The sequence below is a fragment of the Prionailurus viverrinus genome, chromosome C1 (genome assembly GCF_022837055.1).
Source record: "Prionailurus viverrinus isolate Anna chromosome C1, UM_Priviv_1.0, whole genome shotgun sequence".
In the NCBI taxonomy this organism is placed as follows: Eukaryota; Metazoa; Chordata; class Mammalia; order Carnivora; family Felidae; genus Prionailurus; species Prionailurus viverrinus.
The window spans coordinates 27,591,689-28,168,404 of record NC_062568.1 but is presented as its reverse complement, the minus strand read 5'-3'; the positions used below and the strand labels follow the sequence as shown (position 1 = coordinate 28,168,404).

The 576,716-nt window shown below is 36.3% G+C and overlaps 6 protein-coding genes, 1 non-coding gene and 3 pseudogenes across 36 annotated transcripts in view; 4 read left to right on the top strand and 6 right to left on the bottom strand.

The window, feature by feature from the left end:
- BMPR2 (bone morphogenetic protein receptor type 2) overlaps positions 1–14,658 on the top strand; it is a 202,050-nt gene extending 187,392 nt beyond the window's left edge. Inside the window, exons 11-13 of the mRNA XM_047870766.1 lie at positions 1,223–1,395; positions 3,602–4,881; positions 7,225–14,658. Of these exons, the coding sequence (XP_047726722.1) occupies positions 1,223–1,395; positions 3,602–4,881; positions 7,225–7,475 (1,704 nt within the window). The 3' untranslated portion in view covers positions 7,476–14,658. The remainder of the gene's footprint in view (positions 1–1,222; positions 1,396–3,601; positions 4,882–7,224) is intronic.
- A 55,846-nt stretch (positions 14,659–70,504) lies between these two features.
- Positions 70,505–163,314, top strand: FAM117B (family with sequence similarity 117 member B). The gene is made up of 8 exons (XM_047873571.1): positions 70,505–71,297; positions 125,617–125,768; positions 139,635–139,727; positions 140,954–141,067; positions 152,453–152,596; positions 153,896–154,121; positions 156,174–156,294; positions 162,748–163,314. The coding sequence occupies exons 1-8, from the start codon at positions 70,706–70,708 to the stop codon at positions 163,064–163,066; spliced, it is 1,761 nt and encodes a 586-aa protein (XP_047729527.1). The 5' UTR covers positions 70,505–70,705; the 3' UTR covers positions 163,067–163,314.
- Positions 163,315–178,034: 14,720 nt separating this feature from the next.
- ICA1L (islet cell autoantigen 1 like) lies at positions 178,035–269,178 on the bottom strand. Of its 6 annotated transcripts, none has more exons than XM_047873616.1 (14): positions 268,379–268,394; positions 268,075–268,205; positions 256,547–256,714; positions 241,103–241,271; positions 238,092–238,164; positions 236,695–236,818; positions 235,945–236,143; positions 233,417–233,542; positions 231,924–232,022; positions 230,571–230,656; positions 228,320–228,363; positions 209,123–209,377; positions 199,331–199,420; positions 178,035–181,193 (listed from the first exon to the last, which is right to left on the bottom strand). In XM_047873616.1, the coding sequence occupies exons 3-14, from the start codon at positions 256,570–256,572 to the stop codon at positions 181,078–181,080; spliced, it is 1,407 nt and encodes a 468-aa protein (XP_047729572.1). In that variant the 5' UTR covers positions 256,573–256,714; positions 268,075–268,205; positions 268,379–268,394; the 3' UTR covers positions 178,035–181,077. The 6 variants fall into 6 exon arrangements, with proteins under 6 accessions (XP_047729572.1, XP_047729577.1, XP_047729574.1 ...); XM_047873621.1 differs by lacking the exon at positions 268,379–268,394 and adding an exon at positions 218,015–218,089 and having other exon boundaries at positions 268,075–268,361; XM_047873618.1 differs by lacking the exons at positions 268,075–268,205; positions 268,379–268,394 and adding an exon at positions 269,100–269,178.
- On the bottom strand, positions 205,850–205,954 carry LOC125174329 (uncharacterized; annotated as a pseudogene).
- Positions 269,179–279,311: 10,133 nt separating the features above from the next.
- Positions 279,312–304,890, bottom strand: WDR12 (WD repeat domain 12). 4 transcript variants are annotated; one of them, XM_047869205.1, is made up of 14 exons: positions 304,631–304,890; positions 304,027–304,140; positions 300,319–300,413; positions 296,916–297,010; positions 295,733–295,839; positions 294,530–294,645; positions 293,937–294,091; positions 292,179–292,224; positions 289,908–289,993; positions 283,546–283,686; positions 283,339–283,444; positions 283,042–283,174; positions 280,896–280,968; positions 279,312–279,917 (listed from the first exon to the last, which is right to left on the bottom strand). In XM_047869205.1, the coding sequence occupies exons 2-14, from the start codon at positions 304,065–304,067 to the stop codon at positions 279,840–279,842; spliced, it is 1,272 nt and encodes a 423-aa protein (XP_047725161.1). In that variant the 5' UTR covers positions 304,068–304,140; positions 304,631–304,890; the 3' UTR covers positions 279,312–279,839. The 4 variants fall into 4 exon arrangements, with proteins under 4 accessions (XP_047725161.1, XP_047725162.1, XP_047725160.1 ...); XM_047869206.1 differs by having other exon boundaries at positions 304,682–304,890; XM_047869204.1 differs by having other exon boundaries at positions 304,697–304,890.
- Positions 304,891–305,216: 326 nt separating this feature from the next.
- On the top strand, positions 305,217–404,687 carry CARF (calcium responsive transcription factor). 19 transcript variants are annotated; one of them, XM_047869191.1, is made up of 21 exons: positions 305,217–305,739; positions 308,999–309,159; positions 315,353–315,471; positions 322,467–322,584; positions 323,826–324,053; positions 327,860–327,980; positions 328,978–329,107; positions 330,448–330,532; positions 334,720–334,909; positions 339,500–339,620; positions 344,066–344,209; positions 347,200–347,433; positions 349,850–350,012; positions 350,992–351,055; positions 355,643–355,773; positions 356,150–356,522; positions 359,477–359,572; positions 372,344–372,483; positions 377,704–377,778; positions 387,323–387,376; positions 387,584–387,810. In XM_047869191.1, the coding sequence occupies exons 4-20, from the start codon at positions 322,507–322,509 to the stop codon at positions 387,371–387,373; spliced, it is 2,424 nt and encodes an 807-aa protein (XP_047725147.1). In that variant the 5' UTR covers positions 305,217–305,739; positions 308,999–309,159; positions 315,353–315,471; positions 322,467–322,506; the 3' UTR covers positions 387,374–387,376; positions 387,584–387,810. The 19 variants fall into 19 exon arrangements, 7 of the variants coding, with proteins under 7 accessions (XP_047725147.1, XP_047725150.1, XP_047725148.1 ...); XR_007154504.1 differs by lacking the exons at positions 315,353–315,471; positions 387,584–387,810 and adding an exon at positions 378,186–378,270 and having other exon boundaries at positions 305,218–305,739; positions 387,323–387,374; XR_007154505.1 differs by lacking the exons at positions 315,353–315,471; positions 387,323–387,376; positions 387,584–387,810 and adding exons at positions 378,186–378,270; positions 380,096–380,608 and having other exon boundaries at positions 305,218–305,739.
- LOC125174142 (U6 spliceosomal RNA) lies at positions 318,808–318,913 on the bottom strand. Its single transcript, XR_007155273.1, has one exon. It is a non-coding gene; the product is annotated as a U6 spliceosomal RNA (small nuclear RNA).
- LOC125171934 (cell division cycle protein 123 homolog) lies at positions 342,698–343,874 on the bottom strand (annotated as a pseudogene).
- A 1,406-nt stretch (positions 404,688–406,093) lies between the features above and the next one.
- On the top strand, positions 406,094–573,729 carry NBEAL1 (neurobeachin like 1). 4 transcript variants are annotated; one of them, XM_047869186.1, is made up of 55 exons: positions 406,094–406,226; positions 430,328–430,419; positions 434,776–434,937; positions 436,388–436,469; positions 437,029–437,156; positions 443,991–444,073; positions 449,262–449,347; positions 452,680–452,986; positions 454,688–454,794; positions 461,194–461,280; positions 463,321–463,404; positions 466,273–466,371; positions 466,459–467,039; positions 467,769–467,901; positions 468,527–468,646; positions 470,016–470,319; positions 475,375–475,460; positions 480,799–480,888; positions 483,393–483,561; positions 484,020–484,153; positions 484,619–484,778; positions 484,888–484,990; positions 485,744–485,900; positions 487,844–488,002; positions 489,481–489,640; positions 492,481–492,569; positions 495,288–495,863; positions 496,211–496,386; positions 497,122–497,275; positions 497,568–497,696; positions 502,110–502,415; positions 502,507–502,656; positions 506,133–506,290; positions 508,821–508,945; positions 514,282–514,408; positions 519,668–519,816; positions 520,415–520,548; positions 522,826–522,927; positions 524,959–525,054; positions 525,452–525,576; positions 528,467–528,607; positions 531,653–531,783; positions 534,267–534,376; positions 538,353–538,470; positions 543,459–543,556; positions 547,878–547,994; positions 552,210–552,299; positions 558,110–558,219; positions 559,294–559,466; positions 560,462–560,556; positions 563,471–563,587; positions 564,269–564,430; positions 565,577–565,725; positions 567,361–567,496; positions 569,941–573,729. In XM_047869186.1, exons 1-55 carry the CDS (start codon positions 406,176–406,178, stop codon positions 570,040–570,042), a joined length of 8,169 nt encoding a protein of 2,722 aa, XP_047725142.1. In that variant the 5' UTR covers positions 406,094–406,175; the 3' UTR covers positions 570,043–573,729. The 4 variants fall into 4 exon arrangements, with proteins under 4 accessions (XP_047725142.1, XP_047725143.1, XP_047725141.1 ...); XM_047869187.1 differs by lacking the exon at positions 461,194–461,280; XM_047869185.1 differs by lacking the exon at positions 569,941–573,729 and having other exon boundaries at positions 567,361–569,918.
- Positions 421,579–424,587, bottom strand: LOC125172708 (60S ribosomal protein L17-like; annotated as a pseudogene).
- Positions 573,730–576,716: the final 2,987 nt, after the last annotated feature.

Genomic DNA, 576,716 nt, shown 5'->3' with positions numbered 1-576,716 from the left:
GCAGGTATTCATTTAGCCTATGCCCAGAATAAACATTATCAAATTTCTTACATGTTTGGATCTGTTTGTCAAGAACAGAGATTATTAGGAAAACACAAAAAATGTTGCCAAGATTGCTAACAAGGATTTTAGCTTAAAATAGGCTTATGAGATAAAATGCTCAGATTAAGCATTGCATGGAATATATACTAAAAAATATTTGTCAGTTATCTGAAATTAAAATTAAGTAGTATATTTTTATTTGTTAAATCTGACAACCATTACCTTAATTTTTTTGAATGTGTTTTAAAGGCACAAGAACTATGAATATCAGCAGGTGAAAAACTTTCAAGCTTAATAACAACAAATCCAAAAACAAGTCTGAAAGGATTCTGGATGAACAGTTTGTCAAATACACAAAATCTGTTTTTTACTTAAAAAAAAATTATTTTAATGTTTATTTTTGAGAGAGAGAGAGAGAGAGAGAGACAGCATGGACAGAGAGAGAGAGAGAGAGAGGGAGACACAGAATCTGAAGCAGGCTCCAGTCTCTGAGCTGTCAGCATAGAGCCCGACATGGGGCCTGAACTCACGGACCACGAGGTCATGACCTGAGTCAAAGTCGAGCCCTTAATTAACCAACTGAGCCACCCAGGCATCCCAAAATCTGTTTTTTAAAAGGAAGTTCAAACCAACTTTCCCCAAAAGGGAGACTATTGTTCACTACTGATTTGGGTGAATACTACAGAATAAGACTGCTTTAGATACTACTATTGAAACTAGTTTAAAGAATAAGAAAATGCCAACCCTTTAAATTTCATAGTTAGAATGTAGTACTCTTTACTAATAGTAAAAAAGCTCACCTAGAGATTGAAGATAGCCTCGTGCCAAAATTCCATCAAATTCAAAGCTCATTTTTGAAGTGAGATTAATGGTTATTGATCGAAATAACAGTCCTGTGAATGAATAATGACATAAACCTGTGACCTTGGCGAACCATGTAACTTTTTACAACTGCTTACATTTATGGGTAATTCTTTAGGAGTTTAAGTTAAACCCTGCTTGCTTAGCTGTTCCTCATCTTTTGAGAAATGTGACCCTTTACAAATCTCTGAAGTCTAAAATATTTTATGATAGCTGTGTAAAATATTGGTTAAAGAACATTCTTTTATCTCATGTCACTCAAAATCTCAATACTTAATTTTCTTTAAAGATATACTATTTGACATATACTTTATTACAGGCAGTGAGGTCACTCAAGGAGACAATCGAAGACTGTTGGGACCAGGATGCAGAAGCTAGGCTTACTGCACAGTGTGCTGAGGAGAGGATGGCTGAACTTATGATGATTTGGGAAAGAAACAAATCTGTGAGCCCAACAGTCAATCCCATGTCTACTGCTATGCAAAATGAACGGTAAGACTTAGAGGGCTTTGGCATTCATCAGTCAATATTGAAAATTGAGACTAAACAGAGAATAGGAAAAAAATTGCTATTAAACCAGTCTAATAAGGCAATGATTAACTCATATACTTTAACATTGTAATTTTTCTTTCAATATGCCTGTTTTTTCACAGAGATTTTTGCTTGGTAGAAGTACAAGATGGAATCTATGTTTTTCTGTATCTCAAAATATAATAAAAGAGACTAGTCTTTACTAATGCTCCTACTTCCCTAAAATATAAAGGCAAAACACTTTCATAGTTCCAAAAGTTTATAAGCACTTCTACATAAATTGTCTAATTTATCGTTGGTTGTTATTATCCGTCTCTCTCTTGCTTTTTAAAATTTTTTTAATTTTTAATTTTTTTTTTTAAGAGAGAATAAAACTATGAACTCGCCTGTGTATCTAACCACTGTTTCACTGGAGACTAAGGTTTCCAGCCTTCCTATCCAATGCTCTTTTGTATAGAATATACTTCTATTACTTTTACATAAAAGCAATTCATAAGGTCTTTCTATCCCATCATGAATATTACTTTATGAGACATTTCTCTGTTAGAACTATGATTTTTGGTTCTAAATAAATGGGCTTTTAAAAAAATTTCTTTAAAAAATTGGAACTTTTTTTGTTCCATGTTTGGCGGGGGGGGATTTTCCCACAAAGTTATCATTTTATTTAATACATGTTAAAAATTTTTCAGAAAAGCACCCAGGAAAGTGTTACCAGAGAAAACTGGGATAAAAATATACTTGATTATTGAATAATTTTTTTTTGCTATTTTCTATTGTTCTAATTTCTAAGAGCAATTTGTATTATGAATTGTAGACCCAAAATTGGGTTTATACTGCTTATGTTTAGATTGAATTAGCTTCAGCATGTGAACCCTTATTCCTTATGTATCAGCAAGCCAAGGAAGGTAAAAACTAGCAATTCTAAATATAAATTTTCTCACTCTATGCATACCTGGGGATAGTCTTCTACTTCTGTCTTCCCTGATCTCTGTATTTTCTTTATACTCTAGCATGTTACTTGTACCTCTCTCAAGAGTCAGTTGCTTTTATTTTTAAGTGCTTTTGAACTTTTCCTGAATGGTAAGAAGAAATCCTTGATGCTACTCCCCCCTCCTTGTATTGCCCATTTTTTGCCCCCCACAGTCCTTTGGTTCTATGCTTTACATGCTGTTTCTCATGTCCAGTCACTTCTAAATAGTTTCCCCTAAATCATGGTTCATCCCATAGTCATTCTACTCTAGGTTTCATTATTTTGAACCTTACCCAGACGTCCTTTCCTTGTGCAGTACAGCTGCTTTTTTGTTCTTCACCTTCCTGTCATTCCCCTCATAACTTTATTAGTCTTTCTTTATAGCACCTCTTTTCCTTTAGCTGCTGCTTTTCTCCTATAACATTTTGTATCTATTAATGTTGCCATTGTTTAATTAAAGCTAGTCCTGGCTTTTATTTTAAATAACCTAAATAAGTTACAGTGTAATGCTCAAAAACCATCCCTCTCAGCGGGTGTTGATGGCTGTGAAGAACTGGAGAGCAGTTCTGAATTGTTGTTCCTTTATCTGTCTCACTTTGCATTATACTCTTAGGCTGTAGGACTTTCATTGATATGGCTCAGTTTACCCCCAGGAAGATACATTCTATTGCTAGACTGCCTCTTAATGGAAGCACTTTAGAACAACCTAAACGCTTATATTCTTTATACCATTTGGCCATTGGAACTTAACTGGTAATGTATTTGTTGAGTAGCCACAATGATGTATCTAGGATTGTAGGAGTACAAAAGAAATATACACCATGGCTCCTCCTCTCATGAAACTTTGTCCGGTTGTGCAAGAATACAATTCATAAAAATATATTTGGTAGTGTTACAAAACTATAGGGGACATTTTTAAATTAAGTCCTATAAATCAAAGTAATGAACATCTATGAAAATCATATCTAGATCGACATAAGTTTTTCAGTAGTCTTAAATAATATAAAACTATCATTTAGCAAGTTATTAATTGATACTTGATTATGCGATCAGAATTTTAAAATAACTTCTAGAATAATATGGGTTAGGAATAAAATGAAGAGCATTTTATACTTTAAAATCAGAGGTCTTAAACTTGGAGGGTCAGTTTGTCATAAATTTACATTCTCAATGTGGCACTTTTTTTCTTTCTTTAAGCAACCTGTCACACAATAGGCGCGTGCCAAAGATTGGCCCTTATCCTGATTATTCTTCTTCCTCATACATTGAAGACTCTATCCATCATACTGACAGCATTGTGAAGAATATTTCCTCTGAGCATTCAATGTCTAGCACACCTTTGACTATAGGGGAAAAGAACCGAAATTCAATTAACTATGAACGACAGCAAGCACAAGCTCGAATCCCCAGCCCTGAAACAAGCGTCACCAGCCTGTCCACCAATACAACAACCACAAACACCACTGGCCTCACTCCAAGCACTGGCATGACCACTATATCTGAGATGCCATACTCAGATGAAACAAATCTGCATGCCACAAATGTTTCACAACCAATTGGGCCAACCCCTGTCTGCTTACAACTGACAGAAGAAGACTTGGAGACCAACAAGCTGGACCCAAAAGAAGTTGATAAGAACCTCAAGGAAAGTTCTGATGAGAATCTCATGGAGCATTCTCTTAAACAGTTCAGTGGACCAGACCCACTGAGCAGTACCAGTTCTAGCTTGCTTTACCCACTCATAAAACTTGCAGTAGAAGTGACTGGACAGCAGGACTTCACTCAAGCTGCAAATGGCCAAGCATGTTTAATTCCTGATGTTCCACCCACTCAGATCTATCCTCTGCCCAAGCAACAGAATCTTCCTAAGAGACCTACTAGTTTGCCTTTAAACACCAAAAATTCAACCAAGGAGCCCCGGCTGAAATTTGGCAGCAAGCACAAATCAAACTTGAAACAAGTAGAAACTGGAGTTGCCAAGATGAATACAATCAACGCTGCAGAACCTCATGTGGTGACGGTCACAATGAATGGTGTGGCAGGTCGAAACCACAGTGTTAACTCCCACACTGCCGCTACCCAGTATGTTAATGGGACAGTACCAAATGGCCAGACAACCAACACAGTGGCACATAGGGGCCAAGAAATGCTGCAGAATCAATTCATTGGTGAGGATACCCGGCTGAATATTAATTCCAGTCCTGATGAGCATGAACCTTTACTGAGACGAGAGCAACAGGCTGGCCATGATGAAGGTGTTCTGGATCGTCTTGTGGACAGGAGGGAACGGCCACTGGAAGGTGGCCGAACTAATTCCAATAACAACAACAGTAATCCATGTTCAGAGCAAGATGATCTTACGCAGGGTGTTTCAAGCACAGTAGCAGATCCTGGACCATCAAAGCCCAGAAAAGCACAGAGGCCTAATTCTCTGGATCTTTCAGCCACAAACGTTCTTGATGGCAGCAGTTTGCAGTGTAAGTGCAGGGATCATTTAATCTCTCCTGCTTGTCTTTTGGGACCATTTAAATAATTAATTAGATAAAATTAAAATGTGTTTCAACTAGCAATTACTTATTTTTACCACTTTTGGAAATAAAATAAACTACTTGGTTGAACCTCAAAAGTGATCAGACTATTGTAAAGAAAAAAAGTAGTTTTTTGTTGCTGATAATGAAATAGTCAATGTCACAATAGTCAAAATAATTAATTACCAACTTAATACATACCTTATATAGCTCCTGGTTTATAACGCAGTTTACATACTTGTTGTGAATGGTTGAGATTAAGTAAATACAAGTTTAGAAGCTTCAGGTAACAGGCACCTGGGTGGCTCAGTCAGTTAAATGTCTGACTTCGGCTCAGGTCATAATCTCACAGTTTGTGAGTTTGAGCCCTGCATCAGGCTGTCTGCTGTCAGCACAGAGCCCGCTTCAGATCCTTTGTCTCCCTCTCTCTCTTCCCCTCCCCTGCTTATGCTCTGTTTCTCTCTCTCTCTCTCTCTCTCTCAAAAATAAATAAACATTAAAAAAAAAAAGCTCCAGGTAGAATGATGCCAGTAGAACTTTTGAAACAGTTTGTTGAGTATACTAACATCTGTTTTAGACACACGTAGATGTTATCAGACTAAACTTAATAAATCTGAGAAGTCCAGAGAAAATTCAGAAAAAGTCACTATAAAAAAAAACAAACTTGTGCTTGTTTTTTGTTTTTTTGTGGTTTTTTAGTGTCATCTTTTTCAAGAGTTACATGTTGAGCCTCCTACATGCCTACAGCATTGTGTCGTTGGGTCCCCTAGAAATCTAAACAAATAACTTGATACTTGGTTTCTGGCTATAAAGAGGTTACAACAAGACAGGAGAGCACACCAAAATCTTTAATAGTCATCATTATACAAAACAATTTATGTTTTAGACTGACAGCACTTTATGAAAAAACTCAAAGTCATATTATATGGTTGTTGCCAAGGACTACCAAATGGGCTGAAGGGATTTAGGTCTCAAAAATTAATCAGTAGTGGGGCGCCTGGGTGGCTCCGTCGGTTAAGCGTCCGACTTCGGCTCAGGTCATGATTTCACGGTTCGGGAGTTCGAGCCCTGCATCGGGCTCTGTGCTGATAGCTTGGAGCCTGGAGCCAGCTTCACATTCTGTGACTGCCTCTCTCTCTGCCCCTCCCCCACTCACACTCTGTCTCTGTCTCTCTCAAAAATAAATAAAACGTTAAAAAAGTTAAAAAAAAATTAATCAATAGAGGGGCACCTGGCTGACTCAGTCAGTGGAACATGCAACTTGATTTTAGGGTCATGAGTTCAAGCCTCATGCTGGGCATAGAGCTTACTTAAAAAATTAATCAGTAAAGGGGTGCCTGGGTAGCTCAGTCGGTTGAGCATCCCACTTCAGCTAAGGTCATGTCTCGTGGTTCACGAGTTCAAGCCCTGCATTGGGCTCTGTGCTGACAGCTCAGAGCCTGGAGCCTGCTTCAGATTCTGTGTCTCCCTCTGTCTCTGCCCCTCTCCCACTCGTGCTCTCCCTTTCTCAAGAATAAATAATAAACATTAAAACAAAATTTTAAAAAAATCAGAATCTAGCCCTTTGCTTGAGTGGCTTGTATCATAGATCATTTGACACACCCTGTGGCAGGGCTTCATATCAATAAAATGTCTTGTCAGTGTGGGAAGGGGGAATTACTAGAAAATTTGTATTATAGTATTTGTGTCATTCTTCTGAAAATATTATATGCCAGGTGCCTTTAAAATTTGATCTTTTTTGGGGTGGCTCAGTCTGTTAAGTGTTTGACTCTTGATTTTGGCTCAGGTCATGATCTCACAGTTCGTGGGTTGGAGCCCCATGTGGGGCTCTGCCCTTAGAACCTCCTTAGGATTCTGTCTCTTTCTCTCTCTGCCCATCCCCCGCTCACTCACACATATTCTCTCTCTCTCTCAAAAAATTAAAAATTAAAAATAAAGTTTGATCTGCTTTGAACATTAAGTAGAGTGATTAAATGCATTTGCCAAGTTAGGATCACTACCAATAACCAAAGGATTTGAGAATACAGCTGAGAAGTTTTCATTTTCTCCTCTGTTTTTCCTTGTCCTTATATAATAATTCAACCAGTTATAAAAACTTTGGACTTGAAGAGTCTCAAAATAAGTTGGTTAAGTTTTGCCTAGAGAATAATTACCTGGCATCATGAATTTCAAGTAATATCTATTAAAATCTCCTGTAGATAATTAGTCTATTCTGTTCTTAAGTTACAACCCTAAGTTTTTATTATTTGTTTCTTTATATATAGTTTATTTTTTCTGTACCTTTATTTCCAGTAGGTGAATCAACACAAGATGGCAAATCAGGATCTGGTGAAAAGATCAAGAAACGTGTGAAAACTCCCTATTCTCTTAAGCGGTGGCGCCCCTCCACCTGGGTCATCTCCACTGAACCTCTGGACTGTGAGGTCAACAACAATGGCAGTGACAGGGCAGTTCATTCCAAATCCAGCACCGCAGTTTACCTTGCAGAAGGAGGCACTGCTACTACCATGGTGTCTAAAGATATAGGAATGAACTGTCTGTGAAATATTTTCAAGCCTATGGAGTGAAATTATTTTTTGCATCATTTAAATGTGCAGAAGACATTAAAACTGCTTTATCTTCCTGTCAGTATCCCCTCTCACCCCTGCAACAGGACTTGCTTTAAATAGATTTCAGCTATGCAGAAAAATTTAGCTTATGCTTCCATATTTTTTAATTTTGTTTTTTTTTAAGTTTTGCACTTTTGTGTAGTCTCCTTAAAGTTATATTTGTCTGTTATGACCACAGAATTATATGTGTGTGTATCAAAAGTGGTCTCAAAATATTTTTTTAAGAAAAAAAGCAAAAACAATGTATTGCTGATAATCAGTTTGGACCAGTTTCTAAAGGTCATTAAAACAGAAGCAAATTAAGACAGGTTTGACTGCAGTGGTGTCTGGTATCCATGTTTTATTTCTGGGCCCAAGCTAGTTTATATGTTGAACTGTTGTGAACATATTATCTGTTGGACATTCTTTTCTCTTGTGTTTTGTTTGAACGTGCAATAGTCTATAGTCCACAAATAAGCTTTCTTATAAGTTCTCTTCCTAACAGAGCACACATTCTTCCATGAGTACATTTTTCTGCCCCACCCCCCATACTTTTGGCAGGTCAGTTCTATGACAGTGAATTTTGCACAAGAGAAAGCAGCTACCTGATTTCTTGCTTTCTCTCTCCTAATGGAGAATGCAGAAACATTGTCTCAAAGGGCTCTAGAGAAGGAACTACCAAAACCTAATTTGAAATGCCATTTATTTTAACCTTCCAAGTCCTAAATGTTTCTTTCCAGGCATTTTAACAAACATATTTGGTTCTGGTTTTTGGAAGTTCATAAGAGAGCATAGAACAAAGTAGACAAAGTCAAATATTAGCCTTTTTTCATTTTATTTTATTTTTTGTATGTATGTTCATGTTCCATATTCATTTATTTAAGAAGCACATTTTTATCAGAAAACTTATAGAGCTATACTTATATGGAATTTTTTTAAGTAGGTAGATGGTTAAGACTACATAATGCTATAGCCTTCATTCTCTGAATAGGCCATCTTTCACTCAAATAAAATTACATTTCCCATTTAAAATAACTTCAAAAATAATTTGTAGTTTTGAACTGGTAATATCTTTTTATTCCCTTCCTAAGCAAAGCCTGGTGACTTTATCTGAAAATGAGTCCTCTTCCCATGACCTAAAACACTGTGTGGAAAAATCATTCATCTGGCATGCCACATCCCTGTGGAAGGAAGGATTGCTGCCAAACCTATCATTTTTGAGCAGACTGAGGCTTACCTCTTTTTTCATAACTGTTTCTTCACTAATCCTATTTTCATAATTTCTCTTTTTGCCAGTTTTTCATATGATCTTTGATATGTGAGAAGCATTTATTATTTACATTATAATAGAATATACCTTTTAGTGATAACATGTTATATATCCTTCAAATCATATTGTCTTTTTAAAAGCTTCCTTTGCTTCTTTCATTACTGATAACTATCTCTAAACAACACCTCAGCATGTTTTTTTTTTTTAAATAAAGCACTTTATGTCAAATAAGGGACTTTTTTTTTTATAAGCACAGATTATTTTCTATCAATTTGCAAACAGTGATGATCTCACTTAATTTTTCCAAATTCTCTATATAGACATTATTTAAGATCTAAGATTTCTATGGGAGGTTAAAAAGCTAAGAGGAAAACACAAATCCCCATATTCTTGCTTTTAGGTTTTTATCTCTTGAACAATATTTTCTCACTCATATTCTTCTATCTTCATTTAGCTAAAGACAACCTAAATTTCCCAATTTTCTGTCCAAAATATTTATGACTTACTATATAAGCCACCTTTTTTTTTTTTTTTTTTGCCATCTGCTATGATCCTTTGAGTTAGATGTTACATCACTTAACATTTATTCTATTTTTCTAGTGCCCAGGACTTCCACCTTTTATGTTTTATTGGCCCTTCTGTTGATTCAGATCTTTAACATATTTTTCAGTCTTCTGATACAGTTATTCTTCTGTCTGTGAAACAAATTATATCTTTCCCACCAAATTTTCACTTAGTTCTCTTGCCTTTAAATGTCTTTGAACTGCATTTCAGAATATTATTTTCAAACATTTGTAGGATATCTTTGAGTCAAAGTAAATTATATTCCTTCTCCAATTGAAAGCATTGAGGATAAATAACCATTGGAGGTCTAACATCAGTTAGACCTGATCATCTTTTCCTGACAGAAGAAGAGTTATCTTACATTCTGCTTTGTGTTTAGGCTAGTTGGTTTTAATTTTTCTAGCATTTTTTTTTTGATGTTGACTAATAAAATGCTTTCAAAAATTTATATACCAAATTAGAAGAATCCTTATAAGTTTCCCATTTCATGCAAGCATATTTAAAACAAATAATTTTCTTTCCCTAGTTTTTTTAGTAGACTCTGAAAAAAATAGAAGTAGAAAGTAGATCATTTTAATAAATTTTAAATTAAATCATATATCAGACTGATTCAGAATCTGTAATCTACAAGCAGGCAAAATTACTTAAAATACTTGGTAACTTTATTCATCTAATAATAAATGTTTCTTGAAGCTAATATTTAACTGCTATCACAAAATTTTGCCTGTAGAAAAGCATTTGGGTGCTTTTGAATAAAATACTGAATGAAATAATGAAATAAAATATTTAATGAATAAATATTAAAATTCATTTTGCTGGTTTTACAACCTCAAAAGCATTGTAATTGATAACCAAAGTCTAATATTAATCCCTTAACTATCCTAATTGTGTATCAGAACCAAGTCATTGAAAGAACTTGATTTGAATTGTGTTTAAACAAAAATGATTTAATTATGAATCCTAACATTGTTCCCCCTTTTTAAATCCATAATTTGGTTGGGAAAACATTATCAGTGCAAAATGTTATGTGAAGGCACAGGAATTAAATAATACAATTTATTATATACTGAATGCTGGGGTATATATACACAATCTCTTGTAATCTTCATAGCAACAATTTTAGGATTATAGTTAATATTCCCACTTTACAGATTGAGAAAACTGAAACTAAGAGAAGCTAAGTAATTTGCCCAAGTTCCACATCCTAGTAATAGAGAAAGCTGGATTTTAACCTGGGGTTTACCTCTCCACATCTCTTTCATCCACACCACACTGCCTACACACTGTATGGAAGGATGTGTAATATACTGACATTTTGTAAGAAATTCAGTTACAACACTCCAATACAGTTGTGGCTTGTATATAAGCCAAACCAGATACCTTAATGCCTTTAGAAGTTAGGCAAACATAAAACATGTAGACATGTCTATACTGACTATTGCTTGAATAATTATTAATTCAAGATAAAATTCAATCCCACATCTGCCATCATGATTCTTAAAATTGTTTCACTTTTCTTCACTCCTAATATTCTTACATTGCAGAAATAAAGGTAAAGCAAATTTTAAGGGAAAAGTGAAGGTGGCTTGTAGGAACAGAGACTTTCCCCTAAATTGATTCCATACTTGATTTGAAGGAATTAATTTAACGTGGACTTTAAGTGTTATCAATCATTTGACTTCATCTTGAAAATTTCTGCTTATAGTGAAAATTTTATTAATCCAGAAAACTAATTGAGGAGGATGTAGGAAGGATACAAGGACAATATCTTTCTTATGAAGGAGTTTCAATAACTTCCTTATATGTACACACTTATTCCAGAAAATATACATTGGTTCTGAATGTGAAAATAACTAAAGAAAGGTAAGAATACACAAGCAGTTACGTGTTTCAGTGGGAATTGTCACAAAATTTGACAAGTATTTTTATTTAAAATATTTTCAAGTTTGGTATCTAAAGCCAAATGGAATACCTGGTAGACTGCAGTTATTTACTGAATTTTACATTCTCTATAAACCTCTCTTCATACTCATTTGCTATGGAAAAATACGTCAATACAGTTTTTGTTTCTTTTTTTATATTTATGGAAATGAATATTTTATTGGAGTTAGCTCCTAGAACTTGAGATTACATTGTATTTCTATACAACCTTTTATAAATTTATGTTGAACTTAACGACCAGTTATGTGCAGGTGATTGTGTAACTATTCACGGATTGCTTTCTCTGTTACTTTAACTTCCAAGCTAACTTGTTAGAATCTGTACACATGTAAGTTGATTATCTAGACCTGTTATTCCAGAAATTGTGTCACACTCCCACATACACCCCAGGAGTTTTTTTTTTCAGACCGAGATGTTTCTAAATATACCTTTTGCTGTCAGTTTGCTCTTCAGCAGATAAAATTGCATTTTAATTTGTAGATTCTGAACGATGCAAACTTTAGCCAAAACTACCTGATCTACTCTTAAATATATTCTTTGATTTAGTAAGTCTGGCAAATCACTGTTTGAGCTAGTTACACAAATGTTATCAAAATAAGGCTTTTCTATAGCTTCTCAGATTAAACTAACATAGAAGAAAAGAGGAAATCTCAGGGTGCTCTGGTGCACCTACCCATTACTTTCGTTCAATCACCTCTTTCTGACTTACTCTGTCTCTTGGTTATCTGATTTGCAATCTTCTGTATCAGGAAAATTTTCTTCATGTCTATTCTGCTTCCCTCCTGTTTTGTTTTAAAAGCATTTCTCTTCTCCAGCAGTAAAAAAAAAGAGTGAGTTGTTATCTTCTCCACTATTGTTATTCTTCAGTATGCTTCAGGCTTCTCAACATCTAAGCCAGTTCTTCAGACAAAATTACTTTGGCTCCCTTAGTATTTTCTTCTCAGCCCTATTTTTAGAACTATTTATGCTTAAGAACACCTAAAATTATATTTTATGTTCTATTCAAATTCATTACTTCAGTTAAGTAATAGTTCAGTAGAATAGAATTAAGAATTAGGATGTACCGTTTGACAATGGATCCAACCATCAGATTGTCAGAAAATCAGTACTTAAGTTTATATTATCTAACATTTTCTATCGCGGAGTTTTACAGTTTTATATTCTCATTAGTTACAACTAAAAAGCCATGCATACAGAATTGTATGTAATTTTGCCATTAAGAATTTTAACCTATATTGCAGCAAGCTTAGCATTATGATTGAGCCACAACATTTTACATATTTCTTTGTATCAAATATTAAACACAAAATGCAAGATTAACTTTCAAAAACAAACCTTATAATAATTAGGTATTATCCATGAACATTTCTGCAGACCACTTTTGAAATACTTATTATTTTGCAACATAAACTGGACTATAACAATTTTCATTTAACTTTTAAGTGGCTGGCTAAAATTGAGTGTGCATATAAAGCAAAATTTAGGATTTTATCTCATGACTGATACATTTGAAAATAATTCAGATTTTATGCTGTATATTAAAATTGTGCCCCAAATCTTATCAGATCTTAAAAATTTCAATTCTGTTATTATTAGTATGATGTTCATAATGCTACTACTGATTGTAGTGACATTCATTTTTAAACTTAATTTGCAACCCAGATTCTAACATTTGGGTAAGAGAGAAGGAATCTTTAGACATAAATCATATCACTAGGGCGTCCAGTTCATCATTGAATTTTTAAGCAAATTACTGGATTTTAAACAACTTCTTAAAAATGTTTCAAAAGGCAACATATATATTTTTTTTCATTTTATTTGTACTTTTAGATTTCAGAAACATCTTCATGTTTTAGACGCACACTGTAGACCTAACATTACTTAAAAACTCAGGGCCCTTTTCATCCCTTTGCACATGAGAAACTTTAATTGGTAGCAAACAAGCAATTAGTCCAGTTGAATATTTAAAGTGTTTGTTGCACACACAGTTCCTTTAATGTTTCATCTTATGATTTGACTTAATTTTAATAGACATAACATCAGATTTCATTAATCATAAAAACTTGCCCCGTTCTATAATTACTGAATAGAGGGAAATGACTCAACTAATTGGCTACATGTTGCAGCATATTTAGGCCTTAGAGCTGAAACACCATCTTAAGACCATTTCTCTTCTTTGGGCAAATGGTTATACATGATGGGACAAATCATTTAATTTTGCTTTGTTTTTTAATGGGAGAACTTAGTAAAATAGTTCCTCTGAGATAAAATTTTCTTGAGGTAATTTAACATTATAAAACTGTCTTCTAAAAGTGAAATAATGAGTTTATAGTTTTAGTAATAGTTTGGATGGTTTTAAGAAGGTAACCTATGGTAAGCTATTTATCACTTTGTCAGAAACAAATGTTCAAGCTCCAAATTGATACGCTGTATACTTAAAATCCTAGCAGTGAAGTTATTTGTAACCAGTCTCTTGTCTCAGGCTCTCCACCTTATTACCAATTCTCTTGTGTATGATAGGGAAACATATTTTTAAAGAAGCTTAATAATAAAACTAAGTTACTAAAAGATGCAATTCAAAGATAGGTTCCAGTTAAAATTGAATTGCTTGGCTTCTGTGGCTTTTCTTTTTCTCATCACATTTATTTATTTAAAGTTTTTGTATGCCTTGTTGTCATGTTTCCATGGAAATTATATTGTATAAGTGTTTGTATAAGCTGGAATCATCCTTAATTTTCTGTTGATAATTTTTCAAATAAAGATAAGTGGATAATTGTAAAGTACACTAACTCTTAGGGTGTTGTAGTAGCTGAAACATGGAGATGTGTAGCTGCCATGCTTTTTCTGAATGGACAGGAGAAACATAAGCTACAGAGTATTCATTTCTGAGGATGCTTTTCTGGAATAAGAAAGGCTAAAAAATATTGGCAATTCCTCAGAACCCTCTTTCTTGTTAACGGGTATCTTTTGTTGGTGTGTTTTGCTCTTACATTACAGATAGAATATCATATGAATTTATGAAAAATTACTTTCAGTTATTTTGCTTTTGTAAAAGCCGTCTGAGACCTTGCTATGCTGTATAAGTTGTGTTTGATGGATCAGTGTGAGTATGAAATAAAGCAAATCACTTTTCTTTTGTATTATCTATGGATGCCACTATGAAAGCTGACATTAAGCCACTAAAGAGTTTTTTATGAATAATTGTATGTAAATGCTTTGATATATATAAACCTAAATAAAAAGATTGTATTGCTACAGAGACATTGGAGAAGGAGATTTTAAGACAGTTCTTTAGGTTTAAAAAAGGCTTGCTGTAAAATGGTGCATTATTCCATTTATTAAAGATCATATTAATGACAACAATAATTGTATCTTTTGATTTTTATGAGGTCACCAGAAATTATGACTATTAGTGTGATATTTTAGGTGTTTTGTACCAGAGTAGTAAATGTCCTAATATGACTGTCATTACTCAGCATGATAACATAAACAATTATCTAACGTTAGAATAATAGTTGCATACTTTCTCTTTGCCAGGCACAGTGGTAGTTTTTCTACATAGGTTGACAATTCTCATAGTAATCCTACAAAATACATATTGTCTCCATTTTTAAAAAGTTGTTGCTAAAGAAGTTAAATATATTGTCCAAAGCCACAGAACTGGTTTGAGATTCTAATGTATTTTGCATTTTGCTTTGAAACACAGTTTTCAACCTCTGATTATGCCAAGAGAATTCAAAAATAGAAGTGAAAATGGCCCAGTGGTTAAATAGAATAGCCTGGGACATACATGAAGCAATTTGCAGTTACTGAAAACCTAGCAGGTACCAAAACATCTCTTGGCCTAACATTGTGTTTGTGCTAAACATCATCAAGTAATCTTCTCAGATCCTTGAATTTTTATAAGTCCTTGTTAAAATGCAATATGAGTTTTTGAAGGCAACACATTGTTTTTGATTCTAGGTGAATCCAGTGTATTAGCTAAGTGTCCGGAACAGGGACAAGCATGTTTTAAAAGAGTGCTAGATTTGGGCGTGTGGTTGGCTCAGTAGAGCCATGTGAGCCTTGGTCTTGGGAGGTGAGTACAAGCCCCAAATAGAGATTACTTTAAAAAAATTAAAAAATTGGGACACCTGGGTGGCACAGTCAGTTAAGTGGCTGACTCTTGATTTCAGCTCAGGTCATGATCTCATGGTTTATGGGATTGAGCCCTGTGTCGGGCTCTGTGCTGACAGCATGGAGCCTACTTGGGATTCTCTCTCTCCCTCTCTCTGACTCTCCCATGTTCATGCTCTCTGTTTCTCAAAATAAATAAATAAATAAATAAATAAATAAATAAATAAATAAATAATAGAATTAATTAATTAATTAATTAAAATATTACCAAAAAAATAGAACAAAAGAGTGTTGGCCCTGTCTTATGTAGATGCCAAGGGAGTTTTTGCTTCAGGAGAAGCATAGCCTACTCTAGGAGGTTCTGTTGTCACCATAAATAATATCTTAAGGATAATAGATTTGCATGCACAACCTTACAATATAATGTTGCAGGCACTGCTGCAATTCTCTGCAGAACATTCAGGATGATAACTAAATGTCCTTAGAGAACATATGAATACGTTGGCTTGAGAAAAATGTGTAATAATGGCCTACTGAAACTTTTAATAAGGACTTATCACAAGTAAAATTATTTTCATTTACACCTACACCTATCTGATCCATCTTCCTAGTTTACATCCTCTGCGAGTGACTAACTTAAGCTAGTGATTAATCTTTCTTTTTAATCCTAATGATGAGTCTTCCTCTTTATTCTCTAGGGTTTTTCAAATTCAATTCTACATTTGGACAGCTTTCATTTTATTGTTATAATATTCACTTTTTTTAAATTGAATCACCGTTACTAGATACAAAAAAGTATGATCTTATTCCTTCCCCCCAGGAACTTAAACCATCTTGTGGTGGAGGGAAGGCCTACACAAGAAATAGTTACATCCAAAGAAGATGACATGTAAGTCACCAAATTAGTGGTAAACTGTATGCTCAATACGTGTTTGAAGAGCAAAAGAAGACTTTTGTGAGGAAATGATTGCTAAGCAAGGTCTTAAAAGGATGGGTGGGATTTCAATAGGAAAAATAAAGGCAGAGTATTTGAAGTGACCAGAGATAAGGGAGAATAGGGACTGGAAATTAGGCAGAAGTAGTTCCAAACATCTTTTAAAAGCCAGACCCAGATGTCTAGACTTGCTGTCATAGACAATAAGGAGATCAAATTTTCTTAGTAAGGAAGGACCTTGACAGTAATTTGAAGAAGTTTGGACTGACAGGTATGCAGGATAGATTGGAAAGGAAAGTGATTGGACTGAAGGCATGAGAGAAACTGCAAAAAAATGCAGTTTCCATTGTGACCAGAAAATTCCTTTTTCAGAAGGGCATCAAAATATATTTTGTTTTTTGTTTTTTATTTTTTTATGTTTATTTATTTTTGAGAGAGACAGCATGAGTGGGGGAGGGGCAGAGAGAAAGGAAGACACAGGCTCCAGTCTCTGAGCTGTCATCACAGAGCCCCATGCAGGGCTCGAACTCACAAACCGTGAGATCATGACCTGAGCGGAAGTGAGACGCTTAACTGACCGAGCCACCCAGTTGCCCCAAAATACGTTTTGAACACCTAATATGTAATTGTAACAAGTACCATAGTAGAAAATAAAAAACACAGCCCCACCTTCAAGTTGCTCATAGATGATTTGGAGAAAATTATAGTACAGTTTATAAGTGTTATGGCAGCGTGAAAGTCCAGTGTATTACAGAAGTACATGGCAAAGATACCTAATCCACTTTAATTGAGTCAGAGATCATTTCTCCTTTTGAGAGAACTTTCTTCATTGTCTTAAAATATGAGTAGGTATTAGGCCCTGTAGAGGCCTGAGAGGATGCTTTTCCAAGGGGATGGGAGGATATCAGATTGGAGTAGAGTTTGGGATACTACGGGAAAGTATGAAGAGAAATGGCCCAGAAGAACCCAGATGATCCAGATGGGATTACATCACAGACAGGTTAGCATGCTATGCTAAGAGTCTGGACCTATCCTAGAAATCATTGGAAGAGTTTAAGCATAGGAGGTTCAAATTAGGTAACTCAGCTGATACTATAAAGAATGAATTGAAAGGAAGGGAATTAATAAACATGGAAACCAGTGTGGCACTGGCAAGAGATCATGAGAGCCTAATCCAAAATTGAGCGATGAAGGGGAAAAGGAAGCAGATTCAGTCAGGATTAAAGATAGGCAGTGGGACCTAGTGAACCATTAGGATGATCACTGTAGAGATGAAGATTGTAACTTCAAGGTTCTAATATGGCAAAGACTGAGAGAAATTAAAAATCTCAGAGAATGTGCAACTGTCTTTATACGTTTTCTAAACAGAACAGCTTTGACACCGTATATTCAAATTTTTGGTTCCAAAAATATATGCAGACACCTTTCACCTATTACCTGTAGAAATGCTTCAAGAGCAGAGCCTTCCCTAGGTAAGTCACACGGAAGTTCAATTTTATCTTTTTGAGTGAGTGCCTTGTTGGACCAACTTGTTGCACATAGTATTGTACTAGGGCATTGGGGGTAGCCCTCCTGATAAAAATGAGTATCAAAAGCAGCTGTAAAAGGAACAACAGCAGGAGTGCCTGGGTGGTTCAGTTGGTTAAGTGTCCAACTCTTGATTTTCGCTCAGGTCATGAGCTCAAGGTTTGTGGGATCGAGCCCCACATCAGGCTCTGTTGTCTCCCTCTCTCTCTGTCCCTTTCCTGCTCTCACTCATACTCTCTCTCTCTTAAAATAAGTAAATAAATTTAAAATAAATGAATAAATTAAAAAATTTTTAAAGGAGAAACAGCAACTGAAAGATATCCTAAGATGGTAGATGGTGGAAAGATAACATAGAAGTTGTATTGATGGTAGATGTGTGTCCTTCTCTTGCCCAGTGTTTCCTTCTCCCATCAAGTCCTCAACCTACTTAACTTCTCAACCCTAGAGCCATGTTTCCCTCTCTATATAGTTAAAAAGGAAGATGGAAAAACACAGGAACTATTTCCTATTCAAGGAAGTAAGTATCCCAAACGTGTGGTTTGTTTTTAATTGGATAAATGGAACAGATAAAAGGGGAGGTTTTCTTTTGCTTAACAACCTTTCCATAGATTGAACCAATCCATAATTTATGTAAGACATCATGGAAAATATACCTCAATTCCTAAGAAAAATATATTCAAGAAAACAAATTATTTTCTTTAAACTTAAAAAAATGTTTTTAATGTTTATTTTTGAGGGAGAGTGACAGAGCATGAGCAGAGGAGGGACAGAGAGAGAGGGAGACACAGAATCTGAAGCAGGTTCCAGGCTTTAAACTATCAGCACATAGCCTAGTGTGGGGCTTGAACTCATGAACTGTGAGGTCGTGACCTGAGCCAGTTGGACACTCAACCAACTAAGCCACCCAGGTGCCCCAACAAATTATTCTCTTTAGATGTCATGTAGAACTTCAGAACTACTTGGGTTGTTTGTTTGGTTTTTTTTTAATGTTTATTTAGTTTTGAGATAGAGACAGAGAGACAGAGAGACAGAGCACGTGCAGGGGAGGGGTAGAGAGAGACGGAGACACAGAATCCAAAGCAGGCTCCAGGCTCTGAGCTGTCAGCACAGAGCCCGATGCAGGGCTTGAACCCACAAACCGCAAGATCATGATCTGAGGTGAAGTTGGACACTTAACCAACTGAGCTACCCAGGTGCCCCTTGGGTTTTTTAAAATAAAAATTTAGTTTTTAAAGTACAAGAAAATAAGTTTGTTAAACTTGTTTATCCATGACACTAGTGATGCCCTTTAGGAGTCATATATTCTCACATATATAAAAGTAAACATTTTCAGTAAAATTTTAAAGTAAAAACTCTTATATGTATCTCCTTAACTCCCACTGCCCTTTTTTAAATGACATTTGGAACCCCACTGTGAGCTGTTGCAATAGACATTCAGTCTTTGTTTTTTTGTTTCTCCCTACTATAAAGCAATTTTATACTCTTTTGCCAGTCATCTTGTCAATATTCTTACCAAATTACCAATAAACTTGAAATTCCAAGTTGCAGCAATTTACTTTTTTTATCTTCCACCACTCTACTAAATAGTTTCTAGTTACTTCTTTACTTTATCTCCTCACTAGATTGTCAGCTTTTGCATCATGAAGGAAGTCTTAATTTTTTTCTGTCCCTCAAGTACTGATTTTAATTGACTAATATGCTGATACCAAAATAGCTTTGTTTTGTAATTTTTAAGAAGAATTTCATTTAACTTCTGCTAATCAGGTTTCTTTTTCTTTCTCTTTTTAAATTTATTTTCAAGTTAGTTAAGAAACAATGTAGCCCTGGTTTCAAAAGTAGAACCCAGTGATTTGATGGGCATTGAGGAGGGCACTTGTTGGGATGAGTACTGGGTATTGTATGTAAGCAATGAATCATGGGAATCTACCCCGAAACCAAGAGCACACTGTATACACTGTATGTTAGCTAACTTGACAATAAATTATATTTAGAAAACAACAACAACAACAACCAGTGATTCATCTCTTACATATGACACCCAGTGCTCATCCTGAAAAGTGCTCTCCTTAATGCCTGTCACCCACTTAACTTCCCACCCACCACCCGCCTCCATCAACCCTCAGTTTGTTCTCTGTATTTAAGAGTCTCTTACGGTTTGCCTCCCTCTGTGTTTTTATCTTATTCTTCCTTCCCTTCCCCCACCTTCATCTGTTGAGTTTCTCAAATTCCACATTTGAGTGAAATCATATGATACCTGTCTTTCTTTGACTGACCTATTTCACTTAGCATAATAAATACCCTCCAATTCCATCCACATTGTTGAGAGTAGCAAGATTTCATTTTTCATCACTTAGTAGTATTCCATTGCATATATAAACCACATCTTCTTAATCCATTCATCTGTTGATGGACATTTGGGGTCTTTCCATAATTTGGCTACTGTCAATAGCGCTGCTGTAAACATTGGGGTGTATGTGCCCCTTCAAATGAGCATTTTTGTATTCTTTGGATAAATTACTAGTAGTGCAATTGCAGGGTCATAGGGTAGTTCTATTTTTAATTTTTTCAGGAACTTCCATACTGTTTCCCAGAGTGGCTGTACCAGTTTGCATTCCCACCAACAGTGCAAATGTGTTCCCCTTTCTCTGCATCCTCACTGATTTGTTGTTTCTTGAGTTGTTAATTTTAGCCATTCTGACTGGTGTGAAGTGGTATTTCATTGTGGTTTTGATTTGTATTTCCCTGATGATGAATGGTTAATCGGACTTCTTAATCTGAGCTCTCTATGTGCTTGAAAGTTACTTAACTGCAAGTCATTCAGTGAAGTTATTCTGTCAGATTTGTGGCATATCTTTAGGGTTAAAACTGAACAAAATGATAAGCACTCATAGAATGTGTAGATGTGATATATATCTGGAGAGAGAGAGGATTTTAAAATTTAAATTTTAAATAAACAAGTTCCAATATTTTCCATAAACCACTTTCAGTAAGTATGGTTTTAGAAAAAGTGAGTTAGAGTAAGTGGGTTTGGAAAACAGGCCCTTTGGTTAAATGCTTTTATCTTTTTTTTTTTTTTTTACTACAGTGTTTTGTTTGTTTGTTTTTTTTTACTCCTTACTTTTTCAGTTATGTTAATAAAACAGTAAAATCACTATTCCTCAGGTACCAAAGCAACAAGACCATGTACCACTTTGACCACCAGGCGGCTCCCTTATTTCATGTTCTAAGAACTGGAGCTCTCCATTCTTTTCAATGTCTAGTTGTGTTTTGTTAAATTTGGTAACAATGTTTTCTTACTGAGTTTGAATAATGAACGAACAGGCCCCATAAACACTATTTAAATTAGAAGAGTCCAATGCTTTGCATTGGCAGAGAAGGTTGGGGCTACGAGGCAAAAGTCTGCAGGTTACCCCTTCTCTCAAGAACAACACAAATACCAAAACCAGAACTTAACAAACAAGACCTTGTTACGACTTCACTTTAGTACTGCAATGAAACATAATTTACAATTCCTGCGACACTGGCAGAGGTGTCTAATCCAGAGTTGTTCGAACATTTTCATGGAATACTAGCATTTGCCAGGATTCTATCAAAGTTTAGCAGAGTTCTATGAAGGAAGGCATTTTGTAAGCAAAGTTAGGTTTTAGATTTTTTTTTTTAATTTAACATTTATTTATTTTTGAGAGACAGAGCATGAGTAGGGGAGGGGCAGAGAGAGAGAGAGAAACAGAATCTAAAGCGGGCTCCAGGCTCTGAGCTGTCAGCACAGAATCCGACATGGGCCTCGAACTGTGAGATCATGACCTGAGCCGAGGTCAGGCACATAACCGACTGAGCCAACCAGGCACCCCTAGGTTCTAGATTTTTTAAAAACCATTATTGACTTTGGCTTTCTTGATAATTCATTTTTTGAGAAAACAATTTCTGATTATTTTCTCCCATTATTTTTCTCTTTGCTGATTATTTTCTACCTTAAAATTGCATTTAAATAATATTCAGAATTGTTGAACAGCCTTCAGAATTACTCTGTGTAAACTCAGGCAACAACAGATGTTGGTGAGGATGTGGGGAAAGAGGATCTCTATTGCACTGTTGGTGGGAATGCAAACTGGTGCACCCACTCTGGAAAACAGTATGGAGGTTCCTCAAAAAATTAAAAATAGAACTACCCTATGACCCAGCAATTGCACTACTAGGTATTTATCCAAGGGATACAGGTGTGCTGTTTCAAAGGGGCACATGCACCTCAATGTTTATAGCAGCGCTATTGACAATAGCCAAAGTATGGAAAGAGCCCAAATGTCTATTGATAAATGAAAGGATAAAGATGTGGTATATACATACAATGGACTATTACCTGGCAATAAAAAAGAATGAAATTTTGCCATTTGCAACTACGTGGATAGAACTGGAGGGTATTGTGCTAAGCTAAATTAGTCAGAAAAAGATTAATTTCATATGACTTTACTCATATGAGGACTTTAAGATACAAAACAGATGAACATAGGGAAGGGAAGCAAAGATAATATAAAAACAGGGACCAGAAGAAAATATTAGAGACTCTCGAATATAGAGAACAAACAGAGGGTTGCTGGAGGGGTTGTGGGAGGGGGATGGGCTAAATGGGTAAGGGGCATTAAGGAATCTACTCCTGAAATCATTGTTGTACTATATGCTAACTTGGATGTAAATTTAAAAATTAATTAACTAATAAAAGAATTACTGTATATTATCATAAAAAGGAAAAAAGTATCAGTTTTTTTCTATTGTTACAAAATTTTTGTGTCTTTACGTTTCCATCAAGAAGCCTTCAGATGTATAAGGGTGCCTAGCCAGAAGAGCATGTGATTATTTTTAAGTTTGTTGTGTTCTTTTTTTTTTTTTTATTTTTTTTTAAAAATTTTTTTTCAACGTTTATTTAATTTTGGGACAGAGAGAGACAGAGCATGAACAGGGGAGGGGCAGAGAGAGAGAGGGAGACACAGAATCGGAAACAGGCTCCAGGCTCTGAGCCATCAGCCCAGAGCCCGACGCGGGGCTCGAACTCACGGACCACGAGATCGTGACCTGGCTGAAGCCGGACGCTTAACCGACTGCGCCACCCAGGCGCCCCTAAATATTTATTTATTTTAGAGAGCTCACAAGTGAGGGAGGGTCAGAGAGAGGGGGATAGAGGATCCGAAGCTGGCTCTGTGCTGACAGGCTGACAGCAGCAAGCCCAGTGTGGAGCTTGAACTCACAAACCGCAAGATCATGACCTGAGAGGAAGTCAGACACTCAACCAGCTGAGCCACCCAGGTGCCTAGGAGCATGTGACTCTTGATCTAGGGATCGAGAGTTCAAGCCCCATGTTGGGTGTAGAGGTTACATTACCAAAAAAATAAAGAAAAGAGAAGAAAAATAGAAAACTTCTGATTTATAAACTGACAGGAAGTTCCCCAATTATAATGTGTATTTATTTTTCAGAGAAAGAGACAGAGCACCGAGTGGGGGAGGGGCAAAGAGAGAGGGAGACACAGAATCCGAAGCAGGCTCCAGGCTCTGAGCTGTCAGCACAGAGCCTGAGATGGGGCCTGAACCCATAATCCATGAGATCATAACCTGAGCTGAAGTTGGACGCCCAACCGACTGAGCCACCCAGGCACCCTGGAAGTTCCCCAATTATAAGAACTTATTTGGAGGAGGGTCTGGGTGGCTCAGTTGGTTGAGCTTCGAACACTTGATCTCAGCTCAGATCTTCATCTCAGGGTCATGAGTTCAGTCCTCACACTGGGCCCCTCATTGGGCATGAAGCCTACTTAAAAACAAAAAAAGAACTTATTTGGAATTTTAGGTGGTAAATTCAGCTACTGATAGCTCCTTTACTAAAGATGAAAAAATAATAGTGAGGGATGAATGAGACATTGCTACATCTAGCCTAATAAACCAAAATATCCCAAATGATGAGGGGAATGTTGAGCAATCATAGATCATAATGTGACTTGAATATGATTTCAGATTACCTATTTCGGGAATGCTAGATAATTTTCAATATTATTTTATTACCTAAATCAGAGCTATTATTTTCTCATGTTCTCAAGAGAGAAATAATTTCCCTCCATCTTCCAAACATCTGTCCTTTTAAATTTGAAGGCCGTTTCTACTATATCACATATATCAAGTCTTCCATGTGTTTCAAACAGGACCTCTTTCAACCTGAAAATTCTTAGCAACACAAAGCTGATTTGAAGAATTAAAAAATCAGAAGTACAATTCCTTTAAATCATAGATTTACTAAAATTCTAGAAATAACCTGTCCTAAAGTAGATAGACTCTCAGCAAATTATGTTCTATCTAGATATTACTCTTAACTAGTTTAGATTCTCTGTATTATTTACATATTTAACATGTAAGAGGAGAATACTTTAATACCTATTCTCCAGGAAAGGAGTAAAATCATAATGAGCCTGGAGCTGAACTCAGCCTGTCAGCTGTGTTTTGTTCAGCCTGTATAATATAGTTTTTTAAAATATTTATTTATTTTTTTGAGACAGAGAGAGTGTGTGGGGGGAAGGGCAGAGAGAGAGGGAGACTGAGGATTCAAAGCAGGATCTGTGCTAACAGCAGCAAGTCCAACGTGGGGCTCAAACTCACAAACCGTGAGATAGTGACCTGAGCCGAAGTCAAGAGTCAGATGCTTAACAGACTGAGCCACCCAGGTGCCCCTGGCCTGTATAATATTTAACATTTGATTTTATTTGGATGCCTTTGAGGTGGGACCTGGACTCTTCCAAAACCCAGCAATTCCTAATCTTTGTAAACTTTTGGTTTGTGCCCCCTGTTCCAGGAATTTCCATCTCAGGCATTACATAGATATAAGAGCCTAGAGGAAATGCTTGCCATATGGGAATAAACTCAGGAGGAGAGGCAGCCCTGGCTAAAACTGAAGGAAGGCTGCTCGTTTGCTCTCTCCACTGGTGAGCACTTTGCTTCTTCCATAAGAAGTCAACACTTACATCTTCATCCTTTCTCCATCTCCCTTTGAAACCTGCATATAAATATTCATGGGATAAATGACTAAATTTTTTTTAAGTTTATTTATTTATTTTGAAGGGAGAGAAGGTTTAAGAGAGGGAGAGAGAGACTCCCAAGGAGGCACTGCAGAGCCCAACATGGGGCTAGATCCCACAACCATGAGATGGTGACCTGAGCCGAAATCAAGAGTGAGACACTCAACCAAATGAGCCACCCAGGCGCCCCACGACATAATTTTTTTTAGGCTGTGTTATTATGTCCCAATATGGCTTTCTTTAAACCAAAACCAAACTTTTACTATATAAGCATCACCATGCCAAATGGAGTAATCAGCAATCACCCCAGACTTGAACACTACTTGGTTAGTTTTACAGAGGCTTCTCTTTCTTAATGCTTTCTTTTTTAACTTGGTGGGAGAGATGATCAGCAAAAGTAGAAAAGGAAGGCTACTTTTGAGAAAGGAAAAGGAGACAGAAAGAGTTTCAATTCCTCCTTTTAGAATGGTAAAACCAGAGAGAAGAGGCATCCAGATATCATTTGTTGGCCAAGCCTCTTGCTTCGTGGCAAATGGAACCAATGATGTATGGAACTGTGTGCTTCAAGCCTTCTCAGAAACTCACCTCAGTGTCCTTTACCGTCTCACCTAAAATCTTTTTGGTGGTAATTCTGGGTTATTTATTTTTTTAGTCGCTCATGTCAAAAGAAGCACTTGGTGATATGCTTTCAAATAGATAAATCTCGGGGCGCCTGGGTGGCGCAGTCGGTTAAGCGTCCGACTTCAGCCAGGTCACGATCTCGCGGTCCGTGAGTTTGAGCCCCGCGTCAGGCTCTGGGCTGATGGCTCGGAGTCTGGAGCCTGCTTCCGATTCTGTGTCTCCCTCTCTCTCTGCCCCTCCCCCGTTCATGCTCTGTCTCTCTCTGTCCCAAAAATAAATAAAAAACGTTGAAAAAAAATTTTTTTTTAAATAAAAATAGCTAAATCTCAAAGTTAATGTAAAATCTCCCCTATAACTTTTCTTCTCTAAACTATAAAATCTCCTTCACCTTCCTGTTAGCCTTTTTCTCAAATGTCTTATTTTGAAATGCTCTCCTCATTTATTGCTAATCTTTTTCTGTTTTGTTTCCATCTAAATTGTGGGGGCCCAAATCAGACCTTTAGTACTTTCAACTTTAGTGTACAATGAATAACTTACAATTTCATTTTGGGGAAGATTAGTAATGCTACTAACCCTGCAAAACTGGCCTTTCTAGAACAAAACAAGCCAGATTCAAAAGGTGTATGTTTTAATATACAGCATACAGATGTACCTCTCTTTAACCAAATCTGCTACCTGAAAACCTGGTTTTAGAGATTATAAAGTGATTCTTTAATTAAAAGGATTTACCATCAAAACCATAATGAGATACCACCTTACACCTGTCATAATGGCTAACATTAACAACTCAGGCAACAATAGATGTTGGCGAGGATGCAGAGAAAGAGGATCTCTTTTGCATTGTTGGTGGGAATGCAAGCTGGTGCAGCTACTCTGGAAAACAGTATGGAGGTTCCTTAAAAAACTAAAAATAGAACTACCCTACCACCCAGCAATTACACTACTAGAGATTTGTCCACGGGATACAGGTGTGCTGTTTTGAAGGGACACATGCACCCCCATGTTTACAGCAGCACTATCAACAATAGCCAAAGTATGGAAAGAGCCCAAATGTCCATCGATGGATGAATGGATAAAGAAGATGTGGTGTATATATATACAATGGGGTATTACTTGGCAATCAAAAAGAATGAAATCTTGCCATTTGCAACTATGTGGATGGAACTTGAGGGTATTATGCTAAGTGAAATTAGTCAGAGAAAGACAAAAATCATATGACTTCACTCAAATGAGGACTTTGAGAGACAAAACAAATGAACATAAGGGAAGGGAAACAAAAATAATATAAAAACAGGGAGGGGGCAAAACAGAAGAGACTCATAAATATGGAGAACAAACTGAGGTTACTGGAGGGATTGTGGGAGGGGAGATGGGCTAAATGGGTAAGGGGCACTAAGGAATCTACTCCTGAAATCATTGTTGCACTATATGCTAACTAATTTGGATGTAAATTTTAAAAAATAAAAAATAAAATTAAAAAAAAACCCAGTCATTTCCCCTTTCACCATACTGACTCAATGATATTCTTGAGTTCACTTCTCTCCAACAATACTTGAGTACATTCTCATTAACACAAGCCAGTGTTTTTTGAAGTGCAGGTAGCAGTCAGTCTATTAGCTGCAAAATCAATTTAGTGTTTTTTTTTTTGATTAAAGGAGTAGAGTACTATAGAGAATAAAATAAAATAGAAAATATCTGAATGCATCACATAGTAAGGATGTATTTTAATTTGTAAAACTTTCATTTGCATTTTATATATGAATTATGAAATGTGTTTATGCATGTAGTGAGTTGGGATGTACAATGTAATTTTCACTGTGGACATATCTCAAAAATGTTGAAAGCGTCTAAATGTATCTAGCTTCGTGGTGGTTTGTTTACAAATTATTCAGTGATGGTGATAAAGCTCTGGCCAATGAAATGTCAAGGGAAGTCTGGTGGGAAAGGCTGGGGTACAGGTGTGGGGTATGGGAAAAGATTCTTCACTCAAATCATGGTGCATGGTATAGCTACTGTCTTTTCTTTTATTGGATATGGTTGTATCTGTACATGCTTTCTAGAACTGAGGTACCATCTTGGAACCACAAAGAGAGTTCATAAGAGATCATGTTGAATAGAGCAAAGTGGAGGGAAGATGGAGGAAATCTAGGTCTTAGGATTATTGTTAAAATGTGATATTAAATACTTCTGGAACTATTCCAGCTCTGGACCTGTTACATGAGATAATAAATCCCCTACTGTTTAAAAAAAAATAAAAAAATAAAAGGATTTACCAATACTTTTCTTTAAAATAAGCTGTCCTCTGGTACAAATAGTCATTTTATTCTTTTTTCTTTTTTAAAGTTTTTATTTTTATTTATTTTTGAGACAGAGAGAGACAGAGCGTGAACAGGGGAGGGGCAGAGAGAGAGGGAGACACAGAATCTGACACAGGCTCCAGCCTCTAAGCAGTCAGCACAGAGCCCGACGCGGGGCTCAAACTCAGGACCGTGGGACCGTGAGATCATGACCTGAGCCAAAGTCGGACACTTAACCAACCGAGCTACCCAGGCGCCCCACAAATAGTCATTTTACAAACACATTTATTATGCAGATTGACATATGCTTGTATAATTTGAGAGAGTAAGAAGAAAACTGTAAATTGAAACAATATAAAAGCTGCCAACTTTATAGAAAGCAATAGTGTGTCTTTATGTCATGTTATTCTACACTGCTCTTTTTCACACCTTTCTTAGAAAGTCTCTGAGCAAAAGCAAAATTTAAAGGGCTTCATTTCTATAATCCTCCAGCTTAAGTAATTGAACTCTTCAATACAGATAGTAGGTAAACAAATGAAATTAACTCTTCAATTAAAAAAGGAGAAAGCAAACCTATATAATGATCATCTCTCTTCCTTTTTCAACTTCAAAATAATTAGATTGATTTGGACTCTGACTCTTTATTTTGTAAGATTACATTTTAACTAAAATAGACAAAGCAAGAACTTCCCTTATAATTCAAACAGTTCCTTGAATTTTTCAGATAAGCTCCACCCTTGGCAGCACTGACATCTGAAAGGTATGAGCCAACACCCAAATCCCTTTTGTACTTGGGATTAGGGAACAATATTTCCGTGTATGTGTGCACGCGCGTGCACGCGCGTGCACGGTGGGGGGAGAGAGAGGAACAAGAGTCAGAGACAGGCAACAAATTAAAACTGAGAAAACAGAACCAGTTACTAGAATTCATAAAGCTCAAAGCCCAGAAAACTTTTGATCCTTAGAGCAGTGGAAAATCCATTTCTCTTACCTTATTACCCAGAAGTTAGATGTGGCAAAACATGGGGGACTTACAGTCCTCGAAACATAGCAGGCCACCAGGGTAAAGGAAATAAGTGGTTTGAGAGGGCTGCCCATTCTTTTCTGCTGAAAAACACCCTCTTTCCACTTTTTCCCATGGAGGTAACTATAGGAAATTCAGTGCTTCTCTCTGTACTCACCAATTCTACACCTTTGGTAAACTCAGGAGTCTGTGTTTTCCAAAGTGGGTCATTTACTGCACAGAATTTATGGATTATTTTTAAATTGTTGCTTTATGACTATGGTCTAAGTCAACCCTTGACTTCCTTGTCATATTTTATCCCAATATGGCTTTCTTTAAACCAAAACCAAACTTTTACTCTATAAGCATCACCATGCAAAATGGAGTAATCAACAATCACCCCAGACTTGAACACTGTTTAATTGTTTTTGAAATTTGAAATAAATGCATTTGTCTAGTCTTTCATCTTCTGTAAGGAGATACCAGCTAGAAATAAAATCATGTCTTTAGTTAGTAAGTAGGCAAGTTATTTGGGAAAGAGATTAAATCCTTACATATTAGTTACTTTTAAAATTGACTAATTCAGGGGCGCCTGGGTGGTTCAGTTGTTTAAGTGTCAACTTTGGCTCAGGTCATGATCTCACGGTTCATGGGTTCAAGCCCCATGTGGGGCCCGGTGCTGACAGCTCAGAGCCTGGAGTCTGTTAAGATTCTGTGTCTCCCTCTCCCTCTACTCTTCCTCCACTCGTGCTCTGTCTCTGTCTCTCAAAAATAAATACACATTAAAAAAATAAATAAAAATAAAATAGACTATTTCATACATTCAGCAAACAGTTTTTGATCACCTACCATTATTGTCATTTCTCTTTTTTTAAAGTTTATTTATTTATTTTGAGAGAGCATGAGCAGGATAGGGGCAGAGAGAGATGGAGAGAGAGAGAGAATCCCAAGCAGGCCCCACACTGTCAGCACAGAGCTGGACGTAGGGCTCAAATCCACAAACTGTGAGATCATGGCCTGAGCCTAAATCAAGAGTCAGATGCTTAGCCGACTGAGCCACTTAGGTTCCCCCCATTATTGTCATTTCTAACATATTTTAAACCTGGATCAGATCGGTTTTTAGCACCACTCTTCTATATAACTATTTATTATTAATAAGAATCATAAAATGAAATGAATGATAAAAATGACCAGAAAAGGAACACGAGAACATCAGGGTGAAAATTTTGTTTTATTAAACACCATATGTATGTAATCATGACATTAATAAATAAATAATAAAATGAATATTACAGGACAAAAAAGGAAAGAAATAATTGATAGTTTTTATTTACATTAATGTAGTTTTTGAAAAATATTAAAAAACTTATGCCTATATATTGATTTGTTCATGAATAATTATGTTTTAGCTTATTAAATAATAACAATAATTTTAGAAGAATAAATTAAACATTTAAAGATATTATTCAAATTCAGTAAAATAGTCCAGGTATGAACTGAAATATGAACTAACTGGATAAAAAGGTTACATCCTGTAGTGTGCATTCTATTTAACTATTTTTAATTGTGACCACAAATGAAACTTGAAATGATTACATAGAATGGAGAGAATAGAAATCATCATGTATCTTAATCTCTACAATCACATACTATCATTTCTTTTGAATCTACCATTTAAATTCAAGAATATGTTGTACTACAGGAGTCTGAGATACAAACTATCCCCAAATAAGGTACAATTCTAAATTGTTGTGAATGTACTCTTAAAATGCCTCTGTAGAGATTAATCTGCATGTCTTGAGAGCCTGCTGCATAACTGGGAATTCTCTGAATTAACTTTTATATAAAAATAAAATGTTTATTGAAGCATACATAACACAGATGTGCTAATTCGAAGCTTTCATTAGTGAATCTCAGTAATAGCAACAATCAGTATAGAATTTCTATCAACAAAAGAATTTGGGAGAGAGTATTCGATCACTGGCATTATTAGAATTAAATACTAATCATTATAATAAAAAGTAAACCAACTCCTAGTTTGTTTTTGTTGTTGTTTTAAAATGCATCCCCTTATTGACTGAACCAGGAAAGCACTACCGCTACTGCTCTTCCCTTGTTACAAAGCTGCCTACCATGAGCCAGGCATGGTGTCAAGTGTTGGCATGCCATGATGGGCATAACAAATGAACTCCTGTTCTTATGACACTTCCAAGTTAGTGGGAGATCAACAGAGAATAAGTAAACAAATAAGAATTTACAAAATTCAAAGAGCTATGAAGGAATTAATCAGATCCAGAGACAGAATTATAAGAAGTCTATTAGGCAAAGTGGTGAAAGAGGGCTCATGTTCTCCGTACTTGATGAGCAAGGGGGAGAGGAGTGCAAATTGAAACTGGCAGATAGGCAGACACCTGACCAACTTTGAAAAATTAGGCTTTTCTTCAAAGTGCAGAAAAAAATCCAAGGTTCAAGCAATGGAATCACATAAACTTATGTTTCCAAAAGATTACTCTGGCTACTGTGTGGAGAACAGATTGAAATCTGGCAAGAATAGATGCTAGAAGACCTGTTAGACTATTTCTAGTCCTTGAGAAAGATAATCGTGGCTTGACCTCAAAAGATGGCAACAGAGATGGAAAGAATATCAAGTTATGTCTTTGATAAGAATGAATGATAGTGGAGAATGAAGTAAGGGACGTTGTCAAGAATGATGCCCAGGTTTTTGGCTTGTATAACTAGGAAAATGCTCATGATTTTGACTTAATGGGAAGTTTGGTAGGGGGCAGGTTTCCTAACAATGACTTGATCTAACATGCATCTTTCTGTGAGTTTTTAGTTATTTTGTTTTTAAAAGACTTTATTTTTACAGCAGTTTTAGGTTACACTAAAATTGAGTAGAAAATACAAAGAATTCCCATAGACCTCCTGTCTCTCTTCCCCCACTGCCCACCTCAACCCCAGCCTCTCCCACTGTCAACATCTCACATTGGACTGGTACATTTGTTAAAATCAATTCATCTACATTCACACATCATTATCACCCCATATTAATACTTTGCATTAGGGTTCACTCTTCTTGTATGTTCTCTGAGTTTTGACTAATGTGTGATGAAATGTATCCTCCATTATAGTATCAAACAGAATAATTTCACTGCCCTAAAAATCCTCTAGGTTCTGCCTATTTATCTCTCCTTCTTGCTAACCCTTGGTAACCACCGAGTTTTTGCTGTTTCTATTGTTTTACTTCCAGAATGTCATATCATGAGAATTATACAATATATAGCCTTTTCAGATTGGTTTGTTTCACTTAGAAATATGCATTTAAGTTTTCTCTGTCTTTTCATGGTTTGATAGCTCATTTCCTTTTAACATGGAATAATATTCCATTGTCTGGAAGTATCACAGTTTATTTATCCTTGGTTGACTTCTTGGTTGCTTCCAAGCCCTGGCAATTACGAACAAAGCTGCTATAAACATCAAGGTGCACGTTTTTGGGTAGACATAAGTTTTCAATTCATTTGGGTAAATATCAAGGATCACAACTGCTGAGTCATATAGTAAGAGTATATTTAGTTTGTAAGAAACTGCCAAACAGCCTTCCAAAGCAGCTGTAACATTTTGCATTCCCATCAACAATGAATGTTGCTCCACTTCCTTGCTAGCATTTCGTGTTGTCAGTGTTTTGGATTTTCACCATTCTACTAGGTGTCTAGTGGTATCTTGTTGTTTTAATTCAGAATTACCTAATGACATGTTGAGCATCTTTTCATATGCTTATTTGCCATCTGTATATCTTCTCTGGTGGGATATCTGTTAAGGCCTTTTGCCCATTTTTTTTTTTAAATCAAGTTGTTCATTTTTTCTTTTTTTTTTTTCCTTTTTTTTTAAAGTAGGCTGCACACACAGTGTGGAGCCCAACGTGGGCTTGAATTGACAACCCTGAGATCAAGACCTGAGCTGAAATCAAGAGTTGGACACTTAACCAACTGAGCCACCCAGACACCCCATGTTGTTCATTTTCTTATTGGTGAGTTTTAAGTGGTTTTTTTTTTTGGTATATTTATTTTTTAAAGCATTTTAAACAGTTCCTTGTATATATTTTTTTCATTTTTAAAAAATTTAATTTCACTCTAGTCAACAAAGAGTGTTATATTAGTTTCAGGTATATGATATAGTGACTCAGCAATTCTATACATTAATCAATGCTCATCATGATAAGTATATTCTTTAATCCCCTTCACCTGTTTCACCCCCATCCCCCGCCTCCCCTCTGTAACCATCAGTATAGTTAAGAGTCCATTTCTTGGTTTGTCTCCCTCTCTCTTTTTTTTCCCCCTTTGTTCATTTGCTATGTTTCTTAAATTCCACATATGAGTGAAATCATATGTATTTGTCTTTCTTTCTCTGATTTATTTTGCTTAGCATTATATTCTCTAGCTCCATCCATTTTTAGTTTATTTTTGTTTATGGTATAAGAAAGTGGTCCACTTTCATTCTTTTGTATGTAGCTGTCCAGTTTTCCCAACACCATTTGTTGAAGAGACTATCTTTTTCCCATTGGATATTCTTGCCTCCTTTGACAAAGATTAATAGACCATATAATTGTGGGTTTATTTCCAAGTGTTTTATTCTGTTGCATTGATCTATGCATCTATTTTTGTGACTCTACTATACTGCTTTGATTACTACAGCTTTGTAATACAACTTTAAGTCTGGAATTCTGATACCTCCAGTTCTGTTTTTCTTTTCCAAGACTGATTTGGCTTTTCAAGGTCTTTGGGGGTTCCATATAAATTTTAGGATTATTGGTTCTATTTCTGTGAAAAATTCTGTTGGTACTTTGATAAGGATTCCATTAAATGTAAAAGTTGCTTTGGGTAGTATGGACATTTAACAGTATTTGATCTCCCAATCCACGAACATGGATTTATTTACTTAATTTTTAAAATTAAAGATGACACATTTGTTTGTGTCATCTTTTATTTCTCTCATCAATGTTTTATAGTTTTCAAAGTATAGGTCTTTAACTTTTTTGGTTAAGTTTATTCCTGGGTATTTTATTATTTTTGATGCAATTGTAAATGGGATTATTTTCTTAATTTCTCTTTCTGCTACTTCATTATTAGTGTGTAGATATGCAACAGATTTCTGTATATTGATTTTGTATCCTGCAACTTTACTGAATTCATTGATCAGTTCTAGTAGTTTTTTGGTGGAGTCTTTAAGGCTTTCTATATATAGTATCATATATAGTATCATGTCATCTGCAAATAGTGAAAGTTTGACCTTCCTTACTAATTACGATGCTTTTTAATTCTTTTTGTTGTCTGATTGCTGTGGCTAGAACTTCCACTACTATGTTGAATAAAAGTGGTGAGAGTGGATATCCTTGTCTTGTTGCTGACCTTAGAGAAAAAGCTGTCAGTTTTTCACTATTGAGTATGATGTTAGCTGTAACATTTTCATTTGTGGACTTTATCATATTGAGATATGTTCCCTCTAGACCTACTTTGTTGAGGGTTTTTATCATGAATGGATGTTGTACTTTGTCAAATGCTTTTTCTGCATCTATTGAAATGATCATATGGTTATCTTTTCTCTTGTTTATGTGATGTATTTCATTGATTGATTTGCAAATATTGAACTACCTTTGCATCCCAGAAATAAATCCCACTTGATTGAGATTAATGATTTTTTAAATATATTGTTGGATTTGGTTTGCTAATATTTTGTTGAGAATTTTTGCATCTATGTTCATCATAGATATCGGCCTGTAGTTCTCTTTTTTGTGGTGTCTTTATCTGGTTTTGGTATCAGGGTAATGCTAGCCTCATAGAATTAATTTGGAAGATTTCTTTCCTCTTCTATTGTTTGGAATAGTTTGAGAAGAATAGGAATTAACTCTTCTTTAAATGTTTGGTAGAATTCACCTGTGAAGTCATCTGGTCCTGGACTTTTGTTTGTTGGGAGTTTTTATTTTTTTTTTAATTTTTTTTAAATGCTTATTTATTTTTGAGACAGAGAGAGACAGAGCATGAACGGGGGAAGGTCAGAGAGAGAGGGAGACACTGAATGTGAAGCAGGCTCCAGGCTCCGAGCTGTCAGCACAGAGCCCGATGCGGGGCTCGAACTCACGGACCGTGAGATCCGAAGTCGGACGCCCAACCAACTGAGCCACCCAGGCGCCCCTGTTGGGAGTTTTTAAACTACTGATTCAATTTTGTTGCTGGCAATTAGTCTGTTCAAATTTTCTATTTCCTCCTGATTCAGTTTGGGAGATTATATGTTACTAGGAATTTATCCATTTCTTCTAGGTTGTTCAATTTGTTGGCATATAATTTTTTATAATATTCTCTTATCTCTTATAATCCTTTGTATTTCTATGGTATTAGTTGTTATTTTTCCTCTTTCATTTCTGATTTTGTTATTTGACTCTCTCTCTCTCCTCTCTCTTGAGTCTGGCTAAAGATTTATTAATTTTATGTTTTCATCTATTAATTTGATTTTTTTGATCTTTTCAAAGAAACTGCTCCTGGGTTGACTGATCTGTTCTATTAGTTTTGTGGTTTTTGTTTGTTTGTTTTAGTTTCTATGTCATTTATATTTGCTCTAATATTTATTATTTCCTGCCTTCTACTTGGTTTTGGTTCTATTTGTTCTTTCTCCAGATCCTTTAGGTGTAAAGTTAGATTATTTATTTGAGATTTTTTCTTGCTTTTGAGGTAGGCCTAAATTGCTATAAACTTCCCTCTTAGAACAACTTTTGCTGCATCCCAAAGATTTTGGACAATTGGTCTTCATTTTCATTTGTCTCCATGTATTTTTTGCTTTCCTCTTTGATTTCTAGGTTGAGCCATTCATGGTTTTGTAGCAGGTTATTTAACCTCCATGTTACTTGTGTTCTTTCCAGATCTTTTCTTGTGGTTGTTTTTTCATTTCATAGTGCTGTGATCAGGAAAGATGCATGGTATGACCTCAATCTTTTTGAATTTGTTGAGGCTTGTTTTGTGTCCTAACATGTGATCTATTATGGAGAATGTTTCATATACACTTGAAAAGGATGTGTATTCTGCTATTTTAGGATGGAATGTTCTGAATAGGGAATTTGTTAGATCCATCTGGTCCAGTGTATTATTCAAAGCCACTATTTCCTTGTTGATTTTCTGTTTGGATGATCAATCCATTGATGTAAGTGGAAAGTTAACATCCTCTACTATTATTGTATTAGTATTGATTACTTCCTTTTATGTTTGTTGTTAGCTGCTTTATTTGGGTCCTTTCATGTTGGGTGCATGGATATTTACAATGTTCATATCTTCTTGTTAGATTTTTTTTTTTTAACGTTTATTTATTTTTGAGACAGAGAGAGAGCATGAACAGGGGAGGGTCAGAGAGAGGGAGACACAGAATCTGAAACAGGCTCCAGGCACTGAGCTGTCAGCCCAGAGCCCGACGCGGGGCTCGAACTCATGGACCGCGAGATCATGACCTGAGCCGAAGTCGGCCGCTTAACCGACTGAGCCACCCAGGCGCCCTCTTCTTGTTAAAATTTTCCCTTTATGATTATATAGTGTCCTTCTTTGCCTCATGTTACAGTTTTTTTTAAGTCTATCTTAGTCCGTAAAAGTATTGCTATCCCAACTTTCTTTTGACATCCATTAGTATGATAAATATTCCTTGATTCCCTCACTTTCAATCTGTATATGTGTCTTTAGGTCTGAAATGAGTCTCTCATAGGCAGCATATAGATGGGTCTTGCTTTTTTATTCATTCAGTTACCATATGTCTTTTGACTGGAGGGTTTAGTCCATTTACTTTCAAAGTAATTATTGATAAATATGTACTTATTGCTATTTCATTACTTGTTGTCATAGTTTTGTAGTTTTTCTGTTTTTTTCTTCACTCGCTCTGTCACGGTTTGCTAACTCTCTTTACTGATATACTTGGATTTCTTTCTTTTTATTTTTTGCATATCTATTACTGGTTTTTGATTTCTGGTTACCATTAGGTTTATATATAACATCTTATGCATTTGTAGTCTATATTAAGCTAATGGTCATTTTAGTTTGAACCCATTCTTTGTTTGATCCCCTCTTTCCCATGATTTAGGTATATGGTATCATACTCTATATCCTTTTATTTTGTGAATCCTTTAACTGATTTTTATAGATATTCTTAATTTTACTGCTTTTGTCTTCCTACTTTTCTTGCCCCTACTTATGGTCTTTCCTTTCTACTCAAAGTGTCCTTGTAAATATTTCTGGTGAGCTGGCTTAGTGGTGATGAATTCCCTTAACTTTTTTTGCCTGGGAAACTTTTATCTATCCTTCTATTCTGAATGATAGCCTTGCTGGATAGAGTATTCTTTGTTTCAGGTTTTTTTTTTCTTTCAGCACTTTGAATATATCATGCCACTCATAGCCTGTGAAGTTTCTGCTGAAAAATCAGCTGAAAGCCTTTTGGGGTTTCCCTTGCATGTAACTTTTCTCTTGTTGGTTTTGAAATTCTCTCTTTATTGCTACTATTTGCATTTTAAATACTATATGTCTTGGTGCAGACCTCCTTGGGTTGATTTTATTGGGGGCTCTCTGTGACTCCTAGATCTAGATTTCTGTTTCCTTCCACAGATTCAGGAAGTTTTCAGCTATTATTTCTTTAAATAAATTTTCTGCCCCCTGTTCTCTTTCTTCTCCTTCTGGGATCCCTGTAGTGTGAATGTTATTACACTTCATGGTGTTGCTGAGTTCCCTTAGTCTATTTTCATTATTTATTATTTTTTTCTCCCTCCTGTTCAGCTCTATTGCTTTCTATTACTTTGTCTTCCAGATCACTGATCCCTTCTTCTGCTTCCTCTAGTCCACTATTTATTCCATGTAGTGTGTATTTAATTTCAGTTATTGAGTTCTTCATCTCCGATTGGTCCCTGTTTATGTCGTCTATCTCTTTGTTGAAGATCTCACTGAGATCTTCCACTCTGTCCCCAAGTCCAGTGAGTATCTTTATGACCATTACTTTCAATTCTCTATCAGACATATTACTTATCTCTGTTTTGTTTAGCTCTCTTGCTGTGATTTTGCCCTGTTCTTTCATTTGGAACATATTCCTCTGTCTTCTCATTTTGCCTAACTCTCTGTGTCTGTTTCTTTGTGTTAGGAAAGTCAGCTGTGTCTCCTGCTCTTAAAAGTAGTGGCCTTCTGAATAAGAGGTTCTATAGTGCACTGCAGTACAATGTATCATGTTCACCAGAACCCTGGGCTTTAGGGGTATCTGCTATATGTGTTGCATATGCCGTACTGTTATGGCTGAGCTGCGTTTGCTTTCAGTCCTATCATCTCCAATGGCTCTCTTTGCCTCTTGTGGGTAGGGCTTAGTCCCTGTGTTGTTAGTGAGCCAGTTTGGGGCCACCTTTGGCTTGAGTTGAGTCAGACCAGGTATTTTCCAAAGATGAGTAGCACTGAACTACATGGTGATTTCCTTGTGTCTTCCCCTGAGAAGTTTTCATTGGTGGGTGGTGCCTGCAGTCAGACCCAATGTCTGCTCCCAGTCCACTGCTGGGGCCAGAGCTGGACTGGTATATGTGACTATCTTCCCCTCTCCCCAGGACAGGAGTCACTTTGGAGTAGTTCTACCCTCTGTTGGAGCTGTTTGCATACTGCCAGGCTTGTGGCACTTCCCTGGATCAGCTCTGGCCAAGGGATTATTGGAGGGGAGGTCTACAAAAGAATGTGGGGATGGGGAGTGGTGTGCCCATCCATGCTGATCCGCTGCAGGAGGGGTCTACAGCCACTTGGGAAAATTCCTGCCAAGGCCAGCCAGGTTGGAGGGGAAAGATCCATTAAAGGGCAGGCAGGTGAGTGCTGCTAGCAAGCTATGTGGAGAATGTACTGCTGTACTGGTTCCAGCAGGTATCTGTGTATCTAGGCTGGGTGGGGGCAGGGCAGGGAAATGGCACTTGCCAGCTCTTTTATTCTTAGAGAAGCCTCCCAATTATCCCTGTCCCTCATGCTTGAAGATTAGTAAATAAATATTCTTCTCATATACCCAAGACATTTTTCAAACTGCTGCATCTATGCTGTATCTCAGTGGGGCTGTTTGTTGTGCAGTTTCTTTAAGGGCAGAGACTCAGTTTCTTATTGCCCTTTGGCTCTCTCAGGTGTTAAGCCCCACTGATTGTAAGAACTCACAAGGTTAGGCCCCTCTCATTTTCAAAGCCAAATGTTATGGAGATTCACCTTCCCAGTGCAGGTCCCCCATGCCTGGGGTACCTGTTGTGGGGTTTTGCTCCTCTCCTCTCTCCACACCGACCATGTCCCTCCCTCCTGTGGACAGTCCTGTGGGTCATTTTTATTACTGACTGGGTCTCTACCCTTACGATGTGGCCTCTTTTCTACATTTAGCTCTGGAGAGAATCTGTTCTGTCAGTCATCAGGTCATTTTCTGGATTATTTATACTGATGTGGTTGTTCTCTAGTTGTATCTATGAAATGAGATAAGCTTAGTGTCTTCCTACTTAACTATCTTCCCTGGAAGTCCCTTAGGTAACAGTTCTTTATCAGATATGTCTTTGCAAATATTTCTTCCCAGTCTGTGGCTTGTCTTCTCATGTTCTTGATTAGCTTTCAGTTTTATCTCTTCAAACCACTGTTTCATGTTTCATTTTAATTCAGTCAAATATGGAAATCTTTTGTATTGTAATAGGCTTTCTTTTCCTTTTAAAAAATTAGTGTATTTTGGAGTGCCTAAGTGGCTCAGTCGGTTAAGCGTGATTAAGTGGTTCAGGCCATGATCTTATAGGTTGGGAGTTCGAGCCCTTCATTGAGCTCTGTGCTGACAGCTCAGAGCCTGGAGCCTGCTTCAGATTCTGTGTCTCTCTCTCTCTATCTGCCCCTCCCCCACTCATGTTCTGTCTCTGTCTGTCTCTCTCTCTCTCTCTCAAAAATAAACAAAAAAATTTTTTAATGAATATATTTTATTATTATAAAAGCAGTATGTATTCCTAATGGAAAATTTGAAAAACACGTAATTAGGAAATAGAGGAAAAACCTGTGAAAAACTCTGGCACCTGGAAGACTAGTGGCCTTGGGAGTATCTGGAAACCACACCCTTGTCCTGGGCAATTTGACAATACATGTCAGAAGCCTAAAAAAGATACCCACCCTTTGACCCAACAGTCCTTGCTTAGACTTGTATTCCAAGAAAATAATTGGACATGTGCCCAGAGAGTTAAATACAAGGATGTTCTTAATTGGAAAAAATTAGAAACAACCTATATCAGTTTGCTAGGGTTGCCATAACAAAGCACCACAGACTGAGTGGCTTAAACAACATAAATTTATTTCTCACAATTCTGGAGATTAGATTCTGAGATCAACGTAACAGCAAGTGAGTCTTCTCTGTTTGGCTTCTAGATGGCCATTTTCTCCCTGTGTCTTCATATGGTCTTCATTTTACATATATGTGTGTCCAAATGTCCTCTTCTTATAAGGGGATGAGTCCTACTGGGTTAGGACCCAACCTAATGACCTCATTTTAACTTAATTACCCCTTTAAAATCTAAATTCTAAATAAAATCGCATTCTGAGAAAGTGGGTGTTAGGACTTCAACATATAAAGTTTAGGGGGATGTGATTCAGTCCATCACACAACCTAATCCAAGAATTTGGAATTAGTTAAATAAAGCATGATGCATTCACATAATGGTATATCCATACATTTTAGTTCATGTATGAATTTTTAACTGCCATTAAAAATAGCCCTAGAGGGGTGCCTGGGTGGCGCAGTCGGTTAAGTGTCCTACTTCAGCCAGGTCACAATCTCGCAGTCCATGAGTTCGAGCCCCGCGTCGGGCTCTGGGCTGATGGCTCAGAGCCTGGAGCCTGTTTCTGATTCTGTGTCTCCCTCTCTCTCTGCCCCTCCCTGTTCATGCTCTGTCTCTCTCTGTCCGAAAAATAAATAAACATTGAAAAAAAAAATTAAAAAAAAAAATAGCCCTAGAAATTTATATGGCATAGAAAGAATTTCATGATATATGTTGGTCAGTGAAGATAACTGGCTACAAAATAATATAGGTAATATGATCCATATTCTTTCTATGTGAAATAAACATACAAATGCACAGAAAAATAGCTGAAAAAGTTTAATATTAATTACATTTGGGGGATAATATGGATGGTTTTCTTTGTTTTATTTCTGTTTACTTATTTGTTGCTTAACTGTGCATTTATTTTATTTTATTTTTTATTATATTTTTTAAAGTTTGTTTTTATTTTTGTTTTTTTGTTTTACAGAGAGAGACAGTGTGTGAGCAGGGGGAAGGGCAGAGAGAAAGGGAGAGAGAATCCCAGTAGGCTCTGTGCTGTCAGTGCAAGCCCAACATGGGGATTGATCTCACAAACTATGAGATCATGATCTGAGCTTACATAAAGACTCAGATATTCAGTCAACTAAGCCACCCAGGGGCCCCACTTAACTGTGCATTAAGGTTTTTTTCCACAATAAGTTTGTGCAATATTTTAAAAGAACCCCCCCCCCCCCCCCCATGACACAAACACCTACCGGGCCCCACCAAAAAATAGAAGGGGAAAACATACCCTATGCCTAAGCATTTTTTTAGATAATAATTCACTGCCATGGAGTTGTTCTGCAGCCATTTCTGTTTTCCCGTTCCTAAGCTGAGCTTTAGTGGGATAGGAAAGCTTGCTGTTTCTATTTGCCCCTATATAGTAATGGTTTGCTCATTTAATGTGCAGTGAAGTGCTCAGTGTACTTTATTCTTTTTTGGAGGTTATTTGGAAAGGTTTTTGCCTAATCATAAGGCATCACTGAAGCCAGTGATATTATGAGTAGATGATTCATCTTGGTTTAGGGCTTATGATCAGATGGCTCTGGACTCTATTTTCAAATTTATGGAGAAGATTTTAAAAAACGAAGTGGGTTCCCAAAAAGAGAGGAGGGTGAATATGTTCAGAGTCCTGAGCTCTGTGATTTTTAGCTTAGGAGGCAGAAGATACCGATTCACCTCATTCATGGGAGAATAAACTATAGTCATTTTCTTCTAAAATCTGTTATTTTTTTCAGAGGCTGAGCGTACTACTCCAATTATTTTTTTCTAGGCCTGCTCCTCATCCCCACCCCCCTGCCCATCCCACTTCTGTAGCTTGGGTAATTTACGCACAAAATAGGTAATGTTTTAATAAAAAGACAACACCTAAGTTAAGACATCAAGTAATTTGAGACTACCTGTATACATGATTCCACATGTTAAGCTTTCACTCTGCATAATATACCTATATGGCCATGAAAATTTTTGGTGAACTGAAATGTAGTTACTCCCCTGGTTATTACATGGAGTAGTGATGGATTTAGCATCACGAAACTTGTACAAGCATGTGGTATACAATAAGAGCAGAACTCAAAAATTAAGTCTTATAATAAAGAAGGTATCTTATATTGAGCACCTTGTTTATACCTCTGACAAGTATTTAAAAAAAATTTTTTTATGTTTATTTTTGAAGGAGAGAGAGACAGAGTGTGAGTGGGAGAGGGGCAGAGAGAGAGGGAGACACAGAATCTGAAGCAGGCTCCAGGCTCCGAGCTGCCAGCACAGAGCCCGGCTCAGGGCTTGAATCCACAAACTGCGAGATCATGACCTGAACCGAAGTCAGACACCCAACCGACTGAGCCACCCAGGCGCCCCAATACCTCTGACAAGTCTTAACAATACCTCTAGAATTAAGAATCCTCTCCCAAGGCACATATTTTATAGATCACTTCTTGCCCTCACCTTATCATACAAACAGAAATGCTTTTGTTGATTTGTCCATTTTTAGAGCAGAGTAATGAGCATGTACTTCAGATTCCTAGCATTTTGCTTTGATCCAGAATAAAATTTGATTAAATGACTGTTTACATCTATTATTTACACCACTGTCAGTGAGTAGCTTGGATTACAGTGTCTGACCTCCATGCTTCTAGCCAGTAAGTATGAATTAGGAATACTCTTCAGGTGGGTTCTTGCGAGGACCCGTTAGCCCTTACTACCTTGTAATGCCTGGGAGTTGAACATGTAAGAAGGGAAAGAAACCAGGAAGTTGCCTACCAACGTGTTACTGTCAAAACCCTCCTGATTTTGTTTGATCTTTGGTCAGACCCAGATAATACTTAGATAAGAGATTATCTGTGAATACAGGGTCTTATAGGTCTTTTCCCTAGACTGTCAGCTCCTCAAGAGTATGGGCCATGTCTTCTTTGTCTTGGGAGTTCTAGGCCTGGCATAGAACAAGCACGTAATAAATATCTGTTTGACTTAATTAAAAATCAACCACCTACTTACTCATCACCTTCATATTATATATATTGTTCTGTTACTAACCTGGGATATGATAAAATCCTATTAGTTTCATGAAACTTTGAATACTGTCCTAATATTATGTTAAATTTTGGAGATGAATGACACATCTGAAGCTAATGTAACATTGTGTGTCAACTGTACTCCAAATTAAAAAAATAAACAAAAATTTTTTAAGTAGACTCCATGCCCAACGTGGGGCTTGAACTCGACAACTCCAAGAATACAAGTCTCATGTTCTATCGATTGAGCCAGCGAGGTGCCCCAAATACATATTTTTTACAAACATTAAAGATGAGGGGCACCTGGGTGGCTCAGTCTGTTAAACATTTGACTTCGATTCAGGTTGTGATCTCACGGTTCATGAATTTGACCCCCTGTCGGGCTCTGTGCTAACAGCTCAGAGCCTGGAGCCTGCTTCAGATTCTGTCTCCCTCTTTCTCTGCCCTTCTCTGGTTCACCCTCTGTCTCTCTCTCAAAAATAAATAAATATTTAAAAAAAAAAGTTAGAGATGAAAGAGGTCTTATAGATAATTTACTGTAGAATGCCTTTATTTTATAAATGGGAAACTGAAGTCTAAAGAGGTTAAATGACTTTCCAAGCTGGTTAGTGGCAGAGATAAAGCCAGGAAAATCCAGGTCCTCCTGGCTCCCAGTTTGCTACTAAATACCCCTTACCCACTAAGGAGACTGGTTATACACTTTTGTTTTGGTTTTTCTTTTTTTTTTTTTCTGTCTCTCATCACATTTTTTTCCCCCTCCCACTTAGACATGAGATCAACATGCAAATCATAGAACTTGGAAGTTTTTAGAAAAACTGGAAGTTTTAGAAATACTGCGTTGTGGCCCAGTAACAACACAAACTTCATCTTTCCGGAAAGATATGTTTACTCATGTTCTCTGGGCAGCAGCTGACTATGAGAGCTTTCCCCAAGCGCAGATATCTTTACTGTTCAGTGGATGTACTTTGCACTGGAATGTAAGGAGACTTGATCTTTCATCTTGGCTCTATCACCACTCCTGTGGCCTTGGAAGGTTAATTTTCCTCAGTTCCTCATTTTATAAAACATAGAACCTGAACCATATGAACTCTAAAATCCTATGATTCTACCTGTTTCCACTTCTGATTTATAAACAATTAAAAATTTTTTCCACATTTAAAGTAAAAGCCATACCTAAGCCCCATGGAATTTGATCATGCTTACATTTTTATGTGAATGTTGACAGACCTTCTCTGATCTGTTTGGTGTAACTGAGTGATTTAATTTTCATTTCAATGGCTTCAATTATTATCTTCCATTTGTCATTCTACCAAAGGAGTAATTGACACAATGGTTAAAGTTGTTCTATGACTCAGTTCCTTTGAGTTCTATTTCAAGCATTACTTTGAAATCTCTAAACCTCCTCTTCTAGCTATCCCTTATCTGGAGTTACATGGTATCCATGGATCCTGTCTTTTTTGCTTCTAGTAGAGTTGGGAGAAAGGGCATAGTGTCTCCTCAGGATTAGAGATCCAGGGAGGGGCCTGGAAGAGGGAACATTAAGAATAAGGGGGAAAGCTGCCGGGAAAGCTGCCACGTTGCTGACTCTACTACAGTGGGTGACAAAGAGTTAGTTGCAACCTGACTCCTCTTCCCACTGTGGGGTTACTGGCTTTGTGTTGTCTTGGTAAAGTCCCCTAGACATATCATCCCAGCCTATCCCTTGCCTTCTTCTACTTACATGTCTACATGCCCAGGAATGGAGAATCAAGAGATCAGTTTTCTGGCTGCCGTTGAAAGGATGCCCTGTTTGTCAGAGGCAAGTGGCCTGACTTATCCTGAAAATTACCCTGATGTGCAAAGCTGCAGAATGCATAGCTATTTGTTACCTGCACTTAAAGGAACATAAGGCCCAGTGTCGCATTACTTTGTTTGCCCTAACAGACCTTTCTCTTTTTCCATCAACTCTTTCACACCATCAATCACTCAATAGCATTTATGAAACCCTTCCCTTAAGAATGAAGCAAAGTTAGGAAGGAAGAGAAACCATGATCTCTGGCCTTGAGAACTAAAACAATACCGAGAGGTCTGAGAATGCATGAAAACACTAAGTACTATAGAAACAAGTACAAATGAATGTAATGGAGAGTATTTCCAGATATGTTTAGGAGTTAACTGGCATGATCAAGCCTGGGTGAAGTTAATCAGAGAAGGCCTCTAGCTTCTTAGAAGAATAATCACTGCAAATTTAATTGAATATATTAATATACTCACCTAGAAAACCCAGGGACAATTTTACAAAGGATTTAAATAATTAAAGGGGCACCTGGGTGGCTCAGTCAGTTAAGCCTCCCACTTCGGCTCAGGTCATGATCTCACAGTTCATGAGTTCAAGCCCTACATCGGGCTCTGTGCTGACAGCTCAGAGCCTGAAGCCTGTTTTGGATTCTGCGTCTCCCTCTCTCTCTGCCCCTCCCCCACACTTGCTCTCTCTCTCTCTCTCTCTCTCTTTCTCTCTCTCTCTCAAAAATAAACATTCAAAAAATTTTAAATAAATAATTAAAGAAAGGCCCACCAAGTCATATTCCAGAGAATACAAAAGACACAAATGAAAAAAAATCACATAGCAAGCTATGTGAGAAGGGCTTGAATAGAGAGTGAATGGAGAAGCTAAATAGGCAATTTGTAGAAATATAGTTGAATGCCAAGCTGAGTAATGGGATCTGATAAAGTTTGGAATGGGGAGTCAATGAAGTTTCTTGAGAATGGAAATGGCATGTGAAATGATCTAAGGAAGATGAATCTTCCTGCTGTATATAAACTAACTAGAAAAGTTAGTGGCAAGACCCAGGTTAGGGCTGCAGCTGTAGGTTTGGACAATAATAGCCAACACTCACTGATTGCTTTCTTTTTTTTAATTTTTTAAAAATTTTATTTATTTATTTTGAGAGAGAGAGCACAAGCTGGTGAGGGGCAAAGAGAAGGAGAGACAGTATCTCAAGCAGGCTCTGTATCACCACCATAGAGCCTGACACGGGGCTCAAACTCAAAAACCATGAGATCATGACCAGACCTGAGATCAGAAGTCGGATGCCTAACTGCACCACCCAGGTGCTGTCACTGATGGCTTTCTATGTGCTGGTCACCGGGCTGAGGGCTGGTCACACAAATTAATGAGTTCTAACCTCAACAGAACTATATGAGAATAAATTAAATAACTTGCTCCAGGTAATACAAGTATAAGTGAGGAACTGGAATTTGAACTCAGGTACTCTTGTTCTAAAGCAACTTAACTATTATGCTAGACTGCATCTCTGAAGTCAAAAAGTACAGGAGAAAATTACCTTAGTGCAAGGGTTGACAGTTTGACCTTTAGATTCAGACTCTTTGGGATTTTATCCTGCTGTAGCCCTTATTATACACTCCCAGATAGTCCACTTAAAATTCTACCCTTCCTTTTCTTGTCTATAAAAATGGGGATAAATAGCACCTATGTATAGGACTACTGTAAAGTATAAATGTGTTGTAGTGTGTTACTACTCATCACAGTGCCTGACACACAGTGAGTGTTAAATAAAAGTTAACTACTGCAATCCTTATCAAAATAATACCAGCATTCTTCACAGAGCTAGAACAAACAATCCTAAAATTTGTATGGAACCAGAAAAGACCCCGAATAGCCAAAGCAATCTTGAAAAAGTAAACCAAAGCAGGAGACATCACAATCCCAGACTTCAAGCTATATTACAAAGCTGTAATCATCAAGACAGTATGGTACTGGCACCAGAACAGACACTCAGATCAATGGAACAGAATAGAGAACCCAGAAATGGACCCACAAACATATGGGCAACTAATCTTTGACAAAGCAGGAAACAATATCCAATGGAATAAAGACAGTCTATTCAGCAAGTGGTGCTGGGAAAACTGGACAGCGACATGCAGAAGAATGAACCTGGACCACTTTCTTAAACCATACACAAAAATAAACTCAAAATGGATGAAAGACCTAAATGTAATACAGGAAGCCATCAAAATCCTTGAGGATAAACCAGGCAAAAACCTCTTTGACCCTGGCCTCAGCAACTTTTTACTTAACATGTCTCCAGAGGCAAGGGAAATGAAAGCAAAAATGAACTAGGGGACCTCATCAAAATAAAAAAACTTCTGCACAACGAAGGAAACAATCAGCAAAACTAAAAGGCAACTGACGGGATAGGAGAAGATATTTGCAAATGACATATCAGATAAAAGGTTAGTATCCAAAATGTATAAAGAACTTAGGAAACTCAACATCCAAAGAACAAATAATCCAGTGAAGAAATGGGCAAAAGACATGAATAGCCACTTCTCCAAAGAAAACATCCAGATGGCCAACTGACATATGAAAACATGGTCAACATCACCATCATCAGGGAAACACAAATTAAAACCTCAATAAGATACCACCTCACACCTGTCAGAATGGCTAACATTAACAACTCAGGCAACAACAGATGTTGGTGAGGATGCGGAGAAAGAGGATCTCTTTGGCACTGCTGGTGGCAATGCAAACTGGTGCAGCCACTCTGGAAAACAGTATGGAGGTTCCTTAAAAAATTAAACTCAACACTCAAAAAACAAATAATCCAGTGAAGAAATGGGCAAAAGACATGAATAGACACTTCTCCAAAGAAGACATCCAGATGGCCAACTGACACATGAAAAAATGCTCAACATCACTCCTCATCAGGGAAATACAAATCAAAACCACAATGAGATACCACCTCACACCTGTCAGAATGGCTAACATTTACAACTCAGGCAAAAACAGATGTTGGTGAGGATGTGGAGAAAGGGGAACCCTCCTGCACTGCTAGTGGGAATGCAAGCTGGTGCAGTCACTCTGGAAAACAGTATGGAGGTTCCTCAAAAAATTAAAAATAGAAGTACCCTACGACCCAGCAATGTCACCAGTAGGTATCTATCCAAGGGATACAGGAGTGCTGTTTCGAAGGGACACACGCACCCCAATGTTTATAGCAGCACTATCAACAATAGCCAAAGTATGGAAAGAGCCCAAATGTCCATCGATGGATGAATGGATAAAGAAGATATGGTATAGATATGCAATGGGGTATTACTCAGCAATCAAAAAGAATGAAATCTTGCCATTTGCAACTATGTGGATAGAACTGGAGGGTATTATGCTAAGCAAAATTAGAGAAAGACAAATATCATATGACTTCACTCATATGAGGACTCTAAGATACAAAACAGATGAACATAAGAGAAGGGAAGCAAAAGTAATATAAAAGCAGGGAGGGGGACAAAACATAAGAGACACTTAAAAACAGAGAACAAACAGAGGGCTGCTGGAGGGGCTGGTGGGGGGGGGAATGGGCTAAATGGATAAGGGGCATTAAGGAATCTACTCCTGAAATCATTGTTGCACTATATGCTAATTAACTTGGATGTAAATTTTAAAAAAAAGTACAAATAAAATTGTTATCATCCTATGTCTTGGATTCTGGCAAAATAGTGCAATTATTGCCAGAATAAGAAAAAGGGGAAATTTGGTTTAAGGTTATTTTCCTCTCACAAGTCCTTTGCTCTTAAGTTACAGTTTTAGGGATCAGTAGAATCACACTGAGGGAAGTAATGAGAAATGTAGTGATGTTCCTAAGAGAATAAATTAAAAAAATGCCAGTCTTACTTGAAGAAGAATCACGCTAGAAGTTAGGGAAAGGAAGGAAGCCTGAGACTTTGGTTAGTGTAGAGCCTCTTGGGTTGTACACAGGGAGGAATGGGATTGCCATTTTATTTTTTTTTAATATATATATTTTTAATGTTTATTTGTTTTTGAGACAATGTGAGAGACAGAGTGCAAGCAGCGGAGAGACAGAGGGAGACACAGAATCTGAAGCCGGCTTCAGGCTCTGAGCTGTCAGCACAGAGCCCAACGCGGGGCTCGAACTCACGAACTGTGAGATCATGACCTGAGCCCAAGTCAGATGCTTAACCGACTGAGCCACTCCCCAGGGATTGCCATTTTATTAACTTACAGATTGAACATGAATTTAACTTCCCTTTTGGTTTCCTCTTTTTCATCCTTACTATTAATAGACTATAGATATATTGAGAAGTAATCTACGCTCCAACTCCTCCTCAGAACTGCATGCACTTAAAATGCAGTTAGTAGGTGAGATTTTAAAAGGACATTTCTTAAAAATACAAAAAGCAATAATATGATAGGTGACTGCCATTGTTCATAGGTTGGTCAGAGTGTTGCTGGCCCTCTGAAATCCTTTTTCTTTCTAGAGAGATCTCCAAGAAGAGGTCTTTTGCCCCATGTGTAATGACTTCTTAGGAGCTGAGTCAAACAAGGAGTCTTATTTTAGTTTTCTAAATACCAAGTCTGGGCAGGCCTGTGTTTTCACTACATGGGTGGAGTACAGAGTTAAGCTTATTTACATGTTAGCTGCCTAAGTCATCTCACAAAGTACCATGACCAGAGATAGCATAAATGGGGGGCTAAGCTACTTCCCATGGAGTATAACAGGAAGTAGTTATTTGACACCCTCCCCTTTGAATTCATTCTGTATTCTGACATGGCTAAGTGATATTGAGAAAAGATAGAGTAATCTTTGGTGGTATTAGTACTCTTAAAATCATTCATTTGCAAATATTTATTGACAATGGTGAGTATCTGTATAGAATACAGTATCTGGAACATAGTAGAAGTTTATATTTTGTTGACTATGAGCTAGTTCTTGGACTGCACATTTGCCAATATAAAGCATTTAATTGCATTTCTTTTTTTTATGATTTTATTTTTAAATAATCTTTACATCCAATGTGGGGCTCAAACAACCCCAAGATCAAGAGTTGCATGCTCTTCCAAATGAGCCAGTCAGATGCTCCTTAACTGCATTTCTTTAAGCAAAATTCAGTGATAGCTACAGGTAAGAAAGATTAGGTACAATGTAGATTGGATATATTTTCTCACTTTTGTTTCTTTGCTAAGAAATCCCAGTTCTGGGGGCACATGGGTGGCCCAGTTGGTTAAGCATCCGACTCTTGATGTCAGCTCAGGTCATGATCTCACAGTTTGTGGGATGAAGCCTTGTGTTGGGCTCTGCACCGATGGCATGGAGCTTACCTAGGATTTTCTCTCTCCCTGTCTCTCTGCCCCTCCCCCTCTCACTTTCTCTCTCTTATTAAATAAGCATTAAAAAAGAAAAGAAAAGAAAGAAATCCCAGCTCCAGTTTAGCAATGGTAAAGTGATTGCTATTACACAGCAGTGATTGGTGTCTATGAGCTTATGTTGTTACAGAATTTGAAAAGGCAAGGCATATTTCATGTGTTAGTCCTCAACTGTCTGCATCAAGTTGTCACCATAGAGACAGAAAACTTGAAGACTTCGTTACAATCATTTTGGAAGGGAAATGTCTATTTGTGGCTGAGACTTGGCCTCTCAGAAGTAGAGTTTATGAAGAGTTTCTTATTGTCTACTATGTAGCGAGGAATTTAGCACAAAATATGGAGTACCCTTATTGGGTAAGATGATTAGCAATTATAAAAAAGCAAAAACCTCCTTTGATTAGCATACAGCTAGGTCATACAGGTCAGTTATGACCTGAATATAATTTAGGTACTCTAGCAATAACTATCTTCATGTTCTGTGGCCTGCCTTTCTCTGGTGTGTTATTGAATAGTTTCTTGCCCTAATTATTCTCATAACCTACAGAGAAAACACTGCTTTGAGATTAAATCTCCCATAAACACTGAAGTCATAAACTCAAAATCAGTGACTAAAGATCGTGTGGTTTAAGCAGTTTTTTTTAATCTGCTATTTCCCTAGGTCCTTATAGATAAATAAGACCAAGCACTTCTTTATAGATTTCCATTTTTGTTTCTACTGCTATACCAACTAAATGTTTTTTTTTTTTATTTTTTGGAGAATATAATTTTGTTTTCTAGAAAGATGAAGAATTTACTCTTTCAAACAACCTATGTTAGCACTAATTCTGAAGCAAAGTAGAAAAGAAGAATTTATTTCAGTCTATTTTACCACTTGGAAGATTAATTCCATAAGGAAAACACTTTATTAAATTCTTCTGACATTTAAAGCTTATAAAATGCATTTTCTTGGTTCTTTTAAGCCATATTGAACTTCTTTCTTTGGATGTTTCCAAAATCACATTGGAATCTATCAAATTTTAAAATGCATATCCTTGGATACCACAATTTCACTTCAAGGAATTTCTTCCAGAAAAAATATTCCCATTAAATGAAAGTCCATTTTGAACTTGACGCTGCTCAGCCTAATTTCTGCCCTTGGCTCCAAGAATGCCAGACAAGAGGTTGGCAGATTCTCTTCTGAAAAAATTTAACAGCACAAGGGAAAAGATTTTTGGAGGCCCTACAATAAAGCAGGTGGATTCCTTTTTCATGACCCCAAAGAAAAGCTCACCAAGGTCAAGCCCCATTTGAGTACACAAAACCAACAACCACCTATTATGTGAAAGTCACTTGACATTTGAGGAATGTCTCTATCATGAAAGGCAGACACCAAAACAAAGGAATTTTTGGAAAGCATAGACAACGCAGGAAGATAAATTATATCTGTGAAACATGAATAAACAACAATGGAATGCTATATTAAAAAGGAAGATCAGAGAATAAAGGGAGCTCTTAGAAATGAAAAATATGATTGAAAAATATGAAATAAGAAATTCATACAAGAGTTGGAAGATGAAGACAAGGAAATTTCCCAGAAGGAAGATCCAAGAGATGACATAGAAATGGAAAATAGATGAGAAAGTTAGAGGGTTAGTCCAGGAAGCTCAATATTTCTTAGAAAAGGGAGAGACACAGAGAAAGAGAACAGGCTATAAAAGAGTCCCAATAGCAAACCCAATTCACCCTCTATGGTGCAGATAAAGAGATTTTTAGCAAGTGACTACTTAAAGAAGTATGAGCAAGAAAAATTAGGGAACATACAGGGTGCTATCGTGTCCAGAGACTAGCCACAATGGGAAACTTATATTCCCAGGGCAGAAGTGGCTAGGTCAGAGGGGGAGGTAGTATAAATGAAGCCCAGTGACAACTTGAGCCCAGGAGCAAGGGCCTCCCAGTGGGAGATATAGCTACTGTGTGAGAGATATGGTTCTACATAAGGGATACAGCAGAGAAGAAATATTTTGACTTCTCTCTCTTCCTGTGATCCCCTGTGATCTCACATCAGCCAAACCTAACCAGAAACCAGCCATTATAATTATAGTCCACAGGAATTGTTCTCTCAGGGCAGGGCAGGGTTAGTATGTGAAGAGAAATAAATTATTAAAGAATAATACAACAACACTTTCCCATCTGAAAAACATCTGGTGTCCATCCCAGGGAACTTAAAAAAACAAAACAAAACGTTCTACATAAGGCTCAACACAATGAAATTTCAATACGCTATTAACAAAGAGAATATCCTAAAATCTTCCAGAGAGGAAAAAATAGATCATATATAAAGGATCAGAAATCATAATGGCATTGGATATATCAACAGCAACATTAAATGCTATATGACAATGGAAGCAATGTCTTCAAATTTCTGAGGAAATATTCTTTCCAAGCCAAATCATCAATCAAGTGTAAGGATGAAATAAAGACATTTGCAAATATGTATTGAATGTAAAAAAAATTACCTTCTATACACCATTTCTCAGGAAGCTATTACAAAACAGAGGAGTAAACAAACAGTTAAATAAAAATGGAACACCCTGGGTTGAGGGAACATTATATATGCACAACCAAGAAGTGAATGTAAAGCCTAGGGAGTCAGCTGTGCAGACATCCTAGAACATATTTAGTTTAAACAGAGCAGGAGAAAATAAACCTCCATAATATGACTTTAAGGGAAAAAGGAACCATTATTCATTTTGGGAGAGTTTTAACCATTCTTTGGAGGGTTTGGGAAGGGCAACAGAAATGAAGCAAATGACTACTTAGGAAAATCAGTCTTCTACTTCACTCATATGAGGACTTTAAGAGACAAAACAGATGAACATAAGGGAAGGGAAGCAAAATTAATATAAAAACAGGGAGGGGGACAAAACATAAGAGACTCTTAAATATGGAGAACAAACAGAGGGTTACTGGAGGGGTTGTGGGAGGGGGGATGGGCTAAATGGGAAAGGGGCATTAAGGAATCTACTCCTGAAATAATTGTTGCACTTTATGCTAACTAACTTGGATGTAAATTAAAAAATAAGTAAATTATTTAAAAAAGAAAGAAAGAACAAAAGAATGAAAGAACGAAAGAAAGAAAGAAAGAAAGAAAGAAAGAAAAAATCAGTCTTTCAGGGGCATGTGGGTGGCTCAGTCGGTTAAGTGTTCAACGTCAGCTCAGGTCATGATCTCATGGTTTATGAGCTTGAGCCTCTGCATTGGGCTCCACACTGACAGTGAGGAGCCTCCTTGGGATTCTCTCTCTTCCCCTCTCTCTCTGCCCCTCCCCAGCTCGTGCTCTCTCTCTCAAACATAAATAAACATTTAAAAAAAAGGGGGGGGGAGCCTGGGTAGCTCAGTAGGTTGAGTATCAGACTCCTGATTTCAGCTCAGGTCATGATCTCATGGTTTATGAGATCAAGCCTGGCAACGGGCTCTGTGTTGACAGTGTGGAGCCTGCTTGGGATTCTGTCTCTCTCCCTCTCCCCCTCTCTCTGCCTCTCCCCCACACACTCTCTCTCTCTCTTTCTCAAAATACATAAATAAACATTAAAGAAAAGAATTGATTAAAAAAAGAATTGCTAAAAAAAAGAAAATCAGTGTTTCAAAGCTATTTAATTTCTTAATTTGTGTATATATATTGCTTTCATACAATATTAACTTTAAAATAATCTCACATGGGGGCGCCTGGGTGGCGCAGTCGGTTAAGCGTCCGACTTCAGCCAGGTCACGATCTTGCGGTCCGTGAGTTCGAGCCCCGCGTCAGGCTCTGGGCTGATGGCTCAGAGCCTGGAGCCTGTTTCCGAATCTGTGTCTCCCTCTCTCTCTGCCCCTCGCCCGTTCATGCTCTGTATCTCTCTGTCCCAAAAATGAATAAACTTTGTAAAAAAAAATTTAAAAAAAAATAAATAAATAAAATAATCTCACATGAATGCAAAGTATACATGCAAAGATACCATTATATCACTGTATATTGTATCACAAAATTGAAAATACTCTAAATGTCCATCAGTAGGAGAATGATTGAATTATGGTACTGCCAAATAAAAGAACATTATGCATCCTTTAGAAAGAAGGAGAGAGAATCTAGATGTGTAGTTAGTGAGACCTAGATATATGTTTAAGGAAAAAAAAAACAGGTTTCAAAACTTCTCTATAATGTGATCCTTTTTTTTAAAGTAAAAAAATTCTCATATATATTACCTTATAGGTAGAAAAACTGAAGATTGAGCAACTGTGAAGTTTTACTTTCTCATTAAAATTTTTTGTATTGAACTGTTTATAATGAGGATGGACTTTGTGTACTCAGAAAAATCAACACAGATGAATTTTTAATCAGATTACTTTAGGTCTTAGAAATCAATTTTCCCATACCTTCAGTTAACAATATTCATTCATCAAACTATTGTGTTTGGTATTGGAGAGACAGAGATGAATAAAATGTATTTTCTACCTTAAATTTTATGAGAGTCTGGTGGAATGATTTTAAAACTGCCCTGTGTTTCAGGGGTGGAATAAATGTTTGATCTGAATTTCATTTTCAAAATATATTTTAACTATTAAAACATCTGTAACAAAATCAATTAATTTAATATAATAAATTTTAATATATTGAGACCACCACTTGCTAATGTCTACTGTCAGGTAAACTATTCTTTTGTCAGACATAAATTTTTCCTGTAATTTTAAAGTATATATTTGAATTTATTGTAAACATGACATTATGTAGGAAGGTTGTCTTTACATTGGTCTTTTTAAAATCCAGTCCGTGTATGTCTGCTTATATAAAAATCTACAGGTGACTGGGGGCACCTGGGTAGCTTAGTCAGTTAAGTGTCCGACTTCAGCTCAGATCTTGATTTCACAGTTCGTGAGTTCGAGCCCCACATTGAGCTCTGTGCTGACAGCTCAGTCCCTTGAGCCTGCTTTGGATTGTGTGTCTCCCTCTCTTAGTCCCTCCCCTGCTCATGCTCTGTTTCTCTCTCTCTCTCTCTCAAAAATAAATAAACATTAAGAAAAAAATCTACAGATGACTGTGACCATAGCATAAGTGCTGAGCACAATTAAATACATAGCAAAGTTCATCTGGCTGATGTACATTCTTTTCTTTTTTCTTATTAATTAATTAATTTATAAGGTTTATTTATTTATTTTGAGAGAGAGAGCACGTATGCACACCAGCAGGGGAGGGGCAGGGAGAGACCCCAAGCAGGCTTTGCACTGACAGCACAGAGCCCAATGTAGGGCTTGAACTCAACGGAGCCTGAGATCATGACCTGAGCCAAAGTTGACTCAGATGCTTAACCGACTGAGCCACCCAGGATCTCCTCTTTTGTTTTTTTAAAGTAAATTCTTATGTCCAATGTGGGGTTCGAAGTCATGGCCCCCAAGATTAAGAGTCACATGTTCTACTGACTGAGACAGCCACATGCCCCTTCATGTACATTTTTACATGCAAGAACAAATAAATGGATAACGTGTCAGGTAGCATGGGTAGAGTTTTGCAGATTCTTAAATTTAGAGCTTTATAAGTTTCCAGTGTTTGTCTGACTTTTATAACTTTTATAATAAAAGATATGAACAGTTGTCTATTTTTGTGAACCAATTTTAAAAAATATTTTATTATGGACACTTTGAAACAGATACAAAGTAAACAGTAGAATAATGAACAGCTCTATACTTATCACCCAGCTTCAAAAATTATGAATATTCTGCCATTCTCATGTCATTCTGTTTCCCTACTTGGTTATTTTTTCCCAATAAACATTTCCTATTACTCCCATTTCAGGTTTCTGAATCTGCCTAGTTGAAGACCAATTAAAAGAACTGTTACCATTTGCAATCACTTAGCTTTATTGATCAGGATTTTCTCAATATAATCCAATATAAACAAAATACAGAAATATTTTGGATACTGAAGCTTATATAAGAGTGCAATTATCATTTACAAGTCCTAATTTCAAACTTTAGTGTTCACCAAAATAACCTGAGGTTTTATGAGATTAATTTTTTTACATTACATTTTTTTTTTGAGCTAAAACTAATACATAAGCATGCTTTAAAAACTTCAAAAATTGGGGCCCCTGGGTGGCTGAGTCGGTTGAGTGTCTGACTTCAGCTTGGGTCATGATCTCGCGGTTCGTGGGTTTGGGCCATGCATTGGGCTCTGTGCCCACGGTTCAGAGCCTGGAGACTGCTTTGGATTCTGTGTCTCCCTCTTTCTCTGCGCCTCCCTGTCCCGCACTCTGTCTCTCTCCCTCTCTCTCAAAAATAAACATTGAAAAAAATTATAAAAAAATAAAAAATAAAAACTTCAAAAGTTGTACAAAGAGTACGCATAAAAGAAAGAACATCTTCCTTCCCCTCCCCACCCAGTTCCTATTTTCAGAGACCAATTTCCAGAAATACTCTGTGCATACACATACAAGCATGCATACAACTATAATCCCTAAAAGAAAAGCCCTGCTGGTAGTGTGCATTGTTTTATACCATGCCTTTGTTGATTAATGTATCTTTTAATACACAGATTAGATCGAAGAGTTCCTGAAAAGGTACAAAAACTGCTGGTATAGGGAACAGCATGTAATCAACAAACGGAGGAGGGAGCCAATACCTTGCTTTCGGGGAATAGAAAAAGCCATATGATATTTGAATGGAATCTTTATGGAAAAGCCTACATGGCTGAAAAGTAGAAGATTGTTATAAGTGGTAATACTTATCAGTTCCAAACCTAATATATTTGGATTTTCTTTCTTTCTTCGCATGTATGTTAATTGATAGGTACAAAATATCTAGAGCAAATGCTAGCTTGTTGAAGGTCATCCCTACTATGGTGAAAGAATATTAGAATATAAGTCAAAAGACTTGGGTTCTAGTTTTAGGCAATCCATGTAACCTCTTTAGTTTCCTCATTTATGTAATGGGATACCATGTACTTGTCTGTCTCATTTAGCTTTTGAGACTATCTGCTGAAGTAGAGTACCATCCTATGGTGAAAGCAAATTGTCTTTGGAGTCTAAGAGACATAGTTTTAAAATCATTGTTCTGCTGCTGTGAATGGTAAAATTGCCAAATCATTCATTCCATTCACAGGAAGTTATTGAGTATCTGCCATATTGCAGAAACTGTCCCAGGCATGAGGATAAAAGGGTGAACAGGATAGATAGGAACTCAGTGTGTGCCAGCACTGTGGTAAAACCAAGAAGTAGTGGTAAATCCTTAGGCTGTCTCATTTACTCACACAACTGCAAATAACATCTATATGCTGAAAATTCCCAAATTTATACCTCCTGGCCTGACCTCTCTGAAATTGAGTCTTACATATACAACTGCCTTTTTGATGACTCCTTTTAAATAATTCATAAGAAACTCAAACATAATACTTCCAAATCTACACTGATTTTGATCCCAAGGCCAGCCCTCCCTCCTCTCTTTCCTATCTTTATAAACAGACCACCATCCACCAAGGTGTTCAAGCCAGAGATCTGGGGGATATCCATGACAGCTCTTCTCCCTTACATCCCACCACCTGCGAAACAAATTAGTTCTACCTAGAAGGTAGATCTTGAAATCCATCCACTGTTTCTCTCTCTGCAATCCCCCTTGCTCAGTCTTCTTTGCAATAGGCTCCTCATTATTTTCCTTGCTACTTCTTGCTCCCCGACAAGCCATTGGCTACAGTGGCCAGAGTAGATTTCCAGCATGAAAGGAGCAGCAACAGTAATGATAACAAACACAAACAAAACAAATTAAACAAAACTGAAAATATAAGAATTCTTTTATTTCCATATCTTTCTGGGAAGAATCCCACCCCCATCCCACCCCACCCCCACCACCTACCCCAAATCTGGGGCTTCCCTTGTGCTTATGAGGATAAATTGGTTGAGATGTAGATTTAGGTCAAAATGGATAGATTGACTTACGTTAACAAGGGCAGGGAGGGAGTTATTCAAGAGTGGAATCTTGAAGATGAGAGAATTAAGCCAAATAAAGAAGAGCCAAAACCAGGTCTGGCCTACTTTTGGGGGGTAATATTTAGAAAGAAGAGAGATGGGAGAGTGTTGTTGTGCAGTGCTGAGTAGAACTTAGGAGATAGATGAAAACAATTTTAAGTCATGTTTACTGAGACTCATACACAGAAATTTTCCTTTCATGCTTATTTCATAGACTTCAGTAAATATTAGACTGCTTTTCACTTTTATGTTCAGTATCTGTTGTTTCTTTTGAATGAGATGTTATGCCAAAACAGGCAATGAGCGGGCTCAGCTTTATTCAAAATATACCACTGCACTTAGAATAAAATCTAAATCCTTTACCAGGGCCTAAAAAACTCTAAATCATCTAGCCTCTATTTACCTCCCCAATCTTATATCTGAACTACTTTCCCCTTTTCTGACACTGGTCTTCCTTTGGTTCCTTAAGCACACAAAGCCTTTTACTTTCTTAGTCTCTACACAGCTATTCCCTGTTTAAAATATTCTTTCCATGCGTAGACTATTCTTATCTTTTAGGTCTTGTCTAAAATGTCACCTTTTCAAACATGCTTTCTACCTAACAAATTTGGGTCTCGATTGTTGTTGTTGTTCACGGCACACTATGGTTTCCTTTATAGAACTGTGCAGGTGGTAATTTTTTCACATGTGTGGTTATGTGTGTGTGCACACATAACTGTTTTGCTCACTATCTGTCTCCCACAGATATAAGTCCAAGAGAACAAGGAGCTTATGGGTTTGTTCATTGCTGTAGATCCCATGCCTCACAGTGCTCTGCACAGAGAAGGCTGCCAATGAATATTTGTTGAGTGAAAAAATAAGCTCTTATAGAGCTTAACATCAAGAATACAGACACGGAATAGATAACTGTATTATGATGACTACAACAGTGCTACTGTAAACCTGAGGAAGCTAATTTAAGTGGGGAGCAAGACAATCCAGGCCTCCCTGATCTGAGAACTGATCCAGAATAGGCCTAGTGAGGATAGTGAAGAGTGTTCCAGGCAGAGGAAATAACAAGTGTGAAGGCCTCAGGAGGAGAGTAGGAAGTATTTGGGGGAAACCAATGAAGACCAGTATGGCTGGAGCCTAGAGAGGAAGAAGTGGGCCCAGGGAATGTGTGGTAAACCTTAGGATTGGGAGATTATTCCTAAGAGAAATGGAAAGCTTCAGGCAATAGAGTAAGGCAGTTAAGTTTGTGGTTTCAAAAGATCACTGTAGATGTATGGGGAATGGGTTAAGGTGAGGAATAGGGAGCTTGGAGAAGTAGGCTGGGGTAGAGACAATCAAGGGTGACTGATCAGGTAAGTGTAAGAGCATAAGCCAGAGATGATAGAGACCTGGCTGGAGCAAGTGATGAGTTTGGAGAATAGTAGTATATTTGCAAAATATTTAGAAGCTAGAATAGTTAAGATATGGTGAGTCTTTGGTCTTGCCATAATGGAGCATGAGAGCCACGATGACTTCCAGGGTTCCAATTTAGACCATTGAGTAGATAGTGGCACCATTTATTGAGATAAGAAAAAACTATGGGGTGCCTGGGTGACTCAGCCAGTTAAGATCTGACTTCGGCTCAGGTCATGATCTCACAGTTTAGTTTTGTGAGTTCAAGCCCCTCATTGGGCTCTCTGCTGTTAGTGCAGAGCTTGCTTCATATCCTCTGTTCCTCTCTCTTTCTGCCCCTCCCTCTCTTTACTTTTTCTCTCTCTCAAAAAAAAAAGCATTAAAAATTTTTAAAAAAGAGAAAACTGAAAGAGGAGCCAGTCGTATGTGGGTGAATGGAGGGAAGATGACAAATTCAGCTGTGGACAAAGTTTGAGGCAGCTGTGAGGTATACAAGGAGGAATGTCAAGCAGGCAGTGAAATAGATGGCACTGTGATGCTCAGTGGAACTCTTCATACAAATGAAGCCATCTGCCTAAGGAGTGAGTCAAGTGAAAGACTTGGAATAGAGTCCCAAGGTACTCTTACCATTTAAGTGCCAGATTGAGAAGAAGCCAGGAAAAGTGACCAAGGATTAGAGAGGTAAGAGCAACATCAGAATGTGTGATGCTATGGAAGGCCTTGATGAAATGGTCTTAAACAAAACTATCCATGAAGTAGTAGTCATATTTTAAGTAGAGAACATCACTCAGCAATTAAAGTTCTGATATTTCCCCTCCTTCATTAGGAAATTGTATACAGTAGGCCCTTCTTACCAAAGTGGATACATTCCAAGACACCCAGTGGATATCTAAAACTGTGAATGGTAGCAAACTCTATGTATACTATGTTTTTCCTATGATAAAACTTAATTTAGAAATTAGGCAAAGTAAGATATTAACAATAAGAACTATTAATAAAATAAAGCAATATACTGCAATGAAAGTTCTGTGAATGTGATCTTTCTCTCAAAATATATTGTACTCACACTTCTTGTGATGATGTGAAATGATAAAATGTCTATAAGATGAGATAAGGTGACATTAATGTCATAGGAATTATAGGCTATTATTGATCTGACCATTTGTCAGCAGTGGGATCATGTGCTTTCAGACTGAGGTTGACTATAGGTAACTGAAACCATGGAAAACAAAACCATGGGTAAGAGGGGCTTATTGTATCAACATTTCTTGGGGAAAAAACACCTCCTCAAATCCCAACCTTAAAAATGACTATTTTTTTTTCATATTAGTATTTTAAACTTCAATATTTGTTTGTTTGTTTGTCTATTAGGTAGGGTTCACACCCAGCATGGAGCCCGGCGAGGGGTTTGAACTCACAATCCTGAGATCAAGACCCAAGCTGAGATCAAGAGTCAGATGTTTAACTGACTGAGCCACTCAGAACCCCCTTCAATATTTGTTTATAATGCATAACCATTATTGTACTGTTGGAGTTATAATAGATGTATTTTACTTTTCCCTTTTAAAGTGAAAGGAATTTATGACTTCATAATTATCATTTTAGTGGCTATATAATGTTCCATTTTATAGCATCTTAGAGATTTATAAAAGGATATGGCTGACTCCACTAAAACTATAGGAAGAAAAAAACTACAGGAAGATAAAGTTTTTCTCATAACCCACTCTCCTTTACCGTAAAGATCATTTTTTTTTTTCAACGTTTATTTATTTTTGGGACAGAGAGAGACAGAGCATGAATGGGGGAGGGGCAGAGAGAGAGGGAGACACAGAATCGGAAACAGGCTCCAGGCTCTGAGCCATCAGCCCAGAGCCTGACGCGCGGCTCGAACTCCTGGACCGCGAGATCGTGACCTGGCTGAAGTCGGACGCTTAACCGACTGCGCCACCCAGGCGCCCCATACCGTAAAGATCATTTTAAAGAGTTAAAAAAACACAGAAGCAAATGAGCCTATCAGTAATGTCTTCTGGAGTTTAAATACAGATAAACAAATTCCAATATGTTGCATTTTCAACTTCATACATAATTTGAATGACATCCTAAGAAGAACAGGGTTAAACCAGAGGGAGACATGTTTATTCTGTTGATCCTTGAAATACAAAGACTCGGTTCATAGCTAAACTAGGGAACTGAAGACCAATATATCACCTTGATGCACATTGTTCTGAATCTTCAACAACTGATAATGAAGTCAAGGGCAAGAGTAAATGATGCTTTTATGTAATGCCATTAAATCTTAAAAACTATTAAAAATATTTTTCTTTAATTATTTTCTACTATATTCTTTTCTTTATGTAAAATTTTCAAATTCTATTTTACTTCCATCATTTCATTTTAGTCTACTTCAGTGTATTCATTTTTTCCAAATCCTCAAATGATATCCTTCCCCCCCTTTTTTCTCTAATCTATCAAACCACTATCAACACTCAGACCAAAACACACCTAGGATCTAGCATCATTTATTTGATATTTTCTGTGTGTGTGTTTTTAATTTTTTAATTTTAATATTTTTAAAATTTTTAAAAAAATTTTTTTTTTCAACGTTTATTTATTTGTGGGACAGAGAGAGACAGAGCATGAACGGGGGAGGGGCAGAGAGAGAGGGAGACACAGAATCGGAAACAGGCTCCAGGCTCTGATCCATCAGCCCAGAGCCTGACGCAGGGCTCGAACCCACGGACCGCGAGATTGTGACCTGGCTGAAGTCGGACGCTTAACCGACTGCGCCACCCAGGCGCCCCTATATTTTTTTAATTTTAATTTTTCTACCTCATTGATTTCTTTTCTCCCTCCAAAATGATGAAACAAAGAAATTCACCCCAAAAGAAAGAGCACAAAGAAACGACAGCCAGGGATTTAACCAACACAGATACAAACAAGATATCTGAACCAGAATTTAGAATCACAAAAATAAGAATACTAGCTGGAGTCTAAAATAGATTAGAATCCCTTTCTACAGAGATAAAAAAAGTAAAAAATAGCCAGAATGAAATTAAAAATGCTATGACTAAGCTGCAATCACGGATGGATGCAGCGGCGGCAAGGAGGGATGAGGCAGAACAGAGAATCAGCGACATAGAGGACAAACTTATCGAGAATAATGAAGCAGAAAAAAAAAAAGAGAGATTAAGGCAAAAGAGCACGATATAAGAACTAGAGAAATCAGTGACTCATTAAAAAGGAACAATATCAGAATCATAGTGGTCTCACAAGAGGAAGAGAGAGAAATAGGGGTAGAAGGGTTATGTGAGGAAATCATAGCGGAAAACTTCCCTAACCTGGGGAAAGACACAGCCATCAAAATCCGGGAAACACAGAGGACTCCCATGGATTCAACAAAAACCGACCATCAACAAGGCACATCATAGTCAAAATCACAAAACTCAGGCAAGGAGAGAATCATGAAAGCAGCAAGGGAAAAAAGTCCCTAACCTACAAGGGAAGACAGATTAGGTTTGCAGCAGACCTATCCACAGTAACTTGGCAGGCCAGAAAGGATTGGCAAGATATATTAATGTGCTGAATCAGAAAATATGCAGCCAAGAATTCTTTATCCAGCAAGGCTGTCATTCAAAATAGAGGGATAAAAAGTTTCCTAGACAAACAAAAATTAAAGGAGTTTATGACCACTAAACCAGCCCTGCAAGAAATTTTAAGGGGGACTCTCTGAGGGGAGAAAAGATGAAAAGATAAATAAATAAATAAACACATTCATACATACATACCAAAGGCAACAAAGATTAGAAAGGACCAAAGAACACCACCAGAAACTCCAACTCTACAAGCATCGTAATGGCAATAAATTCCTATCTTTCATTACTCACTTTAAACATCAATGGACTAAATGCTCCAATCAAAAGACACAGGGCAACATAATGGATAAGAAAACAAGATCCATCTATATGCTGTTTACAAGAGACCCACTTTAGATCTAAAGACGCCTCCAGTTTGAAAGTAAGGGGACAGAGAACCATCTATCATGCTAATGGTTGACAAAAGAAAGCTGGAGTAGTCATACTTATATCAGACAATCTAGACTTTAAAGACTGTATCAAGAGATACAGAAGGGCATTATATCATTATCAAGGGGTTTATCCACCAAGAAGACCTAACAATTATAAACATTGATGAGCCAAATGTGGAGCACCCAAATATATAAATTAATTAATCACAAACATAAAGAAACTCATTGATAGTAATACCATAATAGTAGCAGACTTCAACACCCCACTCACAGCAATAGACACATCATCTGATCATCTAATCAAAAAATCAACAAGGAAAATGGCTTTGAATGAGACACTGGACCAGATGGACTTAACAGGTATGTTCAGAACATTTCATCCTAAAGCAGCAGAATATACATTTTTCTCCAGTGCACATGGAATATTCTCCAGAATAGACCATATACTGGGACACAAATCAGCCCTCCCTCAGCAAGTACAAAAAGATCAAGATCATACCCTGCATATTTTCAGATCACAACGCTATGAAACTCGAAATCAACCACAAGAAAAAATTTGGAAAGATAACAAATACTTGGAGACTGAAGAAATGCTACTAAAGAATGAATGGGGGGCGCCTGGGTGGCGCAGTCGGTTAAGCGTCCGACTTCAGCCAGGTCACGATCTCGCGGTCCGTGAGTTCAAGCCCCGCGTCAGGCTCTGGGCTGACCGCCCGGAACCTGGAGCCTGTTTCGGATTCTGTGTCTCCCTCTCTCTCTGCCCCTCCCCCGTTCATGCTCTGTGTCTCCCTCTCTCTCTGCCCCTCCCCCGTTCATGCTCTGTGTCTCCCTCTCTCTCTGCCCCTCCCCTGTTCATGCTCTGTGTCTCCCTCTCTCTCTGCCCCTCCCCCGTTCATGCTCTGTCTCTCTCTGTCCCAAAAATAAATAAACGTTGAAAAAAAAAAAAAGAATTAATGGGCTAACCAAGAAGCTAAAGAGGAAATTAAAAAGTACATGGAATCAATTAAAATGATAACACTACAACCCAAAACCTCTGGGATGCAGCAAAGGCAGTCATAAGAGTAAAGTATATAGCAATCCAGGCCTTCCTAAAGAAGGAAGAAAGATCTCAGATACACAACCTAACCTTAAACCTTAAGGAGCTAGAAAAAGAACAGCAAATAAAACCCAAAACCAGCAGAAGACAGGAAATAATAAAGATTAGAGCAGAAATTAATGCTATCGAAACCAAAAAACAAAACAAAACAACAACAAAAAAAACAGTAGAACAGATCAATGAAACCAGAAGCTGGTTCTTTGAAAGAATCAACAAAATTGATAAACGACTAGCCAGTTTGATCAAAAAGAAAAATGAAAGGACCCAAGTAAATAAACTGAAGAATGAAAGAGGAGAGATGACAACCAACACAGCAGAAATAAAAACAATAATAAGACAATATTATGAGCAATTATATGCCAATAAAATGGGCAATCTGGAAGAAATGGACAAATTTCTACAAACATATACCCTACTAAAACTGAAACAGGAAGAAATCGTAAATTTGAACAGACCCATAACCAGTAAGGAAATTGAATTAGTAATCAAAAATCTGCCAAAACACAAGAGTCCAGGGCCAGATGGATTTCCAGGGGAATTCTACCAACCATTTAAGGAAGAGTTAACACCTATTCTCTTGAAGGTGTTCCAAAAACAGAAATGGAAGGAAAACTTCCAAACTCTTTCTATGAAGCCAGCATTACCTTGATTCCAAAACCGACAGAGACCCCACTAAAAAGGAGAACTACAGACCAATTTTCCTAATGAACATGGAAGTAAAAATCCTCAAGAAGATATTAGCCAACAGGATCCAACAATACATTAAAAAAATATTCACCGTGACCAAGTGGGATTTATACCTGGGATGCAGGGCTGCTTCAATATCTGCCAAACAATCAATGTGATTCATCACATCAATAAAAAAAAGGACAAGAACCATATGATCCTCCCAATAGATGCAAAGAAAGCATTTGACAAAGTACAGCATTCTTTCTTGATAAAAACCCTCAATAAAGGAGGGATAGAAGGAGCATACCTCGAGATCATAAAAGCCATATATGAAAGACCCAACACTAATATCATCCTCAGTGGGGAAAAACTGAGAGCTTTCCCCCCAAGGTGAGGAACAAGACAGGGATGTCCACTCTCACCACTGTTATTCAACATACTATTGGAAGTCTTAGCCTCTGCAGTCACACAACACAAAGAAATAAAAGGCATCCACATCGGCCAGGAGGAGGTTCAAACTTTCACTCTTCACAGATAACATGACACTCTATATGGAAAACCCAAAATATTCCACCAAAAAACTGCGAAACTGATCCATGAATTCAGCAAAGTGGCAGGATATAAAATCAATGCACCAAAATCAGTTGCATTCCTATACACCAACAATGAAGCAACAGAAAGAGAAATCAAGGAATCGATCCCATTTACAATTGCACCAAAAGCCATAAAATACCTAGGAATAAATCTAACCAAAGAGGTGAAAACTCTATACACTGAAAAGTATAGAAAGCTTATGAAAGAAATTGAAGAAGACACAAAAAAAATGGAAAAAGATTCCATGCTCCTGGATAGGAAGAACAAATATTGTTAAAATGTTGATACTACCCAAAGCAATCTACATATTCAAGGCAATCCCTATCAAAATAACACCAGCATTCTTCACAGAGCTAGAACAAACAATCCTAAAATTTGTATGGAACCAGAAAAGACCCCGAATAGCCAAAGCAATCTTGAAAAAGTAAACCAAAGCAGGAGGCATCACAATCCCACACTTCAAGCTATACTACAAAGCTGTAATCATCAAGACAGTATGGTACTGGCACCAGAATAGACACTCAGATCAATGGAACAGAATAGAGAACCCAGAAATGGACCCACAAACATATGGGCAACTAATCTTTGACAAAACAGGAAAGAATATCCAGTGGAATAAAGACAGTCTCTTCAGCAAGTGGTGCTGGGAAAACTGGACAGCGACATGCAGAAGAATGAACCTGGACCACTTTCTTACACCATACACAAAAATAAACTCAAAATGGATGAAAGACCTAAATGTAATACAGGAAGCCATCAAAATCCTTGAGGAGAAAGCAGGCAAAAACCTCTTTGATCTTGCCCGCAGCAACTTCTTACTCAACACGTCTCCGGAAGCAAGGGAAACCAAAGCAAAAATGAACTACTGGGATCTCATCAAAATAAAAAGCTTCTTTCTGCACAGCAAAGGAAACAATCAGCAAAACGAAAAGGCAACTGACAGAATGGGAGAAAATATTTGCAAATGACCTGTCAGATAAAGGGTTAGTATCCAAAATCTACAAAGAACTTATCAAACTCAAGACCCAAAAAACAAATAATCCAGTGAAGAAATGGGCAAAGGACCTGAATAGACACTTCTCCAAAGAAGACATCCAGATGGCCAACTGACACATGAAAAAATGCTCAACATCACTCCTTATCAGGGAAATACAAATCAAAACCACAATGAGATACCACCTTACCCCTGTCAGAATGGCTAACATTAACAACTCAGGCAACAACAGACATTGGCAAGGATGCGGAGAAAGAGGATCTCTTCGCATTGTTGGTGGGAATGCAAGCTGGTGCAGTCACTCTGGAAAACAGTATGGAAGTTCCTCAAAAAACTAAAAATAGAACTACCCTATGTCCCAGCAATTGCACTACTAGGTATTTATCCAAGGGATACAGGTATGCTGTTTCGAAGGGACACACGCACCCCAATGTTTACAGCAGCACTATCAACAACAACCAAAGTATGGAAAGAGCCCAAATGTCCATCAATGGATGTATGGATAAAGATGTGATATATATATATATATACACATACATACAATGGAGTATTACTCAGCAATCAAAAAGAATGAAACCTTGCCATTTGCAACTACGTGGATGGAATTGGAGGGTATTATGCTAAGCAAAATTAGTCAGAGAATGACAAATATCATATGACTTCACTCATATGAGGACTTTGAGATACAAAACAGATGAACATAAGGGAAGGGAAACAAAAATAATACAAAAACAGGGAGGGGGACAAAACAGAAGAGACCCATAAATATGGAGAACAAACTGAGGGTGGGAGGCGTTGTGGGGGGGGGTGGGCTAAATGGGTAAGGGGCACTAAGGAATCTACTCCTGAAATCATTGTTGCACTATATGCTAACTAATTTGGATGTAAATTAAAAAAAAAAAAACTTAAAAACTAACTGGAGAGCTCTAAGGTATCCAAGAACCTTACACACATATGTATATATGTATAACATATATGTATATGCATATGTATGTATATAGCATTCTGTTGATTTCATACCTTCAAAGTTTTATTTACAAGCCATCACAAATACCCTTTCGTACAAAGGGGCTGAAATGGTTAATACCTGCTTCAGTTAAAGTGCTTTCATTTGTTTAAAGTTAAGCTCTAAACTGATGAGTGAGATAAGCTGAAAAATAGGCATTTTATGGAACTGTGGAGTTTTTCCTATGGGAAGCATGACTAGAAGCAAAAGGTAAACTCATAATTGAGCCAAGGACTTGTAACTCTTTGATCTAATGAAATTATGTTCTGAAATCAGTACTTTAGCTCAGAAAAGCTGAAAGTGTCTTGTCACTGACAAATAACTCTCTAGTTTGGTGACATCAAAAGTAATTTATCAGGTACACATGAAAATAATATAACATTGTGTATCAACTAAGTCAAATAAAATTTTTTTATTTAAAAAAAGGAAAATAAATAAAAGCACTGAGGATGGAGGGATGCATTAAAAGGGTAGGCAAAAATATAATAATCTTCAACTCATAAGGAAAAGTAACTGATCAGGAAGTTCAAAACAAGAGGGCTGTTGAACTCAGTTTAATTCAGTAAGTATGTATTGAGCTCCTACTTTGTGCAGTACAAAGTGTCTAATACAGCATCCATGACATCTTTTTTTTTAATGTTTATTTTATTTTTGATAGAGCAGGGGAGGGGCAGAGAGAGAGAGGAACAGAGAGAGGATCCCTAGCAGGCCCCATGCCAATAGCAGAGAGCCCAATGCGGGGCTTGAGCACACAAACGGAGAGATCATGACCTGAGCCAAAGTGGGATGCTTAACCAACTGAGACACCCAAGCGCCCCAACATCTTTATGTAAAGGTTTGTTCTCTCTTATGCATTAAGATGGGACTTCACTCTGCACGGATCGTGTTGGCAGTTTCCTGTGTCCTGTCTCATGAGAAGGTATTTTTGTCTTACCACAGGTTGTAGGGTTGGGTAGTAATGCCAGATATATCCAGAGCACTAGTCAACTTAAGGCAGTTCATTAGCTAAGGACTTGGGTGCTTTTTGTGGTAGGGGAGAGAGGAGGAATGGGTGATAAGGAGAGATGTGGGCCTCTGAATCACATGGAGACTCTGGAATTATTGAGGATCTTACACACCATATTTTCATTTTAACCCTTGATTAAAAATCACAATTGTATGAAGGGGATGGTTCTGTATTTTTCAGATAAGGAAACTGGGTAGTGATCTATCTAAGGTCACAGAGTAAGTGGTGGGTCAGGGATCTGAATCTCGTCTCCAGGTCTTCAAAGCTTTCCTCCAAGTGCACAGGGTCCCAGTAGAATTTCAGGTCCAGAGTGAATCATATTGTGCCCTCCACTCTCACATTTTTACAAGACGAAGTCTGTCTAGAATGTACATCTAATAAAGTAGTAGAAAGTGATCACGTACCGGCAGTTTATAGCCTGAGAAGTGAGTATGTGGTGTAATAAGTCTTTTTTTTTTTTTTTGTCTTGATGAGGCTCTCCCAACGTTATTTCAGGCCAGTGTTACTGCCTGTCTTCCTAAATGCTTGCCCATACTACAAAGACGTGTTTCCCCCGTTAGACAAAAATACTAATGTCTGGTCCAGTTCTGTCTCAAATAACGATGTGAGGATCAAATAAAGCCCTTTGTAAACTATGGCACTTTACAAACTTGTAAGGTAGCACACATTTTTCCAAGGTATCAAGAAACTGAAGTAGCTGATTAAAGTAAATTCTTTATTACTTGAGATACAGGAGGGTAGCAATAGCATTTGGTTACTGGACTTCATAGAGACAATCTAAAACCACATTCTAACTAGCAATTTTAATCTGAGATTTGGCTTTTTGTAGAGGTTTTTAAAAAAGGAGACGAGATGTAAAATGCCAATACACTAAATTTCTCCTTTGAGCTCTGTCCAAACATTGACTTTGGACAGAACAAAAAGACGCACTTACACATCCTCTGCACGTTAAGACTGAGGTAAGGAAATGAGCTATGGGGGAAAAGACTTCAGACCTCCTTGGTGACCGTTCTCGTTCGGGACGTTCCCTTCGGCAATACTCCAGAGTATGAGTCCCTAGGGCTCCCCCCAGTGGGAAGGGAAAGACGCGCGTGGCCAGGCTCGCGTACGCGTACACTCACGTGTACACACACACACACACGCACATAGACACACGCTCGCGCGCGCGCGTACACTACACATACACACCGACTGTTTCCTCCGCTCCCCCTCCCCCCGGGGGGCGGGGTCTCTTTCTCTTTAAAGAGCAGACGGTCTTATTGCAAACCCTGGCTCTCTAAGGCCCTGGGGGCCCGGGACCCGAGCTGCTCGCAGCCAATGGACGCGGTGGAGCGGCTCGAGCGCGGCTGACGCTACACCAATGGGCGTTAGCGGGGGGCGGGGGCAGCGGAGGAGACACTATTGTTGATGAGGAGGAGCGGCGGCGGCGGTGGCTGCTGCACCACCTCGTTGCTGCCGGCCGCGGCCCGGGCGCCCCCTGCTCCACGGATTCCGGCCTCGCCACCCGTCGCGGGGACCTTCCCTCCGGCCTCGAGAATCCAACCCCTGCATCCCAACAACAACAAACCTCCCCCCGTCTCGCCCAGTCACCGGGGAGGGGGGGGACCATGTCCCAGCGGGTGAGGCGCAATGGGTCCCCCACGCCGGCCGGCTCCCTCGGGGGCGGTGCGGTCGCCACGGCTGGGGGAGCCGGGAGCCGCCTGCAACCCATGAGGGCGACGGTTCCGTTCCAGCTGAAGCAGCAGCAGCAACATGGCAGCCCCACGCGGAGCAACGGCGGCGGCGGCGGCAACAACGGCGGCTGCTGTGGTGGCGCCTCAGGCCCCTCAGGCGGCGTCGGCGGCGGGGGCCCGCGCACCGCCTCGCGCAGCACTAGCCCCACGCGCGGCGGCGGGAGTGCGGCCGCGCGCACCAGCCCCACAGTAGCTACGCAGACGGGCGCGTCCGCGACGTCCACGCGAGGAACCAGCCCCACGCGCGGCGCCGCGCCCGGGGCTCGCGGGAGCCCCCCACGGCCGCAGCCCCCGCCGCCGCTGCTGGGCACTGTTTCGTCTCCTAGCTCCTCGCCCACCCACCTGTGGACTGGCGAGGTGAGCACGGCCCCACCCCCAGCCCGCGTCCGGCACCGGAGAAGGTCCCCGGAGCAAAGCCGTAGCTCCCCAGAGAGGAGGAGCCCAAGCGCCCCGGTTTGCAAAGCAGGTACGTGCTGGGAGCCGAGCGGCTACGGGAAGGGAGTAGGAAGGGGTCCTGGGCGCGCGCCGCTTTCGTGCGGGGATTGCGGCGCTACAGCGTAGCCCGGGCGGGCGGGGGGCGGGGCGGGGGGCGGGGCGGGGGTGGTGCGGTGCCGCCTTCCCCGGGCAAGCCCCGCGCCCTCTCCACCGCTCCCTGTTTGTCTCATTCATTGCTCTGCCGACCTTGCGCGGGTCTCTGATAGTGCAGGTGCAGCTGCTAACCTTCTGCTTGGGCTGATATGTGTTAATGATAAACCTGGGATTCTGGCCGCCCGTTGGTTACTGCTAACCCTTTCTTAGGGGTGAGGCTAGGAGTGGTTTGTCGCTTTGTTTTAGTGACCTGGTTAATGTTACTATAGCACATGTCTGCTGCTAAGTATTTCTTTTGTAAAACAGTTTCAGATTGTAAAGACTGAATTCATTAGCATAGCAAATTTGGATCCTTGAAGAGACGTGAGACTGGCAACGTGTTAGTATTTCCTTAGACCTGATACGTGGGTAGCAAGAAAACTCTATAAGCTTTGTCTTAGAGTCCGGGTGTATTTCTGATATACTGATTTTATTTAGATGTAAAGCCATTTATTTAAAAAAAAAAAAGATCAACGTTTTTCTCTTATTATTTTAGGGACAACTCCCCCCCCCCCCCAAAAAAAACAAAAAAAACCCTGTTGTTTTTCTGTGTACTTGGAAGCTTTTTTGGAAAAGGTCCTGAATGGGACTGTTGGGTTTCACTGGAGTCATTCATAAAGAGTAACTTAAAAGATTCAAATTATGAAAGTGGAAAGAAAATTTGTCATTCAGTTGTCTTTCTGTTAGAATCTAGTGTAAAAAACAAATGGATGGTTTTTGGCTTATGCAGTTATACTGATGATATATACCTTTGTTTTTCCCTTGTCTGGGGGAATTTCTTTAGAATCTTTCGTGCAGAATTGCTGTGAATTTCAGGAAATTTAGTACAGAAGTACTTCTCAACCAAATGAAACAGATTAAGTGGCTTCAAGGGTTCATTCAGAAATGCAGGGAGTAGGATGACTCTTACTGTTTATTTTATCAAAGATTTTAGATAGTGGATACATTTTTGGGAGAGATTGGCCTAAAAAATGATCAGTAGTGTTTTCTAATTAGAATGAGAATATGGTTTTAAACCCGTTTGAAAATGCATTGTTGTGTTTTCTTTAAACTTCGATTGTTAAAGGTACTAGAATCCTCCTTCCCCTCAAAATATAGTTATCACTTTACTGAGCTCCTACTGTATGGTTGGTAATTTACCTACAAGATCTCATTTTAACTTTCACAGTAGGTTTTAGAGAGATTAAGTAGCAAGTAACAAGATACTTGAATTTTGCTGGATGGTACTCCAAAACCGTGTCTTTCACATTATATCAAGGAGGTAGGTTCATGATGTATAAGACAGGATCTGGGATATATATAACATACTAAAATCACATGTGCTTTTGAAGCAACTCTTAGAGGTATCTGGTGAACGTAATTACTTCAATTTACCTTCAACCTTCTGGAGCTGGTATAGTGTGGCAAGTGGAAGGGAAGAAGGGGGTGGTGACTGCAATCTCATAACAGAATCTGGCTGCCCTCTCAACTATGTGACCCTTAAAGCAGAGCAGAAACCTGAGGAGAGCCCAGTTAAGTATTGGCAAAGAGTGGAAGAAGGTGGTCTTTTCTTTTTTGTTTAGGATTTATTTTCTCGGATCTTGGTCTTATGTGCCCACTCTTCATGTTTCCCAAAGCTCCCTTGTCTTAGGCTGTCATTCCAGTCATGCTATAAAAGTAACCTTTCTCAAAAGCTTCCCGTCCCCCCACCAAAAAACTTCCCAGAAAATAAAAAAAAAAACATTTTCTTCTAGTATGGTATGCTCAACTATGTGTGAAAGGAATAGTGTGGGTCATTAAGTTTTACTGAAGTGAATGTCTGATAGCTTCTTTCCTTGAAATGTCTCATTTCACTCTAGTGAACTTTCATGCAGATAGGACTTCCGGATTTTATATTTCAAGTCTTAATAGCACAAACTAGATAATTTGCTATTTTTCTCAGACTAAATCTGGAAAGAGAGAAGAGGGGGAAAAAGAATCTTTTTGATCCCTGGGACTCTCTGATTAAAGGGAAATTGTCACCAGTTTGCAGCCTTAGTGAAATGTAGAAGTCCTTACTGGTAGAAGGGAATGGTCTGTAGTTCTGTAAACCTCATATGACTCAAAATTCCAAGGATCATCTAGATACGGCCGCCAACTTCAAGGTGTCTGTCAGATGAACTGGATGCTTTAATCTTTGTTTAGGGATCCAATGTCTGAAAGCCTCTGAGTTGAAGGTCTTAGAATCTTTGGAGGGGAGTCTCTACTTTGCCAGGGTTAGATGTAATAACTGGCTAACCCAGAATTTTTTCTCGTGACTACTATTAAGGTAAACCAAGCACCTATCCCTGACATATTTTAAACTTCTCACCTTCAGGGCCTGCCATCTCCATGGCAAAGTGGCTTGCCATTAGGAACTGATCTCAGTTAGAGAAGGTAACCAGGCAACAGTGTTAACTGTAGACAAAATGAGGAAGGAGGTGAGGTTTGTTTTTGTGCTTTCTCTCCTTTTGTCTTTTTTAAAAAATTTTTTTAATGTTTATTTATCTTTGAGAGAGAGTGTGCAAGGCAGGCTGCAGGCTCTGAGTTGTCAGCACAGAGCCCAGTGTGTGGCTCAGACCCATGAACTGTGAGATCATGACCTGAGCCGAAGTTGGATGCTTAACCAACTGAGCCACCCAGGCGCCCCCTACTCCTTTTGTCTTGATAAAATGACAAGTGTATTACGAATGGAGAGGTGGCATATTTGGAGCATAGGCTTTGAATAGACAGTCTAGGTTAAATATTTGTATTCCACCACTTAGAAGGCATGTGATATGGGGAAGTGAATAACTTTGTAACATTTAACGTACTTTTTAAAAAAATATTTTTTTATTGTTATTTTTAACATTTATTTATTTTTGAGAGACAGCATGAGCAGGGGGAGGGGCAGAGAGCATGGGAGACACAGAATCCGAAGCAGGCTCCAGGCTCTGAGCTGTCAGCACAGAGCCCGATGTGGGGCTCGAACCTTACGAACTGTGAGATCGTGACCTGAGCCAAAGTTGGATGCTTAACTGACTGAGCCACCCAGGCGCCCCAGATTTTGTAATTTTTTTAAAGTGACCTCTATACCCAATGCTCAGACTCAAAACCCTGAGATCAAGAGTCATATGCTCCACCAACTGAGCCAGCCAGGTGCCCCTAATCCTTAACTTTCTTATCTGTAAAATAGGTGATGATCATTATATCTGCTTCATATGGTGGTAAAGATTAAATGAAAGAAAATTGAAAAATCCTCAGCATAGTACCTCAGTATGAAAGTTAGCTATTGTATATCATATTAGTTTTGCTTCTAGTTTTAGTGGATTTAACATAAATTGCCAGTGTAGGCTTAGTTTTCATGGTTGTATGAAATTTCAAATTGGAGAGAACATTGCCTTTGAACATCCAGAACTGTAGCTCAAGTATGGTCTGTGGTTTGTCTGTATCAGAATTACTTGGGGTCCTTGATAATGCAGACTTTGAAAGCCCCCATCCTCTGATTTTGATTTTACTCTGTATTTGAAAAGCAGTCACTAGAAGCACCAAAGAAAAATAGTTTGAAAACTCATTACAGAAAAGAGTGTTACTGCAGTATGTATTTTTGCAGTATGTACTTTTGCAGTGTGGCTGGTATGTAGATAGCAAGTTGTGTTTTTGCTAATTTTTCCCTTACTTGATATGTATTATGTATGAATTTGGTTGTTTATTAGGGTAGGAGACTGGCAAGAGCAGAAACAAGAAGTGGGCTTCTCTGGACTAATAATCTGGAGGTAGGTTACCAGGACTTCATATTTGTGGCATCTTAGACTTCTGCTTTCTAGTACTTTGTGAAGTACACAGCTTTAAGAACTCAGTGTTTCTCTAACATTTGGGAGATTGATGCTAGCTTCATCAGGGGAATCCTTTTGGTTTTTATGTCTATATTTTACAGTTGGAGATGAGGCAAAGTGGAGTCTTACTATTAGTTCAGTATCTTGGTTAGCAGAATTTATATTTAATTCAGTTCTGTAAGCTGTGATTGAACTACTCTTAGTAACTGCAGTACAAAGATGTAGAAGACACAGGGAACTCCAGAGACTCACAAACCAGCTCTGTAAGACATGTACAAAAGCATATAATACGATGAGTGCTCTGGGCTCATAGAGAAGTGAGTAGTTCTGTAGGGAATGGGTATAGAAGTTCAGCCAGAGGAGATGGCTTTTGATTTGGCTTGGAAGGGGAAAAACAGAACTTTATATTTGGATCATAAAGGTGTGAAAATATATATAGGATATTCAGACTTATATGTCTTAAAGTGTAGAGTATTGGATGTAGGAGAAAAGAGGGAACAGTAGAAAAGAAAGTAGAAAGGTAAGTTTTCAGAAAAGCCTTGAAGAGAATATATGAATTAGAATGTATTCCATGGTTAAAAGCTCTGGAGGCAGATTTCCAGGGTTCAAATGTTGGCATTACAACTTGTTTAATTTTAAGTAAATTCACTTCACCTTTAAAAAGGGTATACTAGATAATAGTGTTTACAGTAGAGGATTATTAGAAGGATAAAATGCTTATAATCTCTGCATGGGTATAGAAATCTCTCAGTATTAGCTGTTTTCATATCATCTTTGCATTCCTCATCATCCAAGGGTTTAGACATTCAAGGTTAATTTGTTAGTAGTGGTAGTATTTACCTTCTTAGAATGTGTAGAGTCTATAATTACTTATAATTTATTTTTATTTTTTTAGAGTGTGAGCAAGGGAGAGGGGTAGAGTGGGAGAGAAGGAATCTTAAAAAAAATTTTTTTTTAATGTTTTCTTATTTTTGAGAGAGAGAGAGAGACAGAGAGACAGAGAGACAGAGCATGAACTGGGAAGGGGCAGAGAGAGAAGGAGACACAGAATCCGAAGCAGGCTCCAGGCCCTCAGCTGTCAACACAGAGCCCAACGCAGGGCTCAAACTTACGAACTGCGAGGTTGTGACCTGAGCCAAAGTCAGGTGCTTAACCAACTGAGCCACCCAGGCGCCCCAAGAGAGGGAGAATCTTAAGCAGGCTCCATGCTCAGTGTGGAGCCCCCTGTGGGGCTTGATCCCACAACCCTGAGATCATGACCTGAACCGATATCAAAAGTCAGATGCTCAACCAACTGAGCCACACAGGCAACCCAGAGTTTATAATTACTTACGATGAGTAGAGCACAAATTTGAGATGAGAGAAACTGTAGGATAATAACTCACTAAGGCATAGAACACGTGAATTTAGGTGCAGTGGCAGTGGGAATGGCAAGGAAAAGAGAGAGTGAAGAGACTTTGATTTGGTAACCTGTTGGACATAGAGATTGAGAAAGGGTCAGTTGAGGGTAATAGGTTTGGTTGATGATACTAATTGTGATGAGCAACACAGTAGGGAATGCAAATATGGGAAAAGAAAATGAACAGTGTTTTAGACCTGTTTAGTTTGTACTCTCAGGAAATCCAGGTAATTCCCTAGACTGGAAAATACAGTTTTAGAACTCAGGGGTCCAGTTTGAATTGGGGGCAAGAAATTGGGACTCATTGATTTCAGTAAACATTCATTTAACATGTACTTCAGGCTAGGCATTTACATGTGGGCAATATGTGAAATGATTAGAAGGGATAAGATGATGGGGAGAATGCTGAGGATAGAACTCTGGGAGAAAACAAGCATTTTAAGGGTAGAAAGAAAAGCCAGTGAAGAAGCCTGATCGTGTGGAAGGAGGAGAAATGGTGGAATAGTGTTGAGAAAGCCAAAAGAAAGATTGGATTTCAAGGAGGGGATGATAAAGATTTTCAGATTCTGCCAAGAGAGCAAGTAGGCTGACCTTGGAGAATAGGCTTTTGAATTTGGTATTTCCATCAGTTGATGATCTCTGAGAGAGAGTAGTTTCCGGGGTACACAAGTTGGATTAAAGTGGTGGGTGAGAAAGTAGAGGTAAGGATTATAAATTACTCCTAAGAAGTGCAGGTTACTCTTATATCACTGAAAGGAAGGAAAGAGACAAAACAGGATGCAAAGTTGAGCTAAGGTTCATTTATTTATAGGATAGGAAAAACTTAAGCATGTTTCATAGGTGTGGGGAGGGGATTTATTAGAATGAGACTGCAAGTGTAAGAGAAAATGGAAGTCGTAGATGGAGCAAGGTCATGGAAAATGTGAGAGGCAGTGGGATCCAGCACATGGTAGAGTCTGGAAATCTCAGAAACAACTAAGGACACTTCTTTCTCTGAGGATGGGAAGGTGGTAAGGGTGGGTTAAAATGATAGATAACTTAGCAATAGAAGGGAAGGAAGCAGAAGGGAAGGAAGTTGAGAAAGACAGCTACTTCCATTTCCAAACTACTTGAAGAAAAAAATAGCATGTTTGTCTTAATACTATATTTTTAAATTTAAATTTTGTTTTTATTAAAGTACATGTATGTAATTAAAAATATCAAAGAGCACTGGGGGCCCCTGGCTAGTTCAGCTGGTAGAGGGTGCGACTCTTGATTTCAGGGTTGTGAGTTCAAGCCCCGTGTTGGGTGTAGAGATTACTTAACAGATCTTTAAAAAGAAAAATAACACTGAACTTACAATGAAATAAAATGTTTTCCTGACACATCTCTCTCCACTCCTACTTCCTGCCTCCTAGAGACAGTCACTTTCAACTCTTGGTAGTCTTTGTTTCTGGGAAATTTTTTCTATCATTTCTCCTTTCTGTTATCTTTTTTTTAAATCTTTTTGGAACCCCTGCTATATGGGACCTCTTGAATTGAGCTAGTACTTTTTAAATTTCTGCTAGTTTCCATCTCTGTACCTTTTTGTTCTTCTTTCGAGCAGATTTGTTTTATCTTCTGTCTTTTCAATTGATTTTTAAATCCTGGTCATTATAGTTTCATTTTTCAAGAGAACTTACCTTGCTGTCTTATTAGTCCTTGTCTTGTCAGGATTTTCTAAAAACGTTTATAAAAGGTATAAATACCATTAAAGTTATTATTTTTTTTGTCCTCTGCATTATCTTCAGAGCTCCTTTTGTCTTGAGCTTTGTCATGTTGAAACTGTCATTCGTTTTCTATTAATATTTAAATAAGAGACAAAAATGCTGATCAGGTGTTCTTTCTGACTAGGTTAGGCTGGTAGACTGGAGGATCTTAAAGGAGAATGATGATGCAAGGACTCTCTAATGTAGGGTTTTTCTGCCAGCTTTCCCAGGGGAGAGTCCTACAGTATCATGCCTGAGGATATGTCTGGTGTCTTCAAGTCCAGAGCCTGCCTAGTTAATCTCTCTAGAGCAGTTTTTCCCATCTTTTCGCTCTGGAGAAACCCTTGGAATAATTTTCCTTTCTCAAGAAACCTCTGCTTTTCATGATCAGTAAGTTGAGATATAGTGGTGTGGTGGTAATCAGTGATCTTCTGAGTACAGATTGATTTCTCTGTGGATCTACTTGGCCAGCGTATTATAAGCTTATTCATTTTGTGTAATTTTCCCCTCTACCTCTTCTTGGGAAAAAACATAGTTAAGCTTAGCCTCTTTTTTCTTCTCTTCTCTTCCTTTCCTTTCCTTTCCTTTCCTTTCCTTTCCTTTCCTCTCCTCTCCTCTCCTCTCCTCTCCTCTCCTTTCCTTTCCTTTCCTTTCCCTCCTGTTCCTTATGCTCTATACCTAATGTGGGGCTTGAACTCATGACCTAGAGATCAAGAGTAGCATACTCCACTGACTAAGCCAGCTGGATGCCCCAATCTCTTTCCTATGCATAGATTTTCAAAACTCATAAGGCAACCGCAACACATTTTGATTAAATACTTGGGTTAAACCAATGAGATTAATTTTTCTAAAGGTAGACTTAGTAGATTTATTTTTTTGATAAATGTTTATTTTGATAGGGAGAGAGAGAGGGAGAGAATCTCAAGTGGGCTCTGCGCTGGCAGCACAGAGCCCAGTGTGGGGCTTGATCCTACAGTGAACTGCGAGACCATTACCTGAGCTGAAATCAAGAGTCAGACGCTTAACTGACTGAGCCACTCAGGCACCCCTCAGTAGATTTAATTTAAATAAAGTTAGTAAAGTTAGTTTTTTACAATATGGAAATTTATTGACAAAGTTGTATAATAAAGCTATGGAAACCATAAGCCAAGATAATATGAAAAAAATTTAGTCTGAGACAATTTGCATAATAGTTTGAAAAAATTCTGAGTAACATGATCTGTCTCAAATATAAGTTATGCAGAATTATATATGTTTGTTTCTTGGTATCTTTTATGTAGACTTATACTTAAAAAAGTGATGTTTCAAAAATAAAAACAAAATTTATCTCTTTAAGGCAAAACATTTACTTGAGTGTTTTTATTTTGCTGTACAAATAAAACTCAATTTGGAGTTGAACTTGAAATGAGCACACTCACATTTCATTTTCAGATGAAATGAAACACTTCTTTCCTTGCTTTTGATGCTTGTTAAACAAGAAAAAGTTTGTTTATTCATATAAGAAGTTGAAAATGCAGCAAATTATTCATTGCTTTCCTTTGAATGGCAAGGCACTTTTTTTTTGCACAGACATTTAGAACTTCTACCAGCCAGATCAAGAAACCTGGGGTTGAGCTTATAATTAGACTGCAGCTAATTTACCACAAACATTTGCTTTTAAAACTTTGTTGAAACATCTTTCCTACTGTTGTCTCTTTTCCTGTCTGTTGTCCTTCATGGGTTATACCTTTTTACTTCTTCAGTATTCTAGGAAGTCTTTGATACTCTTTATGTTAAAGGTTTGCATGCAGTGGAGGTGAAATAACCTGTGGTTTATTCCCCACAATTTCTACATGACATTTTAAATTGACCATTCTTCTTTATTAACTAGTTAATTTTTAATATTTTTTTGGAGTTCTTGCTCTCAAAGAGCTGATTTTGTAGTTGTATGCTATAGTCTACCTACCAGCATGTATTCCTTCCCTCCTTCCATCCTTTCTTTCTCTGCAGATAATATATACACATGATAAAAATTATAAATGATAAAAGAAAATACAATAAAAAGTCTTCCCCCTACTTTAAGTTCATTATTCTCAGAGAAATCCAGGTAGCTGTTTCTTTTATATTATTCCAGAATTATTCTGTGCATATACAAATATGTAGATATGTTACTGTGCATATAGGTTCATTATGTACCAGACATTATTTTATCAGGCTTTTGTTTGAACAGTTAGATCATTTCCAATATTTTGCTGTTAAATGGTTTACTATGTTGAATATTCTTGTTTATACTTCGTGTACTTATATATATGAGTTTATCTGTAGGATGAATTCTTAGAAATGAAATTTCTTTTTTTTTTTATTTTTAAAAAAAATTTTTTTTTTTTAACGTTTATTTATTTTTGGGACAGAGAGAGACGACAGAGCATGAATGGGGGAGGGGCAGAGAGAGAGGGAGACACAGAATTGGAAACAGGCTCCAGGCTCTGAGCCATCAGCCCAGAGCCTGACACGGGGCTCGAACTCACGGACCGCAAGATCGTGACCTGGCTGAAGCCGGACGCTTAACCGACTGCGCCACCCAGGCGCCCCAGAAATGAAATTTCTTGACCAGAGGTACACATTTTTCTTTCAGTTGTCAGATATATTTCAGGACTTGACATCAGCTCATAGTTGACTTCCAGCCTATGTTTTTCTCTTCTATCTTTTGAGGGTTTTTTTTTTTTTTTTTATGATTCTGTTTTATCTCCACTATTAGTTTTTAGTTATCTCTCTTTTTACTGTGCTGTTAGTGGTTGCACTCAAGCAGTGCTGTCCCAGAGAACTCCCTGCAGTGATGGATATGTTCTGTCTGTGTTGTCTAATATTTCATTTTAGAATCTTCCGTTCCCTGCCTTTCATCCTTTGTGCTATCATTGTCAAATATTTTGCTTCTCCATTAGAAGTCCTACAATACATTATTACTGTTTTTACTTTAAATGATTAATTATCTTTTATTAAGCAATTAAAAGTAAGAAAATTTTATATTTACTCATTTTTATCATCTTGAGCACTCTGTGTGAAATAGAGTGGTTGTAGTGTGAATGAAAAAGGGCTTATTTGAGAAGCAAAGAGTTGATAGGATTTGTTAACTCATTACATTTGAAGGATGAAGGAGATGAGAGAGCATAATGATGGCTGAGGTTTTGAACCTACTTGGGTGATAAAGTTAATAATGTTGTCATTAACTGGTTTCATAACTGCTTTTATATTCTGTATGCATACAGAGTAGATCATAAACTTTTGGAGCATAGTGCACTTACTTTTTTTTTTTTTTTTTAATTTTTAGAGACAGTGAGAGCAAAAGCGTGTGAAGGAGAGGGGCAGAGAGAGAGAATCTTAAGCAGGCTCTGTGCTCATCATCAAGCCTGATGCAGGGCTTGAATCCCACGACCTCGGGATCATGACCTGAGCCAAAATCAAGAGTCAGACGTTCAGCTGAGCCTGAATATATTCGAAAGTAATATAATAATACAGACATTTTGAAAGATAAAGAACAACTTTTTTTTTACACATACTCTTCTAATTTACTATTCTTTTCTCTCTCTCTCTCTCTCTTTTTTTTTTTTTTAAGTTTATTTATTTATTTTGAGATAGAGCAAACAGGAGAGGGGCAGAGAGATTGGGAGAGAGAGAGAATCCCAAGCAGGCTCCATACAAAGCCTGATGTGGGGCCCAGCTCATGAACCATGAGATCATGAACTAAGCCAAAATCAAGAATCAGATGCTTTAAGTGACTGAGCCACTCAGGCGCCCCTCTAATTTACCATTTCTTAAAAATTATTTTACTTGGTGTTATACTAAGATTTACTGAGCTCTAGTTAGTAGTTTCTGGGAAACCATTTCACATTAATCATGTTTTCCCATTGTGCATGTACTGATATTTCTAAAGATAAGGATGAATGATGTCTGTTTATATTATTTTAGAACTCAAGCTCACTCTGTGTAGAGCAGCTTATAAGGTATTAAGAAGACATCCCTGACCTTACAGACTTTAGAATTAAAGAGAGAGGCAATGTAGAATTTTGCACACTTCAGGGGTTAGCAGTAAAGACAAGAAAATACATAAGATTAGTAAGGAGTAGTATTTAATGGTAAAAGCCTGATAATGGCCATATGGGACTCAGTTGTGAGTCAGAGTGCTTTATGTGCAGTCAGGGATTGCTAGGTGATTTGTAGGTAGACATTTTTCACTTCTCTAGAAAACAGTTGCCATTATTGATATCCCTAAGAATTCTTGGAACATCTGCTCCTGGAAATCGATTCATGTCATAGCAACACGTACCTGATCTACTTCAGAAATGTTATGTTTCAATTGTATAAGAAAAGCTTAGGACCCACACCTTTGGACGGTCTTTCTACCAATTAAATTTTTTTTAATACAGTATGACTCACCCAGTACCTCTATTGTAATGAATCTGTTCCTTTCTCTCTTCCATTGAGGTAGGGAGAACTTGCAAGATTTAAATGAGACCCAGTAAAAATTTTGTTCGAATGAATGGATGGATTCCTGTCTTTAAAAATATTTGTGACAACCCATGCCCCTTCCTCTATTTGTCTTTTGTCTGTTTTTTCCCTTTTGGTTTGGAAGTATTGGGTATCGGTGGATTTTACTTGACTTGAGTACTGTTGTTGTTGTTGTTGTTGTTGTTGTTGTTGTTTTTTGTCTAATAAATGAACTTTTTGTGTGAAGATTATACTGCTAGCTCACTGTTGAGTATAGTATCTTCTAAAATCCTTGGAGTCCCCCTGTTGGAAATCCCTTTAATACTGGAAAGTTGGCATGTTTCTAGCAACAGTTGATTAGATGATTCTGGTCCATCTACGCACTCTTGCCTGATCCTTTTTTGATTAATAGTATATTTTTAATTGCTAGCTGGGTTCAAGGCTAAGTATGTATAGTAAGAGATTATGGAACAGTTTAGCCCATTGTAAAGCTTTTAAATGTAAGTCTTAATAAAACTCTATAGAATTAGAGTCAGATTTGCATCATATTCTAACTATTTAAAAAATATTTGTAAAGTGACACAAATTTCTTGAGTCTGAACCTTCAAATAAGAGGTAAGAAAGTATAATATGTATGCTATTATATGTAAGGTTGAAATCTCTACCAAGTTTATACATTTTGGCTTAGTCATTCTCCTTTTAAGTGGACATTTGTTTCTATTTTCCTCCTTGTAAATTACTTTAGTAAAAATCTTTGTAAATGTATGTGTTTGGGTGTGGTATGAGTGCACATTTATATGTATCCTCTTTAGGAAAAAAAGTCCCAGGATTGAGGTTATTTTGTGAAGTTTTAAATGATGTGATGCTTTGTAGTATTGCTTTCCAAAAAAAGGATTGAATCACTTTACCCTGTCAAACAGAAATGAGCTTGTCTTGTCTGCCTGTTGCTGTGAAGCCTTGTCAGAATTAGAGTTCATACCTTTTCTTTAGTTTTACCACTTCAGTGTGTACAACAGAGTACATCGTAGTTTTCATTTGTATTTCCTTAGGTCATAGTATTTGAGATGATATACTTAGTCATCCTAGTATAGTAGCTAATTAATACCATTTAATAAGGAAATAATGTTACTAATAACAGGATCTATATTCTGGTTTCTCTTCAGATCGAATAAATCTTTTCGCCTTTTACTAATAACAGGACTGAATATTCTTTTAAAATGCTTATTTACTGTTTATGTGGAGTCTATTAACTCTGTGTCTGTTGACTGACGCTTTATTTTTATTTTATTTTATTTGTTTTGTTTTGTTTTGTTTTTTTAAAAGGTCTTATTTTGGGAGCACCTGGGTGGCTCAGTCTGTTGGGCGTCCGACTTCAGCTCAGGTCATGATCTCTCAGTTCATGAGTTGGAGCCCCGTGTCAGGTTCTGTGCTGACAGCTCAGAACCTGGAGCCTCCTTCAGATTCTGTCTCTATCTCTCTGCACCTCCTCTGCTCACTCTCTGTTTCTGTCTCTCTGTCTCTCAAATATAAGATAAAGCATTAAAAAAAATTGAAAATCTTAAAAAATCTTATTTTTAAGTAATCTCTACACCCTGTGTGGGGCTTGAACTCACAACCCGAGATTAAGAGTTGCATGCTCTACCGACTGAGCCATCCAGACACCCCTGACCCTTTTATTCATTGAGGATGTAACTAACATTTTTAACTGTTCCTGTTTTTAAAAGGCTTGCCTCATTGGTAGGTGTGTGGAGTATTAGGTTTATTGAGGTATAATTTACATACACTAAAATTCATCCTTTTTGATACATAGCTGTATGAATTTTGATAAATAACACAGTTGCATGACCACAACCATGATAAAGGTATAGAATATTTCTGTTACCCATAAATGTTTCTCATGCCTTTTTAAGCCATTTCTCTCCTTTTACCTTTAGGCTATAGCAACCACTGATTTGTTTTGGTTTTTGTAGTTTTAATTTTTTCAGAACATAATGTAAATGAGTTACACAGTAACTTGTCTCTTGGGTCTGGCTTCATTGACTTAGTATAATGCATTTGATATTCATTAATGTTATTGCATGTATCAGTAGTTTATTCCTTTTTATATCTGAGTAATATTCCTTTATATAGATGTGCCCCATTTTGTTTATTCATCCACCAGTTGAAGGATGTTTTAGGGGTTTTCATTCCTGAGACTGGAAATCTGTCTTCTCTCTCTCTCTCTCTCTCTCTCTCTCTCTTTTTTTTTTTTTTTTGTAGTCAGTCTGAAGTTTATCATTTTTGGATCTTGTCAAAGAACCAGCTTTTGGTTTCATTTATGTTGTTATTTTTATGTTTCATTGATTGCTGCTCCTGTCTTTATTATTTTCTTTGTTCTACTTGCTTTGGGTTTAATTTGCTCTTTTTCTAGTTTCTCTGATAGAAGGTTAAATTACTAATTTGAGACCTTGTTTTCTAATAGCATTTAATGCTATACATTTTTCTCTGAGCAGCTGTTTAGTTCCGCCCCACAAAATTTGATATTTTGTATTTTCACTTTAATTCAGTTCAAAATATTTTCTAGTTTCCCTGAGGTTTCTTTTTTGGCTCACGAATTATTTATAAAACTTTTGTTCAGTTTCTAAATATTTGAGGATTTTCTAGATAGCTTTCTTATATTGATTTTTAGTTTGATTCTGTGTCAGAGAACATACTTTCTATAACTTCATTTCTTCTAAATATTTTAAGGTTTGTTTTATGTCCCTGTATGTGATCTGCCTTGACAAATGTGCCCTTGTGTATTCTGTTGTTGGGTGGAATGTTCTGTAAATGTCAGGTAAAATTGATTGATAGTTTTCAAGTCTTCTGTATTGTTGCTGATTTTCTATTTGTTTTATCAATTACTGAGAGGTGTTGAATTCTCCAAATAAAATAGTGGATTTTTCTTTCATTTCTATTAGTTTTTCATTTATTTTGACACTTTTTTTTAATGTGGAGAAACAGAATCATTATGTTTTTTGGGATTGACTTTTTATTATGCATTTTTCTTTATCTCTGATTTTCTTCTGAAATCTGCTTTGATCAATGTTTTTTTCATCCTTTCTGTATTATTCTATATTTCCATCTTACCTGTATTGTATTTGGAGGGTTTGTCTTGTAGATAGCATATAGTTGGGTCTTGGGTGTTTTTTGTTGTTTGTTGGCCTTTTTTAAGTGGGCTTTAAGCCCAGTATGGGGCTTGAACTCACAACCCTGAGATCAAGGTTGCACGCTTTGCCAACTGAGCCAGCCTGGTGCCTAGGGTCCTGTTTTATTAATTCATTCTGATGATTTACGTTTTTTAATATGTTCAGATCATTTATGTTTAGTGAAATTATTATGTTTGGCTATATGTCTGTTTTATTCTCTGTTTTCCCTTTTGTTTTTTGTTCCACCTTGTTTATCTTCCTTTGGATTACTTGAATATTTTTTGATAATCCATTTTTGATTTATATATTGGCTTTTTGGCTCTCTCTTTGTATAGGTTTTTTGGTGGTGGTAGCTATGGGGATTACAATGTAGATAACTTTTTACATGCTTGAAATGAAAGGTAGCAGTTCTTTAATCAGTTGTGTCTCTATATTCTTCCTTTATGTTATAGTCGTATATATTACATCTTTAATACATTGAAAACCTTATACAGATCATACATATGATCTTATGTATGTATCTGCACAATTTGCCCTTATAAAATTGGGTATGATAGTAATTATTGTTTCAGAAGGAAACTCTTGATAATAAAGGTTCTAATTGATTAAATTTTGATACACTCAAAAGAAGATTGAGTGTTGTAAGCTTTGTATTGAAAGCAGTTGAAATGAAAGAAAAATGGAAGCAAAATAAACAAGATTGGAAAAGCAATTTATTGTCTTTAGTAAGTTAATCAAAAAATAAGTTGACTCAGTAGAGTTTGCAATGGAAAATACTTTGTAAAAAAATAGTGTAACTCACAAATACACATATAACACATACATACACTCATAGCTTTGGGTTAGGATGGTAGGGGCAAAAGACTTGGACTCAGAGAAGCTCTAATTGCCACATCTGTTTTTTAAAAAATATTGTATCTGCGTTTATATTCTGAAAAGCATTTTTACCTGCTAGTTGGGTTTCCACTGATGGGATGGGGGAGTTTAGCACAGATAACTTGCACTTTTCTACATAAACAGTTCTGGGTTTTTTGAGTACTTTGAAATAGAGTATTTCATTTCATTAATAAAAATTTTTTTTAATGTTTATTTTTGAGAGAGAGAGAGATAGAGCCTGGGTAGAGGAGGTGCAGAGAGAGAGGGAGACACAGAATCTGAAACAGGCTTCAGGCTCTGAGCTGTCAGTACAGAGCCCGATGTGGGCCTCAGACCCACAAGCTGGTAAGTCATGACAGGAGCTGAAGTCAGATGCTTAACCAACTGAGCCACTCAGGCACCCCGAATGTTTCATTTCTATAATAAAAGGGCTAATAAAAATCTATTGGTATTATAGCAGTAATTTACAGTGTAGTTAAGTGTTTAAAAAAAGGATTAAAATACAGTATCAGTGTTATTTCCACTTGCTCCAGTCTCTATTTGGACTGTTTCTGTAAATTTTTCTCTGAGCTGGCTTAGAGAAAGTTTCTTCTGTGTATGTGTACTCTAGTTTCATAGAGGTGAAGTTCTGCAGGCGCCTGGGTGGGTCAGTTGGTTAAGCATTGAAGAGGTCTGCTGGGTGTGTTTCTGCTAGGTTTCCATCTTGCGAGGCCTTTGGTAGTGGCTAGTGAGCATATGTTGTGAAGTAGACATCTGGCATGGCTGACCCACATAATAGAGTAGTGGATGAGGTTATGGAATAATACAGAGGACAGTGGTAGAGTTAGAAGTAAAATCACTATCAGGGGTGCGTGGGTGGCTTAGTTGGTTAAGGGTCCAACTCTTGATTTCAGCTGAGGTCATTAACCCAGGGTTGTGGGATTGAACTCTGCATTGGACTCCATGAAGAGCTCTGCATGGAGCCTGCTTAAGATTCCCATTCTCTCTCTCTGTCTCTCCCTCTCTTTCCCTCTCTCTCCCTCTCTCTCCCTCTCTTTCCCTCTCTCTCCCTCCCTCTCCCTCCCTCTCCCTCTCTCTCCCTCCCTCTCCCTCCCTCTCCCTCTCTCTCCCTCCCTCTCCCTCCCTCTCCCTCCCTCTCCCTCCCTCTCCCTCCCTCTCCCTCCCTCTCCCTCCCTCTCTCTCCTTCTCTCTCCTTCTCTTTCCCTCTCTCTCCCTTTTTTCCCTCTCTCTCCATTTTTTCCCTCTCTCTCCCTTTTTTCCTCTCTCTCTCCCTCTCCCCTCCCCTCCGCCCCTCTCCCCTGCTTGCAAAAGAGGAAAGAAAGAAAAAAGTAAAATCACTGTCAAATCAGCATACATAGGACTGACTGGTCAAAATAACTAGGTCCTAAAGATTTTATTGAGAAGCACCCATCACATCAAAGTGCAAAAACTTTAGTTTATCTAGAGTATCTAAACATTTAGGAAGTATAATTTTTAAAATACTCTTTTTTATATATGTATTTTTTTCTGTTTTATATTTTTATTTTTTAAAGTTTATTTCAAGAGAGAGAGCACAGAGGGGGAGGGGCAGAGAGAGAGATGGGCAGAGGATCAGAAGCGGGCTCTGTGCTGACAGCAGAGAGCCCAGTGTGGGGCTTGAACTCACTAATGGTAAGATCATGACCTGAGCTGAAGTTGGAAGCTTAACCAACTGAAGCACCCAGGTGCCCGTCTGTTTTATATTTTTAAAGAGAGATTAGTAGTAATCCTCATCTGACATAAAGATTTATTTAAGAGCATTATCTAAAGTGTAGTACAGAGCAATGGATTTGGGGTCTTTTTTTTTTTTTTTTTTTTTTTTTTTTTTAATTTTCTGTATCAGCAAAGAAAGAGGAAAGGAAGTAACATTTGAATCCATGCCTCTTGCATTGGATGCATGCCTCCAGATTAGGCTGTATTTATTCCCATTTCATAAATGAGAATTCTCTGGCCCAGGGAGTTAAGTCATTTAGTATTTCAGAATTACTAGATGTCGGATTTCAATTCCTGTCTATTTTGTTTCGAGGCCTGTGTTTTTAAATCTTGTCACAGTTTTATGTAGTATAATTTGGCTTACATTGAATATTTATTATGAATAGATATCATTGTAAGCTGAATGGTTTGAAAGAACAAAAAAATAAAGCATAATGTATACCAGAAATTCCTCCCTTCTTGCTTCTGGTTGGAGGAATGTCTAGTAGTGAGTGCCTCTAAATTGGTAAAAGAGTAGTCTTAGGGGAAACATAGAGAATAAATACACTGATAAATCAGTGGATAGAGTGAGCTGGAAAAATCTGAAGAACAGGTTGGAAAACAGGACATTTTAAGTAGAAATATTTTTCAGCATTTTAAAATCACGTCAATATTTGGTAAACACAAATATTGTACTGTAATGTTAGAAATTTCAAAACAGACAATTTCAAAAATAAAGCAATAGTAATTCAAGGAGAAAATATAATTGATAAAAGTATGGGGGCGCCTGGGTGGCTCAGTTGGTTAAGTGTCCAACTTTAGCTAAGGTCATGATCTCACAGTTTGGGAGTTCAAGCCCTGCATTTGTCTCCTTGCTGACAGCTCAGAGCCTGGAGTCTGTTTCAGATTCTGTGTCTCCCTCTCTCTCAGCCCCTTCCCAGCTCACTCTCTCTCTCTCTCTCAAAAAAAAAAAAGTGTTTTTTGTTTTTTGTTTTTTTTTAACAGTTATGATGTAATATCAGCGTGTTTAGTAAGCCAACAAGTTTGTCAGTCCCACATAGTGTGGAAATCTGAGGTTTTTTACTTACGGGAATCTTTGTTTTTATTGCCAAAAGTGCAATAAAAAGTACCAGCTTTGCAAAATAAATAATAAAGAGAGGATAGTTTACTTACTTTGGAAAGCAGGAGAAGGGGATAGGAACTAGAAGATATTTTCCACTGAAAATATTGTGATTGTTTTTTTGAAAGTTACTTTGTTAACTGAATCAAGCCTAAATTATATAAACTATTCTTGGAGATATTTTGGCCAAGAGGCCAAAGAGAGATGTTCTTCACATTGTTTCAGATGAAGTTTTCAGGCATGTCATTGTGAAAGTGTTTTCTTAAATCATCCTTCAGAAAAAACAGATGACTATTGCTTTTTTTTTCCTTTGAAATCCTTAATCTTTCAGTATTTTATTAGGCCATAAATGAAGAAATGTTAAAAGCACCAATTTGTTTTATCCATTTTCTTGAATTTTCCTTTGTTTGCTTGCAGTAACATTTTTCTAGACTCTTGGTTGCAAATAACAACCCAACTTATACTAAGTAGAATAACAATAGAGTTGAGAAAATGCTAAATAACCAATAACTTGGATAGATCTGTCTACAAGGATGGAATGTTTTCAGGATACTTTGTCATAATCCCTTAATCTTTCATCTGTGTCTGTTAGCTTCACTCTGTCCTGCTGTCTCAAACTAACAGGTATTTATTGAGTATCTGCTAGGTGCTAGACATGATTTTAGTTGCTGGGGAAACAATTGAAATAAATGAGATAAAACAGAGTAAGTCTGTGTCCTCCAGAATCGTACTTTCTAGCACAGTAACTTTCAGTACATAGCTGGGAACAAGGCCGGAGACCATTCCAGACTCATATTTTCATCTGCAAGACCCATGAAGCAAGGGGCTTCTTCCCCATCAGCACCAGCTACAGAAATTCCAAGGAAGAGTACTATGTTAGGTTTTGTGCCCATTCCAGAACCAGTTACTGCACCCAGAAGGATGAGGTACTATTATTAACCGAGTCTGGGTCATTTAGACATGCTGTACAGAGACCAGAGTCTGTTATCAAAAGAAGGAAAGGAGGGCGGAGAGAGTATATACTAGAGAGGCAAAGATGGTAGCTCTTCCTTGGTGTTTTCGTTTTGAAGTTTGAGTCCTTATGTTCAGTGTTTCAAATGAACTTACCAAGTATGTCAACACTTAATTAGCTTTGAAAGCTTGAAAGTGTTGGTTTTCTCTTGGTTTCTAAATCTAGGGTAATGGTGATCTTCAGTTTGATGCCCAAAGAGCCAGACAAATAATTTAATGATACAGTGTATTATTTCCCAAACTATTTGCCATATTGACAAGCATGTTGTAATCTTATAGATTATAAAGGTATAGTTTTGAATGTTAATATAACATGGTGTTTTAGTTTGGGTTCCCCAGGAGAAGATCCTGTTTGGTTTAGGAAGTAGGGAAGAGACAGGGAAGGGACAAAAGCCAACAAGGATGCATTGATAAGTACAGTGGGCAACTGGAGCTAAATCTTAATGAGCACCTCTGGAGATTATATAGAAATACCTCAGAATTGTCCCAGTGTGGGAGGAAGCTAGGGTATTTATCCACCTCCTCTTGTTCCTTAGGGGTTGAAGATTTTAAGGAGTTAACCTTAAAATCTAGGGGTTGACTCCTAGGCACTTTCTGCTTGTCCTGTTGCCAAGTTGAGTATACTCCTTCATGTTAGAGAAAGCTCTCAGAGGCATGGATGCTTAAGAAACTGGAGAATTGTCTGTGCCTCCCATAGTGGCTATGAATGAATATGGGTAGGACACTGATAAATTCAAGTATAAATGGTGAAAGATATTGTATATCCTCAAAGTAGATATATTTTTCCTATGATTTTTCATCAAAATTCCCATGTATTGCTAGAATAACATCAGTATCTACACTAACCGTGCTTCTCCCACCTGAGTCTCCCATTATTTACACTGCATTGTGGTAGTTAACACTATCTGCTGAAACATACCCCTGAAATTTCAGTGACTTAACACAACAAAGGCTTATCATGCCTTTTGTAGGTTGGGTGGCTCACTGCCTCTCTCAGCTGATGACTCAGAGACCCAAGTTGAAACTCCACTGAGAGTCCTTTCTGTTCACCATGTAGACAGAAGAAAGCTTGGATACAGTACACCCATTCTTACATTGTCATTGGACGTGTCACTTTATTCATAGCTCATGGCTAAAACCAGTCATGTGGCTCCAGCCTAACTGGAAGGTAGGCATTAACTATCCCTACCCAGTTGGCAATGAAGAATTTTCACTTAGCTGTCAAGATTTCATTAATTTTAACGGTGGTCTCTGAGACCTGTAAAGTGCATTTTTTCCACTTAATTGTATATTGAGCATATATAATTACTGTTTCTTTTATTGATATATATACATCACAAACTGTAAAAATAAGAGGAGTTATTTAGTTTTTACAAAATTGAAGATTCTTACCTAACTAATTAGTCTATCTTTTAGCAAAGAAATGCAGTTGCAATTTCTTAATTTTGTCTTTAAAGTTTTGACACCACTTGGTGTATAAGTTTTCAAAAAGATTTTTTCAGTAGCTAATTTATTCTATATGATTAGAAGTACAGTTTAATATAAAACTTTTAACAATCTTCATGGATTCCAGTATGTTCTCTAATCCAATCTAAAAAATTTTTTTTAATAAGGCTTGTGTTAGTTCCATTAAATGGGGGTTAAGATAAAAGGCCTTTGTGTTTAGGATATTCAAACACACAATGCTGAGGAAGAGAACACCTCACCTTTGTCCAATATACATGAAAATCCTGCCCAGTTAAAGTTGAAAAATGATTCCAGGAAGACATCCAGTAGACTGTGTGTTGAATATGAGGCCTCAGCTCAGGATACATTTTTATGTTTCTTTACGTGAGTTCAACATTGAATCTTATTTTTAAATGAAACCTGTCCTCTTCAAAATAGAAAATATCTATAATTATGTTAAGAAAGTATGAACTGTCACGATCTTAGTAGAATTTTGGTTTCTGTAGGAGACTATAGTTATGAAAACAATATATATTGTTTTATATACCAAATAAATTATAGTATTAAGTGTATATTACTACTCTGGAAATTCTGATATTCCCTGGCCTACTCAACTTTCAAATGACTGCGATTATAGAAAGGACTATAAAGAAAACTCAGGGACCTTATGCCAGATATTAGACTTACCAGGAGTGGGTAAACCTTTTCTAGAAAGGGCCAAACAGTAAATATTTTGAACTTGTGTGCCATATAGTTTTTGTCACAACAAACATCTCTGAGGTTATAGCAGAAAGCAGCTATAGGTGACATGTAAATAAATGAGTATGGTTATGTTCTAAAAACATTTTATTTAAAGACACTGAAATTAGAATTTCACATAATTCTCACATGTCACAAAAAAATTTTTTTGGTGTTTTTTTTCCCTAAACTTCTAGAAATATAAATACCAATTCTTAGCTAGGTGGTTCATGGTCATACTTTGCTGACCTGTGCTGTACTCTATAATTGACAAAGGAGACATGGATCTCTTCCTTCAAAGATCTTATAGACTAGTGTGAGAAACAAGTAGTTGAGTTTATAGAGTGTATGGCAACTGTTCAAGTGCATACTCAGTTCTGATATGAACACAGAAGAAATATATTTGGCCCAGAAAGTTGGGGAAAGTTTCTTGGAGATGATACTCGAACTAGATCTTAAGAGTGGATGGGCTTTCATCAGGATAAGAAGAAAGGAAGTTAACGATACTCTTTATCTCTGTGGCCTTGCCATATGGACTGTATTTTGATTTCATGAGAAAAAAATACTCTTTTCTGTCTCATGTCCTTTGCACATTCTTTCCTCTTAGCTTGAAGAACTCTTCCTACCTAGTTAACTCATGCTAATTCTTCAGGTCTCAGATTGATGACACTTCCTGTTTCATAAGCTTTCAGAGCAATCTCTTCTTCTCCCTGCCTAAGACTCATTACACTTCTGATTGCTTGTTTAGAACATGCCTATCCCAACAGACTGTAAATGAATATAGGGCCTGGCATATGTTGGTTTCCAATATTTTTTAATTTTTAATTTTTTTTATTTTTCTTTTTAATTTTTTTTTAATTTATATCCAAATTAGTTAGCGTATAGTGCAACAGTGATTTCAAGAGTAGCTTCCTTAGTGCCCCTTACCCATTTAGCCCATCCTGCCTCCCACAACCCCTCCCGTAACCCTCAATTTGTTCTCCATATTTATGAGTCTCTTCTGTTTTGTCCCCCTGCCTGTTTTCATATTGTTTTTGCTTCCCTTCCCTTATGCTCATCTGTTCTTTGTCTTAAAGTCCTCAGGTGAGTGAAGTCATATAATTGTTTCTGACTAATTTTGCTTAGTATAATACCCTCTAGTTCCATCCACATAGTTGCAAATGGCAAGATTTCATTCTTTTTGATTGCCGAGTAATACTCCATTGTGTATATATACCATATCTTCTTTATCCATTCATCCATCGATGGACATTTGGGCTCTTTCCGTACTTTGGCTATTGTTGATACTGCTGCTAAAAACATGGGGGTGCATGTGTCCCTTCAAAACAGCACACCTGTATCCCTTGGATAAATATCTAGTAGTACAATTGCTGGGTTGTGGGGTAGTTCTATTTATAATTTTTTGAGGAACCTCCAAACTGTATTCCATAGTGGCTGCACCAGCTTGCATTCCTACCAGCAGTGCAAAAGAGATACTCTTTCTCTGCATCCTACCAACATCTGTTGTTGCCTAAGTTGTTAATGTTAGCCATTCTGACAGGTGTAAGGTGGTATCTCATTGTGGTTTTGATTTGTATTTCCCTGATGATGAGTGATGTTGAGTATTTTTTCATGTGTCTGTTGGCCATCTGGGTGTCGTGTTTGGAGAAGTGTCTATGCATGTCTTTTGCCCATTTCTTCACTGGATTATTTGGTTTTTGGGTGTTGAGTTTGATAAGTTCTTTATAGATTTTGGATACTCACCCTTTATCTGATATGTCATTTGCAAATATCTTCTCCCATTCTGTCCGTTGCCTTTTAATTAAAAAAAAATTTTTTTTTAAATGTTTATTTTTGAGACAGAGGGAGAAAGAGCACAAGTGGGGATGGGCAGAGACAGAGGAAGACACAGCATCCGAAAGGAAGGCTCCAGGCTCCGAGCTGTCAGGACAGAGCCCGATGCAGGGCTCAAACCCATGAACCATGAGATCATGACCTGAGCTGAAGTCGGATGCCTAACTGACTGAGCCACCCAGGAGCCCCTTTTTGCCTTTTAGTTTTGCTGATGGTTTTCCTTCGCTGTGTGGAAAGAAGCTTTTTATTTTGATGAGGTCCCAATAGTTCATGTTGCTTTGGTTTCCCTTGCCTCTGGAGACTTATTAAGAAGTCGCTGTGGCGAAGATCAAAGAAGTTTTTGCCTGCTTTCTCCTCAAGAATTTTTAGTACATGTGCTGCTGAAATGAGCACTCTCCTTGAGGATTTTGATGGCTTCCTGTCTTACATTTAGGTCTTTCATCCATTTTGAGTTTATTTTTGTGTATGGTGTAAGAAAGTGGTCCAGGTTCATTCTTCTGCATGTTGCTGTCCAGTTTTCCTAGCACCACTTGCTGAAGAGACTGTCTTTATTCCATTGGATATTCTTTCCTGCTTTGTCAGAGATTAGTTGGCCATACGTTTTTGGGTCCATTTCTGTGTTCTCTGTTCTGTTCCATTGATCTGAGTGTCTGTTCTTGTGCCAGTACCATACTGTCTTGATGATTACAGCTTTGTAGTATAGCTTGAAGTGTGGAATTGTGATGCCTCCTGCTTTGGTTTTCTTTTTCAAGATTGCTTTGGCTATTCGGGGTCTTTTCTGGTTCCATACAAATTTTAGGAGTGTTTGTTCTATCTGTGTGAAGAATGCTGGTGTTATTTTGATAGGGATTGCCTTGAATATGTAGATTGCTTTGGGTAGTATCAACATTTTAACAATATTCTTCCTATCCAGGAGCATGGAATCTTTTTCCATTTTTTGGCGTCTTCAATTTCTTTCATAAGCTTTCTATACTTTTCAGTGTATAGAGTTTTCACCTCTTTGGTTAGATTTATTCCTAGGTATTTTATGGCTTTTGGTGCAATTGTAAATGGGATCGATTCCTTGATTTCTCTTTCTATTGCTTCATTGTTGGTATATATGAATGCAATCAATTTCTGTGCATTGATTTTTTTGATTCTGCCACTTTGCTGAATTCATGGATCAGTTCTAGAAGTTTTTTGGTGGAATATTTTGGGTTTTCCATATAGAGTGTCATGTCATCTGTGAAGAGTGAAAGTTTGACCTCCTCCTGGCCAATGTGGATGCCTTTTATTTCTTTGTGTTGTCTGATTGCAGAGGCTAAGACTTCCAATAGTATGTTCAATAACAGTGGTGAGAGTGGACATCCCTGTCTTGTTCCTGACCTTAGGGGGAAAGCTCTCAGTTTTTCCCCCTTGAGGATGATATTAGTGTTGGGTCTTTCGTATATTGCTTTTATGATCTCGAGGTATGCTCCTTCTGTCTCTACTTTCTTGAGGGTTTTTATCAAGAAAGGATGCTGTATTTTGTCAAATGCTTTCTCTGCATCTATTGAGAGGATCATATGGTTCTTGTCCTTTCTTTTATTGATGTGGTGAATCACATTGATTGTTTGGCGGATATTGAACCAGCCCTGCATGCAGGTATAAATCCCAATGGTTGTGGTGAATAATTTTTTTAATATATTGTTGGATCCAGTTGGCTAATATCTTCTTGAGAATTTTTGCATCCATGTTCATCAGGGAAATTGGTCTGTAGTTCTCCTTTTTAGTGGGGTCTCTCTGATTTTGGAATCAAGGTAATGCTGGCTTCATAGAAAGAGTTTGGAAGATTTCCTTCCATTTCTATATTTCGGAACACCTTCAGGAGAGTAGGTGTTAACTCTTCTTTAAATGGTTGGTAGAATTCCCCTGGAAAGCCATCTGGCCCTGGATTCTTGATTCTTGGGAGATTTTTGGTTACTAACTCTATTTCTTTACTGGATATGGGTCTCTTCAAATTTGCGATTTCTTCCCGTTTCAGTTTTGGTAGGGTATATGTTTCTAGAAATTTGTCCATTTCTTCCAGATTGCCCATTTTATTGGCATATAATTGCTCATAATATTCTCTTATTATTGTCTTTATTTCTGCTGTCTTGGTGTGATCTTTCCTCTTTCTTGATTTTATTTATTTGGGTCCTTTCCTTTTTATTTTTGATCAAACTGGCTAGTGTTCATCAATTTCTTGATTCTTTCAGAGAACCAGCTTCTGGTTTCATTGATCTGTTCTACTGTTTTTTGGTTTTAATAGCATTAATTTCTGCTCTAATCTTTATTACTTCCTGTCTTCTGCTAGTTTTGGGTTTTATTTGCTGTTTTTTTTCCCAGCTCTTTAAGGTGTAAGGTTAGGTTGTGTATCTGAGATCTTTCTTCTTCTTTAGGAAGGCCAGGATTGCTATATACTTTCCTCTTAAGACCACCTCTCCTGTGTCTCAGAGGTTTTGGGTTGTGGTGTTATCATTTTCATTGGCTTCCATGACCTTTTTAATTTCCTCTTTAACGTCTTGGTTAGCCCATTTATTCTTTAGTAGGATGTTCTTCAGTCTCCAAGTATTTGTTATCTTTCCAAATTTTTTCTTGTGGTTGATTTCGAGTTTCATAGCGTTGTGGTCTAAAAATATGCACGGTATGATTTTGATCTTCTGTACTTGCTGAGGGCTGATTTGTGTCCCAGTATATGGTCTATTCTGGAGAATGTTACATGTGCAGTGGAGAAAAATGTATATTCTGCTTTAGGATGAAATGTTCTGAATATATCCATTAAGTCCCGCTGGTCCAGTGTGTCATTCAAAGACATTGTGTCCTTGTTGATTTTTTGATCAGATGATCTGTCCATTGCTGTGAGTGGGGTGTTGAAGTCCCCTACTATTATGGTATTACTATCAATGTGTTTCTTCATGCTTGTGATTAATTGGTTTATATATTTGTGTGCTCTCACATTTGGCACATAAATGTTTACAATTTTAGTTCTTCTTGGTGAATAGATCCCTTGATTATGATATAATGCTCTTCTGTATCTCTTGATACAGTCTTTATTTTAAAGTCTAGGTTGTCTGATTCAAGTATGGCTACTCTGGCTTTGTTTTGTTGACCATTAGCATAATAGATGGTTCTTCATCCCTACTTTCAATCTGAAGGTGTCTTGAGGTCTGAGTGGGTCTCTTGTAAACTGCATATAGATGGATCTTGTTTTCTTATCCATTTTGTTACCCTGTGTCTTTTGATTGGAGCATTTAGTCCATTGATGTTTTTTTTTTTTTTTTTCATTTTTTATTTTTTTATTTTCCTTTTGTTTTTTTTTTCAGTATATGAAATTTATTGTCAAATTGGTTTCCATGCAACACCCAGTGCTCATCTCAAAAGGTGCCCTCCTCAATACCCATCACCCACCCTCCCCTCCCTCCCACCCCCCATCAACCCTCAGTTTGTTCTCAGTTTTTAAGAGTCTCTTATGTTTTGGCTCCCTCCCACTCTAACCTCTTTTTTTTTTTTTTTTCCTTCCCCTCCCCCATGAGTTTCTGTTAAGTTTCTCAGGATCCACATAAGAGTGAAAACATATGGTATCTGTCTTTCTCTGTATGGCTTTTTTCACTTAGCATAACACTCTCCAGTTCCATCAACGTTGCTACAAAGGGCTGTATTTCATTCTTTCTCATTGCCACGTAGTACTCCAGTGTGTATATAAACCACAATTTCTTTATCCATTCATCAGTTGATGGACATTTAGGCTCTTTCCATCATTTGGCTATTGTTGAGAGTGCTGCTATAAGCATTGGGGTACAAGTGCCCCTATGCATCAGTACTCCTGTATCCCTTGGGTAAATTCCTAGCAGTGCTACTGCTGGGTCACAGAGTAGGTCTATTTTTAATTTTTTGAGGAACCTCCACACTGCTTTCCAGAGTGGCTGCACCAATTTGCATTCCCACCAACAGTGCAAGATGGTTCCCGTTTCTCCACATCCTCGTCAGCATCTATAGCCTCCTGATTTGTTCATTTTAACCAGTCTGACTGGCGTGAGGTGATACCTGAGTGTGGTTTTGATTTGTATTTTCCTGATGAGGAGCGATGTTGAACATCTTTTCATGTGCCTGTTGGCCATCCGGATGTCTTCTTTAGAGAAGTGTCTATTCATGTTTTCTGCCCACTTCTTCACTGGGTTATTTGTTTTTTGGGTGTGGAGTTTGGTAAGCTCTTTATAGATTTTGGATACTAGCCCTTTGTCAGATATGTCATTTGCAAATATCTTTTCCCATTCCATTGGTTGCCTTTTAGTATTGTTGATTGTTTCCTTTCTGTGCAGAAGCTTTTTATCTTCCTGAGGTCCCAGTAGTTCCTTTTTGCTTTTAATTGCCTTGCCTTTGGGGATGTGTCAAGTAAGAGATTGCTACGGCTGAGGTCAGAGAGGTCTTTTCCTGCTTCTCCTGTAGGGTTTTGATGGTTTCCTGTCTCACATTTAGGTCCTTTATCCATTTTGAGTTTATTTTTGTGAATGGTGTGAGAAAGTGGTCTAGTTTCAACCTTCTGCATGTTGCTGTCCAGTTCTCCCAGCACCATTTGTTAAAGAGACTGTCTTTTTTCCATTGGATATTCTTTCCTGCTTTGTCAAAGATTAGTTGGCCATACGTTTGTGGGTTTGGTTCTGGGGTTTCTATTCTATTCTACTGGTCTATGTGTCTGTTTTTGTGCCAGTACCATGCTGTCTTGATGATTACAGCTTTGTAGTAGAGGCTAAAGTCTGGGATTGTGATGCCTCCTGCTTTGGTCTTCAAAATTACTTTGGCTATTCGGGGTCTTTTGTGGTTCCATATGAATTTTAGGATTGCTTGTTCTATCTTCAAGAAGAATGCTGGGGCAATTTTGATTGGGATTGCATTGAATGTGTAGATAGCTTTGGCTAGTATTGACATTTTGACAACATTTATTCTTCCAATCTATGAGCACGGAATGTTTTTCCACTTCTTTATGTCTTCTTCAATTTCCTTCATAAGCTTTCTCTAGTTTTCAGCATACAGATCTTTTATATCTTTGGTTAGATTTATTCCTAGGTATTTTATGCTTCTTGGTGCAATTGCGAATGAGAGCAGTGTCTTTATTTGTCTTTCTGTTGCTTCATTTTTAGTGTATAAGAATGCAACTGATTTCTGTACATTGATTTTGTATCTTGCAACTTTGCTGAATTCATATATCAGTTCTAGCAGACTTTTGGTGGAGTCTGTCGGATTTTCCATGCATAATATCATGTCATCTGCAAAAAGTGAAAGCTTGACTTCATTGTTGCCAATTTTGATGCCTTTGATTTCCTTTTGTTGTCTGATTGCTGATGCTAGAACTTCCAACACTATGTTAAACAACAGCGGTGAGAGTGGACATCCCTGTCGTGTTCCTGATCTCAGGGAAAAAGCTCTCAGTTTTTCCCCATTGAGGATGATGTTAGCTGTGGGTTTTTCATAAATGGCTTTTATGATGTTTAAGTATGTTCCTTCTATCCCGACTTTCTCGAGGGTTTTTATTAAGAAAGCGTGCTGGATTTTGTCAGAGGCCTTTTCTGCATCGATTGACAGGATCATATGGTTCTTTTCTTTTATTAATGTGATGTATCACATTGATTGATTTGCAGATGTTGAACCAGCATCCCAGGAATGAATCCCACTTGATCATGGTGAATAATTCTTTTTATATGCTGTTGAATTCGATTTGCTAGTATCTTATTGAGAATTTTTGCATCCTTATTCATCAGGGATATTGGCCTGTAGTTCTCTTTTCTGCTGGGTCTCTGTCTGGTTTAGGAATCAAAGTAATACTAGCTTCATAGAATGAGTCTGGAAGTTTTCCTTCCCTTTCTTGTTTTTTTTGGAATAGCTTGAGAAGGATAGGTATTAACTCTGCTTTAAACGTCTGGTAGAATTCCCCTAGGAAGCCATCTGATCCTGGACTCTTATTTGTTGGGAGATTTTTGAGAACTGGTTGAATTTCTTCACTGGTTATGGGTCTGTTCAAGCTTTCTATTTCCTCCTGATTGAGTTTTGGAAGTGCGTGGTGTTTAGGAATTTGTCCATTTCTTACAGGTTGTCCAGTTTGTTGGCATATAATTTTTCATAGTATTCCCTGGTAATTGCTTGTATTTCTGAGGGATTGGTTGTAACAATTCCATTTTCATTCATGATTTTATCTCTTTGGGTCATCTCCCTTTTCTTTTTGAGAAGCCTGGCTAGAGGTTTATCAGTTCTGTTTATTTTTTCAAAAAACCAACTCTTGGTTTCATTGATCTGCTCTACAGTTTTTTTATTTTATTTTATTTTATTTTTTTTCAACGTTTATTTATTTTGGGGACAGAGAGAGACAGAGCATGAACGGGGGAGGGGCAGAGAGAGAGAGAGGGAGACACAGAATCGGAAACAGGCTCCAGGCTCTGAGCCATCAGCCCAGAACCTGACGCGGGGCTCGAACTCACGGACCGTGAGATCGTGACCTGGCTGAAGTCGGACGCTCCACCGACTGCGCCACCCAGGCGCCCCTCTACAGTTTTTTTAGATTCTATATTGTTTATTTCTGCTCTTATCTTTATTATTTCTCTTCTGGGTTTAGGCTGTCTTTGCTGCTCTGCTTCTATTTCCTTTAGGTGTGCTGTTAGATTTTGTATTTGGAATTTTTCTTGTTTCTTGAGATAGGCCTGGATTGCAATGTATTTTCCTCTCAGGACTGCCTTCGCTGCATCCCAAAGCGTTTGGATTGTTGTATTTTCATTTTTGTTTGTTTCCATGTATTTTTTAATTTCTTCTCTAATTGTCTGGTTAACCCATTCATTCTTTAGTAAGGTGTTCTTTGACCTCCATGCTTTTGGAGGTTTTCCAGACTTTTTCCTGTGGTTGATTTCAAGCTTCATAGCATTGTGGTCTGAAAGTATGCATAGTATGATCTCAATTCTTATCTACTTATGAAGGGCTGTTTTGTGACCCAGTATGTGATCTATCTTGGAGAAGGTTCCATGTGCACTCAAGAAGAAAGTATATTCTTTTGCTTTGGGATGCAGAGTTCTAAATATGTCTGTCAAGGCCATCTGATCCAATGTATCACTCAGGGCCCTTGTTTCTTTATTGACCGTGTGTCTAGATGATCTATCCATTGTTGTAAGTGCAGTGTTAAAGTCCCCTGCAAGTACCACATTCTTGTCAATAAGGTTGCTTATGTTTATGAGTAATTGTTTTATATATTTGGGGGCTCCCGTATTTGGCACATAGACATTTATAATCGTTAGCTCTTCTTGATGGATAGACCCTGTAATTATTATATAATGCCCTTCTTCATCTCTTGTTACAGCCTTTAATTTACCGTCTAGTTTGTCTGATATAAGTATGGCTACTCCAGCTTTCTTTTGACTTCCAGGAGCATGATAAATAGTTCTCCATCCCCTCACTTTCAATCTGAAAGTGTCCTCAGGTCTAAAATGAGTCTCTTGTAGACAGCAAATAGATGGGTCTTATTTTTTATCCATTCTGATACCGTGTGTCTTTTGGTTGGCGCATTTAGTCCATTTACATTCAGTGTTATTATAGAAAGATACGGGTTTAGAGTCATTGTGATGTCTGTAGGTTTCATGCTTGTAGTGATGTCTCTGGTACTTTGTCTCACAGGATCCCCCTTAGGATCTCTTGTAGGGCTGGTTTAGTGGTGACGAATTCCTTAGTTTTTGTTTGGGAAGACCTTTATCTGTCCTTCTATTCTAAATTTGCTGGATAGACAGATTTGCTGGATAGAGGATTCTCGGCTGCATATTTTTTCTGTTCATCACATTGAAGATTTCCTGCCATTCCTTTCTGGCCTGTCAAGTTTCATTAGAGAGATCCATCACGAGTCTTATCGGTCTCCCTTTATATGTTAGAGCATGTTTATCCCTAGCTGCTTTCAGAATTTTCTCTTTATCCTTATATTTTGCCAGTTTCACTATGATATGTCATGCAGAAGATCGATTCAAGGTACGTCTGAAGGGAGTTCTCTGTGCCTCTTGGATTTCAAAGCCTGTTTCCTTCCCCAGATGAGGGAAGTTCTCAGCTATTATTTCTTCAAGTACACCTTCAGCACCTTTCCCTCTCTCTTCCTCCTCTGGAATACCAATTACGCGCAGATTATTTCTCTTCAGTGCATCACTTAGTTCTCTAATTCTCCCCTCATACTCCTGGATTGTTTTTATCTCTCTTTTTTTCAGCTTCTTTTTCCATAATTTTATCTTCTAGTTCCCCTGTTCTCCCCTCTGCCTCTTCAATCCGAGCCGTGGTCGTCTCCATTTTATTTTGCCACTCATTTATAGCATTTTTTAGCTCCTCCTGGCTGTTCCTTAGTCCCTTGATCTCTGTAGCAATAGATTCTCTGCTGTCCTCTATACTGTTTTCAAGGTCAGCGATTAATTTTATGACTATTATTCTAAATTCACTTTCTGTTATATTGTTTGAATACTTTTTGATCAGTTCGTTAGCTGTTGTTACTTCCTGGAGATTCTTTTGAATGGAATTCTTTAGTTTCGTCATTTTGGATAGTCCCTGGAGTGGTGTGGAACTGCAGGGCACTTCCCTTGTGCTGTCTTGAATAACTTGCGTTGGTGGGTGGGGCCGCAGTCAGACCTGATGTCTTCCCCCAGCCCACTGCTGTAGCCACAGTCAGACTGGTGTGTACCTTCTCTTCCCCTCTCCTAGGGGTGGGATTCACTGCACACTGCCAGGCTTGTGGTGCTGGGGATCTGGTGTATTAGCTGGGGTGGATCAGCAAGTGCATAGGGGTGGGAGGGGCAGGCTCAGTTCGCTTATCCTTTGGAGATCTGCTTCGGGAGGGGCCCTGCGGCACCAGGAGGGAGTCAGACCTGCCACCACCAGAGGAATGGATCTGCAGAAGCACAGTGTTGGGTGTTTGCGGGGTGCAAGCATGTTCCCTGGCAGGAACTGGTTCCCTTTGGGATTTTGGCTGGGGGATGGGTGAGGGAGATGGCGCTGGCGAGCGCCTTTGTTCCCCGCCTAGCAGAGCTCTGTCGTCTGGGGCCCAACAACTCTCCCTCCCATTCTCCTCCAGCCCTCCCGTTCTCCGAGCAGAGCTGTTAGCTTATAACCTTCCAGATGTTAAGTTCCGCTTGCTGTCAGAACACACTCCGTCCGGCCCCTCTGCTTTTGCAAGCCAGACTCGGAGGATCTGCTTGGCCGGCAGGCTGCCCCTCTGCCCCGACTCCCTCTCGCCAGTCTGTGGAGCGCGCACCGCCTCTCCGCCCTTCCTACTCTCTTCTGTGGACCTCTTGTCTACACTTGGCTCCAGAGAATCCATTCTGCTAGTCATCTGATGGTTTTCTGGGTTATTTAGGCAGGTGTAGGTGGAATCTAAGTGATCAGCAGGACACGGTGAGCCCAGCATCCTCCTACGCCGCCATCTTCTCCAAAGTCCATTGACGTTTAAAGTGAGGAATGAAAGATAGGAATTTATTGCCATTACGATGCTTTTGGAGTTGGAGTTTCTGGTGGTGTTCTCTGGTCCTTTCTAGTCTTTGTTGCTTTTGGTATTTTCTTTTCTTTTCTTTTCTTTTTTTTCTTTTCTCCCCTCAGAGAGTCCCCCTTAAAATTTCTTGCAGGGCTGATTTATTGGTCACTAATGCCTTTAATTTTTGTTTGAGAAACTTATGATCTCTCCTTCTATTTTGAATGACAGCCTTGCTGGATAAAGAATTCTTGGCTGCATATTTTTCCGATACAGCACATTGAATATATCCTGCCACTCCTTTCTGACCTGCCAAGTTTCTGTGGGTAGGTCTGCTGCAAACCTGATCTGTCTTCCCTTATAGGTTAAGGACTTTTTTTTCCCTTGCTGCTTTCATGATTCTCTCCTTGCCTGAGTATTTTGTGAATTTGACTATGATATACCTTGTTGATGGTCAGTTTTTGTTGAATGTAATGGGAGTCGAGTCCTCTGTGCTTCCTGGATTTTGATGTCTGTGTCTTTCCCCTGGTTAGGGGAGTTTTCCACTATGATTTGCTCACATAACCCTTCTACCCCTGTTTCTCTCTTCCTCTTCCAAGACTCCTATGATTCTCATGTTATTCCTTTTTAATGAGTCACTGATTTCTCTAGTTCTTACATCGTGCTCTTTGCCTTAATCTCTCTTTTTTTCTGCTTCACTATTGTCCATAAGTTTGTCCTCTATATCGTTGGTTCTCTGTTCTGCCTCATACATCCTTGCCACCGTGGCATCCATTCAAGTTTGCAGCTCAGTTATAGCATTTTTTATTTCATTCTGGCTAGTTTTTACTTCTTTTATCTTTGCAGAAAGGGATTCTAACCTTTTTTGATTCCAGCTAATATTCTTGTTATTGTGATTCTAAATTCTGGTTCAGACATCTTGCTTGTATCTGTGTTGGTTAAGGCCCTGTCTGTCGTTTCTTCCTGCTCTTTCTTTTGTTGTGAATTTCTGCTAAATTCTGTGGTTCAGGTTGTGCAGATTGTTGTGCTAATCCTCAGATCAGTTTTCTAGGTGTGCAGGATGGTTTAGTGTTGATTTGCCTGTATTTCATGGTTGCGAGACACATAGAAAACTTCCATTTTGTTCCTCCATCTTGGTTCCTCCCCCAAATATTTTTTAATTTTTAAAGTTAGTAATATGTGTACTTTATTTAAAAACTTGTGCTCCATTAAGGGATTTAAAATGAAAACGTAGGGGCACCTGGGTGGCTCAGTTGGTTGAGCGTCCAACTTTGGCTCAGGTCATGAGCTCACAGTTCGTGGGTTTGAGCCCCGCGTCTGGCTCTGTGTTGACAGTGAAGAGCCTGGAGCCTGCTTCGGATTCTGTGTCTCCCTCTCTCTCTGCCTTCCCCTGCCTCGCTCTCTGTCTCTGAAAAATAAACATTAAAAAAAATTTTTTTTAATGAAAAGTAAATAATTTTCTCCATGGCCCCTTATTAACAATTGTTTGGATATTCTTGCAGAATTTTTATATAGGGATACACATACACTCATGCACACATACCCCAAACACAGTACATATATTTTATAAACTTTTGAAAAATTTAGTAGAATGATATACTGTATAGAAAGTTACACATTTTTACTGTTAATCTTGGAGAGTTTTTTATACACAGAGCTACCTGTCTTTTGGAAGGACTATATGTATTCTTGTTTTGAGGTATAACTGATTAACATCGAGTACACCTCACTCATTTTATTGAAATTGTACTTAATATGTAGATGTATCATGATCTGCAAAATTTAATGGATATGTAAACGAGGAGGTTGCAGGAGAGGTATATATGTGTATAAATACTTGAAATTATTTTCTTACAAAGTATGTATAATGTACCATGGGTGATTTTAAATGCTCTGCATAGATACTTTTTAAACACTTTTTACAACAATCTTAAAGTATCATAATTATCCCCATTTTACTGGAGAAACTGAAAGTATAGAGATGATATAAAGTCATACATGTGGTAAGTGATAGATTAAGGTTTTTAATCCATACAGTCTGGTGTCAGAGCGTTTTTTTTAACCACCATATTCTACTGGCTCGTAGGAGCAACAGGTAAAATAGAAAGTACAGGCTGAGGCAAATTTGGAGGAGTGTTCAAATGCCAGGTTAAAATGATAGATTTTATTTAGTGTGTTTTGTGGAGTCATGAAAATTTGAGTGAATTAGTAACATAAACCAATGGTAGCAGAGTGTAGGATGGAGGGAGGGAGAAACCGAAGGCAGACTAGTTTGGTGCAGCTGTTAAAGCAAGAAGTGATGAAAGCTGTAGTAATGGATATGGAAAGGAGGGAATGGCTAGAAAGGTATTGTCTTGGTTTGGTTAGGAGGGTTATAGGAGAAGAAAACGTTAAGTGATTTTGGGAGGCCAAGAGTGCTTCTACTTCAGGGCTTTTTCAACTTATTCTCCCTAGCTGGATCACTCCTCAGATGTCCTTGTCTCTCTCCTGTGTCGTTCTAAGTTCTCTATTCACAAGTCACCTTTCTAGAAAGGCTTTCCCTAATTTCTGTGTATAATGGCAAACCCCTACAGCATGCCCCCCAATTCTTTTGCCCCACTTGGTTTTTCTCTATTTTTAGTATGTAACATTATTTGTTAGTTTATGATTCACTTTCTGTATTAGAATATGTTTTCCAATAGCAGGGACCTTTCTCTTTTGTTCATTCCTCTATAATAGATACTTAATAAATGTTTTTTGAATGAATGCTGTGGAAGGTAGGCAACATAGGATGAATGGAGAAGGCAATAGAAATGATAGGTTCAGGGGCATCTGAGTGGCTCAGTTGGTTAAGCGTCTTACTCTTGATTTCAGTTCAGGTCATGGTCTCACAGCTGTGGGATCAAGCCCTGCATTGGGCTCCCATGCTGAGAGCACAGAGCCTGCTTGGGATTCTCTCTCTCCCTTTCTCTCCTCTCTCTCTGCCCCTCCCTGCTTGTGTTTTCTCTCTCTCAGAATAAATAAACTGGAAAAAAAAATGATAGGTTCAGAATAGCTTGTGGGTCACCTCCAAGCATATATATGGCAGGCAGTTCAAATTCATGTCTCATGCGAAAGAGAGAGAACAAGCTAATGGTATGGATTTTAATAAGCACAATATGTGTGTACTACTAATAGATATTAAAATTCTAAACTACCTTTTGAAATATGAAGTTTAAGTTCTATTTACTTTTTGTATTTGTTCATTTATTGTCACTCTTTCAAGACTGCTATTAGCAAGTGTTTATTAGTTGCAGATGGATCTGTTTTAGTGTGGGGTGGGTTTTTGTTTGTTTTAAAGAGAAGTGAAACACTACAACTGGGAGCCCAGAAAGGAGCTATGGCATACTTCTGAACTAAGCATAAACTTTGTTTACAGCTGGCTGATACTGTATATGCTAGAGGGCTAAGTCCTTGTTTCACCTTTTCTCTTACTGTTTGTTTTGGACTTGATTTTAGTGTAAAAAAGTTGCTAGAGCCAGCTTTAGAGTGAATTAAAGGTCAGTCATTTCTTCATAAAGTTTTTACTTTATTTCTTTCTCTTCATAAGGAACTTTTATTAAAGGATGGTGTCTAACTTTCCACTTCCTATTCATGCCTCAGACTATCCAGTGTGACTTCTGCTTGTTGGCTTTATTGAAACAGCTTTTGAAGGGGGTACATGCTAGGTGTTTTTATGTATTTCTGTTTTTTTTTTTTCTTCATTTTTTGAGAGAGAGACAGTGTGATGAGTGGGGGAGGGGCAGAGAGAGAGAGGGAGACACAGAATCTGAAGCAGGCTCCAGGCTCTGAGCTGTCAGCACAGAGCTCTACGTGGGGCTTGAACTCACAAACTGTGAGATCATGACCTGAGCCGAAGTCGGATGCTTAACTGACTGAGCCACCCAGGCGCCCCAGCGTTTCTTTCTTTTTAATCCTCATGGCAATCCGGAGGCAGTGTCTTTCTCAAACTACTCTTTCTTTGCAGGCCTCTGGAATATTCTTGTTTCCTAGGGTTCCAGTCAGTACTCACTTCTTGTTTTGTTTTGTTTGTTGTTGTTGTTGTTATTGTTTGTTTATTTTGAAAGAGCCAGAGAGAGTAGGAGGGACAGAGAGGGAGGGAGAGAAAAATCCCACACAGACTCCATGCTGTCAGCACACAGTCTGAAGTGGGGCTTGATCTCATGAACTGTGAGATCATGACCTGAACCAAAATCAAGAATTGGACACTAACTGACTGATGAATCACCCAGGCACCCCAATACTCACTTCTCTTATGCGTCATCAACTGTTTGTATACCAATAGCTTTTTACACAGATTATTTACAGATTTGTCCTTCTGACACAGAACTGCAGACACACTCTGTAACCACACTAATGTATAAAACTGTCCATTAAGTCTCAATTTAGTATCCTATACCTGTATGAAACTCAGTGGGTTTGAAACTGAAGTAATTATATTATGGTTGCCTATGCCTGAAGCTTTTGGAACTAATAATAATGCTAGATGCTATTTACTATGTCCTGGCTTTGTGCATAAGCATTCTCGTTTAGTCCTCAGAGCAACCCTGTTTATTTTACAGATGCATTAAGAGAAGTTCAGAACAGTTAAGGACCTTAACCAGGTGGCAATATAGCTGATAGAGTTGGATTTGAACAGGGTCTAGGTAGTTTCAAATGCCATATTCTTGCCACTGTGCTGCACTTCTGTCCGTCTCCCTTCACCATGAATACAGTGCACATAGACACCCCTAAGGACTCAGTACTATCGATCTCTTGAATTGCTCAGAAATATTTCATGTTTCTTGATTCTAGTTGTCTTGCTTACTTGGATTATTGCCACTTGATAAATCTTCCTGAATTAGTTTATTCTCCATCCATACTGCTGCCTAAAAATGTCTTCTAAAATGCAAATCTGGTCATGTCATTTCCCTTAAGAAATCTAAAATTTTTGGCATAGTGTTCAAGACCTTCTCTGGCCAATTCATAGTCATATTGCATGGTTCTTTTGTTTTAGTTATTGTAAGGTATAAGGTTACATGTAGTTCCTAGAGCTATATTTCACCATCTCCCCCCACGCCCTCCTTTGGCATGTCCTTTCCTGTTCCCTCAGTGTCAAAATCCCCTTTTTAAGAGTTGGCTCAAGTGCCCCATCTGTCACAAAACCTCTGCTCTTCTAGGCATTTCCTTTTCCTCTTTCATTTGTGATTACTGCTACTTTGGTTGTACCTCTGAGATGGCTCTCAGTTGGTTCCACTTTCTGGTATTCACACCCTTGTAAAATACCCTCCCCTTGAATATGAGGTGGACTTAGTGACTCAATTCTAATGAAAGAATATAGCAAAAATGATGGGACATCATTACTGAGATTATGTTACTGAAAGGTTGTCATTTGCATCTTGCCATCACTCGCTTATTTGCTCTCTGTGAGTCCTCATTCTTATGGGGTAGAAACTTGTTATACTTAAGTAGACCAAGGGAGAGGCCCAAGTGGAAAGAAACTGATGTCTGTGGCTAACAACAGTCAACAAGGATATGAGGTCTGCCAATAGTTCTGTGAAAGAGCTTGGAAGCAGATCCTTCTCCACTTAAGCCTTGATAACTGCAGCCCCAGATGATACCTTTGATTCCATCTTTGTGAGAGACCCAGAGTCAGAGACACTCAGTTAAATCAAATGTAGATTTCTGAGCCATAGAATCTGTGAGATAATGAATGTGTGATATGTTAAGCCCAGTAAGTTTTAGAATAACTTGTTTTGCAACAATGATTGACTAATACAGATTTTGGTAACTGCAGATGGGGTGCTGCCATAACAAATATATGTGAAAGTGGGAATGGCTTTGGATTCAGGCAGTGAGTGGAGGTTATAAGAATATTGTTGATCATGATGGAGCAGTTTCTTTGAACAGACTATACGTTTGGGCTTTGAGGAAGCTGCAAATGAGGGCTCAAAAAAAAATGAGAAATGTATTGTTGTAAACTGGAGAAAGGGGGTTCCTTGTTATATTGAGGCAGATATCTTAGTAACACTCTTGCCTTCAGTAACATGGAAAGTAGGAAATGTGCCTTATGAACTGGGCGATTTAGCTAAGGAGATTTTTAAGCAAAATGTTGAACAGATTTCTTCTTGCTGCTTCTTAGTAAAATGTGAGAGGTGCTCTGTGAGCACAAAAGTCAAAGTCATTAAGTCTCTTCTTAATAATGTGGACATAATCACTTTTCCAGTATTTGTTATAGTATGTTGTATGTACCTAATTACCTGTATTTCTTAGTAGACTGTGAGTCCTGTGACAGGCCTTCTAATGTAGTAGTTAAAAAAAATAATTAATTTATGAGAGACAGAATGAGACAGAGCATGAGTGGGGGAGGAGCAGAGAGAGAAGGAGACACACAATCTGAAGTAGGCTCCAGGCTCTGAGCAAGCGTTCAGCACAGAGCCCCGCGTTGGGCTTGAACCCATGAACCGTAAGATCATGACCTGAGCCGAAGTCAAGACACTTAACCAACTGAGCCACCCAGGCGCCCCTAATGTAGTACTTTAGATCTTGCCCAGAGTCTAATTTTAAAGAGACTTAGTCTTAAGCCTTGGCTCTGCCTCTTTTTTTTTTTTCTTTCTTTTCTTTCTTTCTTTCTTTCTTTCTTTCTTTCTTTCTTTCTTTCTTTCATTTTTTTTTATTTTTCTAAATGTTTATTTTCAAGAGAGACAGAGCCTGAGTGGGGGAACGACAGAGATAGAGGGAGACACAGAATCCAAAGCAGGCTCCAGGCCCAGAGCCCAACGCGGGGCTCGAACCCACAAACCTTGAGTTGATCTGAGCTGAAGTCAGACGCCCAACCAAGTGAGCCACCCAGGTGCCCCTCTGCCTCTTCCTTTGTAATGGTGACATGTTACTTAACTTTTCTAATGCTCGCTCAGTTTTGTCATATGGAGGTTGGGATTAATGCTGATAAACTCCTAAGGATTATGCGTTTTGACTTTGGTACTCACCACTATATCATCAGTACCTAGAAATGTCTAGTAATATGTGTTTAATAAAGGTTTATTGGATTAATGAATTGAGTATTCTTCACCTCAAAGTGTTACTGTGTAGTTTAAATGAGGTAATGTATGGAAATCAATTAGCATAATGCCTGATACAAATTGCTTAGTCAGTGTTAGTTGTATGTAGGTATTTCATTTTCTCATTTTTATTTTCACCTTTTTCCTCATTATTTTATCTAGTTTTATGTGCATTAAAACTACCCCATGAATAAAACAATTAATTAACCAAAAGATTTGTTTATATAGTTCTGGGTGATACCTCAGGAATAACTTGAGTTTAAAGTATGATTATTTGGAGAGGAAGAGATTTCTGCTTTTGACCATGAGGAGAAGCCATTTCTGGACTTAACCTCCTTAGGTAAATAATGAGAAAATTGGATAAAAGATGTCAAACAACTATTTTTAGATACTGGACAACAGGCAGTGTGGGAATGTGATTCCTGAGAAGAGGGGAACAAGTAAGATGATTGCTATAATTGCCCTGTATTTCTGCTGGAAAACACATTTCAGAGCTTGGTGCAGGCAGGAGGAGTCTTGGTTGGTGCATGATATCTGGTTGAATTGATAAGATAGAGATTATAGTTCAGGGAAGTTGAAGTGGCTGAAAATTGCTGCACAGAGTTTCAGAGAAGAGGGAGCTATTGGAAAAAGAGTTCTAGAGATCTGCATAGGGGTTTTCTCTAGCCTTTGTTAAAGGAGTGTGTAGAATGTGTGTATGTGGAGTAAAACTTTGTGAGACTGGACAAGGATTGACTGGAGAGCTGTAAGTTGAGTAATTTCCAGAGCTGGGGAATTGCTGAAGCATTGAGCAGACAGAGGTGAGACCTTTTTCATTACCTGGAATGTTCCATAGAGACCCCAACAGGCCTATGTCTTAGTAGTAGGGCTAAACTAGCCAAGAGTAAAATCTACCCGCAGTCTGTCCTAAAACTTAAACTTCAAAGATCAAGCTGATCCACAGGTTACTTAACTGATTTTCAGAACAAAACCTAAAAATCTTTAAAGGAAGATCACAAAATCCAGACACTTAAAAGTATATCATTCTGTATAGCACCCAATAAAAAATTTCTAGAATCAGGAAAACATGAACACCAGGAGAAAACTAACAGTGAAAACAGACTAAGATAATAAAGGTGGTAGAATTAGCAGACCAAAACTTTATAAATATGCTCAGTGTGCTCAAAGATAAAGGAAAACTGTAATGAGAAGAAAAAATAAGTTTAAAAAAGACTGAATGGAGTTTGTACAGATGAGAAATACACTAAGTGAAATGAAAAAATTAACTGAGATTAACATTAGTTTTTTTTAAATCTGATGAAGAAAAGATCAGTGAAGTTGAGGACATAGCAATAGAAACTACCCAAAAATTAAACACAGAGAAAAGAACGGCATAAATAAATAAATGAACAAAACTTTTGTGACCTGAGGTATAATATGGGTGTAATTTTACTCCAGAGCAAGGGGGACAGGGAGAAAATTTTTAAAGAAAAAGTGACTGAAAATTTCTCAACTTTGTAAACACTATAAACCTACTGATCCAGAGGGTTCAGTATCCCAAGCAGGATAAGCACGAAGAAGACCATAATCAAATGGCTGAAAGGCAGTGGTAAAGAAAAAAGTTTAAAGCAGCTGGAGAAAAATGACAGAGGGACAAAAAAATGATGGCAGATTTCTTGCTAGAAATAATATGTATCAACATAATGGAATGACATCCTTTTTTTTTCACTTGAAATTTACTTGACATGCAGTGTTAGTTTCAAGGGTATAACATAGTGATTCAAGAATTCTGTACGTTACACAGTTTCATCACTGTAAGTGTATATTTACCATCTTTCACCATATAATAATATTAATGACTATATTCCCTGTGCTTTACTTTTATCCCTGTGACTTATTTTATAACTGGAAGTTTATACCTCTTAATCTGATGGAATGACATCTTTTGAGTGCTGAAAGATAAAACTGTAAACTCGAAATTTTTATATCCAGCAAAAATATCCTTCAAAATGATTTTTCATATATACAAAATCTGATAGAATTATTTACCAGCAATCTGGCACTGCAAGAAATGTTAAAGCAGTTCTTCAGGTGAAAGGAAAATGAACCAAATAGCAAATTGGGTCTATACAAAGAAATAAAGAACACTATCAATAATAAGTGTAAGTGAGAGAGAGAAAAGACTTCTTTGTCATCATTTGATTTCTTTAGAAAATAATTGCTTTAAAGCTAAATAGTAATATCATATATCAGTGTATAATGTATACATAAAGTACATGACAACAGTAGCAGAAAAGACAGTAGGCAACAATTGAAACATGCAGCCCTAAGAGTCTTCTGTTATATGTAAAGTGATATAATTTGAAGGTAGAGTGTGATAAAGTAGGATGCATGTTGTAAAACCCAACAGCAACCAAGCAAAAAGTAAAAGAGACATAGCTAATGTATCAGTGGAGTATATAAACTACTAAAAATACTCCAGCCAAAATTATTTAGGAAAAGAGGGAAAAAAACCCAAATGGAACAAATAGAAAATAAATTGGTATACACATAACAGTGTTAAATGGTCTAAGCACTTCAGTTAAAATACAGAGCTTATCAGACTGGAGCAAGATCCAATTATGTACAACCTAAAGACTTTAAAGAACCAGATAGGTTGAAAGTAAAAAGGTGGGAAAATACGCACTGCACAAAACTGAGTATAGAGTGTAAGAAAGCTAGAATATTAACTACTCTTTAAAGTAGACTTAAGAATAAGGAAAAAGAGAGATATTTCATAATGACAAGAGGATCAATTTATCAGCAACGTGTTCTTTAGGTGTGTATGTTTCCATTAGTAAAGCCTCAAAATTCATGAAGCAGAGGTCAACATTCCTTTCCTAGTAATTGATAATACAAGTAGACAGAAAATAAGTAAGCAGTTAGAAGACTTAAGCAACATTTTCAAGAAACATAACCTAATTTACATTTATAGAGCATGTAATAGTAGCACAGTACACATTCTTTTCAACTACACATGGAACATTCACCAAGATATACCATATGTTGAACCATAAAATAAGTCTCATTTACTTCAAAAGAATGAAATCATATAGAAGTGTTCTCTGAGCATAACAGTTAAAGTAGAAATCAGCAACAGCTATATGGAAAGTATTTGGAAATTGAAAAAACAATTGTAAATAATCCATGGATCAAAGAAGAAACCACAAGGGAAATTAGAAAAAAAAATTTTTTTTTAGTTTATTTTGAGAGAGAGAGCAAGGGAGCAGGGGAGAGGCAGAGAAAGAGGGAGAGAGAGAATCCCAAGAAGGCTCTGCACTGACAGTGCCCACTGATGTGGGACTTGATCTCACAAATCATGAGATCATGACCTGAGCCAAAAATCAAGAGTTGGATGTTTAACCAACAGTCACCCATGTGTCCTGGGAAATTAGAAAATATTTTGGATTGAATGGTAATGAAAGCAGCATAAACTATTTGGGATACAGCTAAGACATGCTTAAAGGGAAATGTATAGGTTTTTTGTTTTGTTTTGTTTTTTTTGCAGGGGGTGGGGATGTATAATTTTGAAAGATGCTTGTATTAGAAATGAAGAAAAATTTAAAATCAGTAATTTTCTAAGCGTTTATTTTAAGCTAGAAAAAGAAGAGCAAATTAAACAGAAAGTAGAAGGAAGGAAATAAAACCGAAATCAGTGATTTAGAAAATTGATAAAATAATTGAGAAAAATCAGTGAAATCAAAAGCTGGTTCTTTGAAAGGATATATAAAAATGATAAAACTTTAGTTAGATTGATGAAGGAAAAAAAGGTACAAATTAACAGTGCCAAGAATGAAAGGGTATTACTACAGATGATGCATAAATTAAAAGTATAATAAAGGGTCATTGTGGACTTTATGCCAGTAAATTCAACGATTTAGATGAAGTAGACAAATTCCTTAAAAGAGACAAACTACCAAAACTGACACAAGAAGAAATAGAAAACCTGAATATCCCTTTAACCATCCTTATATCTATGAAATAAATTGAATTCATAATTAAAAACTCATAAAAAAAAACTGGCCAGATAGTTCAAATGTGAATTCTATCAAAATTTTAAGAAAAAAATAATAATGATTGTCCCTAAACATTTTCAGAAAATAGGAGAGATTTTTCCCAGTTCATTTTATAAGATAGTATAACACCAATATCAAAGCCATATAAAGCCATTTTAAGAAAACTACACAATAGTATCCTTCATATACAAGCATAAAACTCCTTTACAAAATATTATCAAGTCAAATCCAGCAGTATAAATATGATGATATATCAGGATTAAGTGGAGTTTTTGCCAAGTGTGTAAGTTTAACAGTAAAAAAAAAAAAAAAAAAAAAAAAAAAATAATAATAATACAGTCCTTACTATTCAGAGATTCCACATTTGAAAATTTGCCCACTAGCTGAATTTTATTTGTAACTTAAAAGTCAGTACTTGTGACACTTGGGATCACTTGCAGACATTTAATGACAAATTTGAGTCACCCAATACACATATTCCCTACTGAGGTCAAAGCTCTCTGCTTTCTTTCAGCTCTCCTATTGTAAACAAGTATTCTTTTCACAGTCTATTTAGTGTTACATTTTTCCCATTTTTTGCTTTTTGCTTTTTTCTTTAAAATGGCCTCCAAGTGTAGTGCTGATGTGCAATCTTGTCTTCCTAATCACAAGAAGGTCGTTATGTGCCTTATGGAGAAAATATGTGTGTTAGATAAACTTTGTTTAGGCATGAATTATAGTGATGTTGGCCATGATTTCAGTGTTTATGAATCAATCCTGTGTATTAAATAAGGTGTCTTTAAACAGAAACACTTAAAGCTGTTTATTAATTAATTATTACAAATGTTGTAATCAGAGGCTCATAGGGGTCTAAACTTGGGTATCCACTAGGAACAGTGGTTCAGTGTTCACAATTTCAGTGTTCATTGGAGACTTTATAGTACATAATTACCACGAATAATGATACTTGACTATTTCACCCTGTTATCTAAGGGCAAAGAAGGAAAATCACTGTTATCTCAGTTTATGCAGAAAAACGTGTTTGACAAAATTAAACATCCTTGTTAAAAACTCTCAGGAAACTGAGAATAGAAGATAACTTCATTAACTAAAGCCTGCTTTATTGTCTTATATATAAGCGTATATGTTTATATATAATAGCCTGTAGCTATGTTAGCCTACAGCTAACATCTTTCTTTCCTCAAGATCAGGAATAAACTAAGTATTTTACCTCCTATGACTCCTATTCTGGTCTTAAAATTTACATTAAAAATACATAAAATTTGATTTTTTATTATTAAATTTTAGAATTATACAAAATTGCAAAGACCTAAAATTTATATTGAAATGCAAGTAGACAAACAGTATTGAAAAACAGCAATTTAAAGTTGAAGAACTTATACTGTACTGCTTGTGGACAGAGATATAGATCAGTGGAGCAGAGTAGAATATCCAGAAATAGCCCATATATTTCAGTAAAGATTCCTTAAGGTAGTTCTGTGGGGGCAGATATAATATTTTCAACAAATGGTTTTGGAATAAATGGGTGGGGGCTGATAATCCTTGATCAGATTATACACAAAAATGAAATCTAAATTGATCAAAGATCTAAATTTGAAAGCTAAAATTGAAAAATGTCCATGGGGCGCCTGGGTGGCGCAGTCGGTTAAGCGTCTGACTTCAGCCAGGTCACGATCTCGCGGTCCGTGAGTTCAAGCCCTGCGTCAGGCTCTGGGCTGATGGCTCGGAGCCTGTAGCCTGTTTCCGATTCTGTGTCTCCCTCTCTCTCTGCCCCTACCCCGTTCATGCTCGCTCTCTCTCTGTCCCAAAATAAATAAAAAACGTTGAAAAAATTTAGAAAAATGTCCAGAAGATGACTTAGAAGCAAATCTTGATCTTAGGGTAGGCAAAGATTTCTTAGGAAGTAAAAAACACAAACTGTTAGAAGTAGCTGATAAATTTATTATAGTGAAATTAAAAATTGCTTTTCAGAAAACATCATTAAGAAAAGGAAAAGACACACCTCAGACTAGGCAGAAATTTTCAGCTACATATATTTGACAGAGGACTTGGATCCAAAATAAAGGCATACCTTGGAGATTTTGCAGGTGTGGTTGCAAACCATCCCCATAAAGTGAATGTTGCAATAAAACAAGTCAGATTAGTTTTTTGGTTTCCCAGTGCATATAAAAATTATGTTCGTGCTGTACTGTAGCTTATTATTAAGCTGTGCAATAATATTATATATTTTTTAAAAGGTACATAATTGAAAAATATTAAATTTTTTTTCCAAGTTTTATTTATTTTTGAGAGGGAGAGCATGAGTTGGGGAGAGGCAGAGAGAGAGGGAGACACAGAATCTGAAGCAGGCTCCAGGCTCTGAGCTGTCAGCACAGAGCCCGACGCAGGGCTTGAACTCCCAGACCGTGAGATGATGACCTGAGTTGAAGTCGGACGCCCAACCGACTGAACCACCCAGGCGCCCCTTGAAAAATCCTTTATTGCTAAAAAATGGTAACCACCATCTGAACTTTCAGAGTCGTCATCTTTTTGCTTGTGGGTCCTGCCTTGATGTTAATGGCTGCTAACTGATCAGGGTGGTGGTTGCTGAAGGTTGGGATTGCTATGGAAATTTCTTAAAGTAAGTGCTTCATTGATTGACCTTTCATGAATGATTTCTCTGTAGCCTGTGATGCTTTCTGATAGCAGTTTTACCCACAGTAGAACTTTTTTCAGAATTCAAATCAAACCCTGCTGCTGCTTTATCAACTCCGTTAATGTAATGTTCAAATTATTTTGTTGTCATTTCAACAGTTTTCATAGCATCTTCACTAGAAGCAGATTCATCTCAAGAAACTACTTTCTTTACTCATCTGTTCAAGTTTTATCATAAAATTGCAGCAAATTAGTCATATCTCCAGACTCTACTTCTAATTCTGGTTTTGCTCTTTCCACCATATCTGCAGTTACTTCCTCCACTGAAGTCTTGAATCCCTCAAAGTCATCCATGAGGGTTGGAATCAATGTCTTGCAAACTCCTGTTCATATTGATATTTTGACCTCTTCTCATGAATCACAGATGTTCTTCATGGTGTCTAGAATGGTGAATCCTTACCAGAGGTTTTCAATTTTACTTTACCCACATCCAACAGAGGAATCACCATCTAGGCAGCTATAGTGTTATGAAATGTATTTCATAAATAATAACACTTGAAAAGTCAAAAAGACTCCTTGACCCATGGGCTACAGGATGGATGTTGTGTTAGCAGGCATGAAAACATTAATCTCATTGCCTATTTCCATCATAACTCTTGAGTGATCAGGTGTATTCTCAGTGAGCAGCAATATTTGGAAAGGAGTTTTGTTTTTTTTTCCTAAACAGTAGGTCTCAACAGTGGGCTCAAGATAATTAAGTAAACTATGTAAACAGATATGCTGTTATCCAGGCTTTGTTTGTCCATTTATAGAGCACAGGCAGGGTAGTTTAGCATAATTCTTAAGGGTCCTAGGATTTTCAGAATGGTCAGTGAGCATTTGCTTCACCCTAGTTACCAGCTACATTAATTCCTAACAAAGACAGTCAGCCTCTCATTTGAAGATTTGAAGCCAGGCATGGACTTCTTCTCTCTAGCTGTGAAAGACCTAGATAGCATCCGTTTCCTGTATAAAACTGTTTTATCTACGTTGAAAATCTGTTGTTTTGTATAGCCACCTTCATTAGTTATCTTAGCTGGGTCTTCTGGATAACTTGGTTGCAGCTTTTACATCAGTACTTGCTGTTTCATCTTGCACTTTATGTTATAGAGATGGCTTCTTTTTTCTTTCTTTTCTTAAACATTATTTTTATTTATTTGCTTTTTAAGTAGACTTCATGCCCAATTGGGGCTCAAACTAATGATCCTGAGATCAGGAGTTGCACACTCTACCAACTGAGCCAGCTAGGGGCCCCAATATGGCTTCTTTTCTTAAACCTCGCAAACCAATCTCTGCTAACTTCCAACTTTTCTTCTGTAGCTTCCTCACATCTTTCAGCCTCCATAGAATTGAAGAGAGTTAGGGCCTCTGGATTAGTCTTTGGCCTAGGGGAATGTTGTGACTGGTTTGATCTTATATCTAGACCACTGTAACTTTCTCCATATCAGCAGTAGGGGTGTTTGGCTTTCTTTTTATTCATATGTTCACTGAAGTAGCACTTTTAATTTTCTTTAAGAATTTTTCCTTTGCATTCACAACTTGGCTAACTGGTATAAGAGGACTATCTTAGTGTATCTAGGCTCTGGACATACCTTCCTCACTAAGCTTAAACATTTCTAGCTTTTGATTGAAAGTGAGCGATCACATGGAGGCCATTGTAGAATTGTTAATTGGTCTAAGTTCAATATTGTTGTGTCTCAAGGAAGGCTCAAGGAGAGGAATAGAAAGGGGGAACCTGCTGGTCAGTGGAGCAGTCAGAGCACAAACAACATTTATCAACTAAGTTCATTGTCTTTTATGGGTGTGGTTTGTGGTGCCCCAAGACAATTACAATGATAATATCAAGGATCACTGATCACGGATCATCATAACAAATTTAATGATGAAAAAGTTTGAAATACTGAGAGAATTACCAAAATGTGACACAGAGGCATGAAGTGAGCAAATGCTGTTTGAAAAATGGCACAGACTTTTTCAACTCAGGGTTGCTACAAACCTGCAATTTGTAAAAAAAAAAAAAAAAAAAAAAAAGATCAAATCTGTCAAATGCATTAAAGCAAAGAGCAATAAAAGCAGGTCTGAAATAAAATTTCCAGAGATATTTTGAGGGAAAGAGGGGAAGAGAGAGAGTGTGTGTGTGTGCGTGCGCGCGCGTGTGTAGGAAGAAGTTTAGACAGTGGATAAATAGGCATATACTTTTATAAGAATTTAATCATACTATGCATAGTATTTAACATAAAATTAACTGTTTTACTTAAAAATAATGAGAAAAGGAAGCTAAAATGAAACTGAAGGAACCTCCTTTAAATGTTTCTTCAACAGAAGAAAAGATCTCTATAAAATTAAAAGAGAGATCAGGAGTAATATTTAAAAATACTGGTAATGTATAAAAAATATAAATTGCCAGTAAAATCTGAGTATTTTATAACTTAGTAATCAAAATACAAATAAAAAGGTATTTTTAATCTTTTTTTAGATTGGCAGAAAATGATAAAGTACACTGCAGAATGTGGGTAAATGAGTATTCTTGTGAGGGCAAAATCGTTTCTGGTGGAAGGCCGTGTGGCAGTACTTAAAATTTTAGTATATGTGTATCCTTGGATATATAATTTGACGTCTAGAAATTTTTTCACAAAGAGATAATTAAATATAAAAAGATATTGATCTGCCTCTAGAAATGTCTATCATTATGGGATTAAGTATATCCATTCAATATGATAGTATACAGCTATTAAAAATGGTGATGTATTATAGATTTATATTTATTGCAATGGAAATAGGTCCTCAACAAGCTCATTTGACTTCTCAACAATAAGTAATAGCATGCCTAATGGAGCCTTATTTATATAAAATTGTGTGTGTGAATGGTAGACAAATCTCTGAGATAAATACTCACTAAAATGGTTATCTCTGAGTGGTGTCCTATTGGCATTTATTTGTGTTGTTATATTTCTTTACAATAAGTATTTTATCATTTTTGTATTTGAAAAAGGTGAGACTTTTTTTTTCCCTCACTGAACAAATGAATATGAATACAACCTTTAAGCAGTACCTGATTAAGTTCTACAAATACCTAAATCTGACAAAGTCTATAGAATCTGTTAATGTAATACCCAGGGGCTGTGCTTTGGGATGCTCTACTGTTGCCGTTGAAGTTACTCAGGAACCAACAGAACTGGTCACAGATAGTTGGGGAGTTCTGAACTTTAGAGCCCAAGGCATTGACTGCTATTTTTAGTGCCACACCCTGCAGTAGTTAACTTCTTTAAAGATTGTTAAAAAACAAAGTCAAGTTTGAACCTTTGTTTTGTTGTTTTGATTTAGTTTTATTTTTAGCTTCATTTACATATAATTGACAAAGTTTTAACATATTTAAAGTGACTTGGTGTATGTAAACATTGTGAAAGGATTCCTCTAATCTGTTTAAATAACATTCATCATCTCACATATGTATCTTTTCATTTATTTATTTATTAATGTTTTATGTATTTTTGAGAGAGAGAGAGAGAGAGAGAGAAAGAGTATGAGTGGGGGAGGGGCAGAGAGCGAGAGGAAGACAGATTCCAAAGCAGGCTCCAGGCTCTGAGCTGTTAGCACAGAGCCCAATGCAGGGCTCAAACCCCCGAAATGTGAGATCATGACCTGAGTTGAAGTCGGGCACTTAAGAGACTCAGCCACCCAGGAGCTCCTTTAAAGTTCTACATGCAGTAAATTTTAATTGTACAATACAATGATAATTAAGTGTAGTCACCATGTTATACGTTAGATCTTCAGACTTTATTTATTTATTGTGCAGTTGAAAGTTTGTACCCTTTCATCAACTTCTCCCTATTTCCCATGCCTTGGCCATCACTTTTCTTTTTCCTTTTTTTTTTTTAATTTTTTTTTTTTTTTTGAGAAAGAGAGAGAGAGCAGGGGAGGGGGAGAGAGAGAGAGAGAGAGAGAGAGAGAGAGAGAGAGAGAGAGAATCCCAAGCAGGCTCCACTCTGTCAGCACAGAGCCTGATGCCTGGCCCGAACTCACAAACCATGAGATCATGACATGAGCCAAAACCAACAGTTGGATGCTCAACCACTGAACCACCCAGGTGCCCCCTGGCAATAATTTTTCTATGAGTTTGACTTTTTTTTTTTTTTTAAGATTCCACATGAAAGTAATACCAGGAAGTATTTGTCTTTGTTGTTTTACTTTGGATTAACAAGAGTGTGGTGCACGCTTGCCCTTGTTTATGAAGAATAGTAACATTAGAAGGCATTGTCTTCTCTGCATATATATCAGGTACCATCTTAATCATTGGGTTGGAGGGGAAGTAAAATTCCTGCCCTCCAAAATTTCATTCTTTAGTAGAGCACTGAACAGTCAAGGGACTATTTCTGTGAACCGCGCTATGGCAGCACAACAGTAGGACTTTTGACTTAGATGTTGGTGTGGTTCTTGGACTTGGGTGGCTGTTCAAGGAAGATCTTCCAGGGGAGGGGTGCCTGGGTGGCTCAGTCTTAAGCGTCTTACTCTTGATCTCCACTCAGGTCATGATCTCACGGTTCAAGCCCCACATTGGTCTCTGCGCTGACAATGTAGAACCTGCTTGGGATTCTCTCTTTCTCTCCCTCTCTCTCTCTCTCTGCTCCCTCACTCATGCCTATGCAGGCTTTCATGTGCGTGCATGCTCTCTCCCAAAATAAATAAATAAACTTAAAAAAAAAAAAAGGATTTTCCAGGGGAAATATCTGAACTGAATTTTGAATTTCAGTTTAGACATCTGAACTGAAGTTTGAAAGGTTAAACATGAATTAGCCAAACCAAAGAAAGAGCTATCTAGGGAAATCTAGGTAGAGACAAAGGCATGGAGGCATGCAAAGCACAGTACTTGTTGGGAACTGTAGGTCATTCAGCCTGGTGTAGAGATTGAGGTAGTACAGGCAACAGAATGAAGCTAAAGAGGTCTGATCATGAAGGGTCTTGTCAGCTGCCAGAGTTTTTTCCTCTGGACTTCTTTTTTTTAAAATTTTTTTTTTCAACGTTTATTTATTTTTGGGACAGAGAGAGACAGAGCATGAACAGGGGAGGGGCAGAGAGAGAGGGAGACACGGAATCGGAAACAGGCTCCAGGCTCTGAGCCATCAGCCCAGAGCCTGACGCGGGGCTCGAACTCCCGGACCGCGAGATCGTGACCTGGCTGAAGTCGGACGCTTAACCGACTGCGCCACCCAGGAGCCCCTGGACTTCTTATAAATACAGCCTTTGTTTAGGTAGGATGGGAATCTTTGAGTCATCTTTGACTATTGAGACTCCCTCCCATCCTTAAACTCCCTTATAATTAGGCACCAAATCCTGTCAATTTTGGGAACTTGGATTGAAATGGAATCATGACAAGCTAGATGTAGACTGTGTTCCTTACTGTAACTTAAGTCTTTTTAATTTCTAGGTCTTTGCCTTGGCTCACAGACCCTTAGTAAATGTTCAAATGAGTGGGTTATAGGAAGGGAGTTCTAAAAAGAAAATGTTTAGTATTTTTACACATGATGATGTATAATTTTTCTATTCTTCATTTCATTATAGAATATTTAAAAGTGTTTTGTTTTTGTTTTGTTTTTTAAATTTATTTTTGAGAAAGAGAGCATGAGCAGGGGACGGCAGAGAGAGGGACACAGGATCCAAAGCAGGCTTCAGGCTCTGAGCTATCAGCACAGAGCCCAATGCATGGCTCAAACTCCCAAACCATGAGATCATGACCTGAGCCAAAGTCGGACACTCAACCAACTGAGCTACCCGGGCGCCCCTATTATAGAAAATTTAATAGTCTTAAGAGGCCTCGTTGAAAAGTCAACTCTTCAATAATTAAAAATCTCCAAAATGGAATCAGTCCGATTAGTAAGATCTGCTTGGTCAGTGCACTGGTGGGTGACTGAAGCAGCATCATAGTAGGAAAGAGGTACCAGAAAGCTTCTGACGATTTGATTTTGATGAATATACTCCAGATCACATAGTGTATGTCTTTTTTTTTTCCTAGCTGAGAACAGTCATGTGACTGTCCAGTAGAGATTAATTTTTTAGTTAGAGGAAATTTGTGAACATGTACATTTATTGCTTTTTACTTGTCATAATAATGTGAGAATGTGCTTTCTTGAACTTACGGACACATACAGCGTTTATTTTGTGTTTACTATAAAAGGAAGACTATGCAGAGATGGTTAGCATTTGCAACAATTAGGCATTGTTTCAGTGAAATAATTGTGCCATTTTGAAAGCAAATTATGTATCGGAGGCATATCTTTGAAGCAGCTTTATGATTATCAGCAACACAGGTGCTGTTAACTATTATTTTAGTGGAATTGAATCTTTTGTTATATGGGTCACATAACCAGGAACTGAACTTTTACACTTGTTAACTGTGCAAGACTCTTATTAAGACATAATGTAATACAAACAGAAGATAGGTGTCTCAAAGTGTTTTTGTATATGGGCTTAAGAGCACAGGTATTTATCACATAGAACTAGAATGATAGCATTATAATACAGTCCAATTTATGCATATGTTTAGTATTTTAAAGCCTTTCCTTTGTTTCCTTCCTTCTTAAAGTATAAATTAGCTAAGCCTATTTCCTTCTCCCATCAAAGAAAAAAAGGAGATACAAAGGTGTTTCTTCTGTCACCTCTCACTTCCCATTACCTAATTTTTAAAGTTTTTTTTTTCCTTTTTTTAACTCACATTTAAATCTATATGCTGTAGCTTGAAATGAAAAAGATTTTTGCATATGTGCCTTCAATGAATGTTCCTATAGCCTGGTTAATATGGTTTTATTGTGACAAAATCTCCCTAAGATGTGTGTTATATAGAGCTGATTAAAATGGAATTTTCCCTGTAACTTTATCTTAGCTGTCTTATATCCTCTTGAGTATAGGTGGTATAATGATAAATAAGTATTTTGTTTCTTATACTTATTTAATCTTAAAACCAAGATGAACATTTTTAAAATGGGTAGATATACATTTGTCTTATTTTCTTTTTTCCTGTAGAGATCATTACAGTTGTAACAAATAATACAGGTTTTGTACACTTTGCCCAGTCTCCCTCAGTAATAACATTTTGTAGAACCATAGTACAATATTACAACCAGGATATTGACATTGTATAATCTATTCTTATTACTTCAGATTTTTCCAGTTTTACTTGAACTCATTTGTATATGTGTATAATTCTATACTGTTTAATCTCTGTATGTTTTTGTATCTATCACTACAGTAAAGCTGAATAGCTCCTTATCACAAGGGTCCCTCTTGTTGCCCTTTTATAACACCTGCTTTTCTTCTGCCAGTTCATTGTTCCTCCCCATCTCTGACTCCTGGCAGCCAGTAATCTCTCCTCCATTTCTAAATGTTTTTTCGTTTCAAAAGTGTTATATAAATGAAATCATATAGTATGTAACCATGTGAGATTGACTGTTTTCACTCAGTATAATTCCCTGGAGATTTGTCCAAGTTTGTATGAATTAGTCGCTTACTCCTTTTTATTACTTGTTTTTTTTTAAGTTAGAGAATTTCCACATAGTTTAGTACTTAGTTTCTACTTTGTTTCCTTCCTAATCTATTTTAAAAATACATATATTTGTCTTAAATCTAGGTGACAAAACACGACCACCATCCTCAAGCCCCTCTAGTATTATCCGGCGCACTTCCTCTCTGGATACACTTGCTGCTCCATACCTTGCAGGGCACTGGCCTCGTGATAGTCATGGGCAGGCTGCTCCTTGCATGAGGGACAAGGCTACACAGGTAGGTTTATTAAAATTCTTTTTTTTTGGGAGGTGGGGAAGGGCGCCTGGGTGGCTCAGTCGGTTAAGTGTCTGACTTCAGCTCGGTCTGTGAGTTCGAGCCCCACATCAGGCTCTGTGCTGACAGCTCAGAGCCTGGAGCCTGCTTCAGGTTTTGTGTCTCCCTCTCTCTCTGCCCTTCCCCCACTCGCACTCTGTGTCTCTCTCTCTCTTTCTCTCTCAAAAATAAATAAACATTAAAAAAAAATTTGTTATGGGGCACCAGGGTGGCTCAGTCGGTTGGGTAACCAACTTCGGCTCAGGTTATGATTTCACGGTTTGTGAGTTGGAGCCCTACGTCAGGCTTTGTGCTGACAGCTCAGAGCCTGGAGTGTCGGATTCTGTGTCTCCCTTTCTCTCTGACCCTCCCCTGCTCATACTCTGTCTCTCTGTCTCTGTCTCTCTCTCTCTTTCAAAAATAAACATTAAAAAAAGGGTTTTTTTTAATGTAAAAAAAATTTTTTTTTTTTTTTTGAGAGAGTACACATGAGCTAGTGCAAGCAGGGGAGGGGGCAAAGGGAGAGGGGAGAGAGAGAATCATAAGCAGACAGGCTCCACACTCAGAGTCTGATGCTTAACTGACAGAGCCCCCCCGTGCCCCCATTTTGACCATTTTTAAGTATATAACTTAGTAGCATCAATTACATTCACACTCTTGTGCAACTATTGCCATTATCTGTTTCAAAACTTTTCATCACCCAAACAAAAACTCAGTAAGTCCTCATTCTTTTTCCAGCCCCTGTAACCACTATTCAACTTTCTGTTTCTGTGAATTTGCCTGTTCTAGGTATTTCATATAACTGGAAGCATATGATATTTGTACTTCTTTATCTGACTCGTTTTGCTTAACATAATGTTTTCAAAGTTTATCCATGTTGTACCATTTGTTTTCATGGCTGAATAATATTCTATTGGATGGATAAACATGTTTATCCATTTCTGGTTTTGGACATCGGGGTTGTTTACAAATTTTGGCAATTGTGAACAGTGCTGAAACAAACATTGGTGTGTAGACATCTGTTTGAATCTCTGCTCTCAATTCCTTTTGGCACATATGTAGGAGTGAAATTGCTGGGTCATATATTTAGCTTTTAGAGGAACAGTCTGGCAGTTCCTCTAAAATATATGGCTCAGCAGCTGCACCAGTTTACATTCCCTCCAGCAGTGTATAAGGACTCCAGTTTCTCCATATCCTCACCAAAACTTAACTATTTTTCTGTTTTCTCTTCAGGATAGCTATCCTGGTAGATATGAAATTATATCTTGTGAGTTTTATTTATATTTTCCTAATGACTGATGATGTTGAGCATCTTTTCATATGCTTATTGTATATCTTCTTTGGAGTTCAGGCAATTTTTAACATCTCTGTGCTTTTGTTTCCTCTTTGTAAAATGGGGGCAGGACACCTGGGTGGTTCAGTCAGTTAAGTACCCCACTCTTGGTTTTGGCTCAAGTCGTGATCTCATGGTCATGGGATCAAGCTCTGCATTGGGCTGAGCGTGGAGCCTGCTTGGGATTCTGTTTCCCTCTCTCTCTCTGCCCCTCCCCTGCTTGCACACGCACACACACTGTCTCTCTCAAAATAATTAAATAAACATTAAAAAAAAAATAAAATGGGGAAAAGAATAGTACCTGTCTTTTAAGGTTATTATGAGGATTAAACAAGGATTAAACAAGGAAATATATATAAAACACTTAGAAGAGTGGCTGGCACATAGTAAGCATTTAATAAATGCTTGCCATTGAAATTACTACCTTTGGTTATTGTCACAACAAGAATGGCATGTAGATTTCATATCCTGTGTAGTTGGTTAACTGCTATTAGCTTCCCTGGAGGATTATGTTGAAAAAGATTCAGGCTAAAGATTATTGGGACTGATTAGCAGTTTTTGCCCATGTTGAGAGACTTGGGGCTCTTTTATCACCCCTGATCCAGACAGTGCTAGAGCAGACAATATGATGGAAGTAATTTATCTTATAGTGTAGATGGGTGCTTGCAGGAAATTCCTGTTAGACTTTTGACAAAACTTTTCATGTTATGACTCTGAGCCCTGGTTCTTCATTTAAAAAAATATGTATGACTCCAAGGTCTATCTCAGTATTTCAGGGATGAGTGGGAATGAGAAGCAGAGGTTCTGAAAAATACAGAGAAAGGCAGCATCAAAAAAGTTTAGGAAGGGATGCCCGGGTGGCTCAGTCAGTTAAGCATCCGACTTCAGCTCAGGTCATGATCTCACAGTTTGTGGGTTTGAGCCCTGTGTCATACTCTGTGCTGACAGCTCGAAGCCTGCTTTGGATTCTGTGTCTCCCTCTCTCTCTCTGACCCTTGCCCACTCATGCTCTTTCTCTTTCTCAAATATAAATAATAAACATTAAAAACAAAAAGTTTAGTAGGAGTGTGGCAGCAAGTTTTTAAAGATGTTAATCTCCTCTCCTGCCGTACCTCCACCCCATCATTGCTTTGGTCATGAGAATGAGTGCCTGATTAAGATTTTATTGTACATGATTATTTGTTATCCTAATTACTTGACACAAAGATAGCAAAAATGTGGCATCATTTCTTTTTTTCTGTGTCTCTGGCAAGACATTGCTTATTCCCTGTGAACTCAAATTGCCCGAGAGTCTCTCTAGTGCAGTGCCTTAGCTTGCCATTGCCAGTGGAGCAGGGCTGGTCGATGAGACCATCTGCCAGACTCATCTACTATTTCTGCTTCAGAGTTTGGTACACTACTAAATACTACATTGCCACCAACCTCTACCTCCTGGCCCCCCTCCTCCCATGTTCTTTTAATGATTCTTTTAAAAACACCATTTACCAGCTTGCCCTCCAAACTTAGACCAATTTGTATTTCTAGCATTATCTATGTTGTAATTCCATTAATTTAATTTAATTCACCTAATTGGCAAGGGGTGCCTTTTGAATTTTCTGACTATACCAGTTTGTGGGAATGAAATGAAGCATGTATGTATGGCTGGATTCTTTGACATTCCTTTGACTCAAAAGGTAATCTCTTCCCAACTTTCCTAACCACCTACGCTTCTTCACAGGGGACATGTGAATATGTGAATTTGTGACTCATGTGATTGGTGTCTGGTTTACTTTATTACATAAACCAGTCATCTTTTCCTTTTAAAAATCTTGTTATTTTCTCTCAGAACTCCTACATTTCAGAGGCTATTTTTCCCTCTTCAGGGGTTTATTTTGATTAAGAGCTTGTTTTCTTTTTCAGTTTTTGCACTGGCATGAAATTGTAGTCCAAGTTCAGAAACTATAAGATGGCCTGTTATTAAAACCTAATAAAATTATATACTTTGTAAATTAGAGACTACAATAATGTAGAATTACTGAAGGTAGCTATTTATAAGTCTAGTGTTAGAAATGAAAGTACTAAAGAGGTAGATTAGCTTTTAAAAAAAATACTTTTTGAGTAACTTGCTCTTTTGTATAAAACCTTGGTCCATTGGTTAAAATTGGATTGTAATATTAAGAGAGAAGAAAAGTGTTAAAAATCTTTTTTTTTTTTTAAGACCTAATATAATAACCTCTGTATAAGCTCTGTAGTTGCTTCCTAGTAGCTTTGACTTTCTTGGTTAAGCCTAGGATTCTGAAGTAATCTAAATTTCCATGGGGTGCCTGGGTGGCATTGGTTAAGTGTCTGACTTCGGCTCAGGTCATAATCTCACAGTTGTGAGTTTGAGCTCTGTGACAGGATCTGTGCTGACAGCTCAGAGCCTGGAGCCTGCTTCAGATTCTGTGTCTCCCTCTCTCTCTGCCCCTTCCCTGCTCGTGCTCTGTCTCTTTCTGTCTCTCTCTCTCTCTCTCAAAAAATAAATAAACATTAATTTTTTTTTTTTTTTTTAATTTCCAGATGCTTCACCACTTGACTGGTGTTCCTGTTTTTTGGGTTTCTTTTCCCACGTTAGATTAGATTTCTCTAGGCCAGTGACTCTATACATTGTTTTTTAAATAGGCTGGGCTGTAACAAAGTAGGATTACATCATGGAATCCTTTAAAACAAATACAGTTTCTTGACTGTGTAATTGATATTTTTTTTACCTGTTAAAAATAATTTAGAAAATACACTCCAGCTCTCAATAATGGACTTGCAGTGCCCTGTGTACTCTGTTCACTGATGCTTCCCAGGATTTCTATTTTGTATGGAATGCTTTCCCACCATTTGCTTAGATAACTTATACTCTGAAGCCTCCCCCAATTTCATAAAATCTTGCCTACCTGCTTCCCTGTCCTTCTAGTTCTGGTTTAGATGCCTTTCTTAGAGGGAACTTCTATCATCACATGTGGCTATTTATTGTAACATAATTGGATATTTATCCTTTCTCTCCTAGAAAAAACTTCTTGAAAATAAGAACTGTGTTTCCTCTCTAACCTCAGTACCTAGTCCAGTGTCTGACATGTTAGTAGTAGATGCTTAATAGTTTTGTGGTATACAGTGCAAGGCTGAACAAAAATTGAAATGTACTTAATTAAAACTCAGTTTTACTTTTTATTAATATCTAGAGTGTCTTAAAGGCACAGCTTCTTAGTGGAACAAAGAGAACAATTATCTTTTGAGTTAGGAGTTTAAGTAAAATCAGTGATTTTTGCTAAGTAATTTTTCTTGTTTGACCATCTTACAACTGAAATTAGCAAAGCTGTTGCTCTTCATGTTTACTTTTATTTGTCTTAATACTCTTGTTCTCATTTTAATTTGTTCTTAACAAGTCTATAGGAAGCTTTTACATTCTTTTGCTTTTCCTCGAGTTAAATCTTACACTTATTATATTTAGACTTCCCTAATTAAAAAAAAAAGTTGTATTTTGAAAGTCTCATTTATAGAAAAGTTGCAAGAATAGTAGATTGAACACCAGTAGACTCCTCACTTATATTCACCAAATATAAACATTTATATATGAACATTTTAATATGTATTTTTATTTTTTGTGTGTATATAATTGCTGTTATTATTGTTACTATTTGCTAATTGTTAGTAAGTTGAAGACATTCTGATTCTTCAAATAGTTCAACATGTATATATGAACAAGGACTTACAAAAATTACCAAAGTACTTACCAAATTCAGGAGATTTAACATTGATTGATACCATGCTATTATTTAATATGTTGTAAATAGTCAAATTTTTTAAGTTTTCTCATTGTTCTCTGTAGTAATTTCTCATGTAAGCCAGGATCTAGTCAAGAAACACACTTGGCATTTAGATGTTATGCTTATTTGGTATTCTTTATTCTGAAACCGTTCCTTAGCTTTTCTTGGTCTTTCATGACATAGATATATTTTTTAAGAGTGCAAGCCAGTATATTTGTTGAATATTCTCAACGTAAGTCTCTGTTTCTTCACAATTAAATTCAACTTACTACATTTTTGGCAGGAATACTGTATATATGTGATGTATATATATCCTTCAACCTTGTTTTTTATTTAAGGACATCACTCTATCCATATAGAAAGATTCCCCCTTAAGTAGGGATAGAAAGATCATACGTCAACTCATAAAGGCTTTATATGAAAGGCCCACAGCTAATAGCATCCTCATTAGGGAAAAACTGAGAGGCTTTCCCCTATGGTCAGGAATAAGATAAGAATGTCTGCTCTCACCATTACTATTTAACATAGTACTGGAGCAATCAGACATCAGAGAGAAACAAAAGGCATCTAAATAGGAAAGGGAGAAGTCAGACTTCTTCTATCTGCACATGAGACTCTATGTAGAAAACCTGAAAGGCTCCACCAAAAATTTCTAGGACTAATACATGAATTCAGCAAAGTTGCAGGATATAAAATCTATGTACAGAAATCTGTTGCATTTCTGTACACCAATAATGAAGTAGGAGAAAAAGAAATCAAGGAGTCAATCCCATTTGTAATTGCACCAAAAACAAGAAGATATCTAGGAATAAATCTAACCAAACATGTAAAAGAATTGTACTCTGAAAACTGTAGAACACTTATGAAAGAAATTAAAGAGGACACAAAGAAATGGAAGAGCACTCCATGCTCTGGATTAGGAAGAACAAACATTGTTAAAATGTCTATACTACCCAAAGCAATCTACACATTTAATGCAGTCCCTATCAACATACCACTAGAATTTTTCACAGAGGACTTTCACAAAAGTCCCCTAATGGCCAAAGCAGTCCTGAAAAAGGAAAACAAAACTGGAGGTGGCGCAATTCTAGATTTCAAGCTATATTACAGAGCTCTGGTCATTAAGACAGCATGGTACTGGCACAAAAACACACATAGATCAATGGAACAGAATAGAGAACCTAGAAATGGACCCACAACCATATGATCAACTAATCTTCAACAAAGCAGGAAAAAATACCTGGTGGAAAAAAGACCGTCTCTTCAACAAATGGTGTTGGGAAAACTAGACAGCAACATGCAGAAGAATGAAACTGGATCAATTTCTTATACATACTCCAAAATAAATTCACAATGGATGAAAGACCTAATTGTGAGACAGGAAACCATCAAAATCCTTGAGGAGAACACAGGCAGCAAACTCTTTGGCCATAGCAACTTCTTACTAGACATGTCTCCGGAGGCAAGGGAAATGAAAGCAAAAATGAACTATTGGGACCTCATAAAGATAAGCTTCTGCACAGCAAGGAAGTAATCAACAAAACTAAAATGCAGCCTACAGAATCGGAAGTGATATTTTCAAATGGCATATGTGATAAAGGGTTAATATCCAAAATCTATAAAGAACTAATAAAACTCAACACCCAAAAAACAAATAATCCAGTGAGGAAATGGGCAGAAGACATGAATAGACACTTTTCCAAAGAAGACATCCAGATGGCCAACAGACATATGAAAAGATGGTCAACATCAGTCATCGTCAGCAAAATACAAATCAAAACCACAATGAGATACCACTTCACACCAGTCAGAATGGCTAACACTAACACAAGAAACAACAGGTGTTGGCAAGGATGTGGAGCAAGGGGAACCTTTTTGTTGGTAGAAATGCAGCCACTCTGGAAAACAGTATGGAGTTTCCTCAAAAAGTTAAAAATAGAACTACTCTATGATCCAGCAATTGTACTACTAGGTATCTATCCAGAGGATACAAAAATACATATTTGAAGGGGTACATGCATCTTGATGTTTATAGCAATACTATCAACAACAGTCAAACTATGAAGAGAGCCCAAATGTCCATTGACTGATGAATGGATAAAGATGTGATGCATATTATATATATACATATATATACACATATATATGCACACATACAGTGTAATGTTACTCAGCCATCAAAAAGAATGAAATCTTGCCATTTGCAGTGACGTGGATGGAGCTAGAATGTATTATACTAGGCAAAATAAGGCAGGGAAAGACAAATACCATATGATTTCACTCATATGTGGGATTTAAGAAACAAAACGGATGTATGGAAAGGGGCAAAAAAAAAAAAAAAGAAAAAAAAAAAGAATGACGGAAACAAACCATAAAAGACTCTTAATGATAGAGAACAAACAGGCTTGTTGGAGGGAGGTGGGTAGAGGGTTGGCTAAATGGGTGATGGGTATTAAGGAGGGCACTTATTATGTATGATAAGCACTGGGTATTGTGTGTAAGTGATGAATCACGGAATTCTGTTCCTGAAATCAATATTGCACTGTATGTTAAACTAATTAGAATTTAAGTAAAAAATTTTAAACATTAAAAAATAAATAAAAATACATTTCTCAAAAAAAAAATTCCCCCTTTAAAAGTCACCCCCCACACCTTATATGGAGAGTATTGTTTTGAACAGACTGTACATTCATTCTTATAGTACAAAAATCAAGAAGTACATAAGTATAATACAGTGAAGGAAGGATCTTCTTCCCATGAGGAAGCCACTGATGTTTCTTTTGTTACAATGTATATTCTTGTAGAGATACTTTACATATATGTATGTTCTTTATACTGGTCCTCTATAAAAGTAGTTGCTATACATACTATACTGAGCCTTGAGTTTTTCACTTAATATCTCATAGAGATTATTGTGAACTTCCTTATTCATTTTTAATGGCTGAATAAGTATTTTGTTGTAAAGATATACCATAATTTATTTAACAGATCCTCTATTTACATTGTTCTAATCTTGTAAAAACAGTGCTACAGGGAATAATATGCTGTATCATTTTGTGCATAAAGATAAACATTTTGTACATCTGCATGATAAATAACCAAAAGAAGGGTGAGATAAAGGGTATGTGCATTTGTAACTTTGACAGCAATTGCTGAGTCTCCTTCCATAAAGGCTGTACTAATTTACACTTCTACCAGCAATGTAGGAGAGTATGAAATAAAATCACCCAGTTTGTGGTTTTAATTTGCTTTTCTCTTATTATGGGTGAGACTGAGCATATTTTTTTTAATTTTTTAATTTATTTTTTTAATTTACATCCAAGTTAGTTAGCATATAGTGCAACAGTGATTTCAGGAGTAGATTCCTTAATGCCCCTTACCCATTTAGCTCATTCCCCCTCCCAAAACCCCTCCGGTATCTCTCTGTTTGTTCTCCATATTTAAGAGTCTCTTATGTTATTGTCCCCCTCCCTGTTTTTATATTATTTTTGCTTCCCTTCCCTTATGTTCATCTGTTTTGTCTCTTAAGTCTTCATATGAGTGAAGTCATACGATATTTGTCTTTCTCTGACTAATTTTGCTTAGCATAATACCCTCTAGTTCCATCCACGTAGTTGAAATAGCAAGATTTCATTCTTTTTGATTGCCGAGTAATACTCCATCATATGTATGTATGTGTATATATATATGTATGTACATATATGTATATATATATATACATACATGTGTGTGTGTGTGTGTGTATTTATATCACATCTTCTTTATCCGTTCATCTACTGATGGATATTTGGGTTCTTTCCATATTTTGCCTATTGTTGATAGTGCTGCTATAAACATGGGGGTGCATGTGTCCCTTCGAAACAGCATACCTGTATCCCTTGGATAAATGCCTAGTAGTGCAGTTGCTGGGTCGTAGGGTAGTTCTATTTTTAATTTTTTAAGGAACCTCCATACTGTTTTCCAGAGTGGCTGCACCAGTTTGCATTGCCACCAGCAGTGCCAAAGAGATCCTCTTTCTCCGCATCCTCACCAACATCTGTTGTTGCCTGAGTTGTTAATGTTAGCCATTCTGACAGGTGTAAGATAGTATCTCATTGTGGTTTTGATTTGTATTTCCCTGATGAGGAGTGATGTTGAGCATGTTTTCCTGTGTCAATTGGCCATCTGGATATCTTCTTTAGAGAAGTGTCTATTCATGTCTTTTGCCTATTTCTTCAGTGGATTATTTGGTTTTTAGGTGTTGAATTTGATAAGTTCTTTATAGATTTTGGATACTCACCCTTTATCTGATATGTTGTTTGCAAATATATTCTCCCATTCTGTCCATTGCCTTTTAGTTTTGCTGATTGTTTCCTTTGCTGTGTAGATGCTTTTTATTTTGATGAGGTCCCAATAGTTCATTTTTGCTTTGGTTTCCCTCGCCTCTGGAGATGTGTTGATTAAGAAGTTGCTGTGGCCAAAATGACAGAGGTTTTTGCCTGCTTTCTCCTCGAGGATTTTGATGGCTTCCTGTCTTACATTTAGGTCTTTCATCCATTTTGAGTTTATTTTTGTGCGTGGTGTAGGAAAGTGGTCCAGGTTCATTTTTCTGCATGTCGCTGTCCAGTTTTCGCAGCACCACTTGCTGATGAGACTGTCTTTATTCCATTGGATATTCTTTCCTCCTTTGTCAAAGATTGGTTGCCCATATGTTTGTGGGTCCGTTTCTGGGTTCTCTATTCTGCTCCAGTGATCTGAGTGTCTGTTCTTGTGCCAGTACCATACTGTCTTGATGATTACAGCTTTGTAGTATAGCTTGAAGTCCGGGACTGTGATGCCTCCTGCTTTGGTTTTCTTTTTCAGGATTGCTTTGGCTATTCAGGGTCTTTTCTGGTTCCATACAAATTTTAGGATTATTTCTTCTAGCTCTGTGAAGAATGCTGGTGTTACTTTGATAGGGATTGCATTGAATATGTAGATTGCTTTGGGTAGTATCGACATTTTAACAATATTTGTTCTTCCTATCCAGGAGCATGGAATCTTTTTCCATTTTTTGTGCCTTCTTCAATTTCTTTCATAAGCTTTCTATACTTTTCAGTGTATAGATTTTTCACCTCTTTGGTTAGATTTATTCCTAGGTATTTTATGGCTTTTGGTGCAATTGTAAATGGGATCGATTCCTTGATTTCTCTTTCTATTGCTTCATTGTTGGTGTATAGGAATGCAACCGATTTCTGTGCATTGATTTTATATCCTGCCACTTTGCTGAATTCACAGATCAGTTCTAGAAGTTTTTTGGTGGAATATTTTAGGTTTTCCATATAGAGTGTCATGTCATCTGCGAAGAGTGAAAGTTTGACCTCCTCCTGGCCAATGTGGATGCCTTTTATTTCTTTGTGTTGTCTGACTGCAGAGGCTAAGACTTCCAATAGTATGTTGAATAACAGTGGCAAGAGTGGACATCCCTGTCTTGTTCCTGACCTTAGGGGGAAAGCTCTCAGTTTTTCCCCCTTGAGGATGATATTAGTGTTGGGTCTTTCGTATATTGCTTTTATGATCTCGAGGTATGCTCCTTCTATCCCTCCTTTCTTGAGAGTTTTTATCAAGAAAGGATGCTGTATTTTGTCAAATGCTTTCTCTGCATCTATTGAGAGGATCATGTGGTTCTTGTCCTTTCTTTTATTGATGTGATGAGTCACATTGATTGTTTGGCAGATATTGAAGCAGCCTTGCATCCCAGGTATAAAATCCCACTTGGTTGTGGTGAATAATTTTTTTTAATATATTGTTGGATCCGGTTGGGTAATATGTTGTTGAGGATTTTTGCATCCATGTTCATCAGGGAAATTGGTCTGTAGTTCTCCTTTTTAGTGGGGTCTCTGTCTGGTTTGGAATCAAGGTAATGCTGGCTTCATAGAAAGAGTTTGGAAGATTTCCTTCCATTTCTATTTTCGGAACACCTTCAAGAGAGTAGGTGTTAACTCTTCCTTAAATGGTTGGTAGAATTCCCCTGGAAAGCCATCTGGCTCTGGATTCTTGTTTTTTGGGAGATTTTTGATTACTAATTCAATTTTTTTTTTTTTTTTTTTTTTTTACTGGCTATGGGTCTGTTCAAATTTCCTATTTCTTTCTGTTTCAGTTTGGTAGGAATGTTTCTGGAATTTGTCTATTTCTTCCAGATTGCCCATTTTATTGGCATATATTTGCTCATAGTATTCTCTTATTATTGTTTTTATTTCTGCTGTGTTGGTTGTGATCTCTCCTCTTTCATTCTTGATTTTATTTATTTGGGTCCTTTCCTTTTTATTTTTGATCAAACTGGCTAATGTTTATCAATTTGGTTGATTCTTTCAAAGAACCAGGTTCTGGTTTCATTGATCTGTTTTTTTGGTTTCAATAGCATTAATTTCCACTCTAATCCTTATTATCCTGTCTTCTGCTGGTTTTGTGTTTTATTTGCTATTTTTTTTCCCAGGTCTTTAAGGTGTAATGTTAGGTTGTGTATCTGAGACCTTTCTTCCTTCTTTAGGAAGGCCTGGATTGCTATATACTTCCCTCTTATGACTACCTTTCCTGTGTCTCAGATGTCTTGGGTTGTGGTATTATCGTTTTGTCTGGCTTCCATGACCGTTTTATTTCCTCTTCAGCTTCTTGGTTAGCCCATTCATTCTTTAGTAGGATGGTCTTCAGTCTCCAAGTATTTGTTATCTTTTCAAATTTTTTCTTGTGGTTGATTGCAGTTTTACAGTATTGTGGTCTGAAAATATGCACGGTATGATCTTGATCTTTTTGTACTTGTTGAGGGCTAATTTGTGTCCCAGTATGTGATCTATTCTGGAGAACATTCCATGTACACTGGAGAAGAATTTATATTCTGCTGCTTTAGGATGAAAGGTTCCAAATATATCTGTTGAGTCCACTTGGTCCAGTGTGTCATTCAAAGTCATTCCTTGTTGTTGTTCTGTTTAGATGAAGAGATTGTGCATATTTTTATGTACTGAGAACTCATTTGTATTTTTTTTTTCTGATTTTTAAATTCTGGATTTTGTATAACCACTAAGGATTTAACATTTTTGAGGCTACACTGTGCAGATTTTTAAATGTTTTTAAGTTTATTTATTTATTTATTTTGAAAGAGAGTGAGCAGGGGAGGGACAGAGAGGCAGGGGCGGAGAGCCCAATGTGGTACTAAATCATGACCTGAGCTGAAACCAAGAGTCGTTGCTTAACCAACTGAGCTACCCAGGTGCCCCTGTTTGCAGATATTTATTTTTATTTTAAAGGTTTTTAAAAAAATTTTTAAAGTTTATTGAGAGATAGAGCATGAGTGGGGCAGGAGCAGAACAGAGAGAGAGAGACTCAGAATCCGAAGCAGGCTCCAGACTCTGAGCTGTCAGCACAGAGCCTGACATGAGCCTTGAAATCACAAACCGCGAGATCATGACCTGAGCGGATGTTGGATGCTTAACCAGCTGAGCCAGCCAGGTGCCCCAATTTTGCAGATATTTAAAGCAAGACTAGACATAGAACAGAGGTTAAGATTATGAACTCCAGAGTCTTAGGTTATATCTTAGCTTTGCCACTTCTTAGCTGTGACACATTAGGCTATTTACCAAGCTTCCTTGTCTGCAGAACTTGTAGAACTTTTGTATGTATTAAATCAGATGATACTATGAAGACCTTTCACTATGCTTTCATAAAGTAAAGTGCCTAGCATATAATAAGATCACAGGAATGTTAGCTATTATTAGTATGCATTTGTTCAATAAATGCTATATTTACCATTATGTAAAAATAATTAAGTTTTTGTAATAATAGAAATGAAGGAAATAAACTAAAATATGATAATTAAAGCAACTGGTGCTAAAGGAATTTTGGGTCATTGTGTTATTTTAAATATTTCTAGTACTTAATTTTTCTATAATGGGAATGCATTGTACAATAGAAAAATATATACTTTTTTAAGAAATGAAATTATTTTTCAGGTTGAGATATAATTGACATACACAATACTGTATAAGTTTTTGTACAGTATAATGACTTGAAATTCTTATATTATGAAATGATTACCAAGTAAGTTTAGTTAATATCCATTACCTCATATAATTCAATTTTTTTTTCCTTGCGCTGAGAACTTTTTTTTTTTTAATTTTTTTTCAACGTTTATTTATTTTTGGGACAGAGAGAGACAGAGCATGAACGGGGGAGGGGCAGAGAGAGAGGGAGACACAGAATCAGAAACAGGCTCCAGGCTCTGAGCCATCAGCCCAGAGCCTGACGCGGGGCTCGAACTCACGGACCACGAGATCGTGACCTGGCTGAAGTCGGACGCTTAACCGACTGCGCCACCCAGGCGCCCCGCGCTGAGAACTTTTAAAAGGATCTACTCTTTTAGCAATTTTCAAATATACCACACAGCAGTATTAACTGTAGCCATCATGTTATATATTACCTCCACAGTACTTAATCTTATAGCTGGAAGTTTGTACCTTTATACCACCTTCATTCAATTCCCCTTCAGGTGCCTCCCCCAACTCCTACTGTCTCTGATAACCGTAAATCTCATCTCTTTTTCTCTGAGTGTGTGGTTTAGATTTCACATGTGAGGTCATTCAGTATTTGTCTTTCTTCACCTGACTTTTTGATTGTGCATAATGTCCTGAAGATCCATCCATTTTGTTGCAGATGTGGTATACATTATCGTTAAATGATTAACATACCCCTTCCTTCTTTTTCCCATTATAGACAGAGAGTGCATGGGCCGAAGAATATGCTGAAAAGAAGAAAGGGTCTCACAAGCGTTCAGCATCATGGGGCAGTACAGATCAACTTAAAGAGGTCAGGAAAATGGTCCCAAGGAAGTGGGTGTGGAAGTTTGATTTCTTCCCTGACTAGTTCCTTGAAGTTGTGGGCAACAAGGATTTGTCTGTTTGCATTGTTTTGTTTTGTGTGGGTGTTTGTTTGTTTTTGGTTTTGTTTACTTGAGAAATAACGAAACAGTTCTTACATTGATTGGATAGAGATTTGAATGGGGGAAATATACACATTACTTACAGATTATGTGTTTTTCTTTGTCTTTTTTCTTATTAAATGAGAGTCCATACCTGTTAATCTAAGTGTCAGATTTATAAAATTATAGTGATACAACAAATTCACGTTTATTATTTCTGTATTTAATGGTAGTGTTTCTGAAATTGATTAATCCAGTAAACCAAATTGGTTATGGTCCTATGCTGATTACCATTTTCTGTGCCTACACTTACGATATTTGCACTTTACATACAAAAGAAAGATTCAGTCAGGGAATAATATGGGATATTGATTGAAATTGTGTTTGTTATTTAAAGATTGTATCTGTGAATACATTTCATGGCTTGAATTGATTTTTAAGTACTGTTTGATTTTTGGAGCTGTTGAAGGTTAGGCGTTTAAAGAAATCTAAATCTAAATAAAATATGGCTCATTGTTAGGACAATGAGAATAATTTTCATTAAAATTCTTTGTGAAAGCTATAATGTAATTCATTTATTCTAGGTGCTGAAAGCTTCATTGGTTTAGTATTTGGGAAGCTTGAAGGCTCTGAACAGTGTTGGAATGTAATTTTGTTTCTCTCTAAAAGAGAGATACACATTGGGGCGCCTGGGTGGCGCAGTCGGTTAAGCGTCCGACTTCAGCCAGGTCACGATCTTGCGGTTCGTGAGTTCGAGCCCTGCGTCAGGCTCTGGGCTGATGGCTCAGAGCCTGGAGCCTGTTTCCGATTCTGTGTCTCCCTCTCTCTCTGCCCCTCCCCTGTTCATGCTCTGTCTCTCTCTGTCCCAAAAATAAATAAATGTTGAAAAAAAGATTTTTTTTTAAAAAAATAAAAAAAAAAGAGAGATACACATAAGTGCACACTTGTGTATGTGGATGTGTGTATATATATAAATTTTGTGTAGTCAGATTTTGTGATAGGGTTTTAAAGGTCAAAAGATCTATTAAGGCTGAATTGTACTGGTTCTTACTAAGCAAGGATATATTTTGTGTATCTTGGAAAACTCTGATACTCTTATTTTTCCCCTTTTCAGATTGCAAAATTACGCCAACAATTGCAGAGAAGTAAACACAGCAGTCGACATCATCGAGATAAAGAAAGACAGTCTCCATTCCATGGCAACCATGCAGCTATTAACCAGTGTCAGGTAGGAGCCCAAATACTACACAATCCAAATAAGGGATTTGTTGTTTTCCTGGTGATATGTTATTTTGTAGGTAACTGATTAGGATAAAAATGTCCAAAAGCATATTTGAAACCGTGATTAAATACTGAATTAGCGTCCATAAAAAATTCAAGATACTAAGTTGACAAAATGATATTTTCCTTTAGTGATCTGTGATTTGACTTTTAGGAGACCTAGCTAATTACATATTTTGATTTACCATAATTTTGTCTTTATCAATTCAGTATATTGAGGCCAAATAATAGAGAGGTAAGCATTGGCTATAGAACCAGACCCTGGATGAGCAGTCTGTTCTGAGTTTCAGTTTCTTCATCTAAAGATTGAAGATAACGATGATACATCTCATAAAGTCTTTCAGTAGGGGAAAACCTTTAATTGCCTGATTCCTTTATAGAACTCTATGAACTGCTTTCAGTGGCTCACCCAGGAAACATTTCTCTTAAACTGAATTAAAATTGGATTGGGTCCCTTGGCAAAAAGAGCAAGAAAAAGTTTGCCAACCCTTTTTTATAGGTGATAGCTTCTGATGACTGCCAAGTATATGTGGATTTTTTCAAGAGAAAGTATAAGTAGAGGGGCACCTGGGTGGCTCAGTAGGTTGAACGTCCGACTTCGGCTGAGGTCATGATTTTGTAGTTTGAGAGTTCGAGCCCTGTGTTGGGCTCTGTGCTGACAGTTCAGAGCCTGGAGCCTGCTTCACATTCTGTGTCTCCCTCTCTCTGCCCCTTTCCCTTGCTCTGTCTCTGTCTCTCAAAGATTAGTAAACGTTAAAAAAAAATTTAGAAAGTATAAATAGAGGTATATATTTTTTCAAATTAATTTTGCCCTTAAATGTTAATACATGGGTCAAATTTAATTTCATAAATTTATAGTTTGGTTGTAGTTTCTAATTGCTCTTTTCTATGTATAAGGTATTTTAATTATAAAATATGAATATAAATTAATACCTTTAAAAACATAACCAAACTGGATTTATGTCTGGAGAAATAGAAAATGTAAAATTGACAAAATAAGAAATGAAAAATTTGAATAGACTGATAACTGTCAAAGTTGGAATACTAATTAAAAACCAAACTCCTTCACTCTCCAAAGTGAAGCTTCATAGGTGAATTTATAGGTGGCTTTACAGGTGAATTTGCCAACCTTTTACTCCCTCTAATTTATCCATTAATAATTTGTAATGTATTTCTAAGAGATAGAGCCACTTTTTATTTCCACTCATATTTTTATTCCTAAGTAGAATGAGGATTAAAGTTGAACTTTAGTGAATTAAGTGATAGATTTTAGGAGTTTATCAGTTTTTGAAGTGATTTAAAAAAATTATTTATTTTGACAGAGAGAGAGAAAGAGAGTGCATGTGGAGAAGAGGGAGAGTGAGAATCCCAAGCAGGTTCCATGCTGTTAGCGAAGAGCCCAATGTAGGACTCGATCCCACAAACTGTTAGATCATGACCTGAACCAAAATCAAAAGTTAGATTCTTAGCTGATGAGTCACCAGGTGCCTGTGAAGTGACTTTTTTAAAGTTGCATTAAAATCAGCAATTAAAGTAGTAAATTATCCAGAATTTTCTTTTTTTCCCCCCTTGTAAGTTGAATTTGCTTAATATTATTGGAGCTTGCACAAAGTTCATGTTTAACTTGAAAACCTCTCTTTTCAGAGAAGATAAGGACTAGAAAATAGGGTAACTTGAAAAATAAATTTATGTAATTTGAGTTTTGTACACTTGGCACAACAAACATCTTGACTACTTGACTTTTTTTTTTTTTTTGAGTGTTAATAGCCAACCAGAGATCAAACACATGCATCATGATAACTACAACAGTGGTATTCGTGTTTAGTTGAAACTTTCATACTATTAGCATGAAAATACTAAGTTATGGGTATGGCTTAGTTTTAGTAGGTTCTCTCTCTAGTGGAGAAAAGTACCACTTAGAGATTGTGTACTTTTGAGGTCGTTGCTCTGTCTGCACAATATCTATCCTATGGCTCATACTGTAGTACTCATTAGGGGATACGATGATAAATGAAATATTGGGGCTTACACCCCACCAAGTCTCAGACAGATATAAGTAAACAATTATTACACAGTGTGATGAATGTGTTGATAGTGTTTGGCAGAGTTTTACACTGTTATAGAAGGGGTATTTATCCTTGGATTGGTTCTGGAGCCATCTATAAAGGCCTCTCAGAGAATGTGGTATCTAGGTGGATACCTGAAAGCTGATTTAGTCATTCTTCTAGAGGTGGAAGAAATCGTGGCTCCAGGTAGGAGTAATAGTAAGAGGTTAGGCTAGAGAGTTAAATAGCAGCCAGATCTGAAAGTCTTCATGTCTCAGTTGTTAAGAAGTTTGGACTTTGTCCTAGAGGCACCCCAGAACTATTTTTTTTAACACAGGGGATTGGTTTTAGAGTGGTCATTATGAGTTCAGAGTAGAGAATGAATTTGGAAGAGGACAAGATTAGAGGCAGGAAAACCATTTAAGAATAGGGTTTGTAATCCAGGTAAGAAATGACAGTGGTCTAAAATAAGATAGGAGCTATGGAGTTGGAGAGAATGGCCAAACCTGAATGATATTTAAAAAGTAATAATTAATAATTGAAGTCTATTAAGTGCTTACTATATGGCAAACACTTTATTTAGCTTTTGTATGTATTACTAGCACTTAATCCTCATCTTTGAGGTAAGGCTTATTACTATTGAGGCCCAGAGAATTTAGGTTTTTTTGTCCTAGGTCATATGAATGTAGGTTAGAGCTAGTATTCTAACCCCCAGGCAATTTGACTTCAGAGTCTGAATTTTTTAAACTATGTTAGCTGATGATTGATGAGATGGTAACAATGGAGAGATAGGAGTAAAAGGGTAATGCCAATTCTAGCCTTTAAAACATGACTTTTAATTTTTTTTTTTTAACGTTTATTTATTTTTGAGACAGAGAGAGACAGAGCATGAACGGGGGAGGGGCAGAGAGAGAGGGAGACACAGAACTGGAAGCAGGCTCCAGGCTCTGAGCCATCAGCCCAGAGCCCGACGCGGGGCTCGAACTCACGGTCTGTGAGATCGTGACCTGAGCCGAAGTCGGACGCTCAACCGACTGAGCCACCCAGGCGCCCCAAAACATGACTTTTAAAAATATATCCTTCAAGGAACGGTGGCTCAGTGGGTTAAGCACCTGACTTCAGCTCAGGTCATGATCTCACAGTTCATGAATTCCAGCCCTGAGTCAGGCTGTATGCTGACAGTTTGGAACCTGGAGCCTATGTCTCGGTCTCTCTCCGCCCCTTCCCTGTTTGTGCTCTCTCGCTCTCTCGCTCGCTCTCTCTCTCTCTCTCTCTCTCTCTCTCTCAAACAAACATTAAAATATATATATATATATATCTCCATTAACCTCACACCCATGTACAAAAGTGATTTAAAATGGATCAAAGGTCTAAATGGAAGAGTTAAAACTAAAAGCTCTTAGGGTTAGATTAGGCAATGGTTTGTTAGATACGACACCAAAAGCACAAGCAACAAAAGAAAAAAAGTAGGTAAATTGGATTTTATAAAAATTGAAAACTTTTGTGCTTTAAAGGACACCACCAAAAAAGTGAAAATACAACCAACAAAATAGAAGGTACTTACAAGTCACATTATTTGATAAAGCACTTGCATCTGGAATATGTAAAGAACTCTTGTGGCTCAGTAATAAAAAGGTAACGCAATGGGCAAAGGATCAGGGCACCTGGGTGGCTCAGTCCGTTAAGCATCCGACTTCAGCTCAGGTCATGATCTTGTGGTTCGTGGGTTCAAGCCCCATGTCAGGCTCTGTACTCACAGCTTGGAGCCTGGAACCTGCTTCAGATTCTGTGTCTCCCCTTCTCTCTCTCTGTTCCTCCCTTGCTCACACTGTGTCTCTCTCTCAAAAATAAAGATTAAAAAAATTATTTTTTAATGGGCAAAGGATCTTAATAGAGAGTTCTCCAAAGGAGATATACAAATAGTCACTATGCACGTGAACAAGATGCTAACCATCATTCCCGACCATAGGGAAATGCAGTAAAAAATTCCAATGAGGTACTACTTTATACTCATAAGGATGGCTAAAAAAGAAAAGATATAGCTAAGTGTTAGGATGTGGAGACATTAGAACGCTTGCCTATCTTTCGCTGATAGGAATGTAAAGTGCAGCCACTTTGGAAAATAGTCTGGCAGTTTCTCAAAAGGCTAAACATTAGGGTTACCATATGACTCAGCGCTTTCTCTCCACAGTATGTATCTGAGAGAATTGAAAACATATGTTCACATAAAAACTTGTACACATGGGGCGCCTGGGTGGCGCAGTCGGTTAAGCGTCCGACTTCAGCCAGGTCACGATCTCGCGGTCCGTGAGTTCGAGCCCCGCGTCGGGCTCTGGGCTGATGGCTCAGAGCCTGGAGCCTGTTTCCGATTCTGTGTCTCCCTCTCTCTCTGCCCCTCCCCCGTTCATGCTCTGTCTCTCTCTGTCCCAAAAATAAATAAACGTTGAAAAAAAAAATTTAAAAAAATTTAAAAAAAAAAAAAAAAAAAAAAAAAAAAAAACTTGTACACAAATAAATGTTCATAGCAACATGGTTCACAAAATTCGGAAACAATCCTGATGTTCATCAGCCAATGAATGGATAAATAACATGTAGTATATCCATACAATGGAATATTATTCAGTCATGAAAAGGGAGTACTGATATGTGCCACAGTATGGAGGAACCTTGAAAACATTATGCTAAGTGAAAGAAGCCAAATACAAAAAGACACATATTCTATGATTCCACTAAAATGTCCAGAATAGGCAGACCTGTAGAGACAGATTATAGATTGGTGGTTGCCAATTGCTGGAGGGTTTTGTTGTTTTTTTTTTTTTAATTAGTGTGCTTCTAAAATTTATTATAATGGTTGTACAACTCTGTTTAGTAATCATTAAAACAAAAGTTGTACACTTTAATTGGGTGAGTGGTAGGTATTGTGAATTTCAATAAGCTCTTATAAAAAATATCTACTAACATTAAAAACAGATATATAGGGGCGCCTGGGTGGCGCAGTCGGTTAAGCGTCTGACTTCAGCCAGGTCACGATCTCGCGGTCCGCGAGTTCGAGCCCTGCGTCAGGCTCTGGGCTGATGGCTCAGAGCCTGGAGCCTGTTTCCGATTCTGTGTCTCCCTCTCTCTCGGCACCTCCCCCGTTCATGCTCTGTCTCTCTCTGTCCCAAAAATAAATAAAACGTTGAAAAAAAAAAATTTTAAAAACAGATATATAAAATACAAATTTAATTGTCTGGAAATAACAGATTAGATGGTAAAAAACAAAAAGTAAACCAGGAGGTCATATAACAGTATAGAGAATAAGTACAGGTGCTCTGAGGTCAGACTCTAGGTTAGATATGATTCTGCCACTTGTTAACTGTATGAGGTTCATCAGGTTCTTTGCATTATAATATTACCTATTGTGTTGTTCTAAGGTTTAAATGGGATAGAATATTATAAAACACTTAATGCAATTCTTGGCACTTGATAATTGCTCAGTAAATCTTAGGTCATTTGAGGTAGGATCTAATATAAAAGAAGTAAACCAGTTGGGTTTTTTACCAGGCTTTTCTGCCAATTTAATATCAAACTTATTTTTAAAGCTTTTATGCTATCTTTTTAAATTTGGGGCTATATTTTATTTTCATTATTATTATTTTTTAAAGCAATCTCTGTACCCAACATGGGGCTCAAACTCACAACCCCAGGGTCAAGAGTCACATACTCTACTAACTGAGCCAGCCAGGTGGCCCAAGTTTTTATCATTAAAAGTATTTATATATGGGGTGCCTTGGTGCTTAAGCATCCAACTCTTGATTTGGCCCAAGTCATGATCTCAGGGTCATGAGGTTGAGCCCTGCATCAGGCTCTGTGCTGAAAGTTTGGAGCCTGCTTGGGATTCTCTCTCTCCCCATCCCTGCCCCTCCCCCCCCACACATACACGTGCACTCTGTCTCTCAAAAGAAACCTTTTTTTAAAAAAGCTTCCCAGAAGCTTTTTTATTAAAAAAAAGTATTTATATGCTTATTACAGAAATTTTAGAAATGAAAAAATATCAAATAGAAAAATATTTTAGGGACACCTGGGTAACTCAGTTGGTTAAGCATCCGACTCTTGATTTAGGCTCAGGTCATGATCTAACGATTTGTGAGATTGAGCCCTGTGTTGGGCTCCGTGCTGACAGCATGGAGCTTGCTTGGGATTCTCTCTCTCCCTCTCTCTTTCCCTTTCTCTCTCAAAGTAAATAAATAAATATTTTTTAAAGAAAAATTATATCTTAAAAGTGTTATTAAAATAAATTAAATAGAAAAAAAACATCGAGTCTCATTCTGAAGATAATTTTCTTTTTTCCTTTGTGTTCCTTTTTGAGATCATACCATATCTTATTTTTTATATTGTTTTTTTTTCTATTTAACATGGAAAAATATTTGTGTTATTACAACTGCTTCAGGAACATTTTTAATATTTCCAATTCTATAGAGCATTTCTCAAATATTTGCCATTTAGTTGGGTCCAGTGTGTGCTTAAAGCTTTTTCTGCATTTTTCCTTTTCTGGTGATAGATTTTCCATTATTTGGTTAGGAAATCTGAATATTTTAGGGGAGGGATCTTTGAACTTTCTCTTTTTTGGGGGGTGTGGGGGGGAGGGCGCAAGTGGAGGAGGTACAAAGGAAGAGAGAGAGAATCTTCAGGCTCCACACTCAGCGTGGAGTCCAACACAGGGCTTGATCTCAGGACTTCATGTGAGATCATGACCTGAGCCGAAATCAGGACTTGGATGCTTAACCAACTGAATCATCCAGGGGTCCCTCTTTGATTTTTCTCTTGATAGACTTTCCAAGTTATTAAAATGTTTTCTTTGTATTTCATGATATGTAGATTACTTCTAGGGAAATTCCTTTAGTATTCCTTAACAATCAGGGGAACAGTATTGCTCTTCTGATGGTAGTATAGTCTACAACCACTAGTTAACAAAAGGTCTTTTCCTTGGGCTTACAATGGATTTATTATAGTTAGAAAAGAATTCTCACATACTTTTTTGAGTGGTTCTTTGGGGGGTGATTATTTGTTATGAAGAATAAATTCTGGCAAGTTTCTTAGAATCTTTCACATGTCTCTGGTTTCCAAAATTGACAAAGCCTTTAGATGCTTATAATGCCATATTTTTAAGGAGTATTTCAAGAAATACTCCCATTAGAAAATATACCCAACACATTTCAGAATTGTTTGGGGATTAGAATTAGATGTTAGTAACAGGAGAATGGGAGATGCCAGCATCTTCACAGCCACATAAACTACTTTAGAGGTGAGAATTAAAAAATCATGCAGGTGTTTTCTGTTTGTTTTAGCCTCAAGCAAGAAAGCCCTCCCGTAGGATTTTCTTATTTCTTCATATGAGCTGGGAACACTATAGTTTTGTAGCACCCTATGAGGGTTTGAGAGCAAAGTGATAGTGAAGAAGAAAAGGAAAAAACTGGGGTGCCTAGGAGGCTCAGTCAGTTAAGTGTCCAAATTCGTCTCACCTTGTGATCTTGCAGTTTCTGAGTTCAAGCCCTGTATTAGACTCTCTACTGTCAGCACAGAGCCCACTTTAGAAACTTTGTCCCCCTCTCTCTCTGCTCCTCTCCTGCTCTCTCTTTCCTTCTCTTTCAAAAATAAACATTAAAAAAAAAAAAAAGGAAAGGAAAAAACCTATTTTCATCTGAGGAATGAAGGGCATTGCACTTTAAAAATAAAAATTGCTGCTCTGCACTAGAATCTTGATATGGCAGTCTAGGACATGATTGGTATTCTTAAATTTTTAAAGATTTTACCACTTAGAAATCAAAAGAGTAGGTACTTCTGCTGCGTCCTTTATTAGAGAGTATAACTGCAGCTTAAAAGATCTAAGAGATGGATACCAGATGAGAGGACAGAACTACATTTATGTCGACAGAACAGGAGGCATCAAGGGCACGTGGAGGCTCCAAATCAAAAGCTCTTAAGATAGGAAAGGGTTTTTTTCTGATTCATTCTAATTTTTTTTTTTTTTTTTTTTTTTTTTTTTTTTTTTACCATTCCAAACATCAGTTTTCCCATCCCTTTTGTTATATTAGGCTCATATTTGTTACATTCTGGCACATATTTCTCTCAGAGGTCTCTGTTGAATTACTGAACAGATCTTTTTCTATTTTTTTCCTTTGAAAATTTAACTCTATTTCTTTTCCCTATTCAGCTACTGCTTCAGTGGGTATTCTTCCCATCTTTCCTGACTGTTGTACACAGTCTTATCCCCACACTTTGAAACAGGTATTTAAGTTATAATGTAGATTCATCTTAGAAGATTCAGTATTGACCAAACCTCTAGGTCGTCTTTCTTGGCAGACTCTCAGTTTTTAGGCTATTTTAGAATTTAGCTATGTAAGGAATGTGTGTTTAATGAGGAAAATCCCTGACAACTTTAGTGGATTATCATATAACTAGTTTATTTAATTATAGTTGAACCTTCACTTTGTTTACCTAAAATGCTGTGTTGACCTTAGGGAAGTGGCAGTTTTCTGTTCCTTATTTTCTTTCCTTTGCTTTAATTAGACTAAACTGTTGATAAATACTTGCTGCTGTTTAGATTATATTTGAGAAAAACTTCTTACCAGATGTGTAGAGTATGACTTCTTTGCTACCTTGAAAAGCATTAACCAGATGTACTGTTAGTTATTACACTGGCAGGTTTCTCTGTATGTGCATTTCCCAACATAACACCCAGAAACCTTAAGCTTTCTGTTCTTAAGATATTTATGGTTATAAAATCCAGAAAGGTCAGCCTTTTGTAACAACCTTGTCAGAGCATCCTCCTCTTCTAGTCTCCTTCATTTCTGTAACTTAACAGTTACAAACCAAATGCATGTCTGAAAGCAGCCTGAAAATGGCATCCAGTGCAAGCTGTTGTTTGTTTTGTGACATTTAGAAGAGAAAATTAAGCTCAGAGTTGAGTTTGTTATATATATACTAACTCCTGAGATTTTCTTAGTCTGTACCAGTTCTCTGCCATTGTTTCCTGACACAGGATGAGTCCAAGCATAGGTAGGATGAGTGCATGACAGAAATGTTCTAATATGCTCTCAACTCCATGCTCATGAGCTGTAGATTTCTTTTAACCCTTTACTGCTTTAGTCTGAGTCTGTTTCTTGTCACCTCACTATTTCTTTTCTTATATTAGACCGGGGCCTCATCCTTATGTAACCTCAAAATTTACTTCCTTACAGCTCCCTTCTCCAAATAATAGCCACTTTGGGGTTAGAACTTCAGTGTATGAAATTTGAAAGGGGACACAGACATTCACTTCATAGTACAAGCCTTGTTGAATAAGCATCATGTCTGTTCTAGGCTCTCTTTTGAGAAGTGGCAATAAGGAGATGGATAAGCAGCAGCACTTCCTCATTGCTTACTGTTGGGCCCCAGAGTCTTACTTTTCTCACATGTGACAGGGGAACCACTGCAGCCCACCTCAGAGAATGGTCTTGAAAACGAAGTGAGAGGGCATGTGGTATCTGGCCCACACTGGATGGATGCTCAGTAAACAGTAGCTACAATTTTTATTTTGTGTTTTCCCTATTATGTATTTTATTCTTAAAATAATTTCTTGTCCTTTCACATTCTTTTTCAAATACCATTTTCTTCTAATAATGTCTTCTGATTTCCCCCCTTTAATTGCTCTGTTCCCCAATCTTCTCCTCATACCCTCAAGCTTCTCATATTATCTATTCCCTTTTCACTTCCATCTTTTCTTTCTGTCCACTCCAGATTGAAGCTTCCCTTTTGCTTTTTTCTCACAAATTTTCCAAGGATGGAAATTTGCCTTTTCCAAGGATTGTTGATGTATTATGCTTATTTCTTTTTTTTTTTTAATTTTTATTTAACGTTTATTTATTTTTGAGACAGAGAGAGACAGAGCATGAACGGGGGAGGGGCAGAGAGAGAGGGAGACACAGAATCGGAAACAGGCTCCAGGCTCTGAGCCATCAGCCCAGAGTCCGACGCGGGGCTCGAACCCACGGACCCTGAGATCGTGACCTGAGCTGAAGTCGGACACTTAACCGACTGAGCCACCCAGGCGCCCCTGTATTATGCTTATTTCTAAAAAAATCTTACTTACAAAGGTGAGCAGGAATAAAAGAGGAGAAATATAGCTTTAACACTAAGTTCTATATCACAGAACAGGGATCTATCCATTGAATGGAAACTAGTGATGATTGGAGGCCCTGTTACCTTTGTCTCCTTGCCCACCTTCCCCTGAAAGAGAGGTTTTTCAAAGAAACCCCTCTAAATGAAGGGTGGGTTAATCACATTTCTTTACTAGACTGCAAGACGATATACAAGATGATCTTCTGGCACACTGTTGCTGTTGACTTTAGCAGATACCTTTACAATTCTTATTCATATTTTACTTTGAGTATCTTGTCAGGAAACCGTGTAATATCCTTTAAGTATATATAATCAGTTATTTCTTTTCAAAAGCAATAATGTGCCAGTGGAAAAAGAAGAATATGAATTATATAATTTTCTTAACAAAATGTAATAAAATAATTACAGTGAAAGTATAAATAAATTTCATAGGGAAATTATTCTTATGTCTACAATCTTGTTATTATATGTGGACTTTGACACTGATTTTGTTTTTCTAACCAAAATGTGTACATATTTTTTGATAAATTGCCTTTTAAAAATTCCTTTTCTTGAGTATAGGTAATTGTGGCACTAGAGGACTTTTACGTTGTCTAAAATCTGATCTCTGAGGGCACCTGGGTGGCTCAGTCGGTTAAGCGTCTAACTTCGGCTCAGGTCATGATCTCACGGTTTGTGAGTTTGAGCCCCATGTTAGGCTGTGCCCTGACAGCTCAGAGCCTGGAGCCTGCTTCAGATTCTGTGACTCCCTCTCTCTGCCCCTCCCCCACTCACACTCTGTGTCTCTGTGTTTCCCTCTCTCAAAAAATAAAAAACAATATCAAAATCTGAATTCAGTTATAGTCATAAAAAAATTTCTGAGATAGACATTCTTTTAGTATTTTCCTTTATACCTCCTCTCTTTACAGTCCCTCATGGGTGTGAATTAACTTCTGAAATTCTACCTTGATTGGGATTTTGGCTTTAAATTATATTTTGTGTTTATCAAGGAGCATGTTTGGTTACTCATAACTTTTTGTGAGGCCTCTAAACTTAATTTTGAAATATTTTAGAGTTATTCATGTCAACTAAAAGTATGCTTCAAACTAAAGAGTTGAAAGGTGGTGTATTAAAGCCCTTTTCTCCCTTCTCCACCACTTTTTCTTCAGGCTCCTGTTCCAAAGAGTGCACTTATTCCAGTAATTCCCATCACCAAATCAACAGGTTCCCGGTTCCGAAATAGTGTGGAAGGATTGAATCAGGAGATTGAAATAATAATTAAAGAGACTGGGGAAAAGGAAGAACAACTTATAGTAAGTAATCTTGTATCTTAAAATTGTCCTTCCACATTAACTGTTCCATTTATTTTAAAAATTACAATTTCATTTTCCATATGTACTTAGGTTTCTTTCCTCTCATTGAAAGAGAATGAAAATTTATCTCTTTTGAAAAATTTTGACCTTGGCAAGTTAATGAAAAGTTTTAATTTCCTTGCATCTCATAGAGACAACTGATAATGACTTAAATTTGGATCCTTGAACAGAAACTGCTTTTTGCTTATCTTAGGTATATACTTCTCATTTGTTACAACTCCATGTAGCATAAGTTTAGATTAAAACTTGTTGGGGAGGGAGGGATAGGACTTTAGAAACTTTATAAGCATGAATCTACCTGTTCCTTATTGTTTGTGAGTTATTGTTTGGTTGACTTTATCATCATGAAGTACACTTCTGTTTACCTATTATCCACATAAGACATAAGAATGATTCATCTATAAGACACAGAAAGTTTCCTGTTTATATTGAAAAGCATGTTACAGAGTATATTTAAGTTTTCATTCTTCAGTGAAAGAGGAATTGGGGGGTTTGCAGTATTATTTTTATTGATGCTTAAGATCTTCTCCCTGATATTAAAGGTTGGTTAAGCTTAGAGAAAACACAATCCCCCCACACCCTCTTGTCCATACTGCATGATGGGAGTAACTCCCTGATATAATAAAGATAAATGAACTAAAGGTGTACCAGGGAGCTGGTTTTCCTGCTAAGTGAGCCACGCAAGCTTTCCTTTTAATGTTCTCCTTGATGTTCCCCTATAATTAGCATTGCTACCATTAATCTTTCCCTCATTTAGGAAGCTTTCTTTGGAAAAACTCTTTCAGGGGGAAGTGGGCAGAGGGAGAAGGTAACAGGACCTGTCATCAAGTATCACTAGTTCACACAATGGATAAACTTTTCTTCTAATATAGAACCTGGTGTTACACCTAGATTTCTCCTCATTTACCATGGCAATTCTTCACGATTTAAAAAATATTTACTACAAGATAACTAATTCATTGCAGTTTATCATTCATCAAGCACTGGCCATCTGTCATATACCAAACCCTGCGAATACAGAGTCTTTGCATATGCTGCTCAGTGTTTAGTAGGGCAGTCATATTAGATAGGGATGTCACTAATGGAGCAGCACAAAGGTTTTTTTCCTGCTAGACCTAGTAGGGCATTTCTGATCTGTGAGTGATCTGGAACAATAGGGGAAGGTTGATATTGGGTGCATTTCTGGTGAGTTTTGAAATCAGTGATAAATATATGTATGTTTAAAAATTTTTATAACAGCCACAAGATATTCCAGATGGCCATCGTGCACCTCCCCCCCTCGTACAGAGAAGCAGCAGCACACGCAGCATCGACACACAGACCCCTGGTGGGGCAGACAGGGGAAGCAACAACAGCAGCCGCTCTCAGTCTGTGTCCCCCACATCCTTCCTCACCATCTCAAATGAAGGTAGCGAAGAGAGCCCTTGTTCAGCTGATGACCTGCTTGTTGATCCCAGGGATAAAGGTACAATGAAGGAGGAATTTGTTGCCAGATGATAAATGAACACCAGCTATTTTATCATTCATTCTATTCATTTTCTAGTAGAACACACACACTTAAGGCTACTAAGGTAATTACTTTGACATACGTTCATAACATAGATTTTTAAAAATTAAAGTATACAACAGTAGGTTTTACCGTGGTGCTCAAGAGATGGTCTGGTTGGGTGGGTGTATGGGCTTTTATTTTTGTACCTTTTTTTTTTTCCTTTTCTCTACTTGTTAATTCACATCTCTTATTACTGAAAAACATTCTTTTTGGTATAAATGAACATTGGTCCTGAAAAAGCACTTTGTTTTCTCTCGCCTTAGTTGTCTTGTTTTTACTACCTTACTACTTTTAATTGAACTTGAAACCTTCAAATTAGTATTTGTTTGTTTTTTTTAAGAATCTCATTTTGTGAAATTTCTAACAAGAATTAGGCTGATTTATGTCAATGCAAAATGAGTATTGAAGGCAAGCCTACAGTAAAAGGTTGGAGGGCTTCCTTATAGTATTGAACTACTTGTGCAACTTAAAAATAACTTGGAGACATAAGCTATTTGAATATTAATTTCTAATATTCTTACCTTTTAAAACAACTATGAACTTTCTTCTGTCTCTATCAGGGCAATATTTTGTTAGCCTAACCCAAGTTACTGTGTGTACTTGAGAGCAATAATATATTTGTAAATTCTGCAGCTCAGTTCAGCAGTCATTTATTTAGAAGCTGTTAATCACAGTGTGTTGAATGTTCCTAAAATGTTACAGTTGGCTATTACTATCAATTCCCTAAATTATTGAGACTGTAACAAGTGCAAAGAACATAAGATTTCCCAAAGAAGTCAATTAAAGCCATAAGCAATTGTAAATGTTACTATTTGGACCCATTTTGCCAGCTTCTAGGTTAAGTAATATATAGTTATTCTAGGCCAACACCCTGGAGCAATTAAATTACAACCCCTGGGGGTGTAGAATACAGGTACTGGGAGTGTTTGATGCTCCCAGGTGACTCCAGTGTGCATCTAAATCTGAAACTGAATTAAATCTTTTGGTTGGGCCGTGTGTTTCTTATCAGGAATCTGCATTTTAACTACTATCTGTACTTTTAGAATTAAAAGGAGTGGTGAGTGTAAACCATTTAGCATGGCTCCTGGTACTCAGGGCTCATACTTTCTACTTTTACTGCAGTAATAAGTAGGAACCTCATGAATTTTGTGTAATGCTATATTTGACTTTAAGACAAAGTTTTTTTTTTTAAGAAATTTCTTTTATAAGAAAATAGAACCACAGTGCTACTGCCAGCAAAAAATTTATAGCTTAGTTGACACAAACTGAAAGTTTTAGAACACTTAGGTAACATATCAAGAATTTTTAAAGTATAAACTGAGGACATCAACATTGAACAGGAATACCAGAGTAAAGAAGCATTCACTTTGATAAGGTTAATTTGAAAGGATTTCAAAACTTTGAGCTAGACTTTGAAAGAAGTTTTGGCACATGAACAGAGATGGACCTCTTAGGTATGGAGACGTTCATAGGCCCGAGGAAGTCTTTGGTGTATAGTGCACAGATGGCTCCTAACTAAGTGGAGCAGAGATTGTAACCAGAGGAGCAGAGAAATCGAGAAATTCTGAAGGGCAAGCTGAGAGTGAGTGATAGGCAACCAGTGAAGAGCCACCTCAGTTACATGTACTGGGAAGCAAGGAAGTGGCATATGAGTCTCTGCTGGGTGTATAAGAAATAAGGGGGCAAGATAGATCAGTATTCAGTGCCGTGGATTAAGTGATACAGGCTTAAGCTGTAGTACTTGTAAGTGGAAAAGAAAAATTTTTTGTTTTATGGATTTAACAAACATTAATTATCTCCTCTTTACCTGGTATTGTATTAGATCTTGGGGGATGATGTTGATGATAAAACACTGTTCCTACCCTCAAGTAGTTCATGGTGTGGGGGAATGTCATGAACAATTCAGTTTAGTATGACTGCATTTATGTGGTAGTGTTTGTTAGTAATCCAGCGTGCCATTTTTTGCAGAGAATGGGAACAACTCTCCTTTGCCCAAATATGCAACTTCACCAAAACCTAACAACAGTTATATGTTCAAAAGGGAACCTCCTGAGGGCTGTGAAAGGGTCAAAGTCTTTGAGGAATGCTCGTAAGTACCCCTCAAATAACTTTTCATATGAATTTTTCTTTTTTTTTTCTTTCAATATATAAAATTTATTGTCAAATTGGTTTCCATACAACACCCAGTGCTCATCCCAAAAGGTGCCCTCCTCAATACCCATCACCTACGCTCCCCTCCCACCCCCCATCAACCCTCAGTTCTCAGTTTTTAAGAGTCCATATGAGAATTTTCAAATAAGTTGAAGAATAGTACAGTGATCACCCATGTATCCACAGCATAGACTCTAGTTAACGTTATGTTATATGTGCTTTGTGTGTGGTGGTGGTAGTTTTTGCTAAAGTGTTTGGAAGTAAGTTGCAGACATCATTACACTTAAGTACAATTTAATATTGTTTCCTAAAAGTAACCATAGTACTCCTATATAACTACAGTACCATTATCACATCAAACGAAATTAATAGTAATGCTTTAATATCAACTGATACCCAGTTGTTTTTCACATTTCCTCTGTTGTCTCCAGTGTGTCATCTGTGGCTGTTACTTTTGAACCTGTATACAGTCAACATCACACATTGAATTTAGCGGTATATTTATTCAAGGTGGACCATGGCTCTCACCTAGTATGTCTTCCTTCTTTTAAGGGTTGAATTCCCTTCAGTTTTTATGTACTTTTGGTCTCTAATTCTTTAAAAATTATTAGAAATATTTTGTCTGCCAGTATAGGAAACAGAATTCTGTTACTATTATAGTAACAGACTCCTTTTCCTGTGATAAAGCTAACATAAGAAGCAGGTAGGATTTTAAGCAGTATCTAGTACTATTGGTATGTGATCTCTTATATTTCGGTTGGCTGGTACTTTAGTCAAGCACTGCAATTTTAGACTCAGAGTCTCAAAAGGTATTGTAGCCTTCATATTTTCATGGCTTCTTGCTTTGTGAGTGATGGCTATAGGATGGTTGGTGTGTGTGAGATAGCAAATTAGGTGATGAACATTATTTGGGGATGTGCTGGTAGTTCTTAGCCCTCACCTTCCAGTCTCACTATGGCTGCATGTATAAGAGTCAGCCTTCTGGCTTTTTCTCACTTATGAAACCTGGAACACAGTGTGAAGATTGTCCAACCTTGTCTGACTCAATGTAATTTATCTTTTCCCCCCATTATGAACATCTTGGAATTATTTTGGAATATGGCATCCTTTTGTTCCTCTGTATGCTTCTCCTGTCACTGCTTCCTTTAATCTAAATTCTGAATAATTTTGCCACACAAAGAGCATTGTTTTTGAATCCCCTTAATTTCTATGCTAGGAAATCCCAGCTCTCAGTCTCCTATCTGCTTTTGTGACAGTAATTGAAAACTCTGTTTTAGCAACTGCTATGTCACTGTCATTCTAAAAGCTTGACTGTAGCAAATTGAAAATTTAAGTAGAATTCTCCAGATCTGTTTCATGGACTCCCTGAATCATAATCGTCTGGAGTAGTAGTTGAAACTGCAGATTCCCAGGCCCCATCCTAGGCCTAATGCATAAATGTGGAGATAGGACCTGGACTATACATCTCTGACAAATACCTCATATTTTTTATGCCCAATTTGCAGATGCTGGCTTCGACTTTCCCATGAGAGTTCTTAAGGGATGCCTGGGTGACTCAGTTGGTTAAATGTCTGACTTTTGATTTTGGCTCAGGTCACAATCTCATGGTGCATCAGTTTGAGCCCCACGTTGGACTCTGCACTGACACTCTTTTGATGCCCCTTCCCCACTCACACTCTCTCTGTCTCTCTGTCTCAAAAATAAACATGAAAGAAAGAAAGAGAGAGAAATGAAGGAAGAAAGAAAAAAAATGAAGGAAGAAAGAGAAAGAAAGGAAAGGAAGGAGGGAGGGAAGGAGGGAGGGAGGGAGGGAGGGAGAGAGGGAGGGAATCATTCTAGGGCCGCCTGGGTGGCTCAATTAGTTAAGCCTCTGAATCTTGGTTTTGGCTCAGGTCATGATCTCATAATTCATGAATTCAAGCTCTGCATCAGGCTCTGAGCTAATAGGGTAGAACCTGTTTGGGATTCTCTCTGCCCTTCCCCTACTTGCACGTGCACTTTCTCTCTCTCAAGATAAACTTAATACAATGATCCCATTTTTTTTTTTTTTTTTAAGTAAAAATCAAATGGTCCAAGTGGACGTTTTTGGAGTTGAGCTCTTTGATTTACTCATTGAGATTTGCCCAAATGCAGAGAAATTGTTGGTTGGCTCAAAAGTAGTTTGAATTTCTGTAATAAATGATTTTGTGTGAATATTTGTTATGTAGGTTGGTGTCCTGTGGTATCTGCCTTAATCTCTTGGATTTGGAAGTTTTCTCAGGACTTAATGTCTGAGTTATGTATATACTGCTACATTATATGTGTCTAAAGGGAGGGAAGAGTATGTGTGTGTATATAGATAGATAGATGGATCAAAGAAATAGAAGATAAACCCTGACATGTTACATGTTTTATGGCACATGCATCTGTTATTAGAAGGTAAACTTGGGGCGCCTGGGTGGCTCAGTCGGTTAAAGCGACCGACTTCAGCTCAGGTCACGATCTCGCGTCTGTGAGTTTGAGCCCCGCGTCGGGCTCTGGGCTGATGGCTCAGAGCCTGGAGCCTGTTTCTGATTCTGTGTCTCCCTCTCTCTCTGCCCCTGCCCCGTTCATGCTCTGTCTCTCTCTGTCTCAAAAATAAATAAAACGTTAAAAAAAAAAAAATTTTTAAAAAGAAGGTAAACTTGCGGGACACCTGGGTGGCTCAGTCAGTTAAGCATCCGACTTCAGCTCAGGTCATGATCTCGTGGTTTGTGGGTTCAGGCCCTGCGTTGGGCTCTATGCTGACAGCTTGAACCTGGAGCCTGCTTCGGATTCTGTGTCTCCCTCTTTCTCTGCCCCTCCCCTGCTCACGCTGTCTCTCTTTGTCTCTCAAAAATAAATAAATGTAAAAAAAAAAAAAAATTAAAAAAAAAGAAGGGTAAACTTGCTCTTTTTATAGTGTACATAGTTTGTTACAAATTATACTGATACAAAGGATGTCTAGCATTTTTAAGCATTTTCATTATGTACCAAAACAAAAATTAATAGCAGTAACCCAAGAGTGGATTTCTTAGAGGTAATTTTAACTTTTTTATCAATAAAACAAATTACTCAAAGTCTAAAAAAATTCGTCTCTTTTGCACTACCTCTGTCAAAATGAGAGCAAAATCCACTGGGCACACTAGCAACAAACAAATATAGATTATTGGTCCAAATTAAAAGTTTTGAGTTTATTTAATCATTGTTTGAGGAATACTCCTCTTTAACTCTTGGTTTGAAGGAAGTAACTCTGATAGGAACTGGAGATTGGAGTGGGGTGAGGCTTGATCTCTGGTTTCTAGAAATGTATGTTTATTTACCTGAATGCAAATAGGTGGTTGTATTTAGACCAGAATTTATACCAGATTTTGTATTTCTTTCGGTCTCTATATTCTTTGTGTTATAGCACATACCATAGCCATGTCGTCTGCACTTTTTCCTTTTTTAAAGGAAGTCTAATATGCTGTTTCTTCTGCCAAACTAATGAATTCTTTGTCCTTAGTTACCTTAGACTCCTAAGTATTTTGGCCTTTTTGTGGTATAGAAGTATTTTAAAAAATATAACATGATCCTCCCTCTCTCCCTTCTTCCAATTATAAGTAACTCGGACCCAGCATTTTCTTTGCTGATAATTAATTCCTGCATTAAAAAAAAATTACATAAGGCTTTTAAAACAGATAGGAAAGAATTCCTTGCATCAGTATAAGAATATCTATAATTATTATCCAGCCTATCCCATCAGTTTTTCAGAAAGTCAGCTTGTAAACAGTTATATCTATTTTGAGACACAATTTTTTTGGAATAATCCTTAAGGAAAAATAAAAATTTTAAATTAGTTCTGAGATTTTTTTTTTTTTTTGTATTTATAGTTACTAAGTTGAAGCTTTGAAGTTGTATTAGTACTTGCAGCTTCTATTAGCATAGGTATAGGTCATGTGTGCCAGGAGTGGATAACCTCTTTCTTGGATAATAATTAAGCTCCTAGAAAAATGTTAGAGGTCAGGAGTGATTCCTCTTGGTAGGTTGGGGTGGCGGCTGGAAGAGGGGACCAAAGGAAGGTGTTTTGTTTTTTTGTGTGTGTTTTTTTTTTTTTGTTTGGTGGGGGAGGTTGGTGCTTCCACCTTCAAAAGAAAATTCAAGCATAATTTAATAATAGAAATCTAACCTCAGCTTCCTATCTTCTTTAAGGAATTGAAAACCATACTCTCTCATAGTAAAAATAGGGCAGTGTGTGCTCTTCTTACCTCTCATCTACCCAGATACACTTGTGGTCCTAAAATTACTTGATGTTTCCATTGTATATAAGAAAGAAGACTGCACTAGTAAAACATCAGTTAAATTATTTCTTTGTTCTTAAATTATTGTATTTATCAAAGCTGTCCTTGGGTAGTATTCACTATTAATAAAATCTGCCTATCAAAAGCATTGTCTGCTTGGAGGTTTTGCTTTTCCTTTTTTTTTTTTTTTTTGGCACGCATTCCCCAGGACTGTTGCTTATTAATTTTTTAAGACCCAGCTCAGATGTTACTTCCCTTGTAAGCCTTCTTCCTACAAAATTCTCCCTCTTCCTCTGCCACAGGTTATCCACTCCCTTGTGCTACCTTTAAACCCCTTTACAAGTCATTTTTATCACATTTGTCAGACCTCTTACAGGACTTCTTGAGCTTTTTTGTACTGTGAACACCTTTGGCAGTCTGGCAAAGATTAGGGATGCTTTGAAGTAATTTGTAACTTCTCTGAATAATGTTTTTATTATTTGTTTTTTTTAACTTTTAAAAAATGTTTTTATTTTTATTTTTGAGACAGAGACAGAGCATGAGCAGGGGAGAGGCAGAGAGAGGGGGAGACACAGAATCTGAAGCAGGCTCCAGGCTCTGAGCTGTCAGCACAGAACCTGATGCAGGGCTCGAACTCACAGAGTGTGAGATCATGACCCGAGCCGAAGTTGGACGCTCAATCAACAGCCACCCAGGCGCCCCATTTGTTTTTTGTTTTTTGTGTTAAGTTTATTTACTTATTTTGAGAGAGAGCATGCAGTCAGGGTAGGGGCAGAGAGAGGGAGAAAGAGAATCCACGCTGTCATCACAGAGCCTGATGTAGGGCTTGAACTCCCAAACTGTGAGATCATGACCTGACCCCTGATAATGTTTTTAAATGCATAAAACATGTAAGATTACAAATGAGATTAATTATGTTGAGATACAGTCCTATTCCCAGCATCTCCCTCCCCCCACGAACTACATATTTAGTCTGTCTCCTTATAGATGGTTTCATTTTTGGATCCCCAGAATCTGGTGCAGACTTGGCGCACTTAAATTTTAATTTTTTAAATTTCATTAGGAGAGATGAGAATCGTACTTTCATCATATGATCATATTACGTTGTTCCATCTGAATCTTGGTATATTTAGGTTCTCCCACCTTTATTTCTTTTTAATTAAAAAAAAAATTTTTTTTTAACGTTTTATTTATTTTTGAGACAGAGAGAGACAGAGCATGAACGGGGGAGGGGCAGAGAGAGAGGGAGACACAGAATCGGAAACAGGCTCCAGGCTCTGAGCCATCAGCCCAGAGCCCGACGTGGGGCTCGAACTCACAGACCGTGAGATTGTGACCTGAACTGAAGTCGGACACTTAACCGACTGAGCAACCCAGGAGCCCCAATTTCTTTTTAATTTTGTGGCATTTCCATGTTACTTTAACAGTTGAATTTTTTAATATCTTTATTTTCACAAAATATCAGTAATACTTAGTATCTTTTTCCAACCATTTGGGTGAGTTTTCAGGAGCCCCTGGGGACAGGAAGGGACAATGAATAATTTGATTTTGATTTTATATTTCCATTATGTTTCTCAGAAAACCATCATGGTTAACTAAAAAAATTGTTCCAAAGAGATTTTTAAGCACACTTGAAAACTCATGCCCACTGAAGTTGAGTCACACAGGGGTGGAATTTAGCAAAAGATGGACATTGTATGTCGTTAATTTACTTGCTTTCTCCCTTCAAAATAGTACAGGTTTTGGAAAAAATGTAGTGGAACATGTTTTTAAACATCTAGAATTTCTTTTGCTTTAGGAAATTCTTTATTCATAATGGCTGTCTTAAATCTTCATTGAGATACAGTTGGTTGTCAGCCTGAGTCACCTGAATGCTGCAGGGGGCTCTCCAGGGAACTGAAAGCAGCAGAGATGAATGATGTACTTCTGGCATTCTAAGATACTTATTTTGAATTAGGTGTGTAATTCCACTTTGGCCCATAACATTTGGAGCTTTTGACATAACTTGAGTTTTATATTCCTTTCATTATCTATAAGTTATCTGTTTAGAAAAAAAAGAATTACTTCCAGTGTTCTGTGACTTAAAATTACTGGGTTGTCTGTTCTATGCCTAGGCCAAAGCAGCTTCACGAAATCCCAGCCTTTTACTGTCCTGACAAAAACAAGGTGAATTTCATTCCTAAAAGCGGTTCTGCCTTCTGCCTCGTCAGCATCCTCAAGCCACTCCTTCCCACACCAGATCTTACTCTCAAGGGCTCTGGGCACAGTCTGACAGTTACCACTGGTATGACAACCACTCTGCTGCAGCCTATTGCTGTGGCCTCCCTGTCTACAAACACAGAGCAAGACCGGGTCTCTCGAGGAACAAGTACAGTCATGCCATCGGCCTCTCTACTTCCACCACCAGAGCCAATTGAAGAAGCTGAAGGATAGGTCACAAGACTGTGTGGCCATTTTTCTGGGCAACTGAGAACCTCCTCAGATCATTTCATTGTGATGGCATCGCGCACTCCCAGTCGGCTGTGATGTGCTCCCACTTCCCATGGTGATGTGTCACAGTATGACTTCTGGAAGAAAGCAGCGCTCTCTGATGGCTTTGCTCACTCATGAAGGCCAGACCTCCTTGCTTAGCCTGCTTTTTCTGAAAGCACTGATTGAAACAAAAAAGGTCTCATTCTTTACTTTTGGAGGGCCAATATCACATTGTTTTTTGTTTTCAAATTAAACTTCTTTAAAAACAAAAACAAAAAATTGATCCCTGCAAACATAATTCCTGAAGGGAGACGTGAATGATGCTGCAAGAACCATCTTTTATATGAAAATGACTATTTTATAATACCAATGTTACATTTTCTGAAACGTAGCAGACAGGATGTTCAAAGATTCTTTGGTGGCCTCTTGTTTCTTGTTTCCCTTTCTAGATGTGTGCTTTTCTCAGCTGTTTTCAGCTTTGGGACCAAAGGGATTGTTGACATTTTCCCAGCAATCTTAATCTCATGACTATGTTCTTCTCCCAAACAAGAATTGATAGGTAAATGCATTGAACAAATATATAACCAGAGATAAAAAGCAATATTAAATAATAGTACATTATGTGATTTATGTTTTTGGATGTCAGAAGTTTGTGCTTTGGGTGAAATACTTGTAAAACTGTTGTTTTCTTCACTACTCCTGTACACATTTCACCATGTGGTCAGAAAAATTATAGTCTGGAGACAAGTGCTTTAATACTTTCTCACCCATTGTTGGAACTTGGTTTAAAAGTCAGTGAGCCAGAAGGAAACTACCCAGTGTTGATTGCTAGCTAGGAGTAAGGAACCCCTTTGGTTTTCTGCAAAATATTTTATCACATGCTCTCCCTTTATCATCACTGTATCATAGTTCCAAGAGGTCCTAAAATGGCTGTGCATGGATTTCCTCCTTTGCTTTTGTGATGTTGTTGTCTCGTGGATTTGGTCAGGGTTAGTAGTTTGCCAGGAGTGTAATCCATTGAATAGCAATCCGTAGTCACAGAATCTTGTGACTGACATTTTCTTTATGGTGGTTGGCACTGAGATATGTTGCTTACAGGTTTTGCTAGTTTTCTCTCCAGCATTCCACACAGTGCGGAAGACAGGCAAAGAGAGCTTTGGAGCATATAAACAACAGGATTCTTTGAAAAATCCATACGGTTTTGGATTTAGGCTCATCTTAATCACTGCCAATATCACATGACAACACTATTTCATGTTTGTGTATGTGGTAGTGAAATTAAGGAGCAGCTCTTTTTAAAAATGAGTTCCAGCAAACACTGTTGATAAAAAGCATCCTTCTAAGACCTTCATATACTACCTATGATGCAATAATTTAATATTCCTATACATATAGGGAGAAAAAAATTTTAATACTTGTAAAAGGAATACAGTTTAGAGGGTTAATACGTCAATTTGTTCAGACATATCCCATCAAAGAAAACTTAGTGGTAGCAATAAATCTGAAAGGACTTCTTATACTCATGCACCTTTAAAACATCTGAGTATTTAAAATTATGCCCTGTGAAGTTTAAAATGGCGATGTATTTATACAGATTAGATAAATTCAAACATTTGAATAAGTCTGTCCGGTTTCACTTGGTAACACTGATAAATTTTGGTACCTTCTCCATACAAAACTAATTTGCTTGGAATTAGTGCTTTGTGGCTTCTAAATTAGTAAAACTCAGTTATTCAGGGTCTGTATTTTCTGGTTGGTTGGTTTTTTTGAGAACCTTGATTCTTTGCCTTATATGTTATGTCTTTTGACTTAACCATTTCACCACTGAAAACTGCTCTATCAAAAGTACAGAAGAAAAGCTGAAACTCCTCAGGTGAGTTGGTATGAATGGTAAGAGGAAGAAGTTAAAAACAAGTTTTTAAAAAAATCCTCAGTTTTTAGATTACTTGAATTCCATTAAATCAGTGTTCTTTTCCTTACTTTACACTTACTTCTGTCCATTCCTATAAATCACAAGGGCATTTTACAACTAAAATGCCACTTTATAAACAATCTTTCTCTTTGTTGTGCATGTTTGTATAATTGACATCTTTCTATAGCGTTTCATATATCCTTTATCTAAAGTAATTTAAAACCAGAATGGGAGAACAGGTTTAAGAGTTATTATTTACAGAGTCTTATAAGTAGAACTTTTAATGTTTGGTTGTAAGGAGAATGTGAATTTGCAGGTAAATGCATTGTATGGTAACCAAACATACCCCTTGGGTTTGGGAGAAATAGAGCCTGAGGTTTGAAAGAATAAAAAAGGTACAAGGTACAGACAACTCAACTGCCAGTGCCAAAGGGCTAATTTTTAAGCATATGAGCTTTATTGCAGTCTTTAAAAATATTAACCATAGGTCCCATTCAGCTCTTGCTTAACCCTTAGTTCACAGATGGCTGATTTTTTTTAAATGGACCTACTCCCAATAGAATATTTTCTAAAATTACATTCCATGATTATCTTGTATTTCTGTAGAAAACTATACAGAAGATAAGTTAGAATAGCTTCAGTGGGAATATAATTTAAATTTTTTTAAGTTTTAAATAAATTTACTTCCATTGCAGTAAAAGAAATAGCATATATATTTCCGTAAAAGTATTTTCTGGTTATTTACTTTGTCTTAAGTTATTTTTTACTCTTGATTTTTTTCCTTGTGATGATAAAAACATAAAATTTATTGTTTCTGATCATGACTAAGTCTTACCACTTGTCGTGGCTTTTGTTAGCAATTATATTTTTAAAATATCTGTTTTGTCTCTGGTTAATATGGTGAGCATGGATGCCAAAATTATTTCTTAACTAGAATCTTCATTTTGTTTAAAATACTTCTTACACTTATGAGAGGCCAGATCAGCCTTTTGGAACGTGTTATTGCTAACTGTGGAATAACTGGCAACAAGAAAGGCTCCCCCCCCCCCCCCATTTTTTTCTTTTAAATGGTTGGCTTTTACTGGAAAAGATATTTTTAAAAAAATGGCAGAACTTATAGCCTTCTGTATGTCCAAGATTAGGACTGGGTTGTCAAGATTTTCTTTTGTTAAAGGAAATAAAAGAAAAATTGACATTACTGAATTTAGTTCACTGTTCTAAACTTAAGATTCATTCCTTAATGCTTGGAATTTTGATGTCTCAAAATCAGACCAGTGGAAGTGCTGAATTTGCATTTTAAAAGCTAAGAATTCTTCGCACTTTAAAGTTTAACTCTGCTTAAATTAACAATAAGTAGAGCAGCCCTGAACAATACTTTGTTTAAAAAATCCTGTTGAATATAATTTATGTTTTTTTTAAAGTCTGTATCTTTCATCTGTTTAAGCTGTGTAAATCTTTTTAAAATGCAATTTTTTAAAATTTTGTTTTTCTAACAAAAATCTCCCAATAAACAGCATTTCCAATGGTGATAAATATTGTTATTATGTACTTATGTATTCCCTGTATCTGAACACTTATTGCTGCCTCACAAGAAAATAGAACATTTATGTTAAAAATAAAGTCTGTTGTTCTTGAGAATTTTTTTCTATGTGCTTTTATGAATGTTGCCTCAATTCAGATTTTCTTTTCAGACACATGTACCCTGAAGTAATTTACAAATAGAATATTCTTTTTCACAAATGTGTAGGAAAATGAGTGTGTTAAGTAGCAGGACATATAGTATTACCAGTTATTATTACTTCCTGACTATTTCTTTACTTGCTCTAGAACTTAAAGTACCTGATATTTGTGGTAAGTGGTAAGCACACTGAAAGATAATGCATGTTTATAAGTAATTCCATACTTCATAGTTTGTTAGAGATTTAGCTGAGACAGTCACTGAATTTTATCCTGAAGTACATATAGAGGATTCTTTTCTTTTTGTTTTGGTATTTATTCTTTCTAAATCAGCTATGTTCTTCCTTTGATACAGTGGTTTATACATGCAAGATAGTTGTTTACGTTTAGAGATTTAATCTGTATGCACAGAACAGAACTAGTCAGATATGTCCCAGTGAAGGCTGCAGACCTAGAAAGCACCTAGGAAGCACGTAGAAAGCAGGGACACCATTTAAATGAAGTAAAAAAGTTACCACAGCAGTCGGTCATGAAAAGTCATCTAATTACATTGTAAAAAATTTTTTAAATTATTTCTGGGGGATAAAGTTTACGAGAATTTGGAGATAACTAATGAATATACATTTACACTATAATGTAATACAGCATCAAATGCAAAGAGAATCTCAAATTGGTTCCAAATTTTCCTCCCGTTCTTTTCTCTTAAAGAGGTTGACAGGAGAAAATTTAGATCTCAAGTTGGGTATACCCCTTCCCCTATTTATTTGATTTTTTTTTTTCCTTTGCTTCGCTAAATATACCACACACACAAAAAACTTTTTAGGTCTGTAATGCCTTTTCCCCTTTAACTGCTCTTAAGTGTTTGGCTGTGAAATACAGTATCCTCTTATTTATGTATTTATTTAAATGTTTATTTTTAAGAGAGAGAGCATGAGTGGAGGAGGGGCAAAGAGAGAGGGAGACACAGAATCCAAAGCAAGCTCCAGGCCTGAAGCAGTGCTCAAACCCACAAGCCATGAGATCATGACCTGAGCCAAAGTCGGACACTCAACTGACTGAGCCACTCAAGTCACTGAGCCATTCAGTCTTTAAGACATTGTTTCTACTTCCCTTTAATAAAGTATCTCCAAATTGCTGGTTTGGTAAAAATAAAATACTCATCTTCTCTGCAATTTGCATCTTCCTCAAACTGAGAATTTACTTCATTTGATTTTGTATGCTAGTATGGATTAGTCTTCCTAAATCATTAGGTTTTATGGAAGATTATCATGGAGGCTCTCTTGCTTCAAAACCAGGAATATAAACATTCATCTCAATTCCGTGCCTTAGCACAGTTATTTTTGAGATCATTGGGATAATTCAGAGGAGATGCAGAAAAAGACCTGGGTTTAGGGCCACAGTTTGGGTACAGTTCTGGCTCAGCAGCTTAATGGTCATGGGACCTTGAGCAAAGAAGTGAGCTCTTTGAGCCTCCGTTTTCTTATTTATGAGATGAAGGAAATGCTGATAGTGCTATCCATTAAATGGCTACTAGAATGTGAAAATAATTTAACTTATAAAATTGGAAGCAAACATTTGTTCTCATCTCCTTTATATTTTGTTAGGTAAGTTTATTCATTCCCTAAGAAAGCCAAAACTTTTCAGTCATAGAAAATGGTCCCATATAATTCATTTTAGCTTATAAAGTGATAATACAGTTAACCCCTGAAAAACACAGGTTTTTTTTCCCAATAAATATATTGGAAAACTTTTTAAAGGTTTTTGACAATTTGAAAAAACTCACAGATGAACTGCATAGCTTATAATTACCAAAAAATTTTGAGAAAAAATGTATCTCATGAATGCATAAAATATTTGTAGGTAGTAGTCTATTTGATCATTTACTACCATAAAATACACACAAATTTCTCCTAAGTTAAAACTTATCAAAACTTAGGTGCACGCACAACTATATATGGTGCCATTTGCTGTGAAGAGAAAGGTAAACAAATAGGAAGATGCAGTACCAAATCGTAACTGCATAAAATTATAGTACATGCTGTATTACTGTAATAATTTCATTTACACATATTGCTATTGTGGTGAGTGGAAGTGTTGCAAGTATCCTCTTAACACGCTGTGTGACACTAACATGAGCAGTTTGTCTCTCCAGTAAATTGTGTGTGGCAGTTAAAAGTGATCTTGCAGTTCCCATGTATTTTTCATCATGTTTAGTGCAGTACCATAAACCTTGAATAACACCATGGGACCCATACAGAGTGCCACTAGAGATGCTGGAAGTTCTCCCAAGAAGCAGAGAAAAGTGGAATTGATTGATAATGTGCCATAGATTGAGGTTTGAAGCTGCAGTGGTAACCTTTTCAAGATAAATTAATCCAGTATAAGGACCATTATAAAAAAAGATGTGAAGCCATTGTAGTTATACCAGCAGACACGAAAACCCTTCAAAACACCTTTTTTGTCTCATATTGAAAATGAAGCTTTTCTGTGGATGCAGGATTGCTATAAGAAGGGCATATCTGTAAACTAATACGATACGTGAAAACCCGAAGTCATTTTATGAAGGTAAATGTAGGCTCTAAAGTTAGAGAATTTAATGCCGGTAAAGGATGGTTCAATAATTTTAGAAAGTGGTTTGGGTTGGGGCACCTGGGTGGCTCAGTTGGTTGAGCTTTCGACTTTGGCTCAGGTCATGATCTCAGGTCACGGTATGTGAGTTTGAGCCCCATGTTGGTGACACTGCTATCAGCATGGAGCCTGCTTCAGATCCTCTGTCCCCCTCTCTTGGCCCCTCCCCTGCTCACACTCTCTCTCTCTTCCAAAAATAAACATTTAGAATGTGGTTCGACTTAAAAAATGTAAAGATAACAACTTTTGATGACCTAGAGGCAGCAGATGAATTCCCAGACATCAAGAAAATAATTGAGGAAAAAGGATATCTGCCTGAACAGGTTTTTAATGCAGATGAAAGTGGCTTATTCGGGGACGGGGGGAATGCCACAAATGACATTTAATGGTAAGGAAGTGAGCACCAGGATTTAAGGCAGAAAGGGATAAGCTAACCCCACTGTTTTGTGCAAATGCAGTTGGATTTATGATCAGGACTGCCCTTATCTATAAAGCTGCTAATCCCCAAGCCTTGAAGGGAAAAGAAAAATACCAGCAGCCAGTCTTTTGGTTGTACAAGAAGGTCTGGACAATGAAAACCCTTTTTCCATTGGTTCCAATGGTTCCATTGATGCTTTGTCCCTGAAGTCAGGAAGTAACTTGCCTTTGAGGGACTGCCTTTTAAAATTCTTCTGATACTGGACAATGCCCCTAGAGCCCTATGAGTTCAACACCAAAGACATCAAAGTGGTTTACTTGCCCCTCAACACAGTGTCTCTAATTCAGCCTGTAGATAAGAGTCATAAGGACTTTCAAGGCTTATTATACACTGTACTTAATAGAAAGCACTGTCAACACTATGGAAGAGAACCTCAATAGAACCTCATGAAAGTCTTGAAGGATTATGCCACTGAAGATGTCTGGCATCACTGTTACAGAAAAAGTGGTGAAAGCCATGAAACCCAATAGGATAAATACCTACTGGAGAAAATTACATCCAGATGTTGTGCATGACTTCACAGGATTTATGACGGTCGAGGAAATAATGAGATTTTGGATGTTGTAAAAACGATTGTGTGTGTGAGTGTGTGTGTGTATAAACAGTTTCAATATTTGGATCTTGGAGAAATTCAAGACCTAATGGACACAACACCAGAGAAATTAAAAGATTTGATGGAGATGAGTGCTACCAAACCAGTGCTAGATGATGAGGAAGAAGATGTAGAAGAAGCAGTGCCAGAAAACATTGACATTAGACCATCTGGCAGAAGAGTTCTGGTTATTCACGACTACTTTTGACTAATTTCATAACCTGGACCCTTCTGTGATACAGGCACTGAAACTAAAGCAAATGGTGGAAGGAGGATTGATACCATATAGAAATATTTTTAGAGAAATGAAAAGGCAAGTCAGAAATTACAATGTATTTCCATAAAGTTAACACTGAGTGTGCCTAACTTTCCAGCCTTGTTCCACCTCCTCTGCCTCTGCCATCCCAAAGGCCATGAGATCAACCCTCCTCATCTTCCTCCTCAGCCAGTATACTACTCAATGTGAGATGAGACTTTTATGATGCTTTCACTTAATAGTAACTAATCATGCCATTACTGTTAATAAACATCTGTTGTGTATGTTGGGTCTTCGTGAAAATCTTGTATGGCAAGAACTGCACGAGATATTTTTGTCATCATTATATTGCCTAAGTATTGTGTAGAACATTGTGTACAAGACTTGAAATGGATAACCTATCCTTACATAGGCATTAAGGTAAGTGATATTTAGTATAAGATTAATGTGTTAATTTTGTTTTATATCATTGCTTTCAAAGAATTCCATTATATGTATGCCTCTCATAACTGAAGCAACTATATCAGCCTATCATCACAGGTTAAGTGGTTTTTAAAAATGTACTCTTTTCCAATACTGTATTATGAATGACACTACTACTTAATATATGCCATAAAAATATAAGAATCCATTCATTATAGGCTAGGCTACTGTGAAGCAATCATATGGATTATACTAGGCTACTGTAAATCTATCATACTGATGCTGTGTCATTATCAATGCGTGAACTGTTATACATATGAATATGAATTTTTTTTACACTATCTTCATTTTTGATGTCTAGTGTTAGTATTACATTGCATCTATGGTGTTTTGTGTAAGACTGCTGATGTAGGTACTGACAGATGATTAAACTTGTAAACACATGACTTATGGTATCAATACGTTATAGTACTCTACTGTACAGTACTGTAAATGTATTGTCTCATGAGTTCTTAATATTTTCTTTTCTGTAGCTTACTTTAAAGAGCACAACAGATAATATAACCTATATGACGTGTTATTGGCAAGCCTTCTGGTCAATAGTAGGCTATTTGTAGTTCAGTTCTGGGGGACTCAAAAATTACACAGGGACTTTTCACTCTATGTAGGGGTGGGGGTAGCTAACCACCCCTCATTGTTCAAGGGATAACTATATAGTCAAGGATATTGAACTTGAATCAATAAATAGGTAACACTATCAGTAGCTTACCAAGTACCAGCCACTTTATATATTAACTGTTTACCCTAATCTTTACAATAATCCTATAAAGCCAAACACTGCTACTTTTACTATCTTGTGGATGACCAAATTGGAATTAGACAAACTCTTCCATGGTCATCTGAGAAATGTCAAAGTCTGGCTTTGAACCGAGTCTGACTGTAGAACTCAAACACAAAGCCTCACTGCTACTTCCGGAACAGTAGCATTAATAAAATACAGGCATTCAGTATCATTGCAGATTATGTGCTATTGGGTCATTGCCTCGTTTTCCTTTCTCATCCTTTTTGTTACTTTAGCTGCTGTGTAGCTTGGTTCAGAGGGTGAAGAGAAAGTACCCAAGTTAGGCACCAATTCCTTACCAAAGAAGTTACTGACATGAATTTGCAAGCTCTGTTAGTTTTAATGTTGCACAGGTGCAGAAATTTCAAGAAGTATTTTAATTTGGAAGCACAACTTTTAGAGAGGCAGAGCTGACTTCAATCAGTTTTGGTGTTTTTTTTAACCTGACATTTTGAGGAAAAGACTTACAAAAGTATTTAATTTTTTTTTATCATTATAAGCATACTATTTAATCCCCATGCCCTGTTCCCCACCCCCACCCCCACCCAACTCCCTTCTGATAACCATCAGTCTATAGTTAAGGCTGTTTCTTGGTTTGTCTCTCTTCCGCCCCCCCCCCTTTTTTTTCTAAAGTCCACATGTGAGAGAGAGCATATGGTATTTGTCTTTCTCTGGCTTATTTTACTTAGCATTATACTCTATGGCTCCATCCATGTTGTTGCAAATGGCAAGATTTTATTCTTTTTTATGGCTGAATAATATTCCATAATAAATATTTTACACACACACACACCACGTTTTCTTTATCCATTCATCTATCAATGGACACTGGCTGCTTCCATAGTTCAACTATTGTAAACAATGCTGCAGTAAACAGGGGTGTATATATCCCTTTCAATTAGTGTTTTTATATTTTGGGGGTAAATACACAGTGTGATTATCACATCATAAGGTAGTTCTATTTTAAATTTTTTGAGAAACATCTATACTGTTTTTCACAGTGGCTGAACCAGTTTACATTCCCACCAATGGTGCACAAGGTTCCTCTTCTCCACATCCTCGCCAAAACTTGTTTCTTGTACTTTTGATTTTAGCCATCCTGACAGGTGTGAGGTGGTATCTAATTGTGGTTTTGACTTGCATTTCTCTAATGATGACTGATGTTGAGCATCTTGTCATGTGTCTGTTGGCCATCTGGATGTCTTTGGAGAAATGTCTGTTCATGTCTTCTGCCCATTTTTTAATTGGGTTACTTGTTTTTTAGGTGTTGATTTGTGTAAGTTCTTTGTATGTTTTAGATACCATACATTTATTGTATATGACATTTGCAAATATCTATTCCCATTCAGTAGGCTGCCTTTTAATTTTGTTGACTGTCCTTTGCTGTGTACAAACTTTGTATTTTGATGTAGTCCCAATAGTTTGTTTTTATTTCCCTTGCCTCAGGAGACATATCTAGAAAAATGTTGCTATGGACGAGGTCATTGAGATTACTGCCTGTGTTCTCTTCAAGGACTTTTATGGCTTTGAGTCTCACATTTAGGTCTTTAATCCATTTTGAGTTTATTTTTGTGTATGGTGTAAGAAAGTGGTCCCATTTCTTTCTTTTGCATGTTGCTGTCCAATTTTCCCAATACAATTCGTTAAAGAGAATTTTTCCCATTGGATATTTCATTCCTCTTTTGTTGAAGATTGATCATATAACTATGGGTTTATTTATAGGTTTTCTGTTCTATTCCATTGGTCTTTTTTAATGCCAGTACTATACCGTTTTAATTACTACAACTTTGTAATGTAACTTGAAATTTGGAATTGTGATACCTCTAGTTTTTTCTTTTTCAAGATTGTTTAGGTTTTCAGGGTCTTTGGTGAGTCCATACAAATTTTAGGATTGTTCGTTCTTTGAAAAATACTGTTGGTATTTTGATAGGGATTGCATTAAATCTGTAGATTGCTTTGGGTAGTTTAGACATTTTAGCAGTATTTTTTTATCAGTGTTTTTATAATTTTCAGAGTCTTTCACCTCTTCAGTTAAGTTTATTCCTAAATATTTTATTGTTTTTGATATAGTTGTAAATGGGATTGTTTTCTTCATTTCACTTTCTGCTGCTTCATTAGGGTATAGAAATGCAACCGATTTTTGTACACTGATTTTTCTATCCTTTGATTTTACTGAATTCATTGATCAGTTCTAGTAGTTTTTTGGTGGAGTCTTTAGAATTTTTTATATTTAGTATCATGTTATCTGCAAATAGTGAAAGTTTGACCTCTTCCTTACCAATTTGGATGCCTTTTATTTCTATGTTTCTAATTGCTGTGGCTATGGCTTCCAGTACTATTGAATAAAAGTGTTGAATAAAAGTGGTGAGAGTGGACATCTTTGTCTTGTTCCTGACCTTAGGGGGAAAGCTCTCAGTTTTTCACCATTGAGGATGATGTTGGCTGTGGCTTTTTCACGTATGGCCTTTATTATGTTGTGGTATGTTCCCTCTAAACCTACTTTGTTGAGGGTTTTTATCATGAATGGATGTTTTACTTGGTCAAATGTTTTTTCTGCATCTATTGAAATGACCATATGGTTTTTATCTTTTCTCTTGTTGATGTGATAGATCATGTTGATTGTTTTTGCAAATATTGAACCACTCTTACATCCCAGGAATAAATCCCACTTGATCATGTGGGAACATTTTTTAATGTATTGTTGGATTTGGTTTGTTACTATTGAGGATTTTTCCATCCTTTATTCATGAAAGATATTGGCCTGTAGTTCTCTTGTTTTTTGTTTTTTTGTTTTTTCTGTTTGTGTGTGTGTGTGTGTGTGTGTGTGTGTGTGTGTATGTGTGTGTGTGATGTCTATCTGGTTTTGGTATTAGGGTGATACTGTCCTTATAGAATGAATTTAAATCGCTTCTCAGCCTTTTGGCTAAGATCAATTGTAGAATGAATTTAGAAGTTTCCTTCCTCTTGTATTTTTTGCAGTATTTTGAGAAAAACAGATGTTATCTTTTTTTTCAAGTTTATTTTGGGAGAAAATATGTACAAGTGGAGGAGGTACAGAGAGAGAGAGACAGAGACAGAGAGACAGAGAGAGAGAAAATGCCAAGCAGGCTCTTCACTGTCAGAGCAGAGCCTGATGTGGGACTTGAGTTCAAAAACTGTGAGATCATGACCTGAACCAAAGTCAGCCACTTAACCAATTGAGCCACCCAGGCGTCCCTATTAACTCTTCTTTAAATATTTGGTAGAATTTGCCAGTGAAGGCATCTGGTCCTGGACTTTTGTTTTTTGGAGAGATTTTTGATTACTGATTCAATTTCATTGCTGATAATTTCTCTGTTCAAAATTTCTTTCTTTCTGCTTTAGTTTTGCTAAGTATATGTTTCTAGAATTTATCCATATCTTCTAGGTTGTCCGATTTGTTGGCATATGGGTTTTCATAATACTGTTATAATTGCTTATATTTCTGTGGTGTTGTTATTTCTCCTCTTTCATTTGTGATTTTGTTTATTTGGGTCCTCTCTCTCTCTTTTTTAATGAGTCCTGCTAGAGGTTTATCAATGTTGTGATCTTTTCGAAGAAACAGCTTCTGGTTTCAGTGATCTCTTCTATTTTTTTTTTAAGTTTTCTATTTTGTTTATTTCTGCTCTAATCTTTATTTATTTCCCTCCTTTTGCTGGGTTTGGGTTTTATTCTTATTTTTCTAGCTCCTTTAGGTGTAAGGTTAGGTTGAGATTTTTCTTCCTTCTTGATGTAGGCCTATATAGCTCTAAACTTCTCTTTTAGAATCAGTTTAGCAGCTGTAAACTTCTTTTAGAATCAGTTTAGCTGCATCCCAAAGAATTTGAACCATTGTGTTTATTTTCATTTTTTTCCATGTAATTTTGATGTCTTCTTTGATTTCTTGGTTGACCCGTTCATTATTTAGTAGCATGTGATTTAACTTCCAAGTATTTGTGCTCTTTCCAGATGTTTCTTGTGGTTGATTTCTGGTTTCCTAGCATGTGGTCAGAAAAGATACATGCTATGACTTGGACTTTTAAAAATTTGTTGAGACTTGTTTTGTGGTCTAATATGTGATCTACTCTGGAGAATGTTCCATGTGCATTTTGCTATTTAGGATGGAATGTTCTGAATATGTTAAATCTATCTGGTCCAATGTATCATTTAAAACCATGGTTTCCTTGTTGATTTTCTGTTTGGATGATCTATCAATGTGAGTGGGGTGTTAAAGTCCCCTACTATTGTATTATTGTCGATTATTTCCTTCATGTCTGTTATTAACAGTTTTATGTATTTGCACACTCCCACGTTGGGTGCATAGGTATTTACAGTTGTTATATCTTCTTGTTGGATTGTTCCAACACTTTATTATATAAAGTACTTTGATTACTATTTTTGTTTTAAAGTTTAGTTTGTCAGGGCAGGGGCTGGCTGGCTCAGTTGGAAGAGAAAGTGACTCTTGATCCTCAGGCTCGTGAGTTTGAGACCCATGTTGGGTGTAGAGATTGCTTAAATAAACTTTAAAAAGAATAATATAGTTGGTCTGAGACAAGTACTGCTACTCTGGCTTTCTTTTGACATTCATTTGCATGATAAATGTTTCTCCATTCCCTCACTTTAAAAATGCAGGTCTTTTGGTCTGAAATGAGTCTCTTGTAGGCAAGTATACAGATGAGTCTGGTCAAAATTAATTTCTTTAATGTTTATTTTTGAGAGAGACAGAACATGAATGGAGGGGCGGGGGGGGGGGGGGGAGAACACAGAATCTGAAGCAGGCTCCGGGCTCTGGGGTTGAACCCATGAACTGTGAGATCATGACTTGAGCTGAAGTTGGATGCTTAACCAACTGAGCCCCCCAGGCACCCCCAAAATTATTTTTTTAATCTTAATTTGGTATGGCCATTTCAGACAGAGGACAAAATGAAATCACCTGGATCATAATTTAATGATGCACCTGGGTGGCTCAGTTGGTTGAGAGTCTGACTTCTACTCAGGTCATGATCTCACAGTTTGTGAGTTCAAGTCCTGCACTGAGCTGTATGCTGACAGTGCAGAGGCCTGCTTGGGATTCTCTCTCTCTCTCTCTGCCCCTCCCCACGCACACACACACTCTCTCTCTCTCAAAATAAATAAACCTAAAAAAAATATGTGAGCCCAAATGCACTATAAAATATCAGTATATAATGTCCATAGTTGTTATTTCTGGATGGTAGGGCTGTAGATGATTTTTCTTAAATGAATGGATATTACTTTGATGTGAGGAAAAAGCAAACTTTTTTTTCTTTAAAAACATGCACTTCAAAATCTTATGTATTACCACCACCAGGATCTCCTTTTGGTATTTACTTTTTGGACTTTGATCATTTATTTATACCATTGAGTGAAGAACCATGTTTTGACTTTAAATGCCAAGAACAGTTTTTGGTTTTCTTTAAGTTTACTTATTTTGAGAGAGAGTAGGGTAGGGACAGAGACAATCCCAAGCAGGCTCCGCACTGCCAGCATGGAGCCAGATGTGGGGCTCAAACCCATGAAATCATGACCTGAGCTGAAATCAAGAGTCAGATGCTTAACTGACTGAGCCACCCAGATGCCCCACCAAGGACAGTTTTTAATTCAACTTTTTAGTCTTTTTAAATGGCACATAAAAATGAGATATTTTATTAAAGCTTGGCATATTGATGTGACTCATCCTGTTCCATAGGTTTTCATTGCCATATTTAAACAATTTACCATTGTATGTTTTAAGTGCATTACTTTCAGTACTGCTGAATTAATATTTAAAATTTGTTTTTCCTTCATAATTTAATTTCAGTATCCCAAGATTCTTGGGCTGGCTTCATTACTCAAAGAAAACACAGGGCCCTGCCAATACTGTGGAAGACTGAAATAAATTAGATCAGTACTGCCTTTCTTCTTTTTATTCCTGCCTTCAGCAATTCAGGTTAAATACTATGCTTCTATTTCATTGGCTGTTTCTAGGCTCAAAATTTTGATATTTTTATGGTTTGTATTTTGTTACTGAGTGTATTTACACACAAAAAATACACATTCTGTTATTTCCCATATCTTACAAAGTCCCTTCTGTAATGAAGTTAAAAAGAATCAGTCTCACAAAGATATTAATTGCCTTGGTTTTATTTTCATTTTGTGTTATCTATAGCAATTCAAACTACCTTTTTACTACTATGGTCCTGAGGTAAAACCTAAATTTTTGAATAGGTTAACAATAATTGTGTTTGTGTTGAATATTTCAGGAAATAAACTTTTTTGTTTTATGCCATCTTGTAATCTCTATTAAAAGAGGCTCAGTAAAATAGAGCACAAACTTCCTTTTGTTCTTAAGCTGTAAAGACCTCTACATTTCCAGATGGTCTATAAAGATAGTTACGTGAAATAAATATCTATAGTTGAAATGCAAACACTTTTCATTGTGCAAATACTGAAACCTATTTTTTACAATACAGTTTGTTTCTAACCATATCAGAGCTATGTTTTACAATTAATGAAAGATTTCAAAAAAATACAAAGTTACATCAATCTGATCTTAATATGCCCTGGTATTCCTGTCTAATTTGTAAAGTGGTTGTAAGAAAGATTAGACAAGTTTTAGTTCTTCAGGGCTTTTCAAAAGTTAAATGCATTCTTCTTTGGAATTAAAAACTAGGAGATATTATTTTCCCCCATTTAATATAAAAACGATACATTTACTTTGAGAGAGTTCTCAGCTTACCTTTGGTTAAGGTTAATTAATTTACTTCTTATTGAATGTTTGATCTAGATTTAGGCAAATAGCAACTGATCACCTTTGTATTCTATGTCTATCCTGTCCTTCCTTTCACTCCCTACTAAATATGTGGTTTGTTTCCTTTATTAGCAATGTAGGTGTAATATAGCCAGATTTCTGCTTCTGGCCTGTAATGACTGAACTTCAAATAATACTGAAAAAAATATGGTTACCTTCATTTTAATAACAAAGTTTTCAATGTGCTCTTCAAAAATGGAGTTGTTAGATTTGTTGAAATTATAACTGAACTTGCTAAGCCAGTTAATGTTACTTTTGGGTTAAAGGAACAAACACACACTCTGTATTGAGAGAAGAAATTTTAAGAGAATCTCAGAACTGAATAAGATCTATTGTGTGTGAGGGTTTTTTTTTTTTTTTTTTTGAGGACTTTTGTTCTTTCTTTGAAAATTGAAGTCATTATCTGTACACATTTATAGTCTGAGATTCAGGGTTCTGGCTTGGCGAAACCAGTGGTTTTCCTCTTTGGTGAGGTGTCTTTGTTTATACAAGATAATGTGCATGTGAAGGAAATACACAAATTATTTCTGAACTAATGCATTAGTGAAAGGAAATTAAAGACAAATGGCACAAACTCATGATATAAAGTTAGCAATTTCTGGAAGTAAAGTTGAGAGCATAGAGTCACCATAGGCATAGAATTTAAATTATGATTATGAATCACGACCCTTGGTGATTGAATTTGGCAGAACACTAACAGTACTAGTGCATTCTGGAGAATTTTACTGAATAAAAAAAATCCTTCTGAAAGGATAACCAAATAAAAAAATGGAAATAAGCATGAAAAGATTACATAATCTTTTCCTGAGTCCATGTTTCTGATCCTCAGGTAAGGTCTTTCCAGCCTCTGCAGTATTGCAACATAGTAGCGATTTTCTGGAGAGTTCCTGGGTGGTTCAGATTGTAGCTAGGCCAGAATGCTATGCATGGAGGTGGATGGCACTTTACCCACCCTGTTTCTTCTATATACAGTGACTCAGACATTACAATCCATTCTTTTGTAAACAATCAATAAGCTTGTTTAAAACTAGGAGCACATGGAAACTGCTGTGAACAACTTAGTCAAAATGTTTCCTTATGGAGATGCAATGAACTGGATGTCAAAAATAAGAATTTCTTATTCTGAAGAAATTGTCTCAAAACAGAGGGTGGGCAAGAAAAAAGAACAGGATATTGACTGACACATTTATACAGTGGCTATGTGTTCATTAGCTTACACTAACTTCCCTCCAGTAAGGATAACAGTTTTTCCATAGTAATCAGAGCCTCAGATGATGTCACCCACAAAAAGGAAAAAAGTGGAAAAATAAGACCGGTTCTTACTGATCATGTAGAGCCTTCTATGATGGCCAGAAAATCTTGGTTAAATCATGTCAAGAAAAAGATTGTAAGTGAATGTGTAAGGATAGATGTACCCTTACATGTATAAGGATAAGTTGTTTAGCATTTTTCCCTCATTCAAAAAGAAGTTTCTGGGTAATTTCAGGAATACTATTGCCACTTGCTTAGGGATTGTCCTCCCCTTGTTTTCTTTTCAGAAAGAATATGAATACTATATATTACAGTAGCAATGTGTAAAAAAAAAAAAAAAAGCAACTAGGCCCGGAGACACCTGTACAATGTCTTGAATGTTACTAGACATTCTTGTGGCTTAGGAGATGGGTTATGTTTCTACAGAGGATGGATTTAGCAAACAAATCATCCTGCTACTTCCCTATGAAAATTCAATCATGGAATTGAGGGGTGTCCATGATTCTGTATGAAGGAAAAAAACTAATACTACATTTTAGCCCCCAGGTGGAGAAAAGCACCAAGTTCTCTGTGATTTCATGAAAGCAAATTGAGTTCTCAAATCTTAATCTACTTTTCTAGCTAAAAACAAAACTAGTCTGGTTCTAGTGCTATTTTCCACAACAAAAAACTCCCCCTGCTACGGTTTTATTTAAAAACCAACCCCAAATCACAACCCAATTTACATGCTGTCTTTATCCACATATAGAAGTCTCACAGTCAGCAAGGCAACTTGAACATAAAAGGCTTTCCAAAGAAAAAAGCCCAACTCCTTATTTACAGAATTATTCCTTCCTGTTATCTTGAAACAAATTTTGATATCCATTTCACACTCAATAGTTTGTAATATTTTCAACATATTATCAAGATAGCTGCAGATCCAAGATATTAAAGAGATACTTAATCTATTCAGATGTAGTCCTTACCATCTGTTTAAAGTTGGCTAAAAAGTGTTATATCCACAAACACGATGCTTTTGTGTATGTGTTACAATATAAACTCCTTTCCACAAAGGCAGTATGTTGTAAAACTGATGTCTCAAGGCCACTGAAGTGACGACATAATTTCAATCAAGCATTAAGAAGTTCATCATCTGAGTGTCCAATAGCATCTGGGTTTGAAAGTGGATCCAAGTCTGCAAATAGATTGAACCAGGCTGACATGTCTTGGTTACCACTGCTGGGAGCTATTAAAGAAGAAAAAACACAATGAAGAGTCTCATATTTTTAAAATCACATTACCATTTACATGATTTTAAAGTAGATTCTTCTTCTGAATACAAAAATTTAAGACGACTGACAAGAATCAACTATCAATTACATCTCCTTGGTAATTCTGAGACGTGAATGCAGGTACCTTGTGCTTTGCTGGGGACCTTATATGTAAGTATTTTCATGTTGCTCTGAGAAATGACTAAAAGTGAAAAGGCAAATGAGGCACCTGGGTGGCTCAGTCGGTTGAGCGTCTGACTCAGCTCAGGTCATGATCCCATGGTTCATGGGTTCGAGCCCCATGTTCAGGCTCTGTACTGACAACTCAGAGCCTGGAGCTTGCTTTGGAGTCTGTGTCTCCCTCTCTCTGCCCCTCCCCCGCTCGTTCTCTCTCTCTCTCTCCCTCCCTCTCTCTCAAAAAATAAAATTAAAAAGATTTTTTTTTCAATTAAAAAAAAAGTAAAAAAGGCAGGTGGTAGTAAAGGCTTCTTAGAAACACTGAGATGGGCACCTGGGTGACTTAGTTGGTTAGGTGTCCAACTTCAGCTCAGGTCATGATCTCACAGTTCATGAGTTTGAGCCCCATGTCAGGCTCTGTGCTGACAGCTCAGAACCTGGAGCCTGCTTGGGATTCTGTGTCTCCCTCTCTCTCTGCCCCTCCCTCACTCACATTCTGTCTGTCTCTCTCAAAAATAAAAAAAAAAGAAACAACTGAGATAGTTTATAGAAGTCTCTCAGGTAAGGCTGAAAAGTAAAAGTAACATTTGTTCCTACAAAGTAGGAACATTACATTTGTAAATGTGTTTTAAAAATCTACATGATAAAATACTGAAATATTAAACATAAGGGGAAGAAAATCCTTCCGATCCTGTTACATTAACATACCCAACAGTTCCTATTTTGGTTTACAGCAGTTTCCTTTGTCTTTTCCATGTGCACTTTACAAATTCTTGATGAACATCTTATAGAGTGGATTGTGTTCAGGTACAACTTTCTGTTAACCAATTCTTTCTTACCTCTCTGTGGAGACTAGAAAACCATATATATCAATAGTCTACAGGTTGTACTGGGGCAAATATTTCAAGGATATACATTTAGACTCAAGGCTGAGACTAGAAAAAGAATGCACATTGGCACACAAGTGAGTCATCTCAGAAGGCTACGCTCTTGAAGGTCAAGGGGTCCAGTAGCAGAGTTAAGACCCAGGGGACAATATGAAAACCTAGATATGAAATGAGTGACTCAGTGAGAAAAGAATGGAAAGAAATCATATGCAGAAGAGTCTAGGGCAACCCTCTTTTACAAACATGGTTCCCACTTTCCACAAACCAGTGGACTGTAGTTTGGACTGTGGAGGATCTTATTCCTCAAAGATAAGGACAGAGTGAAAGGCTTCTGTTTATGTCCACTTCTATTTCTAGAAAACTCCCAAGTTAGTGTCAGTTCTGGCCTTGAGTCCTCAGCACACTACCTACTAATAAGTAATTATGGCAAGTCATTTAACCTCAAGGGCTCTTATTTACTCATCTGTAAAGTAGTAATAATTTATCATTAAACTAGGATACCTGAGAGTGAACAAGGGGCCCGTTATTAATAAGTATCCTGGAAAAGAGCAATACAGACCTACCTCAAGAAGCAAGAAAATTTTCAAACAACCTAATCTTACGTGTAAAGGAGCTAGAAAATGAAGAAGAAACGAAACCCAAAACCAATAGAAGGAAATAAAGATTAGAGTGGAAATAAAAGAAAAACTAAAAAATCCCAATAAAACAGATCAATCAAACTGGGAGCTGGTTCTTTGAAAAGATCATAAAATTGATAAACCTTTAGCCAGACTCATTAAAAAAAAAAAAAAGAACTCAAAATCAGAACTGAAAGAGGAGAAATAACACCACAGAAAGGATAAGAGAATATTATGAAAAGTTATATGCCAAAAAATTGGACAACCTAGAAGAAATGGATAAATTCACAGAAACATATCTCCCAAAACTGAATCAGAGGAAATAGAAAATTTGAACAGACCAATTAACAGCAATGAAATTGAATCAGTAATTAAAAAAAAAAAAATCCCCAGACCGGATACCTTCACTGGCAAATTCTACCAAACATTTAAAAAAGCGTTAATACCTATCCTTCCCAAACTATTCCAAAAAGTACAAGAGGAAGGAAAACTTCTAAATTCATTACGTGCATTTGTAAATTCATGTATATGTGATATACATGATAAAGAAAACACAAAAAAAGAGAACTACAGGCCAATATCTCTCAATATAGACGCAAAAATCCTCAACAAAACACTAGCAAACTGAATCCAACCATACATTAAAAAAAAAATCATTCACCATGATCAAGTGGGATTTATTCCTGGAATGCAAGGTGGTTCATTATTTGTAAATCAATCAATGAGATACATCACATCAATAAGAAAAAGGATAAACACCAGATGGTCATTTCAACAGATGCAGAAAAAGCATGTGACAAAGTAAGTACAATATCCATTCAGGATAAAAACCCTCAACAAAGCAGGTCTAGAGGGAATATAACTCAACATAATAAAGCCCTTATATAAAAAAACCCATAGCTAACCTCATATTCAATTGTGAAAACTGAGAGTTTTTCCTTTAAGGTCAAGAACAAGATAAGGATGCCTACTCTTACCACATTTATTCAACATAGTACTGGAAGTCCTAGCCACAGCAATTGGTCAACATAAAGAAATAAAAGGCATCCAAACTGGTAAGGAAGAAGTCAAACTGCCACTATTTGTAGATGACATGATTATATATAGAAAAAACCCAAAAGACTCCACCAAAAAAGTACTAGAACTGACAAATGTATTAAAGTTGCAGGACACAAAATCAATGTATAGAAATCCATTTCATTTCTATACACTAATAATGAAGCAGCAAAAAGTGAAATTAAGAAAATAATCCCATTTACAATTACACCAAAAATGATAAAATTCTCAGGAATAAACTTAACCAAGGATGTCAAAAGCTGTACTCTGGAAATTATAACACACTGATGAAAGAAATTGAAGATGACACAAATAAATGGACAGATGCTCATGGACTGGGAGCACAAACACTGTTAAATGTCCATACTACACAAAGAAACCTACAGATTTAATGCAATCCCTATCAAAATACCAACAGCAGTTTTAACTGAACTGAGAACAAATAATCCTAAATTTGCACAGAACCACCAAAGATCCTGAATAGCCAAAGCAATTTTGAAAAAGAAGAACAAAACTGGAGACACCACAATCTCAGATTTCAAGATATATTACAAAACTGTAGTAATCAAAACAATATGGTACAAAAAAAAGAAAAAACAGTATGGTACTGGCACACCAAGAAACACATAGATCAATGGAACATAACAGAGAACCCAGAAATAAATCCACAGTTATATGGTTCATTAGTCTATGATAAAGGGGCAAGAATATGCAATGGGAAAAAAGTCTCTTCAACAAATGGGCTGGGAAAACCGTACCACCTTCTTACCATACACAAAAATAAACTCAAATGGATTAAAGACCTAAATGTGAGACTTAAAGCAATAAAAATCCTAGAAGAGAGCATGGGCAGTCATTTCTCTGACATTGGTCATTCTAGCTATGTCTCCTGAGGAAAGGGAAACAAAAGCAAATATAAACAATTAAGACAATATCAAAGTTAAAAAGCTTCTGAACAACAAAGGAAACAATCAACAGAAGAGAAAGACAACCTACTGAATAGGAAAAGATAAATGAAGGGCTAGTATCCAAAATACGAAAAGAACTTATACAAATCAACACCCAAAGAATAAATAATCCAATTAAAAATGGGCAGAAGAGGGGTGCCTGAGTGGCTGGGTCGGTTAAGCGGCTGCCTTCAGCTCAGGTCATGATCTCACGGTTCGTGCATTCGAGCCCCACATTAGGCTCTCTGTTGTCTGTGCAGAGCCCACTTCGGATCCTCTATCCCCCTTTCTCTCTACACCTCCCTCCCCCACTGGTCCCCCCCTTCTCTCTCTCAAAAATAAATATATTTTTTTAAATAGGCAGAAGGCATGAACAGATTGTTCCAAAGACATCCAGATGGTCAACAGACACATGAAGAGATGCTCAACATCAGTCATCATCATGGAAATGCAAATCAAAACCACAATGAGATATCACCTCATAACTGTCAGGATGACTAAAATCAAAAACACATGAAACAACAAGGGTTGGTGAAGATGTAGAGAAAAAGGAACTCTGGCACACTGTTGGTAGGAATGCATATTGGTGCAGCCACTGTGGAGGTTCCTCAAAAAATTAATCAGATGATCCCACTAATGGGTATTTACCCAAATAATGAAAAAACTAAGCCCAAAAGATGTATGTATCTCTATGTTTACTGTAGCATTATTTATAATAGCCAAATTATGGAAGCATTCCATGTGTTCATCAATAGATAAATGGATAAAGAAGATGTGGTATACAGGAAAAGCATGGAAATTTTTTGTGTGTCTCGTGTCTGTGAAATGCACCAGACCAATACTAAACCATCCTACACACCTAGAAAACTGATTGGAGGATTAACACAATAATCTGCACAACCTGAACCACAGAATTCAGCAGGTATGTGGTGTGTAGAGGTGAACTTGGGAAGAGAGAAGCTGGTGGTGGGCAGGGAGCCGCCTTTGCAGGTGTAGAGAGGACGGAGACTGGGGTGGGGGAGAATATGGGAAAAGCATCCCTCCCCAAAAGCAGCTGGAGACAAAGTGGAAAATTGAAACAGCCACAGGGACTAAACTAAAAAGGGAGAAAAGAGAAAGGAGAGGGTTTAAATCCCATGAAGACGGTAAACAAGGGGAGTGCAAAGGCTGAAATTCTGCAGCTTGATACCTGGTGGTGCTCTGGTGGGAAGGGGGAATCCCTAGGAACAGAGTGGGGTCCAGGAGGTTCTTGGGCCACATGGAGAAAAGCAGATCCACTGCTGGAAGGACAATTGGTAGAGACTGTTGAAGCCACCTGGTCCCAACAGACCCCAGAAAACAGCCATTTGCTGGTGCTGGAACAAGGTCGTTAAGTGTGAAGCCTGGTATCAGATGTGTGTTGTGATTTTCCATAATCCCTGAAAAGCTGCTGCTACACTATCTCACGAACTTTTTCTGGGGCGGGCTGGCCACAGTCTTGGGGCACTGGTAGGAGGAGGGTCCAGCAGGCGTTCCTGGGTGGAGCTGGCATTCAGCCATTGTTCAGTGAGACCCTCTCGCAGAGGGACAGAACGGGTCAAAGCCACAGTCCTTCAGAAGTAAGGGACCGGGGAAAACAGCTGCATCTGAGACAAGACGCGGGAGAGGGGTACTGCTTGGTCATGGACAGTGAAGCAGCAGCGAGTGGTCGAAAGCTGAAGACAGAGGACAGTGCACGATTGCTGATAGGAGAGAATGGAGTTCCCATACTAGAGACTAGGTAGCTGGGTGATGCCATTTTCACCGCTCCCGTGCATGCACATATGGCCTACGAGCGCGGCAGCAGTCAGCCCCAGTGGACTAGAGCGCCATCTAGTGGGGAACAGAGCTGTTACACTGAGCCCTGCCCAACTGGGCCAACCTCGCCCTTCAAGAACACAAGTCTCACAGCCTACTTAGTTTATGACTATGAAGTGCTACATAGTCTGACTTCTAGGGGAAAAACGAAGTAATTTCAGTCCTATTTCAATATGTTACGAGGTCCATCTATTCAATTTTCTTTCGTTTTTTTTTTTCTCTTTTACACTATTCTTTTTCTTGAATACAGAAAGAAGAAAATCATTTTTATTTTCACTTATTAAAAATTTTTTTTACTATATTTTTTACTTTTGTGTAAATTTTTTCAAATTCTATCTTACTTCCATCATTCTATTTTAGCCTACTTCAGTGTATTCACCTTTTCAAATTTGCAAACGATTTCCTTGTTTTTTTTTTCTTTTTCATTTTTCTTTTTCTTGAATGCAGAAAGTGAAAAACTTCATTTTTACTTTCAATTTCTATTAAAAATATTTTTCTTTAATTTTTTTACTACATTTTTCTCTTTATTTAAATTTTTTTCAAATTCTATTTCCATCACTTTCTTTTAGTCTACTACAGTACACTAAAAGTATTCACTTTTTCAAATTTTCAAACGATTTTTTTTCTCTTTTTTGTTTTTTTAGTTTCTTTTTCTTGAATATAGAAAGAGAAAAAAATTCATTTTTATTTTTACTTTTTATTAAAAATATTTTTTCCTAGGGGGCTTCTGGGAAGATGGCGGCGTAGGAGGATGCTGGGCTCACCGCGTCCTGCAGATCACTTAGATTCCACCCACACCTGCTTAAATAACCCAGAAAATCGCCAGAAGACTAACAGAACGGATTCTCTGGAACCAAGTGTAGACAAGAGGTCCACAGAAGAGGGTAGGAAGGGCGGAGAGGCAGTGTGCGCTACACTGACTGGCGGGAGGGAGCCGGGGCGGAAGGTGGCCCACCCCCAAAGCAGAGACCCCGGGTCTGGCTTGCAAAAATGGAGGGGCCGGATGGAGTGTGTTCTGACAGCAAGCGGGACTTAACATCTGGAAGGTTATAACTTAACAGATCTACTCGGAGGGCGGGAGGGATGGAGGACAACGGGAGGGAGAGTTGTTGAGCCCTGGACAACAGAACGAAGCTTGGCGGGGAACAAAGACGCTCGCCAACGCCATCTCCCGCGCCCATCCCCCGGCCAAAGCCACAAAAGGAACCAGTTCCTGTCAGGGAACTTGCTTTTACTGCGCAAACACCCAACGCTGTGCTGCTGCGGATCCATCCCTCCAGTAGCAGGTCTGACTCCCTCCCGGTGCCGCAGGGCCCCTCCCTAAGCGGATCTCCAAAGGAAAAGCAAGCTGAGCCTGCGCCTCCTGCCCCTGTGCACCTTGCCAATCCACCCCAGCTAATACGCCAGATCCCCAGCACCACAAGCCTGGCAGTACACAAGTAGCACAGACAGGCCACGCAACCCACCCCACAGTGAATCTTGCCCCTAGGAGAGGGGAAGAGAAGGTACACACAAGTCTGACGGTGGCCCCAGAGGTGGGTTGGGGGCAGACATCAGGTCTGACTGCGGCCCCGCCCACCAACGCAAGTTATTCAAGACAGAATAGGAGAAGTGCCCTGCAGTTCTGCACCACTCCAGGGACTATCCAAAAAGATGAAATGGAAGAATTACCCTCAAACAAACTTCTAGGAAATAACAACAGCTAATGAACTGATCATAAAGGATTCAAACAATATAACAGAAAGCGAATTTAGAATAATACTCATAAAATTAATCGCTGGGCTTGAAAACAGTATAAAGGACAGCAGAGAATCTATTGCTACAGAGATCAAAGGACTGAGGAACAGCCAGGAGGAGCTAAAAGATGATATAAATGAGTGGCAAAATAAAATGGAGACGACCACGGCTCGGATTGAAGAGGCAGAGGAGAGAATAGGGGAACTAGAAGATAAAATTATGGAAAAAGAAGCTGAGAAAAAGATAAAAACAATCCAGGAGTATGAGGGGAAAATTAGAGAACTAAGTGAGGCCTAAAGAGAAATAATCTACACATAATTGGTATTCCAGAGGAGTAAGAGAGAGGGAAAGGTGCTTAAGGTGTACTTAAAGAAATAATAGCTGAGACTTCCCTCATTTGGGGAAGGAAAAAGGCATTGAAATCCAAGAGGCACAGAGAACTCCCTTCAGACGTAACTTGAATCGATCTTCTGCATGACATACCATAGTGAAACTGGCAAAACACAAGGATAAAGAGAAAATTCTGAAAGCAGCTAGGGATAAATGTGCTCTAACATATAAAGGGAGACCGATAAGACTCGTGACGGATCTCTCTACTGAAACTTGACAGGCCAGAAAGGAATGGCAGGAAATCTTCAATGTGATGAACAGAAAAAATATGCAGCCGAGAATCCTCTATCCAGCAAATCTGTCATTTAGAATAGAAGGACATATAAAGGTCTTCCCAAACAAACAAAAACTAAGGAATTTATCACCACTAAACCAGCCCTACAAGAGATCCTAAGGGGGATCCTGTGAGACAAAGTACCAGAAACATTGCTACAAGCATGAAACCTACAGACATCACAATGACTCTAAACCCGTATCTTTCTATAATAACACTGAATGTAAATGGACTAAATGCGCCAACCAAAAGACACAGGGTATCAGAATGGATAAAAAAAAACCCAAGACCCATCTATTTGCTGTCTACAAGAGACTCATTTTAGACCTGAGGAACTTTCAGATTGAAAGTGAGGGGATGGAGAACTATTTATCATGCTACTGGAAGTCAAAAGAAAGCTGGAGTAGCCATACTTATATCAGACAAACTAGACTTTAAGTTAGAGGCTGTAACAAGAGATGAAGAAGGGCATTATATAATAATCACACGGTCTATCCATCAAGAACTAACAATTATAAATGTCTATGTGCCGAATATGGGAGCCCCCAAATATATAAAACAATTACTCACAAACATAAGCACCTTATTGACAAGAATGTGGTAATTGCAGGGACTTTAATACCCCACTTACAACAATGGATAGATCTTCTAGACACAGGATCAATAAAGAAACAAGGGCCCTGAATGATACATTGGATCAGATGGACTTGACAGATATATTTAGAACTTTGCATCCCAAAGCAACAGAATATACTTTCTTCTCGAGTGCACATGGAACATTCTCCAAGACAGATCACATACTGGGTCACAAAACAGCCCTTCATAAGTATACAAGAATTGAGATCATACCATGCATACTTTCAGACCACAATGCTATGAAGCTTGAAATCAACCACAGGAAAAAATCTGGAAAACCTCCAAAAGCATGGAGGTTAAAGAACACCGTACTAAAGAATGAATGGGAAAAAAAAAATGAATGGGTCAACCAGGCAATTAGAGAAAAAATTTAAAAATATATGGAAACAAACAAAAATGAAAATATAACAATCCAAACACTTTGGGATGCAGCAAAGGCAGTCCTGAGAGGAAAATACATTGCAATCCAGGCCTATCTCAAGAAACAAGAAAAATCCCAAATACAAAATCTAACAGCACACCTAAAGGAAATAGAAGCAGCGCAGCAAAGACACCCCAAACTGAGCAAGAGAAATAATAAAGATTAGAGCATAAATAAACAATATAGAATCTAAAAACTGTAGAGCAGATCAATGAAACCAAGAGTTGGTTTTTTGAAAAAATAAACAAAATTGATAAACCTCTAGCCAGGCTTCTCAAAAAGAAAAGGGAAATGACCCAAATAGATAAAATCATGAATGAAAATGGAATTATTACAACCAATCCCTCAGAAATACAAGCAATTACCAGGGAATACTATGAAAAATTATATGCCAACAAACTGGACAACATGGAAGAAGTGGACAAATTCCTAAGCACCCATGCACTTCCAAAACTCAAACAGGAGGAAATAGAAAGCTTGAACAGACCCATAACCAGTGAAGAAATTCAATCAGTTCTCAAAAATCTCCCAACAAATAAGAGTCCAGGACCAGATGGCTTCCCAGGGGAATTCTACCAGACATTTAAAGCAGAGATAATACCTATCCTTCTCAAGCTATTACAAAAAAAACAGAAAGGGAAGGAAAACTTCCAGACTCATTCTATGAAACCAGTATTACTTTGATTCCTAAACCAGACAGAGACCCAGCAGAAAAAGAGAACTACAGGCCAATATCCCTGATGAATATGGATGCAAAAATTCTCAACAAGATACTAGCAAATCGAATTCAACAGCTTATAAAAAGAATTATTCACCATGATCAAGTGGGATTCATTCCTGGGCTGCAGGGCTGGCTCAACATTCACAAATCAATCAACGTGATACATCACATTAATAAAAGAAAAGATAAGAACCATATGATCCTGTCAATTGATGCAGAAAAAGTATTTGACAAAATTCAGCATCCTTTCTTAATAAAAACCGTCGAGAAAGTCGGGATAGAAGGAACATACTTAAACATCATAAAAGCCATTTATGAAAAGCCCACAGTTAATATCATCCTCAATGGGGAAAAACTGAGAGCTTTTCCCCTGAGATCAGGAATATGACAAGGATGTCCACTCTCACCACTGTTGTTTAACATAGTGTTGGAAGTTCTAGCATCAGCAATCAGACAACAAAAGGAAATCAAAGGCATCAAAATTGGCAATGATGATGTCAAGCTTTCACTTTCTGAAGATGACATGATATTATGCATGGAAAATCCGATAGACTCCACCAAAAGTCTGCTAGAACTGATATATGAATTCAGCAAAGTTGCAGGATACAAAATCAATGTACAGAAATCAGTTGCATTCTTATACACTAAAAATGAAGCAACAGAAAGACAAATAAAGACACTGATCCCATTCACAATTGCACCAAGAAGCATAAAATACCTAGGAATCAATCTAACCAAACATGTAAACGATCTGTATGCTGAAAACTATAGAAAGCTTATGAAGGAAATTGAAGAAGACATAAAGAAGTGGAAAAACATTCCGTGCTCATAGATTGGAAGAATAAATGTTGTCAAAATGTCAATACTAGACAAAGCTATCTACACATTCAATGCAATCCCAATCAACATTGCACCAGCATTCTTCTTGAAACTAGAACAAGCAATCCTAAAATTCATATGGAACTACAAAAGGCCCCGAATAGCCAAAGTAATTTTGAAGAAGACCAAAGCAGGAGGCATCACAATCCCAGACTTTAGCCTCTACTACAAAGCTGTCATCATCAAGACAGCATGGTATTGGCACAAAAACAGACACATAGACCAATGGAATAGAATAAATACTTCAGAATTGGACCCACAAATGTATGGCCAACTAATCTTTGACAAGGCAGGAAAGAAGAGCCAATGGAAAAAAGACAGTCTTTTTAACAAATGGTGCTAGGAGAACTGGACAGCAACATGCAGAAGAATGAAACTACACCACTTTCTTACACCATTCACAAAAATAAACTCAAAATGGATAAAGGACCTGAATGTGAGACAGGAAACCATCAAAACCCTAGAGGAGAAAGCAGGAAAAGACCTCTCTGACCTCACCCGCAGCACTTTCTTACTTGACACATACCCAAAGGCAAGGGAATTAAAAGCAAAAGTGAATTACTGGGACCTTATGAAGATAAAAAGCTTCTGCACAGCAAAGGAAACAACCAACAAAACTAAAAGGCAACCAACGGAATGGGAAAAGATATTTGCAAACGACATATCGGACAAAGGGCTAGTATCCAAAATCTATAAAGAGCTCACCAAACTCCACACCCAAAAAACAAATAACCCAGTGAAGAAATGGGCAGAAAACATGAATAGACACTTTTCTAAAGAAGACATCCAGATGGCCAACAGGCACATGAAAAGATGTTCAGCGTCGCTCCTTATCAGGGAAATACAAATCAAAACCACACTCAGGTATCACCTCACGCCAGTCAGAGTGGCCAGAGTGAACAAATCAGGAGACTATAGATGCTGGCGAGGATGTGGAGAAACGGGAACCATCTTGCACTGTTGGTGGGAATGCAAATTGGTGCAGCCGCTCTGGAAAGCAGTGTGGAGGTTCCTCAGAAAATTAAAAATAGACCTACCCTATGACCCAGCAATAGCACTGCTAGGAATTGACCCAAGGGATACAGGAGTACTGATGCATAGGGCCACTTGTACCCCAATGTTCATAGCAGCACTCTCAACAATAGCCAAATTATGGAAAGAGCCTAAATGTCCATCAACTGATGATGGATAAAGAAAATGTGGTTTATATACACAATGGAATACTACATGGCAATGAGAAAAAATGAAATATGGCCTTTTGTAGCAACGTGGATGGAACTGGAGAGTGTGATGCTAAGTGAAATAAGCCATACAGAGAAAGACAGATACCATATGGTTTCACTCTTATGTGGATCCTGAGAAACTTAACAGGAACCCATGGGGGAGGGGAAGGAAAAAAAAAAAAAAGAGGTTAGAGTGGGAGAGAGCCAAAGCATAAGAGACTGTTAAAAACTGAGAACACACTGAGGGTTGATGGGGGGTGGGAGGGAGGAGAGGGTGGGTGATGGGTATTGAGGAGGGCACCTTTTGGGATGAGCACTGGGTGTTGTATGGAAACCAATTTGTCAATAAATTTCATATATTAAAAAAAAAAAAAAAAAAGAAAGGACCAGAGAACACCACCAGAAACTCCAACTCTACAAGCATCATAAATGGCAATAAATTCATATCTTTCAGTAGTCACTGTAAACATCAATGGACTCAATGCTCCAATCAAAAGACACAGGGTAACAGAATTGATAAGAAAACAAGATCCATCTACTTGCAGTTTACAAGAGACCCACTTTAGACCTAAAGACACTTTCAGATTAAAAATAAGGGGATGGACGGGGCGCCTGGGTGGCGCAGTCGGTTAAGCGTCCGACTTAAGCCAGGTCACGATCTCGCGGTCTGTGAGTTCGAGCCCCGTGTCGGGCTCTGGGCTGATGGCTCAGAGCCTGGAGCCTGTTTCTGATTCTGTGTTTCCCTCTCTCTCTGCCCCTCCCCCATTCATGCTCTGTCTCTCTCTGTCCCAAAAATAAACGTTGAAAAAAAAATTTTTTTTTAAATAAAAAATAAAAAAAATAAGGGGATGGAGAAGCATCTATCATGCTAATGGTCAACAAAAGAAAGCCGGAGTAGCCATACTTATATCAGACAATCTAGACTTTAAAATAAAGACTGTATCAAGAGATGCAGAAGGGCATTATATCATAATCAAGGGGTCTATCACCAAGAAGACCTAACAATTGTAAACATTTATGCACCAAATGTGGAGCACCCAAATATATAAATCAATTAATCACAAACATAAAGAAACCCATCAATACTAATACCACAAAAGTAGGAGACTTCAACACCCCACTCGCAGCAAAGGACAGATCATCTAATTAAAAAATCAACAAGGAAACAATGGCTTTGAATGATACACTGGACCAGATGGACTCAACAGGTATACTCAGAGCATTTCATCCTAAAGCAGCAGAATACACATTCTTCTCCAGTGCACATGGAATATTCTCCATAATAGACCATATACTGAGACACAAATCAGCCCTCAGCAAGTACAAAAAGATCAAGATCATACCATGCGTATTTTCAGACCACACTGTAACATTGAAATCAACCACAAGAAAAAATTTGGAAAGATAACAAATACTTGGAGACTGAAGAACATCCTACTAAAGAATGAATGGGCTAACCAAGAAGTTAAAGAGGAAATTAAAAAGATCATGGAAGCCAATGAAAATTACAACACCACAACCCAAAAACTCTGGGATGGTCATAGGCAAAGGTGGTCATAAGAGGAAAGTATATAGCAATCCGGGCCTTCCTAAAGAAGGAAGAAAGATCTCAGATACACAACCTAACCTTAAGCCTTAAGGAGCTGGAAAAAGAACAGCAAATAAAATCCAAAACCAGCAGAAGACAGGAAATAATAAAGATTAGAGCAGAAATTAATGCTATTGAAACAAACAAACAAACAAAAAAAACCCACCGTAGAACAGATCAATGAAGAACCAGAAGCTGGTTCTTTGAAGGAATCAACAAAATTGATAAACAACTAGCCAGTTTGATCAAAAAGAAAAATGAAAGGACCCAAGTAAATAAACTGAAGAATGAAAGAGGAGAGATGACAACCAACACAGCAGAAATAAAAACAATAATAAGACAATATTATGAGCAATTATATGCCAATAAAATGGGCAATCTGGAAGAAATGGACAAATTTCTACAAACATATACCCTACTAAAACTGAAACAGGAAGAAATCGTAAATTTGAACAGACCCATAACCAGTAAGGAAATTGAATTAGTAATCAAAAATCTGCCAAAACACAAGAGTCCAGGGCCAGATGGATTTCCAGGGGAATTCTACCAACCATTTAAGGAAGAGTTAACACCTATTCTCTTGAAGGTGTTCCAAAAACAGAAATGGAAGGAAAACTTCCAAACTCTTTCTATGAAGCCAGCATTACCTTGATTCCAAAACCGACAGAGACCCCACTAAAAAGGAGAACTACAGACCAATTTTCCTAATGAACATGGAAGTAAAAATCCTCAAGAAGATATTAGCCAACAGGATCCAACAATACATTAAAAAAATATTCACCGTGACCAAGTGGGATTTATACCTGGGATGCAGGGCTGCTTCAATATCTGCCAAACAATCAATGTGATTCATCACATCAATAAAAAAAAGGACAAGAACCATATGATCCTCCCAATAGATGCAAAGAAAGCATTTGACAAAGTACAGCATTCTTTCTTGATAAAAACCCTCAATAAAGGAGGGATAGAAGGAGCATACCTCGAGATCATAAAAGCCATATATGAAAGACCCAACACTAATATCATCCTCAAGGGAGAAAAACTGAGAGCTTTCCCCCTAAGGTGAGGAACAAGACAGGAATGTCCACTCTTGCCACTGTTATTCAACATACTATTGGAAGTCTTAGCCTCTGTAATCAGACAGCACAAAGAAATAAAAGGCATCCACATCGGCCAGGAGGAGGTTCAAACTTTCACTCTTTGCAGATTACATGACACTCTATGAAAAGCCCAAAATATTCCGCCAAAAACCTGCTAGAACAGATCCATGAATTCAGCAAAGTGGCAGGATATAAAATCAATGCACAGAAATCGGTTGCATTCCTATACACCAACAATGAAGCAACAGAAAGAGAAATCAAGGAATCGATCCCATTTACAATTGCACCAAAAGCCATAAAATACCTAGGAATAAATCTAACCAGAGGTGAAAACTCTATACACTGAAAAGTATAGAAAGCTTATGAAAGAAATTGAAGAAGACACAAAAAAAATGGAAAAAGATTCCATGCTCCTGGATAGGAAGAACAAATATTGTTAAAATGTCGATACTACCCAAAGCAATCTACATATTCAATGCAATCCCTATCAAAATAACGCCAGCATTCTTCACAGAGCTAGAACAAATAATCCTAAAATTTGTATGGAACCAGAAAAGACCCTGAATAGCCAAAGCAATCTTGAAAAAGAAAACCAAAGCAGGAGGCATCACAATCCCACACTTCAAGCTATACTACAAAGCTGTAATCATCAAGACAGTATGGTACTGGCACAAGAACAGACACTCAGATCAATGGAACAGAATAGAGAACCCAGAAATGGACCCACAAACATATGGGCAACTAATCTCTGACAAAGCAGGAAAGAATATCCAATGGAATAAAGACAGTCTCTTCAGCAAGTGGTGCTGGGAAAACTGGACAGTGACATGCAGAAGAATGAACCTGGACCACTTTCTTACACCATACACAAAAATAAACTCAAAATGGATGAAAGACCTCAAGACATGAAAGACAGGAAGCCATCAAAATCCTCGAGGAGAAAGCAGGCAAAAACTTCTTTGACCCTGGCCGTAGCAACTTCTTAATCAACACGTCTCCAGAGGCAAGGGAAACTAAAGCAAAAATTAACTACTGGGACCTCATCAAAATAAAAAGCTTCTGGACAGCAAAGGAAACAATCAGCAAAACTAAAAGGCAACCTACAGAATGGGAGAAGATATTTGCAAATGACGTATCAGATAAAGGGTGAGTATTGAAAATCTATAAAGAACTTATCAAACTCAACACCCAAAAAACAAATAATCCAGTGAAGAAATGGGCAAAAGACATGAATAGCCACTTCTCCAAAGAAAACATCCAGATGGCCAATTGACATATGAAAACATGGTCAACATCACCATCATCAGGGAAACACAAATTAAAACCTCAATAAGATACCACCTCACACCTGTCAGAATGGCTAACATTAACAACTCAGGCAACAACAGATGTTGGTGAGGATGCAGAGAGAAAGGTTCTCTTTTGCACTGCTGGTGAGAATGCAAGCTGGTGCTGCCACTCTGGAAAACAGTATGGAGGTTCCACAAAAATCTAAAAAGAGAACTACCCTATGACCCAGCAATTGCACTCTAGGTATTTATCCAAGCGATACAGGTATTCTGTTTTGAAGGGGCACATGCACCCTAATGTTTATGGCAGCACTATCAACAATAGCCAAAGTATGGAAAGAGCCAAATGTCCATCGATGGATGAATGAATAAAGAAGATGTGGTGTGTGTGTGTGTGTGTGTGTGTGTGTGTACACACACACACACACACACACACATACATACCATGCAATGGAGTATTACTAAGCAATCAAAAAGAATGAAATCTTGCCATTTGTAACTACGTGGATGGAACTAGACGGTATTATGCCAAGCTAAATTAGTCAGAGAAATACAAATATCACATGCCTTCACTCATATGAAGATATTAAGACACATAACTTATGAAGGGAAGCAAGGGAAGGGGAGCAAAAATAATATAAAAACAGGGAGAGGGACAAAACATAAGGGACTCTTAAATATGGAGAACAGAGGGTTACTGGCGGGGTTGTCGGAGGGGGTACGGGCTAAATGGGTAAGCTGCATTAAGTAATCTACTCCTGAAATCATTGTTGCACTATATGCTAGTTTGGATGTAAATTTATAAATAAACAAACAAACAAATAAATAAATAAATGGAGGATAAATTCTGTTTTGTATTTTCTACTACAACAAAAATGTGGAGGGAGTGCTGTGGTGAGAAGATCTTTTATTTTTTTTTTTATACCACTCATCATTGTAAAGACTGAATCACACAAAAAGCAACAACAATGGATGCTACATCTAAGTAGAAATTCTGATTAAGACCTGGACTTGTGTGCTGTCGCAAAGTGTCTCCTCAGAGACTGCTTAATAACTTCATGAGAGGATAAAATAACATAAAACCGTAATTATTTAAGAGAAAAAGTACACAACACTTTGAATGGGTGGCCAAAATTAACATTATCAATGAAGGAGAAACAGACTGCATAAACCTTACATCTGGAACCCTGAGACAGGAGGGTCACCTGTGTAGTATTCCAGTCAAGAATGAAGAACCTGAATTTAATCACAATAAAATTCAGATAAAACTGAGATAAGAAATATTCTACCAAAGATAAAAAGCAGTGGAGCAGAGGGACTATATTGTATTAAAATTCCCATGTTCAAAAGTCAAAGAAAAACTGTGGAAGTGTTTCAGAATAAAAGGGACTAAAGAGACATAGCAACTGAATACATCATGACCCTAGACTCTCGGTCCAGAGGGGGAATGTGCTACAGGGGACATTATTGGGTCAACTCACAAAACTGGAATACAAATACATGGTTTGCTTTGTACAAAATACATTAACATTAAATTTCCTGAAGTTTACAAGCCATACAGTGGTTATGAAAGAAAATATACCTGTTCTTAGGAAATACAAACTTAAGTATTTTAGGGTAAATGGTCATGATGTATGTAACTCACCCTCAAGTGGTTGAGAATAAAATAACACATGAATCACACACACACACACACACACACACACACACACACACACACCCTACATAAAGCAAAATACTAACAGTAGATGAATCTGGATAAAGGGTATACAGGTGTTCTTTGAGCTATTTTCACTTATGTAACATTTGTACATTTGAAATGTTTTCCAATCAAAGTTTTAAAAAATCAACATTAGTGACTAAGATTATCATGTATCCAAAATCCTGACAGAGTACCTGTTTTCTATGCATACCCTACATAGTAACTACAACATGGACCAGTTCTGCAGACAATAATATGGTAAGTACTCAACAAATGTTAGCAATTACTATGTACCAGGCCCTATGCTAAAAGCCTGAATGCACTCTTTGTCAATGGGCATCTTGTAATCAAAGAACACCTTCTATCTTAATGATATTATCCATTACCAACAAACCTTAGCACAAAATATTTAAAAAATTAAAGTATAGAATTTACTATGACAAGTTCACAATTTCTATTCAATTTTTTCCATTCTGAGGGATAGCCAGGTATAACTTTCATTTTAATTCATTATGAACAAAATATTTTCCTGGACAATATGAGGCAAAGACTATAAAGTAATTCTTTTCTAAATTTATGTGACTGCAACTGATTGTTAATATGATAATAAAGAATAGAAATAAATAACTTACACTTTGTTAATTTCTTTGGACTCTGTGAAGGCACTGGCTGGTTATCAGTGTGTGAAAGAGGAACTTCTAATCCCCTTTCAGAGGCCCAGCCTAGCGGGGAGGGAAGTAAGGAATTATCCACTGTTAGTCAAATAGGAAGTAGCATCAGAAAAGACAAGAAAACGTAAAAATATCTAATGAGTACTTTAATCCTTCTACTAGGGTGTGATTCTACAATATAAGAGGCAGAAAATACTTAAAATGTATCTGCAATTATGTAGTCAAATCATCAAGTTTAGTTCCAGGTAGAATTAGATCAGACTTCCTAACAGTTTTCAAAGTGGTTTTGATATAAATATACAAGTGTTCTTTTTAAATAATTGCAGATATATAAGGCATAGAAAGAGAATTTCTAAGGAGTTGGGAGAGAGGAAATACACCTGACAATTAGAATCTTGAAACCTTTAACTATGTTTATACCCTTGGACTCAGTAATCCTATTCCAGAAATTTACTTAAAGGAAGTTATTTAACTGAAGGAAAAAAAGTGCATGTATGATGAAGTTTTTTGCAGCATTATCTATATAATGAAAAAGTCAAAAAACCAAGGAAGGAATTTAGCAGATTATAGAAGATAAATGTGACAAAATGCTATGCAGTTATTAAAAAGTATCATTATGAACAAACTCAACACCCAAAAAACAAATAATCCAGTGAAGAAACAGGCAAAAGATATGAACAGACACTTTTCTAATAAAGACATTCAGATGGCTAAAAGACACATGAAATGATGCTCAACATCATTCATCATAAGAAAAATACAAATCAAAACCACAATGAGATATCACTTTACACCTATTCAGGAAACAGCAGATATTGGTGAGGATGCGGAGAAAAGGGAATGCTTTTGAAATAGTGGTGGGAATGCAAACTGGTACAGCTGCTCTGCAAAACAGTATGGAAGTTTCTAAAAAAATTAAAAATAGAGCGGTGCCTGGGTGGCTCAGTTGGTTACACCTCCAACTTCAGCTCAGATCATGATGTCACAGCTCGTGGGTTCGAGCCCCATATCAGGCTCTATGCTGACAGCTCAGAACCTGGAGCCTGCTTTGGATTCTGCAACTCTGTCTCTCTCTGCCCCTGCCTGCTCACACTCTGTCTCTCTCTCTCCCTCTCTCAAAAATAAACAGTAAAAAAATTAAAAATAGAAACACCCTAAGGCCCAGCAATTGCACTACTATGTATCTACCCAAAGAATACAAAAATGCTGATTTCAAGGGGCACATGTACCCCAATGTTTACAGCAGCACCATCAATAATAGCTAAGTTATGGAAAGGGCCCAAATGTCCATGGACTAATGAATGGCTAAAGAAGATGTGATATATACACATACATACAATGGAATACTACTCGCAATCAAAAAGAATGAAATCTTGCCATTTGCAACAATGTGGATGGAATGAGAGTGTATTATGCTAAGTAAAATAAGTCAGAGAAAGACATACAATTTCACTCATATGTGGAATTAAGAAACAGATTAACATAGGGAAAGGGAAGGGAAAATAAGACAAAAATAGAGAGGGAGGCAAACCATATGAAACTCATAAATACAGAGAACAAATTGAGGGTTGCTGGAGGGGAGGGGTGGGAGGATGGGCTAAATGGGTGATGGGCATTAAGAAGGGCACTTGTTGGGATGAGCACTGGGTGTTATATGTGAATGACGAATCACTGGGTTCTGCTCCTGAAACCAATACTACACCATATGTTAACTAAATGAAATTTAAATAAAATTTTTTTAAAGTATCATTATGAGGGGCACCTGGCTGGCTCAGTCAGTGGAGCGTGAGACTCTTGGTCTTGGGGTTGTGAGTTTGAGCCTCATGGTGGATGTAGAAATTACTTAAAAATAAAATCTTAAAAGTAAAAAGTATTATGAATATGGTGAAATATTTTCTGTAATATGAAAAATTATTTAGTTTATAATTAAAACACAGCACTAGAAAGGAATATAAATTATCCTGTCTACTACCTTCCTTGTACAGAAGAGATCATTTGAAGCCCATGTTCTTACTCAGGGTTCCTAGAACACAGATCTTCTAACTCAGGGCAGCTCACTTTCCTGGTTTACATTATAGGAGAGAAAGAAGTAGACAAAGAAAAGGTGAATCAAGTAGAAAGAGTCCTGTACTAGGAGGCAGAAGACCAGATTTTGGTTCCCTCTTAATTGTTTAAACTGCCTAGTTATCTTGAACAAGACACTCATTAAACACTGAGTATCAACTGCCTCAGTCATTGCATGGGAACGTCTGTCAGCCTGCAGGCAGGGACCAGAACAGATGTTCTAAGTGATAAAGAAATATTGTGGATAATGTATTGCCAGAAAATAAGAAAAGAATTCAGTGCTGCTAGAGATGTGGCAAGTTAAGGAGAAAGAGCAATAGGTATTCACGTGGAGAATGAATCTGTTTGTAAATCTTTATTAGGTCAGTTAGATATGTATGCAAGAATAATTGTTTTCTAAAATTTTATAGCAAAACTTCTGAATTATCCTAGATAGAGTGCCTCTTTATCAAATAACACTGTCCTTTCTTACTTCTAGGTTAAATTCTTACTGAGTGATTTAACTGATTTTTATTTTATCTTAGCTTAGTTTATTTTTTATTTATTTTTAAATATGAAATTTGTTAAATTGGTTTCCATACAACACCCAGTGCTCATTCCAACAGGTGCCCTCCTCAATACCCATCATCCACCCTCCCCTCTCTCCCACCCCCCATCAACCCTCAGTTTGTTTCCATATCTCCGATATGTCATTTGCAAGTATCTTTTCCCATTCTATTGGTTGCCTTTTAGTTTTGCTGATTGTTTCCTCTGCAGTGCAGAAGCTTTTTATCTTGATGAGGCCCCAATAGTTCATTTTTGCTTTTAATTCCCTTACCTTTGGGGATGTGTCAAGTAAGAAAGTGCTGCAGCTGAGGTCAGAGAGGTCTTTTCCTGCTTTCTCCTCTAGGGTTTTGATGGTTTCCTGTCTCACATTCAGGTCCTTTATCCATTTTGAGTTTATTTTTGTGAATGGTGTAAGAATAGTTTCATCCTTCTGCATGTTGCTGTCCAGTTCTCCCAGCACCATTTGTTAAAAAGACTGTCTTTTTTCCATTGGATATTCTTTCCTGCTTTGTCAAAGATTAGTTGCCCATACTTTTGTGGGCCTAATTCTGGAGTTTCTATTCTATTCCACTGGTCTATGTGTCTGTTTTTGTGCCAATACCATGCTGTCTTGATGATTACAGCTTTATAGTAGAGGCTAAAGTCTGGGATTGTGATGCCTCCTGCTTTGGTCTTCTTCTTCAAAATTACTTTGGCTATTTGGGGTCTTTTGTGGTTCCATACAAATTTTAGGACTGTTTGTTCTAGCTTCAAGAAGAATGCTGGTGCAATGTTGATTGGGATTGCATTGAATGTGTAGATTGCTTTGGGTAGTATTGACATTTTAACAATATTATTCTTCCAATCCATGAGCATGTAATGTTTTTCCATTTCTTTATGTCTTCAATTTTCTTCATAAGCTTTCTATAGTTTTCAGCATACAGATCTTTTACATCTTTGGTTAGGTATTTTATGCTTTTTTTTTTAATAAATCTAGGTATTTTATGCTTCTTGGTGCAATTGTGAATGGGATCAGTGTCTTCATTTGTCTTTCTGTTGCTTCATTTTTAGTGTATAAGAATGCAACTGATTTCTGTACATTGATTTTGTATCCTGCAACTTTGCTGAATACATATATCATTTCTAGCAGACTTTTGGTGGAGTCTATCGGATTTTCCACGCATAATATCATGTCATCTGCAGAAAGTGAAAGCTTAACTTCGTCTTTGCCAATTCTGATGCCTTTGATTTCCTTTTGTTGTCTGATCGCTGATGCTAGAACTTCCAACACTATGTTAAACAACAGTGGTGAGAGTGGACATCCTTGTCATATTCCTGATCTCAGGGAGAAAGCTCTCAGTTTTTCCCCATTGAGGATGATATTAGCTGTGGGCTTTTCATAAGTGGCTTTTATAATGTTTTAAGTATGTTCCTTCTACCCCGACTTTCTCGACGTTTTTTATTAAGAAAGGATGCTGAATTTTGTCAAATGCTTTTTCTGCATCGATTGACAGGATCATATGGTTATCTTTCTTTTATTAATGTGATGTATCACGTTGATTTGCGAATGTTGAACCAGCCCTGCAGCCCAGGAATGAATCCCACTTGATTATGGTGTATAATTCTTTTTATATGCTGTTGAATTCGATTTCCTAGTATCTTATTGAGAATTTTTGCATCCATTGTCATCAGGGATTTTGGCCTGTAGTTCTTTTTGCTGGGTCTCTGTCTGGTTTAGGAATCAAAGTAATGCTGGCTTCATAGAATGAGTCTGGAAGTTTTCCTTCCCTTTCTGTTTTTTTTGTAATAGCTTGAGAAGGATAGGTATTATCTCTGCTTTAAATGTCTGGTAGAATTCCCCTGGGAAGCCATCTGGTCCTGGACTCTTATTTGTTGGGAGATTTTTGAGAACTGATTGAATTTCTTCACTGGTTATGGGTCTGTTCAAGTTTTCTATTTCTTCCTGTTTGAGTTTTGGAAGTGCATGGGTGCTTAGGAATTTGTCCATTTCTTCCAAGTTGTCCAGTTTGTTGGCATATAATTTTTCATAGTATTCTCTGGTAAATGCTTGTATTTCTGAGGGATTGGTTGTAATAATTCCATTTTCATTCATGATTTTATCTATTTGGGTCATTTCCCTTTTCTTTTTGAGAAGCCTGGCTAGAGGTTTATCAATTTTATTTTTTCAAAAAACCAACTCTTGGTTTCACTGATCTGCTCTACAGATTTTTAGATTCTATATTGTTTATTTCTGCTCTGATCTTTATTATTTCTCTTCTTCTGCTATGTTTGGGGTGTCTTTGCTGTTCTGCTCCTATTTTCTTTAGGTGTGCTGTCAGATTTTGTATTTGGGATTTTTCTTGTTTCTTGAGATAGACCTGGATTGCAATGTATTTTCCTCTCAGGACTGCCTTTGCTGCATCCCAAAGTGTTTGGATTGTTGTATTTTCATTTTCGTTTGTTTCCATGTATTTTTTAAATTTCTTCTCTAATTGCCTGGTTGACCCATTCTTTAGTAGGGTGTTCTTTAACCTCCATGCTTTTGGAAGTTTTCCAGATTTTTTCCTGTGGTTGATTTCAAGCTTCATAGCATTGTGGTCTGAAAGTATGCATGGTATGATCTCAATTCTTGTATACTTATGAAGGGCTGTTTTGTGACCCAGTATGTGATCTGTCTTGGAGAATGTTCCATGTGCACTCGAGAAGAAAGTATATTCTGTTGCTTTGGGATGCAAAGTTCTAAATATATCTGTCAAGTCCATCTGATCCAATGTATCATTCAGGGCCCTTGTTTCTTTATTGATCCTGGTCTAGAAGATTTATCCATTGTTGTAAGTGGAGTATTAACATCCCCTGCAATTACCACATTCTTGTCAATAAGGTTGTTTATGTTTGTGAGTAATTGTTTTATATATGTGGGGGCTCCCGTATTTGGCACATAGACATTTATAATTGTTAGCTCTTCCTGATGGATAGACTGTGTAATTATTACATAATGCCCTTCTTCATCTCTTGTTACAGCCTCTAACTTAAAGTCTAGTTTGTCTGATATAAGTATGGCTACTCCAGCTTTCTTTTGACTTCCAGGAGCATGATAGATAGTTCTCCATCCCCTCACTTTCAATCTGAAGGTGTCTTCAGGCCTAAAATGAGGCTCTTGTAGACAGCAAATAGATGGGTCTTGGGTTTTTTTTTTATCCATTCTGATACCCTATGTCTTTTGGTTGGAACATTTAGTTCATTTACATTCAGTGTTATTATTGAAAGATATGGGTTTAGAATTATTTTGATGTCTGTAGGTTACATGCTTGTAGTGATGTCTCTGGTACTTTGTGGTCCTTGCAACATTTCACTCACAGAATCCCCCATAGGATCTCTTGTAGGACTAGTTTCATGGTGATGAATTCCTTGTTTTTGTTTGTTTGGGAAAACCTTTATCTCTCCTTCTATTCTGAATGACAGACTTGCTGGATAAAGGATTCTCAGCTGCATATTTTTTCTGTTCATCACATTGAAGATTTCCTGCCATTCCTTTCTGGCCTGCCAAGTTTCAGTAGATAGATCTGTCACTAGCCTTATCGGTCTCCCTTTATATGTTAGAGGGTGTTTATCCCTAGCTGCTTTCAGAATTTTCTCTTTATCCTTGTATTTTGCCAGTTTCACTATGATATGTCATTCAGATCGATTCAAGTTACGTCTGAAGGGAGTTCTCTGTGCCTCTTGGATTTCAATGCCTTTTTTCTTCCCCAGATCAGGGAAGTTCTCAGTTATGATTTGTTGAAGTATACCTTCAGCCCCTTTCTCTCTCTCTCCCTCTTCTGGAATTCCTATTATACGGATATTGTTATGCTTGATTGCATCACTTAGTTCTCTAATTCTCCCCTCATACTCCTGGATTTTTTTAATCTTTTTCTCAGATTTCTCTTTTTCCCTAATTTTATCTTCTGATAAGAACAGATACTACACTTGATCTTAGCCAAAAGGCCAAGAAGCGATTCCATAATTTTATCTTCTAATTCACCTATTCTCTCCTCTGCCTCTTCAATCCGAGCTGTGGCCGCCTCCATTTTATTTTGCACCTCATTTAGCATTTTTAATTCATCATTACTATTTTTTGGTCCCTTGATCTCTGTAGCAAGAGATCCTCTATGTCCTCTATGCTTTTTTAAATCCCAGCGATTAATTTTATGACTATTATTCTAAATTCATGGTCTGTTATATTGTTTAAACCGTTTTTGATCAATTCATTAGCTGCCGCTACTTCCTGGAGTTTCTTCTGAGGAGAATTCTTCTGTTTCGTCATTTTGGATTGTCCCTGGGGTGGTGCCAAACTGCAGGGCACTTCCCCTGTGCTGTCTGGAGTAACTTGTGTTGGTGGGCGGGGCTGCAGTCAGACCCAATGTCTGTCCCCAGCCCACTGCTGGGGCCACAATCAGACCGGTGTGTACCTTATCTTCCCCTCTCCCAGGGGCAGGACTCACTGTGGAGTCGTGTGGCCCCTGTCTGGGCTACTTGCACATTGCCAGGCTTGTGGTGCTGCTTTGATGGGAGCTGGTGTATTAGCCAGGTTGGATCCGCAAGGTGCACAGGGGTGGGAGGGGCAGGCTTAGCTCACTTTGCTGAGGGTGGTCCCCTGCAGGAGGGGCCCTGCAGCACCAGGAGGGAGGCAGACCCTCAGAGGGATGGATCCACAGAAGCACGGCACTGGGTGTTCGTGAGGTGCAAGGAAGTTTGGTGACAGGAACTGGTTCCCTTTGGGATTTCGGCTGGGGGAAGGGAGAGGGATATGACGCTGGCCAGCGCCTTTGTTCCCCACCGCTGAGTTGATCTCTGTCTTCCAGGGCTCAACACCTCTCCCTCCTGGTGTCCTCTTGCCCTCCCAATCTCCAAGCAGTCCCAATGTTGACTTATAACATTCCAGATGTTAAGTCCTGCTGGCTGTCAGAACTCATGCAGTCCAGCCCCTCCACTTTTGGAAGCCAGAATGGGGGCTTTGCCTTGCTGGGTGGGCTGCCCCTCCACCCCTCCCCCGGCTCCCTCCCACCAGTCTGTGTAGTGCGCACCGCCTCTCAGCCCTTCCTACCCTCTTCTGTCAGCCTCTTGTCTACAGTTGGCTCCGGAGAGTCTGTCCTGCCAGTCTTCTGGCGGTTTTCTGGGTTATTTAGGCAGATGTGGGTGGAATCTAAGTGATCAGCAGGACACAGTGAGCCCAGCATCCTCCTACGCCGCCATCTTCTCCCCTATTCTCCTTAGTTTAGTTTTTTCAGGTTTATTTTTGAGAGAGAGAGAGACAATGTGAGTGTGTATGCATGCACAAGCAGGGGAAGGGCAAAGAAAGAGAGGGACAGAGGATCTAAAGTGGGGTCTGTGCTGACAACCAAGAGATTGTAACCTGAGCCAAAGTCCAACACTTAGCCTACTGAGCCACCCACGCACCTCTATTTTATTTTAAGTAGGTTCTATGCCCAATGTGGGGTTTCAACTTATGACCCTGAGACCAAGAGTCAAATGCTCTAGCAATTGAGGCAGCCAGGCTCCCCTAACTGATATTTATTTTATTTATTGAGCTAACTTTATGCTGCTGTCATAGAAAGGACAAAGATAAATCACCATACAGATTGTGTCCTTGAAATACTTGCAGGCTGGACAAAGTATGATGGTGTTGCAGACACAGTATGAACAAAGTATTTTAATACAAAGTACAATGCATTAAGACACTGTTAGGTGCTGTGAACCATTTTCTCAAGGATAAAATCTACTAGGGGGTGAAAGATAGGGACAGAAGGCAAGATGAACTATGATTACAGCCATGAAAACATATAAAGCACTACGCGAGGCCAGAGGTGGCAGAAACCACTCCACTGGACAGTACTGAAGAAGTATTCAAGGGTTGGTTGGCCACCATGGAGAAAATGCTGGACCGGGAACCTAAAACACAGGCTCAAGCCTATGCTTTATTACTGAACATCATAAGTCCAAGCAGCAACACAAGCAGTGATGTCTCAGAGGGATCTAAAAATAGTCAATACATTTACAGAAAATGCAAAGGATTGTGGGTGCCTGGGTGACTCAGTTAAGTGTCTAACTCTTGGTTTTGGCTCAGGCCATGATCTCATGGTTTCGTGAGTATGAGCCCCATGTTGGGCTCTGTGCTGACAGTGTGGAGCCTGCTTGGGATTCTCTGTTTCCCTCTCTCTCAGCCCCTCCCCAACTCATGTTCTCTCTTAAATGAATGAATGAATGAATGAATGAATGAATGAATGAATTTAGAAAAGAACATAGAAGTATTTTGAAGTAAGGTAAGAGAGAAGAGTGGAAATGTAGGCATGGGTTTTACCCTAGAGCCCATGGTCCTTCATTTTAATGTAAGCAGGGTGCTGACATCAGAATCTGCTTCTTGGAGAAAGAACTCTTCCATGAAAGCATGGAAGATGACCTGGGGTTTGGGAGGTCTGGTAGGAGGCCTCTTACAGCAGCCCAGAAAACCAAACAAGGCTCTAAATGCCTCTGATAATAGAGGAAGAAAGGAGAAGCATGAAATTGGAGACATATTTTAGAAATAGAATTGACAGCACTTAGCAATAAATATGGAAGTGGGAAGCAAAATGACTCCCAAGGTGCTAGGTTGATTACACGTTGCTGGGACAGCAGGTCAGTAGAGGGAGTCCCTGACATAAACACAAAGAAGAGGGCCCTTTCCTCAGGAAAACACCCTTCCCCGGCTTTCTACTACAACCCTCCAGTCCTGCTGCCTTGCCCAGGAGTTGCCAGGATCTACTCTAAACCCACAGGAAGAGAACACACCAAGCTTTGCTAGATGGAAGAAACAATATGACCTGCCATAAGTAGGGATAACTTAGCAGGTCAAGAGTTTAAAATAAGACACTGATTTACTATGTTGAGAAGACATCTGGGAAAGTCAATGCAGAAAATGTGGGGTTTGGTGGAGGTGGGAGGAAAGCAGCCCTTTTTTCAGTCTTACTGATATACTCCAGTAGTAATATTTGTTATTTTTTTCAGATGATGCGTGTGACTGCAGATTTTATCTAGTAGTACTAAAGTTAAAATCAATATCCTTGTTGATTTTAGCATCCACATGCACATAGTTTTGCTTCACAAGGATAAAATAAGTCATGGGTGTCCAAATGTTTCATAGACACTTACTGTTGAAAGCTCCAACAGCATGAAGGCCAAGATCAAAGAGCTGTGAAGGAAGGAATCGTGAAGAATGAGCAAGAGGCTCAGACCCCACAGAAGGCTCCTGGAATGTGAGGCTGGTGCCGGGGCTCCCAAAGGCAGTCTGGCATTCTTGGGTAAATTCACTAGTACTTGAAGAACCAGGACTTAGCAGGTTGTTCAGAAATGAGAATTCCTTCTCAAAATCATCTTCCAGTGAATCAACAGGTAAATCTTTTGCAACTGTTGAATGAAAATAAAAACAGAATGGCTCTTTTCTTTTTGAGGAAACCAGAGTAAAATGTAGGGCAAATCAAATTTGGCTCACTGTTCTTATACATTAACATAATTTTTTAACAAAATTTTAGTGAACAATTAAACTGACTGGAAGTTTACATGAAATTATTTGTAATTGGGTAGGCTATAGATCAAAATGACCACATTTCACAATGAAGATACAATAGTTATGAATATCTAAGTGTGAAATAATGAAGCAGCCACTATTTAGGGCAGAAACTACAGGGGATGCAAGAAGTAGAAACAAATTAATGATCATAGAATTTAATTATTTAATTAATTACTCTCAGTAAAAAACAGTAGATTTTAATATACCACTCTCAGTAAAAAATATGCCCAAAAGGTAAAAGTAAAGATATAAAAAATCTAAACAGAGTAATCACTAAGATAGGTTTTGTAAATAAACCTAACAGAAAATACACTTGGACTGCCTGGCTGGCTCAGTCAGTAGAGTGTGTGACTCTTGATCTCAGGGTTGTGGGTCTGAGCTCCACAGTGAGTGTGGAGATTACTTAAAATAAAATCTTTAAAAAAATGAAAAAGAAAATATATTTTCCTCTCAAGCACACATTGAAAATTCACCAAAATTATACTAAAGCAAACACATAAAAATCAATGAGTTTCTTAAAGTCGAAATACTACAAACAACATCCAAGAAAGTGAAGTAATTTAAAAAATGAAACTGAAAAACTAAAAGGCTCTTCCACTTGTAAATTTAAATACATTCTATTAAACAACTATTGGTTGAAAGGGCAATGGAATTTCTGAAAAATAATAATAAAAACATTTCATGTTATAATCCATACTTAATATACTTAAATAGCAATTAACAGAGAAAAAATAATCCTGAACACCTTTACTGATAAAAATGAAAAAGGCTTCCAGCATGATAGAGTGGGGAAGTCTATGGACAGGCATACCAGTTTTTAAATAACTGGTGAAAAATGTTTAAAAAACAATCATTAAAGTCTCTAGAAATTGTTCCAAGGACACACATCAAATGAGGAAACACCTACTCAAGAAAAGCTATTAAAATTCAGACTATGGTATGTGAACTAAGAACCATTCCCTTCCCAGTTAAGCAAGATGGAAATTCCACTCTCACCCTGTGTAGCCAAGAACATAGGGCTCCTGCTCCCACAAGTCTCAGTCAAGAGTTATGTTCCCAGGAGGGGCAGGGTATCAGCATTTCATATCCTGTCCTCACTTACCTATTGGCTAAGTCTGGACAGTACAATCAAGAGGTGCAAGCTCCCATTTCCAACCCAGATAACAAGACCCCAGTCATAAGATTGAGACTATGATTTGGGTGTGGCATGCTGAGAATACAGGAGCCCTGGGTCATGTGACCCTGCTCATAATGTGGTAGTTTCATTCGGGAAAAGGCAGGCCAAAAAGACCTGAGATTACCATCACCCTCCTCACTTAGCATTCAGCTCCCAGAGCAAGGATCTTATACAGAAACATGTCATTGTTTTCATTCCCAGATAAAGCCCTAACTTAGAGATTTTGCCTGGAGAGAGAAGCAGACTATGAAATAGCTCCAAATCTTGTCCCAAAGAACTGACTTCCTTTGCAACAGAGTACAGAGAAATTCAAGCCTAAGGATACTCCCCAGAACAGTGAAGGCTGTGGTGAAAAGCAATTGGGAAGAGACTGGAAGACTCATTGGACATACAGGCTAAAATGTAGGCCAACTAGTTTGCCTGAAAGAATCAGGGAAAAAGCCAATGGGGACGAGCCTACCTAGGTAGGGTAAGAATAAATCTCAGTGACCTTGGAAAATATCCTCTCACAGGAGTCCAAATTTTATTGGTTTTGTTTGTAGAACAATTTATGATCCAGAGCATTCTTAAAAATAATAAAGCAATGATATGGAAATTAGTGGTGTTTAACAGCTGGGTGTGATCAGGGAAAGGGACTGTCAAGGAGAACCCTTACCAAAACAAACTGTCATCCTAGGGTGACTGTGGGTAAACCTAATTCTGTATCCCTGTTCCACTGTTGGGAGCTGAGGGGCTGGGGAAGGGGGGATAGACTTCACCAAAATAATCCAGCCTGTCACTAAAGAAATAAAGCAAGCAAATAATAACAACAAGCCCCAAAGGAGAAGACCAGTAGCCAAAGTTGCTAAAATGTATTATCTAAAATGTCCAGTTTCCAATAAAAAACAGTAAGGTAGGCCAAAACAAACAATAAATAGTAAAGTATGACCAAACAATGGCAAGAAGGCAGGAACTCAAACTGCCTGTGAGAGCAAACCAAATGTCATATTAACAGGCAAAACCTTCAAAGCAACCCTTATAAATACATTTAAAGAACTAAAAGACAGTATGATTAAAGTAAAGGAAGTGTGTTCATAGATAGGGTAATTAACTAGATGGAGAGAATTCTCTCACAAGGTAAACATTATATCAGCACACTTCAAACATCTTACAATTTTATTTATCAATTTTACCTCAGTAAAGCTGAAAAATTTGTTAAAGCAATCTTTAAAAAGCAAAGGAAGGTGTTGTGACAATACTGTATCAAATAGAGAGTATCAATAAAGAGTCAGAAATTACAAAAAAGAACCTAATAGAAATTCTGAAGTTGAAAAGTACAGTAACTGGGGCATGTGAGTGGCTCAGTCAGTTAAGTGTCCGACTCTTGATTTCAGCTCAGGTGATGATCTCATGGTTCATGGGATCGAGCCCCATGTCAGGCTCTGCACTGGCAGTGTGGAGCTCTCTTGGGATTCTCTCTCATCTCTGCCCCTTCCCTGCTTGCATGTGCACACTCTCTTTCTCAAAATAAATAAACTTAAAAAAAATTTGTTTTAAAAGTACAATAACTGAGGGGCACCTGGGTGGCTCAGTCAGTTGGGCATCCAACTTCAGCTCAGGACATGATTTCACGGTCCGTGAGTCTGAGCCCCACATTGGGCTCTGTGCTGACAGCTCAGAGCCTGGAGCTTGCTTCTGATTCTATGTCTCTGTCTCTGCCCCTCCCCCACTCACGCTGTGTCTGTCTCTCTCAAAAATATATAAACATTAAAAAACTTAAAAAAAAAAAAGTACAATAACCGAAATGAAAAATTCACTGGTGAGGATCACCAGTAGATCTGAACTAGCATAAGAAAGAATTAGCTAACTTTAAGATAGACTGACAGATTATGCAACCCAAAGAACTGAGAAAAGAAAAAAGAATGAAGAAAAATGCACAGTATCTAAGTGAAATGGCGGGCCAACATCAGAAGTAAGAGTTTCAATAAGTTTCAATTGAATTATTCAATAATTCAATAAGAGTTTCAATTTGAAACAATAAGAGTTTCAAAAGGATGGCGGGGCAGAATTTGAAGAAATAATGGACAAAATGTCCCAAATTTGTTGAAAACATCAATGTACTCATCCAACAAGCTTAATAAAACCCAAGTAGAATCAATGTAAAGAGATCCATATCTAGATACTTCATAAGCAAACCACTGAAAGCCAATGATAAGGAAAAAATCTCCACATTCACAGACTGGAAGGAACAATATTGTCCAGATAGCAATCAACTCCAACTGATGTATGAATTCAACATGATGATTGTAAAATCTATATGGAAATGCAAACAAGTTAGAATAGCCAAAACAATTTTGAAAAAAAACCCAATGCTGTAGGGGCGCCTGGGTGGCTCAGTCGGTTAAGCGTCCGACTGCAGCTAAGGTCATGATCTCGCGGTTTGTGAGTTCGAGCCCCACCATGAGGCTCTGTGCTGACAGCCTGGAGCCTGCTTCCAATTCTGTGTCTCCCTCTCTCTCTGCCCCTCCCCCGCTCACTCTCTGTCTCTCTCAAAAATAAATAAATTAAAAAAAAAAGAACAATGCTGTAGGACTTATACTACTTAATTTCAAATTTTACTATAAAGCCACAGTAATCAAGACAGTAGGGTACTGACCAAGGTTAGGTATATAGATCAGTGGCACAGAAACTAGAATCCAGAAACACACCCTTACATTTTTTTTGGTCATTTGATTTTAACAAAAATGCCAAGAAAATACAGTGAATAAAGGAATATCTTTTCAATAAATGGTACTAGTACAAGTAGATACACATATGCAATAAACAAAAACAAAAATAAACCTTACCTACCTCACACAATACATTAACTCAAAATGATCATAGTCCCACAGATAAGAGTTAAAATTACAAAACTTCAAGAATACATAAGAGAAAATCTTTGTAATCTTGGGTAGGGAGATCTAGATGTGATACCAAAAGAACAACCCATAGAAGAAAAAAAATGTTAAGTTGAACTTCATAAAATTTAAAAAATTTTGTGTTTCAAGAGGCAAAATTGAGAAAATAAGATGACTGGAATATTTACAAGTCCTATGTCTGACAACTTGTATGAAGAATAATCGTGCAATTTAATTATAAGGTAAATAACCCAATTAAAAAATTGGCAATAGATCTTAACAGATTTGTCAACAAAGATATACGAATGGCCAATAAACACAGGAAAAGATACTCAACATCATAAGTCACTAGAGAAATGCAAATTAAAGCCACAAATTAAAAGCGCTAGAATGTACATGATTAAGAAGATAATACCAAATGTTGACAAAGATGTGGAGAAACTAGACCCCTCATACTTTGCTAGTGGGAATGAAATAGTAGTAGAGCCATTTTGCAAAACCATTTAGCAGTTCCTCAGAAAGATAAAGTCAAATTTGCCACATAACCTAGCAGTTCCATTTCTAGGGATCTAACCAATAAAAATAAATCTTCTGTCCATACTAGGAGAAGTACTTGAATGTTCACAGCAACAGAATTACAACAGCCAAAAACTGTAAACAGTCCAAATGTCCATCAACTGATAAATGGATAAATATAATGTGGTATATCCATACAATGGAATACATTCATAAATAAAAAGTAATAAACTATAGTTAGCAAAATGTAGTGTATACATATAATGGAATATTATTCAGACTTGTAAAGGAAGAAAATTCTGCAATATACCACAATATGGATGGATCTTGAGGACATTATGCTAAGTGAAATAAGCCAGTCACAAAAGGACAAATACTATATGATTCCACTTACATGAGGTACTTGGAAAAGTCAAAATCATAGAGAACAAAGGAGAATGTTGGGTGTTAGGGGCAGAGGTGGGGGAATGGGTAATTATCATTTAATGGATACAGACTTTCAGTTTTATAATGAAAAAAGTTAGAGATGGATGGTGGTGATGGTTGCACAATTTAATACCAGTATACACTTAAAACGGGTAGGATAGTAAATTTTATGTGTATTTTTCAATAAAACAATTAAGGGGGGGGAAGTAATGAACTACTGCTATTTGCAACAACATGGATGAATCTAGAAAAACATTAGGCTTAATGGCAGACATAAAAAGCCAGACACAAAAGGCGAACTTTTGTACAATTTCAGTCCAGGAAAGGGAAATTTAGAGAGACAGAAATCAGATTAGTAATTTTCTAGGACAGAGTGGGAGCAAGGATTATAAACAAGTACAAGAGGCTTTTGGGAAATATTCTATTATTCACTGAGGTGATAACATGCACAACTCTATAAATTTACGAAAAATCATAGAATCTTACACTCAGAATTGGTAATTTTTAGGTATTTAACTTACACCTCAATAAAGCTGTTAAAAATCAAGATTTTATACAAATCTATACAAATATCTGACAATCTAGACAAAACGAATAATTTGAGAAAAATATAATTTGCTGAAATTGATTTTAGTACATATAGAAAGGTTAAACAGAACAATTTCCATTGAGAAGAAAACACAAAAAATGCACTAGGCTTAAATGTCTTCACAGGGAAATCAACTGCAATGCAGAATTAGTAAATAAAATATCAACAGATTAATGCACAATGACAAAGCTGGACTTATAACTGGAATGCAAAGATGGTGTAGTATCAGGAAACCTATTAATATAATTTATCATATTAATACATTTAAGAAGAAAAATCAAATAACTGCTGGCATAGATATGGAAAAAGCTGTTGGAAAAATTCAACAACCATTCCTAATAAAACTCTTAAGAAATTAGGAGTGTATGGATACTTTCTTTTTTTCTAAGTTTATTAATTTTGAGAGAGAGAGAGACAAGGAGAGAGAGACAGAATCCCAAGCAGGCTCTGTGTTGTTAGCGCAGAGCCCAACATGGGACCCAATCTCATGAATCATGAGATCATGACCTGAGCTGAAATCTAGAGTTGGACGCTTAACAGACTGAGCCATCCAGGCACCCCGTGGATACTTCTTTAACGTCACAAAATCTATAGCTCATTTCAAAAGCCAACATCTTAATTAATTCAGAAACATTACAGGAACTTCCACTAAAATTAGGAAATGCCCACTAATATTCAACTGGTTCTGGAGGTAGTAACCAATGCAATTAAACAAAAGAAATCAATTACAGTAACAAGAACTGGTAAAGAAAAAAACAGGATTATATCTATTTGCAGATGACATGATGGTATACCTGGAAAACTCTAGAAAATCAATGATAAAACTAACTCAAACTATAAAAAAATTCTAGGTAGCAACATATAATATTAACATACAAAAAGTCAATAGAATTTTGGGGCACCTGGGTGGCTCAGTCTGTTAAGCTCTAACTCTTTGATTTCCACTCAGATCATGATCTCACAGTTGTAAGAGAGAGGCCCATGTTGGGCTCCATGCTGAGTGTGGAGACTGCGTAAGATTCCCTTTCTCTCTCTCCCTCTGTCCCTCCCCAGCTTCTGCTCTCTGTCTCAAAAAATAAATAGATAGATAAATAAATATCAGAAGTTCAAAAAAATCAACAGCATTTATTTATATACACAAATTAATAACCAGTTAAAAATATAATGGAAAGGGGTACCTGGCTGGCTTAGTTAGTAGAGCATGTGACTCTTGATCTCAAGGTCATGAGTTCAAGCCCAACATTGGGCATAAAGATTATTTATACACACACACACACACACACACACACACACACACACACACGTTATATGTAATGGAAAAGAAAACCTCACTTACAGTGACAACAAACAAGATAAAATACTGAGAAAAAACAAAACTGTTCAAAACCTATATTTTAAAAAACCTGTATATAAAAGATACACAAGAAAATTTTAACAAATAGGAAAAATGTCCCTTGTTTCTGGTTAGGGTGTCTCAGCACCATCAAGCTGTCAGTTTTTCACATTTAATATAATTACAATAAAAGGAATAATAGGTTTTATGCAGCTGGACAACATGATATAAAATTTATACTGAGGGGCACCTGGGTGGCACCTGGATGCTCAGTTGAGCATCCGACTTCGGCTCAGGTCATGATCTCACAGCTCGTGAGTTCAAGCCCCACGTTGGGCTCTGTGCTGACAGCTCAGAGGCTGGAGCCTGCTTCGGATTCTGTGTCTCCCTCTCTCTCTACCCCACCCCTGCTCACACTCTGTCTCTCTCTCTCTCTCTCAAAAAATAAACATTAAAAAAATTTTTTTAATTTATATTGAAAAATAAACATGCAAGAATAGCTAAGAAAATAATTAAAAGGATACTAGCCCTACCAGATATAAAAACACAAAAGAAAATTTCAATAATTAAAACCACATGGCATTGGTATATGCACACATCAATAAAATACAAATAAAGTCCAGAAACAGACCTAAATACAAACAGAAACCTAGTATATGATTGGAAGTTATCTCAAATTACTGTGGCAAAGATGGCATTGAAAAAAAATGATATAAAAGGATGGCCACTTATAAAAGATAACATTTAATCCACTGCTAATACCATATGGCTAAATAAACTCCAAATGAATTGGAGGTCTAAATGTGGGGGCACCTGGGTGGCTCAGTCGGTTAAGTGTCTGACTCTTGATTTTGGTTCAGGTCATGATCTCAAGGTTCGTGAGATCAAGCCCTGAGTCTGGCTCTGTGCTAACAGTGCAGAATCTGCTTGGGATTCTCTTTCTCTCTCTGTCTGCCCCTCCCCACACTCATGCTCGCTCCCTCTCTCTCACCTCTCTCTCTCAAAATAAATAAACATTAATAAAATAAATAAATGTAAAAAATAAAAATACACAAAACTAGAAGACACCATCAACGAATTTTTCTAACCTGATTCTTCATATGACAAAAATCAAATCCAATAAAAGAAAAGACTGATAAATTTGACTACACTAAATTATTTTTAAAAATTTATAAGGCAAGAAACAACTACATGAAAAGTCAAAAGACAAATGACAAAATGGGAGAAAATATCTGCAACATAACTGCTTGGGGAAGATATTCAAGGTAGTTTCTACTGAGTGTCCACAACTGCTGGATAGCGGAGGTACACTAGACCATAAGATAGACATGGTCCTCACAGTTTCACAGATACATCTGGACAAGGGCCCAAACACACAAAACAAATAATGACTTCAGTTCCACTTCAGTGTGCTACAAAGTAGAAGCACAGGTATTGGATTCCTGTATAGAGAGACCTATACAGGTTTTAATGTTGAGGAATTAAGTATTAAATTAAAAGTAAAGAATTTTAAATAACACATTATCCATTTATATGATGAAATTATAATTTCTTAACCATTTTCAGAGTTAGAAAACTGAGGTGCTCCAAATTCTCTTATTTGATAATGTTTTTCCTTGTGATCTTTGGCTGCTGAAACAAAAGCACATAAAAGGTAAGTTGAACAAGGAGAAATTTAGCATGCTTATTTACTGTAATATTTTGTAATTATTGGTTTAAGTGTTCAATTGGCCAAATCAGTTTATAATATATATAAAAGGGAGATGTAAAAATTTAAAGAGCCATACATAAAGATTACATTTGTGTGTGTGTGTGTGTGTATGTGTGTATACATGTATATATGTGGGTACATATGTATATATGCACATACACACACACAGATGGTTCCCTACTTACAATGGTTTGACTTACCATTTTCTGACTTTATGATGATGCAAAAGAGATACACATTCAATAGAAACTGTACTTCAAATGCTGAATTTAATATTTTCCCCGGGCTAGTGATATGCAATACAATATTCTCTTACGATTCTGGGCAGCAGCAACAAGCCACAAATCCCAGTCAGCCATGTGATCACAGGGTAAACAACTGATACACTTACAAACTTCTGTACCCGTAAAACCATTCTGTTTTCAGTTTCAGTACAGTATTCAATAAATTACATGAGATATTCAACACTATTATAAAATAGGCTTTGCGTTAGATCATTTTGCCCACCTGTAGGCTAAAGTAAATGTTCTGAGCACATTTAAGGTAGGCCAGGATGAGCTATGATGTTCAGTATGTTCGACGTATTAAATGTATTTTGACTTACATTTTTTTTGGTATAGAAGAGAACATACATTTTTGATTTTTTGATTTTTAAAAATGTTTTCATTTATTTTTTATTTTAATTCCAGTATAGTTAACATACAGTGCTATATTAGTTTCAGTGTTCAGCTTACAATATTTTCAATTTATGATGGGTTTATCAGGATGTAACTACACCTAAAGTTAAGAAAGATCTTGGGGTGCCTGGGTGGCGCAGTCGGTTAAGCGTCCGACTTCAGCCAGGTCACGATCTCGCGGTCTGTGAGTTCGAGCCCCGCATCCGGCTCTGGGCTGATGGCTCAGAGCCTGGAGCCTGTTTCCGATTCTGTGTCTCCCTCTCTGCCCCTCCCCCGTTCATGCTCTGTCTCTCTCTGTCCCAAAAATAAATAAACGTTGAAAAAAAAAATTAAAAAAAAAAAAAAAGAAAGGTCTGTAACACAATAGATACAACTTATATATATAAATATATATATATATATATATATATATATACTGTATATGTGTATGTATGTAACATGTGTATATACATATTATATGTATATGTATGTATACACCTATACATACGTGGCTCTGTGCTGACAGTGCAGAATCTGCTTGGGATTCTCTTTCCATCTCTCTCTGCCCCTCCCCACACTCATGCTCGCTCTCTCTTTCTCTCAAAATAAATATTAACAAAATAAATAAATGTAAAAAATAAAAGTACACAAATACTAGAAGACAGCATCAATGATTTTTTCTAACCTGAGTTTTGCATATGACAAAAATCAAGATCCAATAAAAGAAAAGATTGATAAATTTGACATTAAATTATTTTTTAATGTAATTGTAATAATTGTAATTATTCAGGTCCTTTGTTATATCTGTGTTCCCTTGAAAGTTAAAAGTTTTCACATTCCATGTAAATTGGTATAGCCATTATAAGGAAAACAGTATGAATATCTCCATATTAAAAACAGAACCACCATATGATCCAGCAATGCCACTTCTGGCTATTTATCTGAAAACAAACAAATAAACAACTATCTTGAAGAGATACATGGATCCCATGTTCATTTTTGGCATTATTTACAATAACTAAGATATGGAAACGACCTAAGTGTCCATTAATGGATGAATGGGCAAAGAAAATGTGAGATATATCTATATACATATACATAGATATATACACACACATACATGTACATATGTACATATATACGTACATGTATGTATGTATATACATACACAATGGAGTATTAATCAGCCATTTAAAAAAAGAATGAAATCTTGCCATTTGCAACAACATGGATAGACCTTGAGGGAATTATACTAAGTGAAATAGGACAGAGAAGACATTTCCTGTATGATCTCACTTATTTGTGGAATTTAAAAAACAAGGAACGGGGGCACCTGGGTGGCTCAGTTGGTTAAGTGTTTGGCTCAGGTCATGATCTCACAGTTCGTGAGTTCAAGCCCCGCATCCGGCTCTGTGCTGACTGCTCAGAGCTTGAGGCCTGCTTTGAATTCTGTGTCTCCCTCTCTCTCTGCCCCTCCCCTGCTCACGTTCTCTCTTTCTCTCAAAAATGAACATTTATAAATTTTTATTAAAAAAAAAAAAGGCAAACTAAAACCAAGCTCAAAGACCAGATTTGGAGGTTGCCAGAGGCAGGGGATGGGGGGGGAGTAGGCAAAATAGGTGACTAAAGTGGGGTCACCTGGGTGGTTCAGTAGGTTAAACATCTGACTCTTGACTTTGGCTCAGGATATGTCATGGATTGTGAGACTGAGCCCTGCTTCAGTCTCTGCACTGACAGCACAGAGCCTGCTTGGGATTCTTTCTCTCCCTCTCTCTCTGCCTTTCCCCCATTCATGCTCACTCACTCTCTCTCTCTCTCTCCCTCTCTCTCTCAAAATAAGTAAACATTTAAAAATAAATAAATAATAGGGATGTAATGTCTAGCATGGCAACTAGTTAATAATACTGTATTGCATATTTGAAAGTTGCTGAATGAATAAATCTTAAAATATCTCATCACAAGAAAAAATTTTTGTAACTATGTCTGGTGACACACGTTAACTAGACTTATTGTGGTGATCATTTCACAATATATACAAATATCAAATCATGCTGTGAATCTGAAACTAGTGTATCATTTATATACCAATTAATAAAAAAGTTTTCACATTCAAAAGCTTATCCCCTCCCTGGTGGACCTGTGTCTAATTCTGCATTCTCTGAAAGTCCATTTTATATTTTGTTCTGCCTGATTTCCATGTCTTTGCACAACAGATATTCACTTTATGTGCACAGTTGTAAGCAGCTTCTCCACATTCCTCACCTATAACAAAGTGAGAGTAGTAGTGATTTCATACCAAGAAAAAGATCAAACATATGTGCTAAAAGACAGCATACTCTTAAGGGGTTTTTTGAATGTTAAAAACCAGGGGCTCAATAAGTTAAGTGTTCAACTCCTGATTTTGGCTCAGTAACGATCTCATGGTTTCATGAGTTCAAGCCCTACATTGGGCTCTGTGCCAAAAGCCAGAGCCTGCATGGGATTCTCTGTCTCCCTCTCTCTGCATGCGCTCTCTCTTTCTCTCTCAAAAATAAATAAACATTAAAAAAAAATTAAATGGGAATGCAAGCTGGTGCAGTGACTCTGGAAAACAGTATGGAAGTTCCTCAAAAAACTAAAAATAGAACTACCCTACGACCCAGCAATTGCACTACTAGGCATTTATCCAAGGGATACAGGTGTGCTGTTTTGAAGGGACACATGCACCCCCATATTGATAGCAGCACTATCAACAATAGCCAGAGTATGGAAAGAGCCCAAATGTTCATCGGTGGATGAATGGATAAAGATAATGTGGCATATATATACAATGGAGTATTACTCGGCAATCAAAAAGAATGAAATCTTGCCATTTGCAACTTCGTGGATGGAACTAGAGGGTATTATGCTAAGCAAAATTAGTCAGAGAAAGACAATTATCATATGACTTCACTCACATGAGGACTTTAAGAGACAAAACAAATGAACATAAGGGAAGAGAAGCAATAATAATATAAAAACAGGGAGGAGGACAAAACAGAAGAGACTCATAGGGAACAAACTGAGGGTTACTGGAGGGGTTGTGGAAGGGGGGATGGGCTAAATGGGTAAGGGGCACTAAGGAATCTACTCCTGAAATCATTGTTGCACTATATGCTAACTAATTTGGATGTAAATGTAAAAAAATAAAAAATAAAACAAGTTAAAAAAAAAAAAAGACCCTACAAACCAAAGCTCTTCAGGCAGAAAAAAATTGTTTTTTTTTTAAAAAACTATCTCCAAGTATGAGGTGTATATTGAGACAAATTATGCCCCATTATTAATTCAGGAGCCAGTTTCTCACATAATACACCTGTACCTCATTTGCAACCTAGTAAAAACAGAGACCAGAAACAAAAACAAAAACAATAACCAAACAAAAACAAAAAGCCCAAGATTTTGACATCTTCAACTATTATCAAGGGCATTTTTCAAAAAGATAAATGAAATGTAAATGTCTCCTATACACAACATGAATAGTGTTGCTGATGTATAGTGAGCTTAGAGGGTGGAATACATCTAAGGACAAGGTAGTAATATCTGTACTACACTTTTATAAAATTTGATGCTCAGTTTGGAAAACTCAAAAGAAAATAGAAAAAATTAAATCAACCAAAGTAATCAAAAGAAAAACTAAATCAAAAGAAAGGTGTAAGGAACTCAGGGTTATTTAGCAAAATATATAGAAGAAAACAAATACTAACAAAAATATAAACTAGTTAAGCTAAGCTAATGTCTTGCAGAGGAAACTTTAAGCCAAGAAGTCTTATTAGGACAGAAAGGGTCATTATATTGATAACAGATTAATTCACTGAACAGATATAAGAATTCGAAATTTATATTCAACCATCACTTCAAAATCCTCAAAATATAAAAAATGAAAAACTATAGAGAGAATGAAAATCCACTTCAATAGCAGGGATTTCAAAACACATTTCCCAATTATTGATACATCAAATAAATTAAAAATTAGTAAAGATATAAAAGACTTAGAGCAGCACAAATAATAAGCTTGATGTAATAGACACACAGGCTTCTGCATTCAATAGTTAGAGAACACATATTCTTCTCAACCACATGGGATAATTAGAACATCTGGCTACTTTTTAGGCTATAGAGAGCATCCCAATAATTCAAAGAATCAGTATCACAAAGATACATTCTCTGACCATAATGAAATTAAGTTAAAAATCAATGATGGGGTGCCTGGGTGGTACCAAAGGGACCAACTTTGGCTTAGGTCATGATCTCGCAGTTCATGGGTTCAAGCCCCATGTTAGGCTCTGTGTGGATAGCTCACAGCCTGGAGCCTGCTTCGGATTCTGTGTCTCCCTCTTTCTGCCCCTCCCCTGCTTGTGCTCGCTCTCTCTCTCTTTCTCTTAAAAATAAACATAAAAGTTTTGTTTTTTTTAAATCAATGACAAAAAAAAATTTCAATATCTCCTTAATTTGGCAATTTCAGAAACACAGCTTAAAATCACTCATGGCCATAGATCACAGAAGGTATTAGCAAAAGTTTAAAACAATTTAAATCAAATGATAATGAAAATACCATATATCAAAGTTTATGGACATCCATACAATAGATTAAGCAATAAAAAGGAAATACCAACACAAATTATGTCAGTGATGAACTTCAAGAGTGTTACATGAAGTGAAGAAAGTCAAATACATATTACATGATTCTAGTAATATAAAATGTCCACAAAAGGCAAATTTATACAGAGAGAAAGTAGATTAGTTGTTGACTAGGAATGAAAATGGGTATTACAGCAAATGAATGTGAGGGATCTTATTAATGAGAGGATGAAAAGGTTCTAAAACTGACGTATAGAGATGGTTAAAACACTCAGTAGTAACTAAAAATTACTGAAGTGTACAACTGAATGAGTTTTATGATATATAAAATATACCTCATAAGGTTTTTTTAAAAAAAAAACTTGTGGGATACAGAAAAAGGGAAATTTTAGCCTTAAAACACAAAAAAATAATAAAAGAAAATAATAAAGAACTAAAATTAATGAGACAGAAACAAAGATTCAGTAGACAGGATTAACAAAACCAAAAGTTGATTTGTTGAAAGAATAAATAAACCTTTAGCAAAATTAATTAAGAAAAAAAGAAAAGGAACAAATAAACATTTGGAATTAAAAAGTGGATATAACTACTGATACAGCAGGTTTTAAAAGATTAAATAATGCTACAAATGAATGTTAAAACTACACCAATATCCATTGTATTTCATTTGGAACTTTAAAAAAAATGTTCTCTACCTGGGTACTGGATTATGTATACAGAAGTAGCTAACCTTTGGAACATACATTTGAAGCTATGTTAAATATATAATTCCATAATTATTATGGCTTCTTAAATTGTTTTCAGTACGATCTGTATTTATGTGTACACTTAAAAATGCCTCTCACATGGAGCACCTGGGTGGCTCAGTCAGTTAAGTGTCAAACTCTTGGTCTCAGCTCAGGTCTTGATCTTGGGGTCATGAGTTCAAGCCCTACATTGGGCTCTGTGCTGGACATGTAGCCTGCTTTATAAAAAAAAAAAAGTGCCTCTCATATTTACTGTCACCTATCCTGTGCTATGTAGTTTATAAATACTATCTCTAGCCCTAATGTCTCTGTAAGGTAGGAGTATATGACTCCTGTTTCAGATGAGAAAAATGAGGTATAAATGACTTGTTTTAAAAAGCCGGCACTCAAACCCTGATTTTTCTGGCTCCAAAGCCACACTGATTGAATATATATGATTGTATATATAACATGTATTTATAAAAAAAAGAAAGAATATGAATTTAAATGTGAGGAAGAGCTTGAAACTTAATTATACAACTATGAAATAAATGTCTACATTAGAAGTCCTTATCTTAGAGAAAATAAAAATTCCCTTAAGAAAACAAGTAGACCCTCTGATTAGGTACTCCTAGAAAGCTAACTCACTGCTGAGCATAGCCTCCAGTCCCACATGACCAGGAAGCCTGCAATGAGACCCTGGGAAGTTGCAGGGCATATCCTATCACCCACCCACCCAGAGAAGCAAGTCAGCAGCACCCCCCAAGCTGGAAGCATAACCTGCAGCCTACCTCACTAGCAAGCTCTAATGGTAACCCTGGGGAACATCACGGCCCAGCTTACAGCACTGCTTAGCAGCAAACTCCAGTCTATAGCTCTGCCTGGCATTGAAGCCCAGCTGATGGCTATGCCCAATTGTTGAGTACAGCCTGCAGTCTCACCCAGGCAGGAAGACCAGTCAGTGACCATACCCTCTGTGAAGCAGAGCCTCAAGCCCTACCCAATGGAGTACAGCATGAGGCCCGCCCAGCTAGGAAGCATGGCTAGCAATCTTGCCCAACAGCAGAGCACAGCCACCATTCTGCCTTATTTAGAACTGAGCCTCTGCAGTCCTGCCTAATCACAAAGCACAGGCTGAGGCCACATCAGACCATGAAGCCCTGCCTGCAACCCTGCCTGAATGAAGAGACTGGGCAGTGGCACCATTTGGCCAAGGAACATACCCAGTAACCTTGCCTGACCAGAGATGACTGTGAAACCCTGCTTAGTGACCCTGCCTGACCTCAGAGCACAGCCCTACCAGCCAACAGCACCGCTTAAACACACAATAGAGCCAGTGGGCCACCCCCACCTCAGCATGAACAGCAGCTTCACCTAGGCAGAGACAACAAACCATTATAATTATGCCGTCAAAAGTCAAAGATAGAATTTTGAAAGTAGCAAGAGATAAGTGACTTGTCACATATGAGGGAGCCCCTATAAGACTGTAAGCAGATTTTGAGGGAAAACTTTGTAGGTCAGGAGAGAGTGGTAGGATATATTCAAAATACTGAAAGAAAAAACTCAGCAAAGCACACTATACCCAGCAAAGCTCTTTCAGAAATGAAAGAGAGATAAAGCCCTTCCCAAAGAAATGGAAGCTGAGAAAGTTCATCACCACTAGACCTCCCTTACAAGGAAGGCTAAGGATAGTCTACAAACTGAAATGAGAGGATATTAAATAAACCCCGTAAAACTGCATGAACGTATACAACTTGTTGGAAAGGGTAAATATATAATCAAAGTCACATTCTATAATATTGGAATACTGGTGCATAAATCACTTTCAACTCTAGTTTGTTTTTTTTTTTAATGTCTATTTATTTTTGAGAGAAGGGAGAGCACGTGTGCACACACAAGTGTGAGTAGGGGAGGGGCAGAGAGAGGGAGACAGAATCCAAAGCAGGCTCCAGGCTCTGAGCTGTCAGCACAGAGCCGACATGGGGTTCGAACTCACAGACCAAGAGATCATGACCTGAGTGTAAGTCAGACACTTAACCGACCAGCCACCCAGGTGCCCCATTCAACTCTAGTTTAAAAGTCAAAAATAAACCTTAAAAATAACTATAACTATAATAATTTGTTATTAGATACACAATGAAAAAGATGGAAATTATAGTATTAGTAACCTAAAAGGTGAGGGAGAGAAATGCATAGAGTTTCTATATGGTATTGAAGTTCTTATCAGCTTAAAATAGGATATTATTTCACATAAGCATACAGAATGGAATATTTCCCAGCCATAAAAAAGAATGAAATCTTGCCATTCATGACAACACATGGGCCTAGAAGGTATTATTCTAAGTGAAACAAGTCAGACAGAGAAAGATAAATACCATACGATTTCCCTTATATGTGCAATCTAAAAAAAAAAAAAAGCAAAACAAAACAAACAACAATAAAAAGAGACACATAAATACAGAGAACAAGTGGCTGCCAGAGCAGAGTGAGGTGGAGGCATAGGCAACATAGATAGCAGGGATTAAGAGGTACACACTTCTAGTGATAAAACAGCTAAGTCACAAGGATGGAAAGTACAGCACAGGGAATACAGTAGATAATATTATAATAACTTTGTATGATGACAGAAGGTGACTACGCTTAACATGGTGAACATTTTGTAATGGACATAGTTGTCAAATCACTGTGTTGTGTACTTGAAACTAATGTATGTCAACTATCTTTCAATTAAAAATATATTAAAAAAAAACTAGGGAAAACCATTGTGACATTAGTGCTGGCAATGATTTTTTGCAAGCGACACCAAAAGCACAAGAAACAAAAGCAAAAATAAAGATGATTCAAACTAAAAATCTTCTGCACAGCAAAAACACAAAAAATAACCATAACAAAACAATCAACATTCAAAAACCCAATCACATTTGCCTACAGAATGAGTAAAATATTTGCAAACCATGTATCTGATAAGGGGCTCCTATCCAAAACATGTAAGGAATTCAAACTCAATAGCAAAAATACACAAACAGTAACAGTCTGTTTAAAAAATGGGCAAAGAACCTAGATACACATTTTTACAACCAAAGAAGACATATACATGGCCAACCATACATGAAAAGGTGCTCAACAACACTATTCACTCATCAGGCAAATACAAATCAAACCACATTGAAATATCACCTCACACTTTTTAGAATGGCAGTCATCAAAAAGACAAGAGGTAACAAGTGTTGGACAGGATGTGGAAAAAAGGATGTGTACTGTTGGTGGGAATGTAAATTGGTGTAGCCACTACAAAAAGCAGTATGGAAGTTTCTCAGAAAGTTAAAAACAGAAATACTATATGTTCCAGCAATTCCACATCTGGCTATATATACAAAGGAAATGAAATTACTATCTTGAAGAGGTATCTGCACCCCCATGTTCAATGCAGTATTATTTACAACAGCCAAGACATGGAAACAACCTAAGTGGCCATCACAGATAAATGGATAAAGAAAATGTTATATATTTACATATACAATAGAATATAATTGAATGTTATTTAGTCTTAAAATATAAGCAAATCCTACCATTTGCAATAACATGGATGAACCTGGAGGGCATTAAGCTAAGTGAAGTAAGTTAGAGAAAGACAAATACTGTATGATCTCACTTAAATGTGAGATCTTAAAAAGTCAAACTCGGAAATAGAGCAGACTGGTGGTTACTAAGGTCTGGGAGGTGGAGAAAATGGGGAAATTTGGTCAAAGGGTACAAACTTCCAGCTATAAAATTAAGTTCTGGGAATCTAAAATACAGCATGGGGACTATAGTTAACAATATACTTGACAGTTGCTAAGAGAATAAATGTTGTATGTTCTTGCCTCCACAAGATATATAGTAATTATGTGAGGTGATGGATGTTTTAATTTTATTGTGATAATCATTTCAAATACATCCATCTATCAAATCACACTATACACCTTAAACTTACACCGTGGTATACATCAATTATAACTCAATAAAGTTGAGGAAAAGAAGCTAACTCAAAAGTGTACAGAAGAGACTTATAAAATGACTTAACATGTTTTCTAATTGAATGGATATTAATACAATCTGTTTTAAAAGGTTGTGACAAACTGTTTTGACATTTAAAATGTGGTCATTTCATATTTTAATGAATTTACCATCTTACCTGGTTTACTTCCCAAGCTCACTTCCTCATCTGACAAAACTAACCTAAAGTAAAAACCAAAAAATGCAAAGAATTTGGTTAAAACACACTTGGGATTCATATTCTACAGTTTTATATGGTTAAAAAAATGTTTTTAACTGAGATGACATATAAAATAGTTGTCCAGTAGATAGATCTCCTAAAATCTGAGGCAAATGTCACTTCTTCTCTAGATCTACATAGACCATGAAAACAATCCTCCATCCATTATTCTTTTAACAACATATACTGAGTGCTGATGAAGCACCAGGCACCATGTTCAGTATTACAGGCACTGTGCTAAGTTAATACATCATAAAGAACGTCTATCACCGAAGTCACTGAGTATAAGGTTTAGTTTTCAAGTACTGAAGGGTTTGCTCAAGAATACTTGAAACCTAAATAGAGGGAATGAAGAACTGCAGAAAAAATGTAGTACTCTATTTTGGAACAGGAAAGTGATGCTTGCAAAAGAAGATACATTTGCCTAAAATGTTCTTGGTAAATACTAATTTTGGATATTTATATCATCCATCTGGGATGATTATAAAAAATTAGACAAAGAAATTGAACATAGATTTAGGCATTATTCCTGGGGTGTAACCTCACAATTCTAGTATTGAAGGTTGTTTTTAATAAATCCTTAAAGATCCTTAAAAATCATTACAGGTATCCCCTGCTTTTTAGAAGTTTGAGTTATGCTTCTTTGGAAGACCTACGTTAGCACCTGTCTTTGCTAACTGAAAGAAGTTCGAAGAGGATTTTCGCTTTTACAAAAAAGGCAAAAAGCAAAAATAGCGTTAAGTGTTTATTCTGCAGGGAGCCCTCACAGAGGCAGTGTGCACCCTGAGCAGCAACAGTAGCACCACCAAGCTCCTTCCCTGGGAACTACACTCAGCATCTCAGTATTAAGCCACTACGAACTGTGTGTGCATCTGTGCTTCATCTCCATTTATTTTGGGTATACCTTAGCAAGATGTGCCCTAGGGTGTCAGATAAGACTAAGAAAGGTTATTTTTTGGATCTAAGAATACTCAAAACATCTTCCACAAAAATTAATTGTAATTGCTTCTTTGCCTCACACTGTATTGGCTTATGAAAAGTTTCATTGGAACACTCTCAGATAGCAAGGGAAACCTATATGGTATTTATTTGCAAAAAAACACACAAATAGACCAAATATATACTAATGACTTGGAACAAAATTTCCAATGACCGTATATGTGCATGATTCTTTAAATAACTTGGATGGAAGATAAGGTAAAAAGCTTTGGAATCTGTTAACTCAAAAGGAAGCTTTCAGAATGGTGACTATGCATGAGAGGATTGTGAATAAAACTTTCATGAAATGTGATAATGGAAAAAGTTTACTAAATTAATATATTTAATGTAACATGATTTTAAATATCAGTGTATAAGTAATAAGTTTAATCTATAACTATACATTTGATATTTATTTAATCTACATCCTAAATTGTTTATATATTCAAATTAGGCAAAAAAATTTGTTTGGATTTCCCCATAAAGAAAAGAAGGAAATGCTTATATTCTGGATCACCTTCCACTCAACAATATACGGTTTGTCACTGTTCTGGTCTTATTTCTGGGTTTGTTATTATACTCAGTGCAATCTACTTAAAATGAGAAGTAAACAAAGGTAAGATGTAATAAAAGGGAAATACGCAAAATGATGGATGTGCACAGCAAGAGCCCCCATTTCCAGGTAACCAGACCCAGTCCCATTTGTGTTGCTTTGGAGACAGATTTTCAATAGCTTCTGTTTCATAGCTGCTGGTACCTGTCCCTTTCTGTTTCAAGTTGCCCCTTCTGGGTTTCACTAGGCAGAGGTTCTTAATAAAAAGCTCAGTCTCCCCAAATACAGAATTTGGAGTTATCACCCTAATCTGTTCTGTACTCCTATCATCAACTTTGCCTACCATGTTAAAAATGGGGAGGGGGTAGATAAGGCTTTAAAACAAATGTTTAATATTAATTGGAAAATGGGGTGCCTGGCAGGCTTAGTGGGTAAAGCACCCAATTCTTGATATCAGGGTCATGAGGTCAAGCCCCACATTGGGTGCAGAGCTTACTTATAAAAAAAAAAACTTTAAAAATATTAACTGGAAAAATGACATAGAAAATATTCACTAAATTGGAAAAGAAATAACTCTTTCCAAATATATCATATAACAGTATCTAGGACTTCCATAACCCCATACTTCTGCCTGCTTACTTATTGAGGTTTTCAGTGAGAGAACTGTTGTCTATTTGTTCTTCTTTGTGGTCTTCAGTAAGCTTGCTTGGAGTGTCTTGTAGTTGCTAAGGATAAGAAATTCAATGTTAAGTAGATGGAATCTGTTTCTCTCTTTGTGCAAATGAGATGAGAATAAAAATTCTAAAGAACAACATAAAATAGGGATAGTTCTGAAGTAGAGAGTGAGAGATATGGGAAATGTATGATAATGCAATTTGACCTGGGCCCTGGGTCCCCATTTATCCTGGCTACCAATGACAATCACACAGACTATAACATGGGCTAGCAACAAGCTTCACAAGTTTGTGGTATGCCAAAGAAGACTTACACTGTGTTACTAACTTCTACTGCAATGCTCTAAATATAGCTGAAGATTTTCAACTTCATCTGAACAGGAATTACATGTTAAATTTGCCTAAAAACATAGTATGCTATCCAGTGAAGCATTAATATAGAAAAAGTAAAGAAAAAAACACACACACAACAAAAATATAATGACTAATTCAAGGGTATCTATTAGACTGGAAGATGCTATGTCAGAACATGACTTAAGTATCTATACCAAGCCCCGGGAATATACAGCTGCAAGAGATCAATCCATCATAGATACTACATCTAGCTTGAGCAATCTCAACAATAACATTTTCAAGCTCTATTGAAAACAAGACAGAGTGATAAGGTCAAAGGCACTGAAACCCAACCTACCAGAATTAAAGAAATGATTACCATAGTGTGACTCTGCTGGATAAGTCATATGCAAAGGTTGACAGAAAGATATACAAATGTTAAAAGCATTATAATCAAAGCCCAAGAGTACCTTTTACATGTAGGTATTACAGAAAGAGCTGATCTAATATAATACAGTAGTCTCTTCAGCTGCAGTCACCCATTATTTTTGCATCATGAATCACATCTATGACATGAGTGTAAAAGTAAAGCAAGGAAATTTTTCTTTAACTTCTAAAATTGTTGGGTAGGTACTCTGGTTGTTTTTGAAAACCAACAACCATTTTCCATCACTTGTTCCTCTTAAGTTTTTCTTTTCCTTGGCTTTTTCTTATCTCGTTTACACTTTGATTTTCTTTTCTCTTGCTCCCTCTTTTTCTCCCCACCCCAATATCTTGAGCCCACAAGCAATATTCTCATGTATTTGTTTAGTGTTTCTGGTAGCACTTGGAACCAGGGAAGTGCAGAAAAATAACTGGCTGAAGGAGTGTAGAAAAATGTTTCCCATGTTTTGTAAATTCAAAATTAGGCTTAGCACAAAATAGTTTCAGTGTTATCTAAATGAAGTATAATATATCTAACAAAGGAACTTGGAAACAAATGTACCTTGAGAGCTACAAAATCATATAGATGAAAGCCAGTACTGGCCCCATGGATCTGGGACATCAATTGAGCTGTTTTCTCCCAGAATCCAAGCAGTGTCCTCTGCAGAAAAAGAAAGGTTGTCACTACAGTTACGATTTTTTTCACTGCTATTTTTCCTCACTAGTGTAGTAGATGAATGGTTGCTGAATAACAAGCAGTAGGAAGTAAAATCAACTTCCAAGTTTCAGGAACAAGAAAGCAATATAAATAGTAATTCTGCACAAGAACTTGCAACTGTATCGGCATACACACACATACACACACACACACACACACACACACACACACACACACACACACACCTATCTGTATACAGCACTGAAAAGTACACTGGAATCAGCTGGAGAGTAATACTAGTGGATTAGAACACCTTTGGAAGAGTCCAAAAGAGAAATGTTAAAAAGCACAAAAGACCGTATCTGTATTAAGGGTATATGTATAAATCTTTGTGTTGGTAAGCACATATAAGCCTTTATTAATTGGAGAAAAATAATATGCACCACTAAACTAGTCTTTCATTGAGGGCTCAAGAGACTCACCGAAAAAAAAAAAAGTGTTCTTCAGCTAATTCAAGTAACTGGACATTTTCCTTGCTGCTTCAGAGTTCCTATTCAAAGTGAGAGGGCTGAGCAGAGAGAATAAAGGAGAACTGAACTTACAGCTGTTGCTTTTCAGGCATATGCTACATGGATTGCCAGATACTTTTATTTTCAAGTGCATCCTTTCTTTACTACTGAATTCTATCCACAGTACTGCACTGAATCAGGAAGATTTCCTACAAGCAGCAGTGAATGTCCATTCCCTTTAGTTTATTATTCTTAAGTAAATACAGTTCATTCTATTTTGCCATTTAAAAATACAAGTTAATATCAGTACCTGCTACTAATTAACATCTGACTTATTCACTGTGTGCCATTTATGTGTGATCTGGGGTAACAGAAGCACAAGTGAGAGACTGCTGATATGAAAGTGCAGAATGAAAAGAACACACGGCCTAGCATGAGAACACAGGTTTTCAAGGCCAACATTGCCGTTTACTTTAATTCTCATAGGGTTTCACTTTCCTCAGCTATGACCAGAAAGTTTTACACTTTTGGGCCCCAGCATCTTTGCTTCAAATGAAAATGTAGAAGTTCAAAATGGAGTAGCTCTGGGGAACCAGGGCTAATGGGCTGTGAACCCTGCCTCAACACTTCCACTCAAACCTAGATGGCCCCTAAATCTCTCCTAGGACCCCAAGGGGAATAATGTGAAGATACAGGAGTAGGCAATCCCTAAGGTCTTTTTCAATTTAGAATTCTATGATTCTCTGTCATAACCTCAGTAGGTCAATTTTCAAAGTCAAAGGAATTTGATTAATTATGCAATTTTTTATATCCGTTAGACAACTTTTAAAAAGGAACCTCACCACTCATCATTTACTGCAAGGACATGCTGACCATGGAGGTGGGTACCTGGTAGGTAGTGAGTGAATGAGATAACATATTGCAGCGACTAGCTCCAAGTAAATCCACTTTCTGACAAACATCCATCTTTAACTTGTCGAAAGAAGCTTTGCTATTTCTCACTTGGATCTGTACCTGCAACCACAATAATATTTATTATTATTATTACTGATAATACAGGTATAAATATACCATAAGGGTTCATGGTACATATTTTCAGACACATGAAATAAAGAAGCTAATTCCCTCTCCTTGTATTATTATTTCACGATTACTGGTAAAGATTTTGGCTATTTTTAGTAATTGAAGGAGATTCTTTCCAGCAGGTATCTTTATGCTGAGAAAGTATGCAATGATAAATGGAAAGTGCATAGTTAAGAAGAAAGACCCCTACAGACTCCAAATAAAAAGAAACATCCAAAACTACTGATAGGTAATATTTAGCTAATAGAAGAACACATGGAAATGAAACAGTTAAAGTGTTGAGAAGCATTAATAATAACTCTGAATCATGGAGATACATTTATAAATTAAAATATATGCCTATCATATTTCTTATACATAAGGTAAGTCATATGTCATCAAGTAGCATGAGTATTCAAATGTAAACATACTAATTTATTCATTCAACAAATATTTATAAGGTATCTATTATGTGCCAGGCACTGGGATATTGTGGGTGAAAAAAACAATGTTCTTTCCCATCATCTCTGAGTGAGGAGGCACAGGAAAAAGCAGCAGTAAACAAATATATAAGAGCATCTCATGTTGCAAAGATAACATATAAGTGAAAAGAAATGACTACTTTTGGGTAAGATGATTAGGGAAGCCTTTGGTGAGCTCATGCAAGATGTTTGAAATGGGACAGAAAGATGATAAGCAGGCCATGCTAAGATTCTGAGGACAGCATTCCAGGCTCAGAGAAAAGCAAGGACAAAAGCCCTGGGTGTGGGAGGTGAAGAGCTTAACAAGCTTGCAGGACAATACGGAATAGGCTAGACCATATTCCTTCCTGGGGCATGGAAAGGGCTAGAGTCTAGAAAGTACAAGATGTGGCTGCACAGGCATCAGGGACCAGACTGTGCAGAACTATTTGGGTCCAGATAAGTTTAGAATGCACTCTTTTTTTTTTTTTTTAAATTTAGGTGTGGGGCGCCTGGGTGGCTCAGTCGGTTGAGCATCTGACTTCGGCTCAGGTAATGATCTCGTGGTTCACGAGTTCAAGCCCTGTGTCAGGCTGTGTGCTGACAGCTCAGAGCCTGGAGCCTTCTTCAGGTTCTGTGTCTCCTTCTCTCTCTGTCCCTCCCCCACTAGTGCTCCCTTTCTCAAAAATAAATTTAAAAAACAATAATAAATAATAAAATTTAGGTGAAATTCAGGTAACATAAACTTAATCATTTAAAAATATATAGTTCAGTGACATTAGTGCATTCAGAATGTTGTTCAACAACTCTCTTGGATTGTATTCTAAGATTATAAAGGGGAAAGATAACAGGTTGCTGTGGTTTATACAGCTGGTATAAAGTTTCCATCAATATTAAATATGATTTGTATTACATGTACTCTAAATATTTATGAAATGAAGGACTGAATGAATTTTAGTATTCATGTATGGTGAACTTGGGGGATACAATTCAAAACTAGTTTATTTAGGGGCGCCTGGGTGGCTCAGTTGGTTGAGCATCTGACTTCGGCTCAGGTCATGATCTCACCACTCCTGAGTTCAAGCCCCGCTTTGGGCTCTGTGCTGACAGCTCAGAGCCTGGAGCCTGCTTTGGATTCTGGGTCTCCCTCTCTCTCTCTGCCCCTCTCCTGCTCATGCTCTGTCTCTCAAAAATAAATAAACATTAAAAAAATTTTTTTAAATAAATAAATAGTAGTTTATTTAGCAAAAACATAAGTCCATACAGTTACTTTAAAAGTCTGTGGTCAAGGGGAGCCTGGGTGGCTCAGTCGGTTAAGCATCTGGCTCTCGGTTTCAGCTCAGGTCATGAGTTCAGCTCAGTTCACGAGTTTGAGCCCTGTATCTAGTTCCACACTGACAATGTAGAGCCTGGCTGAAATTGTCTCTCTTTCTGCCCCTCCTCCATGCACTCCCTCTTTCTCTCTCTTTGAAAACAAATAAACTTTAAAAAAAAGTTTGTGGTCAAACTATGTACTGTAGTAGAATAAAAATCTGATAATCTTCACTTTTTCTTATAATAATCAATTTACCTGAATTTTTACTTAAATTATTTATTTTTTCCTCACTAATAAACTCTTTCTCTCCTGCAAACAAATCCCAAAAGTCCAGGGAAGCAACATTTATATTGTGAAAAGGATAAAAAAAAATAATAGAAAAGGTTGATTGGGTCGGGATGTCACTTAAAGATTAAAAAAAAAGTGTAACAACCTTTTGCACTTCAAAGATCTCCAAGCAACCAAGATTTTATAACATTTTTCAAAAACAGCCTGATATTTTAGGATCTTGATTAAATTATTCTGTGTAAATTCAATAGATTTGTGTACCAAGAAAAGGAAAGGATGCATTTTCATACTTTTCGGAACTTTTCCATTTGTTTTAGGGTGTCTGGGTCCAGTTCTTGGGATACATCTTTCATCCACAGCAGAGCTCCTCTGTATTCTGTGCGTGCTTGCTCCATCCGATTAATTGTCATCAAGGTATCAGATACTGCCCTTTGACTGAATGTTGCTACTTCTTGCTTAAGACGAGAAAGAGGAGTATATAGGGCCAATCTAATGGCAGAGAGGTAAAAATCAGAGGGATGTACATCCCATAAACAAACAAAACAAAAACAAAGGTTTAAAACAACCACATATTTTGGCTGTATTTAGTAACTGTTGGAGATTCTTTGCAGTAAGTATCTTTATGTTAAAAATCTGTAAAGTGATAATAAGTTCAAAATAAATAAGTAGAAAAAAATCCCCTCCACCTATAAAGAAGAAAAGTTCTAATGTACTCCTAAATAACATAATATCCAAAAAAGCAATAAAATAATTAAAATATACATATTTTTATATGCATGTGCCTCTGTTACATTAAACCACATTAAGGAGTTAAATATAGGCTTAAAGCCTATTTGTAGGAATTAAGCAACCAGAATGTCAATTTTTAAGTAATTACTTTAAAACCAAATAAGTAAGAGGCATAGAAACAATTATATGCTGTATTTCTCTTTGAACCCTCTACTGGAATGATCAGTAACCTTTATAAATATGCAACTTTAGGTACATAGATCAAAACTGTCATAAGGACTACAGATTGAGGATGATGCAAAACTGTAAACCTTTGCTTGGCTGAAGAACAGAGTGCCTTGCCAGTAGCATCCATCATTTTACCAGCTTGTGTTGTATCCCGTTCTGCTTGAAACTTTAAAAAGAGCCCTAGTTCATTTTCTTCCTCTGATATGACTAGGAAAAAATTACAATACAGTTAACTGTTTTCTTTCATCATTTGTTAAAGACACACAGCTAAAATTCTCACAGCAACAATTCTCTATACATAAGAATTACTTGAGGGAAGAAGAGAGACTTATTTTAAAAATGCATATTCCCAGGGTCTATTTCCAGAGATTCTGATTTTACAGGTCTGAGGATCTGCTTCCCCTTACCCACAAGTACTCCAGATGGTTTTGATATAGTGAATTCATGGACCTTGCTTTGGGAAGCAAGGAGGGGGAAAGAAAAGATTCCAAAATGACAAAACCACAAATGCATTTTCAAATGTGCAGACATGCATTTTAGGATCACTGTCTCTAACAAAGTCTTTATTTTCTATTTAAACTTAACTTAATTTTGACTCCCACCCTGGTTTCAGTATCTATGCTCAGTATCCCAGACCCACAGACATCCATGGTTTTATTGCTGAAACCATAAAATTTGTCAGTCATGTAGTACATTACTACTCAGTGTTGTCCACTGACCAATTCCAGTCCACAGTCATTTGTTAACAGCCTGTAACAAGTACCAAAACGAAGAAACTGTTTAGAAGCTTACTAATTTGATGAGTATTTTATATCTGTTGAATCTAATAATAAAGTGTGCCTATATTTTGTGTGTCTTCTTTAATTTCATTTGTGTTGAAATTCACTTTCATTGTATTTTATAGAAGTGTCAGTTTACAACAAATTGAAAGTAAAACACAAAGCAAAAAAGTGGTCTTTGACCACAAAGTTTTGGAAGTGTGACCCTCTAATCACACACAGTAAGACTAATAAATGAGGAACCCATAAAGTATTCAAATTATTAGCTTAAAGTGAAAAATGACAAATGTTATGCCTAATTTCACCCTGGTTTACTGATGGAAAAACTGAAGTTAAAAACTGAAAGGGAAAGGGGTGCCTGGCTGGCTGAGTGAGTGGAGCATGCGACTCTTGACTCAGGGTTGTAAGTTCAAGCCCCATGTTGGGCAAAGAGCCTACTTAAGAAAAAAAAAAAAAAGAAAAGAAAAACACCTCACAACACAAACTGCAAGGGAAGTCTCTCAGCACCTCTGAGGTGGCAGCCCGCTCACTTACTAGCTCCACACTCACACTGCTCCTTACTGTCACTTCTTTGTCACAAGGAACCATTCACATAATAGTTCAGTAAACTATTTTTACATTAAATCTTTCATTCTCAAAAATGCAAGTAAATTATTTATTTTAAAATGGGAATTACTGAATAGATATATAGGATTTCATACCATTAAGTCTTAGTTGATATTTCTCAACTATCTTCAGAAGTTCAGTGCATGTCTCTTGAATAGAGTGAAAAACCTTTGAAATATAAATTTTATTAGGACCAAATTTAAAGAATCATAAACATAAAATATCTGTTATAAGCACTTCAAAAGCAGAACATTTTCTTATAAGTATTATGTTTATTTTCCTTGACTTTGAAGTACTTCTGCATTGGCTTTATATAGATGTAGAAAGCACTTTTAGATTCCCCCTTGAAGGCTGGAAAAAATGGAGATAAATACATGGGAGCTAATAAAGATTTATAACTGTGAAGTGTGTCCTTCCCTCAGCTCCAAACTATCTAAATAGCAAAAATGTAAATCCAATATAAACTGCATCAAATATTGTCAATTTCAGATGAAAAGAGTATAGATAACCTTAGAAAATGTTAACTCTCAATCTGGTTTTTCTACAATATTATCCTAAGCAAACAGGTCAGTTAATTACCATAAAAACTAAATAATGTATTACAACATCATAAATAAATTACTTTTGGATTGTTTTTATTTGGAATTTTCCCTTCATTACTATTGTTGCTAATACCTAAAAGTAAAATAACCAGTAGACACTCATTTCAAAGTAAGCACATGAAAATTTGATATTAGGACACATTATACACATGAGGTAACTCTTCACACACATCTATAAATTTAGGTTTTCCCAGAGAGATGAAGTGTCATAGGTTTTAGGGTATAGCCGTCTTCCCACAAAATCCTATGCCAAAGAATTGTTACAAGACTTTAGTTTAAAAAGACCTTTGCACTGTAGCATAGTCTTAGGTCCTAATCCTTTGATTATCAAATAAATTTCCAATATCACCACTGAGCCTAAATATTCACTCTCTGAAACAGTTTTGTTATTATTTAGATATATGATCAGACCTAAGGAAGATTAGTGACAGACACTAAAATCTAAATGGAGGAGCAACTATCAACTTTCCACATAAGTTTAGGTATGTTTGAAATGAATTTGGTGTATGGATTTTGCAACCTAAAAAGCTGTTTTAAATCCATATGGAAGAATAGAAAAGGGTACAAAAATGAGAGCTCTACTATGATGAAGTGATTATGATTGATTTTGTTCCCCTTGGGTCTTTGGAAGATTTATATAGAATTGCTTTTTAATTTTACAATGACATTTTTTTTAAGTGTGAGTGAAGTATAATATAATTAAAGTGTATGAAACGATGATTTAAGTAAATATATAATAAAAAATTTTCTCATTCTTAAAAAATAAAGTACAAAAGTCAGAGAAAGTACTTGGGTGATTCCAAATATTTGACTAATGGATAAGAATATAAAATATGTCATACAGACTACCTAACGATGTAAAACAAAACAGAAAAATCTATGTCTATGGGAATATATGTTGAAATAGTGAATCCTTCCTTTAGCCTTAAAACATTTATTGCTTATAATCAAGTCCCTTCATTTTTTCCACATGTCACTGAATCCTAAGAATACTTTTCTACACAAAAAGCTTGTTAATTTGTTATCTATTTCCATATTTGTTATGGCAATGACATAAATTCACTTTTTTTATAATAAAAATACTTAGTAGATTAAGACCTATTTAATTAGGCCTCTACTTTTAAGGATTGCAAGAAATTATTATACTTCAAGCAGAACAGAAATCCTACTTGGAAATATTTGTAAAAGGCATCTTCAATTAGTATACATACATGGAATCAGTAAACTTGCATTTAAAAACCTAGACCTATTCATTAATATACATGAGACTTTCCTCTAATTAGCTTAATCACTTAAAAGTATAAAACACTCACAGGCTTAAAGTCATTTCATGGCAATGACTTTATTTAAAATGAAAAACATGGACAAAAAAAACACATTATAAAATACTGCAATAACTTTATCCCTTAATTATAGAAACAAAAACTCTAACTTATAAAAATCTTCACTCAGGGGGGCCCTGGCTGGCTCCATTGGTGGAGCATGCAACTCAAGCTCCTGAGTTTGAGACCCACGCTGGGTATAAACTTCCTAAATAAATAAATAAAATTTAAAACATAATAAAAAAATAGGGGCGCCTGGGTGGCTCAGTCGGTTAAGCATCCGACTTCAGCTCAGGTCATGATCTCACAGTTTGTGAGTTCGAGCCCTGCGTTGGGCTCTGTGCTGACAGCTCAGAGACTGGAGCCTACTTCAGATTCTGTGCCTCCCCCTCTCTCTACCCCTCCCCTGTTCATGCTCTGTGTCTCTCTGTCTCTCAATAATAAATAAACGTTAAAAAAAAAATTTAAAGGGGCGCCTGGGTGTCTCAGTCAGTTGAGCATCTGACTCTGGCTCAGGTCATTATCTTGCGGTCTGTGAGTTCGAGCCCCGTGTCAGGCTCTGTGCTGACAGCTCAGAGCCTGGAGCCTGCTTCAGATTCTGTGTCTCCCTCTTTCTCTGCCCCTCCCCTGCTCATGCTCTGTCTCTCTCTGTCAAAAATAAATAAACATTATAAATTTAAATAAAAATTTTTTTTAAAAAACATAAAAAATATATATAAACCCTCAGTATTTGATTTCAATTATTTTCAGTTAGGCACAAGACTTCATGTAAAAGTAGTACAAAATATTTTGACATAATAGAATTGCATATAACATGCGATTATAACTTACACAAGTAACAGGCAAAAAGATTCATGATATTTATATTAATTTCAATTAGGAGACAAAGGTGATAAAGCTATTATGATATTTAAATAATGAATGGAAATAAATTTAACTAATCTATTTGTAGATATCTAATCAACATAATTGATTAATATTTAGCTTAAAAACTTATATTTATTACTTACCTAACTTATAAATACTAGTTCTGCCAATTCTCAATTCGTGCAAATTGTGACCTCCTACTCAGATAAGATTGACAGATGAATACAATTAAATATTCCATTATCAAATTTGCAAGCTCTTCAAAGTCCCAAATAATAACCAGTTATATGCAATACAAAGAATCCTCAAATTTACCTCAAGTTTAGCATCCAGTTCAGCATCAGATGCCACCACGTGCTCATCCTCCTTTTTTCCTGTTGCTTTGATAAAGACCTGTTTGGTTTTCCAGTATTTCTTTTGCATTCTGCTAACTACTGACTGGTTATCTTCTGGTCTGGGTTGCCCAAAGGAATCCATGAAGTGACTACAAGGAACAGACTAAAATTTCTTAAATTTTTTCAATAATAAATATCTAGTCAGTCAGTATTTAATCCAATTGAAAAAGTGAAAAAGATACTAAGTAGAATATTCATTTTAATAGCTAAACATTCTAATATTTGCTCTATAAGTTCTAAACTTATGTTATAATTATAACTTGCACAAATAACAGGCAAAAAGATTCATGATATTTATATTTCAGTTAGGAGACAAAGGTGTTAAAACTATTATGATTTTGCAATAATGACTGGAAATAATTTTATTTAACCAATCTATTTATAGACATCTATTAGTTTCTAATTTTGCTTTTGTAATAATACTGCAAAATGAATTTGTACATACATCTTTGCATATTACTATCATTTCCTTAGAAAAGCCTCCCATAGTTTTAACTGCTGTGTCAGAATACACATTTAATAAATATTCTCAGATACACAAGGATTCAGATACATACTCTTTAAAAATCACTCAAATAAATGCTTTAATATCAAATAAATAAGCAAAAATAAAGATCTCAATAAACATTAAAAAACATTGTTTTTTAATTATAAAAGGGGTGCCTAGGTGGCTCAGTCAGTTAAGCGTTCAGCTTTGGCTCAGGTCATGATCTCATGGTTCACAAGTTCAAGCCGCATGTCAGGCTCTGTACTGACAGCTCAGAGCCTGGAGTCTGCTTTGGATTCTCTGTTTCCCTCTCTCTCTGTCCCTCTCTTGCTCATGCTCTCTCTCAAAAATAAACATTTTGTAAAAATTTTTAAAAATTAGGGGCGCCTGGGTATCTCAGTCTGTTAAGCGTCCGACTTCAGTTCAGGTCATGATGTCACAGTCTGTGAGTTTGAGCCTCACGTCAGGCTCTGTGCTGACAGCTCAGAGCCTGAAGCCTGATTTGGATTCTGTGTCTCCCTCTCTCTCTGCCCCTCCCCTGCTCATGCTCTGTCTCAAAAATAAATAAAAACATCTTAAAAATTTTTTTAAAAATTAGAAAGATCTCAGGCATAGGGGAGTTATGTTAGAAATAAAGATGGAAATTATAACCTGTGAACTTGAAAACTAATGTTTAAGTAATTCTTCTTAATATGGTTAACACGGCTATGTAAGGAAATGCAAATGTGAAAAGTGTTCCTTAAGGAGATTAAAAAAAAAAAAGAAAGAAAGAATAATAATGGTTTTTAAAGCCTAAATTATTCCAATAAATGGTGGGAGGCAGGAACACAGGGAGATATTAAAGTATGTGATTGATTCATCATTTTCAGAATCAACAGATAATTAACGTATTATTAATCTTAGTAAAGAAATAGGTTCACCTACTTTTTTAAAAAGTAATTACTAATTAAATAAAAATAGAATGTTTACTTTCCAAATTACTAGGGGCAAAACAAAAGAGCAAGGAAAACTAGCAAAAGCAACAGCAGGGTGGGAAAAACAGGATCAAGGCAACATAACAAAAAGTATAAACTAGGATGACAGAATAAAACAACTACACAATTTAGTATGATAAATACAAACTTCCTCTCAAATATAAAGAATTTCAAACCATAAAAAGAAAAAACGATATCCAACTACACACTATTTGGGGTCAACCTCTAACAAAATGACACAGGAAGAATTAGTTAAGATAAGCCAGGTAAATACACACAAAATTAAAGCAGGAATAGCCATACTAATATCAGACCAAGAAGGTTTAAATAAGTAGCATTAAATAGAACACAGTTAAAACGTAAAGTCCACAGGTGACCACTCTTCCAGATATCCTCTGAACATTCTCCTTTGGATATTCTCCTGGATTCCTGGCAGTTTAGATTAGCCACCATTTAACTGCAGAACCTCTCCTATGCTATGCTGGATAACTTGGCTAGACATAGTTGAGATGGAAAATAGAAAGAATTTAACCTTGGTACAGAGTGAATCATCCTACTGTTCTGACACATAAAAAGTCTTGAGGGAAAACTTGCAATTTATCTTTGAAAAATGCCATATTATATACAGGGCAACAAAAATACAAATTACAGGCAGTTTCTCAACAAAACCAACAAAAGTTAGACTACAATAAAGGAATGTACTTAGGGTAATGAGTTAAAGAAAAACTGTCAATCCATAAATCTGTATCTATCAAAACTGTCCTTTAAGAAATGAAAGCAAAATACATTTTCAGATAAAGAACTGAGAGAATTCATGGCCAGGGAACTTTCAGAAATGCTAACAAATTCTTCAGGCTGAAGGAAAATTACAACAGTGATTTGGATCTACAAGAAATAATGAAGATAATCAGAATTGGAAAATGTCTGGGTAAATATGAGTTTTTTCTTTCTTGATTTCTTTAAAAGTTATAGTTTAACATATGCAGAGAAAAATAAAAATAAAAGCTTAAGTGTCAATATTGTCATTTTTAGATCATTTATACCTTCACCTACTCCCTTACCACCTCATTCTATCATCATTATCATTACTATATGGTAATATTTACATGCATGAAGTATACAGTTTTTAGCTGTATACTTTTCACAAATGAATAGATATTACAGTATAGGACATTTCTAATGCCCCAAATAGTTTCCTTATATCCTTTTTCAGCCACTGCCCAGCCTATAAGTAATAACTTTTGATTTTTTTCATCTTTGATTAGTTTTTCCTTGTCTAGTGTGTTTTTTTATGTTTATTTTTATTTGAAAGAGAGCTACTGAGTGAGCAGGGGAAGGGCAGAGAGAGAGGGAGACAGAATCCCAAGCAGGCTCTGGGCTAGCAGCGGGGCTCAAACTCCTGAACCATGAGATCACGACCAGACCCAAAATCAAGTCCGACACTTAACCAACTGAGCCACCCAGGTGCCCCAGTGTGCTCTTTTTTTTATTGCTGAATAGTAATCCACTGCATTAATGTAACACTATGTTTTCATTTTTTACTACTATAGATAAAGCTGCTATGAACATACCTAAACAAGTCCTCTTGTGGACAAATGTTTTTATTTCTTTTGAATAAAGACCTAGGAAACGATTCTGTCAAAGAATTAATGTATACTTAACTTTATAAGAAATTGCCATTTTACATTCCAATTAACAATGTATGAGAGTTCCAATTGTTCTACATCCTCACTAACATTTAATGTTGGCAGTCTTAGTAGTTTTATTCACTCTAGTCATTGAATAATGGTTTTTCCTTGTGGCTTTAATGTCAATTTTACTGATGATGAGAACTTTTTCATGTGTTAATTTTCCATCTGTATATATTCCATTGTTAAATGTTTGTCTTTTGCCCATTTTTAAATTGAGTTGTCTTTTTTACAATTAAGTTGTAGAGTTCTGAAATTTAGACTGGAGTGGCATTGAATCTACAGATGTTATTTATTCAGGACTGGCATCTTAACGATACTTTTTTTTTTTTACTATTTTTTTTTAGTGTTTATTTTTGAGAGAGAGACAGAGCACAAATGGGGGAGGGGCAGAGAGAGAGAGAGAGAGAGAGAGAGAGAGAGAGAGAGAGAGACAGAGAGAGACAGAGGGATTCACAGAATCCGGAAGCAGGCTCCAGGCTCTGAGCTGTAAGGACAGAGCACGACATGGGGCTTGAACTCACTCACCGTAGGATCATGACCTGAGCCAAAGTCGGACTCCTAACTGACTGAACCACCCAGGTGCCCTTTAACAATACTGAGTCTTTCAATTCAAGAACGACAGCATGTATCTCCCATTTATTTAGGTCTTCTTTAATTAATTTTGCTCAGCAGTGTCTGCAGTTTTTAATATAGAAGCATACACATATTTCATTTAATTTATTCCTAAATATTCTGTGTCTATCGATGTTATTATAAATATCATGCCTCCTAAACTCAACAAAAGCCTTTACATCTGTATATTTTATTACACTTAAATTCTGTACTTTTGTTTCTCAATGTACTCATTACATGAAATGTTACAGTCTCTGAGGGGACCTATTAAATGGCATCCCTTTTCTCTGCATTTTTCTAAATAAGTTAAGAAACAAGTAATATAAAGAGTAGTAGCTGAAGGCCCAAATCCCATTTTTTGTTACTAACAATGGCAAAGTTTATGGACATAGCTTAGTGTGAGACCTAAATGGTCCTCCTCACTGAGCATCAGGGCTAAGCAAATTTGCCAACCAGTCAAAGGTAACTGGATTAGGGCAAGTTTCCCCATATGGGAAGAGGAAGAAGGATGGCTAACCATTATTTCTTATCTCCCAAATTTTCCTTTTTTGCTTTTGAAAAGGCCCATTCTTTAACAGTTCTAATGAATCCTGTGGGTAAAAAAAAGCTTGGTCTTGGGATCTATGAAAGTCTATTTTGAATTCATTCATATTTATTGTATATAAAAATCTAAACTAACAACTTTTTCCCTTTTTTTAGATATAATTTTTGATCCATGCAAGACTCATTTTCTTATGTTTGTTCATTTACTTGTACATTCATTAACTCCTTCCTCCTTTCCATCTGTCCTCATAATCATTCTAATGTGCTTCATGTGTACTTTTTTATTTGAATGCATTCTTAATAAAATGTGTTATGTACATGTTCTAATATACACAAATGATAACTTGTATCATTTATTTCTGACTTTTGGGGTGTTTTTTGCTCAGCCCTGTTTTTAAAGTTCTATATATGTTGCTATCTGTTCTGTTGCTTCTATTGCATAGCATTCTTTAGTGTTTCTTGATTCTTTGAAGATAGAATCCCCATGTCTTAGGACATCTATTGTAGTCAATGAGAATTCTGGGGTCAAACTATCTAAGTAAGCTCTTACTGTCTTTTGAATCTTGTAGAGCGTTCTATTTAACCTTGATGCCTTCAGGCTCTCTACAATATGTTTTGGTAGAGTATTGTCATTCTGGAGATTCAGGTCTTCCAGAAAATTTTAAGTTATTATCCCTTCAAATATTTCTTTTAACCCATAATTTCTTCTTTTATCTGAATCTTCTACTGGTGTTATTCTTTATAGGTCTTAATGGCTCATTTTTAGATCTGTTTCTCTGTGCTATATTTTGGGTAAATTCCTCAGTACAATCTTCCAATTTATTAATTCTCTTTTCAATTCTGTCTAGAGTTGATCCCAGCTATTGAGGTTTACTTTTGTTTTTGTTTAATGTTTATTTTGGGAGAGAGAGAGAAAGAATGAGAAGGGGAGGGGCAAGGAGAGAGAGAATCCCAAGCAGGTCTATGTTCAGTGCAGAGCCCAACACAGGGCTTGATCTCACAACTGCAAGATCATGACCTGAGCCAGTATCAAGAGTCGAATGCTTACCGGACTGAGCCACCCAGGTGCCCCAAGGTTTATTTTTTTATATGCAGTGACTGTTTCTTTCTGTCTTTTGTGATTTCCAAGATTTCTAATCAGCTCTTCTGCAGATTTTTCTAGTTTCTTGTCCTTTTTTAATGGTTATCATTCTATATTTTTTCTCTTTGGCATCTTAAATGTATAGAATTCTTAGAAAAAAATTATTTTCACCTGGAATGAATTCATGTCCCAAATGTTGATTTTGTTGAATTATGTAGGCTCATTGTGAGTGCAGAATCTTTAATTTTTTCCTTCCTTCCCTCTGTAGTTATTCCTCCTCACTAGTAGTTATATAGTTGCCACCAATTCACCTTCAGGGCTCCCACTTCCACAGCATCTTATATTGATTATTTTAATAATATAGTGATATATAATGATATCTGAAATACTATTGATCTAATCATGTTTGAAGGAATGCTGCATAGGAACACTTTTAATTTCTAACAACCTGCAGAAACCGAACTCCTAGATGCCAGAGCCTACTTCTTTTTTTTTTTTAATTTTTTTTTTTCAACGTTTATTTATTTTTGGGACAGAGAGAGACAGAGCATGAAAGGGGGAGGGGCAGAGAGAGAGGGAGACACAGAATCGGAAACAGGCTCCAGGCTCTGAGCTGTCAGCCCAGAGCCCGACGCGGGGCTCGAACTCCCGGATCGTGACCTGGCTGAAGTCGGACGCTTAACCGACTGCGCCACCCAGGCGCCCCAGCCAGAGCCTACTTCTATACTGAAAGCTCAGCACATCCATCTCAGCCTCACTCACTATTTTATCTTTCTATTGTATTGTTGGTCCATGTTTCTCTCTCCTTTATTTTAGAGTGCATGCACACAAGATGGGGAGGGGCAAAGACAGAGAATCCAAAGCAGTCTCTACGTTGTCAGCACAGACCTGACGTGGGGCTCACCAACGGTGAGATCATGACCTGAGCCGAAATCAAGAGTTAGACACCTCACTAAGTCACCCAGGCACCCCTGGTTTATTTTTATTTCATTAGCTAGCCAAGACACATCTTTTTGGGTTTGCTTCTTAATTTCTTTTATAAATACTATGAGTAGAGAGCAAATGTTACTATGCTGTCTTAACTAGAGATCTCCTTTATTTGCAATAAGAGTAGTTTCTTTTTTTTTTTTTTTTACGTGAACAGTAACCACAGAGAACACTTTATTCCTTTTTATACTATACTATTTAAATTTTTTAGCTATCTCCTGGATTTGGAGTATAAATCATAAATTATGACAAATCAGTATTCTCTTTAGAGGTAGCTCTGTACTCACTTTAACATCTCATTACTGTGACATCACTAAAAAGGAAGCAAAACAGACTGACGGTAATATGCAAAATGAAGCAGTGAAATCCCATTGAAAAAAATAATCTGTAAAGACTTTTGACTAAATATAACATAACTGTTTGATGCAATTAAGAAAATACATTAGACAAGTTTGCTGTTTAATATTAATGTAGTACTCCTGATTATCCTGGCTCCTAATCCATAACTTTTCTTACAAACACAATCAGCATTTCCTCAAAGAATCAGTGTGTTAATGATTTCAACTAAGGACATGGAACACTCCAAAATGTCAACAAAGTTTTCTCTGCAGTAGGATAAAGGGTGACAGTTTCCTGTAGTCTCCAAATTTACTACAATTACCAGATATAACTAACTACCTTTTGTATAACTATTATTATTTTCAGAAATGTCTACTTGATTATCTAGCCCAGTTATATCTTTTTGGTTTTGTCTTTTTCATATTTTATTTATTATTATTTTGCAGCACTAGCAAGCCCTTATCCAAAGGTAAGAGTTATTCATTCATTCATTGTTAAATACACATTAGTTATTCTTTTATATAGACTTTTTTCCTATCTGAAATATAACTCTTCTTATAAACGCCATATAAAGGCTATAAACAATTACATACAGAAAATATATTCTATATAGAGTTAAGAGTGAAACGTTTACATTAATTCCATCACTTAACAGTGCTATAAAGGGCTTAGAGTATTATTTACCCTCATTTGTTACAAAATAATTCACTAGATACATTAGCAAGTGCATTAAAAAAGTCTGAGAGTTAAAGTTATGGCAAAGACTAGGTATTAAAATCACATATACATTATTTATAAGGGAGCTCCTATTCCCCTCTTGCCAACAATCTCCCACTTGTTAACAGAAGTAAGATTAGAATTCAGGCATACTATGTGCCATAATTGAAATATTGAAGAAAAACAGAGATCTTAACAGCATGAGACAAGGAAATGTCATTCCAAAAATAGGCTGAAGAAGAAAAAGGTAGATTGATGATAATTGTAGAGGTCTCTATATTTCATTAATAGGTAAGGTGGAGCTAAAAAGGTTTTTAAGTAGCAGAAAGACTAAACAGAAAGTTTATAGCAATCTATCCACATTCCAGGCATAATGTAATAAGAATCAGGACCAAGGACCATTACCATAAGAACAAATTTGAAGGAAGACTCTACAGAATTTGGTTAGTAATGACTTAACAGTTTTGCCCCTGAAAAATAAAAAAAATTAGAAGTGCGAACAAAATGTATCTGACATGTGAAATTCTGAGTCTGAAATGGTAAGTGGCATCTGAATTTACAGAAATATCTGAAAGCAATTACAACTGTAGTAATCAAGATTGTTTCAAGCTTGGGTCTCTAGTCAGACTGCCTCGGTTTGAACCTAATAACTCTACTACTTAGTAGATGTGGGACCCTGTATGAGCTACGTTAATCTCTCTGATCTTTATTTTTCTCATCAGTAAAATAGCAATAATAAAGTAAATATCTTGTTTTGAGAATTAAATGAGAAAATACATGTAAAGCACTTAGAACAGAAATTGTGGGTATTTAAGAATGAATATTTTATATTTTTTCATTTAATTTTTAGTGCAGCTCAGATTAGAAATGGTAATTTGGGAGTTAGCTATAAAAAGACAGTTAAGGGGCACCTGGGTCACTTAAGCATCCGACTTCAGCTCAGGTCATGATCTCGCGGTTTGTGAGTTCTAGCCACACATTAGGCTCTGTGCTGACAGGTCAGAGCCTGGAGTCTGCTTTGGATTCTGTCTCCCTCTCTCTGTGCCCCTCCCCCACCTGCACTCTATGTCTCTCTCAAAAATAAATAAACATTAAAAAATATATTAAAGGGGTGCCTGGGTGGCTCAGTTGGCTGAGTGTCTAACCTCAGCTCAGGTCACGATATCATGGTTTGTGAGTTCGAGCCCCATGCCAGACTCTGCTGGCAGCTCAGAGCCTGGAGCCTGCTTCAGATTCTGTGCCTCCTTCTCTCTCTGCCCCTCCCCTGCTGACACTCTGTCTCTCTTTCTCTGTCTCAAAAATAAATAAACATTAAAAAAATATTAAAAAAAGACGTTAAGCAGTGATAACTGATGAGACCTTTAAAAAAGAAAGCAGTCCACAAAACAATCAATGTGATTCATCACATCAATGAAAGAAAGGACAAGAACCACATGATTCTCTCAATAGATAAAGAGAAAGCATTTCACAAAATACAGCACCCTTTCTTGATAAAAACTTTTAAGAAAGTAGGGTTAGAAGGATCATACATCAAGATCATAAAAGCCATATATGAAAGACCCAACGCTAATATCACCCTCAGTGGGGAAAAACTGAGAGCTTTCCCCCTAAGGTCAGGAACAAGACAGGGATGTCCACTCTCGCCACTGTTATTCAACATACTATTGGAAGTCTTAGCCTCTGCAATCAGACAACGCAAAGAAATAAAAGGCATCCATATTGGCCAGGAGGAGGTCAAACTTTCACTCTTTGCAGATTACATGACACACTATATGGAAAACCCAAAATATTCCATCAAAAACCTGCTAAAACTGATCCATGAATTCAAATATAAATATAAAAGGATATAAAATCAATGCACTGAAATCGGTTGCATTCCTATACACCAACAATGAAGCAACAGAAAGAGAAATCAAGGAGTCGATCCCATTTACAATTGCACCAAAAGCCATAAAATACCTAGGAATAAATCTAATCAAAGAGGTGAAAAATCTATACACTGAAAACCATAGAAAGCTTATGAAAGAAATTGAAGAAGACACAAAAAAATGGAAAAAGATTCCATGCTCCTGGATAGGAAGAACAAGTATTGTTAAAATGTCGATACTACCCAAAGCAATCTACATATTCAATGCAATCCTTATCAAACTAAGACCAGCATTCTTCACAGAGCTAGAACAAATAATCCTAAAATTTGCATGGAACCAGAAAAGACCCCGAATAGCCAAAGCAATCTTGAAAAAGAAAACCAAAGCAGGAGGCATCATAATTCCAGACTTCAAGCTATATTACAAAGCTGTAATCATCAAGACAATATGGTACTGGCATAAGAACAGACACTCAGATCAATGGAACAGAATAGAGAACCCAGAAATGGACCCACAAACATATGGGCAACTAATCTCTGACAAAGCAGGAAAGAATATCCAATGGAATAAAGACAGTCTCTTCAGCAAGTGGTGCTGGGAAAACTGGACAGTGACATGCAGAAGAATGAACCTGGACCACTTTCTTACACCATACACAAAAATAAACTCAAAATGGATGAAAGACCTCAAGACATGAAAGACAGGAAGCCATCAAAATCCTCGAGGAGAAAGCAGGCAAAAACTTCTTTGACCCTGGCCGTAGCAACTTCTTAATCAACACATCTCCAGAGGCAAGGGAAACCAAAGCAAAAATGAACTATTGGGTTCTCATCAAAATAAAGGCTTCTGCATGGTGAAGGAAACATTCAGTAAAACTAAAAGGCAACCAACAGAATGGGAGAAGATATTTGCAAATGACGTATCAGATAGAGGGTGAGTATCCAAAATCTATAAAGAACTTATCAAACTCAACACCCAAAAAACAAATAATCCAGTGAAGTAATAGGCAAAAGACATGAATAGACACTTCTCCAAAGAAAACATCCAGATGGCCAACTGACATATGAAAACATGGTCAACATCACCATCATCAGGGAAACACAAATTAAAACCTCAATAAGATACCACCTCACACCTGTCAGAATGGCTAACATTAACAACTCAGGCAACAACAGATGTTGGTGAGGATGCAGAGAGAGAGGATCTTATTTTGCACTGCTGGTGAGAATGCAAACTGGTGCAATCACTCTGGAAAACAATATGGAGGTTCCTCAAAAAGTTAAGAATAGAACTACCCTATGTCCCAGCAATTGCAATACTAGGTATTTATCCAAGCGATACAGGTATTCTGTTTTGAAGGGGCACAGGCACCCCAATGTTTATGGCAGCACTATCAACAATAGCCAAAGTATGGAAAGAACCAAATGTCCATCGACGGATGAATGGATAAAGAAGATGTGGCATATATATACACAATGGAGTATTACTTGGCAATCAAAAAGAATGAAATCTTGCCATTTGCAACTACGTGGATGGAACTAGAGGGTATTATGTTAAGCGAAATTAGAGAAAGACAAATATCACATGCCTTTACTCATATGAGGACTTTAAGACACACAACAGATGAACACAAGGGAAGGGAAGCAAAAATAATATAAAACCAGGGAGGGGGACAAAACATAAGAGACTCTTAAACATGGAGAACAAACAGGGTTGCTGGAGGGGTTGTGGGGAGGGATGGGCTGAATGGGTACGGGGCATTAAGGAATCTACTCCTGAAATCATTGTTGCACTATATGCTAACTAACCTGGATGTAAATTTAAAAAATAAATTAAAAAATAAAATAAAATAAAAAAGAAAGGTGAAAGGTGGTAAAATTTGGAGATTTGAGGAAGGTGAATCAAATTTGGGCCAGGCTCTTGGTACTATGTTATGGATTCACCATGATATGAATAGGTTAATAAGAAATGCGTTCTCTATATAATAGACATTTAAATCACATAATAAAAAGAAATTAAAAAGAACTTCAGAGATTATCTAGTTCAACTTTCTATTTTGACTCAAAAGGGATGGAGACTTCCATAAAATGACAGACCAATAGAAGGCTTATAAAAAAGCCTTATCATAACTGAGGGTATAAAATAATTACATACAGAAAATATATTCTATATAGAGTTACAGTGAAAAATTCCATCACTCAACAGTGCTGTAAAGAGTATTATTTACCCTCAGTTGTTACAAAATAATTCACTAGATACATTAGCAATCAACCTCATGTACTTATTAGACAGTTTTCATTAATAATATGTGACTGATCATGGGGCACCTGGGCGGCTCAGTCAGTTAAGTGTCTGACTTCGGCTCAAGTCATGATCTCACAGTTCATGAGTTTGAGCGCCGTGTTGGGCTCTATGCTAACAGCTCAGAGCCTGGAGCCCGCCTCAGATTCTGTGTCTCCCTCTTTCTCTGCCCCTCCCCTGCTCATGCCCTCTCTCTCTCAAAAATAAATAAACATTAAAAAATTTTTTTAATAACAAAATAATATGTGACTGATCGCTATGAAATTGGTAATGGTAAACCATTTTTGACCAACAAAATCAGCAGTTTCATATGGTTTAACCTAATAAAAGGAACTCAAGTTACCAATGTGATCTAACTCCTCTCTGAAGAAAGTGCTTTGTGGGCAAATGATCTGCCTAACCAAGAACACATCTCAAGTCAGGGATCTAGGCTGACTAGCAAACTGGCCTGGAGAAAAATTAGTTCTGAGCCACTCTTTGCTACAACAGCAGAGATAAGTAGATCCACCAGACTGAATGCCCCACAAAGCCATAATTACTGAGAATATGACATTTTACACATAAATTTTACAGACCCCTGATCTAGACCATGATTCTCAAAGTATAGTCTGAAAAATAAGTTTCTTAAGCTCTACTGTTTGTAATAAGACAATATCTATTCTTTGCTCATATGTACATACTATAAATATATATATATATACACACACACATATATACATATACATTATATATATCATACATAATTTTTAAAGACACTACCTGACTAATCTTTCATCAACTGTCCATTAATTTGGGAATAGTTTTTAGCTCTAGCCAATCAATGAGTAGACTGTTTGTCTCCTTTCATGGATGAAGATAAACTGAAGCCCACTAAGATTATTAGGGACTACTGATATCAAAGAGAAACTATCAAGTCACAGATTGAGAGTCTACCCCCAAAACTGCCCTAAAGGTATATTTTATAAAGTACCAGCTTTAATATTGACTAGAATTTCGTGAAGGTTATAAACATGAATTCTTTCAGACACATAAATTTAACTCTTGTGTAGTCAAACATGGTTTGGTTACTGAGATACTAGAAGCATTACAGAACTACAGTAGTTGAAATTAACAAATACAATGGACACTGGAACTAGTGCAGTATTAAATTAGCTGAAATTTCCAAATAGTCCTAATAAGGAAGTCAGTTTCACACACATATTAAACACAGGCTTTGTTCTAGGTGCTACAACTTGGCACTACACTCATAACACCAATAAGACACTAATATGAGAAAATTAAATTAAATTAAATTAAATTAAATTAAATTAAATACAGGGCACCTGGGTGGTCCAGTCAGTTAAGCATCTTACTTTAGCTCACTCAGGTCATGATCTCACGGTTCATTAGTCCAAGCCCCACTTCGTAGGTGAGTCCCACTTCTCTCTCTCTCTCTCTCCCTCTCCCTCCCTCCCTCTCTCTCAGTCCTTGCTCACTTGTACCCTCTCTCTCAAATAAATAAATAAATACATACATACATACATACATACATACATACATACAGACTTGTGTTTATCTAAAACAGAAGTATTATGGCAATTACTTACCACCATTAAATCACAGACCCAAAAATCCCATACTAAGCAAGTAGGTTGCACACACAGAGGTTACCACCTTGACCAAATATTCTTATAAAAGGACTAGAGCTTAATCATTATTCTACAAGAATTCAAAATTATATAAAAGACAAAGTCTTAGAGGAGGCTTAAGATACCTAGATGTTTCTGATAATCTTAGTATTACTACATACTAAAGTAATTATACTTGTAGAGCTCTTGACAATTTTTAAAACATTTTCACATTTTATCACCTTTGATCCTTATGATAACCCTGAGAGCTAGAAATGGTAGATTTTATTATTCTAGTTTCAGAGAGGAGATCATGGAGGCTCTGTGAAATGAAGGGAGCTTTCTCAAGGATACACATACATTAAGAATATCTTGAGGGGCGCCTGGGTGGCTCAACTGGTTAAGCTTCGGCCAGGTCACGATCTCATGGCTCATGAGTTCAAGCCCCATGTCGGACTCTGTGCTGGCAGCTCAGAGCCTGGAGCCTGCTTCAGATTCTGTGTCTGCCTCTCTCTCTCTCTCTCTCTCTCTCTGCCCCTCCCCCACTCATGCTCTGTCTCTCTCTCTCTCAAAAAATTAAAAAAAAATTTTTTTTTAAAGAGTATCTTGATACTTAGCACACATCCAGGTCTTTCACTCCACAAGTAGTGTTCTTTTCCATTTTGAAGGAAGAAAAAGTGAGATTAAAGTTGTTTCCTAATCTTATAGTGGATTAACTATTTAGTTCCCAATTTTCAGGTAACCTACTTCCAAAAACCCATAGGTCTCCAAGAATTAGCGAGGCACATAAAAATCATTGTTTATATGAATTAAAACAAGAGAGACATGTCGTTAACAAAATTGACAAGTTTATATTGCAAACTACATTCAAATTTCTAGTAATAATAAAATTTATTTTTATATAACTAGCCTATAATTTCAGTAGTCAGCATAATTTTAACCTGTAAAGAAGTCATTAAAAAAGATAAATCAGAGCTCATTTTTTTTCCAAAAGTGATGCTTTAGGATTATTATCTATTTTTCGACTTTCTGTTTAAGAATTTACTATAATAATATAATTTACTTATACCACTTTAGTCATATCATTTCATAAAGAACATATGAAAAGCATTTAAAATAGATCATTGGAGGGTCTGGGTGGCTCAGTCCCAACTTCGGCTCAAGTCATGATTTCACAGTTTGTGAGTTCAAGCCTCACACATTGGGCTCTCTGTCAGTGCAGAGCCCGCTTCAGTTCCTCTGTACCCCCCCCCTCTGCCCCCCACTCTAAAATAAATAAACATTAAAAAAATTAAAATAGGTTATTGTAAAATAAGACTTGAAAAATGTTGATGAAATCAGTAAGACCATTCAAACTACAAATAACGTATCAAGGAAAAGGAAGTGAACTACAAAAGAAAATATCATATTTTTGAAAGTAGCTAAAAAATTATATTTCAAATGTTTTTAATAAAGTATCAACACTAAATTCTTATGTTAAAATGGTATTAAAGCTAATCTCCTATGAAACTTAAGAATATTTCCAACTTTACTGCAGATTTCAGGCGAATACCTCTTCCAGTCCTCTGCTATGCCCAAAATTTCCAAGTGCTGAGCCTCTCATACTATGAGGATCAAATGGGATAACATATGCAAAACTGCTTTGAAAAATATAAAGTTGTGGGGGGCCTAGCTGGCTCAGTTGGTAGACCATGTAAGCCCCACATTGGGCATAGCACTTACTTAAAAAAACAGATGAAGTTGTATGCAAGTATAAGACATTCTTTTAATTAACAAATAGCCTGTAAACAAAAATATATATGATGTAAATTTTTAAAACACAAAATTTTTTATTTAACTGACATAATTTTAAATCTCAACACTGAGAATAACCTGGAAGAGGTTTATGCAGATATTAAAATACAGGGTGGACTGTTAAAAATGCAGACTGACCACATGCACTTCCCCCGCTTTCCCTTCCCTAATCTACTAATGGTAAAAGTATAAAACAAAAAGCAACCAATTAACTCATAAGTATAAGGAGCATAAATATAGTGACAAGAGCAGATGAAAAGACTACAATACATTTTTGGAGAGAAAGTAGTAACCTAAGCAACTAAAAGAGGAATGTTAATGAATAGTGAGTCAATTACCTTGCAGACTATCTGAAAGACTCACCATTTGGAAGTGGAAGGAGGATTCATTGAAGTCTATATACAGTTGGCTAGACCCTGAGGCTGTTTTCTAATCTGTGTCACTCAATGGGAGTTGAAGAAATTGAACCAAGAAGGCGCTGGACTTGGGCTACAGTCCAACACAGCAGTTGGACAACACAGAAGATCTGGCCTGAAAACAAAATAATTAAGTGAAAGTTTACACACAGAACTGTTAAATGTCAAGCTCTTTTCCCATTCTTTGTTCACCAGTAGCAAAGCATTCTCACTTTCTCTCTCTCTTTTTCTCTTTCTCACACATACACACACACACACACACACACACACACACACACACACACACACACACCTTTCCATTCTTCAGAAAAGTCTGTAACATTCTTTTCTCTGGAAAGAACTAAAAGCTACAGAGAAAAGCAGGATACCATTTGGACATTCTAAAAGGATGGGTCTTTGCCTAATCACTCTAGAGCAAAATTTACCCGTTGTACATATAAATCTTCTGAATGGCTTTATTACAGTCTTCCTCTTAAATATAAATGGAAAACCAAATGTCAAGAGATATCTGAGGGAAGTCTCCACCAAGAAAGACCTCTTACTTGGGGCACCTGGGTGGCTCAGTCGGTTAAGTGTCCGACTTTAGCTCAGGTCATAATCTCATGGCTTCTGAGTTTGAGCCCTGCGTCAAGCTCTGTGCTGACAGCTCAGAGCCTGAAGCCTGCTTCAGATTCTGTCTCCCTCTCTCTGCTCCTTCCTGACTCTCTCTCTCTCTCTCTCTTAAAAATAAATAAACATTAAAAAAAAAACCTCTTACCTAAAGCAAAAAATAGAAAAAAGAAAATAGCTGAAGGGAATTAATATAATATAGGGAGGAAACAAAACAAAACAACCCTCCAACTAATATCCTCAAAGAGGAATAATAAAATAAAAAAGGACTCTTGAGGAAAAAACAGGATAGCTGAAATTTTTTTTTAATTGAATAGAAGGGTTGAAAAGTAACTGAAGAACCAAAATCTCCATCCAAAAAGAGATTTATTCCAAAATACATCATTGTGAACTTTCAGGAAACAGGGTGGTGGGGAGGGGGGGAGATCCTGGAAGTTTTAAGAGATAGAAAGTAGATTATATACAAATCATTGAGAGTCAGAAAGAGAGCAGATTTCTCAAAAGTAGCAATGAAGTATAAAAGACAAAAATCGAACCCAGAAGAGCTATGAAGGGAAGGCTCAAGATGACAGCTGGACAGAACAAGCATCTCAAATTTAAGCAGAATGATGGACTCTGGAAAGGAGACCTCTAGGAAATGTAACTGGTATGTTTCAGCATACTACTCATGGTCATATAGCAGAAATGTTAGAGCAATTGGTATTCAGAAAATTAAGTAAATTGAAAAATAAAGCCATTATTGGGGCACCTGGGTGGCTCAGTCAGTTAAGCATAGGACTTTGGCTCAGGTCATGATCTCATGGTTCAGGAGTTCCTGCCCCACATGGGGCTCTGTGCTGACAAATCAGAGCGTGGAGCCTGCTTTGGATTCTGTGTCTCCCTCTTTCTGCCCCTCCCCCACTTGCACTGTCTGTCTGTCTCTCTCTCTCTCAAAAATGAGATCAGGAACATGACAAGGATGTCCACTCTCACCACTGTTGTTTAACATAGTGTTGGAAGTTCTAGCATCAGTAATCAGACAACAAAAGGAAATCAAAGGCATCAAAATTGGCAAAGATGAAGTCAAGCTTTCACTTTTTACAGATGACATGATCCTATACATGGAAAACCCGATAGACTCCACCAAAAGTCTGCTAGAACTGATATATGAATTCAGCAAAGTTGCAAGATACAAAATCAATGTACAGAAATCAGTTGCATTCTTATACACTAATAATGAAGCAACAGAAAGACAAAGAAACTGATCCCATTCATGATTGCACCAAGAAGCATAAAATACCTAGGAATAAACCTAACCAAAGATGTAAAGCTCTGTATGCTGAAAACTATAGAAAGCTTATGAAGGAAATTGAAGAAGACATAAAGAAATGGAAAAACATTACATGCTCATGGATTGGAAGAATAAATACTGTTAAAATGTCAATACTACCCAAAGCAATCTACACATTCAGTGCAATCCCAATCAAAATTGCACCAGCATTCTTCTCGAAGCTAGAACAAGCACTCCTAAAATCTGTATGGAACCACAAAAGACCCTGAATAGCCAAAGTAATATTGAAGAAGAAGACCAAAGCGGGAGGCATCACAATCCCAGACTTTAGCCTCTACTATAAAGCTGTAATCATCAAGACAGCATGGTATTGGCACAAAAACAGACACATAGACCAGTGGAATAGAATAGAGACTTAAGAATTGGACCCACAAAAGTATGGCCAACTAATCTTTGACAAAGCAGGAAAGAATATCCAATGGAAACAAGACAGTCTCTTTAACAAATGGTGCTAGGAGAACTGGACAGCAACATGCAGAAGAATGAAACTAGACCACTTTCTTACACCATTCACAAAAATAAACTCAAAATGGATAAAGGACCTGAATGTGAGACAGGAAACCATCATAACCCTAGAGGAGAAAGCAGGAAAAAACCTATCTGACCTCAGCCACAGCAATTTCTTACTTGACACATCCCCAAAGGGAATTAAAAGCAAAAATGAACTATTGGGACCTCATGAAGATAAAAAGCGTCTGCACAGCAAAGGAAACAATCAACAAAACTAAAAGGCAACCAACAGAATGGGAGAAGATATTTACAAATGACATATCGGAAAAGGGCTAATATCCAAAATCTATAAAGAACTCACCAAACTTCACACCCAAAAAACAAATAATCCAGGGAAGAAATGGGCAGAAGACATGGATAGACACTTCTCTAAAGAAGACATCCAGATGGCCAACAGGCACATGAAAAGATGCTCAACGTCACTCCTCATCAGGGAAATACAAATCAAAACCACACTGAGATACCACCTCACGCCAGTCAGAGTGGCTAAAACGAACAAATCAGGAGACTATAGATGCTGGCGAGGATGTGGAGAAACGGGAACCCTCTTGCGCTGTTGGTGGGAAGGCAAAGTGGTACAGCCACTCTGGAAAAGTGTGGAGATTCCTCAAAAAATTAAAAATAGATCTACCCTATGTCCCAGCAATAGCACTGCTAGGAATTTACTCAAGGGATACAGGAGTGCTGATGCATAGGGGCACTTGTACCCCAATGTTTATAGCAGCACTTTCAACAATAGCCAAATTATGGGAAGAGCCTAAATGTCCATCAAGTGACGAATGGATAAAGAAGATGTGGTTTATATATGCAATAGACTACTACTTGGCAATGAGAAAGAATCAAATCTGGCCATTTGTAGCAATGTGGATGGAACTGGAGAGTGTTATGCTAAGTGAAATAAGTCAGTCAGAGAAAGACAGATACCATATGTTTTCACTCTTATGTGGATCCTGAGAAACTTAACAGAAGACCATGGGGGAGGGGAAGGGGGAAAAAATGGCCAGATTTGATTCTTTCTCTGACTTCAGCACAGGTCATGATCTCACATCGAGCCCCTCATCGGGTTCTCTGCTGTCAGTGCAGAGCCCACTTCAGATCCTCTGCATCCCTCTCTCTCTGCCCCTCCCCACTCTCTCTTCCTCCCACTCTCAAAAATAAACATTAAAAAAAAAGGCAAGAAGTATTACATATTGGGCTCCCTAAAACCTACAGTTGCCGTGACATTTTCAATTTTTCTTGTCAAGAGTCAAAGCATGGCTGTAGAAAAACAAAACAGTAAGCTAGTGGTCAACCTTGCACAGCAGACGAAAGAAGATCAATCAGAGCTATATCAGCATTGATCTGTCTCTGGAATGAATGATTAACACATGCTGTGGGAACCTGCTTAGAGATAGCATATGACGACTATTGTCAGCCAACAGCCAATTAAAGAATAAAGATCACAACAATGTTCAGTCTCCTATCTCAGTCTCTAAGGTAGCTATTCCAATGCCTTATACCATTCTTGGGCAAAGAGCAGGCCAAAACACAACTGCCCTTTTCAACAATAGATAACATATAAAAGTAACTCTTCAAGAAAAGGAAGAGGGACCATATGTGGAAAAGAGAAAAAAAAAACACATTTGAAGAGCTAGTGCATAAAATAGAATCTTAATCTCTGACCCTCCCCCGTTCATGCTCTGTCTCTGTCTCAAAAATAAATAAACGTTAAAAAAAAAAATTAAAAAAAAAAAAATAGAATCTTAATAGAATTTTTTTTTTCTTCAACGTTTTTTATTTATTTTTGGGACAGAGAGAGACAGAGCATGAACGGGGGAGGGGCAGAGAGAGAGGGAGACACAGAATCAGAAACAGGCTCCAGGCTCCGAGCCATCAGCCCAGAGCCCGACACGGGGCTCGAACTCAGGGACCGCGAGATCGTGACCTGGCTGGTCGGACGCTTAACCGACTGCGCCACCCAGGGGCCCCGAATCTTAATAGAATTTTAAAGAAAACTGGTTTGCATCAGATAATATATATAATTATATAGACTATATACAGTATATATAGTTATATAGACTAACTATATAGTTATATGAACTATAACATATATATAGTTATATGGACTATAATATATATATAGTTATATGGACTATAACTATATAGTTATATAGAATATGACTTGATGAAACAGATTTTTGAAAAGAACTGAAAAAGCAAAAGATACAAGGGGAAAAAAATACCACAGAACTTGAAATCGTATTAGAAACAGCTCTGGGAGCGCCTGGGTGGCTCAGTCGGTTAAGCGTCCGACTTCAGCTCAGGTCATGATCTCACGGTCCGTGAGTTCGAGCCCCGCGTCGGACTCTGGGCTGATGGATCAGAGCCTGGAGCCTGCTTCCAATTCTGTGTCTCCCTCTCTCTCTGCCCCTCCCCTGTTCATGCTCTGTCTCTCTCTGTCTCAAAAATAAATAAGCGTTAAAAAAAATTAAAAAAAAAAAAAAAAAGAAACAGCTCTGAGTAGAATAGGTAATTCAGAAAACCAAGTTAACTTGGATGGCAAGCCATCGAAAATCCTTCAGAATAAGTATTACAAAATAAAGGTGGCTAGATTCTTTTTTTTTTTTTTTTTTTTTTTTTTTTTTTTTTTTTTTTTTTTAAATTTTTTAACGTTTATTTATTTTTGAGACAGAGAGAGACAGAGCATGAACGGGGGAAGGTCAGAGAGAGAGGGAGACACAGAATCTGAAATGGGCTCCAGGCTCTGAGCTGTCAGCACAGAGCCCGATGCGGGGCTCGAACTCACGGACCGCGAGATCATGACCTGAGCCGAAGTCGGACGCTTAACCGGCTGAGCCACCCAGGCGCCCCAAGGTGGCTAGATTCTAACAAAGTAGTTAGAACAAAGATGATCGATTTGTAAGACAGACTACTGAGATCTAATGTAAGTAATACTCTTTCTTGGACAGAAAGACAATAGGAACATAAAATTTTCAAGGATATAGAGGTGAAAAACTGAAAGGTCTTATGTTTCAGGAAAAATTAACAGGGAATGATCAAAATTTAGATATTGTATAGAATTCTGCCAAGTTTTAAGGATAAAGAAAAGATGCTATTAGCATCCAGAAGAAATAAAATAATTTATGTTGGCCTCATCCATCTCCTCAGCAACATGAGACAACGGATAAAAGTGAGTACTGTGTACAACGCAGAGTGAAAAAGAATATGACATGGGATTTTCTACTTAGCAGAATATAATTTTAATGGATATTTAACATTCCATTTAATGGCTGTACTATAATTTACTACTATGGTCTATTATTGATACATATTTAGATTGTTTCTGGAATATCATTTAAACCATGCTGAATAAAAAATAAGAAAAAAACCATATATTATTTAAAATACATGCAAGTTTACCTATAAGATAAAATCCTGAAGTACAATGGCCGAATCAAAGGTTACATGCATTTAAAATTTTCATTCTGCTAAACTGTCCTGTATAAGAGATTGTACCAGTTTTTTTGCCCACCAGCAATGGAGTAAAGTGCTTGCTCACTGCAACTCAGAACACTGTGTTATTAGATTTCTGATCTTTTTCAGGGCACCTGGGTGGCTCAGTCAGTCAGTTGAGCGTCCGACTTTGGCTCAGGTCATGATCTCACAGCTTGTGAGTTCGAGCCCCGTGTCACGCTCTGTGCTGACAGCTCGGAGCCTGGAGCCTGCTTCAGATTCTGTGCCTCTCTCTCTCTCTGCCCCAACCACTCACGTTCTGTCTCTGTCTCTCTCAAAAATAAACATCAGATTTCTGATCTTTTTCAACCTTAAAGATAAAGCTTATTTGGGGTGCCTGCGTGGCTCAGTCGGTAAAGCATCCGACTTCAGCTCAGGTCATGAACTCGTGGTTTGTGAGTGTGAGTCCCACGTCGGACTCTGTGCTGATAGCTCAGAGCCTGGAGCCTGCTTCAGATTCTGGGTCTCCCTCTCGCTCTGCCCCTCCCCCACTCATGCTCTGTCTCTGTCTCAGAAATAAATAAACATTAAAAAAATTTTTTTTAATTATTTTATGGTAACCTAATAATTTGGAATTATCTTACCATATTTCATCAGTTGAAGACACCATTATTTAAAAGGTATGCCATTATTTTACATACCTCTAAACACGAAAAAAATCTACAAAGTAAACTGTGCTTTCAAATCATCCATTTTCAAATACATGAAAAATTCTGATTTCAGGGGTACCTGGGTGGCTCAGTTGGTTAAGTGTCTGTCTTTGGTTCAGGTCATGATCTTAGGTTCTTGAGTTCAAGCCCCACATTGGGGTCTCTGGTGACAGCATAGAGCATGCTTGGGAGTCTGTCTGTCTGTCTACCCTTCCCCAGCTTGTGCTCTCACTCGCTCTTTCAAAAATAAATAAACATTAAAAAAAGTTCAGATTTCAGAAATAATTTCAGAGATGTGAAAATATGAACAGGTGCTTCTTAGAATCAACCAGATACGATATATGAGAAAGGCTGAGTATCTGAAAACGATTTTTTTTAATATGCAACAATCAGGAATACAACACAAATATATGCTTCCCAGAGCAAATAAAACAACAATTAAATTCTTTGAAGCCACAATCCATACAACTAAAATGTATTTAGTTTTATTATTTTAATTATTTTATTTTTTAAGTTTATTTATTTTGAGAGCAAGAGAGACAGCACAAGTGGGGGAGGGGCAGAGAGGGAGAGAATCCCAAGCAGGCTCCCCACTGTCAGTGCAGAGCCATAGGGCTTGAACTCATGAATCCTGAGATCAAGACCTGAGCAGAAACTAAGAGTCAGGCACTCAGCCGACTGAGCCACCCAGGTGCCCTTACAACTACAATGTATTTAAAAATGTGGGGCTGCTGGGTGGTTCAATCGGTTAAGCATCTGACCGGCTCAGGTCATGGTCTCACAGTTCGTGAGTTTGAGCCCCACATCGGGCTCTGTGCTGACAGCCTGGAGCCTGCTTTGGATTCTGTCGGTCTGTCTGTCTGTCTGTCTGTCTCTCTCTCTGCCCCTTCCCCACTCACGCTCTGTCTCTCAAAAAATAAATGCTAAAACGAAAATTTATTTTTTTTTTAATTTTTTTTTTCAACGTTTATTTATTTTTTTAAGACAGAGAGAGACAGCATGAACGGGGGAGGGGCAGAGAGAGAGGGAGACACAGAATCGGAAGCAGGCTCCAGGCTCTGAGCCATCAGCCCAGAGCCTGACGCGGGGCTCGAACTCACGGACCGCGAGATCGTGACCTGGCTGAAGTCGGACGCTTAACCGACTGCGCCACCCAGGCGCCCCGAAAATTTATTTTAAATGTATTTAAAAATGAAGAACTTGGGGCGCCTGGGTGGCGCAGTCGGTTAAGCGTCTGACTTCGGCTCAGGTCATGATCTCACGGTCCGTGGGTTCCAGCCCCGCGTCGGGCTCTGTGCTGACAGCTCAGAGCCTGGAGCCTGTTTCAGATTCTGTGTCTCCCTCTCTCTGTGACCCTCCCCCATTCATGCTCTGTCTCTCTCTGTCTCAAAAATAAATAAACGTTAAAAAAGAAAAATTTAAAAATGAAGAACTTATTGGAGTACCTGTCCGGCTCAGTTGGTTAAGCATCAGACTTTGATTCAGGTCACTATCTCACAGGTCACTATCTCACTGTTCGTGAGTTTGAGCCCTGTTATGGGTGAGCACAAGCCCCACTTCAAATGAGCCCCACTTCTCTCTCACTCCCTTTTTGCCCCTTGTGGGATTCTCTCTCCCTCTCTCTTTCTGCACCTCGCTCACTTGTGCCCTCTCAGTCTCTCAAGAAAATTAAATAAATAATAAAAAAATTTAACAATGAAGAATTTATAAAATGGAGAAATGGTAAAAAGGGATTTAATTCAGTTAACTCTAAATGTGATTGTAACAAACAAAACAGAATTGTTATAACTATTAAAATAATAGGTACATGTAAAAAATAAGAAAAATTTGATGAAAATTATCTGTGATAAAAATTCCTGAACATACCATTAAAATATTAGCAAAAAGTATGTTAAGTTATTCATCTCTCATGATAAAAAGGTATTTAATAAAACTTAACATCCATCTTTTTTTTTTCTTTTTTTCATCTTTCAAAAGCGCCTGGCTGGCTGAGTCCATAAAGCATATGACTCTTGATCTCAGGATCATGAGTTGAAGCCCCATGTTGGGCACAGAGCTTATTTAAAAAAAATAACCTAGGGGCACCTGGGTGGCTCAGTCAGTTGGGCGACCGACTCATGATTTCAGCTAGGTCATCATTTCATGGTTCGTGAGTTTGAGCCCTGTGTCAGTCTCCACACTGACAGTGTGAAGCCTCCTTGGGATTCTCTGTCTCCCTCTCTCTCTGCCCCTCCCCTGCTTGCTTGTGCATGCTCCCTCAAAATAAACAAATAAATATTTTAAAAAATAATAAAATCGGGGCACCTGGGTGGCTCAGTCGGTTAAGCACTGGACTTTAGCTCAGGTCATGATCTCACGGCTCATGGGTTCGAGCCCTGGGTCAGGCTCTGTGCTGACAGCTCAGAGTCTGGAGCCTGCTTCAGATTCTGTCTCTCTCTCTCTCTCTCTGCCCCTCCTCCATTCACACTCTGTCTCTCAAAAATAAACCTTAAAAAAAATTAATAAATAATAAAATAAAATTCACTAGGAAAACGACTGTAAGAATACCAGAAAAAATCTAATTAAGAGTAATAAAAAGATTTTAAGCAATATCAATTCAATCAGTATTGTACTGGTCTTCCATTTCCACTTCAGAAAGTTGCAAGAGAAAATTAATTCCATCCTAACACTGAGGATAAGTTAGATAATCTACAAAATTTAGTGTTTTCTGAAAGTACATAAGAGGGCTGAGGATGCAGGAAAGCTCATGATCAGAAAATGCTTAGCCCCAGGACTGAAGAGATTCCTGACTGCTCTCATCTTGGGAGAAAAGAGGAAGAAGAGGAGGCTACTTCACAAAATAAAGGAGGGCAAAAAACAAGCAAACTGTATCTTTAAGTCCTGGAAAAAAAAAAAAAAAGCTGCCCAAGAATTCTATATCTAATAAAAATATCCTTCAAAAATGAAAGCAAAGTAAAACTTCAGACAGATACAGTTGAAAGGCCACAGTGACCTGTGTTACAAAAAAAAAATCTAAATATTCTTTAGGGTGAAGAAAAATAACATAGAAACTCAGCTCTACAGGAAGCAAGAGAGAAAAAAGGGTAAATATATTGATAAATATAAAGGAATTTTTAAACATTACATATATACATGCATCTTTAAATTTCACTAAAAGATTGATTCATTACATTTTTAAAAATATAGGACACATGTAGAAGTAAAGTATGTAAGGGCACATAAGGTGAGATGGTCATTACAAGTATAAATGATAATATTCTTACACTGCTCATAAAATACTAAAATAGATTTGAAAATAAGCTATGATAAATTTAAGATACATATGAAATCTCTAGTACCACCAATAAAAAAATAACATGAAGAGATAAAACTAAAAAGACAGGACAAGAAATATTTTTCTAAAAGCTCAGTTCATCCAAAAAGGAGGCAGGGAAGAAGACTAAAGAATAAATGAAAAAATGGAAAAAGAATACCAATATACTTAACCCAAACACAGAAAAAAGTTGTAAAAATAAAAAATGAACTATATACCACTATTAAAACACAGAGGTTGTTGTGAGACTGGATAAACAACTACAAACCAACTGTATATAGTTTATAACAAACACATTTTAAACATAAATACACAGATGTGTTAAAAGGAAAAAGCAAGAGGCAAACATTAAGCTTGTATTAATGTCATACAGGACAGGCTTCCATGTAAAAAGTATTTTTGGGAATAGAATGGACGTTTAATAATGATAAAGTGGTCAATCTATCAAAAGGACAGAGCTGTCTTAAATGTGTATGTGACTGATAACACTACCAAATATTTTTCAAAAACTGACAGAACTGAAGGGGAAAATAGATAAATCTACAATCATAGTTAATCATAACTAAAACTTAACACTTCTCCCAGAGTAACTGATGGAATAAAGAGACATTAAAATGTGAAGATAAAAGGCTCAAGCAACACTCTCAACCAGCTTGACCTAAATGACATTTAGACTATTCCATCCACCACCAGTAGAATACACATTTTCCCCCAAGGGTAACTGAACACTTACCAAGACAGACCATAGGTTAGGCAAGGAAAAAATTCTCGATAAATTTAAAGGTACTGAAATAATACATGTTTTCTGAGCACGACATTGTTAATTTAGAAATCAATAGCAATGAACTACCTAAAAAAATTCCAAAATATTTGGAAATAAAATAGCACACCTAAATAAATAAGGGATCATAGAACTTAAACTTTTAAATATTTGTAACTAAATGATAATGAAAATATCCCATGTTTGTGGGATGTAGCTAAAGCATGCTTAGAGGAAAACTTATAGCTTTAAATGCTTACATAAAAAGGAAAAACTATATTATTTATGCTTCCACCTTAATAAATTAGAAAAAGATGAACAAATTAAACACAAAGTAAAAGAAAAAAATGAAAACAGGAATCAAATATGTGAAATAGAAAACAGGCAAATCAATAAAATCAACAAAGTCAAAAATGTAAAATATAGGACATACGACACGATAAAATCATGAAGTCTGACAGTGAAGTATTTGGTACCAGTTCAGTCACTGGTACAAATTTTGTTTTATTAATTGCTTTATAATAAGTATGTATAAAAAAAATGTGGCTTCCTAGTTTTCCCAACCAGTCTGTTTGCAGCTTTCACACTTGATCTCTGAGCACCCATTTAACTCCAAAATTATGATGATTTGTCTAGCAATTATAAATTACTGATAATTAGAACAATGTCTTGCACATTGCTGTTTCAATGGCTAGATGCACAATCATTCTGAGTTATTAAATACAGACATTTCAAAGAATACTGGTAATGATGGGCACAGATAAATATAAAACGATTAAAATTTTTCATCATATAAAAAATGTATACATACCATCAGATGTTTATTTGGTCAATAAATGCGCAATTAACTCCTATTAAAAGATGAGGCACCTGTGGCTACTTCATAAATACTGATGTTAAGATGATGTAATATCGCCTTACAGTACGTTGTCTAAGTCTAAACTAAATAAATCAATACATAAATGCTTAAAGAAAATCCAAAACCATGGACAAACGTGATCTTCCCAATAAGCTATTTCCCAGTGACCCATAGCTTATAACAGCTTTCATGCTCTGCGCATTAACATCATCTATTACATGAAAAATAATCCCACCCCCTCTACCGGCAAACCCACAGCATCGCGGGTTGGTTGCCAGATCGGATTTTTTTTCCCCTCTCCCATCTTTCTCAGGCATCAGGTATCTGACCACTGACATCATTTCGGCACCCGACCAGGTGATCCGCGTCTCCAAGAGCCGGATAGGTGCACGGGGCTGGGTTCACGGCCTCAGGCCGCAGTATTTGTGCGCGGAACCCCTCGGGAGCTCTAGCATTCCGCGGTTCGCCTTACGCGGCACATTCACTTATGTTTTGTTTTTACCAAAAGCTTGCCACTTCGTTTCTAAAGAAGGCGTTTCCATCACAAAATAATGACATAAAAATAAACACAACAGAAAAAAGAGGTCAGCAGGAAAGCACCTAAATGCTGTGAACACCTGCCTCTAATGGAAGCGATCTCCACCTTCCAGAGAAATCACCCAAATAAGCCTCAGGCTGGTGCGCACGTTCGCTACCGGGGCGGCGTGAAGGAAAGCTCCTTTCGTCCGGAGAGGACCCAGCCTCTCCAGAAACCACTCCTTGCGGGTTCTGCCCGGAGGAGCGCAGACCAGGACTTCGTCCCAGGGGGAGGCCGCAGGGGCCGGCGAGGCCTCGAGAGACAGCGTGCGCGCGTGGCAGGCGCCTCCCGCCGCGCTTCCACCTCAGGGCGTCTCCACGGAAACGAGGGTTTGGCCTCCGGCCCGCCAGGCCCGGAGAGGGCGCGGCCTGACCGCCACTGGGAGGCCGCAGACTCTCACCGCGACGCTGGAACCGCGACGCGCCGGTCCTCCGCCACCTCGGGTCGCGCTTAACTGCGCGGAGGTCCGTCACAGCACCCGTTCCCGGCGCCGCCACCCGCGAGCCCCGCGACGCTACCGGGCCACTCCCGCAGCCCGTGCCCCTCCGCACCCGTGCGTGGAGGTGTCGGGCTCCGGCTGCGGGAGGCGGGAGATTTAAACCGGGCGGCCTGGCGCGCGCGGAAGCCGCGCTGCCTTCGGCATCTCCGTCCGGCGTCCGCGTTCTCGCCCTCTCCGGCTCTTCCCGAACCCCACCGAAGCCCGGCTCTCGGTCCGTTTTTTGATGAACTCCTAGACCCTTTCTGTTCCTTCGCTACCAAATTCGTTTACTAACAAATACCACACCGGTCAGAATATCGGAATTAAGGAACTGTTTGTGAGACCTCTGAGGCATTCCCTGTTTCCTTTCCTAAACCCGGGTCCCTCCCTGCCTCCGGGGCGGCACCGCACCTGCCAGGCCCTCCGAGAGACCATCTCTACCGGGCTATATGCTTCTGAGCCTCAGTCATTCCTGAATCGGGGCGCTTCTCAGTACCAGTGCCCGCACGCGGTAACTGTTCATGTGTTATATTTTAACTCTTAAAGGTTTAAAGATGATTAAGTTAGCAACTGTTAATAACTGACCTCAAATGCACATACACATAGCCTAAATTTGTTGTCATAAATGAGTCTTCAAAAGTAAAAGGCAAAATTTAAGCCTAAAAATTGAAGAAAAAAATTGGAAACAAGGCAAAAGTAAATTGTTACTGGTGTAAGATAATATAAATTCAAAGTGCTTTCTTTTTAAAGGTGATTCAAAAAATCCTATCAACTTTTCTAAAGCTCCACAAAGTATGAACTACAACTGTGACATAGGCTAGCGAGGAAAAAAGCTTACACTCCAGGTGATAACTAAAGTCTGTAAGATCATGAAAGATGGAGTGAGATTCTATAATATTACAAAATACCTAAAAAACCAGAAAGTGGTTTTAGAATAGGAAAAAGAATAGGCTATTTATAGTAGAGTTAATTTGGATTGAAAAAAATTGAGATATCTTTAGACTAGGGATTCTTACTGAGATACATGGGGTTTCAACGAACAGGTGAATACCTGAAATAATAAGCAAACTTTCGGTATCTTTTTTTTTTTCTAATTGTTGGAAATGTAACCAAAGCCAAGTTCCACTGCCCAAAGCACACAAAGCCAATCACTGAGACGTCATATTTGCAAGGAAAGGGTTTATTCCAGAGGCAGCCAAAGAGATAAAAGGGCAAGCTTCAAATCTGCCTCCTAGAAGGGGTTGTGATTACATATATGCTGATGAAAAAGGTGGAGAAATTTATGGTAATTCATGAGGAAAGATGGGGCATGCACACTGAGCATACTCACTTTGAGGTGGAGACTTAAAATGAGGCACAATTCAGCCTCTACTGTCAGGAGGTCATCTTAGGACACAGGGGCTATGGGCATGTTCCAAGAGAGCCTAGATCAAAATGGATGGGGTCTTGGGCTCATTATCTAGGGTAAGGAAGACAGGGCCTTGCTGTTCATAGGCGGGAACTTATCTGTGACTTTTTAGCCCAGGTCTCCCTAGTGGACTTGTTAGTGGGGTCTGAAAACAAAAGATAGCTGATTAGGGAGAAACAGGCCTCTGAAAAACTTTAGATTTCCTGTTAGTTTCAACCTCATTAACCCCATGGGGGGCAGCAACCTCAGAGAGAGTCCACAGCTTTCCTCAGATTCTCAAAGTCCAGATCCTTAAAAGGGTAAGAATTAGCATTTGGCAATAAGGATAACTGCTGTACTTCCTCAGATCTTTCCTGACTAACTCGTGCTAAGTTTGGCGTCCCACGTAAGGACATACCTCTGCTCTCAATAATTGTAATTATTTCTCTGTCTTCCCCATTGGATCCTTAGCTCCTCCAAGGTACATTTAGGCTGTTTAGTAGCTTTATCTCTTTTAACACAGTGCCTAATACATACTGCATTCTGAATGTGCATTCAATCAATAAATGAACGGAAGCAAAGACAGCTAATTGACAACTGAAGGATACTGTATAAAATACCTGAAAAGAATTGAACACCTTTCTTCCCAAAGAATAAATTATTCTAATAGAGTAAGCAAAACGACTTTCATAATGTTATCATGCAACATATGTTAGTTACTTGGGATATTTTAGAAAATGCTTGTTCCAGGGGCGCCTGGGTGGCACAGTCGGTTAAGCGTCCGACTTCAGCCAGGTCACGATCTCGCGGTCCGTGAGTTCGAGCCCCGTGTCAGGCTCTGGGCTGATGGCTCAGAGTCTGGAGCCTGTTTCCGATTCTGTGTCTCCCTCTCTCTCTGCCCCTCCTCCATTCATGCTCTGTCTCTCTCTGTCCCAAAAATAAATAAAAACGTTGAAAAAAAATTTTTTTTTAAAAAAGAAAATGCTTGTTCCAAACAGGATAAAGTTTAACTTAAGAGGATATGAAATAGTTTTTCAGCCCAATCTGAAGCAGAGAAAGGCCCTCCAAGAAATATACCAGAAAGTCAGAGAAGTGACTGTGGGCAAGGGGTGTTGGCTTTGTTCACTTACTTGGAGAAAATTACTTAGATACACAAGACACCATAAAATGTAGCATTCATACATAATCACTTTTCCTTCACAGGTCACTAAGAAAAGCAGGTAAGTGGCAGCAGAGTATAAGAATGGTTTCAGCAAACAAGGTTAAGCTACTGACACTCTTCGAATCAGGTTTCCTTAATCATATATTTGATAAATGTTTGTAGAGTGAATTAATCCTCCTTTAGCTGTTGGTAAGAAAATATTTAAATGCCTTGTACTAGTTAGTACCTTAAATAAATAGGCGCCCACAGTAGTTAAAATGTAGTGGTTCATAAATAAGTTTTTAGAAAACAATTTAACACCATTAAAATATTTTTATATGGGAGGATTTAATTTCATCTAGAAGTACAAACATTTATAGAAGTGTTATTTAATTTTCTATCAACAGATTTATCGTAGTGTAAAGTGTTTTCCTCCACGGTAGGCTTCTACAAGTGAACTAGAAAAGACGACCATTAGATATCTTGGAATATGGAGCTTCACAAATCTGCAATCCCAGAGCAATAAACAGCAACGATCTTTTGCACTATCAAGCAAACCTCTGGTTTATCTCTTAAATAAAACTTCAATTGATATTTAAAAACGTACTAAGAATTCTATACTTTCGTATTGTTTTACTTATTTGTTTTGAGAGAGAGTTTGTGGGGGGAGGGCAGAGAGAGGGAGAGAGAATCCCACAGAGGCTCCATGCTCAACCCTCAGATGTGGGGCTCGATTCCACTACTGTGAGATCATGAGCTGAGCCGAAATCAAGAGTTGGATGCTCAACCGACTAAGCCATCCAGGTGCCCCTGTACTGTTTTACTCTCATTAAGGATTAGGGATTTACTGAACTTGATGCCATGGAAATAGCTCCATTTCTTCAAGGTGTTCTACTTTCTCAGTAATTTGTTTGATCTTATCAAGGAAGTCAGAAGTAACAGGTCAGTTAACAAGTCAGGTAGTTAGTGAGGGTATGGTGAGCTATCTTCCCAGATGCCCACACTAGTATTTACTTACATGTGGCTAGCTAAACATGCTCTCTCCCATATTGCATTTGTGTTGATTCAAGTAAGGCTACAATTAGAGACATTAGGATAATTTTTTTAAATGTGAAGTGTTATAGACAGATTTTAAAAAGTATGGTTTCCTCCCCCTGAAACAACCATTGAACTTAATTTGGTATTAGTAATTCCCAGGCATGTTGTCTATACTTTTACTAACTATCCATAGAATTGACATGTTTCTCAACTTTCTATCAGATTGTACCTAACAAGATCATTCTCTGTAGTCTTTTTTTTTTTTTTTTTAACATTTATTTATTTTTGAGAGACAGAGACAAGAGCACGAGCAGGGGAGGATCAGAGAGAAAGGGAGACACAGAATCTAAAGCAGGCTCCAGGCTCTGAGCTGTCAGCACAGAGCTTGACATGGGGCTTGAACCCATGAACCATGAGATCATAACCTGAGCTGAAGTTGGACACTTAACTGACTGAACCACCGAGGCACACCCATTTCTCTGTAGTCTTTATTACTCAGAGGCATGTGTCCTATCTTCATCAATTGGCTGTACACCTTCATACTCGATATTTAAGCTGTCTGGGTTGTGGTTTCCTTTAATAACATGAATAATGTGATAATTCAAATGACATGAGTGAATAACAAGATAATTTCTAAAGTTTCCTTTTGCTCATACAATTCCTATATGAAAAGAAATGAATCTTTAAAGAACACATATATTATTATGCATATAATTATTATGCATATATTACATTTTGTGGGATACTAATATGGAAATCAATTTTAAAGGCAAGAACATGCAAAGCTGAACCTAACATGGTAATTTGGTACCAATAAATGCCACTTAAATTTATATATAACCTTGTATATGAAGACATCTCCAGGGGCGCCTGGTTGGCGCAGTCGGTTAAGTGTCCGACTTCAGCCAGGTCACGATCTCACGGTCTGGGAGTTCGAGCCCCGCGTCAGGCTCTGGGCTGATGGCTCAGAGCCTGGAGCCTGTTTCCGATTCTGTGTCTCCCTCTCTCTCTGCCCCTCCCCCGTTCATGCTCTGTCTGTCTCTGTCCCAAAAATAAATAAACGTTGAAAAAAAATTAAAAAAAAAAAATAAAAGACATCTCCAAACTTATTCCTCACATTTATAAATACATCGTTCTTCTGGATGCCAATTGGCAAAATATATATGTACTAGTTAAGAACTTGACCTCTAGACAACGATACATCCAAATTCAAATTGTGACTCTATTTACTGGCTGCATGAAATCTGGTCAAGTAACTTGACCTCTCTGACACATATATTCCTGCTTTAAAAAAAACTTTTTTTATATTTATTTTTGAGAGAGTGAAGATGAATGGGCGAGGGGCAGAGAAAGAGGGGGGAAAGAGGATCTAAGCAGGCTCTGTGCTGACAGCAGAGAGCCCCACGTAGAGCTTGAACTCAAACTGCAAGATCATGACCTGAGCTGAAGTCAGACACTCAACCAACTGAGCCACACAGGCACCCCTCCTCCTTTAAAATAAAGATCATTTAGTCATTTTAATGTCAAAGGATTGCTATGGTGGATTTTTTTTCTTGCCATTTTAATAGACTGCCAGAAAATAATTTATTTCTTCAAATCTGTGAATATTGGTGGATAATGGAACAAAAATAGTCTATCTAATTCAATTAAGCAATACCATCTCCCACCCCACCCCAATTCTAAGTTACATTAAAGATATACTTAGCTTAAAATCAAAAACACAAGAAAAGGCAAGTGTTGGGGAGGATGTGGAGAAAAAGGAACCCTCTTGCACTGTTGGTGGGAATGCAAACTGGTGCAGCCACTGTGGAAAATGGTATGGAGTTTCCTCAAAAAGCTAAAAATACAACTACCCTACAATCTAGTAATCACACTACTGGGTATTTACCTCCAAAATACAAAAGCACTAATTCAAAGAGATACATGCAATCCCTATGTTTGTTGCAGCATTATTTATAATAGCCAAACCAAGGAAACAGCCCAAGTATCCACTGATAAATGAATGAAGATGTGAAATAGATGTGTATATACACATATACGTATACATACACAATGACATGTTATTTAACCATAACAAGGAATGAAATCTTGCCATTTGCAAGGACATGGATGGAGCTACAGTATAATGCGGAGTTAAATTATAAGTCAGAGAAAGACAAATGCCATGATTTCATTCATATGTAGAATTTAAGAAACAAAACCAACAAGCAAAGGAAAAAAGGGCAAACTAAGAAACTCTTAACTACAGAGAAAAAACATGGTTACCATAGGGGAGGAGGTTGGGTGGATGGGTGAAATCGGCGATTTAAGGTGTACACTTGTGATGAGCACTGGGTGATGTATGGAATCGTTGAATCACTATATTATACACCTGAAACTAATATAACACTATGATAACTATACTGGAGTTAAAATAAAAAGCTTAATAAAAACAAGGAAAAGAGATAAAATATTAATTACACATTAAGGTTTATTTTTTAATTTTAACGTTTATTTATTTTTGAGACAGAGAGCATAACGGGGGAGGGTCAGAGAGAGGGAGACACAGAATCTGAAACAGGCTCCAGGCTCTGAGCTGTCAGCACAGAGCCCGATGCGGGGCTTGAACTCACGGACCGTGAGATCATGACCTGAGCCGGGGTTGGCTACTTAACCGACTGAGCCACCCAGGCGCCCGTTAAGGTTTATTTTTTTACTTGCTTTCTGAAACCTGATTCCATTTAGTGGCTTTTTTGTTTATTTTTATTTTAGAGAGAGCGTGCATGAGTGCAAGAGGGGGAGAGAGAATCTTTGTAAGTTTTTAAAATTTATTTTGAGAGAGAGAGAGAGAGCACGAGTAAGTGAAGAGCAGAAAGAGAATCCCAACCAGGCTCTGTGCAGGTTAGCACAGAGCCTGACACGGGGCTGAACCCCAAAAGCCTGGGATTATGATCTAAACTGAAAACAAGAGTCAGATGCTCAACCAACTGAGCCACCCAGGCACAACCACTCAGTGGCTTTTAAAATAAAATAAATACTAAATGAATATTGCTTGTATATGCAGTCTCCAAATGAAATTTTTTTCCTTTTATAAGATATAGTAGTATAAAGATGATTTCTCCTTATATTTGCTTTATATAAGCAACTGATTTTTCAAAATTAGAATACATCAAAAGATTTTTTGTGAAAAGATTCAATGTTATCATCAGAAATTCCCAGATAGTATTTCATTTGCAGGGTTATTTGCTCATTTTGCAATTATGTGTATTTTATATAAATCTAAGTTTTAATTTGTTTTCCTCAACAGTGTTAGGAAGCATTCTGATAATATTATTATGCATTGATGACAGTAGTTCCAAAATGGTCATTCTAAATTCAAAAGAAAAGGATATGACAAAACAAACACTGGTCATCTATTCATAGAAAATCTACTGTTTTTCTGCATTCTATGTAGAATTAAAAACCCTATATAACTCAAGTTTCTACCCTAATAATCTCTGAGTAATCATCATAGCCAGGTTTTGTTTTCATGGTTCTCAAAAAGATCATCATGTCTTACCATGTTTTCACCCATATGTGGATCCTGAGAAACTTAACAGAAGACCATGGGGGAGAAGAAAGGGGGGGAAAAAAAGTTAGAGAGAGGGAGGAGACTCTTAAATACTGAGAACAAGCTGAGGGTTGATGGGGGGTGGGGGAGAGGGGAAAGTGGGTAACGGGCGTTGAAGAGGGCCCTTGTTGGAATGAGCACTGGGTGTTGTATGGAAACCAATTTGACAATAAATTATATTTAATAATAATAAAAAAAGATGTCTTAGATGAGACCTGGAGGCAGTTTTACCTAAAAGAGGAAACAAAATTAAACTTCTTAGCATATGAAGAAATATGATTCCTTCTTTCCTCACATTATTTCTAAGCTATCATTTCTGATGGTTTGTGATCTGGCAGAGGGAGCATTTCCACCCCCAACCAGTATCTGTCCAGATCTGTCTGGCTCAAATATTACTCTTCTATGATGCCTTTCTTGACATCCAACTTGCTCCCCACAAAGCTAATTGCTCCCTTCTCTATGCCACCTCTCTACCTTACATTTACATCTTTCTTTGCACTTAGGTCACTGTTAAAATTCTTTTTTTTTTTTTTTAAGTTTATCTCTTTATTGAGAGAGAGAGCATGCAGGTATGTGCACACAGCAGAGAAAGGGAGAGAGAGAATCCCAAGCAGGCTCCATGCTGTCAGCACGCAGCCTGACACAGAGCTAGATCTCATGAACCGTGAGATCATGACGTTAGCCCAAATCAAAAGTCAGACGCTTAACCAACTAAGCCACCCAAGTGCCCTTGTTGTAACTAATCCTTAAATGAGTATTTCCATGCAAGAGTGTTATCTTTTTGGAGGTAGTGTCCATGTCTTACACATTTTTTGTTTTTCCCCCCTTTTCTCCATTCCCAAAGAAACCCTGGTACGTATTAGAAGTTCAGGCATTTTCCTTGAACTAACAATTAGGTATACTTTGAGTCTAATTTTTAGTTTTAGGAAGTTTATTGTTAAACAGTAAGAAAGGAATTTCTTAAAACTTTGTTTGATGAGGTTTAAGAGCAAGCATCAACCTGTTTATGGACCTCATTACTATGGCAACAAAGCATAAATAATCCTCTATCAGTCGGCATGTACTGAGCACTGCACTATCTCATTCCTAACTTCACCCAGCACTAGGAAAGCAGCAACACTCATTTTCCAAGAGAACCTTAAGTGCATTTAAGTGCATGTAAAGCCCTTGTCTCTGGTAGAACTAAAATAGAGGAAAATGGACCATTGAAAAGGAGTCTCCTACTTTCGAGTTAGGGATAGGAGAGCAATATATTGTAAGCACTCAGTCTTCTAGGCTTCTGTTAGCCTCTCATGTTTTTCCTGTTTGAGGAGTAAGATCTAACCGCCTGAGTTATACAAGGAGAGAAATTTGAGTTTCACTAATGTTATGCCCGTCCTAAGGGAGAGTGCCTGAACCATGAATGCATCCTGCCTTGGAATCAGGGTCAGTTCTAAAAATTTAATTTATAGGCCTCTTTACCTTTATTTCAACCACTTTGTATATGCAGACTACAACTGAAAAGCCCAGATTGGGGAAGTTAAGAAAGACATTTAAATAACTCTGTCCTTGGCTCATTCAGAGACCATCCAAAACAAGAATAAAAATTCTTCTTTATCCTGTAAAAGTTTGATTTCGAGACAGTACAGATATCATGAAATTTATACCAGTCTGCACTAAATGAGAAAAACAGTCTGCATTTTCTGGCTAACTTTATTCAGTTTTTTAACATTAAAATATACTTCCTTTAAATGATGTAACAACTATAGCTCTAGCTCTTGTGTGAAATGAGAACCATGTCCTAGGGGTAGAGGGAGTCTGGGTCTCTAATGAGTGTAGAACAAAACCACTCTCCCAGCCCTGGAATGCCTCTGGATTTCAACTTATGAGAGAACTAAACTCCTAACTGGTTTAATCCACTGTTAATTTTGTTCTCAACTGCAGCCAAGTATTATTTCCTGGACCCCTGTAACAGGAACATTTTCTGAGACACACTGCATTAGTCTTGTGAGGAGACCAAACTTATTTTCCATATATTACTTAGAGGCTGAAGCGCTCTGCTTGAGGAATAACAATCCATTAAAGATGGAAATCATACTTTAAGAAGATATTTACCTTAAATATTTGGTATATAATAAATGCATTAAGATAAATGCTAATGATATAAAATTTATAGAATGTTTATTATCTAATACTAACTGAAAGGTTTTGTCTACAAATTCTATTCTTTTTTTTTTTAAAACTTTTTTTTTTTCAACGTTTATTTATTTTTGGGACAGAGAGAGACAGAGCATGAACGGGGAAGGGGCAGAGAGAGAGGGAGACACAGAATCGGAAGCAGGCTCCAGGCTCTGAGCCATCAGCCCAGAGCCCGACGCGGGGCTCGAACTCACGGACCGCAAGATCGTGACCTGGCTGAAGTCGGACGCTTAACCGACTGCGCCACCCAGGCGCCCCTACAAATTCTATTCTTATCTGCATACCAGGATAAGATAGGGAGAAAGATTCCTGGTTACCATGAAATTTGTATGTATGCAAATGCTGTCAATATCTTAAAAAAATTTTAATATCTTAAAAATTTTCAATATCTTAAAAAAATTTTTTTTAATGTCTACTCATTTTTGAGAGACAGAGCACGAGCAGGGGAGGGGCTGAGAGAGAGGGAGACACAGAATCTGAAGCAGCCTCCAGGCTCTGAGCTGTCAGCACAGAGCCCAAAATGGGGCTCAAACTCATGAACCATGAGATTATGACCTGAGCCGAAGTCAGACGCTTAACTGACTGAGCCACCCAGACACCCCTGTACGTATGTAATTTCTAAAGCATTGTGACGTACCTTTTTTTTTTTAATTTAAAGTAGGCTCCATGCCCAACACAGGGCTCGAACTCATGACCCTGAGATCAAGACTCTGGTATCAAGAGTCTCACACCCTACTGACCAAGCCAGCCAGGAGCCCCAGGATTCTAACATATCCTTAATACAAAGCACTTCACTTAAAATACTCCAGCAAACTCTTAATTGGCAGCAGGATCTATATGTTTTAATGTTGAATGCCCACAAAATCTTATGATAGGTTAGACATCACTTATTTTACCCAAAGCAAAGTGTTATTTCTAATTTTTTCTAATAGAATTTATTAGTTTTCTTAAGATACTTTTCTTAAACAGCTAACATAGGAATACTTAAGTGTCCCCATCAGAAATAAAAATCTGGACAATTACTTTAAATATATGCTTTTACAGCATTTCAAAAACAAATCTTAATTCAAACCAGTACCTCTAAAAGGAAATAAAAAATTCAGTTTAGTTTCAAGAGTTTGCATATGGCTAAGAAGGCAGGTCACTTTTACATTTTAACAACACACACTACTACATAATAAATACAAAATAAAGAAATAGTGATAGTTATCATCAAGGATGAAACTATAAACTTTAAGAGACTGCTTTCTGAACCGTCACTGATGCAATCTGAGGATTCTCTATTTCATTTACAGACACAATCTCTGTAGTCAAATCTATCATTCACTTTCAAGCCCCAACATGAGAAGTGGTAGGTGAGTATCTATAGGAATACAATTTATTGTCTGCTCCTCCACTCAGAAGTAACTGCGTAAAGGGAGAGAAAAAAAAAAGCACAAACATATAAGTAAATATAATTATTTCATATGATAGTTAAACACAGTTAAATACCGATGATTCTGATTTACAGAAGGACTTAATGGATAAGCAATTAACTCTCATTGAGAGTTCATACTTAAATGGACCCATTACATCAGTTTTCACTACCATATTATAATACACTATATTAAAACCATAAGAGACTCTAAAAAACTGAGAATAAACTAAGGGTTGATAGGGGGTGGGAGGGAGGGGAAAGTGGGTGATGGGCACTGAGGAGGGCACCTGTTGGGATGAGCACTGGGTGATGTATGGAAACCAATTTGACAATAAATTTCATATTAAAAAAAAAAAAACTTTAAAAATGATCACTTGAATTTGGTTGGGGTGTGATACACTACTACTGTACTTTCCAAGAAACATTTAAGAAATATAATAAAATTTAAAAGTTTGAGGGAAGATATAGTTTACCTATTTAAGAAAATTAAGTTTTATAGGAAAGTATATTAACTATTTGCAGGTAAATGGATATTACAAATTATTCAAGTAGCTCTAGGATCTGTATTTGGAAAGAATTCTTAGGCAATAAGAGCTAATATTTATACGTAAAAATAAGTAAATTGTAATCCTTTAAGCAGACTTTATGGTCTAGACTTATTCTATAAGATTTTTTGTAAGTAGAAAATACTTAGATCCAGTAAGTCTGACAGAGCAAGTTTATGGAGTTAAAGCAGTTCATTACAATACTAGAGAAAGAAACTGCTTAAAACTTTCCAAATTTTACTACTCCTAACAGTAAAGGACAAATATGTTCCTTCTTTGAATGAGATGTGAGATTTTATGAATAATATCAAGGGGAACTTAGAATACAGAATTATAATTATCAGATATATTGAAAGTAGTAACTCTCTAAATATAAGCACCAGATTTATTCTTTTTTCCTTTCACCAAATAACAAATTCTTACCCCTGTGTCTGTCCAGTCCACACTCAGAACTTTGTCTTCATGAGCAGCCAGATCATAGAGAGGAGCCTTACAACTGAAAGATCAAAGTATTACCATGTTATATGCAATTCAAAGTATTAAAAAACATACATGACTAATCACATATAATTTTCTGAAAACTTTACCGACTTTACCATTCTTGCCCCAATAACCAGTTAATCTTAAAAATCCTGAGTATTTACTTGATTGGCTCTGTTGATTTTCCCCTATCGTTAGCAGAATACAGAGATTTATTGCAATAAATATTCAAGAAAAATGCTATTTATTTATAAATATTTATTCATAATTAGGCCCATTTTCATATTCCTTGACTATTTTCCTTTTAGCCTCAAACCACGACTTTATACATCCTTTGTCCATCCATATGTATGCTGATAACTCTCAAATTTGTATCTTTAGCCCAAACTTCTCCCCTGATTTTGGTATGTATATCCAATTGCCTGACATGTGGTTATCCCATGGGCACTACAAATTTATTTATTAAAAAAAATTTTTTTTTAATGTTTATTTATTTTTGAGACAGGAGCGTGAGCAGGGGAGGGAGGGAGAGAGAGAGAGTGAGGGAGACACAGAATCTGAAACAGGCTCCAGGCTCTGAGCTTCAGCACAGAGCCTGATGTGGGGCTCGAACCCATGATCCGTGAGATCATGACCTGAGCTGAAGTCAGACACTTAACCGATTGAGCCACCCAGGCGCCCCCGGCACTACGAATTTAAAATAACCAAAACAAAACTCTTGATCTTCCCTCATAAACCTGTTTCTTTTACTCTTTCCATCACAGTAAGTTGTACCACTAATGGCCTGATTGCGCAGGCAGAAAATATGGCCATTATTCCTTGATTCCTATCTCTATATTCCATCCATAAGCCAATCCTGCCAAAGAGTGGTCTTCAAAATATACCTAGAATCCAACCTAGGAACTCTCTGCTTCCATTCTTCCCACCCTATTTAGAACCCACAAATCCTTCCCCATAACATTTAGAATGGAACCCAAATTTCTTAGCTTGGCCCCTAAGGTCTTGCTCAGTATACTACTACCTGTCTCATGTCCTGCCATTCTTCTCCTCGCTTACTCCACTCCATCAACACTGACCCTTTTGGTATTTTATCAACATGCCAAGATTTTCCCTACCTTATCTGCTGTTCTCTCTACCATGATTTGTGCATGGCTGATACCTTCCCATGTTCAATTCACTATTATAAAATCACCTTCAAGAATAGCCCACCCCTAAAGAGGTGTCCCTCTACTCTGCTTTACTTTCTTCATAGCACTGCTATCAGAAACTATATAATTGCTATATCAAGTATCCAACTAAATGTAAATAACCTTCTAGGTATTAACAAATCATGCATCATAAGGTAGTATCAGGATGTTAAAATGCAGATTTTGGTAAACAAAGAACAGGTATTTGATTAATGCCTCTCCATTCTACCTGTAAAAATATGTAAATACACTGTGTGTGCATTTCACTGGGGACACTCATATATACTAGTAACAAAAAACTTTAGTATCTAGTTATCTTTTAAAGTATGTATTTCTATGGGGCCTGGGTGGCACAGTCGGTTAGGCACCCGACTTCAGGTCACGATCTCAGTTTGTGAATTGGAGCCTTGCGTTGGGCTCTGTGCTGACAGCTAGAAGCCTGAAGCCTGCTTCCAATTCTGTGTCTCCCTCTCTCTGCCCCTCCTCTGCCCACGCTCTCTCTCTCTCTCAAAAATAAATATTAAAAAAAAATTTTAATATGCATTTTTATTTAATTTTCTATTAATATATAATTTATTATTTGTGCCATTTATTATAGATTATATTTATTATATAGATTATAGTGCCATTTATTTAGAGACCATTGCCTTCTACTTTTATAGTATCACATTTATATTAAGGTTCAATATAAATTTTTTCAGAATGCAAAAAATAACCTATCAACATGAACCAAATTCCTTTGCTCCTGGCTTTTCTTTTTGACACCAATATTTATATCAGGTCATAATCAAAACTTTTTTTACTCTTCTGCTTTTGGATAATCTTTTCAGCATTCATTTCATTTTCTCTGTATATAATAGTTATTTCAAGTATCTTCTTTGTAGATCATAAATAGGATTTACCTTCTTGTATCCCACAGTTTCACAATGTTATCTAAAGAACCTGAAATCAGCTGCTGCTCATGGGTAGGAGACCACTTTAATGATGTGACCCAGCCTGTATGTGAGGTTAGGGACAGCGACACCAAAGAACCATCTGAACAAAATTTAAAAAATAATAATTATTGAATTTTAGAAGAGAAATAGGAGAACCAAAAACAATATTTGTAGAAAATTATCTTTTTTTATACACATTTCTAGTGATAGGAGAAACTGATGTTATTTACCCATATTTCTCCTCTAGGATTTTACACACCTCACCTTTAGTTCGGGGATCCCACAGCCTGATATGCCTATCTGTACTTCCAGACGCTAGACGTTTACAAAGCGGAGAATAGGAGATACAATTAAACACTCTATTTCCTGTCTGAAAAACAAGGAGGAAAAAACATTTAAATGGTGAGCCAGAAATAACCATCTCTAGAAGCTCAGAGTTAACCACAGAGTCACTGGATTTTGAAGCCTTACCAAAGCTGACTTAAGACTGCCAGACTCAACATCCCACACTCTAATTGTGTGGTCCCAAGACGCACTGCAGATTTCTTCAGCATCTGACCACAGAACCGATGAAATTGCTTCTTTGTGCCCAGAGAGGGTCACTATGGGAGTCTAGAGATGAAAAGATACCCAAAGGAAAGGCATTTTTAGTTTAGAGTAATTGCAACAGTAATAGTATTTACTTCTGAAGCCCATACAGCAGATGCTTTAGCTTTTATATCTTGCCTTATTTCTTCTTTACAACAATCATCCAAAACATATATCTGATTTGATTCCATAAACGAAGACAGGGAAAGTGAGAAAGATAACTTACTCAAGGTCATACAGTTTATACATGGCAGACTGAAGTTTGAACCCAAATATTACTTAAAGCTTTGTAGTCTTTACATCCTACTGCTTTTCCATCTGTTCTTTTTATTTTGAGAAGTATTAATATTAACACTAACTTAACTCTTTCATATGTACATGTTACATGTAGAAGTTAGTTGAAAAAGATCTGGGGTCAAAGAGATCTAGGTTTGAGGCAAGGTGCTGCCATTTTCTTCCTAACTCTTCCAGGTAAAAGTATCTCAATAGATTACTCTCACCATTTCCTCAGCATCTTCTAAGTTATATTGTCCAATCTTTAAATAATGCCCATGGTCCATTTATTAATACTACAAAATCTCTAATGTTTTTTCTCAATTAAAATCCCCAAACTAGGTGTAATATCTATCTTTTTAAAAAAAAAATTTTTTTTTTTTCAACGTTTATTTATTTTTGGGACAGAGAGAGACAGAGCATGAACGGGGGAGGGGCAGAGAGAGAGGGAGACACAGAATCGGAAACAGGCTCCAGGCTCTGAGCCATCAGCCCAGAGCCTGACGCGGGGCTCGAACTCACGGACCGCGAGATCGTGACCTGGCTGAAGTCGGACGCTTAACCGACTGCGCCACCCAAGCGCCCCGGTGTAATATCTATCTTAAAGAACAAGTGAAACAGAGAAAGAGTTCTGAAATGGAAGACAGTTAATCTACGTTTGTAACTGCTATATTTAACCTCCTTAAATATCATTACCTCATCTGTAATGTGAGTGGCTTATATTAGATCAGATATCAGCAAAGTTTCTCGGTAAAGGTTCAGAAAGTTAAGTATTTTAGCCTTCTAATGTCTGTTGTATACTCTTGTTTTTAAAACCACCTAAAATCGTAAAAATCATTCTTAGCTCTCTGTAATACAAAAACAGGTCACAGCCAAATCAGCTGTTAGGCTATACTTTGCCAACTCCTATACCAAATGATCCCTAAGTCCAATCTTCTAGCTCTAGAATTTTCCTGAGAGAAGTAAAGAAGCGTAATAGAGGAATGAGGAACAGAACGACCTCGGTTGTGATCCAAAGCAAAATAAAAAGGTAAGAAAGATAATCCAGCAGAGACACTGGGATAGAAAACAGCAAGGTAGCGGTGCCTGGATGGCTTAGTCAGTTAAGTGTCCGACTTCAGGTCATGATCTCACCACTTGTGAGTTCTAGCCCTGCGCTGGGCTCTGTGCTGACAGCTCAGAGCCTAGAGCCTGCTTTAAATTGTGTCTGTCTTTCTCTGCGCCTCCCCTGCTCACACTCTGTCTTTCTCTCTCTCAAAAATAAATAAACATTAGGGGTGCCTGGGTGGCTCAATAGGTTAAGTGTCCAACTTTTGCTCAGGTCATGATCTCATGTTCGTGTGTGCGAGCCCCACATCAGGCTCTGTGCTGACAGCTCAGGGCCTGGGGCCTGCTTCCGATTCTGTGTCTCGCTCCCTCTCTTGCACTGTCTCTTTCTCTCTCAAAAATAAACATTAAAAAAAATTAAAAATAAACAAACATTAAAAAAATTAAAGAAAGAAAACAGCAAGGTAAAAACAAATGGGCAACACGAGTTTTAGGGAATGATAAACTGTTCTCTACCTTGATGATGCAGTGGTTACATAGTCTATGCATTTATCAAAACTCAAAAGTTATACACCAAGAATACAAAATCAATGTACAGAAATCTGTTACATTTTTATACACCAATAATGAAGCAGTAGAAAAAGAAATCAAGGAATTGATCCCATTTACAATTGCATGAAAACAGTAAGATACATAGGAATAAACCTAACCAAAGAGGTAAAAGATGTGTACTCTGATAAGTATGGAACACTTACAAAAGAAATTAAAGGGGACACAAAGAAATGGAAAAGCATCCCAAGTTCACGGATCAGAAGGACATTGTTAAAATGTGTATACTACCCAAGCAATCTACACATTTAACGCAATCTCTATCAAAACACCACTAGTATTTTTCACAGAGGTAAAACAAATAATCCTAAAATTCGTGCGGAACCACAAAGATCCTGAATAGCCAAAGCAATCCTGAAAAAGAAAAGCAAAGCGGGAGGCATCACAATTCTTGTATTTCAAGCTATATTACAAAGGTGCAGTCCTTAAGACATTATAGTACTGGCAGGAAAACAAACACATAGATCAATGGAAGAGATTAGAAAACCCAGAAATGGACCCACAACTATATGTTCAACTAATCTTCGACAAAGCAGGAAAGAACATCTATCCAATGGAAAAAAAAAGTCTCTTCAACAAATGGTTTTGGGAAAATTGGACAGCAACATGCAGAAGAATGAAACTAGACTACTTTCTTATACCATACACACAAATAAACTCAAACTAGATGAAAGACCTAAATGTGAGACAGGAAACCATCAAAATTCTAGAGATCACAGGCAGCAACCTCTTTTGACCTTGGCCTCAGCAGCTTCTTACTAGACACATCACCAGAGGCAAGGGAAACAAAAGCAAAAATGAACTACTGGGACTTCATCAAAATAAAAAGCTTCTGCACAGCAAAGGAAACAATCAGCAAAACTAAAAGGCAACCTTTGGAATGGGAAGAGATATCTGCAAATGACATTATCTGATAAAGGATTAGTATCCAAAATCTAGAAAGAACCTATCAAACTCAACATCCAAAAAACAATAATCCGGTGAAGAAATGGGCAGAAGATATGAATAGACACTCTTCCAAAGAAGACATCCAGATGGCAAACAGACACATGAAAAGATGCTCAATATCACTCATCATCTGGGAAATACAAATTAAAACTACAGGGGCGCCTGGGTGGCGCAGTCGGTTAAGCGTCCGACTTCAGCCAGGTCACGATCTCGCGGTCCGTGAGTTCGAGCCCCGCGTCAGGCTCTGGGCTGATGGCTCGGAGCCTGGAGCCTGTTTCCGATTCTGTGTCTCCCTCTCTCTCTGCCCCTCCCCCGTTCATGCTCTGTCTTTCTCTGTCCCAAAAATAAATAAACGTTGAAAAAAAAAAAAAACCAAACTACAATGAGATACCACCTCACACCTGTCAGAATGGCTAAAATTAACAACTCAGGAAACAACAGGTGTTGGTGACGATTCGAAGAAAAGGGAACACTTTTGCAATGCTGGTGGGAACACAAATTTGTACAGCCACTCTGAAGAACAGTATGGAGGTTCCTCAGAAAGTTAAAAATACAACTACTCTATGATCCAGTAACTGCACTAATAGGTATTTACCCAAAAGATACAAAAACACAGATTCAAAGGGGTACATGCAACCTGATGTTTATAGCAGCATTATCAACAACAGCCAAACTACAGAAAGAACCCAAGTGTCCATCAACAGATGAATGGATAAAGAAGATATGGGGTGTGTGTGTGTGTATGTGGATGAACATAGGGGAAGGATAAAAATAAGAGAGGGAGACAAACCATAAGAGACTCTTAACTATAGAAACAAACAGGGTTGCTGGAAGGGAGGTGAGCAGGGTGATGGGTTAACAAGGAGGGCACTTGTCTTGAGCACTGGGTTTTGTATGTAAGTGATGAATCACTAAACTCTACTCCTAAAACCAATATTACACTATATATTAACCAACCAGAATTTGAATAAAAAATAAAAATAAAAAATAAAGGGCCAGCACTTAAATTACACTATGTAGCACCAGAAATCGACAAAATGATACACTTTTTAATACTAAATGTAAACATAAATTATGTGTTAAATAAAATCAGTTATGGCATTAAAAATTTGGCCATATTGAGTGCTGGTAAGGATGTAGAGTAACTTTGATTCTTTTTATACTTTCAGTGGAAGTATAAACTGATATAACCATTTTGGAAAACTTTTTGCCAGTATCTAACATTTGAAAAACTCAACCTGTGCATACCCTGAGACCCAGCAATTCTAGTTTTGCAATTCTACATATGCAGAAATTACTGTATAAGTACACCAAAAGAAAAGTAAAATGACTAAAAAAAATTTTTTAATGTTTATTAATTTTTTTTTATAGAGACAAAGCACCAGTGGGGGAGGGGCAGAGAGAAAAGGAGACAGAATCCCAACCACGTTCCAGGCTCCAAGATATCAGCAGAGTCCAACTTGGCACTTGAACCCACAAACTGTGAGATCATGACCTTAGCCTAAGTTGGCACCCCTAAAATAACTTCTTTTAATGTTTATTTTTGAGAAAGAAAGAGCACATGCATGGGGGGGAAGGGCAGAGAGAGAGAGAGAGAGAGAGAAAGAGAGAGAGAGAGAGAGAGAGAGAGAACACGCCAAGCAGGCTCCACACTGTCAGTGCAGAGCCCAACGTGGGGCTTGAACTCATGAACCATGAGATCATGACCTGAGCCAAAATCAAATCACTTAACTGACTGAGCCACCCAGGCACCCCAAGTATAGGAGCTTTCTTAGCAACGTTATTTATGGTAGCCAAAACTGGAATCAACTTAAATGTCCATCAAAAGAAGAATGGATAGGGGCGGCCTATCCATTGGATTAAGCATCCAACTCAGGTCATGATCTCATGGTTCCTGAGTTCGAGCCTCGCATCAGGTTCTGTGCTGACTGCATGGAGCCTGCTTGGAATTCTCTCTCCTCTCTGCCCCTATCCAACTCATGCTCTCGCTTTCTCTCTCTCAAAATAAATAAATAAACTTAAAAAAAAAAAGAATGGATAAATTCTGATATAGTCAATGCAAGAGGATGCTATACGTTAATGAAAAGAACTATTACGTGCAGCAACATAAAGCGAATCTCACAGATTATCACCTGAAGTTTAAAAATTAATGTAAGGTGACACAAGACAGAACAGTGATCACCTTTATGGGCTACCAATTGCAAAGCAGACCAGAGGGAGTCTTCTAGGGTGTTGGTAATTCTCTATGCTTTATTTGGGTTGTGATTACTCGAGTGTATGTTTGTTAAACTTCACTGTACACTTAACTGTACGTATGTCAAACTTTAATTGAAAGAAAGGAAAAAAAGCTACCTTCTGAGGGATTAACTTCTCTAATTCAAGAAATCTTTTTCTACTCAGATATTCTTTAAAGGTTGACCAGAGATATGCATCAGTAAATTACCACTTATCCAATTGGTGAGGCATTTATAGCTTTAACTTAAGACTAAGTGATAAGGAAATTAAGTAGCTGACAGATCATTCCTCTTGCAATTCAGCAGTCCATGTTTAAATGTACTAAGAAATCATAAACCACTTCTTTCAGTTGGAACTGGTTAAGTGCTATTTTTTATTACATTTTATGTGACTCTGATTAATCATTTTATGATCATACTTTATTCCTCCTTTTCAACCGTTTTTATAAAATATTTTGTTATTTGTAACTACAAGAAATAATGTGCAAATGTGTTTTACTGTACATTCGTTACAGCTGTGAGAAAATGAATGGAAAACATGTCTTCCTAAACTTGATTCAGTATTGTCCTTCTCATTTTGCGTATTAACTTGGGTCAGATCATATTATGACAAATATTTTCCTAACAAAACAGAACAAATAAGAATATGGGTGAACTTTCTGACTTTAATCTAACTGGACTAATAGCTAAATGACAGAATCAAACTCAAATTAATTTTGACTTTCTATTGATTTAGGAGATATAATTAGCATTCCTAGTAAGAATTATATTCTCAGTGTATGAAACAATATCATTAAACAATCGAGGTATTAAAATGTTTCACTTAATTTGGATTCAAGCTTTCACAATTAAAAGATTCTACTAAAAACTGCATCATGGGATCAAATATAATAGCTAAATAATCAACCTACCAATCTGTAAGCCTGGCTAAATACCACTACATTCAAAGACTCAGATAAATGTAGCATACTACAGTATTTGTAATAAAAATTTACCAATCTACTATAAGAAAGCCTAATTATGGTTGACAAAGCAACGCAAGAAAAAGGGAAATTTAAATAGAAAAGATTAAACTGTCATACATTTGTCAGTACAGACCTCAGCTAAATATAGTAAGTTCTCAAAAATACTTACCCTTGTCAGTCCCAACTGCTCTGTTTTCTGTTTCTTTCTTGGTCGATTTGTGGATTCCTCCATTTCATCTTCTTCATCTGTAGGAACTGTATCACAGAGAATTAGATTTGATGTTTTAAAAATTTAGGGTAAATATTAATTGCAAACAGTTTTAAAAGAATTCTTACATTTCTGGGTATATGTTTTCTTAACTGGTTAGGGAATAAATATTCCTCCTTATTTTGGTTAAAGAAATTTACATATAAAAACGATACCTGGGTTATTAGTCTTCCAAAAGGAGAAAGCAAAAAATAGAGTACATTAAAATCCTAAAGCCTAACCAGTTTGATATCTTCCTATGTCTTTAAGATCATTATGAATATTCATCACTTTACCATATCTATGAAAAATTGCTTACTATTAGTTATAGGAGAGTTCTTTTTTTTTTTTAAACACTTTTTTAATGTTTTTATTTATTTTTGAGATGGAGAGAGACAGAGCATGAGCAGGGGAGGGGCAGAGAGAGAAGGAGACACAGAATCCAAAGCAGGCTCCAGGCTCTGAGCAGTCAGCACAGAGCCCAACGCGGGGCTCGAACTCAGACTGTGAGATCATGACCTGAGCCGAAGTCAGATGCGTAACCCATGGAGCCACCCAAGCGCCCCAGGAGAGTTCTGAACACATTGTATTTTTATTATGACGAATGGAATAACAACAGGGTGCCTGGGTGGCTCAGTTAGTTAAATATGCAACTCTTGGTTTTGTCTCAGTCATGATCACATGGTTTGTGAGATCAAGCCCGTATTGGGCTCTGTACTGACACCAAGAAGCCTGCTTGGGATTCTCACTCTCTCACTCCCTTTGCCCCTCCCCCGCACACATGCAGGCACACACACACTCTCTCTCAAAATAAATAAATGAACATTAAAAAAAAGAAGGGAATGACAGGTAAACAAACACATTACATGGAGATACAATCCAGTTATGCTTATTCTTCTTGACTATTTCACTTTTATTAACAATGAATTAAAAGTATTTCAGATTACAAAATATTCCACAAAAGGAAAATTACCCAAACAACTTTCTGCCTCAAACCTGTTTGCTTTAAGCATTACTGAGAAATCTACTGAAATTATCTACTGACTTATCTTTAAGTCTACTTATCTTTAATCTACTGACTTATCTTTATTTCCTACTACTGACACTGTTTAAGCTTTTCTTGATCCCCCAATTCTACTTTGTGAACTGTAGTTAGGGTATTATACTATAATAAAGCAATTCCCTCAGAAGTAATAGGGATTCTGCTCTATTTACCTAGGCAATCTGTGGGTCTTCCCCCTCTTTTCTCCTCACTACTCTCAAAGCACCTTCCTTTAAGAGTCCTCCTTCCTCCAACTCTTCCTCCAAATTATCCCTTCTATGTTTTCAAAGTAAAAAAATTAAGTTTGGCAAAACTGCACCGCAAAAAAAAATTAAAGGGGCACCGGGTGGCTCAGTTGGTTAAGCATCCAACTCTTGGTTTCAGCTCAGGTCATGATCTCTGTTTCGTGAGTTCAAGCCCCCTATTGGGCTCTGCACTGGCATCGTGGAGCCTGATTGGGATTCTCTCTCTCCTTCTCTCTGCCCCTTCCCTTCTCTTCCCCCTCTCTCTGCCCCTTCCCTACTCACACTGTGTCTATCTTTCTCAACAGAAATAAACTTATTTTTTTAAGTAAATTAGCTTAACTATGAAGTTTCTCTTTTTCATTTTTTTAAAGTTTATTTATTGAGAGAGAGAGCATGGGCGAGGGACAGGCAGAGAGAGAGGGAAAGAGAATCCCAAGCAGGCTCCACGGTATCAGCACAGAGCACGACATGGAGCTTGATCTCACAAACTATGAGATCATGACCTAAGCTAAAACCAAGAGTTGGATGCTTAACCAGCTGAGCCACCCAAGCGTCTCTTAACTAAAATTTCTCTAACAGTGGAGTGTTATCAAAGTGACTCAAGCTATTTTGGCTTATTTCCAGGTTCCTGAATAAGAGAACTCTGAGAACTAAGCAGTTATGTCCCATTGCACCAATCATGTTGTTGAGTTACATGCAGCAATTCAGTCACATGGTTCAATAAATAAGGGGGTAATAGAAACACATTTTGAAACACAAAGCGTACTAATTTTTCTCGATATGTTCCTTTATTTGTATCCTAAAAAGCTCTGATTTATTTTTATGGATCAAAATGGGGGTTAAAAAGTCTTCTTTCACTGGAATTCTTGGAACATTTTTAGTAAGTCAAAATAAACTAATATTTACCTGTAGACCAGATCTTTAGCATCTTGTCCCAGGAGCCACTGCAAAACTAAAAACATACATGAAGAGAAAGAGTATATAATATAACCTATCGTATTATTTGCCTTGATTTTTCTATTTATAACTTAAAACCTTTACTTTGCTCTGAAATCCTTTACTACTATTGTACCATCTGCATAGCTTTCTTAGTCTCCTGGAAGTTGTATCCACAATCTCATGACAACTGAAGGCATTGCCATTCTTACATGGCCCTGTGCCCTGGCTTTGGTTGCATAGATCGAGGTAGGCAACTGATCTACAGAGTACCAATAAGTCTCTCCCTCCTTCAGGACCTTTTTATGAAAGCCTATGTTCCAGAGAGTTGAAGTTCATCTTCTCCAGGAACTGATGGTAAAGGGTGTGAAACCTAGGAATACTGAAAGCCAGGTTTTATTGTCATGTGGAAAAAAGCCAGTTTGGGGGCACCTGGGTGGCTCAGTCGGTTAAGCATCTGACTTCGGCTTAGGTCATGAGCTCATGGTTCCTGGGTTGAAGCCCCACATCAGGCTCTGTGCTGAGAGCTCAGGCCCTGGAGCCTCCTTCAGATTCTGTGTCTCCCTCTCTCTGCCCCTCTCCTGCTCACGCTGTCTCTCTCTCTCAAAAATAAACATTAAAAAAATTTTTTTTTAAAGGAAAAGCCATTTTGAAGTGAAAGAGAAGAAGTCAACTTAGGGAGATGAGCGAGGAAGGGAGAGGGATGTGCTGGCCACATTCAAGCTCAACTCCATTGGTTCCTAAGACTCAAACGCATCCTCACCCAGTTAGTGATGTGATTGTTTATTCCTTCCTGGATCTCACAAACTTTTTTTTTTCATTTTTTAAAAAATGTTTATTCATTGTTCAGAGAGAGAGAGAGAGACAGAGTGCAAGCAGGGGAGGGGCAGAGAGAGAAGGAGACACAGAATCCGAAACCGGCTCCAGGCTCTGAGCTGTCAGCACAGAGCCCAACACGGCGCGCGAACCCACGAACTGTGAGATCATGACCTGAGCCGAAGTCCGACGTTCAACCGAGTCACCCCGGTACACCTGGATCTCACAATCTTTTCAGCTGAAAAAAGTTCAAGACGAGTTTCTATCTCTTACAGCAAAAGGTAGAGTACAGTTAATTCATTTAAGTTTGGACTCAACAACAGGTAAACCTTCTTTATGGCTGAATAATCATAAATCTTTACCTTTGAATGCATCAAGGGTCCTCTAATATGCTTATTGGCAAAGAAATGCTGAAGAAATACTCTTAAACCCAACACAACTCAATGTGGTTTAGGAAACTTTCAAACAGCAAGAGAATTTATAACTCCTCATATGTCAATAGTGTTGTACTCAGGTTTTTTTCTTTTTTTACCATTTTGTCACGATAAGAGTAAATCAGCAATAATAGTAAAACAACCTCTATTAACACAAACCTTGAGTATGCTAAGGCTTAGATGATCAACTCGATTTTTTCAATTGATGAAAGCACTGAGTAGCTAGAAGATTGAAAATGTCAATCACTATGATTAAAGTTAAACTGCTGGTTTATCTGATTTCTTAGAATTTCTGCAGTAACCAGAAAAACCCAGACTGAGGAAGTGAATTATCTCATTGAAAGAGTATTTACTTTGGGTTTGAAATCATATTCTTTAATTACCAACTGTTATGATTGTAGGACAATGAAGAAAAAATTGTTTGCATAAGAAGCTCAAATTCTAATTGAACAGTATTAGTAACACACTAGCTACTTACTTTAGTTCCTGTGCTATCAACAGCTATAGAATCCACACTTCCAGCATGACCTCTGCAGCAGTGCAGGGCTTTCACTTTGTTTCTCTCTACATTCCACTCCCATAAGAGAATAGTCTGATCCATAGAGGCACTCAATAGTAGGCAAGACAAACTGTCTGAAGAAAGGAGAACACAAGAACAAATTAGCACAAAAATTTTAAATACATTAAGTTCTAAAACTGAAGAACTGATTTTTTTGTTGTTGAAAGACATTAAGAAGACAAAAGAGCTATATGCCAGCTTTGAAAAAGAAGTAACTTACAGTATAAAAGGATGATCCTTCAAAAATGCTATAAAACATGAGTTTAACACAATATTAACTTGAAAGTGCACATTATCTGCTATGATTTTAAAAATGTATGGATTGAATTCTACCACTTATGGATTTTCTTACATAATCCTTTTCTTCTTCAACACTGTATTTTTGAAAGACCTCACAATAACCAAGGCACATGGCACTTCCTACCCCATCCCCATTGTGCCCCAGCACTGAAAATGGCTTATTTCCGGTTCCCTGTTCAGGATTACTTTCCATTCAGGCAGAGAGTCCTAACCTTTTTTCACCCAGGCCACATCTTTTACAACATCTGTGTGTCCCACAATTGTCATTATTGACTTTCCTTCCAAGGACCAGATCCTCGAAGTCTTATCATAAGAACCAGTCAAGATCCTATGAAAAGAAAAAAACCCTTATGAAATCAAAAAGCAGCTTTTTCAAATCCTGAAATCAATTATATTTCTTTTTTAGTGTTTATTTTTATTTTTGAGAGAGAGAGAGAGAGAGAGAGCATGAGGGGAGGAAGGGTAGAGAGAAAAGTAGACACAGAATCTGAAGCAGACTCCAGGCTCTGAGCTGTCAACACAGAGCAGGATGCAGGGCTCGAACTCACGAACTGTGAGATCATGCCCTCAGCCGAAGTCAGACACTCAACTGACTGAGCCACCCAGGTGCCCCAATTATATTTCTAAGGCAATTAAATAAACCTTGAGATTATACTTTAAAAAGGTTTTTAATATGAAGACTAAGATTTTAAAAGACATTAGATCAGATCTTACCTGTGACTTTTTCTGACCTCCTAAAAATAAAAACATAAGTAAAAAGCCCTAGACTTCGTTTTAATTACTATTGTAAACACTACAACTCAGGGAAATTGCTTGTAAAGCCTAACTGCCCTTTGTACTTAACCACTGAAAATCATTCAACAGAAAAACAATAAAACCATCTAAGATAAAAGTAAAACCAGTAAAAACATCACTTGTGTAACAACTCCAGGAAGATATTTTTTTAAAAATGTAAGCTTGTACTATGATCCAGTCTCAAGATGCTTTTCAACAAGTAAGGCCACTGAGGGTTTGTTCTGAGCCATCCATACCTTCTCAGATCCAGTCTGCCCTTTTTAGCCCTATACCATGATCTGCATCTTCATGGTAGTAAGCCAGGAGATCTGTGGTTATAAGAGGGTTTTTTTTCCCCCTCTATGGAACAAATTATATCTTTGGTCTTATAAGCAACACACAAAAATAAAATACTCTAAGACACTTGATTTATTCATGTATAGACAAATGTCACTCCAACATCTTGGGAAGGAAAAGATATGCTTCTTCTTGAATAAATTGAATGTAAAGATCTTGGGCATGGACACTGATACATATATCACAAAATTACTTTTACAAATAACACAGAATCAATCAGAGAAAAATATTCACATAGTGCAATTAAAAAGACTGATGGAAGTGGCATAATAAAATGGCAATACCATTCTTCTGCCCCTCTGACTGAACTGATCCAATCATCATGGAACAAGCATTGTTCTGGCTGAGGTGCAGTGTACTTCTCCACATATTCTAGTTCTACAACCTCTTCCTAGTGACAGAGAAAAACCAGAAATCAATCAGGCAGTAGTTCCAAAGTAGTATACTACAAACATAAAGGACCCCTTGTTTATTACGTCTCTTTCATGTAAGTCCCCTTCATAACCCAGAAATTTGGAGCCATGCAAAAGGCGAAAAACTTTATCTGACCTAACAGTGTGCAAACAGTAATATTAACGAATATTAACAACCTTGGAAAATTTATGCTGAAAGGGGGGTAGGGGGATATAAGGAACTTTAAAAAATAAAATTATAAAAGCATTCTACTTAATGAGGATGATAACAGTCCTGGATATGGATAGTCGTGATAGATGCATAATATTGTGAATATACTTAATGCCACTGAATTACACACTTAAAAATGATTAAAATGATAAATTTTATGCATATTTCATAATTCTAAAACTTGTCAAAAAATTATAAACGCAATTACAAATTACATTTTAAATTATAAAAGCAGTATCAAGGAACTTTGAAAATTAGAGGAAGGGGGAACCGCTCTAAATCACAATTGTCTAACCCAAGAGTTTTTATACGTGCACAATCATTTTGTGTATCTTTTTTTTAAGGTTTTTTTTTTTTTTTTGAGAGAGAGAGAGAGCGCGCATGCATGAGTGGGGGAGGAGCAGAGAGAGGGAGACACAGAATCCGATGCAGGCTCCAGGCCGTCAGCACAGAGCCCGATGTGGGGCTTGAACTCACGGGCACCGAGATCATGACCTGAGCCGAAGTTGGACGCTCAACCGACTGAGCCACCCAGGCACCCCTCATTTTATACATCATTATTGGTAATAAACATGTATTTGGTATTCCCTTTCTTGATAATTCTTCCACAAATATGAAGGTTTTTTTTTTATATTCATTCATCTACATTTCTTGAGTAAAACAGTCTCAGAAGAGGGGATTTCAAAATTGAATATACAAACACTGAAGTTTAAATTTCTAGAAAAAAAATACTAATTAAAAAAAAAATCTTGGTTGCTAAAGATTCAGTCTGATTCTAAATGTTTTCCTGCATTACCTGAGAACACCTTACATAAAACAGAGCAGGTAAACATTTGAACTTACCGATGAGATGTTTTCCAGTTCCATGTGTTTGAGTAAGGGCATTCGCAGAAACTGGCCCTTGATGAGGAAATCAAACTCCACATGTTTGTGTAACTCTAAAGAAAATGCATAATAAAATGATCGTTCTTAGAACCTGAAGTGACATTGGCAGAGGGATATGAGAAACCCCAAAACAAACAGGTATTTATTATTCCAGTGTGGCCTCTGAATTTCTCCAGAATTTCTTCATGCCATAATCAGGCCGTGTATTCTATTCCAGTACACTGTGTGATTTTTAGGAACAGAGGACTTTGTTCTGTTGGTGTAATTTTTTACTATTGTTGTTTCTATTATTTCTATTTAAAATTTATTTACTGTTATTTATTTCTATTTAAAAAAATATTATTTCTACTTAAAAAAACTTTTGGGGCACCCAGGTGGCTCAGTTGGTTGAGCGTCCAACTTCGGCTCAGGTCATAATCTCACAGTTTGTGAGTTTGAGCCCCACGTCGGGCTCTGTGCTGACAGCTTAGAGCCTGGAGCCTGCTTCAGATTCTGTGTCTCCCTCTCTCTCTGCCCCATCCCCACTCATGCTCTGTCTCTCTCTGTCTTAAAAATAAATTTAAAAAAAAAATTAAAAAAAAACCAAACTTTTTATTCTATGGAAAATTCCAAATATATATAAAAGTAGAAATAACATTATGAATTCCCATCACATACTTTGATAATTACCAACTCACTGACAATCATCTATACACCTCTCTCCACTCCTCTGCTGGTTTATTTTAAATCAAACCTTAGAAATGCTATCATTTTTATCTGTAAATGCTTTAGTATGTATCTCTAAAATAAAAGGACCTAAAGTGATATTAAAAAATTTAACCATTATTGCTTTTAATATCAAATAGCCAATGTTCATGTTTCCTTCTCTTTACAGTGAGCTTTTTATTTTTATTTTGTTTTAGGTGTATTTATTTATTCAAGTCATTTCTATACCCAATGTGGCGCTCGAACTCATGACCTAGAGAGGAAGAGTTGCATGCTCTTCTGACTGAGCCAGAGAAGTGACCTACAGTGAGCTTTTCAGAATCAGCATCCCAAGTCCACATATTATATCTGATTAATATGTTATATTTAATCTTTAAGAGTTCCGCCTCCTTTTTTCCCCGGTCATTTGTTTGTTAAAGAAACTGGGGGGGCACCTGGGTGGCTCAGCTGGTTAAGCATCCGACTTCGGCTCAAGTCATGATCTCACAGCTTGTTGAGTTCGAGTCCCATGTCAGGTTCTGTGCTGACCACTCAAAGCCTGGAGCCTGTTTTGGATTCCATCTCCCTATCTCTCTACCCCTCCCCTGCTCAGTCTCTGTCTCTCAAAAGTAAATAAACGTTAAAAAAAATTTTTTTTAACAAAAAAAAGAAATTAGGTCATCTGTCTTCTAGTATTTCTTACATTCTGGTTGATTACATCTCCACGGTGTCCTATAAGATGTTCCTCTACCACCTATACATCCTATACACCAGGCAGACCTAAACAACTGATTAGACTTCAGGTTAGCTTTGTTTTTCTGGCAAGAATATTTATACATAGTATTATGTGTTTCCTATTGCATCACATCAAAAAATGCATTGTGTTGTTGTATGTCTTTCTATGATGTGATAATCTACATCTGGACTCTGATATTGTCAGCCTGGTCCCATCCATCCTAATATTCTCTGTCAGCCTTTCAACACGTAATAAATAGTTTTAGTAGCTACTGATAATCACTACTTAAACCCATTATTTCATCTGGAGTTACAAAATGCTAAAAATTATTCATTCTTTCTGCATTTATTAGCTGAAAGAATTATTCTCTCATTGGATTATTTGGATTGTTGCCTTTTAAAAATCTGAAATCTGAATCATTTGCATCTTCAACTCAAGAGCAATCAATGACTTATTTGATTATTCAAAAAGAAACCAACATTCAATCTACAACTTTAGAAAAATATACAACTCTCTGGGTAACAACAAACATCCACACACTGGTATTACAAAGATTCTATTACAAGAATAATTCTTATTCTAGTTCAAAGACTTTTTCAGCAAGAATATATGGCAGTGTTGTAATTCAGAAGTAAATATTTATCAGAATCTTTATACATCAACTGGATGAAGTAAAGACAAGGACCTATGGGAAGTGTTATGTGAATATCTCTCAATCAAGAACAATAGCTTCAATAGCTTGCTAGTAATGAAAAGACCGCAGACTCTGCCCCCTCCCACCAAAAACAAAAACAAAAAACTGTTCATAAACATCATCTCAGGGGTGTTTGGCTGGCTCATCTGGAAGATCATGAGATTTCTTCTTGGGGTCATGAGTTCAAGCCACAAGTTGGATACAGAGATTACCAAAAAAACAAAAAACAAAAAACAAACAAACAAAAAAAAAAACCTCAAACTTAAAAAAAAAAAGTTATAGGATTATTAGAAGACAGAGAAGAGGAATATATTAGGCATTAGTTTCTAACTCTCAACTCCTCATTCCTCCAACTAGGGTGGAATCAACAGAAACATCTGGGTAAAAATGTTTGTTTCTAAATGGTGACTTCATTGACAAATTATATTTTTAAAGATCATGCTTCATGTTATTTTCAACCTTTCATGTTTAAATCTTCTATTTTATGTATGGTTCCCTTACTTTTCAATATACATTTGATTATAGACAATTTCAAACATATGCAACAGTGAAGAATAATATAGTAAACTTTCATATGCCTATCACCCAGTTTTAACAATTATCAACTCCTGGCCAATCTTGTTTCATCAATATTTTTGCATACCTTGTTCATATGAATTTTATGGGCTAATAATTTATTTTCATACAACAGCATGTTTAACATTTATATCTCTTAAATGTTTTACTTGATACCCTTGCATGTTTATAAAATTTTACCATTAATTTTTCAATGAATTCTAAATACTTAAAAAAATACTAGTATTAGTATTGGCATCTGTTATTACACAAAATACTCAAATAGTGACAATGTCATTTTGCTTTGTAGGATTGTACCAACTGGGGCTCAAGCACCTAGATGCTTGTTCTATGCTTACCAATTCCAGATCTCCCTAGGAAAACCACAGTGTCATAACTATTACAACAAAATCGTATTCCTAAATGCCAATCACCTTATATCCATATTGCCTTTAAAGCAGATTAAACTGAAATAAATAAGAAAGAATTTTTCCTGAGAACTTGTATTTCAAAGCATTTAAAAAAGTATCACGTAGCAGGGAAACTCATAATTTATAAATTTTACCATTACAAAATGCATACAGTATTTTAAAATAAGGCTTAAAAAAAGGAAACAAAATAAAATGTGGTATATTTTAGTGTAGTTAGTGGCAATACACCCTCTCCTAATTTCTCAGAGCATGTATACCTACCATTTTTGGCCTCCAGCAATTTATTGATGATGTTACTAAGGTCAGCAATTTCAGAGGCTGCAGGAATTGAGAAGGGAACATCATCTACCACATATCTATAAAAAGGAAATGATATGTCAAAGTCAAGTCTATGGATTATTTTAACAAATGTGCATTTATTCATTCAGCAAATATTTACTGGGTATCTAATACATGCCAGACATTTTGCTACATGGGGTTACAAATGAAGCGACCCGGGTTCCCCTAGTTCCTCTTTATAATTTCTATGTCTTTATTGATATTTTGCTCATGTATTATTTTCCTGGTTTCGTCTTATTCTTTGTCCACGGTTTTCTTTAGCTCTTTGAGCATATTTAGGAGTATGTTGGGCTAGTTGACCTGCCCTGCAAGAAATGGTAAAAGGAATTCTTCAGGCTGAAATGAACAGACATAGACAGTAACTAAAAGCCATATGAAGCAGTATAAAACTCCAATACAGTTAACTACTGGGGTGTCTGGGTGGCTCATTCGGTTAAGCATCAAACTTCAGCTCATGTCATGATCTCGTGGTTTATGAGTTCAAACCCTGCATCGGGCTCTGTGCCGACAGCTCAGAGCCTGGAGCCTGCTTTGGATTCGGTGTCTCCCTCCCTCCACCCCTCCCCTGCTTGTGCTCTCTGCCTCTCTCTCTCTCAAAGTTAAGTAAACATCAAAAAAAAAATTTTTTTTTAATGCTTACTTTTGGGAGTGCACAAGTGGGGGAGGAGCAGAGAGAGGGGGACACAGGACCTGAAGCAGACTCTGCGCTGACACGCTGACAGCAGTGAGCCTGATGTGGGGCTCGAACTCACGAACCACAAGATCATGACCTGAGCTGAAGTCTGCTCAATCGACTAAGCCACCCAGGCACCTCACCCCCAAAATTTTTTAATTGTCAAAAAGTTAAATATGAAATTATTTTTCATATTTATCTAAGTATATACCCAAGTATATACCCAAGAGAAATGAAAATATATGTCCACACAAAAACTTACACACAAAAGTTCCCATCACCACTCCTTGTAACAGCCAAAAGGTGGAAACAATCCAAATGTCCATCAACTTAAAAATTGCAAACAAAATTTGGTATGTGGTATATCCATACAATGGAATATTATTTGGCCCTAAAAAGGAATGAAGTACTGGTACACATTACAGTGTGAATGGACCTTATAAACATCATTCTAAGTAAGTGAAAGAAGCCATTCACAAAAGACCACATACTATAAAATTCCCTTTATACGAATTGTCCAAAACAGACAAATCCACAGAGATAGAAAGTAGATTAGTGGCTGCCTACAGCTGTAGTTGAAAGGATTAGGGGGTAATACCTAAAGGGTGATAAAAAATGTTCTAAAATTGTACTGATGGCTGTTCAATTCTGCAAATATACTCAAAACCACTGAAATGGAGATTTTAAAGTATGAATTCTGCTCTAAGTGAATTATATCTCAATAAAGTTGTTACCACAAAAAAAAAAAAAGTCTAAAACATGAATTAAGGCTGTAGTTGTGGGGAATGGAAGTTTCAAAAGATGTTAAGATAGAATCTACGGCTCATCAAGACACGGTATAATAAATCTCTTTTTACTACAATGGGGTAGGGTTAGGGAAGGGGGCTTCAGATCTTGTTAAAACGTACATCGTAAAACAGTAGGTCTGAGGTGGAATCTGAGATTCTGCTTTTTCTAAAACCTCCCAAGTGATGTTGATGCTGCTAATCTTCAAACTATACTTTGGGTAGTAAGACTACAGCTCTATTTATATGTATCATGCTTAAAAAAAATGTAAATAGTAATTTAAGATTCCCAAAAGATAACAAAACCTAGAATTAAAGTTTTCAGTTTTTCCTTTCACCTACTATTTGGTCAGTAAAATGAGAGGGTGGGGGGAGTAGCATAATTCACATACATGCGTATATGTAAATTACATACATATATGTGAAAAAATTATCCCCCTCTCCATTTTACTTACCAGAACATATAATGTATAAGAAGCAAGAACTTAATTTTTAGGTTTTGTTAACTTTTTGAAGAATTTAAACACACACATACATATATGTTTATCTATCTATCTCAGGGTTAAAACACAATGGTCTATTATTTCTTAAAACTTAATGTAAATCACCAATTATCGCAATTAAAAACTTCAATTAGAAGAAATACTGTGGTCATGCTATTGCACCACATTCCTTGAGAAATATGCAGACCAAGTATATATACTCATGTGCATTGATAATACAATTTATCTATACCGTAAGTAAGAATACAAGAGTGAATATGATTTACTAGGTCAACTCATACAGCTCCAACACATAATTTTAATTGAAGTGGGAGTTATCTAGCTTACAACTGGCGATAGCTTGTTAATACAACAAATATTCACTATTTTTTTTATTTTTTAAAAATTTTTTTTTTTCAACATTTATTTATTTTTGGGACAGAGAGAGACAGAGCATGAACGGGGGAGGGGCAGAGAGAGAGGGAGACACAGAATCGGAAACAGGCTCCAGGCTCTGAGCCATCGGCCCAGAGCCCGACGCGGGGCTCGAACTCACGGACCAGGAGATCGTGACCTGGCTGAAGTCGGACGCTTAACCGACTGCGCCACCCAGGCGCCCCCAAATATTCACTATCTATCATCAGTATGAGAAGAACTTGACAAACATTTGTTGATTTCGTCAATCCAAGAAGAGTAATACAGTCCCTACCATCAAGAGACTTACAATATAGCTGAAAAGACACTAAGAAAAGTTAGTAGTGTAATGTACACCACAAGACTGAATACAATTAGATTTCAAACAAATGCTACTGACCTGGGGACCACTGGTAAAAATGTTCACATATACACACACACATGTATATACATACACACATACAGACCTACACACACACGCATACATGTGTAAGTATGTATATGAATATACAAACCTGTAACTGAAAGAACTTCACACTATTACCAAAAATTAGTTCTATTGGGGTGCCTGGGTGGCTCGCCTGGTTAACCGTAGGACTCTTGACTCAGGTCATGATCTCATGGCTCCTGAGATCTAGCCCCTATTGGGCTTTGCACTGACAACATGGAGCCTGCTTGGGATTTTCTCTCTCTCTCTCTCTCTCTCTCAAAATACATACATACATACATTCATACATAAATCTCTCAAAATAAATAGACAAACAGACATTAAAAAAAAAAGTTCTACCAACCCCCATTCAGAGCTCCACTTTCTAGCCTGGTTTAGAAAAGCACTGTCTATTATCTACCTAAAAAAAATAATAGTAATAAACTTGTGTTTTGAGAAATGGTGAAACATCCCTAGCAGGCAGCCTGTAAGGACTCGGTCCATTTTTCATTCTTAAAATCACATGTGCTTCATTCAGGAATCAAAGGTGAAGCCCCTCAAAGCCCTCTACAGTCACAATTCAAATTATATACAGCCTTAGAAGCCAGGCAAAAAGGATCGGTGATATCAGATGTAGATCCCTGAGAAATCCCGGCAAGGTATCGCTTCCGCTTAATCGGAAAACGCGCTCAAGCCAAGAGTAAAGCCAAACAAACAAACAAAATAGGAGTTGGGGGAGGAATTGTGGGCAAAGACAACCGAGGCTCCACAAAGTCATACAGAAGGAGTTCTTGGAAAAGATCCCAGGGAGGCGAGAGGAAGAGAGTAAAGAAAAGGACGCTTACTTACTTCTTATTGTCAGTGAAGAAGCGTGCCTGGAGCTGAGCCATGGCGAGTATACACAAGACTTGTCTACCGAAACGAAAGGGGGTAATAGACAACAGGCGCTCTGGTCTTTTAAGACTACAAAAAGAGGTAACTCAAAATTAGCTTGCATAGGTACGCAAGAAGCTGCCGTGTTCCGGGCTTCGGTTTTCTTTCCTCCGGCCTCCTCAGCAACCACGAGGTTGCTCACACACCGAGACCCAGCCCACAAACATCAACTACCTATTCCTAGATACAGGAATCATCGATAGTAAAGCCTGTCTTAAAGACGGGGTGTCCCTAATTTTTTTAAATTTAAAAAAAAATATTTAGAACTGTTATCGATTAAGAAGATACAGAAAAGGCCCAATTTAAACTGCTGCTCTATCTTTTTAATTGTAAGACGCTGTCTTCAGATCTGATACTTCAAACACAACTCCTAGACACTACCATTCCCAGAAAGCAGCGCTTCTCAGACGCAGTAACCACTGGGAATGGTAGTCTTTTTTTGCCATGCTGTCCTCAAGATAAATTTTATCCGTATTAAACCTTCCCAACCGCAGCCAGATATCTATTGTATTTCCTCTACCTTCAGCTTTAATTTGCTAAAGACTTTTTGGCTTTATTTTCTTACGCATACTCCCAATCACTCTACCGAGTCTTTCGGAGTACTCCGGCCTCCGGCTTCAGGCTCTAGATCCAGTGAGAGTAGGAATACGCGTGCGGAAAGCGAATCAGAAGACAAACGGCCGACGGTGGCCGACTGTGCTCTTGTCTCATAGTACTACGCTGCGCGTTCTCAGAAGGATGCGCCTGCGCATTGTGCTGGTCTCCATGGCAGGGCCTCGGAGCCAAGACGAGGTTGAGTAGACTCGTTTTGAATTTTCTCCCCTCTGCTCCTGCACTTTGTGGACTTCCCTCCTCGCCCTGTAGGGCTCTCGGAGGCGGCGGGACTAAGGGAGTCGGAGGTTTGGCCGAGCTGTCTGCGCCCACCGACCGGACGCTGCCTCCCAACCCCCATTTCTTTCCTCCTGCCTCTTCCTCCCGTCACCTCCTGACCCTCCTGCTCTCTGAGCAACCGCCGGTCTCCGCCCCCAACCGGGCCCGGGTGGTGCCTTCCGCGCCCCGCCTCGGGGCCTTTTCGGGGTCCCACACAATGAGGCCTACTACCCCTCTCCCAGGACTGCTCTCGCGGGCCTCGGGAAAGCAGGCTGGAGAAGGTGGAGGTTAGGTGTCTGGAGGAGGGTTGCTGAGCTTCAGGACGCGCCACCGTCGCGGAGAAGTATCCAGACGCCTGGGCGGGAGCGCCCGGTGTGTGGTCCTTTTAGCAGCCACGAGCCCCAATTTTTAGGTTTTTTGTTTTTGGTTTTTTGGTTCTTTTTGTTTTCCCTTTATGAGCCCCATTTTATCTTCTGTTTAGAAAGGGAAAGGCGTCCTCCCGTACATTCTCAGACTACGCTTTTTGACTTTTGGTGTTAAAGTTACCCAAAGGCCTATGTCTTAACTCTCAATGGTCGGGAGAATTACTCTAATTTAGTTGTTTCGCTGTGGGAGGATGGATGGAGAGATACTATCCAGATTTCAAAGTCATTTTTTAAGTCGTTCGCCAGAAAAGCTCCAAGAGGGGGACTTCAAGAGAGCAGTTTAGAATCAGGCAAAACTGGATTGCAGAATTTGTGGGCAGAGCAGTATGTGCAGGTGAAGACAACTAAAGCTTTCCTTTACGTTGCTTAAAGATGTGCTACAATTAAGTAGACACCTGGTATTTAAATCAACCATAGACTATGAGAAAGTACACAATTGTAAGCGAAGAACAATCTTTTATTGGAAAGTAATGATAATGAAAGTAGGACTATTTTCAATTCACTCACCTTTTTAGAATGCGGCCTCTCGAACCTGAATGTTTCAAGTACATATTAAATCTCTGCCACACTTGGGTCACTGTGAGAATTAAATGCCACATAGTAAATGTTAGCTATTGTTACCATCACGATCATTTAGATGTCCAGTTTGACTAGAAGTTCTGCCAACGTGAATAAGAGAGAATAGTTTCGTGGTGAGAGAAATTAAAAAAAAAAAAAAAAAACCTCTATGCTGAAATCCTAGCTTGCAAATAGAAACTGTGGTCATTTAACCATGTGATTCATTGTAATGGTGAGAATGATATGCCTTAAATAAGTTAGATCACGTGAAGCTTGAACACTTTCTTAACTGAAGTCTTGCTCTTTGTATTTTCTGAATCTGGTAGTCGTGGAAAGAAATTTGACAGTTTTAAACATTCTCCTTTAGTTATAGTGATTTTTGAGTTACAGCAGTAAAATTGCCTGAATTAAAATTCATAGGGCCTGAAATAATCTTCAAATAATTAGGTTCTTTTTCAGATAATTTTTTTACTATTGATAAAGTATTGATTAAAATGTCTTTTAAAAACATACAGGGGAGCCTGGCTAGCTCCGTCGATGCAGCATGCAGGTCTTGATCTCCGGGTAATAGGTTGTAAGTTAGAACCTCAGGCTGGGTGTAGAGATTAGCTAAAAATAAAATCTTAAGAAAAACAACAGCAAAAAACATATAGTAAGATTAATAAATTTTAGTGATTGTTATTTTGAAATTTACCATAATAAGAAAGTACAATACCTGATGGTACAGATTGATCTTAATTTTAATTGAAAAATATGACCAGTAAGATACAGAACCTAAGTATGCTTAATAAGATAAAACTTCAATTTGCCAAGCAGAAATGTTGAATTCACTAAAATACCTGTCTTCATTTGAGACCTTCCTTTGGTTAAGGAAAATTATAAGTGTTTCAAAGCAACTCAACATCCACTGTGATGGCTTTGGTGTTTTTTCAGTAGTGACTTGTATCATACTTGGTGTTCCCTCCATGCAGTACTTAGGGTAGTTAATGCTTTTACTTTGAGTGGTCTTTTTACATTTTTTTAAATGTTTATTTATTCTGGTGGGAGAGAGGGACAGAGCTTGAGAGGGGAAGGGCCAGAGAGAGAGGGAGACACAGAACCTGAGGCAGGCTCCAGGCTCCGAGCTGTCAGCACAAAGCCTGATGCGGGGCTCGAACTCAAGAGCTGGAGATCATGACCTGAGCCGAAGTCTGACGCTTAACCATCTGAGCCACCCAGGTGCCCCTGAGTGTTTTTCTTAGAACGTTAACTTCAAGCTTTTTGTTCTTGATGATTTCCTACATGATTCATTTACTGTGGTCCTTGTGAAGACATATTGTTATCTAGAAAATCACAGCTTAGAAGATTTGTGTCTCTTTATTATAGGTTTCTTTTTTCAAAATATAATGGCATGGTATGGTATGATCTGAAGACTGTGTATGGGCTTTGCAGTGCAGTTTGTTTTTTGGGTTTTTCCAGCTTAGTTTTGAATCTGAGCTCTAATGCTTTCTGTGATTTTAGGCAAGTTACTTGACAGCTTTGGCTTTCTTCTCTATAGAGATAAAGATCCAACTGTTACTGTGAGGATTAAATGAAATAATCTGTATAGCTCTCAAAAAGCATAGAGGTAAAAAGAGGTATTATTTACAGGGTAAGAAATGGGTAGATACCAAGATTATAGGCAAATTTATAGAAGAGGGCAAACCTTAGGTAAAAGAGACATTGTGAACACTAGCTTTAAATTTGTTTAAGTGAAAAGTTAAAAATAGGTTATTATTTATACATATTTGCATACATTTAAATTTTTGACTTAACACATTATAACTTTCCAAATCCACCTTTAAAAAAATAAATTGTTTTATCAAATATTTGTGAACTAGGAGTCTTGATTTAATTTTTGACACCATTGATTCATAGTAATTTTATATACATCATAAAAGGAGCATAAAAAGAGCATTCATTTACTTTAAAAGACAAGAATAATTTTATTTTCTAAAGTACTTTTGAGCAACATTTTTTAATGTTAATAAGTTACAAGATCTGGCACTGATATTGAATATATTTCAAGATCCTTTAAGTCTTAGGATGCTAACAAGGTACCTAGAATTAGGAAAATCTTTTAAGACTAAACTAAAAGTGGTTTCATCCTTCAGTTACCCTGTTTGGGGATTTATTCTCAGGTAATTGGTTTTAACAGATACATGTTAGTATGCAAAAGTCTTTAGAGGAAGCTCAACAAAATAATCAGTTGTTAAGATAGAATTACCTCTAAAGTTTTGAATAAAATTCCTGTTGAACAAAATCAAAACGGTATCCCAAATAAGGTCCACAGAGATATGAGTGACTGCAGTCTGAATAGTCTTTTCCTCTCTGCCATGCATTCAATATTTATAAACAATAAAATTCTCCCTTTCCCTATAAAACATCAAACTTCTAATTTAACAGTTTTCTTCCTAATCTTTGCTTTTGATATAAGGTAAAATCCACTTTTCTAACGTGATGTGAAACATTCTAGAAAGCAATTTGCCAGCAAAATGTGTGTGCTCTGAACTCCAATCATAAACTGTGTACACATGTAATACTTTCTTCTTTGTTCTCTTTACATAATCCCAATACTATTTGCTTAAGAACTGACTTTGTCAAATCAATTCCATGATTTTATAGAGGGTGTAGTTTGGGGAGGGGAACCTTTATTCTCAAGCTTTTATGGTTACAAAAAGTGCCCTGTTAGTAAATATTTCATGGGAGAAATGTACTTTACTGGAGGTCTTTGTTTTAGTAGTAGGTATAGAATGTGAGTTGAAACAAAACCTTAGTCCAAATCCTTGATTTGGACTGAGGAAACTGAATCACATGTTAAGTCATCTACCCCTGGACACATGCAGTTATCTGTAAAGTCAGTCCTGATCTTTAGTTTTCTTCAACTGAGTCAATTGATGGTTCTACTGTACTGGGCTGGTTACAGTTATTTTATAATAAAACCTGCATAACAAAATCTAGTAGTTTTCTTTATGTGTAGAAAAAGAAAATATACATTGAATACCTTCTCATTACAGAAAAAATGCCGCTGTGAAGACATAGTTATAGCTCTCACACAAATGAAGCCTATCATGATTTAGTGTCCCCGAAAGGAAGAACTTCAGTGGACAAGAGAGGGCATTTCTGGCAATAGTAGAATGCTTGAGGCCTGAGTTTAAACTTGAGCAACTGCCTGAAGGTAACACTTTTATTTCAACTAATTGAAAGTTACAGCTGTGTAAAAGTTTGTACCTATTACATATTAATGAAAAGTCAAATTGCACTTTGTATATAGGTATTTCATTCTATTTGTATTTACCAGTTGGAAGAAAGCATTTTATACCTAGCTACTTGATATCTTCATCCTTAAAAACTTCACTTTGACATAGTTAATTGAAAGCTATGGATCATAATTTCCAGCATGTACTGACCTTGAAGTTAGTTGGGAAAATGTCACCCTGCAGTTGTCAGGGTTGAAAAGTATAATGCAAAGTGATGGGGCAAGTAAGGGAGGAAGGAGTAATACTTTTGCTTCATTCAGATTTTGTCTTTTGAAAAGGATGTCTGTAACATAGAAATGTACTTTCAGCCTCTGGTTCAATAGTAGGTTAGTCAATAGATATTGAAATCCATTTTTCCATGTAGAAACTACTTTAGTATTTTCCCAATGTAACACAAAAAAACTTCTTTAACCTATCGTGTAGATGTACATACTGAAAGGAAAATCTTGAGTTTTGAGTTCCCAAAAGATAGTATAAAAAGAAATTATTTTTGGCAAAATCTCAGTGTGAGCAAAGCCCTGAAGTAGGTGGTTTATGTTTGACAGTGTTCCTCTGTTAACAACATCCCCACCACCATCCTGTCCTCTTCATTGCAGTGTTTAGCTCAGACCTCTGCAAAATCCCTTTTACATGTTCTGAGCTTCAAGTGTACTTGCTTTCTCATCTCCAAATTAAACTTTGCAGGGTAGCTATTCTTAACTTTTCTTAAAGGAAGAAAGCTATCCTTACATAAATTTACACTAATTTGTTAATGGCTGATACTCTGTCCAGAGTTTTTTCTTTTTAACAGAAAATGCTTATTAACACCAGTGAAAATTTCAGCTAGGGTAAGAGAAAGTAAATAAAATGAAAAAAAAAAAAAAAAGGCCAATAGGGTTAATTTGTGATGGGATCAGGGCAGCTGTTAGGAAACTGGGAGTAGGTTTTTAGAATTCTTTCCCCTAAACTATTTGCACTTTGCACTTCTTCCCAAGCTCCACTTTTGAATCTATTTGCAGAATGTTTTCTCAGTGACTGCAGTGCCTGCAAGATTAGAACTCTAGCTTTTTCATGGGATCAGAGATGTTTAGATTGTTTACAGGAGGGCTTTGGAGCTTTAGGGACTGACTCTAATTGAATTTCAACCAAGAAAAGTTGAGAACCATAATGAACAAAGAATTTTTTTTACCATCTAGAATTTGTTAACCTATCAGAAAAAAGGAAAAATATTTAAAGCCACGACTAATGAAGGAAGGAAGGAGTTTTTTTTTTTACCTTGAAAGAGTTCCTATAGTAATAATAAAGAGTGGGCTTTGGGATCAGCACCTGTAGGCTTGAGTCCTTGCTCAGCCACTTAGTGTATTTGTAATCTTGGGAAAGTTACTTCATTGCCTGAGTTTTATTTCCTTTTATGTAAATTGGAGCAAGTAACTGAATCACTTGCTGTTGTTGAAAGGATTGCTGAAAGGATTATATAAAATGACAGATAGAAAACACTTAGCATAGTGCTTTACCATAGTGCTCAATAATTGATAACCTTGAGCAGTGAGCCTCAATTTCCTTTTCTGTAAAATGGTGATAATAGGTTCTACATCACAGAATAGTAGAGTGATTATTAATAATCCTAGCTAGTAATTAAGTATAATAAACATTCAATAGACATTAAATTTTATAGTTATGACAAATTCATAATCTTCATCTATTTTGTCATTGATAGTGCTTCATATTTAAACTCAAAAAACTCTAAAATATTTCTTAATATTGATGTCATCATATTTAGCCAGTGAATATTTCAATATATGTAATTTGCTTTAAAAAATTAAATTGTATTCTGGACACCAGTTATTACAGTTTTAATACATCTCTCAGTAGGACTTCATTTTCAGTTGAATCTAACATAAGAATTTTCTTTTTGAATAGTATTCTTTTATTTTTCTACTCTATACATTGGAAGTCAGTCAATAAACAATAAATGAATTTAAAAAAATTTTAATGCTTATTTATTTTTGAGAGAGAGACAGAATGCGAGTGGTGGAGGGGGTAGAGAGAGAGAGAGGGAGACACAGAATCCGAAGCAGGCTCCAGGCTCTGAGCTGCCAGCACAGAGCCCGACGCAGGGCTTGAACCCACGAACTGTGAGATCATGACCTGAGCTGAAGTCAGACACTCAGCCGACTGAGCCACCCAGGCGTCCCAACAATAAATGAATTTTAAACATTATCAGGAAAATCAACTGTTAAAAACAAAAATCTTAGAACTGGGTGGGATCTTAGGGATCATCAGGACCAACTCTTCATTTTAAAGAACTGGAAATTCAAGTTCAGAAAAGTTTAGTTTGGATATTTTTCATCAAATCTAGACTGACTCCATGTACTCTTACTACATTTATGAAATGTGTAAATTTTTAAATTAAGACTGAAATGAGAGTCTATTAGGCATCTTAAAGTATACAATTTTAAAATGTTTTCAAAGACTGTATAGAAAAGTATATTTAGAAGTTTAATACTGGGGCACCTGGGTGGCTCAGTCGTTTGAGCATCTGATTTTGGTTTAGGTCATGATCTCACAGTTTGTGAGTTCAAGCCCTGCACTGGCTCACTGCTGTCAGTGCAGAGCCTGCTTCAAATCCTTTCTTCCCCTTTCTGTCCCTCCCCTGCTCACCCTCTCTCTCTCAAAAATAAATTATACCTAAAAAAAAAAAAAGTTTCATACTAAGCCCAGATAAGTTTTGATTATATCAATTAGATGACTGATGTTTAACAGATCTTTGCCCTAAAGAACCAGCGAATTTGGGGCACCTGGGTTGCTCTGTCCAACTCTTGATTTCAGCTCAGGTCATGATCTTGTGGTTCATGGGTTCAAGCCCCGCATTGGGCTCTGCGCTGATAGCACATAGCCTGCTTGGGATTCTCTGTCTCCCTCTCTGCCCCTCCCCTGCTTGCATGCTTGCATGTGTACGCTCTCTCGCTCTCTCTCTTTCTCTCGGTCTCTCTTTCTTACTCAAAATAAGGCTTAAAAAAATGGGGTGCCTGGGTGGCTCAGTCAGTTTGGGGGTCCGACTTCAGCTCAGGTCATGATCTCACAGCTCATGGGTTTGAGCCCCACATCAGGTTCTGTGCTGACAACTCAGAGCCTGGAGCCTGCTTTGGATTCTGTGTCTCCCTTTCTCTCTGTCCCTACCCTGCTCATGCTCTCTTTCTCTCAAAAATAAAATAACCATTTAAAAAAAAAAAAAGAACCAACGGGTTTATATTTAGATAGGTGAAATTTTGGCCTTCATTTGCATGATTATAGGTAGTAAAAATTATTTATTTAACACTGAACAGTGTATTGGGAATTGCATGATGCCCTTTGCATACATTATTTTATTTAATCTTTATAACAACCCTGTGAGGTAGATGAATATTATTCCTATTTTGCAGATGAGAAAACTAAAGCTCAGAGTGGTTAACTAATTTGACAAATAAGCGTAAAGTTGATTTTCAAATTCCTACCATATAACTACGGAACAGTTCAACTATTTTATACAGTTTTACTAACAAAACTCTGTTTTTATTTGAAAATTTAATGAAAATATATTTTCTTGTATATCCTAATTCCAACATTGTCCGAATTGTGGTAACTTAACCTAAAGTTTCAAGATAATTTTGGAATTCATGTACTGTTATTTGTTATTGGCTTTAGTTTACATTCTGCTTTTTTTTTTTTGTAAACTAAAGGACTTTATTTTTTTGCATAGTTTTAGACTTACGGAAAAATCAAGCAGGGTATACAAAGATTTCCATATTCTTACACCGCCCACTTCTTTCCTCTACCTGCTAGCACACAGCTGTCTGTGTTGCTAGCATTTCGCATTAGTGTGGTACATTTCTTTCTTTTCTTTTTTTCTTTTTTTTTTTTTTTTTAGGTTTTATTTATTTATTTTGGAGGACTTGTGCTCACAACCCTGAGATCAAGAGTTGCATGCTCCACCTACTGAGCCAGCCAGCCAGGCACTCTTAGTGTCCTATATTTCATAAAGTTAATGAACCCATATTGATATGTTATTATGAACAATAGTCTAGTTTACATTAAAGTTCACTATTTGTGTTGCATATTTTTATAGATTTTGACAAAATCCATTTCAAAATGTCATGTATCCACCATCAGAATTGTTTCATCACCATAAAAATCTCTCAACCTCTGGCAACTATTGATGTTACTGTGTCTATACCGTTTCAAGAATGTCATATATTTGGGGTGCTTGGGTGTCTCAGTCAGTTGAGCATCCTACTCTTGATTTCAGCTTAGGTCATGATCTCAGGATTTGTGAGTTCCAGCCCCATATCAGGTTCTGTGCTGACTGTGCAGAGCCTGGTTGGGATTCTTTCTTTCCCTCTGTCTCGGCCCCTCCACTGCTCGTGCACTCTCTCTCTCAAAATAAATAAAATTAAAACAAATTTTTTTTAAATGTCATATATTTGGAATCACATAGCCTTTTCAGAGTGGCTCCTTTCACTTATAAGTATGTATTTAAGGTTTCTCCATGTCTTTTTGTGGCTTAATAGCCTTTTTTTTTAATTGAAGTATAGTTGGCATATAATAGTTTGAGGCGTATAGCCTAGTGATTTGATAATTAAAAACATTGCAAAATGCTTACTGTGATAAATGTAGGTACCATCTGTCATACAAAGTTATTACAATATTATTGACTGTATTCTCTGTGCTGTACTTTTTATCCTCGTGACTTTTCTGTGGGTGTGACTTGTTTTATAACTGGAAGTTTGTATCTTCCAATTCCACATATAAGACAGGTCACAGGGCATTTGCTTTTCTCTAGCTAGCTGTGTATCTTCTTTAGTAAAGTGTTTAATTCAAATATTTTGGCTACTTTTTATTGGGTTGCTGTCTTATAATTAGGTTGAAACAGTTCTTTATAGAGTTGGAATACAAATTCCTTTATCAGGGATGTGTTTTGCAAATATTTTCTCCCAAACTGTCATGAGCAAAAGTTTTTAATTGTGATGAAGTCCAATTTGTAGACTTATATTTCATGCTTTTTGAGTCATGTTTAAGATATTTTTGCCAAACCCAGGCACCTGGGTGGCTTGGTAGGTTAGGCATTCAACTCTTGATCTCAGCTCAGGTCATGATCTTGCAGTTTGTGGGTTCAAGCCCCACATCGGGCTCTGTGCTGACAGCGCAGAGCCTGCTTGGGATTCTCTGTCTCTGTCTCTCTCTCAAAAATAAATAACTAGACTTAAAAAAAAAGATATCTTTGCTAAACCCAAGGTCACAAAGATTTTCTCATATGTTATCTTCTAGAAGTTTTATAGTTTTACAGGCCATGATCCATGATTCAAGTCAATTTTTTTTTAATATGGTTTGAGGTATTGGTCAATGTTTATTATTTTGCATATAGCTATTGTTTTAGCTGCATTTGTTGAAAAGACTGTCCCTTTTCTCTTAAGTACCTTGGCACTTTTATCAGAAAGCAATTGACTATATGCATGGAGGTCTGTTTCTGGATTCTTCTATCTCATTGATCTATTTGTCTTTACACTAATACCATACCATCTTGATCATTCTAGCTTCATAACAAGTCTTGAAATCAGGTAGAATTCCAAATCTGTTATTCTTTTCCAAAGTCGTTTTGGCTATCTTAACCTTTGACTTTTCATATGAAGTTTAGAATCAGTTTGTCAATTAAAAAAAAAAAAAAGGCCTGCTGGAATTGGGATTGGGATTGTAGGCAATTGATTGTAGATCAGTTTGGTTATTTTAACAATACTGAGTCATCCATTCCATAAACACACAGTATGTAACTTTTATCCTTTTAGGTCTTCTTTAATTTCTCCCATCTAAGTTTTGTAGTCTTCAGTGCATACATCTTCCATATATTTTGTTAACTTTATCCCTAAAATTTTCATATTTTTTATGCCATTGTGCTATTTTAGGTAGTTGGTATCATACTGTATTTATACAAAATTCTAACTTAGTCTCCACATTGGATTTACTTAAAGCCAATGACATACTTCGTTTGATGAGATGCATTATTTTTATTATATGTTGCTGGATTTTGCTCACTGAGATTTTATTTAAGGCTTATTTATATGTTTATGATTGTTTCAAAATACTCTTATTTCTCTTTAGATACGGTGAAGTCAACGAATCAGGAGGTGATTGCCACTGAAAATTAAGATAGTTTATTACTCACAGTAACAAAGAAGAGGGTAGGCATGCCACATAGGGCCACAAAAGAAAATATCAAGGTCAGTAGTAGGCACAAAGAGAGAAGGTATCAAATCCTGGATATCATCACATGATATAATTTCATCTACAGTATTATTCCCGTACCTAAAAACACACCAAAAATTTTTCAAATAAATCTCTAGTCCACATTCATATTTTCCTGACTGCCACATATACATAACACACACACACACATACACACACATGTATATACTTATATATGTATATGTTTTTTTCTTTTTGGTAATAAATTTAAAAAGCTGAGGTGAAATTCATGTAACTTAAAATTAATCATTTTAGATGAACAATTTAGTGGCATTTTCTACATTCACAGTTTTATGTAAATACCACCTCTATCTAGTTCCAAAATATTTTCATCAACCCCAAATAAAATCTTGTGCCCAATTGACAGTTTTTCCCTATACTCTTCCCACCCCCCAGACCTTTGTCATCTACTAACCTGATTTCTGTTTTTATGGATTTACCCCTTCTGGATATTTTTATATAAATGGAATTATGTAATATATGACAGTTTGTGTCTGGCTTCTATCACTTAGTATGTTTTTGAGATTCATCTATATTGTAGAATGTATCAGTACTTCATTCCTTTTTATGGCTGAATACCATTTATAAGGGCATAGCACATTTTATTTATCTGTTCATGAGCTGATGAAAATTAGAGTTGTTTCCACTTTTGGTTCTTTTTTTTTTTTTTTTTTTTTCATTTTTTAACACTCATTTGAGAGAGGGAGAGCACGAGGAGGGAGGGACAGAGAGAGAGGGAGACACAGAATCCGAAGCAGGCCCCAGGCTCTGGGCTGTCAGCACAGAGCCCAATGCGGGGCTCATACCCACAAACCGTGAAATCATGACCTGAGTTGAAGTCGAATGCTTAATCGACTGAGCCACCCAGGTGCCCCTCCACTTTTTGGTTCTTATGAAAATTGCTGCTATGAGCGTCCGTGTACAAATTTATGTTTGAACACTGATTTTCATTTCTTTGGGGTATATACCTAGAGTGGAATTGCTGTCATATGGTCATTCTATGTTTAATTTCTTAAGGAACTGCCAAACTTTTGCACAGCACTTTCACCATTTTACATACCCATCAGCAATGCACAAGGGTTCCAATTGCTCTATATCCTCATCAACTCTTGTTTTCTTTTTTAAAAAAATTTGTGATTGGGGCACCTGAATGGCCCAGTCGGTTGATCATCCAACTCTTGATTTCGGTTCAGGTCATGATGGCAGGGTTGTGGGATTGAGCCCCACATCGAGCTCCCTGCTGAGCATGGAGCCTGCTTGGGATTCTCTCTCTCTCTTTCTCTCTCTCTCTCTCTCTCTCTCTCTCTGTCCCTCTGCCCCTTTCCACCACTTGTACGCATTCTCTCTCGCTCAAACAAAATAAATATAGTTATTCTAGTGGGTGTCAACTGGTACCTCATTGTTGCTTTGATTTGCATAATCCTGATGACTAATGACCATAAACATATTTCTTTTTTTTTTTTTTAATGATTATTTATTTTTGAGACAGAGGGAGAGTGAGCACGGGGAAGGGGCAGAGAGAGAGGGAGACACAATCTGAAGCAGGCTCCAGGCTCTGAACTGTCAGCACAGAGCCCCACGTGGGGCTGGAACTCATAACTGTGAGATCATGACCTGAGCCAAACTCAGACGTTTAACTGACTGCGCCACCCAGTCGCCCCTTCTCTCAGTTTTTTTTTTTTTAATCTTAAAGTATCTTTCTCTCCCCCTGCTTTGTGAAAAAATAGTTTTGAACATATATAATCATATACTGATTATCACTTTTTTTTTTTAATTCTCATGACTTCCACCATTGTTGCTACTGAGTAGTCTGCTTTCTATCTAATGTCAGTACTCTGTGGGTGATCTGATCACTCTAGCTACATTTTAATTTTTTTTGTTTGTTTATTTATATGAGAGAGAGTGAGCTCCGTGCAGGGTAGGAGCAGAGAGAGAGAGAGAGAGGGAGATACAGAATCCGAAGCAGGCTCCAGGCTCCAAGCTGTCAGCACAGAACCCTATGCAGGGCTCAAACTCACTGAACCATGAGCCAAAGTTGGACCTTGACAGAGCCACCGGGGCACTCTTTCTCTCTGGCTACATTTTAGATTTTGCTTTCTCTTTAGAATTTTGTGCCTTTACTACACTGGGTGTGGATTTCTTCTGATTTATTTTGGTACATTTTGTGCTTTATCTGTGGATCCATGTATTCAGTTTTGAAAAATTGATAGCCATTATCTCTTCAAATATTCTCTGATCCATTTTCTCTTTTCTGTTTTTCTGAGACTCCAGTTATAAATTTACCATGCTTATTCTATTTTTCCTAGTTTTAGGTCTCTCTTTCATTTTTTTATCTTCTGTTTTTCCTATGATGCATTCTGGGTAATTTTTTAAAAATCTGCCTTCTAATTTAGTAGTTCTTCTGCATCTAACCTTCTATTTAATGTTTCCAACTTACATTTTTTTTTTTTTATTTCTGAAAGTTCTGTTTGGTTCTTTTTCATATTAAACTTTTCAGTCTCTTGTTTGTTTATTCCTGTGATTCACTCATGTTTATTTCTTTGAACGTTAAATGATAACTTTATGTTCACTATTAGATTGTCCCAATACTTGAAGTCCGTAGGGAGTGTCTTTGGTGTTTTTGGCACTCTGATTATAAGCTTATATTTAATATTAATGTGGAAGGAAACTAATGCTTTGGTTGGGTTTGTGTTCCTCCAAATAATAACTCTATTTGTTTGTACTAGAAGCCAGGCTAAACTATTGTCTCAGGACCTTTCAGGTTCCTAATCCTATTTTGGGAGTTTTTGAGTTCTCCTCCCCCAGGAGCTGCTTATCTAAGCCTGGGTTTCCCAACCATAAAACCTGTGTATTAGCGCTGCGCTTGCAGAAATTTTCCTCTTTGCTTGTGCTTATTACTTGGGTTGTAGCTCACAGCTTTTGCTTTTTGTTTTGGAGGGGGAAGAGACATAAGGGAGAACAGGGAGTGACCTTTGATTTTTGTTACTTCCTATAGTAGCTCCGTGTAGCACAAGATATTCTGTTTTAGATCAACTTTGTATTTTTTTGTTTTCTAGCAAGAGAGCCTTCTATATTATCTAATCTGCTATATTGCCATTAGTGGGGCTTTCTTTTTATTTAATTTTTTAATTTTTTATTTTATTTTTTTATGAAGTGTAGCTTTTTATTTTTTTATTTTTTTTTCAATATATGAAATTTATTGTCAAATTGGTTTCCCTACAACACCCAGTGCTCATTCCAAAAGGTGCCCTCCTCAATACCCATCACCCACCCTCCCCTCCCTCCCACCCCCCATCAACCCTCAGTTTGTTAAAAATATGGAACGCTTCACGAATTTGCTGTCATCCTTACGCAGGGGCCATGCTAATCTTCTCTGTATCGTTCCAATTTTAGTATATGTGCTGCCGAAGCGAGCACTTTCTTTTATTTTGTTTTTTAATTTTTTTTTAATGTTTATTTTATTTTTGAGACAGAGAGAGAGCATGAATGGGGGAGGGACAGAGAGAGAGGGAGACACAGAATCGGAAGCAGGCTCCAGGCTCTGAGCCATCAGCCCAGAGCCTGATGCGCGGGGCTTGAACTCACGAACCGTGAGATCGTGACCTGAGCTGAAGTCGGACACTCAACCGACTGAGCCACCCAGGCACCCCTCTTTTTATTTTTTAAACCATTCATAAAACATATTATTCTGAAGTTTTATACGTATCATCTAAAAAATTAAAAACAGAACAGAACCAGAACATTATAAGATAGAATTGCTCTTACTTGAGAGGTAATTACAGGTTTTTGAAATTCTTGTAACAAGTTAAATTAGAATACAAGTGATAATTTTTTTTTTTTTTTAAATTTTTTTTTTTCAACGTTTATTTATTTTTGGGACAGAGAGAGACTGAGCATGAACGGGGGAGGGGCAGAGAGAGAGGGAGACACAGAATTGGAAACAGGCTCCAGGCTCTGAGCCATCAGCCCAGAGCCCGACGTGGGGCTCGAACTCACGGACCGCGAGATCGTGACCTGGCTGAAGTCGGACGCTCAACCGACTGCGCCACCCAGGCGCCCCTGAATACAAGTGATAATTTAAAATCTTAAAACGAGAGACAATTTTAAGATATAGTTATATATTAAAAATAAGACTGATTTTTAGCCTATTACATTTTATATTTGAGTGGAACTATTTATAATATTGTGGAAATATTAAATGGCAGACCTTGTAGATTTTCTGAAATGTTTAATTTTACAAATATATATGTGGATGCTATCACAGAAAAATAAGTATTCAGTGTGTTCAAATATGTACCAACTAAGTCTTAACTACAAGGTATAAGTTTATCTTTTTTTTTTTAAATTTTTTTTCAACGTTTTTTATTTATTTTTGGGACAGAGAGAGACAGAGCATGAATGGGGGAGGGGCAGAGAGAGAGGGAGACACAGAATCCGAAACAGGCTCCAGGCTCCGAGCCATCAGCCCAGAGCCCGACGCGGGGCTTGAACTCACGGACCGCGAGATCGTGACCTGGCTGAAGTCGGACGCTTAACCGACTGTGCCACCCAGGCGCCCCAAGTTTATCTTATTTTTAAGAGAACATTTTGGGGGGGGGTGTGGAAATGATTTTATTTATTTATTTATTTATTTAATATAATTTATTGTCAAATTGGTTTCCATACAACACCCAGTGCTCATCCCAACAGGTGCCCTCCTCAATGCCCATCACCCACTTTTGCCTTTCCCCCACCCCCCATCAACCCTCAGCTTGTTCTCAGTATTTAAGAGTCCCTTATGGTTTGCCTCCCTCTCTGTAACTTTTTTTCCCCCCCTTCTTCTCCCCCATGGACTTTTGTTAAGTTTCTCAGGATCCACATATGAGTGAAAATATATGGTATCTTTCACTGACTGACTTATTTCACTCCGCATAATACTTTCCAGTTCTATCTGCGTTGCTGCAAATGGCCAGATTTCATTCTTTCTCATTGCCAAGTAGTATTCCATTGTATGTATAACCCACATCTTCTTTGTCTATTTGTCAGTTGATGGACATTTAGGCTTTTTCTATAATTTGGCTATTGTTGAAAGTGCTGCTATAAACATTGGGGTACAAGTGACCCTGTGCATCATTACTCCTGTATCCCTTGGTAAATTCCTAGCAGTGCTATTGCTGGGTCATAGGGTAGATCTATTTTTAATTTTTGAGGAACCTCCACACTGTTTTCCAGAGTGGCTGCACCAGTTTGCATTCCCACCAATAGTACAAGAGGGTTCCCGTTTCTCCACATACTCTCCAGCATTATAGTAAGAAAACATTTTTAAAAAGTTTTTGTTTGTGGGGCGCCTGGGTGGCGCAGTCGGTTAAGCGTCCGACTTCAGCCAGGTCACGATCTCGCGGTCCGTGAGTTCGAGCCCCGCGTCGGGCTCTGGGCTGATGGCTCGGAGCCTGGAGCCTGTTTCTGATTCTGTGTCTCCCTCTCTCTCTGCCCCTCCCCCGTTCATGCTCTGTCTCTCTCTGTCCCAAAAATAAACGTTGAAAAAAGTTTTTGTTTGAGGAGAGAGAGAGAGAGTGCAGGGGCGGGGTGCAGAGAGAGAGAGAATCCTAAGAGAGAGAATCCTAAGTAGGCTTCACACTGTCAGCATGGAGTCAGACTTGGAGTTTCAACCCACAAACAGTGAGATCATGACCTGAGCCGAAATCAAGAATCCAACACTTAACTGACTGAGCCACCCAGTTGCCTGATAAGGCATAATTTTAAATTAGGGTTTAGGATGATTGAATTATTATATATCCTGGTTGTTATGGTGGTTACATGTGTTAAAATCCATAGAACTACACACCAAAAAAGAAAAAAGTTCAATTTAATGCATGTTAATTTAAAAATAAAATTTTCAGGGACCTCTGGGTGGCTCAGTCTGTTAAGCATCCTCCTTCGTCTCAGTTCATGATCTCACAGTTCGTGGGTTCAAGCCCCACATCAGGCTCTGTGCTGACAGCTCAGCTCTCTCTCTCAAAATTAAAAAAATTAAAGTTAAAATTTAAAAGTTTAAAAAAAGAAAAATGTGTGTGTTCTTAAGATTCTATGCAGTTTATTTTAGAAGTTTTTCAATGATAGTCTTAACTAGTTTCATTTTGTCCTTACTCCAATTTTGAGACTTAAAACATCATTCCTTTTAGCTAATAGAGAATCCAGTATTCACTATGATATATTAGGCCAGGGTTTCTGAACCTAAGCATACTGACATCTTTGTTGTGGGGGCTGTCCTGTGCATTGTAAGATATTTAACAGTACCCCTGGCTTATATTCTAGTAGCACTTCCCTGTCCATTTTGACAACCAAAAATGTTTTCAGATACTGCCATATGTCCTCAGGGGACAGTAGTGTGTGTGTGTGTGTGTGTGTGTGTGTGTGTGTGTGTGTGTGTAGGGACAAAATTGACACCAGTGTTAACCACTGTATTAGGCCTGACTGGCTCAGAATTTTTGGAATATATATTTCTTAATTTTCAAAGCTTGTCAAGCCAGTATTAAGTGGTATGATGTATATTATGGTAAGAGCTATGTTTATATAATCAATATTTACACCAAAACATCTTTTCTAAAATTATCTAATGCTATAGTAGGGCATTCCCAATTCATAAAATTAAGACCTTTATTTGTATTAAATCTTTGTAAAATGAGAATTTTATAAGTATTTGAAAGGGTGAAAAGTACCTGTCACATAGCAACAATCTTATAAAAAGTACATGAGTGTTATTAAGGGTAGGATGAGAGAACTATACAATGGTAATTTTTGCTCTGTCTTGAATGTATTCTGGTGCCTTGGCAAGTCATTTAAGGAAATGTTTATTTTCTTAATCTATAGAATGGAAATGATTTAACCTAAATTGTATGGGGTAACACCATAGGGGAAATAAGAGATTTAGTTAAGACAAACATTCCATAAAAATGTTAAGTGTTTTAAACAGATATTTAAATTTTTTCAGCTATTAAATAATAAAAGAAAATGGAATTGAATATATCAGCATGGAACAGTCTAATGATTCATTAAGAGTCAACCATAATGATTCTGAAGAATCAAAAACAGATTCTCAGGTATTTGAGGTAGGAATTCAACTGGGAACTTTTTTCCATTACATTTAACAACTTTTTAGTGGATAAGAAATAGTGTTATATTTAATATATTCATGACTGTTAACATTTATCCACAATGCTATCATATATTTGATTTAATAATATAGAGCTTTACTCAAAGTAATATATTCATAAAGATCTATATATAAAGAAAAATATGTTGAATTACATATCAAGTTGTATTCCCATGTACAACTTTATTTCAGTAAAATTGAAATAAAATATACAAATCAACAATTTCACTTAAAAACTGCTTTCTATGTTAGTCTGTGTGAATTGACAACTCTTACAAAAAATAAAGAGGATAATTAACTGAAAATGAATCTTTCCATTTTTATTATAACATGCTATTTTACTTTAAGTTTCAGTATAGTTAACATACAGTGTTATATTAGTTTCAGGTGATTCATATAGTGATTCAAGAATTTCCATACATCACCCAGTGCTCATCACGACCAGTGCACTCCTTAATCCCCATCTCCTATTTAACTCATCCACCCACACTCCTCCCCTCTGATAACAATCAGTTCTCTATTTACTAAGAGCCTGTTTCTTGGTTTCTCTCTCTCTCTCTCCGCTCTTCCCCTCTCCCTCTCTTCCTTTGCTCATTTGTTTCTTAAATTCCACATGTGTGAAATCACGTGGTATTTGTCTTTCTCTGACTGACTTATTTCTCTTAGCATTATCCTCTCTAGCTCTACCTATGTTGTTGCAAATGGCAAGATTTCATTCTCTTTATGGCTGGATAGTATTCCATTGTGGATATATAGCATATCTTCTTTATCCATTCATCAATCGGTGGACATTTGGACTGTTTCCATAGTTTGGCTATTATAAATAATGCTGCTATAAACATAGAGGTGCATGTATCCCTTTGAATTAGTGGTTTTGTATTTTTGGAGTAAGTACCCAGTAGTGTGATTACTGGATCATAGGGTAGCTCTATTTTTAACTTTTTGAGGAACCTCCATACTATTGTCCACAGTGCCTGATAAATGTTCTATTTTATTTATTTTTTTATTGTGACATTAGGGGCAACTGGCTGGCTCAGTGGGTAGAGCATGTGACTCTTGATATCAGGGTTGTGAGTTCAAGCCCTGCATTGGGTGTAGAGATTACTTAAAAATAAAATCTTTAGAAAAAAAAATTTTTTTTTAATTGTGACATTATGTTTTACAAACACCCAAGTGCTTTTTTTCTCTTTGCAAAAGCATCTAACCTGTATGGACTCCAGGGATCCTTCCTTTGGACAAAATGGTTCTCCTAGAATTTTACCCATCACCTCTCATGAAGTAGATAATTCACTCACATCACAGAATATACCAGGGACCCTGACTCAGACACAGACTCTTTCTACAGAACAATTCCATCTAGTGGACCAAAATGGGCAGCCTATTCAATATGAACTTCAGTCATTGGGGGATTCTAATGCACAAATGGTGAGTATATTTTATAAATAATAAGTTTTACCCTATTTAGCAAATGTATTAACCTTACTAATTTCTTGAAACTGGACTTACATTGCTTTGAAAATACTATTTCTGTGACATTCGTTTTTAAGTTATGTGAAGATTTTAAAAGATTTCCTTTTAGAACTACTAACAGTACATTAAACCAATACTTCCCAGCCACTATGTCTAGGCATGATGTGACTTTGAGATTAGTTGGAAATGTGTCATAACCTGTAACTAGTGCCAGAGTTTACATGTAACTTACATTTATTTTTGTATATACATTTGAATTCAAGGTTATTGCTTTATCCACATCTCAGTCACTAACTTGCATGCCATGTGCCACTGTGCTTTCTTGAAGCAAAAGAAAGCTATGGAAGTACCAATGATATACTGGCAATCAGACATACCTTGGTAATGGGCAGATATGTGTGTGTCATGTGAATAACAATGTATAAAGATGAAATTCCTGCTTTAATCTATTTATGATTAAGTATTTATGATTAAGTTTATAGTTTGAGTAGAAGAAATAAAAGATGGTTTTGATTGAAATGAGAGAATTACTGAGCAAAACTTCTCAGTTGCTCTCTGATTAATAAGAATATCCTTACATTAGTAATAATGTGAAGAATAATGTATTTCTTGTTTACCTGTATTTTTAAAATTTTCTACAATGGGTATAAATTTCATAATAAAAATTATTTTAAAAATTATAGCTTCAGTTATAAATTATACCACAGGTGAGCAACCATTTTACCTAAAATTAATCCCTGTTTTGATTCTAGTCTGGAGAATTCTAGAGTTGTTCTATTTCTATTGTATGAAGGGCTATCATTTTACACATGGTAGTTGTCTTAAACACATTAAAGTCACTTATTTGAGTCTAAAAAGTTTTAGAGTTCCCATTCTCTTTGTAATTGTATTAAACTTTCTGTACAAAATGATCTTAAAGATGATTTTACATTGTTTGGGGTAGGAGATGATAGGGGTAGGAGAGAGTTACCTGAAGCTATGAAATAGGAAACCCATAGCATGAAGCATGGAAATAAATGTAAGACACATAGAGTATAAGGAACCAAAGATTAGAAAGTGGTGATGTTTGGGGAAACTTAGTGGAGCTTTTGGGGGCTTGTTTTAAATAGATTTTAGTTTTTAGAGCAGTTTTAGGTTCAAAGAAAAACTGAGCAGAAGGTACAGTGATTTCTCATAAAGCCCCTGCCCCTACACACACATAGTCTTACGCATTTTCAACATCCCCCACCAAGTGGAGCTTTTTTAAAGAAATGACTTTTTTTATATGATTTTTTTTAATGTAGAAGTTAATCAAGGAACTAGTAAAGCTTCTGTAGTGGGTGAATCTGTAACACATGAAGAGGCTTTAAAGTGAAGCAGGGGAAAAAAAATAAAGTGAAGTAGGGATGGTATTTTGGATTTATTAGGAATATTGTATAGTACACAAAGAACCCAGTAAATATGACTACTTATTAGCCAAGGTTTTCTGATAATATTCATGATCTGCCTCAAATAGAATGTATTGCAACAGATGACTTTTCAAAACGGTTTTGTTTTCATAGCAAAGATTAAAGATAATTGATTTTTTTTAAAATAGGAAAAGTAATATTGTCACCATTATCAAATTACATGAACTGAAAATAGTTTTTTAGCTACCGAGTAGAATAATCTAAGAGGAGGAGGAGGAGACTCTTCTCTACCATGCATAGGAAATATATTTCAAAATTAAGAAGATACTCCACAGATCATTTTTTTTTAAGTTTATTTATTTTGAGAGAGAGCAGGAGCACAGAGGAGGGGCAGAGAAAGAGAGGGAGAGAGAGAATCCCAAGCAGGTTTCATGTGGTTAGCACAGAGCCCAACATGGGGCTCAAACTCATGAACCATGAGATCATGACCTGAGCTGAGATCAAGAGTCAGACGCTTAACCAACTGAACCACCCAGGTGCCCCCCACGATTGTTTCAATTATGATATTTTCATATGATTAAATTATAAATATATGTGTTTTGTTAGGATTTAGTAATAACCACAGCACTATTCTTCTTTAAGAATAAATGAAATATTTTTCACAAATCTTTAATCTCATTTAAGGAGGAAAGTATTTATTTTTAAAATAACATATACTTTATTTTACTTTATTTTTTTTAAGTTTATTTATTTTGAGAAGGACAGAGAGAGCAAGCAGGGGAGTGGCAGAGAGAGAGGGAGAGAGGGAGAATCCCAAGCAGGCTCTGCACTGTCAGCACAGAGCCCCGTGTGGGGCTTGAATCCATGAAACTGTGAGATCAGGACCTGAGCTGAACTCAAAAGTTGGACGCTTAACCAACTGAGCCACCCAGGCTCCCCTAAGGAGAAAATAATTTAAAACCATGTTATTACTGTTGCCTTTTAAAGTCCAGCAGTGTTTTTGTATTATTTTTGCATTTTTTAAGTTGAATAACATGATCAGATAATGGGAAGCAGTAGTTGTTTGAATTTGGGTTTGAATTTCAACTTATCACTATGTAACTTTGTGTTATTTTGCATGAGTTGTGTAACCTCTTGTGACAATTTCCTCAAGTATAAAATGTATATACTTCATATACATGTGATAAGGATTAAATCTGGTAAGGCATGTAAAGTCCTGCCATTTTGTATGCTCTCAACAAATGTAAAGCAATTGTCATCATCAGACTTTACAATTGCTTTTTCATAATGAATTGGTAAAAGGTATGGCAAGATATTTTTCTCTCAAGAAACGATAAACATTAGGAGAGGGTATCAACTACTACTCTTAATTTCTGGGAAATGTTTATGATTATATTTAAAGCATTCTACCTTGTTGAAGTTTTTTTTTCCAATTTTTTTCTCAAATTAAAATTTTTTCAATTGACCCTCTTGAAATTAGGACTACAGTCTCTCTCAGACATCAGCAATGTTTTCATGTTTTATATAGCAAAAAGGCAGTCTTGGAAAGTGGGTTGTAATGATTATGAAGAGTTACTTGTATTAGGGAGAACTGAGGCTAGTGGACTTTGGGTAAAAGAATAACACTATGTCAATAGAGGAGTAGTGTGTTAGGTAATAGAGTTTACACAGTGTCCCAAAAGTCTGGAAATATAGGATAAACTTATTTTCAAATAATGTATTAGTTTTATGTTCAGATGATAGGCATTAAAGTGTTTTTCTTCAGCTTCAAACACCCTTTTCATTGACCTCTAAATTTGAGACAATGGATTCAATTGTTAAATTGAAGGAAAAAAGTAATCTATGATTTTTCCTATATTTTCAGACTTTTGGGGCATTCTATGGTATTCCTCATGGACCAAGATAGGATATATATAAATTCAGAGATATAAAGATAAATTCTGTTTAATTAGACATCTAACAAGGTACTGTTTTTACATGTGACAAATGATTACCACACAAATAATTCAAACACATAGGGATATAATACAGTAAGGAGAAAAAAGTAAATATATTAAGTCCAATCAGAGCCTTGTTCATATTACTAAGTAATTAGACCTCATCCAAGTGTAATAATTAAGAGCATAGGTGGTTAAGATCATAGGACATATGGCTAAATTGCCTGTTTTTAAAACTTGGCTTTACCACTTACCAGGTGTAAGACTTTGGAAAAAAATCTTTGTGTACCTCAGTGTTTTCATGTATAAAATGAGGGAAATAAATAGTAACCACCATAGAGGTAGGCATGTATTTAATAATTTATTTAAGTAATAATTCTGTCAAATCATTGTTGGCTTATGCATTTCATTTTTTTTTTTTTTTAATGCTTCCAAGATGATTGTTCCTAGCCCATCAGAAAATGGACAGGTGCTGCGTGTAATTCCATCTACCCAGACAGGAATGGCACAAGTAATTATTCCTCAGGGGCAGCTTGTGGATGTGAATAGCCCTCAGGGTAAGTAATGTTGGGATATAGGGGATTTTAGATTTAAAAAATGTACATTCCAGAAAATCACCTCATGAAAGTCAGTGCTAATTGGTCTCTTTGGGTAAGATTTTGAATTGAATAATTAGAAAAAGTTTCTTAGCCCAAATAAATTTCAAGTTCATTTTTCAACCCCTGTCTAGGTTAGCTGTCTATTTCATTTTGGAATTCTATGAAGCTGGTTGACTCTTGCTTCCTTCCAAATGACCAGTGAGCATAATAAATTCTTCTTAATTATAATAACAGTAATAATAACAGCAGCAATAACAAGAATATAATGTTAATAGCTACTGGAGAAATTTTTACTTTTGTATTTTTATCGATACTTTTGTTAGCCATGTGACTCATTACTCTTTTGTTTAACTATTCTTTTCATCCTCTTTGCTATTTCCCTCTTTGTTCCTTCAGATTCAGAAAGGAGAATCATGCTCCCCATTTTTTTTAATTCTTTACCTATTTGGTAATATCCCTGTTAGTTCTTGTCTTTTGCTTCCCTTCCTTTTCTCGTTTCTAACACCATAGCTACACTGTTTCATTGTTCATTCATAGCTAATGATTTAGAGTAGATATTTTTACCTTAGTGTTATGATTCTTTGTCTTTGTTAACAGTTAAAACTTAGAGAAAAGAAAGTTTGCAGAAAAAAAATAAACATGGCTTAGAAATGAGTTTTATATTTTCCCATTACATTATGAAACAATTAACATAACAGTTCTACCACTTTTATATCCTAGCTGTTCAATTTAAGCTTCAAAAACTTAATTAAAAAATTTCAGTAGTCAGTATTATAATTTGAAACTAAACAAGTTTATTAGAGAAATTCTCAATAAAGCGTTATAAGTTTTGTTATCTTTATCTTTAGAGCACATCTTGCCTTTCCTATTTTAAATGTATGAGTTCTAATTAGTTACCTTGTCATTGTCTTATTCAAGATATTGATGTTGCTTTGTTCTTTTTATTGCTGTTAAGATGTCTCTGAAGAGAAACCCGGTGACAGAAACTTACCAACCATAAGAGTGGATGTTCTAGCAGACAATACCAGTAATTATACTCTTCATCCACAAGCATCCCTCACATTGCCCAAAAAGACCGTGGCCAGGTGAGTCAGTGGGAGAGAGAAGTTCATCTTTTGAATTCATCATGGAGATCTTTTTTGAAATTACCACATCTAAAGCTGGCTGGCTATAGAAAAGATCAGAAATTCAGGAAATAGAATAAACATTACCCTAATTATCAAATATCTTTAATTATTTTAATGGCATCTTGGCAACAAGGAGGCTATCCTAGAAGCTATAGTGTCTGAAGTATTACCTTTCCTCAGTGACACTTGCCTGTTATCTTTTGAAGCAATCTGAAAATATCTGACACTCATAGGGTTTTTAGAATTAAAAAAAAAAAGAAAGAAAGAAATATCCATTCTAGTTCCTAAAATCATCTCTTATGCATTTAATTCCTCTGTGGTAAAGTGTTTAAATGTTTCTTATTAATATCTATTTCAGCTTTTATTTTTGCCTTAACATTGTTTATAATAATTTAGGGAAATATAGGTTTTGTATTATTTATTTTCTTTTAACTGTTTATGAAAATATTAAAAATTAACACAATGTTTATGACATTTAGTCTTAGAACTTGACATAATATCATGTTAACTCTTAAAAAATCACCTAAAGATGTTTTATTCATTTTTTTGTAAATGAAAAAAAAATTATATAATGAGAAGACAGCAAAGTAAGTGTTGAGGGAGATATATAAACCACTTAAATTTATTGGGACTACAGATATTTGGAAGAAGAAACTTAGGCCTTTGCTTTAGCAGCTAATAAGATGGTAATGTTTAAAGAAAATTAATACATCCATTATTATTATTATACATCTATCATTATTATTACATCTATGATTATATTATAATGATACATATAATACATATAATACATCTATCATTATTATTACAATTTTTTAAAGATTTTATTTATGTATATATGTATGTATGTAAGCAAGCAAGCTCTACACCCAATGTGCGGCTCGAACTCATGACCCTGAGATCAAGAGTCACATGCACTACCAACTGAGCCAGCCAGGTGCTCCTACTATTACAGTTTCTTTTCTTTTCTTTCCTTTTCTTTTCTTCTTTAAGATTATTTATTTTGAGAGAGCGTGCATGAGCAGGGGAGGGGTAGAGAGAGAATCCCAAGCGGATTCATCTGTGGAGCCAGATGCAGAGCTTGAACCCATGAGCTGAAATATCATGAACTGAGCAGAAATCAAGAGTCCAACACCCAACTGACTGAGTCACCCAGGCGCCCCTACAATTTCTTATTGATGACCTCAATATATTGTCTTTAACACTGGCTAAGGGGATAAAGCAGTTGAATGTCATGTGTGTTTGTGTGAATGCAACTTACAATATGTGTTTATATACATATTCCTCCCTTTTCCCAGAATGCTTGAAGAGCCCTTTCTGGCTCCTCTCCAGCCACTTTCTTCTAACACACCTATGTGGGCTTGCCGTCTTAGGAGCTGTGAGGTGAGTTAAAGATAATCCTTACCTAGATTCACTAAATTGATTGTAATGCATCCCCAACTGTCCACTTTTGAGTCCAACTAATGGAGACTATCTGTTCTGTAATTTTTGTTCATGTGTATGCTAACTCTGATCTCACCTATTCTTTTATTCCTTAGAGATTTTAAGCTCTGTTGAAACAGAGATCATACAGATCCCTTCATGCTTCACTATCATGTCTCTCTTGCAACTCTTTTCCTTTGTCTCATGAAACTTCACTATCATGTTTCTCTACTTTTTATCTTTTGACCATTCCTTCTCTTTCTTTGCTTGCATTTATTTCTTTTCATGTTCTCAATGGAAATTCTTTAAGTTAAACTGTTTGACCTTATTTATCTACACTTTATCTTTTGAACTGCTGATCAACTTTGCTAACTTTCGACTCTCACTTCTATAAAAATGATTTCCAAATATATATCACTGGTCCTTTAATTGTTGCCTTGCTCTTGTCTCAGATCTCCAGCTACTTTCTTGTAGCTTTACTTGAATTTCACTTCGAATTCACCATATGCTAAACTTAAATTACCATATCACAACTAGCTGTACTTCCTAAATCCTTTGTCCCTGTAATGATAAATACCATTTCTTTAGACATTCCAGCACAGTATTTTAGACTAATTTCTTTCTTTCCCATATTCAAGTAATCACTTGAGTCTCACAGTTTTTCCTTTAAAACCTCTCTCTTTTTGTGAGGCAGTTGGGGCTGCCTCTTCCACAGATCTTTGTTATTTCAAACTTAATTACAGTAACAGCCTTCCCTCTAAGCTCGTTGACTCTTCCATTTCTGGTCCCCACTGTCTAGTTTTCTAAAACTACCTGGCTTTAAATATTGCTTTCATTATTTTTTCTCACTGCCCAACAGGTTCAGTGTTATTTTTTCCATATCATTTACCACTATACATAACTTTTAAGGTTTTTCATTATCTGGTATTACCTTATCTTGTCCTATTTTATTTACTAATTTTCCTCTACCTCATCTTTTATTCTTGTTAGCCTACTCTTCCTACTTTGTACAGACACTTCAGAATCTTTCTTTAACTCTGCCTTCACTTGTCTTTATTTCCATTTCCTAATATGTTTTCTTTTCTTCTGTTTACCTTTGTAACCATTCTTCAAATCCCAGTGCAAGTTCTATATATCTTTTCTTTAAATAATCTAATGATTATTTTAGCTTTTATATATCTCTTTAAATTCTTTGGTATTTATTATCATTACCATTATTTTTTTAAAAATCTTTTTTTAAAGTTTATTTGTTTATTTTGAGAGAGAGGGCACAAACAGGGGAGGGCAGAGAGAGAGAGGGAGAGAGAGAACCCCAAGCAGGCTCTGCATAATCAGCATAGAGCCCAGTGTGGGGCTTGATCTCACAAACCGTGAGATCTTGACCTGAGCTGAAATCAGGATTGGATGCTCAACCAACTAACTGAGCCAACCAGGCATCCCAAGAAAATTACTTTTTTGTTGTTGTTGTTAACTTTTTTTAATGTTTATTTTATTTTTGAGAGAAAAAGACAGGGTGTGAGTGGGGGAGGGGCAGAGAGAGAGAAGGAGACACAGAAATCTGAAGCAGGCTCCAGACTCCAAGCTGTCAGCACAGAACCCAATGCGAGGATCGAACTCATGAACCTCAAGATCATGACCTGAGCCGAAGCCTACCACTTAACCATCCAGGCGCCCATCCCAAGGAAAAAAATTTTTTTTAATTTTCTAATGCTTATCTATTTTGACAGAGAGAGAGAGTGAACAGGGGAGGGGCAGAGAGAGAGGGAGACACAGAATCCGAAGTAGGTTCCAGGATCTGAGCTGTCAGCACAGAGCCTGACTTGGGGCTCAAGCTGACAAGCTGTGAGATCATGACCTGAGCCGAAGTTGGATGCTTAACTGATTGAGCCACCCAGGCGCCCCGATGACGGTTTTTAAAATCATTATTATAAGCTTAACAGAATGCTACAAAAATTAAAGCATTAGCAATTATGTGGCCAAATCACCTTGTTTTACAACCATGATACATTGTGTGTGGCTTCCCTAATGTCATACATCTTGTAAGAAACTGGTTAAAACTGCCCAACAGAATGTTTTTCTTTGGGCATTTATTAGATTTCACCAAAATGTAGTAGTTGGATAAATTTCAAAACTGTATTAAACTTTTATCTCCTGATAGAGGCCTGGTTATATTCTACTAATTCTGAATTTTTCCTTTTTTTTTTTTTTGGCAATATTATGAACTCTATTCATTTTATTTGTTTAAAAAATGGCATAGCTGGACTTCAAGTTTCTACTTTTATTGGTAGTCAGTATTTTGGTGAAGATATATCTAGGCTAGAAAAAAATTTATAAGTCTACACATTTTATTATTTTTAGGGGAAATTGGAGATAATGTATTGCTTGGCATCAGATTATCTCTTCTTATTATGGCCCAAAGTACATCCACAGCAGTATTGTGATAATTTCATCTTGTTAAATGTATTCCTGTAGGGTGAAATAGTTAGTCTAATACAGTAACAAGATTCCTAATCCCATATCTCTGCTCTTATTCCCTCCATTTTTTTTGTCACATTAAAACACAATTGAAGTATTTTTATTTTATGTACAATGAGTTGGCATTAAGGTAGGTTATCTTGGATATCTGCAGTTAAAGTAGGTATCTTGGATGACCCATTCAAGGAAGTTCACGTAGTCCAGCTTAATGAAGCCTGTATCCTTCACGTACTGACAGAAACACTGGCGGCACATGTTGAGGCTGTATTCACACATCAGACCATGCTGGTTTGAGCAGATGCAGCAAGAACAAGAACCCTGGCCAGGTTTCCTCAATGGCTCCAGCAGAGCTGCTGGTGAACCAATTTGCACTCTCAGATGCAACGAGGCAAAATGTTGCTCTTGTTCCCTTTAATGAGGAAATATTCATGGAGCCAATTTCATGGAATTCATGCATTTTATGTAAGAGATCACAGTTAACAGATTTTCTCTACTGGTGTAGAAAAAACGTCTACTTCTGTTGAGGGATACTCCCATGGTTGTGAGTGGATAGTATCAATTTATTTACACGATTTACTTATACCTTCCTTGTTTTAGGAAGAATGAAGACAGCCTACAAAAATACATAAAATATATTAGCAAGGTAGAAATTAAAAGAATAAAAAACAAGAATGTAATGATAAAATGGAAGTAAGAAATGTATATCTTGGGGCACCTGGGTGGCGCAGTCGGTTAAGCATCCGATTTCAGCCAGGTCACGATCTCACGGTCCGTGAGTTCGAGCCCCGCGTCGGGCTCTGAGCTGATGGCTCAGAGCCTGGAGCCTGTTTCCGATTCTGTGTCTCCCTCTCTCTCCGCCCCTCCCCCGTTCATGCTCTGTCTCTCTCTGTCCTAAAAATAAATAAACGTTGAAAAAAAAAAAAAAAGAAATGTATATCTTAATGAACTGTACATACACACATACACACACGCATACATATGTGTGCACACACACACACACACACACCCTTGTCTATAAGCATCTACATTTCAGAATGGGAAAACCCAGTTAGTTACTAAATTCTGTGTCCATTAGATAAAAGTAATTAAGTTGATTTCCATAAAATAAAACCATTAACTATTTTTGGTTCTAGGTTCAGACAGGATTTTCTTTCAGAGAAGGATCTTCATAAAAAGAATCTTGATATAATGAGCAAATTCTTTGATGTCATTTCAATATGGGAGATACATCACAATTTTCATAGATTTTCAAAAATATTTGTGTCATGTCAAGATTAATTTCAATAAAAGAAGCTCCACAGGGAGCCAGTACTTCATGGCTAGTTTGTGTTGATCTGGTTGGATCTAAGGGTAAAATTTAAATATATGGAAGAATGGATACATAATGTATTCTTCAAGCTGTCCTCCCTAACTGTTATTTCTCTCAAACAAGATTTTGATACTGATGGTATGACCATGAGTTTGAAATAATATTCTCTAACAAATACTTGGAGAATATTTACTTGAAATCAGATCAGATACACTGGTTGTAATACACCATTGATCTGACAGGAGAATGACATTCTGTTTTAAAAACTGATGAGTTTTTTATCTTGGAAAATCACTTCATTAAATTTTTGGTACAGTGAAACATTTGCTAATAATTTTGTTAATTTAATTTCTATAATATGCAGAAAATTGGAGATTCTTACCGTGGCTACTGTGTAAGTGAGACTGAATTAGAAAGTGTCCTAACATTTCACAAGCAGCAAACTCAGAGTGTTTGGGGGACCCGCCAATCTCCAAGTCCAGCCAAGCCAGCTACACGCTTGATGTGGAAATCTCAATATGTTCCATATGACGGAATCCCATTTGTCAATGCAGGTACTTTTTAAAAGAAAATTTTTTTAAAGGTTCACCACACCCATGATACACTGTGAAAATGTGGTTTTCCTAAAAGTTTTCTACCAAATTTTTCACTTTGGTGGATGACAGCTGAATGTTAATTGATGAAAATGCATATTAAACTAAAAATAAAACAAATATAACCAATTATTTTTATTATAAAATTGTATTATGTTAGAATAAATAATGCTTTCTTTAGATGTATTGATAAATAGAAAATAAAAACATTAACAGAAATTTTATGATTTTAAATATGTGTATCTGTTGAATTTTTTTTTTCTGAAATTCAGATAGTCTCTTCTTTCTCTTGATTTGTCTTGTGGGACAAATATGTGTTCATTTTATGTAACTCTGGACTTACTACATAGAATTTGTATGCTATCTGGAGTTACTAAACAGAATTCTAAGACTAGGATACTCAAACATCAGATGTGTTACATATGGTATTCTCAAATACCAGGCTAGTGTGTATTAAAGTGGTAGAGTTTTGGTTGTTTTTTTTAAGATTTTTAAGTCATCTTTACACCCAACATAGGGCTCGAACTTACAACCCCGAGATTAAAAGTCACCTGCTCTACGAACTGAGCCAGCCAGGTACCCCTGAAGTGGTAGGGTTTCAAACAATTCCCAGAGATTTATCCTAGGACTAGTCAGACTCCCAAGAACATAAAAATAAGTGATTTATTTCAGGACTATGGGAATACTGAGTCAGCTGGAGGAGTTGCAGTCTTATCCTGGACCTCTGAGGGTAAAAAAAAGATACTTAGAAGATGAGATAAATGTAACCTCTTCTGCCCAGGTTTCATCACTATCTTCTAAAAGAAAGGCAACATTTCCCCCCTCCCTAGATCTTATCCCCATGTTAACTCTCCACAGGCAACCACCACATAAATTTGGTATGTATCTTTCCAGTCTATATTTGTATACTTTGCCATACATGTTTGTCTTTATTATAATACATTGTTTTGAATACTTTTAAATATTCATAAATAGTAAACTACAGACATTCTTATGTAAATTTTCACTCACACTTATTTCTTTTTTTTCCACCCTTATTTCTTGAAATCTGTACATATTGATACTTACAGACCTTAATTTAACTAATATATAACATTCCAGCATATCACCAGTAATATAAAAAATAATGCCACTAATGATCATTTAAGATGTTTCTAACTTTTCAATATTACAAAGAATGCTGTAGTCAAATCTTGACAGTGTACATTTTCTGTTGAGAAGATGGAAATAAGATAATGGTGTATGCTTTAAAGTGGAGATGCTGAGTTGTAAAATATGCCCTTTACAAGATTATTTCAAGTTGTTCTCTAAAGTGGCTGTACAGGTCCAAGTCTCCTCTCTAAAATTTTTTGGCCACATGTATTTCAGAATTTTTGGAATGTAGCATGATACTATTACAGAATAGTCCTAGCAAGTATTCTGTAGACACTATCACATAATCAAACACAGTAATACTTTATGGATAGTCACACCAGGAAGGATAAACAAAAGAACATAAATAGCCTTGTAAAATTCAGGTCAGGTTTTGTAGTCAAATGAGTTCCAAAAAATTTGTTTTCTGAACTTTTTCTATTTCAGAATTGTACATGAGGGAATGACGACCTGTACCAATTTTTACTTGTTTCCACAATGTATGAAAATTTCCCTTTCCTTCATTCACTTTATGACTTAGCATTGTGGACTTTAAAAATCTTTATATATTCTGGAAATTTTCTCATATATATACACACACATATATATATAGATAGATATATATATGTATAGAAAGATATATATAACATATATAACAATATATGAAATCCCATGATTCCATGTATTCATCATCTAGCTTCAACAACACTTAGCATACGGTCAATCTTGTCTCATTTATATCCCTCTTCTTCATTCCTACCTCCAAGATGATTTTCCAGCAAATTCCAGATATCCCATTGTTTTATGTGTAATTACTAAAGTATATATTATATGCTAAAGTATATATCTCTAAAAGATAAGGACTCTTTATACACATGCATATGTTAAGTGAAGTTACATTATTAACACTTTAAAAGAATTAACTAATTTCTTAGTGTCATAGAATGTCCAAAGTTCACATTTCTTTACTTATCTAAGAATTCTTTTTCTGTAGGTTTGTTCAAATTCACTTCCAGAGTTCACAGATCACATTTGTGTTAATTTATCTCTTAAATTTTTCATCTAAAAATTTATTTTCTCTTTTCCCCCAGGTAGTTTGTCCTGTAGAGTTTGTCATATTCTGAGTTTTGCTGATCCCATCTCTGTGATGTAGTTTAGCATGTTTTTTTTTTTTTTAAATCTCCTCTATTTCCAGTGAACTATTAGATCTAGAGGCTTGATTAAATGAGGATTTAATCTCCATTAAAGTATTGTACAAAAACGCTTCATAGGTGTGCTGTGTACTTCTTATTGCTACCTATGTGCAACACCTTTTTGTGATGTTAAGATTGATCAGTGGGTTCAGTTATTTTAGAGTATTGTTAAAAATTTTTTTTGCCAATCCAAAGAGTGTGAGATGGTATTTTACTATTGCTTTAATTTGCATTTCCATATTTAGTAATAAAGTTGAACATCTTTTTATTTGTTCATTTAATATCTTATTTTTTCTTTCTGAATTACCTATTAATAGTCTGCCCATTATTCTGTTTGGTTCTTTATTTTTATTTTTTAAAAATTTTTTAGTATTTATTATTGACAGAGAGAGAGAGACAGAGAGACAGAGCATGAGTTGGGGAGGGCAGAGAGAGAGGGAGACACAGAATCTGAAACAGGCTCTAGGCTCTGAGCTGTCAGCACAGAGCCCGACGTCGGGCTCAAACTCACTGACAGCAAGATCATGAGCTGAGCCGAAGTCGGACGCTCAACCGACTGAGCCACCCAGGTGCCCCTGGTTCTTTAGTTTTAAAGCTTATTTGTAGTTCTTTATATTCTGCATATTCTTTGTTATATGTGTTGTAAAATACTGTTTTTTAAACTTTTTTACCTTTATGGTGTCTTTTAAATTAAAAAATTTTAATTTTTAATTCATGTCACCTTTTTCAACACTTTTATTTATGACTAGTGTTTTTTATTTTAAATTTGAAAAGTTTGCTGTGCTCTGCTATATTCTACATGGAACTGGATATTTGACTTAAAGTCATAAACTTTATAGTTTTCACATCCACTTATTTGTATTCTTTTGCTATGTAACAAATTACCCAAAACCTGATGGCTGAAAACAACAAACATTTATCTCATTGTTCCTCTGGGTCAGGAATCCAAGAGCTGCTTAGCAAGGTAGTTCTGCCTCAGGTTCTGTCACAAGACTGCTTGCTATTAAGGTGTTGGTTGGAGCTACAGTCATCTCACCACTTGGCTGGGGCAGAATGTGCTTTCAAGCTCACTCATGTGGCTTATTCCTTGCCACATGGGTGTCTCCACAGAGCTGCCTCGCCACAGACAGCTGATTTCGCCCAGAGAGAGCAATCCAAGCAAGAGCAAGAGAGAACCCAGGATGGAAGTCACAGTCTTTTTATAACCTAGTATCAAAAATAGCATCTTGTCACTTCTGCCATGTTCATTAGAAGTAAGTTAATAAGTCTAGCCCATGCTCAAGGGGAGGGAATTACACAAGGACATGAGTACTAGGAAAATAGGGATCATTGGGGGCCATATTATAGGCTGGTTATTACATAATTGTAGTCCCCCCTTATCCGCAGTTTCACTTTCCAAGGTTTCAGTTGCCTGTTCTCAACCTCAGTCTGGAAGCAGATGATCCTCCTGACATTTTGTCAGAAGGTCAGTAGTAGCCTAATGCTACATCACAATGCCTACGTCATTCACCTCACTTCATCTCATCACATAGGCATTTTATCATCTCACATCATCACAAGAAGAAGAAGGGTGAGTACAGTACAATAAATTATTTTGAGAGAGAAACCCCATTCATGTAACTTTTATGACAGTATATTGTTATAATTGTTCTATTTTATTAGTTATTGTAATCTGTTACTGTGCCTTAGGTTATTAATTAAACTTTATCATAGGCATATATGTATAGGAAAAAGCATAGTTTATATAGGGTTTAGTACTGTCCATCATTTCAGGCATTCACTGTGGGTCTTGGAACATATCCCCCGCAGATAAGGGGGGACTACTGTATTCTAATAGTACAAATAGAAATAAGGAAATAAATAGTTATAAAATGAAATAAAACTTTAAATGACAATATTTACTAACAAATGTACCTTTTACTAATTTCTACTTATAAGGTGGCAAATTTTATTATTAAAAATTATATGTATGTAAATATCAGTTAACATTCAGTAAATGTGGTATTATCAAATTTCTTTACCATAATGTACATTTGGTAAATATTACAATAAACTCTTAAATTTATATGTTTATACATCTTAGTAAGACTTACTGATGTTTTCTTTCCTTAAAGTTGCATAATCGAAAGTGTAAATTTTGACATTGCCACCACTAAGTTATTTTTATTCTAGTGTCCAGAACAGATGGATACTTCAATTAATATCAATAGTTGGTTTTGGCCTACAGGGAGTAGAGCCGTGGTAATGGAGTGTCAATATGGGCCAAGGAGAAAAGGTTTCCAGTTAAAAAAAATCAGTGAACAGGAAAGCAGGTCTTGTCAGCTCTACAAAGCCACTTGTCCAGCCCGGTAAGCTTTATTTTTTTTTTATTTCCTTTTTTTAAATATTTCATTTTTAATAGCTAATAGACACATGTCTATTAAGTTTAAACAGTGCCAAAAAGTACACAGTGAAACCTAAGTTTCCTTTTATCCTTAACCCTATGTCTCTTTTTAAGGCAACAACTCTTAACAGTTTCTTGTGTAACCCTCCAAAGATATTCTGTGTATATGCATACATATATATCCTCCTTTACACTCAAAAATGTTGAAATCTCAGTAAAACTTATAATATTTTCTTTCCTTAAAGTTAGGTAGTTGTGTACATTCTTTCCTTCTGTGAATTCACATTGCTTTATTTCCATTCTGAATATCTATTATGGTTATTTACTGCACAACTGTTTTGCCTCATACTAGTGTGGATGCAATGACATATACTACTCTATGCTTTGTTTTTGTTATTTCATTCCCAGTGTGTCTCAAAGCTGCCTCCATATTTGTACATAAAAACGAACTGATTCCTTCCTTTTATTTATTTATTTTAATTTTTTTTTATGGTTTTTAAAAAATTTTTTTTTTAACGTTTATTTATTTTTGAGACAGAGAGAGACAGAGAGAGACAGAGCATGAACGGGGGAGGGGCAGAGAGAGAGGGAGACACAGAATCAGAAGCAGGCTCCAGGCTCTGAGCCATCAGCCCAGAGCCCGCCGCAGAGCTCAAACTCACGGACCGTGAGATCGTGACCTGAGCTGAAGTTGGACGCTCAACCGACTGAGCCACCCAGGCGCCCCATTGTTTATTTATTTATTTATTTATTTTTTTTTTTTTTTAAATTTTTTTTTTTTTCAACGTTGATTTATTTTTGGGACAGAGAGAGACAGAGCATGAACGGGGGAGGGGCAGAGAGAGAGGGAGACACAGAATCAGAAACAGGCTCCAGGCTCCGAGCCATCAGCCCAGAGCCCGACGCGGGGCTCGAACTCACATACTGCAAGATCGTGACCTGGCTGAAGTCGGACGCTTAACCGACTGCGCCACCCAGGCGCCCCTTGTTTATTTATTTTTGAGACACAGAGAGACAGAGCATGAACGGGGGAGGGTCAGAGAGAGAGGGAGACACAGAATCCGAAGCAGGCTCCAGGCTCTGAGCTGTCTGCACAGAGCCTGACGTGGGGCTTGAACTCACGGACCGTGAGATCATGACCTGAGCTGAAGTCGGACACTTAACTGACTGAGCCACCCAGGCACCCCATTATTTATTTATTTTAAAAATTGAAATACAACTGACAGATACCATTATGTTAGTTTCATGATTCTTTCAGTAGCCATACAATATTACATTTATGGATGAATTGTCATTTACAAAATTAGTCCTCTGATGATGGACATGTAAGCTCTGAAAAGTATTCTTTATTATTGTATATAAAACTGCAGTATAACATTATGCCTGTTTGTATACTTGTACAAGAATACCAGTAGAATAAATTTCTTGAAATGAAATTGCTAGAGCAAAGGTTATATTCTTTTAAATGTTGACAGGTATTGTAAAGAAAGTTGTTCTTTAGAGAAATTTTACGAATTACATTCATACCAATAATGTACAAAATCAACACAGTACGTTTTAAATAGAATAGGACTACAGACTGGCCATTGCTCTGGGTGAGAGTGAAAAATTTGAAGCAATAAAAGGTTTTTATTATGTTCTTTTCTAATATTTCTTTTTCAGACATTGAAATTTTTAAATTATCAAATAAATAAAATTTAAAAAGATAACATATAAAGGCAGGGTTTAGTTGATCTTTGGAACATTTTATTTCATTATCACATGTCATACACAAACCTCTGCATTCTCAAGAAATTTTTAAAGCCAGTTCAGAAGACTTTTCATATTTAATCTGATAATGTTAACTTTAGGCAATATTTAAACCTGACTGTGAAACAAAACTTTCAACTGCTTTTAAATACAAGCAACATAAAATCTCAGGTATAACTTAAGAGAAAATCTCTGTGTATAAAGAAATAATTTTATTCTCTGTCATTCTACAAGTACTTTTTCAGTATCTACTCCATGCTCAGCAATACATTGGGAAGGAAGGAGACTGAAAGAGTCTTAAGATTTTGCTTACTCTTGGGAAACTTAAAATATTGTTGGGGTACCTCAGGAAACAGAAAACTGTGGGAGGGGCACACGTGTGGCTCAGGTGGTTAAGTGTCCGACTTCGGCTCAGGTCACTATTTCATGAGTTCGAGCCCCACATCGGGCTCTATGCTAACAGCTCAGAGCCTGGAGCCAGCTTCATATTGTGTCTCCCCCTCTCTCTGCCCCTCCCCCACTCACACTCTGTCCCTCTCTCTCAAAATTAAATAAACATTAAAACAAACAAACAAACAAAAAACTATTGGAGAACATAATAGTAGTACCAAATGTGTCAATTAGCTAACTCATCAGAGAAGAAATATATTCATGCAAACTCATTAGCAGGAAAAGTACAAATTAACCTGGATGCTGAAGTTTAGATTGAATTTGGGTAGGTAGAGAATTAGAGAGAAGATAATTGTTTGTAGACCAGGAGCATTCTATAAATAAAGATATGGTGTGATTGTATTTTTGGTATCAGAGAAGGAACATTGAAATGATAAACTTCACAGAAAAAGCAATTTTATGTTTGAAGTACTTGAAAGTAAGATTAGGTGAATAAGGTAGAGTCATATGGAATGCCTTGAATGCTGCCAAGACATATGTACTTGATTAAAGAGCAGATAAATTCTTCAAGAGAGAACTACAAATGTGAGCAATTATTGTAGCATTGATATATCAAGTGGGTTTAAGGAACAAGGCCCAGAGGACCAGAAGGAGGCTATTAAAATAATCCAGGCATGAGTTTTTGTTTTATTTTTATGCTTAAGATCTATTTATTATTTATTTTTACAAATAGCAAAGTCCCTCCATTTTTTCTAGCTTAATATACATGGATATAAAAAGCTATTGATTTTACCCTGCCTCCCACCCTGACACAATGGGGTAAGAGGAGGTTGTGAGCTCAGAGCAGCCTCTTGATGCCAAGGTGGTTCCTTTTTACCTCAGACTTGAACTCTGGTGCTCTAATCAGTTAGACTTTTGCTGATTTCTTTTCAGTTTAAGAAAATCTATGAGTTTGTGAGCATTCTCCCCAGTGTTCGGGTCTACAAAGTCCTTGGGAAGTTGGTTACTCAGATAGGGACTGGGTTGAACTGTTACTTCACTATTTGTGCAGCTGAAAGCTGGAGAATTCTGCTCCAGGGCATCTCTTTCACTAAAATCACCTTTTAAGTTTCTCCCAGATATCAACTCCTCCCAAGTACACAGCAGTGAATCAGTTAACTTCACCAAATGGATTAAAATCAATCAGCTACACCTTCCCACTGCTGTTTCTAGATACATCCAACACAAAGTCTTCACTTAAGAATTTATACTGTGTTTCTTGGAAAACTCTTGTATGCACCTGCAAATCTTTTCCTTTTGTTTAGAAATATGATCATAGTATTGTGTATAGTCCCTTTGAAAAATACCAGTAAGCTTGTTTTCCTTAACAAAACATCAGAACTCAGCCCCAGAAATTAATTCACACCATTGTTGAAGAACAAGTTCATATTCTGTACGAGGATCTGGAGAATCATCAGTGCAATGAATAAATGGTTGAGTGAAGTCAAGAATGATGAAATCAGAACTCTTGAACAATGGAAAGTTGTCACTGAATGTTTTACATTTCAGAGAACTGTTCATTGCTATCCAGTTTGCATCCCTTGGAGCACTCTAGTTAAGCCTAGGAAATACACTGCCTCCACCCCCACCTCACCCTCACCCCACCCCCACCCCTCACCCTGGGGAATCCATAGCTTCATGGACTTTAGTGGTAAACTTGGGAAATTCTGGTGCCATAAGCATAGCCATGTTCTCATCATCCAACCACTACATTTCTTCTGCCTCGTCATCACTGGCTGAGAATGTGTTGGCGGATCTTCTCTTCCTGAAACCACCAGAGTTCCATCATGGAGTAAATAATCCTTCACATTCTGAGGAAGTGGAAGAAGACACACTTGATGGTAAGGCTTCAGAACAGTGGATACCACGTGGAGAAATGCCCCGTATTCATCCTCCAGCTGCTGCTGCCGCCACCTCCCCCACCTCTCCCAGCACCCTCCTGGAACTCCCAGGCAGGAGTTTTTTATGGCTTTCAGAAGAATTGAGAAGAGGGAAATCCAGAAACAAAATAACTATCCATAAATATTCAGATACTTTTATTGACATCATGAGTATTGTTCATTTGCTAAGTATTATGCACTGAAATATGGCTTATTTTTCAACATAATCCTCTGAATGCTTTCTAATTTAATTTAATTTTTTAAAAGTTTAATACTTAAACTTTTGCTTGATAAGTTAGATTTTCTTAAGATTATAATATAATGAAACAAATTCTTCTTTTTTTATAAAAAGGATTTACATTAAAAAGGTACAGAAGTTTCCTGAATATAGAGTTCCTACAGACCCCAAAATTGACAAGAAAATAATCCGAATGGAGCAGGAAAAAGCCTTTAACATGCTAAAGAAGAATTTGGTAGATGCTGGTGGTGTTCTTAGGTATGACATTTATATCATTTTTTTTTATTTTTACAAATTAGCTCCATTTACAAGATTTTTTTGCTGTAAGAGAAACTATAATTATGTTTTCTAATTATTTCATTAAGAAAAGGTTTTTATAAGGGACATGTCTCACTAGTGATTTCCTAGGTATTAAAGCAGTTTGTTGCTGTATAAGCCATTGAGTTTATCAGCCAAATGTTTGGATAATGCTGACCAAAGAATTGCATATACCATATGGAAGTTTTTCCCCAAAATGACAAATACAGGTTTAATAACACATATCATTATGTATTTCACACTTTGTTTCTGACACTTCATTGGAACCGGACTTGCAGTCACCTGTATGTATTTTTTTTTACCCATCTTTGATTATCTATGACAGCCAGAAATTAATTCTAAGCCCTACATATAATTCTATTTTGTACTTTTTGGGCTTCAGGTTTTATATAAGAAGAAATATTAGCCTTCCTTCTTTCCTTCATATGCAGTCTAGGTGAAGAATTTACAGTAATGCAATGGGATTAAATATACGGAATATAGTTTTTGTGTGAACTTTAGAAAAACTTTCAGATGTATAGAAAATGAGTAGTCAATAATTAGATCATCCAGGCTAGAGAACATTGCATGTAATTTTTAAGTAGGCTCCATTTCATGCAATATCAATCATTGCAAGCACTTTGTACAAAAGTATCAATTAAAACAGTATCCTACCAGATCATTTCATTTTCCTAGCATCTGTTTTTTGGGCACTGCACTGCTGTATGAAAGATCTGTATCCATCTTCTAGTTAATTCTCTTGCTCATTGGGGCAATTGGAGATGGGGTGCTGTTAGAGGCAGTTTATTGAGTTCCTGTCTGAGAAGATTCTCTCACATAACTCAATAGGCACTGAATTATAGCCACTCTTTGTTTAGACAGATTATAGGTGGAACACAGAAGTTATAATCTGGGGACAAAACAGGAAAATGGGAAAATACACAATTTAAAAGATGATGACTTTAGGGGTGCCTGGCTGCTCTGTCAGTTGAGTGTCTGACTTTGGCTCAGGTTATGATCTCACAGTTTGTGGGTTTGAGTCCACATGGGGCTCTCTGCTGTCAGCAAAGAACTCACTTTGGATCCTCTGTCCCCCTCTGTCTTTGCCCCTCCCTCACTTGTTCTCTTTTTCTCAAAATAAATACATACACTTTTAAATGCACAAATAAATAAAAGATGATGACTTTAAAAGTCTTGTTATTTTGAGGTAAAATTTACTTAACATGAAAATTTTTTTATCATGTTTCAGAGCTGGCTTTTTTTTTTAATTTATTTTTTAAATTTACATCCAAGTTAGTTAGCATATAGTGCAACAATGATTTCAGGAGTAGATTCCTTAATGTCCCTTACCTATTTAGCCCATCCCCACTCCTACAACCCCTCCAGTAACCCTCTGTTCTCCATATTTAAGAGTCTCTTACATTTTGTCCCCCTCCCTGTTTTTATATTATTTTTGCTTCCCTTCCCTTAGTTCATCTGTTTTGTATCTTAAAGTCCTCATATGAGTGAAGTCATGTATTTGTCTTTCTCTGACTAATTTCGCTTAGCATAATGCCCTCCAGTTCCATCCAGTAGTTGCAATTGGCAAGATTTCATTCTTTTTGATTGCTGAGTAATACTCCATTGTATATATATATACCACATCTTCTTTATCCATCCATGGACATTTGGGCTCTTTCCATACTTTGGCTACTGATAGCGCTGCTATAAACACTGGGGTGCATGTGTCCCTTCGAAACAGCATACTGGTATCCCTTGGATAAATACCTAGTAGTAAAATTGCTGAGTTATAGGGTATTTCTATTTTTAATTTTTTGAGGAAACTCCATACTGTTTTCTAGACTGGCCGCACCAGTTTGCATTCCCACCAGCAGTGCAAAAGAGATCCTCTTCTTCCACATCCTCACCAACATCTCTTGTTGCCTGAGCGGTTAATGTTAGCCATTGTGGTTTTGAGTTGTATTTCCCTGATGACGAGTGATGTTGAGCATTTTTTCATGTGTCAGTTGGCTATCTGATGTCTTCTTTGGAGAAGTATCTATCCATGTCTTTTGCCCATTTCTTCACTGGATTGTTTTTTGGGTGTTGAATTTGATAGGTTCTTTATAGATTTTGGATACTAACCCTTTATCTGATATGTCGTTTGCAAATATCTTCTCCCATTCCATCAGTTGCCTTTTAGTTTTGTTGTTTCCTTTGCTGTGCAGAAGCTTTTTATCTTGATGAGGTCCCAGCAGTTCATTTTTGCTTTTTCCCTTGCCTTTGGAGACATGTCAAGTAAGATGTTGCTGTAGCTGAGGTCAAAGAAGTTGCTGCCTCTTTTCTCCTTTAACGTTTTGATGATTTCCTGTCTAACATTTAGGTCTTTCATCCATTTTGAATTTATTTTTGTGTATGGTGTATGAAAGCTGTCCAGTTTCATTCTTCTACATGTCGCTGTCCAGTTTTCCCAGCACCACTTGCTAAAGAGACTATCTTTATTCCATTGGATATTCTTTCCTGCTTTGTCAAAGATTAGTTGGCCATACGTTTGTGGGTCCATTTCTGGGTTCTCTATTCTGTTCCATCTGAGTGTCTGTTTTTGTGCCAGTACCATACTGTCTTGATGATTACAGCTTTGTAATACAGCTTGAATTCTGGAACATGAAATTTAAAATACGATTTTCATATATATTTAACTCCTATACCCCTCCTTTACTTTAGGGCCAGAGTAAAAGTCTATAAAGGTTCATAAAGATTTTTATTTAATTGAGTATAGAACCAACTTAGAACAAGCAGAGGACATTTTAAGATTTATTTATTAGTTTTAAATTGCTAATTATATTCATTTAATATGATATCATATAATCTTTTCTTAAAAGGCTATTCTTTTTCTTGATGAGGTTTAACATAAGTAACTATGATCCGTGCCTTTGTTTAATAGCATAATTTTAAATATTTCCACTTCTCAGATGGTATGTACAGTTACCTACAAAGCAAGCTCATCAGTATCACGAGTTAGAAACTTCCTGCCTTGCTTTGTCACCTTCCCCTTTTCCTGTGCCTTCTCTTGAAGAAGAGGAAACTGCAATTAGGGATGAAAATTGCGCATTACCCTCACGTCTACATCCTCAAGTAGCACATAAGATTCAAGAATTAGTGTCACAAGGAATAGAACAAGTGTATGCAGTAAGGAAACAGCTAAGGTATGGTAAAAACAAATTGTTCTTTTACATTTTTCATTTTTGTTTGTTGGTTTAAATAATACACTTACCAGGGTGCCTGGGTGGCTCAGTTCGTTAAGTGTCCAACTCTTGATTTCAGCTCAGGTCATGATCTCACAGTCATGGGATTGAGCCCTGCATTGGTCTCTGCATTGAGTGTGGAGCATGCTTAGGATTCTCTCTCCCTCTCTGTCTCTGTCCCTCTCCCACATACATGCATGCATGCTTTCTCTCTCTCTCAAAATAAATAAACATTAAAAATAAAAAAATAATAACACTTTTATTATCATAGACATTTTCCAGTATGTATGCTATCAGAGTAGATAAGGATTATAATTTATTAATTTATTAAAATAATCTTATTATGAACTGATCATTTTGTAGCAGATCTTTGGCAAGCCATGAGTAATGATTCAAATTACTCATTTAAAATATTCCATAATCAGATTTAACAAATTGGACTATTTCTGAATGATATATAAATTGAATTATATAATAAATACCTTTAAAAAAAAACCTTTGTAGAACCAAAGATTTTAAAACCTAGGCCAAGATACTTATTTAAGCTATTTGAAATGCAATTAAATGTATTACAACAAAAGAACATGGATAGTTCTTTTTTTTTTTTTTACTAGAAAGCATTTTATTAACGGAAGTTATAAAGCAATATTCATTTAAGTACATAGATCTTTGTATGATTAAATTATATGTAGCACTCTGGTCCAATGTCATTGATACTCAAGATACAATAATTATTATGTGGCGCTTACTATGTATGTAACAGATATTGTATGCACTTTATATGCACGATCTCATTTATTCCTGCAGCTTTATAAAGTTGATATATTTACCTCCATTCTTCACATGAGAAAATGGACACTATGAGTGGTTAAATAACTGGCTTAAGAGGTAGAGGCAGAACTGAAATCTAGATCTAATTCTACAGCCTGTGCCCTTTACCATGATTTCTGATATTTATTCCTGGCCTTATTCCTACTAGTTATAGTGTAGTTATAACTAGTTACAGTAGTCTGATCTGAACAACACAGTGAGTATTTCCTAGGATTATTTCTTAATTAATATATGATTTTTCCTATTTAACAACTTTCTTCGACATTTATATTCATTTTCATTGGGGCATTGTTAGAACAGACCCCAGATTTGGTAAAACCATACATTATTTACTAAACTTGAATCTTAAGAACAGAGGTATAATACAGCTCTGCAGTATGGTCTATAGAATGTAATGCACGAAGCATATAAATACTGCACTTTATCATTTCTTTTTTTTTTCCATTTTATTTAATTTATTTTTTTAATTTACATCCAAGTTAGTTAGCATATAGTGCAATAATGATTTCAGGAGTAAATTTCTTAATGCCCCTTACCCATTTAGCCCATCCCCCCCTCCCACAACCCCTCCAGTAACCCTCTGTTTGTTCTCCATGTTTAAGAGTCTCTTATGTTTTGTCCCCCTCTCTGTTTTTATATTATTTTTGCTTCCTTTCCTTTGTGTTCATCTGTTTTGTATCTTAATGGACTTTATCATTTCTTTTATGTATTTGTATACGTTTATATGTCAGTGCTGTCTTCTATTTCTATACTCTCTTTTATCTACTTATAAAATTGGAGCAGATCACATTTTATATAGTAAGTGATGCCTTTTGGCAACAGTGTAAGATGATGTAGGCCCAAGCTTTCTTACTTACTGGCTAGATGTATAGCTTTGGCAAATTATTTAATGTCAGCAGCCCTCAGTTCCCTCATCTGTAAAGTGAGAATGATAATTGCACTTTCTTCACAGGATTATAGTAAGCATTAATGGAGATCCTTGATGTCAAATGTTTAGTACACTGCTTGACATCATTAACATTCAAAACATATTATGCATAAACTGAAAATAGTGATTCTTTTAAAAATTCATAAAAATGTCAAAGCTCGGGACGCCTGGGTGGCGCAGTCGGTTAAGCGTCCGACTTCAGCCAGGTCACGATCTTGCGGTCCGTGAGTTCGAGCCCCGCGTCAGGCTCTGGGCTGATGGCTCGGAGCCTGGAGCCTGTTTCCGATTCTGTGTCTCCCTCTCTCTCTCTCTGCCCCTCCCCCGTTCATGCTCTGTCTCTCTCTGTCCCAAAAATAAATAAAAAAAAACAACGTTGAAAAAAAAAATGTCAAAGCTCACTCTAAGATACATAGGTGTTTAATGAAAATACTCCATTTTTTAATCCATATGATTTCTTTGATTTAATGTATGAAAAAATTTAAACTGGAAAAATATAAATTATAAAGCTATAAACCATGCTTTACAGAAGTTTATGCTAAAAAAGAACCTTTTTCTCACTTTATCTGAAGTATATTGCTAGATTATTTATGTTTTTATTTTGTTTTATGCTCTCCACAGAAAATTTGTGGAAAGAGAACTATTTAAACCTGATGAGGTGCCTGAAAGACATAACTTATCCTTTTTTCCAACTGTAAATGATATTAAAAATCACATCCATGAGGTACAGAAAGCCTTGAGAAATGGAGATAATGTGTATAACTCAGATATTATTCCAGCAACGGTATGATTACAACTGTAATTCTTTGTTTTATTATAGAATCTTTCTCTATTACTTTTGGCCTTATAGTGGTGGTTGTTAATAGGCCATATAAATGATTGTGATGAAAGAAAAAAAACTCTCTTAAAATGTAAACACTGTGAACCCTCAGATGATGATTTGACTGAAATTTGTATATTGCTGTCACAAGAAGAAATATCAGTGAATAGCCATCTCTGACTATAATAACAATAGTAATCTTCATTTAAAAATCAACATTATTTTATCTCTGTATAAAGTGTATTTTATTCATCTAACAGATATTTGAGTATATACTGTGTATATCTCCCTCTCTTTTTAAATAGGTTGACAACTTTCAGTACAATAGTTCAGACTTGAATACACAGCATTTTTGTATCTACAAAGGGATGATATTGGTTCTGTATGCCATCTATGGATACCAGTTTTACGTCAACTGTGATGCTTTAATTACCCCTGAATATTGGTCATTTCTATGAAAATTTTGCTTACTCTGAAAGGAATAATATAATTACTCAAAAACTAATTATAGTACAGACAGTAATTGTGACATTAAAATCCTAGTAGCAATACCTTTTGCTCTCCATGTTTTTACTATCCAAATTATGTCTTCTTAACTGAATAGATTCAGATTTTAAGCTAGTCCTACTATTCTTTTCCATCCAAAATTCTCTTTATTATTCACTGTCCAAAGTTCAGGAAGTAAAATGGATTTGTTTAGTGATGATCTTTGCCATCTCTGCTTGCTATCCGAATTTTTGCTATCTGAACTTGGGAAGCTTATGTATTTGGATGGTGAAGTCTACTTGTGCTTTAAGAATATAAACAAGTGAAGAGAGTAATCACTGAATAAAACACAATTGTACTGTCATTGAATAAAATATGACAGTTGTATTGATGTTTTAAAATATTTTGCAATATAGATTCTTTATTGTTTTTACTGAAATAAATGTTTCCATTTCAGCTTCAGTGGACTACAGATAATGGGCATATTCTCAGAGAGACTGTGACAGTTACATTTGCAGAAGGTATGTTATCCTGAATATCTTTAAAATATAAAATCAGTGCCAAACTGGAAGATACTTACTTTTTTCAATTTTTAAAAAATGTGTATTTTGAGAGAGAGAGAGAGAGAGGGAGGGAGCAGGAGAGCAGGAGAGCATGAGAGGGGGAGGGGCAGACAGAAGGAAAGTAAGTATCCGAAGCAGGCTCTGCACTGTCAGCACAGAGCCAGACATGGGGCTTGAACCCACAAACTGTGAGATCATGACCTGAGACAAAATCAAGAGTCAGACATTTAACTGACTAAGCCACCCAGGTGCCCCAAAACTGGAAGACATTTAAGGTATTATCTCATCTAATCAAATTTTATGGATGAGGAAACCATGGCCAAAAGAGACAAGAGCAACTATGTTAGGTTTTGTCAAAATAATTCCAGCTGTTTAAACTTCCTCATGTGTATTATTCAGCCATAAAAAAGGATGAGCTGTTGCCTTCTGTGACAATATGGATGGACCTAGAAGGTATTATGCCAAGTAAAATAAATCAGACTGAGAAGGACAAATACCATATGATTTCCCTCATATGTGGGATCTAAAACCAAAACAACTGAATAAACAAAAAGCAGAATCAGACTTCAAATACGGAGAACAAACTGATAGTTGCCAGAGGGGAGGGATGGTAAGGTAATGGGCAAAATGGGTGAGGAGGAGTGGGAGATACAGGCTTCTAGTTATGGAATAAATAAGTCATGGGAATAAAAGGCACAGCATAGGGAATATAGTCAATAATGTTGTAATAGTGTTGTATGTTGACAGATGATAGCTACACTTGTGAGCATAACATAACATATAAAGAAGTTGAATCATGTGTTATACACCTGGAACTAATGTAACATCGTGTGTCAACTATACAAAACAAATTGAAAATAAAAAATAAGGGATGCCTGGCTGGCTTAGTTGGAAGAGCATGTGACTCTTGATCACGGGGTTGTGAGTTTGAGCCCCACATTTGGTGTAGAGATTAAAAAATATGTATATAAATAAACTTTAAAAAATAAAAAATTTCCTCACATAATCAGCTTTTATTCTTTATGATTAAAATTTTGAGGCTGACTACTAGTACAGTTTACTCTAAAGTTAGGCTAATTCCAGTAGTAATAACCCTAAGGTACCTTGATCAGGAAGCTATTGTCCATTTTGTATGGTTTGTTTTTTCTCATATGTGTACTCTTATACTCTCTTACTGGTCCAGATTTATTTCACCTTTTTTTTCCCCTTTCTTCTGAAAACATGTTTTCTCCACTTCTATATGGCAACCTTCTCTCACCAATGAAATCAATCTCTTTGGCTTTAAGTGTTCTCTTAACTTTACCTCCTGTATAAAGTTACACATTCACTCTTTGTACTTACCTCTGCATTTAACATGGTATCCTTTTGTTTATAGGTCTGTATCTTTCGTTATGATTTGAACTTCTCAGGGGCAAGGATTGTATTTTATTCAAGTTAACATACCTAGTTCCTAGCATAATGCCTGCTACAAAGTTAATATCTAAATAAATGCTTTAGAATAAATTAATGAATAGCTATATACAGTACAATTTTTTCTTTATTCTTTGATTGATTAACCTTTAAGAGAGGCTGTGCATAGAGAATAACGTTCAAATTCCTTAACATTATTCATTTGTTCTGCACATATTTTACTCACTGTGATAAATGTTGGACATAAAAAAGAACAAGTTTCTTGCTCCATTGAATTTCAAGTTTAGCAAGAGAAAAAGACACTATAAACAAATATATTCTAATTACTGTTATAAATAGTGCCATGAGAGAGTTGTGCAAAATTTTGTGGGAATAGTGATAAAGACATAACTTAATCTGGAGAGTAGGGAAGTGACACTTGAGAAAGTGGCTTTTAAACTAAGGACTGAAGAATGGTTCGGAATCTGCCAATCAAAGGAATAGCTTTCAAAGCTTAGCAACAGAGAGCTTGGTCATGTTCAAGGAACTTAAAAAGCTGGTATGGTTCTAAGGGTAGAAAATGCTTGGGGATAAAAATGGGTATGCAAAAGTGGCTTAGGAGGCCCTTTCAAGCTGTCCAAATGAAAAGTGATAGTGGTTTGGTGTGCAGTTGGTGGCATTTATACTATAATTGGACAGATTTTAAGAGTTTTTTGAAAAGTAGAATTCAAAGGTTTGATTGTTGATTAAATAGGTGTGAGAGGTAAAAGAATGGGAATGATCTGGGATGACTCATGAGTTTCTTCCAAGAGCAACTGACTGATAGTAACATTTACTGAGTTAGGCAACACTGGCATAAGAATAGGATTTGGTGGTGGCAGGGGAAGAGAAAAGAAGCTCATAAGATCAGGTTTGAAAACCTTGGGTAGGGGCGCCTGGGTGGCGCAGTCGGTTAAGCGTCCGACTTCAGCCAGGTCACGATCTCGCGGTCTGTGAGTTCGAGCCCCGCGTCGGGCTCTGGGCTGATGGCTCAGAGCCTGGAGCCTGTTTCCGATTCTGTGTCTCCCTCTCTCTCTGCCCCTCCCCTGTTCATGCTCTGTCTCTCTCTGTCCCAAAAATAAATAAACGTTGAAAAAAAAAAATTTAAAAAAAAAAAAAAAAAAAAAAAAAAAAAAAAAAAAAAAAAGAAAACCTTGGGTATCAGAGCCATTTCAATGGAATGGATTAGGAAGAAGCCATCTTGGGATGGTTGAAAAGTAAATGGGTGATGAATGAAGAAGTAGAGACAGTGTGCTGTGAAGGGAATATGGAGTTGAGGGAAGGGATTTTCAGATAAGAAATATCTGAAGAGATAGATGAAGATGAAGGTACTTGATAGCTTTGGTGATGGGAAGCTGAGGAAATTTCTGATAGTTTCTTTTCTCTTTATTTTTTTTTTCAACGTTTTTATTTATTTTTGGGACAGAGAGAGACAGAGCATGAATGGGGGAGGGGCAGAGAGAGAGGGAGACACAGAATCGGAAACAGGCTCCAGGCTCTGAGCCATCAGCCCAGAGCCTGATGCGGGGCTCGAACTCACGGACCGCGAGATCGTGACCTGGCTGAAGTCCGACACTTAACCGACTGCGCCACCCAGGCACCCCATCTTTTCTCTTTAAGTAAAAGTGCTAAGAATGAAAAAGATCTCAGGAAGTGTGGCCAAGATTGGACATTTGAAATCCTTTATAACATAGAGTGAGAAGAACACTGTAAGGTTGTCAGTATAGCTGAAGGTCCTGTTGAAGTTGATGATCATGAATTGGTATTAGTAGTAGTAGCAAGTTTCTTTTTCAGTGGCATTCAACTTCGCACATATAGGCACTGGAAGCCATTTTCATTCAATGTTAGGATTTTATCAGGGGTTATAACAAAGTACAGAGAGGCAAAGGAGTTTAGGGTATTTGCAAGGAGTGACTGAAATTATAAACTTAAGACTCTACTAAGCTAAATGGGGAGGGAATTTTATTAAGGAAGAGGTTGATCTGAAGAAAACTGAGAAATCAATGGACTGGAGGGTCACATGAGGTTGAACAATTGTAGTGAAGTACTTGAGCAAAATCTTTGGAAAAATAAGAGGCTGTGATCAAAGAATAGGATATTTGAATTAGAGATTTTTAGATTTAGAATAGATGAGGTTATAACAGTAGTAGTAGCAACAGAGTGAAGTAGAATGACAATTAGAAATGAAGAAGCCAAAAAGTGAAATAAATCAGACAGAGAAAGAAAAATACCATGTGATTTCATTTGTATGTGGAATCTGAAACCAAAACAAATAAGCAAATGAAAAGCAGAAACAGACACATATATACAGAGAACAAACTGATGGTTGCCAGGGGGTCGGGCGGTACAGGGATGGGCATAATGGGTGAAGGGGATACAGGCTTCCAGTTCTGGAATAAACAAGTCATGCGGATAAAATGGAATATAGTCATTGGTACTGTAATGGCATTGTATGGTGCCAGATGGTAGCTACACTTGGGGTGAGCATAGCACAACATATAAACTTATTCAGTCACTATATTTTACACCTGAAACTAATATAACAATGTGTGTCAACTATACTTCAGTTTAAAAAAGGGAATGAAGAAGCCAAGAAATGTGAGTGTTGTTTAATCCTCTTAGCAGTCCTTTGAAGAAGATTTTTATTTTGCAAATGAAGAAACTGAAGTTAGAAACCGAGTTAAGTAGCATGTTGAAAGTTACAGAGAAAAGCTAGTGCTTAAATCCATCCTTGTCTGACATTAGGGTCATTTTTTAAAATTACTCAGTGTGAAAACAGTAAACAGTTGCTGATAATTGGTTTTTGATGGACTGAGATGAATTTATTTGGGTTAGTACATAAAAATTACATGAGAGGAACTACATTCCCTAAGGACAATTACTTTAGCAATTGAAGTATTAAGAAAACAGAGATTTGTACTCCAAATTTGTACTCCAAAGATTTGTACTCATTTATTCCAAAATGAGTTATTGAAAGAAATTTAGTACTGTTATTACTGAGGACCCACTTTATGTCAGGCATTCCAATTGTGATAGTAAGTGTTGTAATAAAATGTAGCATGCTAGAAGCCATAAATGTTATTTTATTTTGACGGCTTATTTTTTTATGTAACTTAGGAAATTCACCAGGAGAATCAGTTAGCACCAAAGTGGAAACAAATCAGACAAGGGGTTCTTTGTCTCCAGAGCCAGCCCACTTGCTCTCTTCACTTTCCTCATTTCAGCCAAAAGTATTTACTCAACTGCAGGTAGGTAGCCAGTGAAATAAACAAATTTGAAGCCTTTCCCTTTCTTCCTCAATCTCTCCTCTTCTAGGTATTTTGTAGAATTGTTACAGAATCGTAATAATGATCAAAGATGTTTTTATTATTAATTTCCTGACTTTTTTGTATCTTGATATAAGATAATTTAAACACTACATTTTGAAAAAGTTGGAGTTTACCATGCATGCAATAAAATTTAGTTGTACTACTATTCCTTTGATTCTTGTTTCTGTCCTCAATATTTGTTAGTAACCGTACCATTATATTTTATTCTAATTGTGTGTGAAAAGAATACTATATCCTATGAAAAAATTATACTTAGTAAATTTAAACATTGATGTAACTCTTTTCGGTTTAAAAGGGTTTGCAGTTGCAACCAAGATTCACTTCTCCTGATGGATCACCGACTCTGATATCAGTAAATAACCACCCTTCCTCCAGTCCTTCAAGACTTCTGGACTCATTAGAAAGTACTGTAATGAATAATAATTCTCTACTGCTTGGTCAAAGTCATAGCCTTCAAACAGATACATGCCTGACCCCAAACAATAGCATTATTACCTCTACCATGGGTAACCTTCCAGGACCAGATCAGAATCTAGCTGCAATGGACCAGCTGGTGCAAGTTGGAGATGTTGAGGATACAGAGAATATGGAAGGAAGTGTTCATCGGATTCTGTTGGGAAATGTGCAAACCATCCCAATACAAATTATAGATAACCACCCAGCTATTAGTAAGTTAAAAGCAACTTGTGATTTTATTTTTTTTAACCTTCATGGACTATCAGTGCTATTGTTTTTAATTTAAATTTGAGTTAGTTAACAGTGTAGTATTGGTTTCAGAAGTAGAATCCAATAATTCATCACTTCCATATAACACCCAGTGCTCATCCCAGTAAGTACCGTCCTTAATGCCCATCATGCATTTAGCCTATACCCCCACCTACCTCCCCTCCAGCAACACTCTGTTCTCTGTATTTAAGAGTCTCTTATGGTTTCCCTCCCTCTTTGTTTTTATCTTTTCTTCCCTTCCCCTGTGTTCATATGTTGTTTTTTAAATTCCACAAATGAGTGAAATCATATGATACTTGTCTTTCTCTGACTTATTTCACTTAGCATAATACACTAGAGTTTCATCCACATTGTTGCAAATGGCAAGATTTCATTCTTTATGATTGCCGAATAATATTCCATTGTATCGTTACTATTACACTACAGAAAAAAACTGTCATTTCTACTCGGGTTTATTTTTTTTTTTTCAACGTTTATTTATTTTTGGGACAGAGAGAGACAGAGCATGAACGGGGGAGGGGCAGAGAGAGAGGGAGACACAGAATCGGAAACAGGCTCCAGGCTCCGAGCCATCAGCCCAGAGCCCGACGCGGGGCTCGAACTCACGCACCGCGAGATCGTGACCTGGCTGAAGTCGGACGCTTAACCGACTGCGCCACCCAGGCGCCCCTACTCAGGGGTTTATAATACATAAGTTGATAAAGTAAAACTACCAGAAAAAGGGAAAAATGTCAAGAGCATAATAATTTTTAAACTTTAAAAATTTTTTTGTCTCTAGCAAAGTTATTCATTCTCTGATCACCTCAGTTTACATGGAAAATCTGTGGTGATATGAAATCAGAGGGTCATTTTAGAATGTATGAAAAAAATGAGAAACTTTAAAAGGAAAAGATTTAGTGTAAAGGTTATTATGGAAAATTTGTTAAAAGGAAAAATGGGATGGGGTGGGCAGCTATAAAATTTTTAAAATTTTGAGTTCTAGACTTAAATATAGAGTTCTGTAGAAATTGAAAGGAAACTAGTTAAGTCTTAAGGACTTAACTTAATCCAAGACTTTGTTACATTCACTTTGTAACAAACCCAGTCAACCTAGTAATAAATTCTAACTCCTACTTGACCTGTGTCACTTCCATTCACACAGATTGTTCTGGATTGGGCACTTTTGTGGGAAAAGATTTGCATTTTGCTTTGAAGAACATAAATTTTCATAGAAATTATCCTTAGAACATACAAAGTATTTACTTTCCATTCTTAGTCATCATTATTTTGGGTAAGGAAAAGTATAAAATACTTCCTTCCAGAAAAGAATCATTATATTTTAAATTTATTGGAAACATTACTTTTAAGAAAATTTATCCAGAGGGCTGTGACAATAGATGAGAATGAAAAGGAATATATGGAGACTAATCCTCACAACCGCATGAAATAGTTGATGATGTCCCCATGCTACAGATAGGGAGACCAAGGCTCAGGAAGGTTAAGTAATTGCCTAAAGTGATAGAGCAGAGATTTAAACCCAGATCTATCTGCCTCAGAAGTTTCTTTACATTCTAACATGCTTCCTCCCTCTGTATTGTACCAAGATATTTCTGAGAGCTCTAATTCAGATTGCTTTAAAGGAGACCCTCTTTGGATCTGAACCTGCATGATTTATCAAGTTAGATCATGATCTGAGGGACTCCCTCACCTGCATATGAATTCTGAGGGTCACTCAAATCCATCTTCTATTGGTTTTCTCTATGGTGTGGGCTAAACTCTCCCAATACACTCACATGTGACAAGCATTAGGTGTGTTCAGCACACTTTCCAGAGCAAATTTTGGTCCCCTTAATCTCAGTTCCCTGTAGCAATGGAAAAACTGATATCCCTGAAAAAGAAAAAGATTTCATCTTAGATATCCCACCTGCCTGTTCAAGATAATAGTGTTTCTGGTATGCTACATTCTGATTAATTTGGTCATAAGTACTTTATTTAAAATCAGAATGGTAAGTGCATTATGCAGTGTTTCAAGTAAGCAAACACATAACTTATGTAGGTAAGTCAGAGCTATCCATTAAGATGTGGCATATTTTTTTCTAACGTACTAATGTAGTAGAGTTTCTTTAAGGAGGGAAAATTTTCCTTGGTATATGATCACATATGGAAACCATATGGGGGTAGTAACATATTGGTAAATTTGTAATATATATGCCTACTCTTTGCAGAACATCATTTTCAAATAATGGGAGGCTTCCTGACTTTTATTCACATATATTTTTATTAAAGGCAATTAAGTTTATTTTTAAAAAAGTATTTAAGTTATTTATTTATTCTGAGAGATAGAGAAAGCATGAATAGGAGGGGGGCAGAGAGAAAGGGAGAGAGAGGATCCCAAGCAGGCTCCACACTGCCAGTGTGGAGCTTGATGTGGGGCTTGAATTCACGAACCGAGATTGTGACCTGAGCAAAAGTTCAATGCTCAACTGACTAAGCCACCCAGGCCCCAGAGGCAATTAAGTTTAAATATTAAATACTCCTCATAATTTTATAAAATTATGGACTGCTTTTTTGTCAAAGTATCTTTAGAAGAAAGTAACTATGATTTTCTTAGTCTCTTCTTTTTTTCACTACCAGAAGCATTAAAGAATTTTTTTTTTACTTCTCAACATTTTTCTATTCTTTTTCTTTTAGTTTTTTTATTGAAGTTTAGTTGACACACACTGTTACATTAATTTAAGGTGTACATATACTGAAAGAATTATGAATGACTATTAAGATATCAGAAGTACTGAGTTCTCAAATACACTGCTTTTCAGAAAACTACTATTTTTTGCTTTGCCTCTAAATTCATATAAAGATTTCAGTGTTATAAGTTACATTAACCTTTAGGGTTTTTCTTTTATGTTTGGTTTTAAAGTTGGAGAAAATCCAGAAGGTACCGTTTCTGTGAACCAAGTTAAGCAAGAACCCAAAGAACCAGCATTGTCTATGGAAGCAAAAAAAAATTTGGACTGTAAGAAATTATCTACTACATAAATTATTGAAGCTTTTCAGAATTTACAACTGGGGTGACTTATAATGTCATAAAAAAGAAGGTGAATATTATCAAAGCGCAGCATTGTGATAAGTGAACTGAAGACCGGTTCAATGAGCAACTTTGATTTAAAACCGATATGTTTGTTGCCAAGTCCATATTTTTGGAACCTATTTTATTCCTCTTATTTTGTATAATTCTTATGCTTTTTGATTATCTGATAAGGCCAGTATTTCCAAAGATCATCTGAACTTATCCATGACAATATAGTCTGAACACAAATAGTTATCTAACTAATCCCTTGGAAATATCTGATTTGGGTTCTGAAAAGACAAACAAGAACAACAACAAAAATAGTGTGTGAGTTTGTGTGTGTGTGAGTGTGTGTATGTGTGTTGACTTTTTTTAAAGTTATAAAAGAAATTATTTCCTCTTTAAAGTTGTGAAGAAATTCTTTAAATTAGCACAGGGGAGAGAATATTTGTAGTCTGTCTCATTAGGAAAGATAAAACCATTGTAGATTTTACATCATAACGTAAAGCTCAGTATTCACATCTGTGGAAACTGTAATTGCATTTTGGCTTCTTCCATTATAATTTTTATAGTTATAACTACAAACCAATAGCATACTAATAGTTATCTAGTAGAAATTTAAAATGTCTTGGTAAGTACTTAGAGTTTTAATTTGAATTAATCAGATAAGCAACAGAAATAAATGTATATTGCATGAATTTATATAGTATTTTAGGTAAAACACTACATGTGGATAGAAAACTATAGAAATTGAGAGAATTCAGAAAGAATAATAAACTTCCCTGGTGTTGACAGATAATTTGAGGAACTTTTTGATATCCACAAAAGATTTTTTTTTTCCTACTTTGTATTGAAGATTCAGCTCTGGTTAGAAAATAATTTGAGTTGTATTTATTTTTCTATGCCAGAGCTCTTACTGAATTAGTGGTATTAGAATTTATAGTATTTCAAGGTAAGTATTTGTAGTTTAAAATTTAGTTCATATTTAAAACAACTGATGTGTTATATTTGCTTGCTGAGTAAGTATATTTACTTGAAATACTGAATAAGTACTAATCACTGTATTCATTATAAGCTTTTGTTTTCTGGAAGGTTGGTGAACTAGAAATGTCAATTATAAGCTGTCAAGAAATCAATTTAAAGGGTTTTTTTCACCCCAGGGACCGTTTGTGGGTATATTTAAGACTTTATTTAAAAGTAATAAGGATTTCAAATGGATGTTAATATTTATATTCAAAGTATATGGAATGTAATATGAAATTTAACCTTAATATTTTACATGACTGAATCCTTTTTGGCTTTTCTAAAGTCCAGTCTCCCATTCTTAATTCACTTTAATTGTTGCAAGTATACAACATGTACCTAAGTAAAGCATTGTTAAATTAGACGTGAGTGGAACTCTTAAAAATCCGTGCTCTTTAGATTTATACCCTATTTAATATAAAATTTATTATTTATACCCCTATTTAATACAAAGTTGATATTTAGTTACATATATGATTTTTAATTAGAATAGCTTTTCTTTTTCCTAAGAACTGAAAATATTTGATGTCAGCATTTCAGAGGCAGTCTGCCAAATCTGATTATGTTACTCTAAGTTAAACATAGCTCTTAGTTACCTCAAACCCAGCTTTCTCGTAGTCTGTGTGCACGTAAAGGGTATAAGTCTGAATTTATAGTTTTATTGCATTTGTAGGTAATATTCTTTTAATTTATTATTTCTAATTTTTATGGAAACTTTTTTCAGGATTTTAAATAATATTGACTTTTCATTAATGGCAATAGCTTATTATTAAATATTTTACCAATTGAAGTATATTCCTTTGGAGACATTCTTTTCTTTTTTGATGTTGAGTTGCTAAGGAGAAATGCTTGTTAAGATACAAACTCTAGTCAGTTACCTGTGAGGATAAGAGATGTTAGAGAGTTCAGACTTTGGCATTTGAACAAGAACAAAATATAGTTTTAAAATATTTCTCTCACTTCATTCTTTGTGAATGTCTCTTTCTGGTACTGTTTTTTTCATTAGGAGGAGGAAAGTTACAGTGCATCCTTCCCACAAACAAAAAACAAAATTAAAAAAGAGCATGAAGGAAGGTTTAAATCCCTAATTGTATACTCTTTTGGTTTTTAGGTAGAAACTGGAACTATCAATATTTTCATGTAAGTATTTCAATGAGTAGCTCTTTAAAAATGGTTTCTAAATTTTTAAAAATTCATTTCCCCTCTAAGTGCATGTTCAGTCACAGTATATCAGTATTGTATTTTAAGGGTGCTTAGCATCGCTTTTATAAAAGTGTGTTTACATATTTTAAATATTTGATTAATTTTTAAATGCACAGGGTGTTAAATACAAGTGCATAAAATTTTCAGTATCTATATTTGGCATTCTCCTAACAGCTCTACAGCAAAGTTTGATATATGCTCTTTTGTGTCATGTATTACAAGGTGTAATATCTGTAGTAGTAAGTTGGACATTCAAAATAAGCAGTTAGAAATTTATAATTACAGTTGAGCTTTTTTCATCATTGTAGTTTTCATGTTCCAAAGCCTCCCAGTGAATTTTATATATGCTACAGTGAATTATAGATAAACACCACCATGGTGGGCTTTTCCCTCAATAATAATTTTCTCCACAAGCAGTTAACATGCTTAAAAGAAAAAGTTTTTACATGAAGTACCTTGTCTTATCCAAGGTAAATGTTTTCTAAAAGTCACAAAAATGGTAGAAAATGGGATCTGGTCCTGCATTAGAGTTTCTAATTTTGAGGCCCACCAGCTTGTGTTTCATCTTTACATCCTGTCAAAATACTTAATCATGTGAGTATGAGAAAGATGTCATTTAATTTGTACCAGGTTTTTTAAAAAGTTTTAAAATGTGTGTGTATATATATATATATATATGTATATATATTGTAACAATGTATAGTGTCTTTGTTATAATGTAATTTTTTCATTAAAAGAATCCTGTGGTTTTTTTTCTTAAATTTGTTAGTTTTCTTTTTAATACTTTTTCTGGGGATAGTGGTAGTTTTGTTCATCTTTAAGATGCTGAATAAACACCTTAAATACCTGAGAACTTTGGCTAGAGATTTATGTTCAATTTGGAACCTGAAAGTTTTTCAGCATAACTACCAGTAACTCCTATTATCATTACATTAGGTATATATACACATTTAGTACTCTCAGCTCAGCCAACCATCAACATTTTAAAACAATCCCTGTAATATTAGTAATTCTTTTTTTCTCACATCTTGACACTGGACATCTTTAAGTACAGCTTTATATTTTTGGTGTAATGACAGAAGTATGTGATTTAAAAAGGAGAGATCATTAATGTTTTTCCTCTTTGCTTCTTTTGCTTTATTCCTCCCTGCCTATTTTATGGGACCATAGAAAATCTGACTCTCTCCAGAAGGAGCACTCTATTAACTGTTCCCCATCAGCTAATTTAGGCTTTAGACATTTTGATTGGTGTATTGCTTTGATATCTAAGTATCAGTAATTCTACTTAATTAATTTAGTTGTAATGGCAAAGCCTTAGTGTAATTTTGCCAAATACATGTCAGCTATGAATACAGTCATTAAATACAAATATTAATTGCTCATTGAATTCTTAAAACTTCAGGAATAAATCGGAATTAAAGAAAAATTCGCTAAGGGATTCTAAATTTTAAAAAAATGTTAACGTTTATTCATTTTTGAGAGAGACAATGCGAGCAGGGGAGGGGCAGAGAAAGAGGAAGACACAGAATCTGAAGCAGGCTCCAGGCTCTGAGCTGTCAGCACAGTGCCTAATGCAGGGCTTGAACTCACGAACCGTGAAATTATGACTTCAGCAGAAGTTGGACGCTTAACCAACTGAGCCACCCACGTGCCCCTAAGGAATTCTAACTTTGATTCATTAGAAAAATAAATAGTATGGTTAATATTGAAAACCTTTGAAAATATTATATGGGTACAAACTTGCAATTAGTAAATACATCCTGGAATTCTAATGTATGGCCTGGTAATTATAGTCAATAATACTGCATTATAAAATTCAGAATTGCTCAGAGACTACATCTAAATTGTTCTCACCACAAAAAGGAAAGAATAATTCTGTGTCATGATAGTGATGTTAATTAACACTATGGTGGTAATTATATTGCAAAATATAAATTACCTAATTGACATATTATATACCTTAAACTTAATGTTATATGTCAATCATATCTCAAGAAAATAAAGAATTTTAAAACCACAGTACAAAGTAGGAATCAGATACCAGCAGAGGGTTTTAAAAATATTTTTATTGAGGTATAATTGATATACAACAAACTGTACATATTTAAAGTGTACAATTTAATAAGTTTGGATAAATGTATACATCTATGAAAGCGTCACCACAGTTGAGGTAATGAACATATCCATCACCTCCAAAAGATTCCTAATGCCTCTTAGTAATCCCCTTCTCTCCCTGCCTCCCACTCACACTTCACCATTCCCAAACAACTACTGATTTGCTTTCTGTCATTAGAGATCAATTTACTTTGTCTATAATTTTATAAAAATCATATAGTATGAACCTTTTTATATATGACTTTTGTAACTTAGCATATATGAGTTGCAAATGTTGCATATGTTTTTTTTTTTAAGTTCATTTTGAGAGAGACGGAGACAATGTGAGTGAGGGGGGCAGGGAGGAAGACCAAGAATCCCAAGCAGGCTTCACACTGTCAGCACAGAGCCCCAAGTGGGGCTTGAACTCATGAAACCATGAGATCATGACCTGAGCAGAAACCAAGAGTCAGACACTTAACCAACTGAGCCACCCAGGCACCCCCTGTCACTCAGCATAGTTATTTTCAGATTCATCTGTGTCGCAAGATGTCTGAATAGTCCGTTCCTTTTTACTGCTGAATAGTATTCCATTGTATGAATTTTCCATAATTTGCTTATCCACTTACCTGTTGATGGACAGCTGGGTTGTTTACAGTTCTTGGCTATTACAAATAAAGTTGCTATGAACATTTGTATAAAAGTCTTTGTATGAACTTATGATGCTTTCATTTCTCTTGAGTAAATATCTAGGAGAGGAATAGCTGGGTCATATGGTAGGTATATATTTAACTTTTTAAGAAACTCTCAAATGGTTTTTCCAATGTGATTGTACCCCTTTACGATCCTGTCAGTAGTGTATGAGAGTTCCAGCCAATGCTTGGTATGGACAGGCTTTTGATATTGTAGGCATATTACAATGCTGTGTAGTCTAGTAGTATCTCATTGTGGTTTTAACTTCCATTCTACAGTCACCAATGCTGTTAAACATCTTTTTATGAGTTATTTGCCATCTGTATATTTTCTTTAGTGAAGTGTCTGTTTGGATCTTTATCTCATTTTTAAATGGAAATGTTTTCTTCTTATAGAGGTTTAAAAAGTATATTCTAGATATAAGTCCATTTTAGAAATGTTATTTACAAGAATTTTCACCTGATCTGTAGCTTATCTTTTCACCTTCTTTTTTAAAACATTTTTTATTAACATTTATTTATTTTTGAGACAGAGAGAGACAGAGCATGAATGGGGGAGGGTCAGAGAGAGAGAGACACAGAATCAGAAGCAGGCTCCAGGCTCTGAGCCATCAGCCCAGAGCCCGACACGGGGCTCAAACTCACAGACCGTGAGATCGTGACCTGAGCTGAAGTCGGACGCTTAACCGACTGAGCCACCCAGGCGCCCCTCTTTTCACCTTCTTAACAGAATCTTTCAAAGAGTAGAAGATCAGAAGTTCTTATTGTGATTAAGTCCAGTGTACCTTTTTCCCCCCTTTATGGATCATACTTCTGTGTTGTATCTAAAAGACCTTTGCCTAATCCAATATTAGATTTTCTCCTGTTTTCATCTAAGAAATTTTATAACTTTTGAGTTTACATTTAGGTGCATGATCTATTTTGAGTTAATTTTTATATACATAATACAAGACTTTTTTTGGCATATGAATATCCAGTTGTTTCAGTGCCATTTTCTGAAAAGACTGTATTTTTCTATTGAATTAAATTTATACCATTGATGAAAAATCCACTAATCACATACATATAGGTGAATTTCTGGACTCTGTTCTTTTTCATTGATTTATTGTTTATCTCCATGGTCTCAACCAGGGCAATTTTGCCTCTAAAAAACATGGGGCAAAGTCTGGAGACAGTTTAAATTCTCATAGCTAGGGGGATATTGATTTGTGATAGAAGCCAGAGCTTCTCTTCAACATTGTACAATGCATAGGACAGCCTGAACAACAAAGAATTATCTGGCCCAAAATGTCTGTAGTACTGAGACTGAGAAGCTCTGGTCCCTCTTGATGCCAATACCACTGTCTTGATTACTATAGCTTTATAATAAATCTTGAAGTCAGGTAATAAAGTCTTTGAACCTTATTCTTCCTTTAAACTTTGTTTTGGCTATTCTTAGTTCTTTGTTTTTCCATGTGAATTTTAGAATCACCTGATCAGTTTCTTTTTTTAAAAAAGCCTGATGGGATTTTGATTGGGATCATGTAGAATATTATAGATCATTTTGGGGATAATTGAAATCTTAATATTGATACTTTGTTTTTTTCTCTGCAATGTTTTAGAGTTTTTAACGTATAGGTCTCACATGTCTTTTATCAGATTTATCACTAAGAAGTTATAAATGACATTGTTTTTTAATTTCAATGTCTTATTTTTGCATTAATATAGAAATACAGTTGATTTTTTATATGGATCTTCTATCTTGCAACCTTGGTAGCTCATTTATTAGTTTTCATAGCTTTTTGGTAGATTCTTTTAGATTTTCTACGTTGACAGTTATGCTATTTTACATCTTCTTTTCCAATCTGGATGGCTTATATTTCTTTTTCTCAACTGTTATACTGACTAGAACCTAGAGTACAATTTTGATTAGAATGGCTTAGGGTAGACATCCTTGCCTTGTTTCTGATTTTAGGGGAAAAGCATTTAGTCTTTCACTGTTATGGTGTTAACCATAAGTTTTGTATATGTCCTTTGTCAAATTGAATGAGATTCTTTCTGTTCTTAGCTTATTGAGAATTTTTATTAGGAATGGATATTTGATTTTGTCAGGTGCTTTTCCTGTGTATATTGATACAATCATTTTCTTTTTTTTAGTCTCTCAATATATTAAGATTTGATTAAATTTTGAAGGGTAAAGGCCTTGTATTCTTGCATTCCTGGAGTAAATCATACTTGTTCATCAGGATGCATTATCCTGTTTTACATATTTTACATATTTCACAAATGTTGGGTTTCATTTGCATTTAATGTTATTATTGAAATGGTTGTGTTTATGTCTTCCCTTCTATCTTTCTATTTGTTCCATCTGTACTTTGTTGTCTTTTTCTGTCCTTTGGTGAAATTGCCCTTTTATTATGATTCAATTTTACCTCCTTTATTGACTTGTTAGCTAATTATTGCTTTAGTGTTTATGCTGTACATCTTTAACTATCCCAGTCTACCTTCAAGTAGTATTCCATCATTTAACATGCAGTATAAGAATCTTATAATAATATACTCACATCTTTCCCCTTCTTTGTGCTATTGTGGTCACACATTTTATTTCTATATAGATTACAAACCTGACAATGCATTGTTACTATTTACACTTTAAATAATCAGTTATCTTGTATATATTATTTTTATACATTTTCCTGCTTTTTTGCATTTCTGGTAACTTTTGATTGGATGTCAGACATAACTTTCACCTTTTTCGAGTGCTGGATATTTTTGTATTCTTATAAATATTCTTGAGTTTTGTTCTGGGACACAATTGAGTTTTTTGGAAACAGATTATTCCTTTAATGTTTGCTTTTAAGCTTTGCTAGGTAGGACCAGGCAGCATTTAATCTAGTGTTAATTTTGTCTCACTATTGAGGCAAATCCCTTCTGAGTACATTGCTTTTGAACTAATGAGGTTTTCTACTCTGGCTGGTGGAAGAGGTATTCTTCTGAACCCTATGAACCTTAGAGGGTTGTTCCCAAATCCTTTCAGGTTGTTCTTTTCCCTAGTCTCAAGTAATTTCCTTATACTCATGCACTGATCATTAGTATTTTGAATGCTAGAGAGTGAATTTCTGCAGATCTCTGGAGTTTTCTATATAGCTCTCTCTTCTCCAGTACTTTGTCCTACAAACTTTAGCTGCTTTGGCCTTCCTCGATTCCAAGTTTTATCTCCTCTGCCCTGAGAGGTTCTGCCTGGTTTTCTACCCCATGTGCCACAGCCTAGAATCTCTTTGGACAGCTCTCTGGGATAACATAGGCCTCATCTCATCTGTTTTATATCTCTCAGGGATCACTGTCCTCTCTCATCATGTGTAACATTTTGAGGATCATTGTTTCATATATTTTATCCAATTTTATAGTTGTTTCAGGCAGGAGGATAAATCTGGTTACTTTTACTCCAGCTTGACTAGATACAGAAGTTCTCCAGACAATGTTGATGCCATGTCACGTTTGGGTTTCTGCAGGAGCACTAGAGTTGGGAGAATAAGTAGGAGGTTATGAGGGAAGCACAAGGGTAGATTACAAGATGGAGTAAGGTAAAACAAATCTGAGTGAGACAAGTAGGTATATAATTGTGGAATTTAGGGTATAGGATTGGTCCAAAGTAATCTCCAGAACTGTCTGATTGTATAAGGACCACCTTTGATAGTATAGTTTCCAGTCTCCACTGCCATGGCTCCACCACTCATGATTCAGCCTTCTTTAGGATGTAGGCCATGTAAGATACCAAAATGAATGATTTAAAAGTTTACCTTACTGGAATTTAGTGTCTATTACATGAGATATATAACTTTATACAAGATAGAAAATGGTAAATTTGAGGGGTGCCTGGGTGGCCCTGTTGGTTGAGTGTCCGACTTTTGCTTTTGGCTCAAGTCATGATCTCACAGTTTGTGGGATCAAGCCCCATGTTGGGCTCCACATTGACAGCATGGAGCCTGCTTGGGATTCTCTCCCCCTCTCTGTGCCCCTTCCCCATGCTCACACATATTAACACATGAGCATACTCTCTCTTAAGTAAATAAACTTAAAAAGAAAATGGTTAATTTGATCATAGGAATATGGATAAAATTATATAAGAGTGAAGAAGAAGATGGGACACCTTGGTGGCTCAGTTGAACATCCCACTCATGATTTTAGCTCAGGTCATGATCCCAGGGTCATGGGATCAAGCCCCATGTTGGGCTCACACTGAGTGTGGGGTCTGCTTAAGATTCTCTCTCTCTCCCTCTGCCCCTGTCTCCTGCTTGCGCTCTCTTTTTCTCTCTCAAATAAAAATAAAATAAAATAATTAAGAAGAAGGTGATGACATTACTTACAAGGAAGAGAACTGACATTTCAGTAAACACCAGACATTGTACTTGGTGCTTTACATTGTTTGGTTAAAGCACTTGGCATTTCACCTGGCATAAATAGTTTCTTATTATTGTAGCTTGGACTGGTGGTTAAGAGCCTGTGCTCTGAAGTCAGACAGATTGGAATCCCACTTCCTCTTTATTAGCTGTATAACTTTGGACAAATTACTTGAACTCTCAGTTTTTAGTATTTTTCTTTCCTCTGAATGAATGGTAGTAGTAGCTACTTAATTGAACTGTTATGAGGGTTTAATGAGTTAACCTATGTTGAGATCTTAGAATCTGTAACAGGCCACTCAGTATATGTTCCTTTTTATAATTAATATTAACAAGGAAATTTTAAATGCTGAAAGGTAAACATTTTCCTTATTCTCAAAGTGATGTGTCTGTTAGGTAGCATCTTTGGCTGTGTGCAACAGAGACATGATTTTGGTGGTTTAACCAAATAAAGAGATCTTATTTTTTTATGAAACCAAATCTGGACATTCTCACCAGGGATGTATGGTGGTTCCATAGGCTACCAGGAACACAGCAACCTTTAATATTTTCATATAAGCATCTCTAATGTGACTTTCATCTGCATACTTGTTGCTTTTTTGTCCATGGTGGTTGTTCCACCTCCAGCATTGATCAGAGTTCAGACAAGAAGAATGGAATGAGCAAAGGGCCTGTGCTGGGTGAATGAACCAAAAGTCTTTCTTAGGAGACCCATCTGCGACTTCCCCTTTTATCTTATTGGTCAGAACTGTTATATGACCACCCTGGTTACAGGGGATGCTAGAAAACGTAATTCTTTTAAAATTTGGGCACCACTCCAAGAAAAAATATATTTTAGTAAGACAGAATTCACTCAACTATTGTTGAGGCCACTAATGGTGACTCCCACAAATTGGAGAACTATAATTCAGAAATTGAATAACTTGCTTGAGGTCATTAAACAATTATTAACTGATAATATTGGTAGCAAGGTCTGTCCAGTACCATTCCACATTCCTTTTGCCACACAGTCCAGAAAACAAGTGATCTTTTCATTATAGAATCTTTGAGTTGGATCTTTAATGACAGGATATGAACATGAGATTAAAGTGCAGATGTCCAGAATTCAAGGAGCAAGTAGATGGAATTATATAGCTCATTGGGAGTACATTTTAAAGTTCATTTTGATCAGAACTTTAAGACTCAATGAAGGAATGAAGCTGGGATAAAGATTGGAATGGTAAGAGAGGTTAAATGGTAGAAATTCTAGAAGGCCAGACTAAGAATTTTACGTTTTGCTTAGTGTGTGTTACATTTAAAGTCTTATTGAAATGATTCATTAAAGGAGTCCATTGAGTCAAAAAGCTTTCCTAAAATCTGGGTGAAACTTTAAATGTTACAGATTTCTGAAAGTAGATATGATGACCAAATGGAAGTGATAGAGTAATTTTTTGATGACTATAATAAAATTGTATAAGTTTCTGGCCGTGACTTGCATCTATAATTGCTTTATAGAAGCTGTTGGGTTTTTTATATTTATATTCTACAAAGACACTCTAAAATCTTAAATATGGACATTCATTCATTCAACAAAACAGACATACTTCCTGCCCTTTTGGAGCTTACAGTCCAGCAGAGGGAGATAGATAATAAAAAATAAACATAGTAAATAAGTATATATAAACATAAGCTCATTATACATATTTGTATGTAAGTAATATATATTATTTATATGTAAGTATACGTATTTGTAAGTATATATATATTTATATGTAAGTATGTTATATGTATATTATACACTTATATGTTAGGTTGACAGGCTCCATAAAAATGGAGCAGGGAAAGAGGCAAATATGGGGTTAGTATGGTAAGAGTTACAATTTTAAATAGGACAACAGAGTGGGCCTCATTGAGAAGGTACATGCAAGCAAATTCTTAGAGTAAGAGTCATGCAGATACCATGCAGAGTAGTGCAGTAAGAGGGAACTGCAGGATTGGGAAGTGCTTGCTCTGCCTGGAGGTCAGCAAGAAGCTAATGTGTCTGGAGTGGAGTGAGCAAGTGAGAGAGTACTGGGAAATGAGGTCAGAGAGGTAATAGGGAATCAGATCATGTAAGGTCTTACAATCCATCATAAAGATTTTGCCTTTTACTTTGCGTGGAAATGGGAAGCCACAGCATGTTTTGAGCAGAAGAATGACAACATAATATGACTTACCCTTTAAAAGGATCATTTTGGCCATTGTGTTAAGAATACACTTTATAGTTTGTCTCTCTCTACTAAATTATAAAATTCAGGGTTAGGGATCTTTGTCTTTTTTTGCTCATTGATCTATGACAGTGGCAGATGCTTAGAAAATATTTTTGAATGAATGACCATCCACATTTAAGATTTTAGAGTGTCCTTATAGAAAATAAATGGAAAACAACCTAAAGAGAGAAGGGAAAGTTGTCAAGGGGAGAAGATTGCTGAAGAAATGTCTTTGAGAAGCAGAAAGGAGATGGGATCTAGTGTCCAAATAAAGGGTTTGACTCTAGATAGGACCATGGATACCTCATCTGTGGGTGGATGACAGGGGAGACTACATGGGTAAAGATGCTACTACTGTACAAGTGACAGTCTGTGGAAATCTCTTTTGATTGCTTCAATTTTCTCAGTAAATAAGAAGCCAGGCCCTTAGGTAACTGTGAATATGGGTATGTTGGGGGGAAGTGTGTTGAGGAGAAAAGCTAGTATGAGAGTAATTAGGCAAATGAAATATAGTATTATTAATGGGTCTACTTGATTAAGGGTTCACTTAAAGTTCATGTCCATCAATTGAAAATCAGATTAGTCAGCATGTTTATGTGTTTTTGTCCAATCATAATCAACAGTGGCTGAGTGTTTATTGAGAATCAGACACTGTGTTACCTGTTGGTTATACAAAAGATTAATAAAACCCAATCCCAGCTCTATGGGGGCTTACAGTGTAGTGGCAGACAGTTTTTTAATCAATTTGTAAAATGGTGTGATAAGTACTATCATTTCAAACAAAGGAAAAAACATTGTAAATCAAAGAAGTTCCAAAGTGAACAATTCAGGTTATGGAAGGAACAACAGATTAGTCTAAGAAAGCAAAATATTGTGAAAGAATCACTTTCAAAGTGTTACTTCCCAGTCTCCAATCAAAAAGGTGTTATGTATAAACTTTGTGTAATTCCAATCAGATCTTCTGCTTTGAAACTTAAACTAGATCCCAGAACTCCTAATTATTGCTTCTCTGATATCCCCTGTGAAATGCTAAGACTATCCAGATAGTATTCTCCCTTACCACAGGAAGCAAAAAACTCAGTTTTGCTTTATCAACAGGTTATTTTGGAGGTATTTTAAAGGAGCCAGCATTTGACGGTCATGGAGGTCTTATCAAAATCTGGTCACCTTGGAAACAGCATGCTTTTCTGAGGCCCTTTGAGCCTCCTACACAGGGTCTCTCCAATAACAGTGGTAAGGTAAGTTCATGTTGGGTTTGAGCTCTGATTTCTAATTTTTTTATCAAATACTCCAAATGCTTAAGTTTGTTTTGTTTAGTTTGAGAGTAATGTCTAGGAATAAACTCCATTTATTGATAATGTTTGAAAAACTTTTATTTGGTAGAAATCTGCGTTATTACTGTCAATACTGTTTGTCCTGGTAATTTCTTCATTGTGCATCTATTAAGAGGAAGTTCATAGGGATAAAAATGGGTGTAAACTTGTAGGTTCAGAAGGTTTCTTTTCAAACTGGCATCCTTTGGAAAAACTGTCTCAAGTCATTTATGAAAGTTTAATGAGAACTTTGCCCACTCTTGTTTTATCTTGTCCGTGAGGGTCTGGTTCTCTTTAGGAGAGGGTCCCTAAGATTCAAGGTTCACATTTGACTATATATTATCAGACTCATAGGTTTATCTTTAGTCTGGTTCTATAGCCATTCTGGGCTGGACTCCTGCATCTTATATGTATTTATACTAGAATCAAAATGTGTCTTGTTTACTTTCTTTTATTTATTTTTATTTTTTTAGATAGAGTATGTGAGTAGGGAATAAGGGCAAAGGGAGAGAGAAAGAGAATCCCAGGCAGGCCCCCCCGCCCTGAGAATGGAGCCTGATACTGGGCTCTATCCCACCTCATGAGCTGAGGTGAAACCAAGAGCCCAACACTCAACTGACTGGCCACCCAGGTGGCCTGTGTATTACTTTGAAAATGATAAAAGGATTATTTGGAATTAGAATTGTTTTTTGGGGGAACTTCTCATATAAACAAAATTGTTCTTTTGGGGACGTACTTTGAAGCAAAAAGAAAACAATATCTCAAATATACAGTTGTCTACATTTTTTTTTAATGTTTATTTGTTTTTGAGAGAGAGAGAGAGACAGAGCATGTGCGGGGGAGGGACAGAGAGAGAGGGAGACACAGAAGCAAGCTCCAGGTTCCTAGCTGTCAGCACAGAGCCTGACGTGGGGCTCGAACTCATGGACCATGAAATCATGACCTGAGCTGAAGTCGGCCACTCAACCAACTGAGAGCCACCCAGGCGCCCCTACAGTTGTCTGCATTTTAAGAGGAAACTTCCAATATAGTCAAGAGATTATGAAATTGCCTCCTTAAAAGATTCTTTGGTAAAGGCAAGAAAAAAATGTGAAAAATTTAGAAATATCTTCTCTAGATCCTTTCAAATCACAATTTGAATATGATGTCCTTGATTGTTCTATTTCCTCATCCTGTGTTCCTGTTTCCCTCTGTACTGTCTCTCCTTCTAACTTTTTCTCCTTCCCTTCAAAATACCCCATAAGGATATAGTCTTGTTGGTCTAAAAGAGAAAGATCACTCTGTTTAATGTAAGAAATACGAAATACCCCTTTCATTTTTATACTTCAAGTATTAACAGTTACTGGCATTTTAATCAAAGAAATCAAATTGTCTAGGGGGCCTAAATTAATCTTTAAACCAGCTGTAATGACTGACTCTTCCTCCTGCTTCCTCACCCTCTCTTATGTGCATGTATTTCAAAATAGGTTTTCTTGCATCTAAACTTTCCCCTGTCTTTAAGTAAGGAAAGATAATTAGTCTTTTCCGGTGCTAATTTTGTATTTGATTAAAGTTGGCTCCCTCTCATTTTTAATTCATATTCCTTTTCTTCTTTTCCCTCCCTAGGGAAACATTAGAGATTAATTGACAAAAAAAGTTATTCTGTCATTATGTACTCAATCTAGAAATATCTAATGAATTTCTACAATAGAAAGAAAAATTATTAAACTGTTTTCTGTTTTTTTTAAAATTGCTTTTAAGAGGGGCTCCTAGTTGGCTTAGTCCGTTGAGTGTCTGACTTCGGCTCAGGTCATGATTTCCTAGTCTGTGAGTTCAAGCCCCGTGTGGGCTTGGAGCCTGGGAGCCTGTTTCGGATTCTGCGTCTCCCTCTTTCTGCCCCTCGTCCACTCATGCTCTGTCTCTCTCTCTGTCAAAAACAAATAAACATTTTTAAAAAATTGCTTTTAAGAGATATTTCTGGTTAAAACTAAGAAAAGAAGAAAAAACTTGTTGCTTCCAAGATGAAAGGCTCTGAACCAGGATTTAAAGGGTTTTTATTATAATTTCATTTATGAATACAAAGTTTATATATTATACAGAAAATATTCATAAAGTATTCCTGATAGAATGAGTTAATCATATTGGTTTAAAGGATTGAAAAACAATTATCTTCCTGACTTTAATATATGAAATTAATGCCAACACAGTATGCTAGTTATACAGGAAGATTGAATATCTCATAATTTAAACTTTATATATTTGTTACATTGGTTTTTTTTTTATTTTTTTTCTAATCTTACATTGGTTTTATGGGACAAATTATTATTATCATTATTTCTATAAATTAAGTTTACAAAAATTTAGATTCATGATTAACTAGATAAAATTGTAATGATGGATATCTTTAAAAAGTTTATAATCTCAAGTTATTTCTATAATATCAAAATTCTTGGGATGCCTGGCTGGCTGAGTCAGAAGAGCATGTGGCTCTGCATCTCGGGTCATGAGTTCAAACCCCATGTTAAGTGTAGAAATTACTTAAAATAAAAAAAAACAAACTTAAAAAAAACTTTAATATCAGAGTTCTTAAGAACTTTATACTTAACTAAAATTTCAATTTCTAGTTCCTCAGCTAACTTAAAAACCTTAGACAGGGGCACCTGAGTGGCTTAGTCGGTTACGTGTCTGACTTCGGCTCAGGTCATGATCTCACGGTTGGTGGGTTTGAAACCCGCGTCGGGCTCCGTGCTGACAGCTTGGAGCCTGGAGCCTGTTTCGGATTCTGTGTCTCCGTCTCTCTCTGCCCCTCCCCCACTCGTATTCTGTCTCTGTGTGTCTCTCAAAAATAAATAAACATTAAAAAAAAAAAAAAACTCAGATAAAGGTTAAACTGAGTTAATTGATACATAGGCTTTGAATACTTGGACAAAATCTAAAGAAAACAATGAGTGACATTGGTCACTAAACGTTATATTTTACTGTTATTCTTCTTTTTAAATTTTAATGTTTTATTTTATTTTTGAGAGAGAGAGACAGAGTACTAGTAGGGAGGGGCAAAGAGAGAGGGAGACAGAATCTGAAGCAAGCTCCAGGCTTTAAGCTGTCAGCCCAGAGCTCCATGCAGGGCTCGAACTCGTGGACTGTGAGGTCATGACCTGAGCTGAAGTCAGATGCTTAACTGACTGAGCCACCCAGGTGCCCCTTTATTGTTATTCTTATCTATTTAAAAATAGATATAGATCGGGGTGTTTGGCTGGTTCAGTTGGTAGAGTAAGTGACTCTTAATCTCGGGATTCTGAGTTCAACCCCATGTTGGGCCTAGAGCTTACTTCTAAAAATTGAAAGGAGGAAGGAAGGAAGGAATAGATTTATAGGACATGAAAATATTTTTGGATTTTGTTATATACATAGTTTCCTTAAAATTCATAAAGACAATATGACAAACATGCTCATTAGAAAAATAACTATGCAGGGCGGCTGGGTGGCTCAGTCGGTTAAGCGGCCGACTTCGGCTCAGGTCATGATCTCACGGTCCATGAGTTCGAGCCCCGTGTTGGGCTCTGTGCTGACAGCTCAGAGCCTGGAGCCTGTTTCAGATTCTGTGTCTCCCTCTCTCTGACCCTCCCCTGTTCATGCTCTGTCTCTCTCTGTCTCAAAAATAAATAAAACGTTAAAAAAAAAAAATTAAAAAAAAAGAAAAAACTATGCTAAGTGAAATTAGTCAGAGAAAGACAAAAATCATATGACTTCACTCATATGAGGACTTTAAGAGACAAAACAGATAAACATAAAGGAAGGGAAACAAAAATAATATAAAAACAGGAGGGGGACAACAGAAGAGACTCATAAATATGGAGAACAAACAAAGGGTTACTGGAGGGGTTTTGGGAGGGGGTATGGGCTAAATGGGTAAGGAATCTACTCCTGAAATCACTGTTGCACTATATGCTAACTAATTTGGATGTAAATTTTTAAAAATAAAATTAAAAAATAAAATTAAAAAAAAACTAAGTAGGGGCGCCTGGGTGGCTCGGTCGGTTAAGCGTCCGACTTCAGCCAGGTCACGATCTCGCTGTCCGTGAGTTCGAGCCCCGTGTCGGGCTCTGGGCTGATGGCTCAGAGCCTGGAGCCTGTTTCCGATTCTGTGTCTCCCTCTCTCTCTGCCCCTCCTCCGTTCATGCTCTGTCTCTCTCTGTCCCAAAAATAAATAAACGTTGAAAAAAAAATTTAAAAAACAAAACAAAACAAAACAAAACTAAGTAATTCCTCATTTTCTGTCTTCTAGTTTTGTCTAGGGAGAAATAAAAGTTGATCATATAGGTTAAATGGAGAAAGTAAGACTATATTCAGTTTAATTACAGAGAGATATTTGTTTCTTAAAGAAATTTTTGCACCTAGGAGGATACATTGATAGGATGCTGAAATGGCCTTCTAAAAGCAGAGCTTCAGCATTAACTCAGAGGCAGCATTCTGAAAGGGTGGATACCATCCTTGAAGAGGTAATGTATGCATAAATCAGAGACCTCTGTATAGTGCTGTGTTTCCAACAGGAAGAATACATGGGTCCAGTAACCATGGGACAGAAGCAGGAGTAGCCCCATTTACCTTAATTTCCAATGACACACTGGGAGATTTTGTTTCCCATCCTTTTAATTCTGGGCTCTGTAGGTTTGGAGGTCCTGGTTCCCAAAGCGAGCATACTCTTGCCAGGGGGAACACAAAGTTTTTATTCAACTATAAGGTAAGGCTGCTGTCAGTGCACTTTAAAGTCCTTGTATCCAGGCACCAACAGGTAAGAAGAGGCATCAGCATACTGGCAGGAGTGATCAGCCCAGATCAGCAGAAGGACTTAGAGCAGGGGGACTACATGTGGAGCCTAGATGATCCATTTGGACACCTTTTGGTCCTCCTGTGCCCCATTGTAACTGTGAATGGATGCATGCAGCAGTGTCTGCACAAGAACAAAATGGTCACTCAGTCCTCTCAGGAATTAAAATTTGAGTCATAACACCAGTAAGGCTCCAAGACCTGGTGAGGTAATACCTGATGGTGAGGGAAATTAGAATAACCCCTGGAAATGGGAGAACATGAATACCAGTTTTAGCTCCAGAGATCAACTGCAGCATCAGAGGTTCCTTCTGAGCATCAGAGGTTCCTTCATTTCAGGAAGATGGGCCAGAAGAACTATGGGAGACTGGCAATCTGACCTGTGGGGAGAGAGAAATCTATTCAGCACAAGAGGTAGGCCATGGCAGCAATGAAAATGAGCCCTCAGAGCTCCTGCTGCAGATGGAGTGATTAATAAGTGGCCCCAGCTGCTGCTCTGGATCTATCATGGTGCCTGTGCAGAAGCTATGCTTCTCACAGGCTGCTCTCAGCCAATGACTGGGCATGGCAAAGGTACTAAGATGGTCCCACTTCTGTGAGGAGGACTCTGATGGGTAACATGACCTGAGTTTTCCCCATCAGCCTTGTAGACTTTACGCAATACTAATGGGGCCCGTGCATTGAAAAACTCAAATTAGACCCCCAAAACCTCATAAATATCTTATCTTTGTCCTTCCTCCTCAGACACACTGCTAAGATCTGTCAAAGTAGTATTCTCCTTACTATAATAAGCAAAAAACGTAGCTTTGCTTTATCAACAGGTTATTTGGTGGTATTATTAGGCAGATAGCATTCAACAGATGAAAAGGAGCCATCATTCAGAAAGCAGAGAGAAGATCTTCACAGGTAGGAGGAACAGTAAATGCAAAGGCCTTGATGTGGAAAAAAGGTATTTAAGGGCAGAAAGCAGAGCAGTGTGGCGTTAGCTTAGAGGCAATAGAGAAGATGGTGTGGAGTCAGTGGTAATCATAGTGTCAATTTCATTCTGAGTAAAACAGAACCTATTACAGGATTTCTACTGGAGAAGTGATATACCTGGGTTTATATGTTGTAGAAGAATATGTTATACAGGGACATGAATGGAAACAGGGAGAGCAATAAGGAGGTTATTAGAAAGGCACACACATGAGAGCTTAGGTGATTTGCATCTAGAGTGATAGTGATACAGGAGGCAAAGAGAAATGGAAAAATTCAGGTTATATTTTGGAGATAGAATCATCAGGACTTGTTGATTGGTTGGCTGTTGGGGAGGGCATGTGGGGATGTGTGTGAAGGAAGGGAAGGAATGAAGAATGACTCCAGCCAGGGTTTTACCTGTGAGCGACTGTGTGAATGAATGGTAGTAAATTTTACTGAGTTGAGGAAGACTGATGGGAAAGAATAGACTTGGAAGAGAAAATCAAGAGCTCGTTTTTGAACCTAGTTAGTTTTGACTTCCAAATGGAACTGTTAAGTTGGCACTTACAGATACAACTCTAGATGTCAGGATTGGACATAAACATTTTTGTGATTTATCAACATATAGATGGTAATGAAAAACTAGAGAACAGAGAGATCACCTGAGGAAAAAAAAATGCAGATAAAGAAGAGAAGAATGCCCAGGATCTAGCCCTGAGGCCCTCCAACATAAAGGTTAGCTAGAGCAGGAAATATGACTAAGAAGTTAAAAGGAATACCACGAATGCTTAGAACTGGTCAGTTGAGTCCACTTTGGAACCTGTGAGGAAATGTCAGGGCAAGAAGTATCTCAAATTAGATTAGTTGCAAATTAAAGCAAATTCTCAGTCCTTTAGTTAACAAATACATATTCAGTGTATTATAACAGTGGTGTTCAAAAGACATTACAATATAAGGTGGTAAACCCTTAATATACCAAGTATATGTGTAACGCTCCCCTACAAGTGAGGGATATCAGATCTCTAGACTTGATTATAAAAATATTTCAGAAAAGTCTTTCTGCTTTCTATCTAGTCTTTTTAAAAGCAACTACCTAAAAAGATCAATTTTTGTTTTTTTTATACATTCAATTTTAGGTTTAATAAACATTAAACTTCTTAAACTTATTTTGCTTTTACCTAAAATATGGTTTTAGGTGGAAGTAATAAATTCTGGCTTTAAAAGATGATTAGAATTATATAAATATATTAACTGTTCTTAAGAAGATCCTTCCTCTCTTTTTAGATTTGATTAACATTTGACAATACATTGTAATGTTTTGATATTAGAATTATGTGAATCAAAACTATGAGTGTATTTGAACTTTCAAGAAGAATTTAACCAAAAGATATAGGAAAGAACAAAATAAAACAATGTGGTAGATATAAAACAATTTGTGGTTTTCAGAGTAACAGACTTCTATATCAGTTGCATAATAGTAATTATTTATTCATGAAGTCTTTTTATTTCCATGGAAACACTGAGATCATTTTAATTTTTAATTACATTAGAGTTTACAGTTCCATAGATTTTAACTGTAGTAGCAAGCACAAAAGCTAGAGCTCTACCCATTTCCACTGTAAAAAATATAAAGGAGGAAGAAAGGGTTTAAAATGATGATGAATTTCACTTAATTACAACCTTTAACTGTATATTGATTATTTCTAATTTCTCCTAAACCTGCCCTACAATTTTATGTCCAATTAATTTTTCCATTTTTGTCTATACCCTTCAGGTAAAAGTATTTTCACAGGAAAAAACTGCAATGCAAAATTGAGCAATGGATGCTGGTAAAATAGGTAGTTTGTGAGATAAGTAAAATAGTTGTGAGGTAATAGAAAAAGCAGAGAACTAGCTCTGCCACTTAGCTGAATTATCTCAGGTGAATCACTTCATTTCTCTGGCCCTCAATTTCTTCATCTGTACCCTGAGAGAGTGAGGTTGAATGATAGAACTCAGTGGTTCTATGTAAGTGATGAATCAATGGATTCTACTCCTGAAACCATATGTTAACTAACTTGAATTTAAATAAATTGAAAGAGAAAAAAAAAGAATTCAATGGTTCTGTGAAATGGCTTGGCTGTATGGAGTCCAGGACTTGTGGGAACTATCCACGTGGGCCCTACAAATATGTTGATAATATTTCTCATGATATGAGCATTTGTCAACAGGGACTGGTTTGAAGGTTTTTTCAAAATTGTCTTTAATTGATGCATAATATTGCATAATATTTTTTTTACATCTATTTTATTCATTCCCAGATTGTTGAACATTTAGATATTTTCAATATTTTTAACATCAAATGTCATTTTTTGCATCTCTGACTACTATGTTTTTGGTTTAGATTCCTAGACATAAAGTAACTAAACAGCATAAGCATTTTTACTCTTGATAATATTATCAAATTTCTTTCCATAAATGTTATATTGTTTTAGTCTATCTCAAAGTAATTTTTTTTTTTATTTGAGAGAGAGAGTGTGAGTGAGGGAGAGGGATGGGGGTAGGAAGAGAGACAGAGAGAGAGACAGAGAGAATCCCAAGCAGGCTCCATGCTCAGCATAGATCCTAACAGGGGGCTCCACCCATGACCCTGGGATCATGATCTGAGGTGAAATCTAGAGTGGGATACTCAACTGACTGAGCCCCCCAGGCACCCTATCTCAAAGTAATTTTTGATTGTGCATCTGATCATGTCCTCATGAGAATTAAATATGATAATTTAAAGACTTTTCTAATTTGAAATACTTTACTTTTTTCAAATTAACATTTTTTATTAGTGAGGTGTTTTCATATATATTTTTTATGTGAAATACAATCTTTTCATTAGCCCATTTTAATATTGCAATTTAGTTTTTAAACAAAATCCATTTCTGTTGGCCTAGTACTTTTTAAAAAATGTTTAGGGATGCCTGGGTGGTTCAGTCAGTTAAGCATCTGACTTTAGTTCAGGTTGTGATCTCATAGTTTGTGAGTTCAAGCCCTTCATCAGGCTCTCAGCTCTCAGCGTGGAGCCTGCTTCGAACCTCTCTCCCCTTCTTTCTCTGCCCCTCCCCACCTCTCCCTGACCCTCCCCCATCTCTGCCCTCCCCCACTATGCACATGCTTCTCTCTCAGAAATAAACATTTTAAAAAAGGAAAAATATTATAATTATTTGCTACCTAGCAATGTGCACTTTCTTTTTAACTTGCTTGCCCTATCCTTTCCCAAATTATGTAGCATGCATACTATCAGTAATGGTGGAACATAAAGTCATTGTTCATTTTGATAGAGTAGGCAGTTAGTTAGGATCTAGCAGGAGGCCTAGAGGCCAGCAAAGAGGAAGTACAGCTATCTGGAAAGTCAGAGGCCTGTCCTAGCAGCACTCCACAAGAAGCTGGATCAGACCAGACAGATCCAAGATGGCAGGTGCCATGACAGAAAACCCCTGACCAAATAAGGAAGAGAAGGCTCAAAACCCTGCTTCTAAGAAATCCTCAGCCCAAGCAATCAATATCCCATGCCCTAGTTAACAGCTGTCAATAAGAGATAGAAACCCAAACCCAATATCACATTTCCTGTGCTTGCTCTTTCTTTTGTGCTCTTTTTTTTATTTTAGTTTGAGTATAGTTAATATACAGGGTTATAATAGTTTCAGGTGTACAATATAGTGATTTAACAATTCTATACATTACTCAGTGCTCGTCATGATAAGCCACGTATTTCACCCATCCTCCCACTCATTTCCCCTCTGGTAACCATCAACTGATTCTCTATAACTAAAGAGTGTGTTTCTTGGTTTGTCGTCTCTCTCTCTCTTTCCATTTGCTCATTTGGTTCTTAAATTTCACATGTGAGTAAAATCATATGGTATTTGTCTTTCTCTGACTGACTTATTTCCCTTAGCATTATATCCTCTCTAGCTCTATCCATGTTGTTGCAAATGGCAAAATTTCATTTTTTTATGGATGAATAACATTCCATTGTGTATATATACCACATCTTCTTTATCCATTCATCAATCAATGGACACTTCGACTGTTTCCATAATTTGGCTATTATAAATAATGCTGCTATAAACATAGGGGTGCATGTATCCCTTTGTATTATTGTCTTTGTATTCTTTGAGTAAATATCAGAACTGTGATTGCTGGATTGTAGAATAGTTCTATTTTTAATTTTTTGAGGAACCTCCATATTGTCTTCCACAGTAGCTGCACCAGTTTGCATCCCCACCAACAGTGCACAAGGCTTTCTTTTCTCCACATCTTCACCAACGCCTGTTGTTTCTTGTCTTGCTGATTTTAGCCCTTCTGACAGGTATGAGGTGATATTGCATTGTAGTTTTGATTTGCGTTTTCCTGATGATGAGTGATGTTGAGCGTTTTTTCATGTGTCTATTGGCCATCTGGATTTCTTCTTTGACGAAATGTCTGTTCATGTCTTCTACCCATTTTTTAATTGGGTTTTTTTTGAGGTGTTGAGTTGTATAAGTTCTTTATTTTGGACACTAACCCTTTATCAGATATGTCATTCGTAAATATCTTTTCCAATTCTGTAGGTTATCTTTTAGTTTTGTTGATTGTTTCCTTTGCTGTGCAGAAAGAAGCTTTTTATTTTGATGTAGTCCCAAGTTTATTTTTGCTTTTGTTTCCCTTGCCTCAGGAAATGTAGCTACAAAAAAGTGGCTACAGTTATTAGTGTCAGAGAAATTACTGTCTTTGTTCTCTTCTACGATTTTTATGGTTTTAGGTCTCACATTGAGGTCTTCAAGCCATTTTGAGTTTAGCTTTGTCTATGGTGTAAGAAAGTGGTCCCGTTTCTTTCTTTTGCATGTGTAGCTGTCCAGTTTCCCCAACACCATTGTTGAAGACTGTCCTTTGCCCATTGGATATTCTTTCCTGCTTTGTCAAAGATTAATTGACCATATAGTTGGGGGGCTTTCTATTCTGTTCCATTGATCTATGTGTCTGTTTCTGTGCCAGTAGCATACTGTTTTGATTACTTTGTAACATAACTTGAAGTCCAGGATTGTGATGCCTCCAGCTTTGCTTTTCTCTTGAAAGGTTGCTTTGACTATTCAGGGTCTTTTGTGTCCCATACAAATTGTAGGATTGTTTGTTCTAGTTCTGTGAAAAGTGTTGGTATTTTGATAGGGATTGCATTAAATATGTATATTGATTTCAGTAGTATTGACATTTTAAGAATATTTGTTCTTCCAACTCATGAACATGAAATATCTTTCCATTTCTTTGTGTCATCTTTAGTGTCTTTCATTAAAGTTTTATAGTTTTAAGAATAAAGATCTTTCACCTCTTTGGTTAAGTTTATTCCTAGTATTTTATTGGTTTTGGTGCAATTGTAAATGGGATTTTTCCCTTTCTTTCTTTTCTTTCTTTCTTTCTTTCTTTCTTTCTTTCTTTCTTTCTTTCTTTCTTTCTTTCTTTCATCTTAGTGAGAGAAGCATGCAAGTAGATGCAAGAGAGGGGCAGTGAGAGGAAGACAGAGAATCCAAAGCAGGCTCTATGCTAACAGTAGACAGCCCAACGTGGGGCTCAGACTCAGGAACCACGAGATCAATACCTGAGCTGGAGTTAGATGCTTAACCAACTGAACCACCCAGGTGCCCCAGTGAGATTGTTTTTTTTAAATTTCTCTTTCTGCTGCTTCATTATTGGTGTATAGAAATGCAACAGGTTTCTGTATATTGATTTTGTATCCTGTGACTTTACTGAAATCATTTATCAGTTTTGTAGTTTTTGGTGGCGTCTTTTGGGTTTTCTCTATATAGTATCATGTCATCTAAAAATAGTGAAAGTTTTACTTCTTCCTTACTGATTTGGATGCCTTTTATTTCTTTCTGTTGTCTGATGGCTATGGCTAGGACTTCCAGTACTATGTTGAATAAAAGTGGTGAGAGTATACATCCTTGTCTGATTCCTGACCTTAGGGGAAAAGCTGAGAGAAAAGCATTTCCCTGTTGAGTGTGATGTTAGCTGTGGGTTTTTTATATTGGGGCTTTATTATGTTGAAGAATATTTCTTTTAAACCTACTTCGTTGAAGGTTTTTTATAATGAATTGATGTTGTACTTTTGTCAAATGCTTTTCCTGCATCTCTTGAAGTGATTATATGGTTTTTATCTTTTCTCTTATTGATGTGATCTATCTCATTGATTTATTTGGGAGTATTGAACCACTGTTGCATCCCAAGAATAAATCCCACTTAATCATGGTGAATGATTTTTTTTTATGTTTTGTTGGATTTTATTTGTTAGTAATTTTTGAGGATTTTTGCATCTATGTTCATCAGAGATATTGTCCTGTAGTTCTCTTTTTTTTGTGGTGTCTTTATCTGGTTTTGCCATCAGGGTGATAACTGTCCTCATAGAATGAGTTTGGAAGTTTTCTTTCCTCTTCTATTTTTTGGAATAGTTTGAGAAGAATAGATATTAACTCTTCTTGAAATGTTTGGTAGAATTTGCTTGGAAGTTTTTTTGATTACAGATTCAATTTCATTGCCAGTAATCATGTTGTGTTCAAATTTTTTATTTCTTCCTGGTTCAGTTTTGGGAGGTTATGTGTTTCTAGGAATTTATCCATTTCTTCTAGGCTGTCCAATTTGTATAATTTTTCATAATATTCTCTTACAATTATTTGTACTTCTGTGGTATTGGTTGTTACTTCTCCTCTTTCATTTGTGATTTTTGTTCTCTCTGTTTCTCTTGAGCTAGTCTCCTTTTACATCTCAAGAGTGTACTTTCAGTTTAATGAACTTTCCCGCTTGTGTCACTCCTTTGGTGTGCTGTGTCTGTCCTTGAATTCTTTCTTGGGATGAAAACAAGAACCTTTGGCAACCTCTTTGGGTTGGGCTGGGTGGAGGCCCTAGGGCCTGGGGTCTCTGAAATTCACCCAGCAACAATTAACATATATTTACTTAGTTCTAAAATATGGCAATAGATAACACTTATTGAGTGCCAGATGCTTTATATTTATCATTTAATCCTCACACCTGGCCTGGGTTTTATTATCCCAATTTTATGGAAGAAAAACAAACTCAGAGGGATTGAATACTTTACCCGAGATTATACATAGCTAAGAAGCCAAGAATCAAAAATCTAAACCCAGGACTTTTTTACTCCAAAGTCTGTGTTATAATCAGATTTCACTCTAAATTAAATAATTCATGAACTATCAAAATTCACCATGAGGAAGAGTATGCTTCCTGCCAACCTAGAGTGTTTATAAATTAAAAGATAAGGGACTGTAGGATATAGATTAATATATTAATGGGGGAGCAAATATTTTTTTCAGAGTAGTATTAACACTTTTATTTTCAACCCACCTTGATCTTTGAAATCTCCTGAAACAAAATATTTAATTAAAAAGTTGTTATAAAGATCTAATAGAGGACGGTATTTAAGTTTTCTTTTTTTAATGTAAGTTCTTCACCCGACATAGGGCTTGAATTCACAACCACAAAATCAAGAGTCACATGCTTTACCTAGTGAACCAGCCAGACACCCTGAGGGACAATCTTTAAGGAACATTGGCTCTAAGCCATTACTGTCTTAGATTTTGTATACCAAATAGTTCAGAGGATATTTAAATTGGAAAATAAGCATTTCATTCTGTAATTCATACACATTTGGAGCTGTCTAGATTCCAGATCTTTTCTAGTTTGTCAAGAATTTATATTACGAGTGGATGTTGACTTTTGTCACATAATGCATCTATTGAGATAATTGTATGGTTTTTCTCCTTTAGTCTATTAAATTGGTGAAATGCATAGACTGATGGGTTTTTTAAAGTTTTATTTTAATTCCATTTAGTTAACATTCAGTGTATATTAGTTTCAGGTGTACAGTATAGTGATTCAACCCTTCCATATATCACCCTGTGCTGATCAAAAGTGTAATCCCTACTTTGGCTCAGGCCATGGTCTCACAGTTCAGAAGTTCAAGTCCCTCATAGGGCTTTGTGCTGATAGCTTAGAGCCTGGAGCCTGCTTTGGGTTCTGTGTCTCCCTCTCTCTCTGCCCCTCCCATGCTCACACTCTGCCTCTCTCTCTCTCTCAAAAATGAATAAACATTAAAAAAATTAAAAAAAAAAAAAGTGCAGTCCTTGATCTCCATCACATGTTAACCCAGCTTGTTCTCTATATAGATGGATGTTTAAATGATACATGTCATACATATTTTTTGGTACACACATGCACAGTTTCTCCAGCTCCATACGAAGTAGTTGGATCATTGGATATACATGTAGCTTTACTAGATAGTGCCAAACTGATTTCCAAATCGATTGTACTAGTGTATACCCTCACTAACAGTGTATGATAATTACAGTTGTTTCATATCTTTAAAAATACTTTTTATTGTCAGACTTCCTAAATATATAGTGGGTTTTAATTGTGGTTTTAATTTGCATTTCCTTAATTGCAACTGAGTTTGAGTACCTTTTCAATATTGGTTCACCATTTGTATTTCCCTTCCTGTGAATGGCCAATCTAAATATTTTGCTCATTTAAAAACTTCTAGGGGCACCTGGGTGGCTCAGTTGGTTGAGCGTCCAACTTCAGCCCAGGTCATGATCTCATGGTTCATTAGTTCGAGCCCAGAGTCAGGCTTTGTGCTGACAGCTCAGAGCCTGGAACCTGCTTCAGATTCTCTGTCTCCCTCTCTTTTTGCCCCTCCCCTATTCACGCTCTGTCTCTCTCTCTCTCTCTCTCTCTCTCTCAAAAATAAATAAAAACATTAAAAAAATTAAAAACTCCTAGATAGTTTCTATTACTTTTTTTGTTGGGATTCTATACATATTCCAAGTAAGAGTCTTTTATTAAAAATATGTTTTACAAATATATTTTCCTTTTCCAAGGTGTCTTTGCTCTCTCTGTAGTGCTTTTGAGGAACAAGCTTTTTAAATCTTATTGTAGTGAAAGTTATCAATTTTGTCCCTTATAGCTAGTGCTTTGTTTCTTGTTTCAGAAATCACTGTGTGGAAGCTTAAACGAGCCTGTGCAGAGAGACCACATTTAACAGGTTTTGTGGGTTTTTTGTTTGTTTTGTTTTTGTTTTTAGAGAGCGTAAGCAGGGGAGGGGCAGAGGGAGAGAGAATCTCAAGCAGGCTCCATGCTCAGTGTGATGCAGGGCTCAATCCCACAACCCTGGGATCATAACCTGAGCCGAAATCAAGAGTCAGATGCTCATCTGAGCCATCCGACCGAGCCATCTATTTTATGTTGACAGTCCAATGAAGTTCCAAGTCAACAGGCAGCATCAACCACAGACATGTAAGTGAAGATGTCTTCAGATTATTTCAGCCCTCAGCCATTGAGTCACTCCCAGCCTTTGAGTCTCCCAGCTGAAGCCCCAGACACTGTGGAGTAGATACTAATCATCTCTTCTTTGCTCTACCCAAATCCCTGGTCCATAGAGTCTGTGAACACAATAAAATTTTTGTTTTATGCCACTAAGTTTTACTAAGTATTGTTTAATGCATAGCATAATTTTATTTTGTTAAAAACATATACTTGCATCATTGAATACATTTAGAAAAGTGGGGAAAATACACATAACTGAGTTGTCATGGTTATCTCTGGATCATGCATATTTACAAATAATGACACAAAGTTAACTGAAAGGAAGAGAAATTTCATTCAAATTTATTTTTTTTTTAAGATTTATCTTTTTTTTAATTTTTTTTTTCAACATTTATTTATTTTTGGGACAGAGAGAGACAGAGCATGAACGGGGGAGGGGCAGAGAGAGAGGGAGACACAGAATCGGAAACAGGCTCCAGGCTCTGAGCCATCAGCCCAGAGCCTGACGCGGGGCTCGAACTCCTGGACCGCGAGATCGTGACCTGGCTGAAGTCGGACGCTTAACCGACTGCGCCACCCAGGCGCCCCTCATTCAAATTTAAAGATACCTGAGGATCTTTCCAAATATTTGTTTTTTATTAAATTTGTTTAAACAAAACAATAGCAACAGTTCATCTATTTCTTCCACCCTCCAACCCCTGCCTCTGGCAACCACCAATCTGTTCTCTGTATCTATGAACTTGGATTCTATTTATTAAAAAAAAAAAAAAAAAAAAAGAGAGAGAGATCATACAGTGTTTGCCTTTCTCTTTCTTATTTCACTGAGCATAATGCCTTCAAGGGGCACCACAAGGTCTTAAGATGATTTGTTATGTAAGAATTGTGGAATAAAAAGACCATGGGAACCTTTAAAAAAAAAAAATGTTGTGATAGATGCAACCTAACAGTTTTTAGTGTCTGGAAATACTGATATTATAAGAGAACCAAACAAACTATGCTCAGTCACCTGATGATGTTGGGAATAGGGTAGTGTTCAGACTACACATTGTTCTCCCCAAATCCATTTTCCATAGTATTACCTAGGTATATGGACTCCTAGTGAGAAATAGAATTTTCCAGTATCCTTTCTAGCTAGATGTAGGTGTTGACTAAAGTCTTGCTCATGGAATTTGAGAAGTGAGTGCCACTTCTATGTAACCAAAAGGAAATGGTCCTTCATTTCCACTTTTTCTTCCTTCCTGTAAGCTGGTTGATAAGGACAATATCCTGTGAGTTCAAAGAGCAATGAGAAGGGGAGAACTGGGGCCCTTGAATCTCATTGTGGGATCGAGGTGCGCTACCTACCTTAAGACTGTTAGAAAGATATAAAATTCCCATCTTATTTAATCCACTGCATTTTACATCTATATTACATTAAACTCTCCCTCCACCCCTTAACTTACACAGGTAGTTAAGAATAGGAGGGGAGAGACCGAAAGATAATAGGATTTGTATGAGCACAGCCTAGGAAGTTGGCAATGTTGGAAATTATCAAGATACCACTTTAAATCAAAATCTGTAAAGGGTGGATCAGGAATCTAAAAAGGAAAGGAAGTTGCTGTCTTTAATCATATGTTCACTCATTTGGTCAGTTATTGGTCACTTAAGTATCTGGAATTTATACTCCCTTCCATAACCTCTCTTGTTTTTAATAGCTATTACAACATTCTGATGAGAAATAAAATTTATAATGCCTAAATTATTACATAAATGCCTATTTTGGCTTTTAGCGTTTTTTGCCTTTTTTTTACCATATCCTAGTCAAGTAAAATAACTGCACCTTTCTTTCTTTCTCTCTCTGCTCTCTCTTTAATGATAAACTATACATAAGGTAAAGTTTACCATTTTAACTATTTTTAAGTGTACAGTTCTTTGCCATTCAGTACATTCACACTGTGTGCAACCATCTCCAGAACTATTATCCGTCTCCAGAACTTTTTCTTCATCTCTAACGTTAACTCTATAACCATTAAATAATAACTCCCCATCGTACACTGCCCTAAGTGGTTCTCTTTTTTGTAATAAAATACCCACTAAAACATCAGAAAGCTTTTAATGAGACTGAGTGGATAACTGCAAACAATAAGATATAATTGGGAAAGTGGGCATTTGATGTTATTTTTTTTTTTTTTTAAGAGAGAAAGAGAGCATGAGTTTGGGAGGGACTGAGAGAGAGGGGGACAGAAGATCTGAAGCAGGATGTGCTTGACATGGGGGCTCATACTCATGAACCTTGAGATCATGACCTGAGCTACAGTCAGAGACTTAAGCAGCTGAGCCACCCAGGTACCCCAAGAAAGTAGGCTTGTGTATGCCACTTCTATTTGTAAAATTATTCAACTGAGGGTATTTTCTTTACAGTGGCTGCTTGATTTCTTATCTGGAAACCTAAAAGCTAAATGGAAATTTTTTTGTTTAGTTTTCTATTCTTCCTCTTAATTTGTACTGAAACAAGCTTTTGTTTCATTCAACTTATTCCTTTAGGGCACTATTTTCCATCTGCTTATTCGAAACTGGAAACCATAATCTTCTTGATCTCCTAATGTGTGTCACCATGATGAATCATATGATAAACAAAAGCTAATGATCCTTTTGGCAGGAAATAAATACAGGAATGGAATGCTCAGTAAACAAAGATCTTTCTCCTTAATTAAATACATTACAATAAAATAGGAAAAGTGAAATAGGTAACTTTTTTCAGAAATGTCTTCAGAAAACTGTGAAACATTTTGTGTTTTCATCATTGTTGACTTGACTGCCTTTAATATGTATTAACCTTTACAAACTACCTGAACTCAGATGTTTTAATAAGTGTTACTTTTTGATTACTATTAAAATTTTGTGGTAATATGAAAAAGTAAAGCCCTATGAGTCAGTCGTAGTTGTTTACCCCTGACACTCTAGATTTCATAATCTTAATTCCAAATACACTGATAATCATTAATCCACTTTATTACTGAAACAGAAAAAATGTAAGGAGCCAATAAATCAAACGAATATACAAATCAAAAGAATTATCAAAAAAACCAGAAAACTAGTACCAGATGCAGTTCCTAAGAACTACTAGATTAATGTTAGAAATATCATATTCTTTTTTTTTAATTTCCTTTTAATATTTATTTACATTTGAGACAGAGAGACAGAGTGAGAGCAGGGGAGGGGCAGAGAAAGAGGGAGACACAGAATCCAAACCAGGCTGCAGGCTCTGAACTGTCAGCCCAGAGCCTAACGTGGGGCTCGAACCCATAAACCATGAGATCATGACTTGAGCCAAAGTTGGACGCTCAATGAACTGAGCCACCCAGGGGCCCCTCATACATTCTTTACTGTGAATAATGTAGGGGAAAAAAAGTAATTGAGATGTGTGGTTGTACAGCATACATGGGGTAGAGATTACATAGAGGTGGTTTTTTTTTTAAATTTTCTTTTTAATTCATATAGTATTGTATTGCTGTAAGAAAGAAATAATCCTTGATGCATAACAGTAAAGAGATCTCAGATACTTGAATTTGAATTAGAGCAATTGGATTTCAAGAAAGCTGCTTTCTTAGAAAATCTCTCCCAGCCTCAAATTTTTATTTTATTCACATTTAGGTAAAAGGAAATAATAATTTTGGAAAGAGAAATTGCTACTTTATAAGTAAAATTTTCCTGTAATTTCTTTTTTCTTCTTGATTAAAGATTTTTTCTCTACTGTAGACTTTGGAAGTCTTAACTTTCAATTAACTTTCCAGCCACCATTGAAAGTTTATTTTACGTGAAAGTGAAGTGGCTTTCTTTCATGTTTCAACTAAATTTTAATTACTGTATTCTGTGTGTTGGAAAGAGTGTAGGATTACATGTTGCCTTGGGAAAGATATCACAAGATGTAGGACAACAAATATAATTTTATTCTTGTCATGGCCTTGCTTAAAAACTCTGATTTTACACAGAATGAAATCTAAATCATTGATCCAGCATTCAGGACCTACTGTGAGCTAATTGCAACCTTTATCTTCCCAACCTCATCTCCTTCCTATTCTACTCTAGCTAGACTGCTCACGTAAATCACAGCCTCTTCAAAATTTAGAGGAGAATTTTCTGAGGAGTCAATCTTTTACCTAAGCAGTCTCTTTTCAGAATTCTTTTTTTTCTGGACACTCAAATTCTGACATTCCTTCAAGGTCTAGCTCAAGTACCACTTTCTTCCTTAAGCATAGTAATCATTTGGTAATATCTCCCTGCAACTCTCTGCACTGAATGTACCTTTACCTCTTTAAGAATTCTCTTCATTCTATTTATATTCTGTTCTTTATCTTATGTTTCAGATCTGCCTCTTCAGTCCTGAGTAATAAAGACGTTGTTAGAGGTATACTCAAGTAGAAAATACATGGGTGTTAAATTCAGATATAGCTAATTGGTGTGTATGAATTTTGCATTTCCCTCTTGCTAGCTAGCTGTGTGACCTTGTGCCAGTTAAACTTCTATACCACAATTATCTGTAAAATGAAGAGAATTCCATCTGTCTTGCAATGTTAATTTGATAGTTAGAGATAAAATATGTAAAGCATATGGTACTATGTACATAGTAGGTGCTCAACAAATTATTATGCATAGTTGATTTTTAATCCCCATTCAAGTGGTAGCCACCAATAGGCATCCCTGTTGAGTTAATTTGCACTTTTTTTTGGGGGGGGGGTCATTTTAAGACTTACAAAAAGTAAAACAAGATTATATCAGATAGACTGTGTACAGTAGCTGTGGCTTACAAAACATACCAGTAATTTTTACCTGGTGAGTATAAAGAGAACCAAGGAGGATTCAGGTGTCTTTTACAACCAAGGGTGTACACAGGGCATCACCACATTAAAGGACAAAAAAATTCACATTTTCTACATTGGAAAAAAAAAGCACAGATCTCCAAATGTCTCTGAAGACCGAAAAAGTCAAAGTTTTCTGAAGGGTGGAAAAGAAGAAATCTGAAACGAAACTCTAAATGTAAAAAGATTTTTACTTCACAAGACCAATTTTCTTGGCTTCTGTTTCATATGTATCAACAATCTCCACATTTTGACTATAAAAACTTCTGCTTTTTCATCAAGTACCATGGCAACATCATCTAAAATGCCCTGAGGTGAATTATGAACCATAACCTTAGAACAAACAAAATAAACTATTGTAGCTTCTTCTTCACCTATGTATTTTATAATTTTCTTATTAATCCATGGTCTAATCCATCGTTCCATCAATATAGAATCCACAATAGACCAGTCCAGGGGATAAGCAAAGAGCTCAGGTTTGGCCATAGGGATTTTCTCAATGAGACCTTAATGTGTTTGAGCTTTTCTTCAGTGTTTACAGTGCCTTTGGCAGCATTTTTATCATCTTCACCATAATCCAAGGGAACTAGTTTCCTTTTTAGGGATACATCATCACTGTCTTCATCCTCAAATTTGTTAAAGACACTATCTATGGGGAGTTTCTTTCTCTTCACAGAATTAGGTTGACCAGGACTATTGGAAACACCCAGTTTAAGACTTAGCTCTATTTTTGGCCCATGTTCCTCAAGTTGCTGTTGATCTGGTGAATTTTCATGAGGAATAACAGTACCACAAGGAGACTCATCCCCAACAGTGTTGGGGGTTGCATTGCCACTGGCAGAGGAAACAGATGGAGCAGAACTAATGGGCCTCAGAGTTGGTTTGAGACAGGGCTTTTGCTCCGACTCTTCTTCCTCTTCCATTGGTTCCTCCCATTTTTCTTCTTTTTCTTGTTTTTCTTCTTCCTCTTGCTCTGATTCTGGTTCTTGCTTTATCTGTGATTGTCTGCACAATTCAGCCTCTTGTTCCATCATCTGGATCCAGGTGCCCTTCAGCCAGAAAGGCACTGCCTGATTTCCTCTAGCTCTTCCTTCTCTTTTTCTGTCCTGTTCATCTGCTTCCATTTCCTTTTGCCTACCAGGCAACCTTCTCTGAAGACCGCTTCCTCTGTAATATTTGGGATCGTCTCTATCATCATCATAATCTTCTAAGAATTCTTTTAGTCATTTAGCTTCTTTTGCCATTTATCTTCTTCTTTCTTCTCTTTCAGCCTCTTTCTCATACTCCTGGGTTTTCTTCTGTTCTCAGATTTCCCAATTCTTAAGGTACTCTTGGTAAGCAGCTTCTTTCTCTCAGAGTTTTCTTTCAAGTTTTCTTTGTTCATAAGCATCTTCTTTGTCCTCTCCTCAGTCCCACTTCTTGTCTCTCTCTCTCTCTCTTTCCCATTCCTTTTCTCACTCTCACTCCTGTTCTCTCTCTCTCTTACCTGCTCCAGTTCCTTTTCATGATCTTGCTCTTTTGTCTTGATCGACTCTGATCTGATCATGGTCCTGGTCTCTCTCTTTTGTGCGGTCACGATCCCCATCCCATTCTTATTCCTGCCCTCGTTCCTTCTCTTTTTCTATATCATATTCTTGAAGTTCTCATTTGACTGTTAAGTTGGATCTAACCTGCCTCTTACGGGGGTCCTGAAGGACATCTTGTGTGACTAGGAAATCCTAGTAACCTAAGGTTCTCAAAGGCGATGATTTTGCCCCCAGGATATATGGCTTTGTCTGGAGACAGTTTTGTTTGTCACAGCTGGAAGATAGTATTTACTGGGTAGAGGCCAGGGATGCTGCTAAATAGTCTATAGTGAACAGGACAAAAAATCCAGTCCAAAATGTCAATAGTACTGAGGTTGAGAAACCCTGCTTTAATTTTTTTTTTTTTTTTAACGTTTATTTATTTTTGGGACAGAGAGAGACAGAGCATGAACGGGGGAGGGGCAGAGAGAGAGAGGGAGACACAGAATCGGAAACAGGCTCCAGGCTCTGAGCCATCAGCCCAGAGCCCGACGCGGGGCTCGAACTCCCGGACTGCGAGATCGTGACCTGGCTGAAGTCGGACGCCTAACCGACTGCGCCACCCAGGCGCCCCGAGAAACCCTGCTTTAAATTCATTGTCCTTTGGACTCTGAAAAGACAGCACAGTCAAAAGTCTAGGATTAAGGAGTTCTGGGTTCTAGTTTCAGTTCTGTTGACTACAAGTGGTGCACTGCAGGACAAGTCACTTAACTTACTTCTCTATCCTCTGTGCTTCCTACAATGTAAATTAGCTATGGATCTGTCCAGTACAGTAGTCATTAGCCACATGTGTCTTTTAAGTTAAAATTAAATAAAACTAAAAATTAATTTCCCTGTTGCACAAGTCCCATTGCAATTGTTTAATAGAAATATATGGCTAATGGCTACTGCACTGAACAACACAGATGTGGAACATTTCCATCGTTGCAGAAATTTCTTTTAAAAATGTTTTAATCTTTATTTATTTTTGAGAGAGAGAGCATGAGCAGGGGAGGGACAGAGAGATGGAGACAGAATCTGAAGCAGTCTCCAGGCTCTGAGCTGTCAATAGAGCCTGATGCAGGGCTCGAACTCATGGACTCCAAAATCATGACCTGACCCGAAGTTGGACAGTTAACCAACCGAGCCACCCAGGATCCCCCCATCATTGCAGAAATTTCTGTTGAACAGTGCTTGTCAAGAATTTTGGTTACATTCAAATTCAGGCCTTGATTTTTCAATATTTAAAACGGACATATTGAATTACATGATCTCTAATGTAACTTCCAGCTTTCCAGTTTTGTGATCCCAATTTTTTTAAGTAAACTCTATGTCACATGTGGGGCTTAAACTCACGACCCTGAGATCAAAAGTCACATGCTCTGCTGACTGAACCAGCCAGACACTTCTAGTTTTGTGATTCTAAATGAGAATATGTAAGTAATGTACCTTAATAAAATAATTTTAAATGGGTGGCTAAGGAATTTTGGAAACACCCACGTTCTAATCAGTGTAATCATAGAGTGTTTGTATTAGCATGTCTGACACTGAGGCTTAGACAATTTTATGGTACCTACCGAAAAGGTATGGACAGGACTTCCAGTTTCTGGATCAGCATGTAAAGATCTTGAAAGTCATCACTCCATCCTAATACCAACTGAAAAGCTGAACAAACAAAACAGCTTAGCTCCATCAGAGATGTGAGGTTACAGGGTAAAAAACTACCCCCAAAATTGGAGCGACAGGCAAATACTGAGAATTACAGCTTACCAGAGCAGAAATCCTGAGCAGAACCCTCAACTGGAACCCATACTGTGATAGGAAAATCTAAACTATAATTGATGAATTGCTGGGGGCTCAAAGCGGGTAAGTCTGAGAGTTAAAAACTCTAGGGGAGAGCAGTCATGGTGGGGGGCATAATTTTGTGAGTTTTATTTCTAGGAGCTCAACCAACTTCTCAAAGTAAATATTGGAGAAAAATCCCCTCATGGCTCTGGCAGGGGAAGGGGGAAAGGAACCCTTTTCAAATAACCAGAGCATTCTTTCTTTTCTTTTTAACAAGGCCCACCATCAAGAGAAATTATTTTACCAGAGCCTAACTGATCCGGGGGTTAGGGAAATACCCAACTCCAGCCCACTCTAGCCATCCTTTCCCACTTAAGTGGGGGAAAAACTTAGAAACACTTATGAAGTTCACAGTTCAAAGGCACAAGCTCACTAAAGACTGAGACCTAATGATAGGACTATAGAAAGCTTCCCTTACCCTAACATCTTACCACCTCACTAAAGAAAAGTCCTATTTATTGCAGTTCCTTTTACCCAGCACATCACGTCTGGATATTAAAAATTTACAAGGCATACTAAAAGGCAAAAAACAATTTGAAGAGACAGACTAAGCATCATAACCAGACTCATAATATGGCAGGGATGTTGAGAATTATCAGAAAGGGAATTTAAAAAATTGTGATTAATATGCTAATAGGTACAAAAAAGAGATATACAGCATAAACAGAAAGATGGAAATTCTAAGATTCAAAAAGAGATGCTACAGATCAAAAGCACCATAACAGCAATGAAACATGACTTTTATCAGTAGACGACATGGCTAAGACCCTTTGAGCTTGAGGATATGTTAATAGAAACTTCCAAAATGGGAAGCAAACAGAAAAAAGACTGAACAAATCAGAACAGAATATCCAAGAACTGTGGGACAACAACAAAAAGTGTAATGTGTGGAATGAGAATACAAGAGGAGGAAGAAAGGAACAGAAGAAATATTTGAAGCAAAGAAGACTGAGAATTTCCCCAAAGTAAGGACAGACACCATATCACAGATCCAGAAATCTCAGAGAACACCAAGCAGGATAAATGCCCTCCCAAAAAAGCTACACCTAGGCATATCATATTCAAACATTAGAAAACCAATGATAAAGAAAAATCTTGAAAGAAGCCAGAGGGGAAAATATACCTATCTATAGAGGAGCAAAGATAAAAATTGCATCTGACTTCATTTCAGAAACCATGCAAGCAAGTAGAGAGTGGAGTGAAATATTTAAAGTACTGAGAGAGGGGCACCTGGGGGGCTCAGTCGGTTAAGTGTCTGACTCTTGATTTCAGCTCAGGTCATCATAGTTCGTGGGTTCGAGCCCACATTGGGCTCTGCACTGACAGCGTGGAACCTGTTTGGGATTCTGTCTCCCTCTCTCTCTCTCTCTGTCCCTGCCCCTCTTGCTCTCTATCTCTCTCAAAATGAAGCTCAAATGGATAAACATTAAAAAAAAACAACAAAAAGGAAAAAGAAAAAAAATAAAGCACTGAAAGAAAAAAACACAGGTAGAATTCTGTACCTGTGAAATTATCCTTCAAAAGTAAAAGGGAAATAAAGACTTTCTTAGACAAAATAAATACATAAATAAATAATAGAAAAGGGAAATTCTTCCCTTGCAAGAAATGTTAAAAGAAGTTCTTCAGAGAGAAGAAAAATGATAGAGGCCAGATACTCTGGTCTACATAAAGAAAAGAAAAGCATCAGAGAAAGAATAAGTGAAGGTAAAATAAAACTTTGTTTTTCTTATTTTTAATTGATCTAACAATTGTTTAAAATAATAGCTACAATATGTTCAGTTGTTTATGTATATATGCATATGCATGCTTATGTATAAGTGAAATGAATAATGCAAGGGATGGAGAGAGGAATTGGGAAATATTTTGTTATTATAAGGCTCTTGCAATGCCTGTGAAAAAGTATAGGGTTATTTAAAACTGGATTTGGATTAGTTGTAAATGTATATTGCCAACTCTAGGCAACCACTAAAGAAAAAAATAGAGGAGAGGAAATGGAATTATATAAACTATTCAGTTAGGGGCACCTGGGTGGCTCAGTTGGTTAAGTGTCTGACATTAGCTCAGGTCATGATCTCACGGTTTGTGGGTTCAAGCCCCGCATCGGGCTCTGTGCTGACACCTAGAGCCTGGAGCCTGCTTTGGATTCTCTCTCTCTCTCTCTCTCTCTCTCTCTCTCTCTCTCTCTCTCTGTTCCTGTCTTGTTCCTGCTCTCGCTCTCTCTCTCTCTCTCAAAAGTAAACGTTAAAAAAATTAAAAAAAAATAAAAGAAAATATTCAGTTAAAACCATAAAAGGAGGAAAAAGTGGAAGGAAAAATAGGAACAAAGAATAAGGGCAACAAATAAAATCCAGTAACAAAGATGGTACATATTAGTACACAATATCAATAATCACTTTAAATACCAATTGGCTAAATACACTATTTAAAAGACAAAGATTGTTGGGGCACCTGGGTGACTCAGTTGGTTACGAGTCTGACTTTTGGTTTCAGCTCAAGTCATGATCTCACAGTTTGTGGGTTCGAGCCCCACATTGGGCTCTGCACTGACAGTACTCGGAGGCTGCTTGGGATATTCTCTCTCTCTCTCTTTCTCTACCTCTCTCTGCCTCTCCCCCCTGCTCATGCATGCACTTTCAGTCTCTCTCTCTCAAAATAAATAAACTTAAAAAAAATATTTTTTTAATTGTCAAAGTGGATCAAAAAATAAGACTCAACTATATGTCATCAAAAAGCAACCCATTTTAAATACAAAAAGACCCATATAGATGAAAAATAAATGTATGGAGAAAGATAAACCATCCTAACACTAAATAAAAGAAAGCAGGAATAGCTATATTAATTTCAGATAGAACAGACTTCAGAGCAAAGAAATTTATCAGGGATAAAGAGGGGCATTACATAATGATAAAGGGGCCAATTATCCAGGATATAATAATTCATAATTTGTATGTTCTTTTTTAAAATTTTTTCCTAATGTTTATTAATTTTTGAGAGAGAGAAACAGAGTGTGAGCAGGGGAGGGAGAGAGAGAGAGGGAGTCACAGAAACTGAAGCAGGCTTCAGGCTCTGAGCTGTCAGCACCGAACCCATCAACCCAACATAGGGCTCAAACACACAAACTGTGAAATCATGACCTGAGCCAAAGTCACACGCTTAACCAACTGAGCCACCCAGGCGCCCCCATAATGTGTATGTTCTTTTTTTTTTAATAAAGAAAATTTTTTTTTAATGTTTAGTTATTTTTGAGACAGAGAGAGACAGAGCATGAACGGGGGAGGGTCAGAGAGAGAGGGAGACACAGAATCTGAAACAGCCTCCAGGCTCTGAGCTGTCAGCACAGAGCCTGATGTGGGGCTTGAACTCATGGACCACCAGATCATGACCTGAGCTGAAGTTGGACGCCTAACCAACTGAGCCACCCAGCTGCCCCCATAATGTGTATGTTCTTAACAAGAAAACATTAAGGGGCATCTGGGTGGCTCAGTTGGTTGTTTCCAACTTTGATTTAGGTCATGATCTCACATTATGGGTTTGAGCCCCAAGTCGGGCTTTGTGCTGACAATGAAGAGCCTGCTTCAGATTCTCTGTCTCCCTCTCTCTCTGTTCCTTCCTGACACACTCTCTCTCTCAAAAATAAATAAATATTTTTTTTAAAGGGCGGGGGAGGGGGGTGCCTGGGTGTTTCAGTCTATTTGGTTAAGTATCTGACTTCAGCTCAGGTCATGATCTCATGGGGCTCTCTGCATCGGGCTGTCTGCTGTCAGCCCAGAGCCCACTTCAGATCCTCTGCCTCCCTCTCTCTCTGCTCCTCTCCTACTCCCTCTCTCTCAAAAATAAATAAACATAAATAAATAAATAAATAAATAAATAAATAAATAAATAAATAGAAAACATCAAAATATGTGAAGAAAAACTAATAGAACTGGAAGGAGAAATAGATAAATCTGCTCCAAGTATATAAAAAATGGACAAATCCATCAGGCTGACCTAAGGACATAGTTGAACTCAATATCACCATGTTGATCATATTGGATATAGTTGACATCCATCAACTGCTTCACAAAGCAACAGCAGAATACATATTCTTCTCAAGTTTACATGGAAAATTCACCAAGATAGACCTCATTCTGGGCCATAAAACACACCTTAACAAATTTAAAAGAATAGAAATTAGTGGAAAAGCTTTCTCCCTAAAGTCAGGAACAAGACAAAGATGTCCACTCTAACCACTTTTCTTCAAATAGTACTGGAAGTCCTCACCATAGCCATCAGAAAACAGAAAGAAATAAAAGCCATCCAAATGGGTAAGGAAGAAGTAAAACTTTCACTATTTGCAGGTGACATTATACTATATTAGAAAACCCAAAAGTCTTGACAAAGAACTACTAGAACTGATAAATGAATTCAATAAAGTCACAGGATACAAAATCAATGTACAGAAATCTGTTGCATTTCTATACACCAATAATGAAGCAGCAGAAAGAGAAATTAAGAAAATAATCCCATTAAAGTGCACCAAAACCAACAGAATACCTACGAATAAACTTAACCAAAGAGGTGAAATGTCTCCAACTCTGTCCAAGGGAAACTGTATTCTATCTACTACAGTTGAGTATCTGCTTCAGTTGGTAGGTTGTCCATAATGGGAATGGTTGCATGTAGGTTATTATATAAGATATCACTACTTATCAAGTTAATCTAATTAATTTACTTGCTCTGAACCATGATGAAAAAGTAACTCAAAGATTATAATTTACCTATGTTAGTCATTTTTTTTTAAGTTTATTTATTTATTTTAGAGAAAGACAGGGAGAGAGGGGCAGAGAGAGAATCCCAAGCAGGCTCCACACTGTCAGTGTAGAGCTAATGCAGGGTTCGAACTCATGAACTGTGAGATCATGACCTGAGCTAAAATCAAGAGTTGGATACTCAACTGACTGAGCCATCCGGATGCCCTGATCTATGTCATTATTTCTTTGAGGTGATAATCCTCTGACTGATTTACATAAGTAGTCCAATTGTCTTGGCAGATGTAATTTTCATTGTTAATTAATTTAGTAACATTCTAAGGTTATATAGGTGAAGTGAACTGAGACTCTTAACCCTGTTATCAGAAGAGAAACTATTTGAGTACAGGACCACCTGGTAGATTAGAGAGGGCCATTTCAGTTCATGAGTATGCCTTGGTGAAAATAAAGTGAAACTTTACTAAAATAGAATAGGAAGGATAGAAAGGGAGGTTAGAAATGAGAGCCATACCACTCAACATCAAATTACAGGAAGAACTGCCAATTATGGACCCCAACAGAAAAATCTTAAATTGGAAAGAATCACCAATTACAGTCCCCAGTGGGGAAAGAGGTACATTGCATCTTCTACAAGAAATCAACTACCCCTGCAACTCAGCCAATGAGAAATTGTCATCATGAAGACCCCATGCTTTTGTCCAATCAACTTGCATTCAGAACATTCCTTCCCAACTTCTTCCTGCTTCTCCATAAAATAATATTCCTCTCCTTTGTTTGTTGAACTTACCTATGGTTTTGCCATATTTTGCATGTTCTGAATTGCAATTCTCTATTATTCCTGGATAAAGACATTTTTACTGGATTTGCTTTTAAGGTTAACACATTTTGTCATGAAAATTAGGCCAGAAATATGATTTTAGTATAGCAAGGCCATGTTGTTTCAGAAGGTGACTAACAATTTTACTAAGGAAATATGTTCTTCAGGTGACAAATGTGTTGGCCTTGAGGTCTGCCTGAAGAAAAAGTGGCTATAGCTTCACTGGTGGAGACACCTAAGTGTTGATAAAAGACTCACTCATAAAACCAAAGCTTACCCCCACTCCAGGGAGCTACCAGAAGTCTCAGCACAGGAAGACTTTTGGCATCTAGCTGACACTAGATGCCATCTAAATGCAGAATTTGGGGGGCACCTGGGTGGCTCAGTCGGTTGAGTGTCGGACTTTGGCTCAGGTCATGTGATCTCATGGTTTCGGGTTCAAGCCCCGTGTCAGGCTCTGTGCTGACAGCTCAGAGCCTTGAGCCTGCTTTGGATTCTGTGTTTCCCTCTCTCTCTGTCCTTCCCCTGCTCATGCTCTGTTTCTCTCTCTCTCTCAAAAATAAATAATTAAAAAAAAAAAATTGAAAAAATTAAAAAAGAAAAAATAAATGCAGAATTTGGCAGACTCAAGAAGGGACATGGAATAATAGACATATAGTGAAATAGATAATTTATTCCTTTTATTTTATAGTCTGCAAATATTTATTGGGTGTCTCTTGTGTATAAGACACTATTCAAGGGCCTGAAAGTATATAGCAGTGAATAAACTCCCCGTGTTCATAGTGCTCCCATTTTACTAGGGGGAACTCACAATAGACAAATTACATGTCAGCTGTTAAGTGCTACAGTGAAAAATAGAGAAAGGAAGGGAAAAAAGGACGCTATTCTCTAAAAGAAGGTGAGGGGATGCTTTACTGATGTCTTAGTATGTTTGGGCTGCTATAACAAAATACCACAGACAGTAGATTACAATTTCTTTCTTCCTTTTCTTCTTTTCTTTTTCTTTCTTTCTTCCTCTTTTTCTCTTTCTTTTCTTCCTTTCTTTCCTCATTTACTCCCTTCCTTCCTTCTTCTTTCCTTCTTTCCTTCCTTCCTCCTTTCCTCCATTCCTTCTTTCTTTGTTTCCTTCCTTCCTTCCTTCCTTCCTTCCTTCCTTCCTTCCTTCCTTCCTTCTTTCTTTGTCTATAGGCTGGAAGTCCAAAATAGGGTGATTGTGTGAATGCCATCTTCCAGACTTGTATTCTCACAGAGTTGAAAGCTCACATAGGAAGCTCTGTGAGATCTATTTTATAAGAGTACTAATCCCATTCACTAATGCTCCTCCCTCATGATCTAAGTACTTTCAAAGGCACTGCTTCCTAATACCATCACCTTGGGGGATAGGATACAAATTTTGAGAGGACCCGAACATTCAGACTATAGCAACAGATAAAGTGATTCTTCAGCAGAGGTTTGAAGATTGTGTGTGGACATTTGGGGAAGGAGAATTCCAGGTAGAGGGACAGCTTATGTAAAATCCCTGAGAATAGAATATGCTTTGTGAATTTTAGAAGCAGCAAAGAAGCCATTTGTCTGGACTGAAATAAGGGGAGGCCAGAATAGTTGGAGAAGGTAAAGAGGTAAGTGTGGGAGGAAAACACAGGTACGTTCTGGTTGTTTCAAGTGGAATGGGAAACCACTAGAGAGTTTTTAGCAGAGGAGTAACGTCTTATTTCTATGTTAAAAGACCACTTTGCTTACTGTGTTGAGAATAATGCATGGGTAGGGAGAGTGCATAGGCAGAGGCAGGATGACAAACTGGTTATGAGATTATAATAATCTACAAAATATTTAGTGGTAACTCACATCAGGGTGGTAGTGGTGGTGGTGTAGGAAAATGGTTAGATTCTGGATATATTTTGAAGCTATAACTGAAAAAATTAGATTGAATGTGAAGTATACGGGAAAGATGGCAAAGATACTTCTTAGGTTCTTGGACAGCACACCTGGAAGAATGGAGTTGCTAATTACTAAAATGGCAGATCCCAGAGCAAGAATAATTCCTCTCCGTTTCCTTGAAGTTTTCATATATTTTCACATATGTTCTTCACAACCAAAGAGAGATGCTGAAAAGGCATAATTGGGAAATAACTACTGGAAATTACTCTCAACTTTGCCCTCTTGCAGTGAAAGCAGGTATTAATAGTAAAGGGGGAGCACATAGCTGGCTGAGGCAGAAGAGAATGTAACTTTTAATCTCAGGGTTGTGAGTTCAAGTCCCACATTGGGTCTAGACCTTATTAAAAAAAAAAAGGCTATTAACAAACAAAACTGTAGAGGAATGGGCATGGCTGTGTTTCAACAAACTTTACAACACTAAAACTTGAATTTCATCTAATTTTCAAATATTACTAAATACTATTCTATTATTTAAATAAAAATTTAAGTTTATTTATTTTGAGAGAGACAGAACGAGAGAGAGAAAGAGAGGGAGAGACAGAGAATCCCAAGCAGGCTCCACGCTGCCAGTGCAGAACTGATGGAGGGCTCAAACCCTCAAAACTGTGAGATCATGACCAGAGCTGAAACCAAGAATTGGAGGCTTAACCAACTGAGCCACCCAGGTGCCCCACTCTTACATTATTTTAAAAATACGTACCAAGCAAGACACTCTGCAAAACCTAAAATATTTACTGTTCACAGTTTGCCAAGTTTTGGTACAGATGAAAAGATGGGACATTAATTAGTTGATACTCTTGGTATGTGGGGTTTCATTATGCTAGTTTACTTTTGTATAGAGTTGACATTTTCCTAATAAAAAGTTTTTTAAATGTTTAGGTGTACCAAAGGTGATTTATCTTGTATGTCTTCCTTCTCATCCCCTTCCGACAAAAATCTCCTGAAAGTTGTCTATGTCTAGTAAACGCAGCCGTTTGTCTTGTTTTTCTGAAAAAGCAAAAACTCTTCTGAAGCCTTCAGTAGTGTTAAAATAAGCACTTTGTATTGGACATTTCGTGACTGCGGAAGTAGAAAGCACAAGCGAGATTAAGGAAAAGACTTTGTTGTTCTTTTTCAGGGTGTGGGGATAGTTGTCTGTTTTCTTGTTATTATACACTACCAAAACCAATCCCCTTTTTACAGGAAATCAAAACAAAACCCCCTTTAGTGAGCACTCCAGGATTCTCCGCCCTCAAATGAGTCCCGGAAATGACGCCATCAGCCAAAGGCTACCTCTGCCCGGCCCCAGGAGTGGCGGTGTATTAGCGTCAGCACGTCTGTCATCCTACTCGTCCAGCCTGGGAAGACTGACTGGAACGTCCCGGCTGGCGCCAGCCCCCGAATCTTCGGGAGCCCGGTCGACTGCGAATGCGCAGGAATGCTGGGGCGGGGCTTCAAGTCGCTCTGCCCCCGGCCTGCGCGACCAATGAATAGCGACTGCCCCGGGGCCGGCTAAATCCTTAGAGGCCGGAGTTATTAGCCGAGAGGAAAGCCCCGCCCTTGTTTCCTTCAGGCCCTCGCTCCCCGCCTCGCGCCGTCGTCGCCCCGCCTCCTCTCGCCCGCCTTCCCTGCTGCGAGGTGAGGTGACACGGCTGGGGAAGGGGGCGAGGGAAGTAAGTTAGACGTCGGCCTGGCGGCGTTGGCGTAGCCCCCAACGTGAGCGTGGTGACGGGGAGCGGGTCGTAGCGAAGAAGTGGCCGCGTGGCAGACGTGGGAGGGTCCCCGGTGCGTGGTGGGGAACGCGCTGTAGAGTCTGTGGCGGCTATGAGGGGGCGAGGTCGACCCGGGTGTGTCCCAGTGCGGTCTGCAGGGCGTGGATAGCGGGTCGGAGGATGCGGAGGAGCTCGCACTGCACCATTTCCAAAGCTTCTCTTGGCAGCTTGCACACCTTCGGTTTGCCTCTGTTTCCGTTGTCTGGGTTGCGAGGAGGAAATTTAAAGATCCCTAAAAACACTGGGAAGCTTTCCCGGGGTGTTTACCTTGCCAGTGCGTGCTCCTTTCTTCCTGAGGTAGAGGTAGAGAGGCCAGGTGGGCAGGTTGGCTTTCATCCTGCGAGAATTGTTAAAACAAACAAACCAGGAATTCCTCACCCTCCTCCCCACGCCCTGCCCTGCAACTCAACGACAAACATTCCCTGCAAGTCTTAAGCAGACTAGAATATTCTAAGGGATTCTTTGTCTTTGAAATACAGCACTAGTAAGTGTGGCCTTCTTTTTGTTTCTAGAAAATATGAATGGCAACGGTGTTTTGCGGTTTATTATCACTGGACGCATTTTTGGTTATGAGTACTTGTCTCAGGGTCTGCGCTAGAGAATTCTAACTTTATATTGATGTGAAGTATTGTGTTAGCAGTGATGTTTCCCCGAAGCACTACTTTCTGTAAAATCAATCAGTATAAAAGCTTAGCTGGTTGTTTGCAGGAAGTGAAGTAGATAAATCTATAGTTCTGATAAATCTACAGTTTTTATTATGGCCCCTTTTTCTAGCAAACTTTTTGCGTATTTTTGTCTTTCACAGATTTATTTAATCGCCCAACTACCATGATGAAGATAAGTTGGAGTGACTGCTAGAACTGAATTTTATTGATCAGAAGACAGCCCATTTGATTTCACTTATTTTTGTTTTCCCTTCTGCTTTGAACTTTACTGTAATGGCTGAAAAACTTGGAAAATAAAATGAACATGCTGTGGTCGTGAACATAATTTTTTTTTTTTGGAGGAAAAATTAAAGTGCCAGAGTGAAAGCCAGAATGGCATCTAGAGAGAGGCTCTTTGAACTTTGGATGCTTTATTGTACAAAGGTAACTGCTTTCCTTTTTATTTCTAAGTTTTAAAGTACTTTGTTGTAAAATTTTGTGACTGGCCTTATCACTTTAATGCATAGTATTATAGTAATGACCCAGAATTTAACAACATGGATTTTTCTATTTTCCACTTTTCCCAGGTTTGAACACATACACGATACTGACACCCTTTTTAAACCTCTAGGGTGTGGTTTTTATTTTTCTTCAGTGATTTTAAGTTATGTAAGTAATATGACCTTAGCAGAAAAATAAAATATTTTTATTTTTGTGTTTTTCTTTTTCTCCCACAAGTAGGGGTAGGATAGAGATATTTTTATGAGAAGAACATTCAGCATTTTTCCTATAATTAACCTTTTAAATAGTATTAAAAATGTTATTATGTAAAAATGTTATTGATTTGAGGCGGTTACTACAAGCTTACTGATAGTATATTGTCTCATTTAATCCTCACAACAATCCTGGGAGGTGGCTATTGTACTTATCCCTTTTTACTGGTGAGAAAATTGATGCAGAAATTAAAGGGACTGTTGAGAAGCAGAACTGCCTGAGTCAAGTCCATGTTTTTATCCAGGATGATTCCTTAATATTTTTTATTTTCTCATTCAAAAATAATGTTTTCTGTCTTGGTCTTTATGTGATGTTTTACATGTTAACTTTGATATTAAGGAGAAGGGTACTGAAAAACATGTTTTTCAAGAGAGGAGCTACATTACTGCTTTGAAGATACTGGCAAGGGTCAGAGAAACATCTCTAATTTACTGCTTAAGTTACTTTAAGTCTGTGGTGAAGTTCTCAAGTCTCAGCTTCTGTTTCTGCATTATCCCCCTTCAGACTCCTTTTTTATACTTTCAGCTTTTTAAAGAACAAGTTATTCTTTAACAAATGATCTTAGTTATCTCTAATACTAAATTTTAGAGGTCACCCTGGAATTTTCTTTGACTTCCTGGTTTGGTATTTCTTATAATTAGTGAAGGATATACTTTGAAATGTTTGATACGGATTTTTAAAAAAGCTTTGTAGTCTTGTGTAATTTAATGCCAGAAATGTGTTTTTAAAAATAGACCACTCTTCTAATAAAAAAGGAATTGAATTCACCACTTTTGGAAATAGTCACTAACACGTGTCAGCCAAAAATTAAAATGCATTTTAGTATGAGTGGTAGTTTAAAAATGACTTATTTAAAAATACATCAGACATACTAGATTTTACATTTTCAGAATGACAAAAGTTAAATGCGATTACATTGTCTTATTCATTACTTTTTTTGTTTCTAGGTGGAGTTAATGTTTTGTCATTGTGCTTATTCAAAAAATGGTATAGGGGTGCTTGGGCTGGCTTAGTCAGTAGAGCATGCTACTTGTGATCCCAGGGTTGTGAGTTCGAGCTCCACGTTGGGTGCAGACATTATTTAAAAATAAAATCTTTAAAAAAAAAGAAAAGATAGTATAATTTGGCATATACAGGTTTATTCTTTATAATTTTTAATATAAATATGAATCCTTACTCTTTTATGAAAATGTCTAAGTAAATAATGAAGACCCTTCATGGTCAAATTTTGAAGCCTATTTTTGGACAGGAAGATAAATCCCATTTTTATGTTTGAGTTCGTTGTGTACTTATTAAGATTTAAACTTTTTCAGCTTTTTTCAAAAATTGTTATTAAAATAATGATTTTTATGTTTCATTAGTTCATGTTTAAACTTGTAAGCTAGATGACAATTTTCTTTTCTACAAACACTTTGAATTCAAGTAGTTTCCAAACATACCTCATACATATAACACTTCTGCTCCCTGGTGAGGATGATTGCCAGATACCCAGTTGTTCTCCATACTTCTCTCTAGTCTTAGTGCTCACTCAAGCATATTGCCCTTCTAAACACGGGATTGTTTTTTTCACCTAACTTTTAAACTCTCTTTTTACACCTTTGATGGGCTTTCAGACTACTTCAGGACTCCTCAGATATTCTTTTAGCTCCAACTTAGACTCTTTCTGGGCTTGCAGTTGTGAGGTCTAGTTTTGGCTCTGCTCCTGTTTTGTTTTGTGACCTTGAGCAAGACTTACCTCTTTGGGTCTCACAGTTTCTCATTTTTCACGTAAGAGTGTGTGTGTACATATGTATGTGTGTGTACAGCGAGAATGCTTGCCTAATTTACCATTAAGGTTTTCATTTGGTTTTTTTTGACCTCTGAGGGACATGCATTTATTTTGTTGTCCTTCTTACGGATTGTCATATAGACCTTTTTAGTTCATCTTCCTTTTTAAGTTTTTTTAATGGAAGATTTGAAGTGGGCATAGAGAAGATAGTATAGTGAACTCTTTTGTATCTGTCACCCTGCTTCAGTAATTACCACTTCATGTTCAGTAATGTTTCATCTGTAACCTTCCACTACCCCTGAATTATTAAAAAAAAAAATATATATATATATATTTTTTTTAATGTTTATTTATTTTTGAGACAGAGAAGAGACAGAACATGAATGGGGGAGGGTCAGAGAGGGAGGGAGGCACAGAATCCAAAGCAGGCTCCAGGCTCTGAGCTGTCAGCACAGAGCCCGACCCGGGGCTCAAACTCACGGACTGTGAGATCATGACCTGAGCTGAAGTCAGATGCTTAACCGACTGAGCCACCCAGGTGCCCCTATATATATATTTTTTTAACATTCGTTTTTGAGAGACAGAGAGTGTGAGCAGGAGAGAGGCAGAGAAGGAGACACAGAATCCAAAGCAGGCTCCAGGCTGTCAGCACAGAGCCTGATGTGGGGTTTAAACTCACGTACTGCGAGATCATGATCTGACCCGAAGTCAGACGCTTAACCGATTAAACCACCTAGGTGCCCCTAGATATACTTTTAAATATTTATGGATAAGATGATGTTGTCTGGGATTTGCTTTAAAATAATTCAGGGGTAGGGGCACCTGGGTGGCTCAGTTGGTTAAGCGTCCGACTTTGTCTCCGGTCATGATCTTAAGGTTCGGGAGTTTGAGCCTCCATCAGGCTCCGTGCTGACAGCTTGGAACCTGGAGCCTGCTTTGGATTCTGTGTCTTCCTCTGTCTCTGCCCCTACTCTGCTCACATTTCTCTCTCTCTCTCTCTCTCTCTCTCTCAAAAATAAAAATAATAAAAACATTGAAAAAATTTAAAAAAAGTGTATCTAGAAAACAACTCTTAAAAACATAAGCACAATACAGTAATTCTTTAAGTCATCAAATATCTGCACAGTTTAAACTTTCCTGGTAGTATCATAAATGTGTTTGTTTTCCTGCTGTTTGACTCAATATTTAAACAAAGGATACACATCATAGTTTGTTGAAAATGTCTATTAAATCTTTTAATCTATAGGTTCCCCCTCAGCATACTTTTTATTCCTTCTATTTATTTGTTGAAGAAACCAGGTTTTGACATTAAAGTTTTCCTCAGTCTCAGTTTTGCTGGGTTTAATTCCTTCATTTTAATTAATTGTTTCTTTTTTCCTGGTATCTGCAAACTGGCAGATATAGAGACTTGGCTGATTCACATTCTGTTTGGTGGGGGGAGGCTAGAATAATTCATGTGTCTCCACTATCAATGAGTTATACCTACATGTGGTAATTATTTCATTAGGAGTTTACAAAACTGATACTTCAATTTTGTTATTTCATTATTAGCAGAACATATAGAGAAATGTCCCCTCATCAGTTGATGACAGTTCCTTAAAGGGAAGGCAGGCAAGATAGATACTTGATTCTTTCTCTTTGTTTTCAGAATAATGACTTGATTTACTTGCCTCCTCCCAAGTTGATCGGTTATTTTTCTTGAGTATCAAATTCATCTTTACTGATTAAAATTTAAATATTGTCTACCATTTTTCTGCCCTAGTTGGTGTGTTATCCATACCAAACATTATATACATATCTGATTAAAGAAGATGGCTTCAAAGACTTATGAAGGTCAGCTTCCAAGCAATAAGGTTAGGACATCCTCCATATTTGTCACAGTGCTGACCAGCATACGTATTTTGCAGTGTCTTAGCCATAGATCAATATTAAGGTACTATCCTACTGTTTCTATATAAGGTGATATTTTAAAAGTTGCCACTGAGAATTATAAAAATTGAGTAGTTGTTTAAATAGGGTTCTATCAGAAATAATGCTTGGATAATACTGCTTAGGCAAAAGAAAAGAGAATGTATAAATATGTTTTCTACCTGTTAGTCTGGGTTCAGTTGTAAACCTTAATGCTAATGATTAAAGTCTTTCAAGTATGATTAAAGTAAATTACTGGTTTCAGTTTTTGGCAGATGGCTTCTCATGTATGAAACTTCATATTTGAAAATAATTTGGGTACAAAACTTGGCAGTTTGTTTTTTTAACCAAACTTTTCAGGTCTAACTTTTCACTTTCTCCTTCCAGGAACACGATTTAATTGCATTGTTAGAAACATGCATCTTCCTACTAGGTTATTTGTTAACCTCGTGTAGTTATTGTATAATATAGGCTGGCTGATTTCTGAACACCCAATATTCCTGCTTACTATAGATTCTTTTACCAGCTTATGTAGTCTGAACTTTTCTTGTCTCCAAATGGTCACCCAGAGTCAAGGATTTTATTAACAGTGCATTTCATATAGCTCTTATAAGTTAAACATTAATTTGAACATGTTTAATCACGTATCTGGATTTTAGTTTAGTAGTTAACTACTTGTTGTCTAAGCATACTTTTCTTGTCTGAGTATATTTTTCTTAAGTATTGAAGGCAAATTTGATTTGCTTTTTAATATCTAAAGATTTTTAGGGGCGCCTGGGTGGCTCAGTCGGTTGAGCGTCCGACTTCAGCTCAGGTCACGATCTCGCGGTCCGTGAGTTCGAGCCCCGCGTCGGGCTCTGGGCTGATGGCTCAGAGCCTGGAGCCTGCTTCCGATTCTGTGTCTCCCTCTCTGTCTGCCCCTCCACCATTCATGCTCTGTCTCTCTCTGTCTCAAAAATAAATGAAAATGTTAAAAAAAATTAAAAAAAAAATATCTAAAGATTTTTAGTTCATACTATCTATAGTAGACATCATGTTATTCCCTGTATCCTTTCACATTGTTTTTTCACATAATGTGTTTATGGTAAGAGAGACAGTGCTGAGAATGATTTTCATCTCTACATCATCCTACATCATCCTTTTTGGAATTCATATATTGCAAATAGCGACATGTATGTATCATAAAGTCCATATCTCAACTCCCCTTGGATAGGCATTAAGATATATTTCTGTTAAACATTTAGTCTCTTGGGAATGCTACAGTTGATCACCAGACTATGCAGAAGAAAAACTGAGCCTCTCAAATTGTTTGGTAAGATTAAGTTATTTTTGTTCTGTGTAACAGTGGAAAGTATCAAATACATTAAGTCACTAAAAAGATACAGGGTAACTCAAAAGCATCATGACATTCGAAATGTGGCAGTGTGGGTTAAAATTCAAGGTTCATTTTTGTCATTTGCCTTTTTTTGTTTTGTTTTTTGATGCTAATTTTACACTGAAAAATTTTATGAAGCTACAGAATTAGAGCCAAGATTTAGTCCCAATTCTGCATCGGATCTTAAGGAAAAACCTAAAAACAGGTTACATAATTTCTTCTTGTTTTAGTTTTCTCATCTGTCAAGGGGAAAAAAATAACTGTTTTTTCATCTGTTTCAAAATTGTTGAGAAAAAAATGAATTGATTTTATTTAAATGTACTGTAAGGGTAAGAAACATAAAATGTAGTCTTTATTAGTAGTTTTAAGACACATATATGAGCTCAAGAGTATGTATCATTACTTCCATTTTGCCTTTATTTAAGATAATAATAGAGAATAGTATTCTCACCTTTTTATCTAGTGATGAAGGTATACCCCTCAGTATCTTAATTTTTAATCGTTTTTTTGTTGTTTGTTTTGTTTTTGTTTTTTTTCTTTCAAGCATAGTGCTTAATTATTCCTAATAATAATATGAAACTTTTTTTTACTCTAAACCAAGTTTGTTTTGAACCTTGGTGATGCTCCATTTCCTGCTGTTGCCCTTTGTCCTGCTATATCTGGAATATGACTGAAATAGATAGTTTTGCAATGAGCTCAGAGTAAACTTCCTTTTCAGAATAAAAGTTTTGCTTCATAAAGAAAATAGAATATAGAAGTATTTTATTCAGATAAAAAAGCAAGTACTTCTTTTTATACATAGATTTGGAAAAAATGAACATAAACTCTTCTAATGAAAAAGTTACAATTTAATTATAATCCTAAATGAACTATTTAGTAAGATGCCTTAATATACATCAACCCTTATAATTAGTCTACATTTAATAAGTCTCCAGTATATGCAAAGTATAAAATGGCTTTTAATTTTCTGTGGTTTAATAATGACTTTTAATGTAAGGAAAGTAATGTTTGACCTTAAGCAAAACAGAGAAAATTGTTAGCAACTCAGTGGTAGTGCTTACCAATTACGTGTTTGTTTTAGGAAATGTGAAAGCAAAAAATGAATATTTTATATTAGCAGACATGGAAGTGGCCTTTAGGAAAGGAATATTAATTACTTTTGTGATTTGACTTGAGCTTATGTACTACTATAAAAAGTTTTAAGATGCATGAATATTTCTTATTCTTTCCTTTTGAATATCAAAATTTAAATTTCCCTGGTAGAAAGTAGAATTGATAGTACTTAAATGTGTAGAAAGAGCATGAGTGAAAGATAAAACTCTAAAATAATCCTCAGAGTTTTTTGTTGGCACATTCAGGTTTAATTGGCAATTATTGATGAGTTATATGAACATAAGAGAAGAAGGCCATAGTCAGGGAGTCCTACAGAACATTATCATTTAAGAGAAGGCTAGAGGAAGAAGAGTTCGTAAGGAGTTTGAGTGGAAGGACAACCAGGAGTGAGTGGTTGCCTGAAGTAGAGGGCTTTTATAAAGAAGAGAGTAGTCAGTACTGTCATTCAATCTGGCAATAAATAAAAGCATTATGGAGCATATATTGGATTTGATATTTAAGAGATTATTACTGGCTTTAGCAAAGTAGTTTTTCAACAAGTGGGGATAAAGATGTTAAGAATACAAATCGCCACGTCATTAATTTTTAAATTAATTTCAACAGGCTTAAAATTACTGCCAAACTGCTGCTATTAAAGTTTGAGAATGTTTACTTTTGACTTTCTTCCCTAGCCAAGGACTTTTATTGGTCTCTGTACCACACTTTGCGTGGCATGATTTTAGAACATCTGAAAATTTTCAGATTGCCAAGATGTCATCTGTAATATGAAAAATACAGCTCTACAAATTGAGTAGTCACTGATGATCATTTAGTAGCAATGTGAATGTGACCACTGAAATTGAGTACTAGTTACAAGGTAGTCAACTTTAATATGTTTAAATTAACTTGAAAATTAATAGAAATGAGAACACAAACTTAACAAATTTTTATATGAAACTTACGGACCCAGAACTATTTCTTATAACTCCCAGAGTTCTTGGACCTGTTTCAGAAACATAAGCCTTGATCACTATCTGACATAATGCTGCTACTTTGCCTTTTTTCCATCTTCCTTTCCCTATTGCAAAATTACATGGCAAATTTACTACAAGGGAGTGAAATTTGGAACTAAGAATCTAGTTTATCAAAGTCTGATTTTTTGGTTTCAATTATTCATCTCTCTTCTATATACAAAATCTACTTCATGCCCAGTTTAAGAACTTCAAAAGTCTCATCCAATCATGGTATCAGTTGAAATCCAAGATCTGGCTCAATTCTGGTTTTTATTGATACTGAAACCTGTGACCTCAGAAGATGCTATTGATATGTACCACCCATAAATCGAATATAGAGTGGTGAAACTGATATGGGAATGCCACAATAAAGACTCTTGAAAAAGAAAGAATGGGAGGCATATAGGAGGCTTTGATCCATAGCAGTTCTGAAACCTGGGCAAATGTTGCCTGGTCCTTTTACCTTCAAAGAAGGAATGTTTCATGATTTGATTCTGGTTGTTTCTTGGGAGTGGCTGCACAGGCTCCTGTTCTCTATTGATCTTCGTGCTATACCTTTTCTATCATTCTTTTGGTACATCAAAGGGCATTGGAGACTGTAGTTTCTTGTGACTGAACAACTCCCTCATCTGGCTTCTTGCATATAGGAAATCCCTTATAGAAAATGGGGAGTCCACTTTCTAATTCTTCTGCCTTCACTTGTTTTCTCTCGTCTATGTTGTCCAATAATTCCAACATGATGTTCTGTAGTATTTGAAATAAAAGACATACTTGTCTCCTCCCTCACTGTAGTGGGGAAAAGGCTGGGATTTTCTATTTGGTTAGCTTCAGACTTTGGGACTGAGATGTGTATGTATAACCTCTTTTACTCATAGATGACATTTATGGTAGATAAATGATGTTTTACTTTATTCATTTTTAGGTATACTTTTGACATTTCTATTGCAGATTTGCTCAATTACAATATATTATAAAAGTACTTTTGTGTGTGTGTGTACATGTTAAGATGTGGATGATCAGACTATTCCTGAGTTCCAGAAAAATAATAAGACTTAGTGTGAAAAGATCATAACTTGCTTTAATCATTGGTAGGTAGGAGTTGCCATTTAAAAATTCTCCTTCATTAGAATCATTATGAATCATTTGGAAGCAGGTGCTGCTGCATTTAATTCTCAGTAGTCCTTCATTTTAAAATACGTAAAATACAATGCTTATAGGTCAAAGTTTAGTGCCTTGTAGTTTATGAATTTAAGTGTTTGGCCTATCTACTTTTCTGTTTATACTCAGAGGCTTTCACAAAAACTTTTGATATATTTTGTGAAAATAGAATTTTTTTCTGACAATTTTATTCTGGTCGTTCAAAATTTTTAAGATGTGGGTTACTATGTAAAATGATTGAAATCTGCCATAATTCCTTTGATGATGTCAGAATTCAGACAATAATTAGCAACACTGATTTCCTCATCTTTTCCTCATCTTTTACTACAAAGAATGGAATTCACTTTATAATATGCCACTTCTCTTTTATTGGGGAAGCTCTGCTTTTACATATATGTATATGGACTATACTGTCCTTTAATGTTTATTTGTTTTGAGAGAGAGAGAGCGTGGGCAAAGGGTAGAGAGAGAGAATCCCAAGCAGGCTCTGTGCCATCAGCATAGACCCCAACATGGGCTTAGTTCGAACCATGGATCATGACCTGAGCTGAAATCAAGAGTTGGACACCTAACCCAGGTGCCCCTGGACTATATTGTCTTCTAAAATATTGAAAATAACTTGTTATTACCTATAAGGAGTATCAACATTTTCTTTTATGTTTAGATTCAAGCTCGTACTCACAGTGAACCAGAGGATTAACTGATCCATGCATTTATTTGTCACAAAAGTCATTCAGGCATTTCACAACAGTTTCTTCTGTAAAAAAAAAATGTAGTTTTGGGACACTTGGGTGGCTCAGTTGGTTGTGTCCAACTCTTGATTTGGCTCAGGTCATGATGTCAGTCATGAGATTGAGCCCCACATCAGGCTCCATGCTGGGCATGGAGCCTCCCTAAGATTCTCTCTGCCCTTCTCCCCTGCTTATTCTCTCTCTTACATGCACTCTTTCTCTCTCTCTCAAAAAAAAAAGTATTAAAAGTAGTTTTGTATTATACATTTAACTACATATAATCTTTCCTGACATTAAACATTAAACATTTAAGTAGTAGGAGAGATCATTTCTATTTTAATTTATGATATCATTATGAGGTGAATTATACATTTATTGAATAATTTTGACTTAGGATTTTTGTCAAAATATATTTAAGTACAGTTTTAAAATTTTAGTTTTCTTAGTTGAACCTCATTTTAGGGATAAAGAATATGAATTTCTAATTTATTATGAAAAGTAGTAATGTTTTATGCTGGGATTAAATTGTTTTTTTAATTTAAGATACAAGTTATGGAAAATACAAACATATAGCAAGTAAAAATTTCATTCAGAGATTTTCAGTTAAAGTATTTTATGGATGTGATTGAAAAGTCTGTGTTAAAATATATTTACTACAAATAATATTAAGATAATAAGTTTGAAAAACTTCAACCTGACATGAAACTTCAACATTATTTTAAACTTTTAAGCTCCACTTAAAAAGTATCAATGTTATAGTTAGTTAATACATACATAATGGTAGGCTCTTCTTTTTTAAAGAATTTACTGTAGTCAGGGTCACGTGGCTGGTTCAGTCAGAAGAGCATACGACTCTCAGAGTTGTGAGTTTGAGCCCCATGTTGGGTGTGAGCTTATGTAAAAAACTGAGTTAATTAAAAAAATCTTAAAAAAAAAAAAAAGAATTCAGTTTAGTCCAAATCAACTAGTTACTGGGTACCTGCTGTATGCACATGTTATTTACTGTAATTTTATCCCTTTAAGGGTATATTTTCCTCTTAAAAATTTTTGTTTAATTAATAAACTTTTGGAGCAGTTTTAGATTTATAGCAAAATTAAACAGGAAACTACAGAGAGTTCTTTTGTATTCCTGTGTATGCACAACCTTCCTGGCTGTCGACATTCAATCACTTGACTGATTTCCCAAAAACACCTGAACCAGAAATTTCTTTATCTACCATGTGTGAAACTTCAAGATGAACACAAAATTAATGCAACAAATCATGTTCTACTTAACATTTCAACATTCCAGACGTTGGCTTTTTCAAGTCTTGCTAATTTTAACTGTGCATTTTCTATATTATGTTGATCAAACCTGGAACTCCATTAGTTATGTGAATGACTAGGTTTTTTGTTGTTGTTGTTGTTGTTGTTTGTTTTGTTTTTTTGTTTTTTAAAGAAATACCTAAAGTAAAATTTGAAACCGTTCTCTCTAGGGATTGGTGTATTTCTAAGCCTACTTTTTATGTAGACCTCTATTTGAATATTGCTTCTTATTTTATGTTAAAATGACTTCCAAATCTTTCAATATATGACAGACTTGCCTCTCTTCAAAATTCTGTATCTTTTATCTGTTTAATTGACTGACTTCATCTGTGGGCCTGCTTTTCCAACTAAAGTCAGTTTTCCACTTACATTGTAGGCCTTGATGTGAGACCTTAGGGAAAATTGCTTAGAGAGATAGGATTTTGTCAAGATTTTAAAGAATAGATAGTAGTGTAATAGTCACAGAACATGTTCCAAGCACATATACATTATACAAAGGAAAAGTGACCTAGTAAAGACAATCCTTTTGGTAGTAAATTAAGCCAGGTTGTTGGACCAACCCTTTTTCTGAAAGTCATTTACAATTCTGAATAAAATTTAAGAAGCATCTTAATGGCATTGAAAAGCTTGCAAGCCTGTAAGGCATTATGAAGCTAAATCTTAGTGAAAGCAGGAACTTAGATACATGGAGAATGGAAGCCACTTTTCCTGGTGAACTTGAGCCTTTGTTTTCATGGTCTTGTGGATGGAAGAAAGCAAAGCCAAGGGGCTAATCAGAGTGAGAAGTCTAAGATTTTCCCTTATGACTCTCAAAGTTGTACACCCTTGGGGTAAAAATCAACTGAAAGCCAACCCACCTCACTCTTCCACCTTCACTTTGGGGACTCCAGGGAAAAATGTCTTTGTGTTAAGCAGAGTCAAAAGGTGAAAAGTCCCTGAGATGATGTTCCCACAAGTTGATGCTTTTATGGATTTGCAAATCAGATGTATCCTTTGTTCTAGTTCAAAAAGCCTCAAGTCATGCAGACTAGTCTGGTGCTTGGTAAAAGCAAGTGCAGTCCCTTTGGAAGAAGAAACTTTGAGTGCAGATACCAAATATTTTTTCAAATTGCAGCTTAATACTTTAATTCATGATATATGAATCAACCATACCAGGCTCTCATTGCCTTGAAATTTCTTTCATCTTTTCCAAGGGATTTGGCAGATACTCCTGTCTTCATTTGCATTAATTGGCATGTGGTAGCTAATTCTTTGGCACGTATTTCTGTTTCCTCTGTTTGAGTGTATCTCCCATTATCAACTTTGTAAAGCACTTAGCGGTTGCCTTGCCATAAAACATAAAATTGTGATTATTTCTACAGTAATGAATAGTTGTATCATTAATGTCAAATTATACCCTGCTGCTCTGTTTTCATGCCTTTTTTGCATACACAGTAACTTCATTTTATTGCCTAATCATAGTATAATTTTTTTAACATTTTGAATAGCAGTTAAACTCAACATGTAGTACTATGTACACAAATCTAGTAAAAGGTTATCGATACGAAACACCTGTTACTAGTTTTGCACAGGCATTGACAAATGTCTTAACAGCAGTCTCTCAGCAATTGTAAGATGTATTTAGATTTCAAAGATACCAAAACGTAAAAGAATTTTAGAATCAAATGTGATATAAAATGTGAACTTTTACAAAGAGTTTTAAAAAAAAGAATAGACTGTCTAGAAATTGGAGGGGAAACCCAATAATTAAAAACCAGTGAATGTGGTTAATATGAGTTTAGACAACTGAAGAGAATTAGAGAATTGGAAGGGGGATCCTAAATACTTTTTGAATATAACCTAGGGGACACCTGGCTGGCTCAGTCAGTTAAGTATCTGACTTCTGCTCAGGTCATGATCTTGGGGTTCCTGAGTTTGAGTCCCATGTCAGGCTCTGTGCTGTCAGCTCAGAGCCTGGAGCCAGCTTCAGATTCTGTGTCTCCCTCTCTCTTTGCCCCTCCCTGGCTTGCACTCTTGTCTTTCTCTCTCAAAACTAAATAAACAATATATATATTAATATATATTATATATATTATATTATATATATAATATATATAATTGGACTCTGTAAAGGAGAGGAGATGAAGAATGAGACAAATGTAGTATTTGAAGAGATTACAGGTGAGAACATTCCAGGATTAATGAATATCCACTGAATTTCAAACAGCATAAGTAAAAATAACTCCATTCCAAGATACAGCATAGTGAAACCGTAATGGTTTTGCAGAAAACCAGAGAAAGGGAAAAATCTTAAAAACTGCCAGAGAAAAATTCTCTTCAAAGGGATGACAGATTAATAGCTGATTTTTCAGTAATAATGGTGGAAGAGGAAAAGGTCGACATCATTAAAGAAAAAACTTATCAGTCTGTTATTTCCAATCAATGAAATTTTTTCAAAGAGGAAAGTGAAATAAAGCCATGTTCAGCAAAACAAAACTGTTCAATTAACCAGGAAAATATAACAATTTTAAATTTGTGTATACCCTATAAATAGTCTCAAAATAAAACAAGCATTGACAGAATTACATGGGTAATTCTGAACATTACCAAATTCTGAACCCAAATGAACATATGGGTTTTTTTTCTATTTGACTTGATTTAGTAGTTTTTTTTTTAAAACTTCAGTAACTGATAGATTGAATAGACAAAATATCCATAAAGATACAAGATTTAAACAATAGGATTGACAAATTTGATACAAGGGATTTATGTAGAACACCATACCCAATATACATTCCTTTCAAGCACACAAAACACTTACAGAAATGTTACAGGAGACCTTAGAGCAAATTTTAACAAATTTCAAATGATCAAAATAATAGAGTATATTTAACAATGAGAAGGAAGAAATCAATAACAAAATAGATTAAAAAGGAAAATTTGGAGGCCATGAAACACCCTTTTAAATAAACCTTTGATGAAAGAAAAATAAAAATTAGAATTTTGGGGGACCTGAATGATAAAACTATTTTAGAACTGATAGGAAGCAGCTATACATTACTTAGGAAAATTTATGGCTTTAAATAAATACGTTTTTTAAAAAGGCTAAAAATTAATGACTTAGACGTTTGAGGTTGCCAACCTTAGAGTCCTCTCCTATGTTGTACCAGGGTTCTCTGGTGACCAATAGAATTTGGCAAAAGTGATGGTATGTCATTTCTGATATTAGAAAAGACACTGTTATTTCCATCTCAGTTACTCTTTGTTTTCTTGGATCATTCACTTGGGAATGCCAACTGCTATGTCATGAGCAGTCCTATGTAGAGGCCCATTTTGTGAAGTACTGAAGCCTTGCCAGCCACCACATGAACGAGGTTGAAAGTAGTTCTTCCAGGGGAGCCTGGGTGTCTAAATTGGTTAGGCGTCTGACTTGGTTCAGGTCATGATCTTGTGGTTCGTGAGTTTGAGCCTCGAGTTCAGCTCTGCTGACAGCTCAGAGCCTGGAGCTGGCTTCGGATTCTGTGTCCCTCTATCTGCTCCTCCTCACCTCACGCTCTGTGTCTCTCTCTCAAAAATAGATCACATTTAAAGAAACGGTTTTTAAAGAAAGTAGTTCTTCCAGCCCAGTCAAGCTTTGCTATGACTGCAGCCCTATTTGACATCTTCATTGTGATGAAGGCTCATGAGAAACTCTGAGCAGGAACCACCCATCTGAGCTGCTTTTGAATTCTTGATCCAAAAAACTGATAAGATATTGTTTAAGCTCCTAAATTTAATTTGTAATGCAGAGATTTATTATTAATATGCCATCCATTTAAAGAAGACAAGAATAAACCCGAACAAAGTAGAGTGAGGCAAATTGTAATGTTATTTTTAATGTGAAAATTCTCATTTATTTTTATTTTTTTATATATTGCAAGAAATAATATGCATATAAGAAGGCTGACATAAAAAGGGGTGTATTTAAATTTTTTTAAGTTTATTTATTTTGAGAGAGAGAGCACACATGTGAGCATGGGAGGGGGAGAGAGAATCCCAAGCAGACTCTGCACTGTCAGCATGGAGCCCGATGTGGAGCATGAACCCTTGAACCATGAGATCACGACCTGAGCTGAAATCAAGAGTCAAATGCCTAACCAACTGAGCCATCCAGGTGCCCAGGAGTACGTTTAATTTTGATAAATCGTTATTTATTATGTAACATCTTGGGATGAATGGCATAAACATAATGTGTAAGTGGATATAGTCTTACTTAGGAACGTGGAAATGAGATTAAGTTAATAGCAGTTTCTTTTGCAAATCTTTCTAGTAGTAATGGTGATACAAGGAAATTAGGAGGTTTATTATAAAAAAATTACTCATAAAATACTAGATCTAGAAAATGATGATCAGATGTACCTTCTGTATGTCAGGACATACATAGCAACACCTATGTAGTATTTTTTGCCAAAAAAAAAAGAACCTAAATTTGATAGTTTCTAGATCTACTAATGAATTGGAAATATAGAGGGCCGAGGAACATGTCAAATGACCTAAGAATAAGCAGTCAGCAAAGTCCTAATGTGAGAAATACTATTTCACAAATGACCCAGTGTCTTCAACCAATAAATTAGGCCAAAAAAAGTAAATGTAATGGAAACCCATAGGTTTAAATAGAGCTAAAAATACACCAACCAAATGCAATTTGTGGACTTTATTTGGGTCCTGATCTTATCAGACTGTTAAAAAAAGAATATTTGTAAGCAAATCAGGAAAACTTGAGCAGTAACTGATATAAAGGAGCTGCTGATTTTTTCAGATGTGATAATATTTCATATTTTTTAAAAATTCCTTTTAGGAATGTGTTTTGAAATATAGATGAAATGATGTTGTGTTTGTTTCAAAATGATCTAGTTGAGAATGGGGATATAGGTGAAACATTGTTCATGCATGATTTGATAATTAAAACTAAGTCATACAATTCTCTCTACTTCTAAGTATGTTTGAAATTTTGTTTAATAAAATTTTTTTAGAAATTAATGAAATAATACATGTAATGGAAAAGATCAACCAAATAAGTTGTGTCTTTGATAAAACTAATGAGTCAGGAATATAAGGTTCATGGTTATATAGTTCTTAAAAATTTCACATTTTAACTACCACTTCCAATGCCATTCACAAGGCATATTTCATCTTTTTAAAAAAAGTTTTGTTTAATCTTTATTTTTTGAGAGAGAGACAGAATATGAACAGGGGAGAAGCAGAGAGTGAGGGAGATGCAGAATCTGAAGCAGGCTCCAGGTCCTGAGCTGTCAGCACACAGCCCGACGTGGGGCTCGAACTCACGAACCATGAGATCGTGACCTGAGCCAAAGTTGGATGCTCAACCGACTGAGCCACCCAGGCGCCCCAAGGGATATTTCATCTTAAAGATAATATATTGTTAAAAATCGTGTTTAATTTTGCTTAACTAGTGCTTCTCAAACTTGATTAAGCACAGCCATCTTTGTTTTTCTCCTTTTTTTCTTATTTTTTTTTCAACATTTATTTATTTTTGGGACAGAGAGAGACAGAGCATAAACGGGGGAGGGGCAGAGAGAGAGGGAGACACAGAGTCGGAAACAGGCTCCAGGCTCTGAGCCATCAGCCCAGAGCCCGACGCGGGGCTGGAACTCACGGACCGCGAGATCGTGACCTGGCTGAAGTCGGACGCTCAACCGACTGCGCCACCCAGGTGTCCCTTTTCTCCTTTTTTTCTAACTTCACATTGTATTTGCCATCATAGTGAACAGTGTTCCTAAGTACTTGCTCAGGAAATTCTGACTTCTCCAGTTTTATTTATTTATTTAACAGAACTAGGTCTTGTACATCTTTGATAATATCTTGATGTTTTCTATCTGTCTGGAATTCCCTCCTCCTTGAGTATATCTGCTTATAATGATCTGTGAAAAACTTTTGAGTGGTTCTGCTACTCAGTTACTTATAATTTTGAGGGTCCATAACTCCCTTTTTATTATTTCAGTACTTTTTATAACTGCGTCACTTCTTGTGCTATTTTGCATTTATTTGTTTATGCCTCTTTTCTATGGAACAATGAGCACTTTGAGGATAAGATTACGTATTTTTTTGAGGTATAATTGATTTAAGATTATGTTTTACTTGTGATAGCCATAGAGTCTAGTACTGTTAATTAGTTGGTATGTATTTATTAAATGTATTTTGAGGTAGCTAGGTTCTGTCAGAAAAACTTGACGGATGGCCTGAAAGATGAATTACCATTAATAATGTTTCTTTGGGGGAGGGCGCCTGGGTGGCTCAGTTGGTTAAATGTCCAACTTCAGTTCAGGTCATGATCTTGTTGTCTGTGAGTTCAAACCCTGCATCGGGCTCTGGGATGACATCCCAGAGCCTGGAGCCTGCTTCAGATTCTGTGTTGCCCTCTCTCTCTTCCCCTCTCCCACTCACTCTCTGTCTCTCTCTGTCTCTCAAAAATGAATAAACATTAAAAAAAATAAAAGTAATGATTCTTTTGGGGGGCAGGATTTATCTTCTTTTGGTAGGATGTTAGAAACTATAGGGGCGCCTGGGGTGGCGCAGTCGGTTAAGCGTCCGACTTCAGCCAGGTCACGATCTCGCGGTCCGGGAGTTCGAGCCCCGCGTCAGGCTCTGGGCTGATGGCTCAGAGCCTGGAGCCTGTTTCCGATTCTGTGTCTCCCTCTCTCTCTGCCCCTCCCCCGTTCATGCTCTGTCTCTCTCTGTCCCAAAAATAAATAAACGTTGAAAAAAAAAAAAAAAAAAGAAACTATATTATAAATGTACCTGATTTAAGTGAACTTTTACAATGCAACTCATGCAAGTTGGAAGCTTCACAGTATTGGCTGAAATATGTATATGCATTTAAAAGTTTATGGTTTTATTTATTTTTATGTATTTAATTAATTAATTTATTTTTAATTTATTTTTAATCAGTTTATTAAATTAAATTAAATTTATTTTTTCAAAACATGTTTATGAACCAAAATTAGTGGCACAGTGCTAACAGAATAATCTAATTCTAATCAGAAGAAAACCTATTTGATCCATTTTGTGAGGATACTTGAAATATGTTTAATAATAAAGACAACCAGTGTTCTGTTTTTACTTTTATTTGCATTTATTTGTTGCATAATTTACTCTTGGCCATAAGTTTTTGTTTCTTCAGTTTCTTCTGCCATATATTTTTCTTCTGTGCAACTTCCTCTTCTGGTTTAGGAACAATCTGCTCTTTTTCAGTAAGGATCGTCTCAATGTGGCAGGGAGAGCTTATGTATGGGTTAATCCGACCATGAGCCCTGTAAGTTCTATGCCGCATTTTGGGGGCTTTGTTCACCTGGATGTGCTCAATGACCAGAGAATCTACATTTAAACCCTTAAGTTCAGCATTACTCTCTGCATTTTTAAGCATGTGCAGTAAAAATTCAGCACTCTTTTTGGGCCAGCGACTCTGTGTCCAGCCCCACTGTTTGGCCTGGGCACATCTACCAACTCCACCATTGTAGCGTTGGAATGGCACCCATTGCTTCTGCAAAGTGACAGCTTTCAGATACTTGGTGGCTTTTTGGATATGCATACCCTAGATGGCCTGGGCAGCTTCACATGTATTCTTGAAGTGAACACGAAGATTTGAACCTCTTGATTTGCATGAATTTGTGGGCTTTTCCGGGTCATGTGAATAGCTAACCATTTTCAGAGATCACCTTGGGCCACTTACAGGAAGAGCAAAAGTTTATAGTTTTAAAAGTTGAAAGAATACTACAACCCAAATATCCTTGCATGAAGGAAGTAAGGTATTCCCTTATTCTTACCTGTACTTACCCCTTAAGAACTAGGTGAAATTGTATGGGTCTCCCTTTTTTTTCCTAATTTTTTATGTTTATTTTATTTTTGAGAGACAGTGCAAGTGGGGGAGAGGCAGAGGGAGAGGGGTACAGAGGATCTGAAGCGGGCTCTGTGCTGACAACAGAGAGCCCTATGTGGGGCTTGAACTCATAATGGTGAGATCATGACCTGAGCCGAAGTTGGATGCTTAACGAACTCAGCCACCCAGATGCCCCTGTATGGGTCTTTTAATTCCCTTTCCTACTAAAGCATCCCCACCGGAGAGTGGATCTTAAGATGTAATTTAAGTAATCGCATTTGTCTAGTGGCCACCCTATTGGACAGCACATCTCTCTCTCAGTGTTTAAACCTCATGCTGTGGTAATGGGGAGCCATCGAAAATATTTGAACAGGAGAGAAGAAATGACTAGATTTAAATTTAACAAATCCCATTAGTAGCTGTGTATAGGGAGGAGAAATTGAAGCTATAAAGACTAGTACATAGGGGGTGTATAGCTCAGTGGTAGAGCATTTGACTGCAAACACTAGTACATAACTACATAACAGTTCAAATGAAGGACTATCTTAAACAATGGCAGATGGTTGGACAATGTTTGCAAAATCAAAGGTGATTTTGTAATTATTTCATAACTACTTATTACATTGGATTATGACCAGCTTGATAGCAGAGTCTGTATCTTAATGGTAACAAACATTTTGAGCAATTGCTAAATGGCAGGCATTGTTGAATGCTTTACATATATTATCTCATTTAGTGCCTTCAGTACTCTATGAGGTAGGAAATATTATAGATGAAGAATGGATCAGAGAGATGAAGTAACCTGCCTAAAGTCACACAGCCCATAAATACAAAGATTTGATAGGAAAAGAATACAATTAAAATCATTAGGCAAGGGGCATCATGAAATATTTAAATGTGTTGTCCAGAATATTCCTATTTTATGTGAGTTTCCTAGTTTTTGGCACATAGTAGGTTATAAAAATAATATTAATACTTGAGCATATACTTTGTGCTAGGCATTGTTCTATGCCCTTGAAGTAGATTATTTAATTTTCACAAAGATACTATCAGACTCATTTTTATAGAGGATAAAATTGATGTGCAAACATAGGATAACTTGTTTAAGAAAGTAGCAGGGCAAGTATTAAGAGTCTACGTAATTGGACCCCAGTGTTCCTGCAGTATATAATACATTTGTGGGTTGTATTTAATTAATAGTGTACAAATGGAGAGAGAGACCATACTGTGGTGTTTCAGTATGCCAAACTCTTAACCATGAAAGTGACTAAGCTGGAAATTTAATTAATACGGTTTCTGGGTGTGTGGAGATCTTTCTTTTTATGGTTTTTGGCAGTAAAATGTAGATTCTCTAAGAATTTTGTCAGGCTGTGTGGAATGTGGCTGGCTGTATTATGTGTTAAATTGTTTATGGCCCTGAGTTTACTGACCCTAACTCTTTTCCTCTTATTTGCTCACTAAAGTAGTGCTTATAATTCAAAGACAGTATAGTGTAGGGGAAGGAGCACAGTTGGAGTCATATATGTTGCACTTTAATCCCAGCACTATCAATTACTAGCTATATGACTGTAGACAAGTTATATATTCTAGAACATCCCTTTTCTACAGAATGGGGAAATGAAACCTCTGGATAGGTTTAAGGAGTAAATGGGATGATACATATTTTTTTAAAATACCTGCTGTAGTACTGAGCACATGGCATGTGCTCAAAAAACTGTAACTGCCTTACTTTTACTAAACAAAACATATTCAGATTTAAGTACCATTTCTTTCCTTATGATTATTCAAATTCCTAGAAGAACTCTGTACCTGACAACCAATTGGTAACCCTGACCTTTAGACTTTGAACCAGATATTGTAGAGTTCCTAAGTAAACTATGAGGAGAAATGCATGAATTCTTTATGGTGTTATGAGACTGTTTTGTATTGAACTTTTACAGAAAGATAATCCTATGCTTTATTAAAAGCAACAATGGTAAGGAAAACTCCACCTACTTGTATTTCTGGAATCCTATCCTGAATGGATAAATGAGTAAATGAATAAATGAATAATGTGCTAGTTGAAAATGAAAATAACAAGTATTGGAACCCTTGAGAAAATTTCTCATATGAGGTAGTTCTTTTTCTGAGATATTTCCATTTTCTTTCTCAGTCATCATGTAGATAGTGGCAATTCATGATCTGATTTTGGAACAGTATATAAATAGAAAAAATAAATACACAAAAGGTCAGCAATCTCTGCATATTCTGGGAACATTCTTTTAGCAATTCTGATTTGTAGTGTAATGCTTTTATTTTAGGGAAATAAATTACTTGAGTTCCCTTTATCCAAGAGCACTGCCTAACTAATAATATTTAATGACTAAGTAGGACTTCTGAGTATCATTGAAATTTACTGCAGTAAAGAAGTATTGAGAGGAAGGAAATAAATCTGAGCATCATTTTTAATGATGCAGTGTATATTTAACGACATTTCTGAAGAATCCTTTTTTCTTTAAATAAACTTTGAGATCTAACTTACAGACCATAAAATGCACAAATTTTAAGTGTCAGATTTCATGTTTTGATATAAACAAACATTTGTGTAACCACTATATAAGAGAACATTTCTATCACTTAGGAAAGTTCCCTTTGTGTCCCTTTGTAGTCCTCCGAAGGACAACCAGCCAGTGATCTAATTTCTGTCACCATATAGTCTGCTCTAGAAGTTTGTATAAATGAAATCCTACAGTGTCTAAACTTTAATGCCTGGTATTTCTTGCACAATATGTTTTTGAAAAATTTTAGATCTTTTTTTAATGTTTACTTATTTGTTTTGAGAGTGTGAGTGCATGAGTGGGGGAGGGACACAGAGAGAGGGAGAGAGAGAATCCCAAGCAGGCTCTGCACTGTCAGCACAAAGCCCAAGGTGGGGCTCAAACTCACGAAACCATGAGATCATGACCTGAACTGAAATCAAGAGTGAGACGCCTTAACCCACTGAGCCACCCAGGTGCCCCTGTTCTTGAAATTTCTATTTGTTGTTGTATCAATGGGTGTATTAAGTGTTATTCCTGAATAGCATTCCACTGTATGAATATACCACGATTTCTTTGTCAGTTAACTGGTTGATGGAATTTTGGGTTTTTTCTAGCTTTTGCCTATTAAAAATCTGTGAATATTTTTTTTTTTAATTTTTTTTTCAACGTTTATTTATTTTTGGGACAAAGAGAGACAGAGCATGAACGGGGGAGGGGCAGAGAGAGAGGGAGACACAGAATCGGAAACAGGCTCCAGGCTCTGAGCCATCAGCCCAGAGCCTGACGCGGGGCTCAAACTCACGGACCGCGAGATCGTGACCCGGCTGAAGTCGGACGCTTAACCGACTGCGCCACCCAGGCGCCCCAAATCTGTGAATATTTTTGTATGTTTTTGTAGTTATATATATTTTTTCTCTCAAGGAGGGGCCGTGTGGTATGTCTGTGTTTAATTTTAAAAGAAACTTCCTATTTTCTAAATGATTATACCATTTTATACTCCTACCAGAAGTGTGAGTTCTAGTTGCTCCACATCTCCAACACTTGGTGTGGTCAGACATTTTAGTTTTAGCCATTCTAGTGGGTGTGTAATAGGTATTCCATTTGATTTTTATTTGCTTTTCTCTGGATAACTAATGTTGTTGATCATGCTTTCTTACACTATTTGGTCATTTATGTATTCCCTTTTGTAAAGTGTCCGACCATTGTTGAGTTGCTGTCCTTTTAGTATTGATTTTTAGGAGTTCTTTATATATTCTTGGTGTAAGTCCTTTGTTAAGTGTATGTATTAAGAATATTTTCAGCTCATATATGGCTAGCCTTTTCGTCGTCTTAATGGTGTCTTTTGCTGAATAGATGTTTTTAATTTTGATTACGAGTTATTTATTTATTTAATTTATTTTTGGTTTGTGATTTTTTTGTGGCCTAGCCAAGAAATCTTTGTCTACCCCAAAGGTGCAAAGGTACTCCCCCTATATTTTCTTCTAGAAGAGTTTAGTTTTAGTTTCTATGTTTAGGTTAATGGTGTATCTCTGATTTTATTTTATTTATGTATTTTGTATTTCTCATTAATTCATGAACAAATATTTATTGAGCACCTGGTCAGTGCCAGGCATTGTTTAAGCACTTGGTATCCATTAGTAAACAAAAAGAAGTCGCTCATGGTAAGCCCTTAGAAAGGCCTTGCACTTGTGAAGCCTACATTTTAGGGGAAATGACAGACAATAAATTAATAAGTAAATAATATGTTATGGTAGAAGGTGAGAAAGCACCACAGGCTGGGGAAACACAATAGGGTCAGGTGAAGGTTAGTAAGAAGATTTGCAGTTTTAAGAAAGGGTAAAAGTAAGCTTTCTTGAGAATGCCATTTAAGGAATGACTTGAAGAAGATGAGGGAGTTAGCCATTCATCTATTTGGGGGAAGAGGCTTCTGGGTAGAGAAAACAGCTATTAAAAGACCATAAGGTGGGAGTATGTCTGGCATGTCCCAGTAACAGCCAGGGACATGAAGTAGAGGGTGATAGTGGATAACATCACAGAGATAGGGGAGGGAAAATTTTTTAGAATCTTATGGGACATTGTTAAGAGTATAGCTCTTTGTGTGAGTTACATGGGAAGTCATTTGAGGGTTCACTATACTTAAAAGACATTTTATTTATTTTTCTTTTTTAATATAATTTATTGTCAAATTGGCTTCCATATAACACCCAGTGCTCATCCCAACAAGTGCCCTCCTCAAAGCCCATCACCCACTTTCCCCTCTTCCCCACCCCCCCATCAACCCTCAGTTCTCTGTATTTAAGAGTCTCTTATGGTTTGTCTCCCTCCCTCTCTGTAACTGTTTTGCCCCTTCCCTTCCCCCATGATCTTCTGTTAAGTTTCTCAAGATCCACATATGAGCGAAAACATTTGGTATCTTTCTTTGACTGACTTATTTCACTAGGCATAATGTTCCATCCATGTTGCTGCAAATGGCCAAATTTCATTCTTTCTCATTGCCAAGTAGTATTCCATTGTATATTTAAACCACATCTTCTTTATCTATTCATCAGTTGGTGGACATTTAGGCTCTTTCCATAATTTGGCTGTTGTTGAAAGTGCTACAATAAACATTGGGGTACATGTGCCCCTATGCATCAGCACTCCTGTATCCCTTGGGTAAATTCCTAGCAGTGCTATTGCTGGGTCATAGGGTAGTTCTATTTTTAATTTTTTGAGGAACCTCCACACTGTTTTCCAGAGCGGCTGTACCAGTTTGCATTCCCACCAACAGTGCAAGGGGGTTCCCGTTCTCTCAGCATCTATAGTCTCCTGATTTGTTCATTTTAGCCACTGTGACCAGTATGAGGTGGTATCTCAGTGTGGCTTTGATTTGTATTTTCCATTAAAAGACATTTAAAACCACACTTATGTTTTCCTGAATATCACTCAAGAGATTTCATATTATTGTTTCTTTAGATTTGTCACTTCATATCTGCTTAATAGGAATGAAAGCATGGTTTTTTTTTCCTAACACGTACATATATTTAATATTGGTTTTCTTATTCCAGAAAGATCCGGATTATCTGAAGCTATGGTTGGACAATTTTGTTTCTAGCTATGAACAATTCTTAGATGTTGACTTTGAAAAGCTGCCTACCAGGTATGTAGAAACAGTGCCCTCCTTAATGCCTATTGCCCATTTAGCCCACCCCCACACCCAATACCATACCAAGCAACCCTCAATTTGTTCTCTGTATTTAAGAGTCTCTATGGTCTGTCTCCTTCTCTATTTTTATCTTATTTTTGCTTTCCTTCCCATATGTTCATCTGTTCAGTTTCTTAAATTCTTCGTATGAGTGAAGTCATGATATTTGTTTTTCTCTGACTGATGAACGCACTATGCTTACAAGTATGGTTTTATTATAGAGGCCTTAGAAAATATCGTGGAAGAGGCGAAGTTTTCAAAGCTGGATTTAAATATCATAAAATGGGAGAAAAATTCAAATTTTGTGGAAAAGTGCAAGTGAAAGTTTAAGATCACTTCCCAGGTGAAGTTTTTACTGTATATGAAACCATCTTGAAGACCTTGCAGATGTTAGGTAAGAGAGGTCAGGTTGGCTAGGGTAAAAAGCTGGAGAAATGAGGAGGCACTAGACACTTTTAGCCACAAAAGGAACTCCATTTTATACACATATTGATATGGAAGGGGAGAAATGGGTGGTGGTTGACGATGAGAAAGAGTATCGAGAGAATTAAAAATCTTCAAGGAGGAAAGTGCAGTTTGGGGATGTACATACGCAGTAAGAGGATGGGCATGGATGAGTAGAGTCTGGAGAATCAGGAGCCAGATCATGAAATGCCATGCATGCATTGCTAATGGACTTTGATTTTTTGTGATGGAAGATATGAGGCTCTACTATTTTCTGCATGAGATTGTCATGGTCAAGTTTGTTTTTTAAAAGTCCCTTTGGTAGCAGTAGGAGGTTGAATGGAAAGAATTGAGACTGAAGACAGGGAAGCCTAGTTAAGAGGCAATTTTAATAATTCAGAGAAGAAATTAGAGCTTTGGACCAAGGCACTGAACTTAAAAGATGTGCTTAATGCTCAGAAAGCACTAGTGCTTCATTATTTATAAGTATCGTTTCAGAGTTCTGTATTAGACTATTTATAACAGGGTTTAAATGTTGAAAAATGTTAAATCTTGAGCTCAAAATAATATTACATATTATTGATTTCTACTCTTCAAAGAGTATTTTTATAGTTTGTGCTTAGAAGTGCTTTTATTTTAATAATTTGCAGCTCACATTAAAACATGAGCCTAACAGGGCACCTGGGTTGCTCAGTTGTTTAAGTGTCCGACTCTTGATTTTGGCTCAGGTCATGATCTCACAGTTTGTGAGATTGAGTCCTGCATCGGGATCTGCACTGACAGCTCAGAGCCTGCTTGGGATTCTCTCTCTCCCTCTCTGCCTCTCCCCTGCTTGCATGTACATGTTCTCTCTCTCTCTCTCTCTCTCTCTCTCTCTCTCTCTCTCTCTCTCTCTCTCAAAATAAATAAGTAAACATGAAAAGAAAAATAAATCATGAGCCTAAGGATTTAATGGGAGTCAGGATTTGGGCCTTTGAATGCTTGGAATATTGGAATGAAGTCTTCTCAGGTTTGTAAGATGCATTTGTTATACATGTCTTCTTTCTTGGGAGGTCATTTCTAAAAACATTGTGTAGAAGTATATCGCCACTATATTTAAAATCAGATGAAAAATGCCAGCACATTGCTTTATTCATGATTTAGTTGGCTTATTTAAAATTTTATTTCAAATCTGCCAGGGAACTACACCATGAATTTAGATTTTACTAATAGAAAACTTCTAGTTTTCAAATGAGTACTTTGTGGCAGATGTATAAAACCAGTCAATTCATCTTAAAGATAAGAAACTCATAGATAATCCTCATTTAAATTAAACTGACTTTCTAAAACTTCTAAGTTAGGGAATTTATAATGCAAGATAAGGAGTGCTTTTACCAGAATTTAAAGCCTTGAGATCTAAGCTGGACTTTTTCCTGTGTTAGATGGAGACAACAATGGGCAGCTGTTTAATACAGACATTCAGTAGCCAAACAGAAGAGTGGAACAGATTTCTGGAGATTGGGAAATTTCAGCAAAAGGAGCTTAGTATTTGGAGGCAATAAAGTACTGGTGGTGGGAAAATGCTTCCAAATTCTTAAATCTTCATCACATTAGGAACATGGCCAAAAATTTCAACTTAACCTCTAAGTTATGTTCTAACCAAGCCCAAATTTTATAATGAGTGTTAGTAAAAACAACAATAGATTTCTCTTCTAGAAGCTAACTTTTTTCTGTCTAGTAAAATTTTAAAAAATGCAAATAGAAGATGGGACGACTCAGGAAAAAGGGAACTATAATCCTTTAAGTAACTAGGATTGAATATTAGGAAGTCTCATGTTTCTTTGTTGACTTATGTTTTGGGAAAAGTGAATAGGAATAGTTTAGCTTAGTCTTGAAAATCAGTTATATTTTTAAATTTAAATCTTTATTATTTTGAAGTTAAGTTACTTTGAAGTTTTGGTCTTTCTAATCACCTCTTTTTAGCTCTTTAGCAGGAAAAAAGTATATATAAAAATGAGTTTTTCTGGTACCACCTATAAATAAGAGAGAATGAAAGAATCCAGAATACAAGTGAAGTGATGCCCAGATTAAAATGAAACATGTGTTTTTGTGATGTGGTTATAGAATTTGGCAACCTTGATAATGTGCTTTGTGAGTTCTATATAATTAAAGTCAGGTGTTTATCTTATAAAACACTTTATGTTGCAGGGTGGTTCAGAAAGAGGCTAAAAATATTAACATATATATTTATGAGACTGTTGGTAATGTGCCTCAAATTTTTCTGGCTACAATGAATAAAATAGCTTTATACTCAGTATAAAAATAGTAGTAAGTCTTCATATTAAGCCTTATCTGAAGAAGAGACTATTATCAAGTATAAGTGTCATTTAATTATAGGAGCTCTTCATGGTGCTTCTTTGCGATTGGGTATTTTTCTTTCTTTCTTTATTTTGAGAGAGAGCGCGCACACATGGCGCGAGCGTGAGTGGGGGAGGGGCAGAGAGAGAGAGAGTCCCAAGCGGGCTTTGCACTGTCAGTGCAGGGCCCATTGCAGGGTTTGATCTCACAAATTGTGAGATCTCACGGTTTGGGAGATCATGACCTGAGCTGAAATCAAAAGTCTGACTCTTAACCAACTGAGTCACCCAGGCTCCCTGTGATTGGGTATTTTTCTTAATAGAGATAGGAAAATTAGTATTTAGTGGTTTATGAAAAGATTCTTAGGCTTTAGTGATGGTATATTTAAAATATATTACATTTTTATAGTTCTTTACATATAGCTAAAAATGTACATTGACTTTTGGCTTCAGAACCCTGTGAAATAGGGCAGATGATATTATAATTTTAGAGATTAGGGCACCTCAGAGATTAAATTAATGCTTCATGGGACAGAGGTGGAACTTAAGTACACAGGTCTTTTCACTTTGATTCCAGGGGAATTGTGAGAGAGAGTAGCCAGTCATATCCAGTGTTGTTTTTTTCTGTAAAGAAACTGATGGTCGTCTTATCCAAAAACCAGTTGTCACAAAATATTGAAATGTTACTTAAACAAAAAAACTTAGAAAAAAATTGAAATGTTACTTAAAAATGTATTAATGTGGGGTACCTGGGTGGCTCAGTCGGTTGAGTGTCTGACTTTGGCTCAGGTCATGATCTCGCAGTTCATGAGTTCAAGCCCCGCGTTGGGCTCTGTGCTGAGAGCTCAGAGCCTGGAGCCTGCTTCAGATTCTGTGTCTTCCTCTCTCTCTGGCCCTCCTTGCTCATGTGCTCTCTCTCTCTCTCTCTCAAAAATAAACATTAAAAAAAATTTTTTTAATGTATTAATGCTCCTGCTTGGGGTTCTCCATCTGTTTATCTATTCATCTGTTTATCTGTTTATTTCCTTTCCTTGTGCTGGTTATCTTCTCTCCCTCTTCTGACCACATAGCTTGGGAACCTATAGGTAGCTGAATATTATTTATTTAGTAAAGCAGTTGACAGATATTAAATTAGTTATAGGTACTTCATTTTTATTTGCTAGTTATTGTTTCTTTTAGAAATGGTATACACACATACATATATACACATAGATTTTATTTCTAAGTAGACGTTGAACTAATTTACATTCTAAAAATTTTATTTGAAAATAGCACAATTGAAGGTAGTAGGAGACTCTCTTTCTTACTCTCTTTTCTGTAAGCCTCTTCTGAAGTAAGACTACTTACTCTGCTCTACTAATCTTCTAGAGTGTCACACTGATCTTCTGGTGGTGCCTTGCAGAGAAGGCACTGAGCACCTGAAATAAAAGAGCTTCTTAGGAATTTGAGGTGAAAATGCAATTGTTTTAAACTGCCAAAGATTTTCTTCCTGTACTTAATCACCCTTCTTACTTTTTCCCCTTAATTGTAGGGTAGATGATGTGCCTCCAGGAATATCTCTACTTCCTGATAATATTCTGCAGGTTCTAAGGATCCAGCTACTACAGTGTGTTCAGAAAATGGCAGATGGGTTAGAGGAACAGCAACAAACTTTGTCAGTTTTGCTCGTCAAGTTCTTCATTATTCTTTGCAGGTATCTGTATAAAAAAACTAGCTATCTGTTTTAAATAATTATCAAAAAAATAATGCATTTATTATTATTAATGGTGTTTATTGCTCATTTGGAGCTTTAAAGATTGCGTGCACCTTCTGTGAAAGGCTTTTGATTTATTATATTGGAAAACCATTTATTTGTTTGTTTATTTATTTATTTAGTTAGTTAGTTAGTGGGTTAAAGTAGGCTCCATGCTCATTGTGGGGCTTGAACTCACAACCCGATACCAAGAATCACATGCTCCACTGACTGAGCGAGTCAGATGCCGCTATTGGAAAGCCTTTTAGTTACCATACTTAGTTGTACAGAGATTCAGCCAAGATTAAAAAAATGAAAATTGCTGTAAGGACAGTGATGGGAGTTTTTACCTAACCCAAGAATTTGTTGCACCTGTATTTTCTGTGTGGTCCTCACCTGTAAACCATACATACATTTTTAGTGCTGTGCATTATCATTTGTGAAATGTATTTTTCTAATCTTTAATTTTATAATTTTGCCAAAGAAAGTATAATTATTTTATAGCCTATATTTTCCGGGTTGATAGCTGATTAGGTCTGTGGTACTTAAATTTTGGTGTGTATAAGTATCAACTGGGAAGCTTAATAGGAATACAGAGCTTGAGCCTTACTTATGAAAATTCTGACTCCAAAGAGTTTAGGCAATCTAATTTTTCTTGAATTGAACATTAACCGGCATGTATAAATTTAAGAACGGTTGGGTTAGGGGCACTGTATGCCTCCTCTCTTGTTTTTGGAATACATTTCTTACAGTATGTACTATTTTTTTAATAAATATTTTAGAATTAATTAGTAGTCAAACAGGGACTTAATTTACTGTGCATTTATTCACCTTTCCTTCATTGTTCATTGCATTTGATTGCAGGAATCATGGAAAAATTGAGTAATTATTGCTAAAACGTTTCTTTCTTAATTTAGGCTCTTCCAGAACTGTAGACACTTTGCTGATTTTGTGCTCTTTATCATCCTTAAAATTTAGAAAAATAATACAAGAATTAAAACAGTTGAGGAAAAAGGGTTTACTTAGGTGATAAGACATGAGTTGGTATGTTGATTTTTGTCCTGTTAACTACTTAGTACAATTTTAAAGAAATCAGATATCCTGTAGATAAATAACTGTTTCTCTTTTGTTTCTGCTTTGTGATATTTTTCAATTTTTCTATAATAAATAAATGTTGATCAGCATGTACTTCTTAAATGTTTCTGCTTATAGTAGTAGTTAAATGTTGCATGAGGTGTATTTTACAGTTTTAGTGGGAAAGCAGTTATATAACCATATTGATTTTAAGTTTTAATAAATGTCATTTACATTTCATTTGCCAACATGTATTTTCAAAATTCAGCTTGAATACATGAGCATACATTTTTCTCATTATTCATGTGTAATAAATATTCTTTGTTTTTCCTCACAGAAATCTGTCTAATGTGGAAGAAATTGGGACTTGCTCTTACATTAATCATGTCATCACTATGACAACACTCTACATTCAGCAAGTAGGTGTGAATTAATATATTCCTTTTGTTGCTTTACTGAGAGTAACTAGGTTTTCCTTTTTTTTTAATATTATAATTAGTAAAGTTAAATGTTTGTAGAGGAGGTAATAATTGAGAAGAGAATTAAAGTTACCATTAGGAACTATATATTTTAGACATCTTAAAACATATTATCTAAAAGAGAAGCAATTGTTAATATATTTTATTTTAATCAAAAATTACTGTTTTATAAATGGCTTTTTACAATGATATAATTTGTCAACTTATGTATTATTTATCATCAAATATTCCTCTTATAGAAAACATATTCTTTTTTGCAAAGATGATTGGGTATCCATTTGAAACTCTTCCTAGGCCATATTTAACATTTGAAGGGTTATATCTAGTCTATATGATTAACTGACTCTTTTAAACTCAGTTGGAACTTAGGTTTATTTGAATAAAAATGATTTATTAGATGATCAGTGAAAGGTGTTGTCTTTTAATGATGTAGATAAGAATGTTAAGCAGTTTTAACATTTTTAACTAAATACAATTTTATGTTTAACTCTACTTTCAGTTAAAAAGCAAAAAAAAAGAGAAGGAATTGGCAGATCAGACATCTATTGAAGAATTTGTAATCCATGCATTGGCATTTTGTGAAAGTTTGTATGATCCATATCGGAATTGGAGGCATAGAATTTCAGGGTATGTCTTATAAATCATAATGTTCACTTAAAACCTTAATGTTGTAAATATATGTAATTCTTCAATGCAGGTCTTATTCTCTATGAAAAAAATTGGTAAGATGTGTATAAGACCCCTATCTCTATCTCAGAAAGCTATATTGGAAGTAATGAATTAGTAAAAACTGCCACTTCCAGATAAATAATTTACTCAGAATTTTTATTTTGTAATGCAGTTGAATGCTAATAATCAGATAGTGGCGGAGGGGCAGAGAGAGAGGGAGACCCAGAATCCGAAGCAGGCTCCAGGCTCTGAGCTGTCAGCACAGAGCCCGAAGCGGGGTAGATCTCACGAGTGGTGAGATCATGATCTGAGCCGAAGTCAGATGCTCAACTGACTGAGCCACCCAGGCGCCTCTCCAGGTTCCACTTAATATTCACTATTGGTGAACCCAACAGTTGAGTACCTGGAAAAAGAGAAGTATTGTGTGCAGAGTGCCTGTCACAGCCTTACAAAACAGATAGAATATAGGATGATGGGTTTGCAGCTTAATGACAATAGTTAATGACCAGTTCAGGGCTCAAAAAGAAGAGTGCTCCATTTATAGTCTTTCTACTCATTCATCACTTTGGTTCTTGACTAATCAATGTTCTTTCCACCCCACCCCTCCCACCACCAAAAAGGCTTTATTACATACAGAGAGGATGGGTTCATTCCTTCTTGGCTGCTGCTTTCCTCATGGCTGCCAGGTTGCTCATCTCTCTCTTCCTCTTAGTGTGTGTGTGTGTGTGTGTGTGTGTGTGTGTGTGTGTGTGTGTGTGTGTTTCCCTACCCTTTTCTTTAAAAAAAAAAATTTTTTTTTTAATGTTTATTTATTTTTGAGACAGAGAGAGACAGAGAGCATGAGCAGGGAAGGGGCAGAGAGAGGGAGACACAGAATGTGAAGCAGGCTTCAGGCTCTAAGCTGTCAGCACAGAGCCCGACGCGGGGCTCGAACTCCCAAACTGTGAGATCATGACCTGAGCTGAAGTCGGACACTTAACCGCTTAACCCACTGAGCCACCCAGGCGCCCCTCCCTACCCTTTTCTTGATGAACCTGAGGGCATTCTTGTCCTTGGAGACCTTGAGCAGCTCTATGGCAGCAGCTGTGCCTTGGCTTGCTCACATTCTTAGTCACTTTGTGGCCTTTGTTGAGGCCCATGTCTATAGGGTGGCTGCTGCTCCGCAGTACTCAAGCCATGTTCTCTCTATTTTGACATTTATGCCAGGGATTGCTTAAGAAAATGGCATCTCTTGCTCTCACTCTTGGTACTTCTGCATCTTCCACCTTAGATATGTTAGTAATGGCAAATCTAAGATAACGTTTTAAGTTTTGAAACAATGACAGTTTTTCTTTGTAAACAGCAAGACATATACAGAAAGAGGAACATAAAATCAGTCTGAAAATGACAGGAGAGGTTTTTAAAGGAATCTTAAGAACAAAATAAATTTAAGTTGGGAGAAGGAGGGGCGTCTGGGTGGCTCAGTCGGTTAAGGGTCTGCCTTTGGTTCAGGTCCTGATCTCATGGCTTGTGAGTTTGAGCCCCATGTTGGGCTCTGTGCTGACAGCTCAGAGTCTGGAGCCTGCTTCTGTTTCTGTGTCTCCCTCTCTCTCTGCCCCTCCCCTGCTCGCTCTTGCTCTCTCTCTCTCTCTCTCTCTCTCTCTCTCTCTCTCAAAATTGAATAAACATTAAAATAATTTAAAAAATAATAAAGTTGGGAGGAGATAAGATACAAAAAAGTAGATGTGACAACAAACTAAAACAAATAAAATTGGTAAAAGAAAACAAAAACAACTTTTGAAAGCCAACAACAAGAAGAAATTTAAACACTGTAGCATAGAAAGAGAATTCTACGTATATAAGATGACAACAGGAAGAGGAACAAAGAGTAGGGGATCAGTGGTGGCATTCATGAGTGTGTGTGCAATATACATGCCAGGAATTATGCTGGAAGCTGTCCATGTATTATCTCTAATAAATGTAATAACAATTTTGTTACTAATGGTAGGAACTACATTAGAGGTAGATGGTAAAGCAGAGGTTCAGACTCCGCTTACTTTGACTTTGATAGGGAAATGAAACATACTGCAAATAAATACTGGAATTAGGAAAAATTTATAGCTCATGGGAGATCTATATGAGGGAGCTATAGCAGTAACTTATACCTTATAAATTAATCTGATTCTGAAGTTAAGTGGAAACTTGGAATGTATATATTTTCTTATTTATTATTTCTGTTTGTTGCTTACAGAGGCATTTAAAATATCTTGTTTCATAAAATATATAGATTTTTTTCATATCTCCATATGCAATTTGATTTAATTGAATAGATTTGATTAATCTATTGCTTCAGTTTTGATTCTGTTTGTAGCATTTTACTGATTTAGAAAGATTTTGTCAAGTGTAACTAAAATAGGTGTAGGGAAAGAATTCTTCCCTAAAAAGGACTTACTCAATTCAAGCATTTATGTAGAAGTATATTTATTAAGTTTCTACTTTGTGCCCAGTGTAAGTTTAGTAGGATTCATTACCTGCCCAAAGATAAAAACAAGTTAATTAGATTTAGTTATGCCCTGGGGCTCCTACTGGCCAAATCTAAGACAATGGATACATGAAAATAATTAATTGTTGTAAAGAATTATAAACTGACTCAATTGGTAGAGCCTGTGATTATTGATCCCTGGGTTGTGAATTTGAGCTCCACATTGGGTGTAGTTGAGTTTACTACTAAAAAAAAAAAAAAAAAAAGAATTGGGGCACCTGGGTGGCTCACTTGGTAAGTGACTTACTCTTGATTTTAGCTCAGGTCATTATCTTATGGTTGGGAGATGGTGCCCTGTATTGCTTTCCCTGCTGAGTGTGGAACCTGTGTATCGTTCTCTCTCTCCCTCTACCCCTCTCCCTGCCCCCCCACCCCCTCAAATTAAAAAAAAAAAAAAAAAAAGAATTATAAACCATTCAGAAAAAAAGAATTAATGAGTCCATACCAGTAATAGATGATAAGTAGATGATAAGTAGGGTGGATGGAAGGATGGATGGATGGATGGATGGATAGATAGATAGATAGATAGATAGATAAAGGGAGAAGGGAGGACACTTGTTTATAGTAGAAGGCCAAGTGCCAATTAGTAAATGTATAAGGGGTGTTGGGAAAAAAATCAGCATTTTACACAAATTATAAGGGAAGATGTGGATCAAGATGCTAAATCTAGGGAAGTTTTGGTAAGCAGCATGATTTTTGCATGGTTTTAAAATGCTTCGCCAAAGATTACTTCTTCATTGCAAAAGAAAAATTAGTAATTATTTTGTACAGTACTGGATAGTACATTGACTGGATTATCAAAATTAACATCAGTGAGAAGCACATGCATATCTGGGCCTCCAACTGTGGTGCTCCAAGGACACGTTATTGCTTTTATAGTATTCCAACCAAGAGTGCATAATCTGAATCTAATTGAATGGAAACATTAAAGAAACCCCAAATGAAGAACATTTTAATGAATAAAAGGAGGGAGTGTGGGACAGCATTCTTTAAAAATATCATAAATGTTTCAGGTTGAAGGAGGGAAAAAAGCCATGACAGCTAAATGTAATATCTGGATAGGAAGCTATACTAAGAGGGGGAGAAAATGCTATTGAGGATATTCTTTGGTCATTTGACAAAACTGAATTATGAATGGTAGGTAAATGTATTATGTTACATGTATAGAAATTTATAATTATACTGTGTTATTGTGTAAGATACTATCCCTTTTCTTAGCAAGTATTCACTTAAGTATTCAGAAATGCCAGAATGTACATAATTTCCTTTTAAATGCTCTGAAAAATGTTATATGTGTGAATATATGTATATATAAATACATGTGCACTGTATATATGGGGAGAGAGTAAGCAAATGATAAAGCATTTGGGATAAAATTTTAACAGTGAACCTGAGTAAGATATATTTGAAGTTCTTTGTACTATTTTTATTCTTGCAACTTTTGCGAGAGCTTGAATTTATTTCCAGATTAAAAGTTTAAAGATTAAGAAAGATAGTTATGTCCTAGGCATGATGGCAGCACAAAAAAGAAGCACAAAATAATTGATCAAAGGACACGAACTTAAAAAACTAAGATGCAAACTCGTTTTGCAGTCCTTAGAAGATTGGTATGTATTAGCATGTCCTAAGTGCTAGATGCTTGACCTAAATATCAGGTAATGATGAAACAAGTAGGCTGTGTTCTAAAAATGGTACAAGACTAAGTTCATTTTTAGTTCTTCTGTCTTATCCTATTGAAAACATGTAGTGCAGACTACTCATGCTTTAATGTTTTTGTTATGTATAACGGTTTTCATCCCTTTTATTTATGTTAACATATTAAATTTTGCTACAACAATAACGGGAACTGTATGTTCATAGTTACATTTAATACAGCGCCTTTAGAATGAGTCATGAATCACAAATTGTGGGAGTATATTTTTATTGTGTTACTAAAGTGACAGCTTTTATTGTTTGTAGCATAGTAGTTGGATAGGATATTTGGATAGGATATATCCAGTCTATTAGTTCATACCATAACTTACAATAAATAGGCAAAATGTAAATAATCTCATGGAAAAACCTAACTGAAAGGTAAATCATCCTTTTAAAATTAATTTTTCTATCACATTACTGAGTTTTTTTTTAAGGCGTGGCTAAATTTTTAATTTGAAACTCTAGTAATATTTGTGTTGTCTTAAAGGTATACAAAAAAATCTCAATATAGTATTATTTAAATAGAGAGATCCAATAGTGTTTGAATTTAAAATAAATACAGGGGTGCCTGGGTGGCTTAGTTGGTTAAGCATCTGACTTCGGCTCAGGTCATGATCTCACAGTTCATGACTTTGAGCCCCATGTTGGGTTCTGTGCTGACAGATCAGAGCCTGGAGCCTGCTTCGGATTCTGTGTTATCCTTCTGTTTCTGCCCCTACCCCATTCACGCTGTCTCTGTCTCAAAAATAAACATTAAAAAAAAAAAATTAAAATAAATACAAAATGTGATAATTCTTCTGCCTTCTCCACAATGAAAATAGGCACAGATTTGGAAAGCAGTGCAGTACCAGATGGCGTCTGATATGATTTCTAGTAAATCTGGATCTTAGAACTCTTTACTCTGCCATTACTGAGTCCAGCTGTGTCTGTCTTACTGGCTTTTTCTGTGGTCAGTTGACTTTTCTTCCTAGCTTTGAATATAAGGAAAGTAATTCTAATATCTCAATTATGGTTGTTAAGAAGAAGTCATCTTAATCCATTGCTTTATCAGTAGATCATATTTAGATGTATGGAATTTTCTCTGTGGCTGTTTTTCAAAAACTTTTCATTTTTGTTGTCTTTCTCTAACAATCAATGTTAAGAGTTTTTTCAGGGCATTAAAAAAATAAGTTTTTGGGGCGCCTGGGTGGCGCAGTCGGTTAAGCGTCCGACTTCAGCCAGGTCACGATCTCGCGGTCTGTGAGTTCGAGCCCCGCGTCGGGCTCTGGGCTGATGGCTCAGAGCCTGGAGCCTGTTTCCGATTCTGTGTCTCCCTCTCTCTCTGCCCCTCCCCCGTTCATGCTCTGTCTCTCTCTGTCCCAAAAATAAATAAACGTTGAAAAAAAATTAAAAAAAAAAATAAGTTTTTTTATTTTTGTTTTTTTAATTTTCAGCAGTTTACCAGTTGGATGTATCATTGTAACAATAGCCTTTATACTCCCAAACCCACACTGCATTGTCCATCTAAGAGACTCATTCTGTGTTGAAATGTTCTTGGTAAAAACACATGCTATTTGTGTTGGCCCACCGAAGTCTGTAGAAAATTTTCAGCCATCAAGACTACTGGAATTATCATTAAAATAAAAATTAATCCGAGCCAATACTAGATCTACATACTTAAAATGGAAGAAGACCATGGCATGGATTCTTTGTGTCCAGATGAAATTTCAGGAAGTAGCAAAGCGTGGCCTGATTTCTGATGAATTTAGCTTGTACTGTGGTAATAAGCTCCACAGCCTTAGATGTCAGATTAACAGTACTGCTGAACAAGTTCTTTTATAGATTGGAGATTTTATTTTATTTCAGTTTATTTATTTTGAGAGGGAGAGAGAGAAGGGGAGGGGTAGAGAGAGAGGAAGAGAGAGGATCCTAATCAGGCTCCACACTGCCAACACAGAGCCAGACATGGTGCTCGAACTCATGAACCATGAGATCATGACCTGAGCCCAAACCAAGAGTCAGACGCTCAAATGACTGAACTATCCAGGGGCCCCTACAGATTGGAAATTTTATTTAAAAAAAATTTTTTTTACTGTTTATTTTTGAGAGAGAGAGTCACAGAGTGTGAGTGGGGAGAGGAGCAGAGAGAGAGAGGAAGACACAGAATCCGAAGCAGGCCCCAAGCTCCAGCTGTCAGCACAGAGCCTGACATGGGACTCAAACCCATGAACTGAGATCATGACCTGAGCTGAAGTCAGATGCTTAACCAACTAAGCCACCCAGACGCCCCTACAGATTGGAAAACTTAAATGCCTAGTTCCTTTTTCTATTTCCAGTTGTTTAGAGACTTAACCTGGCTGCTGTGTTTCACCATGAATCATTTAAAATTTTTTTTCTTAATTCAAAAGAAGAAATCCTTTCATTGGTGAGCATTTAAATTATTGGCTAGACTTCCTTTTCAAGATTATGCCAGTCCTAGAGATGTATTTTTCAGTACCTAAATAAGAAGTAATATACTAAATTTATATTGTTTCTGTAATTATGCCATCTCTACTTGCTCATGTTATAATTTGTTATTAACTTCTTTTTAATAATAGACGAATCCTTAGTACTGTGGAAAAGAGCAGACAGAAATACAAACCAGCTTCTCTCACAGTGGAGTTTGTCCCTTTCTTTTATCGTAAGTATTAGTCCTATTTTCTCTTTGATTTTGATGTTACTCTGATCATTATTTATGCTTAAATTCTTTTTCTGATTGTGCTTGATTCAGCTTTGTGTATTTGTAAGATAAAGATTGTAAGGACCTATCACTGGAGTACTTGATTCGTATTTTGCTGTGATTAGTGTTCTTCCTCTTACTTAATTTACTGTTCTGAAAGTGTTTTTATTTAGAGAAGAGCTTAATATTTTAATGACTGTAGTATAGAACTTCAGAATTTTTACAGAAATAGAGGGGTGTGGACGCCCAGCCAGTGCATGACCACTGCACAGGAGCCTGAAACCAGGGCCTCCTGCCCAGGTGATAAATACCTGGCTGGGCTGTGAGCTGGTGTTGGCCTTGGGGATGAGGCCTTCCTTTTGCGATTGGGGCTTTTCAAAGCTTGAGTGCAGGCTGGGCCCAGGCTGCGTTTCGGGGAGGGGACCAACAGGTTTGCTCACCCCACAGGTGGATGGAGTAAGGGCAAAAAGAGCTTTGCATTTTCCTTCTCTTCCACCTCTGATACAGAATTGGATGCTGTGGTTTTATTATCATGGATTAAGAGTTCAGCTATTAAAGAAAAATTTTATGAACAAGCACTCCCAGGAATTTGAAGACATGGGAGAGAATAAATTCACCTGCACACCTATTTGTTTTTTGTTTTTTTTTTTTAGTGTTTATTTATTTTTGAGAGAGAGAGCAAGTGCACGTGAGTATGAGCGGGGGAGTGGCAGAGAGATGGGAGACACAGAATCCAAAGCAGACTCCAGGCTCTGAGCTGTCAGCACAGAGCCCGATGCTGGGCTCAAACTCCCCAGCCATGAGATCATAACCTAAAGTTAAGTCAATGCCTGACCGACTGAGCCACCCAGGCGCCCCATCCTACCCACCTATTTGTAGTGAATACAGTTCTTTGGTAGAAAAGTCAGATTCATGGATTCAACATGGGGACTTACCTGCACAGCAACTTTACAGTACCATAAAGATGAAGTGGCTGGTGACATATTCAACATGCTGTTCATGTTTATGGATTTTCTGGCTTTTAAAGAAATGTTTCTGGGCTATGGAACAGAAGGAGAAGGCTGGGTACTGGGTTTAAGCAGTGGTTTAGTGGTGAGTTTGTTGTGCAAATCATCTTCTTTGCCAGCTTCCCAGAGCAATCTGAGGCCCAAGGGCCCACCTCTGGGCAATGAAACCTTTCTAGATTGCCAGCTCACTAGACTAGAGGAGGCTAATGCTAGTATGATGTTTCCAAGATGAAAACATCTTGGAAAGACTGACTCTGTTCTGCAGCTGTTCATTAATGTTAAGTATTGGTGGGTCAGAAAGAAAATTACCTGACCCTCCTGGGACCTTTTTCTCCTGAAACACTCTCTTGTATTTGGTGATCCTGTTACTTTTTCTGGGGTAGACACCTCTCTCAGAGGCTTTTGAGTCAGGCTCCTGTAGAGCAATCCCAAGGCCAGCATTCTACCTGGGGGACCCCTTCCCTAGCATACATGTAGGTGTGTCAGCATTTGAAAAACCGACTGTCACCAACTCTCTTTGGCCAACAGTTTTTGCATTTCCCACTAGGCATTTTGTACACTAAGCTTTTTATATTCATCAACGTTTCAATCCTGTAGCCTTAATGGGGTTTTTGACTAGGAGTATTTATCCAGGGTGTTACTCAAAGCCAGCTGCCCATCTTGAAATTTCTGAAGCTCCTACTATCACAATTAGTCTTGACTATAGGAATCAACTAAGAGAGGTGTCCTTTACCCAAAAGCTACATGTGAAAATCAATTTCTTATCTTAATATTTGCTTCACAATCTTCTGCTAGTCCTGATATAGTCTCTCTGTTTCTTGAATTCTCTTTTAAGCATTTTTGAAAAAATGTTTTTAAGAAGATGAACATTCAGGCTAACCTAGTGGATGTAATGTTGGAACTGCCATGATTACCCACTTAAATTTCAAATTATAATATGCTGTGTGCTTTTTAGTTGTTAGTACTATGAAAGCCAAAATCCTTTCTGTCTTGGTGTTTCTATTTTATTTTATTTTTTTATTATTATTATTTTTAGTGTTTATTTATTTTTGAGGGAGAGGGACACAGAGTGTGAGTGGGGAAAGGGCAGAGAGAGAGGGAGACACAGAATTCAAAGCAGGCTCCAGGCTCTGAGCCGTCAGCACAGTGCCCGATGTGGGGCTTGAACCCATGAACCATGAGATCATGACCTGATCTGAAGTTGGACGCCCAACCGACTGAGCCACCCAGGTACCCTGGTGTTTCTATTTTAGTGAACACCAATGAATGTGTACTTATGCTGAAAGTAGGCTAAAAGGTATCTTTTTCTTATAGCAAGTTAAGGTTTGCTAAAACCCTTTCTGTATAAATCAGTTCATTAGGTTTTCTGTTGAGGTAAGGAGTTCCTTCTTCCTATCAAAATCTACTAAGATGGTTTCCATGGGTGTAAGCAGTTCAGCATCAGTAGGATATAGAGAACAGCTTTACTGGTCATTTGTTTGCTTTTATTCAGTACAGTGGTTGAACATTACTGACCAGAAAACATGATGTTACGTCTCTAGAAAGAAGAAAAAACATAGTAGTTGAATTCCCAATGTGTTAACTTTCTCTTTCTAGCTATATATGGTTACGTTTATTTATTATTTGTTACTTTTTAATATTAAAAAGTAAAAATAAAATTCTGAACTGACTTTTCATTTGGCTGTTCTGGAAGGATGAGCTACAGGTTATGTGTTTTTTCTGTACTGATGTGGCACTTATTGAATACTTTTGTACCATGAGTTAAAAGAAACTTAAGAGAATTGGCTACTCTATGTGTGTCCTATGTGGACTTTAGTTTTCTTTCTTAAAAAATGATTGTGCCATAGTTCAAGAATATAGAAAATACTGCAAAATATATAAAAGGAACACCTTGTGCTTCCCACTCATTTGTCAGATCTTAATATTTTGCCATATTTGTTTTGGTTCTCTATTCTTTTTTTCGTAAGAATTAAAACAAGGCAGAAATAGTCCTTTGTTTGAGTGCTTGGTGAAGATGATTGCAAAGCCCACTCTGTTTGACCACCAGTAGCTGATTTCTGGATTCTCTTTTTTTTGTTCACATACCTGCCCTTACTATATTATCACACTGTATTGATTACTGTAACTTTATGCCAAGTCTTGAAGTAATTCCTCAGCCTTGTTATTTTTCAGAATTTTCTTGGGTATTCTGAATCCCTTACATTTTTATATACATTTTAGAAGCCAATTTAATTTTTTAAAAATGGCTGATTTTTAATATTTTTACAAAAAGCCTTGCTGGGATATTGTTTGGAATTGTATTCAATCTATGGAAGCATTTTAGGAGAATTAACATCCTAAGAATACTGAGACTTCCAATTCATGAATCTGATAGATCTCATTATTTTTTTGTTACTTGTTTCTTCAATATTTTATAGTTTATAGCATGTAGATTGTGCATATATTTTGATAATTTATCCCAAAGAAATTATCACAAGTACTTATAAATATAAAGGTCTTTAAAATAAACTAGACTTTTTAAAAAGTGAGTTTTATTTTCATTGCCTGTCTTTGATAAAGACATGTCTGTCCCTTTCTACCAATGGTAGTATTCCTTGACTTTCCTTCATAATATTTCTTGCCTGCTTTGTCAGATGCTAATAAAACCACTCCATCATTCTTATGATTAAAGTTTACATGGTATATATCTTTTTATATCCTTTATATGTGTTTTCTGTGTGTCTCCTGTGGGTGAGTAGAAGTCTGTCATCTTGCAGCTCAGTGTCAAATCTGATAGTCATTCAACTTGAAACCTCTTGGTAGGTTTTTGCTGGTCTTGTGGGATTTCACTTTGACTCACAGTGAGCCCTGTATTTCTGGAGTACTTTCCCTGTATAGCTTCTTCCACTCCAGTACTACTTCACAAATTCTAGTTGCCTAGGCCTCCCCAAACTTTATCTCCTAAGTCAGCAAATAGCTATATTCTTTTAGGGTTCCCCTTTTCTTGGTAGTTGTCAGAACATGTCTACAACAGGAAGCTGAGATAATCCTTGGGCTCACTTTGCATCTATTGAGAGAAGGAAAATTTCTAGGATGTATAAATTTCTACTTACTTTGTCTAATTTTCTAGTTATTTGTAGTAGGAAGCCACATAAAATGACAGTTGTTCCAACATAGCAGGAATCATTTAACTTTTTAAATGTAAATTGCTATCAATACATTTACCTCAAAGCTGTTTCTTATTGGTAATGTTTGTTATGTATAAAATTGGAAATAATTCTGTTGTTACAGTCTTGTCTGTGTGTGTAATGATACATGCAAAAAGATATTCATTACTGGGTTATTTGAATATTAAAGAAGAAAATCATAAAAGTTTATCAGTAGAGAACTGCTTAAGTAAATTAAGGTACGCCATTGTAATGGTCATGAAAATGAATAAGGAAGATGTGTATGTTAAGATGTAATAATACCCAGTGTATATTATGTTAAAACAAAAAAAAACATGATGCAGTAGGATATCTATAGCCTTTTTTTTTTTTTAAGGTGTGGAGAGCAGGGTAAATTGAGGCATAGGTTTGAGGGAGACTTATATTTGCTTGTCAGTTCTTTTATACTATTTTAATTATTCTTCGTCATGTGCATGTATAACCTTTTAAAAACAATACACTACTTTATAAATTAAAAGGAAGATTGCTGTTGGTACCAGAACTTTAGAATGTTTGCCCTGGAGTAAACCCAGAAAATCCTTTTGTCCAACTCTTCTAATTTTATTATTGAATAATTATTGTCAATTATACTAATAAGATGCAGTAGTAGTAGTAAAAAAAAAAAATCTAATTTTCTGTCAGATTTCAGTTTGCTTCTAACTTTGTCACTTAGCTCTATAACTTTAGGCAAGACATTCCATTTGCTTATTTATAAATGGGGGCAAAATACCCTCATATGGAGTATTAGAGAATTAAATGAGATAAATAGGTTATCTAAAATACTAGCTGATAGGTGGTTTCTTTTCCTTTACTATGAAAAAATGCATATCAACCTTGCCTTTTAACAAATTTTAGCCTTTTCATAGTTTTTAATATTTCAGTGTCAGACATTCCTTACAGATAAATCATACTGTGAAAGAGAAATCTTATTTGTTTATTTGTGTATTATATTCACAGAGTGTTTTCAGGAAAGCGAACATCTCAAGGAAAGTCTTAAGTGTTGCTTATTGCATCTCTTTGGAGCCATTGTAGCCGGTGGGCAGGTGAGGAAAGTGTTAAAAGTTAATATTTAAAACAGTAGTTAACAGTGCAAAAAGTTTTCCATGGATTATTTTAATGTATTCTTTTTCTTTTTATAATTTCATGAACCACACAAATATTTTTCTGAGTTTGTGTCTTGTTTAAAACTACTCTTTTATTTGTTAAAACTTCTTCAAAAACCTAAGTAATAATTTTACTTAAAATATAACAATATATAATAACTTATAATAAACTAACAATAAAATTACTGCATAAATAACCATATTTAACAATTTTTTATTTTAAGTTCTTAGTTGTATTGACTTTCAGCTACTAGTTCTTTCTTTAGAGCATAGAGTCAGCCCTGTTAGTCTACATGGTGAAATCAACTCAAAATTAAATATACATGAATTAATCACTGTTCTGTCAACTTAATTACTAAATGCATATATACAAGGTTTATATGCACTTTTTCAACAAACTCAGCTAGTTTTTTTATTACTCACAAGAAGGAAATTCTAGTAATACTTGTTTCTTTATGTTTGAAGGTGTCTGTGGTAGACTTTGAGTGTAACTACTAGTTGAAAACAGGATTATAGTTCAGAAAGAACATCCTACATGTTTTCTTTAGGCACACAGTTTAGATCAGAATTTCTAACACTTTTTGTAACACATATGCCCTCTATAAAGTCCCTTGTCAGAATGTTTCAAATGCATAAAATAAAACACATAGGATCACAAAGGAAACTAGTTACGCTGAAATCAGTTACTAAAATACTAAGATAAATTTCTAACATAGTGATCTGTGCTTAGAACACACTAAAAGAGATACAGCATCAAGTCTAGTAACAAATGCAATTTCAAAAAAAGAGACAAACCTGGTATTTTGAGATATTACTGTAACTGTAATATATGAAAATTTATATGATTTCTATTGATAACAGAGTTACAGCTGTTGTTAATAATACTACTTTTTTCCTAGTGGGCTACCTTGCCTTTCCCTCTTCACTCTAGTAGAGGAATCTGTTTTTTTGTGAGAGTGATGGTGGCTAGAATCTTATTTTTCAGTTTGTGTGCTCTGTCACCTTCCTTTGTTAGCTCATATCCTTCTTTTGTATCAGTATCTCCCTATTTCCATCATTTCTCCACTACTAAGAATAAGAATTAATGAGTATACATGAATAAAATTGGAAATGACATTGTTTTTGACTATTGGAGAAGCTGATCGGATCCCATTACCATTTTGAACACACAGAGACTTGTTCTTGTTAGTGCCAGGGGTAATCAACCCCTGAGAGACCTCTAGTGATTAAAATTAACATAGAAATCAAGTAGATACTAGAAGGCCAATTTATTATTTTATGTACTGAAAATATTCAAAATCCTTTTAATCAGGTTATAGCTATAGTTACAGCTGTTTTGAGGTCAGAAGGTTATTTATTGAATATAGGGATAGGTACCAGGATATTTAGACGAATGAAATATCTAAAGATATAAGAATGGACTTGTCATAAACAGCAGAAAAACTGAAGTCCCATGACTGGTCTTCCTTCTCAAAGCATTGTGCCTGGGCTTCCCATTGGCATATTTGTTCTATTTTGTGTTAAGAGGATGGGCTTTGGAGCCAGACTGACATAGGTTTGAATTCCGTGTCCATCTCTCATTAGTTCTGTGACTTTGGATGAAAACTATTTACATGTGTTTTAGTTTCTTTATTTATAATATGGAAATAATAACACTATAAGGTAGTCATAAGGACCAAATGGTGCATAATATATGTAAGGCATTTGCTTGTAAGAACTAATTTGGTGGCTCTAGGATCTTCAGGGACTCAGGTTCCTTTGAATGTCAATTTGTTACTATTTCTTTTGCTACAAGATTAGTTTTTAGAGTTTTGGCTATCTGCATTGTGTCTGTATTTTGGGCACAAAAATGGGGGGGGGTGGTGAGGGAGACAAATGGCAACTATCTTTAAAGGAGATACTGAAAAGCTGATACACATCTTTTTTTTTAATCTCATTTTCCAAACTCCATGAGATAACTACAACAAAGGAAAATATGTCTAGATAAAAAATTGGGTAAAACTTGCTTCCTCAGCTTCCTTGGCAGCAGGGGAAGTTAGGAAATGTAATTTTTATTCCTGGTAGCCACATGTCCAGTGAAATATCAGGGGTTCTTTTGATAAGGAAGTGGAGGAAATGGATGTTGGGTATTCTATAGGCAGTTTCTTTTAATTTTTTTTGTTTAATGTTTATTTATTATTGAGACAATGTGAGACACAGAGTGCAAGCAGGGGAGGAGCAGACAGAGGGAGATACAGAATCTGAAGCAAGCTCCAGGCTCTGAGCTGTCAGCCCAGAGCCCGACACGGGGCTTGAACTCATGAACCATGGGATCATGACCTGAGCCGAAGTCAGATGCTTAACTGACTGAGCCACTCAGGCGCCCCTATAGGCGGTTTCTTTCAAAGTAGCATTTGTTATTATTGATATTACTTATTTTGTTGGTAATTACCAGTTCTAATGGCTTAAGTGCTATTATTTTCAGATTATTTTTGCATAACTGTGTTTGATTCATTATCTATCAGTTTAACAGATTTGGACAAAATATATGGTTTTTTTCCAAGTTTAATGGGTCACCCTGAATAGCTACCAATAACTTAGAATTCAGAAATGTTTGCAGAATCAAAGTCAAGCCAGTTGTCTTATTTATCTATATCATTTGGGATGGGTTTGCTATAACCAACAGGAAACCCTAGAGAAGCTTAACCAAATTGAGATGTTTGTTTTTATTCTTGCATAACAAATCCAGATGTAAGCAGTTCTGGGCTGATATAGCAACTCCATGGTATCATCAAGGACTAAGTCCTTCTGCATTTCTATTTTCTCTTTAGCCTGCTACTTTAATTCTTGGGTTTGTTTCTTAATGATTTAAAGGTGGCTCCAAGCATCATGTCTGCATTCCAGGCAGGAAAAAGGTGAAAAGGCCAAGAGCCAAGGGTCCTTCTATTTTTATTTGTAAAGTTATGTTTTCTTCATAGCTTTCTGGCATATGTTCTTGACCAGAACCATGTCACATGGCTACCACTAGCTGCAAGGGAGGGTGGTAAACACGTTTTCTATGTGGGCAGATTGCTATCTGAATAAAATCAGAAATCTAGTAATCTAGTGAGGAAATGAAGACTTAATCTGCATAAAACACTAGCATTGCCCATCAAAGTATATGTTTAAATTTTTTTATATGTTGATTTATTAAAAGAAAAAGTCCACACATTTATTAAACTCTCTTTGTTTTTGCAAACATACAGAACTTCAGTTAGGTTTGGATTTTATTTTTATTATCTCTCATGTTTCAGAGGAATGCTTTGCAAGCAATTTCTCCAGCTACCATGGAAGTTCTTATGAGAGTTTTGGCAGACTGTGATTCCTGGGAGGATGGAGATCCTGAAGAAGTGGGTAGGAAGGTAGAACTTACTCTGAAGTGCCTTACAGAAGTGGTACATATCCTTCTCACTAGCAGCTCTGACCAGCGTCAAGTGGAAACCAGCACTCTTTTGGAGAACTATTTTAAATTGCTAAATTCAGATCATTCAGCTTTACCTAATCAAAGGAGGTCGAGACAGTGGGAAAGCCGATTCATAGCTCTACAGATAAAAATGTTGAGTAAGTATTACATAAAGTTTATTACACTCCGTTTTCTCTGAATCTTTTTTTTAGACTTATTTGAAATTCAAGACCATTGTATAGGAAGTATCGATTGTTTAATTCAGCTATTGTGTGACTTTAGATTTTGACTTCAAAATAATTAATATGGAATTGATTTGTTAACAGCGTCTTTGCTTTAACAGTGACAAAATTGAGACTTTATTAATTTTTTGAAAGCGTAATCCACTAAAATCATCAATCTTAAGAAAGCTATTATTTTCAAATTCTAGGAAAAGTAAATTTTCAGGAGGTGCCATTTGCATTATCTGACCTATGGCAAAGAGTCACATATGATCAATTTTATATGTGCTTCTATAAATCTCTATAGGGGTCAGGTTAACATCTGTCCTTTCTCTAGAGGGCCTCTGTTTTGTTTTGTTTTGTTTTGTTTTGTTTTGTTTTGTTTTGTTTCTTCAGAGCCTCTATGTATGTTTCTCTTGTTTCTCTTGCTGTCTCTTTGTGTTTTTTGGTTTGTCATTCTTTGCTTATATGTCCCTATCTCTGTAAACTCTATCAATATATGTGATTTCTTATTGTATTCCCCTGTCACATTGATAGATACAAGTATTATTAATTGAGTTTCTTTTTATAGAAGTAAAATATTTTCATTACAGCTATCCTGGGAAATTTGGATAAGTAAAAAGAAAAGCTTTTTATATCCTACCACCCAGACATATCCAACATTAATGATTTATTGTGTAGCTCTAGAGACTTAACGTGCTTGTGTGAGGGCATGTGTGCTGTCTAATTTAAAAATATTGGACACCAGAATCTTGATGAAACTTGATCTCTTACAACTGTTTCTGTAGGAAAATAAGATTCATTTTATCTAGTTTCTGTTATTTTATATGATATGTTACATTTTGTAATTGTAATAAATTATAAATTTATAAGAAGTTTGAGTCTATATTAATGGACTTCTTATTTGTTAAAAACTATCACATTACTTATGTAGATTATCCCTAGATTTCTGAATGAGGATATCTTTTCAGTAGGAAACAAGAACAAACCATCATTACAAATGGATTAATTCCCTAAGTCTCATTTTCTTAATGGCCACATGCTAATTTTTTACTGTGTGATGAGACTGTGTTGCAAAACATAACTAGATGTTGCTTATTTGTTAGTAGCAAGCTATACTTGAGCATTATAATCGAATAACAGCTACTTAAGTCTCTGGGAAATATATATCACTCTTAGGTATAAAAACAAATATTGTCAATAATAAATTATAAATGTCTACTTTTCTTAACAAGTAATAAGTACAGTTTTGTTTTGTACTCTCCATCCCTATTTTTTCCTAACTAATTTTACATCCCTTTGTCGACTGAAAAGCCTAAATTAAAAATACGGCCAAAGTATGGGGCACATGGGTGGCTCAGTTGGTTGGTTGTCTGACTTCGGCTCAGGTCATGATCTCACAGATAATGAGTTTGAGCCCCATATTGGGCTCCGTGCTGATAGCTCAGAGCCTGGAGCCTGCTTCAAATTCTGTGTCTCCCTCTCTCTCTGCCACTTCTCTACTCATGTTCTGTGTTTCTCTGTCTCAAAAATAAATAAACATTAAAAAAATAAAAAAAATATATGGCCAAAGTAAATGTTTCAGTGATTCCAAATTTCCCACTTTATAAATGGACTATTTTGTTTTTATTTTCCCAGATACCATCACAGCCATGTTAGACTGCACTGATAGACCTGTTCTTCAGGCCATTTTTCTTAACAGTAATTGCTTTGAACATCTCATACGACTGCTACAGAATTGCAAGGTATTTTTCTGTTATTATTGTGTTTGGTTTTAAAAAGCTATCATTTTGTTTATGCTTTGATTCAAATTTGAACATATTACTAATTTTCTTTTTTATTGTGATAAAAAGCACATAAAATTTACCATTTTAACGGGTGTAGTTGAGTGGTATTAAATGCATTCACATTGTTGTACAACTGTCACCACCATCCATTCTTCATAAGTCTACATCTTATAGAACTGACTCTATATCCATTAAATAATTCCACATTCTCCTTCCCCTAGCCCCTGACAACCACCTTCCTGTCTCTAAGTACCTCATGTAAGTGGTGTCATACAGTATTTGTCTTTTTGTGACTGGTTTATTTCACTTAGCGTAATAGCCTCAAGATTCATCCATGTTGTAGCATATTGCAGAATATTCTTCCTTTTTTATTTAGGCTTAATAATATTCCATAGGATATACATACCACAATGCTGCTATGGAACATGAATATACACATATCTCTTTGAGACTCTGTTTTCAGTTCTTTTGGATATATTCCGGAAGTGAGATTGCTGGATCATATAGTAATTAAATTTTTAAAAAGTTTTTGAGAAACCACCTTACTGTTTTCCATAGTGACTCTGCCATTTTACAGTCTTGCCAACAGTGCACAAGGGTTCTGATTTCTTCACATTTTCCTTCAGTTATTTTCTTCTTTTTGATAGTAGCTGTTCTAATTGCTGTGAAATGGTATCTCATTGTGATTTCGATTTGTCTTTCTTTAATAACTAGTGATACTGAGCATTTCCTCATGTGCTTATTGGCTATTTATAAATATTCTTTGGAGAAATGTATATTTAAGTTTGTGTGTTTTTTAATTGGGTTTGGTTTTTATCGTTGACTTTTAGTCTTTTGTTGTGCATTGTTAAAATTTGGTGTGAGCACTTGATGCATATAATTTTGTGCTTGTTTCATGTAAGATGATTTTGTTTGCGTTTTTCTGTGTTATGATTTTAATATCTACATAATATTATATTAAGTGGATGTATCATAATTTACATAACTATTCCCTATTGGCTGATACTCAATTTACTTCTAATTTTTTTGCCATTACATAACTCTTTCAAGTTTCATAGAACAGAATTCTATTCCTAGTAGAATTACTAGGTCAAGGGGCATAAAATTTTGTGCTTTTTTAAAATTAGGGAAGTGGGGTGCCTGGGTGGCTCAGTCAGGTAAGCCTCTGACTCTTGATTTCAGCTCAGGTCAAACATTAAAAAAAAAAAAATGAAATTAGAGAACACTGCATAAAACAACTTGTAAATAATTGGGAAATATGGAAAAGCAGAATAATAGAAATAGTGTTAATGTTCTTGATATATCCTGCCAATTTTCTTATTATTTTTCTTATTTTTTACTAATTTATACTTTTGACAGATTTGTGTGTATGTAATAACTAATGTCTCTTACTATATCATATTTTCATAAATTTCAAGATTGTATCAGATATTTTTTACAGAGCTTCTTGAAAAGCCTTTGAAAATAAAACTACGGGGTGCCTGGGTGACTCAGTTAAGCCTCTGACTCTTCATTTTGGCTCAGGTCATGATCTTATGGTTGTGGGATTGATCCTTGCGTTATGCTCTGAACAGAGTATGGAGCCAGCTTGGGATTCTGCTCTCTCTCTCTCTTTCTCTAAACCTCCCTTGCTTATGCTTACTTGCTCTCCCCCTCAAAAATATATAAACTTTAAAAATGCCTGCAAAATATAATTATATTTTAAAAAAAGAAAGAGAAACTACTTCAGATAATTCTTTCTGTTTGAGGTATCCCTTTCATGGACTCTTTGCTAAAAAATACTAGGGTTTCATTCTGATTTTTGAGAATATTCCAGTATAAGGATTTTAATATCAGCTCCTTGAATTTTTCCACACTGTTAGGAGAGATATCTCTGAAAGCATTTATGTCACTATATTTTTTAGCTTATAGTGAAATAGTAAAGAAATAGCATAAAATAATAAAGAATGTATTGATGAAGTCAATAATGATGAATATTTATGAAGTCAATGGAAGTACTAATCTGTCACTAGGGAGTGAAGATGCCTCCCCTACCTTTTAAAAATTATTTCTTGGGAATGTATTCCTAGGAAGATTAAAAGAGTATAAAATAACTGTTTATAAAACCTTTTGTTTGTTGTAAAAAAAAAAAAAAGTAGTGTGGCTTTATCAGTTATAAAGGCAATTTCAGTGATAAAGACAAAATGTCCCATGTGTAGAGACTCTACCAGTCACACATTATAAAAGAGTAAATCACTAGGATAAAATTTAGTTCCTACTAAAATTGATTAGTGTTTTTCTTCAATATATGACAGTCAGATATATTAAAAATCTCTATCTTATCATGGTCAACAGTATCTTTTTTAAAAGTGCACAGCTTTTTGGCATAGCTGTAATGATGTTGAGCTAATAATATAAAAGCTCTTTCTACTGTAGTATAGACCAGAATTTCTTGTAATTTAGATCTTGAAACTTGCTGATAGTCATAATGTTTTAAAATTTAATTATTTTATACCACCTATCACACTTTGTTTTGAGATAGGCAATGCTAGAAAAGAAACCCATTTCAGAGGGGAAAGCCAGGCTTTGGGACCCCATCCCTCTCTGCTGCAGGTGGTCTTCTTCTAGGCAGGAATTCTAGTCAGAATCACTAAAAGCTCATCACCAAACATTACAGTGATTAAGTCTGAAAAGTGTGGGGGAACCTTTGAAATAAACTGCCCAATTCTTTCATTCCACAAATGAAGAAATATGTCATAAGAGATTAAATGATTAACACAAAGTTAGTACTAGTACACAATGGAGGTAGATTTCTTACCCAGGTATTCTGACCCTAAGTTCACTGGTTGTATGTAGTTTTGTTGTACTGGTACTTAAGGTCAGTAGAAAAATGTTTTCTTTGTGTTAAATATAGGGGAAGTACAGGTTTTATTGATTAAACATATTTGATAGAGATAGGTTAATATGATTCTTAAATATATAAAAATATTTGGTGTCTTGTGAAAACTTAAGTTCTTAAATATATTACAGGATGCTATAGATGTCTATGATTGACTTTTTATTAAAGTATTTTGCTGTAAGTAATGAATAATTTTTTCTGTTTTATATAGTAATACAGAATCAAGACAATTATTGTTTGAATATTCAGACCTAGAGGAAACATTGTAAACTAAAGCTTAAAGTGTCACAAACATTTTATGAATCACATGGAGAACTTTAGGCTGATTGCTGTAGTTTCTGTGCTTTTCTTTTTCTGTGAGATTCACCAGCCAGTTTATGCATTTATTTCCTGAACTATTTGTGTAAAGACTTCCGGTTTGTCAAAATGAGTTTCATCATACTGTAAAGTACTTAGAATATATTTCAGTAGAATCATACATTTAACTTTTCTGAAAGCTATGATGAACTTTAAACATTTAAGAGTTGTTTTGTTTCACTATATTACATTTTGGAAGGGGGACGTGCTTTGGATTAATGTAAAAATTATTTTTAAAAGCTGTCCAATTCAGTATTTGAATTGAGAAGAAAATAACAACAAATTTCTAGTAATAAAGAGGAGGGTTCAAAACCATTACATATACTTTAGCACTCTGCTTGAAGTTTTAATCAGTTTTTTAAAAATATAGATGTTGCAGCATATTATAAATGTGTAAAGGTCTATTTGAGGACTAAGTCATAAGATTCTGGAAAGCTGTTGATATTTTGGTCTTGTTTGCATCCCTTATTTTGTTCTCTTCACATTCTTCCTTTCCTTCTCCACTTCTGCCCCTGAAAATCAACTAGAACAAAAATTTAGCATCAAGGCAGTAGTAAAAATGAAAATTTATAAAAGGAGCAACTGAGGGATGATTTGTGGAAAAGACTGTTGGAGGTGGATATAAAATGGTATAATTCAAAGCTGGATTTTGGGAGTTGGCACCTGCCTGGATTCATACACACTGACTATTTGAACAAATTTCTTTTCATTTTTTAGAACAGATTTTTATTTAGATTCTTAAGCAATAATCAGTTATAGATTTTGGAGGAAAAGATACATAAAAAATATATTTTCTCAATCTTTTTGTAAAACATGTATGTATATATAAATATTTAAATTTTAAAATTGTGGCAAAATACACATAATATTTTTATATATATTTTTTAATGTGGATATATTTTCCTTTACAAATTTGGAATACCAGTGAATATTTTTGTATCCTGCTTTTAAATGTATTATATCCTGACTCTTCCCATATACCATCATATATTTTTCAAAACAGTATTTTTTTTAATGTTTTTATTTATTTTTGAGAGAGAGAGAGAGAGAGCAGAAACAGGGGAGGGGCAGAGGGAAAGGGAGAAACAGATTCTGAAGCAAGCTCCAGGCTCTGAGCTGTCAGCACAGAGCCTAATGCAGGGCTCGAACCCATGAACTGGGAAATCATGATCTGAGCTGAAGTTGGACACTTAACTGATTGAGCCACCCAGGCACCCCAAAACAGTATTTTTAATGACTACAAATATTTCAACCCAAGGTTCTCAAAGTATGGGTTCCCCAGAATCATTTTAGGGAATCTGCAAAGTCTGATCTTAACATTTCAGTTTGAGGCTAGATTGTTTTTTCATAAACTTGAATCAAACAATATTATCATAACAGTCTGAATGTAAAAGTAAATATTAGAATTCATTTATCTTCTATCAAGTCAGACATTTAAAGAAATTATAAAACGTAAAAGAAGTGCCAATCTCAGTTAAGTATATTTGGAAAATAGAGTGGGTTTTTTCCCCATAAATGTGTTACTTATGTCAGCCTGTAATAGGTTTATTTTTTTGAATGAATAAGCAAATATTTTTTTAAATGTCTTTATTTTAATTTCTTATATGGTGAATATTGATAGGTGATATAACCCACATAAAGAGAATTTCTTTGGGGTTCTCAGTAATTTTTAAGACTGTTAAGTGGTCCTGAGGCCAGAAAGTTTCAGGACTTCCCTTTCAGTCTATGGATGAACCATAATTTATTTAAGTATTCTGCTATTTAAGGATATTGGGGCAGTTTCTTACTTTTTGCTGTTGTAAATAAAGCTGAAGTGAGGATCTCGATTCTAAAACCTTTTCTGACCATTTTTTAGGTAAATGTCTAGAAATACAATTATAGACTTAAAGAGTAATTTTAGGATTCTTGATATGGATTGCTTTCTGGGAAGACTTCACTCATTTTTGCTTTCATCAGTTTTTAGCATTCCTGTGTTCCTGTACCAGATAATATGGAATACTATTGTTTAAAAAATTTTTGTTATTAATAACAGCTTTCATTTACTAAACCCTATTATGTGTCAGACATTGTATTAATAACCTAGCATGGATTATTTTATTTAATCTGCACAACTATTTCATGAGATATTCTTTTCCCTTTTGAGAAAGTAAGCTCAGAGAAGTTAAGTAGTTTTCCTTAAAACCAGACAGCTAATAAGTAGCAGAACCAAGATTCAAATCCAGGTTTCTGATTCCAAAGCCTGTGTTATGTACACTAATCTATTTATAGGTTAAACTTTATATATGCTCTGCATATCATATCATGCCTTATCTTTATCTGTTTTATTTTATATTGCCTTATTTCAGTATATTACTGGACTTTTCTATTTTCTGAAATGATAGAACTTCCTAAGAAGAACTTCCTTCCTTGGATGCTCTTGATAAATTCTTTTATAAGTCTTTCTATTCTTTCCCTTTTCACTTTCATTTGAATTAACTTTTTATCCAAAATGTGACTGAGATCTTTTGGAATGCTAGTTTTCCATACTTAAACAAAAATACTTGATTCCCTTAGCAATCCTCATGTTTATCAGAGAAAATCCTTAATCCCCCTTTTATAGAAGCTAATATAAATTATGCCCAACTCTTGATAATTTGAAAAATATGTATACCTTTTTCAAAGTACAGTAGCATATTTGAGAGTCTGAGAAGCATTTTCAAAAAGAAACTTTAAAAGGTAGGTTAGCTTCTACAAATATACTTGATTACAGAATCCTCACTGTACATTATTTACTACAGTATCTTTAATCTGTCTCACTAACAAATTTCCTTATCTATGAGACATTTTCCGCTAATTCTTTAAGAATTTAGGAATATTAACTAATTTACTTGTTGCTATTATTATTTTAGTAATTTTCAGTTCCAAGAGAGAAATAAATACCAATTTATTGTATAGTATATGACCTAATGTTAGTTTGTAATCCAAAAAGTGAATAGTTGATTTGTCAGTTTAAAATAGTATTCTTCACGAATGGATTCTTGGATTTATTTTCAAGAGACATGGAAATCCATTAAATTTCATTTCTGCTTATAGGTAACAATTTAATGTTCTTTCTCCATTATTCTTATCTCTGTTTTTAACAGCTGTTTTTAAATGCTAACAATAAGGTGGCAGACAAGAACGAGAAAGACCTTGCCAACAAATTACTGACAGAAATGAATGAGGACCAGGTATCTACAAAGCCTGCATCTTGTTTCAGCTGAAGTCCAAAATCAGTCAATGGGAGCAACTATTCCTGTACTTTTCTTCTTATGTCTTAAAATACACCAACACTATCTAATCCTAATGTTCATTAATTATTTTTGAAAATTGTTAAAAAAATTAAAAATTTTTTTCATCTAAAAGATAAATCTGTTGAAATCTTGGTGGTTGATGTAAATGATCAACAGTATTCCATCTTTGTATGTGTGTATTCTTGTCAATTTGAGGAGATATAAAGTACAGGAATGGGATCCCAATATCAACGTGGTGGTGACTTCATATTTTGGGAGCTTCTTTTTCTAAGCATTGTGGTGTATTGGGACCTTAGGGCTTTGTTTGTGAATATGTATGGTCAGTTTTAATACCTTGATTCTTTGCTTCTTGTTGACAAGTAATGATTATAATTCAATGGACAACCTGAATCCTGGAGGAAGGGAAGAAGACGCTGAACTCTCTTTAATTTAGCATAAAACTTAACTGTTGTCTTTTGTAGAAAGTCACCTCTATGTGGGTAAAAGGCAGAAATAAGCAGTTTTTGTTGCTTTTCTGCATTAGGTAATTCACTTTGGAAAAAACTACCTATAAAAATTGCTTTGTTATTTTTCTTTCCTGAAATGTTTGTGAGAGAGCTTTCATGATGTCTTTTATTAATATTATCTTAATATCCAGGTTTATAAATAGAGCTATGGTATAGATATGATGATTATTTTCTGTTCTGGATGTAAAATACCAATTACAGAGTACCATTTTAGATTTCTCTATAAATGTTAGTCCCTCTCAAGGCCTATATAGATTAATAAAACAGTTACAATGATATTCTCAGAGGTTTATGTTAGTATTCCTAATTGTAGGTACTGTGATGACTAGTCTTTGGACAAAGTGTAGGAAAGATCTTATTTATAAGAAATTCTCTATACAGAATTATTAATGCATAGTATGTTTACTACACACATAATAGGTATACATAATAATGTTTAATAAACAACATCAACAAAAATCAAGATACTGGCTTAAATAACTTGCCTAAAATTGGTAGAGCTTAGCTTAAAATGACAAAGATCTAATCAGTCCCTTAAATCATTTTTAGTGGGAGGGAGAGAGGAAAATCCTACTCATGAAGTGACTGCCTTTAAGTCATAGTAATATTACCAAAAGCAGATTTTTGGAACTGTTAGTTTTTACAGCTTTCTAGTTCTCATGTAAGGCTTTCATGGTTCATTAAGCCTGATGATATAACCCAGTCATATTCAATTTTTTAATGTTAATGTTGTATTTTGTTTTCACCTTTTGTCTCTAAATGCACTGTTCTGAAACTTAACACTTCTCTTTATGATGAAGCTTATACAAAATAGACAAAATGAAGCTGCTTTTTATTTTTTCTTACAGTTTTTGGCATTAAAGCTTGCCTACTCAAAAACATGATAATACTTATAGATACATATTTCATTTTCTGTTCTACCTCAAATTCTGCATCTTATGTAAAAATAAGTATACCTTATTGCTTGCAAGTGTGATTGATTGGTAAATAAATATACCATTTCAATTATAACACAAGGCTTGGAAACCAAATAGACAACACCATTTTAAATACCTTATTATACATGCTAATGAAATTTAAAGCTAGGAAGTTCAGTGTATTTTTGAAGGGAAATTAAAATATAATAGAATTTTCAATGATAGATCTTTCTCCCTTCCTCTGGAGATTGTCCATTATTTTTAAAAGCATGTGTTAAGCTTGTGTTCTTTTCGGTTTTTGGTTTTTTTCCCAAAACATTTCAAAGTGATGAGTGAATGTAGCTTTATCCTTCTTGACACATGGTTTATTTTCGTCAAGTAGGTAACTTTTCTTGCAGGTATAGTGTTTCAGAAATCTATTTTATTGTAAGAGGAATGTATTGCATGTTAAGTAATTATTCTTTCAGGTTTTCAGAACAAAGGTTTCCTAACTAAATACAAATCTTGAACACGTTGTTAATTTCTTTCCTTTTTATTTTTTTTCTCTCTGATAGGTGTTTCAGGGGCAATTGGATTGTTTGGCTATATCAACCATTAAGGCTTTGACAGCAGTAATGAATAAATCTCCAGCTGCTAAGGTGAAACATAAAATCCGCAAGCTCAAAAATGTTATCCTAGATATGCCAGTTTTCACTATGAAATCCCCAAAGTAATGTATGAAAGTATATATATAATACATTTGGTGTTATACCTGAAGTGAAATAGTTCACAAACTATCTCAGTATAGGAATCATTTGCTGTTAACTTTTGAGACAAACACCTATGGGGACTGCTTTGGATTATAAGATAGGCATATAATTATATGATAGAACTGTAAGCTAATAGAGACTTACAGTGTCAGTAAACAAAGATAGCACTGCTGTTGAAAAGATCATTTTAAGTGATTCTATGGTTAGTGAGTTTAAAAAATTAAATTTTATATCATAGTTTTTCTTCATTAATAAAATAATCACTCTTTCACTCTTTGCTCAGTTTATGACTGCCTAGACTGTGAGAAAATTTTTCACATGAATAGCCCTATCAGTTTGGTACTTGTTTTTCACAATGGCCGTGGAAATTCTGCTTCTTTGTTACCAAACCTCAGGATTTTCTTTCTGTCTCATTCACAACTACTAACTCTGTCCTGTTGTCCATTTATGCTGATTTGTGCTAGTAGTTTCGTCATTGAATAGTTTTAAAGATTAGTGAGATCATCTGTGTAAAGTGGTAAACCTATAGTGCCAGGCACATGGTAAGTGCTTAATAAATCTCAGTGTCGATGATGATGATGATGATATTTTACCTTCTGTTTACCACCTGTAATGTGTTTCATGCTTTACCTTTTAGTAGCAGACATGAATGTTATTCCTGGTTTCCTAAGCCATGCCTTCAGTAGTATTACTAACTTTCCGTTGGTTCCACTAGGACACTAATGTTTGCTCTATAAATGTTGCCATATGTAGCTTATGGTTAGATGCCTACTAGACAGCTTTTACAATTTTACAGGCCTGCTTGGGAATCTAATTCTAATTAAAATAGTTTCTGTAAGGGAAAAAAAATCATTTTAAGTTCTAAGTAATTGGTTTATGAGTATAATGAATTAGCTGTACTGTATTATGAAACTCAAGTCTCAAGTGATGTTCAAGTCTTAAGATATAATTTTTTTATTATGTAATGCATGGTTTAAAATTCAAAAGGTTATGTTAAAAATACCTTTTTAAAAATGATAGGTATTAGATTTTTAAGTTTTAGTTTAAATTCCAGTTAGTTAACATACAGTGTAGTAGTATTTTCAGATATACAATATAGAGATTCAGCAATTCCTTACAGATACATTTACTACAGATATAATACTCAGTGCTCATCACAGGTGCACTCTTTAGTCTCTATAACCTATTTAACCCATCTTTCCACCCATCTACCCTCTGGTAACTATTAGTTTGTTCTCTGCCTGTTTTGTTTTCTTAAATGCCACATATGAGTGAAATCATATGATGTCTGTCTTTCTCTGACTGACTTCTTTTGCTTAGCATAATACTCTCTAGTTCCATCCATGTCGTTGCAGATGGCAAGGTTTTATTCTTTTTTATGGCTGATTAATATTCTGTTTCGTGAGGTTGCCTGGGTGGCTCAGTCAGTTAAGTGTCCAGCTTCAGCTTAGGTCATGATCTTGCAGTTTGTGAGTTTGAGCCCCATGTCGGGCTCTATGCTGACAGCTTGGAGCCTGGAGCCTGTTTCAGATTCTGTGTCTCCCCCTCTCTCTGCCCCTCCCATGCTCATGCTCTGTCTCTCACTGTTTCTCAATAATAAATAAACGTTAAAAAAATTAAAAAAGATACTCCATTTTATGTATATACCACATCTTCTTTATCCATTCATCAATTGATGGACACTTGGGCTGTTTTCATAATTTGGCCACTGTACATGAAGTTCCTATAAATATAGGGGTCCATGTATCCCTTTGAATTAGTATTAAAAAATACCTTTTGGAAAAAAATGTTCTTTCTACCACTGGGCTCACAGCCAACTAGTTCCTCTCCCTAGAGACAACCAGTCTTACTCATTTTGTTTAAATCTTTTGATTTTATAATAAAAGTGTATACATTTTTGCCTGATTTACTGGACTAGTTTAGCATTACTAGATTTTTGTTGTCTTTTTATTTTACTTTATGACTTTGTGTGCCCACTAGTTCAAAAATACATATGACTTAGACCTTTCTAAAATGAACTTGATGTTTGAGATAAATTCAATCCATTTAGATACAAAAAGAAGAGAGAAAATTACCCAGTTTTTTCTGTCACCACTCAAAATTGCCAGGACTCTAGTCTTTTGAGACTGCTGCCTGGCTCCTGTTACCCCCAAAGTCTTCTCATTTTTTTGCCATTTTTGTTTTGACCTCATGTAATACTGTACTAATTACAAATCAAGTGAAGATGAAAGTGGTTGTACCCTAATCTGAAATTTATATAATATTTTTATAATATACAATTATACAATTATTGCTAATTTCATTTATTTTACATTTGGTAGGTTATTGTCACATCATATTTCAGAAGACCTATGGAATCTATTTTAGAGGGTGCCTGGTGGCTCAGTAAGGTTAAGCGTCCAACTTCAGCTCAGGTCATGGTCTCATGCACGGCTCATGGGTTCAAGCCCCGCATTGGGCTCTGTGCTGACACCTCACAACCTGGACCCTGCCTCAGATGCTGTGTTTCCCTCATTCTCTTTGCCCGTCCTCCACTTGTACTCTGTCTCTCTCTCTCTTTCTCTCTCTCTTTTTCAAAAATAAATGAACATTAAACATTTTTTTTAATTAAAAAAAGATGAAGATGTGATTTAAGAAGCAAATACTGTACTCAGTCTTTTCAGTATTAACTGAAATGGGTATTATTCAACATTTTAAATAATCAGCAAATTCAGTCTTTGAAAGTATGTTTTGATGTGTTTATTTCCCTTCCCTTAGGAAGTATTTAAAGAAAGAATTGGTTATACACATATGTTTGAGGTTTTAAAATCCCTGGGTCAGCCACCGCTAGAACTACTTAAAGAACTTATGAATATGGTGAGTTTTTTTGCTGTATTAAACAAGTTCCATTATCTCCATATCCAAAATGGTTACTAACCTTTTGTCTTTTATGTTGCTTTATAGGCTGTAGAGGGTGACCACACTTCAGTTGGGATTTTGGGCATTAGTAATGTCCAGCCTCTCTTGCTTCTTATCCAGTGGCTTCCAGAGCTAGAATCCCATGATCTGCAAATCTTCATTTCTGATTGGCTGAAAAGAATTTGTTGTATTAATAGGCAGAGTCGAACTACTTGTGTCAATGCAAACATGGGAATTCACATCATTGAAACCCTTGGTTCCCATTCTTCCCTCCATCGAACTTGTGCTGAGAACTTGATTGCACTTCATGGTTCCTTGGGGAGTCAGTCAGTGAGCTCAGAAGAAATACGTCAGCTGCTAAGATTGCTGAGAGTGGATGAATCTGAGTATATTCACCCTTATACTACTCCTGTGACTCGAGCAATTCTGACAATGGCCCGAAAACAAAGTCTAGAAAGCGCACTGCAGTATTTTAATTTGTCACATAGTATGGCAGGAATCTCTGTGCCTTCCATACAGAAATGGCCAGGGTCTGCCTTTTCTTTCAATGCTTGGTTTTGCTTAGATCAGGATCAGTTGACTCTTGGCAATGCTAACAAAGGAGGAAAAAGAAAACAATTGTACAGGTACTGATACAAGTTATGGAATATAAATGAAACTGTCATAACAATATATGTTGTAATTCTCAAACAGGAAAAAGCTTTTCAAGCATCTAGTTTTTAAATGTACAACAGTTTAGCTGAAACCGCTTTATCCTTAGGGCGTACACAGTTTAATTATAAGTGTTTTATCGCTTTCATGATATTGATTACATACATCAAATATTTTGGTAGGTCTTTGGTTAGTTTGGAAACAAAGTTCCTTCTTAAAAGTATGATAAAAGTGGAGAAAAAAGTGTAATAAATTTTAAAATGAATGGTGATCTCTATGTTCCATTAAAGGTGCTCTATATTTATATGAAGGATCACAAAACCTATGTGTATGTACATCCAAACTTAGTTACTTTGGTAACTGATAATTTTAAATAAATTTAATGCCTTGTGATTTTTAAGACATTTATTCATGCTTTCTGAATCCTATTTGAAAGAATTTTGAAATCTTCAAAATTTATCATTTTACTTTTGTTTGATAATGGAATTCCACTCTTCTGGCTACCTTTTATAATTTGTTAAACCATTAAGCCCATAAAAGATTTAGGAATTACCATTGATATGAGGTTGGACTGATGTGTGGGAATAGAATGTAAGCCACAGCATTATTGATAAAGATATTCATGATGATCTTACGGTTTTGTGTGTATTCAGTGATAAAACTGAACTGACTTCAAAAGTTCTGATAATATATATTTTTGTTAGCTTTTTTACAGGAAGTGGCATGGGTTTTGAAGCTTTTATTACCCATTCAGGTATGCTGGTTGTTGCAGTGTGCACAAAAAGAGAATATGCTGCAGTTATGCTTCCTGACCACAGTTTCTGTGATTCCCTCTGGGTAAGGTTTTAGGACATCACATTTAACTTTTTGGTTCTTTTCTTTAAAATCACACATTTGGTGAATGTACATCAGGGATTATCTCCTTTTTGAGCATTGATTAATTTTCACTTCATAATTCTGCTTATGTTGAAATTTATAAGGAAGTTAATAGCATTATCATCCTCATTATAAACTCAGCGATAATAATTTTTCTCCTAAAAAATTAAAAGTACATATTTCCATTTCTTTCATGTTTTCTAGAATCAGATTTGGTTTAGGAATTCAATTTAAAATGAGAACATAAATTATTAATAGCGATGCATCTCTCTTGCTTTTTCTTAAAGTATAAAATGCTTCTCATTAGGAAAATTGATTCTAAAGAATACTCAGACTTGGAAAATACAGGAAAGATACTTTGTTACAGTTGTGTATAAGTTGCTAGAACAATATATAAATGTTTTTGTAGTACTACAGAAAAAATTGTCATTCACTCTTACAAACAGAATTTTAACCAGCATTTAATTATGCTTAATCTCAATGTTCTGCTATTCACACAAACTAATTGAGTAATACTCTGAAAACACTTGTCATTCCAAAGATTTAATGTAATTTTAGTCTTTAAATGTATGCTTTACTTTACTAGCACAACATAACCATTGTTCACATGCCTGGAAAAAGACCCTTTGGTCAGAGCTTTGTCTATATCTATGACAACGGACAGCAGAAGGTCTCTGCCCCTCTCAGATTTCCTGCCATGAATGAAGTAAGCACACCTTATCTACTTGTTATGGGACCATGGGATTTTAAAATGTTTTGTATGTTCTAAGATATAGTAAGTTAATATTTAATACTGTTAGCCTATCATTATTAGATGAAGTTGGATAACATGTGATAAAGAAAAACAACTCAAAGAAGAAACAAATGTAATAAAAAACTTATGGAGAAAAAGACCTAAAATGGGAAAGCCAAAGAAATTTAATAGAGGAGAGCAAAGGATCATTTAATAAAGCCCTCCATGGGATGTCTGGGTAGCACAGTAGGTTAAGCGTCTCATTCTTGAGACTCTTGATTTTGGCTCAGATCATGGTCTCATGGTTCCTGGGGTTGAGCCTGGCAAGTGTGGAGCCTGCTTAGGATTCTCTCTCTCCTTCTCTTTGCCCCTCCCTTGCTAGTGTGTTCTCTCTCTCTCTCTCTCTCTCTCTCTCTCTCTCTCAAAATAAATTAAAAAACTTTAAAAAATTAAAAATAAATAAAATCTTTAGAAAAATAATAATAAAGCCCTCCCAAGTGTACAAAATACTTAGAAACTATTATGATGGTCTCTTTTCCATCCTCACTGAATTTGAAACAGTAATGAAGAAACTTTAAGCCTTTACATTGTAGTCAAATATAAGATGGAACTTATTGAGATGATTCTTAAAGAATATTATTGTAGCAGTGATTCACACGTCAGGGTTGTAGGATGTAAGCTTGGGAATAGCACACTGATTTGTTTTCAAAAATTTATTTGGGGAAAAGAATCAGAAATAAAAGCTGCAATTTGTAATAGCTCTGTTTAAAAAATCAAAAATAAAGATTGTTTACATATTGTATTAGAAATGGAAAAAAAATATTATTGTAAAAGTTCTTTGAGAATTCTTAGATAATTTTAAAAGAGCCTTTTTTGAAGGTAATGAAATCTGTTATTTCCCAGGTGCTTCTCTGATTCTAGTAGTTTCTTATTGATGTTCATCCTGATGCTCATTTTAGGATAGCCTGTAATTAGTGTTATTATACTAATGTGTAGTTCTGTTTATAAATTTTAAGGGAGAAAAGTAGTTTCCTTTATTTTAGAATATAGTAAAGTTGTTAAAGTTTTTAAAAATACTCATTAAAATTTCAAAATTTACAGAAGGATATAATGTGAGTTATAAAAGTAACACATCCAAATCCCATAGGCCAAAAGTAACATCTCTCATTGGCTTCTTATGTATGCACACACATGCACACATTATGGTCCAATAAAATTAAAACTTACAATTTATTTTCCATCTATTTGTTTTTTTAATTTTATGTGCTGTTTTATTTTCAATCTGAAGATCGAGATATAATTAAAATGGTGTAATTTATTTTGTTTGTTTCTTAATTTTTAGCCTTTTATTTCCTGCTGCATTGGTTCAGCTGGGCAAAGAACCACCACTCCTCCACCATCCCAAATCCCAGATCCACCTTTTTCTTCCCCCATTATCCCTCATCGGACATCATTTGGTGGAATTCTGTCATCAGCCTCCTGGGGAGGAACACTTGAAAAATCAAAATTGATTACCAAATTGATATCAGCTGGAACTCAAGATAGTGAATGGGGATGTCCCACATCTCTGGAGGGCCAGCTAGGGTCTGTTATCATATTTTATGAAGGACTACAGCCTCCTCAGGTGAAGGCATTGTATTTAGCAGGTGAGCATGTACAGTCATACTGTTTAAACTTAGTTTTTTGTTTTTTTTTTGCTGCCTACATATATTTTGAAGAATATATTTGATCTGAAGAGTGTATTTGTATTTGTAATGGAAGCTGAAAGGGAAGAAAAATCCCACTACATTCCCTGTCCGCCCACCCTCAATTGATTGGGATATTATTGACATAAAACATACGTAAGTTTAAGATGTACAGTGTAATGATTTGATAGACGTGTATATTACAAAATGATTGCCACAAGGTTATTTAGCACCTGCATCCCTCACATAATTATAGTGTTTTACATGTATGTTGATAATATTTAAGAACTGGCCTGTGAGTTTGAGCCCCATATTGTGCTCTGTGCTGATGGTGTGGAGCCTACATGGGATTCTCTCTCTCCCTTTTTCTCTGCCCCGTCCATGCTCTCTCTCTCTCTCTCTCTCAAAATAAATAAATAAACTTAAAAAAAAAAAACACACATGGAATGGTCAATACTGTTTCCTCCTTTTATTGATGTAAGGTGGAACCTTGTTTGAATTTGCATTTCTTTTTTTTTTTTTTTAGTACTATTCATTTACTATTCAATTTCTGTGATATCTTTTCACATTGTTGGTTATTCTATTATTTTTTATTTTAAATTTAAATTACTTAACATTAGATAAATTAATAGGTAAATTTTGTTATATTTGATATTAGGTTTTTAATGCTGTATAAAGTTTCCTTTCTATAGTGGAGATTGAACCACCCACAACTTTTCTAGGTTTTAGATGAATTGAAGGTGATACCAAAATGAAGTTCATTTTGGCTAGTATGGTTTAACTGTGTTGAATAGCTTGAAACAGCTTAATTTTATTTATTTATTTATTTATTTATTTATTTATTTATTTATTTTATTTTAACAAGCTCTCTTTAATAAAAGGAAAAACAGAAAAACAACCAAATATCATGTACAATATTATCTGTGTCATTCTCGTTATTCATCTGTTAAAATTGATGGCAATGTTGTATGTATAGCAATTTACAGAATTCATATTGTTAAATAACTTTAATTTTATTTATTTTTATTGTTTTTTAAAAATTTACATCCAAGTTAGCATATAGTGCAATAATGATTTCAGGAGTAGAATCTAGTGATTCATCCCTATATGTAACAAACACCCACTGCTCATCCCAACAAGTGTTCTCCTTAATGTCCCTTGCCCATTTAGCCCATCCCTCCACCCACAACCCATCCAGCAGCCTTTAGTTTGTTCTCTGTATTTAAGAGTCTCTTATGTTTTGTCCCCCTCCTTGTTATTATATTATTTTTGTTTCCCTTCCCTTATGTTCATCTGTTTTGTATCTTAAATTGTTCATATGAGTGAAGTCATAGGGTATTTGTTTTTCTGACTAATCTCATTTAGCATAAACACGCTAGTTCCATCCATATTGTTGCATATGGTAAGATTTCATTCTTTTTGATTGCCGAGTAATACTCCATTATGTATATATACCACATCATCTTTATCCATTAATCTGTTGATGGACACTTGGGCTCTTTCTGTACTTTAGTGCTGCCAGTGGCACAGCTATAAACATTGGGATGCATGTGCTCTTTTGAAACAGCACACCTGTATCCTTTGGATAAATACCTACTCGTGCAATTTCTGGGTTATAGGGTAGTTCTATTTTTAATTTTTTGAGGAACCTCCATATTTTCCAGAGTGGTTGCACCAGTTTGCATTCCCACCAGCAATGCAAAAGGGTTTTTCTTTCTCCGCATCCTCACCAGCACCTGTTGTTGCCCAAGTTGTTAATTTTAGCCATTCTTACTGGTGTGAGGTGGTATCTCATTGTGGTTTTGATTTGTATTTCCCTGATGATGCGTGACGTTGAGCATTTTTTTCATGTCTCTTGTTAGCCATCTGGATGTCTTTTTTTTTTTTTTTTTTTTTTAATGTTTATTTATTTTTGAGACAAAGAGAGACAGAGCATGAACGGGGGAGGGTCAGAGAGAGAGGGAGACACAAAATCTGAAGCAGGCTCCAGGCTCTGAGCTGTCGGCACAGAGCCCGATGTGGGGCTCGAACTCACAGACCGTGAGATCATGACCTGAGCCGAAGTCAGCCGACTGAGCCACCAGGCGCCCGTATCTGGATGTCTTCTTTTTTAAAATGATTTTTTTTTTCAACGTTTATTTATTTTTGGGACAGAGAGAGACAGAGCATGAACGGGGGAGGGGCAGAGAGAGAGGGAGACACAGAATCGGAAACAGGCTCCAGGCTCTGAGCCATCAGCCCAGAGCCTGACGCGGGGCTCGAACTCCCTGACCGCGAGATCGTGACCTGGCTGAAGTCGGACGCTTAACCGACTGCGCCACCCAGGTGCCCCTGGATGTCTTCTTTAGAAAAGCGTCTATTCATGTCTTTTGCCCATTTCTTCACTGGATTGCTTTTTTGTGTGTGTTGAGTTTGGTAAGTTCATTGTCGATTTTGGGTACTAACTCTTTATTTGATATGTCATTTGCTAATATCTTCTCCCATTCCTTCGGTTGCCTTTTAGTTTTGCCGATTGTTTCCTTTGTCATGCAGAAGATTTTTATCTTGCTGAGATCCCAGTACTTCATTTTTGCTTTTGTTTCCCTTGCCTCTGGAGAACGTGTTGAGTAAGAAGTTGCTGCAGGAGAGGTCAAAGAGGTTTTTGCTTGCCTTCTCCTTGAGGATTTTGATGGTTTCCTGTCTTATATTTAGGTCTTTCATCCATTTTGAGTTTATTTTTGTGTATGGTGTAAGAAAGTGGTCCAGGTTCATTCTTCTTCATGTCGCTGTCCAGTTTTCCCATCACCATTTGTTGAAGAGACTGTCTTTATTCTATTGGATATTCTTTGCTCAAAGCTTAGTTGGCCATACGTTTGTGGGTCCATTTCTAAGTATTTTCTTCTGTTCCATTGACCTATGTGTCTGTTTTTGTGCCAGTACCATACTGTCTTGATGATTACAGCTTTGTAATACATCTTGATGTCCAGAATTGTGATGCCTCCAGCTTTGGGTTTTTTTTTTTTTTTTTTCAGGATTGCTTTGACTATTCGGGGTCTTTTCTGGTTCCATACAAATTTTAGGATTATTTGTTCTAGCTCTATGAAGAATACTGGTATTATTTTAATAGGGATTGCATTGAATATGTAGATTGCTTTGGGTAGTATTGACATTTTAACAATATTTGTTCTTCCTGTCCAGGAACATGGAATATTTTTCCATTTTTTTGTGTCTTCTTCAATTTCTTTCATAAGCTTTGTATAGTTTTCAGTATGTAAGTTTTTCACCTCTTTGGTTAGGTTTATTTCTAGGTATTTTATGGTTTTTTGGTGAAATTGTAAGTGGGATCGATTCCATGGTTTCCCTTTCTGCTGTTTCATTATTGGTGCACTGATTTCTGTGCATTGATTTTATATCCTGCCACTTTGCTGAATTCATCGATCAGTTTTAGCAGGTTTTGATGGAATCTTTTGGGTTTTCCATATAGAGTGTCATGTCATCTGTGAAGAGTGAAAGTTTGACTTCCTCCTTGCCGATTTGGATGCCTTTTATTTCTTTGTGTTGTCTGATTGTTGATGCTAGAATTTCTAATACTATGTTGAATAACAGTGGTGAGAGTGGACATCCCTGTCTTGTTCCTGACCTTAGGGGGAAAGCTCTCAGTTTTTTCCCATTGAGGATATTAGTGGTGGGTCTTTTGTATGTGGCTTTTAGGATCTTGAGTTATAATCCTTCTATCCCTACTTCCTTGAGGGTTTTTATCAAGAAAGGATGCTGTATTTTGTCAAATGCTCTCTCTGCATCTATTGAGAGAATCATGTGGTTCTGTCCTTTCTTTTATTAGTATCATATATCTCTGATTTGTTTGCAGATACTGAACCAGCCCTGCATCCCATATAAATGCCACTTGATCATGGTGAATAATTATTTTAATGCATTATTGGATCCAGTTGGCTACTATCTTGTTGAGAATTTTTGCATCCATGTTTATCAGGGAAATTTATCTATAGTTCTGCTTTTTAGTGGGGTCTTTGTCTGGTTTTGAAATCAAGGTAATGCTGGCCTCATAGAATGAGTTTGGAAGTTCCTTCCATTTCTATTTTTTGAAACAGCTTCAAAAGAATAGAAGTTAACACTTCTTTAAATGTTTGGTAGAATTCCCTTGGAAAGCCATCTGGCTCTGGACCTTGTTTTTGGGGAGGTTTTTGATTACTAATTCTTTACTGGTTATCAGTCTGTTCAAATTCTCTATTTCTTCCTGTTTTCAGTTTTGGTAGTTTGTATTTTTCTAGGTATTTTCCATTTCTTCCAGATTGCCCAATTTGTTGGAATATAATTGCTTATAATATTCTCTTATTATTGTTTGTATTTCTGCAGTATTGTTTGTGATCTCTCCTCGTTCATTTTTTATTTTATTTGGGTCATTTCCTTTTTCTTTTTGATCAGACTGGCTAGGGGTTAATCAATTTTGTTAATTCTTTCAAAGAACCAGCTCCTGGTTTCATTGATCTCTTCTGTTTTTTTGATTTCAATAGAATTAATATCTGCTCTAATCTTTATTATAATTTCCCATCTTCTGCTGGTTTGGGGTTTTATTTGCTGTTCTTTTTCCAGCTCTTTAAGGTGTAAGGTTAGGTTGTATATGTGAGACCTTTCTTCCTTCTTTAGGAAGGCCTGTATTGCTATATACTTCCCTCTTCTGACCACGTTTGCTGCATTCCAGAGGCTTTGGGCTGTCGTGTTATCATTTTCATTGGCTTCCATGTACTTTTTTATTTCCTCTTTAATGTCTTGGCCATTCATTCTTCGGTAGGATGTTCTTTAATCTCCAAGTTTTCATTTTCTTTCCAAATTTTTTCTTCCGATTGATTTCAAGTTTCATAGCGTTGTGTCTGAAAATATGCATAGTATAATTTCGATCTTTTTGAACTTGCCTGAGGGAGAAACAACTTAATTTTAAATTTTGTTCTGATTACACAGAATCAAGGAGGCCAAAAATATTCAGTGATGTTTATGTACGTGTGTGTAAATAATTTTCAGGTCCAAACTGTTTAAGCCCTTGGAAATTTCAAGAGTCTGACATGGCTGACCTGTCTGGTAACATCCTTCTTCACTATACTGCAAAGGTGAGAGTAAATGCATGGACTGTATCTACTTGTAACTGTGCTATGAACTAAAATTCCTTTTTTGTTCCTTTTGTCATTTCAGTGGTTAATTGAGAAGGATAGTCTTGAATTAAATTTAAAAATTACTCATTTTCAAAGGAAGAGGAGGTGCAACTCTCAACTAGGATTCAAATGTTTTGATTATGTCATCCCAGTAGTATGAGTGAGGAATCATATAGTATGAGTAGGAATCGTTATGGTGGGAAGTTTTACTAATGAATTGACTTCAGTAAATGAAACTGTTTATACTTGGATTATCCCACTTTTTTGGAAGGAGAGATTAAACAGAATTATGGTTAACATTTTTTTGTTTATTTTTTAAATGTAATTCTAGCAAGAAAACAAACCAAAAAAATGAAATGTTTACTTCAGAAGGAGAAGAAAGAACTACCTATATGCATAGCATGCATAGTCCTTTTTCCTTCAAAGACCTACCTAGTGAAAGTAATTAAGGTCCGTAAAGTCTGAGGGAAAGAACTGGGAGAAGAAAAGGGAAAGTGGCATAAACAGTATCAGTTGCCTTAATTGTACTAAATGTTAACACTGACACAAAAAATGCTTTTATTTGTGGGATTATGCACTATAGAATTTTTTTTCTAGTTTAGCCAGCTAGTACATGGTCATAACTTATTACTTTAATACTTATTTGTGATATCTGACCTAATAAAATTCACCTATCATTTGTATTCCCCGTGACTTTTTATTTTGAATAATTTCAAGCTAGAGAGGAATTGAAAGAATGGTAAAGTGAAATCATGTATACTCTATACTCTCCACCTGAATTCACCAATTACCAATTTTGCCACACCCGTTGACACCTGTTGCCTGTCTTTTGTGAAGGCACATTGACATAGGTATCAATGTAGCTATGTATTTATGTAATTATTAACCTACCTGGGAAAATTATCAATAATTTATGTACTGTATAACTCATTCAAATTTTCTCAGCTTTCTCAAAAATATTTTGTTTAGCCTTTTAAAAAACTTAAATCTGGATCAAGGTTCATGCCTTGCATTGGTTATAAAGTCTCTTAGGACCCTTATTTTTTTTAGTGTTTGCCTTTTGTAACACTAACGTTTTTCCAGTATGTTTGTTTACTGAACTAGACTTTATTTTCTTGGCAGGGGCTAGATCATATACTTATTTTCTTTTTACTGTTATTATTAAATATATAGGAAATAATTGAATTTAATCTCACTGATATATTTAATAGCATGTCCTAGATACATGTTAGTTAACTGAGTCTTTGTGGCATTGTTTGTCTTATTTATTCTCTTTCCAGATTTAAACTTGATAACATTAGGTTGAATTTTTACTGTTGGAACTTCCTTCCAGTAGTTGGAAGATCCAACAGTAAAAATTCTCTAATAAGAAAATAGGTATTATTGTTTTTCCGCAAGAAACTCAGTATGACAAATACTCAATAAAACAGTTTTTTGGAGGAATATTTCTTGAAACAGTGATATATCATGATAAAAAGTGTTCTGTGGTTAACGGAGTTTGGGGAAATGCTGTATTCTGTATATCCATTTTGGAGATTGATCATATACTTGAAAAATCTTATTAGAAAAAACTTAGTTTACTTTTGTTTTATCCTACTCTTTGACCAGTTATTTGAACATAGAACACATTCTGTTTTTTCATCTCACTTATTTAACAAATGCTAGTTTGAGAAAAGCTGCTCTTGAAGATTTTCTGAGAGTCAACAGCTTTTCATTTTTGTAATCGCTTGTAAGAGGTGTTGAACCATCCATTGTTTATAATTTTTTGAGTGTCTTCTCCATGCCAAGAATTGTGCTGAACTTTTAAGATCTAAAGATGAATTCAGTGTCTGGCTTTAAGAAACTTATAACCAGGGGCGCCTGGGTGGCTCAGTCAGTTGAGCGTCCAACTTCGGCTCAAGTCATGATCTCACAGCTTGTGAGTTTGAGCTCTGCTTCAGGCTCTGTGCTGACAGCTCGGAGCCTGGAGCCTGCTTTGGATTCTGTGCCTCCCTCTCTCTCCCCCAACCCACTTGCATTCTGTCTCTCTCTCTCAAAAATAAACAAACATCAAAAAAAATTAACAAAAAAAGAAACTTATAACCCAAACTGAAGTAAATATGTAAAAAAAATGAGTGCAATGTAATTTTATGAGCATTTTTCTTTTTAGCTACCATTTATTGGGTATTTACACTAATATTAAGCACTATGCTAAATGTTTTATATGTATTATTTCACTTAACCTTCATAAAAACTCTAAGGGATGTATGGTATTACCCGTGTCTTTTATGAGCTGTGGTTTTCTGAGGCTCAGTAAAGATAAGCAACTTGCTTAGCCTCATAATTTTAGTGAATGGTAGTGCTGGAGTTAGAATTCAGTCTGTTCAGTGCATATCCTTAACCACTATACAGTATTTCTGTGTTGGAATTGTGTATAAAATATAGTGAGAATATAAAGGCGTGAGTGGTTAGTTCTTTCAGATCATAGCAAAGATGGTTTGATTTGTGTTTTAAAAGGCAGGGTTGAGGAGGGATGTGCCACATGTAACAAGCAGCACCTACAAAGGCATAGACTTTAAAACTGGGATCTACGTATATTTGGGTTTAGGGCACTAAGCAAGTAGGAAGAGAAGATGGCAGGAAATGAAATTAGAGGGCACATAGAGGCCAGATTATAGCAAGCCTCCTATGGCAGGCTAAGTAGTAGGCAGTGGATAGGATTTTAAGCAGAAGAACAAAATATGATAAGGTTTACATTTTAGAAAAAGGTCTCAAGCTGCATTGTGAAAGTTGGATTGGAGGGATAGGAGACGGGAAGCAGTCATGCCATTAGAAGTTGTATTGTATGAGGACAAGTCATAGATACACGCTACCCAAACTGAGGTAGTAATTGGAGAAAGACATTTCTGTCTTTGAGACTAATATAGTTTACATTAAGTGTAAACTCAGTTTCCATTTGTTTTATTAAAGCATTTTTTCTCAGTTGCCTTAAGAAGAAAGCAATGATGCATCATTTATGCTAAAATTTGTAGTAGTTTTTTTTTTTTTTTTTTTGAATGGTAATTGGATTCAAGGATGCTTCATTATCTGCAAATTCACAGATTGGATGCGAAGTTATATGCTTTATAATCCTTCATGGAAGTTAACAAATACATTTGATAATTTCTAGAATTGCAGACTAGACTCGTAATATGAATATATCCAGAATTGTCTATAACATGAAGGAAAAGTCTTATGCCTGTGATTAGAATTTTATATCATATGTTTTTCTGTTTTGTGATTTTTTTTTTAAGGTTTATTTATTTATTTTCAAAGAGATAGGGTAGGGGCAGAGAGAGAGAGAGAGAGGGAGGGAGGGAGGGAGAATCCCAAGCAGGCTCTGCACCATCAGCATGGAGCCTGATGCAGGGCTTGAGCCCACAAACCGTGAGATCATGACCTGAGCTGAAGTCAGACGCTTAACCAGTTGCCACCCAGGTGCCCTGTTTTGTGATTTCTGTATCTCACGTTTTAATCACATAATTATGTGTACCAGTGAAATTATGCCTAGGGAAATACTCAATGGGAATAGAACACTGAATTTGTTAAAGACTCAAAATCTTGGGCCACCTAGGTGGCTCAGTTGGTTAAGCATCCAACTCTTTTTTTTTTTTTTTTAATTTTTAAAAAATATTTATTTATTTTTGAGACAATGCGAGAGACAGAGTGCAAGCAGCAGAGGGCAGACAGAGGGAGACACAGAATCCGAAGCGGGCTCCAGGCTGTCAGCCCAGAGCCTGATGTGGGGCTTGAACTCACAAACTGAGATCATGACCTGAGCCGAAGTCAGACACTTAACCGACTGAGTCACTCAGGTACCCCTAAGCATCCAACTCTTGATTTCAGCTCAGATCATGATCTCATGATTCATGGGATCAAGTCCCACTTGCCTCTCTCTCTGCCTCTATCCTGCTTGCTCATTCTCTCTCAAAATAAATAAATAGCCAAAAGCTGTTTGCATAAGTTGGTTTAAAACTTTAATTTTTTTTAACTTTATAGGATTTTTTATTTTTTAAAGATTTTTTTTGATGTTTATTTTTGAAAGAAGGAAGAGAGTACGAGTGTGGGAGGGCCAAAGAGAAGGAGACACGGAATTGGAAGGGGGCTCCAGCATAGAGCCTGATGCAGGGCTCGAACTCTTGAAGCTCAAGGTCATGACCTGAGCCCAAGTCAGATGCTTAACTGACTAAGCCACCCCGGCGCCCTCCCAAAATTTTTTTGAAGTTTAGTTGACACACAATATTACATTAGTTTCAGGTGTACAACACAGTGATTTGACAAGTCTGTATATTGTGCTGTGCTCACCACAAGTGTAGTTCTTGTCTGTCACCATAAGCACTATTACAATACCACTGACTGCATTTCCTGTGCTGTACCTTTCATCCCTGTGGCTTACTCATTCCATAACTGGAAGCCTGGATCTCCCACTCCCCTTCACTCATTTTGCCCATCCCTCCCCACCCTCACTCCCTTCCCTTCCCCTCTGGCCACCATCAATTTGTTCTTAAAAGAGAAAAAATTGTAAACTCCAGTGATGGGTGAGTAACTTGTTGCTATAGCTCTTCTATCAGGTGACAAGTAGAAGTGACCTGCTTTTGATGAGTGAGTCCTTTAGAATCTAGTCCCTTACAGGAGTGCTGATGCATAGGGGCACATGTACCCCAATGTTTATAGCAGCACTTTCAACAATAGACGAATTATGGAAAGAGCCTAAATGTCCATCAATTGAGGAATGGATAAAGAAGATGTGGTTTATATATACAATAGAATACTACTTGGCAATGAGAAAGAATGAAATCTGGCCATTTGCAGCAACATGGATGGAAATGGAGGGTATTATGCTAAGTGAAATAAATCAGTCAGATTTCACTCATATGTGGATCTTGAGAAACTTAACAAAAGACCATGAGGGAGGGGAATGGTGAAAAAAAAGTAACGGGGAGGGAGGCAAACTATGAGAGACTCTTAAATACTGAGAACAAGCTGAGGGTTAATGGGGAGTGGGCAGAGGGGAAAGTGGGTGATGGGCATTGAGGAGGGCACTTGTTGGGATGAGCACTAGGTGTTGTATGGAGACCAATTTGACAATAATTTATATTTAAAAGAAAAAATAGAATCTAGTCCCTGATTCTTTTAAGAGGCAATGAGAATAACAGTACTAAACTTAATATTGTAAGCATTTTATCATTTTAAATTATGGTGAAATATTTCATATATAAAGTTATTTTTTTGTCCTCATTGTGCTTAGCTGTTGGCCATATTTTCCTTTTATTCTTAGGCTTGCAAAAATTCAATCTGTCTTGATTTATCTACTAATTGTTTGCATGGAAGATTAACAGGAAACAAAGTAGTGAACTGGGACATTAAGGTAAGTTAATGATGAGCAACGTCTTATGTAAGTTTACAGATCCTTTTAAAGAATTTGTCTTTTTACCACCACCAGGTTGATCTGAATAATAAGTCTCAGTGAAAATGTTTGCAAGCAAGATATACAGTTTGAGGTATAAACAATTAAGTAGTTGAAGGACTAATTTGCTTGAAACTTACTTACCTCCTTAAACTGTTTAACAGTTTCCTTAAGAAAAATAATACTACCTTAAAATCATTGCTCCACTTTTAAGGTATTTCATTCCTAAAACTATGTGACAGATTTCATCCCTTACCTTCTCAGAGACTTCATTGATTATCCCTTTTCTCCTGTATCACATGCTTCTGTCAACAGTCTCCCGTCTATTAGCTTTTAACATACTTTGATCTTTCCTCCCTAAGGCTAAAGATGAGTGACTTTTCCTCTTCCCCACATCCCCCTCTGGAGCTGTCATATCTTGTCTGACTTCTGGATGTGCCTCATATATATGTGACAGTTGGACATAATGTCTTTGGTTCTATATAGAGGCCTCTGCTTATTTTCCAAGACTGAGTTAACTGCTCTTGTCATGAATACTTACAATAGTTTATCATTTCACTTAGTGTGATGAATAATAATTTGCTTGGTAATTTAGAGCTTGATTCTCCAGTAGTCCTTAAGAACTTTGAAAAGAGGTACCACTGCTTTTTTACCAGTGCCTGGTACAGGGATATGCAATAACATTTTGACTGACTAATAAAGATTATTTAGATTACTGTGAAAGTCAAGTCAGAGATATCCTATTTCTAAAAGATATTTCTTAAATAGAAATTATAGCTTAAGTAAAATCAAAAGAAATATAAAAGATATTTTAAGGGGACTTGCTGATAAATCAGCAAAAAATCCGTTTTATCTTGTCCTCAGTTAACACCAATCAAATATGCTTATTGTTTCAGTGGAACAGACATTATTAGGATAGTTCTGCCTGTATAAAAATGAATCCATTAATTAATGTTAGTCTCATGTTATGTGGTATAAAGTATTTTTCTCTTTGTGAGATAAGACCACTTAATCGTATCTGTTAAAATAGTAAGATATGTAGCATTTGCCCTTTCATAAGTTAACTTTTGCTGTCACTTATAAGATTGGTTTTACAAGGCTAGTTCTCATGTATTACTTATATATAGAAAGCTGATTTTTTTGTGCCATACATTATACTTAAAAATCAAAGTAATTTTTGGTGCCTTGAGGTACAGCTATGGGGAAATCATATGGGATCAGAGTTAACAAGAAAAGGATCATTGTATTTTTATACTGCAGCACAATCAAACACAAAAAAAGTTACATGACAACTGAAAAAAAAATACTTGCCATCCAAAAACTTAATTTGCTTACTATATACATAGCTTTTAAAAATCAGCATGAAAGGGGTGATTGAGTGTTTGACTTCAGCTCAAGTCATGATCTCGCAGTTTGTGAGTTCAAGCCCTGCATCGGGATCACCGTTGTCAGCATAGGGCTTGCTTCAGATCCTCTGTCCCCCTCTCTCTCTGCCCCTCCCCTGCTTGCGTGTGCTCTCTCTCTCTTTCTCTCTCTCTCAGAGATAAAATACTTTCTAAATGTTAAAAAAAATATCAGCATGAAGACAAAAAGTATGAAGAGGGTTGTGTAAAGAATGAAACTTTCTAGATGGCAGATCAGAATATTTTAGCACTTAATAATGGCTAACCTTGGGTGGGTAGTACCAGTTCATTTTCATTTATTAGCTTACTTAATCCTGGTAACAACTTTACAAAGTGGGAATTATTATCCTCATTTTACAGATGAAGGAACTGAGGCCAGAGAGATTACTAACTTGCCAAAGAATATGGACTGTATTTTGTTAAGCTATTCAAAATAGTCATTTTGACATTCAGAGGCACCCACTTCAACTTCTTTGTTAACTAAAAGTAGAGGAGTCAGTCATATTTCTACCACCAAATGATTTTTTTCTTTATTTATTTTGTTTATTATACTTAATTGCCTTATGACAGTTGTTTCCTCATATCATTAGTGTTACATTATAAAGTCTACTTATGGGGTCGAGTTTGGATTGCTTGTGTTTGGAATCCCTAAACTTTGGAAAACAAAGGTGTGGTAAAAATGGTCTGTCATAGTGTTTCTTGAGTATTAATTATGGTGATCCCCCTAGCTACATTTTTTTTTTTTTTTAAGTAAGCTTCATGCCCAGCATGGAGCCCAACATGGGTGTTGAACTCACAACCCTGAATCAAGACTTGAGCTGAGATCAAGAGCAGGACGCTTAACCTACTGAGCCATCCAGGTGTCCCCTACCCTGTGCACCTTCCCACCCTGTGGCTACTCTTCAAAGCATCTCCCTGAATTAAGGTTCCTTTAGCTTAAGGCTATCTTGTACATTGCCTGTAAGTTCAGCACATTTTTAATGTCACACATGCTGTGCGGGTGTTAAATGACAAAATTGCTCTTGTTTTATAAGATTAAAAGATTGTAATTTTCTTTTTCAGGACATCATAAACTGTATAGGTGGATTAAATGTACTGTTTCCTCTGTTGGAACAAATCAGCCACTTTGGTGAAGGACAGATTTCTGAAGGAATGAATGAAAGTACAGTTTCTGAATTGGTAACACCTGTAGAAGGAGATTGGGTGGTATTGACCTCCACAAAGGCTTCAGGTATTAAGATGAAATTAACACACAATAGTCATTGAGAAATTTGAGAATTAATTGAAAAATAGGTTAAAATGTCTTGCCACCCTTTGGAAGAAATTTAACCATTTGTAGCTGAAGCAGCCCATCCCTAATTTTACTAATGTAATTCAAAAAGTTCATTAATACTTTAGTCAAAAAAATTAAGATGTTGGCTTTACTCTTGATTGTCCTCAGTTTCTCCCGTTAATGGAAATATAACAGCATTGCTAAACTTATGGTAGAAAAAAATGTTTCCATGTGCATGCAAGTATACAATATGCAGTTGCTGCTTTCTCTGATATTTGCATTCTGCAAGTGACCTTTGGAGGCAAATTGCTCAACCAAATTCTTGTTTGTTACTATATGCATTATGATATAGAAAATGTGTTATAAAAATTATTTAGAGTAATATGATCATTAATGACATGTTCACAATTCCTCAGAGTCAAGATTAGAGAGAAATCTAATTGCAACATTTATCTTGATTGTGAAACACTTTATTCAAAGACATCCCATCAACCAGGACAATCTTATTCACTCCCATGGAGTTGCCACTCTTGGTGCCTTACTTCAGAAGGTGAGCACAAATTTAACAAATTTGCAGATGTGGCTAATGATTGTAATAAGCAGTTTGTCTTTAGGGTTTTTTTTTTCCTACTAGGTAAATATTATTTTAAATTACACTACTATGGCTTCATTTATATTAGTGGATGTAATTTTATTTCACAAGCAGGTATTTTATCCTACTCTTAATCACATTTTTACAAGAATTAGCAATCTTACATAATAGTGTATAATTTTTATACATAGGGCTTTGTTAACATTGGTATTTGGGATCTTTGTTAAATATGATTTTAGGAATATGACATTAGGAAAATATGTTCTAGCAGACATTGGAAAAATTAAAGTTTAAGTTGTTTATATTTTTGTAACAGAGATTTTCATACTTAGTAGATATTCTGAATTAATCATTTGTAATTTAAATGTAGCTTAATGATAATTAAGCTGAAATTTACAGAGCCCTCATCTGTTTGGATTTCAGGTGCCAAGTGCCTTGATGGATGTTAATGTATTGATGGCAATTCAGTTACTAATTGAACAGGTATCATTAGAGAAAAATATGCAGCTCCTGCAACAAATGTATCAGTATTTACTCTTTGACTTTCGTATTTGGAACCGTGGAGATTTTCCCTTCCGAATTGGTGAGAGAGCAGGCTGTTGGATCAAATTTTACAATTGTTTTAGAAATTTGTAACTATTTGTGGGATTTTATTTTAGGCATATCATTTAAGAGTGAACTTTGTATTTTAGGTCATATACAGTATCTTTCCACCATCATCAAAGACAGCAGGAGAGTTTTCCGAAAGAAGTACGGTGTGCAATTTCTCCTAGATACACTTAGGATCTATTATGGGTATGATGTCCTTGTTCCTTCTCAGTTCGATACTGTTTTCTGCCTGCCACTGGGTTGGAATTTCTAGATTATTTATTTTCCAGAAATTCTAATATCCTTTAACTTCAGAGAGACAGGAAAATGTGGAGGTTAAAATGATGAACAATGTGTCACATATATTGGGTTTGAATCTTATGTTTCATCAACTGGTTGTAGGTAACTTACTCAAATTTCTGTGCTTAAGTTGTGTCTGTGACAAGGAGATAATAAACCTGTGACACCCTATGGTTGTTTTGAGGATTAAACTAAAGAATTAAGAATGTGTAAAGCACTTACAACTGTGTCTTCTCCTTAGTATTGTTTAAATATATATAAACTATTTAGGGGCCCCTGAGTGGCTCAGTCGGTTGAGCGTCTGACTTGATTTTGGCTCAGGTCATGATCCCAGGGTCACAGGATCGCTCTCCGCATGAGGCTCCACTGAGTGTGGAGCCTGCTTGAGATTCTCTCTCTCTCTCCCTCTCCCCTGCTCATGTGTGCTCTGTCTCTAAAATATAAATAAGTAAGTAAGTAAATAAATAAAAGAAGCTGTTTTAACTATTTTTATCTTTGTCATTGCAACTCCTAGCTTTAAAAGGTTTTCCTTAAAAAGAAAAAACAGATACCATGAAACGTGGACACATCTTTTTTTATACTATGAATTCTTGTGTATAAAAAAGCACTAAACTATAAAAATTTTAAATTGCAATTCTCGCATTTTACTTTCTTTTCCAGGAGTGATTGTAAATACAGTGAGCTGTCTGTAGATGACATTCGAACAATAAGGACTTCTTTGTTTGGACTAATTAAATATTTTCTGTGCAAAGGTGGAACTCATGAAGAGATACAAAGTATTATGGGTTACATAGCTGCTATCAATGAAGAAGAACAGGTATCATGCTCCAGATAACTTTTTTCCCCCACACTTAAGTTGCTACATCATCTTTTAAAATTACATATATATTAAACATACGTTAGGGGCACCTGGGTGGCTCAGTCGGTTAAGCGTCTGACTTCAGCTCAGGTCATGATCTCACACTCTGTGAGTTTGAGCCCCGTGTCAGGCTCTGTGCTGACAGCTCAGAGCCTGGAGCCTGCTTTGGATTCTGTGTCTCCTTCTCTCTGCCCCTCCCCTGCTCATGCTCTGTCTCTCTCTGTTCAAAAATAAATAAAAACATTAAAAAAATATTTTTAAACATACTTTAAGAGTAAAATGTTTATTAGCTATAATACAATATTATGCAGTTGAAGAAGTAAATTTTATCTCCTAACTATAAGTTTAATAAAGTAGTTGGTAATGTAATAAAATATTTTAAGTAGCTAGAAAGTAGTATCTGGAAGTAGTTGCTTTGGCACTTCTGAAGACTATTTTTATAGGCCACATAATATACGTTTACCTGTTATCAAAGATACTGGACAGATTTCTAACATGAATTTAACATAGGTTTATAAAAATCTTGCATAAAGAGTAAATTATATTTCTATTTTTAGGTACTTTTATATATACATTATTCATTTCATTTATACCTCAGAACTACTCTGTAAGACAGTGGTTCTCAGTGTATGGTTCCTGACCATAATTACCTGGGAACTTGTTAGAAATGCAAAACTGCTGAACCAAGTCTTCCAGGTGATTGTGGCACATGGTAAAATTTGCAAACCACTGATATAAAATATACAGACAAGGGAGCGCCTGGGTGGCTCAGTTGGTTAAGCATCCAACTTCAGCTCAGGTCATGATCTCACAGTCTGTGAGTTCAAGCTCTGTGTCAGGCTCTGTGTTGACAGCTTGGAGCCCTGGAGCCTGTTTTGGATTCTGTGTCTCTGTCTCTCTCTCTCTCTCACTCTCTCTCCCTCCCCTTCTCCTGCTTGTGCTCTGTCTCGTTCTCAAAAATAAATTTAAAAAACATAAAAAAAATTTTTTTAAATATACGGACCAGGAAGTAACCTTCCCATTTGCACATTTGGAAGTATATATTCAGAAAGATTAGGTGACTTAAAAAGTCATACAGCTGACAAACCTAGGAATAGAACCCAAGTATATCTACTGCTATTTCTGTGCTCTTTCTCAACACCAAACTTGAGCAGCCTTAATTTATATTGACTCAAATATTTTATGCTTTTCGATGAAGTATTCTTTGTGTACTCAGTGCTTACAGGACTTCATCATTAATATTATATAGATGAGTTAACTTATGCTGTTTCTCTGTAAGGTTAGACTACTTCAGAAGCTTGTTTTTATTTAGAGTAATAATAGCTACCTTATTTCATAATAGCTGTATTGCCACCTGCTGTGATTCATTGCCAATGATGTTTTCTTGGTCAATTTAGTCAAAGAGTTATTTACTGAAATCTTACTTACACAGAATCATAGTAAGATATTATAGGTATATAATATTGAGTTATATCACTCTTTTAGCCTAATGGAGGCAAGGGTAGGTAAGAGAGCTTTATAAATAATCTTGAAACAAACAAAAAGAGAATATAATAATATTTGTAAGAGAGATACAAAGTCCTATGAGGTTTGCATAAGAGAATATTACATGTTGAGGAGACCAGGAAAGGCTTTACGGAAGACATGACTTTTCATGTGGTTATAGCACTATAGGTATATTCAGCAGGTGAATATGTGGGTTGAGAGGATTACACAAAAGGAAACAAGCCAAAAGCATAACGGAGGTAGGAGGCAGGGCTATTTCATAAGACATCAGATAGTCCAGTTAAGCTACAACGTTAGGGTATATATGATTTAGATAAATTACTGTGGTTTATGACTGTATTTGTGCTTCCATGTATGAATGTGGTTGTTTGTTTTGTGTTGTTTAATTTTAAAAGCTCTTTGGAATTTTGGATATGCTCTTCAGTCTCCTGCGTACCAGCCCAACTAGAGGTCAGCTTTTCTTACTGCTGTTTGAACCAGGAAATGCTGACATACTTTATGCCTTGCTCTTAAATCAGAAGTACTCTGACAGACTAAGAGAAATCATTTTTAAGGTATAAACATTTCTTAAACATCTTTATATTTGGGGATATTTGTGAGTATATGAATTATAAATATTCATTTTATGAATGTAAATTCTTTTTTCATACCTACTAATTTTAAACTGTTCAGTTTGTTTTGATACATATTTTTTGTGTTTTTATTGTTTGAATATTTAAAAACTGTATGGATATCTGATCAATTATTTCAGTGGAAAATCCACTTGGTTATATCATTCTCTGTATAAAACATCCGTTTTTTGCCTTCTTTAAAAAAAATTTTTTTCAGCATAATTGACACAGTATTATAATAGTTTTAAGCATACGACGTAGTGATTCTACATGTTTATACATTATGCTTTGCTCACCTCAAGTCTAGCTGCCATTTGTCAGTATATAACGTATTATAATGCCATTGGCTATATTCCCTGTGCTGTACCTTTTATTCCTGTGAGCTAACTGGAAGCCTATACCTCCCACTCCCTTTCACTCGTTTTGTTCTGTCTCTTGACTTACCATGGGTCTTCATGGCAGGTCAGACATTTTAGCAGTTAATAGTAATAACTTGACTTTATGTAGCACCACTATTTGTCAAGCAGTAATATATTCTTCATATACTAGCTATCTTAGTCCTTGCAAAAACCTTATGAAGTGAATATTATTATTCCCATTTTACAGATAAAGAAACTGAGGCCAGAGAGGTTGGTAACTTGTCAGAGGATATTGAATATTTTGTTAAGCTATCCAAAGTAGTCAGTTTGAGCTTCGGTTGAAGCTACCCACTTAACCTTTTTTGTTAAAAAATAGAGGAATTGGTCCTATTTCTACTTTTCATGATTTATTCTACTCATTATGCCTAATTGCTTGTGGCAGTTGTTTCCTCTTATATCATTAGTGTTATGTTATAAAGTCTACTTATGGGGTCAAGTTTGGATTGACTGTGTTTGGAATCCCAAAACTTTGGAAAACAAGGGTGTAATAAAAATGATCTGGCATAGGCTCTCTTGAGTATCAATTATGGTGCCCCCCATGGCTGTTCTTCAAAGCATCTGCCCAAATAAGCTTTCCTTTATGGAGATTAAATGTTATTTCTCCAAAAATGACCTTATATGGATTGTTCATGATACTCTGCCAAAATAACCCTGTACCTAGGGTTTCAGTGTTTCACTTTTAAATGTTGATCTCACTGCAAGAGGTATGGGATTATTAATTCATTCTCCCATTTTAGTATATGGTTGTTTTCCTTTACAAAATGTTTCCTTGTTCTCGAAAATTATTTTGATAACTGTTACATAAGTGTTATACAAATTATGAGATTGATCTAGAAGTATCTTTTTCTTCTTTCATAACATATCTTTGTTCTTCTTGGAGGCTGTAGGGTTTGTTTCCATCTAAGCCTTAGCCATTAAAAAGGAAATTTTAAATTACTTTAAATAGTGACAGACTGTCCTTAGTTCTCTGTGTTGAGAAAAATATATTACTGTTGTAACCAGGTTATGGAACAAATGTTGAAATGCACGAATGTTTATGAACGAAGTAAACAGCGCATTCGGCTCAGAGAAGTTGGCTATTCAGGATTGGGACTTCTTCTTAATGAAGCACCCGTTAATGCCAATCTCATTAAAAGCCTCACCAATCAAATTATAAATACAGGTATGACTAAGGCTGATAATACTGATATATTTAAGAAATGTTCTTCATAGTAGCATAATTGTATTTGATATTCTCAGTTTTTTTCCTGAAGGTTTTTTTTTTCCTTTCCTTCCTCAGGTTACTTTTTAAATTACCTGTTATTTGATTCAGCAGGGCTTTATTAGGTACTATTTTTTATCTATCTTTTTTGTTATTATCTCCCCAGGGCATAGCATAGTGCCATAGGCCTTCAGTAGAAATTTACTGATTGATTAGTAAATAATTGAGTTCTCTATAAGGAAAAGATGCTAGAGAAAATACATACAAAACATTTTATCTTTTTCTTTAGGGAGCGTAAATCCTTAATTTCAGATATTCTTTTTTGCTTCTCATTTTTTTTAAGAAAACTTTTTTTAGTACTTAGGACAAACTATAGTGTTTATGTCAGATGCTGGGGGTTTAAAAGGTATAAGATAAGGTTCTTCGCTTTGATTGGTTTACCTTCTCATTGATAAGACAAGTACATAAGATACAAGATATGTACATAAAAAGATAAATAATATGGATATTATAACAGTATGGATAGTATTTTCAGGCAATAAAAGAAAAGAACAGTTAGGGCTTACTCAGGAGAATGTCAAACATTCTAAATCTATTTTCTTTGCAAGATTTAAACATATGTATAATCCTTATTTTAAATGAGAGTTATTTCAGCATTTATGTAACTGTTACCCCCAGTTCATTCTTTGAGAGAGAACTTCAAAAAGAATGCAGCTGGAGGCATCATGGTTCTTGATTTCAAACTGTTAGAGTAATCGAAACATACATACACCATTGGAACAGAATTGAGAGCCCAGAAGTAAAACAATGTATATCTGGTCAATTAATATTTGACAAGAGATCCAAGAATACTCAGTGGAGGAAAAATAGTCTATTCAATGAATGGTGTTGGGAAACTGGATATTCATATGCAAAAGAATGAAAATGGACCCCTATCTCACACTACTCACAAAAATTAACTTGAAATGGATTAAAGATTTAAATGTAAACCCTGAACCATATAACTCCTAGAAGAAAACATAAGGAAAAGCTCCTTGACATTTGTCTTGGCAATGACTTTTTGGATATGACCCCAAAAGCACTAGCAACAAAAGCAAAATAAACAAGTGAGGCAATATCAGACTAAAAAGCTTCTGCACAGTGAGAAAAACTACCAACAAAATGAAAAGGCAGTCTACAGGGTGGGAGAAAATACTTGTGACTCAAATATCTGAGAGGAGGTTAATATCTAAAATACGTAAGGAAATCATATAATATAATAGCAAAAATAAATCCAGTTAAAAATGAGCAAAAGGGGGTGCCTGGGTAGCTCACTTGGTTGAACATCTGACTCAGTTTCTGCTCAGGTCACACTCTCATGGTTTGTGGGATCCAGCCCCACGCTGGGCTCTGCATTGACAGCTGAGAGTCTACTTGGGAGTCTCTCTCCCTCCCTTTCTGTCTTTCCCTCACTTGCGTGCACATGCACATGTGCATGCTCTCTCAAAAAATAAAAAAATGTTAAAAAAATGAGCAAAGGACCCGATGAGACTTATTTTAAGTTTTATTTATTTATTTTGAGAGAGAGAGAGCACAAGCAGGGAGGGGCAGAGAGAGAGGGAGAGAGAGAATCCCAAGCAGGATCCATGCCAACAGCGCAGAGCCTGAGGGGGGCTCCATCCCACGAGCTGTGAGATCATGACTGAGCCACCCAGCTGCCCCCTGAATAGACAGTTTTTGCATAGAAGACATGCAAGTAGCCAGCAGGTAGATGACAAGGTGCTCCACATCTTTAATCATAAGGGAAATGTAAATCAGAACCAGAAGGAGATAGCAGGTCTTACATGTTAAGATGGCTATTATCAAAAAGACAAAAGATAACAAGTGCTGGTGAAGTTATGGAGAAAGGGGAACCCTTGTCCATTGATGCTGGGAATGCAAATTAGTGCAGCCATTATAGAAAACAGTATGGAGGTTCCTCCAAACATTAAAAATAGAACTATCATATGATCTAGCAATCCATCTTCTGGGTATATATCCAAAGAAAATGAAATCACTATCTCAAAGAATTATCTGCACGTTCATTGTAGCATCGTTTATAATGGCTAAGACATGGAAATAGCCTAAGCGTCTGCTGATGGATGAGTGGATAAAGAATGTGTTATGTGTGTGTGTATATGTATATATAAAAGAATATTATTCAGCCACAACAAAGAAGGAAATCCTGCCATTTGTAACACATTAACCTGCAAGACATTATTATGTTAAGTGAAATTAAGTCAGAGAAGGACAAATACGGTCTCACGTATGTTGAGAAATTAAAAAAAACCAAACTCCTAGAAACAGAGAACAGATTGCTAGTTGCTGGGGTGGGGTGGGAGGTGGGGCAAATGAATGAGGTGGTCAAAGGGTACATGCTTCCAGTTATAAGATGAATAAGTTCTGGGATCTGATGTGCAGCATGGTGACTATAGTTAACAATGCTGTATTATGGACTTGAAAGTTGCTAAGATCAGATCTTAAAAGTTACCACCATGATAGGAAAATGGTAACTATGTGAGGTGATGGATGTTAATTAACCTTATTGTGGTAATTATTTTACAATATATATGAATATCAGATCATCATGTTTTACACCTTAAATTTATGCAGTTTTATGTCAATTATATCTTAGCAAAGCTAGAAAAAACCAAAGGCTGTCTATTGTTGACAGCAAGAAAAATAAAATAAAAATGAAAACAGTTATTTCATTAACCATCACTCATAGTTCTTTGGCTATCTCTGGAATTTAATTTTAACTTTTTGTTTTTTCCCCACCGTAGATCCTGCTATTAATTTCAAAGATCTGTTGTCCATGGTATATATATCTCACAGGACACATATAAATGTCAGGGTGGTTATCTGCAGAAAGGTTAGTGAACTTTTAAAATATACTTTAAAGGGGTGCCTGGGTGGCTCAGTTGGTTAAGCGTCTGACTTCATCTCAGGTTATGATCTCGTGGTTCATGAGTTTAAGCCCCATGTCGGGCTCTGTGCTGACAGCTTGGAGCCTGGAGCCTGCTTCAGTTTCTTTCTCCCTCTCTCTCTGCCTCTCCCCCATTCGCACTCTCTCTCTCTCTCTCAAAAGTAAACGTTAAAAAAATTAAAATACACTTTAGAAGTAACAATATTGTCATACTGTGAATAGCTTTTATATTGAGTATTTTATACCAGGTATAAGTTTTAATATCTGTTATTTTATAAATGGCACGATTTTTAAATAGTTTCCTTTTTTGAGGTGAATTAACTTCATGTAACCACAAAAATGTGTTCTTCTTAGCCTCATGTAGTCACCTGGAAATATGCCCTTGCCCCAGTAAAAGATTTATTACAAGAGGATAGTTTGTCAAGAACTTTCAAAGATAAAAACCATTTCTAATTCATATACCATATTTTAGAGTTAATCTTTTGAACTTGGTGGAAAAGCAAGAGTGACTTAGCAAGGAGAATGTACTCCTTTAACTTTTAACTAAGTCAAGAACTAGTTATCCTGTGTGCTTCTTCCTAATTATAACCTTCTGTCTTCCCTGCTGTTAACCTCTGACCACTATTTAATTTATTTTCTTGTTTTTCTTTTTAATTTTACTCCTTAGTTATGTTACAGTATTTTTCCATTATAAGTCTATATGTGTATCTTTCTCTTTACTGGCCTCATAGAGTTTTTCATTCTATGACTATTGTATGAAGTATTACCTGGTTCCCTGTACATGGACATTTAGATTGTCTCCTACATTTATATGTTAATAAACTTCCGTTAAGAACACTTTTTTACATATACTTTTACCTGTTTTTGGTAATATATCTGTAGGACCTAATCCATGAAAGGGAATTGCTGTCTCAGAAGGTACTCACATTTTGCATTTTGATGGATTTTACCATATTGTCCTTGAAGCAGGCCATATAGAGTGATCCTTTCCTTTCAGTTTGAAAACAACTTTTGATGCAGCCTAGTTTTTATCCATTACATGTATATAAAATGAACATAAAATAAGTAATTTTATGGATATTTTATTTTAAGTTTATTTTTGAGAGAGACAGTGAAGGAGGAGGGGCAGATAGAGAGAGGGAGAGAGAGAATCCCAAGTAGGCTCCATACTTTTAGTGCAGAGCCTGATGGGGGGCTCAAACCCACAAGCTGTGAGGTCGTGACCTGACCTGAAATCGAGTCAGACACTTAACCAACTGAGCCACTCAGGCGCCCCTTATGGAAATTTTAAAATTATGAAATCACTAAAATTTCTTTGCTGTGGGGAAAAAATGGTATTTTCTATCACTAGAATAGTGGTAGCTCACCTATCACAACGAAGGAAAGGAAAACATCACATTATTGTGACTCATTGTGACTAATTGCTTTCTATATCAGCATCAGCATGCATTAGAGCCATTGATATTAAAGTCCCTATCAATATTATTCATCTCCTATGAAACTTGTCAGAGATAAAAGAGATTTTCTAAATACTGGGAGCAAAATTTCTTTTCATCTACATAGAAGTTTATTGTCTTTGTGATAAAAATGTCTTAAGGGTCTTAACTGAATACCTGACAGTGTTTGAGAACCTGTTTTAATCCAAAAATGGGAAATGAGTTGGATAGTAGAGATTATACTCATTGACATTTCTGTGTGTATTCTTTAATTTCAGTTTCTATTTCCAGCTAAATAGCAGTATCCATTTTATTGGAGTTATTGTTTTCAAATTAAAATATAGTTTCTTTGGTGCCTGGGTGGCTCAGTTGGTTGAGTGTCTGACTCTTGATTTCGGCTCATGTCATGATCCCAGAGTTGTGGAATCAAGCCCCATTTTGGACTCCATGCTAAGTGTGGAGCCTGCTTAAGATTCTCTCTCTCTCTTTTTCTCTCTCTCTCTCTCTCTCGTTCCCTCCCTCCCTCCCTCCCTCTCTCCCTCTCTCTTTTCCTCCCTCTTCCTTTCCCCCCTGCTTGCGTTCTCTCTCTTTCAAATAAATAAAGAAATAAAATACAGTTTTTATTTTGTTTGTTATTCAAGATAGAATTAATGGGAAAAAAAGTGTTTTTGCAAAAGTAGCCATTTACTTTGCCCATAAAAATAAAATGAGATGGGGAAACATTCTTGGGATATCTAGGTTCTATTAAAGTATTTGTGTGTCATATTTACTCTGCTAACCTTAGGGCCAGAACAGGGCCTGGTACATAGTAGATATTCAGTATTTGCTAAAGAAATGCAGTAGGCTCATGGAAGGTATTTAGTTGAGAGGATATAACGTTATTACATTTTATATGTATCTTCATTCTATGTATATTTTCTCTCTGACCAAATTAAATTAATAACATGAGTGTTGACATGTGGAGGATCATTTTATTTTTTTTTCTTTTTTATCTTTCAGCAAATATTTAAGTACTCTGTACAATGAGTAATATGCAGATTAGTTAAAAACACAGTGTGTGCCTTCCAGATAATTTGTAATCCAGTTAAGAACATAATCTTTTGGAAGTGTATCTTCCCACAGTTTCTCATTAAATTACTTTGTCATTAAAATAACTGGGAAGAAACTGGTTTTGATGTGAAGTACTGTGTACTTTTTGACGAGTTTTGTATTCTTAATCTCTTCACAGATTTTACAGATTTTGCAGTCCCAGCCAGATGCAGCACATCAAATATCTCAACAAGTGGGTTGGCAAGACACTTTGGTTAGGCTCTTTTTAAAAACAAATTTTGAAAATGGAAATACTCTTCATAAGCACAGTAGAGCTCTTTCAATGAAAGACAATGATAAAAATGTGGTAGGTGAAGATCTTAAGAGGAACTTCGACGAAAAGACTGATGAGGAAAAAATCAACTCTTTTGGCTCAGCTAATGTGTCTTCCGATCAGTGGAGTTTAGAGGATAGACACTCTCTAGACTCAAACACACCATTATTTCAAGAAGATAGTTCTGTGGGAGAATTAACTTTCAAATCAGAGAATCAAGAAGAATTCTGGAATAATAATCCTTCACATTTGAGTTTAGATTTCAGTGGAATAGACTCGTGTGAACTGAGCGACAGTGGAAGTCACATGCCAGACAGCTTGCCTAGTACACCATCCCCAATAGAATCTACTAAATCATTTTCTGTGCCATCTGACAAAGAGAGCAGCATCACAAATGATACGGGGTTTAGTGATGACTTGTCGTTACTTGAAAGCCAAGAGGTAAAATTCCTTATTTGTCCAAAAGCTGTTTTTATTTTCATGCATCTATGATATATTTCTAGTCCTTAGAATTGTGTGATTGTTAACAATTTCATATTATACTCATGTTCTAAGTCTCAAGATATAAGATTTTGGAAGCCTAGAAGTCACTAAATTGTGTCTTGAGAGCAAAACCGGTGTTGTATTCATCCTTGTATTGCTAGGGCCTACCTAGCAAAGTTCCTGGTTCATAAGACACATTAAAAATATGTTAAATAATTACAGTCACTATATAGGATGGTTCTTTTAATGTGCTTTTAATACTTCCTCCTTCCAATAATTTAATATTACTTTATCTTTCTTTACAGAGATGTGAGGAGGAGCTTCTTCAATTACTGACAAATATTTTGAACTATGTAATGTGTAAGGGACTAGAAAAGTCAGATAATAATACTTGGATTGAACGAGGACAAGTGTTTTCAGCACTAACTAAACCAGGAATATCCAGTGAACTACTTCGACCATCAGATGAAATAAAATTAATGTAAGCATTTATTTGGTGATTTACCCTCTCCTTTTGGAGTGGTCTGGAGTCTAAGATAATATTATTTATTGAACATTTATTCAGAATTCAGTAGGTGTAGTGAGAGAAAAGGAGAAACTTTGTACTCAGCTCCTTTTCCTCTCTGTTGCCATTTTAGTGGAATCTAGAGAGAAGTCCAAAAGTAATTCCAACTTTAAAACTTTAGTTTGGGCTTAAGGGATTACATATTCCTTATTGTTTAAAATAGTTTTGATAATATCTAAGCACTCAGTGAATTGTGTTCTACAGTCTGTCCAAATTTGAGGATTTCCATGCTAAAGGAAGCAAATAGTGTTTTCATAGATATTACTTCTCTAAAGCATTTAGAGTTCTCTGCAGGGCTAGACCCGCTGCAAGACATAATAAGCCGTTTCTTGCCTTCCCAATTTAGAGCTTTAAAGAAACTTCTGGTTATCTTATAGAAACTGGAATTTGAAATATTTTAATAGCTTTTTTATAGTCAAGTAGAACAGATAACTTTTACTTTGCCTTTGTATTATACTTATTGAGGGTAGATACTTCAGAGATTAAAAAGTTGCTTCATTGTTATTAGATACCATCTACAATGTCCTTGGATCCCTGTCTGTGATAGTGTATCTTTAGGAATACAGTCATATTAACAAATAATTGACTTTTTCATGTTTTACTATTTTTCTAAGCTGAAAATGGTTTTAAGAGGATTTGTTTTGCACTTAGTTTGCTACAGAAGATGTTAGAATGGGCAGTCATGGAAAACAGAGAATCAAACACGAATCCAGTAACTGCTGAAAATGCCTTGCGGCTCATCCTGATCATACAGGACTTTCTGCAGTCAGAGGGGCTTGTTAATTCAAACATGTGGACTGAAAAGGTACAGCAATAAATAACACTTTGAAATTACTTTCTGTAGTCAAGCACTTTATTCAAGGAAAAAAACTTTTGTACCCCCTTTTTGGAGCATTAAAATTTAATTGGATTTAACAAACATGGATAAACAGTTAACCAATTTCATTAGCTATTACTAAGATAATTCTCTTGGCTTTTTCCATTTGTACATTAAACTAGTTTTGAAAACACTTATAATGTATATTACTGTTGGGGAGAACTCATCAGTTGATTCTAAGATGGAATGTTTTTATTTCTCAATTTTTCTCTTGTGATAGCTTTTAGAGGATCTGATGCTGCTCTTCGATGGTCTGTCAGTTTGGTATTCTGAAAGTTCAGTATTGGCACAACTTTCTCAAGTTCAAATCCAGTTACTTCTAGGATTCATTGGAATGGGTAATGTGCAGGTTTGTCAATTCATTTGCATTATTTTTTGTACTTTGTATGCAGTATAGGAATTATTTGTGTAATAACTAAATGGTAATATATTAATATATTAATATTTAATAATTTAATATTAAATGGTAATAATTTTCAGCATTTTAATTTTTTTTATTAGTTCCAAAAGCATATATGTTTCAGTTTTGTTAATCAGAAAGAAGCTTCAGAGGCAGCTCATTGATGGTTTCTTCCTGATTCAATATAATTTCAACGTTGCCTTTTAAAGGATTTATACATAGCTTATATTAGGAGGTATTATATCATCTGTAGTGTAGCTAGGAAGTACACAACCTGCTTAGACTATTTATACTTGTCACTCATACATGTGAACTTTAGGGCTTATATTTTGAGGAAAATTGAGGTGTTTTTTTTTTCTTTCAAATCTTTTTCTGTTACTTCACTAATCCACAGTTTTACATTATATCTCATTTTTTAATTAATCAAATGCTTACTGTGAATACCTACCAAGTTTGAGCATTGTGCTAGGTTTTCAAAACACAGATAAATAAAATATGGACTCAAGGAATATTTATTATTTCTATCTTTAATTAAAAATTTTAAAGGTTGGGGAATGTGCCTGGGTGGCTCAGTTGGTTAGGCATCCATCTCTTGGTTTTGGCTCAGGTCATGATCCTCTGTTAAGCTCTGCCCTCATGATTTTCTCTCCCCTTCTCTTTCTGCCCCTCCCCCATTCATTCTCTCTCTCCCTCTCCCTCTCCCTCTCCCTCTCCCTCTCCCTCTCCCTCTCCCTCTCCCTCTCCCTCTCCCTCTCCCTCTCCCTCCCTCTCTCTCTCTCTCTCTGTCTCTCTGTCTCTCTTTCTCTCTCTCTCAAAATAAATAAACTTAAGAAAAAACTCTTTTAAAAAATGTTACAGGTTGGAAAATTTGCAATGAATTTTAGTCTGTCAACTTTCGGTTTATATTGGAGAACTTGGGTTGAGTTAATCATGACATGTATCTCATAACTACTTACCTGGCCCTTTTAATTTCCTTTTGATTTTGGAATTTCAAGTACTTGGGGCAAAGGGGTAGGGTTGGGGATGGTTTCTAATATATATAAACTTACTGTAATGTTGATAACATGGACAGGTTAAAATTCCATAAGGTTGCCATATTTTTAAAAGGCCATATTTTCAATAGATATTTTTTCCTAATTGTAAAAGTAAAACATGATCATTATGGAAAATACACAAAAACATAAAGAGAAGAAAATAAATCCATCATCCCATAGCCCAAGAAGAAATAACTGTCAATATTTTTCTATGCACTTATCTTTTTCAGATGATTGAAAACATCATATATTTTGATAATTTTATTTTCTTTTTTTCTTACAATTATATTGAATTCCTTTCCCCATATTACTAACTTTTTAAACATTGGGTTTTTTGGAGGGCTCCTGAGTGGTGGCTCAGTCAGTTGAGTGTTTGACTCTTGATTTCAGCTCAGGTAATGATCCCAGGGTCATGAGATCAAGCCCTGCATCAGGCTCTGCACTGAGTGTGGAGCCTGCTTGAGATTCATTCTCTCTCTCTCTCTCTCTCTCTCTCTCTCTCTCTCGTTCCTCCCTCCTTTCCCTCTCTCCCCCTCTCCCCCCTCCCCCAGTTGTGCGCTATTTTTATAAATAAAAATAAAATTAAAATCGCAAAAGAAATTTTTTAAAATAGTGGGGTTTTTTTCTTAATCGTAAAAGTAACATATTCATTGTAGAAACATGGAAAACACAGAAAAGCTAAATAAATAAGATTTGCTTGCTGATACATGGATTGTGGAACCTTGAATTATGTATCCATTCAAATGTAATTTGAAAATATATGTATTTAAAAAAACAATCACACTCTTTGTCTAGTATTTCTAGTCTAAAAGTATATCCTAAAATAATAATGTAAAATACCAAACAGCCTTGATGGATGTTCATGGTGGTATTCTCAGGTTTTTTCTACCGAGAGATAGAATGAAAATAGTTTTTGGGGCCTTTTCATTAATATTAGCCTGATGGCTGTTAAAGCAGTTGCAGCCAGCATGCCAGGTGGATATGAGAACTCTTGGTTTTGGGGTTGTTGTTTTTCCCCCACTTATAATTACTCTCAGTGTTTCTCTTTAATGAAATTTCCATAAATACCTATTTGTTTAATTTGTTCACCATTAAATATTTCAATGCCTGTCCCATAGTAGGCCTCTATAAATACTTGTTAAATAAAGAGTACAGAACCTATGGATTGTTTACCAGTAGTTAGTAACCTAAAACATTTTTTACTGGCTAGTTGTTTAATTTTATTCTCTCAGGAATAAAAACACGTTTCTCTGAGGTTATTGTACATGTTAAAGGCTGGGAAAGCAACTTCTTTCCTTATAGGGGTTATAATAAAGGTTCTTTGCCATTCTGACTACAAACTTGTTTTGTGTGGCTCATACTTACTAGTTAATTGCCTGTGTGTATGTATTAGAAGATGTCACATAAATGTCAACATTTCCTAGCTTGTCTCTAAAGTAGGACTAGGTGGTTGCTGATTTATTTAGATGCAGCATATGATCTCCATTTTTCTGGTTTCCTCTTCCCCCAGTTGTCTTACCTGAGCCAGTGATGAGAACATGAAATTACCTTGTGGGGCATCACCATAGTAATTATATTAGAAAGGAGGAAATAGGGCATCAGTATTTTTTGTAGTTTCTCAAGTGACCCTCATGCAGTGCTCTTTATAATGGGGGTAGGGGGGATCATATGTATCTGTATGTGACATGTGTACTTATCCAAAATTAAGGCAGTGGTCAAGTAAATTATCTTGTATTCATTGAAATATCTTTATACTTCTAAATAAACATATGAACATTATTTAATACCATGATATTAAGTTAAAAGCAAAGCACTAGATGTTTAACTTTTTGTATAAACGGTATTTTACTTAAAAAAAATTTTTTTTTAATGTTTATTCATTTTTTGAGAGACAGAGACAGAGCATGAGGAGGGGAGGGGCAGAGAGAGAGGGAGACACAGAATCCAAAGCAGGCGCCAGGCTCTGATCTGTCAGCACAGAGCCCAATGTGGGGTATGAACCCGTGAACCGTGAGATCATGACCTGAGCCAAGTCAGACGCTTAACCGACTGAGCCACCCAGATACCCCAATATAAACAGTGTTTTAAAAAACACATAGTAGGGGCGCCTGGGTGGCTCAGTCAGTTAAGCATCCGACTTTGGCTCAGGTCATGATCTCGCAGTTCATGGGTTCGTGCCCCATGTCAGGCTCTGTGCTGACATCTCAGAGTCTGGCGCCTGCTTCAGATTCTGTGTCTCCCTCTCTCTCTGCCCCTCTCCTGCTTGCGCTCTGTCTCTCTCTGTCTCAAAAATAAACATTAAAAAAAAATTTTTTTTTTAAACACATAGCAAAAAAGCCCAGAATTATTAGTTCTGGTATTTCCTGCATGATAAAATTTTATGGCCTTTTTTCTTTTTTTTAATGTTTGTTTATTTTTGAGAGATAGTGCACGCTGGGGAGGGGCAGAGAGAGAGAGGGACAGAGGGTCTGAAGCGAACTCTGCACTGACAGCAGCGAGCCCGATGTGGGGCTTGAACTCATGAACCCAAAGATCATGACCCGAACCAAAGTCAGATGCTCAGCTGACGGAGCCATCCTGGTGCCCCTATGGCCTTTTTTCTTATATTTGTTGGTCTCTATTAGAATTAAGCTGCTTTAGTCAGATTCAAAAACTAAAGTTAAAGATTTGGAAAGTCTGAGGAGAATGGAAAAGCTTCAGCAGTAGAACCTTAAGTTAAAAGTAGAAAAGTTAGGGTTGACTGGCTCAGTTGAGTAAGCATCTGACTGCTGTTCAGGTCAAGATCTCAAGGTTGGTGGATTTGAGCCCTGCATCGGGCTCTGCGCTGACAGCTTGGAGCTTGAAGCCTGCTTCAGATTCTGTGTCTCCTCTCCGTCTCAAAAATAAATAGATAAACATTAAAAAAAAATTTAGTATAATTCCTCTGTCCTTGCACACTATTAGGAAGAGTGGAATAGATGTTTGGGTGATTAATTATCCACTATACCTTTTCTGTATATTCTGCTTTTATAATTGATTAAAAAAAAAAACAGGGACACTTGGGTGGCTCAGTCGGTTAGGTGTCCAACTTCAGCTCAGGTCATGATCTCACAGTTCATGGGTTCGAGCCCCACGTTGGGCTCTGTGCTGGCAGCTCAGAGCATGGAGCCTGTTTCAGATTCTGTGTCTCCCTCTCTCTCTGCCCCTCCCCTGTTCATGCTCTGTCTCTGTCTCAAAAATAAACAAACATTTAAAAAAATTATTAAACAAACAAAACTTGAAGAGCCAAAGATCTTTTGCTAAATGTCTGCTTTATTTTGTTCTTTCTCACCTGTACTATTTTCCTCAGGTTTGTGCAATAGCATCAGCTAAGCTAAACACCCTTCTTCAGACCAAAGTGATTGAAAATCAGGATGAAGCATGTTACATTTTAGGGAAGCTGGAACATGTTCTAAGTCAGTCAATCAAGGAACAGACTGAAATCTACTCATTTCTGATTCCCCTTATCCGTACCCTGGTTTCCAAAATTTATGAGCTTCTCTTCATGAACTTGCACCTGCCTTCTTTACCTTTTACCAATGGTAGTTCTTCATTTTTTGAAGATTTTCAAGAATATTGCAGTTCAAATGAATGGCAAGTTTACATTGAAAAATATGTAAGTTTTATCTATTTTGAGTGAATTTTCTATTGTCATTTTTATTAGAAGTATGTATTAAATTTTGTGTATATATGTATATTTTTGTAAGATTGTGCCTTACATGAAGCAATATGAAACCCTTACATTTTATGGTGGTCATGAGAACATGGCACTTTATTGGAAGGATTGTTATGAAGCCTTAATGGTGAATATGCATAAACGAGACCGGGAAGGAGGAGAAAGCAAGCTTAAGTTTCAGGTAAAAATTATTAAATGTTTTTAGTGTCTAGTTTTTTATATTGATTTCAAGCATTTGATATTAAAATGAGAGTAATAAGTCAACTTTGAAAACAAATGCAGTTTCCTATTTGAAAATTATTTCAGAATTGAAAGAAAAAGACTAATCAGTAACAAAAAAGTTAATATCAAAATGTTCTATGCATAGTGGATATGTAAAAAGTCTATTAGGCTGATAGTTCATATCTCTAAGGAGGCTGGGTATATATCAGTGCTTAAAGAAAATTGATGGTACTAAATACTTGCTTTAGAAAAGAAGGCCTCAGATTAATAATTTATGTATCTACCTTAAACTAGAAAGAAAACTAAACTAGTTTCTAAATAAGAAACAAACAAAAATAAGAGCAGAAATCAATGAAACTGAAAGCAGGAAAATAATAGAGAAAATTAATAAAACCAAAATCTACTTCTTTAAAATGTTGATAAAATTGGTCAACTTCTAGCCAGATTAACAAAACAAAAAAAAGAAAGTGAAAAAGTACCATTACCAGAAATGACAGGGGAATATCACCACTCAGTCACAGACATCAACATGATAATAAGGTACTACCACAAACCAATCTATGCACATAAATAAGATGACTTAAATGTCTCAATTTCTTGACAAATCCAGATTTCCAAAATTCAATAATAAGTTGATAACCTAGTCTTTTACCTATTAAAGAAACTAAACTTACAGTTTAAATATGTTCCAAAAGGGAAGACTCCAGGCCCAAGTGGTTTCACTGGTGAATTCTGTTGAACATTTAATGGAGAAATAACACCAATTCCTCACAGTCTCTTCAGAAAACAGAAAAATGGAATCACTTCCAACTCATTATGTGAGGACAGTGTTATCCCCTTATTGAAACCATACAAAAATAGTGTAAGAATACACCTGAAGCTCATATAACACTGTATATTAATTATACTGGAATTAAAAAATCACAAAAATGGAACAGGAAAACTACAGATCAATATCTCTTAGGAACATTGATGGAAACCAGATCCAGCAATATATAAAAAAGTAATACATCACACCAGGTAGAGTTTATCCTAAGAATGCAATATTGCTTCAACATTTGACAGTCAGCCAATATAAGGGTAATGGACTAAATTCATATTTATTAAAAAGAAACTAATCATATCAGATGTAGAAAAAGCATTTGACAAAACTCATCTGTTTTATGATCAAAGCTCTCAGAAAACTGGAAATAGAATCTCAACAAAAATCTTACAGCTAGCTTCATATTTGTTTTTAAAGTTTATTTATTTTGAGAGCATGCATATGTATGTGCATATGTATGTGCACATGTGAGGAGGGAGAGAGAAAATCCAAAGCAGGCTCCATGCTCTCATTGCAGAGCCTGTTTTACGGCTCTGGCTCAGGAACCATGAGATCATGACCTGAGCTGAAATCAAGAGTCTGATGCTTAACCAACTGTGTGGCTCAGGCACCGTGCTAGCTTTATATTTAAATATTTAAAGGTGGAAAACTGAGTGCTTTCCTTGTAAGCAGAGAACCGGCTGAGAATGTCCACTCTCACCACCCTTGTAGTCACTGTTGTACTATATATCCTAGCAAATGCATTAAGAATAGGGAAAGAAATAAAAGTCATTTACATTGGACAGGTAGAAATAAAACTGTTTGCAGATAATATTATTATGTAGATGATCCTAATGAATTTACCAAAAATCTCCTACAATTAATGAGTTTAGCAATACTGCAAGACATACAATATACAAAATTTAGTCATATTTCTATATACCAACAATGAGCAATTGTAAACTGAAATTTTGAAAAAGCACTACTTACAATATCTCTAAAAAGAATAAGATATTTAGATATCAATCGAATAAAATATGTACAGGCAAAACACTGATGAAACAAAGATGATCAAGTAAAAATACATTTATTCCTTAATAGGTATAAAAAGAAACATTTGTAATCCACCACTATTAACATTTTGGTTTTTTTAATGTATATAAAAATGGCACACTTTTCATTTACTGCTCCTTTTCTTATTGTGAGCATCTTTCCATGCCATTATATGACTGTGTAGTTTTCCATTATATTATGTATTAGAACATAATTAAATTTATGTCCCAATTTTGGACCTAATTTATCAATGTTCATTTTAAGTAGCATTGATCATCCTTATAGTCATATTTTTATGCTTATTCAGGATGGCTTTACTAGGATAAGTGGAATTACTGGATGCAGCACTGCTTAAAATACTGTTCTATTGCTCTCATAGAAGTTCTGTTAGTTTCTATTCCAACCAGCACTTTCTTTGTAACTTCATCCTTAGCTTTTCTGGGTAAAACTAACTTTAGAATATTCTTATTGCTTGAACTTCACCAATTGTGAAATTGATGTTTAATTATAATGGAGTTGTCATGACTTCTTCAATTTTCTTAGCATTGACCTGTTTTAAATATTTAATAATACCAAATCATTGATTTCACAAAGGTCTAGTAATTATAGTAACAATTATAGGAATAAGAGCTACAGTTTATTGAGAGCTTGCTACTTTTCTGGCACTGTATTAAGTACTTTAAATCTTAATCTTTTTTGATGACAAATATTGTCAGCCTCATCTTAGAGATGAAGATACTGGACCTCAGAGAATTAAGTACCTAAGATTTGTACCAGGCCTAACTCTAAACTCTTAACTGCACTGTGCTGTATTGCCTCTCTAAAAGATGTCTTTTAAACCCACATCTAAATCCATGTCTTTAACTGTTCTTTTTAACATAATTCAGTATTGATTTTGTGAAACAAATACTGTTATTTTTAGTTCCTGATAGATGAATATCTGTTTGAGTCAGTCTTACTACTTTTCTTTTTGAAAACTATAAAACTTAATTTCAGGACTGAGTTATATCTTGATAGAGTCTATTATCAGTGAATTTTATCCTGAAAACTGGAATAAGTTTGTGAATTCATTTGCTGACTAGGATATTATTCAGAGAGCAGCAATTCAAATGATGAAGTTTTTCATTGTGAGAGATTTTCCCCTATGGATTTCTTTTGTCTTTGGCCTTGCCTTTTAGATCCCCAGTAGTAGCTGTGGATGTGGTTACTCTTCCTTCTACTTTATTTAAGAATGAGTTTCATTCCAGCGCCTTAAAAACCAAAAGCCTCCAAAGGAAGATCATTTTACTTGACAGTATAAGGTTAATAAATCTGAGTTTTAAAATTCTGTATTGAGGTACATCATTTTTGAAGCTCTTCACATGTTTATTGTTGTTTAGATTTTTAAAGTTTTACAAAATACAGGTTACAGAGTAGTATGCTTCATGAAAGAAAATTATCCTAATGAAAATAAGAAAATACTGTTGGTTGTCAGCTTCTTTTCCATGATTGTATTGGAATAAATTTTTTAAATTATGGCATTAAAATTTAAATATACCTGTAAATACAAGATTCAAGGCTATTATTTATTGCTATCTCAGGAGTTTTTTGTGGAGCCATTTAATCGAAAAGCACGCCAAGAGAACTTGAGGTATAATAATATGCTTAAACAACTTAGCAGTCAACAGTTAGTCACTCTGAGACGCTGGAAGGCAATACAGCTCTATCTTACATCTGAAAGGGGACCTTGGGCTGAAAGGTAGGAGGATATCATTTATTAAATATTCTTTCTTCATTATAACTTCTGTCTAGAACTTTTTGAGCCAGTGACCTCTCCAATTCAATTTTTAAAACATTCAACTTACAAAAAATTGCTTTTAATTAATTTGGTTGTCTTTTGTGAATTACAGGTCTGGGATGTTCAGAGCTTCATATATGTGTTTTCACCATGGAGTTATTTCCCTTCTTTTTACACTGTGATATAGAGTTTAAGTCTTGAATCAGTTTATTTCTTTCTTCTTGATACTGCCTCTTTGAGCTGGAGTTAGTGATGTTATATGTTTGAATATTTTACAGTTTATTTACTTGATCCTAAGTCATACTTTGCTGAATCAGCAAAATAGAAGTGACTTAGGATCAAGTAAATAAACTGTTAAAATATTGTTGGCTGTCAGCTTATATACACACACATATATACACACGTATATACACACACACACACACACACACACACACACAGACACACACACACCTTTCTTATTGTGGCAAAATACACATAATATAAACTTTACCATCTTAACCATTTAAAAATACACAATTTAGTGACATTAAGTACATTCATAATGTGCAATCATTACCACTGTCCAGCTTCAGAACATTTTCATTACTGCTGAAAGAAACCTGGGACCCATTAAGCAGTCACTCTCTATTGTTCCTTTACCCAGTCCCTGGCAACCACCAGCCTGTATTCTGTCTCTATGGATTTACCTATTCTTGATATTTTATATAGATAGAATCTTACAAATGTGGCCTTTTGTGTCCAACTTATTTCACTTGCATAATGTTTTCATTATATTGTATCATGTATCAGCACTTCTTCAATAGCCAAACCACATTTTGTCTATTCATTCATCAGATGGTAGACATTGAGATGTTTTCTTGTGGCTTTTGTAAACAGTACTGCTTTGAACATTTGTGAACACTGTTTGTTTCCAAACATCTGTTTTCAATTCTTTTAAGTGTATACCTATAAGCAAAATTACTAGGTCATGTGATAATCCAATGTCTTACTTCCTAATTGCCAAACTGTTTTCCACAGCAACTGCATCATATAACATACCATCAGCAATGTTTGCGGGTTCTAGTTTCTCCACAACCTTACCAGTATTTGTAAAATTTTTCCAATTTTTTTATTATGTGATGTGAAGGGCAAATGGATGTGAAGGGCTATGTTATGGTTTTGATTTGTATTTCTTTTTTTTTTAATTAAAAAAAATTTTTTTAATGTTTATTTTTGAGAGAGAGACAGAGACAGAGACAGAGCATGAGTGGGAGAGGGACAGAAAGAGAGGGAGACACAGAATCCGAAGCAGGCTCCAGGCTCTGAGCTGTCAGCCCAGAGCACAACGCTGACTCGAGCTCACAAACCGTGAGATCATGACCTTAGTAAGTCAAAGTCGGACACTTAACCAACTAAGCCACCCAGGCACCCCATTGATATGTACTTCTTAATGACCAGTGACATTGAGTATCTTTTCATTTGTTGGCTATTTGTATATCTTTTTTGGAGAAATGTCTAAGTTCTTTGCCCTTTTTTAAATTGGATTGTTTGATGTTTTTTGGTTGAGTTGTAAGAGTTTTTTCTCAGCAATAGACCCTTATCAGATCTATGATTTGTAAATATGTAGATTGTCTTTTTCACTTTCTTGGTACTAGCGTTTGGTACACAAAAAGTTTTTAATTTCAAAGTCCAGTTTGTCTTTTTTCTTTTGTTGATTGTGTTTTTGGTATAATATCTAAGAAACCATACCCAAGTCCAAGGTCATGAAAATTTACTCCTATCTTTTCTTTCTTTTTTTTTTTTTTTTTTTTTTAATTTTTAACGTTTATTTATTTTTGAAAGACAGACAGAGTACAAGCCGAGGAGGGGCAGAGAGAGAGGGAGACACAGAATCCAAAGCAAGCTCCAGGCTTTGAGCTGTCAGCACAGAGCCTGATGCGGAACTCGAACCCACAAACTGTGAGATCATGACCTGAGCTGAATGCTTAACCGACTGAGCCACCCAGGCGCCCCTACTCCTATCTTTTCTTCAAAGAGTTTTAGCTCTTACATTTAGATTTGATCTATTTGCAATTATACTCTCTTTATTTGTACTAAAATTATTATTTTATTTTGAACAGTGCATTTGGAATAAACTCATTGTATACCTAGTTAAGAACTATCATTGAACAGTTAAAAAGTAAAATCTATCAAGCTGTAAGGTGAAGATTTATGTTCAGTTCTTATTTCTGCTACCTGTAAACAACATAGCATTTCAGGCAAATAATTTACCCTGTCTTAGGTTCTTCATGTATAAACTGAAACTGTGCATATTCTCATTAGTTTTCTTTCAGGGTTGTTTGGGTCAAATGAGATAATGAATATGAATGTTTTTAATATGAATACTTTCTTACTTTGTTTCAATCAATCAATCTTCGTAACTTTCTTACTTTCTTACTTTGTTTCAATCAATCAATCTTTGTAACTTCAAACTAAGTAATTTTACTTGTTTACTTATGAATATTCATAGGAAACAAAATCCAGTTCACTGGAAACTAGCTAATGTAGAAAATTATTCCCGCATGAGACTTAAATTGGTGCCAAATTATAACTTCAAAACTCATGAAGACGCTAGTGCTTTGAGAGATAATCTAGGTGAGTTCCAATGGCTGTTTAATTATTTCTTGAAGATAATGAGGGTATGGGTGGGTTGTTTGTTGTTTTTATTGTTTCAGAATTGCTTACTCATGAAGGAAGGGGGACATTTTGTAATTATTTCTTTTTCAGAATGTTAAAGTTTTATATACAACGCTTTGTTGTACACAATATAGTTGATTTTTAAATGGTTGTGTATGTTAAATGCTGTTCTTTGGCCTAAATCTAAGATGATTCCTATTTTAATTAATTGTAATTTTTCAAAGAAAAGCATAATTTGCAATCATAAAATTATACTGTAGTTTATGTGCAGTGCATTGTCTCTTGTATCCATTATGGTACATTGAAACAGTACCTTAGTCTTTTGCTTTAGTTCTTTTCCCTTAGTCTTTTGCTTACCAAGACTAGGGCTAATATTAGATATATTTAGAATTCTTAGCAACCGTTTAAGTTTTTGTTTTATAACCTATTCTTCTTGGACCCTTAGGATCTTAGGCCAGTATCTTTTTCTAGAAAAAAACCCTTCCTTTCTGGCCACCTTTCTGACCCTACCTTTCTGACTTGGTATCTCCTTTTTTGAAGACAGGTCTGTGAAATACCCAATATAGTTGATTGTTGAGTCATTGGCAATCATGTGTATACTAAATTGTGATTGTTTTATCGTAGCCACCTGTTTTTAGTGGCTAAGTTTTACATGGAAATCAAGTACCAGTTTTTAAATCTTTTTAAAGCTGCCTTAATATATTGGCCAATACATTTGATGCTGTAAATTAATCAAGAGTGCTATCTATGATACCTACCATTTATCTTATATTCTAAAATAAATCAGACACAGTAACCGATTTTCCTTAAGGCAAAATAATGGTCCTACCCCCGAAAGAAACTCTGACTTTAAGAATATCTTTTATAGGAATAGTCACTTACATATAGCTTATCCTCCCTGTACATATCTTGAGACCTATTATACTTTCTCTACTCATTGAAATTCGACTGTGCTTATTACTCAGCAAATATCTATTGGTGAATGACTTGAATCTAGTAATACTTAAAGAATGGTGTCCCCTGTTTTTTCTTTGTTTTTGCCAAGAAATCCCACTTCAGGAAATTCCCTGTTCCTCTTCCTTTCCTCACCCGTTTATACTTGTACATAGGTAGAATTTTATGTCCCTTCTCCTTGGTTTTAGTTAAGTAAAGGAAAACTAGTGCTCTTTCTTTTTTTCTTTTTCTTTTTTTAAATTATTTAGTTAAGTAATCTCTACACCCCATGTGGGGCTCAAAACTCACAACCCTGAAATCAAGAGTCACACGCTTTCCACAGGCGCCTGGGTGGCTCAGTCAGTTGGGCATCCGACTTCGGCTTGGGTCATGATCTCACAGTTTGTGGGTTCGAGCCCCGTGTCGGGCTCTGTGCTGACAGCTCAGAGCCTGGAGCCTGCCTCAGATTCTGTCTCCCTCTCTCTCTGCTCTTCTCCCAGTCATGCTGTCTCTCTCACTCTCTCAAAAATAAAATAAAACATTAAAAAAAAAAAAAAGTCACACGCTTTCTGGACTGAAGCCAGTCAGGTGCCCCTTCTTTCTTTTTTTCATCTCTCAGTTTTTCTCCTTACCCAATGTTCAAAAATACCCCAAGTATAATAGTGATAGTGAGATAGTACAGAAGAAAAAAAATTTCATACATTTCAAAGTGAAACTGGAAATAGTATAAAACCAGTGGCATCAATCTCTAAAGCTCTTTAAAGTTCCCTGAAGTATCCTTCAGAATTAATTGTAAAATGTTCTACCTACTCCTTTTTATGTCTGTAAGTATTTTCATTAGCTTCCAGAAATCATGGTATTCTAAAAAATATTTTGTTTTGTTTCATTTACCCCAGTTCTACTTTGTAACATCGCACTACAAATGTATAGGATAGTTTTGACACTGTGGGCTAACCTAGAAACTTATCCATTATCTGTAACATTTTTTTGATGGAAAATTATTTGTGAATTCCAAACAAGTGATTTGTGAAGTATCTTTTGGAACACAACCACTTGTAAATTGTGGAATTTAAACAGTCAGAAATAAAGTGTATTCTTAAATATATTATTAAAAATACTTGGTTTTAGAGTTTTGTTATGTCTGCTTTTATTTTTTTTATTTGGTTTTATAAAAAAATTTTGTCCATACTTTTTCATTAGCAATACTCTTTTCTTGGGGCACCTGGGTGGCTCAGTTGGTTGAGTGTCCGACTTCAGCTCAGGTCATGATCTTGTGGTTCATGAGTTCGAGCCCCACACCGGGCTCTGGGCTGACAGCTCAGAGCCTGAGCCTGCTTTGGATTCTATGTCTCCCACTCTCTCTGCTCCTCCCCAGCTCATATTCTGTCTTTGTCTAAAAATAAACAAACATAAAAAAATTTTATGTAAAAAAAGAAGTGGAACGTGCAATTCTATTTTTTTTTTTTAATTTACATCCAAGTTAGCATATGGTGCAACAATGATTTCAGAAGTAGATTTGAACATGGAATTCTTGATCTTGGGGTTGTAATATCGAGCCCCACATTGGGTGTAGAGATTGCTTAAAATCTTTTTTAAAAAAGTACTCCTTTCTGAGTATTTGCAACAACTTGTTTTTATTTCTTACAGTTTCTCTTGTCTCTGAACCATTTGGTAGTTATCCTCCTCTATAACTATATTTTTCTAGCAATGCTGCTTAACCTCCTAGTTCTCTTACTAATATTTAGTCTTGTTCACCTTTTGAATGATTGTATTCCCAGATCCATGCCTAGCCATCTTGCCTTTTGCCTATTCTCTCTATGAAGTGGTGATCTCATGACTTCACCACTGTTTGTATATGAAATGATGCTTTCCCACGTGTGTTTCTATTCTAACCTGCCTTTTGAAGATTTCCAGCTGCCTGTCTTGTCTATTGGATACCTCCTCCACAGGGGGGCTTCCATGTAAAATTTCTGAAACTGAATTCATTATGTTTTCTCATTTGTCTACTCCTCGCCCTAGACTCTGCTTCTCTCACATTTTGTGTTGTAGTTTCATTTTCTTCATTTATTAGTTACTCAGATTAAAATAATATTAGCCATGAATCTGTCCTCATCCCTCTTAATCCCCTACATAATAATAGCTCTTTAGGTACAGTGTCCTCTTAATTATCCCTTACATAGCTTTTGAATGGTTTTCCTTATTTTCATTCCCTTTCCTGTTGTCATGTCTTAGTTTGGTGTGCTATCTTTTCCCAAAGTTACAGTAGTTTCCCAGCTGGCCTCTTTGCCTGAAGTGTTTCCCATCGTCAGTTTATTCTCCAGTCTTTCATCACATTTTGAACTTACACTCTTTTTTTTTTAATGTTTATTTTATTTCTGAGACAGAGAGACAGAGCATGAGTGGGGGAGGGGCAGAGAGAGAGGGAGACATGGAATCAGAAGCACGCTCCAGGCTCTGAGTTGTCAGTACAGAGCCCAACGTGGGGCTCGAACTCACAAACCGTGAGATCATGACCTGAGCCAAAGTCGGTCACCCAACTGACTGAACCACCCAGGCACCCCTGAACTTACACTCTTAATGGAATAGTGTCATCCAGCTACATAAAGTCTGTTTTCTCTTTGTGTCACATTACATAGATTCCTGATTTTCAGTTTCATCGCATTCTCATGTGCTTTACTTACATGCTGAACAATAAATACTGCCACCTGCAATAAATTAGAACATATGAAGAAACATATTCAGTAACTAGGAAAAGTGTGAGCCAGTACTTCTTATCTATAGACAAAGGTGTGATCAAAGCAGATTTACACAGAAAAATGCAGCTGTACATTAGGTTGATTCATTTTCTGTCTGAGCAATGATAACCATATGAAAAATTAAGGGAGGATTTGTCGTCTTTATAATGTTTTGTTAGTTGGTATGAATTATTTTTGTTTCCCACATCTGAAATGTCTTTATTCATAGTTACATACATAACTTTTTCCCAGTCCTACCTATAAATTGTGCAGTTATTTTTATTACTACTCTTATACCACTCAGATAATTGAGAAGTAAATGTACAATTATAATAGCTGCCATTTATTTTATACTTAATGTAATGTGATGTATCTCCATTACACAGTTAAAAAAACAAAGATTCAGAGGAGTCGTCTATTTAATAAATGGCAGAACCGGATTTGAATTTAAGTTCACCACCTCACAGCCTTTGTTCTTCCCATTATATTAGCCCTGTCTTCTTACAAAATGTATATTTTATAAAATCCATTCATTTATTGTGTATATATGTATCTAGAATTACTTTTTAAATTCCATGTGCTCCAGAAAAGAACACTTCAGCTTTTGTATTATGTATTCTCTTCCAATTAAAGATAATTTGTCACATTCTTACTTAATATTTCTTTAGTACAAATACTCAATAAAAATAGTTTTATTAATACAGTGAGAATAATTCTTTCTTTGACTTACTGGCATATGTCAGAATTAAATGAATTAAAGAGATGAGTTGACCCATTTTGAAACATAAATAGTACCATCATTAAAAATAAAGGACAGAGGCACCTGGGTGGCTGGCTCAGTTGGTTGGGCATCCACCTTCACCTCAGATCATGATGTCACGGTCCGTGAGTTCGGGCCCCTCATGGGCTCTGTGCTGATAGCTCAGAGCCTAGAGCCTGCTTCAGATTCTGTGTCTTCCTCTGTCTCTGCCCCTTTCCCTCTTACACCCTGTCTGTCTCACCCTCAAAAATAAACAAACATAAATAATAAATTATAGACATATTTTAAAAACATTTATTCCTTTTTTTATACATGTAGTAGTTTTTAAAAATCACAAACAACCCAGATTACTCTAAATCATGTATTAAAAACTTTTCTGTAGTAAATATCTTTTCTATCTTAGAAAACTTTACCTCCCAAGGTTTTTTTCCAGTTTTATAAATATAATTAACATACAATACTATGTAAGATCTAGAACATAATGACTTGAGATATGTGCATTTTGCAAAATAATTACCGTAATGTTTAGTTAACACCCATCATGTCATGTAGTTAACAAAAATTTTTTCCTTATAATGAGAACTTTTAGGATCTGCTCTTGTAGCAAGTATACTATATAGCATTATTGTCTATAGTCATCATTGCACATTATGTCCCCAATACTTATTTATAATTGGAAGTTTAGACCTTTTGAATACCTTCACCCAATTCCCTTACTCTCTTCCTTTACTTAATATATATATATATATATATATATATATATATATATATATATATAATGTAATTAATAGCCAGAAGTTACAGGACTATAATAGGATTATTTTTTACTTTGTGTTTAATAGATATTTTGTATTTATTTTCGACAGGTATCCAACACTCACAGCCTTCTAGTGATTCATTGCTTTTGGAAGTAGTGAAACAAGTAAAAGTTAGCAATATGGAAGAGGATAAATTAGACCTTCCTGAAGAAGACATAACAGCCAGAGTAAATATGTATGTATAAGTATTTGAAAGGAGTAAACATTATTTTGTTCTGGGGGAGCGTGGGTGGCTCAGTCAGTTGAGCATCTGGCTGTTGATTTTGGTTCAGGTCATTATCTCAAGGTTCGTGGGATTGAGCCCTGCACAGGGCTGTGCGCTGACAGTGTGGAGCCTGCTTAGGATTCTGTGTGTGTGTGTGTGTCTCAATATAAACATTATATTGTTGTATTTTAATAAACATTAAAAAATTTTGTTCTGAAAAACGGGATTATAAAATCATGGAAGGTATTTGCTTAAAATACTAAGTACAGTGACCCTTGAACAATAAAGGTTTAAACTGCATGGATCCACTTATATATGATTTTTGTCAATAAAAACAATATAGTACTGTAAATGTATTATATCTTCCTAATGATTTTCTTAAAACCTTTTTCTTTTTTCTAGCTTACTTTATTGTAAGAATACAGTATATAAGATATACAAAAGATTTATTCATCAACTGTGTATATTATTGGTTGGTAACAGTTACTGGTCAACAGTAGGCTGTTAGTTAAATTTTTAGGGAGTCAATTTTATTTGTAGATTTTTACACCAGCTTCAGTGCCACTAACCCCTGTATTGTTTAAGAGTCAACTGTATTTGCAGGATCCATCAATTACTGCTATATCAGTTGTGAGTAGTCTATCAGTATTAACTGACATTATTGAGGCATGCTTTTTAGAACTGAGATAACTTTGAGCTGGACCTTGAAATTAGAAAATATTTTTAGCTGAATGATAATGAAAACATAACCTATCATATTTGTGGGATACAGTTAAAGCTTAGATAGAATGTTTAGATAAAGTTTAGATAGAAAGTACAGAATAAAATATAAACTCTTAAGCAGAAGGAAGAAATTATAAAGATGAAAGCAGAAGTCATGAAAAGAAAATTGGAAAAGGAAAAAGACCAAAGAAAACAAAAGCTAGTTATTAAAAAAATAAAAAAAGAGCTAACAAAACATAAACTCCTTGCCAGACTGGTCAGGAAAGAAAGAAAGGCCACATAAATTATCAATATTGGGAATTAAAAAGGAGAGAACACTAAAAATACTAAAATGATTAAAAAGAAATACTAAATACAACTTTACCAATAAATTTTGACAACTTAAATGGACAAATTATTTGAAAGATACAAATTAGCAAACCTCCCTCAAGAAGAAAATTTAAAATGAATAGCCTTAGATACATTTAAAAATTTTGAATTTGTAGTAGAAAATTTTCCCAAACATAAAAGATATTGGTTTCCTTATCTCTCCTTTGTATTAATTATCATAAATGCAGACTTTCATGTGTTTTAAGGCCAACAATACAATTTTGTAGTTACTATTGTATGCACTTGTCTAAATCAGTCAAGGGAAGAATAGAGAAAACTATATAACTGTACTTTTTATTTGCCTGCATAATTACCATACTTACATACTTTGTTTATTTGTGCACATTCAAATTTCCATCTGGTGTCTTCATCTTCTAGCCTGAAGGACTTCTTTTATTTTCATGTGAGGAATGTCTGACCACAGATTCTCTCAGGCTTTGTTATCTGTGGTAGTCTTTATTTTTGCCTTCATTTTTGGCTACTTTTTAACAAAATTTTAGTTACATATCTTTTGAAAATTGAAATTCATATAATATAAAATTTACTCTTTTAAAGTGTAACATTCCATAGGTTTTAGTATGTTCACAAGTCTAATTACAGATCATTTCCTTAACTCTGAAAGGAAATCTTGTACTTTTTTAGTAGACACTCCCAATTTTCCCCTTCCTACATCCCCTGGAAATCACTCATCTGCTTTCTGTCTCTATTGGCTTTGTCTGTTTTTGACATTTCATTTATTTCTTACAATATGTGGCCTTTTATGTCTAGCTTATTTCATTCAGTATAATGTGTCCAAGGTTCATTCATGGAGTAGCATGTAACTTGACTTCATTCCATTTTATGGTTGAATAATATTCCATCATATGGATATACCACCTTTGTTTATCCATTCATCAGTTGATGAACAGACAGTGTTTCTACTTTTTGGTTTTTGTAATTTATACTTCCATGAATATTCATGTACAGAACTTTGTGTCGACATATGTTTTTAATTATATTGGGTATATACCTAGTAATGGATTTGTTAGTTATATGGTAAATCTATGTACAACCTTTTGAGGAATTGTAAAATTGTTTTCATACTGACTACACCATTTAACATTCCCCCAAGTGACATATAGGGGTTCAGATTTCTCCACATCTACCCCAATTTTTGACATTTTGTGTGTTTATTTATTACACTATTCTATAAGATTTGGAATGATACCTTGTGATTTTAATTTGCATTTTCCTAATGACTAATGAAGCTGAGCATCTTTTCATGGATTTGTTTACTATTTATATATCTTTTTTGGAGAAATATTTATGTAAATCCTTTGCTCATTTTTTTTAATTGGGTTGTCTTTTAGTTATTAAGTTATAGTGGTTCTTTATTCTAGATACAAATGCCTTAACAGATACATGATTTGCAAAAATGTTCTCCCATTGAATGTGTTTTCCTTCATTTTGTTGGACAAAAATTTAAAATTTTGAGGTCCCATTTATCTTTTTTTCCCCTAAGAGTTTTATATTTTATCTCCTACATTTAGGTCTTTGATCCATTTTCAGTTAATTTTTGTATGTGGTATGAGGTAGGAGTCCATATTCATTCTTCTGCATGTGATTATCCATTGCCTGAGGACCATTGCTTTCTTTTTTAAAGGATGATTTTGTTGGATATACAGTTCTTAGTGGACAGGTGTTTTTTCTTTTCTTTTTTCTCTCTTTTCTTTTCTTTTCTTTTCTTTTCTTTTCAGCATTTTGAATATGTCATCCCACTACATTTTAGCATCCTGTATTGTGGTGGTTTTTGTACTTGGCTTTCAGCACCTTGGCTTTATGTCCATGTGTGGATATCTTTGGATATTCATAGAATCTTCCTGGATGTGTGAATTATTATTATTTATTTTATTTGGGAAGTTCTCAGGCATTATTTCTTCAAATATGTATGTTTGGCTCTTTTTCTCTGTCCTCTCTGGGAGTCCTTTTACACATCTGTTGTTTCCCATGATGGTAACACTCTGAGGTTTTTTCATCCTGCTTCTTTTTTCCTTTGTGTTCTTCAGGTTGGACAGTTTCTTTTGAACTGTCTTCAAGAGTCCTGCTTCTTTCCTCTGCAAGTTCAAATATGCTATTGAGAGGCAAGTTCAAATATGCTATTGAGGGGTGCCTGGCCTGGGTGGCTCAGTCGGTTAAGCATCTGACTTCAGCTCAGGTCAGGATCTCCCAGTTCGTGGGTTCGAGCCTCGCTTCGGGCTCTGTGCTAACAGTTCAGAGCCTGGAGCCTGCTTTGGATTCTGTGTCTCCCTCTCTCTCCGCCTACTCCCCTGCTTGCGCTCTGTCTCCCTCTGTCTCTCAAAAACAAATAAACACTAAAAAAATTTTTTTAAATGCTATTGAGTCCTGGTAAAATTTTCATTTAGTTATTATGCTTTTTGAGTCCACAGTTTTCCATGTGGTTCCCTTTTTAAAGATTATGTAATTTCTGTCTCTTAATTGACAGTCTCTATTTGACTAGGCTTTGTTGCCATAATGAATGCACTTTAGTTCTTTAAACATAGTTTCCTGTAGTTCTTTTAATGTATTTACCATAGCTACTTTGATGTTTTTGTCTGCTAATGTGAACATCTGAAGTTCCCCAAAGACAGTTTCTTATTACTGTGTTTTTCTTTATGGCTCATAATTTACTTTTTCTTTGCATTTTAGATAATAAATTGTAACCACTCTGGTTTCTGATCCCCTTCTTTGATGATGGTTATTATGGTGGTATTTTTGCTTAGTGACTTTCCTGGATTAATTTTGTGGTGTATGTCTTACCTGCTCTGTGTTGCCAGTGATGTCTGTACTCATTGGGTTTTTGTTTTACTCGTTTTGTTTTTTTTAATTTATTTTTATTTTTTTAAGTTTATTTATGTTGACAGAGAGAGAGTACAAGCAGGGGAGGGGCAGAGAGAGAATCCCAAGCAGGCTCCACGCCATCAGTGCAGAGCCTGACATGGGCTCAATCCCAGAAACTGTGAGATCATGACCTGAGCTGAAATCAGGAGTTGGATGCTTAACTGACTGAACCATTCAGGTGCCCTTACTTTGTTTTGTTTTTAAACAAAAAGCCTGTTTTTAAAAAAAGTCTGGCCCTTTATAAAAAGTTAGTATAGGTTAGTGGTCAGGCAATAATTAGTATTTACACCCCTTGTTCCAGAAGACTGCCATTCTTTGCCAGTAGATCTGTGTGTGTGCCTTAGGGAACGTGTTCAAATTTCATGATTTACACATCTGCCCTGACTTTTACTTTCTATGTTTGTAAAGCCTCAGCCAAAAATGAGTACTCAAGACCCAAATACATAATTTATTCTGGACATCACTTTTTTTTTAGATTATAAACTACACATGGCAAGCATTTCTTTGGAACTTACTTTAATGTTACAAATTGACCTGGTTCAGTAGTAATCTTCATTGGCATAAATAAGATTTTTGTTAATATAATTTTAATAATTTCTGAAGATTTATAATTTATAAATTATAGTTTATGTTATTTATAATTCTATTTAATTATAAATTATATAATTATGTTGTAATTACTGTTATAACTTATTTTTATTGGAGAAGATAACAGTCCTCTTAATACAAGATGACTTTATTTTAAGTAAGGTATTGCTATAGTAGCCCTTTGTATTATCTCCAGTTCCATTGTAGAGACATTATGATGATGTTGTTGCTCTAGATTTAGTTGCTCTTGAAAAGTCTCATTTTACAGTTTAAGAATTAGTCATAATTAGTGCTTCTGATAATTATTCATAAAACATCACTAATGATGCATTCCTTTATTCACAGATTCATATATTCCCTAGGTCAACTCCTCTCTCGCAAATATAACTAAAATGACATGACTAGTATTGCTGTATGTTCGAACTGTCCTCTGCCAGTAGTCTTAAAGATTCACTATATTTTGTTTTAATGGGCCACATACAATTAAAATATAAAACTTTGTTTTTTTTTTTAACTGAGTTATTGGGAAATAACATTTTGGACAGTATTTAATTAGTTTAATATTCAGTGGAATATTTTTATAGGTAATTCAAATACTCTTTCTTGATATTCTTTTCCATTTACACAGAATACGTTGGATGGTTTTTGTTTGGTTGATTTTTGTTTTTACAGTGATGAAAAAGAAGAACAGGATCAAAAAGAAAAATTGGTGTTGTCAGAAGACTGTGAGCTCATTACAATAATTGACGTAATTCCTGGCAGATTAGAAATTACTACTCAACACATTTACTTCTATGATTGCAGCATTGAAAAAGAAGATGGTGAGGAGTTCTGGGGGAATAATTTCTGTTGTTCAATAGTTAAGTATCCAGCTTATTAATCATTAATGAGAAGAAAACAGTGACATAGGATTGTGGGATTGTGGTCTATTATGTAAGAGGAGAAATGGAAAGTCAATATGGAATTAAATTTCAACAATGTATTGGAGGGAATGCTTTTTTTGTTAATGTTTTTTAAAGATTTGGTAAGAGGGATTGCTGTAAACTTGTGTTATAAAATGCAGTCTTAATTTTATTTGCACATTTATTTCTATCAGCTTTTCACATAATTCATTATCTGAAAATTAAACGATATTTAAATCTAAAGTGCTAACATAAAGAGAAAAGGAAAAATGTTTTTGAGATGTAATGATCAGGATTATTCTGTTTTCATGAGAAGAAAATAGAATAGCTATAGAATTTAAAAATACTTTTAAAAGAAACCATCTAAACGTCCACTAAATTTATCAAATGGTTTTTATGAAATAAATGTAATTCCTTTTCCCTAAGTGCTACTTTTGTTAGGAGCTAGGAGATATCTTCTGCATAATACAAGTAACTTCATATGGTACTCTGGTCACAAGATTTCTTCTGTTTTCAGGAGTAGGCTTTGATTTCAAGTGGCCTCATTCTCAGATTCGAGAGATTCACCTGCGGCGTTACAATTTAAGGAGGTCCGCCCTTGAGATTTTTCATGTTGACCAATCCAACTACTTTCTCAATTTCAAAAAGGAGGTATGTAAGATGCTGCCTTTCTGGAAGCCTCCAAGTATTAGCTTGAAATAATTTTCCACCTAGTGAGCTGTGTAAAACTTTGGACTCATTTGTAAAGTCAAAATATTAGAGGAAAAAAATCTCTGCCTTAGGGGCTAAGTAATATATGAATTTTTGTTGGGATTTATGTTTGAGTATTTTTAGGTTGCTTGTTTTCAGTGTTTATTTATGAGTAGATAAATCAGTAGAATATTGAGTGTCAGCCAATAAGTGCCTCACAGTATCCAGTTGTGAAATAATATGCAATATATACTATTTGACAAATTTATGAAATTGGGTTGGGTTCAGTTTAATAATAATGGGGCAGGTATTTTTTCCAGGAGTAGAGTATATTCTTTTTTTCCCCCCAAAAGTTAATTTATTTATTTTTGAGAGAGAATACAAGCTGGGGAGGGACAGAGAAAGAGAGACACAGAATCCAAAGCAGACTCCAGGCTCTGAGCTGTCAGCATAGAACCCAACATGGGGCTCAAACCCATGAACTGCAAGATCACGACCTAAGCTGAAGTCAGATGCTTATGGACTCAGCCACCCAGGCGCCCCAGGAGTGGAGTATATTCTTGAATAGTGTAAGTGGTTAAGTGATTACCACTGAAGCCAGATTATCTAGGTCCAGGTACTAGCTCTGCCAATAGCTGTGTGTCTTCAGCATATTACTTAGGATTCTTACTCCCAACCTTCCTTCCCTCTTTTTTTCACAGTGATGGAGTCACACTTCTATCACTGTCTGACAACTCTTGATCTTGCCTAGTTTTCTTTCCATTTTCTCTCACAGGCATCTTTCCTGATAAATTCCTTGAATGTTCAATTCAGTTTTGCTGTAGTCTGTAACTAAGTTTCTGTTCATTTGTGGGATCCAGGTTTACTTGTAGATGATTTTATTCAGATGTTTAAAGGCATTTTGTATTTTTATAAAATAATACTTTTTTACTATTAAAAATAAATTTTCTCCATAGGAATATACAAAGCTTATGTTTTTAGGAAGGTGTGTCAAACCAAGCATGTTCTTGTTGAATACTGTACATTTGTATAACTTTAGAGGTTTTACTATTTTTTTGGTGTTTTTTTTTTAATGTTTACTTATTTATTTTGAGAGACCAAGAGCACGAGTATGAGCTGGGGAGGGTCAGAGAGAGAGGAGAGAGAGAATTCCCAATCAGGCTCCACAGTCAGTGTGTGGAGCCTGATGTTGGGCTCAAACTCACAGACCATGAGATCATGACCTAAGCTGAAGTGTGATGCTTAACCGACTGAGACACCCAGGCACTTTTAGAGGTTTTTTATTTTTTTAAGTTTATTTATTTACTTTGAGAGAAAGAGAGAGAATGGGGAAGGGACAGAGAGAGGAAGGGGAGAGTGTGCAGGGGAGGGGCAGAGAGACAAGGAAAGAGAGAATCCCAAGCAGGCACTATACTGTCAGCATAGAGCCTGACATGGGGCTCCAATCCCACAAACCTGTGAGATCATGACCTGAGCCAAGATCAAGAATCGGACGCTCAACCAACCAAGCCACCCAGGTGCTTCTAACTTTAGAGTTTTTAAAGCACATTTATATGCAGTATCTAATCTTCATAACAACCTTCAGATTAGATATGGCAAATTCCATTATTCCTTTTTTTTTTATAGATGAGGAAACTGAAGTTCAAAGATGAATTTTATTACTTTACATTTGGGTAGCCCTGAAAAATTCAGAAAACTGTAAGGATAGAGACAGATGAGACTCAGTAAATTAATGATTTGCCAGTATGATAAGTAAATGACAAAACTAAATTTGAACTGGACTTGAGCTAGTTTTATGATTTAGTGTCTGGTGATCCTTCCAGTATACACTAACCTTTTCAAAATTTATATGGCCTGACTTCACCAAACCTAGTATAGTAGAGAAGTTAAAACCGTAATCCTCTATTTATGAGAACTGTCCAGAATAGGCAAATCTGTAGAGGCAGAAAGTAGGTTAGCAATTGTCGGGGGATGAGAGGGAGTGGGAACTGGGTGGGGTGTGATGGCTAGTGAGTGTGGAGTTTCTTTTGAGGATGATAAAAATGTTCCAGAGTTAGATCATGTTTGTGGTTGCACAGCTCTGTGAATATACAAAAAGACCCATTGAATTACATACTTCAAAGGGTAGATTTTGTGACATGTGAATTGTATCTCAGTAAAGCAATTACAAAAACCATAATCGCAGTTTGTTTTGATCAATTTTTAAACTATAAAATGCTGTTTGTTTGTGTTTTTTAGGTTAGAAACAAAGTATATAGCAGACTATTGTCACTTCATTCTCCAAATAGTTATGGAACCAGATCACCACAGGAATTGTTCAAAGCATCAGGATTGACACAGGTAGGAAATTTTAACAGTCACTTTTTTTTTTATGTTTATTTTATTTATTTTGAGAGAGAGAGAGAGAGAATGTACATTAGCAGGGGAGGCGCAGAGAGAGGGAGAGAGAGAATCTCAAGCAGGCTCTACACTGTCAGCCCTGAGTCTGACGTGGGGCTTGATTTCATGGTTCAGGAGTCTCCTGACCCACTTAACTGGACTGAGCCACCCAGGCGCCCCTAACAGTCACTATTTTTATGTTCACTTTATATCTCAGGCTTTTGCTTAAACGTAAAACTTTCTCTTCTGATTATTTTATTTTGATTATTATAACCATTCTTCCATTCAAATTGATGTTTTGAATTATCTTTGAATCTTCACTAATGCATAGTACCCTGTCCTCCAGCTCCCATATCATTTGGTTCCCACGCATATCTTATGAATTCTTCTAATAATTTTATCTTTTAAAAATATAGCAGGTGAATTTGCTGGGTTTTTTTCCTAATAATAAGAGTTATCCATACATGAAGTAAATAAAAAGTGGGAAAATACAAGACACTATGGCAAAAAAAGGCAAAAAATGACCAATTCTTCTATCTGCCAAGGCTAATTAATGCTGTTTTTTATCCCCACCTATATTCCAACATCTCTCTTATATTTCTGCTACCAAAAACCAAGGAAAGGCCATTGTTTTTTGCTCTCCAGGACTATCAGTAGTCTCCTAACTCAGGTCTCTGCCTCCTGGCTCTTTCCTTTCTCTTACATATGCATTAGTCTTAATCTTAAATGTGGCTCTTGTTCAAAAGCTATCATCAATCCCTTCTTGTTGCTTATGGAATAAGCTTTACTTATTGGAGTACATTTCCTGTTTTTTTGGAATAAACTTTATTCATTAGAGTATTTCTCAGGTTAGCACTCAAGAATAATTATAATTGGGCTTTCTGTAAACTCTCTCTATATACATTCATTTCTCACCATTTCCCATGAGTGTATCTTTTGCTTAAGGCACTTAGTAAACTTAAAGGTGAATGTTAATCTGTCAACAAAATTCTTGAGAATACCCATACCGTGTAATTAACAGGTTAGGTACAATGAAGTGATTAAAAGAAAACAGTGATTATGATTTTCTTTAGAAAATTTGTATCTAATGTAGCAAATTCTGATCTGCTGTTGCTCTGGCAAAACAGTTCTCTGAGGATAGTTAACATGAAATTTATTTAAAATTTGTAGATCATTTTAGTACATTAAGATGCTTTTTTTTAATATGTGCACTTATGAAAATTTCAATTTATAACAAAATTTTCTTTTTAAAAAAATTTATTTATTTATTTTGAGAGAAACAGAGACAGCACGAGTGGGGGAGGGGCAGAGAGAAGTGGGGGAGAGAGAGAGAATCCTAAGCAGACTCCATGATGCCTGACACAGGGCCCAAACTCATGAAACTGTGAGATCATGACCTGCATGGAAACCAAGCGTCAGATGCTTAACTGACTGAGCCACTCTTGCGCCCCTGTAACAAAATTTTCAATGTTGGACAATCCTTCAAAAATTGATCTTTTAAAGGTATTTAAATAAAATAATTTAATTCAAAAAAAGTCTTAGTTCTTATGAAGTTTGACTATAATAAAAGATTTATGTTTAATTTTCTGTACCTTTTCTGAAGACTGATTTTTAAAAGGAAGTAAATTTAGGAAAAAATATATTGATTTTATTTCCCTGTTAAACTTTTTTAAAATCCCCATTCCTTTTATCAGAAAGACACCAAGATAATAGGAACAAAAGATTCTGTTAATGGGTGCCTCGGTCGCTTATTTGGTTAAGTGTCCCAACTTGGGCTCAGGTCATGATCTCACGGTTTGTGGGTTCAAGCCCTGCATCAGGCTCTGTGCTGACGGGTCAGAGTCTGGAGCCTGCTTCAGATTCTGTCTCTCTCGCTCTCTTAAAAATAAATAAACATTAAAAAAAAAAAAGATTACCTTAGTACTATCAGTAATACAAACTTCGAAGAGATATAGATTAATTTTGATTTTGTTCTTTTTTTGTGCTGTCTAGAAATGGGTGAACAGAGAGATAACAAATTTTGACTACCTCATTCAAATAAATACAATGGCAGGACGAACATATAATGACCTTGCACAGTATCCAGTGGTAAGTTTTATAGAAATCTCATACATATGGAATAGCCTTTCAGTTCTATAATACATAGAAATGTATATGTGTATTATGGTTATTTTTCATCTTTCAAAACATAAAAACTGTTTTTGCCTTTGTGTATATTTTCTCCCTTGCTATTTTCAGAAAGATTATAAACACAAAGAATAATTAAATAATTAAAGCTTTTTTTTCACTTCACTAAAAATATTCCAGTGGAATTATAGGAAGAAATGCTTCTGGTTATGGAACTGAAGCTGAATAAACATTTGGAACAAGGAAAATATTTCTAAAGACTATCCCTTTTTGTCTTAAATAAGCATTTGATATTATATATGGGGATAGTAGCTTCTCTGGTAAGGAATGTCTGAATTGTAAATTGTGGCTCTTTTAGTTTCCCTGGATTTTACAAGATTATACTTCGGAAGAGTTGGACCTTAATAATCCATCTGTATTTCGAGATCTTTCCAAACCAATTGGAGTAGTTAATGATAAAAATGCCAAAGCCATGCGAGAAAAGTAAGTGTCTTTTATCCCTTTTGAAAGACACCCATCACGTGCACCTGGGTGGCTTAGCTGGTTAAGCATCCAACTCTTGATTTTGGTTCAGGTCATGAATCATGAGATCGAGCCCTGCGTGGAGCCACGCACTGGGCGTGGAGTCTGCTTAAGATTTTCTGTCTCCCTTGCCCTCCCTTTGTCTCTCTCTGTCAAAAAAAAAAGATACCCATCATTTTTTATGGTGTTTTTGAATTTGTATTGATTTCTCTTATGGCCAATCAAGTGTTACTTTTTATAAATGCACAACTACTTTTGATAATCAGAGTCTGATAATCCCTTCATGATGTTTTTTTGAAAATATCTCTTGTCCTTCAAGTATCTTAAATATATATAGGCTGTTTGTTTCCCTTTTTTGCCAAATTTAAGTTGATATTGTTTAGAATTTCTTTCACCTTGTCATATGTATGTGCCGAAAGATAATTTTTCTTCCCAGGTATTTTAGACTTAATAATTCTCTAACATGCAAAAACACACACTTAAGGGGCACCTGGGTGGCACAGTCGGTTGAGCAACTGACTCTTGGCTTTGGCTCGGGTCATGATCTCGTGGTTTGTGGGTTTGAGCCCCATGGCTTAGGATTCTCTATATCTCTCCCCTCGTCTCTCTCTGCCGCTCTCTGCCGCTCCTGTGTGTTCTCTCTCTTCTCTCTGTCCCAAAATAATTAAACTTTTTTAAAAATCCAGCAAAAAAAATACCCACTTAATATAACATTTTTGTAGATACAAAATTAACACTATTATTTACAAATAATGTGAATAAAGAATAGTGAAATGTGTGGAAAGTTACTATTTTAATTAGGAAAGGAATTTTTATAATTCTGTATGTTTACAATTGACCCTGTAAATGTCTCACGTTTTTTTTCAAAGCAAGTTGCTGACAAGTGAAAGAATAGTCTGATTTTAATTTCCCTTTTTCTCCACATGAATTTGTGGATGACTTGTCAGTTATGACTTCTAATAATAAGGGCAAAAACTGTTTTGCAAGCAAAATAGGTTTATTTGAGAGTAGATTGTACATTTTTTTTCTTTTATTTGCAAATCTACCTTAGGACTTTTTGCAGTGTTTAATATTTGATCTGATCTACTAATAGAATTCTGCCATGTGTTACCTCAAAGTTTTTCTGACAATAACAAAAGAACAAGGTTTATTTGTTTTTTAACACTGTTCAAAAGGAAATAATTGTTTTAAATTTCAACAGTTGGGGCATCTGGGTGGCTCAGTCAGTTAAGTGTTTGACGTTTGATCTCAGTTCAGGTCTTGATATCAGGGTTGTGAGTTCAAGCCCCACATTGCGCTCCTTGCTGGGCATGAAGCCTACTTTAAAAATTAATTAATTAATTAATTAATTTAATTAAATACATTTCAGTGGTATATGTTTTTGCATTGGTACAGATGACCTGAAAACTTTTATTCCCTTGAATATTGATTACTGTGTAACAGGAAATTGGCCTCAGCTTGATGAATTAATTACTATTTTGGTTTGAAAGTTTAATGTTTATTTCCTCTAAAAAAACTTCATTCTTATTCAGATTTTATACCCACTAATTCAGATGTTACTATTCAAACCACCATTCAGAAACGATTACACACTGGAAGTGCTTACAGAATCACTATATATATCCTTTGTTTATTTTCTGGGTTAGGTCGTCTTCCTTCCTTTCTTTTCTACCTTCTTCTCTTACCTTTAATTGTTAAGCATTCATTTTCACAATTCTTGACTGATCCTCCATATTTTTCTTCCATTACCTTGGCCACAAAGGGATGTCTCATTATCACATTGCTTACAACAGCAGAAAAATAGAAATAGTCCTTAATATCTAAAAGTAAAGAAATAGTTAAATTGTTATACATTCATATATGTCACTGTTATAAATACCACGTGCCTATTAAAATAGATTATTCAGTTATTTGGAAAGACATAAATAGAAAATGAAAGCCTAGGTTATGAACAATATATTATGTATAGCGCTTTTATACTGAAATATATTTGTGTATTAACTTACACATTAAGGGTGGCAAATATTCATCAAAATGTTAATGTTGGGGGGACATGGGTGGCTCAGTTGGTTAAGCATCTGACTCTTGATTTCTGCTCAAGTCACAATCTCACAGTTTGTGGAATTGACCCCTGCCAGCAAGGAGCCTACTTGGGATTCTCTCTCTCCCTCTCTCTCTCTGCCCCCTCAACTTTTGCATGCATTCCTACTCTCTCTCAAAATAAATTAATATTTTTTTTAAATGTTAATGTTATCTCTGTGGTTGATTTTAAGTTTCTCCTTTTTTGGTTCTCTGTGTTTTCTTTCTGTCTTTTTTTTTTTTTTAACTTTTTTTAATGTTTATTTTTGAGAGAGAGAGAGAGAGACAGCACATGTGGGGGAGGGGCAGAAAGTGAGAGGGAGACACAGAATCCAAAGCAGACTCCAGGCTCTGAGCTGTCAGGACAGAGCCTGGCTCACGGCTTGAACCCATGAATGGTGAGATCATGATCTGAGCCGAAGTTGTATGCTCAACCAACTAAGCCACCAAGGCGCCCCTGTGTGTATGTGTGTGTGTGTGTGTGTGTGTGTGTGTGTGTGTGTGTGTTTTCTGATCTATCTATAGTAAATATGTATTATCGTATGAGACTGTTTCAGAATCCAGTTATTAGTGATACTATGTTCAGAAAGAAGTATCAATGGATAAAATTTTTTTATTTATTAACATGGTGTGATGATATGAATACATACATAATGAATAATATTAATAAGGACTTCTTAAAAACTATGTTTCTAACAATGCAATACAACCTTAATGTCCTCCTAATGTAATTTTACTGTTGTGGTTACAAAACTTTAGTTTATTTTTTTAGATACGAAAATTTTGAGGATCCTATGGGAACTATTGATAAATTTCATTATGGTACTCACTATTCAAATTCTGCTGGGGTTATGCACTATCTTATTCGCACAGAACCATTCACCACCCTTCATATCCAGCTTCAGAGTGGAAGGTATGTTTTGGATACATAAGCTGTTTTCTTGAGACTGCATGTTAGTGTTGAAAATTCTTTGCCTTCGTGTCATGTACTGTATAATAGAGCCTTATCTTTTTTTATTCTCTGGTATTAGGTTTTGATTCATTTCATAGCCTCTAGATAAAAATAGCCAAACTAGTTTGAGAATGGATTAGTCCAATTGACTTACATAAATAACCTTTAAGGAGAATTCCTTTTTACTGTTATCTAGTGTACCTTTGTGATTCTTACTGGTTTTAGGAACCTACTAGAGATTTAGAGTTTAAACTGATTTCAACCTAGATCCAAGATATCTGCCAGGAATTCAAACCTAACCAATGCTTATGTATTTCTCTTTAAAATACTTATTAATCACAAGGATTACATTATTAGCAATAACTGACACAGGTTTGTAATGCCATTGTATTATATTACCTGTCAGAATTATAACTTACTGTTTCACACTTTCCTAATAATTCTAAAGAAACAGGCTTCTTCATGAATCCTTGGTTTTCCAAAGTATCCTCTAGGTAGCTCCCTGTTTATTCACATTTTGTCTCCATGTTGCCTTATTCTTTAGCATTACTATTTTGCCTTTCCTACCCACCCAATCAAGCTATTTAAGCATTGCCTATTCTACTTTCTTTGCTTACAGTTTTATCTCTCAAAATTAACTTTTACTCCTATTTTTGTACAATAAACCTTGGCTTTCAAGAAGAGATTCTGTCCCCAATATCATATTAACCATCTCCAAATGTTACATTTACCATGATAGCAGGTAATTTTTCCCACATTAAAGTGTAAGTGGGTCTTTTCAGCTCTTAGTGACTTTATCAAATAATTTTATTACAAAGCTTCAAAAATAGATTCTGTGCTTCAAAAGACATCATCAAGAAAGGAAAAGGACAACACATTCAGGGCGAGAAAATATTTGTAGATTGTGTATCTGATAAGGGACTTGTATCTAGAAGTGTACAATGCAATAAGAAACAGACAAATGACCCAATTAAAAACTGAACAAAGGATCTGAATGGACATTTCTCCAAGGAAGATATACAAATGTCCAAGAAACATATGAAAACATTCTCAATATCATTAGTCATCAGGGAAATCCAAATCAAAACCAAATTGAGATACGTCTCCAGACCTATAGTGATGGCTATAATAAAAAAGACAGATAATACCTAGTGTTGAAGAGCATTTTGAGAAATTGGAACCCTTATATACTGCCTGTGTTGGAAATGTAAGATGATGCAAACTCTGTGGAAAACAGTCTGACAGTTCTTCAAAGGGTTAAATACAGCATTATCATATGGCCTAGTAGTTCATCCCTAGCTATATAGCCAAAATACTTGAAGACATAATATTCACACAGAAACTTGTATACAAACGTACATAGCAGCATTATTTGTAATAGCCAAAAACTAGAAACAGTCTATCAGCTGATAAAGGAATAAATAAAATGTGATATATCCATACAATGGAATATTATTTGGCCACAAGTAGGTAAAAGGAATGAAAGATTGATACATGCTGCGACATGGATGAACCTTGAAAACAATATGCTAAATGAAATAAGCCAGACATAAAAAGTCATATGTCGTATGACTTACATGAGATGTCCCAAAGAGGCAAATCCATAGAGATCCATGGAGAGTGATTGTTAATAGATCCAGGGTTTCTTTTGGGAGTGATGAATCTCTTCTAAAATTGTGATGATTATAGCCCAACTCATTAATATACTGAAAACCACTGAATTGTGAATTATATGTAAATTTTATCTCAGTAAAGCTGTTCTCCCCCACCCAAACGAAAAATTCTACCATTGAAACTATATTTCCTTGAATTTGGATGCACCATCGTTAGACGTTATCGATGACCCAATCATTAGCCATAATTAAATTCAGAGTTCTGCCAAGTTCACTTCCACCTCAAAACAAGATTGGTAGGAATAAAGTGTCAAATTAGTCATCAGTGTCAGTAAGTCATTACTAAGTAAATCCAGGAAGATAATATCAAAGGAGATGAAACAGAAGATGCTTTTTGTGAATAGAGAAAGTATAATAAAATTGCAACATGACTACTTGAGCTTGTTTCAACTACTGTAGGCCTGTGATGGAACTTAAAAATAAAGTTAGCAGCACCTGGGTGGCTCAGTTGGTTGAGCATCCGACTTTGGCTCAGGTCATGATCCCACAGTTCATGGGTTCGAATCCTACTGTCAGCTGTCAGCTCAGAGCCATTTAGGATCCTCTGTCCCCTCCTCTCTCTGCCCGTCCCCTACTCATGCACTTTCTCTCAAAAATAAACATTAAAACACATAAAATAAGTTAATGGTATATGTGAATAAAATATAAAAGCTTTAGCCACAGAACTATTTCCCTAACTCACTCTCTGGTTTTTAGCAGAAGAGTTTGTAAAGGTATTTATACAGAGAGGATTAAATCAGCATTGCTATGGATGTTGTTAATCATGTATATTAATAATGATATTTAAACTCTGTGGTTTTAAAATATCCAAATAATGTTTATTCACTCTCTGTAATGAATTTACCTCAGCAAAAATTAGACCATCCTTTAAAAGTCTCTTAGAGACTGTTAAAAACTCAGAACAAACTGAGGGTTGATGGGGGGTGGGAGGGTGGGTGATGGGTATTGAGGAGGGCACCTTTTGGGATGAGCACTGGGTGTTGTATGGAAACCAATTTGACAATAAATTTCATATATTAAAAAAAAAAGTCTCTTAGATTTACATTTAATTTAATTATTTGAAAATTTTCTCTAGTGTTATTTGGTTTTCAGCTACTTTGACTAAGATGATACTTGTGATTAAAATTACAGTATTAGTTCTTGGCAACAAGACTTGAAAGATAGGTTATCATAAGAAGGAGAGCAAATTGTGTTTTTAGACATGAAGAGAAAAATTAATGAAAAAGAAGCTCTAACCATTAGGAAACATGGGGAGAGTTTAAGGTTTGTTTCATGGTTGTTGTTGCTCTCCTTCAGTATTCATTCACTGTTCTCTTCCAATCTCCATGTGCAGGTTTGACTGTGCAGATCGACAATTCCATTCCATCCCTGCCACTTGGCAGGCTCTCATGGACAATCCATATGATGTGAAAGAACTTATTCCTGAATTCTTCTATTTCCCAGAGTTTTTGGAAAATCAAAATCGTAAGAAATAGATTAAAAATTTACCTCAACAGGTCCCAGTGGAGGATCCTGAAAAATACCTTTCTGGATATTTTTGTGAAATTCTGTAGATTATTTAAGGTTCATTCTGTCTGTACTATTTAGTAATAGGGTTTAACCAATGCCCAGTTGTAGTCTTACTTTTCCAGGAAAATGCTACACTGGCCTATGATGAATCAAATTTGAGTCGGTGAGAGAATTTATTAGAGTACAGTGTTTACTAGAAAGGAAAAATGCCATTGCTCTTTCAGCCATATAGCTAGCCACTTAGGTTAAAAGTGTTTGAGTTAGATAAGATGAAAATTTAGATCAGGGGTTAGCAAACTGTGGGTCCATGGATTAAATCCACAGGCAAACTCATGTCTTTTTAAAGTTTTGTTGGAACACAGCCCAACCAGTTCATCTACATACAGATTGTGGCTGCTTTCATAACATAACAGCAGATTTGAGTAGTTGCAACAGAGACCATGGGGCTCACAAAGCAAAAAATATTCTTTGACACTTTATAGAACAAGTTTGCAGACTCCTGGTTTAAGGCAAATTGAAAATAATGACAGGGTGTAAATTACCACAATATTTGAAAAATCGTATTATGTTTTGAAGTAGAGAATTAAGGAGCCAATACAGTCTTTAAAAATACCTAAATACTTCCTCTGTGAAGTAGTTTGAGATCTATTTTTAAGCACAATAAGATAATGACAAGATTGTTACTACTGGTGTTCTTAAGGGAAATTGCAGTGTCAAAGGACCATTTCCAACTTCTTTTTCCTCTCCTAGTGTGTAATGTTAATGTTTGACCCTTTGCTTTTTCAGCAGAGTTATTTGCCATGCTAGGGAGAGCGTATCCAGGGCTTTGTGTCCTCTGATCATACATTCTGGGACATGCTGTTGGCATCTGATTTCTCAGAATAAGGCAGTTAAAATTGGTCCCTTTCAGAAAATCAACTGAGTCTGTTAATGGATTCTGATCCTAGACTCTTACCCATAGGAGCCTCCAAAGCAGGATATCTGCGCTAGGAGGGCTGAGGAGATTAAATTTGGATGTAGAAGTTATACTCTTAGCTTGACAATTTCTGATGTGCACTAGAGCAGTTTGCTGTCTCATACTACTGTCCTACTGGCCTCCTTTTCTAACTGTGAGTTGCTTCTATGTTTGAAATGAGCTAGGTGGGAGAAAGCAAAGTACATTAATTAGAATGTCAACAAATAATAATATTAATTAGTAAAACAAATATTAGTAAAGTCAACTTAGAATTGTACAGGCAAGAAAATTTTAGTATTTTCCATAATAAAACCCCCAAGTTATGATGGTGTTCAGGTAGTTTTTAACATCATCATCAAAGCTAAGTTCTTCTTGTATTTTCATTCTGCTCTTCTAAGTGTTTTGACTTTGTCCTTGGCTAGTCGCTCTCATGGTTACAAATGACTGAAGCATTTCTAGGCATCATAGGCAGATACAATAGAAGTAGATTGTAATTTTTTGTGTCATTTCTTAAGAGTGAGAAATTCTTTCTTATAACTTCTCCCTATTGTCCAGAGCTGAGTCGTATACCAACCCCTACACCAGTCAACTTGTTACAGGCATAAAACATAGGGCAAGGATGGATACTTGAATAAAATCAAGATTCTGTTACCAAATAAGGAGGAATGGTTAGCACATTGGCAACAATGTCTGCTACACAGTAGTGGGGTTAACAAAGCCACAGGCCCTGTGCATCCTGTCATTCTATGACATTCAAACCTCTCTCCAGCTTTGGAACACACTGATATTTTAAGGCAGCTTCTTTTATGAAGCTCTTTTGTCTTAACACTTTTCTTTCCTCATATAAACAAGAAAACCTCATCTTTGGGACACTTTTGTCAAAATACTGCATTTTAACTATATGAGCAAATCTTTATGATGTCAGTATCTACTTAGAATAGTGGTATGTAAGTATATTTTTTCCATATGACAAATATAACACTTCCATTGAGTGAATTTAAAGTATAAGTTACACCAAAAAAGTTCTAAGGAGTTGTATTTTGTAAATTAACCACTAGAAGGACTATATTAATTAATTTAAATGTAAGAAGAATACTGAATATTCCATTTTTGTGTAGATTAAGGTTTTGGTCATATCTATAGTTTTCCCCACTTCTCAACCCCAAATCAATTAGTTTTCTGATTTACCTTATAATAACTAATTTAAAACTAATAATTACCTTGTAATAACTAATTTCATTTTATTTTCATTTACCTTTTTAATCAACTGATAAAATACATTTCCAATATGATAAGAATTGTTTTTACCTGTTAAGTAAACTTAGATCAAGAGAAGGGAGCTTGGTTCTCACATTTTACTCTTAATTAAAGAAGAAAAAAACTAAAAATCCTTAGTTTTGCTAAGGATTGTGCCCTCATATTTGTTTTACTTGATTTATTTAAATCTAAATGATTTGATACATTTATTTTCTACTTGTCTTAGAATTTAACTTGGGTTGTCTACAAGTTTCCAAAGATGTAGTAAATGATGTCATTCTCCCCAAATGGGCTAAGTCAGCTGAAGATTTCATCTATAAACACAGGAAAGCTCTGGTAAGATTTTTGTGTTTAGTTATTAGACAGATTACTAAGATAGAGATGTATGTGTTTTCCGAAGAATGGACTAAAGAAACAGTCTAACAGTCAGAGGAAGTATATCTGACAATTACTTTTCTAGATTAACTTGTCATCTGTTATATATGCTGTTGTAGAAAGTATAATGTAGTAATTTCTTTTGAGATAATGAATCTTCTGATATTGTGAGAATATAGTATAGTCCAATGGATGTATAGCAAAAAAAAAAAAAAAATGCAATTCAGTTTTATAAGGTACCTGCCTGTTATATTTTAAAGTATTCTAACGACCAAGGTGGTGTAGTTTAGTGTTTTTCAGTTCCCACATTTGTTTCAAATCTAACAAGAATGAGCACATTTTTGTGTCCTCTGAAGGATTTTTGTGTTCTCTGAAGGATTTCAGTAAGTTTTTAATACAACTGCTAAATCCTAAATTCCACTTTAAAAAATAGTCGTTTTTAGCTGAATTTCCAGCTTGGAATTAAAGGAGTAGTGAGAGTTAAGCACTGATAATCGTGTCATTTTGTAAATGATGTGGTTTTTTTTTCCCTTTCAATAGTCCACTTAGTTCTCTTTCTAAACTGAAATGTTTCAGACTCTGAAACTAATTAGGCCAATACTTAGAAACACGCCTTGTCATTAATACATAGTATGTCAAATTTACAAAATTCAAGAACATTATATATGAATAAGGAGTTGGGAAAAAAACTAAGCAACTCTGAAAAATAATCTGTTACTTACTAGTTAGCCAGGAACTTCTCAGATGTATTCCTCTATAGTATCTATGACATGAAGTAAGGGTCCAGGATTTTAGGAAGACACACTCCTTATATTAAAATATTAGAAACCTGTGTTTCAGTTATGTATTGCTATATAAAAAACTATCCAAAATTTAGTGGCTTAAAATATACCCATTTTATTATTTCTCACAGTTCTGTGAGTTGGCTGGTTTCATTTGAGCAATTCTCATCTTGGTGAGGTTCTCATAGCCTTGCAGGCATATAACAGCTGAGGTTGAGGTCATCTGGAGGTTGCATTGAGACACTGGAATGCTGGACTTTTCTCTCTTTCCATGTATTCTCAAGATATCTCCTCTTCATGTAGTCTCTCTAGCTAGGTAGCCAGATATCTACATGTCCACAGCTCAGGAAAGAGTACAAAATTGTAAGGCTTCTACCCTTTCTGAAAGCTTAAGTCTGTGAACTGTCACAGCACTTCTGTCACCCTGTAAAACAGTAATAGGATCAGTACAGATTCAAGAGCAGAGAAAGTAGGGCCAACCCGTTAAGCATCTGACTTCGGCTCAGGTCATGATCTCATGGTTTATGAGTTCGAGTCCCACATCAGGTGAGCACAAGCCCCACTCAGGTGAGCTCTGCTTCTCTCTCTCTCTCTCTCTCTCTCTCTCTCTCTCTCTCTCTGCCCCCCGCTCACTTGCACCCTCTCTCTCTTAAAAAAAAAAAAAAAAGCAAGGAAAGTAAACTCCATTTCACAATGGTGGGAGGGAAAAAGAATTTGCAACCATATTTAATCCACCACACGCAGTCTGCCCTCTGACTACAAATTATTTACATTCCTCCTATGTGCAAAATGTACATACTTCCTCTTAAGATCCTCCCAAAGGCTCATGTCAGGGACTTTTACGTCAGGTATCTACAATCTTTTTCTATAAAAAAGGACCAGATAGTAAATATTTTTGCTGGCTTTAAGGTCTGTGGCAAAATTCTGCCACTATAGTGCAAAAAAAATTAGACGTGGCTGTGTTCTACTACTCTAGAAATTTTGAGCTAGTAAAACTTGGTCCACAAGCAGTAAGTAGTGTGCTGATACCTGCATTAAAGCATGATGTCTGAAGTCCAGAATCTTCTTAGTAATCTAAATGAAATCTATTTGTGCACAAAACTATACAGGTGTGTCTCCTCTTGCATCTGAAGATTGTGGAGTAAAGAAACAGGTTATATGCCCCCACATAACAACAGTGGTGTGACCAGGACAGGAGAACTATAATAGACACTCTCATTCAAAAGTGAGATTAAAAAGGGCACCTGACTGACTCAGTTGGTAGAGCATGAGATTCTTGATCTTGGGGTCATGAGTTTTAGCCCCACGTTGGGCAAATAATTTAATTTCAAAAAGGGTGGGGGAGAGAAAAACAAGGGCTATGTAACAGTAATTGGTTTATAGCAATTCAGAATTCCAACAGGGACATGCTTTCAGTTCCTTTACCAGGGCCCAGTGCTATTCCAGTGGTTCTTTGTGGCTCTTTTGTTTTACCCTTTGGCTCTTAGCTTCCTATTTTGAGTCATTCTCTCTTTTACCTCAAAAAAAAAAAAAAAAAATTGCATGAGTATCTTTGTCAGCCTCTTACCTAACCACAGTAAATTGAAAATCAAAGGTCTCTCATCTTTTTTTTTTTTAAGTTTCTACTTACTTCAGTCTGAACTAATATAATTTCTTTTAAAATTTAATGGGTTTCTTATGCATCAGTATTATCAGACAAAAACCATTTCACATTATTTTAGAATACGATCCATTATTTCCTTTGGGCCAAGCTGGAAGCTAATGTGGGAAAATACCTTTAAGATTCTTAAGATATTGGGGAGCCTGGTTGGCTGTTGGTTAAGCGTCCGACTTTGGCTCAGGTCATGATCTCACGGTTCGTGAGTTCAAGTCCCGCATCGGGCTCTGCTGACAGCTCAGAGCCTGGAGCCTGTTTCAGATTCTGTGTCTTCCTCTCTCTCTGACCTTTCTGGCTCAAAAATAAAATAAAACGTTACAAAAAGCAAAAAAGATTCTTAAGATATTCTCTTTTCTAGTTGAGTGGGTCTGTGTGGCACAGCCTGAAATCTTTGAGGTGTGAACAGATTGCTTCACAGCTACACTCTTGAACTAAACGTTCACCTGAGACCGTATTTTACAGGTTACACACTGATTTCATCATTGACCTTGGCCATTTCTCACTTCAAGAGTCTTTGCTCTCTAGTATCCTGAAAATGAGAAATAATTTTATTTGGAACCCAGCAAGACCTGCTGCTTTATATTTTTCTTAAATTATGCTTAAAATCCAAATAGCTCTTTTTTTAAACTCATGTTACTCCTTCTACGCTTTATCATAGGCAGTTAAAAGCACAAATTACCAGTTAAAAACATTTTGCCCGAAAATCCCCATCCCCATACAATACCCAGGTGCTCATCACAACAAGTGCACTCCTTAATTCCCATCACCTATTTAACCCATCCCTCCACCCATTGTATGGAAGTGTTGAATCACTATATTGTACACCAGAAACTAGTATTATACTGTATGTTACCCAACTGGAGTTAAAATAGAAACTGAAAAAAAATCTCTACCCCAGATTCATGAGGTAATTAGGTACTCTTTCTCTCTTTGATAGAACTAAACTTGAATCCCCTTTTCTCCTGTCTCCAATAACAATTGTCATATTGTCTTTCAAACCATCACTAACAGGCTTCAGGAGGTCCTTCAAGCCTCTCTGCCTGCCACCCAGTCCACCTTTTTTGTGGGGTGGTATCAAGTTGGGTAGGTTGGAGGGGATGATTTCAGCCATCTTTAATCTACCCCAACTCGTTTGTTTCTTTGAAATGAGTTTCTAGATGGCTATGTGAATGGAAATTTAACAAGAAAGATACATCCATAGCCATCATTAAGTTTTTTGTTGTTGATATTTGGACTATTAGAATATTTGAGTTATTTTCTTTAGCCATTAGTTAAGAGATATTTTATATTATTAAATATTAATAAATATGTTCATATTGTACTAGATAGAATATATGTAAAATATGTAGTAGATGCTGATCAAATGTTTAACATGATTTTGACATAATTTTCTTTATAGTTGTAACATTTTTGGGTAGAAATGCTTGATTTACTTTTTAAAAAGACTCATATTTACATTGTTGTTGGAAGGTGTCTCTATTATTTGTTCTTTTTCTAGGAGTCTGAATATGTTTCTGCTCATCTTCATGAATGGATAGATCTGATTTTTGGCTATAAACAGAGGGGTCCAGCTGCAGTGGAAGCACTCAATGTTTTCTATTACTGTAGTTATGAAGGTATAGCCTATATACTTTTTATCTTGCATTCAATCAATGGAAAGTATTATTTAATAGGTGGTTATATGTGGTATTTTGGACATGAGAAAGACTGCATTTAAAAATAGTGTAAATGATCTTTTTTATTTGAAAGGTTAAGAGATTGATGTGTGTGTGTGTTTTTTAATTTTTTTAATGTTTATTTATTTATGAAAGACAGAGACAGAGCACGAGTAGGAGAGGGGCAGAGAGAGAAGGAGACAGAATCCAAAGCAGACTCCAGGCTCTGAGCTGTCAGCACTGAGCCTGACTTGGAGCTCAAACTCACAAACTGTGAGATCATGACCTGAGCTGAAGTTGGACGCTTAACTGACTGAGCCATCCAGGTGCCCCTGATGTGTGGTTGTTTTAAATAGTAGTTAGGAGTATATGTGCAGATCTTCACTTTGCAGAGCAAAGGAAGCCATCAATAAAACAAAAAGGCAACCTACGCAGTGGGAGAAGATATTTGCAAGTTATATATCCGATAAGGGGTTAATATCCAAAATATATAAAGAATTTATACAACTCAGGGCGCCTGGATGGCTCAGTTGGTTAAGCGTCCGACTCTTGATATTGGCTCAAGTTGTGATCTGCCAGTCATGGGATCAAGCCCCATGTAGGTCTTCACGCTGGGCATGGAGCTACTTGGTATTCTCTCTCCCCTTCCCCTGCTTGTTTGCTTGTGTGCACGTTCTGTCTCTCAAATAAAATTGAAAAAAAAATTTATACAACTCAACACCAAAAAACAAATAATCCCATTTTTACAATGGGCAGAGGACCTGAACAGACCTTTTTCCAAAGACAACATACAGATAGCCAACAGACACATGAAAAGATGCTCAGCATCACTCATCATCAGGGAAATACAAATCAAAACCACAGTGAGATATCACCTTACACCTGTCAGAATGACTAAAATAAAAAAACATAAGGATAGCTGGGAAGATGGTGGTGTAGGAGCACGCTGGGCTCACCTTGTCCTGCTGATCGCTTAGATTCCACCCACATCTGCCTAAATAACCCAGAAGTCCACCAGAAGGCTAGCAAAACAGACTCTCCAGAGCCAAGCATAGATAAGAGGAAGAGGGTAGGAAGGGCAAAGAGGCAACGTGTGCTACACGGACTGGTAGGAGGGAGCCAGGGCAGTAGAGGGAGAGCCCACCAGGCAAGACAAAGCCCCCAAAGTCTGGCTTGCAAAAGTGGAAGGGCCGGACTCCGTGAGTTCTGACAGCCAGCGGGACTTAACATCTGGAATGTTAAAAGTCAATAGCTCTGCTCTCGGAGAGCAGGGAGGGAGAGTTGTTGAACCCTGAATGACAGAGCTCTGCAGGGGGAACAAAGGGGCTGGGAAGCACCATTTCCTTCTCCCATCCCCCAGTTGAAATTCCAAAGGGAACCAGTTCCTCTCACCGAACTTGCTTGTACTGCACAAACCCTCAACACTGATTCTGTGGGTCCATCCCTCCCACGGACCTGCCTCCCTCCTGGTGCTGCAGGGCTCCTCCCACGGCAAGGCTAGCTAAGCCTGCCCCTCCCACCCCTGTGCACCTTCCAGATCCACCCCATCTAATATGCCTTTGGCCAGATCCCATCAAAGCAGCACCACAACCCTGGCAGTGTGCAAGCAGCCCAGACAGGGACCACAGCACTCCACAGTGAGTCCTGCCCCTGGGAGAGGGGAAGATAAGGTACACACCAGTCTGACTGTGGTCCCGGTGGAGGGCTGGGGGCAGACATCAGGTCTGACTGCGGCGCCGCCCACCAACACAAGTTTCTCCAGATAGTACAGGGGAAGTGCCCTGGAGTTCCACACCACCCCAGGGACTACCCAAAATGACGAAACGGAAGAACTCTCCTCAAAAGAAACTCCAGGAAGTAGTGACAGCTAACGAATTGATCAAAACCGATTTAAGCAATGTAACACAACAAAAATTTAGAAGAATAGTCATAAAATTAATGCTGGGCTTGAAAAAAGCATAGAGGACAGCAGAGAATCTAATGCTACAGACAGCAAGAGACTAAAAAATAGTCATGAGGAACTAAAAAATGCTATAAATAAGGTGCAAAATAAAATGGAGGCGGCCATAGCTAGATTGAAGAGGCAGAGGAGAGAATAGGTGAATTAGAAGATAAAATTATGGAAAAAGAGGAAGCTGAGAAGAAGATTAAAAAATCCAGGATATGAGGGGAGAATTAGAGAACTAAGTGATGCAATCAAATGGAACAATATCCATATCATAGGAATTCCAGAAGAAAAAGAGGGAGAGAAAGGGACTGAAGGTGTAGTTGAACAAATCATAGCTGAGAACTTCCCTGATCTAGGGAAGGAAAAAGGCACTGAAATCCAAGAGGCACGGAGAACTCCCTTCAGACTTAACTTGAATCGATCTTTTGCAAGACATATCATAGTGAAACTGGCAAAATACAGGGATAAAGAGAAAATTCTGAAAGCAGCTAGGGATAATCAGATCCTAACTTACAAAGGTAGATACATAAGAGTAGTAGCAGACCTATCTACTGAAACTTGGCAGGCCAGAAAGGAATGGCAGGAAATCTTCAATGTAATGAAGATTTCAATGTAATGAACAGAAAAAATATGCAGCCGAGAATCCTTTATCCAGCAAGTCTGTCATTCAGAATAGAGGAGATATAAAGGTTTTCCCAAACAAACAGAAACTGAAAGAATCATCACCACTAAACCAGTCTACAGGAGATCGATCCCTAAGGGGGACTCTGTGAGTGAAATGTTGCAAGGACCACAAAATAGTATGGAAGTTCTTCAAAAAATTAAAAATAGAAGTACCCTTTGATCCAGTAATTCCACTAGTGGATATTTACCCAAAGAATAGGAAAATACTAATTTGAAAATATCTGTGCACCCCTATGTTTATGGTAGCATTATTTATAATAGCCAAGATATGGAAGCAACTGGTGTCCATTGACAGATGAATGGATAAAGAAGATGTATATATTTTTATATGTACTGTATATGTACTATATGGTATATTACTCAGCCATAAAAATGAAATCTTGCCATTTGTAACAATATGGATGGACCTAGAGAATGTAATGCTCAGTGAAATAAGCCAATCAGAGAAAGATAAACACCATGATTTCATTCATGTCGAATTTAAGAAACAAAACAAGCGAAGTGAGAGGCAAACCAAGATACAGACTCTTAACTATAGAGAACAAACATAGTTACCAGAGGGGAGGTGTGTGTGGGAACGGGTGAAATAGGTGATGGGATTAAGAAGTGTACATGTCTTAGGGCACCTGGGTGGTTCAGTCAGTTGGGTGTCTGACTTCGGCTCAGGTCATGATGTCATAGCTCATGAGTTCGAGCCCCACTTTGGGCTCTGTGCTGACGGCTCGGAGCCTGGAGCCTGCTTTGGATTCTGTGTCTCCCTCTTTCTCTGCCCCTAACCCACTCGCATTGTGTCTGTCTCTCTTAAAAATAAATAAACATTAAAAAAAATTTTTTTTTTAAAAGCACAAGAGAGAAAACAAATGAACAAAGAAAAAAGACAAAAAGACTCTAAATACAAAGAACAAACTGGTGGTTGCCAAAGCAGGGAGGTAGGTGCAGGGAGGGGTGAAATAGATAAAGGGGATTAAAAAAAACAGTATGTATGGAAAATCTGATTGTAAATGTCAGTTATTGGTGTCATAAAAGTTTTTGATCTCTGACCATATGTGTCCTATTCAGTCAGGTCCTACAATAAGTATTTAGTGTTGAATTGTTAGCAGACTTTGAAAGAAGACCTTTAGTATTATAAATAACAAAGTCTTCAAATAATAGTAAGATGACATCATTCCAGTTGTTTAGCTCAAGATGAAGAACATTTTCTGAAGGCTTTGAAATAGTGTTTTCAGGGCGACTGGGTGGCTCAGTCAGTTAAGTATTTGACTTCAGCTTAGGTCCTGATCTCACTGTTCTTTCATGAGTTTGAGCCTGGCATTGGACTCCCTGCTGTCAGCACAGAGCCTGACTCAGATCCTCTGTCTCCCTTGTCTCAGCGCCTCTCCCACTCGTGCTTTCTCTCTCATTCTCTTCCAAAAATAAACATTAAAAAAAAAGTAGTTTGTTTTATTTTTTAATCATTCAGTAGATCTAATCCTAATAGTTCTAAAGATTGTGAATAGTGTGAAGTTATGTAAATATGAGCAGAGTCCATATGCCTTTTGGTAAATAAACAAGCATGCTCTTGCTTTGCCATATTCATTTGATAATAGTTTTGTAGAGAGGTAGTATCCATGTTGGTTATGAGCATAGGCTTGATTTGAAATCAGACTTACCTAGTTTGGCCAGTTACTAACCATATCAAGTATGGCTGGGTATAATCAGTTAACCAGAGTGTTACCTTTCCTAGTATTTGTTAGATAAATGGTAATTTATAGTATTTTGTGTGATTATTACAGTTTGTTTCAACTTGATTATCATGAAGAAAACAATTAAGTATACCGTGAATAATTTGTACTTTTCCAAGAGAAATTTTTATGGGCTTCCAGTTAACTTTTGTTTGAAACATTTTTGTTCTAAATAATGGATGGAATTTTTTGTTTTTTAAGAGAGAGCACAAGTGAGAGAGAGAGAGGGAATCATCTGGAGCAGGCTCCACGCTGAGTGTGGAGTCCAGAGCGGGCCTTGATCCCATGACCCTGGGATCATGACCTGAGCAGAAATCAAGAGTTGGACACTCAAACTATTGAGCTACCCAGTTGCTACCCGCCCCCCCACTTTTTTTTTGTTGGAGAATAATAGATGGAATTTATTTTTATACATATTTAATGTTTGAGGATTCGCTGTTTTTTTTTTTAAGTGACCTCTCACAATATTCTTATAAATTGAAGAACGGAATAATATTTTATTGAAAATATATTCATCAGTCCCCAGTATATTTATCAGTTGTGTGTCTTGCTGATTTGTTTTCACTCTGTAGTGAGTTGACTTTTCCTTGTTTTAGGAGCTGTGGATCTAGATGCCTTAACAGATGAAAAGGAAAGAAAAGCCTTAGAAGGGATGATTAATAATTTTGGGCAAACACCTTGTCAACTGTTAAAGGTAAATCATAAAAGTTACTGATTGCATCAGAAGTCTAGAATTTTAATTGCTGAGGAGCAGTATTACTGGTGTTTTTAAGTATTTTAATGATTTAACGCTTTATCTCAGAATTTAGAATTTGACAAAAATTATACTGTCATTATATTATTAAAAAATAAATAGATTTAAATGTTCCTATTTTGAAATAACAAAATATTGTAGTCAAAATCCACATATATAGTCAATAACTCTTATTTTTTTTTTTTCCCAGTATTACAAAATACTTTTATTTTTTTTTATTTTTTTTTTTTCTGAAATTTATTGACAAATTGGTTTCCATACAACACCCAGTGCTCATCCCAAAAGGTGCCCTCCTCAATACCCATCGCCCACCCTCTCCTCCCTCCCACCCCCCATCAACCCTCAGTTTGTTCTCAGTTTTTAACAGTCTCTTATGCTTTGGCTCTCTCCCATTCTAACCTCTTTTTTTTTTTTTTTTCCTTCCCCTCCCCCATGGGTTCCTGTTAAGTTTCTCAGGATCCACATAAGAGTGAGACCATATGGTATCTGTCTTTCTCTGTATGGCTTATTTCACTTAGCATCACACTCTCCAGTTCCATCCACGTTGCTACAAAAGGCCATATTTCATTTTTTCTCATTGCCATGTAATATTCCATTGTGTATATAAACCACAATTTCTTTATCCATTCATCAGTTGATGGACATTTAGGCTCTTTCCATAATTTGGCTATTGTTGAGAGTGCTGCTATGAACATTGGGGTACAAGTGGCCCTATGCATCAGTGCTCCTGTATCCCTTGGATAAATTCCTAGCAGTGCTATTGCTGGGTCATAGGGTAGGTCTATTTTTAATTTTCTGAGGAACCTCTACACTGCTTTCCAGAGCGGCTGCACCAATTTGCATTCCCACCAACAGTGCAAGAGGGTTCCCGTTTCTCCACATCCTCGCCAGCATCTATAGTCTCCTGATTTGTTCATTTTGGCCACTCTGACTGGCGTGAGGTGATACCTGAGTGTGGTTTTGATTTGTATTTCCCTGATAAGGAGCGACGCTGAACATCTTTTCATGTGTCTGTTGGCCATCCGGATGTCTTCTTTAGAGAAGTGTCTATTCATGTTTTCTGCCCATTTCTTCACTGGGTTATTTGTTTTTCGGGTGTGGAGTTTGGTGAGCTCTTTATAGATTTTGGATACTAGCCCTTTGTCCGATATGTCATTTGCAAATATCTTTTCCCATTCCGTTGGTTGCCTTTTAGTTTTGTTGGTTGTTTCCTTTGCTGTGCAGAAGCTTTTTATCTTCATAAGGTCCCAGTAATTCACTTTTGCTTTTAATTCCCTTGCCTTTGGGGATGTGTCGAGTAAGAGATTGCTACGGCTGAGGTCAGAGAGGTCTTTTCCTGCTTTCTCCTCTAAGGTTTTGATGGTTTCCTGTCTCACATTTAGGTCCTTTATCCATTTTGAGTTTATTTTTGTGAATGGTGTGAGAAAGTGGTCTAGTTTCAACCTTCTGCATGTTGCTGTCCAGTTCTCCCAGCACCATTTGTTAAAGAGGCTGTCTTTTTTCCATTGGATGTTCTTTCCTGCTTTGTCAAAGATGAGTTGGCCATACGTTTGTGGGTCTAGTTCTGGGGTTTCTATTCTATTCCATTGGTCTATGTGTCTGTTTTGGTGCCAATACCATGCTGTCTTGATGATGACAGCTTTGTAGTAGAGGCTAAAGTCTGGGATTGTGATGCCTCCTGCTTTGGTCTTCTTCTTCAAAATTCCTTTGGCTATTCGGGGCCTTTTGTGGTTCCATATGAATTTTAGGATTGCTTGTTCTAGTTTTGAGAAGAATGCTGGTGCAATTTTGATTGGGATTGCATTGAATGTGTAGATAGCTTTGGGTAGTATTGACATTTTGACAATATTTATTTTTCCAATCCATGAGCAGGGAATGTCTTTCCATTTCTTTAAATCTTCTTCAATTTCCTTCAGAAGCTTTCTATAGTTTTCAGCATACAGATCCTTTACATCTTTGGTTAGATTTATTCCTAGGTATTTTATGCTTCTTGGTGCAATTGTGAATGGGATCAGTTTCTTTATTTGTCTTTCTGTTGCTTCATTGTTAGTGTATAAGAATGCAACTGATTTCTGTACATTGATTTTGTAGCCTGCAACTTTGCTGAATTCCTGTATCAGTTCTAGCAGACTTAAGAGTCAATAACTCTTAAATCACAGAGGAGTTATATTTACTCAGGAAGCCAATCATTTTATTGTGTTTACATGACTAAAATGTGACTGGAGCAGGATTTGGATGCATGACTAGCTAACTCAAAAGCCTTTCTACCATGCCACGTCTCCTCTGAATATTAGCCATAATCCCCCTTATTGAACTACATCACTTTCCGTGTTCTATGGGCTATTATATATATCCTAATTATGACATTTTCTGCCTTAGTTTTATATTTATGCATTTGCCTCACTTTATTATAACTATGTTACAGGCAGCAACCTTTTCTTAATCATTTTATATCTTTCTTGCATATAGTGTGTGTGCAGCAAATATTTGTGAATTGAAATCTCCACAGCTGTTATAGCAAGAGTGGATCTAAAGTCTGGTTTATAGATCTTTTGTACTTCTGATAGGTCAGTTATCACACCTAGCTTTGTAATTGCTACTATCCCTTAGAGTTTATTTAAAGCCTCCAACATGGGTTTTTTACAAAATAGTCATATTTAAAATCAGTGCTTTATCCCTATCTGCTGTGCAAAAGGAACAGAAGACAATAGAACACTTGAGTTTTGAAATAAATTCCATATTATTTTTGTACTGGCTGTACTTTTCTTTTTTTTATAAAACAAGTGCTAATTAGTTTTTATTACCATAAAAAATGACAGAGAAGTCAGCCTTTGATTTAAAATAAAGTGAATAAGAAATGCCTGGGTGGCTCAGTCAGTTAAGCATCTGTCTCTTGATTTTGGCTCAGTTCATGCATGATCTTGTGTTTTTTGAGTTCGAGCCCTGCATTGGGCTCTGTGCTGAAGGTGCAGGGCCTGCTTGGGATTCTCTCTTTCTTCCCCCTCTTTCTATCCCTCCCCCACTTGCACCATCTCTATCAAAATAAACATTAAAAACATTTTTTTTAATAATAAAGTGACTAATATATGGATTGAGAGCTAACTGAGTACTATTGAAGTACTTATAGCTGTCATACTATTTTCTATAATTGAATATTTTGTGATGGAGATAGAAAAATCCCCTATAGATGGAATTCTGTTCTGCATTTTAACTATGCCTTTTGCATGTTAATTTGATTTGCCGTTTACTTCTTATTTATAAAGGTAACACTGTTCTATGTCTCTGACATTAAAGTTAAGGAAGAATAATTTATTTGAAAACAAATGCAGCAATATGTATGATAGGATTCTGATAGTATTGACATTTCTATCTTATTTCAGGAAATAAGGATTCACCCATGTAAATTTTGACTTCTGAGCAATTCATTTAATTTTACCAAATACTTATTAAGCCTCTGTCATACTCAATATAACAGGTATCGAAAATCCAAAAATGAGTAAGACTTGTTTTCTGACTTTAAGACGCCTACTTCTGGGGCACCTGGATGGCTCATTTGACTAAGTGTCTGACTTCAGCTCAGTCAGGATCTCACGGTTCATGAGTTTGGGTCCTTCATCAGACTCTGCTGGCAGCACAGAGCCTGCTTCAGATCTATCCACCCCCCCACCCCTCCCCGCCCCGACTCCTCCCTGCTGGTTCTCTCTCTGTCTCTTAAAAATAAATAAACTAAAAATAAAAATAAAAATTTTTTTAAAGATACCTGTTGCCTAGGGGCCCCTGGCTGGCTCAGTCAGTATAGCATGCAACTCTTAATTTTGCTATTGTGAGTTTGAGCCCCACATTAAGTGTAGAGATTATTTTAAAAAATAAAATCTTAAAATTAAAAAAAAGATAGATACCTATTGCCTAGTTGGAAAAGATAGACCATAAACAAGTATGTAATCCAAATTAGAAATAAGTAACAAATAAAATACTAAACAAAGTAATATGCTGGTGAAGATAATCAAAGAGAATAATTAATTCTGGCTTAGAAATTCAAGATAGACATCAGTAAGAAAAACTTTAAAGTAGAAGCAGGGTTTCTTTAGAAATGAAAAGAGTAGGAATTCTGCTGAGGGGAGTACTCTGAACAATGGCCTAGAATTGTCAACAGTGCATGGTATATAATCTGTTGTAACTAGAGCCCAGTATGTATGAAAGAATACAGTAAGATATGTCTTAATATAATTACGGAATTATTTTTCTTAAAATTATTTTGAAGGAACCACATCCTCCTAGATTGTCAGCAGAGGAAGCAGTGCAGAAGCAGGCCAAAACAGACACTTCAACCCTGAACCTATTTCAGCACCTCTCCGAACTCAAGTCATTTTTTATAGAGGTAATATAAACTTGGTAATATCAAAGCATTTTCTCTATGAATTCTGTACACCTCAATGCTCCTTTTATTCTCTATAGGGAGGGGCATCATAAATATTTAGTCCAAAATCATAAATAATGTTGCAATAATATGTTCTTGAATTTTTAAAACAATTTTTTCTTTATTGTTTATTTTTTTAAATATATTTATTTTGAGAGAGAGAGAGAGAGAGAGAGAGAGAGAGAATGAATCCCAAGCAGGCTTTGCACCATCAGTGCAGAGCCTGATGCGGGGCTCAAACTCAACAAACCATGAGATCATGACCTGAGCTGAAATCAGGAGTCAGATGCTTAACCAACTGAACCTCCTAGGCATCCAGGATTTTTAAAACAATCTTATTGGGAGTTTTGTTTGCCGCTGAGTGGTAGTGTGAAATGTTTCTCTTAGCTTTCTTTTATTTTACATTTTCTTGACAAGGAAGAATAAATAATTTGATTTAAATTCCTTTTTATGACAGCTGAGATGATAGGTAGAGGGTGTGTGAAATAACTCTTAATTACAGTGTCTGCATATTTATAAAATATGGCCCAGCAAGTCAAATTGTTAATTGCTAATATCAGAAGGAATAATGAAGTAAACAAGGTAGTTAATGCTATAATTGAAAGAGTGCTTTAAATTCAAATGTTTATACATGTTGAATTACTTAGCATGGTTCAGAATATGAATGCATTTATACCTGTGAATTTGGTTAGGACAGATAATATTAACTCTTGGCAAGAAGAAAAAATGATAATGAAATGTTATTAAGAAGGGGTGCCTGGGTGGCTCAGTCAGTTAAGCATCCAATCCTTGATTTCAGCTCAAGTTATGATCTCACAGTTGTGAGAGCAAGCCTCATGTCTGGCTCTGTGTTGGGCAGGGATCCTGCTTGGGATTCTCTCTGTCCCTCTTCTTCTGCTCCTCCCCCACGCATGCATCTCTTCTCTTCTCTCCCCCTCTGTCTCTCCCTCTCTCTCTCTCTCTCAAAAAAATGTTATTAAGAATAGTTTGGGGGGAAAAAAAAGAATAGCTTGGAGATGTGTGGAACAAGCAGTAACTCATGCAATACAGTAGAGTTTGGTAAACTTTTCTTAATTTAACCAGATAGTAAATATTTTTGGACTTTGTAATCCAAAGTCAAAATCAAGAATATTATGTAGGTACATAATTACCACTTAAAATATAACCATTTAAAAATTGGGGTGCCTGGGTGGCTCAGTCGGTTAAGCATCCGACTTCAGCTCAGGTCATGATCTCACGGTGTGTGAGTTCAAGTCCCGCATCAGGCTCTGTGCTGAGAGCTCAGAGCCTGGAGCTTGTTTCAGATTCTGTGTCTCCCTCTCTCTGCCCCTTTCCCGCTCATGCCCTGTCTCTCTCTGTCTCTCAAAAATGAATAAACGTTAAAAAAAAAAAAAAAATTAAAAACCATTCTCAACTTACAACCTGTAAAACATGTGGTAGGCAGGACTTCAACCATAGGCCTAGTTTGTCAAACCCTGCACCAGAGCATCATTATAATGTGTTTCTTAGGTTCAGTACCATGGGAAGTCTTTAAAGAATTTTTTGATAATTTGGTATAACAAATTTTAAGTTTGTTATAGTTAGCTTTAAACTGACTTTTACTCAAATGAACAATGTTGTAGTAAGCTCTACGGTATTTTAACGTAAATGTTTTCACATGTCTGTGAAAGCACTTCATAATTAATCTTTGTCACTCCTTTCTTAAATTCATGTTTAATGAGATAGTTATTTAGTGTTTAATAATACAAACTCCCCAGAATCAGTTGTTTTCCCAAAGTATCTAAGTCAGTTGCCTGAAATTCAGCATAAATAGAAACAGTACTTAGAAATGATGACTAATTTGGGGCACCTGGCTGGCTCAGTTGGTGGGGCATGGGACTCTTGATGTTGGGGTCATGAGTTCAGGTCCCACGTTGAGCAAAGAGCTTACTAAAAAAAAAAAAAAAAAGATGATGACTAATTCCCAGATGTGTTCTGGGTCCCCAAGACCACCCTCAGGTTTGGTGATTTGCTAGAAAGACTCACAGGATTCAACCTATTATTATACTCACAGCTAAAATTTATTACAGTGAAAGGATACAAAATAACATCAACAAAGGGCAAAGGCACATCGGGTGGAGTGCAGGGGAAACCAGGTACAAGCATCCAAGAATTAATCCTATCCCAGTAGAGTCACATAAGATGTGCTTAATTCTACCGGTAATGAAATGTGAAAACAAATTTGTCTACCAGGAAAGCTCATTAAAGACCAGGGCAGGTGTTGTGTTTTGTTCTGTTTTGTTTTAGACTTTATTTTTAAGTAATCTCTACACCCATTGTGGGACTAGAACTGACAACTGTGAGATAAAGAGTCACATGCTCTACCAACTTAACCAGCCAGGCACCCCAACACCCAGGGTTTTTATTGGAGGCTGGTAACATGAGCAACCTCTGCTTAGCACATGATAAAATTCTAGACTCCAAGTACAAAAGCACATCTTCAGCACAAGCCATATTGTTTGCACAAATAATCTAGAAATAATGAGCCACTTTTATCATTGAAGATAAGTTTTATATCAGTGTAAGGAACTCTGCCCACCAAGTTCCCAGATACCAGCCAAGGGCCGACCTTACAAGAAGGCCTTTCTAAGGAGAGCTGTCTCAGGATGGCTGGGTGGCTCAGTCAAAGTGTCCAACTCTGGCTCAGGTCATGATCTTGAGGTTCGTGAGTTTGAGCCCTGCATCAGGCTCTGTGCTGACAGCTTGGAGCCTGCAACCTACTTCAGATTCTGTGTCTCCCTCTTTCTCTGCCTCTCCCCCACTAGCGCTCTGTCTCTCTCGCTCTCTCTCAAATATAAAAAACATTTAAAAAAATAAAAAAAATTAAAAAGAGCTGTCTCAATCCTTCTGTGTTAACTCTCCACTGCACATAGGGCAACCCATAAAACCCTATTTATCCTATAATCTGATGGACATGTAATACTATATTTATTATGCAATGGTGATAAAATGATTTCACCATGTCTAATCATGTGCAACTTTGTTTTTATAGAATAATACATTCCAAGTTGCATTTGCAACTGCAGTGACATCTGTCCCTCTCTGTACCCACTGTGTCACAGGGTAGCTATCCTCGGGACCAGTATCTGGAGCAGGATAAAAAACACAATAAATATCCTTGGGTACTAATAATTTGTTAATCCCTTTACATCATCATAGGGGAAGGTATTTCCCCACTCATTCATATGAAAAAAGGTCTCTATAGGTCATCTCTTCCTAGTTAAAATGGTGAAGAAAACAGTAGCAGTGAAAGCAAGGGCCTAATAAATAGTTTTATTCAGACACCATTTTCATTTATGTTTGTTCAAATGTAAGTTCTTTTCTTGATCTACAGAGTGAAGAGAAAAGATAGGCACTAACTTTTTATAGTTTATCATTGATTATTCATATGAGGCTCTTAGAATAGCACCTGGTACATAGTATATACCCAATAATATTAAGTTATAATTTACCTAATAAATGTTAGGTATAATTTATGAACCACTGTCACAAAACTTAATTCAAATCATTGTTCCATTTCACATTATATAAGATAAATGCCAATTTTCTGAGAACTCTTTATTTTCTCGTCCTATTGTTACGGCTTACAGAGATTGCCTCAGTTAATGGGATAGATCTGTGTTTTGAAAGTTAAACCCAAAAGGAAATTCTATAGAATATAACCAGTTGTCTCATTTGACTTATTTGAGCAATGTACTCTTATATGGTCTATATTTTCTACTTTATATTAATGCCAGTATGGCAAGGGAAAAGGAAAGATTCTAAATCACTGGCTGTTTAAATGGTTGATACTCCTTGAAATCTGCATCTGTTTCACAGTGAAGTAGTAGAATACAAGAAAATGATGGGTTTGAGAAGTTTCAAGTATGCCATCCAAACATGGTATATAATTCCTTTCCTACATTTTTTAGCCTTTTTAAAGAATTAAAGTACATTTAACACACACTGTTATATTAGTTTCAAGAGTACAGCATAGTGATTCTCCTTTCCTGCACTTTAATTAAATGATATGTTTTGATAGAGTAAAATGCTGTATTACCGGGTTCATTCTTGTTTAAAGAAATAGAAGTTTTCAATAACTTGTAACTAATAAAGATAACAGAACCAGCCACTAAGCCTCCGTCTTTTATTTTATAGGGAATTAGTGATGGTATTCCACTAATAAAGGCCATTGTCCCCAAAAATCAATCTCGCTCTTTTATGTCTCAAGGCAGTCCTGAGTTACTGGTAAGTAGATTTATGGCTTTTTCTCACTGCTATGTTTGTATACATTACAAGTCATCAAAAAAACTGAGAAAATATGGGGCATCTGGGTGGCTCAGTCAGTTAAGTGTCCCAACTTCAGCTCAGGTCGTGATCTCACTGCTCGTGAGTGGGAGCCCTTCAGATTCTGTGTCTCCCTTTCTCTCTGCCCCTCCCCCACTCACACTCTGTCTCTCTCTCCTTCAAAAATAAAAATAAATAAACGTTTTTAAAAAATGAGAAAATAAAAATGTAAAGACTTTTTAAATAATAAAGACAATTTTTATGGAATTATTTTGACTGAGTATAAAAAATGTATCTTCTAGATACACAGCTTTTATTTCAAGTAGTTAACTGTAATACACTTTTTTTTTCTGTCAATGTGTCTTGATTTATTTTTTGCTTTTGGTCAATTTTTAGAGTCAAAAAAATTTTTTAAGTTTTCATTTAAATTCCAGTTAGTTAACATAGAGTATACTACTAGTTTCAGGTGTATAATATAGTATTGTGTACATCACCCAGTGCTCATCACAACAAGTATAACTCCTTAATCCCCATTACCTATTTCACTCATCTCCCCACTCATCTCCCTTCTGCTAACCATCAGTTTGGTCTCCATAGTTTCTTGGTTTGCCTCTCTCCCTCTGTTTCTCCCCCTTTGCTCTTTGGTTTTTTAAATGCCACATATGAGTGAAATCATATGGTATTTGTCTTTCTCTGACTTATTTCACCTAGCATAATGCTCTCTAGCTCCATCCATGTCTTTGTAGATGGCAAGATTACATTCTTTTTTATGGCTGAATAATATTCCATCATTATCCATTCATCAGTTGATGGACATTTAGGCTATTTCCATAATTTGGTTATGGTATGTAGATAATGCTGCTATAAACATCAGGGTGCTTGTATCCCTTTGTGTTAGTACTTTTCTATTCTTTGGATAAATACCTAGTAGTGTGGTTGCTGGATGGCAGGGTAGTCCTATTTTTATCTTTTTGAGAAAACTTCATACTGTTTTCAGAGTGGCCATACCAGTTTACATTCCCACCAACAGTGCAGGAGGGTCCCCCTTTTCCACATCTTCACCAACACCTCTTGTTTCTTGTGTTGTTGATTTTAGCCATTCTGACAAGTGTGAGGTAATAATTCATTGTAGTTTTGATTTGCATTTCCCTGATGATGAGTAATGTTGAGCATTTCATGTGTCTTTTGGCCATCTGTATATCTTCTTTGGAAAAATGTCTATTCATGTCTTCTGCCCATTTTTTAATTGGTTTATTTGGTGTTTTGAGTGTTCCATTTTATTAAGTTCTTCATATATTTTGGATACTAACCTTTATGAGATATGTTCTTGGCAAATATCTTCTCCCATTCCATAGGTTGCCTTTTAGTTTTGTTGATTGTTTCCTTTGCTGTGCAGAAGCTTTTTATTTTGATGAAGTCCCAATAATTTATTTTTGCTTTTGTTCCCCTTGCCTCGGGAGACATATCTAGAAAGAAGTTGCTGTGGCCAATGTCAAAGAAGTTACTGTCTATGTTCTCCTGTGGGATTTTTATGGTTTCAGGTTTCACATTTAAGTCTTTAACCCATTTTGAATTTACTTTTGTGTATGCTATAAGAAGGTAGTCCCATTTTATTCTTTTGCATGTAGCTGTTCAGTTTTCCCAATACCATTTGCTGAAGAGACATTCTTCTTCCCATTGGATATTCTTTCCTGCATTATCAAAGATGAGTTGACCATATAGTTGTAGGTTCATCTCTGGGTTTTCTGTTCTGTTCTATTGATCTGTGGGTCTATTTTGTACCAGTACCATACTATTTTGATTACTACAGCTTTGTAATATAACTTGAAGTCTGGAATTGTGATGACTCCAGCTTTGCTTTTCTCTTTTGTGTTTCCATAAAAATTTGAGGATTGTTTGTTCTAGTTCTGTGAAAACATGATGTTGACATTTTGATAGGGATTGCATTAAAACTGTAGGTTGCTTTGAGTAGTATGACTTTTTAAAAATATTTTTTCTTCCAATCCATGAGCATGGACTATCTTTCCATTTATTTTTATCATAAATAGATGTTGTCCTTTGCCAAATGCTTTTCCTGCATCTATTGAAATGATCATATGGTTCTTTTCCTTTCTTTTATTAATGTGATGTATCATGTTGGTTGATTTGTGAATATTGAGCCACCTTTGCAACCCAAGAATATCCAGCTTGATTGTGGTGAATGTTTTTTTTTTTTTAATGTTCCGTTGGATCTGGTTTGCTAGTATTTTTTAAAGAACTTTTTCATCTATGTTCATCAAGGATATTGGCCTATATTTCTCTTTTATATGGTATCTTTATTTGGTTTTGCGATTAGGATAATGCTGGCCTCATAGAATGAAATTAAGTTGTTCATCTTTTTCTGTTTTTTAGAATAGTTTGAAAAGAATAGGTATTAACTCTTTTTTAAATATTTAGTAGAATTTGCCTGTGAAGCCATCTGGGCATGGGTTTTTTGTTTGTTGGGTGTTATTTTTGTTACTGATTCAGTTTCTTTGCTGGTTATTGGTCTGTTCAAATTTTCTGTTTCTTCCTGTTACGGTTTTGGTAATTTATGTGTTTCTAGGAATTTATCTGTTTCTTCCAGATCATCCAGTTTGTTGGGGTATAGTTTTTCACAATATTCTCTTATAATTGTATTGCTGTGATGTTGGTTGTTATTTCTCCTCTCTCATTTGTGATTTTATTTATTTGAGTCCTTTCTCTTTTCTTTTTGAATAGTATGACTACAGGTTTATCAATTAATTTTTTCAAATAACCAGCTCCTGTTTTCATTGATCTGTTCTATTGTTTTTTTTAGTTTCTATATCTTTTATTTCTGCTCTTATCTATTATTTCACCTCTTCTGCTTGCTTTAGGATTCATTTACTGTTCTTTTCCTAGCTCCTTTAGGTATAAGGTTAGATTCTTATTATTTATATAAATGATCTTGCTTCTTGAGGTAGGCCTGTATTACTTTGTACTTCCCTTTTAGGACCACTTTTGCTGGATCCCAGAGGTTTTTGACTGTTGTATTTTCATTTTCAGTTGTTTCCATGTATTTTTTTTTTTTCAACATTTATTTATTTTTGGGACAGAGAGAGACAGAGCATGAACGGGGGAGGGGCAGAGAGAGAGGGAGACAGAATCGGAAACAGGCTCCAGGCTCTGAGCCATCAGCCCAGAGCCTGACGCGGGGCTCGAACTCACAGACCGTGAGATTGTGACCTGGCTGAAGTCGGACGCTTAACCGACTGCGCCACCCAGGCGCCCCTCCATGTATTTTTTAAATTTCTTCTTTTATTTCCTGGTTGACTTATTCATTGCCTAGTAGCATGTTATTTAGCCTTCATGTATTTGTGGTCTTTCCAGATGTTTTTCTTGTGGTTTTCTTCTAGTTTCATAGCAATGTTCAAGTAGTTAGCTGTAATTCTGATGTGAAAATACTAGAACATTTTATTATTTTTATTTTTTTAATCTTTTTTTCCCACATTTATTCATTTTTGAGAGAGAGAGAGAGAGCATGCGTGCACAATTGGGGGAGGGGCAGAGAGAGAGGGAGATACAGAATCCCAAGCAGGCTCCAGGCTCTGAGCTGACAGCATAGAGCCCGACGCGGGGCTTGAACTCATGGACTGTGAGATCATGACCTGAGCCAAAATCAGACGTTCAACTGACCGAGCCATCCAGGTGTCCTAATACCAGAAAATTTTATACCAGAAAAATAGGATGTAACATCTTATTAAATATTACAATATATCATAAGGCAGTATAAGTAATAAAAATGAGAAATAATACAGAATTGAGGAAGGTATAGATGCGGGAGATGTTAGTGAGTAGTTTACACGAAGTTTGTAATTTAATCCTGTTAGATGGGCACTAATAATCCTGTTAGATGGGCACCATTATTATTTCCATCCTATAGTTTAGAAACTAAAATTCATAGCTGATTTGCTCAGGGGCACCTGGGTGGCTCAGTCAGTTGAGCGTCAGACTTTGGTTGAGGTCATGATCTCATGGTTCGTGAATTCAAGCCCTGCATCAGGCTCACTGCTGTCAGCACAGAGCCCACTTAGGGTCTTCAGTCCCTCTCTATCTGGCCCTTCCCATTTGTGCTCGCTCTCTCAAATATAAATAAATCTTTTTGTTTTAATGTTTATTTTTGAGAGAGAGAGGGAGAACATGAGCGGGGGGCTGGGGGGCAGAGAGAGAGGGAGACACAGAATTGGAAGCAGGCTCCAGGCTCTGAGCTATCAGCACAGAGCTCAACACAGGGTTTGAACCCACAGACCATGAGATCATGACCTGAGCTGAAGTTGGACACTCAACCAACTAAGCCACCCAGGCACCCCAAAAATAAATAAATCTTAAAAAAAGAAAGGTAATTTGCTCGAAGTCATAGAACTAGCAAGTAAAGGATCTTGGATCTGGGACAGGTACATGGACCAAACTTAGGTATGTCTTATTCTCATTTTGTCAGGTACAAATTATAAAAACAGAGTATAGCATAGTGAACAGTAGAGATTCCAGAATTAGACTTATCTTTCTAATTACGCATATTGTGTGTTTGTTTAGGAAAAACATCTAGAAAGATAAACAAAAGAAAATGAAAGTGCTTTTCAATGATGGAATCCTTATGATTTCACCTTTAATACCTGCATTTCTTTAAGTTATCTTTTTTTTAATCTGTTTTATAATCAAGGGGGGGAAAGTTTTTCATTTTTCATTCTTTGTTTTTTTAATGTTTATTCATTTTTGAGACAGAGAGAGACAGAGCATGAACAGGGGAGGGTCAGAGAGAGGGAGACACAGAATCTGAAACAGGCTCCAGGCTCCGAGCTGTCAGCACAGAGCCTGACGCGGGGCTCGAACTCACAGACCACGAGATCATGACCTGAGCCGAAGTCGGCTGCTCAACCGACTGAGCCACCCAGGTGCCCCAGTTTTTCATTTTTAAAACAACGTTCACTCTTACTGTCACTAAGATGAGAGACCTTCTTAACAATTTGTCATAAATTGTACTTCTGATTTATGTTCTAAATTATATATAATATGTCGTATTTTTATGGTAAGACTTGACCCTTAATTTCTTCTGACTGCCAACTAAAATGCTAATACAGTTTGAGAAATGACGAAAATTCTCTCACTAAAGAAAGATTCATTAGACAGTTTTTCTTGCAATAACATAAAAGATAAAAATAAGAAATGACTTTTTCCATTTTAAGACTTTATTAGTATTAAGACTACTCTTTTTAAGAATTAAGATGTAATTAATGAGGGATGCCTGGCTGGCTCATTTGGCAAAGCATGTGACTCTTGATCTTGGGGCTGTGATTTCAAGCCCCACGTGGAGTTCAGAGATTACTTAAAAATAAATCTTAGGGGCGCCTGGGTGGCGCAGTCGGTTAAGCGTCCGACTTCAGCCAGGTCACGATCTCGTGGTCCGGGAGTTCGAGCCCCACGTCAGGCTCTGGGCTGATGGCTCGGAGCCTGGAGCCTGTTTCCGATTCTGTGTCTCCCTCTCTCTCTGCCCCTCCCCCGTTCATGCTCTGTCTCTCTCTGTCCCCCCAAAAAATAAATAAACGTTGAAAAAAAAAATTAAAAAAATAATAATAAATAAATCTTAAAAAGGACTAGTGAATTTTGTGTTTTAAGTACACAATCCCACATTACTCCCTAAATGATAAATGCTAACATCATGTGAGCATTTGGTTATTTTGTGCTGCTTTCTTTAATCTTTTATTTCATATTTGTCTTCATATGTTCTCTTCCAGATAACAGTAAGCATGAATTATGTTGTTGGAACCCATGGATGGCTGCCTTATGACAGAAACATTTCTAATTACTTTACATTCATCAAAGATCAAACTGTGACAAATCCAAAGTAAGTAAATGAACATTTAAAGCAAAACAGGTGCAGCTGGTACCTTATTGCCAGGAAAAACAACTAGATTGATTGGTGTCATTTTGATAGTAATACAGTAGACCTCCAGATTTTCTTCCCTCTCTCCTCTCTTTTGTTCTTTCCCTCTTCCTGACTTGATACTGGTTTAAGGATAAAACAACTTATATAATATCATAGGGAAACAAATTATTAGCAATAATTTTGAGGCTTAATTTTATTTTTATTGTACAGTGTTGTTTATAAATAAGCCTTATGTATTTATATAAGAAGAATTTATTATTTACCTTAATTTGTTAAGTATCCAAAGGTTACATTTTAAGTTAAAGTGATGTTTCCCTTACTCAGAGTTATTTGAGCTGTTTATTAGGAGCAATGTCTTTTTTCCTTCTTATCCCACATAGGTCTTAGTACTCTTTGTGTTTGGCACAAAGCATGCCTTCAGCATATTGATATTGAATAATAAAATTCTAGAGCTGAACTGTCAGAATTGGCCCTCATTCTCTGTATGCATGCTAAAGTGCAATTACTTCTTTGTATCTTTCTGCAAAATCTGGGTTGACTGAGTTCACAGTCAGTTCACTGGGAAACAGATAAAACCAACATGCTTGCTTTGGTTTGAGTGAAGAATTATCTTCATGAATATTGTTCGATACACATTTAACTGCTTATGAGGTAGATTTCTGGTTTGAGTTGATTTCCAGTTCCTCATCCTGTCATATCCTTCTTGTGCTTAATAGTTTGATACTACATTTTACAGAATCGACAATCTTACTAAATTGGCTTTGAAAGACAAGATTTAAATCTTTTTCACACCTTCACCAGTCTCAACTTCTTTAGCTTAACCCTTGAGATTATTATTATGTATATTTTTATTTGATGAAAAATATGAATAAGATTAATTTTTTTCTGAAAATCTTTATCATTCACTAATGGTCATTTCAATTGAACAGTTAAGATTTATTTTTATTTCTTTTTTAAAGAGATTTAAAAAATAGTTGATATCGGTGTAAATGGTCTTTTATGGAAAAGTCTAATATTTAATTATGTTTACAGAACTCAGCGTAGTATGAATGGTCCTTTTGCTCCAGGGCTGGAAATAACTTCTAAGCTATTCATAGTATCACATGATGCAAAGTTGCTTTTCAGTGCTGGACACTGGGATAATAGCATTCAAGTGATGTCACTTACAAAAGGCAAAACTATCTCACACAATATTAGACACATGGGTAAGTGTTAACTTTTTTCTCCCAAAAAAGCAGTTTCCCTGTGTCTTCTAACTACAAAAGTAGTACATCCTCCTTATAAAAAGCATTAGTATTTACCTTTGAAGCTGAGTGAACTTTTTTTTGATAGAGCAATGTTATGAACATTATATGCTTTCTTTAAGAGTATTTAATGTTTTTGGGGTATACTAAATACCATATAAATTAAATACAGCTTCATAGTATCTGTAGATGTTAGGCTAAGCCTTTTTTAAAAAAAATTGGTTGATACAAGTAAGAATTTTAAGACAAAACTTAAAAAAAAATCTGTCGTTGTTGAAGAAGACATCACCTGCCCTATTACTTAGTTAATAGTTAGGCATGAAAGAGGTAAATTATTGAATGTGGTTTAACCTGGTACTTCTTAGGCTATTCATTTTAGTATAAGAATAAGACATGGTGTAGTTTCCTCCTGATAAACCTATTACAAAAGGGAAATGGGAGTCTGCTACTAATTCTGTACCAGTGGCTCCTGAGATGCCACTTAGCTCAGGTTTTTCCCTTTTAGTAGAAATGTATTTTATATTGTGTGAATTTGCAGTGTAATATGTACTTTTTTTGTTAGGGGAATATATTCCACAGGATTTCAGTTCTTAATGGGAGTAGAAGGTAAATGGGGATGAGAGAGTAAGAGAGCAGAGAGGCCTATCAAAACTACCTGGGGATCCATTTCAAGCCTCCTAACCCACTAGCAGGACTCTAATGGACATTTCCCTGCCCCGTGTGTACTCTTAACTCTCAAAGCTGGGTGACCTCAAAGAAAGATCCTCTACATGAGTTTAGAAATGCTTGTTTCCTGTGTTATTCTTCCCCAGTGCTTTTCCATTGCCGTTCCTACATTTCTCCTGCTAGAACAACCAATTTAGTAATAGTTTGACCATGAACTAAAATTGCCCTTTTAGTTCTGTCCCAGCAAAACCATGCCATTTCATTTTTTTGTAATTCCTTTTTTCTTACAGATATTGTTACTTGTTTAGCTACAGATTATTGTGGAATACATTTGATTTCTGGTTCGAGAGACACTACATGTATGATATGGCAAATAATACAACAGGTTAGTTACACATTTAAATAATCTTCCTTTCTGGTGGGACTACTAGAAATTACAGATTTATAATTTTTATCAGCCATATTATACTCATTATGATGTTGCTTCAAGGAAGTAAAGTGTCTTTTTTATGGCTTTTAGATTTTCTACTTGACAGGCTTTCTTCTACTTCAAATTTATTAAAATAATTACCTAAAAATTTTCTTATAATATTTTTCTTAACTTTTTTTTTTTTACATTTTAATCTTCAATCCTTTGGTAATTAATTTTTCTTTTTATAATAGAGAATAAGAGTATTATGTATATAATATATAGATATATATGATAGGGGCGCCTGGGTGGTTCAGTCGGTTAAGCGTCCGACTTCAGCACAGGTCATGATCTCGCAGTTCGTGGGTTCAAGCCCCGCATCAGACTCTGTACTGACCACTCAGAGCCTGGAGCCTGCTTTAAATTCTGTGTCTCCCTCTCTTCTCTCTCTGCCCCTCCCCTGCTTGTGCTCTTTCTCTGTCAAAAATAAAGATAAACTAAAAAAAAAATAGATATATAGGATAGAATATATAGAGTATGTAATATATATTCTATAATAATATAGAATATTAAAATGTATTATTATGTTTACTTTCAGTGGAAAGTCATTTATGCCAGCATAAATGACTACCTACTGAATTGGATCTTCTTCTAGATTCGCCATTTTGTTTCTATAGCAACACCAAAATATTTTCATTTTAATATTTGGTAAAACAAATCTCCTCTCACTATGTTTCTTTATAAAAAATGTTCTCAGCTAGTCTTATATTAGTATTTATTCTTCCATATGAACTTAAAAAATATTTTAACCATATCTTCCTCACAAATCTCTTAATCTTGATGAAATTATATTTAATTTATATATTAATTTGGTATGGATTGGCATTTTTATAATCATTCCTATCCAGAAATAGGACATGTCTTTCCGTATTTGTTTTTGTTCTTTTTTTAATGTTTTTCAACAAAATCTTTTAATTATTTTTTTCCATTAGGTTCTGTACTTGTTTATGTTTATTTCTTTAAAAAAAATTTTTTAAGTTTATTTTGACAGAGCAGGAGTGGGGTAGGGGCAGAGAGAGGGAGAGAGAATTTCAAGCAGGCTCTGTCTGCACTGTCAGCACAGAGCCCAACGTGAGGCTCAAGCTCACGAACCATGAGATCATGACCTGAGCCAAGGTCAAGAGTTAGACGCTTAACCGGTGTCTCCTAACCCAGCACCCCTATTTAAGTTTATTTCTGATTATTGCATTATTACTATTTTGAAGGGACTTTTTTAAGTCACTTTTACTTCTTTTTGATTTTGAGAGAGAGCACACACAAGCTGGAGGAGGGGCAGAGAGACAGGAGAGAGGGAATCCCGAAACGGCTCTTCACTATCAGCACAGAGCCCAGTGCACAGGGCTCAGTCTCATGAACTGTGAGATCATGACTTGAGCTGAAATCAAGAGTCAGATGCTTAACCACCAACCTATCCACCCAGGCACCCCTAAATCACTTTTACTCTAAATGATTATGGCTAGTGTAAAAAAAAGCTATTGATTTCTATACAGTTATCTAATTGGTTTACCAAATCTTCTTATCCAGCTCTTGTAATTATTAGTATCTTTTAGGTTTTCTGATAACAAAGTAGATAAGATATATAATCATATGATCTGAAAGTAAAGTGGATGTCTTTATCTTTTCCAATATAATGATTCCAATAAAATGATTTCATTTTATCTTATTACATTATTAGCTAGTGTAATAGAGTAAGAAAATTATAGTGAGTATCCCTGTCTTATGTCTGATTTTGATGAAAGTGCCTTCACCATTGTGCCATTTAGTATACCATTTGCTGTTGCATTTCACCATACATTGCTGTTGGGTTGTGGGGGTTTTTTTTTTGATATTTAAGTAGTTACTTTCCTTCTGATTTTTTTTTCTTTTGGTAGCTTTTTAGTAGTTTACAGAAAAGTTACAAAAATAGTACATTTTTGCATTTGTCTTATTATTCTCTCCTCATGTCTTTCGCTCCCAGCATCTTTTTTTTTTTTTTTTTTTTTTTTTAACAATTTAAAAGTTGTAGATATTGGGGCCTCTGGATGGCTCAGTCAGTTAAGCTTCCGACTTTGGCTCAGGTCATGATCTTGTGGTTTGTGGGTTTGAGCCTCACATCAGCCTCTCTGCTCTCAGCACGGATCCTGTTTTGGATCCTTTGTCTCTCTCCCTTTGCCCTTGCCCTCTCTCTCTCTCTCTCAGTAAAGATACTGTGTTCGTTTACCCCTAAACACTTTAGTGTATATTTTCTAAGAACAAGTCATTCTTATATATAATCACAGTTCAGCTATTAAAATCAGAACACCTATACAATATATAATATATATAGTTATCTAATCCACAGTTCATGTTCTAATTTTGCTAGTAGTTCCCATAATGTCCTTTTTAGCTATTTTTCACAGTTTGTCTTCTTTTATTTGTAGTTTTTCTCTTATTTTCTCTTAATGTATTATGTTGAAAATTCTCCTAGGCTTGAACCATTCTGGAATTCCTATAATAAAACCATATAGGAGCACCTTGGTGCCTCAGTCAGTTATGTGTCTGACTTCGTCTGAGGTCATGATCTCACAGTTTGTGAGTTCAAACCCCGTGTCAGGCTTTATGCCAACAGCTCAGAGCCTGGGCCTGCTTAAGTTTTAGAGCCTCAAAAGGGGCTGAGAATTTGGGAATTCTCCAGGAATAATTTAGGAATCCAAGGAAAAACACAAGAATGAATACTACTATAAATAGATGCAGTAGTAAGAACTTGTTTTGCAATATTCGTTTGTGATTAGACAATTTAAATATAGTATAAGCCTTTTTGTAGAAAATAGCCGACTAGAAAATTACCTTCGTTTCTATGTTTTAACACTAGGGAGGTGTTCCCGTGGGCTTAGCATCGAAACCCTTTCAGATTCTGTATGGACACACTGATGAGGTATTGAGTGTTGGCATCAGCACTGAACTTGACATGGCAGTGTCAGGATCAAGGGTAAGATTTCACCTTTAAGAAATGCTAGTTTTGGGGCGCCTGGGTGGCGCAGTCGGTTAAGCGTCCGACTTCAGCCAGGTCACGATCTCGCGGTCCGTGAGTTCGAGCCCCGCGTCGGGCTCTGGGCTGATGGCTCGGAGCCTGGAGCCTGTTTCCGATTCTGTGTCTCCCTCTCTCTCTGCCCCTCCCCCGTTCATGCTCTGTCTCTCTCTGTCCCAAAAATAAATAAACGTTGAAAAAAAAAATTTTTTTTAAAAAAAAGAAATGCTAGTTTTTTCTACAAATTGTGAAACAATATTTAAATTTAAATTCTTTTCATGCTTGCTTTAGAAGCACATATGCTAAAATTGGAAAAATAATTTTTTTTCTAGAATTGGTAAAAGCATAGAAATTCTTTATTGTTTGTGTATGACTTGCAGAAGTAGGATTAATCCAGAAAGAAGAAACTTAAACAGACTGGATTCTATTTTGGGATTTTATTGGTCTTATAAGTTAAGGAAAGAGGGCATTTTATGAAATAAAAGACTATTTCAAATTTCAAAATTGGAATTTTTCCTAAGGTACATGTGCCTTGGTAGAATAATCATTTTCTAAGTTCCTTTCCTGTATTTATTTATCTGGCCCTCTTTCTTTTTGTGTTGTTCTGTTTCTTTTTTTCATATTCTAATATTTTCTGTGTAGGATGGCACTGTGATTATACATACCATTCAGAAAGGTCAGTACATGAGGACTTTACGACCACCTTGTGAGAGTTCTCTACTCCTCACTGTTCCTAATTTGGCGATATCTTGGGAAGGACATATTGTCATCTATTCCAGCATTGAAGAAAAGACCAATCTCAAGGTATATAACAGTTTCATACAGTAGGGCTAGACTATCTATAAGCCCATCTTTTCCTTTCCATATTATACTGTATTTATGAGATATTATTTTGTTTTAGGGATTTATATGGACTTATATAATGCATGATTTCAAAAAGAATTTCTGATTATGTGGGACTTCATAAACTTAAGTGGAAATTATAACCAAATTAAATTCTTTTTGCACAGTCTGGGTATGAAAAAACAAGCCATGAATTATGTTTATTTTTCTTTCCATGATAAAGCTATTTAAAAACTAAGAGAATCTTGGGGCACCTGGCTGGCTCAGTTGATAGAACATGAGACCCTTGATCTCAGGGATGTGAGTTTGAGCCCCACATTGGGTGTAGAGATTACTTAAAAAGTTAAAAAAAAAAAAAAAACTTACAGAGGCACCCAGGTGGCTCGGTCAGTTAAGTGTCTGACTTCAGCTCGGGTCATGATCTCATGGTTCGTGAGCTCGAGCCCTGCATCGGGCTCTGTGCTGACAGCTCAGAGCCTGGAGCCTGCTTCAGATTCTCTGTCTACCTCTTTCTCTGCCCTTCCCCCACACATGCTCCCTCTCTCTCCCTCTTTCTCAAAAAAAAAGGGAGGGGGGAGCACCTAGGTGGCTCAGTCAATTAAGCAACTGACTTTACCTCAGGTCATGATCTCACAGGTCATGGGTTCGAGCTCCATGTCAGTCTCTGTGCTGACAGCTGAGAGCCTGGAGTCTGCTTCAGATTCTATGTCTCCCTCTCTCTCTGCCCCTCCCCTGCTCGTTCTCTGTCTCTGTTTCTCAAAAATAAATAAACGTTAAATAAAAATTAAAAAAAAAAAACTTACAGCTTTAAAAAAAGTTAAGAGAATCTTTTTGTTTTATGTTAAGAATGCGGGGTTTTTTAGACTGGATGAGATTTTAATTCTTTTGGAGGGGTGAGAGTTCTTGTTTAATATTGTTTACTTAGCAATTATTTAGTTATTAAATATTTTCTTAAAGTATGAAATTATTTCTGATTTAAAATCACTTTAATAATATTGTCTACACACTCTCTTTATACATAACTGTATGTTTATTTCAACATTAAATTTGAAATTATTAAATCATTAAATTTTGAGATCATTAAATTATTTTCATCTAACTTTATAGGATAAGAGTGCACTACATCTGTTTTCTGTAAATGGCAAGTATTTAGGGTCTCAAGTCCTGACAGAACAAATATCAGATCTGTGTATCACTGGAGAACACATTATCACAGGCAGTTTACAAGGTTTCCTGTCCATAAGAGATCTCCACAGGTAAATATAAAGAATTGTTGAAATCTCACTTAAGAAAAGGTGGTAATAGGGCACCTGGCTGGCTCACTTGATGGAGCATGCGACTCTTGATCTTGGGGTTGTGTGTTCAAGCCCTACATTGGTTGTATAGATTACTTAAAAATAAAATCTTAAAAAAAAAAAAAAGGAAAAGAAAAAGTAGTAATACTTTCAGCCTAGAGTGGAAATCAGGAATCAAAGATTTCTAATCTTTTGGTTTATCATTTATTATGAACATGTCTTTTTTTTTGGTAACTCTGAAAAAAATTGAGAAAGCTAAAGAATTTCTGGATTCTTTAAGTGAAGTGAAATTCTTTAAGTTTAATTCTTTAAGTAAGTGAAATATAGATGTACATTTTTTAAATGTAGGATATTTTATGTTACGTATATTTTACCACAAGTAAAATTTTTTAAAAAACAGAAAAAAAATTTCATAGTGCCAAGCCTCAATTATGGATTTGGAAATTTGTTTGAATTTTTACAAACTAAAGTTAGGGTTTAATTTTTTTTTTAATTGGGGTAAAACAAACTAAGGTATTTTTAAGACTAATGTATGTGTTCATGATTGTGTGTATGTGTGTGTAAAATGGGTGGGGAGTCTTGTTATTAAAGTGAAGGGAAAGGATGTTTAAATAGTGGATACGTTTTTGAGCTTTGTATTCTTCGTATTTACTAGTTTATGTACACAAAGCACTGTTATTTCCTGTATTTGTATTTGTTATGCCCAAATACATTCTTTTCTTCCATTTTTAAAAAATTTATTGTGGCTTATTTACACTACTGAAACTATCTTGGCCCCTCCCAAGCCTTTCTTTTCTTTTCTTTTTTTTCCCCCCAAACCTTTCTTATAAATCATTTCCTGATCCATTGTGCTCTATCCTACCACATTCATGTCAGAATCATTTCTGTACCAACACCCGTCCCTGTTTTTGTATGTCCCTTCTCATTTTTGTCATTCTTTCTCCTGTGGAAGAGCACTGAATCCCTATTTGAATCATATCTTTCCAACATTTTGTTTTACTCAGGGTATTATTAAGAGAATCTCAAATCAGGAAAATGAATGAGATCTTATAGCAGGTTAGTCTAAACACAGTATGTACTTCAGAGGATTCTTCATTCCGTAATCCTAAAAGCCATGGATATTTTCCATAATTGAGTTATGTTTTTATATCATAACCATATATTTATGGTTTTAAATATTATGTATTATTTTATATTATATATTTATACATATATCTTCTAAGACAAGGCAAATAGACCGATTTTATTGACCTTACCCCCCAACACATGCACACTGTTTTAGCTTTTTAATCAACAAGATGAAAATCTTTTAGTGAGAAGATTTTGGTTAGAAGAAAAAATATATATATATTTGGTTGTATATATAGTTAGAAGAAAAACAGATGTTGAGAATGAGAAAAGATAGATTAAGTATTTTAAGTAATGCTATAATGTAGGCCCTTGTGTGAGCCATTCAACCTTTCTGAATCTAAGTTACACATCTGTAAAATTAGAATGGAGAACCAGGTGATCATTAAATTATCTTCCAGGTATTAAATTCCATGAATACGTTATGTATCCATGTAATTATGTGTGTGTGTTTTCTTTCTTTTCTAGTTTGAATCTCAGCATGAATCCATTAGCCATGCGGATGCCTATCCACTGTGTTTGTGTAACCAAAGAATACAGCCATATTCTTGTAGGATTAGAAGATGGCAAATTGATTGTAGTGGGTGTTGGCAAGCCAGCTGAGGTAAAACATAGCATCAAGAACTTCTTTTCCCGTACTATTGGGGATTCCTTTGGTTCTCCTTTGTTCCAGCTGAATCAGAAGTCTCCATTATGGATGAACAAATTAACCAAATTTGATTTTTCAAAGGGCAGTAAATGAAAAGGCGATAAAGCTAGTATTCAAGAGTGATGCTTATATTATGCTTCAATTGAAGGCATACATTTGACAGTTTCTGTCCTCTAAATGAATAAGAAAGTTCTTTTATTTTCTGTCTTTCCAAATCTAGATTCAAGACACAACTTGGATTTTTAATAAGTAAGAGCCTTTTATAAAAAATTAAATACAGGCTCAAACAATAAAACTATTTACTTTAATTTCAATAAATACCAGTATGACTGTATGTCAATTATCCTTTTGTAAAAGCATCATTTTTTTACTTGGAACTACAGATATCCCCATATAATATCCTAATTCTCGGTGAGTTTCCTGTAGTTACTGTAAACTTATTTGCCAATGGTTTATCAATTACTGAACATTCAGATATCATAAATCTGATACTGTTCCTTAGAAAACTTGGTGGCTATACTCCAAGTAATATAGTGATTCTGTTAGAAAGTTAATTGTATTACATAGAGTCAAATTAAGCATTATCAATTTTTATTGATACCATCAGTCTTTTCTGAGAAATCTAAAATATGGCATCTGTAGTAGTTGTTTCAAGAGAAGTCATTAGTGAATAACACAGTGTCACTGCTTTTAATAAATCTACCATGGATCATAGGAACCTTTTTGCTAAGTTTTCATCAGTTCTTATACCTGTTCAGGATATTATTATAACAAAAGAGAGGTCTTATTAAATTAAAGTGATTGCACCATTTACCTTCAGTTGTAACAGTCCCCCAAAGAATGTCAGCAAGTCTGTATCTTGGTATTTCACTTACATTTAAAACATTTTAGGCATTTTTTCTCTTTGAATATGTTTCACTTTCTGTGGATTACTCAAGTGCCCTTTAAATTTGCCTGCATCTCCCCACCTTAAGTAATTTTTCAGTTTCTGATTTTACTGAATTTTTTTATATGAAGTGACCATTATGTGCACACTTTTCTTTTAAAAATCGATTGGAACAAAAATGCCTAAGCAACTTCATTTTGTAGGCTTAAATCAGTGTTTTGTACTGTTTATTAAGTTTTTTGTCCTCCTTGAAAGTTTTATGTAGTCTACAACACATAGAATCTGAATTGTGTGCAGATTTGGAATAAAAGTATTTTTTATCTGTTTTACATCTTTGGATGTATCAGTTGAAGTATGGATCTACTTTAGTACATAATCAAATACTTAGAATCTTGCATAATTAAGATATAATTCCATATGACAGTATGATTAAAGCTTTAGTTATGAAAAGATCTTTATGTAAAGATCTAAATTTATCATAAAAGATCAAAGTCTTGATTAATGTGTACTTTAAGCCATGTATCAGTTTTGTATATTACACTGTCAGTATGAAATTCATATTTATTAATCATATGGTAAAGTGATAATAGATTAATGGAAATAATGTTTCTGGAAATGAAAATGCAAAACAAGCATGCTATAGTGTATTTGCATGAGGCTTGGTTTTTTTTTTATCCCTTTAATAAATGTACCCTAGAGAAGGGTAACCATTAAAAAAGGCTGGCAGACAAATAAAAAATAGATTATACTTGGGAAAGTAATTCCAACAAGTCATATTGTTAGTTTGAGAAATGTGTCCCACATGGATTCTTTTTTGCCTTACCTAGAATTATAAGCACTTTTAGAGGGGTATTTATTTACCGATTGGATTAATATTTAATTAATAATTGTTATGTGCTGAGAAGCGTGCTAGGTGGTACAAATTTAATGGTGAACAAATGTGATTCTCACCTTCAGAGAGCTTATGCTATACTTGTTCTCTAAATTATATTTTATCATTTTGTTGCTAAATGTCATTTTTTGAAATTCTTATATCAAAATACTCTAAAATTATTTTGTTTCCATCAGAACATTATTGTACTTTCTTATTATCCTTGTGATTAGCATCAATAGTACTTTAAATATAAAAGGAGAAAATCCTCAAAATTATGTGTCTTATTAGCTAAAGTAAAATTCAGAAGATTATTTTAATGAACTGTGAAATATATTTCTTTAATTTATAAAGAAAAGGACTGATAATTTGGACAAACTGGGACATTTAATTTTAAAATTTACACATTGGCATTAGACCTTTTTCAGTTGAAAGACAATTGGTATAGAGAAGCCTTTCTTTAATTATTATTAATCAAGAATCATTAAAATGTTAATATGAATGATTCTGCTAACAAAACTTACATTCTTACATTCTGCATCCTACAAAATCAGTGTCTTATACATCAGTCTCACTTCTTTTTTTTCTTTCTTTTTTTCTTAATCACATCTGTTGTTCATTTCTCTGGATTACCTTAAACAGATGCGTTCAGGTCAGCTTTCTCGAAAATTGTGGGGATCTAGCAAGCGGCTCAGCCAGATTTCAGCTGGAGAAACTGAATATAATACTCAAGATTCCAAGTGATTACTATTTCCATCTTCTGTCATGGATAACTGAAACTTGATTTATTGTTTTGTCACTTTAACCACATCTCTCAACTATCTGAATGTTTCAGGGCTTGTATCACTGAAAATCATTTAGGGATTATCAAAATTGAATATGCAATGTGTATAAAGACATAGGTTATATTATTAGCCACTTTAAAAATTTCTGGCTAATATTAAATCCAGTTGTATTGATTAATTATTGGTCTACACTAAGGTGGATTTGAGAAAATACATTTGAATTCGATTTGTGGTTCATTCCTAAAGATCATTAGATCCATTAAAAAAAAAAAAAAACTTCTAAAAAATAAAGAAATACCATATGATTCCCTTATTATTCCAAACAACAAAATTTAAGGTATTTCTAATAAAATAGTACAGATGATGGGACAGTTGAGAGACATGGCTTTTAATATATTCTTTAGTTAATCATTTTCCTATTTACTGACCACCATATTTAAAAATATATCAGTTTATTTATGAAACTCCTGATTGGAGGTAATATTTTAAAGGCATCTGTTGCACACTTAGATTTTCAAAACTCAGTGTAAATTCCAGGTTTTCATGATAAGTTGACTATAAGACTATTGAAACCGGTACATTGGGTCATTCCACTACTGCTAGCATATTATTAATGAGAACTTATTGAAATGTATTATTATATGCTTAAATAATAAAAGTTGAGTAGGAATAAGAGAAGCTGAGATATATTTTGCAGGTGTATTTCATTAGTAGTATAATTAAGGAAAAAAATGATTATGATTTTGACTGTTGGATCCTTTAAGTAGCATAGTTTATTATCTGCAAAGTTCAAAATTTCTTGGTTTATTCTTTACTAAGCAGATACTGTGTTTCCCCAATAATTAGAAGTGTTAGCAATGATACCCAAATACATTAACATTTTTACCTAGAACTTCCATGTGATTGATACATGAATTAAAAAGATAATGCATCATTAGTCACTTAGACATAGTAATTGTTAAAGACACGTTTGTATTTCGTGTTATGTATAACTTTTAAGATTATAATTAATTTTATTATACATAGTTAAGTGTTACATTATGTTTTACTGTTCAAAATTTTAAAGTAAAATGCTGATAAATTTATTTTGGAATTCAAAGTGGTTGATAAGCCTAGTGCTTTTATAAGGTCATCCTTTTGAGTTAGGTTAGAGAGCTTTTACAACTACAAGTGTCCTTAATCTGAGATACCACGGGTTTGGGGTAATTTATGAATCCCCTGAAATTGTGTGGAAATTCTGTGTGTTAACTGCAGTTTTATTTTTTCAGGAGTGAGTGAGTGTGTGGCTTTCATAAAGGGGTTTCTGATCAGAAGGGGGAAAAGATAATAATAGCTTCTTATAAAATAATATTCCTTTTTATTCCACAAATCATAGATTTCCTTACATCCAATTCTCTTCTCCATGGAATCTTTGAGAACCTTTCCCTCTGCAATTCTTCTGTTGCCCCCAGTATCTATTGCCCTTTTCTTTATAATTCTATGAATGAGTAAAAAATTTATGAGAAGTAAAGGATTCTGTTTAGGGAAGCTTTTTGAATAGATATGATCTGTTCAAGTCAGGACTAATAAAAATTTATAGAAGAATTTTCTTTACAATTATTTAAAATCCTCTGTTTGATTCAGTGAAAACAAAAACAAAAAACCATGTTTTAAATAAGTAACACTGAAACAAACTGGTGCAGCAAGTATAAAATAGAGCACATGTAAATGTGAAGATTTCCTTTTTAAGGGTTTCAGGAATTTGTGATGAAAATGTCTCAAATCAGTAAAGATAATTATGATTTATTGAATTTATTGCTTCTATTTATTTCATTTTATTTTTTCTATTACATTTTTTAGAATGTTTCAAGTCAGCAAAACCAACATGATTGATTTGGGGTATTTTAAATGTTAATTTTTAAAAAAACTTTTCTGAATCAAAACCTCGGAAATTTTTCTTTTGCTTACTTATTCATTGACTGTGGTATAGTGTTGCCTTCTTTATTTTTAAGGTTACTTAATGGTTTTAGAATTATTTTGGAAAGTTATAAAGAAGTTTAACTGAAATTATTAGGGAAAAATTCCTAAATTTATGATGTTTTAAAATTACCAGGGAAAAATTCCTAAATTTATGGTGTTTTACTTTGCTGCTTTTTAGATTGAAGAACCAAACAAGCAGTATTCATTTTATATCACAAATAGAAGACCCTTTGTTCACAGTAAAATAAATATCCTACCTAGACTAACAATAGATGTTTAGAGCTATGGAATTCTTCCTTATATTACTTTTTCCAAAAAAGTGAAAACCAAAAATGTAGGATTTTGAGGAAAATCTGATAATACTAGCAACAGTCTAAAGGAATGGAAGTTCACTTTATCTATTAAACAAATACAGTAGAACCATTAGTTGAATAATATAAACCTCTTTTAAACAGTGTAGCCCACTGAATTAATTTAAAAAATGACCAGATAAAATCACTGAAAAGATATACTTTGGGGATTCTGGTGTATTTAGATGTTATCCATAGAAACGGTTTCTGCTTATATAATGGGAGAAGTGAACAACAGTGTGATGAAAATGGAATAACAAGTAGACATTTCAGTTGATAAATACAGTATCTCAACTTGGCTGCTATGAAGTTTGTTGTCTAAAGAAACTTTCATCTGCTTTTGTTTCTTGACACTGGTAATAATGATGGAAATAAAAATCTCAGCATCCTGTGATAGGAAGAGATTTATACTAAAATAATGATTTTACTTTTAGAAAGTGAGATTTAAAATATTAAAGCATATAATATCTGTGTTCATTTAGAAAATAAAGCAAACTTTCAACTCTCCAATCAGTATTCTGTCATTACTTAGATAAAATTGGAGGAGAGAAGGAAAAATAGATCAGGGCATGGGAATTAGAAAAGTATATAAAAATAAAGCTTGTCCAGTTGGTTTAAAATCTTTTTAAGCCTAGGAAGCTTGTGTCAGCTATTATTAAGTGTCTATCTATTAACTTCCATTAGGTCACAGTGGTTTTTTTTTAGGTCACAGCCTTTTGTCAGAGAGAAAAATGCCAGATATTCATGTGTCATCAGCAAGAAACATCAGTGAGGCTTCCTTTTTTTCTGTTAGGCATACAACAATTATCCTTAAGAGACTGGTATTGAAAGTTACTTTTACATTTCTGAAGCAATAAGTGTACCCTCATAATTAATTAGAATTCAGATTTGAAAGTTAAATCTTAAGCTAAGATTTTTTTTTATATTTTACTTGAATAGGAGTAAGCAGAGAAAATTTTAACTTGAATACCAGATTCTTATTTAATGATGATCAACACATGGCCTTTGTCCTGAAGTGTATTTTATATTGTGACTAAAGAAATCACTCATGAAAATCTTCTAGTTAAATTTAAAGAGGTTAACTCCTTTTATATATTTACTTTCACGAAATGAGTAGCATTGTCTTTATCACCTTTCCAATGAAAAGATGCAAGTACATGGACTATATTAAACATAAATATTAGATAATATGTACTATCATAGGGTATGTGTACGAGTGAGTGAAGGTTGGTCTCTTCAAATACATCAGTAAATTTGTCTTCCATTAATTCTTAAACCTGTCTGTAGGATGTAATTTTTGATATAAGAAATGAAATAAATTATTTTTCTTTTCTAAATCTAATCCTTTGTTTTCCTCTATCAGCCAGACTCCTAGCTTGTCCTAATTTACTGTTCCTTTCATCCACTGACTCTGTTCTTTCCCAGTAAGTAGCCAATCTTAAATATTTATCACTCTCAATAAATATCCACTCTCAGTATTCTTTTTTGCCTAATTCGTTTATCGTATGTACCCAGCATTTGGTTTGCTTTAAATTTGATCCCATCCAGAACATTGTTCTGAAGAGTTTTTCTGTATCAGAGTCCTGGTGGTGCTTTTTCTGATGACATTGTTGCAACAACAGTACAGTGTTACCAGTCATAATTTCAATATTGTTAAAATGTTGGCCACAACTTTAGTTCTTTAATTTGAATCCAGCATTTTCTAAGCCAGTGTTTCTTCATTGAGATTGTAGATCAGATTTGTCCATGAAGATAGATAGATAGATAGATAGATAGATAGATAGATAGACAGACACACACACAAGTTTAGGCACTGTTCTGGACTTTCTGAATCTCTTGGTACAAAAAAAAATTATCCCAGAATTTATATGTTGTCTTAAAATATTTTCTGCTATAGAAATTATATCCATCCATTTTTAGGAATCACTGCATATTCACAGGCTTATATGAAACTAGGTTTAATCTTTGTCCTTGGAAACATTTTGTCTAAAATTTGCTTGGAATGGTTTTCCTATCTTCATTTTGCTTGCCACCACAACAACCAAATTTCCTTTTCAGTTGCATCATTCTTATAATTTTCTTCAAACCTGTCATATTTGAATATTCTAACTAATAGTGGTTCCAACAAAAAAGATATGCTGTTTGCTTATATTAGTTCCTAGTGACTGTTAGTGAATATTTTTGCATATTTGAATTTGGTAACATTTTCAAGTATCAATAAAAAGCATGATTTACAAAATGCTAGGTTTAAAAATACAATTGGATCTCTTATAGCCTTAAAGGAAATGATATAATTTTTCTAATTAAAAAGCATTGGGTATATATATTCCCTAAGTACTTCTGATGACTTTATGGAAATAATCTTTAATTTTTTTCATATAAAAAGTCCTAGTATTTCAGAAAATAAAGCATTGACATTTAAGATATTTAGGCATATATTGGAAACAATGCAATTTTCTACATTAAAAATATAAGGCCATCCTAGATATAGGAGTTACATGATTTTCTTCAGGATAAGAACCTGTGTAAAAGTGGCTATATTATACATTTTTTGGTTAGATTGTATAAATCATCAGACATATCTTAGGTTATCTCACTGATATTTGTTACATGTGGGTGATTTCTAAACAGGATTTGGACCTATGAAGCAAATGGCTGTAGTAAAAATTAAAAGGACAGAAATCAACTGCGTTTACGTTTGTCTTAATGCCTATAATCTTAAGAACTGAAAATTCAAAGGAACAAGTAGAAAGTTACTAATCTAACATTTGTTTTCTGTGGTATAGTTTTAATGTTTCCTTGGAAACTTACTTTGTAAATATTACCATAATAACACTAACAACAGCACAGTTATGTCATTGAAAGAATTACCCATTCAGTTCTCAAAGTTGACTATTAATGGAGTTTGGGGTGTGTTTGTGTGTGTGTTTTCACTTATAATATAATGGCTGTCACATTATTTAAAATTTATAACTATTTTTGAACATACAAAATGATTATCTCCTTATTCCAATGTAGCATTGTAATTTGAGAACAAAAAACAAGTTAGGATTTAGGTAGGGTTGAAAAATAAAATTATATTTTATTGTTTTAAATAAAAACTTTAAAAATCTTATTCCAAGTGGACGTTTTAAAATTTTATTTTGGCAATAATATCTTTCAACTTAATATGTATTAAAACCAGAGGTTCTCTGATAGCCAGTGTATTAACTAGGTAATATTAAAATGCTATTTTTTATGTTCCTTCCCTTGGAAATATTTCCCACACCATCCAAGCAATGTGTTTTAAGACTTAGGGGGCTCAACCTACAAATTCAACATATGCACATCTTGCATTTTGAAGGAAAAGAACTTATCTGTGATGGCCGCCATTTTGCTCTTCAGAATGCCAAAATTATATTAATCAATAAATACTTCAGAAAATGGTTCTGGTAAGGAGATACCAGTTGTCACACTTAACTGAAAAAATTCAGCCTCTTAAATTCTTATATAGGGATTAAAGAGAATAACTATTTCTTCCTCTGGGGTTTTGATTGCTTTTTTAAATATTTATAATAGTGTCTACCTTTTTCCAAAATTATGGCATATTACAGCAAAGATCTTACTATCAAAGATCTTTCACATTTTAGACTTTTTCTTCCGTATTCTGCATTTTACTGTTTTCTGTGATTCAGAAATACTATCACCAAAAATATCTTTGGATTCTGTTTATTTTATAGTTAGCTTTATGTAAGAAAAACTGTTACAAAACTGTATGGCTGCTCTGTTGTCTTCAGAAACTCTTAAGGAGTATGGCTTTCTTTTCTCCAGTTGTACGCTTTTTATATAGTTGGAGTAAAACAATTAGCAAAAAGTAAGCAGAGATCTAGCTAGACCGTCCTTTTCTATCAGATGCTTTGCTACAGAAATGAATCGATTAAGACAGAAAACTATCAAACATATATGTTTGTCTCATGTCAGTTTTTCTGGGACCCAGATTAAACAGGAACATTTCAGTGTTATCACAGATGGTGACAGTGACTTGAATGCATATATATGCACATAAAGGAGGATAGCTGAAAATTCGGAATTACTTGTTATAAAAAAAAACACTTGCAAATCGTGCTGCTACTTAAATATTTAAGGAATTCAGAAAGTTGTGTAGTTATCATAAAATGGTCCTTCTCATTTATATTACTGGAATTGACCATGAGAAAGAATATCAAGCCTTATTTATATCTAATTATTGACTGCAAACTGTGACTCAATATTTGTATGCCAAAAAAAGTGGTCTTAAAGTTGAGAAAATTTTAGATTTAATAAAAATGTGTAAATTTTGATTAGT

Bases quoted from the DNA above. Each gene is read 5' to 3' on its own strand.
- ICA1L (XM_047873621.1), bottom strand. From the start codon at position 256,572: ATGAATCCTCCTTCCACTTCCAAATG. The intron at 232,023-233,416 runs GTACCCACCTCC...CTTTTTCTGCAG, and splicing joins ATTCACTCACTACCTACCAG to AGGACACTGCTTGGATTCTG. The intron at 209,378-218,014 runs GTTAAGAAATTA...TTCATTCAACAG, and splicing joins GTTTTCTAACTCTGAAAATG to TTGCAAAAGATTTACCTGTT.
- FAM117B (XM_047873571.1), top strand. From the start codon at position 70,706: ATGTCCCAGCGGGTGAGGCGCAATGGGTCCCCCACGCCGGCCGGCTCC. The intron at 125,769-139,634 runs GTAGGTTTATTA...TTCCCATTATAG, and splicing joins TGAGGGACAAGGCTACACAG to ACAGAGAGTGCATGGGCCGA. The intron at 156,295-162,747 runs GTAAGTACCCCT...TTCTATGCCTAG, and splicing joins AAAGTCTTTGAGGAATGCTC to GCCAAAGCAGCTTCACGAAA.
- CARF (XM_047869191.1), top strand. From the start codon at position 322,507: ATGGAACAGTCTAATGATTCATTAAGAGTCAACCATAATGATTCTGAA. The intron at 350,013-350,991 runs GTATGATTACAA...TTTCCATTTCAG, and splicing joins CAGATATTATTCCAGCAACG to CTTCAGTGGACTACAGATAA. The intron at 351,056-355,642 runs GTATGTTATCCT...TATGTAACTTAG, and splicing joins GACAGTTACATTTGCAGAAG to GAAATTCACCAGGAGAATCA.
- WDR12 (XM_047869205.1), bottom strand. From the start codon at position 304,067: ATGGCTCAGCTCCAGGCACGCTTCTTCACTGACAATAAGAA. The intron at 300,414-304,026 runs GTAAGTAAGCGT...TCCTTTTTATAG, and splicing joins TTCTTCACTGACAATAAGAA to ATATGTGGTAGATGATGTTC. The intron at 295,840-296,915 runs GTAAGTTCAAAT...CTCTGTCACTAG, and splicing joins AACTGGAAAACATCTCATCG to GAAGAGGTTGTAGAACTAGA.
- NBEAL1 (XM_047869185.1), top strand. From the start codon at position 406,176: ATGGCATCTAGAGAGAGGCTCTTTGAACTTTGGATGCTTTATTGTACA. The intron at 484,779-484,887 runs GTGAGAGAGCAG...TTTGTATTTTAG, and splicing joins AGATTTTCCCTTCCGAATTG to GTCATATACAGTATCTTTCC. The intron at 506,291-508,820 runs GTAGGAGGATAT...GAATATTCATAG, and splicing joins AGGGGACCTTGGGCTGAAAG to GAAACAAAATCCAGTTCACT.